Source organism: Phaethon aethereus (genome assembly GCF_964289735.1).
Source record: "Phaethon aethereus genome assembly, chromosome: 14".
In the NCBI taxonomy this organism is placed as follows: Eukaryota; Metazoa; Chordata; class Aves; order Phaethontiformes; family Phaethontidae; genus Phaethon; species Phaethon aethereus.
The window spans coordinates 14,872,793-15,372,473 of NC_138590.1; the positions used below are offsets into that span (position 1 = coordinate 14,872,793).

General features: G+C 50.0%; 18 protein-coding genes across 23 annotated transcripts in view; 10 read left to right on the forward strand and 8 right to left on the reverse strand.

Annotated features, from left to right (window-relative positions):
• The window catches only part of ARSI (arylsulfatase family member I), a gene marked incomplete at its 3' end in the record, with an annotated part of 3,251 nt that extends 1,827 nt beyond the window's left edge, over nucleotides 1–1,424 (forward strand). The window contains exon 2 of the mRNA XM_082006187.1: nucleotides 23–1,424. Within this exon, the coding sequence (XP_081862313.1) occupies nucleotides 23–1,424 (1,402 nt within the window). The remainder of the gene's footprint in view (nucleotides 1–22) is intronic.
• Nucleotides 1,425–8,362: 6,938 nt separating this feature from the next.
• CAMK2A (calcium/calmodulin dependent protein kinase II alpha) lies at nucleotides 8,363–38,357 on the forward strand (the record flags this gene model as incomplete). 2 transcript variants are annotated; one of them, XM_082006432.1, is made up of 18 exons in its annotated part: nucleotides 8,363–8,424; nucleotides 13,904–13,998; nucleotides 18,129–18,188; nucleotides 22,097–22,151; nucleotides 22,478–22,543; nucleotides 24,021–24,093; nucleotides 24,470–24,572; nucleotides 25,041–25,124; nucleotides 25,758–25,852; nucleotides 26,248–26,370; nucleotides 27,123–27,206; nucleotides 28,575–28,617; nucleotides 30,139–30,179; nucleotides 34,273–34,305; nucleotides 35,397–35,445; nucleotides 36,755–36,830; nucleotides 37,659–37,753; nucleotides 38,125–38,357. In XM_082006432.1, the coding sequence occupies 18 exons, from the start codon at nucleotides 8,363–8,365 to the stop codon at nucleotides 38,355–38,357; spliced, it is 1,470 nt and encodes a 489-aa protein (XP_081862558.1). The 2 variants fall into 2 exon arrangements, with proteins under 2 accessions (XP_081862558.1, XP_081862559.1); XM_082006433.1 differs by lacking the exon at nucleotides 34,273–34,305.
• A 7,641-nt stretch (nucleotides 38,358–45,998) lies between these two features.
• On the reverse strand, nucleotides 45,999–53,506 carry SLC6A7 (solute carrier family 6 member 7; the record flags this gene model as incomplete). Its single annotated transcript, XM_082006084.1, has 13 exons — nucleotides 53,332–53,506; nucleotides 52,508–52,639; nucleotides 51,712–51,946; nucleotides 51,041–51,179; nucleotides 50,608–50,742; nucleotides 49,870–49,973; nucleotides 49,196–49,320; nucleotides 48,698–48,810; nucleotides 48,485–48,616; nucleotides 48,030–48,129; nucleotides 47,562–47,662; nucleotides 47,189–47,356; nucleotides 45,999–46,208 (listed from the first exon to the last, which is right to left on the reverse strand). The coding sequence occupies exons 2-13, from the start codon at nucleotides 52,611–52,613 to the stop codon at nucleotides 45,999–46,001; spliced, it is 1,668 nt and encodes a 555-aa protein (XP_081862210.1). The 5' UTR covers nucleotides 52,614–52,639; nucleotides 53,332–53,506.
• Nucleotides 53,507–66,653: 13,147 nt separating this feature from the next.
• On the reverse strand, nucleotides 66,654–79,652 carry CDX1 (caudal type homeobox 1; the record flags this gene model as incomplete). The annotated part of the gene is made up of 3 exons (XM_082006280.1): nucleotides 79,101–79,652; nucleotides 67,072–67,217; nucleotides 66,654–66,860 (listed from the first exon to the last, which is right to left on the reverse strand). The coding sequence occupies exons 1-3, from the start codon at nucleotides 79,525–79,527 to the stop codon at nucleotides 66,654–66,656; spliced, it is 780 nt and encodes a 259-aa protein (XP_081862406.1). The 5' UTR covers nucleotides 79,528–79,652.
• A 22,196-nt stretch (nucleotides 79,653–101,848) lies between these two features.
• PDGFRB (platelet derived growth factor receptor beta) lies at nucleotides 101,849–116,812 on the forward strand (the record flags this gene model as incomplete). The annotated part of the gene is made up of 22 exons (XM_082006012.1): nucleotides 101,849–101,897; nucleotides 103,416–103,712; nucleotides 104,161–104,430; nucleotides 104,717–104,844; nucleotides 105,182–105,356; nucleotides 105,944–106,136; nucleotides 106,342–106,457; nucleotides 106,988–107,114; nucleotides 107,263–107,474; nucleotides 108,235–108,329; nucleotides 108,594–108,726; nucleotides 109,150–109,254; nucleotides 109,364–109,474; nucleotides 109,854–110,007; nucleotides 111,400–111,566; nucleotides 111,829–111,947; nucleotides 113,167–113,289; nucleotides 114,706–114,817; nucleotides 115,107–115,206; nucleotides 115,321–115,426; nucleotides 115,922–116,160; nucleotides 116,662–116,812. 22 exons carry the CDS (start codon nucleotides 101,849–101,851, stop codon nucleotides 116,810–116,812), a joined length of 3,282 nt encoding a protein of 1,093 aa, XP_081862138.1.
• Nucleotides 116,813–126,093: 9,281 nt separating this feature from the next.
• On the forward strand, nucleotides 126,094–146,450 carry CSF1R (colony stimulating factor 1 receptor; the record flags this gene model as incomplete). Its single annotated transcript, XM_082006188.1, has 21 exons — nucleotides 126,094–126,142; nucleotides 131,079–131,324; nucleotides 132,208–132,492; nucleotides 133,041–133,177; nucleotides 133,964–134,123; nucleotides 135,006–135,195; nucleotides 136,239–136,354; nucleotides 136,854–136,974; nucleotides 137,665–137,855; nucleotides 138,440–138,552; nucleotides 140,612–140,738; nucleotides 141,704–141,808; nucleotides 142,131–142,241; nucleotides 142,511–142,673; nucleotides 143,237–143,334; nucleotides 143,478–143,596; nucleotides 144,355–144,477; nucleotides 144,598–144,709; nucleotides 145,016–145,115; nucleotides 145,719–145,824; nucleotides 146,319–146,450. 21 exons carry the CDS (start codon nucleotides 126,094–126,096, stop codon nucleotides 146,448–146,450), a joined length of 2,904 nt encoding a protein of 967 aa, XP_081862314.1.
• Nucleotides 146,451–150,060: 3,610 nt separating this feature from the next.
• Nucleotides 150,061–168,154, reverse strand: HMGXB3 (HMG-box containing 3). The gene is made up of 20 exons (XM_082006039.1): nucleotides 168,007–168,154; nucleotides 167,417–167,591; nucleotides 166,404–166,967; nucleotides 165,893–165,928; nucleotides 165,635–165,733; nucleotides 163,934–164,065; nucleotides 161,437–161,849; nucleotides 160,923–161,098; nucleotides 160,528–160,625; nucleotides 159,901–159,999; nucleotides 159,258–159,407; nucleotides 157,169–157,467; nucleotides 155,601–155,728; nucleotides 154,845–154,976; nucleotides 154,390–154,574; nucleotides 153,567–153,786; nucleotides 152,362–152,495; nucleotides 151,840–151,956; nucleotides 151,215–151,424; nucleotides 150,061–150,625 (listed from the first exon to the last, which is right to left on the reverse strand). Exons 1-20 carry the CDS (start codon nucleotides 168,150–168,152, stop codon nucleotides 150,155–150,157), a joined length of 3,984 nt encoding a protein of 1,327 aa, XP_081862165.1. The 5' UTR covers nucleotides 168,153–168,154; the 3' UTR covers nucleotides 150,061–150,154.
• Nucleotides 168,155–187,446: 19,292 nt separating this feature from the next.
• LOC309409877 (neuropeptide Y receptor type 2-like) lies at nucleotides 187,447–188,757 on the reverse strand (the record flags this gene model as incomplete). Its single annotated transcript, XM_082006126.1, has 1 exon — nucleotides 187,447–188,757. Exon 1 carries the CDS (start codon nucleotides 188,608–188,610, stop codon nucleotides 187,447–187,449), a length of 1,164 nt encoding a protein of 387 aa, XP_081862252.1. The 5' UTR covers nucleotides 188,611–188,757.
• A 19,305-nt stretch (nucleotides 188,758–208,062) lies between these two features.
• Nucleotides 208,063–213,075, forward strand: LOC309409848 (zinc-binding protein A33-like; the record flags this gene model as incomplete). The annotated part of the gene is made up of 6 exons (XM_082006085.1): nucleotides 208,063–208,449; nucleotides 209,081–209,176; nucleotides 210,889–211,122; nucleotides 211,530–211,549; nucleotides 212,306–212,421; nucleotides 212,531–213,075. The coding sequence occupies exons 1-6, from the start codon at nucleotides 208,165–208,167 to the stop codon at nucleotides 213,073–213,075; spliced, it is 1,296 nt and encodes a 431-aa protein (XP_081862211.1). The 5' UTR covers nucleotides 208,063–208,164.
• Nucleotides 213,076–217,543: 4,468 nt separating this feature from the next.
• FLT4 (fms related receptor tyrosine kinase 4) lies at nucleotides 217,544–273,641 on the forward strand (the record flags this gene model as incomplete). Its single annotated transcript, XM_082006189.1, has 30 exons — nucleotides 217,544–217,601; nucleotides 239,505–239,601; nucleotides 245,855–246,129; nucleotides 250,370–250,482; nucleotides 251,334–251,496; nucleotides 251,743–251,882; nucleotides 252,577–252,745; nucleotides 253,521–253,638; nucleotides 254,281–254,432; nucleotides 255,170–255,332; nucleotides 257,087–257,225; nucleotides 259,778–259,886; nucleotides 260,904–261,263; nucleotides 261,513–261,659; nucleotides 262,323–262,454; nucleotides 262,741–262,847; nucleotides 263,150–263,285; nucleotides 264,078–264,182; nucleotides 265,716–265,829; nucleotides 266,070–266,158; nucleotides 266,448–266,595; nucleotides 267,166–267,260; nucleotides 267,604–267,726; nucleotides 268,131–268,242; nucleotides 268,611–268,710; nucleotides 269,173–269,278; nucleotides 270,230–270,369; nucleotides 271,037–271,157; nucleotides 271,945–272,030; nucleotides 273,422–273,641. The coding sequence occupies 30 exons, from the start codon at nucleotides 217,544–217,546 to the stop codon at nucleotides 273,639–273,641; spliced, it is 4,137 nt and encodes a 1,378-aa protein (XP_081862315.1).
• A 6,750-nt stretch (nucleotides 273,642–280,391) lies between these two features.
• On the forward strand, nucleotides 280,392–328,580 carry RNF130 (ring finger protein 130; the record flags this gene model as incomplete). 2 transcript variants are annotated; one of them, XM_082006314.1, is made up of 8 exons in its annotated part: nucleotides 280,392–280,712; nucleotides 290,016–290,210; nucleotides 303,569–303,819; nucleotides 307,374–307,445; nucleotides 309,313–309,395; nucleotides 316,318–316,414; nucleotides 317,488–317,692; nucleotides 328,471–328,580. In XM_082006314.1, exons 1-8 carry the CDS (start codon nucleotides 280,442–280,444, stop codon nucleotides 328,578–328,580), a joined length of 1,284 nt encoding a protein of 427 aa, XP_081862440.1. In that variant the 5' UTR covers nucleotides 280,392–280,441. The 2 variants fall into 2 exon arrangements, with proteins under 2 accessions (XP_081862440.1, XP_081862441.1); XM_082006315.1 differs by lacking the exon at nucleotides 328,471–328,580 and adding an exon at nucleotides 319,752–319,849.
• An 8,473-nt stretch (nucleotides 328,581–337,053) lies between these two features.
• Nucleotides 337,054–358,382, forward strand: TBC1D9B (TBC1 domain family member 9B; the record flags this gene model as incomplete). 2 transcript variants are annotated; one of them, XM_082006026.1, is made up of 22 exons in its annotated part: nucleotides 337,054–337,171; nucleotides 339,821–339,931; nucleotides 342,932–343,050; nucleotides 344,135–344,363; nucleotides 345,005–345,263; nucleotides 345,894–346,101; nucleotides 346,234–346,446; nucleotides 346,610–346,771; nucleotides 347,382–347,532; nucleotides 347,927–348,141; nucleotides 348,879–348,996; nucleotides 349,704–349,989; nucleotides 350,710–350,839; nucleotides 352,018–352,116; nucleotides 352,966–353,034; nucleotides 353,838–354,078; nucleotides 354,424–354,489; nucleotides 354,644–354,715; nucleotides 355,132–355,182; nucleotides 356,198–356,245; nucleotides 356,683–356,789; nucleotides 357,690–358,382. In XM_082006026.1, the coding sequence occupies 22 exons, from the start codon at nucleotides 337,054–337,056 to the stop codon at nucleotides 358,380–358,382; spliced, it is 3,765 nt and encodes a 1,254-aa protein (XP_081862152.1). The 2 variants fall into 2 exon arrangements, with proteins under 2 accessions (XP_081862152.1, XP_081862153.1); XM_082006027.1 differs by lacking the exon at nucleotides 355,132–355,182.
• A 1,751-nt stretch (nucleotides 358,383–360,133) lies between these two features.
• MRNIP (MRN complex interacting protein) lies at nucleotides 360,134–364,594 on the forward strand (the record flags this gene model as incomplete). Its single annotated transcript, XM_082006040.1, is given in 8 exon segments — nucleotides 360,134–360,816; nucleotides 360,887–360,946; nucleotides 361,261–361,358; nucleotides 362,529–362,598; nucleotides 362,911–363,047; nucleotides 363,316–363,406; nucleotides 363,408–363,419; nucleotides 364,007–364,594. Coding segments are annotated over 8 exon segments (1,137 nt in total). The 5' UTR covers nucleotides 360,134–360,735.
• A 642-nt stretch (nucleotides 364,595–365,236) lies between these two features.
• Nucleotides 365,237–369,727, reverse strand: SQSTM1 (sequestosome 1; the record flags this gene model as incomplete). Its single annotated transcript, XM_082006086.1, has 8 exons — nucleotides 365,237–365,513; nucleotides 366,098–366,305; nucleotides 366,563–366,810; nucleotides 367,344–367,433; nucleotides 367,908–368,064; nucleotides 368,183–368,412; nucleotides 369,262–369,357; nucleotides 369,550–369,727. 8 exons carry the CDS (start codon nucleotides 369,725–369,727, stop codon nucleotides 365,356–365,358), a joined length of 1,365 nt encoding a protein of 454 aa, XP_081862212.1. The 3' UTR covers nucleotides 365,237–365,355.
• Nucleotides 369,728–376,348: 6,621 nt separating this feature from the next.
• Nucleotides 376,349–428,915, forward strand: MGAT4B (alpha-1,3-mannosyl-glycoprotein 4-beta-N-acetylglucosaminyltransferase B; the record flags this gene model as incomplete). 2 transcript variants are annotated; one of them, XM_082006159.1, is made up of 15 exons in its annotated part: nucleotides 376,349–376,445; nucleotides 412,979–413,158; nucleotides 413,856–413,996; nucleotides 414,840–414,973; nucleotides 417,570–417,616; nucleotides 419,742–419,855; nucleotides 420,292–420,367; nucleotides 420,746–420,860; nucleotides 421,619–421,749; nucleotides 424,729–424,836; nucleotides 425,790–425,983; nucleotides 426,379–426,457; nucleotides 426,920–427,007; nucleotides 427,996–428,108; nucleotides 428,196–428,915. In XM_082006159.1, the coding sequence occupies 15 exons, from the start codon at nucleotides 376,349–376,351 to the stop codon at nucleotides 428,217–428,219; spliced, it is 1,641 nt and encodes a 546-aa protein (XP_081862285.1). In that variant the 3' UTR covers nucleotides 428,220–428,915. The 2 variants fall into 2 exon arrangements, with proteins under 2 accessions (XP_081862285.1, XP_081862284.1); XM_082006158.1 differs by having other exon boundaries at nucleotides 427,996–428,915.
• Nucleotides 428,916–430,315: 1,400 nt separating this feature from the next.
• Nucleotides 430,316–438,633, reverse strand: LTC4S (leukotriene C4 synthase; the record flags this gene model as incomplete). Its single annotated transcript, XM_082006190.1, has 5 exons — nucleotides 430,316–430,460; nucleotides 430,732–430,813; nucleotides 431,687–431,757; nucleotides 433,663–433,762; nucleotides 438,576–438,633. The coding sequence occupies 5 exons, from the start codon at nucleotides 438,631–438,633 to the stop codon at nucleotides 430,316–430,318; spliced, it is 456 nt and encodes a 151-aa protein (XP_081862316.1).
• A 6,493-nt stretch (nucleotides 438,634–445,126) lies between these two features.
• Nucleotides 445,127–466,716, reverse strand: MAML1 (mastermind like transcriptional coactivator 1; the record flags this gene model as incomplete). The annotated part of the gene is made up of 5 exons (XM_082005961.1): nucleotides 445,127–446,118; nucleotides 448,221–448,335; nucleotides 452,284–452,553; nucleotides 454,885–456,297; nucleotides 466,348–466,716. The coding sequence occupies 5 exons, from the start codon at nucleotides 466,714–466,716 to the stop codon at nucleotides 445,127–445,129; spliced, it is 3,159 nt and encodes a 1,052-aa protein (XP_081862087.1).
• A 3,828-nt stretch (nucleotides 466,717–470,544) lies between these two features.
• On the reverse strand, nucleotides 470,545–478,734 carry CANX (calnexin). 2 transcript variants are annotated; one of them, XM_082006029.1, is made up of 11 exons: nucleotides 478,598–478,734; nucleotides 477,239–477,320; nucleotides 475,633–475,825; nucleotides 474,512–474,701; nucleotides 473,751–473,864; nucleotides 473,299–473,455; nucleotides 472,759–472,974; nucleotides 472,230–472,349; nucleotides 471,982–472,123; nucleotides 471,743–471,831; nucleotides 470,545–471,129 (listed from the first exon to the last, which is right to left on the reverse strand). In XM_082006029.1, exons 1-11 carry the CDS (start codon nucleotides 478,717–478,719, stop codon nucleotides 471,076–471,078), a joined length of 1,479 nt encoding a protein of 492 aa, XP_081862155.1. In that variant the 5' UTR covers nucleotides 478,720–478,734; the 3' UTR covers nucleotides 470,545–471,075. The 2 variants fall into 2 exon arrangements, with proteins under 2 accessions (XP_081862155.1, XP_081862154.1); XM_082006028.1 differs by having other exon boundaries at nucleotides 471,743–471,834.
• Nucleotides 478,735–499,681: the final 20,947 nt, after the last annotated feature.

Consider the following 499,681-nt stretch of genomic DNA (forward strand, 5'->3'; position numbering starts at 1 on the left):
CCTTCTGGCTCTTCCCTGGCAGGTACCAGATCCACACAGGGCTGCAGCACTCCATCATCCGCCCTCGGCAGCCAAACTGCCTGCCCCTCGACCAGGTCACCTTGCCCCAGAAGCTGCAGGAAGCTGGCTACTCCACACACATGGTGGGCAAGTGGCACCTTGGCTTCTACAAGAAGGAGTGCCTGCCCACCCGTCGAGGCTTTGACACCTTCCTGGGCTCCCTGACAGGTAACGTGGACTACTACACCTACGACAACTGCGACGGGCCGGGCATCTGCGGCTACGACCTGCACGAAGGGGAGGACGTGGCTTGGGACCAGAGTGGGAAGTACTCCACCTTCCTCTACACCCAGCGTGTCAGCAAGATCCTGGCATCCCACAGCCCCAGGGAGCCCATCTTCATCTACGTGGCCTTCCAAGCAGTCCACACACCTCTGCAGTCGCCCAAGGAGTACATCTACCGCTACCGCTCCATGGGCAACGTCGCTCGCCGCAAGTACGCCGCCATGGTGACGTGCATGGACGAGGCAGTGAAGAACATCACCTGGGCCCTCAAGAAGTATGGTTATTATGACAACAGCGTGATCGTGTTCTCCACCGACAACGGCGGGCAGACCTTCTCTGGGGGAAGCAACTGGCCACTACGGGGACGCAAAGGGACGTACTGGGAAGGGGGAGTCCGTGGCATTGGTTTTGTCCACAGTCCCCTGATCAAGCGCAAGCGCCGGACCAGCTGGGCACTGGTTCACATCACGGACTGGTACCCGACTCTGGTCAGCCTGGCCAGGGGCAACTTGAGCAACGTCCCAGGCTTAGATGGCTACAACGTCTGGCCTGCCATCAGTGAGGGAAAGGAGTCGCCACGAACCGAAATCCTGCACAACATCGACCCCCTGTACAACCACGCCAAGTACGGCTCCTTGGAGGACGGCTTCGGCATCTGGAACACGGCTGTGCAAGCCTCAATCCGGGTCGGGGAGTGGAAGCTCCTCACTGGCGACCCGGGGTACAGTGACTGGATCCCCCCGCAGACACTGACCAACTTCCCAGGGAGCTGGTGGAACCTGGAGCGTCTCACTGATGGCCTGCGGAAGTCTGTATGGCTCTTCAACATCACTGCTGACCCCTACGAGCGCTACGACCTCTCGGGCCAGCGCCCAGATGTGGTCAGGACCCTCCTGATGAAGTTGGTGCACTACAACCGGACGGCCATCCCAGTGCGATACCCTGCAGAGAACCCCCGGGCTCACCCAGACTTCAATGGTGGTGCCTGGGGGCCTTGGGCCAGTGAGGATGACGGGGAGGAGTGGGAAGGTGGCATGGAGCCCCTGAAAAGTAGGAACAAGAAGAAGAAGTGCAAGATCTGCAAGCTGCGCTCTTTTTTCCGCAAGCTGAACACCAGGCTCATGTCCAACCGCATCTGATGGAGACTTCCCCCAGCACTGACCCAGCCTGATCAGGGTGGAGCTCCAGACGGCAGTGCCGTGGGGTGGGAGTGAGGGATAGGGACAGATGGGGAGGTGGCCAGCACCCTCTTGCTTTCCCTTGCTCCAGGGTTCACCCCAAAACGCTTCTCCCTGGCTGGACCAGTGGCTGCAGGGAGGTGGTCCCAGTGGGCGAGGAAGGGTGATGTTGGCTCAGTTGCGCTGCTTGGCGGTGGTGTACGAGTCTGCTGAGCTGGGCTGGCCTGTGCATAGCCTCTTCCAAAGACAGACCCTTTTCTCAAGGACTCTACTGGCAATCGCAAGCTTTAAGTGTTGGCCATTGCAAGGGCAGGAGGAAGAGTGGGACCCTTGGGTGCCAATGCAGAGGGGCTGGCCAGCCTTGGCAGCTCTGCCTGCAGGTTGTCCCTCATCATTTCCCTCTGTAAATGTGCTCCTGACTTTCTGCCTGCTGCCAGGCAGCTGCTGCCTTTGCTTTTGCTCTGGGAACTCAAGGACTTCCCCCAAACCCAAGACCATGGCATTTCCCTATTATACTTCTTTATGGAAGGATGGATTCCTGACCATGCATGTCAGACCTGAGACCACCATGGCTGGACTCAGCCTTGCTGCTACAGGGACCTCACATGGGGCCATGGCTTCTCCTCTCCACTGGCTTGAGGGTCTGGGAGCAGCCCCAGTGAGGAACTATGGCCCATGGAGACGTGTTTGGATGCACTCAGAGAACAGATGGTCCTCCACGGCCCCACATTTGGGAGGCAGGTTTGCCCCAAGCTCTGGTGGACCTCACATGGGTTGGCCACCCAGCAGACCCTTTCATCCACAGTTCTGCCTGGCTGGACCCCCCAGGTACATGGCTGTAGGCACCCATGTTCCTCCCCATGCATCCTACACATCCAGTCAGTAAACCACACCCGGCTGCCCCTTCCCGGTGCTGGGGCTGTTCCCATCCCCACGTCCCCACTGCTGAACCTGGGGCAGAAGGAGGATCTCAAGAAGGTCTCTGTAGAGGCTGACATGCTGCTCTGTAGCTGCAGGACTTCAAAGCCGTGGGGGGGAACGGGGACGACTCCCGTCTGCCGGCGCTGCGCCGTGTCCCCTCGCTGCAGATGGGCACCGCTCTCCCGGCAGCACACGCGTGGGGAGGGAAACACCTCCCCATCATCCGCCTGCCGTGGGGAGCAGCCCATGTGGTTGCCGGCGGCCAGGCAGCTCAGGAGCCGGGGCAGCCAGCAAAGCGCCGTGCCCCCACGCCTCCGGCGGGGTGCGAGAGTGTGTACCAGCGCTCGGAGGAGAGCTGGCGAGGATGAAAGAGGGTAAATAGCTTTAAAAGTGTTTTGGATGCACGGTGCATTTCCATTTACACAATGTGCTTTACATTTCTCCCCACAGGTTTCTCTTGGTGCAGCGTGTGTAGGCGAAGGCCCTGCTGTGAATTTTGAAAATAGTTATTTTTGTCTCTGGAAAATGAGGCCCGTTAGGACTTGTCAGCTCTTGGATGAGCAGTGTGGGCTTTCTTTTTTTTTTTTCCCCCCCTCTCTCTCTCCCTTGCAAAATAACATTCATTTAAAATCTGTCATTGAAAGATGTCACAATTGGCAGCGTGCACGCTGAATACCTTTCAGTGCGCTTTCAAGCCCTGTGTGTGAGAGAGGGACAGGAAGAGAAAGCAATGACACGTTTGTATTTTTTTTTCTTACTCTTAGCTGGATTATTTGGGGGAATTGGGATTTTCTATAGAAACAAAGAAAAAAAAAAAGCTGGCAGCAAGGCAGAATAGAGGAGGCCTCGTGTTGTAGAGACGGGAAGGAGTTTGCAAAGCCGGAGCGTGGCAGCGTGCGCACCGGTCCCAGCTGCTCCGCACACACCCATCACCGCGCCGTCCCGTCGGCCCGTGGGGCATCGTATGGGCCCGTATGGGCGCATCTCCTACCTACATCGAGGGCAGGTTTCAGAGGGGACTCAGCTCCTCCATCAGTCCCATCTCCATCCCCGGCTGCCTCAGCACGTCGCTCCATGGGGACCGGTCCCCACGGCACCACCCCAGCCGAGGCGAGCCCTGGGAGGATCCTGCGCATCCTTGAACTACCTCAGCCGGCCAGCCTGGCCCCCCGGGACGGCAGCGGGGCTGCGGTGCCGGCCGCCATTTGGCAAAGCCAACCAGTTGCTGAATATAAAGCGATGCTTTGCTGAAGAAGAGGAGGCTGCTACATGCTGGGCCGGAGCCGGAGGAGGGCAGGGGGTGACGGCAGCGGGGGGCTCGGGCGCGAGTCACAGCAAAGGGGGAACTGGTGCTGGAGGGAGTGGGAGAGCGGGGCTGGCCGTGGGGTGGCAACAAGGCTCGGGAAATGGCTTTCATTTCCATATTTATATAAACGCATCCAAGTTTAGTCCTTCTTTTATTTTTTTTCTTCTTCAAAAATGGAAATTTCCATGAAAACATGCTTGATTTTTCTCCCTTCAGTTTTACTAATATCCCCATGGAAAGGTTCGTCTGGTCTTGCTTCATTCCCTGTTTCTGATCTGCTGGGCTGATGCTGGGTTCGTGCAGTCAGCCTAGCCATAGCGTTGGGTCTGTGTTCTTTGTTTTTAATTAAAAAAAGTTGCATTCTGAATTTTTGCAAAAAGAAACAGTTGAAGGAAAGTCTTGGTTCCCCAAAAGAAAGAGGAAAAGTAGGCAGGAGCATCTCTAGGTGCTTGGAGAGCCCAGAGCCTGCAGCCTGAGGACAGCACTGGTCCTTCATCGTGTTTCCAGTCCCACTGTATCTGAATGTCGGGGTGGGAAGGGGCAGGCGGTGGCCGTCGCACAGGCTCCCCACCCCACCACTGCTCATTAATGGCCTCTGCGGGGAAAAATGCAGCAATGTGCCGAAATCCCATGTTTTCGCACAGTTCAAGCCCCTTGGGAGTGCCTGCGCACTCTGGCTGCCGAGGGGTTAATGCAGCTGGTGAGATGCTCGGGCGATGGGGGTCCCTGCCTGGCCCTGGTGTGTTTGCACAGGCAGGCTGGGCGCTCCCCTCCTTCCCAAGCGCCCTTCAGAGAGCCGCGCAAGCCCAAGGCTGCTCCAACCCCCCGGGCAGCAGCTGGGTGCAGGATGGGGCCCTGCGGAGGGGCTGGGGCAGGGGGTGCGTGTGGGGCTGTCAGGGCTCTGGGCTGTGAGGAGGTGACAGCGGGGTGGGATGGAGGAGTAGTGCCCTGCCTCCACCCTGCCGGCTGGAGGGAGTTGGGATGGGGATGGAATGGGATGGGACGGGATGGGGATGGGATGGAGGTGGGATGGGATGGGGAGGGGATAGAGATGGGATGGGGATGGGGATGGAGTAGAATGGGATGAGATGGGATGGGGATGGGATGAGGATGCGATGGGGATGGGGTGGAGATGGGGTGGGATGGGATGGAGGTGGGATGGGATGGAGGTGGGATGGGATGGTGATGAGATGGTGATGAGATGGGGATGGAGTGGGTCCAGGGCATGCAAGGTTGGCAGTACCTGGGAGCCTCTCCAGCCCCACAGGGAGAAGGAAGGGAAGAAGTCCCATGGGCAGGAAAGGGGATGGACATCTCAGCAAACTGCCGTGGTGGGAGGGTGGCAGGGCACCCTGGGCAACTCATGCCGGGAGAGGGTGCTCCGGACAAGGTACCTCACAGCAGGCAGTCATGTCCTTTCTCCTTCCAGGGCTCCGAGGACGTGGATTTGCAGAGGTTTCTCCCCCGGCACAGGCAGCGCACGATGGCCTCGGGGAGCTGCATGGTGCCTGCGGGGGGTCCCCATGTATCCACAGCCATGTCTGCAGGAGGGCCCCTGCCCACGGACCCTGGTGTTGGGGAGAGGGTGTCTCCGGGGACACACTGATATCAGGGGGAGGGTGGCCCTGGGGACACCCTGTCCCAGCCAAAAGCAGTTTCGTGTGATGGCAGGAGCGAGCGCTGGGGCCCACAGGGACAGGGCACGTTTGCAAACACAACCCTAAATGTAAATCAGCTCTCCTTACCATGGTATTTATAAACTTCATCTAAAAAAAACCCCAAATTCAGCTTCCCAGAGGACAGTGATTGAGCATCCCCCAGACCCCAGCTTGCATGTGAAACTGTCCCAGTAATTTTGGGATCTCTGCAATATGTAATTCGCAGCCCCGACGGTTCTGCGTGCGAGGGACTGCTGCAAGCTCCCTGAGGCCATGCAAGCCCTGTCCCCTGGGAGGAGGGGACCTGCCACAGCCCCCCAGGGACACGTTGGTCCTCCCCGAGCCCCATGGGGCAGCTGCCTGTCCAGCGCGTTCGAGGTTTGGCATCAGACCTCAAGTGCCCATCCTGGGGCAGTCCCGTGCTGGGATGCAGAAACTAAACATCGGTAGGTAGAGCTGGAGCAGGCGTGGGGAGAGCAGGAGGCATTTCCTGAGAGGCAGCCGGGTGATGGAGAGGAGCCGCTGGGGATGAAGGTCTCCATCAGGCGGCCAGAGCCGAGCACGGCAGCCGGAGAGCAGCTTGGCTCTCCAGAGCCCTGCAGGAGCAAATCTTGGGGTGGCCGGGAGCAGAGACAGCGGCCGAGGAGAGACATCCGAAGAGCATCCTGAGGCCCCTGGGAGAGGGCTGGGACTGCTCCCCTCCCCCGGGAGCTGGCGGGAGAGCCCCCAGCCCAGAGCGGGAAGGTCCCACCCAGAGCTCCCTTGGGCTGTCCCCAGGCACCGGGGAGCGGAGCCACGCAGCCGTTCCCGCTTGGGACAACATCATCGGCAAAGCACAGCGTGTTCAGCACCCAGAAGCCTGACACCCCCTCACCCTCAGAGAGGGAAAAATGCCGAGGAAAAGGGAAAAAAGACTGAATAGAGAGGAGGTCAGGGATGGAGAAACCCCTCCTGGAGAGCCATGTCTCTGCCAGGCCTGAGAGACCTGGGGATGGAGGTAGGGTCCCCGCAGGGAGGTCTGCCATTGTCCCCTGCCCCAGGCGAGGGGTTCGGGCCATGGGGGCCGGGGGTGCAGCAGGGGTCCTGGGGGGAGGACAGGACCGATCCCTCCTCCCGGCTACGGGAGCACGCCGAGTCACATGTGTGGGGCTGAACACGCGTGCCAGCGTGGGAGTGGGTGCGGGAAGGAGGGGCAGGTCACATTGTGGCGCCCACGGGGACACGTACATTAGCACAGGCGGGCGCGCAGCTACCCACGGGCATCCGTGGGTCTCCAGCGTGGGGGGCTCTTCCTCTCGCCTTTCGGCTCCAAGGGGCTGCTGGGGGTTGGCAGCGAAAAGCTGGAGGAGGAGAGCACTCCCCTGACCGTCCGGCCGCACCGGCCCCCACGGCAGCCCCCCGCCTCCCGGTACAGCCCCGGGGGTGGCAAATGAAGCCCCCTTTTGCATGGGAGTGGGATGGGGAGGGGATGTGCACGGGCAGGGAGGCATTTTGAGGACCATCATATCCCCCCAGGGCACAGATCGCACACGTGCATCACCCTCACCCCAAGTGAGGGTGCCCAGTGTGCTCTGTCCACGCAGTGGCACGGCCAGGGTGGGTCTGGAGGCCATCGGCCCTTGGGGACAATGGCCCCATCCCCGTGCCCCGTCTGCGGGTGGGAATCGGGACCCTGCCTGCCACCAGGGCCACAGGGTCCCCTCCGGCTGGGCCATGCGGGAGCGGGAGGCTGGATGTGGGGTTGGAAGGTGGGGATGAAGGTTGTTAATGGTGCAATTAATGGAAAAGCCATTAGACCTTTCTCCTCCTCCCCCTCTTCTTCCTCACTCCGCCACTTGCTGTCCTCCTCCACTTCCACCTCCTTTCTTCTCTCCCTCTCTCCGCTCCTCCTTCTCTTTCTCCTCTCAAAGATTTCTCCCTATTTTTGTCTGGTTAGAGCCTTTTCTTTTCCTTTTAACCCTTCCATGGCAGCCTGAAAGGGAACGCAATCCATCTCAGCTGCCAAGGGCAATGCCCTCCCAGCTGGCCGTGGGAGCCCCTTCTCCCGGGGCTGTGGGGGCTCCTTCTGCTGCAAATTCATCCAGAAATGGGACAAAAGCTTAGAAGAAAGCTCTGCTGGGGGGGTCAGAAGGTGGGAAGGTGCAAGTGGTGGTGTAGATGGAGGAGGGGGTGCTGGGTCCCCAGTGGGTGCTGCCAGGGGTGCTGGGCACCCTCAGGACCTGCTTGCCCTGGTAGCCCCAGGGCCTGTGGGGAGAACCGGTGGGCAAAGGGGGGAGCGGGGAGCCGCTCCGTGGCGTAGCCAGCCCTCCCCTGCAGAGCGATCAGGGCCAGCCCCCCCGGCTGATGGCGGGCTGGTTTGGGGACCTGGGGACCTGCCATGGTTTCTCCAGCTTCTCCTGACACACTTCTGCTCCGTCTGCTCCCACCCGCCCTGACCCGCCCCAGCGTGGCTCCTGTCCCGCAGACCCCCAGGCCCCGGAGGGATGCCGCTGAGGGGCACCAACAGGGCCTGTATTTTGGGGGGCGGGGGAAGCAGTTGCTGAGGCAACAGCATCCTCCTGAAAGATGGAAGCCACGGTTTCCATGGAAACCCTTTTTGCCCCAGTTATTCTACCACTGCCACATCCTTTAATTTGCCTTTAATATTGGTGGTTTAGACTCGCCCCCGCCCCACAGCAGCCAGGTGACCCCCGGGCAGCCCCGGGGCTGGGTCCCCAGCAGGGCCCTGGTCCCCATGGGCGGGCGGCGGGTTTGGGAAGCAGTTGCCCCGGCAACAGAAACAGGGCGTTTCTGGCAGCGGTGGTCGCCATGGGGACGGGGATGCTGACGAAGGCTTGTGAGGCTGAGAAGACAAATTGCCCTCATCATTATCTCCGGGCTTGTCAATCAAACATATTCCCTTATTTACCTCGGCGAGGAGAGAGCCCCGGGAGCACAGAGAGAGGGAGGGAGCAAGAGGAGAGCTGCTTGCCCCAAACTCCGCACTGGGGAGGGAGCATTTCCAGCCCCTCGGGATGGCCACCATCACCTGCAATCGCTTCACCGAGGAGTACCAGCTCTTTGAGGAACTGGGCAAGTAAGTTGGAGACAGGGCTGGGATGCTCAGAGCTGTACTCCGTCTGGGGAAGAGCCTCAGCGGTGCTGGGAATGGCGGGAGCCGGGGGAAAGGAGACGGGCACGGAGCAAACGCGCCAGGGAGCGGCGGGGGGGAGTCGAGTTAGGGTGGGGGCTGGAGCCCCAGCCCTGCCCGCTCACCCGAGCTTGGGTGGCTGCTGATGGGCGCTCGGACAGGGGCTCGGGTCACCCCAGGGGGCTGGAGCTGCCGGGGGTGGGGGTGGCTGCCCCTCTTACGGAAAAGCCACTCCTGAAAGAGGATGCTGCCGGCTCCCCCAGGAACTTCTTCAGCCAGGAGGAGGGACGGGACAGCCGAGGAGGAAAGCCGAAGCGGCGGGTGCCCCTCACATTTCTTTAGGGAATTTCTCTGTGTGGATTCACCGGGGTTTGGCTAGTCCCGCGGGAGAGCCAGCCTGCCTGGCAGCCCTCAGAGAATCCTGGCGGCTCTTGGGCAGACCAAGCGTGTCTCCCACCCCTGCCCTTGTCCCAGCGCGAGTGCCCCGGGGTGAGCCACAGCCCTGAGCCAGCTCTCCCGCCGGGGAGGGCTCAGCTTGGCACGTCCGGGTGTCATTGCGTGTGCCTGCGTCAGGGTGCATGTGTGCGTGTGTGCATGTGTGTGCAAACAGAACTGCCCCTGCACAGCGAGGCGATCCTGGGGGTACTGAGCACCCTGGGCTGGAGCAGGAGAGCTCAGGTCCTCCTGAACTCCTTTGGGCAGAGGGATGCTCTCACAGACCGTGCAGCTGTAAAACGGGTGCAAAAGTGAGCAGGCGTGTGCCTGTGTTTTGGTTTCTGTGCCTTTTTTCGGAGCTGGCCTGTAAATCTGGGGCATGCGGCCACGTTCCCCTCGGAGCGGCTCGGCGGTGTGGCGGCGGGCTCGGGGTGCTGTGCTGGGTGGCTGGTGCCTGTGCTTCAGGTGGGCAGCTGGTCCATCCGTAGGCACGGGTGTTCTGTTCCAGCCCCGCGGCCCCGCATCGCCCGGGCGCCGGGCAGCCTGCGCCGAAACATGTGCCTGCACCCGTGGGCGTGCGAAACGGGGGCGAGGGAGAAAGGAGAGGACAAAGATGGAGAAAATGAGAGGCTGAAACAGAGGAGGACTTTGTGCCAGGCTGAACACTGCTAATTTTTCCCATCGTAAAGGGGGGACCATGTTGCTGCCACAAAGTGCATCTCCTGGGAGGCAAGAGGACCTCCGGTCCCAGGATGTGTGCGTCCATCCCCTTGGCATCTGGGTGCTGTGAGGGGATGGCGGGGAGCAGCAGGTCGGGGAGCAGGTTTCTGCAGTGGGGACGGTCCCAGCCAGTGCTGTGGGTGGGGGCACGGGCACCCATCAGGGAGCTGGTGGCAAGGTGGGGTTTGGGACCTGCTTTTTCCAGAGATTTCTCGGCTTTTCTGGGCTCTGAGGCTTTGCGGTAGTGGCAGAGGGTGGGCAGGGGGTGGGCAGGAGAGGCGGCGGCTGCTGGGCCCTGGCTGGGCAGACGTGGCCGCAGGGATGTGGAGGGGAGCTTGCAGGCCGGACACCATGGGGGAGGACCAGGAGGGCTCCCGGAGGCGTTTGGGGTGCGATGTTTGCTAGGTGGGTGCTGACATGGAGGGCTGAGCATCCAGACCGGGGGGCTGCCCACGCCGCCCAGCACCGCAGTGTAAAACCACCTCGACAGAATGCTCTTTAACGCACTCAGGAACACAGGAGCAAAGCTGGCGCAGCAGCTCGCCAGCCCCCGGCTGGCATCGCACCCCGGCCAGCCCGGCCCGCCCGACCTGCCGGGGTGATGCAGGGGCAGCGCAGCTCGGCCGGCGGCTCGGGCAAGCATCCCCAGCTCGGAGCATCCCACAGCTTTCCCCTCCGCTCCGGGGGGGCGGGTACCGCTGTACCGCTGAAGCACACCCCCATGTTAGGGGCTTCTCCGGGCTGGTCAAGGAGCTGTGGCGTTGGTTGGGGATTTTCCACTGGGATGGTTTCCAGTGCATCCTGGCACATTCAAAAATCAGCGGTTTCCCATGGGGAAATTTCTGCTTCATGGGCTTAGAGAGGGAAACCAGGACGAAGCACCGCACCTCCGCTCTGCTGCGGCAGCTGCTTGCGGTGGGAAACGGCGTTCCTCCTCCGGCGAGACGCTCCGGGTGCCGGTCGGGGTGGAGGTGTCCTGGCAGGGGTGAGGCAGGGTGGGCAGCATGGCTCTCCCTCACCCAGACCCCAAAGGGGAGCAGCATCCTGCAGAGGCTCGGAGCAGGAAGGCTCCATCTTGAGTTTGCTGTCCCCCGGGGACTGGGACCATCTGCTGGGGGACACACAGGGTGTCCTCGAACCTGGCTGGCAGGAGGGGAGGTGCTGGGTGCCAGGCTGCTGCGCCCACCGTGCCCCTTTGCCATCTCCTCGGCTGTCACCCACCCTGACACCCAGGCAAGCCGGGGGTTTGAGGTGCCACACACCCCGTGGTAGCACCACGACAGGGCTTTGGGGGGAGGCAGGGATGGGGAGGGGGGTCCGTAGAGCCTGCCCCCATGGGGTACGAGCCCTTGGCCCTGCCCCTCCCAGCCATGGGGAGGGCTTCTGTCCCGAGCGGCGACACGGAGCTGGGGAAAACCTGCAGCAGCCCGGCAAAGCCGAGCAAGAGAGGGGCTGCTCAGATCCCCCTCGCCGCCCCGTGCTTGCAGGAGCTGATGGGGCGAGTGTGGGGGGCAGCGTGGGGGGTTTTGGGGAGAGGATCCTTCCCACGGCCCCCTGGAGTAGGACAAACATGAAGTGCAGCTCCATCGGCACCTCCGAATCCGCCCCCGCGGCAGGTTCAGCGAGAGGCTGGAGACAATTACTGTGCCGAGCGGTACCATCAGCCCTCTGCTCCCGGAGCTGCGGGAGAGGGGTTTTATTAAAAAGGAAAAAAAAAATATGAAGGAACAAAAAATCCTCAGCCCACACGCTTCTCTTTAGAAAGGAGATAAAATGCCTCGGAGGAGGAGGTGTTGAAGAGAGGGAGGGCAGCAGCAGCGCAGCCGGGCGCTGGCAGGGAAGGTGTGAAAAAGGGAGAAGCGGAGCATCCCGGCGGCAGAGCCGCCGCTCGGGCTGCTGGGAGGGAGGCTCTGGGGACCAGGCACGGGGTCGTGCCTGGCCCGGGTGACCAAGGGGCAGGGGCTGCAGGGCTGGGACCCAGCGGTGTCAGGGCTCGGGGCTGCAGGGGGACAGGGCTGGCTGCTGGGCTGTGGGTGCAGCTTCACCCTGAAATGGCAGCCATCGGGGGGGACACAGACGCAGTCCCTACCCATGGCCCTGTGGGTGCTGTACCCGTCCAGTGCTAAAACTGGGATGTGCTGTCTTGTCTGGGATGAATGCCCCACCTCCGAGCCTGCAGAGATGGGGGCCCCCGGCTGACACCGGGGTTGGGGTTGGCCCCATCCAAAGAGCCAGCATCCCGGGAGGGAAGGGACCTGCGCCGCTGCGCACGGCCAGGGAACGGGACACGTCTCCTTCCAACGGGGTTTCTTACACCAAGACGGGGCTGAGTGCCCGCACTGCCCCGCGAGCTCCTGCTGCAGGGGGGATGCCAGCCAGCACAGACCCCCCGAAGGACCGACTGGGACGGGGCTATGGAGGCTGTGCTGTACCCCTGGGTGTCCTGCACCCGCACCCAGCGCCTCATGTTCTCGCCACCCTCTGGGCTCATGGGGTCTCGCTTGCGCTTCACGGAGCGTGAGTAGACATTTGGTTTCTCTTATAAAGACCCAGCGGGGCCAAACACCATGAATGCAGCTGGGGCTGTGAAATCCTGCGCTCTGCCGGTGCCGCGCATCCCCTTCCCGGCCGCCGCATCCCGCTTCCCACGGCTCCCCCTTCCCTGCCGTTCGGTTTAGCTCGAATAAATGGATGAGCGAGAGGCTATGGGTGCTGGGACCAGGAGTGGCCGGGGGTCCCCAGCCTCCAGGGGGTCCAGGACACCTATGTCCCTCCAGCCCCACGTCAGGTCCTGCAGTGAAACCCTGCGACTGGGGTGGTGGGCACAGGGGCTTCCCTGCTTGCCGCGCCCACTGCTGCAGACTTTCCTGGCACTGTGAAAGCAGCATACATGTGTTTATTAAAAAAATAGGAAAGATGGGTCACAGGGACTCACAGAAGCCCCCAAGCCCTGGGCAGTGCGGGGTACCTGCTGGGACGGGCATTGTGGCACCATGGGGCCAGCCCCGGGGCCAGCGATGGCTCCGGTCTCCCTCACTCATGGCAAGCTGGATATAAAGCATTTCTTTCCCCCTTTCCAATTAATCCCCTCCAGACTGCGGGGATGTTAATAGCTGGGCTCTTACAGCAGCCAGGATTAAACGGTAGGATAGGGAGGCTGGGAAGCACTGGGATGCTGCTCCCCAGCTCCTGCCCGGCACGTGCCGCGAGCGATGCTCTGTGCGGCGGTGCTGGGCGCGTGGGCTGCCGGCTCTGCTGGGGCTCCAGCCCCATCCCTCCGCACCCTGCTGCTCGCCTGTTCTCCTAAAGATCACAGTCAAACCCAAATTGCCCGTCTCCACCCGCCCCCACCAGTAAAATCAATTATCCGCAGCCGCTCGCCAGCCTGCTGCCTTTTATTCCTCAGCAGGGAGCCGGAGCGGGCGACGGGGCGCGGGGGGAAGGTGGGGCAGGAGGTGGGATCGCTTCTGATAGTTGTTATTTTAGCAATTGGAGAGAGTTGGCAGGAAAGGGAACCTGGTACAAAGGTTGTGCCCAGCAGGGCTGGAGCGTGCATGTGTGTGTGCGTGCAACGCCGCAGCTCCCAGCATCGCGTCATCGCGCTTTCAGCGCAGACGAGCTGGCAGGGCTCAGAGTACGGGGGCAGAGGGGCTTCTTTAGAGTGCCCCAAGCACCCGTGCTCGCTTGCCCCAGGCCCCAGGACACCCTTGCACGTTGGCTCACGCGTGTGCCAGCGACAGCATCGTCCTGCTTGCCTCCAGCGGTCCTCGCTCGCAGGGTCCCGGGGCTGTCCCTGCCTGTGTGACAGTTTGCAGCCGGGGAGGACCTTGCACCGCTCACCTGCACCCACGGATGGTGCTCGCGACTGCTTCTGCAAAGTGCTGCTGCGATTGCAAGGTCTAGAGCGTGCAAAGACACGTACACGGACAAAAGCCAAGTGGCCGAGTGCTGTGTCAGCGGCAGCCGTGCCGGTGTCCCCCGGCCGCCCATACCCCTGGTAAATCATTGCCCCTTCTCTCGCGGGGGATAGGTCGGGCGAACACTGCCTTCATCCCCAGGTCTCCTTGTGCCTGCCCCCCTCATCCCCTGAGGGTGGAGGTGCAGGGAAGCTCACTGAGAGCCCCTCCATGTTTTCTCCAAGCCCCTTCCCCAGCCAGCACCCATCCCTGTCCCCGTGGCTGCCCCTCACCCCACGGGCACATCAGGGCTGAGCCGTGCCCTTGCCCGCACCAAGCCCTTCACCTCTCCCTCTGGCTTCTTGTCTTCCCAGGGGTGCTTTCTCCATTGTTCGGAGATGTGTGAAGGTGTTGGCAGGACAAGAGTACGCAGCCAAGATCATCAACACCAAGAAGCTGTCTGCTCGAGGTAGGTGCTGGCGGCGTTTTTGGGAAGGCAAGAGGTGAGCAGGGTTTGCAGAGCGGGGAATTTGTCCCCTCTGCACAGTGCCAGGACAACGCCTCTGATGCGCGGCGAGGCAAGGGGCGTTTGATGTGCAGTGGGGGACCCCCTTATCCCACCCGTCTCCACCGCGGTACACACTGAGCTCCTTGATGGATGAGGCGAACGTCCTGAGGAGACATCTTGGACTGCAGGATGCACCTGCAGCTCGACTGTGCCAGGGCTCTGGGGGGGTCCCGGACCCCAACCTGCCCGGGGAGGTGTAGGACCCCATTCCTCTCCCTGAGACCCCACCTTGCTGCATGCCATGTCACAGCAAAATCATGGTTACAGCCTTACAGCAAGTCAAACTGCTGCTGGCCTCGGGCGTTGGGTAGCACAGTTATTTCGGGAGCATCACCTCCCCGAGAGGGCTCCCACTGACCCCCCCGTCTCCTCCCTCAGGGCCTGCGGGTTTCCTTACTGGTGTACCTACATCAGGGAACCGGGAAGGTCCTTCGGGTGGGGATTGATTTTGTTTCTGTCTGGAGATGGGCGCTCACCCCCGCTGCCACGTAATCAGTGCTCACGGAGCACGGCGGCTGCTTTGCTGCTGGAAGAGGTGCTGGCAGGTCTGTCCTGGCTGCTCCCCAGGGCAAGGCTGAGCTGGGCAGGCACGGAAAAGCTTCAGCCAGCCCTTGCCCCGAGGCAGGGACCCCTTTGCCCCAAGGCATCGGGCAGAGGAGCCATGATGAGGAGGATGGAGAGGATGGGACAGTGGCCATCGTGTCCCCGGCTCCAGCTCCTCCTGGCCAGGCAAGTCAGGGAGCACAGGATGGATGCTGGGAGCAAGCGCCCTGCTGGGAGGGTTTAATTAACTCCCTCCCTCGGTTCCTCTGCCTGACGCCACCGCTCACCTTTGAAGGCACAAATGAAACACAGAAAACAGTGACAAACTCCTTCCTGACCTCAAATTAAACTAATGCTTTGCAATCTCCCTCCCGCAGCGCTGCCAAAGCAGCACAGCACTGACGCTGAGCCCCCCATCTGCCCCCCAACACCAGCTCCTGCCCCTCTCGAGGATGCGGACCGTTCCCTTCCTCCGAGGCCGAAGGCTCCCAACCCAGGCCAGCCAGCCGGACTCTGGGCAGGGTGTGCGGTGCCGGCCTTGGCGCTCGGCTGGTGCTGTGCACCCCAGCTGGCAGCGGCACGGGCAGCAAATGCCTCCCGGCTTGCAGGGTGCCTGGGGGAGCAGATTGAGCTGCCTTCCCTCTGCTCCCTCCTGCCTCCACTCGCCTGCTCCGGCAGTTTGCGCTCTCTCCATCCTCTTCTCTTGAAACCTCCCTTTCTGCAGCGCCAGCACGGGGGGATGGCCTTCCCCAGGCTGGGAGCAATCCCCAAAGGGGCATATCCCCCAGGGATGTGCCACCGGCTGTGCCACACGCAAGGGGAGGAAGGAAGGCATGCGGGGACGAGAGGGGTCGGGGGGAAGGTGTTAGGAGCTGTGGAACACCCCCATGGTCTCTTCAGACATCCTCTCGGCTGCCGACACAGGGATGCAGCAGGAGAGAAACAAGAGTTTTTGGAGGAGAAATGGGGTTTGAGTCCAGGCAGCAGCTGGACTTGTGGCGCAGGAGAGGGGATGCGGCCGTGTCTCGCTGCCCCCCGCAATACTTCACCGCGTGGCGGACGTGCCATGCTATGTGGGTGGGAGGATGCTCTGACCCACGGCAGCTGCCCCCCAAGCTCGGCAGGGTCCCTCTGCCCGAGTGACGACCCTCTGTCCCTTCGTCCTTCTGTCCCCCGTCCCTCTGCCCCGCTGCTCTGGCAGAGCCATCCCGCCCACGTGCAAAGCCCCCGCACGCCGCGTCCCGGAGACGTGCGCAACCGGGGGGGGGTCCCCCGCTAGCCTGCAGCCCCACGCGGGGGCTGTATCCACGCGCTGCTCGGAGGAAACCGCAGACCCGCAGACCCAGCCCCGGGCTGCGCCCCCGCGCCGCGCCCGCCCTTGCGGTGCGCTCACGGCAGCGGAGCTCTGCCCCAGCGGAGCCCCCGCGGCACACGCTGCCTGCGCGCCCTGGGCGGCGGGTGGCTCCGTTCGGGCAGCTCTTCCCCTTGCATTTCGCAGCTGAGCCCCTGGCACCGGGGGGGCGATGGCCACGCTCCCCGGGGACCTTTCCTGCCACTTGCTCGCACGCTGGGACGAGCTCGAGGGGAAAAACCCCGCTGGGCGTGTTGGGGTTCACCCCGCCGCGGCATCGCTGCTGGGGACTGCCCGGGGGTCCCTGGGCGGGGGTCCCCAGCCCTCACCCCATAGGGATAAGCATCTTTCCCAGCCCCTCCTGGGTGCTGCTGTGTCTGCACTGCTGTCCCCTCCCCCTTCAGAGGGACCCCATCTCTGCCCCCCTTTAAACTCCCTGATCCGTTTTCCATTCTACCTGGTTTTTGCTGGTCTCCCACCGCCTCCCCGTGCTGTTTGCGGTTTATGGAGACTCACCCGCCTCCCAGCACTCCCCGCCGAGCCGCCTGTGCCGGGCTTTGCCTTCGCAGGCATGCTGGTGGCGACGGATTGCGAGGGCACAAAGAGGGAGCCGTGGCTGGGGGAGCTGCACCGCGATGCTGCGGCTCAGCCGGGGAGCCAGTCCCGGAGGCTGGTGGTGGGGAAGGGATGGGGCAGCCTCCTGCCCCCAGCAGCGGCCACGTTCGCCCCTCTGCAGCCAAAAGCTCGGCTGGCAGCGGTGTGCAGGCACACGGCGCGGTGCTGGGACCCGCGCCATACTCAGGGTGGCATTTGCCTCCCCTTCCTGGGATCTCGGGCCTCCTCTAAGCAAGCAAAGGAGCTTTACTGGACGCCAGCAAGGCTGGGCTTCCCCATGGGCCACCCAGCCCCAGTCTCCAGCCTGCAGATGGGGAAACTGAGGCAGACAGTGACGATCGGTGACTCACCTAATATCACTGTTGGGCAGGGGCAGAAAAGGGGCAGAAAGCAGCTCTCCTGTCTGCCGGAGAAGTGTTTTCCCCGCCAGTCACACCGTCCCTCCATCCTGTCTCTCTCCTCCACCCCACAATGGACTTTGGTTGCAAAAAGCAGCCTCTCCCTGTTGCCCCATCCCACCCTGGGAAGACTGTCCCACTCGGGGGGAACGCCGTGGGGAGCTGAAAGACCCACGGTCGGGGGATATCGAGCCCTGGGGAAGGCTCCAGCCCCTGCAGGGAAGGGGCTGCGTCGTCTTCATGTCTCGGCGGTTGGGGACAACCAGGTTTTGTTCAATGCAGAGCGAGACTCTGGGGTGTGAACCTGCAAGGTAACAGCGATAGCACTGAGAGACGAGCAGCCCTAATTATATCCTCACTTCTCCCGGCTGCTGGGTTCCTGCTAGCACGAAATGCCTCCAGACAAGGCACCTCCACGCAGGGTGGCTGGGTCAAGTAAAAAGAGGCAGAAAAGTGCAGAGGCAGGGAAAAAGAAACAAAATTATTTAAGAATTCATTCTGGGCTGCCCCAGAGTGGAGGCTTTTTTGGCTCAGCTCAATTCACTTTACCCAGAGCTACATCGTCTCACACGGCAAAAGCCAGGGAGAGGGACCCGTGCCGCCTGCGTGCAGCCAGGCGCCGGAGCAAAGCAACTTGTCAGAGCCGGGGTTTCGCGATGCAGGAGAGCAAAGACGCGATGTGAAACGGCTGCGGGGGGAGAGGGGGAGCAGTGCTGTTAGCCCCGTTTCAGCTTGACATCTCTCGCTGGTCGGCTCTATCTTCGACTGTTCGAACTCTACCATTCGGGGCCAGAAACGTCCTGGCTGATGGACTGTGCTTGGCTGAGTAAGAGAAAATGGAGCAGGTGCTGCTGGCAGTGGTAACCCAGGGGTATTTGGGAGGTGATCGGGGGGTATTCGGCAAAGGGAAGGGAGAGAGGAGGGCGATGGATCATCCAAAGCCCAGGACTGCCCATGGTGTCGGTGCCTGGGGGCTTGGCTGGGGGCTGCATCTGTGCTGGATGCCAGCTGCTCCGTCCCCCCAGGCTTCCTGTGCGGGCAGCTCCTCTGGGAGAGCACGGCAGGGACTGAGAGCGGTTTATTCCCTTCCCCGGACCCTAATTTAGGGATGTTGGCTCTTTCAGATCACCAGAAGCTGGAACGAGAAGCTCGGATCTGCCGCCTCCTGAAGCACCCCAACATTGGTAAGCGCATGCCGCTCCCCGCTGCATGCCAGGCCAGGAGCTGAGCAAACCTGCCCCATGCTCCGTGCTGGGCTCCACTGCCCGCCGGCCCTCCCGTGCACCCGCCGGGGCTGGGGGGTCCCCATCAGTAATTCAGCGCTGCCTACGGCAGCACGGGCTGTTTGTCCTTCCCCTGTGCTCTGTCCACCATCCCGGAGATGGAGAAGGGGCTCGGTGGCAGCCTACCCTGTTCATCCACAGAGCCATCCCTCCTCTTCCTCACGGGGAGGCAGCATCTTCAAACAAGGTCATGGGAGGAAAGGACTCCACTGAGCATGGAGGGACTGAAGTAGGTCCTACCTAACCCAGTTGGCCATAGCTCCCTCAGGGAGAAGCAGGGCCCCAGAAGGCTGCAAAGGGCTATTTTTACTCCTCTCCCCCCCCTCGGGTGCTGTATTCCTCTGCATGCTCCAAAAAGCGGCTGCAGCTCCGAGCAGCAGCAGCAGCAGCGCAGGGCGTGTAGGAGGAGCGATGGCGGGGGGAAGCGAAGACTTTCCCACCGACCGTCCATCTGAGAGTAGCCTCCTTCGGAAAAGCTGTTTCAGGAAAACTCCTGAGCCCCTGCAAAAGACGAAAATAGGCCAGAAGGAGAGAGAGAGAGAGAGAGGAAGAGAAAAAACTGCAGTAAAAAATAATCCCAAACCCCAGCCGTGAGAGTGATGCTGATGCAGGCTGTTGGTCCCCGGGGATGGTCCGGCAGTGGGAGCACAGCACCCGAGGCCGTGGCTCATGAGGGATGAACCCTCATTCCCCTCTGCTGCACCCCAGGATGTGCTGATCCCGGGGGGATCCTGCAGCTTTGGGGAAAGCATTTGGGGGTAGGGCAGGAACTCTGCAGCCATCACATCCCTCAGCCAGGAGCTGGGAGGTTTCCTCTTTGGCTGAGCTCCTCCCTGGCCCTCTCACAACTCCCAGTGGTCTGGATCCATCCCTCCCCAGGAACTGCTGCAGCAGATCCAAGGAGCCAGGCGCAGGGCCACTGGGACCAGCCACGTGGCTCCTGCCCCATAAATATTTCAGTTCGGAAAAAGCCCGTCAGCTTCCATCTGTCTCAGGCACACGGTGGCGCGGCTGGTCTCCCCTGCGGTGCCGGGGTGCTGGACCCCGAGGATCCGGCCGCCGTCCTTCGCCCTGCCTCTGCTCTGGCGGGACTGATGCCCAGCGCGGGAGCTGCCCTGCCGGGGTCCTAGTGGGGACTCCCTGGCTCAGAGCAGCAGCTGGGGCCTGTCCTCAGCACCAAGATACACGTGGGGATTGCCGAGACCTGAAGGAAACGCGCTGTAAAGTGTGCGAATAGCAAAAATTTCTAAAAACAGAGGAACCCACCCCAGGTGGACTTGCAGGATGGTGGCTGGGCCAGGCAGCTGGAGCTCCCCAGGCTCCCAGCCTGGCCCCAGCTTTTCCCTACTGATGTCTGCCTCACTTCCCTCCTCATCACCCGCCTGGGGGCTAGCAGGGTCTCTGGGGACAGGAACACCTTGCCCCGCAGTTCAGGCCCCCCGTGCCCTCTCCCCCTTCCAAGCACCACACCTCGCTGTTCGGCTGCGACCTGCAGAGATGTCAGGCTTGGAGCAGCCCTGCTGCACAGGGCAGCAAGGGGTTAATGGCATGAGAGGCTAATGAGCCCAAGCTCCCTGCTATACCCGGCCCCCTCCCCGACCCCCACTGCTCCTGCTGCCGGGAAACTTGGGCTTGAAGCGCCCCTTGCAGGGAGCACAGGCCGGCTGGTTCCCCCGCAGCCGGAACGCGCTGTGCTGCTGCAGACCAGCCCGAAGGAGGGGGCGAGGAGCGATCGCTGCCGGGAGCGTGGGGAAGGCGAGGCAGAAAACCCCTCTCCACGCCTCCCCAGGAGGAGCACCCCAACTGCCAAGGGGCTCTGGCTGCTCGAGGTGGGATCCCTCCGTCTCGCGTGGGAATGCCGTGCTGCGGCCGGATCCCGGAGGAACCCAGCTGTGCTTTGCGCCGTGCCTGCGGGAGAGCCTTGCGTAGGGAGCCATGCACAGGCAGTCGAGGGCAGGTCCAGCTCCCCGGGACCCCACAGCACATCCCCGGGACCGGGCGGTGTATTCAGGAGAGCTGCCGTTTCCCGAAGCTGTGTGTCCTTGCAGGGAAGTCTTGTTTTACCGGGGAAGCTTTGGCTATGCCTACCCCTGGAGTTTTAACTGTTGTCTTCTGACCTGCGGTCCCGAAGCTGCGTCCTGCTCCTGCCTCGGCTCTCAGCACTGAGCTGGGGTGGTTTGGCTGGCGACGTTCTCCCTGACTATGCTTGGTAACAGATACTTGTAGGATCAGGCTATATTTAGAGTGGCTGCTTCTTCTTATACCTTCTCGGCACCTGGCAGCCACAGGCGTTGGGACTTCCCCAAGCAGGGAATGTATCCGGAGTATCTGCTTATAGTTAGGTGGGCCCTATCCCCACCGAACTCCCTTAATTCCCCTTTGAACACTTTGGCTCTTGCGGGGTCCCAGGCACAATACCCCCAATCCTTCTTGGGCGAGATGAAACAGGGAGAAATGTGTTTCTTCCAGCAGAAGAAGGCAGAAAAGCTGGGATTATGTGTTGAAGAAGAGGGGGCAGATACTGGTGTTGGAGGGGATGACTATGGAGGCTAGCAGTGGGGAAGGATAACCAGGGAATTAGAAAATTGTGTCCATAGACAAGACCATTAGAGAGACCAAGAGGGAAGAGTCCGTCTGGCTCAGCAGACCTGCTCTGCCCCTTGCCCTGGCCGGGGTGAGGCGATGCTGCTGGCAGCTTGCTCTTGGCAGGGGCTGGCTCTGCTGGGAGGGAGGGTAGGACCAGCAAAGTGGTGTTTGCTGGCCTGGGAGGTAACAGCGATGCAGCGCAGCGTCTGCACTCGGCCTTGGAGCTGGTTATCTCCCCTGGCTCAGACTGGAGTCTGGAGGATGTTGCCATACAGGGCTCAGCTGATGCAGCTGATTTTGCTGAGCAAAAATTCCCACAAAATCATTCACCTGATTCCCCGGTTTCCAAAGATCTCAAAGATGTTGAAAGTTGTATCGGACTGAAACCAGGTGAACGGAGAAAAAGGCTTAAATATTTACGGCCTCAAAGAAATCAGAACAAAATGTGAGGTGTGGGGCAGGGGACGCTGGACCAGTCTGTATTTATCCATCCTACCTGTTTCTGTGCCTTTTCCCTCGCTGCACATCTGCCTGCTAAGCTGTGAGCAGGGATCTAAGCCTGAGTAACCAGAACCCAGCTGCAGGGTGGCAGGTTTGGACCCGGCTGTACCCAGCAAGACCTGCCTGAGGGGAGAGCATGCCCCTCGCTGTGATGAGCGGGGCGAGATGCCAGCCCCGCGGGAGGAGACAGAGAGAACGCTTCCTCCCAAGAAAACTCATCCCACGGTGATTCCTGGATATCCCTGACCTGAGACCTCCCAAGGAGAAAAGGAAGGTCATGAGCAGAAAATAAAAAAAGCCCGGTCGGTGCCAGGGCTGGCAGCCCAGCACCCTGGCTGAGCTCTCCCTGTGCCCGGGCACCTCTCCTGGTGGGGCAGAGGACTGGGCTGGGGGCACCCGTGCCTGCAGCCTGCCCAGCGCCCAAGATAGCCCAGCAGCTGCCCGGGACCTTGGCCGGGCAGCAGCCCTGGGCCGTCCCTGATTTGGACATGACCTTTGAGCCTTGCACTGCTGCCCGAGGCTGGGGCCATGGCTGGGGTCCCCCATTGAGCAGGAAACCCCCCCTACTCCAGGCAGCAGCAACAGCAAGAAAAGGAGGGAGGAGGAATAGCCCCGCTCTGCCCTTCTGCTGCTCCTGCTTGGGCCCAAAGGGGAGCAAAGGCATTCCTGGGGAGCGGGGTGGGAGCCAGGCGTACCCCGTAACCCTTCCGTCTCTGCCGCAGTGAGGCTCCACGACAGCATCTCCGAAGAGGGCCACCACTACCTGATATTTGACCTGTGAGTAACGGTTAAATGCATTTCTTAATCCACCGGCAGCTGCATGCTTCCACCCCAGGGCGACGCGCCCTGCACCCCGCAGCCCCCCCAAGCTTTCCCCCGTCCTCCACCTCACCCAGGTCCTTCCCTCAGGCCGGGTTCGAGCCACACTGGGGTCCCGCAAGCTGGGCAGAGGGCAGGCCCCTGCCCTGCACTCCCCGCACACCCCCGGTGCAGGGTGCAGCAGCGTTTCGGGGGGGTTGCAGGGCTGAGCGTGCCGTCCATCAGGCCAGCTCCCTGCGTGCTGCGCTGAGACAGCTGAGCGTGACTCCCCCGTTTTCTCGCAGGGTCACCGGCGGGGAGCTCTTCGAGGACATTGTGGCCAGGGAGTACTACAGCGAAGCGGATGCCAGGTGAGTGGGGACACACACGGGGACACGGAGGGGACAGCGCTTGTCCCCTTCTCCTGCGAGCTGCTCCCTCCCAAGGTCCTACGTGTCTGGCTTTCTGCAGCATAAGCTTCTCCCATGTTGCTCCGCAGCGCATACTCATAAACCAGATGCGTAGTGCCCCCCCCAAAAAAACCCCTCTTTTTAACTCACTTGGCTCGAGTGCCAAGAGTGTGTGTCTTACCACAGGGCTCAAACCAGGGAGCTGCCAGCCGTCGCTCACGGCAGCCTCCTTCCCCGGGCTGATGGCGTACCCACGTCTGACGTCCCCGCCGAGGAGCCGGGCATCTGGGCTCCCCGGGCTGGCAGCGGGGAGGAAACCCAGTATCAGCCTGGTGCCCCAACCGGGAGCGTGGTAGCGCAGACACCCCACAGCCCTCACTCTTTCCCCTTGCAGCTGCCTTACAGTCATTTGCAAGCGTTTCTCTGGCATTTACCCCTTGAAACCATTAAGGAGGAGCAGTCAAGACAGGCTGGGTGGGAGGATGTGCCGGAGCGCCGCTCCCTCCCACACTCCCGCTGGCACTTTCCAGGTACCCTGCTGCAGAGGCAGGGCGCTGGGTGCCGTTTCAGCCACCCCTTTGGTCCTTGCAGCTCGGCCAGGGCACGGCATTAGCCTCATGTTTTTTGAGGGAACATGATTTGTCCCTCTCCAGTCACCAGATATCACTGTGCCTCTTGGCTTTGCCCCTGGGATAAGCGTAGCCTGTAAAAATGTCCAAGGGGGTGGTAAGCTCTATGCTACCTCTGTCTGCATGGAAATATCCCTTATTTCTTGGCAGAAAGCAGTCTCGTTTAATGGGCTGCCTGCACTGAATCCACTTCCAACCCATCCACTTATTAGTGTCATACCAATAAAATAAAATACATGTAAATATAGACCTTCTGCCTTGCACACAACTGTTCTGGAGCAGAAGTGATTATCGCCTCAGTCTTTTCCCCTCCTTTCTCACGCACGCAGCAGAGCTGGGGTTTAATGAACTAGATATAAAGCGAACAGACGCCGCGAGAGCCACCCGTGTTAGAGGAAGCAGGGAAATGGGGCCGAAGTGAAGGTTAGCTCTGTGTCTGACGACCACATCTGCTCTGCCTGGGTTTGGAGACCAAATCTGGGCTGGGCTGGCGTTGCAGCTCCAGCACTGGCCTCCGGCTCCCCCTCAGTGTTGCTTCTCTGGGGACCTTATGGGCTCTGCTGTAGCCCCTGTGCTCCTGCTCGCCGCAGCTGGGTGTCCAGCAGCTCTGGTGGGGTCTTCCTGGGTTATGACTGCTCTCCGTGGGTGTGTGGCTTTTGGTGGATGGGGACGCTGAGCCATGCTGCCGGGCTGCTGGTGGGAAGTGTGATGGGGAGAGGGATGGCAGGATGAAATGCAGCCAAGTAGAAGTGTCTAAGGAAACTCTGCCTTGATGGACACTTCTGTGGACTTTCTCCTCTCTCCCACAGCCATTGCATCCAGCAGATCCTGGAGGCTGTCCTTCACTGCCACCAGATGGGGGTGGTCCACCGGGATCTGAAGGTAGGAGCTGCAGGGGAATGGCCTATAGGAGGACGTGGGGACCCCATCTGTGATGCAAAACCCTGTGGAGCGATGCCCAGCGTCCTCCAGGGCAGCTGAAACGCAGCAGGGAGGAATGCTATGTAGGAGCTCCTGGAAAGCCACAGAGCAAAGATCAGCTCTGGGGTGAAACAACATGAGGGAGAGGGGGTAGGAAGCTCCTTGTAGTCCATGGTCTTCTAAGGATCCATGAACGTCATGGCATACAGCAGGATAAACCAGTCAGGGAGTACATCCAGAGCCCTGACCTTCCTCCCTGCTGTGCTAGGAAGCCTCCCCACAACAGCAGAGCCCCGGGGGGCTTTTGCTCCTCTCCAACCCCCATCTCCTCCTGCAGCCTGAGAACCTGCTGCTGGCATCCAAGCTGAAGGGTGCTGCTGTCAAGCTGGCTGACTTTGGCCTTGCCATTGAGGTGGAGGGGGACCAGCAAGCGTGGTTCGGTGAGTAGGACTGGCCTGAGGTCCAGCCCTTGTTGACGTGTTTGGTCGGGGGGGGGGGGCGGCTCCAGGAGGCACACACGTTCCCAGGATCTGAACCCCGAGTTATGGGAGCACCCCGACAGCACCGCCTGGGAGGCACTGCAGATAAGGAGGTTGATGGCTCCAGCTGTGCTCCTGGAAACAGCCCGGCATTGATCCAGGGCACAGGCAAACAGCTCCACGGGGACTCGGTGAGTCACCGAGTTGTCCTGGTGAGCTGGACAAGCTGGTGGCAGGGGCAGAGGACAGGGAACAAGGCCTCTTCCAGGTGCTGGAGGGGCATGTCAGAGCACCCCAGCCTTCTGCACCATCCTGGGGTTTGGCTGCTGTGGGGTCCCGACTCTTGCAGCCAGGCACGAGGCGCTGCTGGTGAGCTGTGCGGGGATGGGGGCTGCCTGCTGGCAGTGTGTGACGGGCTGTCTGTCCCAGGTTTCGCTGGCACCCCGGGATACCTCTCGCCCGAGGTGCTCCGGAAGGACCCCTATGGCAAAGCCGTGGACCTGTGGGCTTGTGGTAAGTCAGACCGGGGCTGAAATGCCAGGAGCGGGCTGGGCTGGGCTGCGCTGTGCGGGATGAGGCAGGCTGTTCAGCCAGCATGTCACTGGACATGTCTTGGGGAGGTCAGGGAGGAGGGTTTACCCGAGAGGGAGGTGGCACAGTGCCCTGGGCTGTCCCCAGAGCAGCACCCTCTTTCCCAGTCCAGAGACACTCTTCTCTGAAGGATCAGCCTCCTTGCTACGCACCCAAATCCTCCAGGGACGGGAGATGCTGGCCCTTTTCCCCTCTGGTGCCCTTGGAGTCAGGCCATGGCTCCGCGTAGCTGCAGACGTAGGGGAGCCTTCTTCCACCCATGATGGAGAGGAGGCATTGCCCAGCCCTGCTGGGGCACTCGGCCTGAGGCTGTGCACGTTGGCTGCTGGAGCCGCATGTCTGCATCAGCCACATATCCCTCCAGCCGCTGGGCGCGTCGGCATGGAGCTGGACCCGCCAGCGAGCCTTTTGCTTTTTCCATCAGGGAGCAAATCCACCGCTTTCCTGAATTTCTCAATTTCTCTACTTGAGTTGGGCCAGTCCCCAGGTTGGGTCTGCTCATACCTCCAGCAATGAACTGTCTCCCACTGATCCCACGTCTCCTCTCCCGGGCAGGTGTCATCCTCTACATCCTGCTGGTTGGGTACCCGCCCTTTTGGGATGAAGACCAGCACCGACTCTACCAGCAGATCAAGGCTGGGGCTTATGATGTGAGTGGGTTTGTCTCGCTCTCCCCTTTCACGGTCTCCTGCTGTCCCTGCCTTGCAGTCTGCTGGTCCAGAAAAGCAACCAGGACAGATTCAGGCAGACGGGAGCAAGTTTGTTTCCTCTGCTCTCGTCACAGAGGGTTGGCCAAGCTGCCATGCTCAGGTGCACACATTGCATGTTTCAGGTCCACTTTGCAGGACAGATTGGTCTTGTCCTGGACCTTCCATCTTTCTCCCTCCACCCCTGCTCTCCAGTTTTCCATCTGGCAGCTCTTTGCAGTTGCTGCTGTCTCTCCAACCTGTCCTATGGACAGGAGCACCAACCCAAGTGCAAAAGGGGTTTCTGGTCCTTCCATTGCTCCGTGCCATCTCTCACCCCGATCCCTTTGCTTTGGCAGTTCCCCTCCCCTGAGTGGGACACGGTCACTCCTGAAGCGAAAGATCTCATCAACAAGATGTTGACCATAAACCCATCCAAGCGCATCACGGCAGCGGAGGCTTTGAAGCACCCCTGGATATCGGTGAGCTTGGTGGCACTTAGCGGTTGGAGTTGAAGGTCTAGAGGCGTGTGGGTTCGCAGCAGGGGAACATCTCGCTGGGGAGCATGTGTTATCAAACATGCTGTCTGGCTCTTTCTCCATCCTGGGAAGATGATTTCCTGGCGTGGTTCTTTCCACTGCTCTCAGAGCAGCCTTTTTCCTGAGGCTTTGCAGCAGGGAAGAGCCTGGAGCGCGCATGCAAACAGCACGTCCCAGGGGAGCTGTTGATGGGACACGCATGTTCCCAGCCCTGGAGGGGACAGGCTGGTTTCTTGCGGTCACGCTGCCCGGGGGGAGCCGTTCCTCGGGGTGGGTGGGAGCTGGCTCATGTTTATCCATCCATCACCCCAGCAGCAATGCGCCCCCCCCCCCTTGCTGCACCCCGCAGCTCTGGCTGCCGGTTCTCACCCTGAATCAGCTCCTAAAGGCAGGAGGAGTCCATGGGCGTAACCACGTGCAAACCCCGAGCACACTGCTGAACATGGCCAGGCAGTCGAGGGCTTAACTGAGGGGGCAGCCAGCTCTCCCTGCAACCCCTCCCCGGCCAGAGTGGATCCTGCTGACTCCGGAGCTGGGATCTCCCGCCTCCTATTAAAGTGCTGCTGCTGCTGCCGGCAGCTCTGGCCTGTGCCTCGGCCGCAGGAGACCACACACGTGTGCGTGCGTGTGAGAGCGGAGCTGGGGAGCCCCTTCCCGCGCGGTGCCTGCTCTGAGCCAGGTCTCTCTCCCCCCAGCACCGTGCCACCGTGGCGTCATGCATGCACAGGCAGGAGACGGTGGACTGTCTGAAGAAGTTCAATGCCCGGAGGAAGCTGAAGGTAACTCTCATGCTCTCCAAGCTGGCTGCAAAATGCATGATCAGGTCATTGCGGGGTTTGTTCCCCATCTGGGAAAGAACAGAGTGGTATCTTTGGGTCAGTGGTATGGGGGTGACAGTCATTTGGGGATCCCCATTGTGAAAAAGAGAAAAGAGACCGAACGGGGTGATGCCTGCATCTGGCTGGGGTTCCCAAGTGCTTATAGGAAAGCTGTGGTGAAGGAAAGCACTGGGTCACGCAGCTGCCCTGGACACCGAGGCAAGGACTTTCCCACTGGAGTCAGTGTCAAAAAAGCTCCTCTTTGGGGCAGGACATGGATCTGTGAGGCACACTGAGACCCCTTTGCCTGATGACCAAGCGACTTTGGCAGCCAAAGAACGAAGTGGTCCATAGACAGGCAAAAAGCTCTGGCTCACCTACACCGGCAGCCCCACAGACTTTCCCTTCTCAGATGCTGCCATGTGCTGCAGCTTGGACCCCCTCTGAAATCACCGCCACCCCAGGCTTCACTGTCGAGCTGGAGCACCTCCCCGGAGCACCCATCTCCTGGGTGCTGCTCCGCCTCAGCCCGGCGCTGGGAACGGGCTCTGGAAATCGCCATGCCTCTCCAGAGCCGAGACACAGAATGGGACGGCGTTGATCTGTGCCGTAGTCAGAGCATCAGTGCTCCAGGCCTGAACGCGATGCGGCACAGAGCGGTACAGCTGCAGGCTACTAACAAGATTATCGAGAAAAGAAACTGGCTATAAACCATTATTACTTTTCAGCTAGACAAGTAATCAAATTAGTTCAGGCGTACACTTCAAAATAGTAATCCATTACTGTAAGCGATTAGTCCAAAGTAATCTCATTATATGCTGAGCAACTAGTTAGTAGAGTCAGCTGGAAAAGAGAAGCATTTTTATGAATGTTATTTTGTGGTGGTGATCTTTGCATGGCTCCCATGAAAAATCCCTGCCCCGCTGCTCTTAGCTGGCACGGCTTTAATTGCAATTAAATCCGGTTCTGCTCCTGGTGGCTGCCCTTGCCGCCAGCTGCCGGCCCCGGTCACTGGGGTCGTGCTACATCTAGGGCAGGGTAGAACGAGACCGAAATGTGCCCCGGGGATATTTAATATCCCTTTAATCTTGGAGGGAAGGCAGTTTCAGAGAATGCAACCCAACGCCCTGGTGCTGGGGATATGGAGTCAGGTACCGAGGGCTGCTTTTGATGGCAGGAGGAGACTACCAGCCCGTGGGCCAGTTTCCTTCCAGTGAGGTGGCCAGGGAGCAGGTGACGAGCAGGGCTTTCCTCCCCCGGGGCTGGGGGGAGCGGCAGGGCTTGGGGGGGCCCAGCACGCCCTTTCCTTCTGCCTTCTGTGTCTTTCAGGGAGCCATCCTCACCACCATGCTGGCTACCAGGAACTTCTCCGGTAGGTGCTGTCTCCGGGGCTCATCTCCGTGTCTGACAGGGCAAACCCGTAGGGAGAGAGCCGGCTTTGCCTTGGGTGTCACGGCGGGGCTGAGGTTGCAGGCTGGTGCCTCTGGGGATGGCTGGCGTTGGGTGGTGGTCCAGGCCAGGCTGCCTGGCACCTCCAGGCTGGCTGCTGGCATGCAAGAGAAAAGGTGCCCGGCTGCGGCGCAGCGGTCCCCAGAGGTTGAGGGTTTGGGGGTTTGTATGTGCCCAACCGTTTGGTTTGTGCTGGGGTGGGGATTTGGGTGTGGGCACAGCCAGGGCTCAAGGCAGCTACTTTTGTGTCCTCCTGGAGATGTTTGTGGCTCAGGGAGAGCATCCTCTGCTCCGGGAAGGTGTCGGAAAGGTCCCTGGGTGCCACTGCAGCCAGATGGCAGCTGGGTCCCTCAGGTCTCTCCCAAGGGTGCTGATCCTGCAGGACGCACCCGCCCCATTCTCCTCCAGCCCCCCCAGTGCTGGGAATGGCCCCAGCAGAGGTGCTGCAGTGGTGGGACAAGCCAGCCGGGCGCAGCACGCCGGCTGAGCGGGCTGCCGGCAGCTGCTTGGTGTTCTATGGGTGTTTCGGGGTACTTCACCAAGGCGCCCCAGGACGTGTAGTAGGTGGGCAACGGGGAGATGGGGGATGCTGGCCCAGCCAGGTGCCGGGGGAGAGGGCCGTGGCCAGGGTTGGTATCTGCATTTGTCGTGGGGGGATCGTGCTGACACTTTTAGCGCTTGTGGGCAGCGTGCGGCCGGGCCGGAGGAGTCCAACAGCTGGGGGGATCCGGTGTCGGGCCCCGCGCCGGGAGACGCGGCGGACACGAAGCATCAAAGGGCAGGAAATCCAAAAGCATCTCTCACAGCGCTGCCCGTCCCACGCACAGCCCGGGAGCGCGGTGGGGCCAGCGGGCGATGGGGTCCCGCCTGGGGCTGAGCCCCGCTGGTCCCACCCCGCTCCGGGGGCGCAGGGGAGCGGGGCGGCTTGCGCAGCCGGGGGGGCTGGAGCAGTGCCGGTGGCGGTAGGTGGGCACCGGGGAAGGCGTCTGCTTTTCATCATTGTCAAAATGTGGGCTGCAGCTGTCGGGCCGGCGGGCCGGCAGCACATGATCCCGGCAGCATGGGGCTAAAATTAGAGGGCGGCAGGCGGGCGGCCCATTCCACCGCGCTGCGCCGTGCTCGCTCGCCAGCACCCCCAGCCCGAGCCCACCGGCCTCTGGACAGCCCTGCCAGCCCCCTCTGAGCCGCCCCACGGACTCGGCGTGACGTTAGGAGACGGGTCATGCCCCTGGCCGAGAGCTGCCAGCGCAGGACGGGACGGTGCCGGCGAGGTCGCCCCTGAGCTCCTGGGGTTGCACCAGGGGTTGCTGCGGAGAGGACAAAACCCACCGGCCGGTCCCACGGGGTCTTGCCGCTCTGCCACCCGGCACCATGCTGCTGATCCTCGGCCTCCTGGTCTTGGTGCCCTGCCTGGCTCTCCTAACCTCCTTCCTCCTCTCTCCAGGAGGCAAAAGCGGTGGCAACAAGAAGAATGATGGCGTGAAGGTAAGTCCCGTCCCCCCAGCCCTCTCCTGCCTGCCTCCCTGCTGCTGGGGTGGCGGTGGGGGTCTCCGTGCCGTGCCGGCGGTCCCCGCGGCACCCTGCGCTTTAAAGGGCAGCTGTTGGCCCGGCTGTCCCGGTACGTCCCTGTGCCGCCAGCTCGGCTCCGGCCAGGACAGGCAGTGCAGGGGAGTGGGGGGTGCAGACAAGCGAGGGGAGCGGGCTGGTGCTGCAGGGCTGCGCGGGGGGAATTCGCTGCCGTTTCATTGCCTGCAAAATGCGCTTGCCCCTTGCTGCCCCCAGCGAGGGCGAGAGGCTGGACCGGGAGAGGGGACGGGGGACAGGCTAAAGCTTTGCAGTCTGGAGCCACAGCTTCAGCCTGGCAGCAGCCCTCCGGCGAGAGGGGCGGCTGCATCTCCCGCGCGCCCCAGCGTGGGTCCCGCTGCGGCTGGTGGGGCTGGGCTCGTCCCCCAGCTCCTGTCCCATCCCGTCCCCAAGGGCTGGTGTGCTGCTGGGTGGCATGTGGGTGCCTTTAGCCCTCTCGGCAGCACTGCTGGCCCCCTGTGCCCAGTGCAGACAGAACAAATGGACTTGGCGATGCTCTAAAAACAAGACAGTGCTTGGAGGACGTGGCTTCTCGGGCTGCAGAGCCCTCAGGTTCGCTTGCCCCTCTGAGGTGGAGCCACAGTTCTTCTCCAGGACAAGGTGGCTTCTGGAGGCAGCAGAATCCTATCAAGCAGCAGCTTCTGATGATACGGAGGTGTGGTGGTTAGCAGCGATTAGCAAGCTCTGTCAAACTCCTCCTGCGGGAAGGAGTGGCCCATGTGAGGGTCCTTCTATCCTCACCTGTTCCCTTCGAGAATACAAGCGATCACTCAGCAGGGGAGAGCTGGTGTGATCACATCCCCCATTGCAGGACAAGGTGCAAGGCGTCAGGCAGAGCTTTGGCAGCCCGGCTGCAGCACAGCCGCTCTTCCTCCTCTGGCCCTTTTGTAGGGACCCAGCTGTTGGGCTGTGAGGGGCGCAGGGTTTTGGAAGAGCAGAGCCCTCAGCTGGCTTCTTCCCTCCTCAGTCCAAATGGTCAGTGGAGCCAGAGGTCTGGGGATGGCTTGTCTTTCTCCCACTCCTTCCAGACCAGCGGCTGGGACAGGCCAAACCTTTTAAGGTTTGAGACCATGCACAACCCTCCAAATCTGGGCTCAGGTCCACAAAAGACCATTCTGTTCATGCAGCGTTGTTCTGCAACATGAAGCTGATGGCCTGCATTTCTATGAGAGGACGTTGCTTTGGGCCGTGGTGCCACGTGGATATCACATGGCTTCCAGGACAGGATTGCTAGTTTTGGACAACAGTGCTGGCACAGAGGAGACAGGTCCCACAGGAGTCACAGCAACCCATCTGCCAGCCACTGCTGGCCTGTCCTCTGCTGCTCTGAGGTCCCAGCTGCTTCTCAAGAGTCACCTGAGAAGTGACACCACAGGTAGAGCTGACTTGGTATGACTTGCTGGAGCACAGATGAGAGCAATCAGAAGATGCATTCTTAAGCTGTAGAAAGAGAGATTGGAGGATGGAGCGGCTTCATCAAGCACAGTCCTGAATCTAATTTTCCAGAAGAAAGGGACAGCCTTGAATTTCATCTCCAGCATTGTAGGGATGGTGTGGTGGTAGAAGACCATCTGCCAGCCCAACTTGCTAACAATGCTCCCTTTTGGTCTTCAAAGTACCTTTGAGGGTGGACATCATCCTGAGAAGAGGGGCACTTGCTGTTGTAGCAAAATAGCTAGTTTGGGTAAACAGCTTTCTGGCCCATCATTGAAACTCAGCAAGGAGGGTCCGGTTTCAGAGCAGGATCAGAGAGGCTGGTTTGTATCCTCAGTCCTCAGCCCCTCACTGGTGAGCAGGGAACAGCGAGTGTGGCTTCATCCTGAGTGCAGTCTACCAGGCAACACTCAGCTCAAGATGGTGTACAAGCTCTGCAAAATGTGTTTACGTTTTTATTGCCCCTTTTCCAACAAGTGGAGGTGAGACAGCCGGGCTAGATGGACAGGAAGGTAGAGGAGGAGAAGACAAAGTAGAGGAAGGCTCATTCCCAGCAAGTTGCTTGTGTTGGCCACCTTCAGTGCTACCATTCCCACCTCTCATTCCCATGCTCAGCCTGGGGGCACTTGCAGCATAACGCCCTCGCAGGGGCACAGGGAGGCTGGGTGCTCTGGGCAAAGCTTTAATGGCCCATGGTGGGCAGCTGGCAGATGCCAAGGCATTGCTGGGTGGTGTTCATTTCTTTCCGTCTTGTTGGAAAAGCTAGGCAGGAACCTGGAAGCCTGCCTTGGGTGGGTGGGAAGGTGGGAAGGGAACAGTCCTGCCTGCTCAGAGCAGGGCTTTAAGTCAGGCCACATGGCGTGGATCACTGTCAGAAGAGTTCAGTCCCCATTTGGAGAAACCTGCTGGACTGACCATTCCTATGAGAGCAGGCAGGTCCCAGGCAGCCACCCCTGCCATTCCTGCCCAAAGCTACGCAGGTGGGCAGCAGGTAACTGGTGCTGCCCTCCAGCCTGCCCGCATAACCCTCCAGCACCAGGATGGTGCCAGCCCAGGCTCAGAAGGCTCAACTCACCGTCCCAAGGAGGTTCCTCCCCTACTAAAAGCATTTACAGGACCAAAAATCCCCCTCAAGCCCTGGTCTGGGGTCTGTGGGAGGTCTTCTGGTCCCAGCAGCTATGATACCTTCACTGCCCTGTGTAGTGTCACATCTCGTCACATTGTAAACTAATGAAATCACTGCCCCATGTCGCATCCTGTCCCGTCCTAAATTAATGAGCTCACTGCCCCGTGTTGCATCCTGTTACTGTATGTCCAGACTCGACGCGGTCACTGCTTTGTGTTGCATTCTGTTGCGTCTGAAATTTCTGCAGTTTACTGCCCCGTGTCGTGTCCTTGGGTAGCAGAAGCTGTCAGCCCTTCCTGTGGACGGCCCAACTCCGGCAGCTCCGTTTCACATGAGGTTCCTCCCAAAATACCGCAGCTTGCTCTGCCCTGTAGGACATCTCTTGTTTCAGTGAAGAAGGGGCGAGCGTTAACGTAGGACCTAGCGAGGGAGGGGAGAGCTGCACCAGCAGAGGGGAAAACTCAGTGACGATGCTGGTGGGAGCCACGTAGGGTGTGAAAGGAGCAATGAGGGGGAATGGATATCAGCGGTTTTTACACTGCAGCCCACCCACGCACCCTAACGGGTTGCTGCATGGACTTTTCCGAGGGGTTTGCACAGTGTGTGCTGCTTTTTCCTCTGCAGGGAAGGGCACGAGGCCAGCGTGCACATCCCTCTGTCTCATGGCTAGATTAAAGATGGAGACGGGGAGCAGAGCACAGCGAGGAAGGAGAATCCAGAAGTAGTTTGGGACTGCAAGCAGAAACGTGGCTATGGGGTCATCCAACCCGAAAGCCTTAAAGGCTAGCGGCAGTGGTCAAGGATGGAGACAAATATGTGCATGTGTAAGGTCTTCTCTTTGGGGGAGACGTGTCCTGATTTAAAGCACTGGAGCAGTGCTCAGGACAGCTTCCCACACGGTGTCTGCCTTGCGGAGTCGAGTAGCAATAGCCAGCTTAGTACTGGTCTAGGTCCAAAGCTAATTGGGCGTCTCCACACTAGTCAGCAGCACGGGCAGATGCACCCAGAACAGCTCTGGGTCTGCAGACGTCAGTACAGCATTCACACCGGGCGCAGGGCTGTACAGCTGGTGGAGCTGCCTTAGGTTTTCGGCTCCTGTTCCTGCGAACTTCCTGGCCTGGTCACAAAGCCACCAGAGTGGTCATTGACTCCTAGGGAACACCCTTCTGGACTAGCCAGGTCCTTGGGATGAGCAACATGAGAGATTGTGGCAGGTCAGGAGAGAAAGGTGCCAGCAGGAACGCGGGGGGGGAGCTGGCATGGCACCACCAGCACGTCCCTACAGGAGCACTAGGTTGCCCCCCCGTGCCTTTTGTTTGCCCCTCCACGAGGACCACGAAGCGTGGCTCAGGAGCTGCTGCCTCTCACGTGCCGCTCTCTGCCTTTCTCACTCTATGTCTTTTCCTGTTCCATCTCTTCTCCTTGTTTTTCCAGAAAAGAAAGTCCAGTTCCAGCGTTCAGTTAATGGTGAGTGTCCTTCGTCTTCCTCAATGCTGATATTGCTGGGCCTCTCCACATGTTCCAGCTTCCCCCGTTTTTGGAAGTTACCTCGGGGTAGGGAAGAAGGGACACCGGGGTTGGAGGGAACATCCTCAAAGCCGTATCACCCACAAACCCCATTAACAGGGTTGGTGCAGGCACTTGCTGGCCACCAGCTGGTGGGAAGCCAGCCCTGGTTCTTGCTGATGGGTTCTCATGCCGTTTCTCCCAGTTCTCCTGACTCAGGTCTGCAGGCTGCATCGGTCCAAGGAGCCTTGGAGAAACACCTTCCATGCCTCTGCGGGGACTGTATGGTCATGGGACACCTTGCCAACCTACATCGGGGTATTATGGGTAATACATAAGCAAGGCTCTGCTGGGAAGAGCTAGCAGAGCCATTGCTCTAGCTCCGCTAGCAGAGTCGCCTTGATGGGGCTCCTGGAGAGAAACGGGGGGTCAGTACCCCCCTCCCCCCCAAATCTGTGTAGTGCTCAGCTGTTTCTTGAAAGAGCTGTGTCTCAGCCTTCGGTGGTCCATGTGGGTCTTGGAAGCACTCTGTTTTATTGTACGTTTCTCTCCCTACTCTGCGGTCAGTGTGGTCTCTCTCACGCCTGCACAGTCCCCTCTTTCTCATCCCAGCTCCTCCTCGCTGTTTAATTTGTACATCTCTCTCTTTATCGTACAGTCAACATGGTGTCTTCCACCCCCGCACAGCCCCTCTCCCTGCCCCTCCTGCAACGCTCCTAGGAACCCACCAGACCCCCCCTGGACCTGCCCCCGTCTCTGTCCCCACAGGCGTCGGTAGGAAAGGCAGCACCGTTCCTACGAGACCCTCCACAGCCCAGCTCTTGTGCCCTTGGCTACAAGGAGTGGAGGTCAGGGAGGGCTCTGCCAGCGCAGCCCTAGAGCCGTGGTTGAGGACGGGTTGGACCTGCTGGCGTTTTCCTTGGTTTCTGTCCGTTGGCACAGTCGAGCGCTGTGGGGTCGGACTCGGGGGGCTGTCGAACTCACAAGCTCCGTTTGGTGTGGGGAGAAGATCCCTCTTACCATCCTGTCTCCCCTCTCTGTTCTTTGCTCAGGAATCGTCGGAGAGCACCAACACCACCATCGAGGATGAAGACACCAAAGGTACCGGCGGGGGCACGTGGAAAGGCGGGCAGGCTGTTTCGGAGCGGTGCCCCAGGGTTGTTGGTCTGGCCACCCCTAATGAGATACTGGCTACGGCGAAATCCACCACCATCGAGCTGCCTCAGGGCCCTTCAGAGGTTGTTTTAACTCGTTAGGTGGTTTCACTGCTGGGTTGCTGCCACGAGCAGCTGAGGCACTGCTAGCGAGGAGCAGGGGGCTCCCAAAAATGGGGGAGCTCCCTGAAAGCGGGCACAGAAATGGCAGAAATCTGCAGGGATAGCAACCCGGCCACCCGCTTCTCCGGAATAAATGGCCCTTTGGGAAAAGCCTCCAGGGGAAATCCCTGCCTCCTGCCCGCCCGCCAGCCAGAACCAGCTTTCTAAGAACAACCCAGGGAATAATTTATCCGTGCTAATTTGTAAAGTCTCTTCACGAAGTGATCTCAGCACAAAGCAGGATGGACTTTGGCCTGATGTGAGAGTTAATGGGACACTTCTGCTCCTGGGAAAGGGCTCCCCAAGAACGGACGGAGAGGCGGGTGGTTCTCGGGTTGGGATGGGGGTCCCTCTTCTCCTTCCTAAATAACTCTCAGGAACGTGCTCCCTCTCTTTTCGTTAGCCACGGTACAAAAGAAAAAAATGAAGTCAAGCAAGATGCTGATTTGCATTTGAAGCAGAGCCTTGTTAATAAGCCCAGGGTTACCTCTGACAGCTCCTCCCGCGTCCCGCGGAGCCGAACTCGCTCTCGCAGCCCGGCCCCTTCCCAGCCGAGCCAGCAGCACCGGGGGTCCCGGGCAGCACTGCACAGTGCCGTGCCCTTTATGGGGTCCCTCCTTGTGTCTCCCGGGGTGGATGGCCACATCACCCAGCTGTCCTCCCCAGCTGAGTCCCTCTCCTCCCATCTCAGAGGGAGGTGAGAGCATCCTTGGTCCAGCCTGCTCTGGCTGGCCCCTGCTCCAAGTTCACAGGGTAGAAGGTCCCGGCTTGGCAAGGCTTTGCAGCCAAGACTGGCCTGTGCTGCCTTTTTGGGCCGAGGGCAGCTACCCACTCAGTGATTAACCTTTTTGCTCTTTAGGAGAATACAGGGTTTTTCAGTTTTGCCCTGACTTTGGAGGCCCTTCCTCTCCAGAACTGAAGAACCCTTCCCGACATCTCTCCCCCAAATCCCTCTCCTGCTTTTTCCCTGGACAGTTTCCCCCAATTTCCCACCATCTTTATCTAGTGAGAAAAAGATACCTCACCGATATTGCGATGCCAGCACTTTTGCTTTCTTTTCTCCTTTTATTTTCTTTTTCTCTTTAAACCAACAGTACGGAAGCAAGAAATCATTAAAGTCACAGAACAGCTGATCGAAGCAATAAGCAATGGCGACTTTGAGTCCTACACGTGAGTGTGCCCAGCGTGGGTTTGGGCTGGGGCGGGGGCTCAGCCTCCCGGCGTGGGTGCTTTCACTGTGACAGCACAGCCCAGGAGGTTTTACTGCTGCCCAGGACAGGGTGACCAGGTTGACATAGTGGTGGGGCCTGGAGACCATCCAGGAGAAGCAGGGGACATCGTTTTCCAAACCTGGTGCTTCTCTCACACTAAGCTGACTGCATCTCTCTGGTCTCATTATCATGGATGAGACCATTTTCTGGTTTGCAGAAAGATGAATAACCGTAACTGTGATTTGTGGTGGAAGAAGGAACATTACATCCATGGTATCCATTATATCCAGATTGCCGCAGGCTGCTTGGAAGCATAACTGCTTTCTACTCACTGAGATGATGCTCCTCGGAGGATGCTCCTGTGTCCAAGACCTATTAGCCATTTCTGAGCGAGTGCAGGTCTTTATCCCTGCCTCAGAGAATCACAGCAGGGACATTTTGATAGAGAGCGGAGCATATGAGTTTTTCCCTGCTGTTTTTCTTTCTTACAAAGAAGACGGCAGTGTTTTGGGAGGTTTAATTGGAGATGGTGACCGATGGAGAATTCACCCTGTCTCACTGGGGTCCTGGCTGCAGTCGGTGGGCTGGAGGTGAGGTGGGGTGGGCTCCATGCAGAGTGCAGGGACAAGGTCAGACTTATGCTTGAATTGCTCACTGGTGCAGCGGCTCCTTGGTCTCAGGCTGAGGGTGAGTCATCCTGAGCACAAGCTGTTTGGGTTTTGCAGGCTCTCACACCAGAAACAGTGAGATAACCTCTCCCTTTTCTCTCCCCTTCCCACCTCCGCAGGAAGATGTGCGACCCTGGGATGACTGCCTTCGAGCCCGAGGCTCTGGGCAACCTCGTGGAAGGCCTGGATTTCCACCGATTCTACTTCGAAAACTGTAAGCAGCCCCCTTGCCTCTTGGGGGACCCTTCCCACCTCCCACGGGCCCAGCTGTGTCTTGACCTCCATCAGGTTGCTGGAGAGAGGAGGGTAAGGGTGGCTTTGGGAGCATCTCTGGCTGGTCTGGAAGATCCAAGCAGGAGGTGAATCAAGCCTGTTAGGTCAGCTGGGGCCAGGCTGTGTGTAGAGCAGTTGTTTGGTTAGCTGCTTTCTAGGTGGACCCATCCCAAACCCACCCGTGCAGCATTTACTCAGCCCCTCCAAGCAGAGAGCTTAACCCAAGCATCTCCCCTTCCTGCACTGCTCCCACTCTGGGCAAGAGCCACCCAATCCCCTGCCTAAAGCTGCCTGTACTTCTCCCCTTTCCAGTGTGGTCCCGGAACAGCAAGCCCGTGCACACAACGATTCTGAACCCCCACATCCACCTGATGGGAGACGAGTCCGCCTGCATCGCCTACATCCGCATCACGCAGTACGTGGACGCGGGAGGGATCCCCCGCACCGCCCAGTCGGAGGAGACCCGTATCTGGCACCGCCGGGATGGCAAATGGCAAATTGTCCACTTCCACAGATCCGGCGCGCCCTCCGTCCTACCGCAGTAAGCCCTGTGAGGCTCCGGGAATGGGGCAGGGGGGGCACGGAGGGGACGTTGTGGCCTCCTCGCGGCATTGAGGCTGCCCTGAGGATCTGCCGCGGGGAGGGGATGGCGATGGGGAGAGGGATGCTCTGCCAAAGGGATGGTTGAAGCAAACTCCCTCTGCCCGGTTTGTGTTTTGCAGCTGAAGCGCGGTCCTGCCCGTGCGGGGTTTGTCACTGACTGGCTGCCAAGGGGAGACCTCCTCTGACATCTTCACCTACGGGACTTTGGCTGTTGGCTCTGCTGCTTGGTTCCCGCTGGAATAACCCCTCGCTTCTCACCGCACACATGCAACGGCCCCGCCGGCGCCGCGCAAGCATCCCATCGAGCCCCCCTACCCCACCGGGGCCGTGGCGCTGGGCCCCCTTCCTCTGCATGAACCAAGAAAAGAGAAACCATGAACCTAATACCCGAGCATCTGGCCAGCGAGATGGTGCGTGCCGGGGTAAAGGCCTCCCTCCTCGGCTGCATGGAGTTGCTGGGACCCCCCACCGCCCGGCACGTCTCCTGGTTTGGGCTCAGACTTGTTACGTGCCTCCATCCCCACCTCTGTTGGGAGCCCCCTGAGGAAGAGGAGGGCAGGGGGGCAATTTTGAGCCGCTCTGTGCCGCACCCTCCCTGCGCACCGGTGGATTTTGCTTTGCTGCTATCGAGGTCCTCACCTGCCATCGTGGCTCCTGCCCCTCCTGCCCTGAGCTCCCGCTTCCCGGCAGCCTCGGCCGGGGAACCGTGGTTCAAAGCCTTTGCAAAGTCCAGCTTCCGCGCGGCCCTGGGCGAGGCGGGCAGTGTTTGCACGGGTGAGTAAAGGCTATCTGTTTATTTTCCCTTCCCAGGAGTCTAGGCTGGCAAGTAGGTTTGTGCCCTGGCTCTGAGTGGCTGCCGTGCCGAGAGGGATGCTCTCCCTCCTTCCTCCCTTCCCCCCTTGGAGCAGGGACCAGCGAAGCTGGGAGAAGAGAGGAGAAAGGCGACTGCTTCCCGGCACCGCGTCGGCACAGCCGGGAGCCGGCGCTCTCCCAGCCATGCCATGGCGGTAGCATCGCTCCCACGCCCTCCTCCCCACCCACCACCCAGCCTGGATCCTTCACTCCAGCACCCAGCCCCACCGAGCACCCACCTCTGCCCCTCGCATGCAGCACCCGGCGCTGCCCCCGTGCCCGACTCCCAGGCTGGGATGGGGGCAGCCGAGCTGGCCACCGATTCGGGGTGCAAACCTCCATCGCCCACATGACTCCTTCCAGCGACAACAAGGAATGCAAGCTTTATAAAGTAACAAAACTCTGCAGAATCTGATCGTGCTTCGAAGAAAAAACCAAGCCTTTAGCTGTCTTCTACTTTGAGCGCATGCCTTTTTATAGGGAAAAGAAAACAACCTACCGTGTATTTCGTAACTTGATTTTGAGTATTTGCTGAAATGGATCTTTATGTAATAACTAGAAAATTCAACTCTTTAGGGCGGGGAGGGTGGGGGGATTTTCAGGCGTTGCTGTTTTTCATTGCCTTTACACTGGGAGAGGGGTTGCACCGCCACGATGCTCCTACCAGGGGTCCCATGGCTGCCAGCCCCCACCCCCCGCCACAGCGGCTCGTCCCATCCCGTCCTGCAGCACCGGGTGGGCAAAGGCCACCCGGGGCACCCCGCTCCAGGGGCACCCCCCTCGCTGGGGCACCTTCCCGCACCCCAGGGGTCTTCCCACAGGGCAAACCCAGGCAGTGGCTCTTGGGGAGCCGCCGGGACGTGACTTTCAGGACAGAAGACATGGCCGGGAAGGGGAATTTTGGTCTCACCTCTTTGCCGTCAGGTAGAGATCCAAGGGTGGGTATTTTTCCGGCAATTCTTCCGTTTCTTGCTCTCTTTTTTCTGACTGGAATCTCTTTGCTCGTTGACGTGAGACTCCTGCAGCGCTGCTGCCCCGGGGGACTTTCTAGCTGCACTCTCTTCATCTGCATGGCATTTAACTTTCTAGACGGTGCGTGTGTTGAAAAACAAAGAAATGAACAAAAACCCGCTTGTTTTGGACATTAAAAAAAAGGGAAAAAAAAAAAGAAAAAAAAAAAAGGAAATGTTTTCTCCGTGTAAATTCTGAGCGTGTATTTTGCCTTTTCTGTGGTTTTGAATGCTTTGCTCTCTGTCGAGGCAGGGACGGCTGCTGTGCACAACACAACCACATCCTTGCAGACTGCAAAAATATTTTCCCACTGGATGGACGGGTAGAAATCCAAACTATTGGGGCATGAACAGACCCTGAGAGGTGTTTCGGTGTGCCCCGCTGTGCCGGCGGTGTGACGGTTGCTTGCTGGTAACGTGTGTAGGAGATGCCTTTTTTGGGGCAAATCACACAGGTTCTCCACAGGTGCAAATGTGCGTCCCCACGCCTCTGGTGGACCTGTGCTGTTTGGCCGTGGAGCTGTGTTAGCTTGCGAGAGATGGCCCCAAAGCAGGGAAATCCATGCAAGGAGAGGATTAGCTTTTAAAGTAGAGTTTGAGTGTTTTTACAGATCTGTTTTTCTTCCTGTAGTCACGTAGTGCTGAAGTTTTTTTCATTTTTAAAGGAAGGACTCAGCTCTTTCACAGTTCTCTCTCTCCCTCTCCAGAGCTGGTGTCTCATCCACCGCCTGATGCCCAGGCTCTCTGGGTGTTGGGAGTATTTCTGGGCATCGGTATGAGATGGATGAGGAAGGAGGAGGTCACGGCAGGGCTCTGCATGGCGGCTGTAGCACAGATGTGATTTCAGCCTGGTTTTGGAGCTGCTGATAACTGTGGACCTTGGGTGGGCTGTGAGGGTGAAGCTGCTCCAGAGAAAGGTCTGGAACAGGGGGTGTGGTGGGGTTTGCCAGCAATGACTGATGAGATGCTGAGGCAGATACAACCTCTTTTCACTGAGAGCCCACTTTGGGCAGTTGCTGCTACAGAGGAACATCTTGGTTTCCAGCAAGGCTTTGAGCTTGTCTTCTTGGAGGTGGTTTCTCCTCTTTGAGGCTTCCCTACTGTCATGTCTCCAGGGACAGGTTCCTCTGGAGGCAGCTGGATGTCCTTGCAACACCTAAAATGCTCCTGATTCTTTCCAAAGGAAGCAGAATCTGGGGTTTCAACTCCTTTCTAGTCTTCCAGTCAAGCTGAAGCCTGACCAAGGAAGACCCAACTTCCCGGTGTGCCCATGTTGGCAGCATTAAGCACCTGCACTTTAGGGGTCTGTTCTGCCTGGTTTCTCTTCCCTACCTTGCCCTGCTTCTCCAGAGCAGGTTCCTGTATCCACAGAGCATCTCTGAGCAAGCACTGATAAACCACCCCCCTTTCTTTTAGTAGCCATGGTGAACAGCTTCTCTCTCTGTCTTCCTTCACATTTTCTGATTTCTCCTAAACTTGCAGGAAAACTAAAAACTAAAAAAAAAAACCCCAAACAATCACTAACTGCCACCATCCTTCTTGGGCTCACAGAGCCAGGGACACTGTCCTTACATCTGTACTTTTAAGCTCTTGGCACCATCCCTCACACGTACTAACTGGCATCGCCCCAACAATCCCACCATGGTTCTGGGGATGTCAAGTGGAAGTACTTGCTGCAGTGGTCTCGGGCTCCCAGTTCCATGGCTGGGCTTGGGAATTGCCTGTTTTCCCTTCCTGGCTGCCAGGATCCAGATCCGGCTGCAACATCATCACTTCTCAGGTCTTGCTGGTGCAGCCACTCTGGAAGACGAGGCCACTCCTGGGCCTCTGCTCCTCCTCTTGCCGGAGGAGCAAGTGCTCCTTCTCTTACCCCAGCCAGGCACAGCCAGGAGAGCCATCTGTACCCCCTGAGTAAATTCCTCATCTGCCAGGCACCGAACCTCCAAACCTGCCTCCCCTCCCTTTGCCCTCCATGGAGCCTCAGATGTTGGAGCAGGCAATAGCAGCCATCTGCCCCCACTTTGAGCTCATGGTCTGCTCTGCAGCCCATGGCAGGATCGCTGGGGAGGACCAGCAAACAGCAGTGCCCTGTTTGAGACGGCAGCCACATAGCCCCATGGACCAAGAGGTGTCTGTCAGCAGACGATCCCATAACCATCTCCTCCGGCCATCCCAGGAGCTGAGTTAACCCTTCTTCCCCACCACAGGACACATCTCATGGTGTACACCGCTCTCTTGATGCAACCACCATCCTCCTGATTGATAGCAGGGTAGAGACTCACCATTACCCATTTCCGAAGCTGCAGGTCCCAGCTCACCCACACTAGGCAGGGAAACCCAGATGTGAACAGGCTGTGGGAACGTCAGAGGAGGGGCTGGTGGCCCCTCTGCCATTCATCCCCCAAAGGCCACCCACCGGCTCCCTGCCCCTCGGCTGAATGTCCTTCCTACCCACAGGTTGATGGGGAGTGGGAGAGGGGGCAGTGGAGGGGGCTGTATCGAGCGGCTCCTTCCTTTTTTGGGTTGTTGTCCCTTTTTTCTAACTGTTGCACAATTTTAGGGCTTTTGTAACATTTTTTTGGACAAGCAGGGAAAATATGTTACAGTGGTTTAAGAAAAAAAAGAGATATCTCTCTCATATATTATATATATAAAAATATATATACATACAGGAAATCTCTATGGAAATATTTATTTAAGATGATTGCAAAAAAAATATCATAATTAAGAGTATACCAAGCTTTGTCATGTAACAAAAAATCGGGCCCTGGGGAGGGGTAGCTGCCTGTCCCCTCGTGTCTGTCAGTCCGTACAGTTGCAGCTGAAGCCTTTCTCTTATCTTTTCGTAAGTGCACTCGAACTGTCGAGCGGTGTGACAGTGTTGGATTCAGTGGGAGCTTGATGGGGGGGAGGGATTGATTTCGTTTCCTTTTCCTTTGTTTTTTTGGAACCTGTGGCTGTGAACAGAATGATCACTGCTCAACTCGGATGCTCTATTTGGGGAGGGCGGCGGGGGGACTGGGCACGGGGTGGGTACGGGAGGGAGGGCGAGTGTCAGTTTTATTCTTGGTGTTCAAGTGCAATAAATAGCTACCAACTTCTGAGCATGGAAACGGGTGATTCTCCGTCACTGCAGTGACTCAGACCGTCTGCCGCCGCCTCGTCCCTCCGTCACCGCGCTCCTGTCCTCGAAAGCATCGAGGCTGGGATCGAGCCTTGCGCAGCGGCTGCGGGCAGCAGGCGCTTCCCTCCTGCCTGCGGGATGCTGGTACCCCGGGCGCTGCCTGTCCCTGGCCACAGCATCACCGGGGCTTCGGGCGAGCTTGGTGTCATCCCCGGACCCGGCTCTCCCCAACCCACCCCTTTCCCAGGGACAGAGCCCCAGGGGCTGCCGGTGTCTGGGAGACCCCATGAGCTGTCTGGGGCTGGCTGGGAGGTGGGGGCCGAGCTGCCACCCTTGCCCACTGGGCAGCAAGAAGGATTTTGGGGGAGCTGGTGCTGCAAGGTGCGGGGCACAGAAACCCCCAGCAGGATGGGTCTGGGGGGCTCCCAGGGGCAGCTGCCCGGCTTTGCCGGTGCAGGCAGGCTGGCACCATTTGCCCTTGGTTTCCCCCCACGCTGCCAGGTTTGCTCCCCACCACATCCCCGGTGTAGCCTCTCCGCTCCATCCTTCCCGTCGCCCTGCAACACCGCACTGATCCATGGCGGCTGCCAAGGGCGAGCCCAGAAGATCCCAGGGATTACAGGGGGGGTTTGGGGAATGCGGCAGGACCCCACGCAGACAGGAAGCGAGGTCAGAGACACACAGAGGCTGGAGAAGCTTGCTCAGACCAAGGCACCTCTGTCTCCGTGCCGCGGGAGGGCATCAGGCTCTTCCGGGTGCTCCGGCACATTGTGGCTGGCAGCGACACCGTGAAACGCCTGAGCCCACCACCCGCTCCGTCACACCACGCAGAGCCCCGTGCATGCCCCCCGGGGCCAGCCCAGCCCGCAGTCCGCGGCCAGCACCCACAGCGATGGCTGGGCAGCACCGTGACCTCCCGAGGCCTCCCGCTCGGTAAATAGTGTCAAGGTTAGAGTGAGGGATTCATTGGGGCCATAAATGTTTATGGCAGGCCCTCCCCGCTCCCCAGCCGCCACAGCCTGAACTTTCCATCAGCAACACTTTTATGGCTGGCCTCTAATGATTAACCCCGGGTAGCAGATGAAGGTGCTTTGCAGTGCGGTTGTGCTGCCAGAGCCCCAGGCACCCTGAGAAGCTGGGGCTGGGGGACCCCTATCACCCCCGTGGGCTACAGCCACTGTGGGGTCTGGCAAGGAGGATGTGGAAAGCCCTCGGTGGTCCTGCAGGGAACAGGACGGGCAGAGCCAGCCGGGATGGGAGCTCAGCAGCGCTGGGCATGGGGAGGAGGTGTCGGAGCTGGCCCTGTGCTCTCTGAGGGGCAAAGGCAGTAATTAAATCTTCCCCACCTTGGCGCTGGATCCAGGGCTGCGTGGCCCGTGGCGTTAATGACCCAGTGCACCGGGGCCACGTGCACAATCTAGACGTTAACCCTAATTTTCCTGTTATCCTGGGTTTTTGGCTTGTACCTGACCCGGACAGAGATTTGCAGGACAAAGCCCAGGGGGCTATGCCCCCACGCCTGGAAGTCCCCCGGATGTGCCCTTCTTGCATGCTGAGAGCCCCCCAAATAACCCACACGGAGGCTGTGTCACACACGGCGCTTTAATGGCGAGCCGATGGTACACGGGGGAAGGCACACACAACACCGGGGTGATGGGGACTGGCAGCGTCGGGTCCGAACAGCCCCATCCAGGAGCTCCCCAACACCCCCCAGCAGTCGGCAGAGATGGGTGCTCTGGGACATGGGCTGTGTTACCCTAAAATCACACACGGGCACTGAAACCCAGCCCTTCACCTTTCCCCGGGAAAAGCAGCACCCAGGGCTGGGGCTAGCCCTCGAGTCCCCCCCAGAGGGGCAGACACGGGGTCCAGCTGAGACCTGGCCCTGACCTCCTGCACACATGGAGAACGGGTCACCCAAGCTCTTCCCTTCCTTCAGCTCAGCCCAGCCCTGCCAGGCACCACAGGGAAGAGCTGCCCTGACCCACCGAGGTCCCTGGGGCATCTACAAGCTTGAAAAGGTCCAAGCTGGTTTGTTTATAAAGCTTCCCCCCCTTCTAATTGTTTTTAATTGCTCATTTACTTGGTTGGATTTCTTTAGCAGGACGCTGATTTGTGCCGGTTTTGCTGGATTACCTCCCCGTGAGCGGAGCACACGGACACACACCATCCTCAGGGCATGGAGGATAGTACAGCCCTTTCTCACACGTGTTTGCGGGCTACTGGAGTTAAATACACATGAGTGGAGAGCAGACCAATGCAGAGGACCTCCTCCTCCTCCCGCCTCGCGCAGCCCGAGCACCCCTGTGCAGGCAGGGCTGGGGCCGAGGGTGGGAGCAGGGCAGGCCAGACACTCGCACCAGACACCGTCACACGAACGCACAAACTCGTCACACAGCTTGCCACACTGAGTAGAAACACCTCGGGGGCACCGGGGTGGGCAGCAGCTCCGTCCTGGTGGGGCCAGGGCGATGGCAAGGAGGCCGGCGAGGTCAGCAGCTCCCAACTGCTCCCTGAAGCCATCCTGAAGTGCCGCAGTGCAACCTGTGCAAATTGGGGGGGGGAGCCCCCCCCAGCCCACGGGGTGCCAGGGCCCCTCACATCATGGATTCCTCCTCCTCCTCTATCTCCCGGTCCACCTCAATGGCCGTGTTCTCGTAGCTGGTGATGCCCCCATATTTCCGCATGTGGACCATCAGCGGCTTGGGGGACTGGCTGCCGGCCAGGCTCGCCACGTACAGGCCAGTCCGGTTCTCCTCCAGCGACGGGCCCCAGTCCATGGCGGGCCGGCTGGCTTGCTGGACTCGCTGTGAGGAGACAGTTGGAGGGAGCACGGGCACCCTGCACCGGCACCCACTCCGCTCCCTGGCCGGCACCCCCAGCCGGCAGCTCGCCCACCCCTCCCGGGGACCAGTGAGCTCTGCCAGCCCCGAGGGACTGGAAGAGCCCCCGGTGAGGATGGGATGGGGATGGAAGACTGCCTGGGAAGCTTTTGGGAAGGCAGCTCTGAATAGGTGCTCTGCTGTGGGCTGGGGAGGTGTTACAGTCTGCAAGTGCTGGTGGGGAGGGCTTGCAGGAGCTAAGGGCTGCTGTAGAGCTCTGGCCCTGTGGTGTGGGGTTAGAGCCACCCAGGCAAGGGGCTAGCCTCAGCCAAGGTCGTTGCTGGCCATGCCACCGTGCTCATGGCTGTGCTAAGCCAGGTCATGGCCAGCCAGGGCTCCAGCCGACGACCTGCAGCCTGGGGAGGGCAGCAAGTTCTGCTGCCTCCGCTTTGGGCAGCCTGGGGCGAGCAGCAAAGCCCAGCCGGGGCTGGGAAGGCTGTGAGCAGCCAGCGGCTCCACAACCTGCTCCTGGGCAAAGCCTTTCATAGAGAGATCCTGCCTGTGCTGCCTGTACAGCCTGACGGCTGCTTGCCTTGCTCTGCCGTTGCTCCTGAAAAATGGGTGCAAAGTCCCACATGTCCATGCCCACCCCACACTAGGGACAATGTACCTCCCCACAGGGAAGGCAGAGCAGGCTCATTTTGGAGGGGGGATGCACAGAGGGCTGCCCCTCGGGAAGCAGCGTGGCGCAGTGCCTGCCTGGCATGGCGGGAGGGGGCACTGCTGTAAGTGCCTTGGGGTGCACCATCTCTCACACCCCACGGGCAGCAAGGAGGGACAGGGACACACCTCCAGGAGAGAGGATGCAGAAATTTCCAGAGGATACAGGCTTGGCAGGGGCTCATGGTCACCCCTGCACATTTCTGGGGTTCTCCCCAGCAATGCTGGGCCCCAGCACCTCCTACCTCCCACAGCGTCCCTTCTTCTCGGAGCACAGCCACCACCATGCCCACGGGAATCATCAGGCAGGAGAGGACACCCATGAGGATGCCCAAGACCTCGGCCCAGGCAGGGAAGCGGTAGCTGCCATACTCGGAGGGCTGGTACTTGACAATGTTGTACACCAGCAGAGCCTGCAGGATGGGAAGAAAGCGAGGTCAGCCCAGAGCCCTTTGAAGGTCTCGTGCTCAAAAAAGGCCTGGAGATGATGGAGAGCCAGAATGGTCCCTGGGGTAGGAGACACCAGCAGAGCTACTTGTCACAATGGGAGGTCACCCAGGGATGCTGGCACCACTGCGGCTCTCCAGCACCATCCAGCAACTCAAGCTGAGTAGTTACCATCATTGTTGCTGGGGACAGGACCATCCAGCAGGCTCTGAAGTAGGGCCCTGGTTTGAAGCCCAGCATCATGTGGATATCTCGGCAGAACCTCTTCATGCCTGGAGAAGGGAGAGGGAGGGGGACTCAGAAGCTGTGACCCCTCGCCAGGTGCCTGTACCTGGCTGCCCTGCACCGATCAAAAGTGGTGGTTTGCACCCTTTACAGCAAAGAAGTGTCTCCCCTCCCAGCTGGGAGATGCAGGAAGGAGAGCCCAGCTGGTACTTTCTGAGGGACCAGTCTCAGCATCCCCAAGTATCTCTGGAGAGATGAATCAAGTGATGGCCAAGAAGAAACAAATGGTGGGAGCAGAGCTTGTTTCATGCTCCATTGCAAGGTTGCAGGCTCTCCTAGTGCCCCCTCTAAATCCCCCTCTTTGTACAGACAGCCCACCCTTCCCCATGCCCCCATGGGGACAGACACCCTTACCATAGACACGTGTCACCACGAGGCAGGTAGTGATCACCACCACCATGAGACCAAAGCCAGCGCTGTAGTCGTCCAGTAGAACCAGCCAGTACATCCCACCCTGCGGAGGCAAAGCACAGTGGCCAGCATCTCTGGGATCATCATCCCAATAAATGTCCTCACACTTTTGGGGACACGTCCCCTTAGCCCCTTTGTGGGCACTGGGGAAGACAGCAGTCAGGCACTCTCAGGAGACATCACTCTCCTTCTGGGGGTGGTGCAGGGACAGGAATAATGTTGTGTCACTCCCCTTGGACCTCACATCCCCAGGAAGCCCAGGCTCATCGATCGTCTCTCTTCCACCTTGTTAGCTGATATGAATACATATGTCTCTGCAGACTTGGCCCCTGCCCTAAGCTCTACCTAAAATGAGGCCCTAGTAGGTCCCCATGATGCATCCAGCCCCACACTCTTACTTCTGTTGTGAGGATGAGCCCCATCAGGAAGAGGGCGATGCAAATGACAGCTGAGAACGAAGCTTTCTTTGGCCGCAGGTAGTAGGGAAATTCGTCTGTCACTGCTGTAACGATGGTCTCCATAAAGGCAAACTGCACGCAAGGGAGAAGAGGGTCCTCTGAGCCCCCGCGCTGCCTGGGCACCGTGTCTGGCTCGGTGGGCTTGGTCCTTACCTGGCTGTCCAGGCCCAAGGTTAACAGCATGAAGAAGAACAGGAAGGACCAGAATGGAGAAAGCGGGAGCATTGTCATGGCCTGGGGGTACACCACAAAAGCCAGGCCAGGACCTAGGGGAGGTAAAGGACAGCAGGATGAAAAGGGGTGACAGCGCTGGGCATGGGGGGGTGGAGGAGAGGAGAGCCCGGCAGAGCGGCACCATGGCAGGGACCTGCCAGGGCTCTTGCAAGATGGGCAGGAAGGGTCCTGCAGCAGAGGGTGGAGAGGTGCAGGAGAACCAGCCTGCTCCTTGCTCAGACCTTTATTAGACATCACTTGGAGTTCCTCAACGTTTGCAGAGCAGGAACCTGTCTCCCCCCGTCCCTCTCTCTGGCCACTGAGCATACAGCTTCATCCCTCATGCTGACACCCTCAGATGCCTTCCATCCTGGAAGGGATGCTCTTCAGTGCACCCAGGCAGAGGGTGAAGGAGAAGGGGTCTTCGTTTGGCCTCACCTGCTTTTGCCACCTGGTTAACAGGGACCCCAAGCTCTTGGGACATGTATCCCAAAACAGAGAAGATGGCAAACCCTGCCAGGATGCTGGTGATGGCATTGCCCAGGGTCACTATGAAGGTGTCCCTACAGAGGAAAAAGAAGATGCTCTGAACATGCCCAGTCCTTCCCACCCCACACCAGTGTACGGTGTCATTGCCAGCCCCAAGCACCACAGTAAGGTGACCCAGTGTGATTCTCCTCCAGGGCCTCTTTTGGCATGTGCTTTTCAGGGTAAAATGGAGCGTATTTCTAATGACATGGGTCATTTTGTGGGTGATCCCAAGCTTGCTTTTCTCTGTGGAGGGCATCAGCCCAAATGTCCAACACCCAGACTCTCCTCTCTGCTGGGGACAGGACAATGTGCATAACTCTAGCCTCAAATATCATCAGCCGTCAACACCTACAGCCCAAAACTTCTGAGCCAGGAGCTGTTCCTTGATGCTTAGGACAATTTTCTTCCACAGGTCCCTCTGTCCCTCTTGAGCCTGTGCACGCTGCCCGGTATCTGTAAGGCTCTCGGGCAAGGAGCAGCGCTGGGTGTGTGCTGCACCACGTGCTTCTGCTGGCTTTGAACTGAGGTTTTCATGGCTCCCCCCAACCCATGATTTTTATGAGACAGCAGCTGGCTCCCACCTGTAGATATTCTGATGGAAGGTGTTGTATGAGGCGAAGGTGAGGAGGCCCCCAAAGCCTACCCCAAGGGAGTAGAAAATCTGCAGGGCTGCCTCGATCCACACCTGAGGGAAGGAAGCAGGTTTGAGGAGAGCAGGGGTTTGGAATCCTCCTCTCAAGAGAGAGGAAGTTGGAAATATGCTTCCCCAGAGTCGCTGGCACATCTTCCCCGGCCCTGCAGGCACGCAAAGCCCACGGGGTCTTTGCCTTTCCTTGCTAACAGGCTCACTGCTCGTCGTGAGGCAGCTGGCTAGTGGAAAGACCAACAAGAGTGTTTTAGAACCAGCCCACTGCTGACCCCAGGAAACTCCCCGCTCCACACACTGAGGCTGCTTGAGAAAAACAGAACAGCCAAATTCACCATGGGCACCCATCTCCTCCCCCAGCCCATCACAGGGGATGGGCTAATCCTGCCCCTGGTCCTGGTACCCAGGGGAGGTGACGAGCGCTCTGTCCCCTGCACTGACAGCCAGGAAAAAAGGCACAGGGCTGGGCCAGGTGGGAAGACCAGTATAGACAAGGTGTGGAGCAGAGACACATTGCTGAAAGGCATTTGCCTTTTGGGCTGGGAGCAAAACTTTGGGTCGGGGGTGGCCAGAAAAGGCACCCAAGTAGGGGAACCGCCTCTGTTACATGCTGGAGGTGACAAGAGAAAGTTCATTTTCGTGTCTTAAACAAATTACACAAAATCCTGCTCACCTTGGAAGACAGCAAGTGATCAAACTGGGGCGTGAGGTAAAATTGGATCCCCTTCCAGGCCCCCTCCAGGGTCACGCCACGGATGAGCAGCATCACCAGGATGAGGTATGGGAAGGTGGCGGTGAAGTACACGACCTGCGGGAGAGCAAAGCCAGCTGGAAGAGCTGGGAGCGAGAGCACAGTGGTCCCCATAGCCCTGTCCCCAGGATGGGATGCTGTGTCGCGGGCATCACCCCCCAGAGCTGGGGTCCTTGGGATGCAGCAGAGCCGGCGGTGTCAGCCCTGCTGGAGTCCGGGTGTGCAAGCCACCCCCGAAGTGGCCCGTGTCCAGCTGATGCTGCTCATGGGTCTCACCTTTCCAGATGCGCAGGGAATCGCAGGCACTGGTGAGCATTGCTGTAGATCACCCCAAAAGAGATCATCCAGCCCTTACCTTGCCTGAGGATTTGACTCCCTTTAGGATGCACAGGTAGACGATAGTCCAAGAAAGGAGCAGGCACAGACACAGGTTCCAGCGGATCCTCCCGGGATCCCCGATCCCAGAGCTCCCTTGGATATGCAGGACGTACCGGCTAGGGCAAAAGGCAAACCGCGGGTGAGCAGCCACAGGCACCCCCCCGCCATCTTCCAGAGACCCTCTCTGAACCTAGCAGTGCCTCTGCTGCAAAAAATAACCTTGTCAAAAATCTCAGCGATGAGAGAGCAACAAGGCGCTGGCAGCTATTTGCCGGGGAAAGGGAGCAGTTGGTGTGATTTCTCCACCAAGCATTAAAGAGCCCAGGGGGGATGCCTGGGGCCTTGAGAGCAAATTCCCAGCCGGTCCAGGCATGAGATGCATTTCAGTCTAACATATCTCCAGGCCAACAAAGCAGCACTAGGTCATGGGCACCTCCCACATCCCAGGGCCATGATCCCAATGGCTAAACTGAGGTATCACCCACAGCTGACCCCAAGAGCCCATCAGTGCACCCACAACGCCCACCACGTGTGTTCAACATGCCATGAGATGTGCAGCACAGACCTTCCCCCCACATCCCATCCCCATGCTCTCCCCGGTTGGATGCTGAGCATGTCCCCATGGCCAGGTCAGGCTGACCTCTTTACCTCCAGTACTCCTCGCTGGGGCTGACGGTGTTGGTGATGTTGACGGGGAAGGTGGTGTTCCCCGCCTTGATGACGTGGTGGTCTAGGCACAGGTCGGTGTTCCACCAGTTGCCACAGTGCTGCCAGGGCAAGTCGCTTGTGAGGGATGCAAAGAGGTAGAAGAGAACGTAAGCAATGATCATATTGTAGTAAATGGCCACCAGGGAGACGATGAGGATTGTGCCCATGCCAACGCCTGGAGGAAGGAGAGGGTAAAGAAGGAGTGAGCCATCTCTCTGAAGCGGAGCACATCCAAAACCAGGGTCAGACACTGGATCTCAGCAGCCAAATGTTTCACCAGTCAGACGTTCACCCAGTGGGGGGAGCCTCTTATTGCCATTACACCCTCCGGACATGCCTTCTCTGAATGGATGGTCTATTGCATCATACAGATAATTTTACTCTGACCTATTTGATTTGACCTTTTTTTTTTTAATGCTTTATTCTTACCTTTGTCTTTAACAGTTATTGGTTAGCTTTGGTGCTGTATTTTGTAAACTAGCTGGCTTAATAACTTCCATACAATTTCTAGAGCTGGTCATGACATCATGGAGACTGATAAATCTTATACGTATCTATCTTGCAGCTACTAAAACAGCAAACCCAGAGGTCCAGCCTGCACCACCAGGATCCCCCCAGGATTTAACCTTTGATTCTAACAAGAGTCTTGAGGATCATGGGATGATGCTGCTGGTCCATGTCCTCATCAAGCAGCTCTTCCAGAGGTCCCGCAGAGCTCTGGACTTCACTCACGCACCTTTAAAGAAAGGGCTTATCTTCCAGACGGCGAGTGGCCCCAGGCTGGAGAACTGGCCAAGTGACAGCTCCATGAAGAAGATGGGGATCCCACAGATGGCCAGCATGATGAAGTAAGGAACCAGGAAAGCTCCTGCAAGAAGCAAGAAAAAGACCTTAAAAATAACACAGAGCAAACACCTAAAGCCCATATATGAGAAGGAATAAAGTTCTTTCAACATCTGTAGCCCTGAGGGATCTACACCAAAACCTGGAAGACAGCAAGGGGCGGCAGCTCACCACTAGTGCAGGAGGAAGGGGCTGGGATTCACCCAGTGCCATGGTTTCCCCCTCCACAGAGACTCTCTTTTCCCCTTGAATCTTTCACAAATGCCATGAAATTCTCCAATTATTATTGCATGTGACGAGCAGTTACTCCGGGGAGTAGTGGAACAAGCTGGTCACTGCACCATCACACCAGGGTCCTGCATTGCAAAAGGCTCACTCCCCTCCTTCGATACCTGGGAAGCATTTGCTGACCCCACTGAGTCCTGGAGGACACCGGATCAGAAACCAAGGGGGATGCTCAGGTGGCATTCAGTCCAGCATGGAGCTGGGGATGTCTCCAAGGCCATGAGTGCAGAGATGGGCTGGTGACTCCCTTCCACACACAGATACAGGTGGTTAATGCCCTACAGCAAGCATGGTGGCCAGGAGGATGCTTCACCGCCAACAAAAGCTACTTCCCAGCCCTGAGAAGAGGAAGGGGTATCTCTTCAGAGACACATCCCACCAGCCCAGCTCAGTGAGGGGGAGATATGGCCACTCCAAAGCATGACTGAGTACCTCCTCCATTGGTGTAAGCCCTGTAGGGGAACCTCCAGACGTTTCCGAGGCCCACGCAGTATCCGATGCAGGAAAGGAGGAAATCCAGTCGCCCCGTCCAGTTCCCTCTGTCCTCTGGGCACTCAGAGCCCAGGTCCCCGTCCTGGCTGCTGGGGCTCACCAGGAGCTCTGGTGTCACCGGCTGAGCAAGAGAGCAGGCGATGGGAGAGGGCAGCCGGGGGTCGAGGGAAGGAACCGGGTGGGGGGGAGCCAGAGAAGCCGGGGGAAGAGCAGGAGAGAGGGAAGGAGCGCTGAGGGCTTGGGTGTGAATTTGTGACCCCCCAAGGCATCTGTCCCTTGGGGACACCCTGTCCCAACAGCTCCCCGTGCACCACCCCAACCCATGTCCTGCTCTGCTGCTGAGCAAGGAAAGGGGACAAATGCGATCCCACATGGCCAGAGCTCCCCTGGGAAAGGCAGGATGGCCCTGGTTTGCCCTGGGAGGCATCTTGCAAACCCAGTTTCCCAAGAAATCCTTTCAAGGGGCAGCAACAAACTTTCCCGACCTCCTGCAGAATGTGGGCATGAGGACAGCAGGGGAAGAACTATCGCTGGTGTGCCAGGGAACGCGACACCCCAGCCCCTCATGCCCCCACCATGCCGGGCACTCAGCTGCCATTAAATGCTCCCTGCGTTATTCATGCTTTTCCAACTGCCAAAAGCCTACGCTGTGGGGATTTAGTGACACACTCCCAGTTGTCCCTGCTAAGAGACCTCCTTCCAGCTTTCCTCATCTGCCCTGGATCAGCGAGGCATGGGCAGCTCTTCAGCAGGCAGAGGATTAACCCATTCCCTTCCGCCCCGGCTGCCTCAGCTCTGCAAGAGGGAGGTGCGAGTCCTGCAATGCATTTAGGTTGGGGTGATGCACCAGGAGGGTGGAGGGCTTCTTGGTGTTTGTGCGCGCGTTCACATCAGGTCTGCAGTGAGATGTTTGGTCTATCTGAACTTCTCCAACCTCCTGACCTTGGGAGAGTGGGGAAGGCATCACAGAATCACAGAATCACTAGGTTGGAAAGGACCTTTAAGATCATCAAGTCCAACCATTAATCCAGCACCACCATGTCCCCTAAACCATGTCCTGAAGCACCACATCCACACGTTTTCTGAACACTGGCTAGCTCCCATCCCACCAGCAGCCACCAAAGCTGAAAGCCTCAGCCAGCAGCTGCCAGGTGAGATCCCATCGTAGATATCCTCTTGGCAAGACCAGGCAGCAAAAAGGGGTGGGATGAGGATCCTGCCCCTGTGCTGCTGTGGCCTTGCCTGGGGTATATTGGGTTTGGCTGGTACCGAGGCACAGACACAGAAAGATGCTGGGGTCTCTGCTGACAAGGCACCAGGACCAGGACAGAGGGATCCCACTTGGAAATCTTCCCTTCTTCTTGGGCTCTCAAAAGATAAAAGCAGCCATCTCTGTGTCCCTGAGTTCATGTAATTATAGGGGATAAGCCCATGGGATGTCACGGTGGGAGAGAGGCCTGGATTTGGAGGGACCAGGCAGAACGAGGTGTGGGTCCCCCTGCACCCACGTGCACAGAGCCCACGGCAGACCTCTGTCCCCCGGGAGATCAGAGCTGGCTGATCTCCCCTGCCACGGCGCCCAGGGAAGGTGGCAGCCCCCTCTTCTCCTCCTCCTCCTCCCCAGCTGGATCGGACCACAGGATGCTCCTGCTGCCGGTTCCCATGGAGACAAGGAGCCATGTGCCGATGGCAAAGGCTGCCCGCTCCCACCCCCGGCAGGGTGCACCCCACTCCCCCAGCCACCGGCACCCTGGGGGCACGCTCTTGCCAAAGGCACCAAGCGCAGAGGCGAACCCGTCCCCACCCGGCGTGCAAACCCCTCGAGGGACAGGACGAGCCGGCGCAAACTTCCCAAAGCCAACCTGAAACGCACAGCCCCAGCAAAGGCGTGACACTAAAATCCACCATTAAAAGCCCATCCCCGCTGGATGCCACCGTCCAAGGCAAGGGCCAGAAGAAAAATCTTCGGGAACACAAGCTGAAAAATTAAAACGTGACCCAAATAGAATACCATTGCTATAAAACCGTTGCAACCTGGCAGCTCTCCTGCAGTTGTTTAACAGAGCTCTGCAGCTTAGTGGCTTCTCCAAACCGTGGCCATGCCTGCTAATTAACCCAACACGCACAGCGGGCACGACCCGCAGCAACCTGTGTTTGTGGGTGACAGACAGACTGCTCTGCAACAACCCTCCCCAAAGTTTCGGCTGCTATAGCCTGTAATGCCAGGCAAGGACCCATGGGGCCACCGCAGTTTGATCTCCCCCCAGAAAAACAGCTTCCCCATTCCTCACACTACCCGGGGAAGCTCCTGCTTTCCAGGTTTGCATCACAGAAAAACAGCAAGCAGGGATGCTGGGAGATCATTAAATCCTCTCACCTAATTCCTGCACCTCTGGCTAAATCCCAAACAGCTGTAAGAGGGCACCGGTGAAGCTGCATGACCTGACGAGACGCAGGTGCCCATCCAGCAGATGTAGCATGGAAGTCAACACAGAAGCAATAAAAAGGAAGGAACCTGCAGGACCTTTTCCAAACTGTACATTGGCCCAGTCTTCATCTTTAAAGGCCATGGGATGCAGTTTGTCACCCCTGCCTCGGTGATGACTGCACCCTCTTATTAATTTCTTTAGCTGGAGCTCTGCAGTTTAAATTTAGGACCCCAGGGCAGAAAGCAAAGACTGCTCAGGAGTTGGATAGACACTAAGGACGGTGACCTTGTGGTCCCCACTGGGCAGGTTGGGGAGGCACGGGCCAGGGATGCTGCTGGAAAACACACAGGGAGGCTGCTCCATGACTGCGATGCTCTAAAGTGCCCCAAGTCGTAGCCTTTCCATAGAAATCACAGAAAACCTGGCCTATTAGCCTGAGTTAAAATGAACTGAAAAATACAGTATTTACGGATTCCAGCCCATTTTTGCCCCAAATAGCAGAGAGATGCACACCTCTCTGCTCAGGCTGCTGGAAATCTCACACGCCGGCTTGATTCCAGCCCTTTTTTCAGGATTAATGCTCCCTTCCAGCCTTTGTCATAACAGAAATTTTCTTTTTCGGCAGCAAATGAAGTGCTCTAGTGCTACGATATTGCTCTAGTGTTTTCCACCGTCAACTGCCATGCTTCAAACCGGGCTCCCGTCTCGCGGTTATAAACAGACGACGACTAACAGCTCCCTTGGCAACAACATCCTCTTTGAACATGGCATCACTTTCCATTATTCGCCAGAAGATGCTCCCAAAGAAGTCGGCAAGGCAAAGGTCACCGAGAAGAGAAAGCACTTTAGTCCTGCCAAGATAAGAGCTGGCTTCCATAAGGAAATTGCCCTATGCTAATTATTTTCTGTAAACCAATTTACTTAAACCAGTACAACACTCATCTGCATCCATGAAAAAACAGCCAGATTAAAGTTACTTTTTCATCATATTTTGTCTCCATTCGAACTGGCATTGTGGGGTTATTTTATCGGTGTTTTGTGCGTGGACCACAGCCTTTGATCGGGAGAAATGCCACCTGATGCCAGATTTCTCCCCTGTGGATCTGAGCTGTGAGAGCACAGTGCGCCTGTAGAGTGTGAGTCACTTCAGATTAGTTTGAATTGCTTGTTAATCTCTTTGAGAGAAAAAAAAAACCCAGCATAAAAATTAATTCAAATGTAACATTGCTTAGAAAGTGAAGTAAATCAAGCATCTCTATGGTGTGGAAGAGCCCCTTGAAGGGCTGCGCTAACCCCAGTTTTCCCCAGCACATGCCAGGAGAGGGAGCAAGCGGTGCTGGAGCCAGCACACGGGGCTTAGGGGCTGGAGATCGCTGAGGCTGAAGCAAACTCATTACAGCGATGTCCAGAGCGCAGGGAGTATGCCCAGCTGTGGATGCTTATGGTCTTTCATCCGAAAAGCCTGGGGAAGGAGCGGGGAAGGTTTGAGGGAGTTTGTGGGTGGCAGGGGAGGGCAGTGGCTCGGGCAGGAGGATGCTGCTTGGCAGCCTGGCTGGGGCCGGGGGAGGGCAGCCCAAATCCTGGCTCCCACCGCTATCCCCCGTGGGCTTTAGTCCATTTCTACCAAATCACCTCCCAAAGCAAATAATCAAACAAATAAAAAACATCCACTCAGCTCTTCTGGAAATACTATTATACAAAAGCCAACCTGAAATCCTTAGAGCCTGAGCAAGATCTTCTCTATTAAAGAGGAATTTCCGTACGTCTAAAACATGTCTGGTGAGAAGGCTTAAAACCCCCGGCTCACCGACGGGAAGCGGATCATAACGAGAGGGGGAGGAGGCTGTTGAGGTCCCGGGGCGGGCGCTGCAGCCAGGGCTGTGCAAACTCCTCCATCGGCCAAGGCCGATGCCAGCGCCGGACACGGTGGTCCCAAGGAGCCACGTGGCTGAAAGCACCAGGTTCTCCATCTGGAGCTCAGCAAGAGTATTTTTCGGTAATGAAGGACATCGGGGCCCTGACCAGCACTGGGAATGGGGAAAATAACTCTGGAGACATCTGCTTTCCATTCTAGCTGATCGCTGTGGGACTAAATGAATTCCTGAATAAATGTTAAACAGGATCACCAGCAGCAGAGAAATTCAAGTATCTCAGAAAGCCTTTGGAAGGGACAAAGACAACTGTTAATGGGTCCTGCATTCACAAAGTCATCTGAAAAAGCAATTTGTAGGAAAGAGGAGGAGAGGGAAGAGCCGGAACGTGCCTCCAAACAACAGTGGAGAAAGGTATAGGCAGCCCTGAGGCTGCCAGGGCCATCAGATAGCTGCTGGCTTTCACCAGGCCACTGCTGGCTTTTTGACGTCATGTCCCAATACCCCGGAAATTTCCTGGTAGGGATGAAACTCTCCTGGGTTTTCATTCATCTGAAGGCTGACACAGGTCGGAGTCGCCCTGCCCTGCGGTTAGTGGGCACAGTTTGGCGAAGGGCAGAGCCGAAAGGGCTCACAGCCCTGGCTCGCTGCCCGGGATGCTCTGGGAAGGGCTGACCCACCCGAGCAGCAGGTCCCCACGCGGGAGCTGTGGCTGCCAGCCTCTGCCACCCTGCTCCACCCTGTACCCGTGTGGGACGGGCACGAGGAGGGGCTCGGTCCCAACACTGGGGGAGACGGGGACTGAGAGAGCCTGGTAAGAGCAAAGCGGCAGTAGATGGGAGCCTAGGACAGGAAAGCCTGAAAGCTGGGTTTAACAAGGATTTCCAGCTCTGCCCTGAACCCAGAGTTCAGGGTCCAGCACTGCCCAGACCCCTTTAAAGGAGGAGGAGGAGGCAATCCGAGCTGCAGGTGGGAAAGGCACTGCCCAGCTCCCTGTGCTCATCCCGGCGGGGGGAACCCCTCATCACCACCACCCCCCCCCCCGAGACCGGTCAGTCCCCGGGGCTGGCGGGAGCAGCGTCCCCGGGGTGCCACGCTGCGGGGAGCCAGCTCTGCCCACGGGTGCCCACCCACGGCCGCCCGGCCAGACACAACGTGCATCATCGCCGTCAGCACCTGCGAGCAGGGGAGGGATGGGAGAGAGCACCCAGCCAGCCGGATCTGCTAATTGCAGCGAGGCAGTTATGAAATGCCACCCCCCCCCCACCCCCACGAACCCGTTTCGGCCCCACGCACGCACACTTAATCCCTGTTCGCAATCGAAGGGAAAGGAAAAATACCAAGGAAAAGTCTGCCGGCTGCCCACGGGGGCTCCCCGGGCAGGGGGTCGCAGGCCGATGGGCACGCCTTGCCCCCGCTCCCCGGCTCCCGGCCCGGGGGGCACCCCCTCTTCCCAGCGCTCACCTCCCGGAGATGCTCCTGCCGAATCTTCTTCATCCCAGGATCCTGTTGCTATGTGCTCCCCGCTCCGACACTTTTTCCTCTCGCTTTCTCCGGCGATAGGGAGGGAGCAGGGGGAGCGGGCGAAGCGATAGCAGGCAGGGAGGGGTGCTGGGCTGGCGGGGCGGAGGGAGGCGGCGGGGACGGGGGGAGCAGGGCTGGCGGAAAGGTTTGCCTGGAGTTGAGGATGGCTGCGTGCGGAGCAGGGAGGGAGGAGGCGATGGCTCTCGGCAGGCTGGAGAAGGACTGTCTGTCAAACGCATCCCTGCTGGAGGGGGGTCCGGGACCTCAACCCCCGCCGGGGCAGCGAAGAGGAACGGCTGCTGCCTTACTCATGCCATGAATGCGTCAGGTCTCCCTAGGGGTGGACCTGACTTTGCAGACACTCTGCCACCGGGCCCCTCGGGGGTCCCACATGCCCCAAGCAGCGGTGGCAGCAGCGCGAGTGCAGATGCTAGAAGCTCCCAGCATCTTTCTGTCCAGCTCTGGGCTGATTTTCCTATGGCAGGACACGGCCGGAGCCTGAGCTGGTCAGAAGTGACTTCTCCCCATGCTGCCCCAGCCCTGTCCCCAGTCCAGGGGAGGGGATACTCAACAGCCATTGTCCCTTTGGGCAGGACCAGCACATCCCACTGTGCTGGGGGCAAGAGCGATCCCTGGGCAGGCCCCAGGGTGAGCAGCTGAGTCCAGCATATCGTGGGCCCAATCCTGGAACCATGGAGATCACATCTCCAGGGTTCAGAAGTCCCTGTTGAGTTAGCAGTGGGATCCTACAGCCCCAAAGCCCAGGGAGGTGGGGGCTCTTCCCCATCACGCTCAGTCAAATCCCCAGTGACATGGCAGAGAGCTGATTTGTGGCTGTTTCTCCCACTTTCATGGTGGGAAATGTTCCCTGTGGGGCTGCAAGAGGGGACAAGTCTGGAGCACAAGTCTTATGAGGAGCGGCTGAGGGAACTGGGGTTGTTCAGTCTGGAGAAGAGGAGGCTGAGGGGAGCCCTTATCACTCTCTACAACTACCTGAAAGGAGGTTGTGGCGATGTGGGTGTTGGTCTCTTCTCCCAAGTAACTAGTGATAGGACAAGAGGAAATGGCCTCAAGTTGCACCAGGGGAGGTTTAGATTGGATATTAGGAAACATTTCTTCACCGAGAGAGTGGTCAAGCATTGGAACAGGCTGCCCAGGGAGGTGGTGGAGTCACCATCTCTGGAAGTGTTCAAAAAACATGTGGATGTGGCGCTTCGGGACATGGTTTAGGGGGCATGGTGGGTTGTGTTAATGGTTGGACTTGATGATCTTGAAGGTCCTTTCCAACCTTAATGATTCTGTGATTCTGTGTGATTCTGTGACAACCCTACATGCCCCAGCACCAGTGTGGTACCAGGAGAGCTTCTGTGTGCCCCAGGACCCACAGTAATGCCTCTTTCCTTTGATAATACCCTGTTGTCCTTCACTTTCTCCCTGGATGGTGCCCAGTCCATCATGGCATGTGTCCCCCTTTACCTTGCAAATGCCTTACGGTGCTCCAACCTGCCCCAGACCTGTCCACAGCTGCTTTGCTCAGGTTTAAGGCTGAGCAGGCAGCACCAGGGATGTGGAGGACAATGACAGGTCTGGGACTGAGAGGACTCAGCCTGCCCGATGTAAGAGCAAATCTCCCCGACATCTAATGGCAGTCGTGCTCGTACAGCCCTCCAAGCACTTCTGAAAATTTTCCCTGAAAGGAAATGGATCCTGAGCATAAAGATACATTCCTGCAGAACCCAACATGATGAAGTGGCTCAGTGTTTGCACAGTGGGTCTTTCAGAGCTAACATTTACCCAGATTCCTCAGTGGGAAAAGAGGAAGGAGCAAACTATATAACACAACAAACATCTTTTTTCACACGTTCAGAGCTTCCTCAAAAAAAAAAAAAGTCTTTGGGAATTCACCCATCCAGGTTTCACCTGCCTTGGACTTAGCCATTGCTTCTCCCTCTGCCGGGATGCTGGTGGGGAACACTGATCCCAGAGTGGGCCAGGCTGGTGGCCAGGGGCTGTGTCGGGCACTGTCCCAGCCTCATCCTTCCTGCTCTGGGCAGGGATGCTTTGTTTGCCTTTTGTGCCTATGTGATCTGAATCACCCCTTTGGCTTTTTCCCTTGGGATCCACCTAAAGAGAAGTGTCCCACAGCCACCTCTGTGGCATAGGGTGGGAGAGACTGGTGCCACCCTGTTACATCTGCCCCAGCCCCACGTCACCAGCATGGACTGAGCCCTGCACAAACCACCAAGCCGTCCCTAGGTGGGCTTCCACCCCGCATCTTCCTGTCTCCATGGCAGTATTTACCAGCAGAGACATCCAGGGCTGACGCTACCCTGAAATGTCTGTGCTGATGCTGCTGCCGGTGGGATGCTCAGTGTCTGGAGCTCCCTTTTCTAGTTTGGCTGGTGCTGTTCTGGTAGCACCATCATCTCTCGATCGCCTGGGACTGCCTGGGAGTACACACCCCACTCTGGGCATCTGGGGTGCTCCAGCATCTCACTGCAGAGCTGACTCGAGTCTGGCATTGCCCTGGAGCCAGCAAGAGACCCACCTCATGGAACAGCACCCACCAGAGGCAGTAGGAGCCAGAGGGGTGTTCCCATGAGGAGCGGTGCCATCCAGGGACCCCAGAAAACCCAGAAGAGCTCAGGCAGAGGACTGCGGTGTTGCACAGCTGTCCCCGAGCCCTGATCCCTAAGGGCCTGGCACTAGGGAGCACACATGGGGTTTGCAAGCATTTACTAGCAAGCTTTGCCTTCTCTCACCCCTGAGCCACCCCTGGGACATCAGGTAAACCTTTCCCTTCCCATGGGCTGAAGCACAGGCGCAACAGGGTGGCAGGGCTGCAGGAAAGCAAACACACGTGTCTTCGTCCCGACGCAGTGCACACAGGCACTGGCACTGCCCATGCTGCCTGCCATTGGTGGGGAAAGAGAGGGCAGCACACAGCCTGGGGAAACACCCTGGCCCACCCCGTTTGGGCATCCCACCCGTATCCTGGTGGCAGCCGCCCGGGAAGAGTCGAGATGGTGGCTGACAGCAAGATGGGACCGTGCCCAGATCCGCTCCGCGAGACACGAGGAAGGCGACAATGGCAGCGGCACTTGGGTTAGTCACCGTTGGGAAGCGTGCCACGCCGGAGGCTGCTGGCAGGCCGGCGGCGTTCTCAGCCACCTGGCGTGCGTGGCCTTATTTTGATGATGATTTCAAGATTTCTCCAAGGAGGGGTGCAGCCGGGCAGCGGGAGCCGGTGGGAAGCGCGGAGGAAGGAGCAGGAAGAAACTGCGGGGGCTTGTTGGGGACAGTCCCCAGGGTCCCCTGTCCATGCGGCCAGGCTGTCCCCATAAGGACCAGGCTCTGTGTGGGGATGTGCGACTCGGGAGGCAGCTGCTGCAGGTGCTAAAGCCGGTGCCTGTCACCTGCCGGGAGTGCAACTGTCAAGGTGACACATGTACAGGAGGTTTGGACCAAAGGTCCCAGAGTTGGTGGGGACATGGGGTCCACCAGCCCCTTTCCTGGCACGGACGGGACTCCGCAGGGCTCGTTCATCCCTGCCCAAACAGCGGCTGGAGGGAGGCAGGGGAGGACACGGGAGTGGGGACGCAGCAGATGCATTTCGTCACCCGGCCAAGGGGCGTGTGTGTGTGTGTTGGGGGAAGGGGTGGCTGGGCATGTGGGTGCATTTATTGCCTCTTCCCGCCAGCGCTGGCTCCTTGTGCACATACGGGCGGCAGGGACCCAAGGGCACAGCCCACAGCTCGCTGGACTTTTACCCTGCTGTGCAAACAGGCAGGCGCCAGATTAGGGTATCAGTTGGAATTTCATCCTGTCAACGGCACCCACAGCCTCTCCAGGGCAGGTGGTGGAGCATCTTCTCTCCAAGCCCGGCCCCTTGCCCACCCACGGGCACCCCAACGCAGCGAGTGAATTTGGGAAATGCAAATTTCCTCCCCCCCCAGACTCTGTTCCCCTTCAAGCTTCCCCCTTGAGCAAGAACTTGCAGGCGACGGTGATGCCCGGGGCTGGGCTGCCACCACCCCATCCCCTGCAAGGGCAGCATCCCTCCGACCAGTCCCCATGTGACAATGACAAAATTGGATGTCAAAGGCAGGCGAAGCCTGGCGAGAGAGGAGAATGCATGTGGAGGAGCTAATCCCCGGTGCTGGGACCACGCTGGAGTCTCCATGCAGAAGTGGACCCCAGCTGCCCCAGCCTGGCCCAGCTCTTTGGGCAGGTGGCCCATCCAGCCCCATCCCTTTTCCCGTATGGCACCGGCTCCATTTCCTTTGCCTCCCGCGGCCTGTTTTAGCTCCTGGTGCCCCACATCCCCTTGCAGGGTGCAGGGAGGCAGCGGTCCCATGCCGCAGGCAGCCCAGGTGCTGTGCCGGTGAGCGCAGGGTCACCAGGGTGCAGCGGCAGGTTCAGCCGCTGTTGCAAGATGAGGAAAAAACCCTTTGCTCCGTCCTTCTCTCTGCAATGCCACCTCATCCTGCCCCTGCTCCTCCATCTCCTCCACCCATGAGGACTTTATCCTGTATCAGGTGTCCCTCCACAGCCGCCTGCCCTGCCCGGGCACCTCAGCACACATATCCCTGCCTCTTTCCAGGCAACGCTTGGCAAATTTTGAGGCCGGAGGAGCCATTTTGGGCAGGGATTTGAGGGCAGCCCCTTGGCCGGTGCCCTGCAGGACCAGGGGACGTGGCTGGGATGGAGAGAGGAGAGTGTTGGGCACTAATACCAGCTGTCCCAGGCACTATCTCACATCCTCGTTCTCTGTTTGCTCTTCTTGGACAAGGAGGATATTCAGCCCATCAACAGCCATAAAACTAGATTAGAGGCCAGGAGGCACCAATGGGAGGTGGCCACGTCCGTGGGCAGCTGGCCTTGTTCTTTGGCCTCCACCAGCCCAAGCCCAGCCTCACCCTTTCCCCAGCTGCCCCCGGAGCTGTGAGTTTGCAGCCGCCGGGTCGCCTGGCACGGCCAGCCCCCTCGGTGGCAAAGGCCAGGCCACCCCCAGCAATGCCCCTGCAGCATGGGCACACTGCATGCTACAGGGGCAAGGCTGCTGCATCGACACATCCACTTGTACCCTTTTCGGTGGGGCTAGGCAGGACCCCTCGCCCTCAGCCCTGGCTGTTCGCAGGGGCATCGGCACTGGTGCGACCCTGGAGCCAGCATCCCTCCCCTGCTGTGGCACCGCGGGCTGGGAGGAGACAGCAAAAGGATTGGGCAGGATTCCTGCTTGCTTTTATTTTCACTGATGCCTAAAAAATAAAAAGGAAACCCAGTTCTGCCTTATATACACAAAAACTGAGCTAAAGTCCCGAGCCAATGCAAACATTCGTCCTTGCCACCGAGCGCAGCTGGCAGCGGTGGCCGAGGGAGGTGTCACCGGCCCCTGCGGGAGGGAGACCCAAATCCTACGAGAGCGGGAGCGGGGCGGCGGGCGCAGTGGGACGGCAGGGACTCGCTTGTAAAAGCTGCAGCGTGCCTGGGCACCTTGTTTTGTGGGCCATGAGGGACTGGGAGTGGTGCGAGGCTGGAGGCGGACAGGGCGGCTGAGGGATGTGCACAAGCAGCGTCGGGTGCGATGTGAGAGCTTGGCCAGGCGCTCTGCAGGCAGCAGGGGACATGTCGGCGGCTCCACTTCTCTGGCTGCGGTGTGATTTTCAGAGAGGTGGCACAAGGAGAGGCCACGCGAGCTGCCACTGAGGCCCACGCACCCTCACCCCTGTCGTGGTCTTGGGAAGCTGCAGCCCAAGTGCACTCGGTGCAACCCTGAGCAGGAGCCGCAGCCGCTCCTGTGTCCCTGCCGTGCCCCGCTGGCCTTTGGGGCATCGGAAACCCGGACCAATGCAGTGGTCAGGACTCAGCAGGGTGAAGGGGCATTTCAGCTGCAGTTCACCAGCAGGAGAAGAGGGATATCAGTTACTGGCCTAGGGCACACAGTGGGCAAGAGGCGGTGCAGTGCATGGAGGAGGTGGGAGACGGAGACCGAAACCTGGAGTCCTTTGGGTTTTAAATAAAATAGGAAAAACCCACTTCTCTGGTCTTTCTGGAAACCACCTCTCCATCACATAACACCAGGCATGTGCCAGACCTTCCTTTGCCTGAGACAGTCCCTGTCCACCCCGGCAGCAGCTCCCGGTGCCCATGGCGGCTGCACTCCCTTGGAGCAGCACCACAAAGCTCTCCCAGTATCAGCCCTTCTTGGACAGCCTGGGGCTGGCTCTTGCACCCTGTCCCAATGACAAACCTTCTTGTTTCCCTCTCCTTCCCCACTGGAAGGTAGTCTCAGGGCTCAGCAGGGTGGTTCGTCTCCAGCGTGCCCTCCCCCAGCCCTCCCTCTCCTCTCCTCTCCTCTCCTCTCCTCTCCTCTCCTCTCCTCTCCTCTCCTCTCCTCTCCTCTCCTCTCCTCTCCTCTCCTCTCCTCTCCTCTCCTCTCCTCTCCTCTCCTCTCCTCTCCTCTCCTCTCCTCTCCTCTCCTCTCCTCTCCTCTCCTCTCCTCTCCTCTCCTCTCCTCTCCTCTCCTCTCCTCTCCTCTCCTCTCCTCTCCTCTCCTCTCCTCTCCTCTCCTCTCCTCTCCTCTCCTCTCCTCTCCTCTCCTCTCCTCTCCTCTCCTCTCCTCTCCTCTCCTCTCCTCTCCTCTCCTCTCCTCTCCTCTCGCTCCAGGTGGATGATGGCTGCGGTGCTGCCTTGCCATGGCACAGCCAGGGGCACTGCAGCTGCTGGACACGTCTCTGTGTGGCTCTTTGTGGCTGCAGGGGCAGAGCTGGGGGTGCAGGAGTGGGTGCAGTCTGGCTGGGGATGTGCAGGGGCTCTCGCCAAAGGCGTGCTCTGGCTCGCCACCATCACCATGTTTTGAAGGAGTCCCCCCTTGGATCCCATGGCCAAGGGTTCTGCCTGGCTCCCGCTGTCCAACTCGCTCTGCCTTCGGCACCCCCGTTCCCAGCACGGCAGATCCAGGAGACCAGCTCAGCAGAAATTAGTTTAGCCCCGAGTCCAGCCAGGTCTTTTTTTCTAGTTATCTTCTTTGAACTGCCCCAAAAGCACCAGGCAGCTGGATCACCAGGAGGACTGAAGGAAGCATCCTACCAGCTCCACCTGAAGCACTGCAGGAAAGCCATCCTCCACCACCCCCCCCTTCTTCCTTCTGCTGACATTAGGACCTTGCTTTGGGCTACAAATACCAGAGACCAGACCAGCATGTTTCCTACAGGAGAGCAATACTACCTAACCTATGTTTTTTATGTAGGAGAGAGCCCACCCGCCCCTTGGGAAGGTCCTGGTGCCACCTCACCCAGCCTCACTGGCCGCCCCGTTGGTTCAGCCGGGGACCATCGTGTCTTTGGGAAGGGGCTGTCACTCTTCAGAGCACATGGACCGGCTGGGCTCTGCTGCGTAGTGCTTATCTCTTGGTGTCTATAGCTGGTGAAGGGGGTTAAGGCATGAATTCCTCCTTGATTGTCAGCGGAGACGAGGAGACGAGGTTTGGGGCGCTGCTGCTGCAGAGGCCTCCGATGGGTCCCGGTGTGCCGATGGCCGGCGGAGTCGGCGTGGTGGTGCTGGTGGGCTGGCTTTGCTGCTGCATCTTCTTTTTGTTCACCTTCCTCTCCTTTGCCCTCCGATTTTGAAACCAGATTTTCACCTGCAGAAAGACAAAGACGGCGATGCAGAGATGCAACCAAGGACGACAACTCTCGGGGTTCCCCTGGGGCAGGGGGTGCATCCTGGAGTTTGGAAGAGAAGGCAGAGATGCAGAGCAAGGTGGGACCACCGCTGCCTGCTTGGGCTGCAGCCCCTCCCCAGCCCCATCTCCACCCGGGATGTGGGTTTTCCTGGGACCCCAGAGCACTGACCTGCCGTTCGGTGAGCCCAAGGGCAGCGGCCAGCTCTGCCTTGCGGCGGATGGTGATGTAGCGGCTGTAGTGAAACTCCTTCTCCAGCTCCAGGCGCTGGTGGTCCGTGTACACCACCCGGTACTTGTCTTTCGTCCTGGTCTTGCCTAGCAGAGAGAGCAGAGCGGGGGTGAGCCAAGAGGGGATGGAAGGGAGGGGTAGGAGCATCACCGAGGACACGGAGGAGCTACACAACCACCCGTGGAGAAACATGGCAATGGCCTGGGAATCAGTGGAAAGAGAGTTGTGAGGGTCCTACTAGATTTAATGCCCATCCTGGGTAGCACCAAGGTGTTTCTCCATGTTGGAAAGCACCTGGGCATGGGGGAAAGGAGCAGGGGGATTCAGAGGCAACCCGAGAAGATGGACTATAAATCCCACATGCCATGACACACCGTTCCCAAGAGCAGCAGAGCTGCAAGCCCTGCCGTGGGCTGAAGACAAGCTGCCAGCAAAAATGCAGCCTGAGAGGGCTGAGGGAAGCCCAGTTCTTTGCCAGGAAGCCCAAGCCCAAGGTGCCATCACTTGAAGGTACATGGATCAGGACAGGGGAAAGAGGGAATACCCAGGGATGACAGCATTTCTCTGCCATTAAGAGGGTTATTTTCCTCCTCCCGATACCGAGCTCAGACGGAGGGCAGCAGCTTATTAATTTGGTGCAATCTTTAAAGATGAACTTTTAAAGGTGAAGAAACCCACACCGTGAACAAGCACTCCCAGGGTCTGCATCCATGGGCCAGCTGTGTTTGACTGAAGCCAGCCCAAATCTTGCCTTGGGGCCCCCAAGGGGCTCCCAAGAGCTTGGGGCCATCGAGCCCCTCTGTGCTCCTTCATTAAATCACACACATGCAGGGCGAGCTGCGGAGCGAGAGCCATCAGCATGAGCTCTGCCTGGGCCAGGGGCCACGGGGGGCACTTCAAGGAAGGGTGTCCATGCCCGGCAATTTGCTGACAAGCCCCTGGTGCTTTCTTCTGCAGAAGAGCCCATGGGTGGGGGAATAAACACAGCTGTGGATATTTGCTTCTCCACTCAAAATAACAAAACCCTGTTCCGGGGCATCAGGAGGGACGGAGCCATGCTTTCAGCTGAGTAGCCACTGTCCTTGCTGCTGGGAACCCGGCTGTTTGTTTGCCTGGCAGACATGTTTGCCTGTCTTCTCCTGAATTTCTGCTGCTGAGAGCATTGCTGCCATGGGAAGGGGCAGGAGCAAGCCCAGAACAGCTCCATGGATTTCCCCGGGGCTGTCCTGGGTGTACTGGATAGGACAGGATACTGCCCATTACTGCTGCAGACGTGCAGGGAGGGATTTCTAGTGATCCAGCAACCCATATAACCTCACTTGCGGCATGCTTCCCCCAGGAAAGGGGGTCTTTGTGTGTCTGCCATCCTGTTCATCTGTCCCCCCCATATGAGTCCTTGGCACATCCTCCAGTTTGGGCCAAATCCAATCGACATCTAGACACCTCAGCAATATTATTAAATTCTGACCATCCTAGTGGAAGCAGGAGTTTGTGTGGCGCAGAGCAAAATTGTGCTTCAGAGACTCCAGCCTAATCAGACATCAGAGAATATCCACACAGCTAAAGCCCGTTTCTCAGCCAACTCAATTTTATTTTTAAGGGTGTCCCTCCCCTGCTTTCCCATTGCAAGGAGATGGGGACTTTCCTAAGCCACCTCTGATGCTGAAAGATAAATGTAAAATCATTGGAGACAGGACAACCCATGGCCACGGTACGCTGTGAGTGGGAGAGGGGCTCCCCTGGGGTCATTTCCTTCGCAGCATCCCATGGGATGCCAAAAGGCAGCTGGTTTTCTACTAAATAAGCAAAAGCCAGCAAAGGTCCAGCTCCTGCCATCGGCCACCGAGCAAACCACATGTGGAAGCGCATGAGCAAATGTGCACCCCTGGGTGCACGTGGGAGCTGGGGTGGGCATGGAAGGCGTCTCACCCTGCTGGGACCTGACCCCAGCGTTCCCAGGCACAAAAGCAGAGGCCTTCAATTCAGGTTAGCACCCAAATTCCATGACTATGTCACTCTTCGTGTCCTCCTGCCATTGCTCCTGGAAGTGGGTGCTGGCACAGGCTCAGCACGTGAGCAGGATGATGCCAGAGGCTGGCTGGTCTGGCCAAGGGTCCCAGCTCAGTCCCCAAGCAGCACTAAAGGGAGGAGGGTGGGAGCACGGTGAGGTTGCAACATGACCATGAGTAGAAACCAAATCTCCCAGCACCAGGGCTGGGCTTTAGCCACTAACTCGTGTTTGAGGGATGCAACGAATCCAGTCACCGCTTTTGGGAGTGGGGAGCCCAGGTCAACCCCGGGCTATTTAGAAGCGAACACCTAATCCCTCCTCACCGCCGCTGAGAGCAAACCTGCCTCTGGCCACACAGGGTGACTCTGCAGGTAAAAACACGGTAAAAAAGGTAATTTGATTGAACAAGATGTGTATGGAGATGTCTGCACGCGGCTGAAGCGCAGCCAATTAGTGCAGAGGAGTCTACAGCAGCATGCCTGGGTGTTTGTCTCCTCTTTGGCACACATCGGCCGTGGTGGCTCGAAACACAACTGACCGCGGCACAGAGCAGGGCTGGAGCGATACCGGGGGCACCTGGCCCATGCGGGACCCCTCGGTCTCCCCTCGCGCTCCCATGGGACGCCTGTCCTTCCCGGGGGGTCACAGCCTCCTCTCGCCGTCCCGCGGGTGAAGGGTTCGTCGCGTCAGAAGGAGTTCAGCGCCCCAGCCCAGGAGGGACCTGTGCTGAATTTGCAAACACAGCGATTCCCAGGGAGTTAGAGAATAAACCAGAGGCGCCGGCAGAGATTTATGCAGGCTTTGGCAGCTCCGTGAGAAACCGGGCTCCCTCTGTCTGCTCCACGCTCAGGGACTCCTACATTTTTTTTTCTTCCTCCTATAAATTTAACTTTTTTTTTCCCATTTGAAAGCAAAAACCTTTCTGAAGCGATAATGACTTAAAAATGATCTTATTTGCAATATTGCTATTTGAATACCACTGCTTGGAGAAAAAACAGCTGTAAAGCAATGGAATTGACAGACAAAGTAAAAGAAAAAAAAAGAATAAAGAAATAAGGCGGTTTGTGAATACCACATATGCCATGAATTTCAGCAGGAATTATTATTTGCTGCTGCAGCTGTAAATAGATCCATCACAGCTTGTTCTTTGTTATTCCCTCTTCACGGTTCATCCTTGAGGAAGCCTGTGCTTTGCCGCAGGTCTGGCAGATACCTGGCCGTGCCGGGGAGCCGTCACCGTATGAGCTGGGCACCAGTCTCTCGCTGCCCAATATCAGACAGCAAAGACTCGAAGCAGAGGGCTGACAACCAAGCCAGAGATGGAAAGTTATTCATCTCAACTAATTGCTGGTTTTGGTGATGTTTGCTGAATTCGGGCATGTATTGTGGGTGACTCACAAGGAAAAGAAAAGGACTCATAAGAAATACTATTGACAATGAATAATTCAACTACCTTGAATATGAATGCTGAGTTACACTTAACTCTCTCCTGGAGACTTTTTATGGCTCTGTGAAAGGAAAGAGGAAATTCAGGATGAGCCAGCCTGGCTCCTTGCGGGACCCCCTGCACCTATGGGGAAACCCCAGAGCCGCAGTGGGGAGCACGGCCAAGCAGAGGGATGGAGCTGCTCCCGCATTTCCAGGGAAGCCCATCAGAGGTGGACTGGGCTGTCCCACAGCACCGGGACAGCCCAGAGCTGCTGCTGCTGCACAGGGAGGGAGTGCGGACGGGGTGCGTGGGGTGCATGGGGTGCAAAGGGGGTGCTGGTGATGCCTCCTAGCACAGATGCTAGTCCCTTCCAGCCCCGCTATGCGTTTAAAGTCTCTCCTTGTCCCCAAAAGACCAGGCAAAGGAACTGCTCGGGCAGCCAGATGGAGGCCAGTGGGAAGGGTTTCGGCTTTGGGATCAAGGCAGGGCCAATGGCTGTGTGGGGAGAGGGTATCGTTACCACTGTTAATGAATAACCCTAATAGCACTCACCTGAGCTGTGATTAGATAAGGGAATAGCTTTAATGTGCTGTGTAAACCCCAAAGGATGCACTCCTGAGTGTGCACGCACACGCACTCGCACACATGCGGGGGGACAGGGTCCTGACCCCCAGCCTGGATCCGCTCCCCACGGCAGCCCTGCCCCAAGGATGGAGATGCTGGAACTCCTGCCCCGGAGTGTGGCTGCCGGGGACGCAGGGACACGGGAAGGAAAATCAAACCAGATCCCTGTGCCCACTATCCGGGGCTCCGTGCCCTCACGGCTGTGGTGGAGGCTGCCAGGGACATGCTAATTCACCCTCTCCAGCCCTGGCCTGCCCGAAGGATGGCTTTAAATGAGAAACGGTCCCACAAACACCCTAACAGATAGGCTATAGGGTGATGCCGTATTTTGGGGCTGGTGTTGAGCCGCTTTAGGAAGCGCTGAGAAGGGGCTGGTTCAAACCAGGGAGGAAAGAGGCTGCGGGCTGGCAGCGGCACCCGGAGAGGAGGCAGAAAGTAGTGAAGGAGCAAGGGCTGGCGTACGTTTTTTGGAGCTTGCCTTTTTCCCTGTCCCAGAGAGCGATGCACCCAGCAGTGTGCCCAGCAGGATCAGGCCAGCTCCGAACGGAGCATCTCTCTCCATGGGACGCAGCCATCCCAGCCACAGCAGGAGCAGCACAGCTGCCAGCAGCAAGGAGCACAAACCCACCCGCTTTTTGAAAGGTCTCTATTTCACAGGTGAAAGCAGCTCAAAATTGCAGCAGCTGCAAACCCTGGCTCTGTGGGAAGCCACTACGCAGCCATCAGGGCTCCGATCAGGGCAGCTGGGGTACGGCAGCCCCGACCCGCTCGCCGGAGCGGCAGAGATGAGAGCCCACCGCGGGGCCGGCTGCCGCGCCCCAGCCGCAGAGGTCCCCGAGGCCTGGGGACGCGGGCGCGTGTCACGGTGCTTTGCATGGGAGGTGCTGGCAGGGGGGACGGCGGCGTTGCTGCCAGGCCGGCCGGCCCCGCGGCTGCTCGGCGGCTCTGCACGCCCCGCTGCGCGGCGGCTCCTCGCATGACTGGTGCGAAAAGCCTGGGCAGCGTGCTCCCGGAGCAGCCCTGCGTGGTCTCACCTTCCTGGCCATGCACTGGCTCCATCCGTACAGCCTCGTCTGCCTGTCTGTCTGTACTGGGGTGCATTTCCACACCATCGGATGGCACTATAATATCTTACTGCTGAAAAACTTCAGGTGTGAAAGTCCCATCACCAGTGAGCACCAGGGAAAGAACTTATCCACACTGGAGTTAAAAGTGCAGCAAGATGGGGTGCAAGGCACCCCCAGATGGGTGCTTTCTCTCTGTCATAAAGCCACTTTATTCTGAATGAGCAGTTTCTACTTGCAAAGAGAATAAAATCCTCTTGTTCCAGAAGAATCCATGCTCTATCAGGATTTGCCATTCCTCCTCAGGGAAGGCATCAAGGAAAAGTTCCCCCCACCCCAGCATAGCTTAGACACTGCTACAGATGGAGAAACTGAGGCACAGAAGCAGTTTCAAACCAGAGTGGAGTCCCAGGGTCAGTGCCGTGGGCTCTGATCGCTGGTGGGGCTCCCCAGGCAGCTTCACCTCCAGTTCTTATACAGCTCCATGGGGGGAAATCCCCCCACTGCAAAGAGGGGGGCAGTCAGCAGAGCGATGCCCCGTGACAAAGACCCCAGGCCCAAGAGAGGGCTGGGGTCTGCTCCCAAAGCTCAGGAGCCTCCAGGCTGGCTGGAGTCACCCTCATCTGGCAGCCAGATGTGCTCCAGCTGCTGCTGTGCGAGGGGTCGATACTCCCTCTGCCGAGCAGAGGTGATGGCAGCCACGCTGTGCAGCGGCGATGCTGACGCTCGGGAAAGACAGCCCAGCTCATTTCACTGTCCCTAAACCTACTGGAAACGGGAACCCCAAAAATCTGCACTAACAGCAGCAGGGGCTGAGCCCCCAGAGGCCCTCCCTCTGCCCTTTGCCCCCCACTTGCTCCCCTCAAGCTCCAGCAGCCGCCCCAAAGCACCCACACTTCTCTGTGCCCAGGGATGGGGGGATAAACCGGAGCCCCCCACCCTCCCCACATGCTGGGAACCAGCAGGTCAGGATTTTCACAAGCCTTCCCATGCCTGCTTCAATATCATCAGCTTTTTTCCCTCCGCTGCAGGAAGCAGGGGAGTGATGGATGGGACGACTGACGCAGGGCGAAGGACCGGAGCCATGTGGTTTGCTTTATCGCCACCAGCGAGAAAGGAGCCCCTCTGGAGGGCAATCCTTCCCGAGATCCCTGCCTGAGGTCGTTCCTCTGTGAAAGGGCGTTGGATTTAGACAACTGCCGGGTGTCAAAAACTGGGTGAGAGGAACCACCCTCCCTCGTACATATTTAATGTCTCTGTACTGCAGAGGGAGGGGATGCTGGGTGAGTCCTCACCCGACAGACCCTGCCAAGACTCCCCAACTCCGCTCTGGGTTGGAGAAATGGGCGTTCCAGCCATCAGGGTTGAAGCCAGGACTCATCTGTGCCCGAGGGTGCTGGGGCCCCTCTGAGGAGCCCAGTGGCCCTCCTACCCCCCGGGTAGCTCCTTGCACAGCTGTTCACCTGATGTTGACCCAACCTGGGGATTTCTTCCTGCTGCCAAAGCCTTCAGAGCAAACGGCAATGCTCCCGTGGGCACCCCACTAGCAATAAAACCTGATTCAGCTTGGTACGTCGCGCACTGGAAACGTTTCACTCACTTACAAAATCACCCCGCTTGTCCCAATGGCTTTCCAGTCTCCTGCACACTCTCCTGCACAGTCTCCTGTCCAGCTCTGCGCTTCCGAAGAAGCTTTGCTGTAAGCGAGAGCGTGTGGCTGGGGTTGCATGCCTGGAGAGTGCGGGGCCGGCAGAGCCGCACAGGGCAGCCCGGCTGCTGGGAAGGGGCAGGAGAACCCAGGGGAAGAGCCAGATCCGGAGAGCACAGACCGGTGCACAGGAGCACAGGCTGGCCCCGGCTGGGCTCCGCGCTGCCGGCACGGCGGGACAGGGCCAGATCTGCACCCACACCCACACATGTGGGTGAAGGCACCCCTCCTGCAAGCCTCGTCTTCCTCCCGGGAGGTGCAAACCCCAAGGGGATGAGGAGCAGTGGTTGCAGGAAGATGGCGGTTCCCCATCACAACCCCACATCCTCGGGTACGGAAATGGCAGGAGATGCTTCAAGCCCACGGGCAGCAGCCTGAGGCTGGGCATTGGGGCAAGCATTTCCCAGCCCTGCAGTGATCCAACCCATTATTTTGGCAACCGGCGGATTCCTTCAGTTGCTCCCATGGTTTTATGAGCGCCGAGCCGGGCGCTGCCAGCCAGGCTCCCACGCCGGGTCAAAGAACACGGCAGCGCGGGCGGGTGAGGCGTGCCGGGGCGGCACGTGGGCCGGCGAGCACACTCGGGCTGGAAGCGGCCCGTTTCAGGGCATTGCCCTCACGCCAGCCCCGCGGCACAGAGCCTGGATCCGGCTCAGCCGGACCAGCTGCCTGGCTGCGTTTGGCCCGGCTGCGGCAGGAGGAGGACAGCGGGGTGGTGGCGGTGCCGGCTGGGCCCCAGGACTCCTCGTCCCCTTCACAGCCCACCCTCACCGTGGGGCAGCGCGGGGGAAGGCTCCGGCCCCTTATCCGGGCGATCGCAAAGCTAACAGGGGAGGAGTGGGCGTCCTTGAAGGGTCCCCCGTAGGAGACATCTGCCATTGGCCAGAGGTTTAAAGTGTCCCTCTGCTAATCCCGGGGTATTAGCCAGCCAAGCCCATCACGTAGGTACCGCCGGTGCTCCAGGGAAGCCCTTCTTGTTCAAGGAAAGTCAATTCTAGGAAAGTTTGAAAGGCCTGTACCTTGGCCAGCGGGCTAAGCGGTCAACAAATCCCAGCTGGGGCCAGCAGCAGGTTGTGGGTTAATAATTCAAGGGGAGAAGACCGATGGGGCCCAATGCACGCACACACCGAGTGACCCAGGGGAGCAAAGTGTCTCACGGGGACCCACCGTGTCCTAAAGAGGGGTTCCCCCCGCAGGGACTGACCGGGGAAATGCACCGTCCTCCAGCCACCACCATCACCCCAAAATGTACCACGCACGGCATGAACCCCGCCTGTCCGTGGAAATCGTTTCGATCTCTCACTCACGGGGTTTTTACTCTTTCTTCCAACATTCATGGACCTCACCAGGGCTGAACAAATAGAGCTGGAAAACTGGGCTGCAAACAGTGAAAACAGATGAAAAACTGCATACCCAGCAGATTGCCACTCGCCCATGCTTGGAGCGTCACTGTGTGCTCTCCATCACCCCGAAACCTACCCGGGCACCACGGGCACCGATACCACATGGAGCCCCGAGCACGTTCCCCTCCCCGAGGGATGCCCCAGTTGCACTTTCACTTGCAATATTTAGCACTGCAGCCGCGGCTCGATTAGTGACCTAAAAGCCAGACCCGAGGCAGTATCTGAGGATTTGCATAACTAACGAGCAGAGGGTGAATTTCAAAGTTCAACCAGCCGCCGTTTCCAGCCACCTTCCTGAGCTTTTTATAGAGCCGGGGTGCAATTCACAGGGAAGTTTGCAAATAATTGCGAATAAGGAGGAAGCATGAGGCTCTGACATGCTGCTCATGAAGATTTTATGAGCAGAAAAAGAGGTGACATCGGAGAGAGAAATGAGGCCCAGGGACACGTTTCAGCTTGGTTCCCTTTTAGTCCCGATTTCCAGCAGCCAGCCCTCTGGCGTCGCAATCCCTTCTGCTGCAGGGTTATCTTGGCTCAGCTGGGTGAAGCACGCACGTATTTAGCAACAGGTATATAAAATCATGCCCCTGTAAAGCCTGGCTCTGCAGCAAGTCACTAGGAGATTTCTCATTGATTTTTCTCGGGCTCTGGATCGCATTTGCAGAAGCCCCCAAACACACTCATATTCCCTGCGTAACATTTTCTCTTACCGCCTCGCAGCTCTTTCCCAAAAGCTTTCAAACGGCGGCCAAGAGCTGTTTATACAAGGCAAGACACAGAGAGGGAACCTTAATTTACAGCTCTCTGAAGTATTGCGATTTATAGCATTTGCAATGAAACCGTTGATATTTATAGCAAAAAAATCCGCATATTCATTTCCTATTCCCACTGCGGTGAGATGGGTAATTAATCAATCCAGACTGATTAAAGTCCAGTTTATTGATTTCAATAAAATGATTCATCTAAGAATTTCACCCTTATCTGTGTCAAACCCATCTCTGCCCTGCTCACTTTCAAGCTTAGTGGAGAAAGGCCCTTTTTTATTTAAAGGGCAACCCTGGAAAACACGGGCTGCATCCCACCATCTCCCAGCACGTGGTCCCACCACAGCCGAATCCTGCAGCCGCTTGGCACCAGCAGCATGGGGCTTGGACGCGGCAAAGACACAAGGAGAGGGCCTTAATCTGCAAGTGCCACTTTTTAAAGTGCCTTTTTAAACTTAAGTGCCATTTTTAACTTTTTAAAAGTTAAAAAGGGACTTCACTGCTCATCCATCCTGAGGAAGCATCACAAGAAAGGGGCTTTCACCCCAGCACCCATCCCCACATCACTGGCTGGGCTGGGGCAGCTCCTCCTCTGTGCAAGAGGAACAAGGCTGATTTGTTTGTTCCTTTGTACGTATTTAATCTAAGAGATACAAACTAAGCAACTAATGATATTTTTCCAGAATTCAATCAACTCAATTGTCGTCTAACTCAATCAGAGGCACTTTCAAGCCCCTGTTTTATCTTGGCCCCACTGCTGGGTGTAAAACCATGCCCTTGATGCAGAGGAGAGGTGTGCTGGTGTCCTCCTGCCCTCATTAATTTTCTCTCCCACCTCTCTCCTCAGAAGAAACCGAAGTGATCATGCCTACAGAACCTGCAGCAGTGGTGGGGTCCCAGTTGCACGGGGGGGCTGCAGGGTCACAGCCCCCTTCCACCCCGGGACAGAGGGAAGCCCTGAGTCCCAGCACGCCTGTGGGTCTCCATCACTGGGTATGGGGGGAGGCATTTTTCCTAAAGAGGTATATTCAGTGCTTAAAATGGGCCAGGAAATATCAGCCTGCCTCCTCCCTCCTCTTTCCAGACCAGGGCTGGTTTTTTCCCTTTATTGGGATGTTCTGCCTGCTCCAGCCAAAGCTACTGGTCCCACTAGGACAGTCCCAGCCCCATCCCTGCCACACGGATCCAGCGAACATGAGGAGCTATTTTCCATGCTGGAAGACCCCAGGCACCTCTGCACGAGCTCCTTGCACGAGGGTCTCTACATGGGGCTTGGCCAGCCCCACACAGGGACAGCAGGGAGCCAGAGGCAAACCTAAAACCGGAGACAGTTTGCAAAGAGGGAGCCCTGGCCCCGATGCCAGCGATATGGGGCAACCGAAAGCACTCTCGCCCCTGAGAAATGCACAGACCACTCCTGCAGTGAGTTTGGCCCCAGCAGTGCTCTGCAGAGCTCATGGCCAGCATGGGATGGGAAGAGGGGTGGTGGGTCCGGGCAAGCCCGGCGGGCAGAGGGTCCCGCTGCGGGCAGGTGGGTCCAGGCAGGGATGGCAGCGGCAATCGAGGCCTGGAGGGGAAGATGAAAGGGCGCAGGCAGGGCAGCACAAAGGGCCCCCTCACCTCACCTCGCTGCCAAAGGAGCCGGCCACCATCTCCATGACAAAGCGAAGCCCTTGTCAATTTGGGCTGGCCCCAAGGGGGGATCTGCTCACCGCCTTTGAAGTGGGCAGCAGAGCCCCCCCACCCACCACGGGCAGGGGGCTGGGGTCACCCAGACGCTTCCCCCCCGCCCCTAGGTCAGGAGTTCAGCGGGGACAGGACCCCGGGGACAAGGGGACAGGACCCTGGGGACAGCACGGCCGCTCGGTGCCCAGGCCAGCGGTAGGGGCAGGAGTGGGGGCACCCACTCACGCGGTGTACGGCACCCACTCGCTGTGCACATGCACACACGGCGTGCTGCACCCGGGGCACCCACGTGCACCCTCCACGTGGCACCATCCCCAAACGCACCGCATTTTGCACACACACCACACGTGCACACACACCACACCTTGCACACGCACCGTGCGTGCTCACACACCGCACCTTGCACACGCACCACGCATGCACACGCACACTGCACATGCACACGCACATCGCACCCTGCACACACACCACACGTGCACACACACGACACTTTGCACACACACCACACGTGCACACACATCGCACCTTGCACACGCAGCGCACACGGCACAGTTCTCAACACACAGCACCTTGCACGCACACGTTGAGCATGTAGCATCCCCTGTGCGCGATCACTGACACTGTCTATACTGCAAGCCCCATACGCACATACTACTTACGGCACCTTGCACACGCACACAGACCCTATAGCACCTCACGCGCACTGCATACACCTTACGTACATACGCACAGCGCATGCAGCACCTTCCCTCCTCATAGGTACAGATGGCCCCTTCCCTGCACACGTATGCACACACGCTACACATGCACGCAGCGTGAGGCACCTTGCACACACACGCACACCCCCCATAGACCGGCTCTCACACGCCGCCGCGCCGGCTCGCAGCCGCGGCCCCGCACGCTCGCCCTCGCACGCACGAGACACCCCGTCCGACACCCCCCGGGGCTGGCAGGGCCCTGGGGTCCCGGGGGCACCCGGCTCTGCCCGTCCTACCCGGTGGCAGCAGGCGAGGGCGGGGGCAGACACTGACCTGGAAAAAGGACTTTCCAAGCCCAGCAACGCGGAAGGACGGTGCCCTCCCTGCCCGTTCTCAGCCCCTGCCGCCTCAGCAGCGGGGTCCCCTGCTCTCTGGGGACCAGGCACCATGCCGAGGGCAGGCCAGCACGCCGTCCCGGCCGGCAGTGCCCATCAGGGAGAGCCGCCCGGCGGGATCCGGCCCCGCAGGACTCGAAGCCCCTCTGCAGCGAGGCAGGGGTGCAGGGCTGGGGGCTTTCCTTACCGCTGCTGCTGGTGCTGGGAATGCTGCGCCTCATCCACTCGTACGGGGTGCGTCTCTGGGCGTTAGGGGAGAGCTGGGGGACCGAGCTGCTGATGGGCGGAGGCAGGAGTGCAGAGCCCGGGGGCTGGATAGGGTTAAAATCTGGGGGGCTGAATCCAAACTGCCCCGGGCTGGCGGTGGAAGGCGCAGCGGCGGTCCCGTACGAATGCCAGTCCTCCTTGGCAGGGGTGTAGGGAGAGCCCCAGGCGGCCGCCGGCTGCCCGTGGTGTGGGTCGTTGTTAATCCCTGGCACATGGTGGTAGCTGGCGAAGTCCGAGTACTGGGGCGGCCCCGGCACATAATTCTGGGGGTTGAGGTTGAGGCTGGGATGCCGGACGGGGCTGGGATACATGTTGGTGTCCTTATCCAAAAGATAACCTACGTACATCTTCCCCGGCCAGCTCTGCGCACATGCTGCGCCGCCGTGCCGCCGGCCGCGGGCCGGGTTTGGTTTGGCAGGGAGGCGGCCGCCCCTCCTTCACCGCGGCTCACCTGGGCGCCTTGGGGAGCTGTGTCCCGGGGCCAGGCACCTCCCTGCCCACAGGCTTTTATTGGGCCCAACCTCTCGCAGCATTTGCATTGAAAGGCAGGTTTGCATTTCAAAGTGCAGGAACCCCGGCGGGCGTGGGGGGCGAATTCAAACCTCCCACCCCAGCTGCAGGGGGGCCAAGGCAGTGGGCGACCCTGCGGAGCACCATGGCCCCCACGTCCCTTCCACTGTCACCACCCCGTGGCTGTCCCCACACCGCCAGCCTTTGGTCCCTTTGCAGCAGCCGGCTTTGGGGACGCGAGGGTGTCGCTGGTGTCGCCCGCAAGGACGCCCCGAGGGAGCGCACCCCGTCGCTGCAGCCATCCGTACCCAGCAGCAGGGTGCCTTGGGCTGAGCCCTCGTACTAAAGCCCGGCTGCGGGCAGGGGACAAGCTGGGCTGTACCTGCCATCAGCCCCGTCCCCATGTTGGGGGACACTGAACCCTTGCTCTGGGGTGACACTTTCCCGTGCCCGGCAGCAGCACCCATCTGATTCGGAGAAGGAGTGCTGGTGGGAAGGGGAGGCTCTGGGTGCCCCTATGTTTACTCCATCCAGGGGCAAACCCCCGCCTCCAACCCTGATAACAAACCTCAGCCCGGCCCCAGAGAGCGGGATAGACAGACAGACAGACAGTGTGCAGGGGGATGCCCCCACCATTGACCCAACGGGGAGTCCCTGGGCTCCGCCATGGCTCCAAGGGGCTCGTGACCCTGCAGCAGGAGGAGTTTCTTGTCTGTTTTCTCTCTTAAAGAAGCAAAAACATTCTCATATATTTTCTGTTAGGGAAAACCAAGCAGAAACGGGACCCTCGTGAGGCCGTGTCTGCCTGCAAGGCAGGAGGTGGGAGACCACCCACTTGTCACCCATCATGCCAGACACACCTCTGGAGGGGGACGAGGCACCAAGGACCAGTCCTGTGCCATCCAGGCCAGAAACCCCCATCATCTGCAGCCAGGAGCCTCCTCCCCACAGATGTCCCCCTCCCCACCAGTGTCACACTCCAGCTGCGCCGGCCACCACCGCGTAGGCGCGGTCAGCATTTGCAGGATGGCTTTTTCTCCTCAAACCAAAGCACAGCCCCGGAGAGGCTCCAGGAGGGTGTTTTGTCACCTCCCCAAGGCCACCTCTGCCCTTTTCTCTGCACCAGCCCCTTCCCCTGCTGGAAACGTGAGTGGGGCAAGGACAGGTCAGTCCTTACCCTCCTGGGACAGAAACAGCCTGGCATTTGACAATAAGAAAGAGAAAAACAAAAAAAAAAGCAGGGAAAAAAGAGATTTAGAATGACATTGAGAAGAGGGGATAAAACAAGGGACTTTCAGAGCTTTTTCCTTATATGAACCTGGGAAGTGTTTCCAGTGTGGGATTGCCTCCCAGAACTGTGGGGTTAAAAGGAAAATGGTACCAAAACCAGCAAAGCCCTTCTCACCGGAGGAGCTCAGTGCACTCCATGCACCACCATTTCTTGCTTTCCCCGCTGCAGCCAGTGGCAGATGTCCCCAGGTCGGGGACAGCGCTGGCCACCGGTGCTCCCCGCGGCTCCGCTCGCTCCCACGCCAGCCCTTCCTCCCCACGGCACCCTGAGCTCTCCCATGTTCATGGAGGGATCGGTGCGTCCCCGAGCCCCCGCAGCACTGCTGTCATCTGTTTGCTCAAGGTGGACTTTGCGAGCGCTCGCCATACCCACCTCGCAGCCCTCCCGGCCGCAGCCGGGCCAGGCTGCTGCCGTTCCCACCCTGCAATCAAGCACGCCGCGCTGGAGCCATAATGGGGCAGCACCCCCATCCCCGGAGCTGTGGGCCCACAGCGGCTCTGCATCAGTCCTGGGTGCCTCATCCCAATGCTCCAGCCCCAATTCTGGCTTGGAAGTGGGTGAAAATATTACGTGGATGCCCCTGTACCACATCCCCTCCCTGCGAGGAGGTGGGAGCCAGGATGAGATCAAAGGGTGACGGTAAGAGATAAGGGATCTGGTTTGCAAGAAGGGAGCAGAGTAAAAGCTCAAACAGTGGGAAATCACCCCCAGAGCTGGCATTGCTGAGGCTCTTCCTCCTGAGACCTGGCATGGCCAGAGGTACCGCAAGAGGTGAGGGATTTGCAGCATCCTCCCTGTGCCCCCCAGCATCCCCGGCCCCTCGCCCAGCCTTGTCCCGGCTCCTCCCTCATGACAAAGGTGACTGTCACGACCGTCCCACCCAGTGACGATTGCAGCTCGTGCCGCAGCGCAGATTGGTTGATGTGCCGTATAACCCCATCTATCCTGCTTTTTTCTCAAGGTCTCAGCACAGCCATGGTTTGTTTAAACAAGAGAGCCAAGGCCACCTTCCTCCTCCTCTTCCTGCCAGCAAAGAGACACTGGCTCAGGGAGTGGGAAAAAAAGAAAATCCCCCCTGAGCAGAGGGTGGGAGGTACGGGGGTACACAGGTGGCTGCTGGGTCCCACCCCAGGGGCGGCTGCATTTCAGGACCGGGTGATGCTGGGCTTATTCCTGCTGCTGGCTGCTCCCGCAGGCGGTGACGGGCAGTTGGGCCCTTTTCCCAGCCCGTGAAGGGGGCTCAGGCTGCTGCCAGGGACCGGGGGTCCAGGATCCCGGGGGCAGCACCTCTCCATGGCAGGTGAAAGGCTTCGCCAGGCACAGCATCGCCGGGTGCCTGCTAACAGCCGTGCCATGAGCTCCCTTGGCGTGGGGCAAAGGGGGCAGGGGTGGACAATTGAGCCGTAAAGATCCACTGATGATACCTTCCCTCTTCTCCTTTCTTTGGCCTGTTTGTTGCTGGTGGGGATTATGGTTGACAAAACTTATGCTGGGGAAGAGCCAGGCGAGGAGCCCTTTATGGGCTCCCCTCCATGGGTTCCCCGAGGAGCATTCCGGCTGCTACATGGGGGCTGGGGCACTGCTGGGGACCCTCGGTGTCCCAGAATGCCACCCACACCGGATTCCCATGGGTGAGCTGGTCAGGGGCTGCCAGAGCCCTCAGGGGCTGAATGAGAGGAGGCGGCAGTACCCTCTCCATCCACACCAGAGCCCCCCAGCACCAAACCCAGACTGGGGAGCAACTTCTAGTCCTCCTGACCTGACGTTCCTGGGGGAAACCAGGCAGATGCAGTAGAAAGGGTGAGCAACCAAGGTTCCCCCGCTGCTCCCCGGGGCTCGGTGCTACTTTCTGTGATCGAGTGATGCCATCTCCTGGAGGCTGGAGGGCTGGGGAAGGGAGGGCTGGGAGGTCCCCAGGGCCAGGCTGCAAGCAGCTATCCCGGATGGAGCAGGTTTGCAGAGGAGACCACCACCCCACCATCTCCTCCTCTCATGGAGAAGGCACTCACTCTGGGAAATCAAGTCCTGCCTTGTCCCCAGCTTGTTCACCATCAGCAGGTTGTTTCAGTGGGTCAGGAAGATGCCCACAGATGTTCCCCTGAGCCTGCTGCCCCCACGTCTCTCTGGCAGCCCCATGGGCCCATGGCCTCACCGCTCCCCCCAGCCTTCACTGCTCCCAGAGGCAAACAGACCAGCACATCCCAGAACTGTGCGGTCCCACGCACACCCCAGCCCAGTCAGCACCTTGCTCTCATTCCCCAGCTTCTCCTGCCACCCTTCTGCAGCAGGAGGAAAGCAGGGAGCAGAGCATGTCTCCTATGCATCAGTCCTGCCATTCACCCTTGAAGCAGCATCCCAGAGCACAGGGGAGGGATGGGGCAAGTGCAGCCCCCTCACCAAATGCCCTGAGAGCATCCCCTCCTGTCTGTCGATGGAGACATTGGTGCAACCCTCTTGCAGAGGGCAACCCCCTGCCCCACGTCCACCAGCCCCACTGCAGACTCCCGAGTGCCCTTTGGCTTTTCCCGGATGCCTGAACCAATTTTCTGCTGGCACTTGTGTCCCCGAGCTGAGGAGGGTTCTGCAGAGCTGGTCCCTAGAGAGATGGGTGCTGGACTGGGATAGCCCAAATCAATGTGCTGCCAGCACTGCCAGGGCTCAGGGTCACTCTTTGGATCAGCTTTCCTGGTAAAATGCAAATGGCACAAATCTTGGGACTATCCTCAAGAGGACACTGGGGACAGGGACACACGTTGGCATCTCTCATTGTTTTCCAGAACGTGCAGGGCCCCCGCCCTTGCTGGGTTGGTGATGCGATTCCCCCTGCACCAGCACAGAGCTGGGTGCTCGCCGTGCAGCCGATGGGTGCCGAGCGTGGCTTGCTCACACAGCCTGCAACGGGAGACACGGGGTCCTGAAGGTGGCCAGGGCCTGGCAGGGAGCATCCGTGCTTCGGTCCTTCGCCACGTTTCAGGCACTGTGTAAGCAGAGGGTTAACAATTCCCACATTAAGCGGCTGCAGATGTGTGGGAAAGTCTGGGGCGACCGGACGGCATCGCTATTAGTATTCACCCAGGAGCCTGCCGCTGCCTCCTGGGGCTCTGCGGAGCACATTTAATACCGAGGCTCGTCGTGGGGGCTAGGAAAAGTGCATGAGACGGGGGTGGAAAGGCCCTGAGGCGGGGAGAGGCAGCGGGCTAGCATCTTCCGCTGCTGGCTAGTGCCTCCTCCAAGCACCCAAACCCAGGGGATGGGCCAGCATCTGTAGGTTCACAGCACCATATGGCGTATGGCTCAGCGCTACCTCCTGACACCAGCCACCCTGCGGTGTCTGTGACCAGTGTTCATGGTGCTGCAGGATGCTCCCCAGCCTGGGATGCTCCCCAGCACGTTGTGCTCGGCCATATGGTCACTCTGGAAGGAACCCAGCACTTTCTGCCTCCCCTTCCTCCCTGGGCGCCGCTGTCTCCCACCGCCACCCTGGCAAAGCAGGACTATGCACAGGGCAGCTGTTCCTCCAGAGGCTGGGGCAGAGCTCTGGAAAGGGCTGGATGAGGCCTGCGGGCGGCTCTCCCCAGCGCCCAAGGGCTGGATCCAGCCAGGAGCAAGTGCTGGCAGCTGCTGTGCCGGATGGGTTGCCCAGATGCGGTGCCGTGCTCCCCAGCACCCGCCGCTCCTCTCTTGTGGCCTGCGGCTTGACACCACATCAGAGCGATGCTGAAATTCCTGGGCTGACTTGGAGTTGATAGAGGCTCAGAGGAACAGAAGCCAGGGGCGAATCTGGCCTTCGTTAAACCTTTGGAGAAGCGGGAAAGGCCGACATCTGCGTCTTCTTTCCTACCTGCCTCTCACCTGCTGGCGCATGGGACCCATCACTGACTCCAGCATGGCCATTCCCACCATCGTGTTGGGTCACCTGCCTCTGGTGACTCTTCTCCACATCAGGCGAGGGATATGGGCTTTTCCCTGTGGTCCCATCTGGGATGGGGTAGGAAGTCAGGGAGCTGCTTTGATCCAGGTGATGCCAGAGCAGTCCAAATACCCTGGAGAGTCCCTATCTCAGTGGCTGCTGTCCCCACCAGAGGCACTGCACGACATGACCCCAAGCCCCCGCTGGCACTTAAAGATGCTTATTGAGGCTGGAAATCTCAGCCGAGAGCGGCTCTGGCAGCCCACGCTGCAGCTGCCCCAGCCCCGGAGGAATCACCAAGTCCTGCAAGTGCCACGAACCGGGGTGCAAGCACCAAAAATAGAGGTGAGCGATGAAGGGGCGATGAGGCAGAGGTAGCTGACCTGTTCCCCTCTGCCCACGCGCTCGCACAAGCGAGTCCCTCCGGCTTGGGTGCTTCCTTCGAGCTGGCCTTTCCCAGGAGCTGCCGTAACCCCGACACGCTGTTCCTAAACAAAGTGTGCAGCCCTGGATGCTCCCCAGGGACATACAGCGCAGGCTGCCGTGTGCCTGCCTGGATGCTGTGGGCTCTCCAGGGCTCTCCCAGCATCCCAAAACAATGAACTCTGGCCTTTGCAGATTCCTCTTGGGAGAAGGTTTTGTTTGCCCAGGTTGTCCCTTGCTCCCAGCCTGGGAGTGGGCATCGGGGTCATCTGTTTGCAGCAGGGAGAAGGGGGGATATGTCCCACCTCGGGATCAGGATGCTCTGCCCTCAGGCGTGGTCCCTGCTAGCTTTTCCACCCCCTGCTCACCCCAGGCAGCCCGTCACCGGTGCGAAGGGCCCAGCGGGATTGTACCAGCGGGTTTCTCCCTCTCCTGCTGTGTTGAGCAGCGATGCTGTCCTTGGAGGGGGCACGCTGCCGGGAAACAGCTCTGCTGAGCTATTCCCAGCAGCCCACATGTCCCTGTGTGGGGACCCGTCAGACACGTCTTTATCCCTCGGGAAAAGTGTTGGGAAGAGTCATGTACACAGCACGTCCCCTCCGCCGCCTGCCCCCCATATGAGCCGCTCTCACGCTCGCCAGCTCCTCTTCTGCACGACAGACTGTCCCGGCTCTGGGGGGGCTGCCAGGGCCCCCCGACACGTGGCCGCCATCACGTCTGGAGTCAGGGAATCAGCCCGGTGCAGGGGAGCAGCGGGGTCTCGCCCAGCCATCACCACTTCACCCCCCGACGCAGCCCGGCGTCAGAGCCCCTCCAGCTCCCGCGGGGCACCTCTCCAGCACCCTTCCTTTCCCCGGCCTCCCTCATGTCCAAGGCCCACATCTCCGTGTCCTCGCCCGCAGCTGTACCTGCCCCGGCTGCCAGCCGTGTGGATAACCGGGGATGCCGCAGCCCAGTTCTCCTCACCCTCCACGGCTGCACAGAATAAAGACCTTCCCCTCTGTTTTTTTGTTGGTGCAAAGAAAACGCTGAGATAAGAGGTGATAAGCGGCAATCTCTTGGGCTCGTCCAGCTGGGGAATCATTAGCCGTGCCCATTGTGTTGGCATTCGTTAGCGAGGCAGGAGGGGATGAGTCTGCCTTGCAAACAAGCCGGGAACACAGATTTCAGCAGTGTTGCCTTTATGGGAAAGGCTTTTTCATTCTTGGAAAGGAAGTAAAAAGAGAGACAGAAAGGTATCTTTCCAGAGGAGTTCCCTTTTTCAGGAGAGCCAGTGCATTTTTGCATTTTTTCTTGTTTGGATCAGACAAAAGCACATCCCGAAGATAGAAACGGTTGCAAGAACTGATGGGTCAAAAGATAGTTTTGATCCGAAGAGCTCTGCACCTTGTTACAGTGCCGAAACAAATTGCAAAAAAAATCCTTTTGGACAAATTATAATGTTTTGCTTATCAAGAGATTCTCAGAAACTTTATTTGAACTCATCAAGGTGTGGGGAGGATTTAAAGCAGGTTCGTCAGCTGGCTTCCACCCCCCCAGGGCAGGAGGGGTGCAGAACATCTGAGATGATGACATGGCCGAGGAGGAAACTGCTGCTGCCTCTTCCAGCTCCGTGCCTCTCGGCAGCCCAAAACAGCCCCGGGTCCCCAACCAAACCCACCCTCTGCCGCAGCATCCCAGTTGCACAAGAGCTTTTATTCCCTTTCCAAAAAAAAAAAAAAAAAAAAGACTGGGAGGGTGCGTTGGCGGTCCCCGAGCGGCCACGGCCGGCTGGGGGTCAGCGGGGCGGGAGGCGCAGTGCCGGCACGGCACGGCACGGGGAGGCGTCCGGGGGGAATACGCGGAGTCGGTTCAGTACAGGCCTTCTTTAATAAAAACATGAGTCAGCTGCTGGCGTGGGCAGTGGATTTTCTAAACATCCCCTCATATCCTGAGAAAGGGAGGGGAAAAAAAAAGAAAACGGGAGGGGGGGGCTTGAAGCAGGGGGAAAAAAAAAATAGAAAAGAAAAAGAAAACAGGGAAAAAGGCCAGAATTGAAAGCAGACACAGGGAGAGAGCAGCTCCTTCCCTCCGGTTTAAAGAGGCAAGAGCCAGGCTGGTCCGGGCTCCTTTTGTTTCCCGTTAGCTGGGCTCTCGCCGCTCCCCCTGCAGCAAAACTCCCCTCTCCTTGCAGCCACTTCGGCTTCTTCTTTCTTTTTTAAAAACTTTTTTTCCCCTCATAGCACTCATCTGCCGGGCTTTAATCGCGAGTTTTGCTCTGCGAAGGGTCCCCGCAGAGGGTGGAGGGAGGAAGTCGGAGGGACTCCGCTCCTCATTGGCGAGGCAGCCTCCCCCCTTCTCCTCCTCCTGAGGTCTCTTTTATTTATACACGCACACACACACGCGTGCACATCCCTCGGCCCTGGGCTTTGCTCCACACTGGGGCCCGAGGCAGCCGGACCCCCTCCCAGGTGGGCTGGGAGCTGCCCAGGGCGCTGCTGAGATGCACTAGAGACGCAGAGCGAGGGCTTGGCTGCAGCCCAGCCTTGGCACAGCCTTGCCTCTCCTTTTGGTTTTATTTTATTTTTTTTCCCCTCCTCCCCTCAACTTCATTTCTTCCCTTCCCTCTCTTTCTCCTTTAAGTGGAAAAGCCTTGCCAGCTGGGGAAGGCTGGGAGGGCAGGGAGAGCCTCGGCAGGCAGCAGATAAAGAGTGCAGAGGAGGAGAGGAAGGAATTTCGGGGCGGCCAGCGCCCGTGGGACGTGCGGCACAGGCGCTCACCCGGTGGGACCCTGCCCAAGGTAAGCCCACGCGTCGCCCACCCGGGTGCCGGCTCGCCCTCCGGCTCTGCTCCGGCTCTCCCGCTGGGAAAATTCGTCCTGGAGGCGGTATGGACCCCAAGGACCCTCTCCATGAGCCAGCCTGATTGCTCTGGAAGGGGCTTTGCTCCCCTGCAAGGGGCTGGCACCCCAAAATATCCCGCCAAGCCCTAGGGAGGTGGTGTTTGGTGGAGGGTGCCTGAGCTCTGCAGCATCCCGCGGGAAAAGCCGTCCCGTCAGCTTTCGCCAGGTCCCGGGCTGGGATGGCTGCGGGGAGCCAAGGGGATGCTGCGGCTGTAGGGCAGGAGCGGGGACCCTGCCGCAGTGCGAGCGGGACCCAGAGGATCTCTGCTTCTCCCTGGGGAGCTCTCGGTCCCTCCCTGGATCGGGGGGGTTACCCTGGCTCTCCCAGGCCGGCAGCTGTGGGAGGGCTGGGGCGTGCGTGGGGAAGGGGCTGCTCGCCGTCCCCAGCGAGGCGTCTTTCAGAGGTGTGAGTGTGCCCCACCGCAGAGCGGCGTCACCGCAGCGTTAGACCATCCGAACACATCCATGGTCACCCATGCAGGGTGCTCCTAGGACCACGCCGCTTCGGTCTGTGCCCTTGGCGGGGCTCCTGTCCCTGTGGGCCAAGCCGAGGTGGAGAGGGACGTTCTGCAAGCCCTGCTGCGGGCCTGCATCCTGGCGTGCCGGGTACTGGAAGGGGCAGAGCCTGGTAAAACCCTTCTAGGCACGGATGTGGGCAACCACTCTGCTGTCCCAAGAGCCCAGGAGCTGAGGGCCTCCGGCAGGCTGGAGCTGGTCTGGAGCGAAGCTGCGCTGACTCAGGCAGCCCTGACAGCCCGGGGACGGGGGTGGCATGACCTGCCGGGCTTTGATGCTCACACTGGGACCATGTGGGCTCAGAGCACCCAGCTCCTGCACTCACCTGCCAGCAGGGAGACTTTCAAAGCAGGGCTCAGGGTAGAAAGGGATATTGTTCTGTTCCATCCTTGCCCCAGAGCACCTGGGTCTTTTGCTGTGGTGAGCAAATAGCTACAAGTAGTCGGTTTGGTATGCAAACCCTGTTTGCAGGGGCTTAGCAGTCCCAAATCTCTTCAGAGGGTCTCCCATCAATGACAAGGACCAGTAATGTTGAGACGCACTGCTCCCCAGGGGCCATTGAGGGCTTGGTTGAAGGGTCATTCCCCCCTCAACACCCCACAGGGACAAGGTGCCTGTGTACCCCATGGTCTCCAGAAAGGGGCACATCTCCTTCAGGCAGCTGGAGCTGGTGGCCAAGATGCGGCTCTGCCTGGCAGAGGGCACATGCTGGGCTGGCTCAGCGGGGGAGCTGCCAGATAGCCATCCTGGTTGGCAGCCAGCTCTGGGCATGGTCTGACATGAGGCTTGAAGTCACTCCTTGACCCTGATGTCACCCAGGCATGGGTGTGCTGTGGCCCTGGTGGAAGTTGCCAACCCCAGGCAGTGTCCCCGGGTCCGGGAAATGCCCCCAACTCGGTGCATCATGAGGGGTCAGTGTTTTGGAGAAGCATCATGTCACAATGACCCATTTGCAGCACGCAAAGGGCTTTTCTCTCTCCCTAAAACCAGCTGTCCCTTCCTCCAGCTCAACAGCATGGAGGGTCCTCACTGAAGGAGCAGGTGGAGGGGCCGCAGCCACCCGATTACCTGCCCATCTCCCGCACCCCTGCACAGGGCTGGGGGCTCAGGGTGCCCGCGGTCTGAATGGGGAGTATAGCGTGAACACAAGCATGGCCAGCTGTCATGTTGCAGTCAGGGAGAAGTTAGCCATGGCTTGTTGTCCAAAGTCCTGGGCATTTCTAGTGAGGTCCCGCAGGGCTCTGGCCTGGGCTTGGTCCTCTGCAATCTCTACGCTGACCGCCGGGGTGATGGACGAGCCCACGTACTAAACTCTGGGCTGGCACCAAGCTGGGTGGGCAGCCGGTGTGCGGGCAGATGGGAATGCAGGAGGATCCCAAGGGCTCTGGGAGGAGTCCGGCGTCAACCAGGCAACAGCAAGCTGTGACAGCATGCTGCCATTAGGAAGGAGATATTAAATGGCTGTGCATGGTCGTGGTAGCTAACAGCCCGGGCAGCTTGTACGGTGGGGAAGGATCTGGGGGCTATAGTGGACACAAACCAGATTGCAGCATGGTGAAACCCGCAGCTCTTCCCGTGGGACGTGCTGAAAGGCGCACGGCTGGATGTAGTGCCAACAGGCAGGGTGGAGGGCTCTCAGCCAGTGATGCTGAGAGCTTCAGCAGGGATGTACACGGAGTGGAACAGCTCGGGCAGAGCAGGGAGGGTGATCAGAAGCCCAGAAGAGGCTGCCGAGGACTGGGAGAGGAGTTGATGGGGCTCATTGGTCACTGGGTGTTGTGGGGAGGTAGCATATAGTCTTCATGCACAGGAAAGGTCACTGCAAAGAAAAAGGTTAGCTTTTAGGGGAAATGTCTGTAGGTTTAAAGGCATGAGGCTGGGTGTCTTCAGCCCCACAGGCTTCAAAGGACATGCCAGGCAAACCTCTGGCTGGGGAGATGTGGGCACTGCAGCAGGGCAATGATCCCATGACCTATTTCAACCTCATTTTTGATGGGTCTATGACAGGATTTCCAAAGCACTCGGAACAACACTGTTAGGAAAAGGAGAGCACTGAGCCCTTCTCCAAGATCACAGCAAAGCAAAATTGTCTTAGTGAGCACTGGAGGAAAGCTGAGGATAAGAAATGCTCTCTAGCTGTGAGAGCGACAACGTGCAAGAAGAGACCATGTTGGCTGGCGGTGGCATCGCCCGAATGCCGAAAGGTGTGACCGGCCGCTGCCGGAGGGTCCAGCAGGACGTCTGTGCCCTGCTCCACCCCAGGGCCCGGCAATCCCCCAGGTCCCTCTGGCCTTGGTGTCTGACCCCATGCTGAGGCAGGATGCGATTGCAATGGTGTTCATAGGGTCAGGCTCGGCGAAGCATCTTCCTGGGATGCAGTGGCAAAGGGCAGGGAGTGGAGGAGCTGCGCCGTAGCCAAATCCCGTGGGAGCACAGCCGCCGGTGCTGGCAGCGGGGGCTGCCTTTGGCCCAGAGCTGGATGGAGCTGGGGACCACGCAGGCTTGGGGCTGGCTGGATGCATCCTATTCCTGTGAGGGAGGATCCAGGCCGAACACTTCGTGGAGTTTGTTTGTTTGTACTTTAACCAAGGGAAAGAAATCCCCTGGAGAGGAGCTGCAAGGGGAGGGTATAGACTGGGTATTGTTTCCTGAGAGGCTGGAGCGGCTCCAGGAGGCTCCTTCTGCTCCGCCAGGCAAATTGGACATAACAAGGCTTGTTTTAGGGTGGCTATTTCCCTTCCTCCTCTCCTCACTTGCCTAATCAGGCTCCCCGAGCCAAGCACACCTCTGCCCTGCTCCGCTCCCACTGGGATGTCCCTCCTGGAAGTGCAATGCTTTCCCGGCACCACGGGGGACACGGAGCAGACCCGGCTGGGACAAGGGACACATGCCAAGGATGCACAGAGGGTTACTGGGATGGGTCATGTGCTGAGCAAGGGGTTCCTTGGGTCCATCACCCCCCCCAGCCTGGTAGCAGGAGACACACAGTGATGCACTGCCCCTCACACGCTGCTTTTTCATCGTCCCTGGGTGCGTGCCTGGCACACAGGCTGTGGCATGTCCTGGTCTTTGTTTGTACTCTTCTCCTGCAACACCGACCTGCAGAGCCAGAGGACCACGGTGTGGAGAGCCTGTGCAGGGAGCCCACAGAAAGGCTTGCTGTCAGGAAAGCCAAGTTGGTGCAGTGCACGTGGTATACGTCCTGCACCCACGGATGGACTCGTCTTCCCGCTCATCTGTCCAGGTCTCCGAAAAAACCACCCATGCTGTGCTCTCCCCCAGGCTTGGCAAAAGCCAGTGTGTGATGGGGCTGTGGGGTGGAGAAGCAGGAGCAGGGAAGGGTTGGAGAGTGCAGGATATAACCAGGGCTCTGCGCAGGCTGTCAAACCCTGGGCTGCAAACCAGGAGACAGATGGAGTAGGAGGTACCTTCTCCCTGCTGCAGAAGGGGTCTCCTCAGCACGTCCCCGTGGGCAGCACCAGGCTTGCTTGGGGGTCAAGGCTGCCAAAGCAGGCAGGAGACAGGCGAGCCTGCCCCTCGGCACGGGGCCCCGTCCTGCCGGTCCCTCTGCTTTCCCCCTTCTGGCCCATCTACCATGCAAAAGACTCTGTGACTGAAATCTTAATGCTACCGAGACACAGTAATTGGCACCAATTAAATTGCTACATTCATGTTTGAATTGCTTTAACTGGCGAGACACACTGTCTTATTTATACAAAAAAATATGTTTGCTTGTGGGTTTGTCTGAACCGGGGCCAGCAGAAAATACACCATTTCGAGCCCCGCACTCTGCAAGCACATTCTCTGCTTGCAAACTAGAAGTCACCTCGGTTTCCAGTGTTGTTGAGCAAATGGTTGCAGAGCAGAAACCCCACTTTCCTTGGGGCCGAGCGCTGCCGGCATCACGAGAGGGGTCCCCTCCTCTCTCCCTGCAGGCAGCTGCCAACTTTTCCTCTCCAGCCTCGGAGCTATTTGGGAGAATATGGTCTGATTCAGGAATTCTTGGTGCAGGGAGCAGGACTCGGTGCCCATTTTAAAGCTGCGCTCAGGGGAGAGCAGCGGGTGCTGGCAGCTGCCAGCCCTGGCGCTGAGTCCTGCCTCGGCTTCTACTGCCTCGGATCCCCGGGGTTGGGGGGCAGGGGCAGTTTGCAGAGCATGGGTGCAGAGGGGAGCTGATTTATGCTCTCTGACTGAAAGGAGAGGAACTGCTGAAGCTTAGAAAGGAGCCTGCATGGAGGATGGCAAGCACAGCCCATGCTGCCTGGCCAGAGCACATAGGGAGAGGTTACCCAAGAGGGAAGCATCCCTTGTGCAACCCGCAGATGCACAGGGAATGTGTTGGTTTTCTACACCCCCTGCTCCAGAAAGCTCCATTGCTGCCTCCTGGTCCTGCTGTTATAAGGAGGTGGGGGACAGACCCTCATCATGTGCAATCGCCTGCTGGGGGTCTGGCCCCAGCTTGCCAGCAGGCAGGAGCAGAGGCGTGGGATGAGGCAGCTTGGCTGTCTCTGCAGTCCTGGTGCTGGGTGCTACCCCCCAGGTCTTCCTGCCCCACAGGTGAGCTTATGGAGAAGGGGGCTGGATCAGCCCCCGACACCAAAAGCTGCACCAGCAGTTGCATTTTGCTTGCTCTCAGAAACCCAGAAGTACCGGGGCCAAAGCAAACAGAGTCCCCTCTGAAAGCAATGTCTGCCCTTCACAGCCCAGCACTGCGAGGCTCCATCCTCTCCCACCCTGGCCACAGTGCCAGGCTCCTCTCCAGGTCCTTCAGATGGTCTAAAGGGTGCCCTGACCGCAGAGCTGGTGAGCGCCTAATCCCAGCCACGAGAGCCTAAAACCCCAGAACAAAGCGATTAAGCTTGGATCCCTTGCAGGCAACCGAGAAGAGAAGAGCCAATACATCCACGCAGATTATCTCCTCCTCCCGGGCAGACCTGCATCTCAGGGGAATTTCCAGAGGAGGATCAGGTTGCTCACCCTTTGTTGGGATGTGGGGCTGGTAAGACCACAACACTCTGACTGGTTCTGGGGCTTTGCAAAACCCTCACATCCTACTAGGGCTCAGGATGGCTATTTTTCTCCTCCTGTCTCCATTGCCCTCCCCTTGCTGCTGATGATCAGTGGTTAATCAGAGCCAGCAGGGACCTTTGGCTCCAGCCCTGGCCCCACCATAGCAGCCACTCTCGAACGGCGACCGTGAGCAGGTGATGGAGATGCCGACATGCTGGGGACTGTTTCCCTCCTTGTGTATTCCTTAGCAGAGTGCTTCCCTTGAATCGCTGCGGGAAGGCAGATACGGCTTTCTGGCAGCCGCAGCATGAGAGGAAAGCCCTGGGGGTGCCAGGACATGGGATGAGCCGCCAGGATGGTGCCCAGCCCTTGGTCCCACATCCCCCGCTTCCCCTCTCCGCTCTGCTGGCGGTGGGGAAAAGCAGCCAGCGGGCGGATGGGGTCTGCACAGAGAGGCAAGCCCCATCCAGCCCCACATGCTCGGGAGCTGGGACCTCCAAATATGCCAATTTAGGGGTGGAGGGGCCAGAGAGCTCTTTGAGTCACTGCTGCTGGCCAGCCCCAAGGCTTTGCTACCCCGTTGGAGGGGCCAGCGGTGAAGCGATGCAGGGAGCTGCGTGGGTCCTGGCCCGTGTCTTGGTGCCCAGCAGCCACGTTCATAACTTGCATTGCTCGTGTGCCCGTGATGCAGCGCAGTGTGTTCTCCCGGAAGTGTCTTTGCTGTCAGAAGCAATGGAGAAGTTGGGGAACAGTCATGGGCAGCCCCGGCTGGGATCTGTTGCATCTCTTAGAGCATCCTGCTGGAGAAGGGCACTGGGAAAGGCTGAAACGCTCCCAAGGGGCACATTCGTGCCTCCCCAGGGGGTCATCGTACTGCGAGGGTGAGCCCCAAGGCTGAACAGAGCCCTGCTCCCCACACCCGGCGTGAGCATCCCCAGTCGAGCACAGCGCCAGGCTTCAGGGCTGTGCTCCAAAACGCCGGCCGGCCCCCAGCACCACCGTGGGCTGGCCCCAGCGTCACCGTGGCCCTGGCACCCGCCAGCTGCCCTAGGGAGAGCAAGGGGGGCAGGATTTGGCCGGGGCGAGGAGCGGGGTATGCAGTAAGGGTCAGCCAGGCACCGCATCGGCCTTGCCCGGCACATGGCAGCCGTTCCTCCCAACACCCCCATCCCTCCTTCCCCAGCCCTAGGTGAGCCCTGGTCCTCGCCCAGGGTTTTCCCACAGCCCGGGCCAAGCTCGCAGGCTCCGGGGAGCAGCCCCACCGGCCCCGAGGCCCGGCCTTTCCTCCGAAAGCGGAAGCGGGGGAGCATGCGCAGCTGAAAGGGCCACGAATACCAACACTCGGGGCTGGGGGATTATTTATAACGCTGGCACCTCTCCAAACAGATGTTTCGTTTTATTTTGAACTTGCACTAAATAGGTCACTCGTTTCCTCCGTCTCCCATGGGCTTAAAATGGAGGGGGAAAGCGACGGGGAATAGGGGTGAGAGAGCAGGGCTCGCCGCGGTCCCACGTCCCCCTGTGCCCGCTCCTCTCAGCGATGTGTTGCGGAGAGCCCACGGCGGGAGGTTTGCTGGATCGTGTGTGTGGACGTCGCGGCCCCGCCACGCTCAGAGAGGCAGGATGGCCGCAGCCGAAACGGGGCTGCGTGGGGCTCACCGCCCCACCCCATTCCTGACATGGCTGACCCCAGGGCTGCTGAATCACGCTGCCGGAGCTCCGTGTAGATTTGTCATCCTCCCCAGCTGCTTTCCCCCCTGCTTTGGAGTCACGGTCCTCATTTTCGGCTTTCTGACAGATGCTGTCAAAGCCTGCGGTAGCCTGTGGCAGGCTGGCCTGGAGGAGGCTGGCTGTGCTAGCTCGTTGTCCTGCCGTCTGCTGCGGGACCAGCGCACTCATGACCACACAACCACCTCCTCCAGGTGCCACCGAAGCTGGGGACCAGGGTCCGGGGTCCCAGGCAGGGGGTCCGGTGGTGCCAGCCCCTCTCTCTGCAGCAGAGACAGGCAGGAGAGCCATCCCTGCCTGTGGGCATGGTGGCCCTGAGCCTGTAATTGCTCTGGAGGTGGCATCTGCCCCTTCTTTGACCATCTCCCAGAGATCTTGGTCCACACCAGCACTGTGGCTTCAATCGCGTCTTCGCAGACCAATTTTCTCTGGCAAAACCATGCAGAGGGTTCAGGCATTAGCGATGCTGCCTGTGAGTCTCGCAAAACCTCCCCTCTGCGTGACTGAAAGAAACCCCCAAACCCAGGCACGCTGCAGACAGGCACCCAGGGCTCTCAGCATCTTTCGGTCTCACCAGTGCCTGGGCAGAGCCTCAGGGCCCCTGTGGCACTGGCAGGTGGCCGGGCGAGGAGGGTTTTGCCCAAGGCATTCGTCCCTGGGGCAGGGATGGCCTGTGGGACCCCGGGGACTCCCCGGCTCCTCAGCCTGGTTTCAGATTTCCAATCTCTGCGTTTTATCAGCAGCTGTTTATGGGCCTTGGGATGACAGGCTCCCCATGTGTGTGCCCTGCCTAATTCTAGCCATGTGCTGGGAAAAAGAAAAAGGGCTCTGTGATGATAATCTGGCCTGTGAGTAAACGCGGTGTCATGGGAGCCGAGGGACCCCGGAGGAGGGATGTTGCAACTCCGGACGGTTCTAGCCAAGGGAAAAAAAAAACCCACACTCAGTTTTATTTAGATTAAAGGGTGGGAAAGAAGCAGTCGCAGAGGCTGGGGGGAGGGTGCCAGAGGAAAACGGGACAAGCCAAGGAGTTTCAGTGCCGGACAAGCAAGGCTTGGGTTTCAGGGGTCACCAGCCTTTGCTCGGGGAGCTCTTTGCCTTCAAAAGTGGGGAACGGTGCCCCCCGGCCAGGAGAAGCCCTCACTCCCTGGCTGCGAGCAGCATTGATCATGGGATCCATACGGGGCTTTTTTAATTGCATACGGGCACCCATGATCTCACTTAATGACTCAGATGCACTTAGACAAAGAAGAAATAAAGTGTATTTTACTTCCCGCTAATTTGCACCAGATGTCCCTGGCCTGCTTGGCAGGACGGCGGGGCCAGCGAGCATGGTGGGAGCGCCTGGAAGCGCAGCCCCTGCAAGAAAAGGGGCTAGAAATAGAAAGCCAGAGGAAGAGAAAGGACCGGCGGCTGTGTGAGAGGCCTGGCTTCGCTCCTCCGCTCCTTCCTGCGCCGCTGTCATGCTGCCGCCAGCTGAGATGCCCTCGCGGGCTGGGCTGGTGGCCAGCACCTCTGCCCAGCGTCACCAGAGCAGGAGGCTCGGGCAAGGGGAGCGCGGCTGGGGGAGAAGAGCAACGTGGGGCAATGGCTGCAGGAGCTGCTCCTGGAAATGCAAATGGGATTTGCTTAGAGGGGGCTGTGCACCCTGATTTCCAGCAGACAGCACATCCCCTTGCTGGTGATCGATGGTCTGCAGGGAGCAGAGCTCCTTCCAAGCTGTCTGTCACAGCCATGGCTGCTCTCCCCTTCCCCGGCACGGCAAGTCATCCCCTCCCCTGTGCACCAGCTTTGCAGGCTGGTTCCCAGCTCCCACAGCTCTGGGGGTGCTTGCGGGACCCCCACACTGGTTCTCCACAGGACATTAGTGGTTGTGGAGGAGAGGCAAGAAACATGGTCTAGGCATGCTTGGGAGGAGGGCAGCGCATCAGGAGGGTCTGCTCGGCATGGATGCCCATCTGTGTAGATCTCCCATGGCTTAAGGCAGTTGCAGGGCTAGAAATGGCCCTGTCCCACGTGGCCAGTGCTTGGGGATGGGCAGTGCCATGCGAGGCTCGTGCCAGCAGCGGCTGCCACGCATGCTGGGGTGCTCTGCCATGAGCGGTGTACACATGCTGGAGCAAGCACAGTGGGAAGGGGGCTCAGAGGTGTGGCAGGGCACGCCGAGCAACGCCAAAGGAAATTCTTGCCTCGTTACCCAAGAGTAGTCAAGACTGAGCCCACATAACATATTTTGGGCATTAGCAACGGCATCTTTGGATTATGAGCATCCTTAAACAAGAGATAGGTCCGTAGTGGGGAGAACAGTAATAAATCAATAAGGTTTGGTCATGTGAGCTCCTTAGCAAGGCACTGCAAGGTGGGGAGGGGTGACAGAGATGGCTGAAAGAATGATCCTCCCTAAATAAAGGTGGGACCATCCCCAGCAGGGGCTGAATGCGGCTCTTCCTCATATCCAAAACCCTGGGCGTAGCCCTGCTCCCGCTGCAGAAATTCCTGTCCAAGTTCAGCCACAGAGGCACCAGCCCCCGGCTGCGGCTCGTAGCAGCAAGCGGGGGAGTGGGAGAGGAGGCAGAGGGGAAAGCTCAGCTGTCATCAGATTTGGGATGCAGGAGAAATGAGATCGGCCGCTCTGGAGAAGCTGTGAAGTCATGAGATGGGGAATCATGAGACTCGAGTCCCGCTCCTGGCGCAGCCGTGGCCCTGCTGCGCAGCCTTGGCCTTGACCTCTTTGCTCTGGCCCTCTCTCCTGTGTCCTGCCTGTGAGAGCACAGCTCCGCGGGCCGTCAGAGCCCGGGGTGTCCTCTGCACAGCGCTGCTGCTGCTCAGGGACGTCGGGGTGCCCCCGTTTATCCCATCAGCCCGTGTAACATGCTGCAAAAGCGCGAGACTAGAGATGCTCAAACAGGCTTTCGGCGGTGCCCGGCCCCAGCCAGCTGTGGGATGCTTTCCTTTTACCAGCGCGGCAGTGAGCTGGGAAACCCGGAGCCCCAGGGCTGTCTCAGCTCTCCCTCGTCTCGCCTGCAAACACCACTCGCTGCTCTTGGCGTGTGGAGAAGCAGCAGCCGCCGGGTGCATTCCTGTGGCCACGCGTGCAGCGTGCCGGCCGAGCTGATGTGATTAGAGAGGAGAGATAAGGACAGACAATGCGGCTGTGTCACGGGGCAGGGACGGTCGCCTGTATCTGTGTCTTGTTTGGACTCAAAACCCTCCCAGACATTCATGGTCCCGCGGTGCCCAGCTCCCGGCCTCGCCGGGCAGCAGCGCGGAGGTGAGCAGAGACGTGGCGTGCAGGCTGGCAGGGAGCCGTCCTCCCCCGTGGCGCTCGGCGGAGCCCAGCATGGCCGCCCCGGGGACCCGAGCCCCCAGGAGAGTGCAGCCACCCCACAGGCCTGTGGGGCTGAGCGTGGGCGCGGGGCTGCATCGCGCAGCCAGCCCGGCCTCCCTGCGAGCCAGCTGACCTCCTGTCTCCTCTCCCAGCCAAATTCCTCTTTTAGAATAATAAACAGTGCAGCTCAAGAGAAAACCTCCCTGCCCTGCCAGGCCAGGGACAGCTTGCCCTCGCATCATGGTGCTGGAGAGGGGCAGGGGGAAGGTCTGCACCCGTGCTGGCAGGGAGGAGAGGATGGTGAGGGGCATAATGCGGGAATGGAGAGCTGGGACTTCACCTCGGCAGCTGCAAGATGAGAGGCTGCCGTGGAGCTGCAGGGCTGAGCGAAGGGCACTGGACGTGGCATTGCTGCACGACCTCCCTGGCCTCCAGGCATGTGCCAGGGTGGACGGAGGCAAATGGTCCCATGGCTTGAAAATGCTCAAGTCCTGGACTGTGGGAAGGACAGAGGAGTCTGAGGAGCCCGTGGCACCCTGCTAACCCAAAGGGTTGGGAGGAGACAATCCAAGACAGCTGAGCATTGTGTAGGTGCCTGTCATTTGGGCCTCTGGGTGGGTCTGGGCACCTGCTGTTGGATCACTCAGTGGGGCTGCACCCACCTCAACTCCTCCTTGTCTGGCACTCATAGGGTGCATCTTACCGCTCTTGCTGAGAACAAAAGCTGAGACTGAGGAGGGAAACAAGAAGTGCTCTCAAGGCTGGCGGTGAGCTGGGTGCATTTGCATCCCTTATGAAATGCCTGTGTGCACCCACATGTGCAAGCACACGTGTCCCCGTGACAAGGAGAGAAAAGTCTGTCTTTCTGCTAGCCGGGATCTGCTTGCATCCTGCAGGATGGGCAGAGCTCAGCATCTCCGAGCGTGCCTCTCGCCCTGTCCAGAGCAGACAAACAACGAAGAGGTCATCACTCCTTGCGAGACATTGCCACCCTCCCACTCTGCTTGGGAAGCATCTCCAAGAGAAATGCCTTTTTGCAAAACCAGCAGCTTTATTAAAACCAGCTATGAACACAGGGGAGGCAGCCAGAGGCGGCGGGCGGAGGCTGCAGGGCTCTCACTGCTCGCTGAAGCAACGCCCATGCTAGCCCAGCACCAGCGTGCACCCACGTCCTGCTCCCCGGCTCCGGCAGAGCAGAGGTTTGCCCCATCAGGGATCCTGTAGAGACCACTGGTGGAGCAAGGGACCTGTCTGTGTGGGTGGAAGAAGACAAGATCTTGCCTGCAACGGGACTAGCAGTGACAGCCATGAAGCTGGACAGGCAGCTACAAGCTGGGCATGAGCTTGCAGAAGACCTTAGCTGCTGGCAGGCAGATATTTGGGGGTGGTGGTCAACGCAGCCTGGCTTGTGCATGCAGGCAGGAAGGGGTGAAAGGAGAGGGTCCCAGTTGTCCTGACAACCTTGAACATTGAATAATGGATGAATCACACACGTCTGTAAAGGAGAATTGGGAAACAAAGCTAATTGTTCTCATGGCAGTGCCTTGGAGGGCAGTAAGATTAGGTTGTCCATCCTCCTCCTCTCTCCTGCAGGTTGATGCTCTCTGAGGGTGGGTGCAGTGAGGTCACATTCATTTACAGCCCAAATTTCACCTCGGTCCTTTCATCCTACCCACTCACAGCTCTTCCCCCGTAAGTGCTCTCATCCCCTCTGGCAAATGCAGAAGTGAGAAGGAGTCACGGAGGGGTTTTCTGGAGGGGGGAGAGGGAAGCTGCTGAATAAGCTGGAGACCTGGAAGGATTTGCTGGTAGATCAGACTTCTGTTGAGCCAAAGCAAGAGAATAATAAAAACATCTGACAAGCGCACGTCATTTAAAAAACATTTCCTCTTTAACATCAAGCAGACCAGGAGGCCACTCCAGGGCCAAGAAGCAGCAGAGCTGCTCAGTAAAAGATGGTGCCTGGGGCCAGGTCAGCAAGTCCAGATTGCCACTAGCCATCCTCGTGCCTGGCGAGCAACTCCCCAGAGCACTGCGCCGGCATCACGGGGGCTTCTCCTTGGCGTCTGCTTTGGGAGCAGGTTCAAAATGCCTCTTGTGCTGGGAGAGGGGAGGTGGCCCCGCTGCAGGGCAGGAGCTCAGCCCCAGACTGCAGCGTGGCTGAACCATGAAGTTCAGCTCCATGCAGGAGCGTCCCCAAGTTCAGGACTACTGAACGCATTTCCCCCCAGCTTTGTCCCAGCACAGAGGAAGCTTTTCCCCTTATTCTTCCCCTTGTTAACTTCGTTTGCTTTTCAGAAATACTCATCCCTGTCCCTGCAGGCGCCATGGGGAGGGTTACCTGTCACCCCATTACACGGGGGATAGACCCCACTGCTCTTAGGGAGCTCTGGCGTCGTCTCTTCTAGGCTCTCGGTTCACACCAGGGAGGGCTGAAAATGCTCTCTGGAAAAGATTTCTTGAGAAATGTTAATAAAAGAGATTTTAAACAAAAAAGCCCTCTTAAATATTCCCTTAAAATATATATGTTTAAAAGTTAAACACAAGAAACTCTTTTTTTTGGGGGGGTTTCTTTGGGCTTGTTTTATTTAATTGGAAGGAACAGAAAATGTGGGAGGGTTGGAGGGGGATCTGTTTTCTAGCAAGCTTTATCTCACTGGGACTGAGGGAAGCACAAAACTAAAGGAAAAAAAGGCAAGCGGTAGAGCTGAGGGAGGGAGAAAGGCAGGGCTCTGCAGCGGGGGAGCGGCATTTCAAGCAGAGATGAGCAAGAGTTGACACAACTGCTGGAGCCTCCAGCAAAATCCCTGTTTACCAGCGGAGATGCCTTAGAAACAGCTCCTTCTGCAGATCCAGCATGAGGGGAAGCCAACCACTGTGCCGGGAGGGAAAGGCTGAAAACAGGAGAGAGATGGGACGTTTCTGAGGTGGAGAAGGGAGCCTGGGATTCGGGTGGGGGCTCAGAGACGCCCCTGCCCAGTGTGGCCCAGGGACCCCTCCGCTACTGGCAGTGCTGTCCTCATCCCGCTTTGCTCTTGGCAGGATTCGGCCACCGAGCCACGGAGCCCGCCATGCTGCACCCCTCTCTGAAGACATCTCTCTGGCTCCTCGTCCTCACCGGTGAGTGCTGTGGCTGGGGAGGTGTGTGCAGGATTGGGCCCTGCCAGGGATGCTGCCCTGGGATGTTCACCCCAGGGCAAGGGGGGGAGAGGGGCAATGCCGTGGGGAGGCGCGGGGCTGCACAGTGTGCCCCAGGCACATCCTTCCCTCCTAATGACTTGGGTCCACGGGCTCATGCTGGCCCGTGGCGGGGTGGATGTAAAGTCCCCACCTGCTTCATGCTGATGCACAGCTGGGTGGAAGGAGGGGACCTCCGCAGAGGGAGCACTGCCAGGTGCGCTCAGCCCTTAGCAGACACCCGAGAACCCACGTTAGCTGGACATTATGGACACCCCCACAGCAGGAAGGATTCGGTCAGACCCCATATATACAGTAACCTCCCCACAGCAAGACAACAGGGCACCTAGCTGCATCTGGGCTGTTTACAGCACTGCTGCGAGTCCCGGGGGGCTGTCCCCAGCTGTGCTGCCCACCCATGGGGACACTGGGGAGGAGCACATGTCCCAGCCCCACTGGGACATCTGGCAAAGGGTGAAGCAAGAAAGCCGGCAGAGACACAGGGAGCCATTCAGGAAGACCTTGCCTGCTCTATTGCTTCCAAAGGATTTCCTGCAAGGTTTTGCTTTCATTCCTTTTTCACTTTCTTGTAAACTGACATTGTTTCAGCCCCGTCTGTGTCCTGCCTGACACTGTCCCTGTGGAGAGGCTGCCAGCAGAGCAGGGAATTGCCTCACCTCCTCCCTTCCCTCTTGCCTTCTAAATGCATGGCCCTTACAAGACTTTGAAGGTGCATCTGAGACCTACCTCTGCCTTTACATGGACAGGCTCATTCTGGGGTCAGCAGTATTATCTATACTGTCAGCTCTCCAGGCCATCTAGACCAGTTCACAGGATGCATAAAAGGCTAGAATGTGAGCAAATATGTTGGGGAGGCCCAGGTCACCCCCATTTCCAGCCCCATCCTCACCAAGGATACCCCTTGGGCTGGTGCAACAGCATGACAGCATGGCTGCCTCCCAGCACAGCTCTGCTGACACCCACAGTTGCAATAGCTGCCCCAAATCCGTCCCAAGCCAACCTTCTGCTCTCACCACCCAATGACACTGGGCAGCACTGGGTGGCACTGAGGATGCAGTTACATTGCAGAAAGGTTGGATGGGGACAGACATAGTTAAAGCATAAAATGGGGGGTTCTCCACCCAGCATTGCCACAGACAACATGGGCAACTTTGAACATTGCTAAATCCCATGATGTCCTGGATTTCCTTACAGTAAAGGTTTCAGGAGGCACAGGGAATGAAGGGTGACCCACCAATGTCTAGGTTGACAGGACATTTCTGAGGAAAGCATGTGTTTGTCAGTGGTGGCTACACCAAGGAGGACAAATCCAGGAAGGCTGTTTTTCGTTGTAAAGACTGACGCTATAAACCAAATACACTGGCACGACATTGTGCTCCAGCATGCTTCTCCTTGGAATTCAGAGGAATCCAATCTGGTCTCATTTCCCTCCTCTCCTAGGTCTGCTGGAGGTAACGTCTGGGGGAAGCAGGCTGCACATCGAACCCAGAGACGCTGAGCTTGTCCTTGGCCTCCACAGCACCTTCTCCCTCTTGTGCTATGGGGATGGTGCCCTGGTCTGGGAACGGGAGGGTCAGCCCCTTGCTGCCTCACTGGAGCACAGGGATGGTGTCTTCGTCAGCAATCTCACCCTCAGCAACGTGACAGGCCGTCACACCGGGGAGTACGCATGCACCTACAGCCCTGACCAGGCTCCGGAGCCAGTGGAGAGGAAAGCCCTGTACATCTACGTTCCAGGTAGGGAAGAGCATGTCCTTGTCTCTGCATTTCCACAGGGTTTAGCAACAAGAAGAAAGAGGGCTTTGAATTATTGTTCTCTCTCCAAGCACCCTGGCCTCCCAAAATCCTTCATCCCATTGCAGGAGAGCCCTCATGGCAGGTCATCTGGCTGTGGCATGTCTCTGGTATGACAGGTCATGGGTGAGGCCCGTATGTAGTGCATTGGGACAAGTGGTGGGGGAGGCAATGATGCTACGCAGCAGCATCTGGGTCTCTCTCACCCTCCCAGGAGAAGTTTGGCAAGCCCACAACATGGCAGCTCTACTTTGCCATGGGGAGTAAGGGAAGAAGCATCCCACCAGTCTGGAGAAAGAGCCCTGTGTTGGAGCAGTCCTGGAGGTGCACAGAGCAGCCCTGGTTCAGCTTGAAGTAGCTTTCTGTTACTAGTGTTCCTTCTCTCCCACAGATCCCTCCCTAGTCTTCCTCCCCACAATCACCTCCGAAGAGCTCTTCATTTTCATCACGGGCTACACAGAGGCCGTCATCCCATGCCGCGTGACCGACCCACAAATGCAGGTGACCCTCTATGAGAAGAAGGTGGAGAACCCCATCCCAGCTGCTTATGACCCACAACACGGATTCAAAGGCTTCTTTGAGGATAAGACCTATTTCTGCCGGACAATCGTGGATGACCAGGAGGTGGATTCAGACACCTTCTACATCTACAGGATCCAGGGTGAGATGTCATTGTCTTAGCATGCCTGTGCACCTGCTGTGGCTGTTCCTTCAGCCCAATGGCAGGAGACAGCAAAGCTCTTCCCTTGTCTCTTTAGCCATGCCCCTGATCAATTTGGAGGCTGGATTTATTCCTGTCTCCCTTAGAGAATGGGTTCTGCCCAAGTGTCAGCTACATCCCTCAGGGAGGAGAATTTCCAGTGAACCAGTCCACCCAAGATAAATAGACTGGCTGCCCACTCATCCCTTCCTTCATTATTCATTCCTTTCTTTTACCTTTCCCACAGTCTCATCTGTGAACGTCTCCATCAGCGCAGTGCAGACCATAGTGCGTCAGGGAGAAAACGTTACCCTGATGTGTACTGTGAGCGGCAATGAGCTCGTCAACTTCAATTGGGATTATCCCCGCAAGCAAGTGAGTGCTCCAGCCCCACAGGCTCCAGGCAGCAGCTCCAGCCTTCTCCCAGATGTCCCATGGCAATCACTCATCAATATCCTAGGTGAAGCTTCATAGGATGCTTCACACCATGGCAGAGGCTGTGGAGTGCTGCTGCTGCCACACAGGGAGGCTTGATGGGGGAGATCCTTGGATTAAGGCTGTCTGTCTCAGTGCCCTCTGACCGGTGCATGTTCCTTGTCCCTGTGGCAGCCAGACTGGAGTCCTCTACCTGCTCCTCCTCCCTCCCTGTGAGCCTGGCTTTGTAGCTCTAATGGCAGAACATGCTCTTGACTTCTCCAACCCCGTTGTGCAGGCAGGGAAGGCTGTGGAGCCAGTGACCGACTTCCTGCCCGGATCCACCCACGAGATCCGCTCCATCCTCATCATCCAGAACGCAGAGATAGAGGACAGTGGGACCTACGTCTGCAATGTCTCTGAGGGCTACCATGAGAAAACGGACCGGAAAGACATCACAGTCCATGTGATCGGTGCGTGGCTGCCCGTGCACCCAAAGCCAGCAAACCACATGGGTGTCCAGGCAGGATGCCCCAGAGTGACACCCTCTTCTCTCTGCACAGCCTCCAGCTCTTTCCCCTCCCCACCTCTGCCCTAAATAACCATGGCAAAAAGCCAACCCTCAGCCCATGTCACCCCTGCCCACTTCTTCGCTTCAAAACATCCCAAATCTCCCACCATGGGTTTTGTGACCTTTTAAGACACTTTAGGGTATGGGTAAGAGCTCTTCTGCACTGTGCAGTGTGATGTGAGGTCATATGGTCACCTCCCATCTGCTTCTGTCCTTCTTTCATGTAATTTGAGGGACCCTGCTGCATCTTCACAAGATAACATCCTTCTCCCCGCATGCTGCCTACCCCGTGAGCTCCTCTGCTCCAGTGTAGCTCTGCACCTGCACTCCCCTCGGACACCAGCCTGAAGCCTTGAGGGATGGATCTAGAGTTTCCCCAGCACTTCTGGGTGTTCAGAGTGTTTTGTTCCAGATCCATGTTTGTCCACAGGACTGGAGAGGGGGGTTGTGTCTCGATCTGACCGCCCTATCCCTCCTGCCCCCTCTCAGAGCGTGGCTTTGTGCGCTTCCACACCTACCTGCCCAGCACGGTGTACGCTGAGGTCCACAAGAGCCGCACTATCCAGGTGGAGGTGGAGGCCTACCCGCAACCGAACATTGTATGGATGAAGAACAACAAGACATTGACCATGGAGAGCAGCAGCGAGTTCACCATCACCAGCAGGAACCTGTCAGAAACCAGGTGAGGGCCCATCATTCCTCACCAGGGTGCAGGGAGGGGACAATTCACAAAGCAACCTCCAAATTGCTGGCTGAACATGGTTGGTGGTTGAATGCCTCTCCTTTCTGAAGCATGCCTCAGATGGGTGGGAGCTCGTTGCCTCTAATCATTGTCAGTCCCCAGGTACCTTCCCACACCAATTTCTCTGGGACTATGTCTCCTCCAGGTACCAGACGGCTCTGGTGCTGGTGCGGGTGAAGCAGGAAGAAGGAGGATTTTACACCATCCGGGCTTCCAATGAGGATGATGAGCAGGAGCTGTCCTTCCATCTGCAGATAAATGGTGAGGATGGGCATGCAGACAGGGGGCTGAGGAGTGTGGGGACAGTCTCAGGGGATGGGTCCATCCTTTGCCGCAGGACCCTCAGGCTGAAGCCCTCAACTCCTCTGACTACAGTTCCAGAGTGGTTTTGGTTAAAGGAAGAGCATTCAAGCAAGAAACATGCTTATTTGAAATATCTCACACTTGGTCTCAGAGCAAAGGGGATGGGGAGACAGTGAAAACACCAGCAGCTTGGCCTTCATGGCCTGGCCCAAGGTAGTAGATGCAGAGATGATTGCACAGCTCTGATGTCCAGGACTTTTCCCTGTGCTCACTTGTGTTCTCCAAGCAAGCTAGATGGGGGCAGGTCTCCACCATAACCCCCTCAGACCTTTCTCTTTTTGCTGTTAGCTTTCAAAAATAAAACACGATTGATATGATGAGTGTCTCCTCACCCCCAGGCCATGTTAGGGGTACAGTGGAATCACGTTCCTCTTCCATCCTGCAGTCAGAAAGGAGGATTAACTCCCATCACTCTCTCTTGGTTTCAGTGCCAGCCAAAGTGGTGGATCTCAAGGAGAACAGCAGTGCCAGCAGTGGGGAGCAGACAGTAACATGCTCTGCTGAAGGTATGCCCCAGCCAGAGATCAGCTGGTCTACTTGTAGCGACATCAAATGGTAAGTGGAATGATGGAGCCCATGGGAATGGCTGGACTCTCGCATTTATTAGAATAATAGACTATTATTTTATTGTATTCTGCTGGCATCCCATGGTGGCGCATGGTCCCAACTGCTTCTCAGGTGCCTTTATCCTCCCCTGGACCAGGTGCAGCACCAAGGGGCAGCCCACCCGGCTGTTGGGGAATGAGTCCGCAGAGATCGGTCTGCAGACCAACGCCACGTACCACGCAGAGCTGCAGGTGTACCGTGTGAACAGCACCCTGCAGCTGCACAGGGTGGATGAGCCCCTGCTCCTGAGATGCACCGTGCAAAACTTCCTGGGCACCAACTCCCAGGACATCACTCTGGTCCCACACGGTACGCGCTGAGGGAAGTGTTTGAGCCAGTGGTGGGGAGCTAGACTTTTCTCTCCATGTCTCCAGCCTGGAGGTGCTGGGAGCCAGGACTGTTCTCTGATGACTGCACTCCTTGGAGGCAGGAAACCTGGGTATTTCTGCCCAAAACAAAGCCTCCTTTGGGTTGAACAGAAAAGGCTGATCCAGGAGGAGTCTGGAGCCCTTATGTCCACTGGCCATGGTCATCCTATTCTCACCTCTGGCAGAGTCATCCCTCCAGGGAGGCAACATGACAGTGCCTGAGCAGGTCCCCAGTGTCTTGTTATTAGCCCGTGGGTCACTAGATGGTGCCACGGACTCGAACGTCCATGCGCTGAACATCCCAAATATGAGGAAGGATGGTCTACGTCCAGGCCCGGAGCTGCCAGATCTCCTCCAAGCGAACCAGCCCCTTTAGGTCCTTGCACTTCCCATGGTCAAACATCTCCAAGGCATCAAGGCCTTCACCAGGTTGTAACAACCCATCATCCCATTACCCCTGGGCTGCTGGCCCTGCAAGTGCTGGGCAGGTCTGCCCAGGAGGAGAGGACAGGGACTGCCCCCACCCGGAGAGCTCAGGGTCAGTGTCTCGGCGGGGAGGCACATAGAAGGAGGGGGACAGTGGCTAGAGGAGGGAAGGGGAAGGGTGCAGGGCTTCTGCGCTTCTGTCCCCTTCTTTCCCCAGGGTACTCAGGCCATGCAGAGGTAGAGGAGTCTGACTGCTGTCCTTGTTATTGTTGTAGCCTTGCCGTTCAAGGTGGTCATCATCTCTGTCATCCTGGCCTTGCTGGTCCTCACTGTCATCTCCCTGATCATCCTGATCGTCCTGTGGCAGAAGGTAAAAGAAGATCCTAACACGGTACCCACGTGTTAGGATAGTTGGGAAGAGCAAGGCTGTGACCTCCTGCTGGCATGGGCTTGACAATGTCCCATCCATGCCTCCATCAGTCTCTGCATGCCCCTGGCATCTGTAGGCTAGACGGAGAACGAGGCAACGGCTGCAGGGACCAAAGACTCCCTAACAAAGCCCATCCACATCCCCCATGTCCTCTCTGACGCTCAGCCTCTCAGGTTTCTCTTTTCCCTTTGCTCCCCCTTCCAGAAACCTCGTTATGAAATCCGCTGGAAGGTGATTGAGTCAGTCAGCTCCGATGGGCACGAGTATATCTACGTGGATCCCATGCAGCTCCCTTACGACTCCAGCTGGGAGGTGCCCAGGGACAAGCTGGTGTTAGGTAAAGGCTCTGCAGGTCCCACTGATAGTTCTCTGGGGTCCTGGCTGTCTGGGGATAATAGGTTTGAGATGTCCAAAAGAGATCAAACCAGAAAAGGCACAGAGATCCCTGGACATACGATGTGGTTCTGGGACAGGGGGACCATCTGGGACCACGGTGGGAGGCCAGCTGCTCCCTTTGGCATGAAGCACTGGGTTATTCCTGGCTATCCTTTCTTGCAGCTGGCAGCTCCTTCCCTTCCCAGCCATATGGAAACGAGCCGCAACCCCAAACATCATAGCTCACAACTTTCTCCATGCCCACCAGGATGACAGCAGCAAGGCTGGTGTGGTTTCAGACAGGGGACTTGTCTTTTCCAAGCTCCTCTCCTCACCTCTCCTCAAGGACCATCGCCAACTTTGTCTCCTCGATGTTTCTTTGCAGGACGTACTCTTGGCTCTGGTGCCTTTGGACGTGTGGTGGAGGCAACAGCCCATGGCCTGAGCCATTCACAGTCCACCATGAAAGTGGCAGTCAAAATGCTCAAGTGTGAGTTGCCCCCACACCGTCCCTTTCCCCCATCCAAAAACCGCAAAGCCAAACAGTGCCCATGCACTGCCCTCCTTGCCCTGGCGTTCACACCAGCTCTCTCCAACAGCCACTGCCCGGAGCAGCGAGAAGCAAGCCCTCATGTCAGAGCTGAAGATCATGAGCCATCTGGGACCTCACCTCAACATTGTCAACTTGCTGGGAGCCTGCACCAAAGGAGGTAGCTGAGCCCCAGGCACCTTGTCTCATCTCCCTGCTGCCCTGGGCTGTGCTGAGCAGGAGAACTGTCCTCAGAAAGATTAATTCCTGTTTTCTGGTTCAGAAGGATTCATCTTTCCCCTAGGAAAGCCTTGTGGGGCTCTGAAAGCCTTTCTTTCCAACCTGATTGAAACTGAGGAGGCATGTTTCTGTTAACCCCACCTCCCTCCCCAAATACAAACGCCAAATTCCAAAAAAGCTCAGTACCAGAAAGGTGGCTTTTCCCCTAAGCCCTGCCTAGACATGCTGCAATCTGGTAATGTCCCTGTGGGATGAAATTTGCCGCCCTGGGAAGCAAGTAGGGCTGAGGCAGGGCTGTCATGGGTGCTCTCTCCCACCAGGGCCCATCTATATCATCACCGAGTACTGCCGCTATGGGGACCTGGTGGACTACTTGCACCGCAACAAGCACACCTTTCTGCAGTCCTACAGCGAGAAGGCCCGTCGAGAGGCAGAGGTGTATGGGAACACCGCCAAGGAGGACCATGTGCAGAGGTACCTGGAAAGCAGCACCCTCCTCCTCCCTGGTGCCTACCCCATCCTAGCCCATGTCAATGAGGGAAGCTCGTGCTGCCAGGAAGGATACCTACATTTCCTCCAGACCCATAAAATAAACATTGGCCCAGCACTGGGACACAGCTGGCTGCTCTGTTACCTTGTGAGACCAGCCCATGTGCCAGCCAGCCACCTCCAAACAGCTCCTGGCAGATGGGGAGTTAGCGGAGGCAATCTGTGTGTCCTGGAGGCTGTTTGCTAGCACACACGCTGGCTGCTCCATGCCAGTTGGGAATACTGCCTGGCATCGTTAACTTTATTGGCATAACCATAGCTACGCATTGAGTACAGAGACAGAGGGTTTCCCAGCATGTCTTAACCCGTGGAGACCTCAGCTCTGCATTTTCAGGGCAAGTCACATTGCTACCAAGGCTAAAGGAGAAGTTCTGGAAGGAGTGCAGTTGCACAAGAGGTGCTATAAGGAAAGAGAAATGGTCCTTCATCTGGTTGCCAGCTGCAAGGGATGCAGGCACATCAGTGCAGAGAAACGATCCCACGGGAAGTTAGAAAGCAGCATTTCCTTCCAGCACGCCAAAACAATAGTAAAATAGAGCAGTGTTAGGACACCAGCACAGTTGCCCCTGTGCTTCCTGCTTGAAGGCAGCTGAGATCCTCCTAAGAACTAAGCGCAATCTCCCAAGCCTGTGGACATGTGCCGCACAGCTCTGGCCATGCAGCAGGTTTCCCTTGCCCAGCACTGGCACATGGAAGGCCTCAGGATGCTGCTTCCCAGATGCAGTTGGTGCTCACTCAAGGGAGAGGTGCTCAAGGGTGCGGATGTTTTCTGATCCAGACTGGGAAGGTTTAACTGTGGACAGAAGGTTGTGTCCCACCTGCTCAGTTCAGCCTTCTCCAGGCCAGTCCTGGCCAGCCTGTGAACGTGCATGGCCAAGGTGGAGGGTTTTGCCTGCCCGCTCTGGCCTGGGTCTCATGCTTTCCTGCCCCGCATGTGCCTGTGGAGCTGTGCAGCCCTGGCTTCCCTTCCTGCCCTCCTCAGTGCTGAGCTCGTGTGCTGAGCCAAGCCTGTGCCCTGCCAGGCAAGGTGAGCATGAGAAGTTTCAGCCTGTGAGCAAGGACACCTGCAGGGGAATATGGCAGGGCTGTTTAAAGCTAGCCCTGACGACATCTGAGCTGTTAGGTGGTGGAAGGAGGTCTCCAGTGCCATTTGCACTTCTCTGCATGCATGGTGCAGGGCGTCTTTCCCTGTTGTGTGGGAAATTGTAGTGCTGGGGCTGAGGGTTCAGGAATTGCATCCCACAAATCATTACCCCATCCCCTGCATCTCCTCCTCTCCTCTTTGGAGGACAAACAGGCTCTTTGCTTCCCCCACAGTCATCTCTCCTTGTCTGTTGAGAGCGACGGGGGCTACATGGACATGAGCAAGGATGACTCCCTGGATTATGTGCCTATGTCTGACATGAAGGGTGAAGTCAAGTACGCTGACATTGAGTCCTCTAACTATGGCACCCCATATGAGCTGGACAGCTATTCCCCGTCAGGTAACAGCTCAGCCACAGCGGGAGGGAGAAGTGCTTGCACTTTGGGTGCTGGATGCCTTTGCCTGCAGAGACGGATGGTTCATATTGCAAAGGTCACCTTTGGGATGAGTCCAGCAGTGGTGGCAGATGCCCTTGTGATGGGAGGTCCCAGCTCTGTCCCTTTGTTGCTGGAGGGATAGCGATCCCCAGTGGGTCCTTCCAATGGTGGGCAGCCCACAAGTGTGCTGAATAATGCCAACATCCATCTCTGCTTGTCCTCCAGCTCCTGAAAGAACAGACCGGGTGACACTGATAAACGAGTCTCCGCTCCTCAGCTACATGGACTTGGTGGGCTTCAGCTTCCAGGTGGCCAATGGGATGGAGTTCCTGGCTTCCAAAAACGTACGTATGCCACCTGGCCCATGGCACCTGCAGCAGCGGAGGCCAACAATGCTGTGCCATGTCCAGTGGTCAGCTTCTGCTCAGTGTCCATCTGTCCATGCCAACCTCCTCGTGGGAGAAGTGGCCATGCAATTGAAGAGCTGCTGACCACTTCTCTTTGGAAACACAGCTCTGGGGATCAGCATGACTATATTTGCATGTGACAGCTAACCCTGGTTTGGATCAAGACCTCAAATTCCCTGACTCTCAGCTCCTCCTAAGCCATGTGCAGCACAGCTGTTGTATCATCCCTATTTACCGGGATGACCAAACAGTGATAGCCTCCCCGTGCTAAAGCACAAGGCACTCTGCAGCAGAGCTACTACTCCCCACAGACACCCTTATCGCACCACATGCTAGGAGCCCCCAGGCCTCATCAGAAGTGCCTGTTTAGTGGAAATGAAGCCACCACAGAGGACTAGGCTTCTGGGATTTCCTAAGGTCTGGCTTAGCCCAAGGCAGGCAGTAACATAGTTGGAACATGTGAGACATCACACAGGGCAGGGCTAAGAGAAGGGGTAGGGACGGCATCAGTGATGTGTGGAGAGAAATTCCTGGCTCTCTGCCTCCAGCCAGACAGTCTGATCTGCAAAAGTGCGTGGTCAGTGCTCCCCCATGGAGCACAGAAGAGGAGCTCACAGCTTCCCACAGCTTCCCACAGTCACGCTTTCACAGTCACGCTTTACAGTGGCGTAATATCACCGTGTTCACTAGTAGTGTCTGGCAGGGTCTTGAGCAAACCTTGGGGCTGTTCATATGGAAAACATCCAACATGCTGGCAAACCAGGAGGCACAAGCTAGGCTGGAGTAACTCTGATGTCTTCAGACTGCTGGGTTGGATTGTCCAAACAGAGATGGAGACATCCCCTCCTTGCCAGCCTACCAGCCCCCTTGCTCGGTCAGGGCCTGGCAATCCCTTCTCTGCTGGGTTGTTCAAATTGCCCTTGCCAGATTTGTATGCCTGTTGCTGTCACAGGGGTAGCAGTCCAGACGGGCAGCGAAAATTTGGTATCTTTGCTAGTGGCTTTGAGCCATGGCTGTCCCTAGAGGTGAAGCAGATGCCTCACATGATGTGAGGTGACTCCTGCAGCCCCAGAAATGGGTTATTGCTGGAGCTGGGCTGCTTTCTTGGCTGTCTGGGGGCCCCTCGCAGTGACAGTGCCCTGCCTCCCCCCTACAGTGTGTGCATCGTGACCTGGCTGCCAGGAATGTCCTCATCTGTGAGGGGAAGTTGGTGAAGATCTGCGACTTTGGCCTGGCAAGGGACATCATGAGGGATTCCAACTATATCTCCAAAGGCAGCGTGAGTACCAGGAACCGTGCAAGCCCCTTCTTGCTGGGGCTCTGGGCCTGGCACCCCCTGCATGCTCTCCCCATGAGTTACCTGTCCATCGTTGTACCCAGGGGTGGTGACAGGGCAGAAGTCCTAAGAGATGGTGTCAACGGCCAACCATCCTGCACCTGATGTGCTCTGTGCGCTGTGGAGTAGCAGAATTGCATGCCCGTATCTCCAGGGTCTTACAGAAGAATCTGGGCAGCAGCAGTAGCAAAACTAAGGATTGTCCCCTGTACAGCCCATCACTGGCAGCAGTGCTGCATCCCATCACGATGCACAGCACTGGGTCTAAGCCTGAGCTGCAGGCAGGAGGAGTGCAATGTCAGGCAGCTTGACAGTGCTGCAGTGAGGCACTGGCCACTCTGGGAAGAGATTCACAGCATTCTGCTCTAACCACTAGACCACAGGGCAAGAGGAAGTGTTTTCCTGTGAGCAGCTACTTTCCAGAAAGACGTCTCCAATCTTTCGAGGCAGGAGAGGATGAGGGTGTAATTCAGCTTCCCCAGAACCTCCCCTGCAACTCTAACAACAGCATGTCCACTCCAGGCTTGGCGCATTTGGGAACATGCAACCCCAAGAAAAGCAGGCCATGTAATTCCCAGAGAAACCGTGGCTGGGGGAGCTGAGAGTGGAGCCAGGCCCCTCAAACCCCAATCTTTATCTACTCTATGAGCTACTTAACTTCTCTTCTGCTTTCTTCCATTTGCATGGGATGGCAGACAGGCACTCAATGCCTGAGTAGGGAGACCCTCCCTGCAGAGGGGTTTGGGATTTTGCAGTCCAGCCTTGGCATAGCTGTTTTTCCTTCCAAAATGGGAAATGAAACTGGGCCCCTTTGCAGTCCTTCCTGGAGATTATTTTGGTATTCATTGTGCAAGCGAATTCCAGGAACAGCACAGCCAGTGCTGCATACAAGCTGGTCAAGTGAGGCTCTTTTTCATGTATCACTCTGAGTAAGAGCAGGAAAAAGCTGGATGTGTCCTTTGGCTCTTTTCTGGTCATTGCATAGCCCTCTCCAGCCTGGTCTCTGGTTTCCAAAGTCCAGATAGGCCTGGACTCCCTTCAGGAGTGCTGTGGTCATGTTGTGCAAGTCAGTGGACTCCCCAAGAACTAGGGAACAGAGAAAGCACACCATAACAGTGATGGAAACAGATGTAGCACACCCACTCTTTCCTCCTGCCTGCTGGGCTCACCCTGCACAAGGAAAGAGGAAACTGGTCCCTCTGAGAAGTGGCTGACACTAGATGTCAGCAGATGTGTTGGGCTGCCAGGCAGCTCTGGAAGGTCTTCTCTGCTTGTGAATTGGGTGCCAGGCTCTCACCTGTTGAAGCAAGTGCTGTAGATCCAGCTGACTCCCTTCTTGTTCCTTTTTTTTCCTCTTAGACCTTCTTGCCCCTTAAGTGGATGGCTCCAGAGAGCATCTTCAACAACCTCTACACCACCCTGAGCGATGTGTGGTCCTTCGGGATTCTCCTTTGGGAGATATTCACTCTAGGTAAGTGCCCTGGAGATCATGGTGGTGTCTGTAGGTCTGATAGCAGGTTAGCAGGATCCCTTCCCAGAGGCAATAGAAATCCATTTCTAATCCCCAAGTCCCAGTCTTTACCAGGCAGAGTAGCACTTCATTCCCTGTCTCCTTCTTTCCCATGCTGACATTGCCATTTGGAAGCGAAATGAAACAGGAAAGGTAAAGGTAAAAAGGAAGCCTTGGTGTGAAATGCATGCTGGCATGGGGTGGCAAGCAATCCATCAGCCTGATACCCTTGCTCTCCTTTTACACCCAGGGGGGACTCCATACCCTGAACTGCCTATGAACGAACAGTTCTACAACGCCATCAAACGTGGCTATCGGATGTCCAAACCCACCCATGCCTCTGATGAAATGTAAGTGCTGCCCACTTTTCTCTGGGCATGCCCTACACTACCAACAAAACCATTTCTGCCTCTGTTTTCCCCATCCGCTAGCTCACCAGAGTGTTCTCTTTTCCCTCTTGTTAGCTACGATATCATGCAGAAGTGCTGGGAGGAGAAGTTTGAGATCAGACCATCCTTCTCGCAGCTGGTGGTGCTTATGGGAAACCTCTTGGTGGATTGCTACAGAAAGGTATGTTCAAAGGACCCTGTGCTGGAGGGACAGAAGAGGATCAGTGCTCTGTGGAGGATGCTGCCTTGGTTAGGGCCCTCAGGGTTTGGAGACCAGTGTTTAGTGCTGGTGTGCCAGAGGATTTTGCTGTGACTAAGGCTGCATTAGTTTGAACAGCCAATGAAGGTGGTTTGGGCATCCTGGGGGCATTGCTGAGACAACTGGCATCACAGACAGGCAGCTGGTGTCTCAGCAACTGGGGAAATCAGAACTGATAGATCAAAGACTTGCCTTCAACTTTTTGGTATTTTTGAGCTGTGGAGTTGTGCCCCTGATCTCTCCCTTAGGAAATGTTCATGGCCTGTCTTTGGTCAGTCATGGCAGCTGAACCCAGCTAGAAGATGTCAGCCCCTCTAGAAAAACCCTAGCAGGCACGGAAAGCAAATACAACACAAGTGCATTTTCTCCACTCACAAGACATTCCCATTCCTTTGGTAACCTGCCCTGTGAGAGCAGAGGTACCAGCAGGTGGATGAAGAGTTCATGAAGAGTGACCACCCTGCTGTTGTCCGCACAAGACCCACAATCCCCGGGCTGAACAACGCCAGGCTCACTGCCAGCTCCCCCACCGGCAGCATCCTCTACACAGCTGTGCACCAGAACGGGGGCGAGAATGATTATATCATCCCTCTTCCCGACCCCAAACCCGAGGCAATCTGCGATCTCCCTCAGGAGGCCTCCATCAGCCGGGCCAGGTAAAAACATTGCTTCTGAATGTTGTTCCTTTCTCTGACTGCCCAAATCTGAAAATGAGGGCCTCAAGAGGAAACGGGGATGCTCTGCTGAGGGGTAGACCAGGGGCTGGGAGAGGAGGAGGGCAGTGTCAGCCCCCTCTGAGGTGCTGTGACCTTGCATGAACCTGCAGCAATGGAGATGAACCAGAGGAGCTGGGACACGAGCTAAGATAGGGTGCCATGTCACATCCCCATACATCAGCCAGCACAGCTGGGGACAAATGACCCCGCTCACAAGGAAGAGGGCCCACAGGGGCCCACAGTCTGCAGAACCTAATTGGCTGTACGTTGTGTTTGAGGGCTGAACAGACCCAACCAATATTGTCTGTTGTTCTGTGGAAAGCTACTCGGATAGAGTGGGGCCGTAGGGAGCCTGACATGCTTCTCAGCTGTTGGGAATCCTCTCCCACCAGGAGACCTGGGACAAGGCACTCATTCTCTCTCCCTCTTGTCTCCCTTCAGCTCTATGCTGAACGAGGCCAACACATCATCCACAATATCCTGTGACAGCCCTCTGGGCCTCCGGCAGGACGAGGAACAGGAATCCGACCCACAGCCATGCTGCCAGGAGCCAACCACAGGGCAACAAGAGGTGGAGGAGAGTTTCCTGTAGTCAGAGCTGGGCTGACTCTGCATTCTCCTACGGAGAGGCCAGCTGAGGGGCTGACCCAGACGTCACAGAGAGCCATGCTTTGCACTTGTACATTGGGACACCCCCACCTGTCCCAGAATTCCTCCTTCCCTCCTGTCTCCCAGTGTTGGGTTGGGAATTAAAGACATTTCCCCATTGCCATCTCCTTCCCCCTTACAAAGAGGTGGCTCAGTGCCAGCAACCTTCCAGATCACTGCCACATCCTCCTCAGTGATCAGACCACTGCAGGAGGGAGACATCTCACAGACCAACATCTTCTTTTGAAGTGGAAGATGTGGGTTGGATCTCCACAAGAGACGGCACTTTCTGCATTGCTAAGATGATGCTCCAGCCTCTTCCCCCTCCATGGCAATGAGTTTCACCTCCTCTGCACCAGCACTTCTCTGATGGTCTCAGCACCAGCCACACTATGGTTCTGTGAAATGCCACCGAGAGAGATGATTTGCTTGGAGCCCATTGCTGGGGTGTAGAGAACCTGCAACACCAACTTTCAGCTGCTGGAGATCAAGAGTGCATTGGGTAGATCCTCCTCCAAGCACAGCCAAGTCCTGGAGAGATCAGCCAGCGTCTCAGAGATACTGAATCACAAGTTTCCTTTCTTGGCAGCTCTTCTACAGTGGATAGAGCATCACAAGCACTACAGGTACCCATGGGTCTGGGGCACAGCTCTGCACCCACCTACAGCAGCTGTCACACCCCTCGTGCCCAGCATGGCACCAGAAGCCCCAAGGGCATGCCAGGAACTCAAAATACTCTCACAATGACTCTGTTGTAGTAGTGAAGAGTACAGTGTTGTTCATGTTGTCTGTGTGGACACTAAGCTAATTATTCTCCATTGAAGATTTAAAGGGAACAAATATATTAATCCACTATCCAGGGCCAGTATAAGGAAGCAATATGGCTATTCATTAATATTCTATTGCCACTAAGCCCAGCTCATCTGCTGGGAAATCATATAACCTTGCCAGCTACAAAACCTTTGTGCCTTATCTTTGGGAAGTGAGGGCTCCCTTTTGACAGACTGTTCACCGTAACACCCTTTCTCAGGATGGGAGATCTCACTGGTCCCTCCTGAGTCAGAGCAAGACTATGGGGAGCAATAAGGATGCCAGAACACCAACCCAGGGACGTCTCAAGAGAGAGAGGGAGAGAGGCTGGGAAGCTCTTTGGTCACAGCTGAACTGTATCTCACACCCTGCCACTTTCTGGGGGCCAGGAATAGCCACTTGCAGCTTGCCAGGGTTATAGAGGAAGTATCATGGGGAATCAAGCAAAGCAAGAGGAGTCGGGGAGGATTCCTCTCTCTTGGAAAGTGTTTTGAAGAATAAAAGGTCAGAGACTTTCCTCCTGCTTCTCGTCTCCTTCCTCACTTCTCACAGGCAGGCTTGGGACTTCTTGTGCTCTCAGCTGGCACTTGAATGAGGAGACTCAAAGCAGGAGGAACACCAGGCTTTTGAAATCAGTTGAGAACCCCACCTCTGCAGTGATGAAAGCTGGACCCCAAAAACTACAGGTCTGACACCATAGAAACTAGCAGGGTTTTTTTCTGAAAGGAGAAGTTTTGCCTTGCACAGAGCTCTGTTCGCTGCATGCCCACCCACTCCCATTAACGCCTTCATTGCCCTACTCATGCTTCTCTCTCTCTGCATCCTACAAAAAACGCACAGGCAGGTTTACAAATTCAGAAATTCAGTCAGCATCTTGCTGGGCTTCTGACACCTCAGAGCCACTGAGATTTTTTTTTTTTTTTCAAAATATGAAACTTCTGCCAGAAATCCCCAGCAAAACAGCTTCTAAGTTGTCTATCATTGCAATGCTGCCATTTATGCAGCTAGAAGAGGAGTAGGTGTTTTGTGGGCTGATGTCCTTGGTAAAATGTGAACATAAGAAGCAGCACTTTTGTTGGCAGCTGGTGGAGTATATTTTCAGCCCATGTGGTCAGATTCCCCACCATCCATAGGAAACACACTGTGAATGACAACTGTTTTTCCATGCTCCGTTCCTTCTGCTTGTAATGAACGATGCATCTTCTGTGGCCACAGCTCATGAAATGATCCTAACCGCAGAGAAGCGGTAACTTAGGAGATCCTTGGGGTCAGACCACTTTATTTTTCTAACATGTAAGGTGCTTGGTAGGATCCATGTCACTGCAACTTGAGCCCATAGGGTGGTACATCAGATCATCCTAATAGTCCCTGTCTGCACCAGCTCCATTTTTCATTTGTCTTCTCTATCAAAGGTGACCAGAAGTACCCAGTACTCCAGGTGAGGTCAAATCTAGACCTTGCATAGGGCATTAATAGTTCTGGTCTGGATTTGACTTGCCTGGTGTAGCTTTGGATAATGTTGGCCTTTTCTCAGCCACAACGTACTGGTAGTTTGGAGTCATCCTCTGACCAGTCCTAAGCACCTACGTCTTTCTACTCTTCCAGCATTTCTAACCAAGATACTCCCTGCTGTTCCAGACATTGGGTCATCAGCACATTTTGTTAACAAACTGTTATTTTTGGGCTGGTCTGACTAATAAAAATATTAAATACTTCTAGCATCAAGAGCAAGAGCTACTTTTACTACCTCCATCCAGCCCAAAGATTTCCCCATCAATTAACCCCTTCTCACCCTCCTTTTGGCCACTTGCTTATTTACTTCACAAATCCTGTACTAAACTGCATCTTGTACAGATTAATTACTAATTAAATTACTAATTTCCCCCTATCAAATAGTTTCCAACAGTCCTGAAAGAGGAGATCTATTTCTTCTCCCTGCTGGGGAAATTCAGGTATCCTGTCCTATTAGCTGGGCATTAGCTACACTTGGATGCCTATTGCATTTTGTCCCATTTGTAGATTTATTGCAATTATTCTTTGTTTCAAAACCTGTTCTGGCTGCTGACAGAGTGCTAACCCCACCTTCCTCTTCCTTCTTAAAGTAGGTATGCCAGACTCTGCAAAATGGTACCGTTCTCCACTCCAGGGAGATATTACCAAATATTTGCCTTTGGCCCTGTGATTGCAAGGGCCAAGTCTTGCACTTTGTGGTACTTTCCTGTCCTTACTCAACTATTCCCATCACCATTTAGCAAGGGCATGCGCACCCACTGCAGCGAGCAGATCTCAGCCGGGGACAGGCTGGCAGCTGGGCAAAGCCAACACGTTTTGCCAAGCATCCCTGCAACTCTCCTCCGAGAGGGGGCTTTGCAGGGCTGACGCTTACAGCAGCCCCAGACAAGTTCTCTCCACACGAGGAGCTGGATCCAGCCACCCGCTCCCTCTCTCTCTGCTGCCGACATTCCAGTCCCTGCGTGACCCGGCGGGTGAGGGCCGGGAGAAATGGTCGGCTGTTCTGGCCCCATCAGTTTTGTAGCCACAATTTTTCTGTTCGGACTCTGAAGGGAACCGGTCCCTCCAGGTTTTTAGTTTTGATTATCAGTATTTTTGTTTGGGTGTGTTTTTGTGTTTAGAGGTGGACCCAAACTGAGTGCCCCAAAAAGGGATGCATGCCACAGCTTGGGCCCATCTCTAGTACAATATCTTTTACTTGTAGATTATATTTTACACTACAGCTGTTACATCGTTATCAGCACCAGTATATGCATAATCCTACTGTCAGTCACTATTTCATACATACCTAAGTGTATCCCAGAAACTAATGCAGCACTCCGGTGTCTCTTTCCACATTTAAGATGCTTCTCAGACTGATGTGTGCACAGGTTTTAATCCTTTTGTCCTTCTCGGTTTGAGCATGTTATTATTTTTTTAAGCGAGAGTGTCACGTTTAGTGTTTGTTTTGTGTCGTGTTAAAAAATCTAGAGCACAGCGGACTTTACTTGTAACTAAATTGTCTCTGTTCACCTGCCAAGGGGACTGTGGCAGAGTCCCACGGGGGCGGGAGGCAGAAGTGCAGTGCAGATGTGCAGCCAGGAGGAAGTCAGCCAGAAGTGAGAAACAGCTCTTCCCCTTCTTCCCAGTCAGGGCTCTGGGCTGGGGGAGAGACAGCACCACAGATACAGGGTACTGGACAGTGGGGTAAGTTTTGGCTCTGGGGAAGCCCAAGGTCTGCCTGTGTAAAGCTGGGCAGATTTGGAGAAGGGGATTTCACAGACGTCTCCTTTTGGGGGCTTTTTCTAAAATGGGATGTCAGCTAATGCACTAAGGAGGCAAACCCCATGCCCCAACGTACAGGCGTGAGGAAGAGCATTGGCCAGGCTTGGTGCTTAGCCAGGATTGGTGTGGCCGGTTCACAATGCAAACCACAGGATGTCCCACATGGACAGGAGAGCAGTGGGGGCTGCCAAGCCAGCCCCACTGGCTGGGGACGCAGCCTGGCTGTGCTCCCACTTGGAGAACGTGAAGGCTGCCCTTTGGAAGCCTTCGGCAGCCTTTTGGCAGCCTTTGCCCCGGGTGGTTGCACAGGCAGAGAGCAGCCAGGGAAGATGCACGTCCTCACTGGATGCCAGGCAGCTCCTGGGCCATGCAGAGGTCCTTCCCGCAGCAGACCCCAGCCCTACCTGGATGCTGAGCAGCCAACATTCACTGTAACGATGGAGGCACCATGTTGTCTGCAGGGCTTGCCCAGGGCAGGCCAGGTATTGTTAAAAAATCAGATTTCATGGGCCAATACATGGGTAGCTGGGCTCCCAGAATAATTCCCATGTTTCACCCAGAGGGCTGGAGTCCCTGGGGCAAGCCAAGATGGATCCAGCTGGCTTTGGCGAAGGGAGGGGAACTGCTCCAGTGTAGCTCCAGTGGCACTTTGGAGAGATGACTCTTGCAGGAGTGGAAGGAGGTAGGGAAGCCAACTCATGCTGGGTGGCCTGCAGTGTCCCATCATTCCTGTCCTTCCCTCCTTCATGGATTGCACCAGAACTGCAAAGCTTGCTCAAAGCGTGCCCTCTGCCCTCTCCCCCTCCCTGCTGTGCTGGCTTGCTGGCATCGTGCTGTTACTCTGCAGCATCTCTGAACAGAAGCAGGACCTGCCCCCATGCTGTCTGTCAGAAACCATCCTGAAGGCAAAGGAAAAAACAGAGTTCAGACTAAGGTACCAAAGAGTTAATGTTTTCCTAGGTTTACAGATGTATTTGTAGGATTTGTACTATGTCACATCTATAGCCATGAGATACTATTTTTATGCTGTAAACTTTTACAAATACATTTTTAAAGAAAGAGTTTAAAAATAAAGGTGTTTTTCTTTTTGCAAAGTTCCACCTCTTCCTTTGTTTGCCTGGTTTTGGTTGCTCACACTCAGATGGGGCTGGGAATACAGCTTAACCATGTTGTGGGTCAAGGCTAAGCATATTAATACGCTGTGCATGACCCCAACTCTTAGCGAAAGCCAAGCTGGGAGCCAGGCAGAGAGACGCACAGCAAAGCAACAGCTGAGCCCAGAGACGTGGTAAGGAAAAGGGGGTGTGAACAGGGCGGGATGTGCCCCCTCTGGTAACTGGACAGCTTGTGGGTCATGTTGCACTGGGAGGAGGTAGGTAGAGTAGAGGGAAGGATGCCGGGAACACATGTATCCACATGTATCCACAGTGCCTGAGGTTTGGGCTAGCAGCCCCCAACCAGGGCTTGACATTCTCCTTCAGAGCATTGCTGGGTCTGAGCTCAGACTAGGGTAGGGGTGTGGGTGATGCCATGGTGCTGGACTGAAAGAGATGGGAAATACACCAATATTTTTCCACATAGTTTAATAGCTCAGGGCAATGGGAGGAACTAGAAGCAGCAATGGCGCAGGGTACCAGCAGGAGCCACGCTGCAGTGCACAGGGATCCCCATGTTTGGCTCTCCTTCAAACTGGGCTCTCCTCTCCATCCCTCTGGGATGAAGAATTTGGTGTTATCCTTTAAAGATGCAACCCCAAAATACTGTCTCCCTACACTACCACTGCCTCAGGTCCACATGTCCCCCTGCTTTCCTCCTGCTCCTCTCACCTTTCCCCAGACACGTCTCCAGAAGTGCTGAGGTCCCCCAGCCCCATGAGAGACAGGCACCTCCCGAGTGCAGCTCAAAGTTTTATCCTTTCTCTGGCTCCATTGAAACTGCTCCTCCCAAAAACAACCTCAGGCTCCTGGAAACCCTGTGTGTACCCAAAGCCCCAAGGCACCGGCTGCAGCAAGAGACAGGTCCAAGTCCCAGCAAGGCTCTCCTTTCCAGCATGGCCTGTCCTGGGCTTCTGTCTTTGCTCAGTTTGCCAGAGAGGAGGGTTTGCAGGGTCCCTGACCAGCTCAGGCTGGTTGTCCCCACATAGGCTCTGAGTCACCCGGCACTGCTCAGCCACGACAGGCAGACTGGGCATTTTTCTCCAGGAGCTGAATCAGCAGGGAAAAAAAATCACCTCGTCTCCAGAGGGGCTGCAGCACAGGCTTGGGGGAAGCAGTGAGGGGGAGCTGGTAGACCCCAGCCCACAGCCCAGCTGGCTCCCACTGCCCGATCCCTGCCTGGCAGGCCTTTTGCATGTCGGATGCACTGAGGAGGGTGTCAGGGGGCTGGGAATGAGTAGGCAGACATGGGAACGGCCAGCAGGGCATTTTCACCACCCCAAATCAAGTTTCTCCAGTGATGAGACAGGCACCTTGTGGAAGAGCTTGGGGAAGCAGAGAAACTCAGACTGCAGAGACAAACCCTGGTGTGCTGCAGCCGGGGTTTTAGCTGTTTGGGTACCAACAGCTCAGGACGTGGGTGTTTCACATGTGTCCCCAGACTGCTGCAGGGCAGTTCAGGCAGGCATGACACCACGGCCAGCTGTACTCAGTGCAGGGGTCCTGTAGGGTTGGAGTGGTCCAGACCCGCTCCCAGACTGGGAAACAAGCCTGAGCTCCCAGTGCTCCCAACAGGGACTCACAGCAGCTTCCACTCTCCCCTCCACAGCCAGCCACTGAGCAAGTCTCATGCCGTCTCCCAGCACACCTTTCTGGCCGTCGGGCCTCTATGGACATCCCTAAGCTTCAAGTGACTCAAAGTAAGGCTGCAGCTCCTCCGAGAGCAGCCCTGCCCCTTGCTCAGAGCTGCTTGGGCACATGAGCCGCAGCAGCTCTCCTGGGGCTGAGCTGCTGCTTGCAACCACAGGATTTGGGGTGCAGCCTGCAGGCAGGAAGAGATGGCCACGAATGAGGGAGGAACCCCAGCAGACAGCTTGTCCCACCGAGCATCCCCAGGTGTGCCCAGCCCAGCTTGGGGACCTGTGTGTGCAGGCTGTGACTTGTCACCTGTGGACCACTGCAATCAGAGACGCTCTGCAAGGGGCCTCCTCAAAGAGAAGAAGGGAAGCTGAGAGATTGTGTCCCTTCTCTGTATTAAACTTGTCTGGTTTACTACTTGTTCACACTGGTGAGTCAGTTCTCTCTTAGCTGGCATTTGTTCCTGGAAAAAAAAAAAAAATTAAAAAGAAGAAGGAGGGAAACAAACATCCTTTAAAAAGCCCCTTTGGCTCAAAAGGAGGAAAGAATAATGGGGCAGACGCGTCCTGTGGCCCCGCCACTTGACAGCCCCCCAGCTCTGGGCAGGAGCCCCCCAGTGCTCCACACTGCCTCTACTTCATGTTCTTCTTCCCCACATCCTGCCAGGAAAAACTGCTGAGAGGAAATCTTCTCCAGCCAAAAGCTGCCTTTCCTTCTCTCCGAACTTGCTCATGCTCTCCAGCCATCCTTCTGGCCAAAACCAAGAGCTCTCTCCACGTTCCCATGACTCTTAGTCATCTTCAGCACAGTCAGCCGTGCTCTCATCTCTTGGCCCCAAGACCTTGTCTTGCTGGTACCTTGCTAACTGCCCCCTTTGAAGAAGCCCATTCCCCTCCGGTTTGTGGAGGCACGAGGGTCACTCCTCTGCCTGGCACCTTTGCATTGCCAAGTACAGGTTCAACAGCCACCTGTGTGCAGACATTTTGGAAGAGCTCATCTCTTTCTGCGCACGTTTCACAGCCAGCGTCCCTGCCACCTCCCTGCTGATGGGGCTGCAGCTGGGTGCAGTTAAGGCAGAGCCCTCCAGCTTGCCCCAGGCAGGACCTTCCTCCCCTGTGCTTCCCAACACTGTCAGGTGGTGGCTGTAACTTCCCACCCGAGAGCGGCCATGAACTTCTGCTGCAGCGTGAGGTTATCCAGAGACAGAGCAAGGGGCACCCTGTGTCTGACACGATCTGCTAACATCTTGCTGACTTGAGCATCCCTGGGAGAACTGTTTTGCTTCAAGCCTGCCCTCACCCCCTGGTTTAGAAGAGGTGTGGTCCAGGGGAGGGATAATGAAGTGCCTAATTACTGCTCCCAGGTGCCTGACATGTTGTCAATTAGAAAAGAGCTTCAAAAAGCCTCCCCACCAGTGAGCTGGTGTGATGGGGTATAGGAGGAGGGGGTTTTGCTTGGGCTCTGTAGCTGCCCTGTGGGGATGGGGTTGCTGTGAGTCACAGGCTTGGAGGTACTGGGAGCCGACGGGAGCTGGGATCTCCATGTATCCCCCAGCTGGGGACAGGGAGGGGTCTGCAGGCTGGACCCCAGCATGTCTCCCTGCTGGGGAAGGCAAGCCTGCCTCTGTGTGGTGTTGGAAGTGGGGCTTGGGGGTGATCCTGTGTGGCCTCTGCACCAGGGACTGCGTTCTTGGTTAAAACAAGCTAATTTGTTATCTTTGCAAGCCTTTTCCCACCTGGGAGCTGCCCCAGGCTGAATCATCTTTGTGGGCCTGTTGTGAGGGAGTCAGACATGTTCCTGTGTGGATCCTCAGGACCTGAAGCCAGCAGGATCCATGGTGCCTGAGGTAGAACTTGTCCTGCTGAGGTAAAATGGAGTCCCCTGCCATCAAGACAGGTCCCAGCCAGGCTCTCTGTGTCTCCAAGCAAGAGGAAAGAACATAGGAGCCCCTGGGGGTTTGGGTGGCAGTAGGCAGGGTGCATTGGGATTGTCCTGAACCCCAGCATGGTGCAGTGGCCTCAGCCAGCCCTGGGGAGCGGTCTGGGGCAGGAGGGTGGCCCCAACAGCGAGGGAGGCCTGTAGTGGGGTGTGTTGTGTGGCCCCACCTCTGCCAAGGGGCTTTGTCACCAGTGACATCTCAAAGCATTGTGCGCTCTTTTTTTTTTCCCCTTCCAGTTTCAAAAACAAACAAAAAAGGGAATTTCTTAACTTGTGGTCAACTCAGAAAGGAGAAGCTCCTGCTGAGGGAGCGCTGGGGACGGTGCCTGTGAGGAGAGGTGCCTGCTGCTTGAGAGGATCCTCAGCCACATCCCTGCTCCACACTGGGCGCACCGCGGTCCGTGGGGACATGGGTCCTGCTCTCCTGCTGCTGCTCGCTGCAGTAGGCATCTGGCACGGTAGGTCCACTGGGCTCCCAAAGCCCTACAGTGTCTCTGTGTCATGTTGGGGCAGTTTTGGGATGCAGCAAGGGTTTCCTGGGTGTCTGATATAGGTGCTCCATCCCCCAGGCGAGGAGAGGTGACAGCCTCGGTGGGGATGGGACAATGCTGAAGTTGGACTAACAGGCACTTGGCTGCCAGTGGCAGAAGGCGAAGCCAGGCTCCCAAGTGTGTCTGCCAAAAGCCTGCTGTGGGCTGGGATGGTGCCTGCTTCTGGAGGCTGCTGCGTGAAGCAGCCACTGCTGCTGTGGGTGGGTTCAAGGAGCCTCAGTACAGGTAGGGAGTGGGCAAGAGAACATGTCTGCTCCATGGCACAGCAGGGAAGAGACATCAGCTTGGCATTTAGCGCAGACTTGGTGTATAGCAGCTTTCTGAAGACCATCCAGAGCTGGCTGTCATTATAGGAGGAGGACAGTGGTGGAAAGAAGGTGTGCTGATAGTCTGTGGTGGCTCTGGAGCCCAGTTGTGCTGAGAGCTTGCTCTTGGCTGCCTGCAGCACTGCCAGGGTAAGGCCAAGGTGTATGGAAAGGTGCATGTAGCACAGGAAGAGCCTTGGCAATGGATAGAGGGGAAAAGGAAACTTCCTGCTGTTTGGGTCTGGGTGGGGGTTGGGAGAGGTTCAGCAGAAAGCGTGTCCTGAGGGAACCTGTCTCTGAAATAACCCTTTGCCCAAATGAGACAAGAGCTGGAGATGCTTGGCCTAAAGGTGAAAGTAAGGAGAGTTGGCTGCATCAGTGCCTTCCAGTGCACCCTGTGCCTGGCTGGAGATGTCTGAGGATTGCTGGTTTCTGGTGGTGCTGGCATACGCAACAGGGCTGTAGGGACAGGATGGGATGGAAACGGAACTTGGGCAGCCAGGAGGGGAAAGGTAAATATGCCTGGTTTTTAAGGCTGTAGGGATTGCCAAGAAGTGATAACCCATCAATGTCAAGAAAGAGTTGCTCAGCCTGTTTTGAGGTTTGCAACCAAACAGACAGAAACAAGTATTGCTAATCTTACATCTCAAGTGCTGGCAGCCTTTCAGATCTTGTGTGGCACTTTCTTTCATTTTCCTCTTGAGCTTGCTTGGGGACACAATGAGACTCTGGTGTGAAGTCCCCTCTGGAAGGGGGCAATCTGGGGGGAAAGTATATCCTTCTTGAGCCACTGCAGTGTTGATATTTTCAGCCCAGGAAATTTGCCTCCCTTTTGCTATTGCGCTGCATGGTGTTTCACTTAAAGTCATGTCTTTGTGCTGAGCAGGCTTTTTCCAGGTCTGCTGTGCTGGGAACTGGGTTGTGAAGGCTGCAGGAGTTTTAATTTCTTATTGTTATTTTAAATAGGGACTAGGGAGATCTGGTATAGATTTGTGAGAGACCGTAACGATATCTGCCAGGATCTCTCTGAAGATTTCTTGAGGCATTGGGCAGTGCAGCTCACCAGCTGTGACATCAGGCACTGTCTGCCACGTAAGTGTTAGACACGGTTGTCTGAGTACCAGTGCTGTTGGCCATCTGGAGCACAAAGCTGCAGCATGCCAAGGTTGTCCAAAGTAATAGCCTCAAGCTGGAGCCAGAGCCTGACTTCCTTCTCCTACCTCTTGGATTGCAGGTGCATCTTCTGAGAGTACCCAGGGCTCATGTGGTATGACCAGTGTGATTTGGGCTCTTGCTGGAGGAATGTCTGGGGCTCTAATCCCAGTTTCAGATTAAATGGAGGAAAGATTTGAAACCTGATCAGCTCACAGTTGTGTTCTTGGACATCTTGAGTGGTCTTCCTGGGGTTTCTTTTGTTTTCTTCTTGTTGTTTAGGATGAACCTAAACCTCTGAAATAGAAGCCCCAAGCAGAGATGTGATGTGTACTCTTTCCTCACGCCCTGCCCCCCAGATGCTGAAGGTGTCCTCAGAAACCAAGCTTTTCCTTGTCATCATTGAGGGAGGAGCAAGGGGAGCTTGGGTCTGGTATGGGTCCCTCCCAGGGCCAGGCCTTAGCCTAGATATCCCCCAGGACTGAGTCAAGGTCGTGATGATTGGCTTCTGTGATAAGGTTCTTGAGCACCTCTGTCTTACCAGTCTTCATTTCCCCTTTCTCACCATTTCCAAACCCTCAGCAAAGTAATGTTTTGGCTGGCATGGGAGAGACAGGGACAGTGCCTGCAGCTTTAACTAGAGGTCATGGTTACACAACCCCAGTGTGGTAAAACCTTTGGCCAGCAGTTACTGGCAATGCTGCGGAAGCTACTGGAGACCAGCAGAGAGACATCCTTGAGCTTCGTGCAAGATTGCACACTGGTCAGCAGGGAGAAAGCCTCCTCCAACAGCCCTGCTTCCCCATTCTGGAAAAGGACCTGCTGCTCTGACTCATCCCTCCACACACATGGAGTGGATGCTTGGGTGGCCTTCACTTGGCATTGAACTGCATTTAGCATCTCTGCCCAATCTGTCCTCACTCCACTTGTGTGGTGGTTGTGCCACTGACAGGAGTCTCCAGTGATAGCCTGAAGGATGCTGGCTTCTTCACTGTTATGGAGAGCACCTACCCTGAGCATTTTCTGGCTGTAGTATCTCAGTAGTAACTGGAGGAAGATGACAACAAGGAGACAGGGTGACATAACTCTGGTTTTTTCTTGTCCTCCTGCTGCAGCCAAACCAAGGACCAGTTACAACATGGTCTTTCCCTGAGCTAGTTTGAATGCAGCTCTGAGTCAAAGAGCTTGGCTCACCCATCAAATAGTGCTGAAGCCCTGGATATGGAGGGACAGCTAAAGTGGAGAGTAGGTGAGGGGAAAAGCATCCAGTGACAGAGTTAAAGCAACAGAAATGTGTCAAGCCCTGCTAGAAAACACGGCTTAACAAAAAGAGAGGAACACTGTGCCCCAGATATGTGGAAAATGTGGCTTTGTAAAGGATTCTGGGATATGTTTTTCTCCATTCTGGGAATAAATGAGGCTTTTCCTGTTTCCACAGAAAGATAAAAACATCACCAAAAAAAAAGAAATTGGGGAGATAAAATGTCAAATATTCCATGCTCCAAAGCTCCCTGTCCTCTGCTTCCTCCCACAGGGCCAGTGAGTTTGATTTTTGGCATTGTTTGGGTTTCCCCTGGGCGACTGCTTTGTTGTCACACACCAGCAACACTCTCGAGAGCCTTGCATCTCATCTTCCCAACCCTTTGCATGGAGGGAGGCATCAGCCCAAGACTGCTTAAATGATTCTCTTTGAGCTCTGATGGAGCAACTCCGTTACAGCCCTGAGCACAGCTGGTAGTGCTGGAGACATATTTGTACCTCAGACATAGTCTTCCTCACAGGGAGAGCTGTGAGCAGGGGTGGATGAGGATGGGTGCGTGCTTCTTCTGCTGGCCGTATTACAGGGACAGTGTCCAAGGCATCACCTGGGAACAGACATGCTTTAAACAGTCTTTGGTACCCACGCCCATGAGCAGCCTTCCCTTGTCTCTGCCCTGCAACAGGCTGGCGCAGTGAAGGGCTGTAACGTCTGGCCACTACTGCTCTTACCCCTGAAGGATACACAAGTGCAGCTGGACTAATGGTGCCATTATAGGGTGTCTGGCCCTCTCCTGTTTCCTGATGATTAGGGCTTTTTTCTGTTCATTTGACATCTTTCAACTGAAGAGCGTCTGAGTCCAGAGCAGTCTGCTGCAGAGTTTGAAGCATCACAAGACCAAACTCAGCCCTCGTTTCTGCTGCCACCACCCCAGAGGAACACTGCCTGCAGTGACCCGCTCTACAAAGAGCAACAAATTGATAAACTAGGCAGCTACCTTTCTACTTGGTATTATTTGAACCTCTGTGTGTCCCTTTAAGATGTGAGGATGGGTTAGCAGCTGGGAAGGAAAGCAGAAGTGGAAGAATAGCCCTGGATAGGGACTGGAGGGGGCATACAGAGCCCCCGAGCACAGATAGCCATTTGCAATGTGTTTCCTGTGTTTCCTGTCCTCTCTGAAGGTCTGGCATGGGGGTGGAGGTACTGCTTCTTCCCTAGCACTGCAGCACTGATTCATTTCTCACTTCCCCCCCACCCTAAATATAGGTGGTGACTCAAAGAACTCGCTGACATGGCAAAACGGGAAAAAAATACTAAGGGTTGGAGTGGGACCCTGGTTCCCCTTTATTTAGCCGGCAGAAAAACCATCTTCAATGTAGAGGTAGCATTAGAAGTCCAGCTGGGTTGTAATGCCAGTGTCAGCATGGCCTGGTGTGCTGTAGGTACAACTGCAGCTATGGGCTTTCATGAACCATTTAGCTTTTCTGTGCCTCAGTTTCCCACCCCACATAATAATGCTGACTCATTTCATAATGTTTTGATGGTATCTGCAAGGAAAACACACTGTGTGGCTCTCTGGTAAGGCATAAATAGGCATCCTTCAAAATCCACTGCCCTGAAACCAAAAAGCCAGTCTTCCCAAAAGGCATGCACTGACCTGCTCCACAGAAGCTTTCCAGGTCTGTTTCTAGCTCATCACAGCATCAATGCAAGAAAGAGAGCTCCATGCACTAGACTTGGCCTAAGCTTTACCGCATGGTGTTATGGGCTAACCAAGTTTCTATAGTAGCTCTGGCTCTGCCATGCTGTTGCAAGAAGAGGCAAAACAGAACAGGAATAATTTCCAAGCTAGCATCTGGCCTAATCAGCTCCAGAGGGTTGTTTTTTCTGTCTAAATGTTCACATGTGGGGTTTTCTCTCTTCCCTGAAATTCATTTGTTGGAGTATCAAGCCATATAGGTCTGGTGGGGGGGAGAACAGCCAGAGTGACGCAAGCCAAAAAGCCAGTTTGAGTCCCAAGCCCAGCCTCTTCCTGATGCTGAGCTACTCCACGCTCAGCAGCGTGAACTCCAACAGAGCATCTTTAGGGATCATTTTTGCACCCTCACTCTTTTTCTTTCTTTTGTAGGCTTGGCATGCCCAGTGATCAGCCCTGACGTCTCTGCTCTGGTTGTCGACACGGGCAATCCAGTCATCTTGCACTGCTCAGGAGAGTCTGAAGTTGAATGGAAAAGCCAAAAGGATACATTCAGTAACCACACCAGCAGCACGATCAGTATTCCCAAGGCCACTTACAGGGATACAGGCACCTATAAGTGTGCTTATGTCAACAGCAGTGACAAGGATGTTGCAACTGTGCATCTGTTTGTGCGAGGTAACCATCTTTCCCTGCTAGAATCATAGAATCATTTTGGTTGGAAAAGACCTTTAAGATCATCAAGTTCAACTCTTCCTATATATGCTGATAGAATGGCCTCCTTTCAGGGAGTACGGCCATTACACAGGTCCTCTCTAAGGCTGTGGTGTGTGTGTGTTTTTGGGGGAGCAGTGCAGGCTCCTAGTGGGGCAGTGGCTCACCCACAGCCATGTAAGCCCACATAAAATGGGGCCTGTGGCTGAAGCACTGGGGTAGAGTACAGAGCATCTACGTCTCGTGCATATCTGCAAATGGCCTAGACCTCTACCTGCATTTACCTTGGCTTCCCTTCCTGAAAAAACAGAGATGAAAGTCTGTTCAGTGTTGTAATAAGCAGTGAGATCTGGAAATCGGAGAACTGTATTGCTAGTACTGCAGATAAGGGAGAGTCCCATGAATCACATCCTCACAACATGACCTGAACCACAAATATTCTTTTACCCCAGAAGAAGGGCTTTTACCTACGCTGTGGTAGGCCCACCACTTGAGTTCACCTTTTCCCTTGTACCAGAGATACTGTCTGGACAGGGAAGCTGGAGGTCTGATAAATAAAACTAACACCATGGTGAAAAGTTTAATTAGAGGTAACCACACTTCTCAGTGTCTCTTGCCTACGTCCATTTGTGAGTTGATTGCTGTGCTCTCTTCAAATGCCTTAGCTGGAATTGGGCTTGTTGTGTGAGTTTTTGGAGGCTGAGTCAGGCAGGCGTTGAGCAGGGCTGCCCCAACATCAAACTCCCACTGGGAAGCAATGCTGGAGACTTGCCTTTGCTGAAACGTGTTTCTCAGATTCGATGCATTTCCTGACCCCATTCTCTGGCCTATCTTTTCTCCTCCACAGATCCCAATAATGTGTGGTACACCCCAACTTTCCGGATCTTTGTGACCAAAGGTGGTAATGCTGAGCTCCCCTGTCTTATCACGGCCCCTGAGTATGGATCCAGCGTGACTCTGATAATGGATGACACCTCTCATCTCTCACCCGGGACCAACTATTCTTTCAGTACTGAGAAAGGAATAACACTCTACAATGTGCAAAGCAAGCAGAAGGGCTTTTACCGATGCCAAGCAGTGATAAATGGAAAAATAGAGAAGTCATCAAGAATAAGATTGATTGTGGAAGAAGGTAAATGATTGGGGTTGCTGCTGTCCTCAGGGAGACAGCAATAGCTAAGCTGGCCACAGTAGATAGTTGAGGAAAAGCTCCTTGCCGATGGGAGGAAAGACCTTCTGAACCTGCAGTCTTTAAAGGGTGTTTAATGGAGGCAAAATTCCATCAGCTTCTGGCAAATTGGCACCTTCAGGTGGGTCTCGATGGGTTCAGCAGTGTTCAAATCTTTGCAGGCACTATCACAAGAACAGAGAAAAAAGTCCACCTACCTCCCTGATGTCCTCCAAGTCCTCAGGCCCTAATGCTCAGGACATAACTGTGGAAGAAGCTTCCCCTTCTCTTTCATCCCACAGTACTGACTGCTGCGCTCTCCTCCACCTGTACTGCTTCCCATAGACACATGCACAGAAAGGAGTGATGATCCCTAGGGAAGGAAAAAGTCAGGGGTAAATAGACTGAAGAGGATGGAAAGGAGAAGGTAGTCAGGCTGTGGGGAGTCTCCAAAGCACACAGGGTCACTGGGCCAGCTGATATTGAATCTTTCCCTGCTTGCCTTTATGTAGCACTGGAGAAGCCTGTATCGGTGATGATGGACCCTATAGACCATGTGCGAATCGTGGGCGAACCTTTCAAGGTCACTTGCAGAGTAATTGCTCCTTCCCACAAGTATGACATCAGATGGGTGACAGCAGCAAAGAGCGTAAGTTGAAGTATGCAGTCTCAAGGGGGTATCAGGCTTTCCTGGAAACCAGGAGGCAGAGAGAGTGGCAAAAACTGTCCAGGCCCAAGTCACCTGCAGCAAATTCTTGAACTGCCCAATCAAAGCAAGCAAGCATTTCTTCAAACAAGCTGTAGAAATCTGAATATGGCCATCCTTTCCTTGGGGTGACACAGGGTTAAGAAACACCTGCCTATTGTCAGGCTCTTGCTGCAAGAGAGAAGGAAAGTATGTTGTTTCAGCTGAGTTCATTGAGCAGGAGCCACAGTACCTACTAAGGCAACATTCTTCCACCCAGCCCTGCCAGAGCTTACAGAGCAGCAAACATGTTCAGTACACACAGCTCCCCAGAGAAAAGGTATGGATGAAGAAAGGGAATGCATTTCAAAATCTCTGTTGTGCTTTTAACTGCTAGATGGTTAGATAAGGTTTGCTAGAAGTCCTTATTATATCTGATACCTTTATTAAGGAGTTGAAATAACATATGAGATACGTTTGGATCACACAATGTAAGGCCAACTTGCAGTCAGAAGGCTGACAATAGCTATAACCCTGGCTGCTGTGGAATATCTGCCCTGAATACTTGGGTTTAACCTGCCTCTTGGTCTCCACACAGGAGACAGTGGAGGGGCTTTCAGTGACAGGGGCTCTATAACAAAGCTCAGTAGCCCAGAGCAGGAGGTGGTGGGTATTTTTGTTGCAAATACCATTCAGTTCTGTCCTCTGCCCTTCCAAGAAAGTGCCTGATGTTCCCTCCCTGCCTGACAGGTCAGGAGAACTAAAAAGCCTAGCTTTGAAAATGAGAACTACTTCATCAGCGACACACTGTCCATCCTAGCAGTGACCATGGAAGACAGTGGGAAATACACTTGTATAGCTAACAATTCAGCAGGATTCAGGAATGCCTCGACAATGCTTCAGGTAGTAGGTGAGTGCTTCCCCAAAAGACCGGGAAGGTGTGGGCTACATCACACCTAGCCTTGCATATTTGCTGTTCCTGCTTCCAACTTGTTCCTAGTTTTTTGTTAGAAACATCATTCTTGCTTGTGTCTGAAGGCTCACATGAGAACTATGGAGCTGCTAGGAAAGGAGATGGTATTCCTTTCACATCTCGAGCAGGGGGACATTTTTTGGGGATTCTGGATGATAAATTGAAAAGCTTTTCTCAATTTCTGTGTGTTTATAAACAGCTTTAAAACAAAAAAAAGGGGGGGAGGGGGGCAAAATTATGCTGAAGACCAGGGAAAGCTGGCTAGAAGGAAGGGCAAGCCACATGAGCAGGGTATGGATCTTTGTCCCTTCCAGTAACAGATCTACATAAGAGGATTCAGGACTATTATACATGTTTGTATCTCAAGACAGAAGATTTATCCTTGCAGGTCATAGGCTTGGGTTTGCTGATGACCCAAAGCTGCTGCATACCATGGCTCAGAAAGAGGGCTTGGTCTGAGTTGTTTCCAAGCAAGAAGACAAGAATTTAGCTAAGGGGCTTGTCTTCTGTGGATGATTAGGAGATAGAGTTTTAGCCTCATCACTTATTAGGATACAGCATGTAAAACCTCTTTCCCCATGTGAGTTCACTAAGATATCCTAGCTCTCCTCAGGCAGTGTGTAACCCAAGCTGCCATGATAAAGCAGCAACTTAAAAGTACTCCCTTGGCAATATTATCTATGTAATGCCTCGTTCCCTCCTGCAGTCTCTCAACTGAGGCTGCTCTTTTCAAGAACGGTCCATTTATGAAGCTAGTATAAGCATGTTTTGGGTCTCTGGACATGTCTGCTGATGGTCATATTTTCTTGCATCCTGTAGAGAGAGGTTATGTGTTCCTGACCCCAGTGCAAGCCACCAGTCAGGAGGTTGCTTTGGGAGAGAGTCTGAAGCTGCAAGTCCACATTGAGGCTTACCCAAAACTTCTCCACTGGGGCTGGGAGCACATGAACTCCTTGAAGAACTCTGGGAGCCCCACATTCAAGAGCCAAATGATCTCTGGAAACAACTGGTATGTGCCCTCTCTTCTACACTGACCATGACATGTTTCCAGCAATGATTTCCTTGAGAGACAGGCAGACCCCATGCTACCAGCTGACAGAAAACTCTTTGATTTTAAAGAGGGGAACTGCTCTGCCTTTCTGTCTTCTCTTTCCAGTATTAACAAACCACAGTGAGCAGGTCAAGGAGGACACCACCTCTGCCTAACTTGGCAGCCTTCTCTTCATAAAACCTTGTGGAAGTCACATTTGTGGTCTGGTTGTTCAAGTTCACACTCTCCTTGCAGGAAGAAATTGCAGGGGTGGATGAACAGTACAAAAAATGAATTTCCTTGCTGCTCCTCAGACCTGTCCCATGCTCTGCGGTCTGGAGAGTGTATGTACCAAGTGGCACCGTATGCCCCATGTCAAGAGAAGCCAGAAACATCATTATGTGGAAAAGACCTAGTGGAGGGCACAGCCCTGCTCTTCCAAAGCCTACAGCCAACTGAGGTCAAAAGGAGACTGAAAGAGAATCATTCCATTTGTTGGGGAGTTTTGGCAGATTCCCATTTCATTTTCCTAGAAACCCAAAATAATCCACAAGAGGAACTGTGGTATACGGCAAGCATGATGGCTTTAGGACAAACTCTTTCTTGCATTGGGGTTGGAGAAATGGATTGCAGGCAGGAGGGGACTAGGCACTGTGACTCTCTGGGCTATGAAATGGGAGGAATTCTGTTAAAGGCAGGAGGATCAGCATCCTCTGGCCCTTCAAAGGCAATGCTTTAGATGCTGAACTCTCCTCTTTCTGAGAATTTACCCATCCATAGCCTTGCAGAAGCGTTGTGCATTTGGTGGCAAAAGGTCTTTCCTCTAAGGAAGATCAGACCCTTCCTGCTTCCCCTGAAGAAGTAGGTAGCAGATTCCCCTCATGGGCTGGGATTAGTGCTGGGAAGTGTTCGTTCACTCCTGGGCACAGGAAGCAGCTGCATCTCACTGAGCAAAGACTGTGTGAGTGCTTGAGTTTCCTCAGCACACCTTTCTTTGCTGTTTACTCTCTCTCTCTGAGCAGGTATAACAACACACTCTTCCTGAATCGCCTGCAGGAAGGCGAAGGAGGTCTCTACACATTTTATGCCCTCAACAATGAGACCAATGCATCAGTAACCTTCAGTATTTCTGTGAAATGTAAGTGCTTGGCATTGCCTGTTCTTTCAATCTGCTTGCCCTGGGCAAGTAGCGTGCTTCCAGCTCAGAGGCCACAGGACACACAGCCAAATTGCATCTGGGATGCAGCCCAAACTGATGCCTAGCACAGGGGTTCCTCATGTCTTATTGTTGCACACATGGAAAGTCAATCAGAGCACAAGGAATGTACTCTTCCTCTGGTCACAGAATCATTAAGGTTGGAAAAGACCTTTAAGATCATCAACCCAACACCACCATGACCACTAAACCATGTCCTGAAGTGCCACGTCCACACATTTTTTGAACACTTCCAGTGATGGTGACTCTACCACCTTCCTGGGCAGCCTGTTCCAATGCTTGACCACTCTCTCAGTGAAGAAATTTTTCCTAATATCTAGTCTAAACTTCCCCTGGCCCAACTTGAGGCCATTTCCTCTCATTCTGTTGCTAGTTAGAATGCTGGTCGTAACACTCACTATTTATCTGCCTTCCCCAACAGCTCCCCCAAGGGTCTGCAAAATCAAGGTGCCAGCCAATGACTCCAGCATCCTTCAATGCATGGCCATCGGCTACCCTGCCCCACGCATTGAGTGGTACCAGTGCCCTATTCTCTCTGACAGGTGAGAATCTGTGATTGTGAAATGCCCAGGAGCTTGAGCACCTCCAAGGCGTGCGCTTGCCCTTGCTGTGCTGGCATTTGCTGAGCAGCACCACGTGGGCTTGCTTACAGGCAATATGGCAGAGCCTGTTCAGAAACAGTAACAAGGATGTTGCCCTGCTAAAAAAAGAGGTTCTTGGAGACTGTCTGAGGAGAGGGGGCAGGTACTATTCCTAAAGTCCTGAGCTTGAAGTGTTCAGCCACCTGGGGTTCATGTTCTCCCAATACTTTTCTGAGGAACATGTGGGTCTTTTGGGGAAGTGCCTTCATGTAGGTTGCTGTGGAGCTACATCCTGGCTGGTACTCATCATCTTTCTGGGATCTCCACAGGTCTGAGGCTCTGCAGAGCACAGCCTTACTGAGCTACAGTGTGATGAGAGGCAACTGCAGCTGCCTGGACAGGGGTGTTTGTGTCTCAGTACTGGGAAGGAACTGCTGCCACAGCTGTAGCCACACAAAAGTAGTTAAGAAACTATACAGGGCTTTAATGTTCAGGGAGAGGTCTTGTAACTGGGCAGCGAATAACAGGTCTCATAGAGCTGCAACACGAATTCCCAGTGTCTCCTCTCTAGTCTGGTACAGGCACCAATTCACTTATGAGCAACTGTGCTGCAGAGGAACACTCATTCTCTCCTGCTTGGTGTCTCTGCAGATACAACGAGGACTACAGGTTGCTACTGAACGACTCCAGTCCCCAAGTGGTGAATGTGTTGCCCTTCCGAGAGGTGGAGGTGGAGAGTGTTGTCCCATTCCAGGAGCTGGGTGCCAATTTTACCTTCTGCTGTGTGGCCATTAACAGAGAGGGGAACACTTCTGACATGCTTCACTCGCTCACCATCACCAGTAAGATACAAACTGGTAGCCTGGCAGGGTGAGGGAGAATATGGGGGCTTTGGGGGGCCCATCTTCCTATATGTATATCCCTACTGTCTTGCAAGAGAGGTGGAATAGTTTCCACAAGCCCTGTACCCTCACAGGAGGTGGGAGACTTTGGCATTTGGCAGTCCTAGGATCCTTGTGGGAATTGCTGGCTGGGCATAGCCTGGTGCCAAAGGCTGAGCCACGCCATGAACACATAACTAGCCCCAGGGCGCAGCGTAGCCAGCTGTTGCTCAGTCCACTAGAGTCCAGTGGTTGCATCTTTTGAAGGGCTTATTCTTGCTGCACAGACCTTGGTCCCCAGTCAGTCTGATCTGCACTTGCTGCTGTGTGTGCAAATTGGGGTGCGTGGGGGGAACCATTGCAGGCTTGAGATTGGCATCAAGAACTTCCCTCAGTTCCCAGCAGCTCTTTTTGCTGTCTCTGAGGCCAGCGCTAGGTTGCACTGCATACGGGAGAAGCATAAGTGAGCAGCTGGGCAAAATGTTCCCAGAGATGGGATTGAAACAGGAGTGTTTTACTCATCCCTGGTTTTTTTGCTCCTCCAGGAAATGTCATGGCCCCTCCAAACAAGCTCTTCAGCCCCATTCTCTCCACCTGCGTAGGCACATCGGTCCTGCTGCTCCTCCTACTCCTCTTCCTCCTCTACAAGTACAACCAGGTCAGATTCCATGTTGCACAGTGAGGGCTGCGGGTCCTGCCCAGCCTCAGAGACCACATGGCCTCTGCTGGCAGCCACAGGCAGGCAGCACTCAGCTTGGAGGTACCAGGCAAGCTACCTCTCTCATCTCCACTGCCTCCCAGCTTCCCCCAGGAGTTTCCTGATGCAGGACAAGGCTCATGCACCAAACCCAGTGTGTTAACACTTCTCCCACCCTGGTCCTTCAGTCTTGCAGCCCAGAGGTCAATGTGGATATTCCTTAGTGCCAGACAAGGTGCTTGTTCTGTGCTGTCAGCTGCAGCTGCTTTTGCTCTGTTGGCCATGAATCCACTGATGTAATTAAGGAGGGAGAAAAAAGTGATCTGCAACTTGTATCTACTTCTTATTCTCCTCCCAGTTTTATAAAAAGCTGTCTTTAGGGGGAAACAGGATGATGTTAGGTGTTTGTCTCCAGGAAGGCTTGGTCACTATTTTTATACAAGAACTTGCCCCATTTTCTCTTCAAGACTCATTTTCGGTATTTGGATACCTTCTCAGTTGTTTCCATAAACTGTACCAATCAGTAGCCACCCCTGCTTCATCAGTGGGTGAAAATGTCCTGTTTTTCAGCTCTCCCTTTGGCACTTTTCCTTTGACAGCCCATCAAGGCTGCAAATTTTGCAGCGGAGTTCTGATGCTGGTTGTCAGAAGATCCAGCAGAGCCCTCTCCCTAACAAGCCCCTACAGCTTCACAGGCAGAGCTGTCTTTGGCCAGTAGTCCAGAGAGAGAGGTGGATGGATGTGTAAGCACAGCTCTGGAAGAGCTTTTAGGAAGGCCTTGCAAGCCCAAGAGAAGCAGGTCATGTTTATAAATAATCTTATCTATCTCAGCAATGGTTTTCTTTAGTCATGGCTGATTGCTGCAGTGCTAGGTGAATTGTGAAGCAGAAAGCGGGCAACAGCAAATACACCAAGTGCGTGTGGTATTCTTTATGGGGGACCTCCACCAGAAACTGTGCTTCTTGAAGCATCTTGTCTGGGCCTTTTTGGACAGTCTGCATGGGCACAGATGAAAGAAGGCAAAAGAAATAGAAGCGGTGTGGGGGATAAAACAAACACATGCTTCTCATCAAAACTGCAGATCTGTTTGTCTCAGTTTTTGTCCCTCGTGCCTGTGCTAACCTATCTTTGAGCATCTACCCATACAGTGCATCCTTCTCTGCAGCTATCCAGGGGACGTGGTGAGGGGAAGCATTTCAGCCCACCCTTCCCAATAGCTGGGACACGAGGTGATTCATCACAGCCATGGTCACTCCACCCATGCTTCTTTATGCCTGCCTTCACGGACGCTGAGACCACCTTTACCTCACTGGGGTGCAGGTCCTTGCCTGTCTCCTTGTACAGGAGCAAAGGCCCACAATACTCTTATGCCAAGCTATTTCACTGCCTTTCTCTGTATTTGTTCTTCCAGCTTTGCTCCCTAGCCCTCTCAATGTGAATGACAACAACCAGCACAAGCTGGCTACTGCTTCTGCCCACGGGCTCCAGCACTGCTTCTCTCTGCCTTGCCTGGTTACTTCTGCCATGAGATTCATGGAAAAGAGAAGAAATTCTTACTTCTCTTTCTCAATTTCTTTTTTTCCCCTGTAAGGGAAGTGCGGCTGCACCAACTGCACCATTCTGCTGTGCTCAGCAACCCAGAGTACCAAGGAAGGAGACACAGTGGGGGCATCTCCTTCCAGCACCAGCTGGGCACTGCCAGCCACTGGTCTGGTGGGACATGCTGGTGCTCTCAGTTCTGCCATCCCAAGTGAGGGCAAAGGACTACTCTAAGAGAAAGAGGCAAGAGAGCCTCCTCAGTCATGGGTGACAACTTGGAGGGATTTTGTAACAGCAGAAGGACCAGGCTGTTGAGACAAAGCCTCTTTCACTCAGTCCAGGTTCAAAGCAAGAAATATTTGTTGAGCTGAAACCTAAGTCTTCCCACTATGCCTGCAGGGTGAGAGCTAGAGTGCATGCTAGGTCTAGGGAACCCTCAGGACTTGAGGAACATTGAGTAACTGGAGTCTCTTCCTTACAGAAACCCAAGTACCAGGTGCGGTGGAAGATCATTGAGGCCTGTGAAGGGAATAACTACATCTTTATTGATCCCACTCAGCTGCCATACAATGAAAAATGGGAGTTTCCCAGGAATAACCTCCAATTTGGTAAGAAACTTTCCTTGCTTCTGGCTTGGTGGCATGCAGCTCACCACAGAGCTGAAATGTTCTAAGAGACAGAGCCAAAGCAGCTCAGCAACATCCTTAACCAGGTCTTGCTGCCCTCTTCCACAAAGGGATGGCAAATGCTAGGATACAACCTCCCTCCAACCCTCAATTGCTCTGAGGAGGTTGAGAGGATCATGTCTGTCCTTTTGCATCTGCGGTCATTTCTAATACATAGAGCTGGTGAGCCCATGTTTGAACATGGCCTCTTTCATACCATCTTTGCTGACAGTAGAGTTCCCCTCAGATGTTAACCAGTGCCTGATTACGGTTTGTCTCATCTTGTTTGGGCTTAGCAGGAATCCCCACCCATCAGACATTCTCCTCAAGGTTGTGTGCAAGGTGTCCTGGTTTCAGCCAGGATAGAGCTGGTTTTCTTCACAGAAGCTAGTGTGAGGCTGTGTTTTGGATTTGGGATGACAAAATGTTGATAATGTGCTGATGTTTTGAGTTGTTGCTGAGCAGTCAAGGACAGTCCAGCTTCTCGTGCTGGCCTGCTAGCAAGAAGGCTGGAGGTGCACAGGAAGATGGGAGGAGACACAGGCAGGACTGCTGACCCAGGCTGGCCAAAGGGATATTCCCTACCATACAACATCATGCCCAGTACATAAACTGGAGTTAGCCGGGGGGCGGAAATCGCTGCTCGGGGATGGGCTACCAATCACCAGGTGGTGAGCAATTGCTGTATTGGGTATCACTTGTTCTTGTATGTTCCTTTGTTGGTATTATTGTTGTTTCCTTCTCTCTTGCTGTCCTATTAAACTGTTTTTATCTCAACCCATGAGATTTTTTCCCGCAAGTGGCTGCGTGGTGCTTAGTTGCCAGCTGGGGCTAAACGATGACAGCAGGACAACTGCCCAATCTCTTTCTATAAAGTGTCTTATAAGTGCATTTTTTTCCCTCTGCAGGAAAAACTCTTGGAGCAGGAGCCTTTGGAAAAGTAGTAGAAGCCACTGCTTTTGGGCTCGGCAAAGAAGATTCGGTGCTTAAAGTGGCTGTGAAGATGCTAAAGTGTAAGCCCAGAGCAACTTGCAAAGGCTGAAATCCCCCAAGCCCCTTTGGGCAGGATGTAGTGTGTGTTCACCACAGGTGTTGGTGCTCCCAGGCTGCAACATCAACATTTTTAGATGTTTCTGTGACAAGTATTGGGTGCTGGAATCATGCTGCTATCATCTTTGTGGACATGTGTGGCCAGAGGCACAGAGGACACAATTTCCTCTCTGTCTCATCCTTTTGTTCCATATCTCTGTCTACACCTTTTTATGTTCTCCCCAATCATCTCTTCCTTGTCCCTCCCTCACTTCTTCACACAGCCCTTCTCCTCTTGTCTCGCAGCATCGGCAGACACAGATGAGCAGGAGGCTCTCATGTCTGAGCTGAAGATCATGAGTCACTTGGGACACCATGAGAATATTGTTAACCTGCTGGGAGCATGTACCTATGGAGGTAGGATCCCACAGCCTTGCTTCCCCCATGGACCCTGCCCGTGGCCTGCTCCTCTGAGGCTGTTACCTCTCCTCAGTCTCACAACAGAGACAGCTGATGAGCTCAGCAGTCTTTTTTGAACCTCTAACTTTGCAAGGGCCTGTGGGCTGGCTGTTTCCAGACATGCTTACCCGTAGCATGGGTTTTGCTGCCCCTCCCAGGGAAGGGAATCCTCAGGACAGGTCACAATAGCATCACCTCTTAATGAACCATTTCTGCCTCTCTCCCAGGCCCAATCCTTGTCATCACTGAGTACTGTCGCTATGGAGATCTGCTGAATTTCCTGCGGAAGAAGGCTGAATCCATCATTATCCAGGATTCTGCCCTGGACACCTCTTTAGACAGTGCTGCTGATTACAAAAACGTTGACTTAGAGAAGAAATACATCCGCAGGTAAAAGCAGAGCTCTGGTGGCCACAGGGCTGAGCGATGCAGGGCCTGGGTACTTGCTGGGAGAAGTACCACAGAGGGCTGTGCTGGGGAGAGATTAAGGCCAAAGGTCTGGGGACTTGCAGGATACCAGGATGTAAAAGCCACTGGGGATGTGTGTGTTTAGACTTGGTTACAGTTCCAAGTTTTTTGAAGTCTTTGACAGCGGTCATTGGATATTCCACAATAAACCCAGGTTTCAATGCAGTCTGCCCTCCCACAATCTGGATCAGAACTTTTTGGCTTCCTGCACTGTTGGGCACATGGGTTTTTTAGGACAAGAGGCTGAACACTCCCCATCAGCCTTGACAAAAGGGGAGCAGTACTTGGAACCCCATACCACAGGGCACCTAGGTCCCCTTTCTGAATCAGCCCCAACATTGACTTTCCCTTTGCCCTTAAGCCTCTTGCTAAGCCACGTCCTGCAGGCAGGGATGTGGTTTTTTCTCTCAGTGGATGTGGAGAAGGGCAGAAGGCACTGCTGGAGCACTAACAGCCTGCCTCCGTCTCTGTTGCTTCTGACTAAGTGACAGCGGCTTTTCGAGCCAGGGTTTGGAAACGTATGTTGAAATGAGGCCTGTATCATCATCATCTTCAGCGTCATCAGATTCTGCGCAAGCCGGGGGTGAGTTAAAGGCTCATTTGTGTGTTTTTCTGGTTTCCTTATTCTGGCCATCCTGTCTGGTTTAGCCAGGAAACCAGGGTACAGCATAGCTTGTGTTACTCGCAAGGTTTGCAGCAACTCTAAACCTTCGCTTTGAATTTCAGGTAAAAGCTCAGGAAGAGAAGATGAAACAAGGGAGGATCTCCGTCCCCTCAATCTCTCTGACCTGCTACAGTTCTCCAGCCAGGTGGCCCAGGGCATGGCCTTCCTCGCATCAAAGAACGTGAGTGCCAAGCAGACAGCTGCCCCCAGCACCCCAACTGGGAGATACCAGTCCAGCCAGCAGGCACCAGCCATCCTGTCTGCACAAGGCTCAGGATGTTTTTGGATGGGGTGGCCAAGCTCCAGCAAGCTGCTGCTGGAAAAGAGCCTCTCTGCTCCACCTGCTGGGTTCAGATGTGCTGGGCCACCAGTGACTGGTGTCCCCTCTAGAGCGTTTTGTCTCCCACAGGCCCCAAGCAGGGCAGTGTTACAGGGGGACCCCAGGGCTGTGCACTGTGGTAGGCTCAACGTTTTCTCCCCAGCTTTTACAAGACGTCAGGAACTGTGATGCGAAGATTTCTTGCATCGGCAGCTTCCTTGCTGCCCCAGAGACGAGGAACTGAAAGTGGCCGTTGAGTTGTCTGCCAGAGCTGGCTCTTTTAGAGTATCAGAGGGTAACCGTATGACTGTTTCAGAGATGAGGACACAGTGTCAACAGTCCCTGGCTCTGAGCTTCCCCCCATGGGGAAGATGCCATGTCCTTTAATCACTCATGGGGCTGTCATGAAATGTCACAATGTCTTAGCACTGCAAATGCAGTGGCTGAAAGAGAGCATGTCCTTGTATGTGACACAGTGCCTCTTGCAAGGGCTTTTCAAGCAGTACGTGTTCCCCTTGCCCCTGTAAGAGTTGTTTCAGTGACAGGCTTGGGCTGCAGGGAATTAGCTGGGACTGCTGGGGGATGTTGGCTGGGTCTCAGTTGTGGTCTCTTCTCCCCAGTGCATCCACCGTGACTTAGCAGCCAGGAATGTGCTCGTATCAGATGGACGGGTAGCCAAGATCTGTGACTTTGGCCTGGCCCGGGATATCATGAATGACTCGAACTATGTTGTAAAAGGCAATGTAAGTAATTAAAATGGGGACAAGCAAAGGTACAGGGGTGGGGTGAGGCTGGTGCTGAAGGACAGGGTGTGGAGTAAGCTGCCAGCTTGTCCCAGACTGCAGGACCCTCTGCTCTTCCAGGCCCGCCTGCCGGTGAAATGGATGGCCCCAGAGAGCATCTTTGACTGCATTTACACAGTGCAGAGCGATGTGTGGTCTTACGGCATCCTTCTCTGGGAGATCTTCTCCCTTGGTAAGAAATGCAAACCTCTCTTGTTTTCCATGGCTTACCACTGCCCTAATGTCTTTGCAGAAAAGTTTCCAAGAAAGAAAGGAGGTTGACAGAAACCTAGGATCTATCAGGGCTATAAAACACTGTTATGCTTCAGAGGGAGCATTAAAAACACTGGGTCCTGGATGACTTGCTCTAACTCAGAACTCCCTGAGAACAAGTATCACTGGCTCAGGCGATGCTCCATGCTGCCTCTTCCCACCCCACAAGGGTAGAGTGTCAAAGCCTCTGATCTGAGAGCCACCTCTGCTCCCGTTTCTGTCACAGGTAAAAGTCCATATCCTGGCATGGTGGTGAACAGCAAGTTCTACAGCATGGTGAAGCAGGGATACCAGATGGCCAGGCCTGACTTCGCTCCCTTGGAAATGTGAGTGGACAACAACGGGTGACAGGGTGGCTGGAGCTGTGTCATGGGGGGTAGACAGGAAGATGGCACAGGAACCTTGATCACAGGTCTGTCTGCCCTTGAGGTTCAGGTTGGATCCTACCAGGCTGCTCCTTGCACCTGTAGGAAAGCAAGAACTGGGGCAGTCAGTTAAGAAGCTCTATCCAATATTTCCCCTGTTTATGGCCAGGAAAATGGGAGAGCTCATGTTCTATGTCTACATTCCTGAACTTGGTGGATTTTTCTTTTTTTCAGTCAGCTACTTCTGACCATAGGACTGTGAGAAGACAAGCCTGAGTAGGCTATAGGAGGGAACTGAGTTTAAGCTTAAAGGGGAAAAAAAAAAGTACTGAAGGCATAAAGCCCCTTGTTGATAGATTAGAGAAGGTTGCTCTATCTACTTCTGTGCTTACCTTTCCCTGGAGCACTACAAAACCACAGGTTTTACAGACAAGAAGACAAGGGACTGCTCAGTACTGTGTGCCCAAAATACACAGTGCTGGAGGGAAGAGCCTGGGGGTGCAGACCCTCCAGCAGCTTTGCAGCAGCACTGTGCACCTGCCCTGTCCCTGTCTGGCTCTGCAGGTACAGAATCATGCAGGTATGCTGGAGCCTGGAGCCCACAGAGAGGCCTACCTTTGACCAGATCGGCTGCTTCATTCAGAAAGAACTGGAGGTGCATAAAGAGCAGGTGAGGAGAAAGGGGGTTAGACATGCTTTCCCCCTCCATGAACATTTCCTGTCCCTTCCACCTTTCCTGTCTGTTGCCCTTAACTGATGGGAGCGGTTTTGTGCTGGTGGAAAGTGCAGGAAGGCATCCAGATTTCCCCATGCTGAAGGGTTAAGTCACTCCCCACCATGACCAAAGGAGGCTGGATGCAGAAATATAGCTGCTTCGCAGCAACCTCTGCAGGCAGCAATAGGGGTAGTGTGACAAATAGCAGCGCAGCAGCCCTGCCCCATTCCCCTGGATTTGGTGTGCAGCTGGACAAAAGGTGCGTTGCTTTGTGACTAGCTGTCCTGCAGCTCCACAAAAGCATGGGTGTGCCTGTCCTGCCAGCTAGCCATGCTCTGGGGACACAGCACCGTTGAGTTAGCATTGCCAGCTGGGCATCTGTGCAGAAACAGATGTCGTACACAATTGAAGGGACTGAAATGCACTCTGGGGTTGCTTTTGCTTTGAAGGACTACACCAACCTCCCCTCCACTGCTGAGGAAGACAGTGGCTGTGATACCTTGGGGTGCTGTGAGGAATCCTGTGAGCAAGAGGAGAGTGGCCAGCCCCTTCTCAAGAGCAACAACTATCAGTTCTGTTAGCTGGTACCATCACGCTGGGGTAGATGCCAGCCCTGGCTCTGCAGAGCACATGGTTCTGCTCTGTCCTAGGACACAGATGCCTTCTGCTTTGGCTCTCCTCTCTGTGCTTTCTGAAGTATGAGTGTTACCGACTCCTGCACTGAAAGGGCAGTGCTGGAGTGACTCAAACCCGAGACTCACCATGGGCTCCCTTAAGTCTTATCTCAAGTGTAGCATAGAGTTGTTAGGGTGATAACATGCTCCATCTCTGCAAGGTGCAGAGAGGGCCCTGTCACCTGCCTCTCCACCCCCTGGAGGCAGCTGTGGGGTCTTTAGTTTTTGTTGTTTTTTTAAAATACAAGTTGCAGCCAAGTAAGACATTTTCAAAAGTCACTCACATGATTAACCTTGTATTTTATGAGCACATCTTGAAATTCAAGTCCTGAAGCTGGAACTGCTCCACATACCAGCAGCAGCCCTCTTTCTTGGTGGTCCTGCCCTTTTCCTTTCATCAGTCTGGCCCTGGATGATGCAGAGTGAGATATAGGTAAAGCCTCCACTTAGCATTAAATATGCATTAACCTCTTTCAAATACACAATCTACCTCCCTGCAGCTGATGCTTCTGCAGGGATTGTTTGAGTGAAGCAAGCCAAGGAGACAACCCCAGGGTTATGTGAACTTGTGCCTCAGTGACAGGACAGAAGGGCAGTTATTTCTCAGGTAAAATACAGAAGTAACCAGTGCTCTTCCACATAAGCACTGAACTCCACTCCTGGAAAGAATGGCAGCTTAGAGTGATCTGGAAGTGATCAACATAACACATATCCTACAAAACTTCTGAATTACTAAACATGTAGCAGTCACTGCCATTGTCACAATTACAGATTATGCTCTTGTACATATTTTCCTAAGTGTATTATAGTAGTACTGCTGAGGTAATTTTTTTTATAAGCTAGGGCCTACTGCCTTTAAACTTGATTTCTCATCTAGCTCTTGTTCAGGCCCCAGCCACCTGGTCCTGTGTAGCTATCAGAAATAGCTAATGAACCTCTGTAGCTTCACCTAACTCAGTGGGTACATTCCAGGTACAAGCACTGACAGAGCTCAGGTGAACTACAGCAAGACAGAACTACTGTATCACAGGTGGCCTTTGTCATACTGTGAGCAATTACCTCATGGGCCACTTTGGATTATATTAAACCTGGTTTTAGGCTAACACCAAGTGATTCAGTCCTCCTTACTAAATAAAAAGCTAATTATTTCTGCCAGCATTATAAAGAATAAAATAAGATGTTTAACAAAACAAGTCTCTTCCAGGGCCTTAAGGACTGTTCTCAGAGGGGAGCAGATCAGTGCACAGGTGATGTGCTGGCCCTTCCTCTCACACCCTGCAACTCTGCTCCAGTTCCTCAGACCCACTTCTCATTACCAGTTCTCAAAACCATTCAATCTTGTGTAATGCAAAAAACTTATTAAAAGCAAGATTTTAAAGCATGACCTGTCTCTAACTGGGAAAAATGAAGTAGTCACCATGTGTGGAGATAATGGGTGAGTAATTTCAATTGTGATGATGGGATGTCTGACAACAGTCACTGTTTGAGACAGGCATGTGGTGACAGTCTGGCATGGGAAAGGCAGGGTAGAGGCAGAAGGGCCCTGGTGACCACAGACTCAAGTGTGCTGCAGCAGAACCTCCTGCAGCCATGGCTTAAGATGCAGAAGGAGCTCCAGCCTAGGCTACCAAACACAGCCTGAAGAGATGTTACTGTCACCTGCTCCAGACTCTCTCCCATGAAAGCCACCTCCAGAACTGCCCTGTCCAGGGAACTGCAGAACAAGAGCAGGTAGACCAGGGGAGTCAACCATCTGCAGAAGTTACTTTCTTGCCACTTATAAAAACTATATCTTAGCTATAATTAGCAGGATAATTCTATTTGACACACTGGTGAGGTGGCCCAAGCAATTTCTTCAGCTGATCCTCTCAGAGGAGCTTGTTTCTGAGAATACCAGGCTTTTCCCCATCACCATGGCAGTGCAGGCTGAAGTGCGGTATATGTGCAGTGTTTGTGCCCTTTCCCACTACAGTCCTCCAGGTCTTGTACATAAAAAACAAGTCACTTAGCCACAGTTTCACCCCAAAAATTGGAGATAATTTATTAATCTTTATCACTGACTGATAAAAGTCACTAATGTCTCTTATAATAAGTTAATGTTCTTAACAGAAAAACCCCAAGCCATAATTACTGCATTCGCTCAGACTTAATACATTTACTTTAACAGTATGGTACTCAATAGGTTCCCCTTCACAGAAGGGAGTTTTCAACCACACCACAAGCCTCAATCTTCCCTAGTGCTCACTCAGACAAAATAAACTCCCTGCATGGCAACTTAGCAGTCCAGCCTCCCCCACCTCTCCTCTGTGAGTCACAGCAAACACCCATCCACCTTCACCTTCATCACCAGCAAAAGGCAGCTGGCAGCAGACAACACACATAGTTTTGCAACCGCAGCCCAAAATGTTCTTTAGACAGGCTGAAGGGGCCAGAGGTCTTGGCCCAGCTCCTCTCAAGGAGCTGATAACACAACCTAGGCAGCACAAGACCTCTAACCCACACAGCATCATGTGGACACAGGCAGGGCAAATGTGACACCTGACAGAGTGCTGAGGTGGCACACATGGATGCAGCTCTCCCTGCGCCTCCTCTGAGGGACGAATACCAAACCCTGCTCACTCTGGTGATGCTGCATTCATTGTTTCTCCTTGATCCCACAGACAGTCTCTGTGATTCTGTTCTAGGGGCAGGACAACAGAAACTCAAGTCCTTGAACAGAATGAAACAGGGGGAAAAAAAAGCACATCTGGGAGGACAGCACAGAAATTTTGAGTGTCCTTCCCCTTTCCACAGCCATCACCTTACACAGTGCTCGTACAGCCCTCCAACAGGCTTGGCACCCCTGGGGCTCACCCCATCAATTCTTACCTTAACATACAGAACACTTTTCACTCACTGTATGTTTTACCTTCTAAATTATTAGTGCTCATGTGAAGGGACAAACAATTCCAGAAACTTTCTGCAGCCGAAGCACCCACAATCCTGGACCCAGGAGCTGCAGCCTCCAAACAGGCTCCCCAGATGTGGTGTGTTAAAACTGCATGGCTCCTCCTCGACTACAGACTCCTTGCAGCCAACACATCCAAGAGCTCTGCAAGATTTCCAAGCAGGAGTCAGTGTCCTAAACTCATCTATTCAGAACATTTGGGGGGAAATCTTAGTTGTCTGCCTTTCATGCCTGCATCCACAGCCCCAGCCCTGCCACCAATATGCACAAAGAAGTCAGCAAGCAAGATTCAGAATTAAAAAACCTGTGCGCTTGACCATGCATACACCCCACTACCAGAAATGTCTCTCCCTTCTCTACTCACCAGCTGCAGGGAGCATGACATTTCACACCACTGACCAGGGGGTCTATCACACACCTTGGGAGGCAGTTGCAGCCTTCAGCAAGGGGGGTGACAGACCCATGCTCGCAGCAGCTATCGTGACACTCTGGAAGCACACAGCTCTTTGGTCATCATTAACAGCAGTCAAAGCCACTGGCATCACACCTCCAATCTGCAAAAATAAAAACTCTCAAGCCAGACAGCTGCACAAACCTTGCAGAAGCTGGCCTGACCCACCCATCCGTATGACCAGAGAGAGAAACCAATAAGCTGTTTTGTTACTCAGCAGCCTCTATCATCCTCCTGCTTCGCCTCTTCATCCTCTTCTGTTTCTGTTTTAATCTGGGCCACGCCAAGCCGGTAGAGAGCATCGCGAATTACCACCTCCCCAGGCTGGCAGCTCTGTACGATCTCCTGGATCTGCCGATTCACAATTTCCCTGCTGGTGAGGAAGTCCATGAGGCGGTTGTAGAGGTAATAGTGCGTGGCGTTCTCAAAGGTGATGGGCCTTTGGCGGATGTTGCTAGTTTTGCTGTCATTGATGGCAGCGATGATGGCGCTGTAAGGCTCCAGCTCTCGGCACAGGGAGATGCAGTGATGCCGAGCCGTTGGATCTCGGTGGCTGTTCTGCTCCGAACCCGTGTGAACAATTCGGCGTGCCGACGACTTGGTGATTGGGTGCTGAACAGAGTGCTCAGCCACAGTCACGTCTACGCTGTAGTGCTGGTCTAGCAGTTCAGGGCAGGACACATACTGGGGGAGAGGGAGAGACACACACCAGGTAGAACAAGAAGCAACTTCCGCACAGCTAAGAACAAGACAAAACTACCGTTCTGTTGAACTCCAACCAGCACTATGACCCAGGACAGAGGGAGGACTAACTGATTCAGGCTTTCCCTAAATGCCACAAAGGCGGTTCTGTCCACTCCCTCCTCACCTGCATGCCCTCAGAGAGAATCCCAAGGTACTAGCAACCCTCTTCCTCTCCCATCTCTCAAGTAAATAGCAGTAGTTTGAAAGAAGTGAGTTCCTGTGTCAAAATAAGCAACATGCTCCAAGTTCATGATTTGAACTGTTACAACACACTTCCAGCGCAGCTCTTCCTATTAAGGTGCATGAGCCTAATATAACGCCCCAAGCAGCACGTAACGCTTTCCGCTACGGTCAGAAGCTATGCGCTGGCAAAGCTCTGAGTCAGGAGACACTTACCACGTCAAATTATCTTGAGGCACAATGCAGGTTACATATACTTTTTCGATTTTTTTAAAATTATTTTAAATCTCACTTAAAACTTTTCCATATTGGACTGGCATAGCAGAGTGCAAAGGTGGACATAACTAACCGTTGGAGGATCCATGGGGTCAGAGAAGCAGCCCTGGTTTTTCCCCCACATCTGGGAAGTCAGGCCAGGACAGCAGACGTCTGCACACAGTGCGACTGAAGAGGCTGTATCAACAACGTACACTGGAGGCCAGTGTCGTGAGGAAACCAACAAGTCCACGTGATCCCTGGCGTTTTCTCCTCTTACTATGTACTTTGAGCCACACACAACCTGGAAAGAAAAGGATACCACCAAACAGCACAATAAAACTGAAAACTTATGGGGAAAAAATACAGTCTTAAAAAAATGAAGCTTCCTTTCAGGCATTCCAGATAATACAGTAACAAGTTACTTTCTCTGAAGATATTCTGTTTCCTCCTCATACAATTCACTTTATCTTGTTCAGGAGGAGGTGATTTTCAACTCCACCTCAGCAGCAACATCAAAACCAGGCTTCAGATCACTGGTTGCTCTTGAAATCTCCTGCAGGACTGCTCATACTCCAAGCCCCCAAGGCAGAGTGTTTCAGAGGTTCAGAGAGGCCCACTCCATTGCTTCTATTTAATGAGGCAGTTCCACACTGGTAAGTCAGGTAATAGTGAATAGGAAGGTAAGAAAAAACATTGCTGACTCCAGCCTTCCTTACCTGATGTGGACACACTTTGTAGATTTTCCCCCCTGTGTGATGAGCAGAGGCTTGTGTGATGCTTATCCCATTCTGTACAAACTCATAGAGAGCCAGGAGGGAGTAGCAGAGTTGGTCCTGGAAAAGACAGGGCCCAGAGAAAGTCTGTACGTGGCTAAAACTAATGGACTCCTCCAGAGAGGGAGAAGCCTGCAGGCAAGATCTCCCAAATCCTAATTTGCACTTCATCCAGTAACTTCCTCATCCCACACTCAGCACCATGAGGATGACAAGCAATTACATGACATTGAGCTTGTGACAAGGTAATTACAGGCTTCCTTTCTTCTAGCCCACAAAGGTTCAATTCATCTCACCATGTGTAAGTTATCCTATAATCTGCAGGCACTCACTTCTAACCCACCCCTGCCCTTAGTGCAGTCAGATGAGAAGTTAATTAGGTAGGATGGCAAGTGTGAATGAAGGAAAGACAGTGAAGAAAAACTCCACTCCTGCAGGCTTGTATGTGGGCAAACAACCCATTACCTTCGTGTCTGAAGCCTCCCAGGGGATGCCACACTGTGTCAGAAATCTCTGCAGCTCTTCCTCATTGTAAGAGCTTATCAGCTCAAGCCTGAAGTTTTCTTCCTGAAGGAGCCTCACCAAGGCACTCCCATTACCTGCAAAGGCAGGAAACAAGCCTCAGCATTCATTCTCAGGAAGGGAAGTCACCAAAATAATTTCTTCTGAAGACTACAGCAGCAGAAACTGCACAACCAATTGGCAGGAAGAGAAAGCCATGACTAGTCCTATTTCCAAAGCACGTCACTGCCCACACTTCTCTTGAACCCTTCGCTAGTGAGGTCACCAGGCTGAGCGCAGCAGAGCTGCAGACTCCATGTGCACTTATCTCTCCTGTCGTTTGTAACCTTTAAATGACTGGTTGGACTGACATGAGGATGAACAAGTGACAGAAGAGCACAGAGAAATGTGACTGCAGCCTTCGGACTGAGCAGCTCCAGGCTTACCCTTCACACCTCCTCTCTGGTTCTTTCTCTGAAACTCCACTTTCATAAAGCCCATGTAGCCCTTCTGCAGCTCAACTCTCCAAAACAGCTGCAGCCCTGCCTGCAAAGCCAACTCATACACTTGTTAAGTTTGCAAACCCAGTTTTCCTTCTCATACCTAATACCTAAACTTTTAAGGGAACCGGGTGCTAACTTAGTTCTCGTACATCTGAGCTTATTCATCTCATGGTTTCTTGTTACATGCAGTCAATGCCCTGGATATACTGAATGTTGACAACACTAATCAGAACTGATACCTCCATCTCCCAGTCTTTTTTCAAGTTCTGTAAAAACTTTATTGGCATTGTGATATTGAGATACCAAGCCCTGCCCCAGCTTCCTATCAGTTTAACATGGTACAAATAACTGACTGGCATTCAAGTTGTGCATGCACCCCTCTGCTATCAGGCCATACCTCATTTGGGGTGCAGTGTTTTCATGTCCCCCATGTCTCAAGTGTATCAGAGCACACAAGTGCATTCAAACTTCACTGGATAGGCCAAACCTCAAACTCCTAAGTATCCTGGGAACAGCTGAACTCACCCCAGCGTTCTTGTGTTCTCTCAGCAGACATAGTGTTTAAGGAGTCATGCAATCATCGATTCTCAACTCTAAACATCACCAAAAGACTGGAGTCACTGTCACATAAAGCATTCCCCTAATAAGCACAACCTCAGCAGTTACCTGGCACTGGCTGTGCATCCAGGTTCTTGTCCTTCTCAGTATTGATCACCATCGCTCCTCTCATCAGTGGAGGGAAGAAAGGAGCAACAATAGAGGCATCAAACTTTGTGATGGGGATGCTAGAAGGAAAAGCCACCTGCTCAATCACCTCTGTCTCCATCGTGGACCAGAAATCTTCAACATTCACTTCACTTGACGGCAAAAACTCTGGCCAAGTAAACTAGAAAGAGCAAGAAACACACTGGTCAAATACAAATAACCATAGTTCATTTGACCATTTTGCGTCAGTCTCACTCAAGGCACGAGGACTACCCAGGGGAGTGCTCAGCCCAAATACAAAAAAATGACTTCAGACTCGTAGAGTTCTCCACAATCACTTTTCTTGGGGTGAGAGTCAAAACAATTTATGTGACATAAAAGCCAGACACAATGCATATTGCTACTAGGGCTTTTTTTTTTTTTTTTCCCCCAACAGCAGGTTCCTTGAGGTGCCGTCTTCTCTAACAGGGGAAAAAAGAATGCCTTCTCCAAGGAAAAAGGCCAAATTTAGAAACTTCCATCCAAGGTCCATGCTGTCAGAGGCTGCTGGACAAAAGCTGTGGTCCAGGGACAAAGGATCTTGTTTTCCCCAAACCATACATCAACACCTCTAAGAGGAAGTGCAGGCATCACCACTCCAGCCACATCCTCTTGCCAGGCATCAGCAGAAAACTGCTCACAAAGGTCTCATGTAGTTATTGTGCATTACAAAGACTAGAGTCAGCAAAAGTCATTATGATCTGCTTTGAACACAAACAGGATGTGAAGTTTGTGAAAAGCCTACCTCTGTATTTTTCAGTGCCAGGACATTTTCCACATTCCTCTGGGCTATTTCCACCTTGGGGGTTATGCCACAGATTCCACAGATCATATCATTGTAATCCCGGACTGTTAGGCATTCAAAGGCCCAGTAGCCATTGCTCAGCAGTTCCTGGAGCTGAACCTGCTCATCAGGGCTCAGGCTTTTTCCTGAAAAGAGAACATGCCACTGTTACAGCTTTCACTTCCTAAAGTCAGTGGAGAGGTAGTAGAACTCTCCTATGCAGAATAAAAACAAACCTGTCCTCCAGAGAACTGTTACAAAGAACTGCCACAGAGGTATTGTTGGCTTTAGGAAGTGATGTAACAGAAACACACCATGCTAGAATATGAGAGTTCTGCCTTTTTATAACCTAAAAATCAACAGCAGGTCACAGATTGGTGCAAGTGTTATGGTAAAAAACAAGAAGGAAAACCCACCAGTTTGCTCCTGAACAGAGTCGAGAATATTGCCAACAGCCACTCTGGGATCCTCTCCAAGTTTAATGTGGTTTCGGATTGCAAACAGAAGATCCAAGCTCACCAGCAACTTGTTACCCACATTGAAAAGGCCTGAAGTTAAAACAAGACAGTTATTTTCTGTAGGGATCCAGATCTTCCTCACAAGAAATATATTCCTTACTGATACACAACATACTCATGCCAAGTATGGGTCAGAGGATAATGGAAACATGTGGATAATGCTTCTGGGACTGTTCCCTCTGCACAATAGCAACACTAGCTCCTTTCACAGACTTGCCTTTTAAATTTAAAAAAGGCTAGAAGCAACAGCAGCCAATCCATCTCCTCAGCTCCATGCTGCCTTGCAGGAGGCCCACAGTAACTGCCACTCAAGTCTCACTAGTCAACACTGAGAAACAGCACTTGGCAGAGACGTCTTTGTTTATCAACTCAGGGACTGCCTTGCAGAACTCAACATTTACCACTTACACAGAGAACTACGCTGGTGAAGCAAGGCACAGTCTTCCTCATCAAAGCATTCACGTTTTTCTCACAAATACAGATTTACTTGCAGAAGCACCAGAACAGTGCAAGTCAAAAATAATTCAGGTTTAATATGCTGAGGCAGAGAATAAGCTTTTCTGTGCAAAGACAATGACCTGATACAGTTCCAAGGCTTCTGAAGGGTTTAGATTGTAGTCATGCCTTATGTTGGTATGCTCACATTCTTCCTACCTGTGTAAATATCAGTGAAGCTATGGAGGGCCAGACACTGTAGGTTCAAGCACACTTTGACCTGAGCTGTAACCACCTGTAATCTATTAGCGGTCAGCAGCCAGCACTCCTGAGGACCAGCAAGGGAACTGTAATGGATAACAAAAGACCACTCAGTCAAGCCAACAGGTTTTTCAGTCCAGTCCTGCAGTAACTTAAAATGTTCTAGTTGAGATCAGTTCATTAGTACATCAGCCTAAGCCAGTTCACCTAATTTTAAAATGTAATTTTTTTTTCTGGTGTGAAATGGATTCCCCTGGCAGAGTCAGGTCATTGCTCACATTTTAACAGCACTACAGCAGCTCTCCAGCTCCATTCACTGGGCACATAGCATTTGAGAGGTAAAATTTATGGCCCCAGCTGCCCTGGGAGAAGTGTCAGCCCTATTGCTGTGGGGCAACAAATGGTGACAACACATTCTACCTAACCGCCTGTCCCTGCACACACAAAGATTCAGAAAGACCTGCTCCTCTCCCATACAGCTGCCAAGGAGGAAGTTCAGACAGGAAAATTTCAGCTGCAGCCTAAGAGGCAGCAATATAGCTGTCCACCTCAGAAAATAAGAATCAAAGTCAAAGCTAGCTCCCTCCCACTGGCAGGGGTTTAATTAGAGCCTATGCAGGCACATGTGAGAGTCCCACATGCAGAGCATTGCAAAGCAGCCCAGCATTGAAGCAAGTATTTACAATGCACAGGTTGGTAAGTCACAAGGTGACGGAGAGGGTGGAAGATAGCACTGTTCTGCAAAAATTATGAGTATAAAAAGTTCCTCTGCTGGAAAAAATCGCAACTAATACTAGACCGACCAAAGCAAACACCCTTAATTGGTATCAAGAAAATCTTTAGTTGAAGAAAGAAACACAGCAGTAAGCTACCCGACATTTTGCTGTGGGAAACATTTCAGCTGAGGCATTTGGCAACAGGAGGATGTTAGGCAGACTTAGTGAGGAGATATCCTATGGGCTTTTATACAAATCTAGTAAGGTAATCTAGCCTATACACTGGTAATTTCTGAAAGTGCTTCAAGTTTCAATTTGTATATTTGTTCCAAAAAAGGATTCACTCAAGCCCACGCTAAGCCATGAAAAGAACAAAAACATCATAAGCAAAAAGATCCACACAAGGAATATTCCAATCAGGAAGAGAGAGAAAAGGGAAGTCACATAATGCACATATATAATTCCACAACTTTGCGTCAGTCAGCCTCAAAACACCAAACTGGAAAACAAAGAAGGGATGACTAATGAAAAGATTTCATTTCACACACAAAAAAAAACCCCACACCCCTACATCTAGACTTAGCAGCTCTTCTGCTGTATGGAAATGGTAACTATGACAAAACTAGACTGCACAGGAGAAACAGCTTATCGCTAACCAGCTAAACCCCTTCCACACACATGTTGCTTATTCAGCATCACTTACACCAGCTTCAGTACCAGGAGCTAAAGCAAATATTATTTCAGGCACTCTTTTAACACAGGGTATCAGCGCGAGGTTGAAAGAGTCACAAGTCTAAAACAGAGTCTTACTTCTGTCCCCCTTTGAACAATGGGCTGTTACAGAGGAGGCACTGCGTAGATGGAGACTCATAGTAGTTTGACCAGGAGGTCTGTTCTATGGTGACTGTCTCCTCACTCACGTTGGACAGGATGAGCCGTGAGCTGTTGAGTTCATGGATGAGCGTGAAGACCTCAGCCAGTTCTGATTCATTCTCTGGGATCTGCATTACCTTGCGCAGCAACTGCAGAGTGGATTGACGTTGGATCTCTTTCTGGGATGGCGTTAGGGGCTCATTGGTGTTCAACACAGACTGACCTGGACTGACCTCCTAGAAAGCAAGTCACACGCTCAAATATTCAACTAGGCAAGCATGAATATGCACAGTAAACACAATAACCTTTGACGTTGGATCTCTTTCTGGGATGGCGTTAGGGGCTCATTGGTGTTCAACACAGACTGACCTGGACTGACCTCCTAGAAAGCAAGTCACACGCTCAAATATTCAACTAGGCAAGCATGAATATGCACAGTAAACACAATAACCTTTGTACCCCATAGACTTGACCTCCACTCCACTGCTCAATCATTGACCCCAGACAGTAGCTTCAAGCCTAAGTAACTTCACCAAAAATACTTTATTACAGCCCCACCTTTCAGGAACTCCTATAATACTGCTAGACCATCACAGATTTGCCACTAAACTGAAGCGTTAGTGCAGAGATGAAGGATCAAAAGGTTGAGGACAACCATCAACAGGTACATAAACATGTCAATAATCCTGGCAATCGTCACTGCCTTTCACCATAGGTTATCCAGCACATTCTCCTGTATAACATGCTCCAACAGCCATGGCAGTCTGCACAGCTCTGCAGAAGCTAGAAGAGACAAGTGCTAAATGCGAACTAGGGGCTGTGATGTACAGAATGCACTAATCAATTACAATTGATCAGCTACAGTCCTTAGACATACATCCCCCAACACACATATGCTATCAAGACAAAATGCACAAGCACGGGAGAATGAAACCTGAGGTGGCTCAGAAGAACACAAACAGGCTAATCTGTTTAATTACTTAAACTCTTCTGCCAACATTTCAACCTGTTTTTCTGTCTAATCTAGCAATGAGATAAATGATCAGTCCAAAAGTGCAGCGGCAACAATGAACGGTGTGATAGGAATGTTAAACAGATCTTGAAGCAGAAAATAAGAAAAAACTAAATGCGGAAGAGACAACCCACATAGCTTGCATTTTAGAGGCAAGCACACTGCCTCTTCCTTACACAGCTGCTTATGTTTGAGTTTCACACAGGCCATTTCAGTTTGTGTAGGGTTTTTTAAAAAAACAAGCAAAGTTATGTTCTTCAAAATAAAAAAGACAAGTGGAAGAGTCATATTACCACACAGATGAAAATGTAGCCTGTCTATATGCTGAGTGGGCATGTCAGCTAAGAACAGGACAGCTTTTTTTTTTTTTTTTTAAACAAAACAATTCTGTATGAGAAAAGCTAACCTTTGAAAATTCAAATGCAAAATACCCCCAAGCAAACAAAACCCAGAATACATTATTTACATCCATGTAGAACAGCAGACAACTGAAAAACATGTTTTTACAACAGAAAAAAATACTACATCCAGAAATAAATTCAGGCTGGAAGTAAAGCTGCACTACAAACCCCTAAAACTAGGAAGGTCTAATACAAGATTTGCCAATTCAACTGATATTAGCCACAAAATGGTCACAAAGCAGAGCGTACTTGGGAGTTTCTTGATGGAACTCTGAAGTTCAACAAAGCCGACACAACAAATGTGACTTTAGGGGTGGTTTCCCCAGCATGTACTGACACATTATAAGCATTTTTAAGCTACAGAGACATCCAGTGGTAGAACTGAGTGCACTCAGTCTCATTCCCAGCCTGAAGCACCACTGTTGCAGCAGTTGGACAGTACAAACATCATCATAAGTCTTTTCAATAGGACATTATTCTGTTAGAAAAGCTTACCAGAACAAAAAAAAAAAAAAAGAAAAATTAAATGTTCCCACAGGCGCTTGCAAATTAAGGTACTTCCCTGCCCACCCCACAATAGCCATTTGGTAAGACAAACTATTCTGAACCTTACCAGGGATTTTGCTGTTTTCTCAGCTCTGTCTTTGGCAAGATTGTATCCGCAGCTTGGACAGATTCGTGGTTTGTGCCTGTTTGTATACACGTAACTACAAGAGGGGTTCTTGCATTTCCCTCTGCCACGTGATGTTGCCAATCCTAAATCCTGAATGACACGACAAAGACATTTGCTGACCTTGACTTTTAGATGCCAACAAGATTCTAGAGAAGTCTGCTTGAGTATCATATGCTTTTTCGCCACTTTGTAACACCTCATTTAAAGGTCAAATAGCAGGCCCTGTCACTTCACAGAGTATTTTCACTGGCACTCAAACATTTTGGCACCAGTTCCAGAGACCACAAGCACTCACACATTAAACTCATTCAGAAACCGCTGATCCTCCATGCTAAACTCAAGGAAGGGATAGGGATTATGCTAGGACATGAAGAAAACTCCAGTTCTTAGCAAGGTCCCAAACATGACTGCAACAGAGTAGAGTCACCCTGAATTAGGTCAACAGATGACATAAAGTACAGATTGTCTCACATTAAATACAAGATACATTTCTGCAGGTCAGTAAAACAAAAGTCACAGAACCATCTCATCCCAGAGGTGACACTCCCCACAGCATAAGTCAGATCATCTGGAAAATTCTCACCAAAGTTACGGTGCAGCTGTACTTGTAGGAAGGGAATATGTCTGGTTTGACCTCCACTACTTTAACCTGAGATGCCCTGCTGGTCAAAGCACTGTGGAGCTAAAGATTGAAAGCAGAAAAAACACCCATGAGACACCTACTACTGAATACGTACATCCTGTAAGCAATCCTATTAGCACTTTTTACCCCCAAGAAATCAATTAATGTTCATTTAATACCAGAGGACTACAACACATTGTTTTGCATACTAAGGCATTACAATTCAAACAGAAGTATTCCAGCATCTTGGCGTACTCTGTCATATTTCACAGGTGAAAGACTCAGTACTGCATGTCAGATTATCAGAGCACTAGCAGATCCTCAAAATGTCTTCTGGAAGTAGCTGGGAGGTTCTCAAAGCAGCCAACAGAAGGACTGTGCAACAGCATCTCTCAGGTCAGTTCCTACATTCAGCCATCTAGCATTCGTGCTGCTTCCAAGCCATCTCATAAAAACTGTCACAGATCTCATCATCATAAGGCTGCTACATTTTTATGTTCTATTTCTCAATACACAGGTCATATCCTTCATGTGGGGGAAAAAAATCCACAGGAAATAACATGCATTTGAAGAACAAACCATAGGTACCTTTCGCTCCTCAGCACTTGGTGGCTGCAGAATCGACTGGCCCAATTGTTTCAGTGTACTGGGCTTCAGGCCTGATGTTCTCACAGGGGAATGCTTGTCTTGGAGGAAAAGGATGCAGCAGGTTAGATATGAGAAAACAGGTCCTGTTCCATCTTTAGTAAATGCCACCATAGTCATGTGAGATTTTTCCTCTGAACTTGAAATGACCCAAGCAGGTGTTTCATGTCCCACTTACCTGCAATCTCAGTTAGAGAGAGAGAGAGTAGGTTTTTTTCCTAGGGTAGGTCACTATCTCCCTTCAAGCATATCTTATTCTTTGACAGAGACCACTTCAACTTCAATGTGTTGAGGAAAGACAACCACTCCCAAAGCATACCAGAGAATACTGCTTTTACCGGTATTTGCAAAGGCCTGTCTGTTGCCAGGCTGCTCAGTGCTGGCTTCTCTCCCCACACTGGCTGGTGCGGGCAGAATGGCTCGCATGGGTCTTGCTGCTGCCAGCAAAGAGGGCTTAGGTCTTGATTTAGCCTTTACATCTTGTCCTTTGTGTGTAGCAGCTGGAGCATCAATTCTGAAAGACAAGAGCTACAATTGGAAAAGAATTCCATGGTTTCCCCCTCAGCCTCAATTTTCTCCTCTTCCCTGAATTGTGCTTTATTAGCACAATAATCACAGCTATGGTATGCTGTGATATGCTAAGGATACATCCGCCCTGTGACAACAATTTGTCATTTTTTAAAAAAATTAGCTCTGATGGACAAAACGATCCCAAAGGAACAATCCTGAACTGGCAGAAAACAGAACAGGTCTTACAGGAAGCACTGCCAACAGCCTTCAATTTCTTGGATTAGTCCTATCAGCACACAACAGACATCATACGCTCCCGTAACATATGGAAAACTGGCTCACCCCATTGGCTTTTTTGCAGAGGCATTTGGACTCGGCACCTCAGAAGATGGTGGCATCCCCAGCCCTATGCTATCTTTCTCTGCCTGCTCTGAAGAAGAGTCTCCTTGCCGTTTGCTCTCTTGACCCAGCATCACTCCAAAAGCACTCCCTCTGTCTTCAGCAAGCACATCATTCGCAAGAACATGAGCCTCAGAGATGATCACTTCCTCCCACTCTGTCTCCTGCGTTTGCCCTCCAACAGGCACAGCATTCAGCAGCTGGCTGACAGCTTCAGAGCTTTCCAAGGCAGACTTGGAGGTACTCTCGCTAACAGCTGCTGGTTCTGTGAATACTGACTGTTGACCTCTTTTAGCTGCCGGAGGTTTAAGAGAGGTGCCTGAATTTGGCTCAGATTTGCTTTTTGGTTGCTTTTCCTGGAAACAAAGAGATAGTCACATTTTAGAGCTTTAGGCTTTCACAGATAAGTAAGTTCCCTTCACGTATGCCAGGTTTGCCATGGCCTATTTAATGGTGGAACAAAACAGCAAAATCCTAAGTGTTTAAGCAGTGAATTGTACAAGAGCAGAAAGACATCATCTCCTACGACAGCAAAGTCCCTGTTAACATTTTATCTAGCCTCCTAGCCCTTCGTGTATTATTTTTAGACATTGTTTACTTTGAAGAATCAATCTTTCTTAAACTTCCCCAAATATCACCATTAGCATCAACATCACAAACTCACCCACCACCCTCCGAAACAAGGACCCACCACCTACGCTCCCCTTTCATAGCTTCAGCTCTCTGACGCTGTCTGTTCTTCCACATTATTGAGGAACCAAAGGGATAGAGAACTTGTATCTTTTAGACACATGCATTCAGAAAAGCATGCGTTTCAGCAAGTCAGGAAACAGAGAATTACTCAGGAAGGTTTTTTTACTGTAAGAAAAATGTTACCTTAAAGACTAAGGCTACAGAAGCCATGTATTGGGGTCAACGAAGGTACGATGGAACACTGAACCAGTAATATCCAAGAAGGTATCAGAAATGGAATCAAGAGTTTCTGGCATGATAAACAGAATTCTAAGCTCTCTACAGAGTTCATACTGGGAAGGATAATCTAGGTTTTTAAAAACAGACATCTTCTAACCTAGTCCCTTTTCTAAGGAACAGGAAGGTATGTATATATTTAATTTCAGTTCTACTGATGTTATTCCCAGTTAAAATAAAACTGCTGGCGCATGTTTTTTCCAAGGCATGATACCATAAAACAAGTGGAACTGTTTATGTAAACATGTTCCCAGAAGAGCAGAATAAAACTGAAAGCCAGAAAGCAAAGTCCCTCTACAACCTTTCAGTTCCAATCAATGTAGGATTTAACAGGAGCAGGCATGCCACATTCAGGCAGAAACATGTTTTTGCAGTTAGCCATCTACTTCAGCAGGTTTACAGAAGAAAAGCTAAGCCGCCATCATCACTATTTGTATCCTACCACATAAGAAACCCAGCCATCAGCTCAGAAACTACAGAGTTTGTAAGCTGCCTAAAAATGTTCTTGCCCTTAAGTGCTTAATGGATCTAGACACAGAACAAACGAGGTTTAGAACACATTCACATAAAGTCACTGAATGCCAATGCAAATTTCCACACTGAGAATATCTTTTAACTTGTGCCTGAAGAGCTTTGTTTCAGAGAGAAATTTAATGAATGCACATCTGTTCAGAGCTGGCTAATTACCATGACACGGCCAAGGTTTAAGGAGCAAGTATTTTTTTCCTGTATATAGCTAGAAGAGATGCCAACAACTTAAGCAGAGTAGGTATCATGTGGAGAAAGACTTTGCCATTCAAACTTCACAACTCTACCAACACCTGGGCATTTCCTTCTAGTCAAAGGTCAGATCATCATGAACGATCAGACACAGCCATGAGTCAACAATACCCAACAGCACTTCAGCTTCCACTAGATCAACTTTATTAGCTAGCTCCCAAAGGATCATATAGCTGCTACAGCTGAGAATTGTTCCTCCTTTCTGTTGAAAAAAGACCACAGAATGTGGAAAGACCACAGAAAACTTCAATTTGTAGAAGAATGTTAAACACAGACAAATTACCACAAAACAAATGGTTCAACCAAATCCCTAAGCTTAGCTAGGACTGTAGCAGGAGGAACAGGCAATGCCTTCCTCATAGTCACAGGAACTATAACACAGGCAGAGGGCCAGAAGAATATGTGACCTTGCAATGAGAGCGCGTTACCAAATGCAGCCCCATCTATTCTGACACCCATCATTACAAGTGGCATCTTTGCCCAAGGTACGGTGATTTCAAGTCTGTCTCACCTTGGCCAACTGTTCTCTGCAATGGTGACTTGCTCCAGCACAGGCATTGGAACACAAGTGCAGGGATCAGTTATGGCATATCTGACCTCCTGTGCTAGATTTACAGGTCTAGAAATATCACAGGCATTCACAAAACCAGCACTTTTTGTCTGAAAATAAGGGAAGGAAAGGCAAACTCACCTTTGGGATCCATTTCCCTCCCAGGAAGTTCCCACACGTTGGGCATTTTGGTGGCTTATGCCTGGTGACGTAAGTGAAGGAACAGCCAGGATTGGTGCAATTTCCATGTCCCCTGCGAGTATAGGTGGTTGTCTAAAACGAGAGTTGTCAAGAATTTCTCTACAAAGCTGAAAAAACAAAAGCTGTGCTTATCACTCCCTTTTTCCTCATAAGCGCTTTGCAAACGTCATTCAGCACATCAGCAGCCCTCCACTATTATTCCTTTTACTGATCAATCACCACACAGGGATCAGAGTGAGTCAGTACCTTAATTACTCTGAGTCTAAATGTTCAGTCTATACAAGAGCCTTCAGTATTATCAGAATTTAGATCAAATTCATTCAGAGATGAACAACGCATATAATCTACTGGAGAAGCTAACCTTGTATTTACAGTGATGTAACAGTTTTATTATGACTTTTTCATATTCATAAGAAGATGGTATAAAAATTATTCCAACAGCAGTCCACAGTGAGGCAAGATCTGATTAATAGACTCATGCCAATGGGGCAACAAAACTTAAAGACAAGCACGCATGATCCAGAGGCAGTTTTACAACAACAGTAATTTGTTGTCTTATGCAGCAGTCAAGTACTCCCTGCTGCTTTACTGTAATTTGCTATAAATTACTGTAACACCAACAGCACCACCAGGCGCTATTTATAAAGACAACTAAAGCAGAACCTGTCACCTTTGCCAGGACAACTGCATCAACACATTGAGTTTTTGTCAGGGCAGCACTTCTCAATATTCTGTACTCAACACTCCCGAGGGAGCTGTTGTGCTGTAAGTCCCCAGTAGGTACGTTTTTTTTCTCGAAATGCAAGTGCTGCTGTCAAAGAAATTGGACAATTTAAGCTAGGCACTTCTCCTCAGGCATACAAACCTAAGGTATTTCCATTCTCCCTAAGACACCTGGAAGAATATCAAGCTGTGCACCACTATAAATATCTGCAGTGTTCCACCAGCTAGAAGCACAGAGGACCTGGAAAACAGGATTTGATGCTAGCTTATACAACACTAGGAGCTGCAGTGCTGACTGTGCAACAAAAACCTACAACGGCTACAAAAATACAGGTGGCTGGAGTGGTTAGATTAGAGAAACAACACTATTCTTCCTCACGTAACAGGCCACACAACCTTTTACATGAGTTCTCAAAACCTTACGTCACTGCTCCGCTCCCGTCACGTGGCCAAAGTGACGGCCATCCACGAGACTGGGGAGCTCACGTGTTCCTGTCACAAGAGCAGATTCTTGCCCTTAAAGGGATGGACACTGGTATTTTATGAAGACAAATATGCATCCAAGTAGAGGACATAGATGGCTACACAGACCCTGAAAGGGGCAACACTGAAACTGCTATTGGCCAGGTGGGTTGTGATAGCATTATCTACTCCACCTGTTTCCAAGAACTCCTCAAGGAAGAAGGTAGCAGGAACAGGCCGTATAAGACACTCTAGGAAGTCAGAGACTCCCATTAGCACACACAAGGCATGCAACCAGAGACAAGAAACATATCAACTGACATGATGACTCCAAATTGGATTATCTTTTAAGAACTGGACCATGAACAAACCCTTCATACTCCCAACACCTTTAAGACAAACCTATGCTAATATATCCATACCTTAAAACACCATACAAGTCTCTGAATTTCTTACCAATTTAATTGATGCTGGGTTGTCCACAACAGAATGAGCTGGCAAGGGTAACATAATAAACTGTGTAGCAGGTGCGGAGGAGCTACTCTCTTCAGCATCCTAAAACGAAGTCAAAAGGAAAATACATGCAGAAAACAACAGACATGGTGACCTGTGTCCCACCCTCTCATTAACAGTACCACTGAGCATATGTCTTAAGGACTGATGAGACCAGAAAGCAGGAAAGAAGAGCAATCATTTCAAAAGCAATGGCCTTACCGGGTCTACTCTGGAAATTACCAAACTCTTCACAGCTTGAAACTGAAAACAGCAGATCCAATCCTTCACAGAATAAGGTTTTCTATAACCAATCCCTAACACCTCAACCTAAAAGGACTCCCTTCTACCTCTCTGCAACCAACAAAATAGCTATAAGGAGCACAGAAGTAACACTTATTTTCTCCCCAAAATCTTGTAGTCCGACTGCAGAACACACCCCAAGTATTGTTACAGGAAATAATTTAAAAAACCTCAAGCGGTCATCTTAAGACACAAGTGATACCAGCATATGGCAGAGTCAATCTGCAAGCAAAGACACTGTAATCACTGACTTACAAAAGTTACTATTTCCCTCATCACAGAGCCTAAGCATGCTGGGCAATACAGGATGTCCTGCAGCCACCAAGGTTCTCAAGCAAAATGTTTTAAACAGCATTTTGTTTTAATGTTTTAAATCAGACATTTCAGGTGAGACGCTGACAGGAGTCTGAGTGTCACATGAAAAACTTACCCTCCTAGTCACCACGGTCACCACAGACACACCATCCGAAACCTGAGGACGGGCCACAGCAATGCTCCCATTGGAGATGTCTGTGGAGCTGCTAACTAGAGTCTCTTCAATAACTACCTGAGCTGTCTGATACGGTTGCCCTTCTATTTCCAAAGCAGCTTCATCCAAGAGGATATCTCCAGCCACTTTCTCTGTCACAGGCCCAACATAGTGAGAAAGAACCTCTGATGCAACCACTTCTTCCACAGCATCTGGCTGACCAAAGGAAGCAGTCTCTTCTGCCAGTCCTTCAATGGCAATGCACTGCTCAGAAATGCCAACATGGCTCGAGTCCACAGAAAGGATGTTCTGCACAGCATCACGGGAGACATTTGTGATATTAGTGGAAGCCGTTAAACCTTCAGACGGTGCCCGACCCTGCGTCACACACAGTTCGAGCGACTGCCTGCTCCTGTCCTCCTGAAGAGTGGTTTTGGGAATAATTATATAATCTGAGCGTGGAAGAATCTTACGGAAACCCGGAATGTCTGGAACTACTGCTGTTCGAGTAGACACCTTGGAGTTCTGTTGGCAAAAAAAGAGTATGGAATAAATGAATAGGAGAAAAGGAAGAGATTCAGTTCTCAATCCTGCTCTTTTCATGCCTAAAGTTCAACTGGTTTCCTGAGGCAGTTTACTAGGAATTCCTCCACATGACAGGGCCTGCAGAATCCCTCTCAGCCCTGGTTTTATCATCCATTTTACCATCAATCCCTCTGATGACATGACACAAAAATAACTACCATCCCCATCAGTGGGTACTAGACATATCCATCTTGAATTTCAAAACATTATCCCTTCACTGAACAGAAGGCAAAAGCAAGAGGCAGTGGCCTCACATTGCTGCTTTATAGGCTGTCCTAAGCAGAAATACAAACTGGAATCTGCAGTTAAGTGATTCTCTCATAGTGCTGTGTAAGCAGTTAAGTGCCTCTCTCTTCAAATGGCAAAGAACTGCCAGAAGGATGACTTACCGGGTCCAATCCCTCTTTCTCTAGCTTGGCTTTCTCCAAGTAATAGCTTTTTTCAGCCACACTGAGCAACCTCCAGCTCTCACTAATCTTTTTGTTGATTTCAGATTGAGGGAGGTGAGGGAGCTCTTGCTGTACTTTCAAGTAAATGTCATAATAGTAGAGGAGGTAAGCAGATCTGAAACGCAACCAGAGAGTGAAATGTTAACATCATTCTACATAAATTCCTGTGGAAAAAGAAATCCACAAGGTTTATGTTTGTCTCAAAGTCAAATGACAAGCATGTTACATTCAATTCCACTTGTAAATGCATTTTTTAACCAAATGAAAACTAAGATTCTGAGGAGAACCTCTGAAGTAAGGAGAAAGAGCCTAAAGCAAATTATTCTGGGGCACATAGTATTAAGCAACAGTAGCATCCACAAAGGCAAGGATGTCAGAGTGGGGTTAAAGGGTCAAGATAATTTTTTTCTATAAAAAATTTTACACTATGAAGTGTTCCCAGTGCACTGCAAAGTCCACTCCTGCCACAAAAAAAGAAAAACTGCTCCCATATCCTACACAGGCACTAAATTAAGACAGAAAGAACTTACCTAGGCTTTTTGGCTTTTTCTCCATGATCACCAGTACTTTTATATTTCTTTTTCTTCTTAGACGGCACTGGTGACGCGTAAGTGTAAGTGCCCTCTATTTCCTCCATTACCACAGTTACTTCAGTGCCATCATATGGAGCCTCCATTGCTAAAAATATGTATTTTATGTTATGTACTCGACAAATTATACAAAATTTCTCCCAACAAAGACTGCCCTTAATCACCTTTGTAAACTGACAACATCACTGTCATTTAAGTTTGACTTTAATTAACCAAGACAACTACATGTTAGTTAGTTACCTATTTTTAGAAGAAAGCACCTTTACTACTATGACCTCAATACCATCAGTTCAGGGCAGTCACACTGCATCTGCACTTAAAAGCTGCAATTCCCCAGGAACCTCTCAGATAAGTTTGGTATCAAGAATGAGTCTTACCCCCAGCAAGCAGGTCTCCAGCTACAAGATACTATGGCCACACTCACAAAAGCAAGGCCAGAGGCTGAATAAACATGGAAGCCTCATAATCCTCTTACCCACCAGAAGATCTCCAGAGCTCCTCGCTTAACATCGGCAACAGCTCCTGCCTCCGCAGCGCTGGGAGGCAGAGAGAGCACGGGAAGCCTCAGGAGGTAAGAGGCAACACTACCTGGGCTCCAGTGCAGCTCATGCATGACCCGCACCTCGGCCCCACACAGCCACTAATCCCGGGCAAGCCAAAGCCCGTTAAACCGAGGTCCCATTCCCTCCACAGCCCCCGAGGCGAAGCGGAGCGCGTTTCGGCCCTGGTGAACTTTCCCCCCGGCCCTCCCGAGGAAAGGCCTTGGCGCTTCGGCCACTCACTGGACAGCACCGGGGACGAGCGGTCCGACAGGCAGCGAGCTGTGGTCACGTCCCAGCCGGGGCGCAGCGGCGCGGAGGAGGCAGCGGCGGAGCTACGGGCCAGCCGCACACAGAAGAGCCGGCGGACGGGCTAGGCGGGGCGGGCCGCCCCGGCATGCTGGGCCGGCTGCCAGGCCGGGCCCGGGCCGCGGGTCGGGGCGGGACAGCACCAGATGCTTCGCCTCGGCGGCCACCCGGCACCGCCGGAAATGCTCGCGGCAACAGCATCCGGGTCGCGGCGTGACGGAAGGAGGGGGCGGGGCCACGGCCGTGGGAAGGAAGGGCCGGGCGCTAGGATGCAGCTGGCGGGGCAGTGATGTGGGACGGTGGCCGGGAGGGGTCAGTTTTCCCGCGCGTGCGCGGTGTCAGCTCGCGTTGTGGCGAGGAGGAGCGCGTGCGGCTCCCTGTTGCCGCCAATTCTCCTCCAGGCGGCGGCCCCTCAGGGTGGAGCGGGGAGGCGGGAGCGGGTCCCACGGGAGCGCAGCACAATTAGAGCGCAACAGCAAAGGGCTCAGGCCGCTGGAAGCAGGAACTGCTCTCTGCAGGAGTAGCACCATGTTCTTGAGTTCTTCAGTGGTGCCAGGCCGCTTTGGTCTGACTCCCCACAGCTGGCCTCCCTCCAGCTCTCCTCGGAGCAGCAGGTACAGGCCTGGCCCCTTCCCCACGTGAAAGGCGAAGCTCTGCACCTTGGCTCCGACAACTTCAGCCCACCAATGCAGGCAGTCCTGCTTCCCATTCCTGGTGACGAGGCTGATGAAGTGGCAACCTGAAGTTCGGTTCCAGCTGAAAACCCAAGAAGGCTCGGTGCCACTCCACGAAGGTGGTGGTTGTTCCGCAGCTGGCTGACTATGAGGCCAGTGCTGTGCTGCCACCTTGGCACAAGAGCCATCAGAGATCATCCCGTCATGAAACGCGCTATTGTATTGACCCGCATGCAATAGCCACTCAAATATGGGATCTTTGCGTGCCAGCAATTTTTTACCACCATTCTTCGCTCAGTTTTGAAGAATGAAAGTTTCCCTACATGTCAAAGTAATTTGTTTTCTTGCCATATAGGGCGCTCTACCTGTAACTCTCTTCCCTTGAACCTTTTGGAAAGTGGGATATTGTGCAGTTACTGCTTTAACATGTTTTTCAAATTACACATTTTGGCTTTTTTTTCCCTATTCATTTCTATTTCTGTATTTTATGTCATGACTTCTAACTTTAGAGAAATGTAAACCACATCAATCTTGTGTCTTCTCAGATCTCGGGGGAGCAGAATAAGGGCTCCTCTTGTCTAGAAAGTCATTAATAAAACCCACAAAGCACTGATATGACAGCCAGTATTAAGTCTGCAACCAGTTATTTATTCTCCTGAAGTCCTGCAGCTGTTTATGTGCTCTGCTTGTGTTTATGTGCAATAATTGGTGGCAAACTGTTCTACGTCAAACTGTGTGGCTTCATCCAACCCGTGTACCTTTCTGAAGCTCCATACTTTTACCCAGATCAATATATGACTTCTAGAATTTTCTTGGAATTATCACCTAGCCAAATATTTGGGGGAAAAAAAAAAAGCTGATTGGCTTTACAGGAGTAATGAACAACTGAAAAAATAATTTAAGGGAAAAAAACTTGAAGGAAAGCAGCCATGTTTCCCTTGTTGTTCATGGAGAAGTTTTTCACAGCACGCATGCTGTTGATGGCATTAGAAACTTAAACTCTTTCCTAAATTGGGCATTTTGACTCTCCCATGGACATACGGCTTTATCTTGGAAAAAATATATTAATGGCATGTAAATTATTTTAACAATGCTGTAATAGTCTCGAGGAACAGGGGAAGCTGCTATGTAGCAATATCTATGCCCGAGGACAGTTACAGGAGGGGAAAGGCACTCTCCCCCCAGGACATTTTATGCATCATTACCTCAAGAAATGAAAGGTAATGATGGAGATGACACAGGGATCTCCCTCTTCATTTCCCTGATGAAGTACAAAGGCCACTGTGAAGGAGTTTGAAAGACAGCCAGGCACACTGAACTCCAGCAGGTACCAGCGTTTATTTTTGAAGAGTTGACTTCAGAGTCTGCTTAAATAGATGAGAAATCATAGCAGATTATTATTAGTTTCATCCATCTCCAGATCCCTCATCTGCAAAGCCTTCCAAGGCTCAATCCCTTCTCCTATTCAGTCAACATAATGTTGTCATGCAAGTACTGTGGGGCTGAGGCGTCTTTTCTAAGTGTGATTTGACATCATCCCCGTGTCAGCTTTCAAACAGCACCACTTTCCAAGAGGCTTTCATGACACCAGCCGCTGAAACGAAAGCTGTGTGAGATTGAGACAGTGCAGGAGCGAGGAGGAAAATGCTGCCAAGAATTTCATGGGGTCATTTTCCCAGCGGAGCTGGAGGGCTTAAAACCCCGATGGGACCCACTCTGAGCCTGGTCCTTGGTGAGGGAGGTGTGCAGGGGATTTAGGAGCTCTAGTCACCAGGGACAGTTTTCATTAGTCCTTCTAAGTAATTTTAAACCTCCCTGACATTTGCTAGGACACTACACTGGTGACCGTGGGGTCATGCTTTCCTGTGAGAGTAAAAACACACTTTTTTTTCCTGGTTCCTCTGTGGCTCTGCACACATCTGCCATAGCTCCCATTTCACCCTGCCGTCCGTGGTCTCTGTGCTGATAGTAACCACAACAGCATGATAGAGCAGCAGTCGGAGGACTGGAGACAAAGAAGGAGCATCTGTCTGTCTGTAGAAGGGTAAAGGAGCCCCTTTTCCCTCAGAAATGTTGCAGTAAAGTTGTTACTATTTTTAAAATGGCACCAGTGGAAAAGCAAAAAGGGATTTGTTATATTTCTGACTAATTCTGGTATGTTTGGGAGCTGTTTGCAAGAACAAACATCAGGGATCTCAGAAATGTTAACATTTTCAGTGTTTCTAATTATATGCACAGGTTTAGGTGGGGGTTACAAAACAACAAAACTTTGGCTCTTAAATGTGGCTGCCTTTATTGAACAGGTAACTCACAGCACAAAATTATCAAACAAGAAAAGGGACCAAAAGTGATATACTTGATTTAGGTAGCAAAAGGTATCTTCTTGTTTTATCCAAAACAAAGCAGCTGTTAAACTGATAGAATTATTGTACTAACCTCTCACGTAATCTTCCAGGATCATAAAAATTTCAATTTCTCTGCGATGCTGCTGTAGCCACACGTAGTATTTGGGGTTTCTGTGTTTATATAATAGAACCCGTCTCTCTTCTTTGAAATGGCTTTGGTTTCTGAGCTGCCATCCAATCAAACCTATTCAACAGCACTCAAACTAGCACATATTTTACAGTAAGTGGAATACCTTTCTTTCAGAAAGGTTACATAAAACATTTTCAAGACATTTATTCAATTTTTCCTAAACAATAAAATAGGAACAATGATTCATATTACTTCTCTATTCTAGTTATTTCTATAAAATTGTTAACAAGGCTTAGAGGTGACCTTCGTATTTTAAACTAAAATTTGATCTCTACACGGTTTTCTGCTAAATGAGGTATAAAAGTATTGTTAGGTGATGAAAATAATGAAAGCTATGAGGAGAGGCACAGTTAAAAAGACTGTCTATAGAGAGTTTATGAAGGAGAGGAGAGGAGAGGAGAAACCTAGTGATACATTTGTGTAAAATAACGAACAGTACTGAGCAGGCTAGGCAAGCGTTCCCATTCCTTCTTTATTGTCAAAAAAGGAAAGGGGATCGCTTTTGAAATTGAAAATTCTAATTTCATTCAGATTTGGAAAGTGAAATTGAAGCATAACCGTTCAAAGCTCACAGGAAGAAATACCTCCAGCTTTGCTGCTGGTTGATCACAGAGCAGCACAATACATCAGCAAGTATCCAAAACCCACTAAAACTTCACATGGATAATGCACCCATGTAGAAAACTGCATCAGGATGAACAAATAGCAGCTAAACGACTTCCTGTTTAAGGACTAAACTCACCACTATCTAAAGGACTAGGAAAAGTTCCCCGAGGCCCAGCCCGGCATCACTGTAAGAGTCTATTGGAGGGGGTTGAATACAGTGCTGCGGGCTATTAAAGGCAGAGTCTTGACTAGGTCTAACACTTCATAGGGTCCTGAATATATTTTCTTTAAATAAACACTTCTGTCCTACTCATTTCTTTCCCCAGGAACATCAGGAGTAATGTGTCGTTGTCCCTGTTTTAGTTCTTCCCAGAGAGCCAGAAAAATGGTCTTGCCTCAACAAAGAGATTTTCAGTTTTCTCCCACTAAAGTCGAGTTCACTATTTGCTTGCAAAAAAAGCCAGTGGAGCCCTGAGATGCTGCATGGTCTTTCTGTGGCACGCTCAGGAGAGCGCCCAGGCCCTGACGTGGGATCACCCTTGCAGAAAGCAGAAAGCAGGCGTCCCTGAGCGCGGCAGCCGCACCGTCCTTTCCAGAGCGGGCAAGGCCGCCATGCTGGCACGGCGGCTCTGCGCTCTGACAAGAGCAGCGCCTGCGTGAGAGAAGGGAATCATTATATTCGTGGTAGGAAATGAGAGTACAAGACGGAGTCAGCACAGGGCTGCGCGCTGGGCCTGACAGCTCGTCCCCAGAAGGCATATGAATTCTGTCCTTCCTGCCGTTTGCAGCTGCAGAAGTGTTATTATTTTCCAGTGTTCGTGCTGTGCTGCTCTCTCTGACAGGACGTCTTGTTTTATTTCATTACAGTTTTGTTAAGTAGCATGTAACATTTTTCTGAAATCTACCAAGATAACTGCCTCCTTTCTTTAATGAACATGTTAATCATTTTGATCCATGTTGGGTTTTTTAGTGTTGTTCCCAAAGCAGTCTGTTTGCTCAGATCCTTTCACAGCTTGTGAAATACAAAAATGTGTTTCGCTGAATGATAAATACATTCATTAGTAAGGAGCTGCCCCTTATGAAGGCATCACTTTATGAAATGAGTGTCCTTTGTGCCGAGCCTGTTAAGTGTGACAAGCTTGACTTGGTCTATGTGGCTCATGAAGGAAAAGCTACTCAAAGACTTGGCATTTTGAGTTGCAGCTCTTAACATTAAACTTTACCAGCCACAGTAGTGAAACCTACTCGACAGCAATAATTAGGTATGTGATGTGAGGTGGGTAAACTCTGCTTCTCACTCCCCATTTTAATGATGAAAAAAATTAAGCACAAAGAGATGAAGAAGAATACCTGAAGATTGCTATCTCACAAACCCATTGAAGTCACTCACTGGTTGACACATATCGTTGATTCTAACCCCACCTCAGTCGCTGTTGGGGGAACGGGGGGAAGCAGTCCCAGGTTAACAAACAGGGAATGACCATACAATAATGAAATTTGTAAAGATTTTCTCCACCTGTGTCCTACAGCTTTTTGCACACCTGCATCCATGAGAGTTCAGAACAGTCATACGTGACTTTTGGGATGCTCTAAAATATTCTCAACCCAAGACCGAGGAACTGGATCCAGACAAACACCTATTCATATCCCTGTGAAACTGCAGCTTTCAGCACCACTGCCCATAGCCACAGCAGAGCAGCAGGACCCCAGGGTGGCCCCACACCGTAACTTCGTTCTTTCTCAGAGGTGCACAGCCAGCATGGAAAGGGAATCTTCGAGTCAAGGTCTTGGCCCATATTTTCTGGCTGAGAATATCTAAAGTCTTTGTCTACAATGTCACGCACAGGGCTGTAAATTGGCCGGCATGAGTAGGGATTTGGTAGCTGTGTAGCTGCAGCAGCGAGCTCCTCTGAAGGAGCTGGGAAAGGTTCCTCAGGAAGATTGAGCCTCACTGTGTCACAGCAGTGCTGGTCCTCACCCCTGCTAGATTAAAGTTTACGCAGAAAGGTTGACAGAAGTTATGGCCACACTTTCCACTGCAGCGTGGACATACAGTAAAAGGCAGCACCGTGCCAGGAGTGAAAGCAAGAGCCAACAGCTTCTCTCCTGGCACGGCACAGCTGGGTGCCTGCAATAAAGGGTGAAGCTTGGCTGGGTGGGAGACAGCAGAGCTCGGAGCTGAGCTGGGATTGCCAAAATGAGCTCTCTCAGGACTAAACTCCACTAATTTCTGATCCCGAAGCAGAGAGGCTCTTTTTTTAATCTTGCCTCCTGGAAGATAATTAAATACATATTTTTTAAAAGATAGCCACCAGAACAAGACAATCCTTGCACTCATATCTTCCCCTGGAGATACAATGGGAGAATGAACAACAGGAGAGATGTGAATCACTTAGTGCTACATTGGAAAGAGCTCAGACACTGGTACGGCTAGTCTGGGATATATAGAGTACACGTGAACCCCTCCAGAGTCTTTCTCATTCTCCTGCTTTGCAGCACGTACAAAAACAAGGATCTGGTTTGCTCTCTGATGTCATGTTTGAGGTACGTCTGGGATGCTGACAGTGTGCACCACTGCTGGACCTTCAGCAGCACTAGGAAAGAAGTCCCCCAGCCTCCCCTTCAAGTGGTAGCTGATGGCTTACACCACACTGGTGCCCTGTGACAAGTACTGAAGTGCCAAGCTCCCCAGCAAGGAGGCAGTTTTCTTGAATAAGAAAAGCAGCTCCAACTGTCAAATACAAAAGGTGCAATCCCGGTCTCTGTGATGTTAATCTGGTTTCAAACGGAGCAACTGAGTGGAGAATCGAGTACCCTGATGTTCATGTTTTTACAGTGACATTCAGAACAACTGCATCTCCTGGTGTTTTGAACAGGATAATACCATTACTGAGTGCAATACTGTTAATCTTGTCTCCACTCTTTGCACTGAAGGGGAGAACATCAAAGCTTTAACATCTGCACCTCTTACCTGGTATCTATCTACTGTCTCTCTCCCCTCCCTGTTCCCTAGTCCATTTTGAGCTGAAACCCTTGCCTTGTCACATTCAGCAGTAGTCTGTTGATTACAAGAATTAAAAGAACTTTGAGCTGTGGCTTGGCTTGCAGACAGAGCATTTCTAAATGTCCGCAAGTCGCTGGCAAGCAGAACTCGGTGCCAGGGTGTCTTTTCATATAATACCTTGGAGTGACTTGGCATATTCATCACTCTGGAGGATCCCTGAACAGACCCTTAGCAGTACCATTCACATGCAGAGGCACCTTCAAGCTGCCTCCAGCCTTCAAAGCTCCAGTGTCCAACAGAGGTTTTGTGCACTGTAAAGTAGGATGATATCCAGGAATGAAGTCACATCCCCGTGCTTCCTTCTGACAAGTGCTGGCTTGTTTATACGATCCTCTCTGATAACATCCCACAGGAAAGTCCCAGCCAAAATCATTTCTTTGTCGCACTGTAGGGGCTGCACCTGTTTGTTAATGCCAAAAGGCATTTATCTCGTATTTATTAGCACAACCACCCGGGAACAGAAGGAATGAGATGCATATAGCATTGTGCTAACCATGGAACTCAAGAAGACCTGGCTGTTATAAACAACCAAATGACAGTTTATTAACGCAGCAGGTTGAACTAACATAATGCTTACAGTACAATAGAGATAAGAATTTTTAAATCAAAAGACACTGATAAAAGAGTACATATCCTTGCAACTCTGAATTGAAAACATCAAATCTGCACTGAGTTACAACCACCGCAACAACACAAATATATTAAAATTTTTTAGGACAGGATAATACCATTCCTGGGTGCAATACTGTTAATCTCTTCTCCACTCTTTCCACTGAAGAGAAGAACGTGCTTTTATAAATCACCAGTCATCTGAATGCATAACTGAAGAATATTTGCCACAGAACTGGCATTCTGTTTTTTGAGTGGACACAGTGAAAGGTGTCCATGTGAGTAAGGAGATTATTCATTTATTTCACCTCAGACAGTGCAAGGAACCAGAAATATCAGAATACATGGGGGCATGACCAGACCTGATGAGAAGAAGGGGAAATATATGCTGAGAAACAGAAAGCAGCTTCTCAGAGTAGGATCCATTCATCTGTGGAACGGCCCTGTAAGGAACCAAGGAGAACCCATGACTTGAAACAGAACGAGAAGAGACAAAACAGCGACGAGTGCACTGGAGGGAACAAGGAGATTCTGCCCCAGCTCTTCCATTTCACAGGACTCCCGTGCAGGTGGTGCCATGCTCGTTAGTGCTTGTTAATGAGGAGTCTCAACCATGGTTCAGACTTGTGATTTGCGTTTAATAGTGGAAAAGTAGGTTAAAAATTCCAGGGGGGGGAAACACAAGAGCCTCTAAGGAAGAAGAGAAGAAGGGGCTGCTAACATGCACATAAGAACTGACATCTTTTGGGGTGTCCTGTGGTGAAGGGTAGCTTTAAGATACAGTTCGCTAGAAAGCCAATTACCCTCATGCTCCATAGCTCCAAAATTCATGAAGTGTCAACAGGGTAGAAAGCCCCATTGAACTTTTAAACCACTTGATGAATTTCAACAAAATTTGATAGAGGGGACAAGGTCTCCACAATGATGTATTTGAAACGTTTTGTGCAAGAACACGGCAGGTAGAGAGTGCCACTTGTGTGAGCTGACACATTATTAGACACCGGAGAGACAGGCAGCAGGCATAGGGCCATTAGGAAATGTGACTTTCCTCATTCTGTGTCTCGCTGAACTACTTGCAAATATATTTGTTATGAGTTGCAACTCACACTTCCACAAGGAGCAGTTCAAAAACTTCCCAGGGTAGACTCTAACCTCTGTGGAATGTGAGCCACTTTGAGACCCTTGAATAAAAGGGCTGCACGTGTGTGGGGGAAGTATTTTGTTGAAAAAAGGGAAAAATAAATGTCTCCACTAATAATTGATGCAACACAGACCACAGATTAGTGAAGACATGACCTGATCATAAAAATCATGATAGCAGGTTGCTTTCTAACTTCCTAATTTGCCTGTGATAGATGTTCTGCCTCAGGAGGTCATCTCCACACTGCTCCTAAATTTTTTTTTTTTGTCTTGCTGATTCCTGGGGTATGCACACAATGCTGTAAATTTGCTTTGTAGCCAGGGTGCCCCATCCTTCTCTTCAGGCTGTTCACTGGTGCTGTAGCCCAGAGCTTGTCATCTTCCAAAGTGGTTTCAGCAGAGGAAGCTCCTTCTTCCAATTGCACGTCTTTGCAATTATCAGGGAGGGAAGCCCAAGACAGCACAAGAAAACAGTAAGAATTGGCTAAAAATTGCTTTTTTAAAATCAGCTTCCTTGGAACAGAAAACAACTCTGTTGGTATTTAGAATCGTTCTTGTCCAAACAATCCAGAAATGCGTATGAGCAGTGGAGCAAAACCTGTGGTCATCCTGAAGGATGAAGGATGAAGTCAATACTCATACTCTACATTGAAAGCAGTAGGTCCGGCTGAAAAATTCCAGGCACTGTCACCATTAAAAACCCTCCCACAACTGGATTCACAAATCATTACTTTTTTGACAGTCTGGAATAAATATTAACCCCTGAGACTCCAAAAGTTGCTTTTCTCTGAGTATTTAACAGCACTTTCCAAGTAAGGTCTGCCTCCTTAATACAGGACTGATGGAAACGTAATTATTGTAATATGTCTTCAGTTAAAATGCTTTTTACTGCAGTAGCACTATTCAGCTGGCACATACGACATGTTTTACAAGCCTCTGGGTGCTGCACTTGTCCTGTTTCACAGAAGAGGAGAGCAAGGCTCAGCAGTTTAAGATCAGCTCATCTAGGATTTAACAAAGCTGGAAGAGAGAACTAGCTGAAAAGAATTTTACTTTCTATCCACACTACAAGGAAATACAACATAAGTGCTGTTCTTTGAGGCAGAGTGGCAGCAACTGAAGGTCCCCTGAGCAGTGAGAAGTCTGCGGCTGGTCTGCTGGCAGAGCTGTTGGCTCAAGCACCTCAGTGGGGCTGGGGACTGCAACCTCTTCCACCAGCACCACTGGATCCAAGAGTGGGGGTCCAACCACAACGTGAAGTTTCCCTGGGCCTGTGTGTAAATGGAAGGGAGTAAGGAAGTGACTGCGAGGATGGGGAGTGCGGAAAGCTGCCAGGCAGCACAAGGCATAGTCCTGAGGCTGGCTCAGAGAGGGACGCATTTGTGAGGCACCAGGTTCCTCGGGAAAGGCAAGTTCAGCCATGACGGCTGTGGCCTCCTGTTGCTAGTGTCCCTGTGCCCTAGAGAACAGGGCCACGTGCATGGTCATGCCGTGGACATACCCAGAGCTGCAGACACGAGGCAAGACCCACCAGGTGCAAAACTCCACATGACTGCTGCAGCTTGTAGAGAAACTTTTGCCTCATGGTTGTTTTCACCTCTGAGGGCTTGAATAACGCTGCAAAGTGCTGCTGCTTTTTCCAGGGTAGAAACAGCCGTTGATGAGTCAGAACGTGGAAATAGCTCTGCTGACAGCGAAACAAAGACCCTGGTCTCCTGCCATAGTGGAGAGGCACTCACTGTGTTTGGAAAAGAGCACTTCCCCAATGTATTCCAATATACAGAGGGATTGCTTAGAGAACCTAACATTTCTGCAGAATTTTTTTACCTCCTTCAGTCCTTTTTTTACCTGCAAAACTACTGGCTGTCGAACACAGGAAGTCTGGAGGAGAGCAGCAAGAACAAACAGGTACAGCAAATGAGCCCTGTGAGGAAGGGCAGAAAAAATCACTTGGTGTAGTCTGGGAGGGGTGGAAGAGATGCATGGCAATACCCTTTAAATATGTAAGGGTGGCGTACAGAAGGTAATAAACTATTATCTACGTCTGCCAGGAGACAAGAAGTAATAGATTGCAGTGTGGGAGATTTATTGCTTAGACATTAGGAAGGGCTCAGAATGAGCTATGCAGGGAGTGGATGAAAATCTCGATCACAGGAGCCTTGGAAGAGGTGAGACACCCTGCGATCAGGGATGGTTTAGCCAGAGGAGCTCCAACTCCTATTATCTTTTCTTATACTGTTCCATACATGATTAAAATACCCCAGAACATCTCCCCTCTGTCTGGGAAATCTATGAGAAGTACTTTAATAGCTGCATTTCAGAGAGAGAAGTTCTTGCCAGGCTGATGTAGCTACTTGGGTTGCAGTGAGATTAGCTCATGTCCTTTTAACAACATAATTACAAAGACCAGTATTCCAAACAAACTATTGGGTATTAACAACCCAACTTTCACTGATTTTGCATGAAGCCAATTGGAATTTCACACAACAAAGGACTGCAGTGCCAGGCAGACCTTACAGAGAACAATGAACCCTATGCTTTAGTCAGATGTCATTGCCACCGTAGCAATCCCGTGTTATTATATTATCCCGTTGCTTCTTGAAGCAACAGACAATTTCAATCAGTTCTTGCCATGCTAGTCTTGCTATCTTAACTTTGCTTAATTGAGTAATGCAGGGTTGTCTCAGAGAGTTGAGATCTGCACTTTGAAACCGCTAGGTTCTTTTATCTAACCTAGGAAGGAGAAATGGGATTTCATATAGCAAAGTTGTCAGTAACAAAACTGGACCAAAAATGCTGAACCACTGCATAAATGCATTAGCTGGGGTCCACTTACACAGCCATCTGCTGAGTTCAACCTTGGAGATTAGCTCCCAGCAACTGAAGCCCTAAATTATTCGTTTAATAATCATGTCTGAATTCCTGTCTGAAGTCAACTGCCACTGCAGAAAGCAAGTCAAATTTTACTCTGGCCTCATTGCATGGGTTTGCTATCCCTCTGCGTACGTTCACCAAGCCCTCAGGTTTGACTGTCCCTTCCCCAGTTTCCACATGCAGATGTCTTGCTGATTCCTTTTTTGAAGGTTTTTGTTTCTGGTGCTCAAATCTTGGCTGACAGGATGCAACCGTGCTGTGTGCTGATTGCAGCTGGCAGGTGGATTAGAGCACATTCAGATGGCTGTGAAAAGCCTCTGCGAGACAGAAACGGCAGAACAACAGATTATTTCACCATGAAGAGCCCAGAAACTGATGCAGACAGTTACACTGAGGAGACAAGCTGAGGAGCATGCAGACATAAAGCACTTTTTGCTTCCACGAGCCTCAAGAGATCTTCCCAGCTCAGAGTTTTGTGGATCTGCTGCCAGTTCCCTTCCTCCTCACCTAAGCTGGTTGATTTCTCTGAGGTGCAGCATGTTCTCAAATTCTTCCAAAATATGTGGGAGCGACAGTTGCCAAGTAACAAAAACTCGTCACTCTTTTCCTGAAATGCACAATTCCTCGTTTTTCTGTTTTGTAGAATGGACAGATGAAGCTGTGATTTAGTTTGGACTCCAGTCTTGCCCCTGGATAAATTTATTGGATATAGAGTTCAAGGTGAGGTAGGGATCTGCCTGCCCTTGTGGCTCTCAACTTCAAAAACAAAACTGGGGATGCATTTCATGATTCACTGAACTGACTCAGTGACCAGTGTAATGAGATTTCATTAAGACCACAGCGATGCTGCAGCCAGGGAGAGGCAGCCTGACATTTTATCAAGAGGTGTCCTTCCCCTGCACGTATTAAAAGCCCTCATATGGCTGATCTCAAGCAAGGTTGGAACAAAGCTGATAGATCCCACTCCTTCATGGGAATTATGAGCAAAATTCATCCCTTTGTGATATTTCTGGAACTAGAGGAGGTCCACAGAAGAGCAAATAAAATGATCAGGGATGAAGAAGCTGCCTTAGGAGAAGATGTGACTTGAGCTGCAAGAGAAGAAAGCTTGAGAAGGAGGATAGCGTGAAGGTTTACAAAATGAAAACGGCACTGGGTAAGCACTGGTTCAGCTGCTGTTCAGCAAGTCCCACAGTACTGGAGCCAGAGGGCATTTGCTGAAACTAGTAGGGAATTGGTTTTAACAGATAAAAGAAGGTACTTTTTTATACCGTGGGGAGGGAACTTCTGGAACTGGCTGCCACAGGAGGCTGTGGAAGTGGACAGAATTGTCAGGGTCAGGAAGGGATTAGACAAATTCACAAACAAAAAGTCTAGGAATGGATACTATGTGGTCTGGACAGGGATGTGCCCTCTAACATCTCTAATACTACAGTTGTGGCTGCTGCTAGGGGTATGAGGGAAATGGCCCACTGAAGTGGCCAAGTGAGCGTGCTTTCTCTAAACAGCATCTCCCATTGCCTTGATCTAAGACAGAATACTGGGCACGATGGATCCAGGTTTGCTGTTATTTCTTATTTGTCTCTCTTTTAATAGAGGCCCTGTTCTTCCCACACCATTCATTCCGCTTTTAATGTTACTCATCCTGGTCCCAACAGCGCCAACAATCTGTCCCATGAACCATATTAACCTCAACATTTCATCCAGGGGCACATCTTTTCCCTCATATCTTGAAATCTTGTTCTGTGACCTATTTTCCTTCTTCCTTACATGCAGCAGCAAGAAGAAGCACCTTGTAGCTGAGCTGCCTGCGCATCCTGGAGACGAACGGTGTCTGGAAGTTTGTGACACATTAGCAGAGTGACACAGTGACAACTCCATGCTTGTGCACTTCAATAAGCTAGTTATAACCAAAAGGGTTTCTCCTCTAATGTTCACAGTCTTTGCTACCACACTGGAGAGGACTGAACTAATGAAGATCTCCTCCTGTGAGCTCCATGAGGCATCTGCACTATTTCTTCTGTACTCATTACACTGAGCGGAACATAGACCAGAAAAAGCATTCTTTGCTGGCTATAAATCATGAGTGACACTAAGGTATTGCTATTAGCAGCAAAAAAGTCCTTTCCTCCCACAACTTCATTCAGCCCCATATACATACAACACTTCGGCAAAGGGTGCTGGGGTGTCTGGATAGAAAATTAAATAGAGGTTGTGTTGTCTGAAGATAAATTGATACCTCCCTCGGCGTGTGTGAGTGACTTTGTCTTTTTCTGATCTGTCTTTTAACTTACAGAACACTGAGACTCGAGATAAGGATGAGCTTTAAAAACCTAGCCTTCTTCCCCTCCCAGGCCCTCCTGAGCAAATCCCTGCTCTGAAGTGAGCTCAAAGAGAAGACAAATGTTCTGGCAGTAATATGCAATATTATTTTTGGCACTTGAAGAATCTCAAGACAGATAAGGGAAAACCAAAAGAAGACAAAGCTCTGTTTTTTCAACTGCAAGGAACCAAATTCTACTCACCCATACGAACCCAGAATCCTTTCTTTTTTTCTGGATTATTGCAGTAATTCTTGATTTTCACCAGGTTAGCTGGTCCTGAGGCCTTATTTAAAACCCAGCACGTTTTCAGAGACCCTGGTGAAATTGCACAATAACAGAGCCGAAAGACAAAGGCGTGCAAAGAAAGCACCAACTCCACAGCTCCTGCCCAAACAAAGGCTAATTTGGTTTCAGACCGTGTTAGCTGTAACAATGATAAGATTAACACCTGATATCAAGAGAAACGCTGAGCTGTCTGCGACCTCCTTCAGCAGAACGGCACTCCAGCCCCTCTTACATTAGCATACGTTAGAGGAACTGCTTCTTTCCTGGTCTAGTCTGTATTCCCCTGCAGAGCCTTTGTGAAAAGCTCAGAGCAATGTTTCTGCCGATACGTTTGTGGGCATATTGAATAAAACGTGTGCCATTTGACATTGTTCGCTTGGGCTGCCACGGGTAATGGGAGAGGGCACACGTTGCTGCAGGGCAGAGAGCCACGAGGGGATGGATCTGGCCTTTATAGGAGCAGGATGAAGCACGGGCAGGACTGTGTCACGTCTTTGATTCTAACAGAGCCCTGACCAAAGGACCCAGCTCGCCCTGCATTGATATAAATGCCGGCTGTTTATATTGCCTTAAGACAAGGAAGGTAAAAAGCCCAAACCTTTTCTCTCTCCGCGCATTAGCTTGTTACAGGCAGATATGCTGTGGAAATCAAATGGGAAGGGATTTTCAGAGCAAACTAAGTGTTTTAGAGGCAAAAGTTCTAGCGCTCGGAGAGCCTCCTGTGTCCAAAGCACAGCCTTTGCTCTGCAAATTTCAGTGTGGTTTGTCAAGCCTGGAAGTTTGATAAGAGACTCTGGGTCTCCCGAGAGCTCTTAGAGCAGCCTGTAAGAGGGAACAAAAATTATCGATGGTGCCGTTTTTAAATGATGATGTTGCCACGTCTCAGCTGTTCTTGTATTTGTCTGGCATGTGAGTAATGGTTGCATGGGATAGTGAGAGGCATCCCCACCTGTGGTGTCTATTCAGAGTTAATCATCTGCTCTGGGGGTTGCTTGGCAATTAAGAACTGTTCAGTGGTACTTTTTATAATACCAGATTTGTATGATGTGACCAGAAGGAGTGTCCTAGCATGAGCAATAGGGTGTTTCTCAGGGAATTGAGAACCTTTCTCCTAAAAGCTGTGAAATATCCCCAGCTCAGTTCAGTGAAGCAGCATTTTGAGAAGGATGTCAGCAAGAATCAGGAGGAGCCCTAGAGGAAATTTGTTTGGTCACCAGGAACAACACTGACTTCCAGGCAAGCTTTGATGAAACACCCGTTCATTTACATTTTTGCCACTGTGTTTCTAACTCAGTAGTGGAATCCCTTATCCTTATCAGCTGTTGTGCCATTGACATGAGCCATTCCATCCCACATCAGTACCACCAGGGCCAGCTCTGCAGAGAGGAGCCGGGCTTGGTGGGCATTCACTGATGCACCTTTGGCAAGCAGCAGGCGGTGGGAAGATGCCTTTGACTCCAAGAATATCTGTAACTGCCAGAGGATCCGCCCTTGACACCAATAGAGCAGAGTCATACCCTGTCCTGAGCTCTAAATAGTTCAAAAACGTAAAATGCTTCTGGTCTTTGGTTTCATGGGACGGATCACGGCAGTAAGGCCATCTTTAGCGGAGTGTTAATATTTGGGCAACCTTCATCTCCAACAGATTTCTGTTTCATGGAAAGAAATTCATTCCTGTCTTCTATGCAGTCATGACAGTCTATAACATACTATTTATTTGTCCAAATCAGCCTTTGGTAAGAAGCTTTGCTTCCTTGCTCTCCACCTTCTCTCGTTCTGTTTGGCAGTGCACACTAGGGCCACTTTCCCTCAATAGAGGCATCATGGTTTCCACAGGGACACATATACGCAACTGAGAGCAGATTTCCCTGCTTGCACTGGCTGTGGAAGGTTGTAACTTTTTCCAATGGTAAGGAAAAAGCAGCAAGCTCACAGGCAGAAATCCATCAGTAAAGCTGCACAAGTATATTAAATAAAGCAAACAGAACTTTGCTGTTACACTTCAAGGAAATAGTTTCTCCTTCTCAGTTCGCTCCAGCATAAAAATCCCTCTGCCCTATAAATGCCACTGCCAGTATTTATTTGTGAAGAGCTGGGATCTATTTACTTATTTATCCATATTTAGTTTAAAAGTCTGGGCTCAAAATTAAACAGTCATTCATAATGTCATTATCTGCCTTGCTCTGCAGCCAGATACCGTATGTGGTGTCACAGGACAAAACCTTTGGCAAGGCCTCTAGAAGAGCAATTTAGCTCCTCATCCATCTCAGCTGGCAGCATGATTGGCTTCCAAGCTTGCATTGCTGAATGTGTTATTTTACCCTGACATATATTACTGAGTGTTAAATCACTTTCTGAAGTGTTTATTGGTAATAGTTGAATTCTTTCCACTCATTTAAGCTGCTTTTGAAACATAAATGTTTCCTTGTTTCTTGGAGTTCCGTGGAAACATGGGGAGAGTTCCTCAAGAGGATGGCTTGTAGAAGTGACCAGTTCATTAGGTAGAGACAGAAGTTACCAGTGCTGTGGAGGAGAATATCCTCCTCCTTCCATCAGGATGAAACAGCAAACTCCCTCCATCATGCCATGGCACTTCACATGGGGAAGGTTTATTTGTGTCTTGGCTCTCCCGTCATATCTTCGCCTGTCAGGAAGCAGATGACCCTTTTACTGGAACATCAATCGCTTCCTGACAGGATCTTCATAGATCCTGAAGCTCCCTGAAAAAAAAAAAAACAGGCTGTGATCTGCAGGATCAGGTGCTGGGGAGTTTATTAGGCATCAGCATGGCCATGTCCCCAGGAGTGGAGCATGGTCCGTGACCCCTGCCTGTCTCTCGAGAAGGAACGAGAGACACTTTCTTGTACCTACGAGGCCTGAAAATGAATCAGGGCATCAGAGAACAGAAACAAACAGATTAAAATCTAGTGTGGCAGTCAGAAGCTGAGCTGGAGAACAGGGGCCAGAGGCAGGTCAAGCTGGGGAGGAGGCATGAGAGCTGAATTTTCAAATAAGTCCTTTGACAATTCATCTCCTGAGGACTCCAGATGTGACAGGCCAGCAGCCTGATCCAGGCTGGCATACTCAGTACTGCAGGTCCTCTTACCTCTTGTCTTTGCTCCAGTGAAGACCTACAAATCAAGGTTTTTCTCTTCTTTTTATCTTTAATGAGGAGGTCTGTTGAGCCTCTTTCCTGCATCTGGGAGTTACTTTCCAATCTGATAAACACTGGCTTTTAGAGACAACACCGATGACGAGCTGCTGAGATCACAGTAGCAATCAAGCCTCCTTTGATGGCAGAGCTAAAAATATGCTCCCCAGCTGACAGAGACTTAGGGAGGAGAACATATAGTTTGGTTTGAAAGAATACATCTTCCTTTGTCTCTATGTCTTCTTCTGCCAGAGGACACCACATCTGTGATAACCATGCAAGCAGGTTACATCTGTCTTCTGAACTGAAGCACCCATGTACAGACCCATACTACCTCCAACCCCAGAAAGAGTAAAGCTTTAAAACCCTCTGAGTGCCTTGGAGAATTGTGTCGTTGGTAGTTTTGCCTCTCTGATCATGCTGGCACCCATCAAGTTATTGCTTTGGCAGGAGCCACATCTTAGGGCCTGGAGGACATCACCTTTGCCAATCCCATAGGTTCAGTTTCAGTCCTCTTGATCAGCTGCCCCAGCTCTTTCCTATCTGCTTCTCTGCCTGCTCTCCTCCTTGCTAAATCCAGCGCACTGGCTTACAGGCTGCCTGGCTAATGAGGTGTCCCCAAAGCCTTGCTTTGGCACTTGTAAAGGAAACTGTGGTAAGTCGTGTCACTGCCACCTCCTGGGCTTTCTGAGGATGAGAGGTCATCCCCTCGGTTGCAAGTGCAGATTCATGCGAACGTTGTGCAAGAGACCATGGATTGCCCAGCTTCAACCCGCACCAGCCCACTCCCTTCCCAGGCCTGTGGAGTGATGGCACTAACCAGCCCATGTTGGCAGAAGAGTGTAGGTCTCCCTCCCTTTGGAGTCATTAGCTAAAGATGGATCATGTAGGACATGTACGGATGAACAAGCATACACAATAAAGGTTCTTAGTTTGTAATGTGTAATATGTCAGGGGGTAAAAGGTTGAACAACCCACTTTGGCAAATGAAAATAGCAAAAAGGGCATATTTTGCTGGCTAAATGAAAGCCTCTGTGTATAATTTTTCATGTTTCTGCATGCATAACGTGAATGCAGAGAAAGAAAAAATTCATTTGTTTGGTCAGAGAGAAATATGCCAGATTTATTGATCTGAGAGATACAGGGGTATTTCTACATGGCTGTGGTAGCTATAATGTTTTCACAACACAACATTCCACCAAAAAAGGCATTCACCCAAGAATGTCTCTGGGTTCAGTCAGCCTCAGTCCCGGAGGTGGATGTCCCATCCCTAAACCTCTGTGGGTAGTGGTCCATTGCCAGGAGTCTGTTTGATGCTCCCATTTAGGGTGTTGGCTCTAAAGATGTATGACCTCCCTCTAACTGAGCCTTCAGTGTGGATGCTTTCTGGCTTGTTCTGGCAACGGAAGAACATCAGGAATCCGTTCCGGTAGTTCTTGTTCATCCATCCATAGAGCAGGGGGTTGACAAATGTAGAGCACATGGCCCCAACATGGAAGACAGTGTACAGGAGTTTGTACTCATGGAAGATAAGAACCAGATCAAGATCAATGGCAAGCTGGAATATGTGGAAGGGCAGCCAACAGACTGCAAATACCACAACTACCATCACTAACATTTTGGTTGTCTTCCTCCTCCGGCACTGGTTTTCGTTCCTAGAAGTGGGACTGACATGGTTTTTCAGCTTGAACCAGATCCTGGTATAGGCATAACAAATAATTGCAAGAGGAAAAACATACTGCAGGAGAAGCATGGACAGGCTGTAGATAGTGGCATCTCTGTTATTACCAGAAGGCCATTTTTCTGAGCAGACAGCCATTTTGAGGTTGATGGATGGGATTTCCTCATACCGGTACTCTCTGAAGATGGCCAGAGGACCTGCTAGGACAGCTGCTGCTAGCCACATGACAGCTATGATGGTGAAGCTGAGTCTCTTGGAAATCCTGCTGTCCAGATGGAAAACAATACACCGGTACCTGTCCAGGGCAATCACAGTCAGGGTGAGAGTGGACACGTGGACACTCAGAGCTTGAGCGTAAGGGACCAGATGACAAAGAACGGCTCCAAACTTCCACTCATCCAGCAGCGTGTACACTAGGGTGAAAGGCAGACAGAGTGTGTCCACCATCAGATCTGCCAGGGCCAGGTTAGCTATGAAGAGGTTGGTGACAGTCCTCATGGTCTTGTACTTCACTATGATGTAGATGACCAAGGAGTTGCCAATGAACCCCAGCAGAATGATGAGGGAGTAGGCGGCAATCAGAATGACCTGGACCCCCAGGATCTTGGTGCTGTCCATCATAACACTGCGGGACCCAAAGAGATCCTGGCTAGGAGTGACAAAGTCCTTGGCATGCCAGCCCTGTGGCAGCTTCTCATCTAATGCCATCTTCTCCACGGTGAGGGTGCTGTTGGCTCCCTCCAACGGTCCCATGCCTGGCTGAGGCTTGCCGTCACGAGGAGGAGGTCTGGAACACAGACACAGCAGAAGTGAGAGCAGAGGAGACAGCAGAGCATCTGCAAGAACTGAGACTCAAAAGGCATGTCCCACACAACATTTTGGGCTAAACAGCAGCAGCAGTGGCATCCTTTTTCCTTCTGCCTTACTCTCCCCCATCCTTCCTCAGACTGAATGGCCTTTCAGCTCTCTTACATCTCCTGTTAGAGCCTATGATCAGCTGAATGCCAATTCCCCAAGGAAAGGTCAGGGAAAAATGCAACTTTTCACACAAGTTTCTGAGATTTTGTTTATTTGAAATGGAAAAAACCTTCAACCAGCCAGGGCCAGATTGGTAGGTCCTGAAAAGATGTCCTGCTCATGGAACCCCTTTGCACACTGCCTCTCCTGCTTCTTCAGGCTAGGCTTTGCAAAATAGGGAAGTTGCTTCAAAGAAGCCAAAAATTTGGGACCTCTTGGCGCTGACAGAAGAAATCAATGATGCTGTCAGTCATTTTTTACAAGGTTTTCTTGCCTACAAAAATGCCCTAACTCCTTAAGAACTAGGAAAGGAGAAAAACAAGAAGATACTCTCAAATTCAAGGTGTTCTTCTCAACCTCCCTATAACAATTTATTTCCAGATTGTGCACCGTTTTTTTTTCAGATTCTTATTTCTCACCTCTCCTGGTGAAAATATCTGTCACCCTGCCTCTGCATAAGTCTCCGCCACTACTCCTGCTAGTGATGCTACCACCCAACTCAACCCAGTGGACCGGTACCCCCTGCTCCCGGCCCCTGGTAATGTGGTTAGCGTAACTAATGCCATTTTATGGGGGCAAGCAGCCGCTCTCTGTGACCGAGCGGGTCACATCTTCGTTCCCTTTCCTGCATTATCAGGCCCTGAAGGTCCTGTGAACCAAGTAGACAAACCAAGCAGTTTTCTTCTTCCCCTCCCTGCCAGCCTCAATTCCTGGGCACCAGGCCGATTACACCCTTCCTTGCCAGCCTTGAAGGTCCCAGGCACCCGGCCAGCCGGGTGTCGTTGATGAGCCCATCACGGAAGCGGGAAGCGTAACAGCACACAGAGCACTGTCCATAAAATCGAGAGAAAGCGAGAAACTGCTGGGCAGTGAGACCCATGACCCCCCATGGCCAGGGATGCCCCCACTGTCCTCTGCTTCTTCCGAGGACTGAGTGACTCGTCTTCTTTTGTATGGTTTTTGAGTCTAGCTTATGATTGTTAGATTGATACAACAAACCATGTATTAGGATTTGACCCAATCTGCAGAGGGTCCAGGTGATTAGTATAAGTTAAGTTGCATTATAAAATCTGTGTTATTTAGGTGATTAGAAATCATAAGTTAAATTAGGGTCTAGGTGACTAGAAATAATAAGTTAAGTTGTATTATAAATTCTGTAGTACGCTACTAATAGATTGTACTACATTGATTCTGCTTGTAGAAATCCTGTACCATTCTAATCATAAATTCTGTGCTGTACTAATCATAATATTGTGTTAAGAAAATAAAGCTTTAATTGTAACAACGATTTAGTGTCATCATCATTCTGCCAAGGATCCCTGAAAGGACCTGTCTGTCCCCTCGGTGTCGGTGACACCGGGGCATCCGCCGGCTTTGCAGAGGAGGGAGCTCCTGCAGGGATGTGCGTGTGCCGGGGCAAAGCACCGAAGCGGTGAACAAGCCTCCCGCAGAGCTGTTGCTGAGGGTCCAGGCACAAACAGACCCGAGAGCCAAAGCCCCGGCGTCAGTGAGCCTCCCGCCACGTGGTGCTCACACGTCCGCGTGAACGTGGCTTCAGGAGCAGGGACCCGACTGAAGAGCCAGAACGGACTCCGTCTGGAAGCCGTGGCTGCGTTCGGTGCCGTTGTAACCGCGAGGTGTTGTCACAGCAGGGTTTTCATTCAGTCCAAACACAGGAGGAGAAGAGCCAGCTCTGTTACCGGCTCCTTCGCAGCCTCCGTGTCCCAGCATTGCTGGAGAGGGGTGGTCGTGGCCCTGCACATACCCCCCCAGCACTGTGTGCGGGGCCCCATTCCCACCGCACGCTTGATCAAAAGTGCGCAAAAGCCATCAGGCTGCCCAAGCAGGGCGGTCTGCAGAGCACCGTGTTCTCTCTAGCCTGGAGAGAGGAGGGATAATGCCCTGCCACTGAGGGAGGGAGGCACAGGGAATTAGAGGCAAGCAGCCGGGCACCTTCCCAGCCTCCTTGAGGAACAAATTGGTCTGGGTTTGTACCATGAGAGATGGGAGCACTGATGCTGGTGGGCTTCCCACAGGTCCCGTGCCCTGCAAGCCAAACGTTTAAGGGCAGCCAGTCCTTGGGAAGGGAGAACGCTTTCTGTGCAGAGCACTTGCATTTACGCTAGTTCCTTAAACAAATAGCGTAAAATAATGGTGGCAAGATGGTAAAGGTGGCAGCAATTACATTGCAATGAATAATAAATGGCTGCTTGTTCTTTCACCCTCAGAGCAAGGGTTGCGATTCCCCCTTGGGAGCTGCTCCGTGGAATCTGCCCGGCTGGCTGCAAACCTGGGCCCCTGCGGACACCCGGCGGAAGCGCTGCCTGCGGTAGACTGCCCTTGCCTGCACACGGGCTTTCTCCTGCCCTCTCCAGGTCCACGGCTTGCCGAACTTGTCGAACTGCTGGCAATTCATACCCATGATTCCTGTAAATGAAGTCGTTGGGCTCAGATACTCTGGCGATGGAGACCCTATAGCTGCACCTAAGAGGGTAGGAAGGCAGCTTTAAGCAGCAGGGGGGAAAAGCGGGTGGGTTTGCTGGGTTGAAGGTTTGCTTAAGGGTGGTCTCAGACCTCCGCGACACAGCTGCCCCCAGCCCTGGAAAGATAACCCCAAATATAAAAGGGGGGTCCCAACTTCTAAGGCAGGAGAGAGGAGCTCAGAGCCGCCCCGTGCAGCCGACGCGGTGGGAGGAGGAGCAGGGGAGCACGCAGGGCCCCGGGAAGGTGGCACAGGTTCCACAGAGCCCGACCCACGCGCAGCAGCAGTGCTGCGGCCCGCCCAAAGCAAACCTTATGGCCAGGAGAGCAGGGTCAGTGGGGGAAACGGAGCAAGGGCTGGGCACACCTTCCGTGGCTGGGCTTTCCCTGCTTGCTCTCCGTCTGGGTTTTTTATACCTTGCAGATTGTCTAGCATTACTTTATCACTATCGTTTGTTATCCCTTTTTCTGTGGCTTGCCTGTCCCGTTTATCTTCGGTACCCAAGTCCTGGCACGACACCAGTGGACACTCCCTTCCCTTTTTCCCCAGCTCGCCCACCAACTGGCTGCCAGTTCCTGTGTTCACATCTCAGGCTATTTCCTTTTGCTGGAGACTGGCAGCTATCCACCATCTGAGAGGAGCCAGGAACATCATGATTATTGGAGCTGTTTTGCTTCCTAACAAAATGGCCTTAATGGAGTTATTATTTGATTTGGTTTGCTTTGGGTTTTTTTTTCCAAAGGGGAACTATTAAAAATCAATTAAGGCATTTTAATTAAGAGACAAAATGGTCATAATAAATGTTCCCACTCCAGGGGCTGCCTGGAGGTCGCAGGGATGCTGCTAGGAGCGGACCAGTGTCCGTTCCAACAAGTAATGGAAGTGCTGGCATATGTGTAGGCTGCTGCGGGGTGCATGCTCCCGTGCCCAGCGTGCCTGCCAGGCTAGATGGAAAAATCCTTGGAGCTGAGAGAGCCAACTGCTTTTGGTCTGCAGGAGGGCAGACCAGGAGGAAGCGGAAATACTGCCCTAAGCCCTTTCCTCTGTGCTGGGCTGCCATGAAGGGATGGAGAAACAAGGACCCTGTCCTCACGCTCTCCTCCAGCTGAGGTTCAGCCTGAGGCAGGGCTGGGACCCAGGCGTGGCTCCCAGTGAGGCAGAGAGCTGTTCCCTGTGCCAGCAGGCTTCAGCCTTTGGGAAGGGGGGAAAAGGAGAGGGAAGCGCAGAGGAGCTGAGAAACCTCAGCGCTTCGCTGAGCACAGCGCTGTCGGTGACCGCAAGAGACGGTGAGCACAGTGACAGCTCCAAAATCCATTCGTACAGAGGGCCTGGAGTAGGTGCCCTGGGACTCACGTGCACTTCTGCTTCCTGGGGACGCGCTGGCTCCCTCCATGGACCAGGCAGCCAGCCCGGTCCTGATCTGTCAGGGCGCATCCAGGCCTGGAAGAGCCATCTGCAAAGCCTGGCAGGGTTCAGAAAGCAGGGCTGGAAGGGTGGGCAGAGGGCTGGAGGACACAGAGCTTGTTAATTAAAATTCCTCTTTTTGACCCAAGCAACAGGATTCACTGCAGCCAGCAGACACGCAGCGTGGGGGCAAAGGGTGCAGAAAAGAGGGAGGTAGGGACGAAGATTGCTCAGAGCGTGGCCGGGAATTACAATCCTATCATGGTTAGCATTGATTCGAAAAGAGGGAGTGGAGGGACTTGGGCCAGCCTCTGCTTCTGGCTAATGACAGCCACAATATCTTTCTACAGCAGCAGTGGGGTGTGAGGGCTGAGACTGATGGATATTTTCATGGCTGGGCTCACTGATTTATTCCATGCTGTGTCCTTCCTGCAAAGCAGCTCAACTCCATGAAACCCCTTCATCTCCAGCAGCCCAGTCTGGAGCACTGACTCATTCCCAGTCCCATATCTGGCAGCAGTCAGGTGTCCATGGCAAACAGGTCCAAGACCGTCCCTTATCACCAGAACCCGGTTGTCACCCTGGAGCAAGCCACCTTCTACCACCTTCATGTTCCCCTATAGCACTCAAGAGGCAGCAGTGTTCAGCCCTGCACCCCACGGCACAGCGCTTAAAGGAGGGGAACACAATAAACTGAGATATAGAGGTTAACCAGCCTGCCAGAGGCCACACAGCGCATCCACAGCAGGGCTGGGAACAAAGCCCAAGTTTGCTAACTCCAGTCTCCTGCATTCCCCACCAGAGAGGACTCTGCATCTCTCAGGATAAATCCTGAATGTAGGTTTCGGGAGCTGCATGTAAATGCAAAATGTGGATGATGGAGGGGAGGGGATTTTGCCTTTTCTGTGCAATGGGCTGGTTTCAAGACAAACAGCAGCTCTGGGATGATTTCCTGAAGCCAAAGAGCAGATAGAAATTGTCCCAGGTCCTTTCATCTCCAGTGAAGGGGTTACTGCCCCACTAGGACACTATGGCAGAAGGGAAGACCCTCTGATCTGCGCATCATCTGCCGCAGCTTTGTAAATCATCTATCCAGATCAGGCCCATTGATGCAGAAACCTAATGGCATCCGAGATACACCAGGGATTTCTTGTAGTTCCTCGCTCTAAACATTTGCACGTCCCTGCCTGGGCTGCAGCCACGAAAGGCTCTGAAGGGGACAAGGCAAGGAGGACGCCTTAGCCGCTCTGCTCAGGACAGGATGAAAAAGAAGGTGATGAGAAGAGACCCGTTTGGCAGGATACACGCTTTCTTCTGGACATTCCTCCTACAGAAAGCAGCGGGGAACAGTGCAGGGCCCTGCGGGACTCCCCGTGGGAGCAGAGCCAGGCTGGCTCAGTGGGTCACGCTGCGATGGAGCCACACTAGTTGTTGGGGCTGCAGAAGGGAAGAGGCAGCTTGGTGGAAGGATCCTGGTTAACCTAGAGAGTCTGTTGCCTCCTGAAATTTAGGGAGTCGGGGGTAGATGGGACAAGGGAGGGGAGGGAAATAACAACCCCGCTGATAGGACAACCAGGGAGCAAACCCAGTATCCTGCCTGGGATGGACCAGAAACTCTGTAGGTGAAATGCAGGCTACAGCAGGACTGTAAGAGGCTCTCTCCATTCAACAATTAACATGCAATGGGTGCAGAAAGCAAGCAAGCACCAGTTTTCCTCCTGCAGTCCCCTATCTCCCTTTGCATCTCTCTCTTCGAGGGCACTGATCTCTGGCAGCGAGCCGAGTGCCAGCAGCGTGTGCAGTCCCAGCACGGAGGAGCTGACGGGAGGTTTGTACCAAGCCACGAGGAAGCAGATTGCGGGAGACATCAGGATGTCTCAGACAGCCGCGCACCTCAGCCCCGCACCTGCAGCGCGCTGCTCTGTAGCTGTGCGTGCCCCGTCTCTGCAGCCCCCCGCAGCAACCTGCTCTCCCGACTGCTCTCGCGCAGCATCCTGCTTCCCAGACTCCCTGCTTCTGCTCGGGGACCGTTCCAAACTCTCCTGCCAGTATTTCTTGTTCACTTTCTCTCTATCCCAGCTCTTAGGGGAGTCAGTCCCCACATTCAGTTTCCCAAAGATACTTGGACCTTTTTTGCCTGAACCATGTGGCATGGCCAAGACCTGGCCCCATCTCAGCCCTGCCGCTCGGACGAGCCCTCCCCGACCCACCTGCAAAGGCCAGAGCGTCCTTCTCCTTCGGGAACCGAGCTGCTCACCACGAGTTACCGTCTCATTGCTGGCCAGGATGGAGCACTCGGTCCTCTCCACTCTCTGGGAGTCAACCTGTGGCAAAGGGGTGAAACGCACTTTTCTGCAACTGTTCTCGGAAAAGCGAGGAAGTCAGGTGAGGATCTGGGCTGCCGGAGGGTGCTTCATGGCCGGGGGTAGCTTCGGTACCCCGTCGCAAGCATCTGAAGAGCACCTTCTTGCAGGGAGACTGACAGCCCCCGTCTCACAAAGCTGGATGCTGTGGTAGCTCCTGAATGAGAGCAAGGCAGGGAGCGTGTGTTTAACAAACAGAAATGGAAAGGGGGAGGGAGCCTGCTGCTGCTGTTTATACAGTGTTCAGCCACTGAGGGGCTTTTGCATCAAACAGAGAGAAGCTTTTCCACCACATCCAGTCTCTCTCCGGGGAGAAGTGGTGGGAGATAGAGGTCTGCAGGCTCCTCATCTGTGCCACTGACCTGGGCGAGTGTCCATCCGCCCTCACGCCGCAGCTCTCCCATCTGCTCAGGCTTTAAACTCATTCGGGACTGGCACGGTCTTGTCCAGGGGTAGATCTCCCCTGCAGCAAGAGGTCTGCAGGTCCTACAGCTCAGCAGAGCCTTCACGGACCTCCCCCCATCCTCCTCTGCCTCGGTGCTTGTACAGCACCCTGCACAGAGCAGGCTGCTGCTGCCGCACGGGCCTTCGGGTACTCTTGGGATGCAAATAAAAGTAATGGTGAGAAGTTTTAGCCACTTGGCAATGGCTCAGTCTGTTCCAGAGGCAGGTTCAGCGTGGAGCTAGGAACCCGAGTGAGTTTCTATTTGAGGGTGCTCAGCACTGCCCACACGTCTGGAACGAGAGACACAAAAGCAGTATCCTCATGTCCAAATCTGCAAAATCCAAGCTTGCAGAAGCCCAGGAAAGCACCCTGCGGGCAGCACAGGGAAGCAGAAGCACAGCTCCCTACCTGGCCGTAGGTTATGTCTTCGAAGAGAGGTCAAGTGTGTTTCCAGCATAGGATTTCCACCACAGGCAGCATGTGAGTTTGCAGCTCACCTGGGCTAGGAGATGCTCACAGAGGCTAGGGAGGACACTTCTCGTATCTACAGCTAGAAGTTTATCAGAGGAGTCTTGCTCTTCGCCCCCACGGTGGACTTTGGTTTCTTTTTCTTTGTGAGAACGGAAACGAGGAGTGTTTTCAACCAACGTTCTGTGCCGCAAAAGTTGTGATACGCCGGGAAAAAGAAAATGCTCCAAAGGCTCAGCAGAAAAAGGAGAGTGAGAACATTCCTGAAGTCACATGGAAAGTGGCACTTGAATCCAAGACTCAGACAAGGGTCCTCATGATCCCCATCCTTCCCCCTCCTCTCCCCGCTTCCCCTTCAGGAAGGAAAGGGCTCAACACACCAGTGCTGGCAGCCAGGGAAATCCAAGAGCTACACTAGCTGGATTTTGTGTCTTCTCCCCCTTCGTTTTCCCTGCGGCTGTTGATTTAGCTGCTCTGGAAAGCTGAGAGTGGAGGGAAGGAGGACAAGAGAAACCTGCTTGCAAGGGGCCATTGCTGTCTCCCAGTGGTCCATAGGGAGAGGTAAAGAGCAGCTAATGAGAAGTGCCTGCTATTCCCCTTGTTCCCGGTGGATGGGTACTCCTCCTCTCCAGGGTCCTCAGCAGTGGATGGTTGATTTCTGCTTGAGAGATATTGTTTTTCCTCCTTTCTCTTCTGGCATAAGATTTTTCTTGCCCATTCCCCAGAGTTCCTTGCTACTGCTCCCCACTCTTCTCTTCCCCAGGCTGGAAAAAGGTGCCTGGGGAAAAGGCGGTGATTGACAGGAGAGAAACTCACTGCAGCCTGAAGCTGTGAACCCTCATCAGGACCATGGGGTGAATTCCAGTCATTTTTGGCACATGGTATTTGCTGGATGACAGCAAATGCAAACTCTTAAATCATGGATTAGTCACGGCAAGTCCCCAAGACTATCCTCTCCCACAGTATCAGGGGTCCAGCAGAGAGGTTAGCACCAAAACCTGCGATGATCCCAAACATCAACTCAGCTCTTCGACCAGATAACTTAGCCCAACAGTCCCTGCGCTTGGCAGAACAGATGGAGCCCGGGAGGAGAGAGCTGCCCGTGATCCACGGCGATGCACACGGTCACGAATCGTCCCCTCATAACTACTGCCAGCCGCCAGTGCGTGCAGCGTAGCCCCGGTGCTGCCCGGCCCCCCCCGGGGTCCGCTGGGCCGGAGCCCCTCGCCCTCTCGGTGGGTCGAGAGCAGCAGTCGTGGCAGAGGCTGTCTGGCAACCTGAACACCGAGGTGCAAAGAGTGTCCTCCTCGTGCAGCTAACAGATCCCAAAGCAGCTGAGGGTCTTCCCAGCCTCAGCCAGCAGCTGCACCCTGAAGTACGAGGATGGGGAAATACGAGGATGGTCCCTTGCATCGTGCCAGGGTGTAGAAGGCTCCACAGCCCCGAGCAGAGGTGCCAGGACTCTCCGGCCCCGGCGTATTTGCCCAGACAGGCTGGGTATGCACGAATGCCTGCGCGGGTGTGCCGGGAGCCTCGCATCCTTTCAAACACAATGGGGTCGTTCGAAAGATCTTTGCAGCCCAAAAGCCTTTCCCGGTGGCTGGGCTTTGAATAGGCAAAAGCGAGTCTGCTCACCCGCTCTTCTGAGAATACAATGAATTTTATGCTCCAGGGAGCAAAAATGATGTCAAAAAGCTGAGAAATGGGGCAGAGGAGAGGGCTGCCTTTTCATCAGCCCATAATCTGCTCTGCCTCAGAGAGCAGGCAGGTCCTCGCTCTAAACACCTTGCAGCTGTAAGAGATACTCTATAGCTCAACTTCTGTCATAAAAGAAAGACATATTATCTGATCGCTCCCTGCTCTTAAGAAATCTGTTACCAAGGCTCCCAGATGCTCCAGTTCATCCTGCTTCATCTGGAGCAGCAACACTGACATACTTTAAAAAGCAGCTTTTCATTTCCCAAACATCTGCTTAATTCCACCTGCGTGTAACCAAAATATTTCTACTGCTCCTTCCTGTGGTGTCAAGCCTGTGTTTTGCTGAGCAGCCTCAGAAGCATCGGCATGTTGTGGAAACACAAAAGCCCCTTTTCCATTTGAGCCCTGGAGTTCACGGATGCAGTGGATTTGGGAGTCTGTGATGCATTTGGGAACTAAATTAGCCACAAAGCTGCTCAGAGGTGGGAGGGAGGATAGAAAGCTGCCTGCGCCGTCTCTGAATTTAAAAGCAGGTTCTCATTTCGTAACTGCTTTTTATCCCTATATGAACATTTCTGGAATTAGTGGAGGAGCAGAGAGAGCATCAGGGACAAGGTTTTGCTGAATTCCCTGAGCGATCCGATACCACAATGAGGGGCACCAGAGAAGCAGGAGGAGAGACGGGCTGCGTGGCTTGGCCTGGGACTGCCGCAGCTCTGCTCTCCTTCAGGGCAGACGGAAGACGGGGCTGTTGCATCCGTCTTCAGGCCAAGGGTCAGTGAGCCAGGAAAGAGGAGATCCCATGGTAAAAAATTAATGGGGTTTGTGTCCAAAGAGGACACCCATAACCGCGCTTCGGCCCCTGGCAGAGCTGGGAGCAGATAGGGACAGGGCTGCCATTGGGGCGAACCCACAGGGCTCGTTTGATTAAGTCAATTAACGCCGAGGAGGGTTTACCCCTTCCACTCCCTTCCCGCCCCTGGATCTCCCTCCAACACTTGATATCTCACGTCAGGGCAGAAGGACGCGGGGCAGCCCGGCAGGGCTCCTCCGGGCAGCGCCCAGCGCCGCTGAGCCCAGAACCGGCCCCTGCATTTAGCTGCCATTTCTGCAAGTCACCGCGCTCGAAGATTTGCTAATTTATTAGAGGGTTGTTGCTTGTTGTTTGTGTACTAAGCCAGCTAGAAAACAGCTTCTGCAGAAGAGGATAATTGCAGTCAGATAAGCAATTGAGAGATTGCAATTTCTGCAATCCCGCAACAGAGTGGGATTGCAGAAATGCCATACATCGTACACCAGGACTTGTCCAGATAAACCAGAAATCTGGCTCAGTTTTCGGGTAGGAGCACGTTTCCCGGTCTGTCACAGACTCTGCCTGCCTTTGAGCAAATCACTCGATGTGTCTCAATTGCCTGTACGTAAAAGAGGCGATAAAAACGCTTCGCCCCGGCACACACACACACACACGGAGCGGTGGGATACAGGCACTACGGGTGCTTGGGTGTGCGGTAGTGCTAGGACAGCTGAGGGATGGCACTTTTACCCTGTGGATTTCTTTGTAAGTGGCCCATGCCATTTAGGCAGCGTGTTCTGCGATCGGGGGCTTGCCCTCCCGGGCTGGGTACTCCTGCTTCATAGTCCCACGGGAAGTTACCAACCTTGGTCAGCCTGTTGCTCCGGGGGTGACGAGCAGCGCTGTTAATGTCGGGTTGTGACAACAGGAGCAGGCAGAGCCGGCGGGGCTGATGGCAGCCCCGGCCTAAACGGTACCTGAGTGTCAAGACTGGAGGCGATGCAAGTGCCTGGGAAAAATTCAGAGCGTGGCATGTTTTCGGTGGGCTTGCTGCTGCTGCAAGGCACCAGGTTGCCAGGAGCTGAGCTCCGGTGCTCAGCACCACCATAGAGGCAGCAGGATCGCATTTGCTGCTTCACCACCTCGCTCCATCCTTCCCAGTCCTGCGGGGTCCCGCATTAGCTGTCGGCAAGGAGCAGCTTATCCACGCCGTGCTCAGCGCCGCGGTGCCAGGCCGGCGGCACCGGCGGTGCACACCGGCGCTGCTGGCGGCTCTTCACACCGGGGCGGGAGGGTCAGATCCACTCCCGATACAAACCCCGGGGTCTGGCTGGGAATCCATTCGGCTCCGTGTTCCCCAGAATCGTGACTCAGAAGCCACCGTCTGACACTGAGCGAGAGGTGTGACACCGAGGCCCCCAGGAGAAAGAGCCCCCAGGGTACGAGCGGAGCACGCACAAGCCGAGCAGGGACCGTGCTGGAAAGCACAAAGCCTTATAAAGGCAGTGCTCGGGGTTTGTCCTTCTTTCAGCTCTTCCAGGCGATGAAAAGGATGGCTCACAACCCTAATTAACTGGAACACGCTAATACCACTGAGCTTCCCTGGCCAGCAAATTTGGCACGAGGCATGTGGGACACTTTCCAAACAAGTGCTCAGGGGAGCGCGTGTCTGCAATTTATTATTCGATGAGCAGCGTTTCCTCTCTGCCTCCACCGAAGAGCTCAGACCAGACACACGAGGGAGGTGAGTCTGGAGCCTGCAAATCCACTTCGAAAGCCATTTCATGCTGGAGGAAGAAGAGTCTTATTTCTCCCCAGGCATTAAAGGTGTTTAAGGTGCCAGGGGAAATACAGCTTTGCGCAGCGTTACCTCTGTGAGCGCGCAGGGCTTCCAAAGGCTGCAGCATTCCAAAGTGCTCAGCTTCCCACGGGGAAAACCGCATCCCTTCGGGGTGACATGCACTCTGGGCAGAAGACGCGCAGCCTCCCGTGACACCCTCGTTCGAGGACCAGAGAGGTGTGCGTCGCCATTTTGCAGAGCGAAGCGAGGAGCGCAGCCAGCCCCGGCAGCTGGAGGAAGGGGAAGGTAGCGGGGGCCCTGGTGCCGTGTCTCCAGGGTGGGTTATTCCCGGTTTTGACAGCTGTCCTGGGGAAGGCAGCGTCCCGGCTTGTTCCCCTGGAAAAAGAGGAGCCTGTTACAAATAAATCAAGTCTGTGAACTTTGAATGGGGAGCAAAGACCACGGCTCTGAAAAAGATCAGTTCATCCCCGCGGTAAGATCATCACTCGCCGTTTACCGTGCTGTCAAACCCGGAGCAGAAGGCGCAGCCCCCCGAAGGCCACCGCCTGCCTCCGGCCTCAGCTGCAGCCTGGCTGCCTCCCGCGGTGGTCCCGGCCCCGCGGCTCTTTGGCACGGCTCCGGCATGGGGCTTGGGTGCCAGCGAGCTGCCCGACCGAGCACTGCCACAGCCTCGCTGGTACCAGATTTTTTTCCAAAGACATAGCCACTTTAATTATTTTCCTTAGAGGAGATGCTTATCTCGCTCAGTGGCAACTGAATTTCACTTTGTTTCTGGCCACCGCTTGGGTAATGCTCAGGCTCCGGCTTTCACTGTGTGGCAGGAAGAAAATGGAAGGTGGAAAGGTAGAGCCAAGTGTGGAGAACTGCTTTTAACTCCTGCCGGGGGTCACAGGAGGGTGCCTCCAGGCTGAGGCTGCTGAGCTGCAGCCGGTGGCGAGTCTAAGTTTCTTCATCCAAAATGAGTGAGATTTTTGGAGCACTTCTGCATCTTTCTTGAGTAGTAAAGCCCAAGGTAAATAGCAAGGGGGGACATCTAGGGCAAATAACCTGTGCTTTGTGTGAAATGCTGCACTGAGAGATCTTATTCCTGTGGGGTCTTCTACAGAAACAACCCTTGGCTTTTGAAGGCTGCATGATGGCAAATGAATTCTCTCTGTCTCCACTGAATGGGCTGAAGATTTTCATATGTGACATCTGGGGGTGGTGCGGCTCTGTGGCCGTCTTTAATCCCAGTAATGAATATAGCAAACAGCCTCAGCCCAGCCGGGGGAAAGCAATCTGGGGATGTGATGTGACCACGGGGCTGGGTTTCACAGTTGCTGTGTTCTGACCGTGGAATATGGATGATAACCCACAAAAGACTCGAGCACTTTGAGCGGCCAAGCCTGTCCAGCCCATTTTTGTAGGGTGAGCTCATGAAGAACTTTCCCGTATCTCTGCCGTACGCAGCTGAGGTCAGAAACCTAAAAAAACCCAAACCAAACACCTACATGCTTCAGGCCCTGCAGAGGCAGCTCGACACGTCTGTGAATGCTTGGCAGCCTCACCATGAACCAGGCATCCAAGTGCAGCAGAGGAACGTTACGGGGCATCCTTCTCCCTTCATCCTCCGCAGGTAACGGGCTGGCTGGGGAGCTGAAGCATGACCCATCATGGGGAAGGCTGAAAGGACAAAGCTGTTTTGGCCAAGCCCTGTGCTGTGTGTGTAATATCTGAGGGCTTTCATGCATAGCTCAGAATAAACAGGCAAACAAACGGCAGCCAGAAATGTTAATATTTGCAGAAATCTCCTGGTTTTGGCGCCTGGGTGTGGGGAGCTGAAGGACGCTGGTGGAATGCAAACATGGATTCCTGGCTGCCCGGAGGGGTGGCATGGGGAATCTCACATCCCGGCGTGTCAGACCGCCTGGCGGGCCGGCTCGTGATGGTTTACACGAGGAGTCCTGGGGAGGGAGACTGGGCTGAGAAGTTCAGCAGCCATATGAATTTGGTCCCTAGGAGTTGAGCTTTTTGAGCATCTCCAGGAAAAAAAAGCCATAATTAAGTGACATTCATCCTCCTGTACCTGCTCCAGGACCTGTTTCCTACATGCAATCACCAGCGGGCCGTGGGTGAAACCATCCCACAGCCCCAGTGCCACCAGAGCCATGCAGCACTCAAGGGCTCAGAAGAGCCCCAGTCCCCTACTCTGTCCAGGAGCTCATGGAGAAGGGTTGGGGACCAGCACGGACAAATCCATCTCCTACTACATGGAGAAACTCCCTCCGTGTAACTCCCTCCATGTAGTAGGAGATAGATTTGTCCGTGCTGGTCCCCAACCCTTCTCCATGAGCTCCTGGAAACAGGAGGGAAAAAGTGTCACAAACCTTTAGACCACTGGCCTTACTTGACCTGGGTCCTTTCATGGCATGTTTGGGATGGTTTGAACCTGCTCAACACCTCTCACCGTCTCCATCTGGCTCTCATCTAGACCATAGTTGCCAGTTCTTGGGGGTACTTGGGGCCAGTTGGATGCCTTCAGAGCACAAGGCTCTGGCCTTAGCAAAACAGCAGTGTCACTTGAGCCTGGGAAGAAAATATTGGCAAATAATGGTCTACCCTTCAGTCACTCTCCTCCTCCAGCTATTAATCCAAAGATATCATATCTCAGAGCATTGCTTCATTTCCTGCTCACTTTTCTAACCGAGGGTTTTAAATCATGTCCCTGCAGCTGAGGTCATGGAGGGATGCGTAGTATTCGTTAACAGTGATGCAGCTGTTACCTTGATTCACCTCATCCTTTCTTCTTTCACTTTTTCCTTTGTTTGCTGTTTTCCCTTCCCATTTCTTCCTCCTTCCTGGTCTCAGTGCAGTGTTGGCAGGAGCCCACCGAAGCGGAGCCTCCCGGGGTGCAGTCTGCTTTTGGGGACGTCGGGAGTCTGGGGGTTTCTCTCAGTCTGGGAGCACCACAGTCCCTCCCCAGCAGGGATGCCATGGGCAGCAGGAAGGGCTGGTTCCAGACTGCCCCATCCTCTCCCCCACAGAGCCCTTCCCCTGGGGCTTGTCTGGGGCAGCACGTGGAAAAGACCAGATTTAACTCAGCTCAGTCTCTGAAACATGGAAATAATGACCACTGAAGGGTGCTGGGGTAAGGACAGAAGAAAGGACTGGTAAGTCTTTCGACTGTGTTTAAAACACACTCCCACATGTGGGCTTTCAAACCCCAGTAGGCAGCCGAGCTGGGAATTGCCAAGTGTGGCCGCTCTTTGTTCCCTTACAGCTGCACCAAAACTGCCACCTCGCCCCGATGTCCGTGGCTGGAGGATCCCCTGCCTCCGGGTTTCCCCTCTGCGGGGGTCAGGCTGGTGGGTGCAGGGGGGCACAGAGCAGCGAGCACAGGAGACACCCACTGAGGGGCTGCCCAGCACCTCCCTGCTGCAGGACGTGAGTGCTCCAGCCCCTTCCCCTGCCCCATGGCGGGAAGAGAGGGGTCCAGAGGAATCAAAGTCCTCGGTGCGTATTTGTACTTAAACCAAAGTGAAAGAGGGAAACCGAAAGGCAAAGCTTCTCAACACCTGTCGAGTTTTCCTGCCTGCGTTTGGCGAGCCGGCACAAGGAACCGATACTGCGCATCAGCAGTTTCTTCTCCTTCCATTCGTGTATCGCTGGGCACCCGGGGAAGCCCTCCGACAGCCAGACCCACCACACTTCCCGCTTGATCCCCCTCTTTCCGTAAGGCCAAACAGTGCCTCTGACACCCGTCTCCACGAATGCGTGTTTACTGTGCAGAACGGAGAACCGCGAAGGGTTTTGGACCCAATCCATGAGCTTTCAGCCAGACCCTCCCCAATCCACATTATCCTTCATCTCCCCAGTGCATAATCAGGCTCTCCAAACACAGCGTTCTCAGGTCCCAGCCCAGAGCTTGGAGCCTCCTGAGACGAATATGCTAAAAAAAGAAAGAAAAACATTACACTGCCAACTGAAGCGAGTGCTGAAAGGAAGGAGATGCCAGGAGCACTTAAACAAGAATTGGAGACCGGGGGATGCTCGGGTGCGTGTTTTCAATCCACAGATGGGAGATGTGTTCATTGGGAAATGACTGCCACTCACTGTTAGCTTTAGACCTCATAGTTGATGTCCCAGAAAGTGAAATGGCCATGACGAGGACATCCCTGCCTGTATTAGAACTTTCTTCTGGGATTGACGGATTAGCGCAGTGCATGGCAAAATGGTGCTGCTCCTCCTTTGGCTCCGAAACCTGCATTTGCAGCTCGAACCTTCAAGGATAGAGATGAGCAATTTTACATGGGTCATCAGTCCTGTCAGCAGCAAGGGGAGTTATTTGGGAAAATCGAGTCAAGACATCAGGGGGTCCAGGACTCCCTTGGGTGCTGCAGGGTGTCCAGCACCATGCCCTGGTGCAGAGCATCGCTCCCATGCGAGCAGCACCCAGCAGTCCTGTGCCAGCCCTGGAGGCAGGGTATCCGCTGGCACGGCCCCAGCCCCATGCCACAGCGGGGGGATGCTCCTGCTGCTCACACTGCACAGACTGTCCAGGACCAGGCTCCAGCTGGGGCTAAGAGGGGAGCTGGGGCTGATGGGGAGCTCATCAGCTGAGCTATCCCAAATTCTGCTGTTAATGGTGAAGTTTCAGTTATCTGGCTACAGAGGGACTCACCTTCTCCGAACAGCAGGCCTGCAGCTGCCCCGGGTGGGTGGAGGTGCAGCTGGGGGCTGTCACCCGCCTGGGCTCTGTAACCAGCCCCACGGGGAGGGACGAGCCCTCCCAACACAGCACGGACACTGATTCATGGGGACATCTCCCGGCACTGATGGCTTGGGCTGCTGCGGGAACATTTCCTTTCACAGCACATTCCAGATCTCTGCTGAAAAGCAATTATTGTTGCTTTTACCTCTGTGCAGAGCTGTGCAAATAATGGACCACGGTGCTGCAAGTTACAACAGGTCAGGGAGCAGCAGCCTGGCTCACCCCAGGCTGCGCGTCCTGGGCTGGGCGTCTTGTCTGCTGGTTTGTGTGTGTGTATCTATGCATAGGCTGTAATGCCTCCTGGAGAGACGGCAAAGCCAGGAGATCAGAGCCTGGACACGGCTGATGAAGCCATTTCCCTCTCAAAAGGGTGCATCTAAGCAGATGATTCAGCTCCCATCCGAAACCCACCAGTTCAAAGGCAGTTATTTCTCGGGGATTGCTGGCGCGTGGCAGGAGGATGACACGGAACGGCAGCCGCTCTGCCGCTGCGCAGGCGCTACCCACTCGCACGGCGGCTGCAGCACGCTGGGCTGGCAGTGGTCACTGCTCCCGGCAAGCCCCAGCCCGTTCGCTTGGTGAGATCCAGCCTACTGGAAGCACAAAACTCCGTAAATGTGGGCAGTGAGATTTTGCTGCATTAAGTCACAGCTGAGCGGAGATTGTTTGGTCATCCCTGGATCCCTGGGTCATCCCTGGATCCCAGTGTCACTGTCCCAGTGACATTCCCATGGGGACCTGGCTGAGCTGTGCGGTGGAGGAAGGAGAAAGACAGCAATGGGAGCAGGTTCAGCCTGTTGGAAACAATTCCTGCCCGGCGAGTGCTTCCGTCCTCCAGCGACTGGCAAGCAGCAGGGACTGAGCATCCCTGTCCTGTGGCCACCATGGGGACTGGAGCAGGAGGGTGCAGCCATCCCCTGCCTTGCTTAACCAGCTGGAGCAGGTCCTGAGCCCCCAGAATAACTGTGCTGGGGCTGGCAGCGTATCTGGGCATGGCCTGACCTTGTTGGTGTCCATGGATGCCACTTGTTTGCAAGGCCTCAGAGCACTTTCACAGCAGCCCACATCCTCCCACCTTGTCCACAGCACCTCCTGGAGCTCAGCACTTTCCCTGGGGGTCCCCCACCCCACACACTCCAGCGTTCGCGCTGCCTGTGCCAGGGCTCTGCGGGGCAATGCTGAGCGATGTGGAGCTTCAGCTCGCCGCTGCTTTGTACCCAGGTGGTTGCAGGAGGCTGCCCAGGGTGCATCTCATCTGCCCATGGCCAGCGTCCCCCGGGACCGATTGCTTCTTGTGCAGGTGGTGATGCTTAAAGTCCAAACATCGACACGGGGCTGTGGCTCAGCGTATGACGCCAACGGGCTGGCGGAGACAAGGGGGGGGCCAATGCCTGCAAGCAAGGCTGCTGTGGCCACATGCCAGTGAGCAAGCACACACAGGGCAAGCGAAAGCCTGGGAAAATCCCTCAGACAAACAAATGAAGATGGGTGGAAACATTTTCTTTCTAATTGCACTGCTCTAATAGTGAGAAAACATAGGGCAGCAGGAGGAGGGCAGTAGATGGACACTGCCGTTTTGGGGGATGCTCTGATTCTAACAGTGATTAGGAGAGAGACGGCCTCTGCAACAGCTGCTTGTTCCTGTGCATTCCCTCCTTTTGGTTTTCTTTGCTCTTACTTCCAGTATCGATGGCTCTTGTGATTTTTCTCACGTGTCCACCAGTGTTTGGTGCTTCCCACAACATCCCAGGGCCCAGCATCAGGACCACACAAGGATGAAACCCCTCCCTTCATTACTTTGCTAACCAGCCTGCAGCCCTTGTGATCACTGAGAGAAACCTGAAGCTGTGATCCCAAAGCATCGGACTGAGTCGCTCTCTGAAGGTCTTGGGACTTGGAGAGCTGTCTCAGTTCCCACGAGCTGCAGAGCCCAAAGAGAAACCGGGAAAGAGAGGGGAAGGCATTTCTCCGGGGCTTATTTCCACGCTGTCATTGCTGAGTGCAGCAACGGAACGGGGAGGGGCGGGGCAGTGCAGGGGCAGTGCAGGGGCAGTGCAGGGGCAGTGCAGGAGCAGTGCAGTGCAGTGCAGTGCAGTGCAGGAGCAGTGCAGGAGCGGGGCGGGGCGGGGCGGGGCGGGGCGGGGCGGGGCGGGGCGGGGCGGTGCAACACCCGGTGCAGAGCACACGCACTCCCAGGGGCGGCGCGCGAGGCCCCAGCAACTGTCCCGGCCCGCGCACACGTGACTACGTCACATGCCGAAGCCCCGCCCAGACCCCGGCCACAGCTCCCGTCCAATGAACAGACGGGTGGGCGGTGCATCCGCACGGCGATTGGTCGAGGCGGGCGTCAGTCCGCGGGCGGGGAGCGGCGGCCGCTCAAAGTCCGGGTGGGGCTACCGAGCAGTGACGGTGCGGTGCGGTGCGGTGCGGTGCGGTGCGGTGCGGTGCGGTGCGGTGCGGTGCGGTGCGGTGCGGTGCGGTGCGGTGCGGTGCGGTGCGGTGCGGTGCGGTGCGGTGCGGTGCGGTGCGGGCTGGAGGGGCTCGGGGGCGGCTGGGACTGTACCCAGGCCGGTGGGGTGCGCACCCCAAGGCTTGGGCCCGGGGCGGTGCCGCGGGCTCTCCCCAGCCCGGGGTTGGGCCCCCCTTGCAGCCGGGGGGCTGCAGCAGGCGGCACTGCCGGGCGCTGGGGTTTACCCCAAGGCCCCCCGGGCTGTGGGGCGGCCGCTGGCTGTCCCTGCGCCGGGCCACCCCTTCCCTGGGGTCCTGCCCGCGGCCAGTTCCCGCCAGAGCCTGCGAGCAGTTCTGCCGGGGAGCAGCGGGTTGATACCGCGCAAAAGGAGGGAGCCTGTGCCAGGGCTCCTCTCTAATTCCCACCGTTCGCGTCCTTCCGGGGCGGGGTATGCCACTGCGGCTCCTGGGCAGGTCCTGTGCCTCCTGCCCGAGGTCTGGTAACCAAACCCTGCCCCAGGGCAACCACAGAGCCCAGCGTCAGGAGAGGCTGTAGAGACTAAGTCCGCTGTAGTCCAGAGGGGAGGAGGAAGGGGGTTTTGTGATGGTGGTGGCAGGAAACTCAGGGTGGGACCCGTATGCCAGCAGGGATGGCTGGCAGGAGCCAGGACCAGAGCCTGCGGGAGGAGCTGACATGTGCCATCTGCTGCGAGCTCTTCAGCGAGCCCGTCATGCTGGACTGCATGCACCACTTCTGCAAGGCCTGCATCCAGGGCTACTGGGAGAGCTGCACCCACGTCCCCTCCTGCCCCCAGTGCCGCCGCGAGTTCCCCAGCCGGGCTTTCCGCACTCACTACCTGCTGTCGGGACTGGTGGAGAAGGTGCGGCGCTGCGGCTCTGCAGAGCACCGGCACAAGATGAGGGTGAGTGGCTTCTGCCTGGCTCAGGGAGAAGGGGACGGGCACTGCGTGAGCCCTGTGTGGGCAGCCAGAGCCCACCACCCCCTCCTCCCACAGTCGGTTCCCCTGCCCTGTGTGTGCTTCACCTGGCCTGAGCGCAGCGGCAGCTGTTTCGCTTCCTGATTCATTCCCTTTTCCTATTTCCTTCCAGCTGTCTATCTTTTGGACACTTTCTTTTCTTGCATTTGTTTCCCTCGCTGCTGTGCCCAACTTCCATCGCAGCCCGGTTGTTTCTCTCGTAGGGACCACACAGCCAGGGGTGAGGGCCGCCTGTGCCGGACGTGCCGCCTGTGCCGGGTGTGCCGCTTGAGGGGCCAGCCCCTGCACAAGTCTGTTCACAGCACACAGATTTTAAACTTTCTGCAAGCAAATAGCCCAGGCTGGAGCTCTGAGTCTTAAAAATAAATTTGCTTCAGTATGTGCACACATAGGTAGTTTTCAAGCCTGTACACCAGGTACTTTCTTCTCCTTACTGCCTTTATAAGAAATCCTGTTGCAGCTTCCCTCTAATGCTGGCCTCAGGAATTGGGATTGCTCCTGAGTCACAGCAGAGTAGTGAAACAGTCTCCTCACCTTCTTTTCCTCATTCCTGCAGAAGCACCTGGAAGATGCTTTGCAAGCTCGTCAGAAGGAGATGGAGAACTTCTTGCAGAGGAAGCGTGTGATGCAGGAAGATATCTGTGGACTGACGGTAATGCCCTGTGATAGCTGCTTTTTGTACAGCCTCTGCGTTAATGTTCATGGAGGATCTGTATATTACTTCAGCTGAGATTTAGCTCAGCTTCCAGTAAAAATCTAGATGAATAACTATGGGATCTGAACAACCTCCCCTGCACGTAGGCCAAAGCCCATCACTATGCAATATTCAGTGGAGGCTTTGGGAAGAGGCATTAAGCACTCATTAATGCAGCATTTACAAGGTGTGTTGGCACAGTAGAGCTGAAACAAGGGTGAGTGGTGAGAGCTGTCGGCCGAGTAACCTGTTCTGGCCCTGCAGTGCTGCCACTTTGGGAGAGGGTTAATTCTTGGAAGCTCTAAAATCCTCTTGTGTGTCTGAAGGGATGGCAGCAAAGCTGAAGGAGCTGGGTCTGCAGCAGTGTTGATGCTGCATAGAGCAGTGGCCTTGTCGCAAGGACCTTGTTTAGATTCACTGCGAAGCTCTGAGATGATGTGAGGAGCCTGAGTGCTCTCTCTATGTTTGAGTGGCATGAGGCTGCCTCCGCATCACTGATCAATGGAGCAAGAACAGCCACAGGCTGACTGCGCTTTCTTCTTGGGTGATATAAAAGTATTAAAAGCCAAGGAAGGAGGGTTTAAGGAAAACACAAGTAGTTCAGAGGTGAGTTAAAATTGATGGGAGTCTGTCTTCTGACCAGAGCCTCTGATCCCCCCTGCCTGTGCTGTGTTTCATACCTCTATCCCACTGCCAGATTTGGACTAGACCTTTGAGGTTACTGAAAAAGTGTTAGCAAATACATGCCTGCGGCTGACATCCCATTGGAGTGAAAGAGCTGACTAAGAGGTGCTTCAAGAGCAAAGGAGCAAATTGCTGGTCTTAACAGGAGGGAGGCTCTGTGTGTCCTTTGCAGTTCTGGTGTGTCAGCACAAGCACTTGCTAGAGCAAAGGGAGGCCGGGGTGCCGTGCGAGCTGGTGAAGCTTCAGGTGTACTCTAGGGGAGATGGGTTTTCTGCTGGTGGAAAGGGATGTGCGTTTGGGAAGTGCTCCTCAAGAAAATGATGGGGGCTAAGGTTGCACTCGGAGATTAAAAACTTAAAGACTGGAAGAATAAGAAGTCATTGGTTGTCTCTTGTAAACAGGCAGGAAGGCAGTGCGAGCACAAGGTTGGCTGGCCAACTTAACAGCTGGAAAAAATGACCTCTGAAGAGAGCTGAATGGGACTTTATCAGCTTTAACTACAGAGTTTAGTTTGTGCAGCTCCTCTGTCTCTCCCATACAAATAGGGGCCCTGAGAGACACAGGCAGAAAAAGAGCAAGTTATCAGTGTCAGGCAGCTCTACCCAGGGTCTGGCACAATGGGAAATAAATCCTAACTAACCTAAACAGCTGAGTCTGCGGCTCCAGGAAAGCACAAGAGCTCCAGTTTTGCACACAAGCAAATTGCTGGTGGTGTGGGAGAGGGCTGCAGGCTCCCACTGTGGCTGTGTGCAAGGATTTCTAGGCAAGGTGACTGAGCCATTGGTGGAGTTTGTTCTTGGCTTGCTTGCCTCTGCAGCCTTAAAAGTTGTCCTTGTGTCCTGTTCTCCATTAAAAAAAGGCATGGGTATGTCTAAGACTCTCTAATTTCCAGGACTTTGTAAGCAGAGTAATGGGCCCAGCCATCCTGTGCACCTACTTGTTTGTTTAGATGCCTGACTCATCATCTGCCTTTTCCCTTTGCTCAGAAGGTGTCTGGGGAGCTGAACTTCAAGATCCGGGCAGAGTTTGCCCGCCTTCATCAGATCTTGGAGGAAGAGGAAAGAGCTGTGCTGGCAGAGCTGGGTGAAAAGGAAGAGCAGTCGCTGGCACGGCTGCACGGGGACGTCCACCGGCTGGAGGAGGGGATGTCAGTGCTGCAGAGGGACATAGAACGCATTGAGCAGACCCTGAGCAAGATGGACGAGGTGTCGTTGCTGGAGGTGAGAGTGTTTGGCTGACCCTGGCAGGAGGCTGAGGGGTGTTTCAGGATCTGAATTTGGGATGGGGAGAGTCCTAAATGACAACACTAGGCTGTACCTCAAAGTCATTCTTGCTGCCATCCCTCCTGATGATCTACCCAATCCCTTGGAGCCTGGAGGCTTTAGCCACAAAGGATATGGTGATCTCTCAGATGTGGTGGCTCTCGGGAACCTTCTTCCTTCTCTGTCACACCTGTGAAATTGCCTTGGACGCAGTGCCCAGGCAGTTTCCCCCAGAGTGGGGGTCCTGGCAGGTTGGTTTCCTATCTCTGTGCTGTGTGACAGCAGGAGGCAGGACAGGGAGCTTATTTGTACAGCTGCATGAATTACAGACAGTGACTGCTAATTCTCTCTGCTCCTCACTGCAGGTGGAGAGCCTGGATATCAGGTATGTGTCTGGCATGAAAGAAGCTGATTCCCTTTTCAGGAGCTTATCTCTGTCCCTGGCTGGGACCACATGGGGGAGGGATCTTATCTTAAGTTTTAAAAGCATCACAAATTGCTCAGTAAGCTGCTGGTGCTGTGCCACGTGGGGGTTGGCCCTGGCATACGCAGGATGCTCTCCTCAGGGAGCGTGCATGTTGAGACAGCTGGGCTGGAATAGCAGGTGGAGGAGCCCTGCACGCTGCAGGCAGGAGCAAGGCTGATGCCGCAGCCTTTGTTTGGGTGCTTTGGCTTCTCCCTGCCCTCAGCTTCCCATGGCTCACAGGGCTGCAAAAAATGACCCCAAGGTGCATGTTTGAGGCTGCGAGTAGCTGAGGGACAGAACTGCCAGAGGAGAGTGTGTCCCTGTCCCCTCCCTGCCCAGGCGCTGGAGTGGGGTGCAGCCCTGCGCCGCAGGCCTGGCCTGTTCACTGGTGCGGGAGTCCCGCTTGGGTGCGCTGGGTGCTGGTCAGCCAAGAGTCAGTGCTCTGCGAGCGGTGCTGCTGAATGTGTCTTGGTCTGCAACACCGCTGTCCTGAGCCACTTGCTGTGCTGAGGGTAGTGCCACTCTGGGGGGAGCAAGCAGCCACCAGACAGGTTTGCGTCCCATCTTTACCGAATCCATCGCATGTGGTGACGTGCTGCAGTCCTGGCTGTGCTCTTCCCGCGTGCCTCGCTAGCGGCACAGCAGAGGAGCCGACTGCTACTCTCTCTGCCCCAGACCCTCGCTGCGTGTTGAGACCCAGCCTGCCTTTGACCTGGAGCACTACAGGGACAGCTGCAGCGGTCCCTTGCAGTACATCTTCTGGAGACGGATGCTGCGGTCCATCTGCCCCGGTGAGTGGATTGGTGTGAGGGGTGGAGTGTTTTGGATGGTGGCAGGGCTGGAGACTCTCTGCAGAGGGAATATGCAACTGGTAAAATGCCATACTCAATGTCTCCACAGCTCCTGCCCCACTCACCTTTGACCCTGAGTCAGCCCACCCCAACCTGGTCTTCTCCAGAGACCTGACAGCAGTGACAGAGAGAGATCGAGCCCAGCCTGTCCCCAGCAGCCCCCGGCGTTTCTGTCAGTGTGTCAACGTCCTGGGCTCGCAGACCTTTGACAGCGGCCGGCACTACTGGGAGGTCTGGGTGGGCAGCAAAACCAAATGGGACCTTGGGGTGGCTGCTGAGGCTGTGGACCGGGCAGCGAAGGTCAAGCTGTGCCCGGAGAATGGCTACTGGACACTTCGCCTGCGGAACAGGACGGAGTACTGGGCCACCACCACCCCCTGGGCACGCCTGACTCCCCGCCGCCCCCCCCGGAAAGTGGGGGTCTTCCTGGACTGCCAGGAGGGCACCGTCGCCTTTTTTGATGCTAGGGACATGTCCCACCTCTTCACCTTCCACCAGGTCTCTGCAGAGAGATACTGCCCCTTCTTCAGCACCTGCTTTAGTGATGGGAGGGACAACATGGAGCCCATGCGCCTCTGCCACCTGGCCCTGTGAGGGATGGGGAGGAGGAGGGCACTTTGGGGACACCAGTCTGGCTCCTGGTCTTTCACTGCTATGCTGCTAGCGGGCTGCCTGGGGCCATGCTAGAGGCTGATCTTGCACACATGGACCTGGTGGGTGTTGGAGGGGCTGTTTTGGTTTTGGGAGGGAGGAGGCAGATGAGTCTCTTCCCAGCTCCTGTCTGCCCTCCCTTCTCTGTGCCATGGGCTGTGGGTGCTGCACTGCATTCCCAGAGGTGCCTGGCACCCCTTGAAGAACAACATTTGATGCCCAAGTGTTGCGCAGGTCAGTAACTGCAGTCGCAGGGCTGCTGTGGAGGTGGCCACAGGCTGCACCTCCTGTCCCTCTACACTCCCACCCATAAACCCTGTGGAGGAGAGCAGCGGTCCCCGAGCACCATCGGGTGTTTCTTGACACAACTCTGCATCCCAGCAGCGGGCAGCCTCTGCTTGTAGAGCTTTGTGCGGAAGGGCGCCGGGACAGCGGCAGAGGGAGCTCGGTGCCTGGCATGGGCCCTACTGTGGCACTGCCTCCCCTGTGCTCTGTCACCATTAAAGCTCATTGGAAATACCAGTGCCTGCTGGACCTGCTCATGGCTTGCATGTTGGGGGGGATCTACTGCACTGGGGTGTAGCACAGCCTGGGGGCACAGAGCAGCCCAGGAGGCACAGAAGAGCCCCTGCTCTCACCCAGCCCTGTCCTTGGAGCACTTTCCCATGCATCTTGCAGGGGCTCTTGGCCTTTTGCTCACCCCCGCTCTGTCAGGCTGCTTGAGAAGAAGGTGGGAGTTTGGCTGTCCTGTGGGGTTGGGGAGCTTTGCCTTAAGATCACACCTGGCTTTAGGCTCTTGTGTTTTAAGATCCTGTCTCCTCTGGCCTGCCTGGCTCTAAAGACTTTGTATGTGTGAAAAATGCAAAGTCCTATTTCTGGACAACTTCATAAAAGCCTGGGTGATCCCAGCATGGTGGTGTCCCCACGTTCTGGCTGGGGGGGGTGGGGCAAGTTCAGCAGATTTGGCTGCTGCAGTTTGTGCCTGCGGGTGCTGGCCACATCCCCAGCTCGCTTGGCCTCGCTTGCAAGTCAGTGGGCTTTCTGCTCCCTCCTGGTCCCCAGTTGGGCTTTAACTGGTAAGGGAGCTCTGGTCCCTCCCTGCTGAGCCCCTGGGCTGGATGCTAAGCCTCCTCTTCTGGCTCCTGCCTTGCCTCTCACTGCACCCCAGCCTCAGCAGAAATAGGAGTGGAGGAGAAAGCTCTTGGCTTGGAAATGTTGCTGTGAGCAGGAAAAGGTCCTGGTCCCTGGAAGCTGTCATCCCCCTCCAAGGGCTGGGAGCCCCTGAGGGAAGGTGAGGCTGGTTTGATCACAGCAGGGAGCTGCAGCTGGGGAGGCTGAAACCCATCACCTCCCCAACCTGCCCCGAAACCACAGGCAAGTAAGGGTGGGCAGCAGCAGGCAGCCATCCCTGAAGCACGAGGGGGAGCGGATCTGGCAGGAAGCAAGCGCAGCTGGGCTTTGGCGGCTGCCGGCTCCCGCTGCCCACCGCTGCCGTGTGGGCCGGTGTGGCGGCACGGGCTGCGAGCAGCTCACTGTGACTTGTGCCAGTGCTATCGCTGCCACCTCCTACACCCTCTCCTTGCCAAAAGCAGAGCTGGAGACCAACGAAACCTGCTTGTCCCAAATCCCTGGGCTGAGCAGCCTGCCAAGGAAGCACATCCTTCCTCCTCCTCCTGCTGCGCTGTGTGGTGGCCATGGTGTGCCGCTCCCAGGCAGAGCCGTGTTTTGGGGTATAGCATCCTCTCCTGGCACTGCCAGCAGGGAAGAGCTCTGGCAGGATGGCTGGGGCAGGCAGAGCCTCTGCCCTGCACCCAGCACACGCAGCGGCTCCTATGCGCGGGGAAAATGCTGCTCTGAGCTGCTGTACATGCAGCGTTAGCCCAGCAAGGAAATGCTCCCTGCTGTTAAATGCTGCCTGAAAAATGCGTTTCACTCATAAAATACAGAGTGGAAACTGCAGGCGTGGTGTGAATGCAGCGACCGACTGGGCCTGGCCCTGGGTTTGGGCAGGAGGAGATGGGAGAGTGGGCTCTGTGCGGGCAAAGCACCCCTCTCTGCTCCGGCATCTGGGCTCTGTACCTGCCAGGGCTGGCTCTCGCCATCTGCCCACAGGACCAGGCTGTGTTCTCCCTGCAGGTTACCTCGTTGTTTTGTCCCTGGGTGTCCTGAGAGCCACCCATGTGCCTTTCCTGTAGCTGTGCCTGGGGCTGGGCAGTGTCCGGCAGCTCCTGCCCTCGTCCCCTGCTGCAATGAGTCTGTGTCTTTATCCTGTGCTTTAGGGAAGCCTTTGGGACCTTCCTCGGGTCCCTACCACGAGCCAGAAGGGGAACATGATTTTAAAATAAGATCCTTTTGTTTCCCAGGGTGGCAACAATGGAAAAGTCCCATCGGTCCCACAGTCACCCGGTGTTTGTGATGGAAAATTCCCCATGGTCACAGGGAGAGCCCTCCCCGGTGTCCCGCCGTTAGATGGCAGCATGGACAGGCTGGTCTGGGCCACCACCGCCTGCACGGTGCCACATCTGGACTGTAATGGGTGGAGGACACCAAAATCCCTTGATTTTACGGGTGACAGAGAATCCCCCCCTGTCCCCCAGGTCAGACACTCTGCTCTTCTTGCGCTCGGCCTCCCCAGGCTGCCCTTGGGCCGTGTGTTTTGTCCAGCATCTCAGCAGTGCGATGTGATTCATCCCTCCATCGCCGTTCGCACCTCACCACCTCACCACCTCACTGCGCGGCTCGGGTGCACGATGACCCCTGATGCTCCCAGTGGTCCCCAGCGCGGGCATGCTGCCATGGCAGGGCGTCCCACAGCTGCCCCGTCTCTGATCACGGCCCCCAGCACCAGGGAAGGGTCTGATCCTGCAATCTCAGCTCTTCTCCCGGTGGCGGCGTGCAGTGCTGCCCCTCTGCATGGTCCCCAGCTCTGCCCATCATCATGGCAAGTTTTAAAAATCTCTCTCCATAAAGTTGCAGGGCACCCACCTGGGACAGAGGGACACCATTGCCTTCAGTTCCTTTGGGACTGAGGGAGGTGGTCCAAGATGAGTGAGCTGAAGAGCAATGCAGCGGTGCTCTCAGGGTTAAAAACTCACTAACTGGGCCGGGGGGAGTCGCGTAAAAAACTCTGTGGCTTGGAGCCCCTCTGACAGCTCCAGGGGAGGGACTGGGGGATTTCTTCCACAGGTTTGGCAACGCGAGCAGTTGAGCGCACAAGAAGTTTTGATGCCTTTTCGAAGCCATGAGCACATGGTTCTCATCCAGGCTCTTTCTTCGCTATCTGCAAGTGTGCATAATTAATAACCCTCTGGGGCGCAGCGTGAGGCTGTGTTAATTTATCTATCCAGCACGCGTTGGGTGCGCAGACAGTGGGCCGGGGCTGTGCCCACCGTGCTGCCGCACCCCCAAAGCTCTGCCGTCGCCTCCATCCGAGGCACATTCGCGCTCAGTTCGCACCGAGCCGGAGCCGCTGTCGCTGGCAGTGGTGTGGGGGCCGTGCCGTCGCCATCCTGCTGCCAACGTCACGGTCGTGTGCATGGGTTTCGGTGTACGCCTGCCAGAAAGGGGGGTGCCACATGTAACGGGGCTGGGGAGCAGCGTGGCTGCCTCACACTGCTGGCAGTATGCATGGATGGGTGGCATGAGTGGGGGTCCCTAATGGTCCCCTAAATGAGTAGGGGTGCAAGTGTGTGCACTCAGATGTGAGAAAGTGCATGTGCACCTTTGTGTGTCCCTGGGGGGGTGCAGGAGGAGTGGGGACTCGGGGGGTGTGCAGGACTGGTATGTGCATACAGGTGTGAGGTGTGGGCTTTGGGGGGTGCATGCAGGCCGGTGTGAGTCGTGTATGTTCATGTCAGGTGTGTGCACACAGTCTTAGAGGGTGTCTGTGTGGGTTCCTCCTGCTCCGGGAGGTCAGATTGTGCACCTGGACGCATGCAGGAACGAAGGAGACGTGTGGGCATTTGCACACCGGCGTGGGTGACGCAGGTGCACGGGGTGCACAAAGGCGTCCGGGGTGTGTGTTGGCAGGACTATGCACAGAGGCGTCCGTGCACAGGGGTGATGCACACGCGTGCACTCAGCTGCAGCCGGACGCACACCCATGACAGGCAGGTGCGGGACGCCCACGCAGGCGCGGGGGGGTGCAGACGCCCCGCCGGTGCCCGGAGCCGCAGGTGCGGCCCCCCCGCCCGCCGCCCCGCCCCGCCCCGCCCGCCGCCCCGCGGGCTCGGCGGAGGGCGGCGGGCGGCCCGGGCGGGCGGAGGAAAAGGAAGCGGCCCCGGTGCTCCCCGCCCGCCCGTCGCCGTGCGTTGCCGCAGCTGGGGCGCGGCGGGAGCAGAGCTCGGGCGCGGGGCGCTCCGCACCGCATCGCTCCGCGCCGCCCCGCACGGACCTGCCCGCGGCCCCGGAGATGAAGAGAGTTTGCACGCTGTCCTTCTGGCTCTGGCTCGGCATTGTCTCGGAGGCAGGTGAGCGCTGCGGGCGGCCCGGCCGGGGCTGCGGGCCGCCCGCTCTGCCGCCCGCCCCGCACCTGCGGGCGCGCTGGGGATGGGGCTGCCCCAGCGGGACGGGACGGGACCCGGCGCTGCCGGCCCGTATGTCTGCCAGACCCCGCAAGGAGCCACGCTGCCTGCCGCGGCGTCCCCCGTCCCGGGCGGGGATGCGCCGTGCCCCGGGACCGCCTGCCCGCCCCGGGCTCCGCCAGCGCCGACACAACGCGCCCTGGGCTCCTCCAGCCCCGACGGGGACCGACGGCCTCGGTGTCCACCCTGGGTGTCCCCGACGGCCGTGACAGTGTCCGGGACGGGAGGACCCTGTTGCCGTCCCTGCGGGGTTCGGGGCCGCGGGTGAGCCCACGCCGTGTCCGTGCCGCGGGTGTGCTCATTGCAAGCAGGGAGAAAACCGCATCGGACTCTTGCAGGAGGGATTTCTCTGCGCCGGGAAGCGCCCGGCCGGCAGGGCAGCCTGGAGGCCGGCTCCCTGCTCTGTTTGTTTATTTTTTCATGCACAGAGTCATTAATTTGTGAGCGCCGGGCAGCGTGTTGGGGAGGACAGCATGGGGCGGTGGTGGCCCATGCCATGGCCGTCCAGCCTGCCTCTCCCGGCCGCTTGCTGGCAGCTCTGGTCCACTTGGGAAGGCACCCAAGGCAGATCCCAGTGAAATGCTTTTCCCTTCCATAGAGCTTTTAGGGTAAAAGCCTGTTGGGCAGTGAGTTGAACCGCATGGCCGCAGCTTGGGTCAGGTCAATGTGGGACCATGGCAGAGATGGTGCTACAGTGCCCTTCCAGAGCGCTGAGACCATGGGACTGACCAGAGCTGGGTGGGCAATGCCTGGGCAGCGGGGATGGGGCACCAGCCCCACCAACCTTCCCCCTGGGAAGCTGCTGCTTGCATGGGTCTTTACTGGATCAGAGCGAGCCTGATGGAAAGTTAAGAACGCTGGAAGCTTGCGATGTGGGGAGATGAATTTTGGGAGCATAAATAGAATTTTCTATACCTTCAGCTCAATGACTCATTGTCACCGGCAGCATTTGCTGCTGTTGTTGAAGTGAGCTCACGGGAGGCTCGCAGGGCTGGCCACAGAGGTGTGGTATGGACAGCATCACTGGCAGCGGCAGTGTCAACCTGCTCTGCCCAAATGCTGCTGATGGCTCTGGTGCTGTGGGGCCAAAGGACCCACCGGGCTGCTGGAGCTCAGGAAGAGCTCTAGGAGGCAGGGCAGAAAGGGACCTGCTGCTGGTGGCATCGCGGCGGGAGCTGCAGCTGTTCAAAGCTTTCTTGTTAGCAATTTGTAAAGCATCGTGTAGCTGTTCTCAGGTTCTTTCATCTCCCGGGGGTGCAGGGAGCGGTGCCTGGGAGGCTCTGGCCAGGGCGGCTGTGCGATGTGTGGGCCTCGTCAGCGCAGGGCTGCGTAGAGCTTTGAAGCACTTGGGTGCTACCTGATTAGTGCAGTGACGAAGGGTGATGTGGAGCTCAAGTGGGGGACCATACCCTGTGGGTTTGCTGCCTCCTCTTCTGTTCTACCTGAGACCAATTTGTCGGTGCGTAAAGGACCCACAAATTCCTTGTTAAGCATAATCCCAGCTGGGTGCAAATATTTGCTCCCCTTGGAAGCAGGGACAGAGGCTGTGAGACTGTTCCACCTGGCAAGGGTGGAATAGTCATCTCAGGATGATGAAAGGTCTGTTTCGGCTCTGCGTCCTCCTTGTTCCCACACCTTGGTGCCCGGTTAAATGGGCTCGGCTAGGAGGGGATACCGTGGATAATGGCACGCAGGCTCTCCTTATGTCCCAGCTCTGCAGTGCTCCCAGAATGGAGTAGAGTTGGGGAGCCGCCCTTTGCAGGCTGTAATTGGGGGCAGCAAGTGGAGGTTCAGCCCCAGCATCCCAGGGCACCTCGGGGTGACCCTTTGTGGATGGCGATGACAGCGTGTGCTCCCTGAGCTCTGGGCATAGAGCAGCGCTGACCACCACACAGCCCGTTGGGGGCTCTGGCTTGCTGTTTTCAAGAGCAGTTTTCAATGCCCTTTGCGTGAGGGAAGGGCCTGTGCTTGCATAGGACCTGAGCCGACTCCGTTGGTGCTGCTGCTTGCCCTCCTCTAAGATCACGCAGACCTCCGCGGCCGGGTGCTCGGACAGCCCCGCGCTGACCGTGCCAGCAGCAACATTCGCCTTCGCCGCTGGGATTTGTAGCAGTTGCTTTATTGCAAGTAATAAACATGGGCCGTTTCAGCAACACCCTTTCATGCGAAAGCCCACGAGCGCACAACAAACCCTGCTCTGCCTTAACCCCGTCGCTTGTTAGAGATGAAGCAGAGCCAGGGCCGAGGAGGAGGAGGGTGGTGGAAGGGCTGCAGCCCGCTGTGCCCGGGGGCTGCTGGGGAGGGGGCAGCCACGGCCCCTGTGCCCTGCCATCTGCTTAGGGACGATTTTAGATGAATGGGCTGCAACTACCGCTCTGGGATTTGGCTCGGGCACGCGAGCCCGCGGCTCGCTGCCTGCACAAACAGCCACGAGGGTGTTTGTTGCTGAACTCGGTTTGACATCTGGTCGGGGGGACACTCCCCCGGCAGCACAATATCCCCGGCCAGCACAGCCAGGGCGGGAGGGGGCTTCCTCTGGCGTGTCCCACCCCACGCTGCTGCCTCTCTCCCATGGGCTTGCTCCACGCGGGATTGCTGTCCCTGGGGTGTCTCTTGGCCCCACACGGGTGCGGTGTTTTCCAGGGCAGGCGTGGGAAGGGCAGGTGCTCCCAGCCGGCCAGGAGGGAACAGGCTGTTCCCAACGTCCCAGGGCAGTTCCTGGGGAGGGAAAGGGAGAGCAGGGATCCCACGGGAACGGCAGCAGGAGGGGGCCATGGCTAGGCAGCAGTTTCTCCGATGCCGTACAGGGCATCTGCAGCACTCAGGAGGTTGCTTTGCAGAGTGGCTGCCAAGCAGGGGGGGCTCTTGATGGGTCCCCAGGTCTGGATGGCTCTCAGCAGCTTTTGGGAGAAACGTGGGCCCTGGAGATAGCACCCACCTCACCCACCTTCTTCCCAGCCACATGAGCTGGTGCAGCAGAGGCGTTTCCAAATGAACGTCTGGAATGTCTTTGCATTCAGCCTGCTGGACTGAAACAGCCCCAAGCAATGGGGGCAAGGTGGGGGGCTCCCTCACCCCCAGTTTGGGGTGGCTGTGTATTTTAATCCAGTAGTGGGGGAGAGCTGCAGTAACGCTGGTGTGATGGGGATCCTGGGGGCGTCCTGCAGGTGTGGGAGAAGCAGAAAGCCCTGTGATGGCCGGACCCCGCAGGGTGCGCTGCCCACGGAGGGTGGGGAGCCGGAGCAACGGTTGTGGTGGTTTCCGTGTGAGGAATGGCTAAACGTCACAGGGTGCTTCCGCCACGAAAGACGGGCCGGGTCATCGTGACAGAGGGCTGCAAAATCACAGCTCGCCTGGAGAAGGCAGTTCCTGGCTGGTTCCCATGGTGGGAGGATGAGGGGCATGGGGTGAGGGGCGGCAGTAGCTTGTTTCACAGCGCTGTGGAGCTTGTCGCCACGGGGTCTTGTGGGTGTTAGGCATTTGCCTGGGTCCATGGGCAGTTGTGCATGGAAAAATACATGGGTTTGCAAGGAAAAGATCCACAGGCAGTTAAAGCTGAAAGCCCCCTTTCCCACCCCAGACTGTGAGCCAGAGGTGCCCAGGACTGTGTTTCGCCTTGACCTGCCCCAGCTACCCCTGCACAGGCAGCTCCTGCAAATCTCCACCTGGGCGAGGGGCAGCGGGGAGCCGGGCACACAGCCCCCAGAGGGTCCCACGCCAGCTGGGTGCCACGGGGGGACCTCGACCGTCTGGTGCGGGCCAGCGTCTGCTGGGGGGACCAGAGCTGAGCCTTGCCCTGGGCCGGAGCTGGAATTATCTTTTGTCCTTCATTAGGGAAAGAAATATTGCTGCAGCTGCACTGGCATCTAGTGACTGGTTAAATTAATTCCAGGGTTTTATTGCCTCTGGCTATCCCAGACCTTTGTTTCTTGTTTCACGTTGTTAAAAGAGAGGGTTAGCTGGGTCCCAGGGGGGCTTTTTCTCTCTGGTCAAAACAGTTCTGATGTTTTCGGCTCACAGTATTATTGCCCATCTGCGGTGCCTCATTGTTAACGCAAAATAGTGGAAGCGGAGATGGCCTGTGGTCAAGTCGGCGAGGAGGCACAAGCCCTTGAGCCCAGCGTGACCGCTCATTTTGTTGAGCGGCTGCAGGCAAATCGCTCCATCTCTAGGTGCAAGTTCAGCAGAAGGAGGGTGAAAACCTGGCCCCGCGGCAGCTGGTGGTGAAACTCCCACTAAGTTTTATAAGCTGAGGATATTAAGTGGGGAGTCTCTCCTGGAGCTGTTTCCCTGCCGAGGTAGCAGAAACAGGTTTCAGCCAGTGACTTGTATTTCACCTTACAACTTCTCCCACGTGTGAATTGTTTTTCTTGCTGTGTTTCTGCCCCCTCCTCCCAGGGCAAGGATCTCCAGCGCAGACTTTGCGGGCCAAACCTGGAGGTGCCGTGGGACGGACGTCATGTGCTGATGAGGGAGGATTAGTTTAGGGGGTCAGGAAAAGACTCCGAACTGGGGAAACAGAGAGAACGCGGTCGCAGTGAAATGCAAGAGGTAGTCCGAGCAAATGCTGTCGTCTCCCCTTCTCTGAGCACGTAATAACCAGGTGGCTGCTGCTCCCCTGCTCTGCTTCAGTGCAGTGAAAGGCAGCAATGACCCCAGGGCTATCCCCAGGAAGGGCTGTGAAAAAGGGCTGAGTGGATTGCAGACTGTCGTGGTCACTGTTACTGATGCCCTGGCATGAGCAGAGAGAAAGAGGAGATGAGATTTTTACCCGTTTGCAGCAGCCAGTCCAGAGCTGGTCGCAACTCTCGGCAGAGCCTGGAAAACCCTAGTTCGGTTGCAGAGAGATAAGCAAGAGAATAAGCTCAACCCTGCTCCCGGTCTCAGTGCATGCAAAGAGGGAAGTGGTCAGAGTAGCTCAGTGATGCTTTTGGGACCCGCTGCTGTCATGTGAGGTGTAGCCACTCACCTGCATGCAGGCGCCGAGGGGTTAAGCCTTCTCCTGGCCGTGGCTCCAGTTGGCTGGGCAAACGCCAGCCGGTGTGCCGAGTCCGCCCGCCTGGGTCGGCGGTGCTAGCGCCGGTGACGCAGCGCCCGGGCACCACCCCAGCATGGCTACGCCGCACAGCATGACGAGGCCGCCCGCCCGGGCAGGCGCTGGGGGCCAGGGCATCCCCCTGGGGAAGGGTTAAGTGAAGACGAGCCGTGCCAATGCCAGGCTGGGTGTCCAGGTTCTCCCTTGGCGGAGGTCAGCGGTGGTTCATGGGAAAGGAAAAATTGGCAGCTGGGCCGGATGTCCCTGCGTTTCCCCTCTTCCTGCAGCCGCCTGAACGACGTTCCTTATTTAGCTTTCCTGACGGACAGGAGGAATCTGATGGCGGAAACTGTCACTGCCTGATAACAGCGCAGGGACCCCTTTATGATGGGCGGCACGGCAGGGAACAGGGCAGCGCTCGTCCTCGCTGGGAGCGCAGATCCGGGCAGCCGGGGCTGCCCTTTGCACCGGCTTTTTGGGGGCGTCTGCGAGTAGGGAGGGAAGGGCACTCACAGCCCTTCCCTTTGTGTTGGTTTGTGTACAAACACCCTCAGTGCTATTTAAAAGACTCTCAAGGCCAAGAAGAGATGGCATGTGTATATATTATATTGGCTTTTTTTTCTTCTTTTTGGTGAAGCATCTGAGCTGGTGAAAAGGGTCGTGGATGGGGAGAGGGGAGGCAAGGAGCAAAGCCGTCCTGCCACGGTCTGAGACCCGGTAAGGCTTTCCTCTCACTGGCAATGAGGACGTGAAGGGCAGCCAGGGCTGGGATGCTTCAGCAAGAGCTGGGAATGATGACCAGTGCCAGGAGTTGGACACACATACCAGTTACCAGGACCGTCTCCCATACAAGGGTTCTCTGCAGATAAACACTGCAAACGAGATGTTACTGCATGTTTTATTGTCCCCAGCTTTCTCTCCATAGAAGATGGCATCTTGCTAGTGTCTGCGCCATTCTCTCATACGTGCCCGTCGTGACCAGTCCCAAAACCACAAAAGGTCCTGAAATACAGCCTGGATTTCAGTGTATCCATTGATTTTTATCTTGCATCTGTGGAGGCCACCAGGCTGCTCCCATACCAATAAGAGCATTGTTTCCATGGCAATTAATGTATTTAAAAAGGGCAGAATGTACAGCGAGACTGTATTTTTTTTTAAAGAAGGCAGCCCTTGCTGCCGGACTGGGTTGTGGACTCCTAGTCTGTGCAGCGCACGGATCGGCATCGCTGTGCTCCGCGTTGGGATGCAGGGCTCAGCTGGGCTGGGTGGCACGGGGCTCGCACAGACCTGTGCAAAAGCCACGCTACAGCCTCGCAGCGCTGAGATCACCGGTCGCCTGCTGCTCGGAGAGTCTTGTGTTCCCTGGGGTGGTTAGAACTGCATGCTCCGAGGTGCATATCTGACCGTTTCACTTTTAGCTGAGCAACATGAAAAAATCTTCCTGCAAGACTCGAGACCTCAGCAGGAACTCACGGGAGTTGTTTCTGCGCTCTCTGAGCAGTCTACTATATGACCAGGTCACCTACCTGAGCATCCATGAGTTGCAGGATTAAGGTTTAGGTCATCAACCTATGCTGGTACCTCAGAACCAAATGCTTCTCACTTCAGCTAGGTTCAAATTCCTTTTGTGTTCGCTTTCTGTCATCAAGCGGCATAGGCAGGGAGATTGGTGTGAAGGGAATTGCTGTATCAATCCATTTGTGTTCATATATTGCTCTGTCAGTGCCACTGGTGCATGCAGGGCTGGCAGACATGGGAAGGAAGCAGGAGCTCCTGCCTTCTGCCCCAAACACCAGTGCACATTTCGGATGGCCGTGCTGGGAATGAGGTACCCATGGGGGATAACAGGGCTTTGCATCCTCCTAAGGCAGAAAAAGCGGCAAAATTCATATTGCAAGTTATTTGTTTAAAATGATACATGTTTCTTATGGTGTGACTTCCTAGCGTGACGCATAGTTGCCATTGCAGCGAGATGAGTTAACTTCCTGCTATACCTTCCTGGGCAGGAGTGTCACCCAGCCCATCCCAGTCAGATAAAGGTTTAGTGTATAGCCTAAGGCACTTGCTCTACAGCCTGTGAGGGGGAAGAAAGGCTTTTCTGGAGGCACTCCATCCCATCTTCAAAGAGGTGTTGAAGGAATTGCCTTAGGGGAAGTGATGGCTGAGACTGTTCCCAGCCTGTGTGGTGTCTGCACACGTGTGTGTCCCCAGGACCGGCACTGCCCCTCTGCCGGGCTGCATTTCACCCTGCAATCCGTGCTCTTCCTCGCCGGCTGCCCCGGCTGCCTCTACATCAGCAGCTTGCAGCTGCACGAGGGAACAGGCACGGTCCAGTGGAGGGTGGACGAAAGAGCAGCATCAACCAAAACAACTGACGGCCTCAGCCTTGGGAGACGGGGCCAGGAGGAGGCCGGGAGGTAGTGGGATCATGTGGAGTGAGCAGTAGACAAAGGAAGGAAGTTTTTATTACTGGACCAAATCCTGAAGTCTTTCAGTTGTATTTAGGCCAATGCCTCAATGACTTCAGTGGAGACTGGTCCGAGTAAAGAGAGAAGAAAGGGCTTCAGGATCTGGGCCCTGGGTAATTGTGTCACGTGGGAAGCTTATGAAGAATTTGCAAGCTCATGATGGCTTTCCTGAGCAGCTGGTGCTAGCCAGTGAGCAGCACCCATGGCAGCCAGGCCTAGGTCACCATCCTCTTCCTCTCTGGGGACACAAAGCGCCCATCCTGCAGCGGGTTCACCATTTTGGCCGCTGGCAGGGCTTCATGGGGCTTGGTGGACCCCACGGGGCCCAGCCAGGTGCACCAAGTTGGGTAGTGGCTCCACAGGTTTGTGAAGGTCTGTCTGCGTGCTCGCAAGTCCCAGGAGGCCCATGGAGGCTCTTGGGGTCCTCCATCAGCTTTCTGACTTACAGAGGCACATGGGCTCTTCATGCAGCAGGGAAGTCTGTAAAAGGTTTACTGGTTTCATGTGTTCCCCCCAAAAAAAGCTACAAAAAGTGCAGGGCTACATAGCAGAGCCTGGAAAACCCTCCATTGATTTCCCTGCGTGTGGAAGGTCCCACTTCGGCTGGGGGAAGCATGTACATGTCTGCGCAGACACACACGTGTGTGCTGACAGTGGGGCTCAGCTCTGGGCTTGGCTCTCCCTCTGTGACTTGTTTTCCCCACTTCTGAAATACTGGCATCTGCTGAGATGGATGATGTAGTGACCTAAGAAAATAAATACTGACAAAAGTAAGGGTCAAGTCAATAGTTTCCATGGACGACGGTAAATCTTGATATTTACTGAGGCAAGAAGGTTGGGCAGGAGTTGTGGTTTATACTCAGACTTGGAAGCTGCCAGCTCAGAGTGATGGCAGCAAGCAAAATTGCATCCAACAGAGGTGACTGCATCCAGCACACACAGAAATCCATCACGCACGCGTTAGATTTTCCCAGCCTGAGCAGAGTCCTCAGTGAGGCATAATTTGGCTTAAGTGGCCATCACCCCTTCACCACGCTGCAGTGCTCAGCCCTTGGGAAGCAAAGGGCAGAAGTTTAACTGCATGTCCCAAAAGCGTGGCGGCCAGCTGCGGTGCGGGATGCCCCCGTGGGAGGTGCACGCATTCACACCAAGAAACTCGCTGTGCTGCTGGCCGGGCACAGCGATCCTTGTGCTGGGATGAAACACTAGGGAAGCAACCACCTTGCCTGCAGACAGGGTTATCCAGCGACACCTTCGTAAAGCAATTTAGCTAATGTAGCGTGCGTGCGGGCCTGATGACTCCTCATTTGGTTTGTTGGTTGTGGCCAAACTATCAAATTCAGCAGGTCTTGGGCTGCTGTCTGTAAGTGCTGGCTCCGGCAGTACTGCCGGCGCTGGGATGGGATCAGGGCATACCCTGTTCTTCATCTCCTCCCTGTGCCATGATGTCCCAGTGCCCAAGTGAAGGGGAGCCACAGCGTACCCCATACTGCCCTGTTCTGGGCAGACAGGCTCAGGCCCCAGTATGTGCCCCCTTGGGTGACAGTGTTGTGGTGGGATTTTCCAGCTTGGTCAGGTAGGTCCAACAGACTTGCTTGCTCATGCGCTATGAGGACTAACAGAGGCAACCAGAAGGCATGAGTGATGGCTTGATGTCCCCAGTTTGAACACTTGAGGATGGGTTTTGATGTCCCTCAACCCTTCTGGGTTGTAGGGAGGCAGGATCCTGTCCAATGACATCGGTCGTGCCAGAATTGCACCCAGGCCAAGACGCGATGCCTGCTGCCATGCTGCCTGCGTTGCCCAGTGTTGCCCCTCAGCAACGCTCGACATTTCACAATATTTATGGCCGCTCCTCACCCTTGGCTGCTTAGACAAATAAAGCCTAATGCAGCCTGAGGCAGTTAATCCCTGGCTCTCCCGCCTCCCAGCAATAACAAGGCCTGGGTGGCATTTCAAAGAATGCACTGGGGGAGAGGGGGAGCACTGGGATCTATCTTTTATAGAGCAGTGGAAATACAAGCCTGCCTTCATTGAAGATAAGTGGTGTTGGCCAGGCTAAGCTCCTGCTTAGAGGTTATAGCAGTGATGGAAGGCAGGAGACTCCGCACGGCGTTGGCCCCGCAGTAACCTTTGCCAAAAGAAAAACACTTCTTAATACAATAGTAGATTTAAAAAAAAAAAAAAAAAAAAGAAAAATAAACAGGGCCCCATGTGAACTTAGGAAACTTGTGCTGGCGTGAAGAGAGATGCGCGTGGTGAAATGGCCTGAACAGCACCTGGAAGGGCTCTGGGCCCCAGAGTCACGTTGCTGGGAATGGGAAAGGGCCCATGTCTGTTCTCAGCCCCTTGGTCCAGTGCGGTGCCGACACAGCCCCACTGCCAAGTGGCTTCTCCTGGCTTTGTGGACCAAGCCAAGGTATTTTCCCTTCATTCACACCTTGGCCTTCCTGTGGGGCTGGGAAGGCCATCCCCAGCCTCACCCCACGGCTCTGAGCACCAACTACCTTGCAGTGACCAAACAGGGACAGTCAGGGAAGTGGCGTTTGTCTCTTTAGCACAAGTTCCCTGTTAATACTTGTGCTCCTTTGGTGGAAGTCATTAGCATGTGTAAACGCTTCCTTCCTGTTGCGTCCGCTTGCGTGCTCTTCCCGCTGAGCTGCGTGGCAAGGGAAGCACCTTTGAACGGGAAAACAACAGTCAACCTCTGAGTATGAACAAGAGAGTAACTGGGTGTTTATGAAGCTTGGTAACCTTCTTGTAATCTATTTTTAAAAAGCAGCATAAGGTGTTTCAGCTTGCTGGCCTTCAAATAGCACCAGGGTCCGATACTGCCATTTAGGCTGTGTGTTTCATCATAGGAATTGTGCTATGATATACAAAGTGTGACATTTCCAACTCAGCCTTTCTTGGAAGGGAATTAAATGAGTTTCATAGCTGCGTGAGGGGTGTTATGTGGAGGTGGAGAGAGAAATCTGTGCAGATGTTAAACAGCCAGCTAATCTCAAGTGACGTGAATGCCCTGATACACTTTGGCTCTTGGAGATGATGATTATCATCTCCTGCTGCAGCGGGTCCTGGCTTGTGGTCACAGCTCTGCGCCAGGAGAAACTGAGAGCACACGCGCTTAATTTGCCATCGATGCCCTGGGCAGCCCCGCGGGGCCGGCTTTCCTCCCAGTGCCCCAAGTCTCTCCATCTTCAAGTGTCTTTGCCCAGCAGGGAGCAGATGGGACAGTGACCTGAGAGTGAGGAGCAACCCAGCAAAGCCCTATGTGGGGGGAGAGCTTTGCTGTGCTCTCGACAGCCCGTCCCTCTTGGGGATCCTGCAGAGAGCAGAGTAAGATTTTTATTAACCGCATCGGGGAAGACTCTGGGTTTGGCCAGCTCCAGCTGCTTTCAAGGATGGCAGAAAGCCGAGCTGTGCAGTGTTTTCCAGGAGGGTTGAAATGTCATATCTCCTACGCCACTGTAGATGCGTTTACCCCAGGGAACTGCACCTCCCGTCCTGCTCACGCGGAGGCCAGGAGGGCTCTTAGATCTGCAGCGAGCACTCAGAGCTCTTCCAGCAGCCCTCTCTGCTTGTGCACGTCTGACCTCGTACCTGAGGTTTCCTTCCTCTGCTGCTACCTCTGATGACTAATTCTTCTTTGAAGAGCGTGTGCCTGTGATCTTCCTGCCTCCCCTCGTGCCCATCCCGTCAGAGGCGGCAGAAGGGGTCGTGCAGATGCGTGTGTGCGCACGTGCGGGAGTGCATGCAAGAAGCTGCGCCGTGGAGGAGGGTCTGTGCTCCCCTGCTCCCCAGGCAGCAGCGCTCTCTCATGCCTGTGACCGCTCTTCCCTTTGCTTTTTTTTATTATTTTTAGATTATACTTGATGCTTGAAAACCTTGCTTTGATGATCAGGAAGCTTAAATTCCTCCTGCACTGTGCTTGTGCTTCCTACTTTCTGGACCCATCCATGTCTAATGTAGCTTTTTCATGTTGCGTTGGCTCTGGGATAAATCCATTTTCTTTGCTCCATGTTATCTTTCATTAGAAGGAATAAAGATTACTCCCTTCTTGCTCGAGTATCTTTTTTCGCAAGCCAAAGCAGCCCAGTTCCTGCTGCCCTAAGCTCTGTGGCTTAGGCAGGGATGGAGATAGAAAGAGGCTGCATGACGGGTTCGCAGGGAGCCTGGAGCAGATGGGGAATTGAATCCAGCTTTTCCAAGGCCAAGATAATCATCTAATTGCAAAACTGTTTTCCCCACTTACCCTGTTCATCAGCTTCTCTTGCGCTCAGCAGCTGGAGATCAACTTGAGGATGGGTTGTGCTGCAGAGCAGAAGAGGCACTGCCAGCTCCAGGGCAGCTGTTTGGTTTGAGGGCTCTGAGTTGATTTCAATTCACAGCTAAGTAGCAAACATCTGGATGCAACCTCCAGGGACATGAAGATGGAGGAGCAGGTCTTTTCCGCTTGGCACAGTGCCCCCCAGGCCAGCTGTATGGCTTGCAGACCCCCAAAAAAGAGCGGCATGGTCAGCCTGGCTGCAGCAGCCTGAGTGGGAGGCAGGCAGGGTCCGCAGGCTTTGCTTGCATGGGCGTAAACCTGCCCTGAGTGGGGTACGGGGATTTCTTCAGTGTCCTGCTCAGCCTGTCCATAAGCCAGGAGTTTTGGGAAGAGCTAAACTTCAAAGGCCCACAATTAAGCCCACACACAACAAGGGAAAAGCAAACCTGCAATTTGTTTTTTTCTTTCCAAATGCCCTTTTCTCTCTGTGCTCAGTGCTGACACTCGGGCTCTGTCTGACTTCCCGGTCAGCTGCCTGTGCCTCCTCATCTCCCAGCAAGAGTCAGATGCTGAGGCCTCGCATAGCTTGAACTCCGTCTTTCCACACTGGCACATCCATAGCTCACTTTGATGGGAGCTTCACCTGAGCCCAGCATCTGGGAACGGCTCGTGGTGGAGCTGTAGTTAATGATGTCCAAACTGAGGGTGTGCAGAGACGCTGGTCTCCTCTCTGCTGCTTCTTGTGCTTTTCCCTTTCTCTGTGTCTGTGCAGCAAAGCCCTGGTGCTGTGAGTGGAAGCCCCTGCCTGGGGCTGTCACTGGCCTTGGCATGGGCAGCTTGGGCTCGCAAAAAGGGGACAATGACCTGGCGTGGGCAGGGGGATCCTGCCCTGAGGCACCTGCTCTGTTTTGGCAGTGGGTGGTTCAGGGACTCCTAGACCTGGATGTCTCACCTGGATCATTGTGTGTAAGAGTTGGTGGTGACTTGTCCCCTGGGAGCTTATCCCTCTCCTTGGGAATCTCTCTCCAGGTATCCCACAGTGGCAAAATCCACAGTTTAGCAGAGTTTCATGAAAAGATACTTTGTCTTGTGCCTCATAACTTCATCAGGTACAGCATGAGAAGCAGTGAATAACAGTTTCCTTTCCTGGTGTACCTTGTGTCATTGTGTAGGCTCTCATTTATTCTCAGTGGCCAAAGGTCTCTCTTCAGTGTCCCATGGGTTTGTACCCACTGCTGCCAGAGGTACTTCAGCCCAGTAAAGACCCTGGGGTTACACATGGATAGACGTGTAGATTCTGAATCCTGCAATGGTCAGGCAACTTCCGAGCAGTCCCAAATAGGTTAACGGCAGCAGTACAAGCTTTTCCAGAGCCACCCGCCCAGAGAGCCCAGGGCCCACGTGAGGATGTCCTCGGCCCATCCTGGCCATTCGTTTGTGCTGGCAATCCCTGTCTGCCAGGTACCAGATTTCAACCAATGCTCATTTTACATGAGCTGTGGACCATTCATTGCGTTCCTTCAGTTCCTGCGTAACGAATGGTGCTAATTTCTGTTACCGGTCCCCTAAAGCCATCCGATCCCTCTGCTCTTTCTACGCCGCGTTAATCACATCCTGCAGGAGCAGAGAATGTGAGCAGGGCAAGATTTTGAACGAAGTAAATTAAAACAGGAAGAGAAGCAACCTGACAGTCCTTAAGATGTGGGAGGATAATTTTAATTGAGTTTTGCAGTGTTTAGCCATGCAGTTAATAGGGGCCACTGAAAGAGGGATGGCTGTGTATGCTAAGCAGGGCGGCTTGCCCTGGGCTCCTGCAGAGCTGCAGCCACGGCAGTGGGAGCTGCCACAGGCATTTTGGCAGGTCTGGGGATTTCTGCCCCTTGGGGAGTGAATCCTGTGGACAGAATAGGTCCTGTTCCTGGCTGAAGGCTCTGGGCTCCCCCTCCCCGCACATCCCGCTGAGCCAGAGCTGCCCTCCGAAATGTCAGGGAGAGGAAGCAATCCTCGGCTTGTTAGTTTCGACAAGGAAATAAAACGCACAGATGGCTCGAGCATCCTCTATCTCAAAGGCAGGAAAAGGATTCTCCGGGCAGGAGCAGGCAGCCAACAAACCCAGAGCGATTCAGGGAATGGTGGACCAAACAAAGCAGCGTCTGGCCAGCCCCTGGCCAGCAGCAGAAGGGGTGGGCCAGCGGCCCGCCAAGGGGAAACGAGCTCTCTGATGTGCGGGAGCATCCCTCGCCGGAGCGAGAGCAGCAAACAGCCGGCTCCCCTGGGGCATGGGGAGGCTGCTGACAGCAGAGATCCTGGAGGAGGTCTGCAGGGTGGCCCCGGCTGACCCGCTGCCCCAGGCCGGACATGTGGCTACCTGACAGAGGCTAACTTTGGCTCAGGACGTAGCCTCTTGGGGAGGATGGAGTAGGGAGCGAGAGCCGGGGGGGCGTAGGGAGAGGAAAGACGGCAGGAGACAGAAATGCAAACATGGCCTGACAGCCGTGGGGCAGGGGGAGGGGAGGAGGAAAAAGCAGGGTAAACCTGGCAGGATGGAGCAGGAAACCGGGCTGGAGCGAGGCAGGGCGATGGTGAGATAGTGCTTCCTGCGGAGGGAGAAAGGCAGACAGATAAACACTCCCAGACAGGCGCTGGTTGACCCCTCTTTGGGACGCTTTGGCATGATGTGGCGGCGGGTGCCAAGGGCATGGGTGGCTGTGCCTGTGCAGACCAGAGTCCCAAAAGCAGGTGGCAGCATGGTCGGGCCTTGGGTTTAGCCGAGCTCGGCAGCTGGCTTGTGAAATAACCTGATTTAACCCCTGCGGGCAGGCACCGAGGGCCTGGGACTGAACGTTGCGAAGGTAACTTTGCTCCTCAGGACAGCCCAGCTCTATTGAAAGTGGCTCCTGCTTTCGAGCTCCTCTGTTTCTATCCCCTGATGAGGCTGCCAGCTTGCAAGTTCAAAAGCTGAAGGAGCCCAGAGGGCTCATGGCTTTCTTTGCCTCGTTCCCCATCAGTGCGGATGGCTATGAGATATTTGTGCCTTGCCAGAAAAGAACCAGTTAATTAAAGTTTATGAGCACTGAGAGGCTAAATGGACCTGTTGGGGTGCATGCATTGAGGCCAGAGAAGCCTTTTGAACTGAGGCTGCGGGGTGCCAGAGGCTGGGGGACTGGAGCAGAACACCCGGCCTCGTGATACTGCTGGTCTGGCTGTTGCTGCTTCTGCTTGTGTCGGGACCGTGCTGCCATTGCAGGATGCACTGCTCATGTCTCCCCCAGCTCTCCGCTTGGCTGGCAGGCAAGGGGGATGCTTTGGCTGGCGTCTCCCCTGGCTGCGGGTGCTGAGCTGGAGGAAAGCCCTGACTTTTTGCATCCCCCCCAATGCCCATTTGGACACACGTCCTTCCTCCTCATTTGGCATCGCTGTAAGACCCACGGTGCTTGGAGTGTCTCCAATGTTGGTGCCAAGAAAAAAGCATTTCCGCCAGCTCTGGTGGCCCCTTCCTTAGCCCTCATATTGGTCTGTGCTCAGGGAGCTCCTGTCTCCATACACCAACTTACCCACAGGTGTCTCAGGGCAAAGTTAATGTCTCATTATGTTTTTGGTGTTGGACAGGAGGGATCAGATGCCCAATAAAGATGATCACCTCTGTAAGTATTGACTGAGTTCCTAGAATTATTAGTCTCTTGTGTCCCCTGAAAGAGGACAGCCTGCCCTGTTGGAGCAAAGGAACATCTGATGCTTTGGGAATATCCTCACAAAATGGTGAGGACAGAGACCCACCACACTTTGATTTGGTGACATTTCAGGGCTTTGAGATTCATGGATGAAAATCTCTAGACCAGAGGAGTGCTGTCTCGTCATTGGTGTTGCCCACCATGGCACCGTGGGAAAGGTGTTGCCCCAGGCCTGAATGAGCTCTCGGTGTGTGGGGGTCAGTTGTGTGGCTGGGACAGTGATGCTACTGCTGCACAACACGAGGTGTGGAGCGGCTGATCCTGCACAGAGGAGCTCAGCCCCTCTGTTTACCCCCTTCTGGGACAGGCCTGAAGCAATGGTCAACCCTGGGTTGCAGAAAAAGGAACATCTTTCATGAACCCCATAAAAGAAGGGACCCACTTCCTTTACCCCTGTGCAAATACTTAGTTTTGGGGGGATTTCCAGTTTTCTATCATTATTGTTTTTAATTTATTCATTGCTTGCACCTCAGCCTCTTTCCATCTTGCCCACAGAGCCCTTTAGCATTCCACCTCTCCATTTTTCCCCCAGCCTCACCGTGGGCATGGGTGGCTGTCACCCTGCCCTTGCAGCCCCCGAGCACAGGCTGCTGGGCAGAACCTGCTCCATTTTGGCGTAAATTCCTGCCGCGGTTTGGGGCTCGCCCTGCCCTCAGTGAGGCTGGAGATAAAACACCTGGTGTTTCATCCCCAGGTTGGCCGGAGCCTGCCGTTCATTTCTCAGCCTCGTGCGATATCTCACCTCTCTGTAAAACAAACCTTCCTCCGTGCTAGCGAGAACCAGGAGGAGGAAGAGGAGGAGCTGACAGCCCTACGTCCAAATTCCCCCTGCTGCTCTGCCAGCTGCCTGCTCCTTGCATGACGTGACACTTACTCTTAGCTGCTCCAACCCACAGCTGGATGCTTGCCCTGTGCGTGAGGAGGAGTCACTCCATGGGGGAACTTCAGCCCCGTAGGTGGGAAGTTGGCCCAGCTCTGCCTCCGGCACGTGGACTTCCCGTATGTCTGTGGGCATCTGTGGGTCCCCAGTGCCAGGCAGCAGGGCAGGTGGGGAAGAGATAACTGGAGCAGAGGGGGAAGATTGCACCTGCGGTGCTGGAGTTAGTTCCTACAGGGCAAGGGGAAATGTTTGTGCACGTGGAGTCCCGCCACCAAATGCTGTTAATTTGGACAAGCCCAGCCTGGAAAGCTGGAGGAGAGGTCTGCAGAAAGGACAGAGCAAGGTTTCTCCTCCCTGTTTCCCAGTGTCCGCTATTGCTGCTCTTCTGCATCAAAAAGAGTCATTATTTCAGTCCCTATTTCCCCAATTGCCAGTGAGGTACCAGAATTTTATTGTTGGCTCTCCAGGAGTAGATCTTTGCTCAAATAGTACCTGTGGTGTGTGATTGCGTGTCTAAGTGCATGCCTGGCCCTGCTGGCAAGGGAAGACCCTCACCACCAGCTTTGCAGCCTGCAGGGGCAGCTCAGGGCAGCCAAGGCTTCAGGCTGGGGGTAAAACTCAAGGGAAATGGGAGATGCTTTGCAAGATGAGCCACATCGGGCTACCTGGTAGCACCGGGCGCTGAGCAATCCCAGCGCGTTCGGAGTGCTGTTGAGCTCCAGCCAGGGACAGGGCAGAGCAGCTGCCTGAGCCCAGCGAGTCGAAAGAGGCTCATCCGTGGTGCTTTGCATTGCAGACTCGGGATATAAATTCTGCCTTGGAGTCTCGGTCTGGGGATTCGGTTACCTGATACAAATCTGCCAGAAATCCCTTTTGTAGAGAGTGTCCAGATCTCAAGTTCCTGTCTTGCTTTGTCAGGATGCTCATTGACCGGGAATTTTTGCCTGAATACAGCAAAGTATTTTGTGGGGTGGTAGCAGGGCCAGGGTAGCTTTGCTGGGGGAAAGGACGCTCTTCTTTTTCCCCTCCAGTCTATCTTTTTGCCCCAGTATAGTGCTGGAATGGGCAGGCTGGGTTGGGCTGCGTTTGCGAGGTGCAGGGAGACAAGCAGGGGCAAGCAGCCTTATCCGGACTAGCTTTGCTCTGTGCATGTTATTTTGCAGCTCTGGTCACAAAACCCCAAAGCAGTAAGTTTGGTGGCAGGAGCGTGAGCTGTGCCGGTTAGCTGGGGACACGCGGCGGCTGTGGCCAGAGCGATCCAGTCCAGCGCCAGGGAAGGAAGTCAGCAAGAAGGACAGAGTGTGAACAAAAATCTTTCTCCGGAAAGGCGCCCCGTTAATCAGTCAGTGGGGCCTACTCAGCAGAGAGGGAGGGAAGGGGAAGCGGAGAGGGGCTGAGGCGGTATGCTGGGGCTTGGAGGGAAGATCCGGTGCAGGGCTTCCTGCGAGTGGAAGCAGAGGGAGAGAAGGAGCCACGTCGCGCCATACCGTGTTGTGCCATGTCTGCACCTCCACCCATGCACAGCCTTTGCACAGGTTTCCAAAGCCATAGCTCGCTGCGGCGGTGCTGGCTCTGGCACAGGCGTTGCTTTGCAGTGATTTAACCGTCTAGAGCCGTCGCAAGGGAAAACCAGGCCCCTGGCAAGGCTTTCCCACAAAGCGCTCAAGGTCGGGCATAAGGCTGGAGCCTGTGGGCTGCTGGGTCTCTGCGAGACACCCTGGGGTGGGCACACTTTCCAGGGCGAGCGTGGCTTCCTCGCCAGCTAGGGAGAGCCCTGGGATGCGGGACCCCCGTGGGCAGACCTGCCCTTAGCACTGCTGAGAGCAGCAGTGATTTCAGGGTGCAGAAAGAGGTGGAGGGGGCTGGAGAAAATGAAGGAGCTGCAGGCGATAAAGGAGAAGGCCCTTGGTGCAGCCCAGCCCCTTTCAGAGCCGCGCGCTGAGAGATCAAGGCTAGGAAAACCGCTGGGAAACGCACTTCTCTGAAAATAGACAAGGTGTGAGTGGTTGTGGGATCCTGCTTCCTCTCCCCGCATCCCATCAATCCCCCTCTGTTTATTTTAATATGCCGCTGCCAACTTGCTTGGAAACCATCTTGAAAAAACAAAGCTCGCCGGGGCGGCCGCATGCCTTTTTAATTACATTAATGTCCTCCCCGTGCAAGGGCACGATTTGGTGCGCACAAGAGAGCAGGGTCTGCTTGGAGGGCCAAGGAGATAAAGCATCGCCGGGGTTGGAGGTGGGGAAGGAGGGACTCAGAGGAGAGGAGACGCTCCATGCTCTGGAGACATCTCCCTCACACCCTGGGATTTGCCAGAGACACAAACCATCTGTATGTCGGTTAGTGGAGATTTAATGGCCAAACCCAGCACCAAGTTCAGCGCTGGGGAAAGCGAGACACAGGAGAGACCCACAGCAAGGCACATGCTCCCTCGGGGAGGGAAAGGGCAGGAATGGGGTGGATCCAGCTGGCAAGCACGGAGAGGGATGGAGAATATTTTGGAGAAAGCTGATGGCCTTGAAGATGCTTTTGCAGCCTGAGAATGGCTCTGTGCATCTCTTTGCCTGTCCCAGATGCCACGGGTGGCTGTGGGCATCGGCATCCCCAGATGCCAGCCTTGGTGCAGGGTATCGGGGTGAGCAGCGGGTCCCCAGCGTGAGCCAGTGTGCAATGCGGGGAGTCCCTGAAGCTCCCAGCAGTCTGGGGCTGGTGAGGAGGCTGAACAGCCGCGAGGGCCGACCCGGCGCTGGCTGCCAGCAGCCCGAGCGTCCCCAGCCCTGCGCCACGGTGCTTTCGGAGGGCGCAGTGGTTCCTTTTCCTGTTGTACTCGCGGAGGGCCACGGACAGGATGCATCTGCAGGAATCCCACAGCCTCAACCTGCACACATCGTACTTTTTCTTTCTTCCCCTCCACCCCCCAGCGCTGTTTGCTAAGGGAGGCAGGGGGTTATTTCTGCGGCCGTTCTGCCCCCCCCAAGCCTGGCAGCGAGGCAGATGCACAGCGTCAACCGAGAGGCTCCTGCTGTCCTGACCCCTTTTTTTTAGTGGCTCAGGCAAGAGGGACCACCCGATTTTTGAGACCCACTTTGGCGTCTGTCGCAGCCAGCCCAGGGATTGCCGTGCCAGGGGATTAGCTTTCTGCTCGCTGCCCAGGGCACCAGCAGGATGAGAGGGTCTGCTGTGCCCAGCCAACCCTATGGCGAGCCGTATCTTTCATGTTTTGGGCTGAGCGCCATGGGGGTGGCGGGCACCCCCAGCTGCTTGCTGGCACGAGTGACTGGCAGGCTGTGGCCATCTGGAGAGCGGTGTTTGCACTGGGATAAGCGTGTCCGGCATTAATAGGAAATGCAGCTTAGTGGTCAGATTCCTCCCCCGCCTTTTTTTTTTTTTAATAAACCTCGTTACATTTTGAAGGGATTTTACCAAAAATGCGCCTATTTATTTTCACAGCCCCAGGGCACATTTTTGTGTGTGACATCTGACGTCCCCTCCCTCAGGGAAGGGGAGGTTGGAGGCGTGAGGCAGGGTGTCCTCCACAGGGACCAAGCGCCGCCCGGTCCCAGGGGCTGTGGTGACGCCAACCTGACCCGCGCGTTGAATGACGAATGATGGCTGCTGTTGTTGTTGTTGTTGACTCATCACCGGGGAGCGGGTGGGAAAGGGGTGTCTGTAGGACGGGCCGTGGGGAGCGGGACCCCAGGACAAGCAGAGGTGGGTGGGCCAGGGCGGCCCCTGGGCTGGCGCTGCCTCACGCAGGGGAGGGAAGAGGAGGCGGGAGATGGCGGGGGGAGATGGCCGGAGCCCTGCTGTTGCCATGGGGGCAGCCATGGGGACGGCCACCTCGGAGCCGTGCGCAGGCGGGAAGGAAGTGGAGAACAATCGGGGAGAACAAGGCTGGCGGCCCTGGCCTGGCCGTGCCGACGGTGCCGCTCGGCACGTCCCTCAACCACCGCATCGCCCTCGGTGGCTTCTCCTGGTGGCGGTGGACCCTGGACACCACTTCCCCATGGGCCTGGCTGTTCATGCCGCCCCTAGGAGGCCATGTGTCAGAGGGGCTGGCGGCCATTTGGTGTCTCTTGGTGCAGGTTTCCCCACATTCACCACATGGCTCTACCACAGGGCTTCCAAAGCCTGCAGCCCTCAGGCCATGGTTTTGGAGGAGAGGCGGCATACAGCATTCCTGTTGCTTGCGAAATTTGTGGAAACACCACGTCCTCGAGACCTCTCCCTCTCTGCCAGATCTCTCCGAAACTGATAAATGGGTTTGAATGCTACAAGGGAAGGAGATAGACGTGCACAGAATGCAGTTACAGAAACCTCACGTTTCTGTAGAAGATTGAGCTAGCAACACATTTTTGCATTCTTCCTTAGCATTTAGCATCTACCTGAGTCACAGCTTCACATTTCGCAACTTTTTTTTTCCCTTCTCTTTCTGGTTAGTTTGCTTGCTTGTTTTTGCATTCACCGAGACTTTTCTTTTGAATTAGCTCACGACTCCAGAAGCTGGAGTTTTAAGATAAAGATCATGAAGTAATGACAGTCAGCAATGCTGTGCTAATGAAAAACAACGGGGTACGTCTCAGGGTACGTCTCTGAGGGTAACCGGTACTTCGAGTTGTTTTGTCCATGAGGAGCTCGCTTAGGGTGCGTGTCTGGCATGCTGGAGACTTGTGGGACTCTCCCAGACAAAATCTGGGAGAAGTGTGTGATACTGTGTTTAACTGCCCATCTTTGAGCCTGGATAATTTCACTCTTGGAACGCCTGCCTGGCTGCGGTGCAGGAAAGGGGGCTGCTGTAATCCCCAGAGGTTTGGTCCTGTTCAGGTGACTGCCTGTACCCGAGAGTGCCCGGCAGGAGAAGGGCCTTCAGTGAATGCCTGCTGGCTCCTGAGAGCATCTCTGTACAAACACAAGAGTTTTGCATTTGTGGTTTCTGGTTACCCCTGATTTGTCCCCCTGGTTACAGAAAACTACATAGAAAAATCTCCTGACAGACTCCCTCCAGTTAGCAGATAAGATAATTTCAGAGCTATAGTCCAAGCGAGCTCAATCTCAGTCACCTGGTGAGGAATGGACACACCTGGATTCCCTGATTTCTGGTCTTCCATTCTTTTTCTGGCCTTCATCTGTACTAGTCCATCTGTCTGAGCCCAGGGGCTGTCTGGCCCAGGCCCTAGAGCAGTTGCTGAAGAGCTGCTCACTAGAGCCAGGAGGGCTGCAAATGAATCACTGTGTCCCGGTGAGCCAGCACTGAACTATCTTGTAGGAGCAGACTCCTACGAGATGTTTCCTTCAAGAGGCTTTGCCTCTTTCTGGGCTTGTGATGCCACGCTAGCCACTGCCTGTAGCCGTGGGTCCAGGTTAGCCGATATCTGCATCATCCCCTCTCTCCTTCCTCTCCACAGATCTGGTGAGCAGCTATTCTATGACCCCCCCCTCTTTTAGCATCACCGAGGAGGAACACGTCATCAACGCCAAGGATACGCTGACCATCACCTGCAGGTAAGGCACAAGTAAGCATGGCTCTGCCTAGACTGCTCTTATCTGGTGTTAGAGGACCAGATGAGGAGACCCCACCAGTGAGATCTTGGCTGCAGTACACTGCAAATTAGCATAGCTGGCTAGAAATCTGCCACGTTTACCAAGTGTGAATTCGTCTAATTAATTAATTGAAAGAGAAGCTGAAAACATCTCAGAGGAGATGGTGATAACCTCTGCCGTAGTCTTGCGGGCAGAAGGAAAGTAGAGAAACATTTACATGATCTCATAGCTTCTTTGTAAGCTCTTTAGGGAAACTGGTCTTCCTAAATCTCCTTGCCTTTCTCCGACATTGCTTATTCTCACCTCATCAAGGGCTGCTAGGGTTGTAGTTCTGGTTTCTAAATCTGGCAGGTCATCTTGGGGGACGTTGGGAAATATCCATGGGAGAAGGCAAGGCTGCACTTAGTGGTGGCTGTAAGAGGCTTCCAGCTTTTCTAGGAAGCTGTGATTTAATGCTCTGCCGTGTACATGTGAGGGCGAAGAGAAGCCCCAGCCAGGCCAGGTTAATAATTCTGTGAGAGTAGCTGGAGAATCTCTGGTCATTTTGGAGACTGTGGCTCTGAGAAGGTGATGTGCCTGAACTGATTTATCCCATGCTGGGACACTTGGCTGTACATATTCTCAGCACTACCACCCACAAGTGGGAGAATTGACCAAGGTCAATTTTCCTGACAAAGCTGGAGTTTCCCTTCAGCAGCTGAAAGCAGATCCATGCTTGAGATCTGAGTACTAGGGCCCAATGGGGGTATAAATTCAGCGTGGGCCTCAAATGGGTGTTTCTCAGTGTTATATATAACCATGGAGCAATTACTGCAAACACTTGGCTGGTATTGTGTTCATGTCTTGTCACAAACATATTTAACTTTTCCTGGAACAGATGGCATTGCTTTTACTTTTTGTGAATCAGTTCATAGCCAGAGGATAGGGACAGAGGAGAGATTGTTGATGGCCATACTGAACTGATTTCACTCAGTCTGGGAAGTTAAGCAGTTGTAGGCTTGATCATATGGTGACCTCAGGAGCCATGGTGTGTGCTGTGTTGTAGGAAACACATGAGTCGGAGGACTGTGGTCAGCCATATAGCTGCTGTGGGGGGCACAGAGAAAGAGGAAAGAGTCTGGGGACCAGTGCTCTGCCACGGCAGTTCCCTCTGCAGGGGGACGCAGGAGCTGACACTCTCTCAAAACCTTGGAATAGGAGAGATTTGGTGAGATTATTCGGAATGAGTTTATAATCTCAGCAGTGGCCCAGGGAGGGACACAGAAAGTGGCTTCAAGAGCATGGGAGAGGTGTTCACTGCCGGTGCCCACGGCAATCCCTGCGCAGGCACCTCGAGGACTCCGCATCAGGCAGTGCTGCAGCCATAGCCTGGCATCTGGGGCTGGCTGCTGTGGGACTGGTCCCATGCTGCCACTTCTGTGGGTTATTGCCATGGAGCCAGGTACCTGGGAGTGCCACACGCGATGGAACAGACCTGTGCTCTTGCAGCAGCTTAAGGCAGGGAACTGATGGGTAATTGGAACGTGCCCTGTACTGCTTGCAGACTGAGCCAAGGCTAAAGGACATACTGAAGTTAGAGGTGTGGTTAAAGAAAGGGTCTTCTGCAGTCAAGCATGAACATACCTGTTTAGCACCATGAAGTGGAAAGCCTTTCTTTTTGGGCAACCCTCCTGAACTGGGAAGGACAAAACTGCCCTTTCCTTGTGCACTTGTTAGATATTGATTAGTATGAAGGAAAATTACATGAAGTGGAAAAAAAGAAAAAATAAATCTTATTTCCAGTGCAGACTGTGTGGCCTGCCCTTGCAGGGAGCATCATACAAGCTACAGAGTCTCTCCAAGTGGCAGCAAGCTCCCTGTTTCCTTCTGCGGTGCCAAGGCTCATTTTTCAGGCTCACTAGGCGGTATCCATACAGCATGCTGGCATGGACACAGCTGAGATAAGGACCCCAGGGGCAGGACCAAACTGGCCAGCAGAAGAGCAGCAGGACCATCTGCAAACAGTACTAAAACCCGTGCATCCTCTGCCCACGTGCTTCAAGGCTCCCCCCTGCCTCTGCATCCTGCTATCCTAGATGTGCTCCTCTGGGATTGTGCAGTGTCCTTCACACCATCGGCAGGTAGACAAGTCTCAGTATCTCCTGCATGGCTCAGAGGTTCCCATTCTTCATCTGAGATCTCAAGCCTGTGTTTGTCTAATGGCTTGAGAAGAGGATTTTGACTGTGAGACACTATTACTTGATTTGAATGAAAAGTAAATCTTTCCTGGTCCCTGATCTCTAATTACACCCAGCTGCTTCTCCAGCCTCTTCTCTGGACTATGGCCCACCCTGGGAAGACCTGGCTTGTGTTAATGGGAGCTGAAGGGAAAAACAAGCAGACCACCAAGAGAACAGGCAAAGGAGAGGGTGGTGGGGCAGGGTAGGGCAGAAATAAATACAAAATCAAATCCGGGATTCAGAGATTCCCTGTTGAGCATCATGTTGGAGGTGGCTTCAGTTTGACCCTCATCTTCCCTTGAGAACAATGTCCTCTGGCTGCTCTTTGAGCTGCCCTGGAGCCAGGCCTATGGGCCTGCTTGAAGCAGTGCTGCAGCAGAAAGCTGAGCTCAAAACCTACCACATGAGAATCCCTGGGGACCTTTCAAGATTCACCCACCGAGCGTGAGAGTCCCTCAGCCGGCTGCACTCTCAGGCTGCCTTGCAGCAGCCTGGATCTCAAACACCCACGGCTGTGCAGCCCCCCTCCTGCTCCGCAGCCCACCTAGCCTCATCGGTGACCAGAGTCCATGCCAGGCCATGGGATAAGCAATGCCTCTGAAGCTGGGCATGCTTAACAGAGACCCAAAGACACTGCACACCCACAAGGAGCCACCAGATACTGGGACTCTGCTTTTGCAAATGGTGTCACATACAGGCATGTTCCCTCCCCCCGCCGTCACCAAGTGCAATGCACCCTTGAGAGGTCCAGACAGAGCAAGGGACCAGTGTAGGAGCATTCCCCGAAATACAGATCATGCCAGGTCTGGCTGAGAGCCCCAGTGATGTTTTGATCTAAGCATGTGGCAGAGCAGGGCAAACGGGCTGATGCCCACATGGACAGTGCATCTTTTATTAGCTTCCATCCCGAGAAGGAAGGAAAGAATATTGTGAATATCTGTATTCATGTCCTCAGCAGCCTGCACTGGGGGAAAGCAGGGAGCTTATGCTGTTCCGGCTCATGAATATTGGAGCAGAGCCCACAAGAGCCAGCTGCACAACAGCAGAAACCTCTGGAGGGATCAACTTTGTCCCGCTTGTGCCATCCTATCCCATCCCATCCTGCAGGTGCTGAGCACTCAGGTGGAGAGGCACTGTGACCCAGCTGTGGTATTTAGAAAAAGGGCAAAGTTGTCCTTTGCTGCCCAGTGACTTGTTAGTAGAGCTGACTCACAGATGCTTGTGGATGCACAAACCCTACTCTGGCAGAGAGGAAGTATTTGACCCCGGAGCCCTCTTGGCTCCCGTGAAGGAAATGAGTGCTGTGGCAGGGCTGAAGGAGCCTGAGGACAAGGCAATGCCCTGCCATGGCTGCTCTGCAGCAGCGTCCAGGGACACAAAACACCTGCTGCTCTTTCCTACACGTGTGTGACTGCTGTGAACATCCTCTGTGGTGCTGAGGAGGGATCTGCCTTATCCCAGCTAAGCCACAAAGCCACAGCCAGCTTTGGCCATCACACCACACTTGGGAGCTTCAAAGAGGATTGAAGAAAAGTGGTGCCAATTGCAACATCTCCCTTGAAGAGCATTTGTCCTGAAAAGATTTAGGAAAACAGCTGTGGAGAAGCCTACAGTGCGTCTGTTTCCAGCTGGCATCAGCAGGCTCCATCGCCCAGAGGCACATTATCACAGAGCTGAAAGAAAACAACTTGGGAACAAATCTTCAAAGGTGATAGATAGGAGGGAGGGAACCATGCAAAACTGCTGCCTGGACCTTTCCCCAAGTGCAGAGGAGAGTAGATTCGGAAATAAACCCAAATGAGCCTGGCCTGCTCTCATCCCTGCCGCTTTCTGGTCCTCCTAACACACCAGCGACACTAACTTGGGCTCACACTAATGCCTACACCTTCTGTGTCCCCACTGAATCTAGTCAAGCAGCCCGTGATGCAAGGAATGCCTTAGTTTAGAGCTGTCCGCAGGCTGGGCTGCAGGTCTGTTTGCACTGGCCCATCCGTGTTTATATAAATATGTGTCACTCAGCTACTGCTGGCCTTGGTGGTTAATAAAACAAGTGGATCTGATAATGCGTGAAAATCCCAGTGGGTAAACAAACAGAAAGCGGAAACGCCGGAGACTTGTACAATTACCCTGCTCCACGTAGAGCACCAAAAATGCCTGAGCAAACGCAAAGGCCTTTGAGGCTCCTTTGTGCAGTCGGGGTCTGAAGCTCTCAGCTCTGTGTTGGGAGCGGGGACAGCCCCGTGGTCTGTGCCTGGTGCAGTGGGTGCAGCAGCAATGGGCATGGCAGAGGCCACTGAGTGTTACTGATTTGGTGACCAGATTTACTATTATTTCCCCTATGCATGCATAGGATGGGAAAAAGTCAAAATTCAAGAGTCTTATTTTTATTGATGTGTTTGTGAGACTGATCCTTTGCAAAAGCCTGCCCATGATTCAACACAAGTTGCCGGAGCTGTACTTCTAGTCCTGCCTCAGGCACTGATGGCATTTTTAGTGAATGCAGAAGTTTGAGCTGGGTCAGAGGGGCTGCATGGCTGTCCCGAAGGGCACGTGACTGCCTCCAGAGCCCTTGTGCCTGGTGACACGGGGAGAGCGCAGCACGCTGTCTCCTAACTCATCCACAGTGAGCTGGGCAGCAGGAGCTGGAAGAGAGCAAAGTCTGCAGGAAAATAAATCAACTGCTGAAGACAAACACAAAGGGGCAGGTCTTTCCCCCACGCTTGGACAGAGATCCTGTCCTCATTGCCTCTGAGCCATTGTGCCCTCCGATGGCACCTTATCTCGCTTCCTCCTCGCTGTCCCTTGCTATTTGGATCCAGCTATTGGTGACGGTCACAGTCTGGCTGCGCTTAAAAGCATCTGCCCGCAGAGCTGCCCTGGCAGAGGAGCTGCGTGTGCCAACGCGCCTACTCCCAACTTGCATAATAGATGAGCCCAGTTTCCCCTAATAGAGCAAACGGTGCTGACAAAAGGCCATTTTTACTGCCACAGCTGTCTCTTGCGATGTCTTCTTTTTTTCCCATTTCTTTTTTTTTGCACATTCTTAAGTGACTTTCAGCTACACTGGCAAACTTTCAAGTGAGGACTAGGCCTTCCTCTGAAGGGGGCTCTGATTTCACAGAAGGAAACTTCCAGCATGGAATAAAAGCTTGTTGTGTTTGTAGTAAACAAGTGCAGTTATAGTAAGCTATGGTGGCATGTGTGTGTGCGTACATGTGTATATGCAAGCCTCCTGCTCTGAAGATCCTCAGCTATATATAAATACACATGTGTACACTCTGCCTGGGGCTTTCTTGCAGTTCCTGGACTTTTCCATTTGTCTTTGGGCCGCTGGTGAACAGGGCCTGTGGTCGTGCTCTCGGAGAGGTGTCTGTAGCCCGGTGCCTGCAGAGGTGTGAAGGGGCAGCCTCCCCTTGTTTTCTCCTTGCTGTCTTTTATCCCTGACTCCTTCCTGCTTTTCTCTTTCTCGTTTTCTTTCCAGTCTGCTCTCCTTCCCTCATTATCCTTCCCACTCCATTCATCACATCACGAGCCCCAGCCAGCAGCTACACTGAGCCAAGGGAACTCATCACATCCGTGTGTTTTCTTAATAGCTCTGGACCCTTTTAATAACGAGAGGGACTGGAGAATCAATGGAGCCTTTCCCTCAGGGCCCTATGTGGCTCCCTGTCCTGGCATCAATACCAGTAGAACAAAGTCTTGGGAGGGGGAGACCTGCTTGGGAGCGGACTGATATCTTACAGCTTAGCGTGGCCAGAGAGGTGGCCTGGGGAAGGGAACAAGCCTCTGCTTGCCCAGTGATTAGTGAAGCTGCTTGCTGTTTCCTCAGGCCTGTTGTTCTCTTTGGAGGACGGCAATTCCTCCATGCCGCAGCCCAAGAGCAGCGGCTGGCTGGGCCATGTGCAGATGTGCGCAGAGTCACACAGAGCAGTTAAATCCCCACCACCTTCACCCTGCTCGGCCCAAATATAACTCTCCTCCTTGCCATTGTCTAGAGGCCAGCACCCCTTGGAGTGGTCGTGGCCCGGGGGCAAGGTCAACCCTGCTGGGAAGGAGAAGGAGACCGAGTTGGTGGCCTCAGCAACCCCCAGCACCAGCCGGGCAATCCGAGAAGACGACTGCGAGGGGACTGGCACGAAGCCATACTGCAAAGTCCTGGTGCTCACGGAGACCCAAGCGAACGACACAGGTTACTACCGCTGCTACTACAAGTACATTGATGCCAAAATCGAGGGCACCACAGCAGTCAGCACCTACGTGTTTGTGAGAGGTAAGAGCCATCCAGCGGTGTGCACCTTCAGGCTGGGGGAGCTCAGGGGCAGCCTATGCACCAGCATAATATCAGAAAGATTAAAAAGCCCAACATGCCCCCCAGCCTCCCAGGGCAGAGCGTGGCTGCTGCAGGCCAAGGGCTGGCTCCCTGCACCTCGAGGGAACCAATATCCGTCCATTTCTGGGGGATGGTGGCAGTGCCTGGGATTCAATTACGTCCCAGCCTGGAGGCATCACTCCAGCCAGGCTGGAATGCAGGAATTTAAGGAGTGAGAGCCAGGACTCAGAGACGCTCCACCGCTAAAAAAAGCACAAGAGTTAGCTTCTGGGCAGCTGAGGCAATCTGAAATGCTAGCAGCTAGGGATGATAATGTTCCGTAAAGCTGAAACTGAGAGAGGGAGGGGAGGAGTGGTACAAACACGCCTCCTCCTGTCCCCGGGCTTGATGGCCCTGGAGCCACTCCACAGTGGCAGACCCAGATGCTCCTCTCCACACTGCTCAGGGGCTGCCCACGCAGGCAGGGTTATGAGACGTGTTTTGGAGGAGGAGGGCTGTCCACCAGGTTTGGAGCTGGAACCTCAGCTCAGCAAGTGGCTGTGGGGCCAATACTCAACTTCTCCATGCCCCAGGGGCTCCTCCTCCGCCGTCTCCCCCACTGCTCGCAGCACGCTCCAGCAAGATAAATGAGTGCTGTCCCCTGGAAACAGTTGGCTGAGCTATTTCTCTTTCCGCCCCCATTTATTAGTTGGTGCAGTTGTCACAAGCCAGGCAGGTCATGACATACAAGATGCATTTTTCAGAAGTCCCAGGGCAAAGCCAAATTTGCCTCTGCTACTATGCAGAGAAAAATGCAGGGGCAAATTAGAAAAGCTGAGCAGCTGCTGGAGAGGAACTGGGGTCTGTTTGGGTAATTGCTGCCTCTTCTCATGGGCTCTGCTGCCCATCCTAAAACAGGACAGAGGTTCCCTGGGTCCCAGATATGTTGGACAGGGGTGTTCAGACACGCTAGAGTATTGTATCGGGATGGAGGCAGACAGCTTCTTACACACGCTGAAAATAAGTACAACCTAATAGGCTTACATGCAGGGAATGCATTTGCAAGAGCCTGACTTTCTGTGTGATCCAGCAAATGCCACTTCCTAGGGCCCCTTGTCCACCTTCTCTCACCTCTGGCCTCATCTGCAGCTCAGTAATGGCTCTTCTGTTTATCAGAGAGCAGCAAGTTGTGCACGTTGCACGTGCGGTGTAGCTTAGGGGCAATAAATCCCACACTGTCATGGCCCGTGGGACTCTCACTGCCTGTGGACAGCGTGTGTGCGACAGATCCAGCCAACACCTCGCAGCGTTGCTGTGCACATGGCTACGCAGCACATGTTCATACTCATTCCAGTCAGGCTATGCCCTGTTATGGCTATCAAACATCCAGGAAACCTCAGAATCTGCCTTTCCAGACAGGACAGTCTTTCAGGCAGGAGAAGGGACATGTCAGGAAAACCCAGGCATACAGTAACTGTAGCCATTGCAGAACATCCAGATAAAGCCCTGCTTGTTGCTGCTCAACTGGGCTGCAATGTGAAACTGTCCCTTGAGAGCTTGGAAGGGCTGATGTAAGTGTTGGAGATGTTTGGAGACAGCATGATCAGACCACAGATTTATCCATCAACCTCATTTCTTATGTTAAGAGCTTGGTGGAATCGCCAGGAACAAAATATCTGCAAATATTTGGCTGGAAAAATGAGTTCTTTGTATTTTACCTGCAGCTCAGTTCTCAAATGAACTCTCCACACATATGTCTCATTTCCCATGTGTCTGGTTAGGTGTGTATTTTATTAGAGCTACAGATAGCATTGTAAACATACAGAATGCCTCATCAGGGTGGAATAGGATATGTACAGCCCCCATCTCATAAAGCATAGCATATATTAATGAAAATGATGCTAAATTATTCCCATCCGACCCATTAAGGCTGCCTACAGAAAATATGTGATGTGGTCAGAGAGGGGAGTTAGTGCATGAATCACAAACTCATTGGCAGCAGGACCAGCCCAGTAAATCAGTTAGTTCTTGGCTGCCATCTGAGCTTGGAGGGGACCTCATCATCTCGTACCTCTGGCAGTTGTGTGCCTCCTCCCTCTCACGTGCCCAGGTCTCGGGAGAGGAATGAGGAACATGTTCACACTTGGAAACAAATCTGTGATTTCAGAAGACAGCAATCCTGTGGCAGCTTAAAACCCCAGGAAATAAAGATAAGAATTCTTTGGGCAATGCGTACTTTCATAAGAGCTGACCAACATATTTCCTGTGCGTGGCTTGTTTCTAAGCTGTAGAAAAAAGCGCTTCACCCAGAGTAGGCCTTTGCAGCATGACTATCACTGAAGCAACAGCTTTATAGATCAAAATTTAAATTAATTCCCTTATGCACTTAACGGTGTGAGCACTGGGTTTGATTAGTTTGGGCCCAATGTGATTTGAACAGCAGGATCCCCAAATGGGGATCATTACCAAATTCATCTTTGACTTGTCATTTTAGGTGGGCAGCTTTCGAGGTTGGGTAACAGAGGGCGAAAGGGTCAGGTTGGACAAACCAACGTCCTCATGTTACACTCCCTTGAAATCAATGATTTAGCTGCAATCCAGGTGAATAAAGAGTAACCTTTAAGGCCATTGGGATCATTTCGTCTGATTCCAGCATATCAGAAGCCATAAAATCTTCCATAGCAGGTCCCTAGGGGAGCCCCACATCTCCCAGATGGGGACCCACAACCTCCTTACGGAGCCCCCTTCACCCAGGGGACTGTTTCCATTAACAAAGTGAAACACAACCCCGTACTGGGTGGATGTTTCCAGAGACGTGACTCTTACAGAGGAAAGACGCTTGGCAACGCCAGACATCAGAGACACTAGGGACCAGCCCCTAATCAGAGCATCTCATGAGGCATGTGTCTCTGTGGAAATGGGCAGGCAGGGGCTGATACTACAGAAGAAATTATCCATCAGTGAGGCCTTGCCAGAGGACACCAAGCAGTCTCGCAATTCATTGTCTCTTCCAATTTTGTCTTCATCCCCTTTAGTCAGCCTTGGTGGCTACTGTTTCTGTGCCCTGTTTGGGAGACTCCAAAGAGTAGAAGAACCCTCAAACCAAAATATTAATTTTAAAGAAAAGCACTGCCAAGCAGACAGGTGAGCAGGTGCCTCAGCAGCAGCTGGCATGAGGCACTGCAAGACAAACCTCAGCCTTCCTGTGGCCAGCCATGGCTTGGGATACAAGTGCATTTTGCATCTTGGTCTCACCAGGTCTTTCCAATGTGTCCGCGAAAGAACCAAAAATGGGGTCTGTGCTGCCCTGTTAGCTTGCCGTCTCTTTGGAATCAGGTTGGTCTTTGCACTCTGTGTCTGGGTGGTGCCTGGCACGATGGGTCAGGGACATGACACATCTCCTTTATATGCTGCCATCAATTCTTCCCACCGTGGAGCCCTGCGTAGGCCTTTCTCATTTGACACAGGTGCTGCACTGAGAAGGATGGGGCAGGCCCTTCTGCAGACACTCTGCTTCTTGGTGCTAACTCCACGTGAAATGTAGCGTAATACCCCTGGCCTTGCTAAGTTTTTTCACTGATTCATTTTGGATGGCTTTGCTCTTCCTGTCAATATTTGTGCTTGCAGCAGTTGGGAGGCAGTGGGATGGCAGCCCTGGAAAGCTCAGCTCATCTGTTTATCTGCCGGCTGGGATGGCTGCAGGATGACATCTGCATACCATTCCGCTGCGGATCACTTCCTCGCCCTGGAAGGTCGCGCTGCCTGCTGCTGCACCAGGGCAACAGAGCCCCACACTGCCCCTGCCGTGGGGCCACGCGCAGTCACCAGCTGGGCAGGCACTGAGCCCAGGATGAGACCCACCGGTTTCACAAAGGGTCAAACCCAGGCAGAGACCTTGAGGGGGCCAGGAGAGGGGAGGTCATTTCCAGCACTGCACACAAGTGCTGCTCCACCAGTACAGTGGTGCGGAGGAGCCGAGTGGCCCAGGTGCCCACCTCAGCTGCTCCCTTTGCATTGTCAAGCTCCAGGTATCTCCTCTGACTGTTGCAGATAGGGCTGTCCAGCTCAGCGCCACTCCCTTGGGCAAGCTCGTGCTGTGTTAAAGAAAGCCAGAAAGCTGCCTATTCTTCTGGTTGGTCCCTCTTCCCAGGTCTTTTCTTGCCTCTGTTTAGTTGTTGTTCTTCTTGTATCTCTTCTTCAGATTTTGAACAGCCATTTATCAACAAGCCAGAGACCCTCCTCATCAGCAAGAAGGAGAACACTTGGGTACCATGCCTTGTTTCCATCCCAGATCTTAACGTCACGCTAATCTCGGTGAGAGCTCATCCAGTATTGCATTTGTTGTGCATTTGTAATTGCCTGAGTGGAAGCATGACAGGTACTGCCAGGAATGGAAAATGCATGGGATATATTTTCCATGGAAAGTACTGGCTTCCTCATTTTATTAGCTGGTTGAAGCTGTGCTGTCCAGTTCCCTTGGGCAGACCCCATGCGTTTCCTGCCAGCCTTGCTTCTCTTCCCTGGAGCTCTATGAAACAAAACAAGACTTTGTTTCAATCCCATTTCCCCACAGCATCCCCTCTTTGCTGTGGTCTCTGTGAGCTACAAACCCTCTAGGTGGTCAGCATCCCCACAAGGGAGGAGGCTGCAACCCTGGGCCTGATGACTAAAAACAACTCTGTTATCAGTTTGCTTGTGCCTTTTTTTCTCTTTTTTCTTTTTTTTTTTTTTACAATGCAAATACATCCTTCCAGGATGAGTGTTACTATTGTACAAAGGCCTCCAGGGACACTCTTGGGGCCAGGGGCCTTTCCCTTGCCCAGGCAGAACACTACCCAAGGTCGGCACTCATCCCACTAGGGCTGATGTTTGGGACATCAGCATCAGCTTCCTTAGCTATCACTTTAAGTTTCCATTCCTGGAAGTCTCTGGCCCACTGTGTAGATGGGGAGGCTTGTGGTGCAGGATACGGCTGCTCAAGAGCTCCGAGTATAGGGGAGGCCGCGATTCCTAGATGACAAACCCTCAGGGGGAGAGGGCGAGAGGCCAGCACAGCATGATGCTGCATCATTCCTTCCCACAAAAGGCAGCGCAAAACCTGGAAAGGGTGTGATGGGAATGTTATTACCCTCTTATTTCAGTTGACAAAATGTTGATTTTTCCAGCAAAATTCCCTCATCCACCCCGACGGAAAAAGCACTTTCTGGGACAACAAGAAGGGGGTGCAGGTACCTACACACTTGATCAGGGACTCCTTGTTTGTCCAGTGTGAGACTGTCATTGACAAGAAGGTCTTCAAATCTAATTTCTTCATCATCCACATAGCAGGTGAATATTTGGGAAGGTGAAGGGGGGCAGTTTGGATGACTCTGAAGTCCATCAGTGTGGCTCATGGGGTTGTTATGGTCCTCTAGCTATATAGACTCTGCATGGTGCTTGTCTCTCCTCTGCTGTGTGCCAGACAAAGATACACCATGCAGCAGAAAGTCATACCCAAGCCTCTTGTAACTGCATAGTCTGACTCAAAAAAGTTAATAGATCAGAAATGTCTTTTCATTGCCTCTTCTTCACCAGGGAGTGAGCTGTACGACATCCAGCTGTATCCCAAGAAAGCCATGGAGCTGCTAGTGGGAGAGAAGCTGGTCTTGAACTGCACAGTGTGGGCTGAGTTCAACTCCGGTGTCCGTTTCCAGTGGACTTACCCTGGCAAACAGGTACCAGCGAACAGAGCGGCTCCCTGTGCACTGGGCCACTTCCCTCTGAGTTGCCCCTCCTGCCCCTTCATTGTTCCTTTTCACATCATTGGCAGGGCTCTGCTTCATGCACATGCTGTGCCCTGGACAACTCAGTCAGAGTGCTTTCCCGTTTTTCTCTCCTGCAGCAGAAGGCAGACCTCTTTTCCTGGGAGAAAGCACCTTCCTTGCAGTGGTGTTACTGCTCTAGGGTTCTCCTGGGCAAATGCTGGCTTCAGTTCTACCAGTGCAAATCCAGAACAAACATCACTGGCTTAAAAGGAGCTATTCTAGCCACACACCCCTGGTTACCAAGAGCCTGCAGGGGGTCCCTTCCCTGCTGTTTTCCCTCTGTGATAGATGCTGCCTCTTGTCATCAGTGAGATAGGGGAAACCCCTGAGGGCATCACTCTGTTCACATACCTATAAGGCTCCCAGCCTGGTTACTGGGCTGCAGATCAGAGCAAAACATGTGCTAAACTCTCATGCCAGCCTCAGGTGGTCAGTCACGCAGGCCTCATTGCCTTTTTTTATCCCTAAGGACAGCAGTTGATGGAGACACCTGTCTGGAGACAGGTGAGCACTGGGAAGCCAGAAGTGCAGACATGAGGAGCCCAACTGCACAGCCCCATCCCGTTGATGTCTTTCATCCCCTTCTCTCTGTCTTCTCACACAGACACAGCGAGCAGTGATGGAGCCTGAGCGCCGGTCCCTGCAGACGCACACAGAGCTCTCCAGTATCCTGACCCTCCACAACGTCAGCCAGCAGGACCTGGGCAAGTACACGTGCACCGCCACCAACGGCGCCCAGATGCTGGAGGAGAGCATTGACGTCATTGTGCACGGTATAGCACCTTCTGCTCCCTTGCAGGGCCACAGCCACAGCCAAGCAATCCCCAGACTGCTTAGGAAACACGTGTTGCAAAGCTCAGTCGAGGGGCTCCTGCACCTCCATCCCACAGTGCTTCAATGAAACCCAGCCTTCCTCCAGTCCCTCAGCTGTTCTGTGCCCCAGCACCATGCTGGGAGCATGATCACACTCAGCAAGATGCCAAGATAACAATAGAGAGAGATGCATACACCAAATTGGCCCAAATGCCCAGGGGAGGGCAGGACACAGGTCTCATAGTCCTGCTGCAGATGCAGTGCTGCTGTGGCATGAATGGTCTGGGAGGCACCCAGCTGCAGGTGCACAAGGCACCATTGGCACTGGGCAGCTGTGTCCTGGCAGCAGAAAGTCACAGGGCAGCACAGCCTCCCTGCAGCCCCGACGACTCCCAACAGCGAGGCAGAGGCAGCTCTTCAGCTGCCAGTCGCAGCGCTGTGCTGGCCTGCCTGGCCCTGCCTGGCACCCACTCCCTTCTGCACCAGGGAGGGGGACCCTGCTGGGAACAGTGGTGTAGAAGAGGGGTTGGGGGTTGTATGGGAAGACAAGACAATAGTGGATTTTGGTTATTTTTATTTCATTGTTGCAGAGGAGTAATCATTTTCAACTGCACTGCCACAACACTCCACCTGTCCTTGGTCTTTGCTGTTGGGCCCTGTGGAGAGCAGCAGAGTTTGGTGACAGCCTGTCCCTTTGTGCTCTCCTCTCCTCCATGCTCACCTTTTTCCTTGCAGAAAAGCCCTTCATCAACGTGGAGTGGAGGAAGGGCCCAGTGATAGAAGCCACTGCAGGAGATGAAGCCGTGAAGCTGCCAGTGAAAGTCATGGCTTACCCACCACCAGACTTCCAGTGGTAACACACCTTTCTTAGCCTGAGCCACCTTCTCCTCTCCTTCTTCCCTCTGCCAAGTAGGGAAGCCTAGCCTCACCTCCTTTCTAGGTCCCTCTGTGGCCAAGACTGTCCCAAATGTCATTTATTTCCACCCATGGGGGTCATTTCTCCCACCAGCTGAAAGCCCTGGCTTTCAGCTGCACAGCTTGGGATGGGAGGAGTTGAGGTCTGGGGGAGAAGCAGCAAAGGTCCTGGCCTGGCTTGACAGCTCTGTGCTGTCTGGAGGGGCCAAGTGGAGCTCCCATAGGAGCTGCCTCTCTCATCCCCGGCAGCGGAGATCATGGCTGCCCAGAGGAGTAAGACGCCAAGTTGTGCATTGCATCGTGCTGCACTTCACCAGAGCTGGCTGGGAGCTGAGAGCTTTGCACTTGCACACTGCTCAGGGCAGAGCTACAACATCCCTGACCCCATACACATCCATACGAGACAATGCACAGACCAGTAACTTGGGTCCAGGGAAAGCTCAGGGGTCTCTCCAGAGACATCCCCAGTGCTAGCAAGGGGTGCCCTGACTGCGCTCTAGTGGGGACCAGCAAACGCCTGCCCAGCTGCCAGTGGGACACTTCCTCCCCATGGCTGCATTTTCTCTCTGCCTCCCCACAGGTACAAGGATGGGAAGCTAATTCCCAAGCAATCTCAATCTTCAATGCAGATCAAGGATGTGTCGGAGCAGCACGCAGGGACATACACGCTGGTTCTGCGGAACAGGCTGGCAGGGCTGGAGAAGCGCATCAACCTCCAGTTAATTGTCAATGGTAAGGGAGGGGGTCAGGGCTGGGGCTGGGGGCCAAGCGCTGAGCCCATGGCCCCAGCATTTGCGCTGCTCCAAGACTGAGTCCCCATTGCTGTCCTAAAGCAGTTGGTACCTACATCATCTCCTTCTCCCCCATTGCTGAGGGAAGCTCTGGTTAGAGTGAGGCTGGTTCCTTGTGGCCTGGGCAATACAGCATGGTTTTGTTCCTGGCTCCATCACTCTGGGCAGGGTATCTCCTTGCTTAGGGGCCATTTCCCAGCTGCAGTTGGAGATGCTGCTGAGGGTGACCCTGACTGATACGGACTTGAGGGCAGGGCAGCTGCAACACACATGAAGCCTGGAGCTGGGGCAGTTCCTCTGGGTGGGAAGCTCTTAGGGAGTTTTTCCCTGGCAGAAACTGGTCCCTGTTGTGCAGGAACCAGATGCCAGCACAAAAACTGCTGGAAGGGCACTGCTGCTTGAAGATTTGTCTCCAGCAGGCTCTGTAGCCCTGTGCTGGGGGCTGCCAGACAGGGCTTTGAGCCTTGTAGCATCCAGACAGTCACACTCTGCAGAGGAAGGAGAAATGACATCGGTTGAATCTGCCTTAAGTATAACCTGCTCTGCCTTGCAGGCCTGAGAACCATAGTGCTTTAGTGCCCAGGCTCTCTACAGACGGGCCTGGGGAGGGCTGTGCCTGGCCTGGGGATGCAGCAGCTGAGCCTGTGGCCGCTCACAATGTCACTCTGATCCTTGCAGTTCCTCCACGCATCCATGAGAAGGAAGCCTCTTCTCCGAGCATCTACTCCCGGAGGAGCCCCCAGGCCCTCACCTGCACGGTCTATGGCATCCCGGCACCAGAGGTGATCCAGTGGCAGTGGAGGCCGTGGATGCCTTGTCGGATGTTCTCCCGACGCAGCCTGTAAGTCCCATTTCTTCCTTCACCCGTGTCTTACCAGGCCACCAGCATGGTGTTGTGGGCTCCTTGTGACTGTGGCTGTATCCCAGACCGCACCTTGCTTTTGCTGTCCCAGCCACAACATAGCAGGAGGATGACAGCACTGACTGATAGCTTGGAGCACTGTACATCCACTCACCCTGTCAGAAGGCAGAGTGGAGCTTGCTGGAGACACTTGTGCTCCATGTGGGAGTTTTGCCCAACCTGGCAGGGAATGTCCATGACCCAGCCACACCTCACAGCACCACAATAAAACTGCTGACCATTGTGCTAATGGGGAAACTGAGGCAGATTGCAGAAGAAATTGTCACAGCCCCTTGGTGAGACCCTGAGACAGCAGCTGGGGCTCACCCTGTTCCTGCCCTAAGGTCCCTGTTGGTATTTTTGGTCCTTCATCTTCTGCTAGTTAATGATAGAAGGAAAAGTGCTCACAGGCAGGGGAGCAGAGCTGCTGCATGTGGGGAAGAGTTGCTGAATCTGGGGGAAGCACCGGATCTCTGCCAGTTGCCAGGGTGGTTTGCCAGGAGGGTGTTTGCACAGGCAGCACCAACAGGTAAGCAGGAAGGGTGCGTGCCCACTGCCTGTGCCCTGGGAAGCTGGGGCAGCACCAGGCAAGGTTGCAGTGGCATTTTTTAGTGGCAGCCTCACAGGAAGAAGGAAAAGGGATGCTGGGGAGTTGTAGCCAGAGCAGTCAGGGCAGAGGACATTTGGGATGCCTGGAGGAAGCCAGGTCCTGCAGCCCTGTGCAGGCTGTTGCCGAGCCAGGAACACCAGAGAGCTCTCCATCGCATGCGAGTGCACTGTGGCCCTGTCAGGAAGCAGAGGGGGCCATGAATTATGAGCACTGTCTCCCAAGGCCACCGTATTTCTGCCTAGCATAGCTCCAGAGGATGCAGGAGGCTTCTTTCTAGCTTCCTGTTTTTTACACAGCTCGCTGGTGTGCTCGCCCCACCAAGCGCTCTGCCCTGCACTGCCAGCATGCACCCTTGCCACTGCTCTTGGGCACTCAGCTGCCCTCTGCTTCCCTGTCACCGTAAGCCTTCTCCCTACACACCTCCCACCCTGGATTTTGGACAGTCCTGCATTTCAGAAGCACCCTGCAGGCTGCAGCACCCCTGACAGATTTGGGTACTTCTCTCCGCTTGTCTGTCTCAGCCCTAAGAGGTAGTACCATGCCCCTGTGAGACACCAGCAGCATCTCTACTTGGGATGTTTCCCTCCTGGTATCTGTGGAGTCAGGGCAGCAGGAGCACCCTTGGGTGCTGCACCATCTGCTCCCCAGGCCAGCACCCAGCCAGTCTGTGTCATCTCTGACTCACAGTCCCAACAGGGGTTTAAGGCCTTGCTGCTGAGCCAAGTGGCATCAAGAACTGCCCCAGGCACACGTGAACAGGTCTTGCCCCTCCCTTTCCCCACCCTTAGCAGGGAAAGATGAAACCACAGGTCTGGGGGTGGAGACACTGCCTGGGACACCAGTATCTGTTCCCTGCCTCAATTTTCACATCTATAGATGTTTGCCTCACTAGTGATTGTGGAGCACCCTTAAAAAGCACATTAGAACTGTGTAACCAAAAGACCCAGGGAATTTTGCAGCGTTAGAGGACAGGGGCATTAATTCTCAGACACAAAGCTATTTTAGCTGCATTTTTCCCAGCTGACCTTCTTTCCACTTCTCTCCTCTTTCTCCTGCTCCTCCCCGGCTGCTGGACTAGCAATAGCAGGCACCGGGCAACAAGGCGCCATCAGCGGGACCGGATGCCCGAGTGCAGGGACTGGAAAGATGTGTCGCAGCAGGATGCGGTGAACCCCATTGAGAGCATTGACACCTGGGTGGAGTCCGTGGAGGGGCGGAACAAGGTGAGGCTGTAGCCCCAAGACCGTCCCGGAGCAGGGAGCTGGAGACAGGTACCCTTGGAGGGGTCCTTTGTGATCAGACAGCAAAAGTGGCCTGGAAACGAGCCTGACAGAGACAGATTTGGGGAGGGCTTCACACCTCTGCTTCTAAAGTAAACCATCAGCTGCTGTTCCCAGCTCTGGGGCTCTGCAGTACCAGGCAGCCCCAGAGTGAGGGGGAGCTGTCATCTTTGAGAAATTACCCTGCATCCAGAGAGGCTCCCGCTGGGGCTGACTGCGCAGGAGGGTTTACACCGATTGCTGTTGAACACAGGGCACGCAGCTAAGGAGGGCATGGGGGACATGTGCGGTGCAGGCTCCTGTGGCCATTTCTGAGCATTCCTGCTTGAGCTGTTTTGGGAGAGCCAAACCCCTCAGAGCAGTCGGGGCAGCTGGAAAGGGAGAGCAGGAGTCACAGACTGACCAGGAAATCTCTGGCCTCGGGAACGTGCATGTGTGTGGTGGGGCATTTCATCCAGCTGTCCCCATCCCGGTGGGGCGAGGGTGGCATGGAGATGCTGGCGTCCATCCGCTGCAGGTTTGTGAGTGAGAGCATGTGTGCCCCACAGAGCCCACTTCTCCATCACAGCATTTCCTCTCTGGAAGGAACATCTCTCCCTCATTGCAGCATGTGACCTGCAAACAGCCAGATGCTGCTTGCTGCCTGTTTCTTTCTGTCTCTCTGGTAGCTGTGAGTGTCAGGTCTGTGCCATGACGGGGTTCCTGTCCCCGCTGGTGTCGGGCACCAGCCGCTTGCAGAGGGATGCAGAACAAACAAATGGGCCCCCATTTCCGAAAGTCACTTCCTGTTTTCCTACACACCTCCAAAGGCACTTCCCGTCCCCTGGCCTGGCCGGGAGTTCATCACTCTGCCAAAAGGGTGGCAGGGGCAGATGCAGCTCCTCCCAGAGCAGCTGAAGGGAGGGGCTGGGGTTCGTGTCCCCCAGGGAGGCGAGCAGGGGTGGTGAGAGCTCCTGGGTGAGAAACCCTTGTGTCCCCCTCCAGATGTGACTCTCGTCTTGGTCCCTTTTGATCTTTCCCTTTTTTCCTCATTCCTTGTCCCTCTTCTCTTCCTCCTATTTCTCAGCTGTGTCCTTCTCATTCTGTCTGTTTGGTTGTAACTATCCTGGATGTCCAACTTAGGTTGTGCAGCCCTGGGACATGCAAGGGCTCTGGGAGAAAGGAGCTCTTCCACTTGTGGTGGGATACTATGTCCTCAAATCTGCTTTCTCTCCCTCTCCTCCTCCTTACTGCCTGTCTTCTCTTACCATCCTCCTCTGTTTTTTATTCTGTCTGGAAAGGCCAGAATGAGCCACAGGGTGTGCAGTGCACAGCCATGCACCGCAGACAGCAGGATGATGTCAAATCCAGAAACCCCAACTCAAATGTAACAGTGGAGACTAGAAGGAAAATCCCCAAGAAACAGGAAAGGCAGCATACAAAAGTGCCAGCAATAGAGTCACTTCAGCTGTATTGAATATGCACTGAATGAATGACAATTAACACAAGCTAATACATTGCCACTTAGAATGGAAATGCTTCCTAAAGTCTATGGGTTGAACAGTAAAGGCAAAGTAGTTCCCCTGGAGGAACACAATTTTTTTTGCATTTTAAACATTCTCATTAGAGGGATTTTTGCATGTGATTAACTCGTCATTTAAACTGGGAGGGAGGAGAAAACTGTGCTTCAAACTGCAGGTCTCCTCTAAGGGGAGTGCTTGTAACACATTTGGCAGCTCACACATGTGCAGGGAAGAGAGCAGCCTTACTCCCCAGCTGCCTTTCCTAGCTTATTTGGAGGCAGCATCTCCTGCATCTGTGCTCCCAGGACGGCAGCCTGGCTGTTTGCCCAATCTCAGTCACGTCTTGCTGGAAGCGGGGAGGAGGAAGCTTTTAGGACCATGTCTATGTACACTTGGAAGTTAAAGGGAGAAGATGACAGCTGTTCCTAAAGTGGTGAGAGCTGGGATGCTTTCACAGGTTTTATTTCCCCTTATGGATAAAAGGAGTGCTTGCAGGTCTGTAAGTGCCTGTAAACTCCACTGAACTCTGTGGGACACTAAGTAGTCACTTAACTGCAGAGGGCTCAGGGAAGCAAAGCCTTGGTGTCCCTTTCCTTCCTCCCCACTGTTATAAAGCCTGGCAGGAGCTTAGCCATCCCCTCAGCCTGCATGGTGTTCATGTCCTCCTTGCTGGGTATAGGCCTGTCCCCATGGTGACCCGATAGGCTTAGCATGCTCCCATGGAGAGGCATCTATGCTCGCTGGGCTCTGTGAAAAGGAACAGAGATCAGGAATGAAACCATGTTGCTGTTGCTAGAACCAGCAGATGTGGCTTGAAATGCACAAAGGGCTATTGAATAAGGGGCTATTTTTGCATAACCCTTTCCTAGGTACAGCTGCCACCTGGGGCCAGGCTTGCTGTGTGCTTTGCCGTCTGCCAGAGAGCACCACCGATCCTACTTCTCTTCCCTCTTGCTCTTCCTCACTCCTTCTTATGCTCTTTTTCCCCATCAGACAGTCAGCAAACTGGCCATCCAGGAGGCCAATGTCTCAGTCATGTACAAGTGTATTGCCTCTAATAAAGTGGGTCGAGACGAGCGGCTGATCTACTTCTACGTGACCAGTGAGTACTGCAGATGTACCCTCCGCCTGCACCAGCCGAGCCCTCTGCTTGAAGTAGGCAGGTCCCTAGACCTGCAGGTCCCTAGACTGTGAGTGAGGTCCTGTCGCTCACCGTTAGCACCTTAAACAGTGACCGGGCAGCCAGCAGGAAAGCAGGGCTACCCCGGAGCTCTGCTGAGTGGCAAAAGCCTGGGGCTCTGGCAGCTGATAGCGCAGGCAGAGTGTGGCAGGCAGACCTGGGGATAATCCTGGAGCAGCCCTGGCAGGTCCTGGGCTGGGGATGTGCCTGGTCTGAGAGCATCCTCTAGTGGCACTGCCCGACCCGCTCCGAGGCGGAGTCCTGCTGGTCCGAGCCCCTCGGCAGGGTTCCCATGGGATTTTGGTGCTGGGAGGGAGCTCAGAACCCAGCAGTGGCCCATCGAGGCTGCATAAGCTTCCTGCCAGCGGTAGCCCGTGCTGGCAGGGGTATGTCCCTATCTGCTGGGGACAGGAGGGAGCCCGGTGTGGGCACAGCAGAGGCTTATCTTCATGCCTTTCTGGACAGAGCCTAGAAGCCTGGGCTCACGGCCCTCATAGGTCGTAGCTGTGCTGTCAGAGCCACCAGCTTTTGTGGAGACAGATGAGTATCTTCAGTCAGTGCTCCGGTAATGCTCTGCGTGTACAGCTGTCCAGCCTGGCTGTGTAACTGCCTGCACGTGTAAAAGCAGGCACATGTGCAATGCAGAAGGCTGCAGCTGAGCTGAGAGCAGTAACAGCCTAATTCAGACCTTCCGGACTTGTTTCAATTGTGACCCCATCTTAATTTGACCCTGGGACTTCAGCATATCCCTTAGCGCTCGCTGGGCTTAAGCTGTTGGTTGCTAGCAGTTTGCATATCACAGTTCTGCTCTAGACTGGTTTCCTTTACCCTGGCTGAGGACAGGGTGGTCTCAGAGAGCTGAACCCAAGGAGACAATTTCATTTTGTCTGGCAGCTCAGCCATGAAGCCTCATTCACGTATTCATTTCCTTCCTGAAAGCCATTCCAGATGGGTTCGAGATTGAGTCCCAGCCCTCAGAAGAGCCCATAGAGGGGCAGGACCTACAGCTGAGCTGCAATGCAGACAACTACACCTATGAGAACCTGCAGTGGTATCGGCTGAACCTCTCCAAGCTCCATGATGAGGAGGGCAACCCCCTCGTGCTGGACTGCAAGAATGTCCACCACTATGCCACCAAGATGCAGGGGGAGCTGCGCTTCCAGCCCGACTCCAACGATGCGACCTTGCTGCTCTCCATCCCCAACATCTCCCTGGGCGAGGAGGGAGACTATGTGTGTGAGGTGCAGAACCGGAAGACCCGGGAAAAGCACTGCCACAAGAAATACATCTCTGTGCAGGGTGAGGGTCCACAGGGCAGGCGGGAGTGACGGAGGAGAGCTGGTGCTCTTGCTACCATCAGCTTCCCAGTCCATCCCCAGGGGAAGCCATGCAAGCAAGCTAAACTCAAGGTGGCAAAGACAGGGCACCTGGGTTCTCAAGACACCCTTCAGCAGGGATCAGAGACCCAAAGTCCCCCAGGAACACAGATATTCTTTTGATCAATCAGTTTCTCGTTTTCCCTTCCTCCTCTTTGTGCTGCTCCTCCAGCCCTGGAGATCCCCCGCCTCAAGCAGAACCTGACAGACATTTGGGTGAACGTCAGCGACTCCATAGAGATGCGCTGTAAGGTGGACGGCAACCACGTTCCTGAAATCAGCTGGTACAAAGACGAGAAACTGGTGGAAGAAGTGTCAGGTACAGTGGGCTGGGGGTGAATGAAAGGGAGGACATTATGTCCAGTGGCTGGAGCGCTGAACACTGCTAGGTTCTGGGACTTGCTGTGCCCAGGCAAAGGCGCCCGTTCTCTGAATTGGCTGAACTCTGGTTTTAATCATGTTCTATCCCAGTTCGGTGCTGTCTCACCGGCCAAGTCTGTGCCCTGGGGCCTGGCTCAGCACTGTCTGTGCATGTGCACATTCAGCTGGAGAGCAGAGAGAGAGATAAATCATTCATTTTCTTAATCCCAGCGCAGTGCCTGGCATCTCTGCTCAGACAGTGACCAACCCAGATCTCATGGAAGGAATATGGGAAGGATCCAGGCACATTGCAGAGGGAAAGGAACACGTCCTAGAGCTGAAGCAGAGCTTGATGCACCAGCTGGACTGCCTGGGCACCATCCCCATCCAGCGTTGTCTGCAGGGCTTTCTCCCCCTCCAGACACTGCCTGGGGAAGGCCCCTCCAGGGTATTTCTGGGGCCGTCAGGCCACAGAAGACAGCCTCTACCAGCTGGTGCAATTTCATTCTGCCATCTAAAATGAACCAGCCAAAAAACAGGAGCCTTATTTTCAGCCTGAATGAGTCCAGGATATAATCCCCCCTCCCTGTGAGTGACCACCGGAACCGTCTGTGCCTTACAGGGATCGACCTGGCGGACTTCAACCAGAGGCTGAGCATTCAGAGGGTGAGGGAAGAGGATGCTGGGCTCTACCTGTGCAGCGTCTGCAACGCTAAGGGCTGTGTGAACTCCTCAGCCAGTGTCTCCGTGGAAGGTACCAGCAGCCACGACACCCCTGGGGATGAAGGGGAGGAGTAGGAGTGTGGCCAAGGTCCCATGCCCCTTCCATGTGACACCAGGCAGCGGGAGGCAGTGAAAGTCCCTAGGCCTTGCTGGTGGCATGGTGCTCTCACAGGAGGATCTGTAGCCCAGAGCATATTTAGCTCAGGCAAACACACCTCCCCAGTCTCCCCTCATCCTGAAGCAGGCCACAAGGGACGGCTGAGCCTGGGGCACGGAATGGGAATCTCTGAAGCTACGATTTCCCTCCTATCCCACAGGCTCTGATGACAGGACCAATGTGGAGATTGTCATTCTGATTGGGACTGGGGTTATCGCTGTTTTCTTCTGGATTCTCCTTATCCTCATCTTCTGTAACATCAAAAGGGTGCGTGACTCTCTCTGTCCCAGGGCAGGGGAGGTGGCTTAGTGGGGTGTGGGGCAACACCATTGCTGTGATGTGGGGCTCTATGACAGCATCTGCTAAAAGGAGGCCATTAAGTGTTGCTTCAAGTGCTCTCACTGCCAAGGATGGGGTGCATAAGGGCTCTGGTAAAGGAGGTGACAGGGAATGGCCTTTGCCAGGGGGAAGCAGGTCAAGGCAGGCAAAGGAACCAAATCCCCACTGGGAGTCAGCACTCAGTGCAGGGAGGGCATCTCCTCACCCTTTGTTTTGGCTGATTCCTGCAGCCTGCCCACGCAGACATCAAGACGGGCTACCTCTCCATCATCATGGACCCTGGCGAGGTGCCCTTGGAGGAGCAGTGCGAGTACCTGCCCTATGACTCCAGCAAGTGGGAGTTCCCACGAGACCGCCTGCGCCTAGGTGAGCCAGACCCCCTCCTGCCACTGCAGGCTGTAGCCAGGGCTTCCCGCCAGCCCTTCAAACTCATCCTCCAGGTTTCTTACACACCTTTGTGTATTTAATGCCTTCTCTCTGCCTCAGGCTTTCCATCTTCTTCCCCAGACTGTCCCTAAAGTCCAGCTGTGCCTGGGAAATCTCTTTGGGTCTGTCTATGGACAGGTCTGAGCCAACTGTAAGCCCAGACTCTCCCAGTGTACCCACACAGGCATCACTGAGACCAGAAGACCTCTGAGTATGCCCATATTCTCCAGGTGGCAATCTGGACAGAACAGCCCAGTCCACAGCAAGTACCCCAAGTTCAGGACCAGGGCTGCATCCATTATCGTCTTCATGCCAAGACAGCCACCTGCAGTCTCTTCCTTCTGTCTGGGAGGGTTAAAAGGGCTGCAGACTACCTTTGACGCACAGAGCAGTGACATTAGCCCTGGCTGCTCTGCTGCAAGGTGTCACGTTTACCTCTCCCACATGCTCTGCTTGAGGGCAACAAACAGCCCCTCACTTCTGTAGGGCCATTTCCTTCCTCTGCTTTGTCCATGCCAGCTCTGTCTCAGTTCCTCCCATCATCCTTTCTCTTATTCTCACCGACAGAGCAAGCAGCCACCTGGGAAGGGCACACGTTCCATTCCTTCCTTTTCCTTTATGATGTTTTTTCTTTCTTCTTCCCATTGTTTCCTGTTGGGTTTTTGTTTTTTCATTCCATTCTGCCTGTGCCGCGCCTGCCTTTCTTCACACTGCCTCTCTCCTTGCCCATAGGTAAAGTCCTGGGTCACGGTGCCTTTGGGAAGGTGGTGGAAGCATCAGCATTTGGGATCAATAAAAGTAACAGCTGTGAGACAGTAGCAGTAAAAATGCTGAAAGGTATGTGGACAGCAAAGCAGAATATGCAGTCTGTGTGGACAGCAAAGAATGAGGCACCTCCCTCAGGAATGTCCACCCTGTAAATGCCTGTCTTTTGCATAAGGCATTTGTTAAGGCCCTGAAAAATGTTTTATCTCCCACAAGCACTCCTGGATACTTCTGCTTGAGCCAGCCCTGAACTAGGGGAGAGGAGCTGGAGCCAGCCTTTTAATTTATGGCTTCTTAGCCTCAACACAGTTGATCCTCTTGGCCTTATAGATACTTTAGCCCCATTCAGTTGCACTGGGAAGCAAGTGGCAGAGCAGAGAGCAGGAACTTGGGGAACTTGGCTTTCAAGGAAATTTAGCTGTCTGCAAAGGCAAAGAATTAAATCTGTCTCAAAGGATGAACAGGAATCCAGAGCCCCTCTTTGTCAGGTCACTAAAGGAAGTGTTGCTTCCAATTCCCTTCTTCCAAGTGCGCCTGTATTTCATGTTTATGGGCCAGGTTCAGAGCTGGGTAAGGAAGCAGGTTCTAGCTCTTACCCAGCTCTGAGGACTAAACGGCTTTGCATCCAAAGCCTGGTCAATCCAAAGTGCGATTTTAAGTTTCTATAGCCACACTTTCAAACAGGCATCCAGAACATTATTCTGTAATTTGGCACCCAACAAAATACTGAGGCAGTTTCTGGCCAGCAGTGTCCCGTATATGGAAACTGAGTCATGGCTCATCTCAGCAGCACTTACCATTGCAAGCGTACAGATGATCTTCACAGCAATTGCAGAGGGAGGCCTGGCCATGCAAGGTTGCTTTACAGTCCTTTGAGGCATGGCTCTCACCTGGCCCATCAGCTGCGTTTCAAGAGGATGCTTGTGTCTCTCAGACTAAATTTACAAACTCCCAAGTAAGGCAAAATGCATATGGGGAGCAGAGGAGTACGAAAAAGGCACACAAAACCAGAGAACAAACCCTGAGTATAAAACAGAGGATCAAGAGTTGGTGCGAATTAGGCACTCAGAGAGAAAATGCAGTTCAGAGAGTTGGCAGGGGCACAACACTGTGTTTGTTATTGGAGAGGAATCATAAAAAGATATTCTGGATTTGAGCTGAGACAGCTCCTGTCTTCAGTCATGATCAAAAGACTCAGATGTCTTTTGTTTCTAATTTTCCTTCAGATTTTTTTATGGCTCGTTATCTCTGTTTGGAGGCTGAAAGGGCAGAGATTCAAAAATGTGCATCTGTATGTAAGCCTCAGGTGACCTTTTTCACTGCACAACTACCACAAAGAAAAATCTATGGGGCACAGGCTGTGTTGTCCTTTGCTCTGGATCCCTGCACCTGTAGTGAGCACCCTATACATTACAGCAGAGATCCTGGGATCTCCAGAGAAGGCTCTGACGTTTCATATGGAAACAGGCAAAAACAAAATATACCAAGGCTTTGGGGTCTCAGCCTCCTCAGCGAGACTCACGTTAACACTCTACTAAGAGAAGGGTGGTGAGGGGTAGTGAAAAGTTGTGAGGAGGCATCATGACATGGTTTGTGTGTTTCCAGAGGGAGCCACCGCAAGCGAGCACAAGGCACTGATGTCAGAGCTGAAGATCCTCATTCACATCGGGAATCACCTCAACGTGGTGAATTTGCTGGGTGCCTGTACCAAACCCAATGGTAAATATCCCAGGGCAACAGGCTGTGCCTGCTCCCAGAGATCAGTGCTTGTCCCCTTGTGTCCTTTCTGCTGGCCACATCTGTGACCGCAGGGACATGTGGGGATGTTATCAGTGTGTCTGTGTGCACTTAGGGCAGGTGCCACAGCTCAGCAGGGCTGCACATAACATGAGTCAGGGACAAATTCTGACCATCCCAAGCCCTTACCTCTTCCCCTGACCTTTGGTATCTTCTCACCAGGTCCACTCATGGTTATTGTTGAGTTCTGCAAGTATGGAAACCTCTCCAACTACCTGCGGGCCAAGCGGGAAGGATTCAGTCCTTATAGGGTAAGTAGCTTCCTTTTCCCCTAGGGACCTGTCCCATGTCTAAGGAAGGAAGACATGTAGCCTGAAACATGATCTGACAGTGGGACAAAGACACCCTCTATCTAGCAGCAGATCAACTCTACACAGTGATCTTGGTTCATGTGCACATCAGGGAAATAATTTCTTTCTGCAAGGGAAGATAGGTGCTTCCAGGCCAGAATTACAGTCTGGAAAAGACTGTGCAGCTCATGGGTGCAAGGGTTACAGCGTGTGTTGCCTGCTGAGGTTTTTGTTTTGGTCTCCTTGCCAGGAGAAGTCTCCCAGGCTGCGTATTCAGGTCCAGTCCATCGTGGAGGCAGTGAGAGCAGACAGGAGGAGTCGTTCTGGGACTAGCGATGGCGCTATCTTCAACCGCTTTCTGATGCACAAAAGCCAGACAGCGCAGCCAATCCAGGAAGGTAAAACTGTAGCCTTGGCAGCAGCTCCTCACCTGACCCACCAAAAAAATGCCAGAGCTGGCTAACTTGGGGAATATGTAGGGCATGACAGTGGGCAGCTGGGACCCAGCCTTTCAGCTGATCACTCCACTGTTGCATGGCAATTCCCCGAACAAGGCTATTACAGCCATGTTGTCTTTTGTAATAGACTCTCGAAACCCAGAAGGGAGGATTACGTTCCTTTGGATTTTTTTTTAGCCTAAAGAAAGGGGATCTCAGTGGGTCCTCCTCGGGACAGGAATGATGAGTTTGACAGCCATGTCAAAGTCCCTGCCAGCCCTGTTCCCCACAACTCTGTCTGACTGACATGTGCTGGAGGCTGGACTCATTCTCCTCACACTTCAGCAGGTTCCCGCTGTGTGCTTTCTGCCACCTAAGCAGAAAATCCTAGAGGGGAGCTAGTTACTCCAATTAGCACTGAGGACTAGCTGTATCTCACCAAGAGGCTGACTGTATCCCACAGTCCTGGAGAGAGGCAAGGAGGACAAGAGACTGCTCACTGTCTAATCATTTTCTTGTACTCCTGGACAGTGGATGACTTGTGGCAAAGTCCCTTGACCATGGAAGACCTGATCTGCTACAGCTTCCAGGTAGCACGTGGCATGGAGTTCCTGGCATCCCGAAAGGTGAGTTCACCCTTTCCTTCGCTCCACTCTTCTTTTGTGCATGCCTGACCAGAGAAGGCCTGCCTACAGCCACTTTACAGGTGACACACAGAGAGATTCAGTGGTCTGCCTCACACTTCTCAGGAGGTCTGAGAACACAAAGATGTACACAAATATAGGAAATTGGTCCTCTTGCATTTCATCCTCTCCTTAACCATCTCCTTTTAATCCTTAGCTCCTTCCCACTTCCACCATTCCCCTATTACAGCTCAGGTTCACAAGGGCCGGGGGGGGGGTGCTCTGCATTTTCTGATGGTGGTTCCTGTCCCTCTGATTTTGCCCCTTCCTCTTCGTGTGCCCTCAGTGCATCCACAGAGACCTGGCGGCCCGCAATATCCTGCTGTCTGAGAACAATGTGGTAAAGATCTGTGACTTCGGCCTGGCCCGAGACATCTACAAGGACCCCGACTACGTCAGGAAAGGCAGTGTGAGTGCCATCTTCTCAAACCCTATACAGATTATGCCCCCTTGAGTCGTTCCTAAACTACTCTGGGGATGGAATAAACTAAGGATAAGATGAAAAAGGAGAAGTGGAACCACTTGTGTGGCCGGGACCAGGAACTGTTGGCCCAGTGATGTATGTGCTGTCTTCCTTCTCCACCACCAGACCTCTGTCTCCTTCCTTCTGCCTCTCAGCCTGTTATTAACTTGCTCTTCTTTCTTTATACTCGTTCCTTGCCCTTTCAGTGTCTTCATCCCTCCCTCTGGCCTAATCAAACCTCCATTCCTCCATTGAGACAGAAGCAGGGCTATCAGCTCTGGTTTACTTTCATCCCGTTGCTAGTGCAAGGGCTGTCCTGAACGCTTGTGCCTTGCCTCTCCCTCCTGCAGGCCCGTCTCCCACTTAAGTGGATGGCTCCAGAGAGCATCTTTGACAAGGTCTACACTACCCAGAGTGATGTCTGGTCCTTTGGGGTCCTCCTCTGGGAAATATTCTCACTAGGTGAGTGCTAATGAGGGTCACATGCTGCTGAGGGAGACCTCCCTTCCCATGTAGCATCTTGGTGGATAAGTCTGTGCAGGAGGCCCTGATGTTCTGAAGCACATCTAAGGAGTGATGGGTAGAGACATCAGTGTAGGCAAAAAAATATGGAGGCCATATCCACCTACAAACAGGATGATGGGGAGACAGGCATGCAGAGGTGGTCTCCAGCTCACTGAGGCAGAGGGGCCTGTCTCAAGCAGCACCAAGGACTTGGGCTGTATATAAGTGACCACATCTGCCAGTGTTTTGGGAGGAAGGACAGTCTCAGAAGGACTGGTTTCTGCTGGCACATTTCATGTTCCCCTGCCTCTTCAAACCTCCTTTAGGGGCATCTCCATACCCTGGAGTCCAGATCAACGAGGAGTTCTGCCAGAGGCTCAAAGACGGTACCAGGATGAGAGCCCCAGAGTACGCCACAGCAGAAATGTGAGTCAGAAACCCTACAGATCCTAGCACTGGTGAGAGTAGAGCTCTCTGTGGGATAGTAGAAACCTCCCAGGTTCCAGCATAGGGCAGGACAGACCCCTCTGTGGGATGCAAAGACCTTTCAGCCAGGGTGGGGGATGAGCCAATGCATCCTTCACTCCAGGCAGCTATCTAGGTACCCTTGCATACCCACACTGGGATAGGTCTGTAAGTGGGCAATGTGCTTTCCTGCTCTGAAGTGTGTCAGAGGTGTCTGAATTAGCTCCTTGCACGCTGTTATATTCAGTGCGTAAAGAACCAACCCTCTTCCAGTAGGTCCACATGGACAATGTGCTGGGGGGTGCTGAGCTTTCTTTCACAGTGCATGTACATGCTGTTCCAGCGGGCACCATGTGGGTGGGAGCTGCATAGTGGGGTAGGAGGGGGTTTCTGTGGCATAAAGCCAGCATCTCTTCTTGGCAGTTACCGTATAATGCTGAGCTGCTGGCACGGTGATCCCAAAGAGAGACCAACTTTCTCTGACCTGGTGGAGATACTGGGGAACCTTCTTCAGGAAAATGTCCAGCAGGTGAAAACCTCTCTGTGTCCCCGCTCAGCTCCAGACAGCTCTTTCTTCTCCCACTGCTAGCTCCCTTGCTGTGCCCCCCTCTGACTCCCTGGCCAATGCAATACCTTTGTGCAGGCCAAGGGATAACACAGGGTTTCCTGGATCAGAGAGGTCTGTTTCCCAGAACTACTGGAGAGCTCATTTCTGTGGTAGCCCTCTTGCTGCATCCTAATATAGCTCCACTCCTTGCAGGGCGGGTACCCTCTCAGTCATCATTCCAGTATTTCCATCTTAATCCCCAGATGATTATTTGAAATTTTTCAGCTGAGTCAAGGCCCTGGCACTCCTGCCTCCCACATGCCCGCATAATGAAAACCAGGATTTCAGCAGGGTTTCTGAAACTCTATCCTCGGATCTAAATGTCAGGGCCATGTGAACCAAACAACTGTTCCATTACAGCAGTCAGATATACAAATTTCTGTGAAACTATTACTAATCACTGCCATGCAGTATCTCAGCAGGACTTCTAACTGCAATGAGCGTGCAGCTCTGATTTTAACATTTTCTTGATGTTCCATTTCATAAGACCAAAGCTAAATGCTTAAATAGGAGTACTGTCTCATCCTGACATCCCTGATTTTAACCTTTCAGCCCTGGATCCCAGCACAGGCATGACTAAGCTACAGTGATGTGCACCTGGAGCACAGTGCTCTGTCCATGTAGGCTAGAGAACTGTAGGTGCCATAGGACTGGGTTGTTTTCCTGCTCATGCACATCTCCATGCACCTGCAACACTTGCAGCTACTTAAATGCAGAGGGCACAGAAACCTCCAACCAAATATTTTGTCCCAGAGAAACAAAAGACAAACCAGAAACTTCCCTCCCCAACTCTGACAGCTTCTGCTTGTAGAGCCCTTTCTTGTGGGAAAGCACTCCCCTTCTTCTGAGGCCACTCACTGTTCTTCCTACCAGGAAGGGAAGGATTACATCCCGCTGAACGACTCTCACAGCTCAGAAGATGATGGTTTCTCCCAGGTGCCTTCCTCTGTCCAGCAAAACTCAGATGAAGAGGACTTTGACATGAGGATACGCTGCCACAGCCTAGCAGCAAGGTGAATCCCCTCTGAAAAGGACATAGAGCCCAGCAGGCAGCCAGCAGCCTGAGCTGTAAGGGAGCCTGAGGGATATGGGGTGAACCCAGTAGCAAGAGGTTGGAAAAATCCCAGGTGATCAGGTGTGATCCAAGCATTTAGGCACTAGCATCTTGCTTATAAAAGCAAAATCACTTTCCTTTGATGATGAGAAAGAGCCCTTGATGTGTAAGCCTATGGCATTCCTTCTCCTGCTTCCAGCTACACTGCCAGAGCATCATCCTGGTCCATCAGGTAGATGAGGAAGGAAGGTGTCACCTGCCCTTCTGCTTGTGCAGGAGCTTCATCCTATCTGTTCCTAACTAACCCAAACAATTAGGCCTAGGCTTCTCATCTCTGGGGAGCTGTGATACTGTGAGGCCTAGGATCTATATGACATTACTCTGCTTATCCAGAGTGGAGGGGTAATCAGGGCCTCATTGAATCAGGAAGTCTGGGTGCTCCCCACTGCAGAAGTATGGGGTTAAGAGGCCTAAGGTGACTCTATTCCCCTCCCAAAATCCACCATTTGGGTCATCTGCCTCCCTGCATACTTCGGTTGCATAGAGAGGAGGTTGGGTCCATGTCCTGTTTATTGAGGACATTGACTCTGTTAGTTTTACTGAATACAGTATGCTTCTGTCAGCAGATACTACAACTGCGTCTCGTTCCCTGGTTGTTTGACGGGAGGAAATCAGATCAGGTGTCCATCCAGGATAAAGACATTTGAAGAGTTTCCCATGACACATACAATGTACAAGGCACACCCGGTGAGTAGCATCTGAGTGGGGTTGAGCAGGGGGCAAAGAAATGTTCAGCTGTTTCCTGACAGCTTTGCTGTTAAGATCATGGAAGGAAGATCACTCCTATCTAATGTCAGTCTGTCTGTGTCATTCCTGTTCAGTCCGTCCAGTCCTATGCACATTCATTTCTCCACTTGGCACATTGGGGTTTCTCTACAGCACAGCTTGTACTGCCCGAATGTGAAATAGGGAGGTTAGATCTACAAGCAAGGACTATAAAGGATCTCAGAGAAAAGCCTGCTCTTCACCCTTCTCAAATATGTAAACAGGGTCTGGTTAAGCATACTGAAATCCATCCAGGACTAGGTAAACCCAGAGTCCTTGTCTGCACCTCCCTAATCTTGACCCACACAGTTGTGTGCAGCAGGAGCCCTCCTGGCCTCTCTAAACTGGGCTGGTACTTATATCTTCTATAGCAGCAAAACTTAAGTCATCCCCTTAGTGTCAGAGGAAGAGCTCACCTCTCACAGAGTTGAGGGTAATACATCTTCCAGGCAGGCAGCACTCTTTTTTTTTTTCTCCCCGTAAGTGGCACTGAACTGCACACACAAATCCTGCCTTTGAACATACTGCTTTTAAGAAGGTGCCTAAGAAACTCTTCCAGCAAGACCAAGGAGCATGCTGGTAAAGTGCCCCTACTCCTTTTTTCCCAACACAGAAACACATGATCTCATCTCCTGAATGATTCCTTCTCCCTTCCCACTCTGATCAGCTGACAGGGATGTTACTGATAACTCCTGTTGCTTCCTTCCAGGACAATCAAACAGACAGTGGGATGGTTCTGGCATCTGAGGAATTTGAGAGGATAGAAAACCGACACAGAAAAGAAGGTGGATTCAGGTATTCCTTAAGTCTAGCCACGCAGACCTCCCTGCTGCCAAATGCAGTGAGACCAGGCGGCAGCTCTCGGTGTCTCCCCATAGGGTATGTCTCCTGGGGCTCTCAGCAGCAGCAGAGCTGTGGGTCCTGTGCCAAAGAAGTCCATGCACACATTAACAAGAGGCAAAGTGCATGAAGAACAGACCTGCCTGCTGCTTCCTAGGGTTTAAAAATATAAACTGTGCCCATTCAACTGATCAAAACATGTTCCACGGGGTATGAAAATTTGTCCGTTAAGATAATGAGACACAGTGACGGTGTTAATAGGACTCTTAATGCTTATTGACATTTTCTGGCGAAATGTGTCAGGGCTTGTTCAAGCGGTGGCAGCTGGGATGGATGGAAACTATGCGGCTGCCACCTCCCTCCCCCAGCCCTGACCCTGTGGTACAGGGCCCTGAAGCGGCATTGCAGGGATGGTACAGGCCTTAGGACTTCCCACATGCTGGTACTGAGCCTGGCGGGTTGAGCTGGCGCTCTCAGGGCTGACGATGTTATAGATGGTTATGTCCTTGCCCCAGGCTTGGAAACTGGGTGAGAACCCGTCCAGCTCATCTCTGCTTGGTGCCAGAGCAGGCTGGGACCTTGTCTCCATGACACTGTGTTGAGCAAACCATGTCAGCTCATGTATAGGCAAGGCCAATCCCAAGCCTCTTCCTCACCTCCTCTGCCTTCCAAAATCAGATCAGACTGGTCATTGTCTTCTCCCTTAGCCATAGCCTTGTGGCCTCTCTGCTGTTGTATCAGACTGTCTCCTGCTTCTTGTCCTTGTCCTCTTTTCCCTAAGGCACGTTCCCATTGTCCCCTACACCATGGGCTACCTGGCATCCTGTCTCCTGGAAAATACTGCCCTTAAACCTCTCCTTGAACGTGTCCCTGCCCTCGCTCTTGTGACTTCTTGCTAGTCGCCTGATACTGGCAGGTGCTGAGATGAGGTTGCTGATTTCCTCCCACATCTTCTTCATCATCTTCTTTCATTTCCTTTCCCCCATCCTGGCTGTTGGTTTGTACCAGATTCTGTTACTCCTGCCAGGTCTAGCAGCAACTGAGGCAATGTCACTTTTCTCTCCCTGCTCGTTGGGGTCCCAACCCTTCCCTGGGCTTCCCAAAGGTATCTAGAAGAGCTGAAATAACTCAGTTGCCAAGTCAGATTTTTCACAAAACATACGGGCTGTGCTTAGGTTTAGAGCAAGGCCTGGTGTTGTGCTTTGAAATGGAGGTGTAGGTCCATTCCTGACCATGCCTCTGCCCCGTGCATTGGCAGATGATGTTTCCTGAAGCTGCAATCTCTCTAGGCAGGACAGAGATTTTCCAGGAGTGCTCAGATTGATCTGTGTCTCTTTCCCTCACAGCAGTAAAGGGCCCAGACGAACTGCGGAGCTGCCAGGGGAACAGTCAGACCTGCGGGGCAGATGTCAGCCATCGTACGGGTCCCAAGTCGGAGGCCAGACTTTTTACAACAGTGAATACGGGGAGCTGTCAGAACACTCTGAGGACGGCAGCTGCACCCCGCCTGGAGAGGGGTCCAGTCCCCCCGCTCTCCACGCTTCCTTCTTCTCCGAGCAGTACTAATGGCATCAGGCCCTGGAGGCGCCAGCTGAGGCATCGCCTCTCACCCTCCAGGCGTGTCATCAGGGTCACTCAGAGCTTCTCCTTCAACCTATGCCCAACCTCAGCAGGGAACCTACCCTGAACGGACGGGGAACATGGAAGTCCTTGGAACCACAGCACCTCCAGCTGCAGCTTCCCTGTGCTGGGACTGGAGAGAGCGCCTCACTGATTCCTCACGTTCCTTTTCTTCCTGTGGCTCAGACAGATACATTCTGCCAGGAAGTGGGTGCCTGTGTTCGGCACTACAGCACCTTCTGCCTAGCATGCAGCCTCCACTCAGATCAGCTTGCCATTCAGAAAGCCCATTTCAGGTCAGATATAAATAGATCTGTCTTAGTCTCAACTTTCTTCCGGGTGTGCAGCCTGAATATTTTTCCTTGGATTGCTTCCTCCTCCTCTCCTCATGATGTCAGCTGCTGAGCTGCAGAGCAGAATCAAAGGGAAGAAATCCCTAGTGGTATTAGCAGCAAGAGCAGGACATTTTAAAGAGGTGTATGGAGAGATCTCTAGGGATCTTTGTAAATGTTCATGCACACTGTTCATTCTGGGTAGGTGCCAGCCTCTCCATCTCCTCTGCAAGCCCACACCCCTCTCATCTCTGCTCGGGGGGGGGGAAACCTGTCAATCTGCTTTTATTACCAGGATTATTTTAGCCATCTCAACACAGCTAGTGCTGAGTAGGTCATCAGCTGATGGCTAGAGTCCTCCCAGTGAGATAAATAGCAACTCTTTTTGCAGGCCCAGTGCAAAACAGGGTTTCAGATGATCTGTGCTGGGAGCAGGTTACTCACAGGTCTGCTGCTCTCGCCTTCCCCTTCTCCCAGAGTAGTGCTGAGATCATTTGTTGCTCGAGTGAGAAATTAAAGCAAAGCTGTGTTAATTTCAGCTGGTTTCTAAACATAGAGTGAAAATGGGTTGTTTGCTGGGAGGAAAAGGATCAAAGTGGTAGGGAGGGAAATGTTTATTTTCAAGTTGCTGCAAGGGTGTTAGACACAATGGAAGGAACAGAGCTCCAGCAATGAGGTGCAGCGTCCCCTTGTGTGTTGGCATCACCGAGCACATGGAGGGCAGCGCTTGGCTGGTGCTCAAGCCCCCGTTCTCCTGGATGAACAGTTCTGCACCGTGACCCTTCATGCCACCCTAGTTCCCTGGCTCTGAGGAGGCACTTTGCCCAATCATCTCCCCTCCAGTTTCTGTTGCAAAGCCACCAGCACAGCGTACCTATCTCTGGGGGATTAAGAAACATTTATTTGCTGAGGAAACATCTCACCACTTGAGCCTTCTGTTTCTGAAAGATATCATGTGAATTCAGAGCTCTGGGGAACCTCTGCAGCCCCTGTGTACAGATTTCTGTGCTGCTGCCTCACCACTTCCCACCTACTTCTTTCCATCCTGCTCACAATCCAAGAGCTCAGCCACAGAGCACGGTTACATCACTGTCAGAGGAGTCTGCGTGAAGAGGCTCGTCTGAACAGCTTGTCATCTTCTCTTCTCCCACATGCCCGTGGCTGGCAGAGCTCCTTGCACCAGGGCATCTCAGCACTGGAGAGTTTCTGCTTGTGGGCCACACCTCTGTGCACAGAACCAAGGGTTTGGTTTGGACTTTTTAAAATTGTGTTTCTTGTCAGGCGTACTGCTTTCCCACACTGTATTTCTTTTCCAGCAGAGGGTTTTATGCGTTTCCTGACGTGAGCCTGAGTCCTTACAGATGACTTTCCCAAGTCTTAATTATAGTTCTCCGCACAAGTGTAATGGGGAGATTTATTTAGCACATGGGAAAACAGATACTCTAAGCCTGTGCAGAGCGCCCAATGTTCCCCTCCCTTTTTGTGTCAGCAGGATGACGTGGCTGTGATTTCCACAGTAAAAAGAGGCAGAAAACCAGACCAGCTTGAGCCAAACTGGCTCAGGACACAGAATTGGAAATTGCATGTGACAATGAATTCCCTGCCTTCTACTGGTGTCCCCTGAAGTTGCCAGGAATTTAAGCATCTTTAAGTAATTGTTATGACTCAGTAAGAACCCTCTGGCAGGAGATGCTGGAGAGCCAGGCCAAGGAGGTAGGACAGCCAACAGAGTGTAGGCCAGACCAAATTCTCCTCATCTTGCCCTGGTTCTTGAACTGGTGGTTCCCTTGACAGAAGGAAGGCTACATGTGCCCAGTGCTGCTGGAGGTCTCCACTGGCATTCACATGGGTGGAAGGTGACAGACTGCTGAGCTAGATTCAGGCTGCTTGCTTGGTGATGGGCATCCGTAGGACCCAAGTTCTCTTGTTTCCAGTGTTTCACAAACAGTTTTCTGCCTGGAAACACAGCCGCATGTGAAAGAGGGCCCAAGAAAGAGGCCTATAAATTAAATAATAGTTGAAAAACAGAATTCCAAAGTAGCTGCAAGTCCGTGTCCATATGTGAGGGATAGAAACATACTAGCAAAGCATGACTCTTGCCGGGCACTGGCAGGATTCCTTAGCAGAAAGGGGACAGAAGCATCTGAGCACCCTGGCTGGCTGTCAGCACTCCCAACCAGCCAAGTCAGCTGCACTTTGTCGCTAGGTTCAGCTGTAAATTGCTCATGAGCATCCTTGTGGAGAAGGGTTACTGCATCAGAGCCATTGTTTATGTTCTCCTGCTTCACTCTGGGGAAAGCACTGGTGTGACATCTGATTTTTCAACATTCAAATAATTTGGCCCAACAGAAGTTTATTTTTTTCTCTTTTGCACTATCTTGAGGTGGGGGGTGGAATCAGGTCCTATTGTATCTGCATCAACAGCATTGCATGAACAATGCAGCCGTGATAGGAGCAAACGCAGGCTCCTCTTCAGACACTCCTGCTGATGAAGAACAATTGTAGCGTGGGATATTGTGGAGCTGTTGAAACAATTGTACTTTCACTCTCTTAAAAGTATACTAAAATTGGAGTTTACGGACCTGATACACTTCCCCACACTCTTGCGTTATTTCTGGCTTTTTTTTTTTTTTTTAAGTGTCTCCAGATAAGCATGAGCATGAAATGAAGCTGATCTGTTTTGGTTTTAAGATGTGAGCCAACAGTGTTGTCTGTCTTTCCACAGCGACAAGGGAGTATTTCAACTTTAAAAACCCAGGGTTCGATAATTGTGCCTCCTCCGTTCACAATGCACTCTCTGTTGTATTTTGTTTGGGCTTTTTACTGGAACTCAACATTGAAGCTAAGCTATTTATCGTCATCCTCCTTTAAAATGACTGTTCCCGGTCCTATGCAGAGTCTCATTTTTCCTTACAAAGTGTTGGTGTTGAGAGGACATTCTTCCCTCATGAAAACAAAGCATTGGGGTCTCCTACTTGCAAATACACGTGCGTCTCTGAAGAAAAACCTGTGTATCAAGTAACACTTCATTTATATTGCAATATTTTAACCTGGTACCTGTTGTTGCTACAGCAGCATTCAATGTTTCAGTGGGCTGCCTTCGAAGCAAGTAGGTTACAACATGGGTTGTGCGTGAGTACAAAAGTGTGGTCTGTGAGTGCGAGTGGGTGTTTCGTGGGTGAGTGTGTGGGTGTTTGCATGTGCGAAGTTCTCCTACCAGTGAGCGTATGTGAGTGTTTATAACTCACGTTGAGTCTTGTCGCTGGAAGTTCACGGTTATATATCAAACCAGTTACAACACTGCTTTCTTTCCTCTCCTCCTATAGTACTTGTTATCCTTTGTCATTAAGAGTTTTGTTGTAATATCTGAATGTGAAAATTAATAAAGTCATAACTGGCGCTGCTCTCTGGTTCCTGGAGGCCCCCGCTGCCCGCGGGTGCTGCAGCGCTCTGCTCCCAGCTCCCCACGCGGCCTGACTCTGGCCCAAGCAGTTAGCACATTTGGGTTTTATTATTTTTATTTTTGTGTCCCTCTGCATTTCCCCGCATCCTCTAGGAAACAGCTGGCCTTTGTGGCATTTCCATTCAGGATGAAACTCAGTCTTTTCTCCTGCTGAAGCCGGATATGCTTCGGTTAAGCCCTTCACCTGCCCGCCATCTCCCCCAGATCCGCGACCCTTCCTCGCCGCCTCGGCCCCCGGGGTCTGGGACCCCCCGGCCCCTCTCGCACAGCGCTGACGGGCGCCGGGAGGGACAAGGGCGGCGGAGGCCCGCGGGCCACCCCCGTCCCCTCAGCGGCGGAGGGAGGCGCGGCGGCGCCCCGCAGGTGGCGCCCTCACCCCGGCGGCGGCGGCTGACCCCTGGCCAGAGGCCGGGCGGGAAGATGGCGGCGGCGCTCGCGGCTGGCGTTTGGCAGGGTAAAACTTGAGAGGAAAGCCAAGGGCGGGTGTGAGTCACGGGCGGGATCCGGGCTGAAGGACGTGTTCTGGGCCCGGGGAGCGGTGGAGGTGGAACATAAATGGATTTATGACTATTCAAAAAACAAAAAAACCCCACACCAGGAGCCAGGGTGAAACCGGAGGCATGGCTCCCTCTTCACCCCTGTGGTGACCTGCAAAGACCTTGGTGCCATTTGTCTGCCAAAAAAACGGTGTCCTGAGGAGCGGCAGCCAGCAGAGGCACAGCTGCCCTGTGCAGCATATCAGTGTGAGGAGACCTGGGGACGTTCCCCTCAGCTCCAGCCTCTCTACCACCATCCTTTCATCCAGCTCCACCACCACTGAAAGCGGCCAAAAGAACCTTTTAACTCTCCTCTCCCCATTCAGGAAGCTGCCTGCCTGGGGAATGAAGAGACTGAAGCAGCTCTGCTCATGAAATACCCCATTTTTGTGCACCCTAGAGCAGCACTTGGCTGCTCCTCTCCTGAGTCTTCTCTCCTGGGGCCATGAGCACTCGGCTGCTCCTCTCCATCTGGGGTGAAAGGTTGGGTGAAATGTTGAGAAGCCATTAATGGCACGTGGTTCCTCACCCAGCATTTACCAAACAGCAGAGTTTAAAAAAAAAAAGTGGAGGCAGAACATTCAGCTGCTGCTTCAGAAACATTTCCTGGGTTGTATGGACACTTCTATAGCGCATTTTATAAATGGCTTCTCAGAGGATTTTAGAGAGTCACACAGTACATGCTTTTAGCAGAGCCCATAAGGTTCATTCTGCTCCGAGACACAGATTTGCAAGCCAAGCTTTCCTTGGGAATGGCATGGGTCTCTCCAAGAGCAGGATTAGACCCTCCACATGCACTCCAACAAAATAAACAGATGGTGCTTTGATGTATGTTTTGATGATGGCACATGTATATGTGACCAGGTGCATCACAAATGGACAAACTACAAAACCTTCCAAATGAGAAGAGTTTAATAGGATGCTTAGGTTTAAGACCAGGCTTATTGGAGGGCCTTCTTAAGCAGCTGGGGAAGTCACCAAGGAGATCATATCTCCAAAGAACAGCAGCACAGCTATTTGTTCAGAAATTTAGAAAATATCCTAGCCCACAGCCCTGCAATACTTGTTTGCTTTGCTATAATTTTCAGATAGTTTGCCTTTCAAAATCCAAGGTGGCCATTACTTCTTACATCTCTGAAGAGACTGACATCTTTAGAACTATGATGTTAGTTAGAGAGAGCAATTCAAGTCCTGTTTTACAGTATTTCGTGGGATTACTATTCATTAACAACATTTGAGCGTTTGTAAGATTTCCCACTATAGTATGTCGTGACACTCCAAATTAGGTAGGAGTGACCAAATCCTTACACAGAGGCTACGATGTTCCTACCCCAACAGCCCTTTCAGCGTTAGCTGGACTGAACACACACCCCTTCTTTTTCACACACATGGCACTTTTTCCCCCCATTTCACGCTTTTAAAATATCTCTCGTAGTTTTTGATGGCCAGCGCTCCTCGTCTGCAAATTAAAGATGCTGACCAGCCACGGGAGGCCGTATGTGTCCCTGCATCCAACTCCTTGAAGAACTGCGGGTGGCCAGAGCCAAGCGTTCGTTACAGACGCCGGTGAAGCGCCTCCCGCCACCACCGCCATGACCACCGTGCTCCACGCGGCCACGCCCATCATGACGTCATCAGATAAAACACCGCCCCTTCTCTAACCCCGCCCCACGGAGCGTGGCTCTTCAATAGCCTCGCCTCTCGCCCTCGTGGCGCTGAGCGGGGCGGGGCGCGCCTGCGCAGTGCGAGGAGCGCCGGGCTGCAGTAGAGGTGCCGGGCGCGGAGCCGGCGGCTGAGCGCGGCGCGGCTGCGGGAAGGCGCGGGGGCCCCGCCGCCCCTGGGACGAGCCGAGCATGGAGCGGCGGTCACAGGCTGCGGCCGCCGCCCTGGGCAGCGGGATGCGCCACCCGCCGCACTAAGGCGGCGGCGAGGCGAGGCTGTGCGGCGAGCCCGAAGCGAGCCCCGCGGCCGTGTGTGAGCGCGACTGAGGCGGCGGCGGCGGCGGCTCCTCCCGGCGGCCTCCTCCGCGGGCAGGGGGCCGCGGCACCGCCCCCGCCTCCTCCCCTCCCCTCGCTCGGCACGGGCGGAGGTGGGTGGCCGGGGCTCCCCCGCGGCGGCGGGCGGGCGGCATGAGCGCGGCGCCCTGAGGGGCCGGCGGAGCGGGGCTCGCCCCGAGCAGCCTCCCCCGGGGCCGCGGGCGGCGGATCGGACTCGGCTGGGACCTGCCATGGCTCCCCTGGCTCCTCCCATGGCATGAGCCCGTGCTCTCCTCCCCCCTGCGCCTGCCTTCGGTCTTTCTCCGCTCCTGGACTGTCAGATGGGATAAAATACCCCCGGGCGCCCGGGGCTCGGCGCTGCCGCGGCGGGAGCAGCGCAGGCAACCGGTGACGGCCGTCGGCTCGCCCTGAGTCGAAGATGAGCTGGCGGTGCGCTCGCCAGCACCGGAACGGCGGCTCCTCCGTCCTGCCGCTGCTGCTGCTGCTGCTGCTCTGGCACTGCTGGCTCCGGCCGGCCGGCGCCGACACCACCAGCCAGGCGTACTACACCGCCCTCATCAACGTGACGGTGCTGAGCCCCGAGCGGGGCGGCCCCACGCTGCTGAGGATCGACCGCGGCCGCTACGGGCAGGATTCCCCCAAGGTGGAGGTCAAGGGCCTGCTGGTGGCTCCCGTCCCCATTAACGGAGGTAACGCTTCCTTCGCCGCCGCGGGTGGCTTTGCTGTCGGGTGCCTCCTTCACAGGGTGGTTGGCCTTTGAGTGGTGCGGACGCTGCCAGAGAGCTCTGACAAGGAGGAGGAAGAACTTGCCCGAGGAAAAGAATAAAAAGGAAAAAAAAAAAATCCATGATCGGAGCGTGCGGGCTTTCGTAACGGCTCTGCAAAGCGTAATGGGGTCTCCAGCATGGATGCCAGCAGGCTAGTCGTGCTGAGCGATGAAGGTGTGATTTCTAAACTAATGACAGAGAGTCGGTAGCGATAGATAACAGTTTACGGCATTGCCATGAGTCTCGGAACAGCTGCACAGCAGACTCACTGTGATAAATACGCGTCTGGATGGCTTTTGCAGCTGCATGAATTCATGGTTGGTCAGTGTACATTTCCTAAAAATGCTGTTTAAGCTGTCCATCAAGACTTAGGAGGACTGGAGCCATGAAGCTCTCATGGCTTGTCTAAAATGTGCTTGTTTAAGTATTGAATGCTGTGTAGTGCTTCCAGATAAGTTTTCTGTTGTCCATATAATTGTTTTTTGGACAAATGTTGGGTTTTATAGGGAACATTAATTTAAACAAGTGAGAGAATTGTCTTATTTTTGCCTGAAATGAAACCAATTGCTTCAGTCATAATGAAGCAGTTGTAGTATCTCATTTTGAAAACCCTTCTTGACGTTATCTAAACTGCCATCTTTACAAAATGGACCACTTGATGGATCACAGCGGTCCCAACCTGTCTCCTGGCCAGTAAACCTCTGAATAATGCATTAAGGGAAATAATGTAGTTGGTTAAAACTAGACTCTTAAGTGATGAATATTAAGAGGGTTTTTTTTAAATGAATTGCTAACACAGAACTATTGTATTAAAAGCTTTTGTGAATTTACCAAATCTTAAGATCAGGAAAATACTTCGATGCTTCTTCAGAACAAAAGGCATCCTGCTAGGCAGCCTGCTATAAGCTTCTAGTATGTATGAAGCAGACTGCATCAGCAGATGCTTGCCAGTTTCGTTGAAGCTTGGATTCATTAGCTTTACAGAGTGTTAACTAGAGTATGTTAATGTAGCATATTTTGGGTGGAAGGGTGAGGAAGCAGAAATCGTTGAGCAAATCTACTGTAAAGTGATTTTCATTTGTACCTCAAATCCTACCTTCACCATGCTCGCAGAGTCAGCTACCATCAAATATGCTCAGTCTTCCCTTTTGCTTCCTGGTATTCCTCACTTAAACACACCCCCCCAACCTCCGTTTGAAGTCGGAGGCTGTCCTGAAAGTGTGAGGCACATAAACATGGTTATTGCAAGTAGTATTTTTAGGGTTTTTAAAACTATTACCTTTTAATATATGCAAGGTATTCAAATGCTTGATGTGTTTAGTGGCTGCATTATTTGTCAAGAAAAACTTTTTACGTTAATTACTTTTTAACCTGCTTCTGTTACTTTTTCTTTCTTCTGATACGGTCTTCACTAAAACATTGAGGGAGGGTGACAGCATTTTCACTGGCAGCTAATAACGAGAGAAGAGCTAAATAAAATTCTGAGCAGTCCATAAACAGCATTTTTATACCTTTTGGCTAAGTATTGTATGATGAATAACTTCATTGAGAAAACACAGCAGGAATCATGAAATCGTAGACCTCAATTTCTGCAGTTTTGGTATGTTGTAGTCATTAAAACTTTGCCATCAGTTGTTGGGGAGGTTCAGTTTTGTCCTGTTTGTCAACAGAAGACTGTTAAAACAAACCTTAGAGCAGTTGTCTTCTTTAAAGGTTCTTCTGAATTGTTCTATGTAGGTTGTTGCATAGTATACATTTTATTTGAACTTGGCTGAGGTGCGCTTCATGTGACTTAAAAATATTTCGTGTAGTAGGAAAGACTGGAATATTTTATGCTTTTGGTCAATATGTTCTTGAATGCTTAAGGGTCTTATGTTATTCTGCTTTTTTATCTAGATTTGATAGAAGACAATGCTGTCATGCTGAAAGTAATTGCTCTAATGCCTTTTCATCAGTCTGTTAATATTGCTGTAGAACTTGTTTGCAAATTATTTTTTTCTAATAGCTCTTAACACAAGTAGCTAGCACCATTTACTGCTGTTAGAGCAGTAAATGCTCTACCCCAGTTCTCATGTATCCTAAGAAGAATAGGACTCTACTACTGTTAACAACTATGTTTGAAGACACCTTGACTTTGAAACTGTCAGCTGCTTTGCTGTCAAGCATTTACCCATTCATGGGCTATCCCTTGAAACTTCCACGAACATGGGTGGTCTGTTAGCACTTTGATGGCATAGACTGGGGCATCCATGTTTTAGAGCTGAAATGTCCTTGATGTCACATTTTTGCATGCTGCGTTAAGATCTCGTATTCATTGCCTGCAGGAAAATAAATGAATTTACTAATTCAGAATTTAGAGCCAATGAACTGCTCCTGAACATACAGCATTTGTAATAGCACAGTGTGTGATTAAGCGTTGTGCTTTGCAGTGTTTTTTGTTAACTTGTGTTCTTGAATATACCCAGTATTTTATATGCTACTTTTTGAAGTAGTGATTACCCATCCTTTAAATGTCAGTGCAGAATGATACATTCAATCACTTCTCCTGTTTCTTTAGCAGAATTTCTTTAATCAAATTCGACCTTGCCATGTATTAAAACTCTTTCCCTGTTCTTTTTATAGACCCTTGCATGAAATTGATACTGGCTTTCAAAAAGCAATGTTCCCCTGGAAGTGATATGGCGGTAATTCGCATGACCGCTTCAGAATGTGGCTTGTGAAAGTGTAGCTCCAGCGAGCTGTTGGCCACAGTTGGCCACTGGCCGTAAATGTGGCACCTGTGTACACGTATCTTCCCGAGTGCTTTAAATGCCTGATAGCAGCAGAGTTTCTCTATTAATCTCTCTTCCGTTCTTCCACTTCTAGTTCCTTTTCTTACTTCCTCTAGCTTATTAATCTTTTGTCATGACTTGAATAAGAGCATTTTCAACAGTTTATCAAAAAGTGCTCCTTTCCTTCTGCCTGGAAGGAGAATAGTGAAATGCATCTTCACAGCCTGATGCAGCTTTTCTGGTGGTTTAGTTCAGGTTTATATCATTTCTTCAGTGAGGTTACTGAGCGTTTCTCATTCAGTTCCTTACTTAGTTATTTGTGACTTTGTGGAACCAGCCACTTCAGCCTAAGCTGCTCACAGTAGCTGCCTAGGTACTCGCGGCAGTGTCTCCACACGCACCGTGTAGGTGTTCAGCCCTGTGCACTCTAACGACCTTTGCTTTTAAGCACCTTTGGTATTGGGTTCCTGACACCAGTTGTGGTGCTCATCTTTAGGAGTCGGTATGTTCCTCTTTGCTATGACAAACCAAGCGAGAAGCCATCGAAAACTCACTTCAGCGGTTCTTGGTAGAAACTGTGTGGCTTAGTTCCCTCAAAAATGTTCTCCACAGTCAACGTGTTGAGTCTGGGTTATTGCATGTCATCCTGGGTTCGGATACACGGTTGAGGACTGGAAGCATCAGTCCTGTGTGCTCTCAAAGTCCCCTTGCAGATGGTCACAGCTTGCTGGGAGGCGAGGTTTTGTGTTTGGGAAGCAGACGGGGTGATCAGGACTGGAGATGGGACTGATAGGAGGTGACACAGCAGCAGATACGAAGCCAAATTTGAAAATGTTGAGACTCACTGAGCCAATAGGTCAGGAATGAGGGGGAGATGGGGGGGTGGAAAGGGACTGTGTGGGGACATGAAGGTTGTATGAAAGTTGCACTGGAGAAGACCTGTAGAAAGGGAGATCTCTGTGGAAGGGGTAGTAGGGTTGTGGCTGGGCAAGGAGACTGAGAATTTCAGGAAAAACCTAAGTTAGAAAAAGGTTGGAAGTTGGGGAAGAAACAATGTTGGCTCAACATCAGGAATGGAGGTATCTCTCGTGCCCAGTACTGTAACTATAGCGTCTGACACTTCATAAACATGGTGTGTGAACAAGTTTGAGCTGCAGAAGGCTTAAAATGACAGTTTCCTGGTAACTGCAGAGCTTTAGGTAATATTCAGACAGAATTTTGTGTTCCTTTCTGGCCCAGAATCCGAAACAATAAGCTTTAGGAAGATGCAAGAAGCAAATGTATCGATAAATACAGAGTAGTGGAAGAAAAATCTTGTGCATGCATCTATCCTTTACTCTTGGTCTCAGTATCCAGCTTAATTAGTAGTCATTAATTGATAACAAAAGTGGAGGTTATATATTGGAGCTTATAGCCATAATTGCAGTATACTTGCTGAGCTAACAAGATTAAATTTTAACTATTACAGGACTCTTCTAAGCTTCAGTGATTTTTCTTTTGTTTAACTTCTTCCCTGGAACAAGATTACCTCTTGTTCAAAGAGTTTCTTTTAGTATTAAAACCAGCTTTAGTCAGAGCAATTACCTGAAATAGTTCCTGAAAATAAAAAGTTGCTGTACATAACTCATTGACACAACTTTTAGAAGGTGGAAGTTATAACTGGCTTGAACAAGGACTATATTGATAATAACACAAGTAATAATGCTTTGAAGGAAAAGGCATATATTACACGTATGTTATTAAACCCTAATGTGATAGCAAATACTAGTACCCTTCCTTGAAACAGGAAGGAATCAGTGCTGCTGTATTGCTGCTGTAAATTTCCCAGCTGAATTCCCTTACTGGAGATTTTATCACAGGATTATAATTAATGTGTTGCACAAGGGTGTCTGTTTTGCCAGTCAGGTGTGCTGGGCAGTGCCTGCCGGAGGGAGGGAATGCTTTGGGGCGCAGGCTGCAGAGCACTGCATCTTCCTGTGTTCTTTCCCACCAAGTCTCTTCATCTGCTGCCCCTCGAAATACTGGTGGTGTCTCTCCACCTATTGTATTACAGCGATTGAAGGTCAGACTTTAAAATGATTTCTGTATGTGTAGCTGAGACAGACCAGCTCTGGCAACTGGTGCTGGCATCAGAGTACAGTATTAGCTGAGATGCAATCAATATCAAGATATCTGACCTTTTTATTAAAAAAAAAAAAAAAAAAAAGGAACGAAAGAAAAAGGAAAAAAAAAAAAAGCATGGAATGAAATAGTTAATGCCCAGTCTGTGGGATCATGGCACTGGCCTTTTTCTGTGAAAAGGGGACAAAGTCTGACAACAGTCAATGCATCAGTCTTGGCTGAAGTGGGACATCACAGCTACGTTTTAATCAATGCAAGAGCAACATAAAAACACAGTATATGAGAGAAATCAAACCCAGTCACTGTTCAGAAGTAGAAGGAGACGGTCTGCATTCAGGCAGGTGTGTACTTACTTCTGACAAAGCCTCTGACAGCTGGCTATTAATTGCATATTTGCTCCCACAAATGGCTATCCCTCTTACAGGGGGGAGGCTAAAGGACCTGGTCAAGCAACTGGAAAAGATGTGGAGGAACGTACTGTTGCTGTGCTAACGTGAGCTTGCCAATGCTTCTTCTGTAGTTAAGGAAGCCCGGTTGGTGATATTAACTGCTTCTTTCACATGAATCCCTAAAATGCTGTCACAAACCTAGTCCTTCAGCAGGAAGGGTTCTTGAATTTATAAAAATGCTTAAAGAGAAACAGTATATGCAAGTTGAGCAGTCCTGTGTGTTCTGCAAGAGGAAACTGAAACTCTCTTAAAGTTGAAAACAAACGTGGAGCCTAACGGTAGATACTTAAATCGCAGCTGATCCTTCTATAAAGAGGCTCTTCCGTGATGTTGGGGCTTATGGTAGGAAGGGAGATATTTACAGTAACACTGTACATAGCTCTTTAACCCAGCAGACTGCCACTTTTAACAGAAAATTGGTTTTTGCCAACACATTCATGGTATGTAGATAGACACGGAGAAAAGAAAGGCAAAGTAAATAACTTGTATTTCAAGTAAGGCAGAAAGCACACCTATAGAGAAACATACTTAGATGGCTTTCTGTATGCTTATACCTTTTGAAATTATTAAATTACATCAGCGGCTTCTGATCATATCTTTTTCTGTGCAAGTGATTTGTTTTATAATAACTTTAATTTAATGTGAAGTTGCTTTTCATTCTGGCGTGGACATCATCCAGGTAATACGTGCAAGCCCTGGTCTTTTAGATCCTCAGTGGACTTTGGACAACAGAGCATAGATGGCATTATAATGGAGAGCTATTGATGATGATTCTTGCTGACACTGTTAGTTTATCCATGTCCCTTACAATGCCAACTGATGTGCCTGGCATGTTAGGTGTATAGCAGATGTTTTATTTTAGCCAGCTTGCTATGCTAGAAGGGTGACCGTGATTCTAAGACTTTCACTCGTTTCAGAGTGTATTAAGTCTATTGAGAAGACGAGCAGAAAAACTCAGACTTTTCACTATTGTTCCTGAATTTTATTTAGTTAAAAGTGAAAAGATTACTTAACATTTGTGTGGTGTAATAGGACACTAATGTAAAGAAAAGTGGAGTTTGACTTTTTATTAAATCTCAAGTGACTTACAGTTACTCAGTTCAGGTTTATCTAAAACAACCAGAATTTCCTTAATGGCTTTGTATGACTTAAATAGTACTAAAATAATACTGTCAGCTATTAAATTTTCATTAGGACATACTGAATCCACCTCGTCAGGAATCACATGCTGTATGTGTTTCAGTGTTTGTTGGTCTATATCTGGAAAGCTTTTCTTTCTTATTATCTTGTCTCCTAACCCAGTTGCTCTATCCAGTGACACTTCGTAGCTCTGTCCATAGCTGAGAGGGACTTTGATCTCTACCGTGGCAGAAAATTTTCTACTACTTCTCCCACAGATGTAGCTTCTGTTATCTCTTACTACTTTCTCTGTCAGTTTTTAAGCAAAAAATTTCAAGCTGTACAAATGTAAAGGTGCCAACATAAATTTTTGTAAACCCAACTGAACTATGTAACAGACTTTTGAGAATGCTGCCTGCCTTTTCAAGGTGCCTTTTGCCTTTTATTGCTTTTATGATTTTTCATTCTAATAGCCTATTACCCTATTTTTGTGGCCATTTTTGTTTTCACTTGGTATTTTAGTTTTGAGTGTGGTGCTACTGAAGCAAACTGTACCTAATCCTTAGGATTACTGCTCTTCATCCATCCCATGTATTTTGAGTAAATTTATGTTGGCCATAGTGTCCACTTTCAGAGTTAAGTTCAGCAGTTTGAGGAGATTTCTATGGAATCGTGGCTGTTTATTGAATGGTATTTTCCAAAGGATGCATCACACCTGAGATTCTTGAATGTGATTTCACTGGAGAAGGATGGGATTTTTAGCTTTCAAGGCTTGAGAAACCTCCTATCGCAGTCTGCTGGTGCTTCGCCCCCTCCTGCATTTTTAAGTGGAAATGTTCTGAACAAGGGGAGAGCGTGCATTAAATAGTAAACTGCTTTTATCTTAACAGAGAACATCAAGATTGGTTGCATATGTGCCGTGTTATGCCACGTTTCCAAAAAAGGCTATAATTCCTTTTAGAATGTACCGTTCTCCTAAATTTAAGACTACAAGAACAAGCTCCAGAAGTGCAGTCGATGTGCAAGTGCCCTCCTATGGCAACTGCTGTTCGTGACGGCCGTCACCCGTGCTGCAGGACGACACGCGTGGATCAGTGCTAGCTAGCAATTTCCAGAGGGATTCGGGTAATAACGTCAGGGCGATGTAAGAAGATACTCTGTAAAATTCGCCTTCAGGCATCTGTATTTCACATTTTCCCTGATCCCTGCATAAAACAAAAACAAAAATACAAAACCACAGCAAATAGCCCTCCATGTCTGAAATGTCTAATACAGCCTTGAAAAACAATTGTGAAAAGGATGTGCTTATATCTGGCTCCCCACCCTCCTTCCAGGGGAACTGGGAGAGGCACTTCTTGTCCAAATTAAGAGATGCAACGGTTTCCTGTACGACTGCCATGGTATAGATTCATCTGCGCTTGTTTTCTTTAGGGGAGCAAAAGATTTTCTTTCTTGTTTTGGAAGAGATCCTTTAGCCGTTTGAATCTTCTTTGTCATAGGTTTTAACCTGAGCCGTGTTAGTCTGAGAATGCTTAAAAAGATCTTTTTGTTTTGTTTCCAGCTAATATGTTGAACTGAATTTTTTTGTGGTAGACTTTTTGCTGAAATCCCATAGTCCATGCTGAAGAACTCGCTTCTTTAAAAGGAAGATTTAATGGGACACTTCATTTGAGTTGCTCTTAGGATCTGTAGTGTTTTCAGAGCTATTATGCAAATAAATTGTTTGTTTATGTCTTGAAAAATCATTGTTTATGCCAACTATTTTTAGTAGCTGAAGATTCTTATACTCTTGGCATTTGAAAGGCTAAATATATTTGTATTGTAAGTTACTGTTGGCGCTTAAATTTCTAAAATCCTTTGATGGTATGACAAGTGTATCAGACTAAACCGCGTGTTTCCAGTTGTGTAAACAGAAACTTCTTTCATGAGTTTCAGCTGCTGTTCCCTTCTGCGTCGCATTTTGCGCCTTTTACACATAGCTGTGTGTGGGCTTGGGTTGTTCCGGGATACGTTTCAGCGTCAGAAAGAACAAAAGAGGAGCTTTTTGCATACTGTTGAATTCAGACATCCGGCATTTGCCACTTCTGTTACTCTTTATGCCATCGATACCTGTTTAATTGACAACTTGAGTGCGTCGTGTTTGCAAAACCGTTTGTTTCTCTATGAGTCTGAATGCATTTCCTTGTAGACAAAATGTGCATAAGGAAAAAGCTGATGTTAGCTGCTGGGGTTTTACAAGATCAGCTTTTAATATTGCCCATTTTTACAGTAGCCTGCATGTGGCAGATAACTCTGAAATCTTGTTTTCACAGCCTCCTTTGTATAGTTACACTTCCCACTGCAGTGATATTTATGACTGTGTTAGAAAGAAGAAAAGGTTATACTCCCCAGAATGACTGATAAACAGCTGTTTCAGAAACGCCTATAGCCTAGGAACCATATTCTAATGTTTTGCAGCCTCTAGGCAGGTATTGATTCAAATGTGAATTCATTGTTCTAGTTGCACTAGAGTTAAAAATAGCTTATGTTAGTGAGCCTAATTCTCGGGCATATAGTCACAGCTTTCAGCGTGCGAGACTTGGGGTTTTTTTTTTTAAGTCTTTTTTTCTCAAGAATGCAGTTACCTTTAGACTGTTATTAACAAGAGGATAGTGGTTTCCTAGTGCATAACAGTTAAGTCATTCAGCAAAACCTGGAGTTAGGTTTTTTTCTTTTTCGCCTGTTTGAACAAAGTACTATCTGTGTAAATGTATTTCCCACTTCAGTTGCAGATCGCCTGGGCTGTGACCCTCGAACCCGTTTCCAAGTCCCACCAAACACCAAGCAGTGGATTGCTCTCCTACAGCGAGGAAACTGTACCTTTAGAGAGAAAATACTGCGAGCAGCTTCACATAATGCCACAGCTGTGGTCATTTACAACAATATATCCAGTGAAGAACCTGTCACGATGACTCATCAAGGTAATAAAGCGCAATCTCTTTCACTATAATACTCTTTTGCTATGTAAACTATGTAAACTATTCCTAAAGAGCTGTTGGCAGTGCACAGAGGATGCTATTTGAAATAGCTTGTTCTCTAATGATGTTCCCATGTACGCAGTATAGTGAAATAAGCCAATAATTCTGAGAAGTTATTTTCCTTTAGCGTTTTACCCAGTGAGGAAACTTTCCTCTGCAGTGGAGATACATGTGTCTTGGAGTGAGGAAGTACCTGTAAGATCTTAGGAGCAGTCTGTTTAAAACCTTGCTGAAGAAGAAAAGCTAATTTATAATGAAGGTCTAGAGTTTTACAAAGCATCTGTACCTCGAAGAATTTTATAGTAGCATGTCTTCAACTTGCTGTTATGGTGGGGACTTTCAAATGTTAACAGTTATATTGGGATCTGAGCTCGCATGCTTTTTATAATGACAGTTTACAGAGGGTTCTCTTTCTACGTTGTGTCTTCGAGTGCCGTATAGGAATCAACAAAACATAGTGATTTGGAGAGCAGTTGTCTAGAATTAGACTATATGATGAAATACTGGACTTCTACTTTTTTAGGGCTATCTATGTGCAAAATTTTGCTGTTACTAATGAGTTACTTTAACCGGTGGGAGCCTGATATATAACAGTTCTCCTTGGTTAAAAATTGTTTTCACAATTCTGGTAACTACTTTTTTCATTTCCCCAGAAGACTTTCGCAGTTTGGAATTATTCGGCTTAATCAGAAAAGACATATTTCTGTATTTGATGGCTGTACTGCTGGCTGCTTTTTTTTCCCTAGAATATTTTCAGTCCTTTTTCTTTAAGCATAGGGGGTTGCTTGGAAACTGGAATTTCCTAATTCTTGCTCTGCATATTGTCACACAAGTAGAATTGAATTTTTTTACTAAAGTGCTGTGGTTGCTTCTTTCTCTCTTTTTTCACATGGGAAATGTCTTGTGGCTTCTTCTGGTTTAGTGGGGTTTGACCTTCCCAATTCTGTATACCACAGGAATTTTCCAGGGAGATTTTGACCTCTGTGTAGCAATTCAAAGCCTGTTGACAATTTTTATCTTGGGTACCTTCCTTAGACACGTAATCTGCAGGCAAAAAGTCCTGTATTCTAGTGAAATGCTTTTTACCACCTCCCTTTTATGTCGTTTTTGGGGTTTTTTGTTTGTGTTTTTTTTTGCCACACTCTGGTGATGTAGAACCTTCAGCTCTGGTCTCTTTTTGAAATACCTTTAAGATTATAAGGTCGGCAGTCTCTGTTTAGGAATGACTTGTGACTTCTCCTGTGGCCTGCAATACCTTACTGTGGCAGAAAAAAGGCTACCAATACCAACACAGCTCTAGTATTGTTTGCTCTAATACATGTTAAATTATATAATGGGTTTGATTATCATTTTAATACCTTCTTTCTCATAACGTTGTTAGATTTGGTAGGTGCTTTCATAGCAATGGGATGGTGTCTGTCTGTTATTGGGAAACCCTAGTTCACTCGGTGCTTCAGCTCTGAAGACTAGTGTGTTGCCTTTGAAACTCTACCAATAGGTCCAGTGGTTCTGGTAGATTGAAATAATGTCTCAAGTTATAAAACATGAGAGCTGCTGTAGGTGAAATAACGTCTTATAAGCTAGTCAGGCAGCTGTTTGGATACTTGCTGTTTGGAAAAAAAGCTAATACTGTTGACTTAATAAGCATGTTGGCTTCCAAACATTTACTCATGGCAAGCTTTAAAAAAATGTAATTAGTGGAGATGATGCATATTTTTTCTTTGAGCATTTGAGATACTGCTTTTTAGCTGCATGTACTCAGTCCCTGGTATACTGGAATCTCAGTCACTGATTTGGGCTGTAGGCACAACCTCAAAATTAATATTGGACTTGAAGTGTTCAAACTATCAGACGGACTAAAAGTAATTATCTAGAACTGAAGTACCACCTTAGCACCACGCGGTACCAAAGAGGAATGTTGCTCCACAGCTCTTGTTTTGATTGCACCATGGTCATGTAAGGGATCTCCTTTGCAATCTGTGCTTTGCAGAGCTTCCTATAAATAACTTCCTGTTTGCTTGATGTAAGAACTGCAAGTGTGTGTAACTGAGATGTAGACTAGTCCTTTGGTGTTAGCCTCAGCACAGGGAGGGTTTGGAATCCAGCATTCCCCTCAGTGAGAATTATTCTAAAAGGGGTATAGATTCATGAACCTGCGCTTACGTGACGAGCCTATTCAAACAAATGTTGTGTTTTACACATTCAAGGCACCCTCTGCTCTTTTTTTTTCTGCCTTTTCAATCATATCACTGCTTGTATGCTTCTTAGGTCGTGAGCGACCACATCATCTGCTAATTAGATATTTCAGTGCCCTACATCTCTTCTCTTTAGTATTTTCTATCCCTAAAGGTTGGGAGGAGTTGACCCTTTGTATTTGATAGCTGTTCTGCTGCTGAATCAATTAAATAGAGTTGATATAAAGTGTAAATGAAGGTGAGGCACCAAGTTGATCTTATTTCCATATGTTATCTTGTGCTGTGCAGTATTCCTCTTTTCTTTTAAAAATGCATTCTTCGCAAGGCAGTTTCACAGCTGTATTATGACCACCAGGTTCATGGCTCTGTCTTCTTTCCATAGACAGGTGAAAATAGACATTGTGTCACCTTATATCACTGTAACGTAATTTTTATACTGCTGCATACCAAACCTTAGGAATATTCTGTCTTCCTGGTGAAGCAGAGAGGAAAGTGGCAGCTGCTGATAATGCACAATGTGAACTGCACGCTTTCCTACGTGGATACTTGCATGAATTCCAATCACCAGCTTAGGGAATGTTGGTGCTAAAAATAAGTAAAATATTACGTGGATTTACAGATGTTGCCCACCTGCAGAGAGGTGATTCCCTATGAAAAGAGCTCAGTAAGCAGTTCTCACCTACGGGATTAGTATTTTATCCAGGTTATTTTATGCTTGAACACACATTTGAAAATTTTAATCTTAGGGAAATTTGTTCGTACTTGGCATATTACTTAACAGTATATAAATTCCTTCTGGTGGCTAGATAACAACTGTCACTCTTGAATCAGTCTGTCATCACCATGTCAAATGGGCAGTTTCTATTCCTATATCAGAATTTGCTTTTTCTTCGGTGATAATCTACTAAGTCTCTGCCCTTTCAACTTCAAGTTGAGTTTTAAAGCAGGTATTAACCTTAAGGAGTTGGTGAACTTTTTTTAAAAAAATAGATTTCTGTTCATGTTATTTGCAACAGTATTTTCTTTTCTCTGGGTATATCCTTGTATGTATTACTGTGTGCATGTAAAATAAACATTTTACGCATTCTTGTGGATGTCCTAAGTGAAGGACGATGTATCAACCTAAGTGAAGGACATCTTTCCCAGCATAGGTTATGTTAGACTATGATATCACTGGCAGAAAGGCAGTTTTATGAGTGGTTTTGCTTGCTACTTCTGTTAAAGTAGAACAAATATTGTCTAATGTGAAAAAGAACCTATGTGGTAGACAAAATATGTAGTAGCTGTCTCCTTTATAATAAATTATGGCAATAGGAAGGAAATGCAGGTAAAATAGCATTTTAATTCTTTTTTTGTTTGTGTGTGGTGCAGATAGTCCTGTCAAGTACAAAATAGTTAGATATCTATTAAAATCTAGATTTTTATTTGGATTTGTAGAAAAGAATAGAAGCCAAAGAAGTTAAAATTTCATACTCAGAATTTATGGAATATAAGCGTAAAAATATAAACAAGTCTAGAAGAGTCTGTCAAAATGAAGCTGCTGGGTTCCAGTAACTACTGTTCATCAGTGCTGCAGAAATCTCTTGAGGTATTTAGACAACTTTTGAATAGCATACCTTTCTCAGAGGATTTACCTGATACAGATAAGTCTTTTGAAGTCTTTAGAGCAAGCTGCAGACATCCTATCAGGGTCAGTCTTCACTGCACTTCTAAAGAAACGATGCACTCGTTTTCTGCAAGAAGGTGTTTCTGTTCCGTGATGTGCACAGAAGATGATGATCCCCTGCTGTAGAACTGCAGGAGAGCTGCCCAGCCCTGGCTTCCAGAAACCGTTTTCTTCCAAGGGGAGGACTTCTGATGGCCCTCTCTTCGCCTACAAAGCACGCTAGCTCAGGAAGCAAGGTCTGTACTTGCTTTGAACTGTGATAAAACTGAACGTATTTTATGTGACTTATTTTAGGTCACTGGGTCAGAGACAGGAGGGACAGGAAGTAATTTGGAGTTGTTGCCATCTAATGGCTATTCCATATCCTTGCCCTAGTTCGGGGTGGGTAGCGTAGACTGGAGATCCAGCAGTGGAAGTGCCGCTCTCCTCGGTTGTGGCACTCTCGCTGCGTGCAGCACATCTCTTCCTCTGCTGCCTGCCTTTTTCTCACGAATGTCTTTTTATGTAACTGTAAGCTGAACTGATGCATGAAAGCTGTGGCAGGGTGCATTGCAGATTATCTTGCACAAATGTGTGCTGATGAGTATTTCATCTCTATACCAAATCCACTGCAAAACTTTCCCTGGATTGCTGAGACCTGCTTCTAATCCACTAGCTAACTAGTTTTATATTACAGTATTGTTATTAGAATTTATTATTATTAATTTACCCTGGAATATTAGTGAAAAGGAAGGAGACATGAGTCGTTGAAGTTGAAGCTTTAAAAAAGGCAAAATGATCAATAGTCTAACCATAGTTTACATATCTTTGATAATTTTATGTTGTTTACTGTTTATATTTGCTAATTGAAAATGTGGGGAATGAGTGTCAACAGCATTACAGTTAATCCTATTTCCTACTGGATTTCTTGGGGGTGTATCCATCAGGAAAATCTGTCCTGCAGTAGATGGAGGTGTCTGACACTTAACAAGATGTGGAGAGGAATGTGTTTGAAGCACAGATTCTGGACCATAAGGAGGCACTTTTCTTTTCCAAGATAAGCCAGGGAAACCCCTTTACAAAGCTAACATAGCCTCCGTGCCTTGTGAAGCTTCTTACCACTGTTTTTGCATAGTATATGCTTCATACGCAACTGAAATAACAGCAGTTAGGCCCATTTTTCCTTAGCCAACTGAAAGGGTAATTAGTTCCGTAACTGTGAAAAGGCCCACGGGACTGTTAGAGACTGTAAGTAATTACATTCTTTTTCTTATCCAAAGTGTGAGCTCCAGCAGCAGAGTAATTTCCAAAATCTATGGATTCAGTGGGATCAAATTTATGATATCAATCTATGAATATGCTATTTATGAAGCTCTAAAAATATTTTGTAGTGTCCTTGGGTAAGGTACTCTCGCCATTTCTCTTTCATGCCTTGCTGAACTTGTTTGGAATGACTGTACAGATTGATGGATCTATATGGAGGTTGTCTGTAGATAGAAGAAAATACATAAGCATGACAGATCACCCTTCTTAGAAATCCTTGGTTTTTTTAGCTCCAAATGCTATTATTGGGAATGCGAACTGCTATCCAGAAGTAGCAAAATGGGAGCCACCTACTAGTACCTGGTCACAGGTCACAGAATGCAAGATTACGGAGAATTTTAGTTATCAAAGTCCAAGTGTGTTTTAAATTGATGAATGGACCAGTAAGGCCTACATTACATTAATATTATTGATTAATCAAGAATATGACACCGTAATCAGTGCTCGGGTGTTAAGTGCAGATTTAAGGTAACAGGTTTTGGACATCGTTCAGAAGTATACATGAAGAAAGGTTGTTTTCAAATAAGCAGAAATATCTTTTGAAGAGAGACTTACGTATTTTAGAAATATGTGAAATTGTGACATGAGGAACGAACCCTTTTTCAGTAGTGTGTCATATGTTAGGATTACACCATTCCCCTAGTCAAAACTTAATGCTGCCCTTCTGCTTTTTATTTGCATTTGTTCAAGGTTTGAATACAAAATTTGGTCTACTTTGTTAGGATACTAATACCTTAACAGTAAAAGTATTCATTAAATAGGACTGCAAATAGAGTTTATTCACCATAATACATAGTTAAATGCCTATGAGAATGAAAAAAAAAAAATCCGTGCACAGATTGTGGAAAGGGGATGGTAAAATGATAAATTCCTTTGTACCAAGTTTTTTTTAGTCTTCCGGCATTATTTAAGTGGAATGTCCGTTTCCTTTTCAAAAAAAAAAATGTAGTGCAAGTAGATGCAAAGAAGCATTGCTGAAAGAGAAGAGAGTTGTGTGATATGTCTGTAAAAATCATTGTAACATCTGTCTGCTTTTCCCTTATGTAGGCTTGCTTTTCCCTAGTGTAAAGAAACCAAGAGGTCACATGCATTAAATAGAGATAGATATATATATATATTTTTATAAAAATAAGTGTCATTCCCAGAACTGCAGAAAGCGAATATGGGGTACAGGTAGAATGATCAAGGCAGTCAAAAGTGAGGGGGGACAAAAAAAACCCAAACCCCAAACCCCCAAACCCTGTGTCCTTACCATTTTAAGTGAACTCTGCTACAGCTCTGGTTCCAGAGATGTAGAAATTCTTCCTTCTGGTGCTCCTCCCATCTCAGCCCAGCCATGAATCTGTCCTGGTGCCCATGAGAAGCGTTCAGGTAGCGTATTTTTGCCTTCTAAAGTCAAGATGGGGCAGAGATTCAGGAATTTGTGGGAGGCTTAGAGAAGAGATGGGTGCATCTTCTAGCTTAATAGAAGGATCTTAATTCTTCAGCAGTGCTTAGTGTTGTCTGACTTAGGATGGAAGATGGAAAGGAGCTCTCTGGGTGAGCTGATGAAGAGGAAATGACCTGCAGTGAAGCCCAAGCCCAACGCCTCTCTTCTACATGCCGGTACCGTCTTGTACCTTGGAGGGACTGTAAGCGTTGGTGTTCTTGAGTAGTGTACGCTGGGTGTAGCAGAGACAGCTGGACCTTGTCAAGCTTGAGGAAGTGCAGGGCATAACTCCCCCATCTCACATGTGTCAACGTGGTTTGGACTTGTGAATGAAGCAGGAGGGTTTAGCTGCGACTCCCTGTTTTGATCTTATGCAGATTTCTCTGTAAGAAGCATCTCCTTGAGTGTCAGAATAGAGTGACTGGGTTATGAAATAATGTGTCAGCGGTTGTAATCTAAATACGGCCCAACACTTTCCTCAACTGATTTTGTTATTTAGCACTCCTTTTAGGAACTCTTAGTCATAGTAGATTATAAGGCTGATATAAAATACGGCGAGAGCATTATACTGACGCATCATTTCTTGTTTAATGAAGGAGGATGGGCATTGGAAAGATCATTCCTCCTTAGAAGATTATTATTTATCACCTATGGATTTAATAATTTAATGCACTACAGGCTAGCGCAACAAGAGTCTGATTAGGCTTTAATATTTGTTTTGAAGTTAATTGTGACACACCCATCTTTGGAAAGCTTCTCTTGCTGTTTCTGGTTTTCTAATCATATGCCACAATCATATGCCTGTTTTTCTTAAAGGAGCAGACTTTGTGAACATCCATCACATGTCTGCTAGCAGTACAACAATACATGATGTATTTCAAAATACTAAAGCGTATGTAGGTGTACTTAGAGGGTATAGTGCAGTGCCCTTTCTTAGCCTGGCAGAGTAAAATATGTTGAAGCTCTTTCTGCTGCTGTCAAGAGTTTTGAGTGTTCTTCAGACATAACTTGACTGTATTTCTGTTGCAATTCATAGAAGCCTGGTCCTCACTGAACCTGAATATCTACTTCCTTGTCCTCTTCAGTAGACAGTCAGAATTCAAGTTTTAGCCTCAGAAGAGATTTTTTTTTTTATTCCCCTGGTTGTTTTGCATAGGTTTGTATAGCGAAGAGACTTACGATTTCTGCACATACCTGCTCAATGTTTTGGGGTAGCTAGTTGTTCCACTGGTTGTGTTTAACTGATGCATCCTGTGAAAGCCTAACTTCTAGGTAACAGCTTCATATACTGCTGTCCTTTACAATTTTCTCATGGTAGCGTTATAACATCTGTTCTAGTGTCTGACGCTACATAAAATAGGCATCCTGAAGTAAGTGTTTATATACAGACAAAAATTCAACATTTTCAATGTTCTAAAAGCAACAGGAAGAAAAATGTTTTAAAATGCTACCCATTCTAAAATCTATGTGTATTCTTAACATTAAATTCTTGCCTTGCTTAGAACTAAATAACTGACAGGTACTATGGGATTTTTCTGTTTTCAGAAGTATTTGGTTTGGGACATCTCGGACAACATATTTTACTCTTGAGATAGCACTCGTGTGTTGACAGCTTGGATATGCTCTTTTTTACTTTCTGATTAGATCAAAATAAAAATATGTGCAGCTAGACCTTTTTTAATCACTCTGAATATATGCCACGGCTCTTCCTCTTGGTGTCGGCTTTTCCAAAAGCCTGTTTTAGAATGTAGGACTTCCTCTTCAAGATGAATTCCTCTGTCTTCTCTCAGACTAAAATTTTAAGGTATATGAATAATTTGTGTATTTTTCCCCAATGTTATTAAGTACTATGGAATTTATATTTAAAAGCAGTGCTCCCCAAGCCCACCTTTTCTAGCAGTGCAGCTTTGCATACAGCTTAGTATGCCTTTTCCCATTTCATCACCTTGTGGCTTCCATGGATTATATCCTCTGTGGCTAAATCCCTTACCTTGTAGGGGTAATTCTTGCTTCTGCCTCTGCTCCCTTCCAGCGCAGATGTCTTCTGGTGTTTCCACAGAACTCTCCATCGGTGTCTCAAAACTTCATCTATAACCATAGCACTTCATTTGTGCTTTCCTGTTTTCTTTTTTGACATTTTGTGGGCTCCCAAATTCTGTTGGAGTGCTTTCACTGTTACTTAATGTTATTCCAAGAACTCTGTCACTCACAGGAATAGGACTGATCCCTTTTCCTGGGTACTGAATAGTGTGTGATGCTGTATTTTTATTCCTGATATAACATGTTCAGAAATGCTTAGCATACAGTTACAGGATTTTAATAGAAGAATAGGGAACTCTAGTTTGTGAAGATGGGCAGTTTTATTTCCAATTACATTATCGTTATGATGTTCTGATTGTTGCAGTCAAATTGGCAGTGACATTTCAGTGTCTGAATCACTCCCTGAATCCAGCCTGCAAGTGACAGTGCACCATTCTTTACCTTTATTGGGAAGGTGGGGATTTTGTTTGCTTTTTTTAAGAAAGTACTCTGAAATTTCCACCAGCATAATTATTCAGCTAAATGTCTGTTAAGTTTAGGTTTTTCAGAATGAAGTCATGAAAAGATTCAGTTACAATTTGAAATTGTCTGCTATTTAAAGAGAGAACGATAGTCTCTCACAAGCATGAGATGAGCCCAGTCTATCTGCTTCATGCTGTGTCTGCAGCATCAGCAGGCACTGTCGAAGACTTAGGGAATTGAGCTGAAAATAGCCTTTGTTTTGAGTATCTGATTTAATTATCAGTTCTCTGCAAACCTTGTTACATCAAATCAAAGTAGTTTGGTGCCTCTTGCAGGTGGTTCCACATTTGCCACACGTTTCCCATCTGCAAGAAGGTGGTTGAAGCATTGCAGCAGTAGCAGCAGTTCGGTGCCAGGTTGCTCAGATGCCCAGGAGGAATTGTCTCACCTGTCCTTCTCCCTGAGTATTAACTAAACAGCTGCTTGGGCTGTTCACAAGCCCGGGAAGGGGAAAAAAAATAAAAATCAGCTGTTTGGCAGTTGCACTTTGCCAGCCTGCTATTCCCTGCATCCTCTAAGGGGTGGTAGATGGATCAAAAGTGTCTGAAGTCTGCTCTTTGAACCATGCCTTTCTTTAGCTTGGTGTCCTGGCCATAGTTGTCCATATTCTGAGCTTTGGGCAAACATTTGGTAGTCAAGAATCAACAAAACAAACACAAAAGGAAACAATTACTTGCTTGCGGTGAGACTAGTACTTCTTCTTTGAGATTACTTTCTCTTGACTTTCTAAATGTGCTCTTTTAGAATTGCTAGGCAATATGGGTAGATTAGTGAGAGAGCAAAGCAATTTTCTTAGGAGCTTTACAGGAAACTTCTGGATGTTGCTTTTTTCCCCATCTTCTTGTTTTTAGTGTCTTCTCAGCTTTCAAGTCCTTCTTTCTTCTCCTCTCCCAATGTAATATTACATAGATTTAATGATTAATTGCAACTTCATCCCTTCTCATACATACAGTTGTATAACCTAATTAAAGATGCACATGGTAAAGTTGCAAGCTAGAAAGAGCTGTCTGGGCTTGGATTATAGCAATTAAATGATTTATACTTACAGGCGTCAATATTTATGCCTGCTGTCTGTCCTAGCTTGTCATCTACGGTTGAGCGTGTAGTTCATTGGCTTTAGTTACCATTAGCATGCCATCTTCTTTTCTCTGGACACTGTGTTCTTTGCTGAGGAGAGTATTGCTTTGCATAAGATTATGTAGTAAGACCATATTCTAACTTTTACAAACACTGTTAGTCTTTCTGTGTTCACCTGAGGATTTTTCTTCTGCTTAAGGTTCAGAAATGCAAGGATTCAAGGTGCTTAAAATAAATGAGTCGGTGTCTCCTCCTGTCCCCAATTGTTCTCAAACAGGGAGCTTTTGCTAAAATTATTTAGGGTGATGCCCCTGACAAAAATACGGATGAACCAAGTCCCAGTTTCCACTGAGCTTCAATATGTTAAACAGACACAATTTATTTTTCTCTTCTACAGTTCTCCTTGGCTCTTGCAGGGTCAGAAGCAGCAGTAGCACTTTGCCGGTTCCCAGTTGAGTCATTTGGAATGCAAATCACTTTGCAGTGATGCCAGAGGTTCCCTTTGTGCTGGGCTTTATATAAAAGCATGACAGATTGTCAGCCTTGTCACACTCCCTGGGCAGCAGGGAATAGGTAGAGGCTTCAGCTTTTGATTCAGACAGAGCTGGACTAGTATCAGAAGATCTTAGTCAGCTTTGCTTTGCAGATAACTGCAAATCGTGTCAGAATGCCTCATTGAGTGCTTCTGACTGATACTTTGATACTAACATAATTCCTTGGTGCAAATAAATACGCACTGGGGAAGCTCAGCAGAACATTTGCTCTGGGGAATACAGTCCCCCCACACGCTTCCCCGCCTTTCTTCGCTATCCGAACTAGATACAAACAACAGAAGCGAAGCCTGGGGAAAATATCAAGCAGTATAAATTATCTGCTCTTGATTGATCTTGCACCATCTGAGCTGCAGGGTTTTAGGGTGTCAGGAGCACGTGCTGCATCTGCGTACGGAATCTTGCGAGAGAGGTGGCTCTCGTCCTGTAATTAAGTGCTGCAAGTCTGGGCAGGGACTCTTCCCAACTGGACAAATAGGAATCTGAGTAGATTTCCTCCGAAAATAAAGCAAGGGGTAGATTTTTACCCCGTTTCTGAGCTTTGCTGCCTACTGAATGTCTTGGTTAGCTTGCATGAAACCAAACTCAGTACATCTCCAACTGAAGTGTCTCTGGAGAGCTGGACTAAAGTGGACCTTGTGTGAAGCTGTGATATACTAGTGATTAACTAAGTTGCATCCATAAATTGTGTTGGGTTTTCATTGCTATTCAAAGCTTTTGAGTTACTGTGACACTTGTTTCAAAAATACTCATCCAGAAGGAAACACTGAACATTCTTTTCCTACTTAGACTGATGTTACTAGGACAAGGCATGAATGCCTTTACCATTTCAATTTCAAATAAAGAAAAGTTGACATTTCCTGGGGAAAACAATTGTGGGGGTATTAAAAATATTTAAATATTTTTTAAATTATTGTGTAAATCTTAATTTTTGAGATTATCAGCTTTAATTCTTCTAAGTAGTTCTGTCAGCATAATCCACACCACCAGTGTCAGGGAACTGGCTTTGAAAACTGAGGATAGTGACTGTAAAAGTTACTACTTGGCATGGTGAATGGAAAGAGTAATGAGAATGTTTAAGACTGTTACACAACTGTATTAAAGCCCCCATTTTGGAAAATTATGTAGCTGTCTGAGTCTGTCACCCTCACTGACTGTGCTCTGGGTTTCAAAGATGCTGCCCTTTTGGGTCTTCCACATAATTTTGTGCATACAATAACTTATTAAAAATCAGATTTTTATTAAAAGACTTTGAACAAATTCCTGGTGTTAAAATAGGAACTCATGTTCTCTCTTCACTGTCACATTAGGTTCTCCGTAACTTAAATCCACTCTAAATCCAGAATCTTGGTGCTGAAGTCGCCTGCATTATACAGTTCCTTTCTGGGGGAATGTGAATTGGAGCGAGCAGATGGAGCAAACAGATGAGCAGACTTTGCAAGCATTTTGAAAATAGGTCTTGAAAGAGGCTTTCGTTTAGGAAGCAAATAGATCTGGATGAATAAGAATGGCACTCATAAGGCTTTTTTATTTCTGGCTTTGGCTTTCCTATAAAGTTTAATTTCTTTGAACTTAGATCAGAATTGCCCTGAGTTCAAGATCCTCTTCTTCATGGGGCCTCTGCTTTTAAAACATAGGTACTCTTTCTGCTCTGCAGGTGATTTTTGTTCTTTTTTTCAGCAGTCCTGTGGTTTAATTCTCTTATTATCCGTCTGCCAAGAATCTTCCCTTTGGGACAGGAGGTAGTCTAGAGGCAGGACACTATGAAAACCAGATGGGATACACATTCAAAATGGAGCTGATGAAGCTGAAGCCTCTTTGTGATCTTATCAAGTGTGTCTTTGTATGGGTGATAAAATCAGCACTCAAACTTCTGCCAAGATTTTTTGGGGCTTTTTTTTTTGTTTTGTTTCAATTTCTCCAACTTTGCAGCCAGACTTACTACTTACTGAAGTGCTTCACTTCTGAAGTGATGTATGTAGAAGTTTGGCTTTGTTGCTTCTGTGCTGCAATTGTGATTTACAGGTCCTTGACAACCTTCGTGGCATGTGAAAGCCTCATAACCATACAGGAGAACTTGCATAACTCTCCAGAGCAACTTGTATGCAGCACTGTGTATACTAAGACCACTCTAGCAATATCGCTGAACTTGTCTTCTAAATGTTTTTCTGTGAGTTACCTATTTAGGTATTCACAGCTTCAAATCTGGAATAAATGTACCTTTTAAAGCTAGTTCAGACTGCACACAGTAATTATAATGTGGGAAGTGCTGTGTAACCACCAGTAGAGATCTGTTACTATGTGTGGAGCTGCAGACAGTTTGCGTGTTAATGCCCTGATTTGAAAATCCGGGTTTGAAGGACAAGCCATGAGTTGAGTGCCCAGTAGCATGTTCCTAGTGCCATAGATGGCTTACATTAAATTGTCTGATTTGTCGAATGGCTTTGCATTGGAAAATCTTGTCAGCAGCATACCATGTTAATTTTAAATGTAAATTAAATGTTTTTCTCTTTTTATAGGAACTGGAGACATTGTGGCTGTCATGATTACAGAATCAAAGGTTAAGGAGATCCTGAATTATTTGGAAAAGAATATCTCTGTCCTGATGGCAATAGCAGTGGGGTCCCGTGTTCCTCCAAAAAACTTCAGTCGGGGATCTCTAGTCTTTGTGTCAATATCATTCATTGTTTTGATGATAATTTCTTCAGCATGGTTAATATTTTACTTCATCCAGAAGATCAGGTATACAAGTGCACGTGACAGGAATCAGGTAAGGAGACTCCTTTTTTTTTTCTTTAAGTTCTGGAGGTGATATTTCTGTATACAGTAGTCAATAGAGAACAAATAATTTCTAAGGAATGTCCATCAAACTAGTATTCAGAACCTCTTTGTTCTAAGGCCGAGCATGTTCCTGGACAAGGATTTTTATATAGCAAAGAGTTTTCATCCTGAGCAGCACCAGTACAAGCTCGTATTACATGACAGGAAAGAATTGAAGTTAATATTTGGTTCTTAATAAGTCCAAGAGGAAGATAGATTCTATGTTGGCTGAATAATACTTACTGTATATACATTGGGAACGGGAAGGAAAGTTAAATTGTGAATGAACTTGTATAGTGTAGGGGAACACAGAGCTAATGGTATGAGTTCTATCATATCCATGTTATTAAGGATAGCTTTAGTAATAGTTAAGGTAATTCAGAAGTTGTATAAAGGTATTTCCAAACTATGATCTGTCATGAATGTTAAGGTAAGAAAACTAAGGTACAGAGCTGCTTAGTGATCTGCAACTTTATTTGAGATCGCGCTTGGTGTGGACCGCCTAATTCTCTTGGTCATGTATTTTGAGTAAAATTTTTGTCTAGTATGCCTTTTTTACATTTTTTTTTTTTAAAAACTCTAATTTGTTTAAGAACTGAATTAAGTACGGCCAGACTCAGAGATCTTGACTAAGTCAAGGCATCAACTCAAATATGGATTAAACTTTAGAAGTAAATGTTTTACTAGTGTGGACTTAATGACCCACTGCCTCCATACTGTGCCTTGGCTTTTATTGAGAAGGGTCACTAAACCTCAGGAAATCTGCTGTGTTCTCTTTGCCTTTGTATTTCTCTGTCAAGGCTAACTTACAAAGCTGCTGACCTGTAGTCACTCTGCCCCCTCTCCCCCTGAATTACAGTGAATACACAGGAGCTCGCTGTGAAGCAATGTTTTGGATCTTTAAACATGTTTTGTCAAACCGAAAACAAATGCAAACTTATAAAGCCTCAGTTGTGACAAAGGATTTCCTTTTTCATTTCTATAAATACTGTCTGATGCTGCAGGTCCCCTGGGCATCCTGTAGATTTTCCTAAGGATGTCATTCTTAAGTGACCACACTGTAGCCGGTACTTAGTGTGGTCCCTTGGGATGGTGAAAGTTTAAATATAACTGTTCCTCAATGAATGTCTATGGAATACTAAATTGTGCCTACTGCATCCCCTACATGGTTCTAGGCTTCTTCCAAATGTCCATGTTTCTAAACAGCTGCTCCATGGGGAAAGGGCTCTTATGACCTTTTTCTTTCTTTAGATTTTTACGAAGGTCAGGAGAAACTTGATGAAAATTTTATGTGGTTTAAAAAGCTGAGCTTATTAAATTTTAACAAGAAGGTGGCAACAGCTAGAGCTTATTTTTAAAGAGCTTTGAGAGCTTTCACAGAGAGAAGGCTGTACTGTTAGTGATGAAATAACTTGGTTTAGGCTATGCGCTTGTTTTTAAGTTATGTCGAGGCACACCTTTTAAAAAAGATCAAAAACATCAAAACCATGCTGTGTTTCTTAGATAGTGCAAGTAGGTACTGGTATTTTACATCATCACTCTTGCGCACTTCTGCCAGAGGTATGAAACTTGAGCATGTGGTGGTGGCCTTGTCCACATCAAGCCAATTCTGGGTTTTAAAAGCAAATATATGCTGTATTCCCATGCCCTAACTTATCAAAATAGCAAATCCTGAGCGTTTCCAATGTTAGCATAAAAAAAAATTTGTTAAAATTAGAAAATGGAAGGCATGTATCTTAAATGGAAGAGGTGAAAGTTATTGTTTAGCAAATTTATTTAAAGAAGAGAACATGTATACATTTTGGAAGAGTTTTGCTGAAGTTTTGTGCTTCCAATAGGAAAACAACCTTTCTTTAGGATTTCTTGTAGTGCATAGACAATCATATGCAGTACAACTTAGATGGCAGTGTTGAGCATTTAAGTTAAATGCCTCTTCAGCCTTGTTCCTCTCTTAGTAATAACACTTTTGGTTATACAGTGATTATCCACTCCAGCAGTGTGCCAGTATGTTCTAAGTACTCGGGACAATATGCTTGTACCAGGACATGTAATTTAAATTTGCTTGAATTGACCAATTTCTCGCATGTTGAAGTTAGGATGAGATTTCTAACTTCAGGAATCGTGTAAACTCCCCATCCCAGCTCTGTTTCTGATGCTGCGTTTCCTACATGAGTATATTTCAGTATCTGGGACTTGAGTCTCAACTTCAGTAGTTGGGACTGAGTATCTAATTTTTTTCAAATCCATACTCTAAAAAATATAAAATAAAGAGCTGTCCTTCTGTGAGAACCACAAAAAAAAAGTGCTTATGTAATTCTAGAATAATGGTGGTGTAGTTAGTGATCTTGACACAGTAAATATAGTTGTGATGGCCTTCTGAGGTCTTCGTTTCTCAAATAAAAGCAGCCGCCTTAGTTTCGGTTTCTGTGCAGAGAAAGTGTGTGGTACAAGGGGGTCCACGTTATGAAGGATTTGATTTTCAGCTGTATAGGAGGTGGGCACAGAAGTTGCACACTTCTCTCAAGCTCTATTGGAGGGTTTGATAGGTGCGGTTTACATTCTCAGCCACAGCCTGTCTCTCGTAAAGACAGAGTACTTAGTACGAGATGGAGGCAAAGGATGAAATACATCAACTTCCCTTGTTCCAGCCAATGTAAACCCGATCTGATATCTCAGGCTCCTGAAACAAGAAGACTTGAGCTCTGTTCCACTCAGTGCCCTGGCTCTGGGATCCCAGACTCCAGCTGGCAAACAGCCATTCTTCGTCGGCTGCGAACTGGGCATTGCAGTAGGAATCAGCCCTTGAGTTGCAGAAATGGCTCCTTCCACCCAACAGTGGTGGCCATAAAAAGAGCATAAACACTAAAAAGTTACTTGGCCTCTGCATTTAGATTGCGGTTCATCTTCGAAGCAGTATTCTTTTCAGCTTTATTTAAGTCTGTATTGGCTTCTTTAGATTTTATGACCCTTTTTTTGTGAGATCCTGATGGTTTCAGGTAATAGAAAAAGTAGGTTACACTGAGGATCTCTTACGTCTCAGAATAATATCAGCCTGCTCAGGGGGAAAAAAAATTAGTAATAATTCAAGCTTAAGAGGAGAACAAGGGGTGTATTCTGGCACACTGAATAAAAAGCAATATGAACAGGATACAACAGAAATAATGGGGAGGACACGTTGCTTCAGCTTTTATCCTGCGGGCTGGGTTTGATTAGTTTAGTCACACCAATGTTGGCCCACATTTGTGGGCCTTTATACAGTCCATGAGGTTTATACCCATGCTTATCAAGTGCTTTTGTGGGTTCAGCTCTTGTTTTTGGGTTTTTTTTTCTTCCTGGCAAATCTCTGTGGGCTTTGCTGTGTACAGTTTTTGTCTTGTGTGTTGGCCTACTGCCATAGTATGTATTGCGATGTTAGTACTGAGCCCAAATAAGTCATTATAAAGGACAGTAATGAAGCTTGATTATCAGGGTTAATTTGTGTTCTTTTCTTTGTTACTTTATTAGCGTCGTCTTGGAGATGCTGCCAAGAAAGCCATCGGCAAATTGACAACCAGGACAGTAAAGAAGGGTGATAAGGTATAATAATAAGATTTCAACATGGTAAACTTGAGCATCATATTTAATTTTTGCTGGGCGAAACAATCTCGATTTTTCCTTTCTGCTTCTGATTTATGACCTTGTTGGAGGCTTACTTTATCCTGTGGCACAGTATTTTGTGCAACTTCTAGTATCAATGTGTGCTGTAAGTCTGCACATTTCAAAAGTTTTTATTGCTTAAATACTACTTGTACTCCATCTGGCAACTGTGACAGAGTGGGTTTGTGTGCTAGCTGGCTAGGGAGGTTTTGCTGGTAGGAGTACATAGGGCTAGCATTGTTCATGTGGAATTCTGTAAGCTTAGAATCATTCCATATGTAAGTTGTGTAAAGTAAAAATAAATTTAAGACAGGTAATAAAGGACAATCTCTTATGTAAAATACGGATATCCAGTAATCTGAGGGGGAAGTATAAACAGGTATTTCAGTAAAGACAGTAAATGTTACTCCAAGAATACTTCTTGCCAGTATAGAAACTACAATATATGGTGTGCTAAGTTCTAAACTTTTTCCACTTTTATGAGCAGTACTGCTTTGTCTTTGATCCTGAAACAAAAAAAAAATCACTTAATCTTGGTTAATTTTTGCTCTTTAATTTGCAAAAGGCAAGGGAATTCTGGCTATGATACTTTTTTTTTTTAAAGAGAAGATTATTTCCTTTGGACTTTTTAGTGTGATTCCTTTTTATCTTTCTTATCAACACTATCAGCAATGGAAGATTGGGAAGCGATGGAAAAATTTGCTTCCAGAGAGAAGGTAGAAAAAATGTCTTTCTGCTTTTTCTCCCTCCCTGTGTAGTTTTATTTCAAGACAGCCTACTACACTAAATCTTTTCTATGGGGATGGGAGTACATATAGATAACAGGAGTTTTTCTGCATTAAAAGAAAAGATGCTATTGTCTTGACAGCATAAATTCAAAACTGGCAAGTGACGTGTAGGTTGCAGTACAGACAACATGAGATGCACACGCAAGTGAACGGAGGGTAGGAGAAAACCTATCCTTCATCAGAGCAGCCCCTCGGGATTCTCTGCAGGCAGCCCTGACCGGTGCTGGCCAAGGACTGGCCATTGTCTTGCTGTGGCTCCTGTCTCAGTGTCTTGCTAGTAGCTTGCTGGCATCAAAAAGAATAATGAACCTGAACTAAGAGACGGCACAGTCTGTTTTGTGTCACAGGCCCAAACGTTTTAAATATGTATTGCTGATGCTGTATCTACATCCAAGTGAAGTCAGTCCTTTTTTCATTAGAAATTTTAAATTCTCATGTTTAAAAAAAAAAAAAAATTAAAAATCATAGCTTCTGGAAAATAGAGAATAAGAGAGGAGCCAGTGAGTCAGTGATCCCCATCTTCATGTCTAGATAAGAATGATGATAATGATGCAAGCAAGCAGGAGACAAAAATATGGAACTACTCTGAGATAAGTAAAAATTAGCTATTTCTGGCTATAAAAGGGAATTCCAGGATTCTTATCCTGGGAAAAAAAAACCCCAAACAAAAGAACCCCCAAAACACCTGAATAAAATAGAATTTTTAGCTCCAAGCTGAAGTAAAGCTTCTAGGAAAATCACCACTATATTTTACAGTGATTCAGCCAAATATTAGAATCGTCTGAGGCCTTAGCCTGTGTTTCAAATGTTCATTTACCAGCTCCAAATGAGGGGAGAGTTTTTTAAGTATGAGATGCTTTTCTTTCTCAAGTCATGTTGGAATATAATAACGCAATCATTGGTTTTATGTCTTCAGTGACAGCCACTTGGCACAACGCACTTCAGGTACTAGTCACAACTACTTTTATATTTGTCATAGCTTCAACTCTTGACTTGAATTTTCATTCTATTTGTTTTAGGAAACAGACCCAGACTTTGATCATTGTGCTGTCTGCATTGAGAGTTACAAGCAGAACGATGTTGTTCGTATTTTACCATGCAAGTAAGCCAGTAAAGTTGCTTTGTTTGGAAACTATTCTTTCTTCGTGCTCCTTTACTTCATTTCATGTAATACATACATTGTAATTTACAGACACATTTGTCAGATGTTTCCAGTCCTAATAACAGCCACTTTTATTTTAGACTGTGATACCAGAAGGTGTGAAGGTGGGTGCTGGCACTGTTATGACTGTGGAGATTAAAGAGAAGATTATGATCTTGAAGATGGGCAGTTTGGGCATACCAACAGTGGAGCTATTTAGAGGGGGTGCAGATTTAAGGACCCAGCGGTGGGCGGACACAAAAAACTTAAGTATAATGAACCAGGTACAGCTGCAGCATTCTGCAGAGATGATGTGCCATATTGGCTGCTGGTTTCTGAAACAGCGTAGGAAACAGGAGTGCAGTCTTTCCAACCTTCGTACCTCCTCTGACATCAGTCAGCCACTGTGCTATCATCTGTCTTTGGTCTGTCCAGTGCAGTGTGTTCTTGGCTTGTGCCTGAAGATTTGTACTTGCTGGATATTCTGCATTGGTGCTTAAAAGGTAACAACTTCTTCCTCCTTGTATGCCATTCTCTTGACACTTAGAGGTTTTCAGTTTCTTTTCTTTTCATTCCACTTCCATTCTTGAGATTTTTTGGGATCTTTGCTCTTTGAGAGATGCTTTTAAGTGTTTTTCCACCTGGTGATTGGTTTTGATGTATCAGTACATTTTGGTAGGCTTCAGCATTACCAAGGACATCTTTCCCTTGTATTCTGAAATGCAGAGCTTTCTCGTTATCACCAGACAAAATATATGTGTAAGTTATGTTGCATATATGCAAGTTATGTTGTATATATGCAGCTAAGATCCAGTAATTTGGCCTGTGGTTGGTATATAAATAGTGTTCTGCATGATACTCTAGAAGCAACAAAGTCATGGTGTTGGAGTTGAGCTTCAGTCATGCAGCAGCACATGAGAGCTCATTACCGGTCTTCTAAATCCTCCTGCAGGCTGCTCTGAATAGCTGGAATATTTTTCTTCTAATGCGTAATGAATTTCTATCATCGTAAAAGGAACACAGTATTATTTTATATCTTATTGATCAAAATATGTGTGCATTCTACTCCTGAAGCCAGAAGTTTAATTCAGTTTACTTTTCTCAATGTTCTTTACATCTTGGACTGTGGGAAACAATGAACTGTTTGGGATTCTCAGTGTTGTTGTTTAGTTAATATACCCTACAAATGTTTGTTTAGAAACTCCCATTAAAATATTTGGGAATATGAGCTTGGTCTCAGATCTGTAAAGTTTTGGGAGCTTTTGGTCATGCAGATGTGTGTGCATTTCTTTTCTAGAATTCGGTCATTTTTACTGAAAGAGGATGAGCTCTTACCTGTAAAAATGTACTCCTAAGGTTCCAAGATTTATGTCCTATATTGTAATCTCGAGTAAAGCTTGCATATATAAATTAAGCCCCAGTCTTTGATTTGTTACATAGAAGGTTATTTGGAAGTTAGAGGAGGAACTCCTGGAAACTGCACAACAGTTCTGGACCACTAAGGTGATGTTTTTAAAAAGTTGCCTCTTCAGAAAGCTTCACTTGTGTAGTTCAGGGTAATGCTGTGAGGCTTAAGGGTGTGGGATGGAGGTTCACAAGTCCCACTCCTCTCTGCCTTTCTCTTTGATACTGAACGGAGGTCAGAGGGAGGTCCTTGCCAATGGTGAGAGAATGAGTTTCCATCTGGTAGGAAAGCATCTTCTCCCACTAAGGACAATACAGAATTTGGACTAAAAGTCAACTTCCTTAGTTAAAACAACTGCCACTGTCCAAGTGATGGACATATTGCTAGCATCAGCAGATGCGAGCAGACCATATAAGCAAGATGATAATTGATTATTTGTTTCTTCACTTAAAAAAAAAAAAAAAATCAAGTTCACTTCCTTCAGACACCTTTGAGCCACAGTCCTGCAGACAGGAAGCTCCCTGCTCTCGGAGATAGTTACAGCTGCTGCAGGGAGCTGGATGAAGGTGCGCCTGCTGCCATCGCAGCACAACCTCCCCCATGCAATCTCCCACGTAAAGGAGGTATCAAGGCTCCTGTGTAAATCCTTTTCTGTTCTGTTTCTCACAAGAACATAAGGTCAGTGAATACTCACATTACACTCCTGCCAAAGGCTGTATGACAACTTCCATGTTCACTTTCTACTTCTCTTTTCTAAACCTCACTTTTCAGCTGCTGCAGTTCAGCTTTGAGTTGAGTGCAAAACAGTCTTGGCTAGATGGAAACATTGAGATGAATGCTTTCAACAAGACATTTTTTGTATTTGTAGATGTGGGGCCAACCAGTACCTGCAGAGATGAGCCCTAAATTTCAAATTTCACGTTGCATGTAAGACTTTTCAGTCTTTAACAACTGAAATGTTTCTCCACAATTTTTTTTTAAGTTTTAATCCTTTCTACTTCCTGATACTTCAACTTCTCATTTTAGTGCAACATGCAAAGTTAGCTTAAAAAAAATCAACTACAATTCACACAAAAACGTACAAGAGTTTCGAAGCGAGATGAGAAAGTAAATTGCAAAAGAAGATATGGAGCAAAACGCTCGACCAAGAGGAGGCAAATGAAAGGCTAGAAGTTTTTCCTACTGTGCCTGTTGAGGAAGCTATAATCATTAGACAATAGGAATCGGTGACATATGACATCCTTGCTGCTTTCATCAATTTAAAAGTGGTATTTCCCTTTGGTACCACGATTGTTCTCTGCAGTTAAGTATGGTCTGTCACACTGTGCCTCAGCAGAGAGGGGTCTGGTTGGGGCAGACACAGAGCACCTAAAATTCTGTAGTGAAATACCGTTATTTGTGATGTAAAGTCTTGTGGCAGGTGGGAAATTGTGGCCAATTTAAAAATAAACTAGAATGAAAATGATGGCAAACAATGCAGTTGAATTTCTGTCATTCATTTTGTGCTTGAGAGAGAGAAGTATGTTCAGTACCAGCAGCCTTATGGACATACCTATAGCTGTCAGTGCACAGAGGGATAAGGCAGCCATCTGTCTTACACTTATAAGCCTGAGGAATGTCTCTGTCTTTTGTGAATATCGTTATGTAAGTTAAAAATAAGTAGTGTAAGCAAACGTCAGAAGGATTCTAGCAAAAGACAAACCTCGTGGACAATTTTCTTTACGCAGATAGTTTTACTTTACCATCACACTGCTGCATCTAGGAAATGAATGGGTGCTGGGTGAAAAGTGATCAGGAGGGGGTAGTGTGAAGGACTAGTCAGAGATAAGGGAAGGGGAGAGCAATGTGACAAGTTAGAGAAAAGCACAGGGTGACATTGGAAAGAGCAGAAGGGTGGCCTGGGAAGGAAGGAATTTACAAGGTGGGAAGAGAATTAAAGGAGTGAATGTGGTAAAATAAATGGCTTTTGAGTCAAATTCTTAATCTTTCCTGTACTGGGCAAGAAGGGGGGAAGTAACAGAAGCAAGGAAACCACATTTCCATCTGTTTGATTCTGTGCTGCTGCAAATAGCTGCTTTTTTTTTTTAATTTGTTCCTTTTTTCTTTTTTATTTTTTTAAGAGCAAATTAACACAGTATCTCAATGCAAGCCTTGCCACCTACTGCAATGCCTCTGCACCGCTCCCATTTTCTCTGCTACCTGCGTGCAAGGGCGGTCTCTCTTTTCCCCCAGCGATGCTACGTCTCTGTGGGAGGCCACCCGAGGCCGCTGTCCCCGGGCGCTGCCTGCTGCGGGCGCAGGCCTGGCGCCTTCCTCCCCGCCGCAGCAGGCCAGACATCGCTCCTGGGCCGCGCTCCCTGTAAGGGGCTGCCAGCAGCAGGGCAGGAAGGACCTGCGTGCCGCTTGCCAGCCCCGCTGGGAGGTTTGTACCCCAGGGCGAGGGTAGCAGCTGCCTCCAGCAGTAGCCAAAGGTGCCGCTTTGCAGCAGCGCGTTGATCGGGTCCCTTCGGCCGGATGCTGCGCTGAGAGCAGGGAGGCGTAGCGAGCTCTTGGGAGATAGCGCTCGTAAACTCCTTCAAACCCTTCTGCTTGTGTGACCTGCAAATTCGGAGGCATTACACCACTGAAAGATATTTCCAACTCACTTTTTCTCTCTGCAATGCTGCAAAGAAGCCGTGTCAGAGTTGTCGTTATGGTGTTTATTACAAGCTGGAGGGCAACTGGCTTGGGTATGCTGACAGAGTGGAAAAATACCTGCAGGTCGCCTGCTCGGAGTTATGCCCGCATGGGAGACTCCTTCAGCGCTACCAGCCTGGCTGCCAGCCGTGCTTCTTCCAGCCCGAGGCTGGCGGAGCAGCAAAAGCTGTGTCACACTTGACTCCCCGGTGTGTGGCTCCTGGGGGAATGTCGTCAGCCACTGTGACCTAGAGCAACTTGCTAGGAACTCTTCAGATTTATGGTCTTGGAAAACAAGTGACAGAAATAGGAAGATGGAGAAGGTTTATGATAGTAGAAAATGCGAGGGCTTACTTTGTCAGACTGAGGTTTTTAAAATAATTCATGTATTTATTATCTTCATTGCTGTATTGTTGCCTTTTAACTGTTGCAAGCAGAGAAATCCAGACAGAGCCTGAGCCATGATGATGGTATCAGCAAGCTTTTTAAGGAGTAGATAAACTGCATAAGTAGTAGGCAGAGCCATGCTGATCTAAATCAATAAATAACCTTTGGCGAACTGCACTTTTTTGAAACACATTAATAAACATCCTTGAAGGTTTAGGAACTAAAAGCAAAGAATTAAGAGGTCAGAAAAACAGTTGAGCTGTTTTGGAGCTTTTGAACTATGTCAAACTGCTAATCATTCTTTAAAATAACTCATAATATTTAGCAGATGCATGTTAGCATCCATATCGGTCGCCTGCTTCACTTGATCTGAGTGCTTCTACAGCACTGATTAGCTGATAACGATATATTAAAGCTGTTTCCATACTTCTGTGGAGTCTTGATGTCTGCTGTTTCCCAAAATATTAGATTTTCAGGTTTGTCCTACTCTAAAAAGCATACTTCAGACACTTAAAAGGAAACATAAGCCATGATTTGCCTAACACAGAAAAATAACATCTCTATATGTTTCAGAAGGTTTCAAACCATTTTCTATCATCCAGGATTTCTAAGCATTGTTTCCTGTAGTTTTGTAAGAGAGGGAATGCGTTAAGACCTAATAACAATAGAAGTGAATCTGTATTCAATTATTTGAACAGTAAGTACTGTACATAGCCTTTTTTTCCATGATTGCCTTATTGCTAAAGGACACAGTCCAGCAAAGTGACTAGCTGAGATTCTGTAAGCTTCTACTCCTGCAATATCTGAGGTATAGATAAGCAAGGTCCTTTTGCTCCCCATCCATCTTGTGTTGACTATATTATACTCTGCAAGTCTATGCATCTTCAGTTAGTACAGGTAGGATATATAGTTGTAGCTGACTGGAACCTAATTATGTTGATATACTTCAGTCTCTCCATCAGTCTTAGTAGCCATAGGCAAAATCTAATTCTGTACTGTCTCTTTCCATGTTTGTTAACAAATTCATGAGGTCTTTTTTTTCCGGTCACTTTCCAGACATTTAAAAGAAAATTATCTGGTAACATGCCCTCTTTGGTCTCTGCTTTTAAAATCCCAAGACATAGGGAGCAAAGAAGTCCCATACCCTCTATGAGGATCTTACTGAGGCACAGAATAGCAAGTACAACCTGAGAAAGGAGAGGACGGAGAGTAGCTCAACTTTACGCTGCCTTGGGGGCATGCATGACCTCTTAGAGACCGTGCTGATGCCTCAAATAGATGGCAAGAACTCCTTGTTCTGCCACTGCCCCTTCATCAGCTGGTTTCAGAGCACAGCTCTTGACTGGCTGCACAGCCCGAGTAATTGCTGATGTTTGCCGTGATCGCCAGTCTGTCGTGATCGGGTGTGCCTGCTCTTACTGGCTTTTTTCTCTGCAGTTAGTGCCACTGGAATGGAAAGATCTGGGTTGTTATTGTAGGCAGTTATTCAGACTAAGTTATTATGGGTATTTGCTGAAGATGTATTGTGTGGAAAGTCTAGTGATAACCATTTCTGCCATGAATATGGTCTGAAAAGTTCTTTGCTTTTTGAAAAGCTAAGAGGACATTTCCTTTAATTTATATATGTTGTTTTGGTCTCTGCATAGTCCGTCCTTGTTATATTGGTTTATATCAGTTCCAACACTGTTACATTTATATTTACATATATACATATATTTAAATAATATGTGGCTTCAGATTTTTATATGTGATGTAGGTGGCAATTCAGAATGTTCTCTGTTGCAGAGTTCCCTGCTGTGCAAGTAGAAGCCCAGTTTGCCTTTTCATCTTTGAAAGATTCTTCTTTGGTTTTTTTAATGACCATCATATGATGACGGACATGTTTTCCTTCCTGATATTGAGAAATACTAATTGTAGGAAAAATCTCTTTTTACTTAGATGTGATAATTATAAAAGCCCTTTCAAAATCAAACATGAGTGTGTTTGCGTTGGTTGTGCTGACTTTTGAATAAAATTGGCTGCTGGTGGATCTGTGCTCTTCCTGCCCAATTTATGTCCAGGTTCTACATAGAAATTGAGACAAGACTTTACACAAGGTTGTGGTAGTACTTTGTTACCCTAGTTATTCTGCCCATGTCCATACTCATATCCACAATAAAAGGGGAAAAAAATTAATCTTCCTTTTAAGTGTTTCTTCCTGGTTGAACTCTTAGTAAAGGGTGGCAACAACAAGCAAGATTTTTTTTGGTTTGTTTTTTTTTCTTACTGTAATCAACAGATAATACTGGCAATTCTAGAACTTGTTCTTCTGGCTTAATTAAAAGAGAAACTATCCAAAAGTTTGTTAGAAGTAGTTCTCATTGTATAAAATAGAATTGTTTACAAATTATGTATGTACCTTGTCTGTTCTTCTAGGCATGTTTTCCACAAAGCCTGTGTGGATCCATGGCTTAGCGAGCACTGTACGTGTCCAATGTGTAAACTGAACATTTTGAAGGCACTGGGAATTGTGGTAAGTTGCACTGTTGTGCGCTTTTCTTCCTCCCATGTCTGAGACCCAGAACGGGAGGAATAGTTGTAGGGGAGAAAAGAAGGGTGTTCCAGTACCCTTACTCAGAAAGTACTTTGGGTTTTTTTTACCAATTTCTTTGCTGCTGATAAAGCTGATTTGTTGTGGCTGTTGTCCCTTTCCTTGGTTGGTCATTGAGAATACGTTGTTATATTTCCATTTATAACAATTTCTTATCTACTGGAAGTCTACTTGCTTCTCTATAATCTTCCTTTTCTCAACTTCTTTCGACCCTTCTTTGTTAAATTTACTCTGTAAATCTCTTGTTCTTGTTGTGGTCTCCCATAGACATTCTTAAATTTGCTTACACACACAGCCATGCCCTAGCCAAAGCCAGCGAGCTGTCCTCAAGCAGCCCATGGCTTATGGGGTCCCCGAGGACTGCTTTTGTTGACCACTTCACAGAGAGATAGAAGTAAAGAGCCTCAGAGAGGATTTTACCATGTTTCCCATATGAGGAAAAAATTGTAAGGTGAGAGCAATGCTCTCTTCAGAAGAAAGAAACAAGGAAGAAAGAGAAGAGCGAATGAAGATACTGTCTAAAGCACCTTTTGAATCAAGCCAGTGTGATAAATCAGGCCTCCATTTTTAGTTGTGTTACTTACAAATTTGCACATTTTCTAAGAAATACTTGTAGATATACTGTGGATGACCTATTTTTGCAATTAATAACATACCTGGATTTTTAGAGGAGGATGTTGTAGAATTTGGTGCATGTCATCATTGCTTATGGTAGTAAACCATACAGGCGTGGGCTGTGATACAGGCGTGGGCTGTGATACAGGCATATTTGAGTCCCTTCATTGAATCTTAATCCCATTTCCTGCTTCTTTCTCCACCTCTTTAAGGTGGACTGACGGAGCAACTTGGGATAGAACTTGGTAACTGGTGTATTCCTCTCCTGTGAGGACAGCCATAGCAGCTGAGCAGTGTGTGCATGTGCTTTTACACAATTGATAGGTTTGCTTACATGTAGAATATTCACCAGCGTAATGCAGAATCGCTTGTTTTTCTAGCCAAACGTGCCATGTACAGATAACGTAGCCTTTGACATGGAGAGGCTCGCCAGAGGCCAGCCAGCGAGCCGGCGCTCGGCGCTCGGCGACTTTGCCAACGACAGCGCGCTCAGCCTGGAGCCCCTGCGCACCTCTGGGATGTCACAGCTTCCACAGGACGGGGAGCTAACGCCAAGGTCGGGAGAGATCAACATTGCTGTGACAAGTAAGTTTTCTTTGGCTTCCAGTACTGCTCTACGGTTTTCCTGGTATGTGGCACTTGCTTTGCTGTAGCTCTGTGCTGCGGGGCCACGGTAAAAGATTTCCCTGCAGGGACGAAGGTGACCTCAGCGTCTCTGTAAGAGGCGCACGCTCCGTATTGAAACCGATAACTCTAGGCACGGCAGCGCCAGCACTTTCATTATTAATGGTATATCCATTTAGGTCTGCATGCGAAGAACACTGGGTGAACGAAAATGGCAGCAAAATCACCCTCCCGAATTTGGTAATCAGTATGAGAAGCTGGATTGCCAAAACCATTATTTACCCTTTCAGAATACTTTACATGCAATAATTTATGCAAATATAAAATATTTTAACTGATTACTATTTCTGCAGACATTTTTTTCCCCTGAGAACAGTATTACTGGAATGCTGACATCTCTTAGCAGATGTTTTTTCTTAAAAAATTTGCAAATAGAAAAAAAAAAAAGTATTTGATGTACCAACATTTGAGTATTGTCCAAGTGTTTTAGGACATCAGAAAACTGTTCCTGCGCTGCTCACAAGCTCTTATCTGTAAGAACAGCATGGGAAATTTCCACTCACTGGATTTTACCTAGGGTTTTTAATGTATAATAGCACTATAAAAAATACAGTATGTGTGGAATTGCATCATTTTTCCATATGCTGTACAGTCTCGATTTGATGCATGAATAGTTGTTTTTCTGGCTGAATTGCAAAAATAGAATGCATGCTGTACGACAGTCTAATTTTCTCCTTGTGTTTTGCTTATGTGCATCTATGATCTAGATTTTGAACTTTGTGACACTGTTTGCCACTGAAACGTGTATCTGTAACTGATACAGTCCATTAGAGTGGGTTTTTTTAGATGCTGTAGCAAAGTAAATGTCTCATTAAAAAAAGTCTCATCTTATGAAATACATAGTCCATATCCAGAAATGTCCTAATCTGAGAAGGAAAGAATCCACTGCAAAAGCTAGAATCGTTACAAAGCCAGTAAGTCACCTTGTCATGCAGTGTTCAACATCTGATTAATCTTGTATTCAGCTCTATTGAACAGAGAGCAAATCTTTTGGTGTGCTGCTTTTCTTGTCATGGGTGGGAAAACTCTGTAGTTTTAACTGAAACTTTTCACTACTTGTTTTTACAGAAAGTGCTTTTACTATCTGTTCCCAACTGTAGTACTGCTCTTGCACAGATGGGATGCCAGGGTAAAACAAAAAATAATCAGCAACAGTTCATTCTGACGATGTTTATAAAATAAAGCTTTAGAAAAGGCTGTTCAAATGTTTAGATTTTATGGATGACACATGCATTCTTTGATGCATAAGAGTTAAACCAAAAGCCATATTCAACAAAAGTGTTTGTATTCTGATCTATTACTATGTGCCAAATTGATCTTGAGGGGGGAGAACTTTGAATAGTGAATGTTCTTTAATACTACTTTTTATTTTTAATGTGTCTGTATGTATACACTAATGCTGAGATTATTTTTCCATGTTGTATTCCTGTCTATTGGAAATGGAAAACTCCAGTTATGTTTTACTGTTGAACAAGCAATCCTATTTTTTTGCTGGTTTTTTAGAAGTAACACTATAGCATTTACTCAGGAGGGAGGGGGCAAAGACACAAGTGTGAAAGTATACAGAGTATGCTTATGTGAAGAGCTGCATCTCAGCAAATCTAAACCAACCCTGACAACCTTTTCTGACCTGAGGGCAGACAGAGTTTTCATTACATTTTCCCGTCTTCCTGCATTTCACTGTACACTGTTAAGTAACCTTTCTTTATCACTAACCCTTGGGCTCAGCCGGGAAATATTGTTGTGCCATGCTTTTTTTCTACACCTCTCTCCACTTCTTCTTTGCTAGCCTTCTCCAGTCAGTAACTCTGTGGCTAACCTCCTTCTGCTTCACCTCCTGGTGCCAGTCATGGCTTAGAAGCCTCTTGCCTCCCGCCAGTGGTGTTTGAGGGAAGTATTGGCATCGCTTTGACATAAGCCTTCTCCCACGAGTGATTTCCTCCCTTTCCTTTGTCAACAGAAGAATGGTTTATTATTGCCAGTTTTGGCCTCCTCAGTGCCCTTACACTCTGCTACATGATCATCAAAGCCACAGCTAGCTTGAATGCTAATGAGTAAGTAAATATTCAGATGTTTCTATATATTTCTGGTGGGTTTGTGTCGTGGACAACATTGGGAACAAATACCAAGAGAATAGAGAAGGGTAATAATGTAATTCTCAGTGTCGAATGCATTTTCTGCTTTTCTCAAAAGTAAGTTTCTCCTGTTAACAAGTAGGTTCCAGGGTAACATCTGAAGTCTCTCTTAATTTATGTTTAGCTGGGTTGTCTGAGGAAACCTCCTTGCCAAGTGGAGACATGGAAGGGGGAAGAGAGAGAATATTTATATTCAGTTTTTGATCAGTGGTCTAGGTAAACATTAGATTTCTGCCATTAAATCCCCATGTTCAAAATTTGCCTGGCAGAGACAGAAATTACTACCATCAGTTACCTTTTACAGTTTTCACCTCAATTTCTTTTCATATTAAAAAAAAAAAAAGGCTGTATTCCTTCTTGGCAGACTTCCAGCTAAGAGAAAAGGTATTTAAATAGAAAACTGCCTTTTTGCTCTTAGAGATGGAGAGATGAAAGCAATTAATACACTATTGTTTCTTCTCTCAAGTGAAGAGAGCAGACCAGTCTTCTGACCTCTCATTTTTAGTATGCTTAAGAATTGCAGTCAAAGGAGTGCTTAAAGATATCCATGCTTGCTTAATTTTTATAGACACCCCCAGTGCTTCCCTTCAGACAGGCTGGACAAGAATTGACTCTAGCACATGACTTCCAATCTTTTTTTATAGTGCTGTGTGTGGGCAAGTATAAATCTGTTCTGCAGATACATTAACTGGGTGCATGTAGCTGTTTTCATTTTAGGTGTATGGAACATCTGGGTGTCATGATACATATTTAACCATTATTTATTTATTTGGGGAGGGAAGGTGTCAACATCTATCATTGTCTCTGAACATTTTGACACAGCTGAGTTTCCATTAAATGTTTTGATCTCTTATCAAAAAAAAGATCTTACCCCGAAAGTGGGGTGAGATTCAAAGGCAGTCTCCTGTGCAGCCTGGAAATGTAGCTTTATAAATACAACTTCCTTTTTTTGTTTTGTTTTGAGGTAAGAGAAAGAAGCACTTTTTTGACTTTTATTGCTCTCTGGAAAGGAGAAGGTGTCCTTCTCAGTAAGATGAAAACACGTCTAATAGTCTCCAGTGTAAAATTTTAGACAGGTTCAAGCTAATTTTCTTCAGGAGAGGCAATAATAAATTCTTACAGGTTTTTGTCATCAGGATTTTTTGATTACTACTAATATGCAAATCCTCCTTTCCTTCTCTTTTCAGATGCTAATTCCAAAAGGGCTTAATGAAGAAAAGTTTTAGAACTTCAAATAGCCCTATCAAGTCTCTCAATTATTACTTTTTTTTTTTCAGTTGTCAAAATTGCAACTATCAATCAGCAGCTTAGCAACATAGCTGTAGCTGAACATAGTTAATCTGCACTGAAAAGTAGCTTGGGCAAGCATGGAGCAAGATGAGTTGTGAAACGGGAATGTCTGCATTTCTGGGCATTTCCACATCGTTAGGAAGAAGACAAAGGAACTGCAGCCCGTGTAGTATCATCCAGATGTGGGCAGCGATAGCAGTTGCATTTCTGCCTTGCCTTGCAACTTTTCTTTTTGTTGTCTTCTGCTCAGTTGAATCTGGGTCTATTTTTACTGAAAGGGCAAGCTTCTTCCCGTTGGCAGGCAGTTTGGGCTTCCAGAGAAGCGTCTTCATCAGTGATGTTCGCTTAGTACAAGCAAAGGGCATGCTGATGTAAGGAGAGCCCCTTTCCCCAGCCATAGGAATGAAAATGCGAGCGTATATAAGCATATACTTCGAGGCAGACTTAAGAAAACTAGCAACTGCAGAAACCAGAGCTGTCACAAATCACTTGCTTGGGTAGCGGAGGTACCTAGCTGTAGCCTTTAGCCTCAGCGGCTTTTTGACTGCATCCTTAGAGATCTGCGCAGCCTCCACAAGTGCTGCTAGGTTTGACTACTCATTTTAGGCAGTTTAAAATGTGTCTGTATGACCCTAATTCTTAGATTTATTGTTTCATTGACACCTTACGTTCCCCAGTGCAGACAAAGCATTCCCTGTGCTGAATATCAAGCCAAACATATGGCAGCTCCCTCTCACTGCAATTTCCATTAAATGTCATAACAGCATACCTGCTTTTTATGCTCTTCTCCATATAAAAAGCAGTGCTGGCATACCCTGCATTTGTTATGGTAGTGTTTCAAGAGGAAGCTCAGGGGTTTTTGTCAGAGAAAAGCAGTAGCAAGAGTGAGGCCACGTAATATGCTGATGCAAATAAAAGGTGCCAAATATTCTACATTAAAACTCACCTAAAAATATGTCCTGATCTTTTTTTTCTATGTCCTTCCTGCAGCTTAAACATACTTATTTAGAGCAGTAGTTCTGAAGTTGTGTTTGTGTGTGTGTGTATATCTAACTGTATATATATGTTTTTGTGTATGTATATACACACACAAATATGCGTTTTTAAATAGTTACTTTTTTTCCAAAAAGTAAATTTTGTCTAAGTGATAAGGAAATAAGGAACCCGCTGCTTTCTCTTGGTCTTGTAATGTTCATGCACTTTTACTATTAAATTATTTAAGTAGTGATTTAAAGGAACAGAAGAAGCACATTTTGCTGCTTTTTTTTTTTTGTAGGGAATGGTCAGAAATTACTGTATGACTGTGTCTTAAAGTCCACATGTTGGATAGCACCACTTAGAGAAAGTTTTCAGTAGCAGGTGGAGTTTCCTCAAAAGTTTAGAAGTGTTCAAACCTCTGGCTGTCCTGTCTGGTTTACTGGTGCTGTAAAAATGATGTAAGGAGTACAGACCTCTTTTAATGCTCTGCCCATGTATAATTAGTCCTTTCTCACTAGCTTGCTTCTACAAGATTTTGTTTTGTTTTGTTTTTTAAGTATTGGCAGTATTAATTTTAACATAAATATTTTGTTCCTTTTTTTTTTTTTCCCTGCCCCACAGAGCAGAATGGTATTGAAGAAACGCTTTCCGGCCGATTGCCTTGGAGAGAGACACCTATTTTTATGCATCATTTATCGATCATGCAGCACAAGCAATTATTTAGTACATTCTATTTTTTCATAAAATTTGCTGATGCCAAAGCTTTGTATTAAGGAAAAAGTGAAGAAATAAAAAAAAAACTTTAATTACGAAATCTTGCTCTTTGAGAATTCTGTATTCTTGGACTTTCTGTGTTAGTACTTAAGTCTGACAGCCTTTGGTATATTTTATAAGGTGCTTTATTTCCTTTGAATGATTTCGTCTTTGCAGATCTGTATTTTTCTCCTTTCATTTTGGGATGCACCAGCTAACAAATGGAAATCTCACACAGTGCCGTTCTTGTGATGCCACCCAGCCCTGAAATGACTAACAAGAGTATTATTAGTAATCGCTCCATACCAACTCGTTAAGGAAAAAAGCTGGGCCAAGCATTCTAGTATATAACGGTCATACCTTGACTCCAGCTGAGAATTAATTTGAAATAAGAACATTTTCTCCGTTTCTCCTCCTGTAAGACTCCTGTGTGGCATTAGGAGGATCGCGGTATGCATTGCTGAAAGCTTGCAACACCGTTTTCTCGACATCTAACTCGTAAACCTTTTCTGTCTTTGCTTTCACCCCACCCTTCTTTCTGATAAAAGTGAAGCTACTCTAAACCACTTCTTCCTTCCTAATACCAAGTGAAAAGTAAGCGGTTTTCTCCCCCCCCCCATCATCTGTGAAGCCTCCTTTCGTATTAGTGACAAGGGTTAGTTTCTGTTCAAATTCAGATCATGAAAGATTGATAATGGTCTGCACTGTAATGTAGAAACTCTGTGCAAACGTGTCGCTTCTTGCCGTGGCTTATTTTACTGGTGAGGAGGCAGAGGGAAAACATCTCTCATCGCTGTCCTCGCTCGGGCTGTTTCACACAAGTTTACTTATGCAAGCAGTGTGTGAGTGATTTCACAACAGTCGGTTAAAACATGCGGATCTGATGCGCAGCCAAATGCTAATGCTTGAGTTAATGAGATGGGTAGATGAAGGTAACAAATCAGTAAGGAAAATATAATTGATAGAAGTTAAAACCTATTTGGCGTTTGGTTGTTTTTTTTGTTCCCGTATCAAGATGAAACATTTGAAACTTAATGCTTTCTAATTTAATTAAATGAACAGGAAAGAAAACAACTTTACTGTAAGATTTAATATTTTTATGTAGTGGGAAACAGAGGATTTAATTTAATTTTATTTTTATGTATAGGCACTTTTAGAATTTAGGAACACAGCCAGAGTCTACATTAAAATAGTTTCTTAATTCTTATCTGTCCAGCAGGCTTCAGCTGAGAAGGCAGCTTTTATAATAAGAGATGAAGTATGTGATAGCTTCAGTACATTTAACAGAATTATTTTTCAGTGTGTCCTTGTGAAATTTTGAAAGAAACATGAAAACAATCAATAAGCAGTAAGTGCATTTTCAAAGACTGGAAAACCCCATCGGACTTACTCATGAAGAGGGGAAAAAAAAAAAAACTGAAACATACTGTGTCTGAGGACTGTCTCCTTGTAAAATACACTCAGCGTTGTTGCCAAAAATAGAGGAATGTGGTTAGACCATGATTTAGGGTACGGGCTATGAAATGAGAGGGTGACACTTTTTACCCACCTCTCAACAGCAACAGTAAAATTGATAAGTCTGTGCTTGTCTCCTGAAACGAGAATCCTTAAGTGCTTTCTTAATGCTGTCGGGAGGCTACGCAGGGACAGCCGGAACGGTGTGGTGACCCAGATGCGCCAGGCACCACAAACGGCTCCGGTTCACATTTCTTCTACAGAGCAACAGCAGTTCAGTGATATGGGGAACAAAATGGTTGACAGGGCTTCCAGTGCATTTCCCTCCGTAAAGGATTTAAATAACCCAGGGCCATCTTTTTTAATCCTTGGTTTGAGCCTCTAACAACAGTCTTAGCAAAGTGTTAAAAATACAGACGATATCTGCTAGGTTAATTACGGGTCAGGCTAGTGCTGTGAGTTTATCTTGTTAATGAAACAGATATATTCAGAGGCGGACTGTGCACCCTTCCAGGAAACTCAATTTTTTTGACTCTGGGTAGACACAAGAAGGAAATTCCCAAAGTTTTTGTTGCCTGCCATGCTTTTACATGCTTTTTACACACATAAAAGACAACTAATGTTACTCTCGCGTGCATAATCCCAGTAACGAGAGGTGAAGGAGAGCTGGTCCCTCTTCCCAGATGTTGCAAAGATGGCAGGACTGGGCTGATAGATGGGTATAACAGGGTGTAGATCAAGAGGGGGTAGCAGTGCCTTGCTAAAGAGCTGGCTTGGGGAAAGGATGCTTTATGAAAGGATCCTGCTCTGTTCCTTAACCGAGAGGGTGGCCAAACCAGACCATCTGAGCCGGGGACTGCGCTGGCCGGGTTGACGCGCCAAGAAGTCTTTGTGCCGGAGGAGCTGTGGAGGGACTGCAGCTTGCGGCAGAAGATGGCCCTGATTAATGACTGAGCGCATTAAAATGCTTTCAGATGGAAAGGGAATGCCAGGTGGTACTTACTCCTGATGCACCTGCAATGCCCCAGCAATGACATCGCTCTTTAATTTTTGGCCTTCGTGTTGTGCCCCCTTCTGTAGCATCCTATGGTAGATATAGAGATAATTCCGGGGTAGTATGTTTATTTTCAGACTCAATACAAGGTATCTGTAAAGTTCTTTGTAAATATATAATGAAGAATAGTGGCAGAGAGCACTGAAGGTTTCGTTTTCATGTATTAAAACTGAATGTAGACTTCCCATTTGTTTCCAGACCTAAGGGATAAATCTTGATCTTTCTTGCTAAGTGAAAACTAGGAAGAACAGATTCATAAGCTGAATTTGGAACTGTGGATATTTCTACTTGTCCTTAAAATAGGTTTATTCAGTAAATTTATCAGCTGGACTGATGCCGCATTTTTAAACAAACACCAGCAGCTTTCTGCGTTAGGGTGAGCGTGGCTGGGTCACTGTGCCCTGCTGACGCTTTCGCTAGCCGTACGTTGTGGGCAATGACACAGACCTGGTTATGAGAGCACCTGAAGATGGAGTGTTGAAAAGCACTGAGCAGCAGCTGGGTCTTCAGCACTCGGCGTGCTGTGCTGAACGGTAGGAGAGAGAGACGTTCAGAGAATGAATGATGTGTCCCAAAAGTGGTATGAGAGCCAAGAGGTTTGTATCTGTATGAAAACATGCAGCCTCCCTGGAAGTGGGTGGCTTAAATCCCTTTTGCCAAGAAGCAAGAAAACATCACAGTAAAGAATTTTCGAGGTGTTGTACATACAGTGCCTTTTTCCAGATTAATTTAAAATATTTGTTGTCAGATGACCTGTCTGCCTGGTGATTAAATCTCTGGCTTGAACCTGCTAGCGTGGAAGTCTGGGCACACACAGAGGAAATGACGGCCTGGGCCGTCTGCTTCCTAATCCCTCGTTTGATTTTTGCGTAATAAAAACAAAAGCAGCACCAAGCTTTTAGAATCCTCTTTGTTTCGTTTCAGCATTGCCTGTTCAGTATGTAACATTTCAGCGGGTGGTAGAAAGGGCGATGAAATATCCAGTGTCCATGGCTTATTTCAACTGCAAGCTGAGATGCGGTCATCAAAAATTAAATGATCCTGACCCATAACACCTTTCAAGAAGACTCTTGAAATCAGTTTTATCTGGTATCATTTCAAAGTAGGTTCAGTGGTTTTTTTGTTTGAAGACAGACGATGACCAGCTGGAAGTCCTAGTTCCAAGTTTATGTTTCTTCAAAACCTCAATGTTTTTTACATTATTTGTTTTATTTTTTATTTTAAGCATTGACCGGTTTTAGAAACCTGTAAATCTGGGAGAGGGTTCAGATCTAGAAAGTGGGTGTTCATCATCCCCTGCTGACTGTTGCTGCGAAGTATATTCCAACACAGTCCACTTCTTCCAAAAACCCGGGCATACGCTCCTGGCAGAATGAGCAATTCACTCCTATGCAATGTAACTACTCATTTCACTCGTTTCAGTTAACTACAAGATCAGAATTAAATTAATTTGCTTGTGAGAGCTTCCTCTTCTCAGCGTGAACGGTGGAGTGAGCGCGCGTAGTGGCTTTTGGTGATAAAAGAGAGGTTTGGAGGGGGTTTAGGAACCCGGCAGCGGATGCGTTGCCCGGCTTCAGTTTGCTGCTGTTCTTAACAAGGGTTTGCCCCGGGCACACAACTGCCGTGCCGCTGGGGCCGGAATTCGCTGCAAATCAGGACGGCAGCTCACTGACAGAGCTTGCAAAATGAGGTTTTTTGCCAGTGATGAGCCAGTGCTGTTGAGACCTCTGCTTTGATAAGTGCAAAATTCGCCTTTGCTGCTGCTCTTTCAACAATTCTATGCGTTTCGTTGTAACTCTACCTTTTTATTTTTACTCCTAATAAGGACTGTGACTTTTTTTTTTCCCCCTTTTCTGAATCTCTGTCTTTTTGCATGAATGGGGAACGAGAAAAGGTGTTTTAGACAGTAGCAGTTGAATTCTTCTTCCCTCATATCTTTTGTAAGCTCTTTATTTCAGAAGGGCATAGGCTGGACTCAAAATTTGGCAAAGAAAGGAGGATTTAACCACCTAAATTCTGCCAGTGCTAAAGCTGCAATCCCCTGAGCATGTTGCTCCACTGATGCCTGAAACTGGAGGCACCTTGGTTTTCTGAGTGTCGTCTTGATGAACTTGGAAGCTTTTCAGTTGCCTCCAACTTGGCTCAAGTGGCTGCCTGGTGTATTGTATTCTAAGCAGCCTTGCTCCCAGCTAATCCCCGCAGGGATCGAGAAACCAAGTAATGAAATGTTTTGGCCAAGGGCCTGATCTGATAGATGCTTTCAGAGAGAACCGTTCGTACACCAGCAGGGCTGGGCTCTTCGCAAAACACGTCTGTGGCTTTGGAGAGCCACGGGAACGCCATGCTGCCGAGCCAACGAATGAACTTCCATTCCCCACTCTGTGAACAGCCACTTGGTGCCTGTTTCGGGTATCACCAGTGTTGGAGAAGACAGTTGGGTCTCCTTTGGCTCTGTATAAGGAAATGTATAGATGCCTATGTCTAGAAGGTGACCCAGGTGGCTGGAGGTTGCTGAGCTCTGGAGGAGGTCAGGCTTTCAGCAGCAGCAGTCAGACTCTCTTTGGTGACCTCCTCGCTCAGCCCGCTCATTCCGTTTGACCCGTGCCAGAGCGCTTTGTGCTGGTGCATGGCACAGGGAACTGGGCGCCTACCAAAGGTTTCTGGGTTTCTCGAGGAAGCACGTGCCTGCTTTACAAGGCTGTAAATCAACAGCAAGCACCAAGCACGAAACTCTGACCTGCCCCAGCCTTGCTCAGACTTGACCTCTTTTATCTGAAAGAACCATTTGAGGTGGGATTGTTGATGCATATGGAAAGCAGTTGCTTTGAACTGGCAGGGCAGTACCCGAACGGAGGTGAACTATTTCATATGGCTGCTACTGGTTTGCGTTAAAGGGTGTCTGTTTTTTCCATGCGTATTGTGTTTGCGGTCAGCACCTGTGTACGAGGATGCTTTACTCAGTTCTTATGTTGTTCGTGTGTGTTCCTAACGAGGTTCTGTTCTACCTCTTGTAGGCAGTCACTTCTTTCATCGTAACTCTTTGTCCCCTCGAAGCCTGGTCTACGAGAGCGAGTTCTCAACCATCGAGCCTGCCTTGGACATGTATGACGAGAACAAAACCTGAAAGGAATCCATGCTCCTTCCTGGCCCTTTTTCCGTTTTTTTCATTTCTCATTCCTATTGTTGTGTACTCTTTCCATGGATCTCCTTTGTCTGAAGAAGAGCTGCTTTTTCCAGAACACGAACCCACCTTCTCGATTGCAAAGACGAAGACCAGCTGTGGTGGTTCCTGAGGGTGGCATCTTTGAGCTGACAAAGCGTTGCGCGCAAGCAAGATTGTCTGATGGAAATTGCTGAGTAACAGCATGGGGAGCTGTGTCGGTCGAGCCGCGGCGATGCAGAAGAGGTTTTACGGTGGTCCTAAGAGTTTGTGTTGTACTGCAAATGCGTCTCTTACACAGGCATCTGCTGTTTCCGCTTTTTAAATTGTCCAGATGGTTGGGCAATGTCGGAAAGGGAACTGGTTGTAGAGGAGATGGCCAGTGACTGGTAAAAGCACTTGTATATCTCGGTCAATCCATAGCCTTGCTGTGAAATAGCCCCTTCTGAAAGGGACCTTTCTAAGTGCATTGAGTTTCCTACAACCCACGTAACCCCGGACGATAGCAAGCCAGTCTGACATTAAAGCTGCAGAGAGGACCTGCATTTGCAGAAAGATTTCAAGGAACTTGATGCTTGGTTTTTTTCTCCAATTCGATTGAAGCAGGAGAAAAATGGTCTACACAGAATATACTTTTGGTCCTTCCATGTGCTCAAGACAAGTGAGTCTCTTTCTATAGAGAGGACCTTCACAGAACCAGCACTTGATCTACCTGAAAACCATTAGACTTTTTGAAATATGCAGGAATCTAATTAGCTTTCTTTCTCACTTAACTTTGGGGGGGGGGGAGTGTTAAAAAATCCACTGAATTTTTCACTGAGGTTTTTTAAAAGCCAGCATGTTGGCATTACACAGAGAAGAAAAGAGGTAAGCTTCTTATCCCATTCTCCCATTGAGATCTGCAACAGTTAAATAGCAAACACGTTCTCTAAGCCATGCCCTTTCCCACTGACATCAATAACAGGAATGCAGAAAGCAGAAGAAGAAAGGAAAGCAGCAACTGCTTTGACACGCTGCAGGAAAAATCAATTTTTACCGGTGTGTGACAAAAGCGGTGGGGAAATGAATATTGTGTGCCAGCTTCTGAAAGAGTAATGCAGAAATGGAGAGCAAGAGAGGAACCTCTGGAGTGAAGTCATCTGCAGTGTTCCTCAAATGAGCAGATATGGAGGAGCAAGTTCTGCTCCACCTTTTCCTACCAGACAGTGCATAACTGTTTAACGAATGTTTGGATTTTTCTCCATTGCAGTCTAAGTTACTGTAGGTGTAGAAACACGTTTGTGTCCTTGTAATGTGAAACAAAGCTTCACCCTCTGTATAGGAATCTTGAGAAATCAGTTAAGCCAAAAAGAAAGGTAAGACATACCCTGCCATGCTTTAATTTCATCCGCTTTTGCTACAAGCAGGGGAATTTCCCCTCCTTTATTATGTTTTTAGTTCTATAGCAGTCTGCTTGACATATATCCTTACCTGAAGTGTGGTTCAGCTGTGTCTTTAACATGGATGTTTAAGAGAAAAAGAAAAACCCAGCTCTGTAAAATGAGGAAACGATCCTCTTTGCTGAGCGTGCTTTGACTTTTGTTGCTATGCGTCAGCTTTATTTAATCTGATAATTCAAGAGTGGGTGGTGTGAAGCGTAGGGAGGTTTTTCTCATAATACCCACATTTCTATTTACCAAATGCACTTTTATTGTTATTCATCTCTCTCTAGAAATACGCTTAAACCCCAGACTTCCTAAGAGCACAATTTTAACACCCATTTTTTCCTACAAAGCAGAAGCGAAGGTTGCAGAAGATGCCAGCCCGCGGCTTCAGCGGCAGCAGGCTGCGGGCAGCATCCTTCCCCATCCTTCCCCTCCTTGCGGCTGTGCGAAGGGGAGCAGCTCCCGCCAGCGCCGGCGAGCCGGGGCAGAGCTCCCCGCCCCAGCCTGGCCGAGCGGCGCTGGGGCCCGTACGGGGCTGGGGGGCGGCAGAAGGGCTGATTGAGGAACCCCCCGTTTTTGTAATTACACCTGCGAGGTCAGAGCAGGCGGACGCGTGAGCGCGGGGGACTTCCGAAAACAAACGCCCGAGAGAAAAATCACCGTCTCTGGAGGTTGCTACGGGGCAGGTTTTTACCCGCGGCGGGCGGTCAGGTTACAATACACCGACAAGTACCCGGTTGAATACGAGAGCGTCCGCGTGTCTCCGCCAAGCGCGCGACAGCCTACCCGGTGCCGCCGGCCCCGGCCACCGGCACCGCGGCGAAAGCGCGAGCTCGGCGCGGAGCCCCGGCAGCGCGCTTTGGGGCGGGAGAGCCCGTTGTAGCGCTGCGTGGGGCGCAGATGCTCCGAGCAAATCCTTCGTGTAGCGGCTGCCTCAGCCCGACGCGGGGGTTTGCCCCGAGGCCACCGGCAACGCCACGGGGGCCCGGTTTCGGCACGGAAACAAAACCGGTGGTTTCTGAGCACCAGCTGTGTGCCGGGATACACAGAAAAGCTGGAATGGGCATGGAAATTAAAAGAAACGTTAGAAAGTACAAAGCCCCTAATGACAAAAGAATAAATAATGTCATTTATATTTAGTTAAATCTTATTTCTAACCTAACATCTGGGTTTTAAGCGGTGGGGGGAGGGTTTGCCTCTTTGGAGATCAGGGTCTGGCATAGTGATATAAAAATGGATTTCTGCTGTAGCATCTTGGATAAGGGAGCTGACGATTATAATTGACATCCTGGATTTGGAAAATCTTGCAACACTGGAAAAATTAAAAGCTAGTTCAAACAATTGATCCCTGCGTGCGTGCTGGGACGTGCCGTAGCCAGCGTTCTTCTATTTAGTCATATTTAGGATGGGGAGGAGGCACCACAGCAACATGGGTGATTTTTCTGGGCTGTGCTGGTAAGTTTGAGGTTTTTCTTTTAATATTAATCAGTATATAAAAAAACTTGATGAGCATCGTTCTTGTTCTGCTGCAGCGGTGCTGTGTATGGTTGAGTCATTTCATAGAAGTAAAATACAGTGCAATCCACCAAGAACTGTAAGTGCCAGAAACTCAGAAAATCATTTTTAAGGTTAAAAAAAAGTGCTTTTTAACAGAAAACATTAATTTTATGACTTCTACATATGAAAAAAGCGCTTTTATCGCCAAGTGTTTCCCTAAACTCTTTAAACCCTAGCACTTCACCTTCTCTTTCCCGGCCTCCAGTTCTATGAAAGTTTTGCATGTTCCCGTAAGACATTTGTGAAATCAAGGTTTGCTTGTGTTCTTAGAGGATAATTGCCAGTAAAAAAACAGACTGTAAGTGTGCTTTTTACCTGTAATACTAACATTAAGTATTAAATTTGAAGCATGTTAAAATTTACTTAACGACACGATTACTCCCTCCAGTGAGCTCATGTGTTGGTATCTGTTTGCACTGTCCCCTTGCTTCTAGGATGCTTGTCTTTATTACCTGAGGATGCTATCGGAATAGCCAGGTACCCTACCTAAGCCAAAGAAAGACCGAAAATAGTTAAATAAATGTGTTTAGGACTATGTTATGGGACTTTTATACATCATCTGTTTTCTTTAAACATGTTTATGTGAAATAGTGCAAAGGCTTGGGAGAGCCAAGAGCTTTACTGGCTACTGAAAAGCGGAGGGAGGTCTGCAGGAAGCAAGGGTCACGCTGAGGCTCCAGAACTCGTTTAGCCCAATTTAGGTTTGAGATAATGCCAGGCGTCATAGGTCATGAGCTGAAGGATGAAGGCACCAGGGTTGAGCTGAAGTTCAGGCAGCTCTGCAGCCTGATTACTGGGGAGTGAGTTGACTTAGTTGTTAAAAATACGTATTTTTTTGCTTAGCTAATAGTCATCTGGTTTTTACACAAAGACAATAGCATGGCAGCGCACAAGCCAAGGCACGGCGGGACAAATACAAGAGCCGTGGGGCTGCTGACAGCCCTGTGGGGTGGGGAGAGAAGGGCAGGAGGGCGCAGGGTAGGGACCCCAGGGAACACCTTGAACTTCACAAGCGAAGCTTTCGCTCCTTTTTCACCCCATGTTACACATCCCTACATGACCTAATTTTCCAACCTGAGCCGTGCAGAGGAGCGCATGATGTGCCGTGACAGCTTGCATATGTGTCGTTATATTTAAAGATATCTTCACTTTTTTCCCTTCCCTGCTAGACTTGCTGCGCCGCAGGGTACTGCCGTAAGGGCAACCTGCGCTCCGGCACGCTGCGTGGAAACCGCTGAGCAGGGGAGGGGCGAGAGCGGGAAGGACGCTCCAGTTAACCAGATTTGGGAGAAATCAGGAGAAAGCGAGGCTGTACTTCTGCAGATTGGTGCTGTTTTCTACTTTGTTTCCAATGTCTTGGAAATCATCAAGAGAAAAGGTGGTAGCCCCCACCCTTCCTCCTGGGGTGCAGTGACAAGAGCAGGGCTCTGGATGGGATTTTGCTCCCGGCAGGGCCGCGGTGCCGCATAGACCCCGATCGGTGACGTCCTGACCCGATGGCCGAAGCCCTGACCTCGCAGGGGCCTGTGGGGTTTACCTGGTGCTTGTGAAGTGCTTTGGGGGGCGAGACACTTTCGTCAGCCTTTGCAAAGCTGCACTAATCAACATCTGTGCCAGTTGTTTGATCCTTCCGTTCACCGACTCTTTTTAAATAGTCCCTTCCCTAAAGAGTTTAATAATTAAGTATTAACATTCCTGCAAAGTAAGGAGCTTTAAAAAAAAAAAAAAGTGATGTTCCCAAACACTCTTAACTCTCCCCAATTAATCTCTGCCCTTCCTCCCCATCAATTACTACCGGTTTCATTCCCCCCCCAAGTGCACAGTGCAAGTCCCCGTTGCGCGGGCACTGCCGCCTGCCCGGCCCCAGCATCTTCCCCATCACCGCGCTGTCACCGTGCCCGCCAGCCCCTCGGAGGGGATTCATCGCTCCAACCCGTTATCATGGTCCGCGGGAGCACGGAGGTTCCTGGTGGGTCGTTCCCGGCCGACGCAGGCTGTGTGGATGTGGGCTGTTGTGGGATGCTCATTCTGCCGAATCCCGCCTGGAGCAACCCTTCTGCTCCTCAGCCCGCTAGCCTCATGGAGATGCCCAGGTGAAGAGACATGGATGCATGGGTTGTGCAATAATGTCTGAATGTTTATTCTTTTTATGGAGATAACGGCCAGGGTCTCTGGGTGTGGGGACCCTGTGGTATAAGGTGTTGTCCAAAAATAGTCCCTTCCCTAAAGAGTTTAATAATTATTAACTTTCCTGCAAAGTAAGGAGTATACAGGGTTTTGTTGAAAGTTTAAGCTGTTGAGAGTGATTTCATTGCAAGGCTGAGGTATAGTACGAGCTAGTGTCATGCAGCTGGGACTGGGGTTTCACAGCCCAAAAACCCACTGAGGTGCTGGACACGCACGTGGCGGCTCCCTCGCTCCTGCCAGGCACGGCTATGCCCTTCTCTTGCATCCACTCGCAGCTCACTGCGGCCGAACCCCTCAGGTGCAAGAAGCCTTTTAATCTTTGCCCTGAGCTCAGCTGTGTGTGTTTGCTGCATCATTCACCTTTTTGCTGCTTCCCGCAAGCTGCGAGGCTTGCCTTTGCTTGGCTCTGACTTGGGCTTCAGCTGCCCGCACCCCTCAGCGGGACAAGAGCCGTGAGTTCCCAGCAGAGCAGCTCTGCTGGGTTGTGGTAACGGCATCGATCGCTAGATTTGCTCTCGATCTACCGTGCCCGTGTCTGTAACACCCTCTGGCTGTCTCAGGCAGTAAAGGCTGTATCTGCCCGCAGCCTCGGCATGTACCTGGGCTGCACTACGGGCATCTTACAGAAAACAGCAGCTCAGCAACCCTCCCATGCTCCAGCACAGGAAAGCCTGGGCTTGAAAATAAAGTTGATGCTCTTCGCTGCTCTCGAGCCAGGAAAGTTTCATAGGGCATCTGGGGCCGTTAAAGCAAAGCTCCTGTTCGCAGATTCGTGCGGCTCCTGCATCGCAGCCAGCAAGGCAGCGTCCCAGCCTGCGCCTGACTGGGCTCGCTTTGTGTTTGCACTGGAAGGTGCTACATGAGAAAAAAAGAAAAGCCTTCTCGGTTGCCACCACATCAGCAGGTAGACCTTTTCCACCCCGTATGTCTAGACTTAATTCCCAGCGCTGGTAAGATCTGTCGCACTAGTCCCATAGAGGGGAATAACCTTTCTGAGCAAACTGAGTGATAGCCTCACTCTTCTGCTTATCCAGTCAGCCCTGCTGCGGTTTGCAAGTAGATGTTAAATACTAAAAGCTTCTCTGTACGACCGTGTCTCTTCGGGATCACCTGCTCGAGGCCATGGCTAACTATGCACAGAATCCACCGAAACAGGATCATTTTATCCCAGCAGAGAGGGGACGCCCCAGGCTTTGGGCTTGGGAGACTGCAGCGAACAGCTAAAAAAACAAAACAAAAACAAAAAAACAATTTGCATGCATGTAAAATGAAAAGTCTGTTTCAACTGGCTTGCTGCAAGGTGGACCACACCGGTGTGACCACGTAACCTAAAACCACCAGCAGCTACCAGGGGTCTGGCCAAGTGACGGGGACGCTGTGGGGATGCAGGCGCGGCGGGCGGTGCGGTGCCCTCCCGACAATCGGATCTTTCCAGCCCTTGTGAAATTGTAGCTTGACAGCAGCAGAACTTCTTGACATGTTTTGGTGTAAGTATAACACTGTATTGTAGTTACGTGGTATATGCCAATATGTTAATAGTGTACACCGATTAGTTAGGGTTTGCTAATGTACTACATTTCAATAAAAAGCAATTTAAAAGTGTGAAGTTTGTGAGCTTGGTGTCTCTCCAGTTGAGGGAGGATGAGAGCATCGCCCAGTGACTCCAGTTCCTCCAGTATTTCTTTTATACTTACATATATATCTATCTTAGAGGACAGTATGGAACTACATTGTCAAAAGATATGTTTTCAGAGAGGATTTTTCCGACTCTGCTGTAAAAATTGTTTTATTTTCCTATAGTAGTGCCTAGAAATCTCAGGCCATTAAAGGCCACATGGTTCAAAGTGGCTTATGAATATACAGGAGACACTACTCCACCTTCCCATGGTGTTTGCCATGATGGCACATAGTGAGCAGGGACAGAGGTAGTAACACAGAGAAGGATCCTTCAGCATCTTCTCCTGGTGCTCGAACCCTTCCCGCAGCACATCCAGCCTTCAGAAACCACCGTGCTGCTCCCAAACAGAGCCATGCCATCAGGATGAAGGCAGAGCCTTGACAGCTCAGCCAGCTAATAAATATTTATATTACAGTAGTGTACAAAGACTCCAGCTGGGGTTAGGGCACTGCACTAACACAGAAGATAAATCCTTTAACCCTGAGATGATCTCTAGCCTCAAGAAAACACAGCATTCCCACCTTCCTGGGAGCTGGGCAATAAGCACAGAGACGGTAGATGTCAACGTTTTCTGCAGTCGTATCACTTTCAGAGTTTGCAAGGAGACTCTGTAATGGTTCTTAAAACAAGAATAGCTCATCACTAAATTACTGGGAAGCTGTTCTGTGGCCAAGAGATGAGAAAGAACCACATCTCCCGCTCTCCTGTTTGCTGCAAAGGCTGTCCTTGGACTTGATTGCAAGCCCCATGTGGGCTCCAGAGCCACAAAACGAGGACCAAAACGAAGCCGGCTGCCGGGAGGGGGATGCTGAGCGGCGGGGCGCGGGCTGGCTCGCCGAGGCTGAGATGCTGGTGGTGCCTGGCAGCGCACGTGGTTCATAGCAAAAAGGGTAAATGAATTCCCGTCTCCCCAAAGGGGAGGAGAGAGCATCACCAGCCTGGGCAGGGAAGCTGGACCTGTCCCCGCTGTGCGCGGGGCCGGGGGTGCAGGTGAGGGCAGCAGTGGGGGCAGAAGTTCGAAGGGGAGGTTGTAGCAAAGCTGCACTGGGAGCTCTCTGCCAATAAATTACTGCGTGTACAATGGGAGGGAGCATTTAAACAGTCCGTCTGAGTTAATGGCAGCTTCAATGGGTCCCACGGGGCTGCACAGGAAGATTTCTCATCTGCCTGATTTTTTACTATATAAGCGCATTGCTCTCATCAAATTTGAGCCACGCTGGCAAAGAGCTTTTCAGTGCAGGGTGCCACCGAGAGGCAGAGGAGACGACCCGCTCCGCAGAGCGCGGAGGTGAGCCCCAGCTGCCCACCGAGGACGGTACAAGGAGGTGGCACTCGCAGCCCTCCGGGGAGCGGGACTCGAACTCATGACCTCGTCACTGCGGAGCCGCGGCCCTCGCTCCCGCGCTACGGCGGCAGCATGGCACCGCCCCGCCGTAGTGAGGGGACCGGGCCGCTAGGGGGCGCCGTGGCCGCCGGCGCGGCCCCGTGACCCGTCGGCGCGGCCCGGCCGCTGCCCCTGCGCCGCCTCCCCCGCTCCGGCCGGGCCCAGCCCAGCCCTGCCGGGCCGCTCCGCCGCGGCGGCCCCGCCGCGATGTGGCTGGGGCCCGAGGAGGTGCTGCTGGCCGGCGCGCTCTGGGTCACGGAGCGGGCCAACCCCTTCTTCTTGCTCCAGCGCCGGCGGGGACACGGCAAAGGGGGCGGCCTCACGGGTGAGGCGCGGCGGGGCTGAGGGGAGGCTCCGGCCCGGCCCGGCCGCCTCGGGGCCGGCGCTGCGCGGGCAGCGGGCGGGGGGTCCTGTCCCGTTGCCGTGTCCCCTCAGGGCCCGGCGGGGCTGAGGGGCCGCCCCAGGACCGCGGCACGGGTCCCGTCAGGGCGGAGCGGGAGCTGCCCGCTTCGGTACGGCGGCGGCTGCGGGGCGGGAGCCGGGGGCGGGGGGGCCAGAAGGGAGATGCAGGCCCCGCCGGCTGGGCTGCGCCCCTTCCGCTTTTCCCCTCGCTTCTCCTCGCAGTCTGTAACGCCCGTAGAGCCCCAGGTCGCCGTGGCGGCTGGCGGCAAGCGACGGCGGCTGCCTGCGGCACCCACCCACTGATGTGTCCGCGCCTGCCCCGGTCCCTCCGCCCTCCTGGGCAGCCGCCCGCTTGTGCCCGCAGCTCGTGTGAGCCGTGGGCCGTGGCTGCTGCCTCCCGTGGGCCTGTGCAGCGCCTGGCACCGGGGGGTGTTGGTGGTCAGGGCTCCCCAGCGGTGCTGCTGCACGGGGAGGGCAAGCGGCTGAGGGGGATGGCTGGGGTGATCTCCTTCCCTGCCAAAAATGGCTTCTTTGTCACACTCATGTTGCCTTGAGTTAGTGAGGTGTTCTCCTTGGATCTTTCTTTTTTTTTGGTGTGTTTTTTCAGGATTTAGAGGATGAAAGTAAGACGGTTTTTAATTAATATCTGCATGAAAATTGTGCTGTGCTTGGGCCGGCAGTCAAGTTTTGTGGGTGCAGCTTAGTGAAAACTGTCCCTGTGTGCATCTGCCTGATAGCCATGTTTGGCCACAGAAACTTTTATAATAACATAACTGTGACCAAGGCACAATGTTAACAACAACAAAAAAATCCCCTCGCTTTTAAAACACTCCATTTATGTGCAAAATGCTTACAGAGCTCTGTGAATAATAAAAATCTGCTTTTTACATTTGTGAATTACACACAGCCGGTTTCATGTATTAGCCCTGTTAACCAAATATGCTAACGACAGAAATGACACAGCTGATAAACATCATTAGCATACTTCATCTTTTCACAATATTTAAAATTATTTTGAATTACTCTGTTTTATGTAATATAACTTACTTGTGCAATTTTGCATGTAGGCATATAACCGTATTCTGGAATTTCCCAGGGATTTTACAAGAAAAAAAAAAAGATACCTGGTGCTATTCTGGAAACATTTAAACTGATCTATTCTTAAATGGTTTTAACTTTGAGCCAGTTTACTTCTTGAGCTAGTTTAGCTCAGTGAGAGAGTCTTCTTCAGAGCTCCTACGTGTTAAAAGCCACGTGTCCTCCTTAAGGAGCTGTACGACTGCAAGTCGACATTTTAGAGTTAGAATGTAGATATTCAGCCAAGCTGGTAAGGTGTTTAAGGTGCTGTCGTACTGAAATTCTTAAACATGTCTTGTTACCAGTCCATACGTCAGTAATTGACATTCGTTATTGGTACAGGGAAGTATTCAAAATAACTTTTTAACCTGTATTCTACCTAAAAGTATACATAAGAAACCTGGAGCCAAAACTGAGATCCTGTTGTGCTGGATACATACGTGTTTGTTTTAAGGATTACCAGATGAGCTTGCTGTGGATGATGCTTCTGTTGAAGTATCATCAGTGGTATCTTCCTAATGTGTTACTTGCTTTTGCATGGCCAAGAGAGATAGGAGGGAGGAAGTAGCATATTTCATGATAATGAATGAGATATGGATGAGTACAGTTTGCTCAGACTTACCCGAAACATAGGGAGGAGAGCAGGGAATTGAGCCTGGCCCTGCCGAATAGCAATCCAGGGGAGCAACCATGCTCCCTCTCCAAGTTCTAATGTTAGAAAACTTTCAATCATGAGGCTGTTGCAGAATTAATTGGCATTAAAGATGCTCATAGTACATTATCTAGAATAACAAAGCAAAGTATCATCTTAGATATTTGATTTAGCTAGTAAATAGATTTAATGGAAATAAATAGATTTGCTTTACAAAGTCTGGTGGCTGTCAGCATTTATTCTGGAAGTGCCTGCTTTTTTATTTAACATCATATCAAAAGTATTTTAATTCCTGGACTATCAAATTTTGATTCTCTGCCTCTTTCTTTGTTTAATTTACATATTTCTAGAAATATCACAGAAACCTGGGAGTACCAGCTTTTCTAGAGCTATTTGATTCCATTTTGGATGAGTTATCTTACCTGCTGTTTGCATAGGTGGTGCTGAAAGATGCAGTGTTGAAAATTCTTCTGTGTTTTAGTTTAGTAGGCTTAAAAATCACGATTAGCAACAGAAACCCCACAGAAAAAAAATACATTTCACTTTTATTAGAAAACTTTCCTAGGAAGGCGGAGGATTATAATGAGCTTTAGTAGACATTTAATTGCCATCTGTACTTTATCCAGTACCAGTGGGACTGGCTGTAGTTGGTTTATAGGTAATGTGCTTTCAGTGACTAGATGTATGTCTTCATTTTCTCAACCAATTGCTGTTGCTTTTCCATCACAGCGTACATGATATGAACATCGTAATTTTTCTGTAGTGTTGATCCTGTATTTTTACTTAACCCGGTTTTTCATTTTGGTATTGCATTGTTTTAATTTCTCTCTCTTTGCCTTCTAGGTCTTCTTGTGGGAACACTAGATGTGGTTTTGGATTCCAGTGCCAGAGTTGCCCCATACCGTATTCTGCACCAGACTCAGGACTCTCAGGTGTATTGGGCAGTGGCGTGTGGTATGTATTGGTGTAACTCTTGTCAGGGGCTGGATTTGTGTTATTCTGTTGTCTGTTTGGTTCAGATGATCAGTTATCCCACATTGGAGTATTCTGTGACCGCTCAGGAAACTTTCTAGAGCATCTGCTGTGGGAGATGCCAGAAATGACAAAACTTCTCAGTGTTTTTAAACTGTAGTTTAGGAACTTAAGCCTTTGTAAAAGCTTCCATTTCTGCAAATGTTATGAATTTTCTTTCCCAAGGTGTATCTGTTTGCAAGGTCATAATGAGATTGTTCAGAGAATAAAAGCATGATGATAAGATTGCTGTGAGATGATGAATGTTGTGCCAAAACCAGCTTACCAGGAACATGGTACAAGATGGGAACATGTAAGGTCATTCAAGGTGCCAAACACTCTTTAGGGAATCTCTTTACTGTCTTGATCCAATTTTTTTTTTTTATGCTATTTCTGGCTTGTAGTAGATGTACAGATATACTGTATCTGTAGAATATATTACAATAATATTTTTCTAAAACATTAAGGATCCTTGGCCTCTTTTACTTGAGAAGTGTAACTGCTGTATTAGAATATCATGGTACAACCTTCTAATATCTGGTGGTGAACTGTGATTAAGGCTTTAAGTCCTACGGGTTGCCGAAGAGAAAATATCTTCAAATGTATTTGTTGGACTGACTTTGTTTATAATAAGAATCTTCACTTCTCAGTTTGTGGTTGAGACATGAAATCTGAGCATGAAGTAATTGTTTGCTAAGCCCGCAGATGTTGATGTCTTGTTTTCCCTGTTCCCATCTTCTCCCCAGGCAACCAACACAATATTCTCCCTTGCAGAGCTGCTTAAATTCTGCAGAAGAGAGGTTTAGAAATTGCTGTGTTTCACAGAAACTCAGTTTCCCTTTTGAGGAAGGAGGAGGCAGAGAGGAAGACAGACAGAAACCAAAATGTCCGGCCATAAACTGCATAGAAAAAAGCAGACTATTTAGTGGCCACATAGGGTGCAAATATGGAATTTTATAGTATATTGACACTCAATGAATGTTTTATTTTTGTACAATTTCGGGAGAGTTTAGTTGATATCCTCTATGTCTCAGTTACTTTTCAGTAATGCAACACGGTAAAATGAGATGGGCTATATAACAACTGAATGGAGTTTGATAAATTATTATGCTGGAGTAAATCCATTGTCTTAATCCAAAGTATTTTTTTACTCATATCTGGTTCTCATTTTACTGTCAAAGTAAAAGTACTGGCATTCACTTACAGTTATAAAATGTATGTGGCTCTCTAGTTGAAAAATGCATGTCTTTTATTAACAATTTATCATGTGTAAATACTAGTGGGCAGCGTTCTGGTCATGCATGCAGCTTCTGCCTTTCAGGACTTTTTTCTTACAACTCTGTAGGAATTGTAGAATTTTACTCCTTCATGTATGTCATTCTAATGTTGTTCTTAGAAAGACGTCAATTATTGAGGCCTGGCTTATTTTAGCAATTTGTCTGCTGTCATGTAGTGAGAGATGCAGCTCATGAAACAAAACAGAACACAGAACACTTTATTCCCCTGCCATTGTTGCTGGACCTGTGGGTTTTTTGAACAAAACAACCAAAGCATCCTATAATTGACAATTCTGTGCCTTTAAAATAAGCCATTTAGTATTACTCAAAATCATTTATGCTTTAAAAAAGTCATCAGATGGCTAGGATAGATGTCAGGTAAACTTACACACAGAGGCAAAAGAAAAAATACTTGTTGTCTAATCCACTGGGCTGTACACACAAACTCAAATTCATAGCCCTGGAGTCCTTTGAGACAAGACAGCTTACTTGCTTCTAGTTTTTGGTTTCAGGTCCTGGAGTTATTTTTGCTTATGAAACCACAGATTAGCTGGTGTTGAGTTTTGTGGTTAGGTATCCAACTACAAATACGTGAAAACTATTTCATTGCTGAAACTGCCTCTTAAAAAAGAGAGTCAAGCAGAGCAATAGCTTTAGGGAACTCTTGGTGTTGTCCACTGCTTTCTTTTTTTCCATCATCAACCACACTGAGGGGTTTAACATACTTGCAGAGAAATTGAGTAGTGGGAGACATGCTGTTAACATTTGTAGGTATTCCACTGCTTTTGTATGAAACTTCAGAAGATAAATTTACTGGAATTTGGCAAAGAGAAACTTACAAATATCTTTGGTTTGCATTTAAACAGATTTGGTTTTGCCTGCATTTAACAATGTTTCTTATCTTGCTAAAAAAGATGGAATTGATTTTTTTATTTCTACTGCATTTTTTTTCTGTCTACAAGAGAATATAGTGACAGCTATTGATAGAAAGGCAGATATCTTTTACTAAACACAAATCTTTGAAATAATTAATGGCAACTAACTAAGGCAACTTTCTATAGAAAAGTTCTTTAAATCAGTTACACAGTGAAGCTTATCCTTTTTGAACTGCTGAAGACCGTATGGTTAAAGACAACTAACTGATACAAAGTTTGCTGAGGTGTCTTTAAGACACCTTTAAGAAAGATTAAGAAAGCAAAGAACTTTCTGACTTGGATATTTTGGTTGCTCTTTGTTTTGGAATTGTATGCTCTCTACTACCATTGCCCTCTTTGTAGGTGTAAAAAGTTCAGTTGTTCTGAAATATCAGGGTTCTTCTGAAAGTTCATTATTTTTATTCTAGAATACCAGGAATTAAAAGAGTACTTCTTGTCTGCAACATAAGAATACTTTTTGGCGGGGGGGGAATCTGTGTTTGGTGTGCACTGGCAAATAGGACGATCTGTTGGTAGTGTGCTGATTATCCTTGGTGGTAGTGGAGCTATTTCATGAGAAACATGTTTGTGTACATACAATCTCCCTGATATGTGTACATTTGGTGTGTTTGATTTGTCCTCATCACTGTTTGGTAGTTATTAGTTTCCTGCTGTGAACTTAGGGGAAAAAAGACGTTGTTCTAATTTCTTTTTTCTTTGCTCTTCCCATTATCTTTCACCCCTTCAATTAGGATCATCTCGTAAAGAGATCACAAAGCATTGGGAGTGGCTGGAGAATAACTTACTGCAGACTCTATCCATCTTTGATAATGAAGAAGATATCACCACCTTTGTCAAGGGCAAGATACATGTAAGCGACATGTTTCCCTGAAGGACTTCCTGATCCTGAGAAAGAATGGGGAGATGGTTTTAAGAATTTTTTACCCTTGGGAGGGAGGGAGCAAGAGCTCCATTGCAGGATTTTTGTCTGCTCCCTTTTCAGACATACATACATACATTTGAAATTGTCACGGAATGCATACAGTATTATCAGCATCATGTTACAGTCATAACACGGGACAAATGTATTTCGGGGGGGAAAAGGTTATGAGCAGAACATCTCAAGGAACAGCCTGCTTAGGATGCTCCTACTAATTAAAATATAATGCATCTTTAAAATCCTTGCTGATGATACCTTTGATGCAGAGAGAGTGTTTAACGAGGGTTCATCTAGCAACAAATACAGGAGAGAGAATTTTAGTTTGCAAGCAATGTACTTGCCCTGCCACAGCGGTCAAAAAGGCATCTAGGTTGTAAAGGAACTGCACCCCAGCTTCCACTGACTTCTGAGTCAGGCAGGTTTCTCTGCTTCTTGGGCAGTTAACACACTTCAGATTCCCAGCCCACAAATTCTCCAGAGCAGAAACTTATAAATACAGTTTTTTATTGAACAGTAGCAATTTGAGTCTTTTCCAGCACTCCAGTTAGATTCTTTGTATTTTCTCTGTGTGTCTGTGTGTGAGAGAGATTGTGGTCATTTATTATTTCTTCTGTCCAGTCAAGATCTGACAGACTGCACAGTTCTGCCCTTCCTGACAGATGATCTTCTTCCTGTTGAAGAAGCATGTTTGCAAGTGAAAACAGACTTCGGTTCTCCTGCAGGATGTTCGAAGTGTTTCCAGGCCAGCCGTGAGAGGCTCAGTCAAACATTAAACATGAAAGCTTGCCGCATGCATTCAGGAGTAGATCCCACATCATAGACTCCCAGACTATCTGACTGCTCCTTCTACATGTCTTTACTAGTTCCCTAATGTGACAGGAGAAATGATAACTGCTGTGTCATGCTGCTTCTTTCTGTCTTCCGGATTGCTGCTGTGACCTTTTGCTGTATATTATGTTTGTCAGCAGGCACGTTTCGTTCCATTTCTTCTCTCTCTCATCCCATGTCCTTTCAGGGAATTATTGCTGAAGAGAACAAGAATGAGCAGCCCCAGAGTGAAGAGGATCCAGGTAAATTCAAAGAGGCTGAACTGAAGATGCGGAAGCAGTTTGGGATGCCCGAGGTGGAGAAGTTGGTCAACTACTATTCCTGCAGCTATTGGAAGGGGCGCGTACCCAGGCAGGGTTGGCTGTACCTCACCGTCAATCACCTCTGTTTCTATTCCTTCCTGCTGGGCAAAGAGGGTGAGTTATAAGCCTGCTAGTTGTTTTTCTGCTGTTTCCCATGATCTTTTTGATGCAGTTGATCATTTGTGTGAACTTTTTTTAAGCTGACAGTTTTTTTTCCTTTTAGGAATCCTTTGCGCTCTAGCTCAATGCATAGATCAGTCCTAGCACTCATAGGCACTTCAGTGATGTTTAGACTGAGTGCCTGAGTCATTTTTCAAAACATTTCTCAAGTTGTAAAGGTACACCAGAAATTTTACTTCATCTGGATTAGAGAAGCAAGCAATATTTTGACTTCGGTGAGTTTTATTTGGAAGGACCGCCAGGACCCAGTATTTACAAAACTTGAACTCCTGAGTCAAAAGCTAATTTGCTGGAAAGAAAGAATGAAAACTTGAGCAATTGTAGTTGAAATCATTTACTGGATGGCAGATGGTCCTTTTGGAACTGCATTATTTCTAGTTTAGTTAATCCCAAAGATTATTTCCAAGTATTTTTGGAGAACCCAAGTAAAAGCATGAAGAAAAGAATTGTCCATGTGTAAGAAGGAAAAGATGCTGCTACACTGAGAGCTTACTTGCTGCTTGAGTTTCATTTCTGTTTGTTTGTTGTTTTGCCTCAAATTGTAATACTAGCTTTTAAAAACTTTTTTTCCCCAGTAACACTGGTGATCCAGTGGGTGGATGTAACCCAGCTAGAAAAAAATGCTACACTGCTGTTCCCTGAGTGCATTAAAGTAAGCACAAGGGACAGTGAACTTTATTTTTCCATGTTTCTCAACATCAACGAGACATTCAAGCTGATGGAGCAGTTGGCTAACATTGCTATGCGGCAGCTGTTGGATAACGAGAGCTTCCTACAGGACAAGTCCCTCCCAAAGCCCAGGAAGCCTCTTAAGAACATCTCTGCATTAAAAAGGTATATGTTTCCAGCAGTGAGAAGACAGTTAACAGGGGATTGTAATAATAAACCTGCATTACTGTGTAGCTCCCAGGTGCCACTGGGGTTTTCTCACTCTCAGGGTTTCATCGTTTATTTCAGTCATTAGCCCTTTGCCTATTGGGTTTTTTTCCATCCCAAATTGGTATTGAATTCACACACACCCTCATGTCTTTCTCATGCATGAGTAGGCACTGTCAGAAGGAATTTTCAACTAGAAACTGTTGAAAATTCTGTTTAAAGTAAAATGTGAAAGAAGAAAATTACCTCAGCCCCTTTGTCTGAAGTTGAGGATTTATAAAAAGTAATATACATTTGTATTGTAATGAATCCTCCCGCTGGGGACTGTTGTCTGCAGTTTCAGAATCTGATGTAACATTTAAGTTTTGCAGATGCACGTGCATATTTTATCTTGTATTCCAGGACATACCTTGTCAGTGAAGCATGTCTGAAGGCTGAAAGAGGAGTCAGATATGGGGTGGCATCTCAGTTAGAGAAATGAATACTAAGAATACACAGCACAGGCTGAAGGTTGTGAACACTTAACATCAGTGTTTGAGTGGGTTTTTCAAGTGAGAAAAAAACTCTGGGGACTACTCTTTTCCCCAGAGACCTGGATGCTCGAGCCAAAAATGAGTGCTACCGTGCCACTTTCCGGTTGCCCAAGGATGAATGCCTGGATGGACACACAGACTGTACCTTGTGGACACCATTCAACAAGATGCATATTCCTGGCCAGATGTTTGTTTCCAACAATTACATCTGTTTTGCCAGCAAGGCAGAGGAGGCCTGTCATCTCATCATTCCTCTCAGGGAGGTGGGGATTTCTTAGCTGTGTATTAAGACTACAGGCCTTTCTTGTCTTTTGTGTGCTTCTAGCTTTTGTGCGGTGCTTTACAGATAATGGAGAATCTGCTAGATCCAAATGGCCCTTGTCTTTGTCTTCTAGGTGACAATAGTTGAGAAAGCAGATAGTTCCAGTGTCTTGCCCAGCCCTCTGTCCATCAGCACTAAAAGTAAAATGACCTTCTTCTTTGCCAATCTGAAAGACCGAGATTTCTTGGTACAGAGAATCTCTGACTTCTTGCAGAGAACACCATCCAAGAAACCATGCAGCAGTGACAGGGAATGGAAATGGAATTTGGCTGATCCTGGTTGCGAGGTACTAAGGAAATAGCTGGGAGGAGCATTTGTCAACTTTTCAGAGTAACGCTCCTTACAGTGTGTTAACAGTGCTTGTTACCGGCAAATGATGTCTCTTTGTTAGACAATTAGCAGAGGAGGGAGCCAGCCTGAGCTCAGATGCTTTATGTTCTGTTGTTCAGGAGGTTCCAGAGTTGCCTTCCAGCAGCCCACTTGCAGTTAGCCCCACATCCGCTCTCAGCAATCGACCTGGCAACTTCTGTGCTGGGGAAGTGCCAACAGCTTCGCAGGGACTACTCAAACTCTTCAGAAGAAATTCCGAGGAGCTCTTGGGACCCAAAGGGGTAAATAATATTTTAACTTTAAACAGTTAACTCTAAATGGTTTGCAGTAGGTTGCAGATTTCCTGTCCTTCTCTAAGACTCTGAAAATGCATTTTATGCCTGGTCAGTCCTGCAATATCACTGCTGTGTCTGTCACAGTGCTAGTGCTGCATAGATGTAACCTGACAGTCACCTTGCTTTATCAGTATTGAGATACCTGAGATACTTGAGTAGAGGCTGAGAAATTAGTGTTACTGTGCTTCTGGGATGTAAATTCATGTCTGTGAAGAGCTACTTCAGATCAAGAAAGCAGAGAACTGGTATCTCTGCTTGCTAGTTCATTGTCTTAGACCATGGTTCTGCTTGCATTTATGTAGAGGTTTGTAAGGTGTAATGCCATTGCATAGCCCATGTTAGCATTGTAAAGACTTGATTTTAAGCAAGGTCAGAACTGGTTCAGAACAGTGTAGATTAGCATACACCCTTTTATTCAGCAGAAAGAAGAAAGGCTTTAAATGTCACAATGCATTTCTCTTGTGAAGTGTAGGCCTGAGTATACCCGGAAGTCACCTGTCCTACACACATAAAAATGCATTAATCTCCTAACATGGCCATATTTGTTCCTATGAAGGCAAAGGAGAAGATGAAGGAAGAGTCTTGGAACATTCATTTCTTTGAATATGGGAGAGGGATGTGTATGTATCGCACTGCCAAGACTAGGGAGCTGGTGCAAAAAGGAATCCCAGAGAACCTTCGTGGAGAGCTGTGGCTCCTTTTCTCAGGTAGGAGGCTGTGCTGGATACTTTGACAGCTAGCAGGAATAAGCCTTCTGCACATCTCAAATGAAAAGGTTTAAATCTTAGCTAATTTTGGAAGCAATTAATCACAAGTTAACTCCATCTGAATGAAACTTAATCATTTTTTGCCAAAAATGCAGTGATTGCATTCCTGAGATGACTTTCTTTATGAGTATAGTAATTCGTTGGCCTCCTTTGTCTGTGTTTCAGTGTTGGGACCTAGACTCTAACATGGTGTTTTAACAATGAGTTTGTTACTATACTTTCCTATCTATGTGTAGTTGCCGAGTTCAACTGGCTGCTGTTTCTCTGAAACTGTGGGCATAAAAGCTGTATTCTAAAGCTCAAGAGGTGAAGCAGCATATGTTTGTCGTTACAGGGGCTTGGAATGAGATGGTAACTCATCCTGGTTACTATGCGGATCTTGTGGAAAAGTCAATGGGAAAATACAATCTTGCTACAGAGGAAATTGAGAGAGATCTGCACCGTTCTATGCCAGAACATCCTGCCTTCCAGAATGACTTGGGAATTGCTGCCCTCCGGAGAGTCTTAACAGCTTATGCATTCAGAAATCCAACAATTGGGTACTGTCAGGTAAGAAAGAAGTCTTAGACTTGTTATCCCTACACAGTGACCATGACTGACTTGGACTTCTCTGCAGTTTTTTGTTCAAACTTTACCTTCATTCTGTCCATGTGGTGCTGCGATCGTAGGAAAGAAGTGGTGATGTTGCAAGATCTTTTAACTAACCTTTGCATCTAAAGCATCTAAATAGACTTTGCACATTTCTGCTAGATGTAATGATGGAGTCTTTTACTAGTTTTCCTGCTAGAGCTTTCCCTAGTTGAGCAAAAATATCTACTGGTTTCATTGAAAAGAGCAAATAAATTGAATAAGTGATGATGCACATGGGCTGTATATTGAAAACAAAACCAGTTGCGACTTGTGAAACAACTCAGTGGAAATTCAGATTAATTTTATGTATTGCTCTGGTATTAGAGGTTCTCATTATGTTGTTCTGTTACAACCAAATTGTTACAAAGCTTTGTATGAAAACTTTGAAAATTATACTTAGTCACATTGATTAACAAAAGTGCTTGACAAAAAGTAGTTTTATTATTTGCTGCCTCACAAACAGAGGAACTGAAACAGGAAGGTAAATTGGTTCAAGGTCATCTGTCGACTCAGATGCCAGTAAAAGCTGGAAATAGATGTGACAGTTTTGCTGTATTCATGCTTTTTAAGCTTAGCTGGTCTGTCATGACAGAGCTTTCATGAACTTCTTCATGTTTCTCTCCTCTATCTGCATATTTAACTCTACTGGCTTGTAGGCCATGAACATTGTTACGTCAGTACTGTTGCTGTACTGCAATGAGGAAGAGGCTTTCTGGCTCCTAGTGGCTTTATGTGAGCGGATGTTACCAGATTACTACAACACAAGAGTAGTGGGTGAGTCTTTGTCAGATTCATGCTGGAGCCTGGATTTTCAGCTGCAGTTCCACCAGGATCTCTCAGGAACATTTTGTTGTTCAGAATGAATTAAATGTGATGCATTTTAAAGATGATGAAGCACAACCCTGTTCCCTTTAAAGTTGCAGGTGTGTGATGGAGACACAGGAGACACTACAGGCTGCCAAGGTAGTAATACTACCTTGTAGTGACAAGGAAGATGAAGTCATCAAAAATTGGTAGCAGGAGGGACCATTAGCAGTAAGGAGGCATATCTAGAAGAAAATTACTGGGTTATTTTTCACCCATCTGAATGATGTACATTGGATTAGGCTTCCAGGGAAGGTTAGCAAAAGCACTGCTTCATGGGCTTTTAAAGTTGGTGTGTATAAAAGACTACAGTTTGATGTAAATACTATAATATCAGTAACCTTCCACCCCTCCTTTCAGGGAAAATGCATAGATCAATGAGAGATTCTGTTGCTGCATGCTCTGCAATGTAGGAATAGTCTCTATCTAAATATGTTGTGTTTACTGACAACAGGGAACAAATCTAAATAAATGTGTTAATTTTAGTTCTGATGTTAAGAGGCTTATATGAAATTAAAGTGAACTCACAGTATTTTGTTTAATAATTTTTTAGCTTGAGTATAGTACCATGATACCACCAATTCAAGTTCTGCCATTGTTTTTGTTTGTCTTCCCAGGTGCATTGGTGGACCAAGGCATCTTTGAAGAACTTACACGAGAATATCTTCCACAGCTGTCAGAAAAGATGCAGGACCTGGGAGTGATTTCCACCATATCCCTTTCCTGGTTTCTCACGCTATTTCTCAGTGTCATGCCCTTTGAGAGTGCCGTGGTCATTGTCGACTGTTTTTTCTACGAGGGAATCAAGTTTATCTTGCAGGTGTCATTGGCCATACTTGATGCCAACATGGAGAAGTTGTTACAGTGCTGTGATGAAGGTGAAGCTATGACTATTCTGGGCAGGTACCATTCATCGTTCTTATTTATAGCTAAATAGTTACAGTACCCTTTTAGTCATCATCTCTTTCTACCTAATTGCATTACAGAGCAAGTCACAGGTACCACTCCAGGACAAAAACTGAGCTCCAGAGAGATTTGCTATTGCTTTTTGCAACAGCTGAAATTAATTTTTGGCACAAGTATGGAGGAATCCCGTATTTCTGGCATTGTTTCCTTGCAGCATAATGCATTCTTGCTTCTCAGTTTGAATTTGAAATCTGAAGGGTTGTTTATCCAAAATTCATAGAAGAGTTCTGATGTACTATTAAGAACAGATCCTGGCAGGAATCACCTGCTAGAAACTAAAACTTTATCAGGGAGATATCTCCCAAGTCTTGTAAATGTAAGATTTTCTTGTTTGAAATGTGAATCTTTTCTATGTGCAGCAAGGTCTTCAGCTTACTACTGGAAGCCCACTTTAAAAAGAGTAGATACCCCAAAAAATAGGGTGTAAATCAACTTTACGTCAGATATGTTGAGGGTAGTGTTGCAAGTTAGCTGGGAAAATTGAAATTTAAATTTGAAATTTTAATTATATTTTTACTTATTTTAATAAAAATTAATTTGATCTAAGTTGTTTAGATTAATGATACAAAGAGATTGGGAATGATGCATTTAGAATATTACTTCTTTTCCTGGACACTAATCCTGGAGTCTTGCATCTGTTCTGTTTTTTCCCCACAGATACTTGGACAATGTAGTTAACAGACAGAGCGTCTCTCCCCCTATTCCCCACTTGCATGCCTTATTGACAAGTGGAGATGACCCACCACTTGAAATAGACATCTTTGAACTCATCAAAATATCCTATGAGGTAAGGTTCTGCCTTAGTTTCTGCCCAAGAGATTTTTCTCGGCTGACATCCAGTTTTATACTTTGTGCAGCCAGAACTGAACCATGTTCATAGCTTGAGGTGCTCAAGGAGTGCAGGCCCAAGCCATTAATCCTCCTGTTTTGTGTGAGTAGAGCCTAACACTCTTGGCTATTGTGGATTACAAAGAGTCTCCAACACCAGTGGAGACTAAAATGAAGACTGCAAATAAGTAAAAATTACAGACCAGAGGTTTCTTCCCACTTTGCCAAAAAAGTCTCCATTCTTACTTGTATGTGAGGATTGTCAGTGCTAGGAAGTTGGGAGGGAAATTCAGGGTAAAAATTGTGGGGTATACTGCAGAAACATGGAAGCATCCCAGTTCATGTGCACAGGAATCCTATTCTGGGATCCACATTATAGTAATAGGAAGGTGACCTGAGAATGGTGCCAGTGCTGTTGAAATTCCTCTGCACTGGTGGAGATGTACCTCATTATTCATATGGAGAACAAACTCATAAGAAATTTGTATCTGAATGATGGAAAGAACATAGGCAAGAGAACTGGTGTTTGACAGTTCTCTGCTGCGCTGTGGTAAACGTGGATTCATTTCCCTTTTTATCTCCTGTTCTTCTTCCTATCCCCTTCCAGCTGCTTACAATCAGACAGCTATAATTTAGCTAGGTATTTTGTTTGTTTCTTCAAATCTACGATCTCTGTTTGTTCTTGGTTTCTTGTTTAAAAGAATGTCACCAAATTCATCTTACTTGTCCAACCTAGTCAGTAGAAAAGCCTGTTAACTTCAGCGTTTCTAGCTGAATCTCATACAGGTCCTAGAAGAGAAACAGGCCTACAGGGAATGACAACCTGTCTATTCTCTTATCTCTGCCACAGTACAGGATCTGTATTTCTGTCAGTCCTGACAGATGCTTTTTCAGCTGTTCTTCAGAAACCTCTGATGTTGGATTTCTCATGAATTCTGAATGACTTCTCTTGCAGGACAGGAGTGAACAGGGAATAGAGCTCAAGTTTTTTCTCATCTTCTTGCTGCTGGTAAAAGGCTTCTAGGGGTTTTAGATCATCTCTGAAGGGCTAGTATACTTGTTAAAGAACATGTAATTGAACAGGTGGTGTTCATTCTTTAGGAGATGATGTTGACCTGGTCTGCTTCCTTTCTGTAGAAATTCAGCAATCTGAAGGCAGATGACATTGAACAAATGCGTTTTAAACAAAGGCTGAAAGTGATCCAGTCCCTGGAGGATACAGCCAAGAAGAGTGTGGTATGTGAATCCCAGATTGAATGAGCTACCAAATGGCATATTAATTGAATGTGTTTTGCTGTAAGCATCTAGAAAGTTTGCCCTGTAGCAGACCCAGTTTTAAGTGACTTAAAGAATTGCAGTTAATGTGAAAAAAATGGATTTACTGGCTAGAATAATGTATTTTCAGTTTTCTTCTTTACATGGTCCTAGTTAATCTGATAAAATGAATTGAAGTGCTAGGGCATTATTGAATGAGAGATTTGGCATGGAGGGAGATAAAAACCACTTGTAGGTCTTGTAGTAGTCTCCACTGCCTAGCGCTATCTGGTTTACTACTTACCTGGAATCTTTGAGAAAAGCTAGCTAGCAGATAATTATTTTCCCGATGTTTAGGGAGTATGCTAGCACATTAGGGAATTTTACAGAAGGGTTCATGGCCGAAGGGGAGTGTCCACATCTATTGCAGTTATCTCCCATGTCTTAGATGGAGAATCTCTTCCATGTGTTTCTTTCACTGTTGTTTTTCAATGCATCTGAATCAAACATCTGAAGATAAAAACAAGAGGGAGGGGCAACATAGTCTGCAGAGTCAGTTCTGCACAAGCAGGAAATAGTAGTTTTTTTGAAAAAGCAGTAACTTTTTCTAGCTGCTCAAAATGTCCGCAGTTTTTGCTTGACCAGAAACTGTCTTCCTGACCTGTAATCCATGGCAACAGGAGGTATGGGAATGGTTATGTTTTCCCTTCTGTCCTGTGTTATATCTCTTGCACTTGTTCTCTTCTATGTTACACAAATTTTTCAGTAAGTGATATTTAATTTTTCTAGCTTTGAAATAAATTGTTCCCTCTATTTTCTCCCTAACTATAGGTCCGAGCTGTGTCTAGTGACATTGGATTCTCTATTGAAGAACTAGAAGAGCTGTATGTGGTGTTCAAGGTAAGAAACTAGAGTGAGGAAGGATATGTTCTGACAGAGAGAACAAATATCAAAATAAGTTAAAAGGGAAGCAATGACTTTGCTGTGATTCTTAGTCCAGCCTATCAAAAACAGATGTTGCATTCTGTTATACATGGTTATACATGGTGCCAGTGAGACTGGCCCTATTACTATCCAATTGATTTTTTTTTTTTTTTTTCAAAGATCACCAAAACAACGTTTGCATTATTTGAATGATACTTATTCAGAAAGAGATTGTGGAGTTGATGGAAAGGAATGTCACATAGCACTCAGAACAGGGAGCTAGGATTGACAGTACCTCAATTTTTGTTCTCAAGTTTGCCATTGACTTGCTCTGTAATTGTGACAAAATTACTTAAGTGCTGCCTCTATTTGTCAATGTATCTGTTTTTAAAAGAGTGATATTACCCAACTTCATTTACCAAAGTCACTGCAAACTCAGTTGCACTGTGCTGTAGACTCAGAAGGAGAGGCTTAGTTCTAAAACCTGCATGTTTTCTTTGCAGTAAAGCCTGAGTGTCATTTCATTCAAACTTGAAATTATATTTTTTGTATTTTTCATTTAAAATTGTTCTTTGTGCTTTTCATGAAATCCCTCTCTCTTCCTTCATTTCATATTATTTTGTAGTGAAGTAATGCTAGGAATAATGGGGGAGTTAATGTGTCCTGAAATGTCTCTTCTGTGCTTACGCAATGCTGTTCTTGAGCTATAACAAAGTCTCCATTCCTGTGGATTGTTGTAGTGTAGTATAATCTGACCTATTAATCCTTTCCCTCCAAAGGCAAAGTATCTGATGAGCTGTTACTGGGGAAATAATCGTGCTGCAGCTGCCCGCCGAGATCAGAGTTTACCCTACCTGGAGCAGTATCGCATAGACATGGAGCAGTTTAAAGAGCTGTTCATCAGTTTGACCCCCTGGTCCTGTGGCGCACATACGCCTGTGCTAGCAGGGCGTTTGTTCCGGCTTCTGGATGAGAACAGGGATTCTCTCATTAACTTCAAGGAGTTTGTGACAGGGATGAGTAAGTGGTGGGTTTGGACATGATGAAATACTGGAAAAAATGTTTCTGGCCTTTTCCAAGCAGAGAACTAAAAGGAGGTAGTGATGTTTGTGCTATCACGAGGGGAGGGTGACACACTTAGAGATGCCTTTTTGCTGCTAGGCAGTCTCCTGTTTTGGGAGGCAATAGGTGGGAAAGCAACAAGATGCAGCTTTGCTGTGGATTTCTTTACTGCTTCTGCACAGGGCTTTCTGCAGTTAGCGTTTCTTCATTGCCTGTGAACTCATTCTGTTTTGAGCCTGTGACCAGAGGGTGATTCTTTATCCTAAGAGCTATTTTTCTTAAGCACGTTTTTTTCCTTTGCAGGTGGGATGTACCATGGTGACCTCACTGAAAAACTCAAAGTACTTTACAAACTGCATCTGCCTCCTGGTGAGTGATTGCTTTTGTATATTGCTACTATTGAGCACGGTCTGTTCTGACATGCAACTGAAAAGGGAGGCCTCATGAATTTTGCTAATGAAGTGGGTGATACTGCTGTTCAGCTAGCTTAGAGATCTTAATGTTTCCTTCTCTGTAAATACAGCTCTGAATCCAGAGGAGACAGAGTCTGCTTTGGAGGCCACAAGTTATTTCACAGAGGATGTTACAACAGAAGGTAATACAACACTGCTGCCTTTATCTCTCAGTTTAGGCAGGAGTTGCAGCACAAATCCGTATGCTATGAATAGTGATTTTTTTGCAAGGCATGGTCTCATGGCGGCAATATGTTAAGATTCCCGGTGTGTTTGAGTTCGCTGTCTCTGTTGCATGATGGGAAAGAAGTTTGAAGCTTAAACTGCTCAGCACCCATTTCATGCAAGACACAGCACCCTCTGAAGCACAGTTACAGACTGCTGAGGAGGAGTAGCGTGCTTTTACCAGCCCCTGTCTCCCACCATGATTTAGGTTTTTCATGCAAGTCTCATTGTCTTTCTTCTTGTTTTTGTTTCCTTCTCTGTGTCTGTCTGTCTGGCCTTTTCTTCTTTTTTATCTGGGATATTGTCTCCTCAACCCCTTTTTCTGCTGCTCAAGTATCTCCTTTTGTCTCAGAGCTGGATTTCTGCCTGCACTGTGAGTCTCAAGGTCAGTTCATGGGTTATGTGCATGCATTGAGCATACCTATAACGCTGATCTCATCTGCCAGCATCAGTGTGCTATTTTAAATACTCTGAAGTTGTTGCTGCTGCTCCTCTCTCATGACACCCCCACTATGAATAAAGTGCTATAAGTAATTAGATAACCTTTCAGTGTATTCTACCTATTGTGTTTCAACCTTGGTCAAAATAGGTTTTGTCCAGCTTCTCTCAGTGAAGTTTATCTCACCCTAGAAATGCCAGAGCAGAGTGTGGGGGGTTCTGGGCTTGCTGGCCTGGGTGGATGATACCTGTGCCTCCTCCACAGTCTTCTAATTTAAAGGAATAGGGATGCATGCCATTGAATTGTAAAACTGTTAGTAGAACAATTTACTGTATTTCTTAAAATATAATTTTAGGGATTGTCAAATAGGAGATCAAAGTATGTCATTTGTGCTAAGTGTTTACTAAAATATAATAATGCTCGAAAGAAATCTAAGTAGTTGTGGTGTTTGGTGCTAGATGGCTAACTTAACAGTCTAGTTGAGACAAGATTTCCTATAAAGTCTAGTGACAATACAGAGAACCAGAAGCAAAGTTCATGAAGTTAAGACTCTGCAATGTACTCCTAAAGTGTTAGTTCAGTCAGTGAATAATGGTGAGTGTAGATATTAGTCACATATGGGCTCAGTGGTGGCGTTTTTTTCCATTCATTATCTTGCTTTGGGTAACTGAACTTCTTTGTCTTTAAGCCATCACATTCCTTAGCGCACTGCCTTTCATATCTGTGTTTTAAGAGTTCTGCCCTCTAACTCAGCTCTTCAACCCACTTTTTCAGTGTGGCTTTTTATCCGGTTCATCCTGTCAGCCTCTTGCTTCCATCCTGTTCTGTTCACTCCTCCAAATATGATGTGGGGGTGTGAGATCTAACTTCTATTAAATATATTCTTGTATTATTTTAATTTGTATATGAGTTGTCTTATGTGTTGTATTGTTGAAAATCACCTATTTCCATAATTTTTTAGAAACCCAAGAAGATAAAGGAAGGAAAAATGAGAACAGTCCAGAAAAAGGTAATTTTATCATAAATAGACCACATTCTCATCTTGTCTTGCTCATATTATGAACTGTTCATTGTCCTTTGCTGTATCAAGGAGACCTTTCAAAGCGTCCCTTGTGGACAGAGGTAAAGTGGGATGTGAGATGGGAAATAAAGCGCTCTCATGACTTACTGCTCTACCAAGATGATAACGTTTGTAAATCATGTTTGGTAAGTTGTGAACTCCTAGAGTGCATTTAGGAGAAGTCAAGCTGATGCAGCAGTGTTAAAATTTTTGCTCTGCTGAGCTGGATCAGGTAAACCAGCAGAAAACAACGCTGCCTTCCTGGTAGATGCTTTTCTGAACTGTCAATAAAACCTGCTTCCAACATGATTTTTGCTGACACAGTGTCCACTTTAAGTCTGAAACCATCAATCACCTGACAGTAATGGCCTGGTCTTGCCTTGCAGAGGAGAAGGGTACCAGTCCACAGGACTACAGATACTACCTAAGAATGTGGGCCAAGGAAAAAGAGTCCAAGAAAGAAACCATTAAAGATCTCCCCAAAATGAGCCAGGTAAGTGAATATGAAGGTTTGCAGTTAGATGACTGACAGGTTAATAGGGAATTCAGCAGTATGTGCAGCCATTTTGCCAGCATACTCAGTCCTTGCCTGTAGATTGCCTTACTGTTCTTGTCTGGTGAGCTTTGGAAGCCTCTAATTCCACCTATTTGTGTTGAATTCCTCAGTGGACATGGATAAACTGCTTTGTTTCCACCAGTCACATGTACTTGTTTCTCTCTGCCTCCCAGACTAAATTTTCCTGTAAGAACTGCAATCTATGTTTTCCCTCCAGAGCAGTATATGCCATCAGTCATATAAACTTGTTTGGCTTTTTTTGGTTTTGCATTGCCTTGAGCTACAGCTCCTTGGTAGAGAGTGAAGAATGTGGTTACAGGGAAAAGAGTCTGATGACTGGTGTGATCTTTTCTGTCTCTCATTTCCTTTATGGGTGCTACTTATACCAGTTTGGAAATGCTTAGAAGCTGACCACAAGAGAGTAGCAGGACAGAAGTAAACTTTAGGTTGTGAATATGTTAGTACTCTGTTCATCTGTCAGCAAAACCCCCACCACTATTAAATTGCTAGCTGTGTCTCAATTTAGCCACTACAGCAGAGAGACGTTTTACCTGTATTGAACTGTTCTGAATTAGTACAATAAGTTGCCACTTACTTGGTGGGGAGGCAAATAAACAAGGAGTCAGTCAAAATGGTGCCTGTTGCTTCATCTCAAGGAGCATCTGGACGACACTTTTAGCCATAGGTTTTGGTTTAGGTAGTTCTGCAAGGAGCAGGGAGTTTAACTCAATAATCCTTACAGGTCCCTTTCAGCTTGAGATATTCTATGACTATGAACTGCCACTGTCAACTTTTTTCAGCCTAAAATATGGTTTTTTTGGTCTTTGTCTTTTAAAGGAACAATTCATAGAGTTATGCAAGACCCTTTACAATATGTTCAGTGAGGACCCGGTGGAGCAGGAACTGTACCATGCAATTGCCACTGTAGCCAGTCTCCTTCTGCGAATTGGGGAGGTTGGAAAAAAATTCTCCAACAGGCCCATGAGGAAGTCTGAGGACTGCAAAGCAAACAATACCCAAGATCCAGTGAGTGAAGAGGAGTCACCAACATCTGAACAGAGTCAGAATTCAGCAGTGGAGCAGCAGCCCCAAGCTAACCATGAGGACAAAACCTGTGGAGATGCTCAGCCTGAAAAAACACAGCAGGAGAACCAAACTCTAGGAGATGGGTCAGCAGAAGGACAAGGCTCTCCTTTACAGCTGCTATCAGATGATGAAACCAAAGATGATATGTCCATGTCTTCCTACTCCATGGTCAGCACAGGCTCCCTGCAGTGTGAAGACATTGCAGATGACACAGTCCTGGTTGGTTGTGAAGGCAGTAGTTCAGCTGCCAGGTATGGCAGTACCATTGATACTGACTGGTCTATCTCCTTTGAGCAGATCTTAGCTTCTGTGCTGACAGAAACAGCCCTTGTAAACTACTTTGAGAAAAAGGTCAACATTCTGCAAAAGATCAAAGATCAGAAGAAGGTAGAGAGGCAGTTCAGTTCATCCAGTGACTATGAACTTTCCTCTGTTTCAGGGTGAACTCAAGAAGGCAGGAATTATCTGTGGGAGATAAAACAGGGAGATAATATGGCAGATGGCAGGGTGGTTTGGTATTATGTGTTTGGGGTAATTTTTTGTTTAATCAGAGACCAGTAACTACACGATTACAATAGATTCCAATCAATAAGGGGCTTCTGACAGTGACTGTTTTGTGTAGGTGCTTCTTTGGCTACTCTGGCTAACAGAATTAGATTTACATTCTCAAGAGCCATTAGAATCTAATAGCCTCTGACATATAGAATTACCACCGTAAATTATGCATGCCTGCCTTTTGCTATCTTTTATTTTAATGAAGTTTTATTTCAGACAGTAACTGCTCCTTGCCTGCCCTTGTTTGCTGTAGGTTCCTGGGTAACTTGCACAGCAGATGCAGCCTGGCTTGAAACCACGTTCACTTCTGGCTGCCGATCGCAGAGCTAATGCAGTGTAGTCAAGTGCTATAGGACCCTGACCTATAAATAGTTTTGTAAGTTCTTCAGTGCTGTTCTGTGAGTCAGCAGCTATAATGCAAATGTGCCCCACTGCTCCCAGCACCGTGAAGTCTAAACAGAGACATTTCTCAGATCTGCAGGTTTCTTTCATATGTGATCTGGCATTTTCGTAGTGTATGACCACCTTTTTTCCTCCTTCAGCATTCAGGTGTTTTCAGACAAACCTGGTTTTCTAGCATTTGCTTTTCTAATTCTTTGAAAGCCATTGTTTTCAGTTGGTCTGGGAAGCCACAAGCTCCTTGACTTCAGTGCAGAAGTAATACTAAGTCAATCAATGGACTCATGATGGTTATAATGAGGGAATGTGTTCCTAAATTAGAAGTTGGTGAATCAGCCTCAGTGTAACAGGGCAGTGGCACTCTGGTCTGCTGGACTTTCTCTCTTGGTACAGAAAACATGCATTGTTTCTTGCTGATTCTCCATTTTTACTAGCTAGTGATGGGTCCGATTTGTAGAAAGACCCATAAGAATACTCTGATCAGTCAGCCCTCACAAATGCTTGGGGCAGGAAGATGTGCAGGAGTGCCATGCCACCTGCATCTGCCCAGTGTGTCCTTTCTGAACATCTCTTGTACAAAAAGTCTAGCAATTAATGTACTCTTAGAAACTACTACACATCAAAGGGTATCTATGTCTAAAGAGGAAGAATTCAAAGCTGTGTGGCCCTCTGCCATCAGCCCATTATAGGAAACCTCAATAGACTAGATCTCTTTCCAGTTAGACACAAAATAACTGGGAGACTGAGTGACTGCTCTTTTAAATCAATTAAGACCGGAAGAAACTAAGGGTTAGCCTTCTGGTAGTAGGGTGTGCGCTCCAAGAAAGGAGAATTAATGCTGTTCCTACAGATAAATTCATCTCAGTACGCAGGCATCTGCTTTGCGGGGCCAGAGCAAGAGGTGCTGCTGCTCGGCGAGAGCAGACCCTGCACTGAAGGCAAGCTTTGCTACAGCTTTTGGCTGGCATTCGGAATATAAAGGATGGGAAGGACACGTACGGTTGGGTGTTCCCATTTAACACTACTTGGTGTGCTACTCAGTGGTAATTCCTCCTTGTGACATTCTCTGTGTGTACTCACAGCTGGTACATATTTCTCTGCCTCCTCTGTCCTGCAACACTGGAGAGCAGCCATTAGTGAAACTGCTTTTACTAATTATTCAGTAATTTATTGTAATTTTTTAAAAGTACAAATAATACATGTGATTTTACACTGTCTGTCTATCTGTCATGTACTCAAATAAATGAACCAGAATTCTACAGGCTACCTTGACTGCCTTTTCTTTCTCTGAGCTTATGGAATACTGCTTTTTCTTTGTCCATGATGGTTACCTAAAAAAGCAGACTCGGTGTGACTGGAGTCTGAATTTTCTTTTTTCTTTTTATTTTTCAATTTTTTTTTTTTTTATTCTGTATACTTACTTTTTGTGTAACACAGACTGATGCAGCTTCGGGTAGTATTTTTCCTCCTGGAAGAAGGTTACTTTTATTAATAAACCTACACGCAAGCTGCGCCTGCCACTGTTGGTCGGATGCATGGCGCTGTGTTAGGTCTTCCCGTTTGAAGACAGCTCAGGCCGGTAAATTGATTTTTTTTTTTTTTTTTTTTTTTTTTAAGAAATCCTTTCTTAAGAGGCTGCCTGTAAAAGGCCTGATGCCCTGGCTAGACCGAATTGTTGCTATCGGTACGTAGCGCCCGCGGTCGCTTACTGAGGGGCGGCACCGGTAGGGCGGCGGGGAAAGCCGGGTCGGTGCCGGGGGCGGGGGCGCTCGGCGGACTCGGGGATAGAGCGGCAGACTCGCTGGTAGCGGGAGTGTCACGTGGACGGAAGGCGCGCGTTGCCATGGTGAGGGCGGGCGGCGGGATGGCGCAGCGGTTCTGGGTGCTGCGGTGCTGCTTCTGCCGCCTCTTCCAGGTGCAGCAGGTGGGTGCGGGCCTTCCTGGGCCGCGGAGCAGGCCGTGGGCTGTGACTGACCCCCTCTGCTCTCTCCTAGGCCAAGCGGAGCGGGAAGTGGAGCTGCGGCGTGTGCGGCCAGCGGCAGGCGGTGCAGAAGGTGAGGGGCCGGGGCGGCCTCGGCGGCGGCGCGCGGTGAGGCGCCTCTGAGACCGCTGCCGAGCCCCGCCGGGCCGGGCCGGGAGGGAGGCCTGTGCGATGGCAATGGGAAGCCCAGCGTGGTAGTGGATAGCTCTGTAGGGTGCTAGGGGGGAGCCCAGTGTGGCAGTTAGCCCTACACAGGACATCATATGCTCAGCCACGTGCACTAACTTTAGTTAGCACTTCAGAATTACCTGAGGTGGAGCCTCACTTTGTGCTGTTTCTTTCTGGCTGCTCCCTAAGCCTTGGGTTTTTTGTTTGTTTGTTTTTCAGATTTACGGCCAAGGGTCTGGCCTGGACTGTAGGCACCATGTCCAGAAATTAAACTTGCTGCAGGGTGAGGCAGTGGAAGCAGTTGGTTGGACATCTCGGTAGAGTGTTTAATCTTTACCTGCTTGTTTCTTTTGATGTGCTACGTGTCTTCACACGTGGGGTGCCTGTTACCTAACTGGAGCTCACAGGGTTTTCTGTCCTGTTGTAAAGCCATGACTTGTTCCTATGAGGTCACGACAGAACTGGCACAAGGTATTTGTTAGGTTTATTGTCCTGGCGTGTTTCTTTTGACAAGGATTTTTTTTCAGATTAGTTGATCAATAATGTGTGTTGGTCAGACCTTTACCCATTCAAATATATGCAATATTTGCAAAATTTGGTTTTGTTTGGTTTTGTTTTAATTGGTCTTTCTTATTTACTGTTTGATGAACTGAGATGTCCATCTTACAGACTGACAAGCAGTGCAGAGGTGCATCCTCAGAGAGAAAACATCCTGCCCTCTAAGCTGTTGCTAACTAACTGCTGCCATTCAGTGGTTTCACACTGTGAATCTCTTGAATAGCTGCTACTATTGATAAAAAGACTTATTTAGTGCAAACGTTTGGGTGTAATTCCTGCTGGGCTGGAAAATCTGAGTAGCACTTTCCTGTTTATTTCATTCCTGAATCTGTTTACAAATTGCCTAATCTTGAACTGGTCATGAACTTGTCCAACTTCCTTTTTATTCAAAGTCATTTTCAGAAATCAGTCAAAGCTAGTTAGATAACTTAGTTGTGTATATGCAGTACTTCAGGGTTAAGCTTTGGGAAGAAAACTTGCTGTTTGGTTGCTTTATCAAAAAGCACTGCTATTTCTATCTGAAAACCTTGTGAAATAATTTCCTTTTTTCCTTGGTTGCCTGGGATATAATTAATGGGTTTAAGCTGTTGTCCCAAAAGACATGCTTTTATATCCCTTGTTATGATCAATTAGAATTTATCATTTCATGATTAGCAGCTTTAGATCAAACTTGCTACTCTATTTGTATAGAAAGAAGGAGGGCTACCCTCTAACTAGATTTTTTTCAAGTATCTGGGCAATGTATCTTGCAAATCCCTCATTTGACATCTGCTTTTCTATAGATCCTTTTTCTTCTGACATGCCACCTATCTCGTGTTCCTATCCATGCTTTCTGTCCAATCTCTTGTGCTATAACTAGGTGACTTGAAAATTATAAATGAACAGACAGAAGTGTGTTCTAGAAACCCAAGTTTAAACATCTATTTTAGGTGCATAGAAGAATCTGTAAATGAGAGCAAAAATATAGCAGCCCAACATGAAGACAGTTCACTCCAGCAGGTAAGATACCTACAAAGCTGAGCTAAATACCAACCCCTACTGACCTAGGTGAATCAAAATGAAATCAGTGATCCCTTTATATAAGTTCACACAGCTGAAATAAATAAATGTATATAATCAGAGAGGCTCCAGCAGAGACAGAATAAGATGTATACAGAAACTCTCTGCCCCACCACGATACTGAACCTGGGAACACGGTACAGGAACATGTCCTAAACTGACTTGGGATTTCAGGCATTCAGCACATACATAACAATGCCAAAAATGGAAACCCTGTATTGTGAGGTTTTCAGTAATTCTCCAATGTTGTAGGAGGGAAGGGCAGAAGTCAGTCGCTGGAGTAAATATCTGGACAAGGACAGTGAAGATCAGGAAGATGGAGAGGAGGAGGCAGGTACAGAAAAGCAACAGTTCTGTTCCCAGAGGAATAACACTGTGGAAGAACAAAGGTACAGAACTTTTTTTTTTTTTAATTCCTGCCCCTGAGCGGTGACATTTGGTTTGGAGGTGCAGGAGGTAGCTCATCTCTGAACAAAGTACAGGTTGCAATGTATGACCTGAGCTGAGCAGGGGTTTGGTATTTGGGGGTAAAACTTCTTGTATTGCTAGAGACATGCATTTTATGAGTATTTCTGGTGATTTTTGGGAAAAAAAAAAAAAACTCACTTTTTTTTTCACAGCTAATCTGTCCTCTTTGTGAATGGTTTTCTTGGCCAGGAAACACCAGAAGAGCTTCCTCACCAGTGATGTTCAGGAATATGCAGAAGAAAATGGGGTTTTCCAGCTTGCCTACCAAGCCAAAAAGGTTAAAAACCTCTGAGGTATTTTAGTTGTAGAAGATGCTTCCTGACAGCAAAACAAAACAGTGTTCTCCTCATCTTCTTCTCTGTCATAATTTTGAAGTTTTATGAAGTTTTATGAATCTTCCTCTGCTCTTCTGTTTGAATGACTGGGGAGAAGAAAATTGTGTCAGGAGTTTCTCTCTGAAAGGTTTTAGTCAGGCAAAAACAATGCCAGCTTGTGTTAGCTGAGTGGTTGAGCTGGATTCCTCTGTCAGCACAGCTGCATATTATGCTGTTTTGCCTTACTGAGCAGTGGCACCTGTGTAGCATGCAGTTATTAAGGCTACAGTGATTACTTGCAGTGCCAGTGAAGCTGGCTAGCTTGAGTCTTCACAGCCCAGAGCTCCTTCACCGCAGGAAGGTGCTGTTTGGATAGCACAAAAAGGGCAAACACCCTAGCTAATTATAACACTAGGCCCACCCAGCACATCAGCCTCAACTCTGCCTCAGAGCGCTGGTGAGAATTTGGGTGCATTTGAAGGATCTGAGTGCTCTTTCTTTGCCTGCTTCTGTGCAGCTTGGTGGTGCGTGCTGGATTTATAACCAAGCTCTGTGTCTTCTTACAGCGCAAGAAATGCTTAGTAGCAGTGCCTGATGAAGATCATGGAAATGCTGTTCCTGCTGTCTGTGAGTCCACAGTACCCGAGGAGAATACACAAGCCTCAACTGCTCGTACCAAACCCTCGAGGTGGGAAAAATTTCTCTCATGTTCTGACAGCTATAGCGAAGATGCTGTGAGGATCACCATGTCACCACAGGAGGGCAGTGGAAGGTTGGGGCTGCACAGCACCACTGCAGCAGATGCTGGTATAGCCAGTAGATGCTCAGAGCAGGCTGGAAAAAATCTACCTCAGGGTGCAGGTTTTGAATTTATAAAGTGTGTTGCTAGCACTGAGCTGCTTGCCTCAAAACCACTTGGCACCATGGTGTCCAGCACCAGTTGCTCAATTGAGGAGAATGTGTTGTTCAAAGAACCTCAAATCCAATTGATGAGGGCAGGATCTGGTGTCTTAGAGACCACTGCAGGAAGGTGCTGTTTGGATAGCACAAGGAGGGCAAACACCCTTGTTAACTCTAACACTAGGCCAAAGCCTAGCAGTGTTTCTTGTGAACACCTCTTCTGCACTGGTGAGGAGTTTGATGATGATCTCTGAGAAGTTCAGGTATCTTTGACATTGCTTTCTTGTGGGTCTCTAATGTATTTGGTATGTTAAGTTCTGAGCCAAGATTTTAACCTGAAAATGACTTTATTCTAAGCCTTACAGAACTGCACTATTAAAGTTGTTTACTTGCTCTGTGGCTGTGTGTGGGAAAAGGGTATGGGGGGGGAAACTGTTGCAGTGGGCAAGTACTAGGGTTACAGTGTTGTCTAGCAACCTCAGATAGAATTAAGAATTGAAGTAGGTCAGCTTGCAGGGAGAAAGCTCCAAGGATTGCTGGCCAGGACAATTCAATTCTGTGATTAATTCCCCATTACAAGCTACAGCTATTTTCCCCTCTGTGCTACGTCTTTGTTTAGATCTCCCATAGCAACCCCTTGTGCTAAAGCTGCAGCACAGGCTTCAGAGCCAGCAAAGCATTTAATTTCTCTTCAGAAGCGGAGCCCCAAGAGGGTACACCAAGGTATGTGCAAAGAGGCACACCTAGTCTTGGGCTGCCTCCCTTGCACAGGCAGCTGCTTGATGAAATCACATGCTTAGCCAAGTCCTTCTCCTCTTTTAACCAAGTAATCTGGCTGTGATACTTAAAACAGTCACACAGACTTATCACAGGAAGTAGTATTTATTTTTCCTCCATTCTACAAGCAGTTAGGAACATGAGACAGAAACCCTTAGAAGGAAGAAAGATCAACTGTTGAGTAAGTTGTACTGCATTGTTTGTTTTCAGTTAGAAGGAAAGTACTTGTTACAGGCTACTACAAGTGAGGTGGCTGCTTGGAATACTGTATGGCATCTAGTGCTGCCCCGATGTCGCAGTTCTTTGTCTGCAGGAGTCGAGTGAGCCATCCACCCTCATCAGAGAAGCCCATAGACAGCATCTGGGACAGAGATTCAATGAGGCGAGGGTCTGCTTCTGTTGAGAATAATAGTTTAAAGTTGAAGTATTTCATGTAATTGGCAAACCAGCCAAGGCTTTAATACCACAAGTAACACACAATAGGTATGCTGGCACTAATCCTACTAAATCTAGCATAGCTGGTTAAATGCTACAAGACATGCTCTCCTGTGTCTCCCAGGAGGGCAGATGTTTTGAGATAAAATACATAACCAGCTAAGAAAACTGCTAGCATTGCTGTAGGACTCTGTGCTGTTGGTCTCAGTTAAGTAAGTGGCCTGGCATACTGTCACTGGCTCCCACCAGAAAAATGCTGTCTTAAAGCCAGAGGATCTACTGGTCTGCATCCTGCATTAAAAGGCTCTCTTCAAGAGTACACAGCAAGGACATGGTTTAGGATACCACCTTTTTCATGTTGCTTGAATGGTGTATTAGTCTGAAGTCAGAAGTCTTAAGGCTTAGCTGCCTGCATTCAAGAAGAGAACACCTGACTGTCTCTAACAGGGTGCAAAAGCTGCCGTTCCTGCTAACAAAGTTAGGGGCAAGTTGGCAGCTCCTGAGCAAGAATTACTCTGTGATGAAACCTGCATACATTCTCGTACCTGGTGGGAGATGGGGGTAGAGTGCAGCTTCTCGTAGTCCTGTAGGTCCTGGCTGGGGAGGATCCTGAGATACATCCAGGGAGCTGGGACCCTCTGTCTCTGGCATTTGCAGAGACTGCAGTTCACCTGTGGAAGGATCCACTTCTTTGGAAGATAAGTGGGTCCAGTCCTCATCACCCCCTGATGAACTGCTGGACTCACTGTGTTCCTGAAATGGAAAGAAAAAAGGTCCAGGTGTGGCAGTGCTTTCCAGGTGTAATGCATGTTCCTGCTATCTGCCTTTAATATGGTTACACCCACAAGAAGTCCCACCACCTTTGCTGTAAACCTGTAAAGCAAAGGTGCTGTATATCACTTAATCTGCTGACATCTTAATATTCAATTCCACAATACATGCTAAATGATTATGTTCTTTTCTAGTAAGGCCTCAGCAAGCATATTAGCTTAGTGTCATAGTTCTTGTACCTGGGACTGGAAGCTGCCATCTTCCATTTGTGTGGGCACAGGATCTATCACCATATCTTGTATCTGCTCTGCAACAGCGTTTACTTCTGTAGCAGAATCTCTGTTATTCCAGTCTGGTTTGGTCTGAACATTCTGGTTAAGAGTACTGCTGCTGCTTGACTCAGCACTGTTCTTCTCTTGGTTGGGAGAAGCAGGAGTCACTTTGCTTCTCTGTCCTCCATGTTCCACATCGATATCAACTTCAATACCTAGAAATGCATTTGAGATGGAGAGTCTTAGACAAGTTTTTCCAAAGCACAGTCCTCTAACAGAACACTGATCAATCCTAGTCTAAATGCTATGAAGTTTCTGTAATCCTAGTTTGCCATGTAACATGTAGGAATTAAAACACAAAGCATTCTTTAAACAAAGAATAGTTAAGCACCAAATAGTCATCTTCCTCTAGATAGACAAGCCATACTTTTAGAGGGTCAGGGCAGAAGTTATCTATATGTCCACATAAGCCAGGCAAAATCCTGACTCACCACTGACTTCAAAATAGTGTTGCAGTGGTGACATGTTAGTGAAATCTTTCCTCATTTCCTTCCAAAGGAGGGCTCTGAAAAGGTAACAAGTGGCTGTTCTAAGCCTAGGCATTGTTAGTACCAGGAGTAAATTAAGCCCTTCAAGGCTTAGTAGCATGAGGTAGTTCCGATATCAGTCACAACAGCTGACTGCTGCTTCTGTTAAAAGCACCTTTAAGCCAGTCTCAGGGATTGGTATAACAAACTGAGTCACTTACCCAGGGGGCTCAGAAAAGCTGCAACACTCTCCCCAACATTCTTTAAGAAGGTGACATTGGGGTCCTGAGGCTGGCTGTTAGTAGAAGCTTCTAGAAAAACAATTTCTGTTAGCACACATAGAAGCTCAGAGGGAAAGAGCACCTACAGAGTGTATCCCCATGAGATCTTGGTGCTCATTTCCTGTCGCTCACATACACTGCACAAAGGCAGTACAGAGACAAAAACTCTGAGCTACCTCTGGAACAGAAAACCAGTGGCATTATCATTGTTAAGGCTCATTAGCCATGCTGAAAGGCAGATCTGGAGTACAGTAGTGACATGCTTGACCTAACAGCTCAGCTTGGTTTGGTTCCAGATTGTCCCTGCATCCTCATCTATTGCACAGGCGAAGCATGCCTTAAAATAATCCCACTCTGTGCTGAAAGATGTGATGAAAACATCTCTTCATGTTTCAAGCAAAAAAAAAGTTTGTCTATTTTTCCACCCAGATTTCACCCTGTGCTGCAGAACCTCAGCTACTCTGGCTCCACCACCACCTTGTTTACCAGAGCATCACCTCTTACCTTCTGCAGTGGGTGGACTGGAGGCTGCAGCACTGGCTTGGGCTTGTTCAGAGTTTTGGCATTGAGCTGCAGGGCCAGGGTATCCCCAGCAGTGCATCCATGGGAAGGGTGGAACACCATGCCGCATTTTACGGAGCCAGCGTCCTCGGGGAAGCCACTGTAAAGGGTAATGTTCGTGTGACTCTTCACACAGCCAGATTCTCAGTAACTGAAGTTTCTGACTTAAATTTGAGGACTATCCCATTCATTAGCTCCCCTCCAGCCATTTTGCTCACCTCAAAAGGATTTAGCAGTGGACTCTGAAACATCACCATGTTGTGCTCCTTGTGGATGCCTTTACCCTCACAGGTGCTGCACAGGTCATAGTCTGGACAGACAGTGCACTTGAACCTGGCACCCACCACCGGTCCTTCACAGCCATCACAGATCACATTGGGGTGCACCATGTCGCGAGGAGGCTCCTGGCTGCACTGCGAGCGATGTTCCCGCCTGCACTCCTTTTTCTCTATTAAGGAAAGGAAACTTTGCATCAAGAACAAGGTTACTATTTAAAGGCTGGAAATCAGGCAGAGAAGGAAGCACAAACAGCCCTTGTCAGAGCAGTATTGACTTACTAGATCAGTTTATTTTTACACTGGCTGCCAAACACAAGCTGGGGGCATTTAAGTGAACTTAAACCTAAGTGCGAAGGGGTTTCACAGATATACCTGCTCCTCAAACTGAGCATGCCTTATCCTTAACAGTCTCTTGGCATATTTATTTTAGATTAGTACCATACTACCCCATTTGGCTTCTCGTCCTACCTTCCTAAGCACTGCAAGAACAAAATGTTTCTGGAGAGGGAGTTGGGAAGAACTGCCAGCAGGCTTAACAGATGAGAACAGGGACAGCGCTGGCTCATGTGATTCATTAGATGGACTGCAGATAAAGCTTTGCGGGTATCTACATGAACAGAAGGGACTAGGGAGCAACTATGCACTAAAGAGTAAGCTGGAATTAAGGCTTCCTAATGCATTGTTGTAGATATTAAAGATACCAGTACTCATCTAGCATTGACGCTGGTCTAGTGTTTCCAGGGAGTCAGCGTAACAACAGCAGCTCGCGTTGGGCCAGCTGATGTGACAGGGCTAGGAGGAAACTTGTGATCCCTTTACTCCACCTCAGAAGGGAGGACTCAGATTCCGGCCTGTTACCCCGCCCTTTATTTAACCTCCCCCCGAACGCTGCAGGTTGCACCAGGCCCCGAGGACACGGGGAAGGGCCAGGGCTTCTCCCACTTATCGGAGGCCAGCCGGCCAGCGCACAACGCAAAGCCGGAGACCCGCTACCGCCCTGGGGAGCTGCGCGGCGTTACCTTTGATGTAAACACGAAAGACACCGTCCTGCACGTAAGGCATCGCCATCTCCAGCTCCTCGTCGGTGGAAAACGCGATCAGGTCCCCGTCCTCATCTAGGACGGGTAAAGCGCAGGGTTAGGTGCCCGGCCTGCTAGCACGGGAGGCGGCAGGGACATCCCGGCCGCTGCGCAGCCCCATGCCCTGAGGCCTTCCCACCCTGCCAGGGCGCCGGTCTCGGCGCCTGACCCGCCGCCGGTGCGGGGGCGGCCCGGCCCGCGGAGGAGCACCCCCCCCTCCCCGCTCACCCTTGTAGTGCATGCGGAAGGCAGGCGGCGGCCCGGCCCGCAACAGCCCCTGGAAGAGCTCGGCGACGCGGTCGTGGATCGCCTGGTAGCGGGCGGGCGGCGGCAGGGAGAAGCGGCGGATCTCGCGGGCCGCCTCCTCCTTGCCCAGCAGGTAGGCTTTCACCGTCAGCGCCGCCATGCCTGTGGCGCAGCACGAATTACCGTCGCGGGGCGGGAGGCGGCCCGCGCGCCGCCGCCTTATAGCGCCGTGGGGCGGGGCCGCTCGCCCGGCAACGCTACCGCCCCGCCCCCGGGTGCCAGGCGATGTGTACACCAGTGCCGGGCTCCGCCCCGCGGCTTCTAGGCTCCGCCTCCTGCGAGCCAGCTTCCGCCCCCCGTTCCCGCTCGCCTCGCGTCGCGGGCCGGGGTCCCATCCGTTCCCGCACGGCTTTCCCGCGCCAAGGGGTGAATGCCCACCGGCCCGCTTCCCGCAGCGGTGCTCGGCCGCCTCGGTCCTGCTCGTCACCTCCATCGTCTGCATCGGGGCGAGCAAAGCCAGGCGGTGGCCGTACCCATCGGAGGGGTTGGCATGCTCAGCATGGCAGGAATAAATAACTCTTCAGCTAATGCTCTTCCCTGAACGCGGTGTTTTGGAAGGGGGGGCTAAAAATAAAGATACTAGTATAAACACAACTGACATTAAGGAGGATGTTCTGGGGGCTTTCCAGTTCAGTTGGCAGCAGGATTTTTTTGCAGATCAGATACAGTTGACAGGCCTCTCAGTCCGGCCACAGGAGAGTCCAGCTGGCAGAACATGCCGTTTGTGCTGTCCAAATGTAATTAAATAAAGATGGGTCAATGATTATTGGGTTCCTAGTTGGTGTTAATTTCCTCTCACCCAAGGGCCTGACCACTCTGACCACCATAGTGACATATTTCTTTGTTTAAGATAATAAAAACTTAGGAGAAACTGTGGCATGATTTATCATCTTCTGCAACCCAGAGAAGGGTAAGTTTTAATTTCCGTGATGGGCATGTAGTTTATTTCTTGAGCTAAAGTATGTATGTTAAAATGCTTGGCCTTCCTTATAGATACATTTTTGGCATATGTGCGGCGATTTTGAAATTGCGACACTTTTCTGGAAAATAGTATTTACAGTGTAAAGGGTTGCCCTTTTTAACTTAAAAAGTTTTCTAGGAATTTCAATTTCTAGGTAGGACATGGCCAATATTCCACCATGAAGTGATGAGTTAAAGTTTAAACGTAAGCGGATTCAGGTCTAAGCATGAATGATGCTGTGCAGGGAATGGTTCACCAGCTTTTACAGCACGAGATATTGAAAGGTTTGTGTGTGCAGCAAAGGCGTATCGCACTCACCTTCCCTTTTGCCTCTTTGCTGTGTGTATCCTTATTTCTGAAAATGTTGGTGAAAGTTCCTGGCTTGACATCATTGAATTTTTTTTTCCCATAAAATCAGAATTGGGACCAGCAGGGCATGTGGTACAGGACACTGCCATTGTCGTATCTGCCTTGCCAAGCACCACCTCCAGCATGTCCATCTCGTGTCCTTTCTGAGGACCCCGACAGCCACTATTGGTTTCTTTACAGAGCCAGAGACTTGTCTTTTGGGACCCAGCCCCGGCACATTCATTCCTTAGGCACCAAGGTGCTGCCGTCCCGAACAGGACTGATTCCTTATTCCCCTCTCCATCACTGTCCAGGTGTTTGAGGCACAGTGGGTTGTCCTCAAGTTGCTGGGTCTTTTCAAGCCAGTTGTGTCTCCGGATTAATTGATGCCTTTATAATTATCAGGCAACGCGCCAAATTAAAGCCAGAAATCTGAGTTTTGCTCTGTGTAAACTTTAATCCAGTTGGCAAATATGGAAGGGGCCAAAAGCCAGAGGGAATTTCCTTTCTCCTGGTGAGGTGTGCTGAGTCACACTCAGCTTTCTGGTCATGACATCATGTACTTTTACAAAACATAAGGAAAACAAGGCTTTCACCAGTCTGCTGTTAGCTTAGCTCACCGATCACGGGACAGGGGTGACTCAGCGAGTCATCTCCTCCTCCTCCTCCTCTTCTTCGAGGTTGGGGATTTCCTCCCAGCGAGCCCGTCTCCAGCGCAGACCTTGGACCTCGCTCTCCCCGCGATTCCTACTGCCCCCAGCCCCAGGATGTGCCTCCGGGCGGTTTCTCAGCCCCCTGGAGAGGCCATGGGAGAGGCTGTGCTGTATTCCCATATACATTATTTGAGAAGTTTTTCCCTCTGTTTGCTGGAGGATCGGCTTTTGGCATTCTCAGCATGAAGCACTGGCTGCGTGGATGTTTTCTTACGGTTCTTTAGGAATCTCATAGCATCACAGCAGTCCCTGCCCAAAAAGTGTTTTGTCAGCCCTAGCTTCTGAGCAGCCAGCATCACAGATGGATATAGCAAAGGGGATGGGAAAAAAGAGCTGTTCACATTTAAAATTTCAAGGTTACAGAGGAAAGGCTCAAAAAAGAGCAATTGGCATCCCTGCAGTGCTGTGCTTTCTCTCTACACCCACTTTCTGCTGGGAAATGTTTAAAAACATTTGGTGAGATTCCTGCTCTGAGGGCATCATCACCAGAAATACTCCCTGTGCCCAAATGTTTAATGTTTGCAGTAAAGCCCTGGCAGGACGGGGTGGGGAGTGCCCCGTCTTGTCCCTACTTGCACAAAAAGAGGCTGAGGATGATTTTCCAGAGGGAATTCTCCCCCAAACCATTGCTCCAGCCTGAGGCCCCCGGCACTCCCGGAGAGCTGCCGGTTGGTGGGGTGGGGAAGGTTTGGCCCCCGTGCACCCCCCGGCTCCGGCAGGACAGCGTGCGGTGATGGAGGGACGGCACGGGGCCGCAGCGGGCAGGCGCTCGCTGAGCTGGAGCGGGTGCCACGGTGCCACACGCTCCTTCCAGAGCCTTCTGGAGACATGCAGGGTCCTCCGGACACATCGGGTCAGATGCTGGTGACTCAGCCCGGTCCCGTGATGGCTTCCCTCCTCCTCCAGCCCAGCAAACACGCCGTTGGCCGCCTCCGATGCAGAAACCCTCCTTCCGCAACAGCGCAGGCAGAAGGGAAAAGCTGCGCGGCGTTTTTTTGCTGTCTCATTTTTGAGGCTGAGTTTTCCAGAAGGGCAGCTCTGCCACGTCAGGTGTTTACACAGGCTCAGCACCGTTTCTCATTGGTGTGACATGAAACTTTTAAGGGCAGAAAACCCTGGGACAGTTTTTTTCCCTGAGACAGAGGAGCAGATAGAGAAAACGGGTGGTGAGCAGGCACAAAGTACAAACGCGCTATGGGTGTTGTACAAATACATAAGAGATTTCATGTTCCCAAAGGTGAGAAGGAACTTTTTGCAACCTACACGGATTGCTTGGAGTGTTGCTTTGAGAACCTGACTTGTAGCTTTTGTCCTGAATTAAAGCATCAATGCGTCAACACATCGAGGGTGAGCACCCTGTTTGGATACTCATCCCTCCTGGCTAAGGGGCATTTGGAAGCTTTTGTACTGCCCTGGTGGTGTTGGAACACAGAGACATATAAAACACATAGGAAATGAAGTTACTTTATTTTATGAGAAAATAGCAATTGCTCTTTGCTTAAAGCAGCGCGGGAAGGACCGAGCCTGACCTGCTTGCAGATGGGCTGGAGTCAAATGCCAGAGACAGGATTTTCAGAGCGCTTGATAAAATCATCTATAAATCTGGATTACATTTCATATCTAGACCTAATAAATGTTTTCTCTTTCTAATTTTTGTAATGGCCTCAGGACCTGTGGATTGGTATCAGAGTGCTTTCAGTAGAAGGCCCTAATTTCTGCAGCATGCTCAGTATTGCCAACATCAACTGTTCAAAGATCATGAGATCCCCTTAAAAACCCACTTTTCTCTGTTTATTTGCTGCTGGGGTTTTGAGTCTCTGCAGTTCATCTTTTAAACTTTGCTCTGCAAAAGGACCAAGGCTCAAAATTTTCTTTTTAAAAACAGAATAAAAGCCAAAATTAGGGTAGGCAGGAGGGACTTCAAGAATTAAAGCAATCTTTACAGGTCTGATATAAAAATTGCAAGTGCTGACAATTTTGCTTCGTCCCTCATTTTTTCCAAGAGAGCCCAAGGTTTTTGTCATGCGAGGGTGGTATAAGGCTCATTCATTTCTTCAGAATTTTATGAAGACAAAGTATAACAGCAGAAATTAGATTAGGTTTTATCCTTGGGAAAGGGCCTAATTAATTGTCTTGGAGAAATTATTAATGTTATTCTGTTCCCTTGCACTGCAGACGCACCACATATCCCGAGCGATAGGAGCGTTTTGCGCATCTGAAAATAAACACCCAGCATCTAACGCACTAAAATGTGTCATGTTATTTCTTTATGTTTATTTCTTCTCTTTAACGGCAGTAGGATTTCACATGCCTTTCCCACAAGCAGCTCTTACTTGTCTGCCACCTCTGAAAGGGTTTTTGCCATTAATTCCTGTGAACCCTCTCTTGGCTCCTGGGTTTAACACAGAGGTTTGAGGTGAGAAAGCAAGCAGGCTGGGCGGGACAGAGCTTCTGGGGGTTGTTTTCTTTGCTGTGATGATGGAAATGCTGTTGCTGGTGTGGTTGAGGCTTTACCGGCAGCCGAGGAGCGAGTTCCGGGTGGGTGTGCTGGGCTGGGGGTCTGAGGCTGGGGACACGGCGGCTCTCCATGGAGCCGATGGAGCACTCAAGGGCTGGACTGCTCTGAGCCGCGGGACATGCTTCCGCAGGTGATGGTCGCTTGGGCAGTGCCCTGCAAAATCCAGGTGAGGAAGCACGGATCCAGCTTCCCTTGTTTTTTTTCAGTATTCCCGGGAGTGATGTACAGTGCATTTCCCTACTCAGGGATGTGCCCGGTGTGAGCGATGGTCTGCGCTGGGGCCCCGCAGCTTCTGGCAGCAGAGGCAGAAACTTCTGGAGCCGTCCAAAGGGCTCTCTCTGCCGATTTCCTTCGCGGGTTTCCTAGCCACCGTGAGACGGCATTTCAAGATTTGAAAAATGTGGTTTTATTTTATAAGCTAGAGAAATGTCTAAGGACGCAGGTAGGGACAAGACCATCTCCTGCAGAAGTCGGCAGTCTGTGCTTTTCCTCATACACATTTATGGCTTTCAACGTGCCCCAGAGCACCTCGAGGCAGCCCCCGCACCCACCCCTCCTGGGTGCTGAGCTCCCTTCACCCCTTGCCTTTCCGGAAGGAAACGGAGCAGAGGCCTGAGGACCCTGAGTTTGCTGGATATCCCCGTGCCAGAAGCATTCCCACATCAGCTTGAGACGTGCCTGCGGAGCCCGGCTGGCTCCCAGCGCATCCCTGCCTGCTGCCTGGGCCGGCTCCGAGGCTGCGGCCGAGCATCACCGAGCGCCTGCGTCGCCGCTCCTGCCTCTGGCACGGGCACGCGCTTCGCTTTACGTTGCTCTCTGATTGATCCAAACATTTCAAACAACAGACTTTGATCGCTGGAAGCCAGTCCTACAGTATTTACACGTCTGAGAAATATTTACTCGCTAAAAGAGCTCTGGGGAATGAAAGATGACAACTTTCATGGCCAGAGGAATTATGTACTTGCATACGGGGCACATGAGCTGCCGCCTCCTGATTGACCCCACGAACAACCGCAGAAGCAAGCTCAGGTGACGGAGGCACGTAACTCAGCATTTCAAACCCGACCTCGCTGTACAGCTCCTCTTGGTCTATAATGAGAAAAGGCTGGACCCATTAACAGAAAACACAAGCAAAATCATTTTAAAATCTGATTTCTCCTGTTCTTCATCCGGGCAAGCAGCTGGAGGCCATAACCCCTGAATGCCAGGTGCTTTGGAAGAGCGATGATGTCCTTCCAGGCGGCAGCTTCCGTTGGACGTACTCATCTGGCATCGATCTTCTCTCAACGAGCACTAGACGCTGGTTCCTTAACCAAGACGAATCGCTTCTGCGGAAATGGCAGCGAATATGCACCGCACGGCTATGGGGGCTGCTGCCCCCGACCTCGTCTGCATACCCCCCTTCTCCACAGCCATGCGCACCCCCGGCGTGCAGGGCCGTGGGGACACCCTTGTGCGTAGGGGCCGAGCACACACCTCCGTCCGTAGGCACCCGTGCACACCCCGGGTGTTGGGAGGCATTTCCACACAGCCCAGCGCGCAGAGATGCAAAGACACGGGTCGATGCCCACACCCCGTGCGAGGGTCCGTGCGCACACCCCCACGCCCAGAGCTGAGTGCATCCCTATGCGTACGTACAGACGCATGCACACACCCCCACACCGGCATATGGGCTCCAACACACATACACATACAGAGACATATGGACCCAGGCGTGCGCACGTGCACGCGCGTGCACACACGTGCATAGACCCACGCAGGCACCCGTGGGTAGGTATGTATCTCTGCGTGTACATACGCATGTGCAGAAGTATGCCTGTATACATGTATATGAATAAGCCAAGTATAGAGGTATGCACATTTATATACGTACCCGTGCACACACGCACGCACGTACACACGTACACACACCCCCTCCACTCTCCCGCCCCCCGCCCCGCTGCCTGCGGCGGCCCCGCAGTCCCCCGCACGGGGGCGCCCTCCGCCCGCTGCCGCCCCGCCCCTTGGCCGCACCCCCTTGGCCCCGCCCCGCCCCGCCCGCCCGCCCGGCGCGGCCCGGCGCGGGCGCTGCACGGGGGCGGGCGGGCCGCGCGCCCCGCTCCGCTCCGCTCCGCGCTCGCCGGGGCCGCCGGGGCCGCACCGCGCCCGGGACATGCGGCCGCCCCCGCCGGCGAGGAGGCGATGAGGCTCCGCAGCGGCACGGCGCTCACGCTGCTGCTCGGCTGCCTGTGCGCCCTGCTCTCGCTGTCCTGGTACGGCGCCTTCGGCGGGCACAAAGGTAAGGGGGAGCCCGGGGCCCGGCCGCGGCCCCGCCGCCGGGGCTCGAGGTGGGGGGCGGGGGGCATCCGGGCAGGCAGCGTCCTGCTGGAGCCTCTGGGGTGCGGACCCGCCGGGATCCTGCGCGCCTCTGGCCTCGCGGTATCCCCCAACCCCCGCGGGACCGTGACCTGTGGGACCTCCGGTGCGGGCGTGCCCGTGCCCAGCAGCGCAGGAGGTGCCGCGGCCGGGGGTCCCTGCTCGGCCCTGCGGCCTGGGGCGCCCACGGAGGACCGGGGGGCTGCGGGGTGTCGGGCGGGCTGTGGTCCGGGTCGGAGTGTGTTGGGCTTCGCTTCGGTGATGCGCTGCTTTGCAGCCCCACGCTTACGGCGAAAACCTTCGTGGGTGATGGGAACAACGCAGGTTACATCCTCGTGGGGAGGTGGTGATGCCAGCGACTGGGGGAACCCCTGGGCTGGGGGGTCTCCGGGCAAACTGGAGGTGAGGGGAAACCTCAGCAGCCCTGCCCGCCCCACGCCGCACACGGCTCGGGTGCCCGTGGGACGGGGCCGAGGGCCGTCGGCTTCAGCACTTAAGCATCGGCGCCGGTTTTGCACCAAGCAGGCGGCTGCAGAGCGGGGGTGCAGGGCCCCGTCCCGTCGAGGCTGCGGGGGAATCCCACAGAGGTATCACAGAGATGCTCGCTGCTGGTTTTTCCTGACAAATAATAGTTGCTTTTCCCCATCCTGTCGCTCACTAAAGCAGCACGCTGCATTTATTATCCTGGCCTGGAGGACGATTTTGGTAGTTGCTTCTGAATTGTGTATCTCTCTCACGTATGGGTGTGCAACCCCTCAGGCCCATCCTAGTCACTCTGCTCTTCTAGTTCCTGCAATTTTAGAGGTTGTTAAAGGCGTCCGGTCGGGCCGTCCAGCCTCTCTTCCCTCTCGCTGTGTAAGCATCTCTCCCCGCTACAGGTGAGAAGCAGCTTTCGCTGAGTGTAAGACGTGACTTGGTGGCTTTGCGATCCCGCGGCACACCGTGCACGATCACAAGGTGTGGCTTGCACGTGGTTGCAAGGTCGGCGTCAGGGCTGGGGCAGCACCGGGGAAGGTTTTTGGGCTCTGATGGGCGGGATGACACAAGCCCGTGTAGGTGCCCGTCCAGCCCAGCCCCTTCCCTGGCAGCAGAGCAGGAGTGCCCAGGACGTGCCATCTTCTCCTGGCAGCTGCAGGCGGCTGATGGCGGCTGCTCGGGCTCCTCTGCCTCGTTCAGAAGCTGAAGGGCTCTCCTGTCATGCTGCTAACATGGTTTAAATCCCACCAGAGCTGCCTCCCCACAGAGGTTTGGGTAGTAGGTGTTTGTAATGCAGGGGTACTGCCGGGGCATCGCTTACCTTCTGCTGGTGAGATTTTTAACTGGACAAAATGTTTGCACGACCAGGTGGTGTTGTGTGTGCTTTCAGCCAGAAATGCTAGACCGTGGTAAGTTGTGCAGGGGCAGGGGAGCGCTCCGAGAGCTGCTTTCTTGTGGTGACTGCTGAGCACTTGCTTTGCTTGTAGCTTCCTCCCGTAAATGTAGTGAAACCCGTGTGCGGTGCTGCACGGGCTCCGAGCAGTCACTCCGGGTTTCTGAAGCGGGGTGCCCAACCCCACTAGGTAGCCTGTGCCTCTGGACTGTATTGTCCTTTGACTCACTTCTATTTTTTAATAAGCAGCTTTTTCCCATTGCTCATTCAAGTGCCAAAGTAATAACCTTGGGTACCACTGTCCCTGTCCTTCTCGGTAGGATGCTCCCTGGGATACGCGTTTTCCTCTGACAGCAACAAATTGTTGCTTGCGAACAGCGATCACTACAACAGGTCACAAATAATGTGGGTCAGGCTGTGTCAGCACAGCAGGTTTCCGGCTATTATGGTCATTTATGTATCAGCCTGTTACTCCATACCGAGCTGGAGAAGACCTTGAGAGGTCATTCAGTCCCTCTCCTGCTCATACACAGGATTGGTGATAACCAGTCCCTTCCTGACAGATATTTATTGTTTTCATTCTTAAAAACCTCCAATAACAGAGATGCCTAAGCTCCCTGGACGATCTGTTTGACATTTAGCAGCCTTGCCATTAGATTTTTCTTATGGTCTGAACAGAAATGTCTTTTCCTTTGGTTTGGTCTCATGATTGCTCTTCTTTTCCCATTTATTGGACACAGGCAGAAGAGTTCCTGCCTGCCTTCCTTCTTTGCAGGAGCCTGTTAGATATTTGGAAGTTGCTACTGTGTCTCCCCTTAGTCGCTGCTAATATAGATTAAACCACGCTGGTTCCTTTGATCATTCTTTTTAGGTCATGTATTCTTGGTCTGCGGTTGTTCTTGTTACTCTTTTCTGGACCATCATCCTTCATGAAGAGTGATGCTTAACCTCTGATACAGGACTGAAGTCGCTGCCTTATTCTTGCTCAGGAGAATAAGGGATTACTTCAGGTCTTCTACATACTATGACCCTGTTTATACAGCCCAGTGTATTTGCTTTCTACTGTTGCCACAGATGACTTGTGGTTTGGTTGGGGTTTTTTTGACCCTTCAACCATTCTTCTCCAGAACTTTTCCTGGTTTTCATTCCTTGTCTTGTATTTGCCTCGTTAATTATTCTTACCAAATTGCATTACCTCATGCTTGTCCGTGTTGAACTGCATCCTTTTTTTTTTTTTCTCAGACTGCTGCTTCTAAAGTGTCAGGATAGTTACGAATTCTGACCTCGTCCTCCCACGCACTTGTAGTCCCTCTCAGCTTGGTGTAGCCTTCAAAGGCAGTTAGTATGTTTTCTCTGCCATCGGCCGAGTCTTGGATAAAAATACCGAGCGGTATCTCATCTGGGATGGGTTTTCCTGGAACCTGCTTCGGTAAGGTCCTCCCAGTCTGTGCTCAAAGAGCAATGACCATGTCACAGGTGGTCTCCCCAGCAGTGGTGCACGCACCTCCAGGCCAGCCCCTGTGTCCCTAGCTGTGTTATGGGGATGTCCTGTGAGACCCTATCAGAACTCTCTCTGAAATCTTTGTTTCTTCTCCCCTTCCTACAGGTCCTGGTACCCTGCTGCAGAAAGAATATGATAGGTTTGATGTGATTTGTTCTTGATAAACAGAGGTTAGCTCTTGCTTAAGTCCTCCTTATCTTCTGAGTACTTCAACTGAAGTTAAGGTGATTATTCCATAATTTCCAGGATCCTCCTTATCCCCATCCCCTTATTTTTCAAAGACAGGCTTCTCATTTGCCAGTATTCTGTAACATCAGGCGTCCCCTGTGAGTGGCTGGAGACAATTCCTGGTGATCCTGAGCTGCTTGTGTCGTTGCGTTCTGGGGAAGGCTGGCAAGGTGTTCGTGTTGCCTCCAATGGGGAATAAAATGATATTAAAGCACATGTGAAGCATGGCAGAGCCTGCTTGTCTTCCCGCTCTGTGTTGGGATGACAAAGCAATTAGTCGAAAGAAAATAAACCAGCTCAAACCAGCTCTAGAGCTGCTTTTCTGTGACCGGTTTCATTTACCCCCTCATGGTGTTTTTCCATGCTGTGGTTATTAGTGAAGTTTTGACCTCGTGGTCTGCAATAATGGACGCTGCCTCTTTCCAATTATAAACGAGGTTCGAAATGGTCTGCTGGGGTCGGAAGGGAAGGGCAGCCTCAAATAGCACAACCAAGTCACCCAGGCGGCTGATGTCCAGCATCGTGGGGTGGTTCAGAGCAGGACCACATGCTGTACATCATGGTGATGGATGTCTTGGCCAAAGTTTATTATTCTCTCTTTGCTATTTTAGGCTTAAGTACGGTTTAACATTCAAAAACCAACAGCTGCCCTTGGAAGAAGCTCTTCTGTAACCTGTTGTCATCAGGTGGACCTGCAGGGTTTAACTGTGGAGGGCGACCTGCCGTCAGAGGGTCAAGCCTTTGGGAAGTCACGGGCAGGCTCGGGTGTTAGCGTGCCCAACATGGGGATTGCAGGGGGTGTTCTACTGAGGGCGCGGTAAAACCAAGAAGCTTTCATGACTTTAGATAAGTCACAGGTGCAGATAGGACAAAGGTGAACAACTTTACCTACCTGCAATTAAATTGTTGTGAATTTTGTTTCTTTCCAATGATGAAAACTGTTTGGTTCTCATCCATAATGTTTATTCTCATCTTCACTGACCGACCAGCCATGTACCATCTTTCCAGCTCTTCTCTTTGCCCCTTGCAGTCTACCCTACAGCCATACATGCTTCAGGGTATTTGGTTTTTAAGTGTTTGTTTGGGTTTTTTTTTAATTGAATAGGAAATTCTAAACCTTGTGTGAACCTTTTAGGAGACTCCTGACATACTGCCCCTTGGAGATGCTGCATTTTGAGGTTGGGATTGCACCTCCAGGGTACGGCTGCATAGCTCGGGGTGCGGTCTATACCCACGCTGCCTGTGCAGGCTTCCCTTGCCAGGTTTTTTCCCCCTCAAATTTTAATGATTTATAGTTACCGAGTGCTAGCCAGCTCCAGGATTCATAAAACCACAACTGTGGGCACCTCCATACCTGTAGATTTGCTTGTGAAGCGGGATTGCTCTTTGCGTAGTGGCTTCACACCCTCAACATCAGTTTTGATATTTGTGCAATATTTTGGATGCTCATCCCATGGGAACTGTTCTTCCCGTGGGCGTTGTGGTCTCGCCGCTCGCATCCCGGGTGGATATCTTGGTGCAGGTCGGCGTTGGAGATCGCTGGGCACCGGCTGCGGCGTGGACGTTGCTCCGGTGCCTGTTGCAGTGGGGCAGGCTCAGGCAGCATCTCCATAAAGAAATATTGCGCGTTCGGTGCCGCGCGCAGCAGGATGCTCCGCTTGCTTAGGGCGTCCTTTGTGGGAAGCAGACGTTGTCCCGGAGGGATGTTCCTCTGAGCGTGTTTACAAAGTCGTCTTATATAATGCAGAAAAGCCGTGAACGCTAATCTGCTCTAGAAGCAGCAGAGTCAAAGCTTGTGATACTGCTAAATACAGACCGCATCTTGCGGCACGTGGGGCTTCCTGCTGCTCTTTCATTTCTGTTACCTGCACCAGCTTGACTTCAGGTTTTTGTAGCTTCTTTGAGGTCTTAGGCACAGGCTGCAGCCGGCCGGGCGCGAGCGAAAGCCCTGGTCTGCGCCGGGGTCGTTTCACTGCAGCCCTTGGAAGCACTGAGCACGAGGAGAGGGGCCGGCAGCAGCCCCAGCGCGTGCTTCTGACGGCGGAGGGAGCGCGGGCTGGGACCTGGTTGTGGAACCGCAGTTTAGAGGTCTAGCATTAAAATGCATGGCGAATAAAAAGATGTGCAGGAGCATTTCTGAGAGCCTTTCCTTGGCCTGCGTGGTGCTCAGCAGACGTTGTGTGTAATTGGTGGCCGGAATGCAGCAGCATTTGTAAAATTCTTCTGCATATGATTTGACCAAATTCATCCCAAGTGCGAGGCACACCGTACAGTCCGTTGATACGCATTTATCGAAATAAATCTGTCATTGTCTGAAGTCACCTGTATATTTCTGGTTTTGTTTCTTTGCTGGGTATTTAGGTCTTTAAGCTGGGCTCTTGACTTGTATTCACGTGCACTTGTCCGTGTCCCGTTGCCGCTCCAGCGATAAGAGCTGCAGGTGTGTGGTGGAGCTGAAGGTACTGGAAGTGGAAGAGGGCTTTCTCCTAACCCAGACAGTGTTCTCTGGCACAGGGAACACTGTATTCGGGTCCTTGCTATGCCGTATCCCTCCCAGTCTTGGGAAGGTCCGTTGGCTGGTGTCATCCCTCAGTTCCCATCTGCTCTCTGTGGACACTGACATCTCTTGTCACAGGGGTTTGGAGGACACAACCGCGCTTCCGTGACAGCGGGGACTGTGTCCGCGCGTAGGAGAGGAGCAGGTTAACGCGCACACCCCCAATACATCAAGTGCTTCTCTTGGACTTCCGTTACAGAGCAAAACCCTAATTTGTGATTCCCTTTGATTCATCTAAAACAAATCATTGATTTGTGCTTATATCCTGAATGTTCATTGATTATTCACTTAGCGTTTAATGTAAAACACATCTATAGCTGGCTAGTTTAAGTGAAGCTGCCAGGCATCTCTAGAAAGCTTTGAAGCCGCTAAGTGATGGAGAAATTGCGTTAGTGATGGATGGGGCAGGGCTGCTAGCGGGCTACTGCAGGTGAGCGGGGGTTATCCGCCCTTCTCCCTGTTCCCAAAACCCACGCCAGTCACCCAAGTACCAGTTTCTCAGCTCATGGTGTAAAGAAACACGAACAAATACCCGTCCTGGGGCGTCCACGGGCACCCAGAACCACCCGGCGCTTTGCAGGAAACCTCTGCTGAGGTGGGGCCGAGCCACCCGCCTAAAAGTATTTGGAGATGAAGCTTTGTTTCATGTGAAGATTTTCCGTATCGTTATCGTGCCAATTCTAATATTGACGTTTTGTTTTTCAGGAGACAAAGCCCAAGAAATTGGCAGGGCTCAGTGGGTGAAAAGGGCTGCCGTGGTGGCAGAAGTCGCTGGTCAAGTTAAAGGATTATGGAAACATAATTTATTAAAATAAGTTTATTAAAATAAACAAGGGGCTTCGGCGGGGTCTGGCAGGTTAAGGCTGTTAGGAGGAGAGGCTCTTCTGGGAGTGCTGATCAAGCATGTGCTTAACAGCTTCCTGATTCAGGGAGAGGATTGTTGTCTTTGATGGAGGGAAGTGCATTTTTTCTGCCTTTTTTATTTGAATTGAAGTGTAGGGAGCTTTTTATTCAGCGATGCCCTTCTTGGGTTTGTTTTTGAGCTCACGTCAAGCTTCTCTTGCAAAGCAAGAAAATCTGTGAGGGGCAGATTTCTGTTTTAAATCATCTCTTTCTGCATTAATTGTGGCACTGGCCGCTTCTCCTTCTGTTCTTGTCCCGGTGTCAAGTCACATTCGAGTCTCCAGGATCCGTGCATTAGCATGGACGCATCTCTGATGCACAGAGATGGCTCTGTAACTCCATCTTCCCTCTTGCCTGCCCCGGTCTTGGAGTGACTCCCCTAAGCTTTAAATATTCCTGCCTTCTTGTGCTATGTGCAGGATAAATACTTCCCTTAAGCTTAATGTGTATTTTGAAGAGACCAGACACGTTTGTGCAAGATGCTTTCATTTCTGCTTATATTAAAGTGGACAGCAGGAGCATTAACATGTAAATCGTTTAAGGAAGCTTCTGTGCAAAAATTGGTCTCCCTCTCTCTTTTATTTTCATTATGAGTTTTGTTGAGTTTCAGTGTCCATTTACTTTTGACTATGGTTGTCGCACTGGTGGTTTAGGGGGGAAGAGCACGGCGTTGGCTTGTGCCCGTGCTGCTACCTGATCCACACCTATTCCTCAGTGAGTTTTTAGACCATCCTGATCACATTTTCAAGACTGCCTTAGAGCGTGCAGGTTTTTCTTCTCTCCCTGTGATGGCGAGAGCGTTCTGGAAATAAGGTTTAATCTGGAGACCCTTGTTTTGTCACTTGCTACTTGTACGTACACTGCAATAAATCCTCTATGTATTGTTGCTGCTCTGAGAAATTTCATGGCTTAGATAGGCGGCCTGTGGTACCAAAAAAGTGTAGCTTTCAAAAGCTCTTGTAAATAATCAAAGAAACACTTCCAATACTGAGATATGAGATACTTAAGGTGTGTGTAATAGCACTGCATGTTTGTATAGTCTGTTCTTGTGAAAGCATAGTGGCAACACTAACCCTGCTGGTACCAAGAACTTCATGCAGAAGAATCTGGAGAAGTTTTCTGAGTGAGGACTAAATTGCTGTATTCCTCCCCAAAAGATGGGCGCTGAGGGGAGCGGAGCTGCCTTGCAGTGTCCCCATGGCGTGTCCTCATGCTGGCTGTGAAGAGCAAGAACAATATTTGACCGTATGTGTTGCCTGGCGGATGGATGGACCTGGATGGTGTTGGACTCTCAGATTCAACCACTGCCACAGACAAGTACCCGTCAAATGGATTATTCAGTTAATGCTGGCAAAAGTGGTGTGGAGGTCTCCCCTCCTTCCTTTCTGTGCCCAGACTGTGATCTTTTGCTTTTATTTGATCTTGCCTTTCGTATTTCAACTATTCCTTTTTCGTGCTGTCTCTCATTGGATGTTGGAGTTGGCTTTGATATCTTTTCTCTTTGTTTTCCATTTCCCTTAGTTTCCTCCCTTCCTTCTTCCTTTGGTGTTGCGGAAAATGAACAGGATGGACGTCTTCCACACCTCTCTCCCTCTCTTAATCTTGTCCAGTTCAAGTTATCTTCCATTTGAGGAACTTGACTGGATGCTCACCTAATCGTGTGGCTTCGTTAACTCCAGGCGATGATTTTGGGTAGAAGCTGGTACAGGTTGGGCTGCCCGGGGAGGAGGTGGTTGGTGCTGGTCCTTGCACTGGGCGTCAGGGGTTGCTCCGAGTCCCGCTGGGTCCCGGGAGTTGATGGCGCGGCGGAGCGCAGCCCCCCAGGACAAACCCTCCCGGTTCCAGCGTGGGGCCGGGCCGTGGGGACGCTTGCACGGGCATCGCGCGTGGGCAGCGGCCAGAGCTCATCCTGCACCTCGCGGACGGAGCTTAAACGAAACTGAAGACAAAGGGAGAATCGTGTTTAAAAGCAGATTAATTTGCTGACTTTGAGGAGCGAGGGGTGTTGAGGAAAAAAAAAGGAAATGCAAATTCTAGCGGAGCACAAACTGGGTCGTTCGGTGGCTGAAATTCTCAGCTTTGTCGTGCCAGCGAATCTGCGTGAAACATGTATTTTCCCTGAGCTGGAGAGCTGACCTGGGAGGGGGAGGTAAGCACCCAGGATGGTGGATGAGCGCAATTAGGACATGAATTGTGGGTTGGCTCCGTATAGATCAGTTTGTGTTTTGTTAATGTCTGGTTCCACCCTGTCTGTCTGTTTTATTAGATTAATTTATTACTTTCTGAAAGTGCCTCTCCAGTGAGCTAAAATATCTATTTACTGGAAGTATTTGGTTACCATGAAGAAGTGTGTTTGGCTTGTGTTTGGCAAATATTAACTACTTTCTTCTGTTTCTTTTGCAATTTAATTGTCTATTTATCTTGGGTATTGATTGCTGAAGGCCTTGGTAATTATTTGCTGATTTTGGAAATAATGATTTTAAAGGCTCAGATTACTTTTGTAATATTAATCATTACCTCGATGTGCTTGCCTCAGAGGATGGGACCTCTCTGACTGCTCCAGTTGCAATGTGGACATTTACTGTCTGAAACTATGCCGCTGCCTTAAAATAACAAAATCGTTACCGGTGTTTTGATTCCTGAAACTAAGCAGATATTTGCAGAGACGCAAACCTGGCAGTCGCAATTAGCTCACAAATTTGCTGTTCCTGTTGGCGGGAGGAGTGGCCAGGTTCTGCAGTCAAATAAAAAGATAATTTTATTTACTTTCTGCTGTTTCACTCGTTCCAAATTAATTTCATGCCAAATTGCTCTCAACTCCAGCGCAGGCTGGCTGGGGAAACGGCCGCCCCTCTGCAGTGGCGTCAGGGCAGCGGCGCGGCTTTGCTCTGTGGGAGAGAAGCAATACCCCGAAAGGGCGTTACACCGGCGGGGGGATGCGCTGCCGTACGGCGGCACGTCTTGCTTTGGGGGAAGGTGAGAAATTGGAAAGTCTCTGCTGGGATCTGAGTAATCGGCACCTGCTATTACCGTGTCCCTCCTCCTCCTTTTAATAGCTTGTGTATAAAGATAACTCTCCTACAGAGCTCATTACACAGCCGTAAAGCGTGCTTTTTTTAAAAATACAGGCATTCCTGTTCGTGTCAGGCCTGAATACCTACCTCCTCATGTCGCTGTAAGGAGGAGGGATAGTTTTGGTGTCATCCAGGCGCCTTTCCTCGCTGCTGGGCAGAGCCGGGGATGCCCGTGGGGAGACGAGCCGTCCCCTCGCCATGGCTGGGAGGAAGGAGGTGTAATTCTTCCACGGGTACAAAACCTGGCAGGCGGTTAAGAGCGCTGGGAGGGGAATTTCGTCGTCTCGTTTAGGCCTTGAAGCAGGGGATTGTGTTGGCTGCTGAATGATGTTGGCTTTATCTCCATCGGAGCTTGCACAGTGACATAGATTACTAGAGAGCACGGAATGCGACGTTTAGCATACGCCCCTGGGATCTCCAGGGCAGCGAATCCCACTTCTTTCTCTTGCGTGAAGTGATTTGTTTAATTGGTTTTAACAGTTTCAGCCTTGCTTTTTTATTAGTGGATTGTGGTGGAAAAGGAAGCCGGAGCGTTTTTGGATCTTGTCCTGGGTAATTTGATGACTAAGTCCTGTTGAGCTTCATCCCCGTGCGGGTGCCGTGGTGCGTCTCCTGCAGGGGATGTGGTGGGAAGGGCTTCTCCTCCTCCTCCCGAATGCATGCGTCGGGAAGGAAGAGGAGGAGAGGGCAAAATCATGTCCGTGACAATTGTTTTCTGATTCTTTTCATCACCTTGCGGAACGAAAATGATAAAAGGAGCCTCAGAAAAGAGGCCATTGCAGCAAGCCCTGGCAGGGGTGTAATCTCTTTTCTTCATACCGAGGTATAAAGATAATTCCAATCGGGATTGAAACAGTGGATGGCAAATAATTCTTGAACAATCCGCTTATGGTGTTCCAGGATGCGAATGAAAACCACTAATGGGATAAAGAAGGATCTAGATAATTATCTCGGCTGCATTAAATCCCGACCTTTCAGGAGAGTAGTCTTGTGTGGACACTAATTTCATGTGTATGAAATGCTAAAGCTGACCAGATGTTTTCATAAGTTAGCCAATTCCAAAACAGTCATCCTTGCTTGGTGATCATCTATCTTTTATCTACCTGGTTGGTCCTAATAAATCTGATTTCAGGTCTCCGCTATCCTGTTTCCTTTTTTCCCCCCTCCCTACAGCAGGCTGAAGCTGCAACACGCATTCTCTCCAGGGCGGATTTGAAACCTCCTTCATCCTTTTCCTTTTTCATTCAATCTGCTGTTTTGGGAAACTTCCTGGTGGGTTTTTTTTTCCCTTTTACAGCTGGTAACGCTGTTAGTTTAAGTCTGACGGAAGAGCTGCTTGCCATATTAAGGTATGCAAGATACTGTTTAATTTGATCCATTTTTTCCCCCCAGCAAGAGCTCTGCATGGGGGATGGCACCGAGCTCCAAACCAAATCCAGTCGTACAGTCAGTTAATGGGGCTCTTGTTGTAGGCTCTTTGCTGCCTTTGTGTTTGAGCCTAATGGACGTCCCATGGACGAAGCGGAGGATGGCAGGAGGAGAAAGGAACGGTTTTGCATTGGCAGCAACTGTGACATTTGGATGAGGCTGGATCAGTTAACAGCGTTGAAAGATCTGTGTTTCGGGATCTCTTTTCTCTATGACCGCGTGGTCAGAGGAAATCTGCTGGTCGGAGGTGTGAGTGACAGAAATGCACTTCTGAGAAGCAGCTGGTTCTTCATTATGCCCCACCAGCTGCAGGCAGCTGCCTTTGCCAGCTGTCAGAGCCGTTTCTCTCCGGCCTCGCAGCGGGCGAAGTGAGGCATGCCTGCGCCGGCCGCAGCACCCGACAGCGGGACCCAGGTCTGGGGACGTGAGCGGCGACGGCTGCCCATGAGCCATCCTCCAGCTGGAAGAGGAGGATGGGCGGGCAGCATCATCCCTTTGCACACTGGAGGACAGATGCTGTGCACGGCTGTCTTGTTGGGGAAGGACTCCATCATTCACTGCAAAGAGAGTGCCCAAACGTAGTTTCTCAGCAGTAGACCCTCTCAAATCACAAGGTTCCCATCTTTTCTTGCTGGCATGGCAGTACGGTTAAAGTTCAGCTATCTTTTGGAAGTACAGAAGGGTTTCCTTGCTTTTAATGAGAAGCCAAACAGGAAATGCTGTCCTGTCCAAGGTGCACTTGGGTTCCCGATCCCCTTCATGTGGCACAGAGAGGTTACAAGGGCCAGTCTTGCACTGAAATCCAAGGAGTTGGAACATCTATTTTTGCTGTGGGCTGGAAGTTGCTCTTGACACCAGTTTTGCCATTCACACAACCGTGAGCTGTGACTTGCCTGTCCCAAATGGAGGATGTCCTTAGAGGCACACGAAGCTCAGCCCTTCCGTACCAGGCATGGATTTGGGACAGGAAGGCTGCAAGAGGGTCTGATACGCAATTACGCACACCTCAATAAGGCACTTGTCTAGTAGGGCTGTGTGGAGAGGACGGGATGCATGGGATCCTTGCTGCGCCTGGAAGGCTCTTTAAGAAATTAATTACATTTAAGAAATGTGGTCACCTTTCATCTTGGTGACATGCTGCTTGAACAGCAGCTCTTAAACAGAATTGCTTACACAGAAGAGTCAGTACAAAGGTTTCTTTATAGCCCCGTGGCTGTAGGAGCAGGGCTGAATTTAACAGTGGTGCCTGACACAGGCTTTCGCCCTAAACCCACCATCATTCTGCAAGAGGAGTCTGGCGAGGTCTGGCAGTTGACCCCTAGAAATGGATCGATTGCTGTGTAAGGCAAGATACCCATCTTATCTCTGAGAACATCAGCCCTCCTACACGCTCTTGACTTCTGCAGAAATCTTAACGGGGTTTTTTACCTGGTTCTTGGTATCCCTGCACGCCCTTTGAATGAACCACTTGCTAAGAAATCTCATTACATGCTCCTCGTTAAAGGTGTCTGGTTCGCTGAGTCGTAGGTGCCAGTTGAATTCTGCTTTCCTCAACCCTGCGCTGTGATGAAGTGGTACCTGGAGCTGTTGTGCCAAGCGTTACCTCCATGGAGCGTAATAAACTATCTCCTATATAAAATATAATGAACTGTGAGCTCTACCCGGAGAGAAACGGTGGTTTTTTCCGGATGTCCACAGAGCTCTCTGTGTGTGCATTGTGCAAGTCGCTTGGGAAAGGCAGGTATTTCACGTCTCTTCGGAAGTCTGTCGATCTGGCAGATCGCTTAGCCCGAGTAGTGTTGTCTGTTAATAACTTCTAAACTGCAGGTCAAGAAGTATTGCTGTAATAGTTACAGGTCGAGCAAAATGATGACCTTTTAGCACCTTATAGCAGCTGTGGTCATCAAAGGAGGTGTTTTACTGCTGGGATTGAAACTTGAAGCACTCGTCTGTCGATCCAGAGCGCTCGTTAATTATTCTTAAAGCCTTCAAACTGAAGGCGGACGTTTCTGCAGCTACCACTGATGGTCACCCCGTGGTGCTCAGACGCCCCAGCCAAGAGCAGGATCCTCTCTGGGGTGCCCTGAACGTGCTGGGTGCCTGGGGAAGCCTTCCACGCGGCTTTACCGTGAGCGGCTGGGCTGGGAGAAGGGGGTCGGGGTAGGTGGGGCAGTCGTCAATGGCAGAACCGGCCATTTTAAATCCACGTCTGCTCGTCAGCATCGTTTGGTGGCCAAGACTGCTGCAGCGCTGGGGAGGAGCGTGGGAGTCGTCTGCATCAGCCTTACGGATTCGGCAGAGAGGAGGGAAGGGGAAGATGTTGGCAAGAGCGGGATCGTAGGTGCGTAAAATTTGGATTGCCAAACGGTGCGGAAAAGGTCAAGAGCTTTTTTTGTCTGCTGGTGCGTGGTGTCGCGCACAGGTGCGAAGGCGTGTGTTTATTTGTGTGTGTCCTCTTGATTAGTTTGGCTTCCAAGAGAAGTCCTTATCTTTTCCACTGCCAGCTTCCTGGGTTGCCCTCCTTCCCTCCGCTCTGCCTGCGTTCCTTGCCGTGATTTCAATTACTTATAGTATTTCTGTTCCCCTTACACTACTCCACTGCGCGTGCGCCATTTAAGCAGCCGCCCCTTCCCAAGCCCCTTCCGCCGAGAGGTGGAGAGACGATCCCTGTGCATACAACTCCTTAAGAGCAGTTCGGGGCTCCTCAGTATGGGCAACTATGTGAACGTAAAATTGCAGTCGGATCTTATCTTATGGCAGGTTTTGACTGCGGCTGGTGAAAAAACGATCCGCTTGTTCATGACGAGTAACAGGAGGAAGCTGCTGAGGGTCGCAAGGGGAGAGGAAGAAGAGTTTTGCAGAGGATCGTGCCCCCTTTTTTGGTGAAACTTAAGCAGCCTAAAACAAGAGGCGTATTCTCCTCTCACTTACATCAGTGTGCATCCGGAAGAACCTCGTTCAAATAATTTCATTTCTTTTCGACACGGGCTGGTGTCACAGAGAGGGGAGTCTTTGGTGGCAGGGAAGCGCAGGCTTACCGGGCTGGTCTGAGCTCAGAGCCGAGGCTGGAAGAGGCAGGTCTAGCTATTCAGTTCATTTTAGCTGTTCATTTTTACCTCTGCAGTATCAAGCTTAGAGAGGAAGCAGAAAATATTTGTTTAAATCCCTTTCTTCGTTGCTGCCATGTCCAAACTGAATTAACTCTCATCCGAAGGAAGCCTGCGCTATAGGAAACATCTGCTGCGGTCCAAATGGCGTTTGAGGTCGGAATTAAAATGTATGTAACTCTTCAGCAGTGAGCGATGAATACACAAATCCTGTTCTTTGCCAACAGTTGTTTTGCAAGACGTGATTTGTACGCTTCCCTTGTACCTGTGCGCTTACACGAATGTGTTAGTGGAATACGAACCAGCACAACGTGTCTCAGGAAATAATGGTTATAAGGTGAAGCGGCTTCCTAGAATGTCAAATAGTTCCTTATTTCAAGCTGACGTTTGTTTGTTTATTTGTCTGTCTTCTACAAACAGTATTTCTGGAGTGTGCTGGTAATTGATGTGCGGGTGCGATTGTATTCACGGTGCATCTGTGTCGGAGGGCAATATTTATGTGCGATGGCTGCTCCCTGAATTATTTGTTCTCTTGGCTCCTCCATCCAATGAGTTTACGTAAGCTCTCAGGGAAAGTACGAACAATTTTTAGAGCTGCTGTAGATACAGTCCTTACAGATTTTTTCGATTGTGTAACTGCAAAGAGCTTTTGAAAAGATAGAACAAGTTTCAAGTATAAACGGACCACGGAGATGCTGGTGCTTTGCTGTGTTTAATGAGCTTACAGTCTGCTGAATTAAGGAAAAAACTAAAGCTCCCGTTTTATGGAGTATTGTCTGAGGACTGGGACTCTCAGGCTGTATTTCAGTGCCTAGGCTTCCTTCTGGCTCCTTTTGGGTAAAGAGCTTCCAAGTTTGAAAAAATTGTTCAAGTTCTTTAAATTGTGTCCTGTCTTTCAGTGGGAATTGCAGAGATAATTGCAAAATAAACTGAGGAGCGACTGACAAAAATGAATAAGCCAAAAGTTCGGGCAGGACTCGGTGGTACGTGCTAATGCTGCATTTCTGGTGCACAGTGGCAAATGTTGGTACCGTGTGTATTTCAGGGGTTAGTTACATGATACTGCCAAATTCCTGATGGATTAATGGGTGTTTTGGTTCAGACCGACAGCTCCTGAGGCCCCAGGGCAGCACGGTGAGGGTGGTGGCACAGGACTCCGAGACGTGGAGGTGAGTTGTTTAAAAGCAAAGTCCTCCACGGAGTTGGCTGGGTATCATTCAGCCCACTGCGCAGGTGGGAAATCAAGGCACAGGAGGGGTTCCCAATCTGCAAGGTGCCTAAATCCCTTTAAACCTCCCTCTGACCATCCCTCCCGCAGCCCCTCAAACACAGAAGCTGTGTCTACAGATGGATGGGTTTGTGTTTCTCTGCCGGCACGTTTGCTGGCAGAGAAATGCCATTTATTGGGTTGCTCCAGGAGGTCTATGCTTGTTCTGGGCTGGAGAGTGTTGGGGGCTTGGGGCAGGGGCCGCGAGCGCGGCGGTGGCTGCTGGGAGGCCAGCCAGACACCCGCGTACCCGGGGCTGAGGCGCTGTATGTTCTCCAGCAAGACTCCTGGTGCCAGACAAAACACATGTGCGGGGGGGCAGACGTTGCCCAAGCGGCTCCGGGAAAGCAGCAGTTGGCCATTAATTTGCTCGGAGGTTGGGTTGGGTGGATTGATTCTGCTGCTCTGGAAACCCAGGCAGATGGAGGAGCAGGAGGACGGGGGTGGTAGGTCACACCAGAGTCTGCTGTCAGTGCAGAAGAAAGAGGGAGATTTTTATGTTTTGTGGCGCCTCTTTTCCTACGTTGGAAAAAGCTTCCTTTTTATGTGCCGTGTAAATGCTTTATAGCCCGAGTGCTGTGACTTTGAGTAGTTCCTTGGAAATTGATGGTGAATTTTGACCACGTACAGCTGGTTGCATTTGACCACGTACAACTTCTCCAAGTTCCTGAGGATTCTGCTCTCAGTTTGTGATGTTGGTTTTTTTTTTTTACTGCTAACTTCTGAGTATTGGCAGGCTCACAATCACTTTTTTCCCCTCTTTTTATTTTTTTTGTTTAAGCTTGGTTCCCCTAAGGGACTGAAGCCATGTCCTTCTTCCCAACAGCTTTCAAACTCCTGGTCTCGCTTTAGCCCAGTTGGGCTGTGGTGTGGAAATCCCAGAGGTCGTCGAAAATCCTCCAGATACTTTTGTAGGTAGCCAGGAGGGCAGAAGAGAAGGTCTGTTGGTGGTTCTACCGGAGGATAGTATGAACTCCTCTGTCGGGCGTGGGTGAAGCCGTACAGAAGGCGTTTACCTTCATAAAGCCCCAGCCACAAGAAATGCTTTAATCAAAGCTTTCGGTTGAGTACAGGACGCCCAGATGTTGGGTTCCACCCCAGGGAGGGGTGCAGTGGGGTGGCCATGGCCAACGCTGCTCTCGCTGCCGGGTCAGCAGCTCAGCCAATCCCTCATAAAGTCCTGCCAAGTGCAGAAAAGAAACAAGACCAAGTGGGTGTTTTTTCCTTCTCACACCTCTAGCAAGGGTTGGAAGTAACCACGGAAAGAAAATAATCTTTTTTTTTTTTTTTTTGGTAATGGGACCATCCATTTCGGTATTCCTACCTATGGCTAATGCCTCATTCTCTAATTTTCGTTGCTCCGGCTGCTTTGTTTTTCTTCATTGCAATCAAGATAATGCAGTGCAATATTGCACTAAGAATCTCAGCTATTCAATTACCTTTCAGAAGTTGACTTAATTGGCTCCTTAAGTGATAGCTCTCTATTGTGTGCAATCAGCACGACTCAAGGAGGGAGCAGGAAGAGGATAAGGACTTCGTTTCTAATCAATAAATAAAGGTCTTTGAAATAATACTGTTTGCAATTTATATCACCGGTTAAATTACGCAGAAGATGATCGTCTGCGCGCTCCTTGCGGAGCACAGCTATAACAGAGTAATAAGCCTTTGCTATCAGCAAGCATGCCGACTATTTTACTCTGTGTTTTCAGCAAATCCAGTTCTCCCCTTGGATTTTTTTTTTTTCCCCCCACAAGTATTAGAGAAAAAGACAAAATAAAACTGCGGCAGAGCCTAGCACAGATGGTTTGGGAAAGTCTAATATGTAATGACTGATCATTTGTTTTGCACCTCATGAAGTATGCAAATGAATGTGATACCTGATGATAAATAATTCAAAATGGAGATTATAGATGGAATAAATATATGGTAAACCAACTTTAAAAAAAAAAAAAAAAGCAAACCCAAAAGCCTAAACTCTCCTTCAAGCTGTGATCCACAGGCACGGCTGCTTCTTGGTGCAGGTTTGCTCCAGTGCTTGACTCCAAGGGGCTTTGGGCCAGCGGGATTTCTAGAGTTTGCAGCCAGGGTTTGGCCAAAGCTACAAATCTCGGGAGCTGCTGCCCTTGCACAGCTCTGTTGCACCTCAGGTATCACTGAGCTTATTCCTGCCTTGCTTTAGGCAGCAGAAAAGCTTTGCCAGGCATGCCAGGTTTCTTTTAGGTAGATACACAGCTGGATTTTTTTTTTTAATTCTTATTTTTTTCCTAGTTAGTAGGTAAAAGTGATTGGCTGCTTCATACCTTTTTAAAAGCTAAAGTTACCGATCATAATTAATGATTTAGGCCTAGTTAAAAGTATCCTGAATCCAGAAAGGTCTTCCTAAGATTGCAAGAGGCACAAGAGCGGAAGCCACCCTCACTCCCCTGGTGCCGCCGCTGCCTGGGACAATTCCGGCTCCCGTTACTGCGGTCCCCTCCCCAAATCCATCCCCTTCCCAGGGCGCGGGTGGGTGAGCACTGCAGGTGCGGAACGGGATAGAGCCCCGGATGACGTTTAAGCATCCAGCACGCTCCGGGGTACGGTGCGTCTTTCTGCACGTGCCGGGGGTTCGTTTCGTTTGGGGAGCAGCCGAGGGACGTTCTCTGCAGTGACGGGCTGGCCCCGACCGCGCCGGCATTTAACTGATCAAAGACGCAGCTTCTTCCTTTGCTCCCCATCCTGGTAAGCGATGGATGATCGTCCTTCAGCGCGATGTTCTTGCTGCGGGGGGGAAGGTAGATCTGTAAAATCTAGATTATAAATCTAGATCAGAAGGGCAGCGTTAAGACCATTTCATGTGTCGGCTTGTCGGACTTTTCCCAAAACTGTGGCGGTAGATTGAGCTTGCCCTTCTATCAGCTGGAAGCGGTGACGCTTCGGTGTCCCGGTCCCGCTCAGCACGAAGCGTGTCCTTCAATTGCCAGCGAGCTTCTCCCGGCAGCCGCTGGCTGGTGTCCGGCGCCTTCGTGCCGAGACACCCCGACGAGGCTGCGCTTGTCGGCGGAGGGCTGGCACGGTCCCGCCTCGCTGGAGAAGTGGAACTGAACGGTCGTTTTGTGATGACAGTAATCGCAGCATCCGTGTAGTTTCACCGTTCGGGTGTTTTACCGATGATGCCAAGCGCTGGGTTGATTCCGTGTCGACTTTGCGGAGCGCCGCGGCGCTGGGCAGCTGTGCAGCAGCTATTTGTGAGATGCAGTAACTGCTGGTTTGCTGGTCATTTTGCCTCTATTGAGTTAAGCACTATAGAGGAAGAAGGGCAAAAGAAACAACTTTTTTTGCTGTAAATTTTCTCTGTGGCTTCTTTTGATCCTGGGAGGGGCTGTTATGATAAAGTCTGCTATATTTTCACATCTGCCCACGAAGAATGTAGGATTTATCTTTCAAATGAAACTTGTTTTGCTGCGCCACCAGGAGGGTTGGTTTTTTTAGTGGCTATTTTTGTGAAATACAACCTGAGAATTTGTGTTGGCTTAAGACTTAAAATGTAGCCAGGGGACGGTGGAATATTCATCTTTATCGCATTTGTTTCTCCCGTAATGAGACGTTACTGTCTGTCGTAAAGGAAGCGGACCTCGAGCCCAGGGAGCATGCCCAGTTATTTTCTGCTCGCTTCATCGCGTGCAGACCTCCCAATTTTTTATGTGCGTGTGCTTTTCTACTTGTTTAATCCTGCCAACTGCTCTTCTGGTTGGAAATCCATTTCTGTAATGCTGGGTATTACACAAATTTGTTGAAGCTCTTAATGCAGGTAACGGGGGGGTGAGGCTGGTTTGCCCAACCAGGCTGTGCTGACTTTCTGCTTTCTGTCAGTCACACGGAGAGCTTTTACGCTGCAGCGCGCTAAGGGCATAACATGCACGCAGTGAAGAAAAATAAAGTTTAAGGAACAACTGGAGTGCTGTAAACATCGCTTGGATTTTGATTTACAAAGTCCAAGCACAGCACAAATTGTATGGCTCGCTGTGCCCTGTGGAAATCTCTCTTTGTATTCTGTTTTTTGAAAAATTTCCATAACTAGTAATCCTGGGATCGTAGCAGAGAGCCCTTCTGCGAATAGGTTTTTGGTCTCCGCTGCTGTTTACTGTTACTCCGCAGCGCGGTAATGGAAGCTCCTCGTTCACAGGAATACTCGTAACGAATTGCGGCGCGGACGCAGGCAGCGGAGCTTCGCGGCGCCGGATTTCGGGGGTTTGTGTGCACGGCGCTTTGGGGAGCAGAGCTGGGGCGGGCGAGCGGCGTCGGCTCTCGGCGAGCGCCGCGTGCGATGTGCAGCGTTTGCGCAGCCGTTCCCAGCAGAGCTGAGCACATCCCTGCCCGTCGTACTGTTCTGCTTGGTTTAATCCGCTGAATTTAGCCGTGGCGCTTTGCCTGGCGGAGCGCGGTGGGAATGTTGTCAGCAGTGGCAGAGAAGGATGCCAGGCTGCTTTTTTTTAATTATTTCTAGTGAAGCCATACAAAGGCTCACGGCAAGGGTTTAAGTAACTCTCAAGCATGCACGTACCCTATGTTTAAGCAATGGAGCAGGCGACCCGCTTAAAGTTTACTGTGAGTTTCTATGCTTGGGTTAACTTCTGACTTAACTATCCAGTTTTATTAAAAATAAAGAAACCAAATAATTCTGGCACACTTTGATAGCTGCAGCGTTTGGAAACTCCTCGGCTTCTCTCTCCTCTCTTTCCTGATTTCTTCCCAAGAATAGTTGCAACATTTTTCTTTTTTAGGACTTTGCCCTAATAATTACATCTGTGAAGATCCGCTGGGATGGGTTATCCCACAAGCAGGATTATGCCCTTAAATGGAAAATAAGCCGCTGCAACAGCTAAGGTTTGGGAAAAAATATTATTGTGGGAAAACTAAGTTGCTAGATGCGTTATTCTGTGTGGTGGAGCTGCATGGTCAGGAAATGCTTGTTAGTGAGGGGAGGAAACGCTCACGTCTTCTAAATGCTTGCTGAATTCCTTTTAAATTGTTGTTAAAATAGGAAAACATACCTCTAATAAAATACCATCTAATACAGCCTCTGTAAAAAGGACGGGAGGCGTGAGAAAACATTCGAGTGAGATGGGGAGGCCAGTCTTGCTTTATGAACTCTTTATTTGCTGGCTTCTGCTCCCTCCCTTTCCCCCCAAGCTGGTGCAGGTCCTCTCCAGGCTGCCCGACCAGTTCCCCGGCCCCGCTGCCTCTCGGCCAACGATTTCGGCTAAATAATCCAATTAAGCTTTGCAGCTTATATAACTCTCTTGGCTTGAGGCAGCAGCCGGACAGACAGGGATACAAAACACATCTGGAAATAGTGTACTAAACATGCTACCGCGGCCGGAGCCAAAACGATTCGGACAAATTTGCTCATACGCACAAGATGTCCTTTGAACAGCAAGACGTGTGCGTACGGTCTCCTTGCTGAAGAAGTTGAGGTTAGAAAATGCTCCTGTCCATGAATCGTTGCCCTGGCAGGGAAAGTTAAGTGGCTTTTCTCCTCTTCCTTTGCCTTTGGAAGGTCATCTGGCTCTTCCTCTGGCTCCAGAGGATCAGCCAGTCCCGTAGTACACTGATCATAAATAACACGTATGTTTATGTATTTCAAAGGTGGAAAGGACCCCCAGCATCAATTAGTCTGACTTCTTATCTGATACCCATCACAGGAGTTGCTTTTTATTTAAACTGAACTGTGACTTGGTGTATACCTGGAACAGAGCTCAGAAGAAACAATCACGTTTTTTTCCTGAGAATTCATTATAACCCTGGTAATTTATGCTAATGGTTAATCACGCTTACTGTTAAAACGTGGGCATTTTACATCAGCTTGAGGGCTGGGGAGAAAGAACTTGGTGATTCTGTATTTCAAGTAGTGTGCCCAGCCACAAGCTTAGAAAAAAATCCGTGCACGTTTTAGCACTCTCAGCTGTCTGTTCTCCTGTTGATACCCATTACTCTCAGTAGGGAAGTTACGGGCATTAGCTGCGGAATGAATTTCCCTTCATGTGCAGTGATATGGTCTTACAGCTTCATTTTATAGTCTGCTGTCTGGTGTTAAGGTAAAGAATTTATTTGTCTTTGCAGGTGTGCAAGGCTGATTTAGCACTCGTGTCCTGCCCACTCCTGGGTGCTTGCAGGGCTGCCTGCCTGCCGGCTTCCAGATCTGTGCTGGGGAAGGGGTGCAGAAATGCCACCCCCAAAATCTGATATGCCACACACATACAGAGCTGCTGGGCTTGTCCTCGGGAAAACGTGTTCAGGGAATCAGCTACAGTCACCGTGCACTGGCCGGGTTGCAAATGAGTGGTGCCAGAGCTGCAGGGGTGCTGGAGCCGGCTTGGCAGAGGGTACATTTTGGTCCCAAGAGGGGATGCTGCTGGGGCACAGCAATGCCAAAGCAGCACTCTGTGGCATCCTGACCCCACTTTGGCTTTTGAAGTGGTTTGGCCACTTCTGGGCAGTGCCCAAGGATATGCAGCCGGGCAAACCCCACAGCACCGGGGAGGTGGTGCAGTGCCGGGTGGCTCTGCTCGAGGCTGTCCCGGTCTGCGCCAACATAGGGCTAACAAACACTCGACCCACACTGACAACGTCCAGGATGCCTTCAGTATCTTTGCACTAGCAGGACTTACTGTGGTCTGTTATGGAAAACTTAAGATATTTCTTCCAGTATACTGATTTATAAGGCTGTCGGAATGCCACTGCCCTCACCAGGCTTTGGACATGGCCATGGGAGTCTTCTGTGAGTATCTTTGTAGTCATAAATACCAACATACAGCGTCATGATCTCATAGTTTCTATATTTTGGTTTATTCCATGGTCATGACACTAAATAATGAGTTCCCCAAAAGAAGCTGTGTATCTTCTCCCAGCCTGTGACAGAGTTGGGGCTTGCCCGTCTGTGTTGCTCCTGTGCAGCCGTGGGTTTGCTGGAGATGATGAAACAGCTCTGCCTCCACTTCTTCCACATGGCTACTGTATCGGACAGACTGACCACCCTCTCGTGATGTTTTATCCCTAAAGAAGGAGAAAATTGGATTAGGTTTTTTGCAGCAACGCAGTGGTGATCCTGGGTAACAACGCTGATCCATGCACGGGAAGCTTTGGGAAGCCGGGTACGAGCGTAAGTTATTAACAGGGGACTCGCCCAGGGTGATTTGCTTCATGGACATCTCATAAAGGCACTCCAAAGGGCGAACCGATCGCTAAACGTTTCTTTACGTGCTCAAGTGACAGCTGTTAGTGCTAGAAGAGGTGCCGAGCGGCCCAGGTGGCTGGAGAGGGACCGTTTCCAAAGCGGTGGTCGGATGCATCGGGGGTACCTAAAGCACCCAAGTGCAGAAGCAGCCTCCCTGGGCACTGCGGTCCAACAGTAAACCTCTTTGTACAGAGGGAACAGGGGCTCAGCTTGAGCTCTGAATACTCATGCTGCAAGTTTTAAGGGCAATTTCCGTCGGGATAGGTTATGCAGCTTGTTTTCCTCGTGCCGTGCTGAGCCTCGCTCCCCCGCGGGGGGATTTTCCCTGGGCTTTGACCTCCTGGCACCCCTGGGACAGCCCGACTGCAGCGAGCGGGGTCAGGCCCTGCACTCTGCCGCTCTCGCTGCTGTAGTTTGCTGTGATTTCCTGCAGTTTAACTCCTTCAGTACGAGCTGTGGCTTTGCGCAGCTGTGCTTGGGGTTCGTCTTGTGCAAAAGCCCTCTCCCTCCGGTGCCTTTGCCGAGCAGCCGCGGCCCCTCCGGAGCTCTGTGCTCTCTCTTGTCTCCCCCTCACACCTCCCCGAGTTTAAAAATGTCTGGGCTCTTCGTTTGAGCATCTCAGCAAGTCCTCCTCTCACGGTACAAAACCGACGGTCCATCGATACCCTCCGGAGGAGCGGCTGGGGACGGCGGCGCTGGCGAGGGAGCCGTGGCTGGCTGCTGCAGCGCGTTGCCCTCCGGACAGCCCCACTGAACGTCGCCCGGCCCCGGCTCCCGTGAGGACGTACGGCTGCACTGGTGCTTTCTGGGCTGCGTAAGATGCAACTGTTTTGTCATGGAAAACTGTCTCCATGGGCTCTGACGCTGCTGGGCGCAGCTTATGGGTTCCTGCGAGGAAACAGGGGCTCTTCTCCTTGCAAGCAGGCAGCCCGTCCATCTTGCGTTCTCCTTGCAGCACCCCGACATGCCAGGCTGAATCTTTCTGTAACATAGCTTCCCTCTGGGTGGAAACTCTGCAAAACTGAGCCACAGCAGCCCACGCAGCAATTAGCGTTACCTCATATATGGCACCAGTAAAGGTAACGGTGTGTGAAATACTGAAAACCCAAATGCATTTCAATAGGCATGTTTGAAGAAAATGAGAGGCGTGAACTGCGCATCTCCGCTCACAGGGAGCGTGAAGTGTCCTCTGCCAGGACTAAACAGCACTTTAGGAATAGTTGTGAAATTAAGCATAAATACCGTGGTCTTGTGGTCCCAGGCTACGGGAAACATACCTATTTTTGGAGGTGGTAAGCTGCATACTGTAAGGCTCGGTGCATTGTCTTTAAGCCATTAGGTAAACCTGACGTTGCAAGAAAGCAAAACCTCTAAGGATGTGGTTTCACAAGCCATTTAAAGTGTGCTCCATTTGGGCGGTTGTCCAAAAGGGCATCCTAGTTCCCGTGTGCTTCCTTTGCACCACTGGCTCAATCAGCAGGATGATCTGGCTGAAAATTAAGCCTGCAACGAGGATGCTTGATTTGTCCAGCTGGATCAGCCCACGGATTTGGTGGACCGTGGGGCTGCATGGGTGTTGGTGCTGCCCGAAGAGGCACAGCGCAGGGAGCACCCTGCCCGCTTCGGCACGCCTGGCTTGAGATGGCCGAAAGCCGCTTGTGCCACCCTGCCCGGAGCTCGGCACGGGGGAGCGGGAGATGCCAGTAACGTTTCAGAGCAGCGGCTTGTTGAGAAGCTTTTCAGGCATCATTTAGTAAGCGACCAAAGGTCTTAGCAGTAGGACACCCGCGCAGTCAGCATCCTCCTCCTCCCCCAGCTGTTTATCTGCTACCCTTGAAACGTCCTGCAGCCCCCACCTTGTGCCGTGCCATCGCCAGCATCTGTGCTGCCTCGCCGCAGAGCGGTGGCTGGGGTGACGCTGCTGCTGCTGGCACGGGGCTGGCTGGCAGTCGGATGGGGAACCACAGCCTCCTGGCTCGGGGTTATTCCCTGCCTTTTCCAACAGGGAAAAGTTAAATTACTGCAGGTTGCTGTTGCTGGCGAGTTGGGAGCTCCATTTTTTTGTACCTCCGGTGACGTGTTTTCTGCAAGAGGAAGAAATAAGGGGTGTTTTGCACTCTAAAGCAGGCTGGTGTGGTTTTGTGGGAGGGGGTGTCAGCTTTATTTGATAGCCCTTTCTCATGTTTTCTTGGCTGCTGAACGAGAAAAGGGAGAAGCGGGTCTTCCTACTCTTAGCGGTATATTTTTCTTCCCGGGAATTATCCTAGCATATAAAATGAAACAAGAGCCCTCAGATAGCATCAACACTTACAGTTGGTCTAAGTGTGCTATTTAATGGCAATGTCTTGTTTTTTCTCTGGAGAGAAGAAAATGTACCCCATTAAGTGCTCACGTTACAAGCCTGCACCCTGGGGGATAAATATTTCAAATATTAATGCTGAGTAATTTTTAAAAGGTTCTGTATGCATTTTATTTTAAGCAATCTGCAAATTATTTAAGACTACTAAAACAAAATGCGATTTGGATCAGGCCGGTATGCGGTGATTTAAAAATCTGCTTCTACCCACCAGCACAGCTGTGCATCCGATCGGGCATTGGTACAATAGGGAAATTGCAATTTCTTTTCTGCTGCAGGTCTGTAGGTAGACAAGCTGTACAATTTACACAGACAGTGGAGCGAAGGGAAGGCTCTAAATATCCTTTCCCTCTAATAGTCGCATGCCTTGCAAATGAGTTACTTTTCTGGAAAAAGAAGTCAAACCTGATTTGCATTGAAGTTCTCAGCTATTGACATCAGCGGAGCCAGGGACTCTAGCCAGAACTTCTGTGATTTCCTTGATATCCCTCTGACTTAGTACGTTGCTCTAACTTTTCCATATGTGTTCTCTGATTTATAACACAGCGATACTTTATTTTGCTGTTGTAAAATTCTTTCATACACTCCGCCGTGCCAAAAGCTTCATGTGTTATTGATTAAACAAATTCCCCCTGTTCCAGGATTTTGGCTGTTCTGAGTCTGGTGGTAACTTTAGCGGAATGACAAGTGCGATGGTCAGCCATACAAGGAGGTGAGGAAATACAATGTCCCGGCACTTACTGCACCTAATCAAAAAACTATCCTTCAATTTGCAAAGCTATCCTTCAGTTTGCAAAGTGGAACTGCTTTTTCCACCCACCGCTGCTGCATCTCTCCCAAGATGGGCTGAGCTCGTCCATCACTGCAAAGTGCCGGTGGCTCGTGGTCATTTGGGGGGGGGGGGTGGGGGGGTGATGATGATGTTGGATTTTAGTAATGCTGGGAGGAGGATTAACAAGAATTTCATTTCGACTCCTTCACAAGTAATTAGTGACAGCTGCTGCTAGAGAAAGGGCGTGATGATTAACACAGTGACCTTTGCGAAGATCAACTTCCCTTCTTGGAGGGAGTCATTTCGGATGGACTTGCGAGCCATTACCGCTGCGGCACAGAGTGGGATGCGTGGGTGCTTTGGGCTTTGGTGGAACAAGGTCTCTGTTTCACTATTAACATAATTAGGTTGTAATAAAAAGGGGTTTCCTGTTAGGCTGTGAGGAATTTGCTCTGCTTCAGGTTTTTCTGCTTTTTTAAAGGTCCAGAGCTGGGCCTTACCAGCACCCCCAGGACGGCGGTCCTGTGCGCTCCAGGCATCAGCTGTTTCTTTGGGGTTGTTTCGGTTCATGGGATTTTTATTCACTGGCTTTGGAACTTGTTGTGAGAACAAGGTGAAAGGGAAAGAAATCCAGTCTGGAGGTTTGCAAGTGGTGACAGCCAAGCAAATCCAATTTGGGTTTTTACTGCGTGTGCTGGTTTGCAATTCAGCGTGAAGCTGACGGCCACAAGTGACAAGTAAAAGAACCCATGGCACGGCCAGCGCCGAGACCGATGTGCCGGGGCCTCGACGATACGCGGACGGGGCTGCTGCAGGTTCCTGCAAGTGCATTTTCAGTACAGGAGAGCAACACGCGTTCCGCTGCGAGGCTGTTCCCGCTGCCCTTAGGTGCATCCGAGAGCGTTTTCCCTGCCCATGCCATGGAAGGATGGTACATTAGGCAAATGCATCTTCTGTTGAACCGTGCCCAGGTTTCCTCGGTCAGGACTGACCACGTGGGCAAGCTCCCAACCTTTCCCATTCCCTTTTTTCCCCCCTTTCTTTCCACCCCTCACCCAGGTTTGCCTGGGTGATGTCCTCACTTAAAAATCCTGTAGAGCTGCAATTATTTCGAGGTTTAATGACCCATGATTTCTGTAATGCTTTATTTTGTTCACTTTCAGCATGTTTTTATTCCCCAATCAAATAAAGAGTATTAAAAAACCCACCAAGAGCAAAGCCCTCGCTTTCCATTTGAGAGAAAAATGCTTTGAAAGCTGTATTTGTGCTACACAGGTAAATAATTAGATTGCTAATGAATTAGCTTCGCTTTGAAGACGAAAGCTGCAGTGTTCCTAATTAAGTTGTGAGCAGAGACACAGAAGTTTGGGATCTTTCTCCCAAGGAATGGGGAAAAAGGGGACTGCCACCCCGGACGAGGCTGAGGACCACCGGTGGGGCGGTGACTTACCCCACCTTGGTCTCAGCCCCATCTCCTGGTGCCTCTGTGCTTGCAGCACCTTCCAGCTCTTCGACGTTGTTTAAATTCCTCGTTTCAGTGTTTTTCCATGGCAGTGAATTCAGAGAAATAATATACTTTCTCTGTGCAACACATTTCCTTTTATCAGTTTCAGATTAATATTAGAATTTAATGGTTACTTACTCCTATATTTTGAGACAAGGAGAATGGAAGTCTGTGATATATTTTCATTATATCACTCTATTTTATATGCTTTTCATCATGAGCCCTATTATTGTGCCCATCCTAAGATGGTTAATCTCATATATATTTTTTTTCCCTCACAGAGCAGGTTTTTTTTTTCAGGTCTTTGATCATTCTCATCACCCTCTTCTAAAGCCCCTTTTAAGTTTGTAATAATACTCTTTTTCAGATGAGGTGAAAACTATTCTGGGATTAGGCAGCATCATTTTGTTAATGTTATAATCTTCATGCTATTATTCCTCATCCCGTTCACTAAGCAGACTAACATCTTGTTTGCCTCCCTCTTTATCCCCCCTTTTTTCCCTGGATTGCTACTGCCTGGAGAGCAGCATCAAGACACTCTGATGCTCTGGTTTCCTTCCTAGTTAATCTTGTTAATTAAGAACCATGTGAAAAATACCTTGATTCCCCCACGATTAACTGCATCTATCAGCTTTGGCGTTCATTTGCCATTTTGTTGCCTTTTCTCCTGGCATTTGCTGCTTTTCTGGTTTTGACAAACTGTATTTGGCTACTTCACAAATTCATAGAATTGTAGAATGGTTTGGCTTGGAAAGGACCTTAAAGATCGTCTGGTTCCAACCCCCATCCACGGGCAGGGACACCTTCCACTAGACCAGGTTGCTCAAAGCCCCGTCCAACCTGGCCTTGAGCACTCCCAGGGATGGGGCAACCACAGCTTCTCTGGGCAACCTGTGCCAGTGCCTCACCACCCTCATAGGGAAGAGTTTCTTCCTTATATCTAATCTAAATCTTCCCTCTTTCAGTTTAAAGCCATTACCCCATGTCCTGTCGCCGCATGCCCTTGTAAAAAGCCCCTCTCCAGCCTTCTTCTAGGCCCCTTTCAGGTACTGGCAGGCTGCTATGAGGTCTCCTCGGAGCCTTCTCTTCTCCAGCTGAGGAACCCCAACTGTCTCAGCCTGTCCTCACAGGAGAGGGGCTCCAGCCCTCTGATCATCTTCATGGCCCTCCTCTGGACGCGCTCCAGCAGGCCCATGTCCTCCCCAGAGCTGGATGTGCTCCAGGTGGGGTCTCACGAGAGCAGAGACAAGACTTCTCCTTCTCCAGATCCTCACTAAATCTATTAGGTGGTGGGTTTAATACCCACCCGTATGGCTTCCTCTTGATAGTTAACCTTTTGCTATGATGAAAAGTCACTATTTAATTCCATCTTCTTTCTCTTTAGATCAATGGCAGTGTTTGCCCTCTTCCCTTCTGCTCCTTATTTTGCAGCAAAACGAATTGCCATCTGATTTCTCCGTTTCGTTAAATCCCTTGAGCGGGTTGATAAAACCCCAGGAAAAATTGGAAGGACTGGTTCCTTTTGCAGAAGCTGACGGTGGTTTATACCTACCGGGAATTTCCTCGCCTGCCAGTGCTTTTGTCTGCGGCAGGGTAAAACCCGGGGGTTCGCAGTGGTCTCGGAGCTCTCTGTACTCTTCCGCGTGGTTCACCCGCGGAGCTGGGTTCAGAAGGAGATCCCAAACCTGCGCTGCAGGTACCCGAGAGCGGGCTGACGGCTTCTGCTGCTTCCTCTGCCCTCGTCCAAGGTGTGTTCGGCATAGGTGGTGGGCATCGCTGTTTGTTTTCGTAATTTCGGAGTTTCTATATTGTTGCTTCGGAGCCTGCATCCCTCCTGCAGCTCCCTGGGGAGCTTTTTGGGTCTGGATGCAGGCACCTCTGTGACTTGCTCTCCTCCTTGGAAGGGGAATTATAATGTTCACCATCCCCATAAGGGGAAAACTACTCATCCCCATCCCTGAAAACTTACTACTTAGGACTTTAAAAACAAAAAAAGAGCTTATTTTTGGATTTTGGAACTGGATTTCAAATGCAAACAGTTCCTCCTACTTTGGAATAATAAGGTGCAGGGGATATGTATTTTCCTCTCTCCTTCTGAGGATGTATGTGCTGAGATGACATTAAGCTCCAGTGAAGAGACGTGCAACAGGAATATGATCAAAACCTACTCCTGCAAAAAGAAGAAACGGTGACTTAAGGGTGCCCGTGTTCCCCGGGTGGAGACCGTCAGTGGAGAGATGCATTACATTTCTATCTCATTACGCAGAGCTGCTGAAGGTGGAAATGCTGTTAAATACACCACGGGCTCTTATTAAACAGCTATATTAAAAAAAAAGCCCCCCACACACAACAGATTGCAGCCAGTGGAAACACTTTCTGTATTTCAGGATTATTTTTTCAGACAGGCTGACTTTTAATAAGCCTCTTGCGCCGGCTGATGTGTTGGCGCAGCGTGACGACGCTGTAGCGGGATGCTCAAACCCAGCAGCCGACCCGGGGGCAGCGTGAAATCTCCGCAGCGCTGGGCTGAGCGGCCGGGTGGGCGCTGGATGCGAAGGATTGCTCCCGCTGCCATCGCCCACCTGGGCAGCCAGTGCCTTTTACTGGGTTTGGAGGCTGGGTACGGGCTTTTGTAACATGCCATAGACCCTGATGCTGCAGAGCAGCGCTGCGTCTGCTCGGGACGGCACTTGGGCACAAACTTTAAGTTGGAGCGTAGCCACGGCACCGAGGCGTGTGTCGGGGTGGTGGCGGCATCGGAATATGTTATTCGGCCCCGATTCAGGATAGCACACGCCGTAGGTAGTGACTGAACTGAAACAAAGCGTAAGTAAAGCGCAGAGGCTGAACGTAAGGAACTAAACCATAGCTGCTGGTTTTGACGGCTGCTTTGGCCGCCCGTGCCCATTGTGCCCCGTCCCTGGGAGTGCCCGAGGCCAGGCTGGACAGGGCTTTGAGCAGCCTGGTCTGGTGGAAGGTGTCCCTGCCCGGGGCTGGGGGGTTTTAACTAGATGATCTTTAAGGTCCCTTCCAACCCAAGCCATTCTGTGATTCTGTGACTATGGTGAGTCTGGGACTTGTCCCGTCAGTGCCGGTGCCAGCACCATCTAACAGCCCCTTTGCATTGAGCTGCGAAACCCGGGTGCCGCCTCCTTCCTTCCCTGGTCCTGCCCTGCCTGCCCCCCTCCACGCCTACAGCTATTTTCCCGAAAATAATGAGCTATCTAGTGGCACTGAAGCCTCCACTTTCCATGTTACTTTCTGTCTTGGTGTTAACTACAAATTATAACATAATATGATAAAAAAACTTGGAAAAGTTTATTAAAAAACTTTTTCCTTTAAAACCTTTTTTCCTTTGAAGCCTTTTTTTCTTTAAAAAAAGTTCAAAGAAAATTGTAATAAAGAAACTCGAGGTGTATTTTTAGAAGTAGCGGCTAGAAAATGTCTGGTTTGACTCAGTATCCAGGTGGTTCAGGAGACACTGGAGCTGTAAATGTCACATAATGTTTACTGAATAAAGCATCCGTGTTTGCTGTGTGGTGATGGCACTGCTGAAATGCTCTTTCTTTCTACGGGCATGAATCAGCCCCTGACGAGGTAGATGCAACTGCTGGAGCCTTTTGGGAGGTCCACCCTGCCAGATAATGTCCCCTCCCTGAAGTCTGGCCTTGACTGTGTTTGATTTGTTGCTCGGCATGTCTTGGTGCTCAATTCCTTAATGCAAACCAAGTTCTCGGTGGCTACGTATATCCTAAGCTGACAAAATATTTATGATTTTAAAAGATGAGTCTAAGACTGGGAACAATGGTCTGCTGGCTCATGGAATGGGAGACAGTATGTCTCTCACCTTGCTCATCTTACAGGAGCACAGTTGGTGTTTCCTTACATTTGAAGGAAAAGACCTGCTCATTTTTCATCCTGCCTGGCAAGGATGGTGACTTTTGGGAAGGTATTTTGGATGCTGAACTATCCTCTCTTTTTCTTTCTGCTACTTAAGACGATATTTTTATTGTCACAACTTACCTGTAGCTCCACGTACCCCAGCAGAGTCACTTCCCTGTGGAGGGGAAGTGACTTTTGGGGACTTTCCCCATCCCTTTTGGGGGGGATGCTTTGGGGTTTTGTTTATGGTGTCTAAAGATTTGTCTCTTCTTTCTACAGCCAAGTAAGCAACGGGCAATATTTTGCTTTTCATGGTATAAAACGTTGGTTGCGGAGTTACTGCCCATCCCTACGTACCTGTGTGCAGTGTCTAACACCTGTGTGCTACACTAGCCGTCAGACTCCCATGTAAAGCAGGACTATCTTTTTCGCATCTCAGGAGCTGAATTTAATTCACCGATACAGCACGGTAACTCTTTATATCCATTTTAATGGTCCGGTGAAATTCTGTTAGCAAAAAACCTAATGAATGTTGCAATTCAATCAGGGCAATCTCGAGTGTAATGTGTGGAGCAGTGCCAGCATTGTATAAATCATTAGACATCAAAACCTAAAAAAAAAAAAAGAAAAAAAGTCCCTAATCATCTTCTGACTCCAAGAGCTCCTGTAAACGGCCGGGGACGAAGCCAGGCGTGGGCAGCGCAGGCGCCTGGCTGGGATGGGGACGCAGGCGAGCTGGGGTGGAATGGCTCGCCAGCTTGATTCCCCGTGCTTCACCGGCTGCATTTTTGGGTAATGTAGGTGCCATAGCATGGGGAGGGGGTTGTTTGTGTGCTCTGGAGTCCCCCCAAGCCCTTTGCAAGTCCTGAAGGGGGAACAGTTATTAATTAAATGGGTGCTTTCAAAAAACGAAGGGGAACAGTCATTGCAGATAAATTTTCTGTAGGCAGTTTAGTTTTCTACTCCAGCTTCATTTGCATGGTGAATTGGGGACTGTCTACACGTTATTTTGGCTGGTTTGGCCCTGGGAACTCTTGCAGAAAAAAAAGATGCGGTTGTGCTCGTGAAGCCAAGATTTTATAGAGATAAACGGTCTAGAGGTTTGGGGGCAGCTTTTAGTTTTTAAACAAAGTCTCTTGAAAGGCTTCCTAATGAGAGGCAAATCCAGCTAGCAAAGGCTTTGCATTTGCTTTTGGAAAGATTGAACTGGAGGGAAATCTCTGGCTTTGGCCATGGGTCTGCTCTGCTGGGAGAGGTTATCTGCGGAGAGCAAAACCCAAAGTAATTGATCCTGAAATACGGACGTGTTTAAAATGCACCGCGGGCTCCCTGGGAGGTTGGAGTGCGATTTGAAAGAGTAATGCAGAATACAGAATTATAACATTCCAGGCTGTATATATAGATATACATATACGTATATGTGTGTGTGCATGTATATGAATGACCAGGTGAGATTTCAGGGTGGGGGTTCTATCGGCACTGGTCTGATTTTATCACCACCTGCTGTTTTAGGATCAGATTAGGTATTTTGCCTTCACTCAAAAACTGAACATGGTTAAGCAGAGTGGACACAGATGTCCCAGCCCTCACCTCTGCTGGCAAACGTGGTTTGCACTTAATAGTCACTTAAATAAGAACAAAGCCACAGAATTCTCCATCATGGAGAACTACGTTTTTTTTAAACGGATGCTGTCTTAGGTGGATGAAAACCTTTGGAAAGCTGCGGAGCCCCTGTAAGACTCCTGGGGAGCAGCCCATGAGCCTCACCAGCGTGTGCACATCCGCTGCGCACCACTGCATCCCGGCTGCTGGGAGAGGAGCCTGTTCAAGCCATCCCTGCCCGCTGCTTCACCACCGGTTCACGATGTCGCTCGGCAAACCCAGCGCAGAGATCTCGGCTGGAGACCCCCAGCTGAAAACGTGAAGCTTGGCAGCTGCGGCTGGGCACAACCGGGGCGAGAGAAGGGAGCGGAGGCGGGAGCCGTCGGTCGGCAAGCGATGCTCAGCCAGACGCTTCCCATGGCCGCTGCCCCTCAGCCGCAGGCTGCTCCCCGCCCAGGGATACGTGCCCCCAGATCTGCTCCAGTGGTGCCGCTGAGCACCGCCTGGACAGACGGCGGCCGGCACTGCCTTCCCTGGGCTGCAGAGAGCTGGCTTGTATGAAGCTGCTCGATGCACGCCTGGAGCCTTACAGGCAGCCTGTTTCTAAAGACGGCTTGTGGAAGACCGCTGAGTGCAAATATTAGGCATGGCAAGGTGTGAAATGTGCTCTTTGCAGGGCACGGGGCATGCACAATGTGTGCTGCAAATACTGCAAGTCCCCAGTCTTTCTTTATTAAACCTGTGTATTTTAAGCCCAAAGCGATGTGTTATCTCTCAAGAAAAAGTAAGCTGAGTCTTTTTTTTAATATAGTTATAGCTAGGAGTTTTTGTCCTGCAGCGCTTGACTGTGGGGATATTTTAAGAGCTCTGCTATCTCCTGCTAGGAGGGAATACAATAAATATGTAGATGGGGAGTGCTGCTGCTTTGAAAGGTAAGTAAAGGGTCTGTGCTGAACTGACACTAGCTGAAAAATTTGTTCAGCCTAATTAGCAGCAAATCACTTCTGTGTCCAGCCTTGCTTGTAGAGACGGGAGCCAATTTCCTCCCCCCCTTATCCCCTGCTACCTTCCGTGGCTTTTCAGAGCCCTCCCTGGCCGAGCAGCTGAGGGTTTCTGTGAGGATGGCAGATCTGCATCCACGTGTCATTGCAGACTGACGAGTGCAAAATGGCATTACTGGAAATTCATGGGAAACTGTACACCCATCTTGGGCTTTGTCTCGGACTGTTCAAGCTGTCACCGGAACCGGTCATGATCAATCAGCTTTTAAATTTCATGAAATTTTAATTAAAGAATGGAAAGCCTACGAAGACATCATAGGACAAGAGCACTGGAAACAAATACAATTTCACTTCCAACCATTAGCCAGAAAAGCAGCAAATGGTTGACTGCACATCACCGTTGCAGTCTAATGAAAAGTACAGCTCATGGCTTTGGTGGGCAGGTCATTAGTGACTGAATAATCAGTGACATTTCCCTTCTAAATCTGACACAAATGAAGTGCAGTGCTCTGGAAAAAGCCATTAAGTGTAAAGCCTTGTCTTTACTCTGCTCCAGGTATTGCAGAACAAGATCTAGTGGCAGCCTTTAGCTGTGATTTGGCTTTGATAGCATCCACAGGATAGTAACCGCCCGGTATGCCGAGCGCCAAATGCTTACAGCCTTGCACAAGCATGGTTCCTGCCATCGTTCCATGCAAAAAACGGTGAGCAATACTTGCTCCTCACTGGTGTTCAGATGCCACTGGTAAGAGATACAGGTAGGAAAATTTCTAATCTAGAGTACTGGAAAGCTGAAAGGTATATTCTTATCTCTGAGAGGTACCAGCAGGTAAAGGTAGCTGGACTCTGGCTCATCGTGCGGTCAGTTTAAAGCCTGACATCCTCCTCTGAATTCCCTTGGCAGCTCCCTAAGCTGGGTGTTAACCTGTTTTTCTGTAAATTTTTAAATGTCTTCTTGCTGGGCGTGGAAAGCGAGTGGCACCGCACAGGAAAAAGGAAGGACTGGTCTTGTTTATGTCTATCCCTTGACTTTCTCTGAATAAGGTGTTGTCAGATGGACAGGGTAATCAAATGGGTGTAACTTCCTCTGCTCCCTCCCCATGTGCCAGTGGCTTTGAAAGTAATGCTGAAAGGTTAATAGGAGCCAGGCTTGGGGGAGGGTCCCTTGTGTGGAAGCAGTGAGTCTTTAAGAAGGTTTTTTTTGCAGGAGACCCCATGGGGGAAACTTTTCCTAGGCAAAAGCACCGTTGGGAGCTGGACTGGGAGGCACTGTTGTCTTGGAAACTGTGCTTTGGAGCTTGGTGTGTCTGATCTCCAAAATTCCTTTTTCTTTATGGACCCCAAATTAGAAGTTGTCGATGCAGTCAGTGTATCTTTTATCAACAGCTCTGATTTATATTTAGCCCTGTGTTGGGAATTCCCCGTGCAGTATTTTTGGTCGTTAGATCTTCTGGTCCTGTTTGGGCTAAGGGTCTACTACTCAGCGGATAAATCTGTTCTGGGTGTAGTCCTGTGAGTTATAGCCTTACTGAAAACTTACTGAAAACATGAGCGACCACAGATAAAAGTGTATTTTTAATGAGCAGTTTCATTAATTATAGGGTAAAAAACAGCCCAGGAAGGTTCATTAATGGCTAACCAAATCCACTCCCAGCTGTTGTATAGTTAGTTCCAGCTGAAGGCTCTCGATAGTTTTATTGCTTAAAAAGGGCATGGTGATACGATGTTGTTTCAAAATAAAAAGCTTTATTACCTTATCAAAAGCTTCTTTTTTATATATTACATTTATGATGCATCATTAAGATGTGTATCCAAACACTTGGATTTATATAAGCATCCAGGCAGCTATTGCTGTGTGATAGTCTTTATCCTGCCTTGTTTCTGAGAGCTTACATTCCCCAATCCCTTTTGGCTGTTAGAATTTGGGACTCTTTTCTGAAGCTGGAAGAGGTGCTTTGCTCACCCTCGTCTCATCTCGGTGCAGAGCGGCCCTTGCCAGCATCTCACTTTCCATCAGTAGGCGTCATCTGGGAGATGCCCCTTCTGGAGAAGGCCTTCGAGATGCTGTCCAGGGGGTCTCCCGAACTACCCACTCGAACACCCTTTGGTGTGTGCTCTTAAAACTCTTTCCTTTTTCATAAGGGAACCAAAGCGAGGAGCAAGACAATTAAAAATAGTGATATTCCCTGGGTTTGTCATGGCTTTAAGAGGCCATCACCACCAGTGCTTTCAGTTCTTTTTCACTGGACTCCAGTTCCCCACTGCTCACTTCAGTGGTTGCCATCTCTCGCACTCAAACTTCAGGCGCTGCAGAGAGATGCAGAATATTGCTCATAAAATTGATGCCAACAGCTCACTCCCCTTTTCCAAGTATATAGTGAAGAAGAACTACCATGCAGCTTATTTTTTGCTGTGTACTTTGGTCACAGAGAACCAGGTCGTATTTCTATATGACCCGGAAACCCAAGTTAAAGAGAAAAATGTGAGTAGCTTTTTAATTGTAGTTTTGCAACTTAAACCACCCTCTCTCCCACGCAATCGACGGGTGCGTGCCGGACCACAGCTTCCTAAAGCCGTGTTTTAAGGATTGTGGAGGTCAGGGAGGCATGAGTGATGGGCATCACTTTTGCGGCTTGAAACCCGTCAGAGTGCAGAGGAGAAAGCTTCTCTCTTTCTTTTCCATCTGCAGGTGACGTTGTGGACATCTACCAGCGGGAGTTTCTTGCCCTCCGGGACCGACTGCACGCAGCCGAGCAGGAGAGCCTGAAGCGCTCAAAGGAGCTCAACCTGGTCCTGGAGGAGATCAAAAGAGCGATCTCGGAGAAGCAGGCCCTGCGGGATATAAACCGGACCTGGAGCAGCTTATCTGGTGAATAAACAGAGAAGTTGAGGATCTCGGGCTGTTTTGAAGCAGTTGCTAATAAGGAGGTAGAGAGGTGTGCGTGCGTGTGCGTGTGTGCAGGGCTGCAGACAAGGACGTGCTCTTCTCTCCCCCGGCGCGAGCAAACTGTGGAGTTCAGAGGGACTTGGGAACTCTTAAACTCCTGTTTAATTAGAGGTGCATATGCATCATTATTAAACATTGAGATTTGCCTCTGCTGAGGATATTTGCCAATTTGCTTGCTTACAAGCTTTTTTTTTTTTCCCTTGCAATTCATACATGCCATTTCCTATGGCTGTATTGAATCCATATGGAAAATGGGTATCCGAAAAGAGAGGGAGGAAGGAGTTAGGCTGGCTGAGCACCCCTCGCCAATTTATTTATTCTTTTTTTTTTTTTTAAGTTGCTCAGTTGAAGAGAATCGGATCTCTGCAGAAAGATCTGATTTGACCTTCATTTGATCTTCATTCTCCTCCCTCCTTCCCAAATATTTTGGGACTTCTTTAAGGCCCTCATGGCTCCTGCTGAACTTTAATTGGGTTTGTGGTAACATGTTAAAGGTTGGCCTGATTTTTTATAACCCAGCAGTAGTCTCGGGTGGCCAGGCTGCTCTAAAAAGGCTTTTTGCCTTGCAGTCTCTTCCTACCTACCGTTCCTTGCAATTGATTCCCTTTTCCTTTTTAAGACGAAACCAAGTTAAAACTGTGGAATATCACCAACAAGAATGTGCTGCACCTTCCCACCATCTTCCATCATTTACCACATTTGCTGTCAAAGGAGAACAGTCTGCAGCCAGCCGTGCATGTGGGACAGGGGCGCACTGGAGGTAAATGGGAATTAGTGCTGCTTCTGGTGCTCTTCGTCATCTTGGTGCCTGTCCCTCCCCTTTCCTCCGGGCCAGGCTGTGGTACGGATATGAGCAGGACTGGAGGAACGGCTGCATGCATCATGCAAGCTTCCTTGGTATTGTGGCACGCGGGGTGGGTAAGCCATGTCACATCTGTGAGTATGGGGGAGAGCTGTCTGTGCTCTTGACTGGCACTAAAATGTTCTTGATGCTTCTGCCAGATGTTTTTTGCTGCTTTCCATCTCCAGAGCGCTCTAGACTTGGCCTGGAAGGTCGTCGGATGAAAGCACAGTTTGCAGGGTGCTTCGTGGACACTCTAACCAGTCTTAGGAGACAAATCCCATCTGGAGTAGGACTTTGGGTACTAGATGATTCGCCCCTGCTCCCAAATCCCAACCCAAAGCCAAAGACCTGACTTACGCCTCCTAAACTGAAGTGCTTCTGGCCATGGGAGGGGTTTGGAGAACAAGGGTTGTCTTGAAGTTGCCGTTCACAGGCTGAAAAAGCCCCTAGGAGGGGTCAGGGTTTTGGGTGTTTCCTTAGGGATCAGTCTTTCAGGGAAAAAAGAAAGAGTCTATCTGACTGCTCTGGGTGCCCTGCCAGCCTGGCTTACTGGAGTGCTGCTGGTTGGTACTGGGCTGGGGGACAGGAATATGGGAACCCTACATGGCCCAGCCATCTACCAACCTGCTGATCACTACTGGTTTTTGATGATGGAGCGTGGCACTGAGCAGGTGAACCACAAGGCAGTCATGGGAGCAGAGCAACGCATCTTGTCCCAGCAAAGCCCAATCTCTAAAATCTCTCCTTGGCCCTGGGCAGTGTCCGTTGTGATGGGAATCCCCAGTGTGAAGCGGGAGGTGCATTCCTACCTCACCGACACTCTCAACTCCCTCATCTCAGAGCTCACTCAGCAGGAGAAGGAGGACTCCGTCATCGTCGTCCTCATTGCTGAGGTAAGACAGAGCTTTGCCTGTTTACCCCATTTCCCTGACCCCCACCCCACCCTGCTGCCTGCCAAACTCTTGCCAAACAGGATGGCTGCCCAGCTGGAGGCCAGCTCCGCCGCTTGCCGGGGCAGATGCGCCCAGCGTCGGGCTGCCGTCTGACCAGGATCGTTAGGTGCATCCTGCGCAAAACGAAACACTGGTTGGGCCAGAGAGGGTCAGGATGCGAGCAGGCAAATGCTCGCAGCTGCCAGTGCAGCGTGTACATTTCTCTTTCTGGTCTAAATCGTGATGGCTCTTGCAGGGTGTTTGTGTGGTTGTTCCCAAAATGTGCTGGAGCAGCCCCGGGGCTGCGTCTGGGGGAGCTCTCAGACCGGCTCCTGAAGCAGCTTCATTTCTCCATGTGCCTGTCAGACAGCACTAACCCCCTCTCCAAACCCAAGAGCCCACTGATTTGGGGCTGAGACTCATATGATGCCTCTTCTTACTGGTGTCTGGAGCCCAGAATCAGTTGCTGAATCCAAGGGCTAAAAAGCTTTGATACATTAATCTGCAAGAGCTGCTTTTATCTACAGTTTAGATGGTTATTTTTCTCCATGGCTTTCCCCTCAGGATTTTTTTCTTGAGCCTGGAGTGCATTTGTCTTCATTTCCAGAAATCCAGTGAGAAAGATAAACCTCAGTGGCATGCTGCTGGGAGAGGAACAAAGATAAATGTCTGGGTTTGCTGCCTGTTTGCCCATAATTTGACATTTTGAGTAGCATTTGGCTTTTGGGTCCCTGGCTGGCATTTTGTATAAGGAGAAGGTGTACACAGATGGGTGCAGCCCAAAGTGCCCAGGACAAGGTTTCATCCTGGCTGTCATTTCCCTTTGAGCCAGGACAGAGTTGATGACTGTTTGCACAGTGGGTGAGTGAAAGCATGAGAGGTTTTAAGCAACTTGACCAAAAACATCTTCTGTTTAGGGCTGCAGCAGTATTTTTTTTTTTTTTTTAGTTGATTTGAAAATAGGGTGCACGCTGTGATGGCAGCACCTGACTATCCGTGTGTATGTGTGATGGGAGAAGTGAACACCAAAGAAATTAATTCTGATACGATGAAGTGCAGGAGCACACGTGCCGTAGCCCAGTAACAACGATGGTAGTTGTTGCAAATCACCACCATCATGGTCCTCTTTTGCCGAGCTTGCTCTTGTAGCTACACAACATCTTCCTTCCATGCAAGTGTCAGCCACCGCTGTGCCTTCTCTGCCTCTTCCCAAAGTGTTTCTCAATGTACCTGCACTTGGCGTGGCTCATTAAGAGCTCTTCAGGCATGGGATAAAGAGTAAATAGTGGAGGTGGTGTGAACCTGGAGCGGACGCTGGGTAATTTGGAGACTCAGGACAACGAGTGGAGCAACTGAATGTCCTTTTGGGATAGGGACTTCTCATTTCCGCGTGCAATGGCTAACCACCCCGGCTGTCATCCACAGCGGCCGGGCTGCCTGAGAGAGCCGGGGGCTCCTCGGCTGGCGGAGGAGAGCCCTGGGCCGAGCTGGCCGGCTCGGCTGTCACCAGCCCGCTGTTGGGGTGACAGCTGGGCACTCGGAGCGGAGCTGCGTGTTTGCTCCCAAAGCCAGGAGCATCTTTCCTGCCTTTGTTTTTCCTGTTGCTGTTTTCTTGGCAGCACCAGGGTAAGAAATCAGTCCAACACCAAGAGCCTGAGCCCTGTTTGGGAAAGGGACCTTTTTGCTCCCGAGAAAACTCTCTCTTGTCACCGTTCCAGTGTGGAAGCGCTGGCCTCAGCTTATGACACGCATCCCCAGCATCTCACTTCTCACCTCCATCCGGCACTGAGCGCAGCGGCAGCCGGTCCCAGCTTCTGCGACGCTGCGTCTGCAGATCCGCCCGGGACGCACAGTCCCGTGATCCATACAACCTCCCAAAACAATGCTGCCACCAGGAAACAGGCACAGCGTTTGCTCCTTGGTCTCCTGCCCTTTGTTCTTGGATTTTGTTTTCCCAGTCACTCTGCAGATGCTTTCTGTCCGGTGCCTGTCCCTGTGTTTGCATTTATCTCGCCAGCAGATAGCGGCGTGCGGCACTGCTGACCTTTCCCTCCCAACTGTTACAGGTTGCCAGGTTGATCGTGGGAACAAACTGTTGGTTTAGGAAGAAAAGCATCGAAATAAACCTGAAATGAAAAATGCACGCTTAGATATAGACCCCTCTTTTTCACAAAAGGGGTGGAGATCCTTTTCTGCCAAGAAAGGATGAAAGACAGCACGCATAGAGAAGAAGAAAAATAGCCCAGGAGTTAACACTTTGCGCAGACGCTGGGCGCTGGCAGGGGCCGAAGTGCCAGGAGAGCACGGGGTGGGGGGGAAGCTGTGCAGCATCTTGAGTCCTTTGGGGTCCTTTTGATGCCTTTGGTTTACACTGGCCACAAAGGAGGGCTCCTAGGAGACTATCAGCATGGGGAGCAGTTAAACTGGATAAAAGGAGGCATGAAGATGGTAAAGAGGTGCTGACAGTAGCCCCAGGGTGTGTTGGAGGGGATTTCTGAGCCTACTGGGGCACAGGCTGAGGCCGAAGGATCTAACGCTGCTTATCTTCTGTTTTCAGACGGATCCGCAGTACACAGCCGGAGTGGCAGAAAATATCAAAAACTTGTAAGCACTTCCAAATGACTACGGCAGTACAGTCTGTGCCTGTAGCAAGGCCAGGGAACGGCTTCATTAAGGAGAAAATACACGCTTTTCTGCTTCCCTTTTGTTTTGGTTTTTTTGGTTGTTTGGGTTTTTTTCTATTCTTAAACTCCGGGCTGTCTTTGCTATTGCCGCTTCCACTTTCTGCTTGTTCTAAAATGCCTCCCATATGTAGCTTCCATTAAGCTGCTTTGCGCTGGCGGTATTTAACGCACGTGGTCATGCCATTCCGTTTTGCTCTTTCTGTCCTGTGGCGTTGCGAGAAGGTGGATTATTTAGGTTTCCAGCGATCCTGGCAATTGTTTCTGTGGCTAGTGCAGCCCTCTACCTGCCCTGCGGAGTCAGAGCAACTGGGCAGCGTGGTGAGCACGCCCAAATGCTCCTGCCTTATTTTATTTTAAAATCCATGGTCCATTTTTCTTCCTGCTCCAGCCCATTTGTTTTACCCTTGTTCTAGGCGCTAGTTAACATTTGTCTCTCAGGCTAGCAGCTATTTATATCCCGGAGTCTTAGTGGTTTTTGCAGCTTTGTCTGTGGCTGTTTAGGCAGAAGCTGGTGACAGATTATTAACTGTGAGCCGGTCCAGGCGTTAACAGCATCAGGCTCAGAGGCAAATGAAAAAGGTGGTGAGAGAAGAGGCTGTGACTCCCGTCCAGCTCCTGCGATTGCATGTTTCCAGAGGATCGCAGCCGCCATAAGAAGGAGACGCGAAAGGGCAGCGCATCCTCCCGGCGCCCCGTGTCCCCGAGCCAATGATGGGAGAGGGGCTGGGATGCGTGCGGGAAGGGTTGCGTTCCCGGGTACGTGCAGAAGAGCTGAAACAGAGCCCTCCATCTTGCTGTGCAGGAGCTGGCAGAGCTCCCCTCCTGCTGCCTGCTGGCAGGAGGACGCACTTATCGGGGGATAATGGACTGATTGTCCGATGGATCCTGATGAAATTACTGGACGCTGCTGCAGAGAGTGCTTCTGCATAGAAGGCCTGAAACTTTAATTGACTTAATGATTTGCTTTCTTGCTGTCCCCCTCTCCAGTGCCTCCTGCCCTTCCCTGATTCACTGAAATTATTTTTCTTCCAAATTGAATTGAGGTGGTGTGGGGCCAGAGCAGGCTGAGCTCATATTGCAGGAGGGAGAAAGCTGTTGCTGCTTTGCTACAGGTTTTGTCAGCTCAGTGAGAAGTTTCTGTTTCACTGCTGCCTGAGGAAGGGAAGATTTGAAAATGTTAGCTGAAAATCTTGCCAGTCCTAAGGAGGGAATAAGGAAGGGAAAGATAAGTGAGAAGTTTTTGGCAATCTCGCTGCTTTGTCTCTCCTCTGCCCCATCTCCTGTCCTCCAGGCTCTGCACAAACAAAGGAAATCAGCCTTGCACCAAATGTTCTCAAAAAGGCGGTATAAAAATAACTGGTTTTCCCGCTTATCTCTCACAGTTACAGTAATCTCTGGCTATTGCTTGCAAGGCTTTTGTAGGTACCCGTTTTTCAGATGGGCGACTTTTTTTTTCCTGTTTGAGTTTGATTCTTTAAAAGGTTCTTAATTGCATTATAGGGAAAATAGATGCTGATTTTATCAGCGTAAGGGAACTAGGTAGAATTCCTGCTGGCTGTCCTAACTACAGCACAGCAGTGTTTTAAGTAACTTATCAGAAATGCATAACATAATCTCTGCAAAATGGCGTTTAATTACTGATGCATTTAGAAAATCTCTAAATGCTGGTAATGCCAGCAAGTCCTTTTTTTGGGGCACCAGTCTGCAAGTGTGTTTAATTCTGTGGAGAGTACATGGTGCTTGCAGCTGGTCTTTAAAGCTGACCTCTGTGTGCGGGAGGGAGGGAGGAGGGATGCTGGGGGAGAGCACGCGAGTGTGGGACTATTGGAGACCGTGGGAGGGAGAGAGCAACTTTAAAACTCCGTGGTAGTCCCTGCTGTTGTCCTTTGGTGAGGCCTGAAAGTGCACTAGCTGCTGGGGAATTTTTATCTTAAAGGCTGTATTTTTTGTTTGGTTCTGTGGCTCAGTGTTTAACCAGTGATTTGATCTATGAAATGGTGTGTCAGACATGGAGGTGTTTGTTTACGGCTGCTTTTCTCCCTCAGATTCCCAAAGGAAATACACTCAGGTCTCCTGGAGGTAATTTCCCCATCTCCACATTTCTATCCTGATTTCTCCCACCTGCGGGAATCCTTTGGGGACCCCAAAGAAAGAGTCAGGTAAGAATCCATGAACTTAAAAACAAGCAAGCCCCGAATTAAGTGCGTGCAGCATCCCCCCCCCCAACTCCAGCAGGGAAAGCTCTTCTGCAGGGCCAGGAGGGGCGCTTAAACTTGCTTTATCCAAGAGCTAGAAGGACGTGGAGGGGTGGGGTATGAACTGGTGCCAGCTTTGCAGGGCTTGCCTTGTGCTGCGATGTTTCCATCACTAAGCGAAGGGGCCATTTAAACCCAGATGATGTTCATTTTGGAAGTCCCTGAGTTTTCCGGTAACTTTTAGCTGACCAGTTTGAGACCAAAAGAGAGAGGCTGTGTGCCATCCTGCTCTCCAAGAGCTGTGTCACCTTCCCAGCCTAAACCCACCCTCGGCTGGCTCCTCCGAGCTGCCCGGTGTGCCGGGAGAGACCAGCGCTCCCATCGTGTTTGTCTCTTGCAGGTGGAGGACGAAGCAGAACCTCGACTACTGCTTTTTAATGATGTACGCCCAGTCCAAAGGCATATATTACGTGCAGGTAGGTTTGGTGCTGGGGGCAGAGGGGAGATGGGTGTACCTGTGAGTTCACTGTGGCTCATACCCAGCTGAGAGAGGGCAAACAGCATGTCCAGTTGCGTGATGCAGCAGAGTGGGAGCAGGTTTTAACCAGATATGTTCAAAAGCTAGATTTCTAAGACGCTTTAGACTTGGAGACCTCACACCTAGGGAGAGTAGGAATCCGTGTTTCATTTACCTGTTAGATTGGGTGAGAAAAATCTGCTTGGAGAATCTTCCAAAATAAAACTAGGTCTGTGCCAAAGCTTTCCTCCAGTCTAGGGCGTGATTGCTCTGCATAGAGAGGCTCTTACTGGAACCTGGATGGGTCATTGGCACTAAGTGTCCTTTCCTCTTGCAGCTGGAGGATGATATTGTGGCCAAACCAAACTATCTCAGCACGATGAAGAACTTTGCCTTGCAGCAGCCCTCCGAGGACTGGATGATCCTGGAGTTTTCTCAGCTGGGCTTCATTGGTAACGTTCTCCCCTGCTCACCCCAGTCCCATCAGGCACGGGCGCAAGTGCCTGCTGGTTCTTGCAAGCACTTATGCTGTTGGTCCAACAAATTGTGCCCACGAGATGGTAAAATGCTTGGACTTGATCCCTCCCTATTTTTGCAGTGACCCTTGTGTTTGCACAGGGGAGAAAGATCCTCACAGCTGGTACTGCTGATACTCACTTTTAATAAAAATAAACCTGGTCAGTGGCCCAGCCGACAGCCAAACAGCTTAGACGTGACCAGTAGCTTTTACGCTGGATGGGATCTGGAGTTGCCTAAGAGTGTGCAAAAGGAAGTTTACATCAGCACAGAACTATTTTGGGAACGGCAGTACATGGTCGCAGTAGCAGCTTGATCTGTTGTTTTGGATGCTGGTTTGACTGGCTTAAAACTTGTAGTTTTTGGGACAGGAAATGGTCTGTCCTGCAGCTAGCTGAGTGTTTTTCATCCTTATTTCTCCCTACTGAATGGAAGAGTTTTAGACCTTTTGATACCGTTAGACCTGTGAGACACTAATGCTTTCTAATTGTGCGATGAATATTAAATCCAGACTGTACTAGCAATGCCAGCAGTACTGCTATGTAAAACAGGGCTGCATGCTGTCTCCTTTATGTAGAGAGAGATGGACTCATCCAACCTCGGCAGCCCAGTCTCCCAAGTTTTTTCACCCCAGCTGTCATTCTTGACCATTTCATACCGTAGCTGCTGTCTTCTCTCTTTCTTTGTGCTGTAGGGAAAATGTTCAAGTCTCTGGATCTGAGCTTGATCGTGGAGTTCATCCTGATGTTCTATAAGGACAAACCCATTGACTGGCTGCTGGATCACATCCTTTGGGTGAAAGTCTGCAACCCTGAGAAGGACGCAGTACGTAAACAACCTCTGTTGAAGGGAAACCTTCTGTTGTGTGTGGGAAAATGTACACTAGGTACATCCTCTGTGTCTCCAGAGGATCTTTTCTGTGAGCTCTGGTGCTAACTGACTTTGAACCGAACCGTGCCGTCCCTGAGGACCGTGCCGCAGGGTGTCCTGGCGGATTGTGTAAGCAAAGACCTGGGAGTACAGGCTTTTGTAATCTGCAGCTGCCAGAAAAGGCATTATTTCTGCATCTAAGCACTAACAGGGTATTCTTCCTCCAGTCCTCGAGGAGGGTAGCCGTTCCCTGTTCTTCTGTGGTGTTTTTCATTCCGGTATGCTTCTCTCCCTGAAGCCATTCCCCGCTCGCTGACTATAACCCCAGAATAACCCTTTGGCTCTGGGCTCGTGTGCTGCACCCGCCTGGAGCACGCATGCAGGCTGCCGAGACAGCTCACCCCAGATGACCCAAGAGCAAGCCCGTCGTGCGTAGTGTGCCAAAATGAAGCCAGAGCACGCAAAGCTCTTGCCGGGTGCAGAGAGGTGAAATGGGCTCCGTTTTCATGCTGCCATCTTATTTGCAGAGCCACGTCTGCACGAAGCCTTGCAGGCAGCAAGTGGAGGTTGTGTTTGAACTCCCATCGGCAGCAGCAGCGAGGGGCAAAAGCGAGTGGGAAGGGCAGAGGAGGAGTGTGTGTGACAGCAAATGTAAGATGAGCTCACCACCAGATACTCTCCTGTCTCCTCTCTGAACATATTGTATTTATTCATACACTCGTTCGCCCTCCTCCTCCGGCACAGAATGAGCAGCGAAGTCCCCGTGCAGAGCTTGAAGCTAGTCACTTAGGACAGACCTCATGGCCACAACTACTTTGTGGTGGCTAATGCCAGAGCAAGTGGTCACTCTGGGGATAAATACCGTATCTATGTATTGAGGGGGACAGGGCATCCTCAGGGCTCTGCAGAATTGGGGCAAGGATGTGGTTTAATTTGGCCTGATCCCTGGCAGAGGCCATGACATGGGCTCCAAGTCCCCCATGTGCAGCAGGACCAGCCTCAGATGATGTCCATCCTGTCCTCCTGGCAGTTCAAACCATGTGCTCAGGTGTGACAGAGCAGTCCCCAGGCCTGTCCAGCCACCCCCCAGGGTCCTCACAGCCATGGGCAAGGCTGGGGTGGCAGGATGCTGGCATGGAGCTGGCAATGATGCTGCTGTCTGTGTTGCCCTGCTTCAAAATCTTCAGCTTGAGCATTGATTAAATGTAGATCCTGCTGTGCAGGATCGTCTTCTCCTTAGCTCATCTTCGCTCATCTTCTGCCTGGTGAAGCCAAGGTTTTCCCAGGGGAAACTGCAGACCTCTTAAATGTGTTGCCTTTTTAAAATTAACCTACTTTCCGTGTGGATTTCTGGCTCCTTTCCCTCACTGTTTGCATGATTAACTCTGCACTGCACCCTTTCAGACGTGACTTTCCCTTGTAAATCCCACTGTGCAGACTCAAACTGGTAGCGGGGAGGATTTGTCTTTTTGATTGAAAGTTTGTTTGACCTGAGCTTTTGGTAAGTGTTTTGCCTGCTCTGGATATATTCTGTTCTTCCTTTTTTAACTTCACCTGGGGTAGAGCTGTGTGAAAGGATGACCTTGTTACCACCAACTGAGCCATTCCCCCTTTTGGCTCGACTGAGATGACGCTGCTTTCAGCAAATGATTCTTTAGCAGAAGGGGAAAAGGGGAGGAAGAGAAATCAGGAGATGCTGTAGCTCCCTCTGTTCCCCTTCCTCCTCCTCTCCCCATCCAGAGTGAGATCAGACCTGATGGGATTGTGTTGGGGGCTGCTGGCAATGAGTAGGGTCTCTCCTATTAGCATGGCTAGTTTTAATTTTCTAATGTAATGTGAGCTGGATTAGGGGATTATCTCCTCTGCAGCTCGCAGGGGTCATGCCTGGAATTTCCCAGCTCCTGGCGCGGTGGCGGTGGCCTGTGCGGGCAGCCCGTCGCGGGGGCTCGGTGTGGCTGGCTTTCCCCGCTACGCGCTGCCTGGCGCCAGGCAGCCGGTGACGCAGCACCCGGCAGCGGGATTTCTGCTGGGGTTGCTCTTGGGTGGGAGGTTGTGAGAGCAGATGGTAATAGAGGTGTGCATGTGTTTCTTGTCTTGGAAAAAGCAAAATTCAGAAAACAAATACCCTCTCCCTCCAGTTTTTAACCCTGCGTTTTTGTCCTGCTCCCCCAAACCGAAAGAAATGAAATAATATTTTTTAAATGTGAGTTCTTGTCTCCATGCTCCCAGTGTTTTTCCCCTTTGTCCTTTATTCCTTCTTCATCACCCCTGTTCCTCCAGCCCTCAGAAAATCACTGGCTGGATCAGAGTTGCATCTCCACGTTTATTTACGTGGTGGGATGGGTGTGGAACAGTCAAACAGCTCAGACAGTAGCACGTGCCATACATCTGCCTAGCAAAGTCTGCCAACAAACTGAAAACTCTGCCTGTCTGAAAAGAGCCTGCAATTGCTACCTGTTTGCTTAGGCTCTGATCATCCCAGGACTTACTGTACCTTCAGACATCGGTGATCCCGAGCTCTGAGTTGTAGGAAAAAGATTGTCGTGATAAGCCAAGGAAAAAAGAAAGAAAATTATCTGGCTGTCCCTACCTGACGGCACCCAGAGGAGATTTGCTGAGCGTTTGCTAAGCTATGCCTGGCAAGGAGACATTTGGCACTTAAACCTGGGCACTCCGGCTGCCCAGCAGAGCCTGACGGGTGACCGGCTGAGAGTCACGGTCAGGTTCCTCTGGCGTGCGGTTAAAAGCCCTCTTGCCAAATTAAAGCCAAAATAACACATAGGCATATGTGTTACTGCCTTACAACACAGTAAGGCATAGAGATGGAGAGGCAGGGGTGTTTGTCATTCCTCGTGCCCTCGTCCATTCCTCTCGTGGGTCACAGCTGACTGCAGAGGTTTGAGCACGGGGCACTGCAGGGTTGTCTTGTTTCAGAAACACTGCGACAGGCAGAAGGCAAACCTGAGGATCCGCTTCAAGCCCTCGCTCTTCCAGCACGTGGGAACCCACTCCTCCTTGGCTGGGAAGATACAGAAGCTGAAGGTGGGTACCAGCTGCCTGCCCAAGCTGCAGGCAGCCTTTCTGCCAGGCCTGGCCTGCAGGCACCTGGGAACTGGCTGATTTTGGGGTGGGGACATCAGTGATAGCAACTGGTGGGATGGTGGCAGCTGGATTTTTGTGCAGGTTGTGTTTTATTCTGAATTACAGTGATCTTATGTAGCTCCTACTTCTCAGCATGGCAGTGACATGTACCAAGAGTTGCTGCAGGCTTTTAAGCCTTGGTACTGGTCCTGGCCACCCATTCTGAGTGCTGAACCATGGTCTGGGCAAGTGATTTCGAATCATCGAAAAACCCTGGAGAGATGACTCCTGGGTTGGTCTGACTTCCTTCCCACCCCGCTCCTTATTCCTGGGATTTGCTGATAGCAAACTAGAGCTTGCTGCGTAAGAGCTTAAATTGTGTGTATTCAAACATCAACAAAATCCAGCTTCCCACAGCTGTATGTGCAGGACCCATAGACACGCGTCCATGGGCGGTGCTTAGTCCTGTGTCTGTCCAATCCCCAGGTAAATGGATGGTGTAATGCAGTTTGTGTCGCAGCGCAGTGCCCGTCAGGCTGTGTAATCCAGTCATTTTATGCTATCGTCAGCCTCCCAGCCACCTTCTCCTCAGGTGTAAGGACTGTTTGCAGAACTCATGGGGCAGGGACGTGCGTTCGGGCACACTTGGACAATGAAAGGCTCTTCGGTGCCAGATCAGAGTGCAGAGCAGTGGTGCTTCTCTGTGCTGCCTCCCCTGAAGTTATGTCCTCCTGGGATCCAGCCACACATTGTCCTGTCTGGTGCCTTCCCTACATCACTTCCATCCCTCATCCTTCTGCACTGTGCAAATCAAGAGCTTTGAATTTGTGGTGCCTTGGTGCTGAGACCCCTGTTCCTCATGGGCAAGAGCAGCTCATGACCCTTTTCTGCCCTTTTGCTTTCCGCCCACCAAGGACAAGGACTTCGGCAAGCAGGCCCTGCGGAAAGAGCACGTCAACCCTCCCGCGGAGGTGAGCACCAGCCTGAAAACCTACCAGCACTTCACCTTGGAGAAGGCTTACCTGCGGGAGGACTTCTTCTGGGCCTTCACTCCCACTGCTGGAGACTTCATCAGATTCAGATTCTTCAAACCGCTCCGCATCGAAAGGCTAGTGCCTGGGGAGGGGCTGGCAGGGGAGGACGTGGGGACAGCCTGGAGCATGTGGAGACACTTTCTGTTTGATCTTCTGGCTCTTGGTGAATTTGCTGCCTGTCTCCTGCTTGGCTGCCCAGGAGGAAGGAGCAGTGCTCTTCCAGGGGGATGATAACTTGACCATTTTTTGGTGGGGCCACGTTTGCCAGAGCCCTTTGCTTTCCTGTGCTTGTGAGCAATCCATACTTCAGCTAATGTGGCGCAGAAGGGCTCCTTCCAAACCACGTGCCTGTCAGCTTTTTGGGAAGGTGCCTGTTAGATTGAGCTGTTTGGTGGTTCAGCTGGGGTGAAAGCCGTCATGTACCCCCTCAACTCAGTGTGGGCTTCCGTGGCTTTGGTCTCTGTCACAGGTTCTTCTTCCGCAGCGGGAACATCGAGCACCCAGAAGACAAACTCTTCAATACAACTGTGGAGGTTTTGCCGTTTGACGTAAGTGTTTTATGGAGAATTATGATGGGGGTGGAGTGGGAAGCAAAAGAGGTTTGAGAGAAGGGAACTGTTTAAAGCCGTCAGGAAAATCTTTACAAGAATCAAGTGCCTTTGCGAGGTGCTGGCTGGGAGCCAGGGGGTCACGCCTGGTGCGGTACCACCTGGGGAGCGGGGATGCTGTGCTGAGCAGTCGCGATAGGAGCCATCCGTGCCTGCAGAGGGGATGCTGAGATGGATGGGGCAGCTGCAGAGGAGGGGATGGAGCCAGGATGGTGCAGTGGGAGCAGCAGCATGAGGGCAGCAAATGTCCTCTTGTTTTGGGGCATGAGGCTTGGGATACCAGGCAGGGGATGAGGTGCCAAGGGCTGCTGGTGGGGGCAGCTCCAAGGCTGCTGCTGTTGCGTCGGGCTTTTGGTGGCTCTTGCCTTTGAGCCTTTCACAAAGCTCCTTTCTTCCCCACAGAGCCTGCAGGCAGATAAGGAAGCCTTGCAGGAAGGAAGAGGCCCAGTTGTCAAATACCGCAGGACGCCGGATGGCTACATCCAGATAGGTACAGCAGGGCGCGGGGTGGTAAACTGTCCGCTGGGTTTGATAACATGGCCCTTATCTTCACCTTCAAGTGAATTGAGACCCTTAGTGCTGTTTGCTTGGCAAAGAGTCATTTCTGCTTGCCAGGAACCAGATTGGAACAGGATTTAATTGTCACTGTCTCCGCTCCTCCACTGCCCTCCTTCCCCTCTTAGTAACTGTCCTCTTTGGGTAGTTTTCAGGCCGACATTTCTGCCTGTCTCTTCTCAGAGCTGGGACCAAATTATTCAGATTATCCATTTGCCTAACCTGGCATTGAAACCCTCCACTGCGGGTGATTTCACGCTCTCCCTCCACAGCCTGTCTCGTACACACGCCCCTTGCAGCTTGGACTTTGCCTCCTGCCACCTGAGCTTGTTTTAGTGCTTGTCCTGCCCTTGGACAAGACAAGTGATTGCAGCCTACAGGGACCCGCTGGTGCATGGTAAAGCCCTGGTTTCCCTGCTAAGACTTCTTTTTTTTTTTAAATAGACAAATAAAAGAAAAATTCCCTGGCATGCCTAGCTTTTTGCCATTTCAGCATTCCTTGGCATGCTGTCTGTTTTCTCCCAGTTGCATTTTCAAAAAGAAAAAAAAATCACACCCAAAAATGGAACCTCGCAACAGACTGAGACCTTGCAAGCACTACGGCTATAAGACTTGCCTCCATGGCGTGGATCCTGAACCGACATTTGTCTCTTACAGGACAGTGCTGCTGCCAGGCCACTCGGCCCCCTTTTTGCCCAGCAGTGTTGTGTAGCCAAATACTCCCCATTTTGTTTTATTTAGCTGAATTTTTGTTCCCCTAAGTGTTGCATTTCGCACTGTATTGATGCCCATGCTGCTGTTTTTCAGCTCATCTCATGTCGGGGAGCTGTGGGCAGGCGGCTGCCATGGCTGCTCGTGGTTCCCTCAGCGGGGCTGGCTGCCTGGGGACCGTCCCCGCATCACCCGTGTGCTCTCCCCACCAGGCTCCTTCTCCAAAGGCGTTGCAGAGGGCGAGGTGGACCCGTCTTTCGGGCCGCTGGAGGCCATCAGGCTGTCCATCCAGACCGACTCCCCAGTGTGGATCATCTTGAGCGAGGTAAGCAGGGCTTCGTTAGCTGCCCGGGCCCGGGGCTCCGCGCTACCTCCCCTGCGTCCCTCTCATCCCAGCCCTCTCTCCTTTCAGATTTTTATCAAAAAAGCAGAGTGACACGGAAGGGTGGACACACGTGCGGATCCCCGGTCCTGCTCCCTCCCCTCCCGCTCCCTCCTCCCCGCGGCGCCTCGCCCGGGCACAAGGACAGCCATGCCGGCGAGGCGCCGGCCCGGCTGCCGGGAGACGGCACACGCCGACAGGCCTCGGCAAACGGGCTGCCGGGCCGGCAGCACCGTCCCCAGCCGGTACTGCGGGGCCAGGACGTCGTCTTCTCCAGAAGAAGAGCATAAAGCAAAAACCAATATCCCGTGCAGAGGGCTGGTTTGCTCCCCGCGGCAAGGCCCGGGCGCTCCCTCAGCCCCTCACGGGTCGCACCGATGCAGGGGACAGTTTGGGGTCGGGATGAGCTTTAGTAAATGTGGGGACTAAAAGCACCTTCAGCCCAGGACAGGGAATTGCTGGCTGTATTTGCGGACAGAGAGGGACTTGGTCGCATTGGGTCCTGCCGGCTGACCCCGCAGGCGCGCTGGGATGGAGACGGCCAGAGACCGAGGTCTGCCTTGCCTTTGCCCAGGCAATGGTCTTGGCCACAGCTGAGGATTAAACGAGGGTGAAGACTGACCCTCCTTTGGCAAAGGAGGAACGAATCCGAAGGGGTTGGAGCTACGAGTATGGCAGGGAAAACAAAAAAATAAAACACGCCACACTGTGCCTGCCAGCATTGAACACAGCCCCTTAACTCACGGTGAAGTCTCCAGTGTCTTCATGCCTTGAGATTGAGTGCAGAAACCATCTTTTTAAATAACTATTTGAGTTATTGATTGGTGTGAATTTGGGGTGGGGGGATGGGGGGAAAACAAAGCAGAAGTAGCCCAGTTCAAAAATAGCCGGGATTAGTGTAAATCCCAACATCTCTTCAGCTATACACTGGAATGCATTATACTACTTTAATGTGCTGTATTTTTTATTATTGGATACATTTGATTTTTCAAGTACATCTATATATATATAAATATACAAAATAATGTGCACTGTAATAAAAGCTAAATTTAAACCTTTGGCGCAGTGGTGAGAGTCACTCGCAGCAGGGAGACACGTGCTCTGGCTCTGCCCACCGGTTCCCCACCCCAGGACAGTGGGTGTCCCTGGGGGCCAGGCCCAGCTGGAGCCCCTACACCCCAAATGGAGTCATTCCTCAGCACTCACCAGCACCCAGTACTCCCAAAGCACTGCTCATGCTGGGGAAAGCACTTAGAGCAACTCAGTGGGAGACTGGTATTTTTTCTCCAGCATCACTGGAGCCTTCATCAGCTTTCCAAAAAAAGAAAGGCAGGTCAGCTCTTTCCTTGGCAGGGAGCAAGGAAGGTGCTTGTACCTGAGGGTACACTTGTGGAACAGTTATCTTTCTTTGAAAATATATCACTTTTTTTATTCCCACATACAACTTAGCAAGGAGCTGCCTGGGTGATGCCTGCTTTAGTTACCTGCAAACCCTGAGTTTGCAGCAGAGGTTGAAATCTAGAGAGAGGACAAAGTCCTACTGGTGGGTTGGTGACGAGTGACATCAGGGGCCAGTCAAGATCATTCCAATCAAAGCCCAACACAGACAGTAGCATTTGGACTAGAGTCAGGCTTTCTCCCCAAAGTTTGGATAAGGTTTTAGACAAGTTTACCCACCCTTTCAAGTTAGTTTCAGTTGCAGCTGCTTTTCCCACACAACCCATTCCCCTAACCTTTGGGTGTTCTCACCTCCAGTCCCCAAGCACCTTTGACAATCACAGGTGATTTCTGAGAAAAGGAATTTATTTGTTGTATATCCATGGTGTGATCCTTCAACATAGATCATTACAGCAGTAAGGAGTGACAACAGCGTATGGGTCGACCGGTGCTCCTCAAGGCAGAGCCAAAGGCGTTGGAGGTGTTAGAGCAGACAATGCTACAAAACCTGGCTGTGAAGCCCAGCGGCAGGGGTAAGGCTGGGCAGCACGTGCCTTCTGCAAGGGACATTATTTCTGAAGAGGGGAGCTTTGCAAGCAGAGGAGTGCCAGCATCCACCTCCCGTCAAAGGTAAGCTGGGGAGATGCTCGGTCTCTGACCATACCTCACGCCGAGGGCGAAGAGGGGGTTTTGGGAGAGTGGCTTGGCCCCACTCACCAGGTGCTGAGCAGCTGGAGGGGCCGCGCCAGCGCTGCCATCCACGCGGAGCGGGGCAGCAGGAAGTGTGCCAGGAGCCCGGCCACCGCCAGCGCCAGCAGCAGCCAGAGCAGCCGGGCGCTGGCGTACAGCGGCCCCAACCTGTGTGGGGAGAAAAGACCGTTGGACACCGCCAGCTGACCTCGGGCATGACGCGTGCTGGCGGGGGTTGGTGGCCCCCAGGCTCCTTCAAGACTGAGCCAGGGCAGCGGTGGCGTGGCCACGAGCGCTTGGGGCAGGCGGAGCGGAGAAGGAGGCGACGAAACCTGCCTTCAGTCCCACACGCGGGAAGGAAACCTGCCCCGGGGGCCACATCCTGCACCAGCCTCCCTGGGTTGGTTTGGGGTGCCCGCAGCCCCAGCCGGGTACTAACCGTCCTTGCGCAGCCAGCGCGTATCCCTGGAAGTACTTGAGGCGGGTGTAGAGGTACAGCAGCCCACACGCCGCGGCCACACCTGCGGAGGAGAGGGCAGCCGAGTCCTGATGGGGCGGGGGGTCCCCAGGTGCTGCCGGAGCTCTGTCACCCATGCCCCCCCCCCCCCCCCCCCCCCCCCCCCCCCCTCAATGGGGGCACAGCCATGAGAACCAGACACAGAGGGACTTGGCTTTAAAATGCTGTGGGAGTTTAAATGGGTTTTCTTCCTTCCCTTTTTGTGAAGGATGAACCTCTCTACCCCTGAAGTTTCCCTGGACTTGGGCTTGCAATGCTCCCTGCCATGGCCCTTCCTTGCACCTTCCCGGCGGCAGCAGCCAACTCCCCTAAACCTGCTTGGTAGGGGCTGGATGGTGGGTGACTAAGGGTTTGGGTTATGGCTTCTCATTCTGACCTAGCCATTTGAGTATCGTCTTGCAGCTCAGCTTCAGCTTGCAGCTTCCCCGGCGCAGCGGGAAGCAGCAGTCTCGGAAGCAGAGAGCCACGCTGCCCCGGCCACCACGCGCCAGCCTGACCTTGACCGAGGGAAGCAGCGTGCGGGGTCGGCTGGGCACTGGTGGAGGAGCGCGGGCTGCCGCTGCTATCAAACCTCTCCTCCTGGCCAGAGACCAGCGTGGCTGCCACCAGCAGCTTCATGCAGGCTGGAGTTGGGGTGCTCCTCGGTCCATCTGGCCAAAGACGAACGTTGCTTTTCCCCAAGTAACAGTCTCACAAGTACAGAGAGGACGTACTTGAGTTGCAACGGGATTTAAATTGAGATTTTTTTTGGCTTAGAATAGAATATTTCAGTTGGAAGGAACCTACAACAATCATCTTGTCCAACTGCCTGAGCAATTCAGGGCTGACCATGTGGTGCATGTGGTTTGGGTTGGGGTTCCCCCCGCACCCCTCTTACCTTGATGGAAGAAGATGCCAGCAACCCAGAGGAGTGAGACGAAGATCGGGAAGTACTCTGAGCAATTCGCCCTGGTGAGAACCAGAGAGGAGAGTTAAAACCGACCAGAGATGAGAGTTAAAACCGCATCCTCGTAGGTCAGTCAGAGACCGGTTAACCGAGGCCAGAGAGGTGAGCTGGAAACGCACATTGGAGCAAACTGAAAGCGCCGATAAGAGACATTGCTGTGCTGTGCTGGAGAGAAAGGGCCTTTTCTGTGACCAAGGACACCCAGTATCTGTATTTTAGAGAAGAAAAGCACCCAAACAAAGCACAGCCTTCACCTCACCCGCATTCATGTGGACCCTGCAACAACGAGCCATGGCCACGATGGAGATTTATCTTTGCCGGACCCTCAGCAGGCTCCGTCCTCCGCCCGCACACAGTGCCTTCAGAGACATCCAGTGCAGCTGCGGTTCAGAAGCTGCAAGGGTAGAGGTTCCCTGACATCGTTTACGGAGCGTTCTCTTCCCCTTGGATGAGCACAGCTCAAATTTGGGTGTCACACAAGTTATGCTCCAAGAAGGAGCTTTCTCCCAGATGTAATCCAGCAGAAGGGAAGGTGATCAGATCTGCAGCCAGGTTTTCTTCCTTCCTTTTTCTTTTTCTTTTAGTGACAAAAATAGGGATTTTCTGCAAGAAAGGATGATGGGAGCTGTGCTATTAAAGATGATGGTTTTGTTTCTCGATTTCTCCTACATTTTACCATTCCCTAGGCAATTGAATCTTACTTTTGGCCAAAAATTTACCAAGCCTCAGGGAATGGAGCCAGATTGGGAGCTGGAAAAAGTCTGAAGAACCTTATGCTTCAAATGCAGTTCGAGCCTCAGCGAGGGGAGGCTGCCAGGTTTCCACGAGTGAGTAATAAATCAATAACTTTCTTACTTTCTTTTTTTTTTATTTTACTATATCAAAACAAATTATCCATTTGTTTTCTTTCTCACAGGGAAAAGAATAAAGGGAGGAAAAAGCCCACAATGAAGAAATACCTTCTCAAACTCAAGTTCCCTGAGGTCTGCTCCTCTGCAGAACATAGCGGAGAGCTTCCCGATACGCCACAGCCCACAGCACGACTCGGTTAACGCACAGGCCAGTATTTAATTAAAAGCCTCATCAAGAGCTGCCCAGCCAGCCAGGGCTGATGCCTCCCATGCAGGCTGGCCTTCCACTGCATCGCAAAAGCACCGAAGCGGGGGTTTTTGTCAGTCCACAAATGTTTCCTGCAAGCTGGCAGGGAAATGCAGCTGCTTTTTTCAGGATTTAGTGCCATGCTCAAACTACCCTCCGAAGCAGCTCCGGCCAATTCCTTTCAGTCGCTTATGAAACAGCACGACTGAGATGAAAGACGGAATCTGGTGCTTGCTGGAAGCCAAAGGGATCTGTGAACGTTTCCAGTTTAGCTCCAGCATTGCGCTCTCCATAGGAACAGAGGAAAAAGCAACAGCCCTCGGGATGGGCCCGCAATGCCGACTTTCACAGTAAAACGGCTTAAAAAAAGAAAAAAATTAAAATGTCCTCATAGCTGGTTCTGCCAGCAAAGCCCTTTGCTTCAATTCAACAGCAAAATCTTACAAGCAAATATTAGGTTATTAATATAGCTTCAGCTACTCTTACAGTTTGGAGCCAGCATTACTATTAAACTTAATGATTATAATGCTTTAGTGCTCAGCACCTCTTCCATACAGCCACTAATTTGTAATTTGGCTGCCTGTCACGGTGCCAGAAGGAGGATTATCATGGATGGACAGAAACACCCAGCCAAAGTGCTCCAAATCAAAACTCAGACTTCTGCACGCAAAGCATTAAAAAAAAAAAATTCTAGTATCAGAAGCAATAAGTGAAAAGGTGACTTGAGGGTGACTTCAGCCTTCCCTGGTAGTGACATTTGACTTGAATCGTATCCGGATGGAGTTACCAGAAAAAAGTCAAAATCTTACTGAGCTCTGAAGATCCGCTCAAATTCAGGGTGACCTGTTGTCTCGGGAGGGGAGATCTTGTACTTCCGTCGGGCATAGATCACCTGCAGTGCAAAATAGGCTAAAAAGAGAACATCACAGGAAGGGTAACAGTCCAGCAGCATTTTATTTAGCCAAGCTTTATCTAGCTTAGAATCAAGCAAGCGGTTAGAGGAAAAGAGATGATATTGTCTAGATCCATAGTCCAGGGCTGTTCACACACGACCTGGAATAAATGTGCCTTTTATTTCAGGCTCGGTACTTTGAATTCAGATTTGGTTATCCTAGCAGAGCACGTGTACCGCGGAGCTGACGTGCTGGCTGGTGCTTTGCATAGTCTCACGCCCAGCGTGCAGCAGCAGAGCCCGTGGTGCTGCTCCTCGACAGATCAAACCCGCCCAGGAAGGCCAGCAACGCACACGGAAACCTTGCAGAGTCCACATCCCACCACAGAATTATGATTTTTTTTTTTTTTCTTCAATCTTGCACTCTGTATTCGGAGTATCAGTACCCCCTCAGCCAGTCTGATGGGAATAACGTTTAACACCTCCCGCTACACCCAGCGGGCGCAAAGCTTTTGTACAAGGGTGGCACCGCGTCACCGAGCGGCATCCGAACTGCGAAGCACAAGCCAGTTAGAGACGCCTGTAACCGAGGCACGGCAAGGAAACGGGGAAGGGGGTGATTATTTCTTCCGCTTCGTTCCTGCGGGGTAGCCCCAAGGCTTGAGCAGCTCAAGGAGCAGACGCGCTGCCAGCGGCTGCCTGGGCCAAGTCCGGACCCAGGAACTAACTCTGTGTCTGCTACATCGCTCCCTTGAACATTTGTAAGGGACACGGAAAGTCACTTCTTAACGGTGAAAACTTGTTAACATGAAGGTTCGGGCTGTTTCACTATTTGAGGAAAGTTCTTACTCCCACAGGTGATTGCTGATGTTGCAAGGATTTATCTTTTAGGTGCACTACTGTGCTGTTGCCTTTATGGAAAAAGAAGATTTTTTTTCATATAAAAGACTACATTATAAAAACAATTACTTCGGTGGCTGCGGCAGCCTGCTGCTAAGTGAGTCACTTGGATTAGCAAGGTTTTAATGTAGCAACATTTCCAGAATGTTGAACAGAGAGACAAGGAGCCAGGCTGCAAGGACTGCCTTGTGGACTGTCTTACTCTAACAAAGAAGATAAAAGCAGAACAGCGGGAGAGAGAAGGAAAGGAGGGACAGATGTTGCAAGATTAAAGACAAGACAGATCTATGCATGCCTGCAGAAAAGCATTAGAACATATATAGAAGAAAAGGGAATTAGAAATGTAAATAATCTGATTCTGTGTGACCTGTGTGTTACACAACATGTTATCCACTTAAACACACAGACATTCATTTAAGAAAACATCCGCGTGTTCTAGTGTCTTAACCACCGCGTGCAGTGACCCACTTCTAAACAAGAGGTGCTGGGGGGGAAAGATGGGGAGGACCAGGTTTGCCCTTCCCCGCCCGAAGCACCCCGATTACGGTCGAGGGTGAGGATACCGTCCTGCCTGCGAGATGCGGCGGGACGCAGGAGCATCCCCTCTGGGAAGGCGGCTGGGTCTGCAGCAACGCACACCCGGCGACGCAGCGGCGGCTGGCAGAGCCCGCGGAAAAAGATGACGGCAGCGTGACCCGTCCCGTTACCTTCACGTCAGATAAACACATCTCTCCTACGCAACTGCCCTGGCTTTGGCTGGGCTAGAGTTAATTTTCTTCCCAATAGCTGCTGTTGTGCTGTGTTCTGGATTTAGGATGAGAATAATGTTGGTAACACACTGATGTTTTTAGTTGCTGCTGAGCGGCCAAGGGCTTTCCATCGTCCCGTGCGCTGGGCTGCCAGCGAGGGGACTGGGGGTGCACGGGGAGCTGGGAGGGGGCACAGCCAGGACAGCTGACCCAAAGGGGCCCAAGGGATATGCCGCACCATATGACGTCACACTCTGTATATAAACCGGGGGAATGGGCCGGGGAGGCACCGCGGCTCGGGAACTAACCGGGCATCGGTCAGCGGGTGTCGAGCAGTTGTGCTGTGCATCGCTTGTTTTGTATATTCGTTCATCATTACTATAATTGTTTTTATTTTCCTGTCCCATGAAACTGTCTTTATCTCAACCCAGGATTTCTACCTTTCCCCCCCCCAATTCTCTCCCCCGTCCCACTGGCATTCGCAGGGGGAGCGAACGGCTGTGTGGTTCTTTCAGCTACCTGCTGGGTTAACCCACAACAGCAACTATTTAATGCTCTGAGAGTCTCATCCCAGCCACCTCTCAACAAATGGACTGAGCTAAGGCTACTGCATAGTGTCTTCATCCCATCTGCACCCTTCCTAACGTAGCATCCTTGTGACTGATGGACATGGTAAGAATAATTTCAGACCCAACCTCTCCATCAACTCTATGCTTAACATCTTGCTTGTATACCGGGGCGAATATTCAGACAAGTCCTTCAACAGACCCCTTACGCTTAGGGATGGATAACGTATGAAACAACCACGCAAGAGCAGCGAGAGCCTTTTGGAGGGTGGCTAGCTGTCCTCCAAACCGGGTGTACGGGTGAAGCGTTGAGGATGAAGAATCACCCTCCAAATGCCATTTGCAGAATGAGGTGTTGGAAAAAACCACACTGCATAAGCCTTCTCAGCATGGACTTCTAGGGAAAAAAGATCAATCTACTCCACAGAGCCTTTAAAACTATTTTTTTTTTTTGTGATTCATGTCTCAAGGTTGAATTCCTCTGTGGATTCCCACATGGCTCACAGGGGCTGAGCTCTCTCTGCACTTTATTCCTTGGTAAAAGTACCAGCCAAACCTTCATTCTCTATTTGATTATGTCCACAAATTTGTCAAACCAAATCATAGCCAATATCTGCCACATTTGAGTGAACCTGGCCAACCAGCTCTGTGGGGACCGACAGACAGCGGCACTGCATAGGCTTTATTTCCTTTGAAGCCATAAAAAAAAGGGAATGGGGAAGAAACAAAACTAAAAAAACCCCAAACAACTGTGGTAGCATTGTTCTGCCCTCAGGTACAGCCTTCAACACAGGGCAGGGGCACATGCCTACAGAGCACTAAGCTCAGAGCTTTGCTAAACTGAGCATAACTAAATTAGAAAGGGGAAAGTTACTCAAAAGAATGTGGAAGCTGTGGGCTCCCAGAAAATTAAGAAAATAAAAATAAAAATCAACTACCCCTGTACTAAGGTCAGCCATTAAATTATGTCTCCTACATCAGGATGCGATGGAAGAGTATTTGTACGTATAGCGCACGTCGGTGTTTCAGTGCTCTGCCTCAGAATGAAGCTCAGATCCGTAACTCACGTACAGAACGTCCTTTCAAAACGTGCAAGAAAAGCTACTGCGCAGCTCTGAAGCAAAGTGACATTAACAGATATTTCTTACTAGTAGAGCGAAAGGAAATGTAGTATTTTGTAATTGCTCCTTGGCTTCCCATGCAGAGACCATAAAACGCAACTATTTGTCCGATCTAACGTAGATAAGAGGGTGCCAATGCTTGCTATTTATCTGCTGGCTTCACACCGATGTATAGTTTGCATAGCATGAAATTAAAACGCCTAAGGGTGCAACCTTTAAAAAACACTTGGAAGTTCTCATAAAGCAGTAATATTTGAGACAAATCTGCTATCTAGGGATTTGCTACTGAGGGTTTCCAAAGGGAAAGGGCTTAGCGACATTTCCATAACTCAGTTTCAAGTTTTCCTCACGTCTCTCTTCATGCATTAAATGCTCCCTCCCTCCCCACTTAGCTTAATAATAAAAAATGTGCAAGACAAAAGTATCTTCCATTTGTAGCTGCTGATAGTTCTTTGTAAATTGTTTGAGGGAAACTACTGATAATTCAGAAATCTTTAACTCTATTATTCAAGTAGCATATCTGTGTTTCAAATAACGCTTATATTAAGAGATTTATCATCTGATGGCTGAAGGTACCTCAGGCTGCTCAGAGATTCACAGCCATTTGTAAGCAAAGAGGTGCGATAGCTCCACAGTGAATTAATTCAGTAACAAAACACCCCCACAAACAAACCTTCTCTCATAGAAATGTGAAGGTTTTAATAAAACGGGGGCTCCGTCCCCACCCCAGGCAGGGGCAGCGTCCCCTTCCGTGACCCTCCTGAAGCCCAAGGGGGAGAAGCCTTTGCCCAAAGGACCCACAACAAAACACACGAGGTGGAGCTTGGCAACACTGCTTCTTTCTAAATGGTCTAAACCAAACACATCTATTTAAATTACGCGAAGTTGCCGAGTTTCTCTGAAGATGTCTGCATCTATTTCTGACCCAGAAGGGCTTGCAGCATTAGTTTCCAAATTACTGTCTGCGTGCTGTCAACTCATCTTGCCATCCGCTCCACGCAGCTAAGCTATATGAATTGAACACGTAGCGATACCAGTCACAGAAATACATGTGTACACCGCACTCTTTTCTATATACATACGATGTACTTCTATATACTGATCTCTTCATCAGCATATTTATTAACCTGCCTTTGTTTTGGCTATCGCCAGCCACTAACTTACAAATTACCTGCCAAAATTCAATCACAGCAAATATTTTAAAGACATTCTATTGTTGAAATTGTTTTAAGTTTAAAAGTAAAACTTATATTTCATACCCTTCTAGGATGCTGGCTTTGAGGCTTGCGCATCGTTTTAGTCCCTATTAAAGAACGAACGTGCTCAGGCACGACACTTCCACCATAAATGGCCAAACCTTTGTGTCATCTTACCACGTTGGAAAACAGCAACTTTCATTCCACAAGAGACTCCAAGCAAAATACAGGAACCAAGTTCCACAAAGTTTCATATAATCAGCTTAATGCTACCTAGCATTATATAAAGGACATTTACCTTGCTCCAGGACTCCCAGAACTGTGACAGTGGCCAGCAGGTCTACCTGATTTCTCATGTTGCTGGCTGTGGACCAAAACCCTTTCCAGGTGCGATGAGTACAGCTGCTCTCCGCTCCCCTCTCCCACCACTGCCCTACAACACCGCCTTCTCGCCGCTCTGCAGCGACACGCGCTTCCTCCACCACACATTAACTCTCCCCGCGCTGCGCCGTTTTCCAAAGCAGCCAGCCATCAGAAAGTGGCTACTCGAGTGCCTTCTGCTGAACTGCCCAGCAGCGCAAGTTTTGCAGGTGCAAACTGTGAAATCCCTGCGATTATATTTACAGGTTTTTGTACCATGATTGAATTACATATTGCTGGCAACCGAAAGATGATGGGAATTCTTCCAGCCCTTTTATTGCTACTTTTCATCAGCTCTAAAGCATCTAAATTATGTGCGAGGTTGTAAAAATTATTAACAAGCATTTACAAAGTAATGACTTGACCTTCTGCTCTTATTCCAAGTAGTGGAGTTGACCTCATGAAATATTTTCTGGACTTCATCTGGAATAACTTAATTCTGTTACTGGATTCTGAATTTTTAAAGAACATTCAGTTATTTTATCCTATTAATTAATACTGTAAGTTTACCAAATAGGAGTATGGTCCTTCTCTAGCACTCAGTCACTTTTTGTAGTTTTCTGGTGTTTTTAAAATTGTGTAGTACAAACCTTTTCCTGGCTAACGTACAAAATAAACGTTCTCAATTCAGAACGGATGGCAGCATAGGATGTAGAAACGCAGGCACCCTCAGAAATGTTTTACTGACATCAGAATTATAACTGTGAAATGTAAAGTTTGAAAAACAGCAGTATTTTAGCCCCAAATAACTTTTCTCCCCAGTCCACAAAAGCAAAATATGCATCAGTTCAAAACGTTATAAAGTTGCTCCACAACGCAGGATATGGAGAAGAGACTACTCACTTTAAAGATTTTAAAACCAAAAAGCAGGGAAAAAAGGTATCATTCTGCTCATATCATTATCAGCTAAGGTTTTCCCTTAATTTTGATGAAGAGAGGGGGCAGGATATGGTTGAGCTATGGCATTTCTCTCCGCACAATCACACACAAAACCTCAATACAGAATTTGTGCACACCACCAACATGAAGTGACCAGACCTACGGTCTCTCTCAACTGGGACACAGCAAGTTCATCCTTCTGGTTTAGATCTTTGTCATCCCAAAGCCCCATCGTGACAGCTTATGGAACACTTAATTCAAACACACAATTGTACGTTTTTTGTAAAACCTGCATGTAGAATAGCAAAACCGCTCCCCTTCTCTGCAAAACACTCATATGACATGACTTTCAACCCTCCAGGCTGCTGGCAGACCCAGATTGAAATAGAAATAAAACAATTAACCTTAAAAGAACCTATTGGTGACCCAAGATTTCATCTGGGGTGTCTAGCATAAAAGTCAGAGGGGAAATGTCATCAGGAGTCTACTTCTGCTTACACCATTTCAACAAGCAATTCAGGCTTTAGAAAACACTTCCATTATAGACTTGTATCAGCCTCAGGAAAAACACTAACATCAAGGAAAAAAAAAAATCGGTTTCTGAGCAGAAGTTGATGACAAGCTGCCACCAACTCCTTAAAATCGTCACTTCAACAGGGGACAGTTTGGGAAATTTCTGTTTTACTCAATATTAAATACAATGAAGCACTTTGAATGGGACAATAAAGCAAAAGTTAAAGTAACAACTTCACAGTTCCCCACAGGCTAGAGGCAGCTCATCCTGGCGTCATTATTTATTAGTACATTTAGTTCTTTATAAGCTTCTGAAGTTACAGGTCCCCTGCTCCCCCCCAAACACCACTCAAAACCTTGTAGAGTAGGAATACATTCAAATATACTCAGATAAGTCAGGATGCACTTTGTGAGAAAATCTGAAGGCTCTGAGGTGGGGCCTTAAACACAATAGCTATATAATAAGACACCAACCTCAATGCTTGGAGAATGATCCTTCAGTGTTTGAAGACGATTAAATTCTTATTACATGGGGCGACGCTTGAAATTACAGTAACATGTAAAATAAATACAGCCTTAGCAAGAAATGCAAACACTTTGCAAATTCTTCTTTATCACTACTGCTAAATCTGTGGTTGGAGAGATCTGAGATGTTAGGTTAGAAGTTAAGACTAGATACCATCAGTTAAAAGGTGCACTTCACAAACAGGAAATACTACATAAATAACCAAATTCTTGGGTCTGCTGCAAATGGCATGATTCGCTAAGAGAACTGTGTTGAAATGTTTGATTCAGAGTAATTCATCAAGTAATAACTTGTTAACAAGAACATACTAACATCCAAACACACACCACTAAAGCTAGGCTCCTCTGGGCGCTGATGGAGCCACGGACCATCGCTTTACTTCTCTTCTATCCAAAGTACACGTAGGTGTCCATCTTAAGAGGCTCAACAATCCAGCAGGGTCTGAAACACCTATTTGGCCATTATTTTCACAACTTCTTCAACCCACCAGCTCTATGCAGTGGCTTAGGGACCTTACCAGCTTTAAGCCAAAACCTTCACGCAACTTGCTGCCAATATTTTGTTCCTTGCGCAGAAACATTAACTCCTGCTTGCGGTACACGTTCCTCATTTCTCAGCTTGGTTTTTTTGTGCAATCTGCCCATGTCAAATGTACAAAATCTTTGCCTTTTTGCAAGTCTCAGGGAAACTTATTTGAACCTCTAAGGCCTGTTATTTTGAGGGAATCTGACCGTATTTTTGGAACTCTACATTTTTGCACATATTAGGCCTTGAGTAGTTGTTAACATCTTTTTCACTAGTAACAACAACCTCCGCAGTCCTATTTCCTCACTTAAGGCCTTAAAACCGCATTAAAAAAAAAGTCCAGAAGCAGTGGGTGTAGCATAAAGCCTTGTTTTCAAAGTAAAGTGTTCTAAGGGCTTGCTTAAATGAACGTTCTGAAACCATAAGAATTGGTAAGAGGCAGAAGAAGAACTTGAGCCTTAGCAACAGGCTGACCGACACCATGTGTTGGGATGAAGGGAACCATCTCACTAGGAACACAAATGTTGAACTCCACTCAGGTCACACAAACGTATAAAGTCACACCATGTATGTTTAATACACTAGCAAAATATTTATTTTATAATGATAAAACAGAAGTGAAGGATTTCTTTTTGGTGTGCACCAGTAATTGTAGTAAAAGAATAAGGGGATTAATGGACTCTTTATACATTTCAATGACAAAAATTCATAAAGGTTAGCATCAAATTCAACTGTTCTCCATTTACAAGCATAAAACTTACCATAATACCCCCCCAAACACATATATAAAGAATTATAGTTTTAAAATCTATAAAAAGTAAAAAATATACAGTCAGAAGATCTAACTCTTATTCAAATCTTTAATATAAAATTGTAAACATTTATTTACACAAAGGAAATGTGTATAACAAAATTTTGAGCACCCTTTTCAATTGAATCGTGGTTTTTGGAAGGCAGTGGATGTTGCACAGTGACACTCTCACCTTTCCTACCCAACCAAAACCGCAGTTTATAAATAAAGCCATGGGCGGCTGGCTAGGTACAGTTCAGGGGAGATACATTTTATTGCTCTGAAGCTGCAGCAAATGGAAAGCCCAAGTGCATATATAGACAGCTACATGTTAAAGGGCATAAACGCAAAGCCCAGCCCTACCCATGCACCTATGTACATCTAAACCATGTTTTCATTTCCATTGAACTGTTTCAGCTTTGTTATGGTGATACCGTATTTCCAACAGTCTGATTGCATCATGTGGACAGGGACCAAATCCAGAAGCGAGGGCTGTTTTTTCTATCAGGTTAAACGCTGTTTGGATCCTGTTCACGTATGAAGACCAATGGGCATTATAAGCCAGTTTGCCTAGAATCACACTTAATTTTACTTCAACAGTACCACAAAAAGGCCCTGTCATCAAATCTAGATACCTTCCTGAACAAACCCTCTGGTCAAGCTGGGCAATATCCACCTTAGCTTCCAGAAACAGTGGAGGAAAGAGTACATCTGCATTTTCCTGGACATTTAGCTGGATTGCCTTTTTGGTAGTAATAATGCAAACAGCAGATGTTCTTTTCCTCCAATTAAGAAATCACAACTGGATGGATTGTGTTTTGACTTATTCAGAACAAAGTCTGTGTGCAAAATCTACTGGAAAACGTAGCAGATTTCACCACAACCTAAACAGGGAAGAAAGAAAAGCTGAATCCTACTACCCTGTTATTTCTCTCAAGTGTTTGTAAGGGGGAGGAAAAAAAAACTAGTGACACTAAAGGATGTCACTTGAAATTATGAGGTCCCAAGCACCCCCAACAGGAAGGGAAGGCACACTGGTGCAAAGTTAACCCTTAAAAACAAAAATACGGCAAACACTCCTTCCCCTGCCATTGCTAGTTTATATCTATATTCTTCTAATGACACTTACCTTGAACCAGTTTTTGGTTTAACTTAACAGTAAACCAAACTCACTAGATCTTTTCTTAGGTTGCCAGTATAAGAAAAGTTAGCATCAGTTATTTGCATCTCAACTACTTATTCTAGAAAATATCAGAAGTGTCAACAACCAAAGTCACTAACACCTTTGTCTTCCCATCCAAAGACAATCTTTACGTTATCTTTTCAAAAGCTCTACAAGGGATTAAGTCTGCTTCAGTGAAGATTTAGCCACTATTCAAGGGTGGGATCCACTGATCAATGCACATCTTTCACCAACAGTTCAACATGATACAGTATCAAATCTGTTCAACAGAGCGTAATTCATCCACACTGGGTAAGTGTGCCGGACAAACCATGTTCCATGCATATTTGGAAAGGGTTAAAATATTAGTGTTAAAAAGCAGTTTTTAAAAGTGCAAATTGTCTCATAAAGGAGCTGCAGATACAGTAAAATATTTTCCTTCTTTGAAATCAATGTTATCCTTCACTTCCCTTCACCCACTCTGGAAAAAAACCCTCTCTCACACATCTCTGCAGTGCAGAAAACTCCTGAAGAAGCCAGTCTGTGTTGAAGGAAATTGCTTTTAAATCACAACGCTGGGTTTGGTTAGAAAGTTTAAAGGAGTCTTCCAAAAAAGTGGATTCAGAAAGGGAAGAGGTATTCGTGCATTTAAAACAAAAGGTTTCAACTTTATTTTCATTTTAAAATAAAGGTTAAGGCAAGGTGGTTTGTTGGTGGATAAGGGATTTTTTTGGTAGAAAGTAAGGACTTTGGAACACTGACTGTTCCCAGTGTGGTTTTTGTCCTTTTTGGGACTGACCCCAACATATGGATAGGAGGTCTCCTTGGGCTGAGCTGAAGAACCAGCATCTGCTTCAAGGGATATTAAAGAAGTAAATCCACCAGTCTATAGAAAGATTATCAAACTCGTAACCCAGTATTAAAAAAAATAGTATTTAAAGGGGGAGACTTCCATACTGGAGCAACCCTGATACAAGTATTCTCCCAGGCTGCCTGTGCTATTATTGCTGATAAGGACTTCCCACCTCTCAGCCAAATTGTTTCTTCCTCATTTTTATCCTGAAGTGACAAAGTCTTGTGCTCATTGCATCACTGCTAACTTTGGGGAATGAACTGATCTCAAAAGTGTTTTACTTTTTACAACAAAGAAAACTAGATGAGCTGTCATGAAGCAAAGCCTTCATTTAAATACAACTACCTTTGGAAATAAGTTATGAAGAAACAGGTGCAAAGTAAATGGCTTTACAATTCACGTTAAACCTACTATAGTTTAAAAGTTCTCCCGTAAGAAATTCCCCCTTTAAACACAGCAAGGTATAAGCCAAGAACTGTGCCTCTACAACAGAGTGCAAACTGCAGCTTAAAAGACTACAATCTATTAAGACAACTACCTAGACTAACTGGCCAGGTTTTAATACTTTCTTTCATCTATCACCAGCATCGAGAAATATTTACTGTGAAATATCACTTGCTTATTGAGAGTACAGGCACATGCTTCAGCGATGGGGAAAAGAAACAATTCAAAACGTTTTGCAAGCGTACTCAGGTGCATACAGCCTCTGTTCAAATAAAAAGTCAGAAGTTTGATGACAGTACTATAATGGCATGTCAAGCTATGAACAAATAATGATTGCAAGTAATAGCTGCAGGAGACTAAGCCTTGAACACAATCTGTGCAACTATTTGCTTTCTTTCTGCACTATTACTGTGGAGTTTTATTTTTAAATAATTAAGAAATTTGATTTTAGAACACTGCAAGTGAGATTTCTGAAAGGCTGGCTAGTATGCGCACAATTTTTTTTGACCTGTTCAAGTGTGTGACTCCTCAGAAACACCAAGATAAAGCGCACTATCTCTGCAGACCTGCTTGGTGCGCCATTACCATTTATCAATACTCATTGAGAAGCAGCTCCAGTCCCTTTCCCAACCATTTACCTCTAATGCCTGCAAGTCTCCTCAATGCCACAGGTTTTTTGGTCCAAGTGTTGTTTATATTTCATGAAATAATTAAAACATAGAACCCCCACCCCCATTTTAATGAGTTCCTAACAGTTCATCCAAATCATTCATCCACTCCTCTGAAGTCCTGTTTTTCAGCAAAGAGTCTATCAGATCTGTGTCACCAGTTAAGTTCTGAAGTCCATTATTGCCTGACTGGCCACTGTAGGCAAAAGGCAGCTCTTGACTGGTTGTCCTCACAGGGTACCCTTGACTACAGTGCAGATTACCTCTGTTAGGCATTTGCTGATTTGGATTCTGGTTGAAAGCATTCAGATCTGGAACAGTCTGGTTCATGCCAGGCAAGACTTGCTGTGAGGGTACCTGTTGCTGTGTAGGTGGGTTTGTCCGCTGCTGTGCGCCTAAAGATGATGACAACATCTGCCCAGAGACGGCGGCATTCATGGAGGTCATCGGTCTGCTGGTGCTTAGGCTTACCTGAGGCATTCCTTGGGCAAACTGTTGGTTGGCCATCTTTAGATGAGTTTGCTGCATGTGGAAAGAGGAGCTGGCAGTAAATGGTCCTAAGCCACTGCTTGCTTGTGTCTGGTTGTTAATATTGGGGATACCTTGGTGTTGCCAAGATGGATTTTGAGCCCCCATAGCAGCTGGTACTCTTGCCATCTGTGGCTTAGATAAGGTTGGATTCAGTGCACCTTTATTGTGCTGCTGAGAAATACTTGAGTTTGCTAAGGTATTCTGTCCATACCCAGCAGGAACAGCAGCACCCTGGCCCAAGCTGCCTTGTCTCTGCATCGGTGGCTGTCCATTGGCACTCTGAGTTGCATGCTGGGGAACCATCTGTGTCATACCAGACGCCAAGTTGTATAATCCCCCTCGCTGAATGTTTTGCATATTGGTATACTGAGTCACCCCCCGATCCTGCTGACTGGAGCCCGACTGGAGCGGAGGAACAGAACTGTGCCCAGGTCCCATCTGAATCATGTTCTGGGTCTGAGGAAACATCCGTGGACTACTGGAGCTGGATTGTCCTAAATTACTGACCCCAGGCATGGCTGAAGATGACCCTGAAATACAAAGAAATATTTTGTGTATTAAATACTTCAGTTCAACCAGAGACAAACTAGGCTTGTAGACACTATAATCCAGAAAGGAGGTACAGCTGCATTTGTATAAACCAACCTATGCAATCAACACACAGACAGCAGTACTTTAATTAAAGTGTCAACTGTTGCTCCAGTTAGCACCTCCACCTTGTTCGCAAAGAAAGATATGCCAATGTCCTAAAAAAATCTGAATACCACTTCTAAGAGTTCAGCACCATCAATTTAAAAAACATTAAAGGCAGGACACTGATATTTTTTTGTGAACAAAGGTATACACACATACTTTGAAGTGCATGCACAATTTGCTAGGCTGTTAAAAAATACTACTTAAGTGCACATACACATTGCCAGTTATTCCATACATACACTGTGTATCTCATATCATACAACTATAGGGTTTCCAGTCCTGTGTTTTGACAATTCCAGAAGTTTCTTCTTTTTTATATAACTTTCAGAAATTTTTGGTCAAGTATCTTTTGGATTTCCACAACAAAATAGTCCCTGTTAATATGCCATGCTGATCACCAAGCACGATTTGCAAAAATAAGTCTTCTCAGCAAAAAGTCCTTTGTTTTTGTAAATTCTGACTAAAAAAGTTTCTTCCTGTAGAAGAAACAGCACCCTACCTAAAGCAAAAAAATAGAAAAGCACTGTGGAGTGTAATGCATATAATCCACACACACACACTTCTTACAGTCAACCAAAGGAAACCTACCTACATTAGTACTTTCTCTACTTTCAAATCAGAAAGTAAGCTGCAGAATTTTTTTCCTATTTTAAGATAACTGAGGAACATTGGCTCTCCATTATTAATTCTATTTTTATTCAAATATAATTTTATTCAAATATAATTGAAATTACATTGAATTAATTATCAACAAACCACACCATAAGAACACCAATGTTACAGGGGAGGGAGGGGAGGAAGGAGTCTTACTGGAACAGTGAAGCGGTAGTACACATACCAGGAGTTAAGGTGCAAAAAATAGTTATAATCATCATAACAAGGAAAAAACAGTTTTAATGATACTGATGTTCATTATAGCAAAACTTACTCTATTTCTCACAGGTGTACTACTGTATTTCTGTAGAAGAGTGTCAGGAGAAAAAAATGTTTCAGCACAATATTTGAAGGAGGCTACTGATCACTCTGTTAATTTTCAGTCAAGAAACAAAACCCAGTCATAGCTCTACTAGACGCTGCATAGTCACAAACACTGTCAGAATGAGGGTATCACATTTCTATTTGCATCTTTTCAGTATTTATTTCTGGGGAATATAAAGAGTAAGGAAATAAAACGAAAGGAGTAAGTACTTTTTTTGTACTTTAGGTTTATGAAAAGAGACAAGTGGCTTCCTGATGCCCTGTTAAGTAAGGATTTTTCAGGCAAGGAGATGAGCTTTTACTGTTCTCTAGTTCTTCCACATTCATGAAGCTACTCCAGCTTCAGGTACCAACATCTTTTATTTATCAGCGTTAATACACTGAAGACATATCAAGCTGCTTCTGCTGCAAAAAAAAAAATCATGTAGGATACTAACATGTAATGGAAACTCAAACTGCATTCCCTTCTAAAGGTAGCAGGGAGAAGAATATTAGAGACTTTTAAATTCTCTCATCCTAGTAGATGAGAGAAATAACACATCATTTACTTTTCTTTAATGAGGACCTGTGATAGATACAAGCAGTAATGACGTTAGGCTTCAGAAAAAAACCTGAATCCTAGTATCACATAAATATATGAAAGGAGAATTTACAACCTGTAAAGGGAAATGGTAGTATAAAAAGGCCTTTGGAACAATGAAGGGGCTTCAGAATTTTACCCATTTCCAAAGCAATATTCAGAATCAGAAGCTGAAGTTGTCCCAGATATTTGGGACAAGAGAAGCTGTTAATTTGCAACTGAATCAGAGTATAGGTCTAAAAGTTTTAAGGCACAGTGACGTGGAGAGATGTTGTAATAAATTAATTAAAAGCCATCCAATCCAGAAAATTTGAAGACACCTTGTTTTTTACTCCTGATATTTTTTCCACCATTATTTCAATTGCTATGTTTACTTACCTGTGAACTGTCCAACCTGTTGCTGGTACGGATTCTGCGGTTGATCCTGATATTGGGGAGGCGGTCGAGTCAGATGCCTCTGCAGCTGTTGCTCTTGCTGCTGCCGCTGTTTCTCCTAGGAAAGGCCCAATGCAAGACAATTAGAAACCAAGTCAAGCTTTCTCCAAGGGTGACTATCGTGGATAAAAACAAGCTATCTGCACACTTTTATGTGGAGCTGGTAATTAAAGAGGCTTCTGCAGCCTTAAAGTCACTTCAGACCTTTGCTCTCAAGGTTCAAACACAGTTCATTTAATCTGATGAGCGACAAGACTAGGAACTCAAGAGGACAACTCAACAAGAGGACAACAGCATGCATTACAGGTGTTATTGCAACGCACGTCTGAAGCTTTTAAAAACATTGAAAATCTGAGATGTTAGTCTCTTAATCAGTAACATAATCAACAGGCATTTTTAGCAATGCTCTAAAGACAGACAGGTACAAAAAGCACAAAAGTGAGTGTATATAAAAGAATTTACACTTTTTTTTTGCTCCTTACCCCCAAGATCAATTTATTTTAGAAACTAAATAAAAGTGCAAGTCCTAAATATCAACAATGTTACACAGAAAAGTAAAAACTAAACATGTACATATTTTCTCACCCTTGTTATAAAAAAAGAAAAAAAACTATACACAAACCCTTACATACCACAGGTTTTCCGAGAAGATTATGGAAAACTGCAGAACTAAGTTTATAACAGAAACTATACAAGTTTTGTTTCCACTCTTCAAAACCATTTCCTTAACAATGCGCCAATCAACTGTAACAAACCCTACTAACGATTCAAAATAACCTTGATTCAAAGTACCCTCTTTTTTTTTAAAAGAAAAAGCACATTCAACCCATACCTACTTTACCATAAAAACATTTGAAAAACTAAACCAAGCATATTTTCTATTAGGAACCTTTAGGGGAAAATGAAATTTAAAGCCTTGAGGGGAATATCAAGCGTGTATGTACATGCACTAACAGTACACTTTGAGATCCTGACAGTGTAAACAGCCAAAAGGTTGCTTTTACAATATAGAACATATCAGGCATAGCATTTCTGGCTCTTCTTCCACAGATATCTTCAACCGGACTGAAATTCTGAGATAACTAACTAGTATACAATGCACAACTACCTACTTATCTAAAGTTGCACAGGGCACGGAAGGGGGCAGAAATTCCCTTCCAAGGGTACTGGGGTAAAGACACAAGCAATAAACCTTTGGAAAAAAGAGACTACTGCAATGTAACAAATAGGCAGATACACATTACTACTATCCTTTTGAAATGTCTACAGCTAAGAAGCTGTTGAGACACGCAGAGGAATGAAGAGGGCAGGCTGCTTGACAGAAAGGACCTGCTACTTGCAGGACCAGTCAAACCTGAAAGAGGCTGACCACAGAAGCCAAGGAGAGATGCCATAGTTCTGAGAGAAACCAAGAGCTGCAAGAAGCTGGCTCAGAAACGGGGCGGGGGGGGTGGGAGGGGGAAGAAAAAAAAAGATGCAGACTACCAAATGTAAAGACAGCTTTGGTGTCACAGGGAATAGCACTGAAGCTATCTGAAACTGTAATTCTTCTGCAAAATAGAGATCAACTGATTCAGAAATCTTTTTGTAAAACTACATCCAGTATGACATGTATCCAAAGACATAAATATCCAATTAGAATGCTAACAAGACCTAGCCTGACTGGGCAGCACAAGGGCAAGAAATGTGGCAAATGCAATCTCCAGGTCTGTTCAGCTCCAAAGCAAAGTCACTCCTTAATTGGGATCAGAGTCCCAGTATCACTACACAGAGATACAAGATGTAGAAGTTAGTTGTAGTTACCATAACTAGGACAGGAATAAAATATTTTCCTAACACTGATATTTACCCACAGCAACATGTGCTGGCTAAGCAGCAGCAAACAGGTAGGGGGAAAAAAAATATTTCAGCACTGAGATATGCTACTTATCACCCTATTAATATACCACCAGAGACTTCACAGAGGTCTGACACGTGCTAGGTCCATTACTTAGCTAAGGAAACCTACTGAGACACAGCTCTAATAAATGTCATTCACCAGTGATGCAAAAGTACAAGCAGGACGCCAACACCCCATATTTCCTTTCTCCCCGCCTTCTTTCAAAGAGTACCTGTTTGTTAACGTTTTGTGAGAGTAACGATTAGTAATTTTTGACATTTGATATTAACACGCAAGGCATCAAAACATGCATAATTTACTAAAAAGTATTTGATTTATTTACATAAGTTTATGGATCACAGAAATCATACAGAAAGTATTATTTTATTGAAGACTTGGGCATTCTTTGTCTTCAGTCTTTGACAGTATTTTTATCAACATACGCAGTATTTCCACCACGATATTCCCTCAGCCCAAATTGTATTTTTTGCCCAGGTACCAAGTATCTTTACCAATGTTTGTACAATTTGCTTTAAAACATTGCCAAGCACATTCTTACATTTTTGTCTACATTAGGTCAAGAACTGAAGGGGCTTTTCTGTCACCTCAATCCAGTTCTCAATTTTAACTCAGGTCTCTAAGTGACCAAAAAAGCCATTAGCTAGGATTTGGCACAGCCACAGCTTCACAATACTGCAGATTCTACTACCCTGTTCCCCTCAAAATGTGCTCCCCAAACAATGTTTCACATGTTTTCAGTTCAGAGGAGAGTGTATAATTTCCTTCTTTCTTAAATAAAGCTTCTGATGGACAGTTGCTGCAATAAAAGTTAAGGTGTCCATACACACACAACCATTATATGACCTTCTCTCACCATCTCTATTTTCCAAACTATTACAGTGAAAATCCTATCTACCAGGATAACAACTCTCAACTCTAAAGATGAGAACATCGAGATTTACCACCTTTCAACAGTGCTGAAAATTAAGGAAGTTGCACTTTCCCAACTGTTATTAGTTGAAGGACTCCAGAGCATTTAAATTTTTAATTTTTTTTTTTTTTTTTTTTTTTTAATTCTCAGGGCTAAATGCAGTTTTGTTTTGTTTTTTCATTAAACCACCGGCTCTTTCTTTCTTCTCCTATTATCCTCAAAGACAATGCTTTCCATGGCTCTTCCATCCCCTCCTACCATTATCTTCAAAGACAAATCTTTTCGGCAGTACAGATCATTACACTTTTTCCAGAAGATCTGAATACCAGGGTCTCTCTGGGTCTCATGAACCTTCTTTGAAAATTCATCTTCCCCTTCCTCCATATCAGACACTGACAATTTCTCTGTATGTGCAGTGCCAGTGCCTGGAACATGCCTGCATGGACTTTTAAAAATGCAGAAAAGCACCAATGACGGGAATAAGGCCCTTTGGGCTGATTCCCAGCTGAAAGACTTGCAAAAGTTTTAAAGCTTGGAAAAGTTCACACAAGGAGCCTGTTTCCCTGATAGAGGATAAAGCAGCTTTCTGCAGTCTTATGAACAGCAGAGTTAAATTCTTTTGGCAGGATAAGATGCAAGTTGGATGCAGATGTCTAATTATTTTCCCCAAATAAACAAGTGAAAGATGTTTTAAAATTTCAAACATGAACTGCTGTGGCTCTCACAGGCAAGAAAGGCAGAGGGCACAATGAGCTTACAGAGTCCCTTGTTTGTGGCTTCCATTTTTAAAGCTCTACAAAACACATCAACGGTATCTCAACCGTATCTTTTATTTTGCTCTGATTTAATTTGCCTTTTTTCTTTCACAAAGAATTACACCATTGCTGATATGATACCTTCTCTCCATGTAGGTATTGTCTTGCATTTTCACATTACTCAATTCTACCTGTTTTTTTTCTTTTCATTCACCACAGTTCCTTGTAACAACAGGAAAAATAAGCCTCTGCAATCAAATGCTATGCGTTTGGGTTACTTTTATAGAAACATGAAACAGCAATTAAACTTACGATACCTAAGCGCCTTGCAGTTTACATTCCTTATTTTGTAACGTGATGACTATTCGACAAGATCTCAAATGCTGTTTCAGTCCAAAGCAAATCAGTGCAATGAAAGAAAAGTCTGCTGGCCCCTCTCACCTGCTCAGCCAGAAGATGTTGCTGTCTCTGCTCCATTAGGAATTGCTGCTTCTGTTGCTCCATGAGCAAGTGCTTTTGCTGCTGCTCCCTCTGCTTCTGCTGGTCCATCAGCATTTGGTGTTGCTTCATCACTGCTGCTTGCTGCTGATTGCTGAGATAAGGTGGGTTGCTGTGGTTACCTGCCATGGAGACGTTGGGAGCCTGGGCACCCACGCCAGGGCCCGGGACAGAAACGGGAACGCGAGGAACGTTAGGAGAAGGGTTTTGATCCTGCAGGATAGAAAAAGTGACCTGAGTTACAGAAAGAGGTTAGCCCACCAGAATTTAGAAACCATATGTAGTTACACAGATGAGGAAAGGCACTTTCATGGTGATGACCATGATCTGTGTCATTTTTATCATTTTACAGGGTAAGGAAGAAATACTTTATAAACAAAGTCTACACAGAGAGGGGAATTATAACACACCTCAGAAAAACAGAAATTGTCAATTATTGCTCATTGGTACATTTGCACTATTTAATAAAAATTAGATCAGTTCCTTGTATTTTGCCATCTTTATGCAATAGCTTCTTCACTTGGGAACCTTCTAACGGAAAAGGCAAAGCATGATACAGTTTTCAGTTCAGATAACTAAAGACAGCCAAAAACCCATTTAGTGTCAATTCAGAGTTAAGGTCAGAAGCTCCACAACAGTCAGGAATAGAGGCTTTAACTTCAGTCTCAAAGTACTTCCCAAACTCCAGCTCAAACAGATGCGTATAGCTCTGTGTGCTTCTGCTCAGCCAGAGGAGCGGCACCCGTCACAAATAGCAATTCAAACACACCATCTTCAGTTAACTTTGGTAGCAGCTTTTCAAATGCGATGTTTTAAATTTTCGTTATACAGAACATTTATTTAAATCCTGCCTCTTCTGTCAACATTTACTTCAGCAAGTGTTTATTCCTCTCCTCCTAAAGTTACTTTTTTTAGTATCAGAGTATTTACTATTTGCAGGTGAAGGGGAAGGCGGCTATGGCTGATCAAAACGAGTCTTAATGCGTTTTACCAGCAATTCAATCATCACCATATTCCACTGAGAAAAATAATACTACAGATAAGCCTGTTGTTAATTTTTCCGTAAGTCTGCTTTTTTTTGAGATTGGAACTTGGGACAAGCAAAAATAACATGGAACGATTATCATTCAAGATCTGACGCTGTCCTCTTTGTACCAGCAAATCCATTTGAAATTTGACATTTTTTATCATTTTTAAGCACAGTTCAGCCTCACCTCTACACAAACAAATACTACTTTCAAGTTTAGAATTCAGCTAATGGGTTTAGCTGTTAGTTCTCACTCTCTGCAGTTTCATAAGAAATCATGAGTCAAATATAGGTCATGCTGTGCTAAGTTGTTCTACATCCAAGCTTTTGAGAAACTCTCCAGAAGCATTCATCAGCATTCCTGTTAATTCAGTGCAAGGGTGGCAGTGTAGATGCAAGGTCACCCTCATGTTCTTCAGTGAGGGGGAGATGTGACATACACAATCACCTCTACCTTTCCCCTTCTTCCATCAAAATGTTGTTAGATTGTTACTTCTGCTGGCTTTTAAAGTTACTAACTTTTTGTGCCTTATGAAGCACATATTGATGTCAGATTTTTATTTGTACATCAGCATGGTCTTTATTTTTATCTGACTAATCAGATCTTTTTACAGGTTTTTGTTTTGTTGAGGGAACATATGGCTCAAGTTGGACCTCCAACAGCTTTTGCTACAAGAGCTTTAATCCTTATAACAAAGAACTTTTTTCTCAACAAGCCCTCTAGTATGGGCATTGCAGGCACATGTTACAGAATCCCAACGAGTCTATACTGCCCACCCACTATGTAAATTTTCACCTACAGCATACCTGAAGTATCAGTTATATATAAGGCCAAAAGAAGCACCATCTGGAATTTTCCTTCACAGGAAAACCTGAAGCATATTGCTTCAAGTGGACAAATATTACTATTCATTCTTAAAGACATATTCCTCTCCTATGCCATGCTTCCCAAATCCCCAGAGACTTAACCAGTAACAAATTCTTAGATTTAAAAAGCCCCAAGGAACACCCAAGAAATGAGGAATGCAGTCCCCTCTTCCATCTGTCTTCAAAAAAGCAGCAACCGAAGGATGTCTTTTTATAGTAAGCCAGCTCTGACACAAGTAGGGACTAAAAACAAGGTAAAGAAATCAAAGCTTCTTTGAGAACACTGTATAACACTACAGTTTTATAGGAGTTATTTTAGGCGAAAGTTTACAAAGCATCTATTTATCTTTGTAAGTAGCAGCTTCTATAAAGCATGACATAATTTGTTGCCCACAAAGTATATTAAGCTGGAAATCTCACATTATACCACATGACCTAGAACTGAGTATTAAAAACTGTGCCCAGCAGAAAATAGAGCCTTGATTCTTGTCCCAGCTTATTGCATATTATCATTTTCTTCTTTGAAATCATGCGGCAGTTGTTTTGAAACAATACCAAGTAGCCTGTATTCTAGTCTTACCTATCCAACACGCTCTTGCAAAACCTTAAATCTGCTACTAAACAAAGGTAACAAAATCCAGAACATTCACCTGACTGTGCGGTAGCCGGTAGGCAATGTTTCCAGACTTGGGTTTCAACAGGATCATCCCATTTTGGTCATCACTCACGTGAGACAGCGGTGCCTGCTGACGCTGTTGGATGTATGCCAGCATGGGAGACTTGTTCTGACCAGGTACTGTAACCCCCTGTTCACATTCTGCTTTGTAATGTGAAAGAGGTTTGGTGTTCCCATAGTCTAGCATAGACCCTTGACTATTCACAGGGTTCTGGTTCAAGCTGTTTTGCTGATGACCCAAAATGTTCACATGGTAATTGCCTCCAGCTCTAGGTGAGCTTTTATTTCCCATACTAGGCATCATGAGTTTCTGATTGTTGAAGTCTGGCTGGTAAACCGATGGGCTGGTAGGATTTTCCATGGTATATGGGACAGCCAATGGACTATGAGAAGGTCCAGACTGTTGCCACGTAGACATCTGATTCGTTTGGTGGACTTGTGAAGCTTGTTGCTGGTTCTGCAACATCTGGTCTCTCTTCTGCTTGGCAGCAATCTGCTGAAGTTGATGAGCAGAAGACATTTCTTTGGCACTTCCTGCACCCTTCCCAGGTAACAACACATTGGGGAGAGGCCTCTGGACGTTCTGAGAGTGGTTTGATGCCTGCATCATGGCCTGATTAGGATTTTCAGTCATTGACTGACTGGAAGGCTGAAACATAGCCTGAGAACTACCAACCGCTGGAGAAGCGGTGCTTACAGGTACAGAAGCAGCACCAATAAATGCTGGACCTGAAGAAGTGGATCTAACCTGGGGAGATCCCATCTGTTCCTGTTCAAAGGGTGCTGGGGAAAACTCAGTCTTTATGTTAATGTCTTGTGGTAATGGAGTCTGTGCAGCTGAATTTGAAGAATCTGCGTCTTTTTTCTCTTCAAAGTCTTCATTAAAGAGATCCTTCATGTCTTCATCGGGCACTGATCTATTAAGCTCCTCAATAAGTTCCTTCCATTCTTGCTCATTAAGATTAAGGTCAGGCATCAAGTTATTCTGAGATATAGAACTCCCTGCTCCAGCAATCATACATGGAAGATCATCTACAGGCTCCTGCTTCAGCTCTTTGTTCAAGCTCAGAGGAAATGAGTCATCCGCATCACCACCTCCATTCATTTGCAGGCTGGAATCTGGAAGACACTTCTTGCTGATGCCATCTAGTCCCATTGGATGTTTTCCATTAAGTTGTAAGGTATCTCCACTGCCAGATTTCTTGTCAAGATGATGGAGTGGAGACACAGGGGGCATTCCATTGGAGGAACCACCTACTCCGCCAAGACCATCATCGCGACGCAGTTTCTTGGACACAGAAAATACATCACCATAGCCATTCTGCTGGTCTCCATTCTGAGGGGAAGCAGCACTATCAAGCTTTCTTTTCACAGTCTCATGGAGCTGCTGAAAAAAAGGAAGGTTTTCGTTATTTAGTTTTATGTTTCATAGGTTAGGATTTTTATTTCTTACCAGAACATTGTCTAGCTCTGAATAAAAAGTTTTAGGAAAAAAAGGTTAAAAGAAGGTTATATTTTTGCTTTGATAAGATTTGTTCCACAAGTCATCACATGAGATGACTTCCTTACTATAACATCTTAGGGTAAACTTTCAAAAATATGTACTATATCAAATAGAGCCCCCCTTCTTCAAACACAACCAAAAGCTGCCACACACTTTGACAACAACAAAAACTTGAGAAATGGCTGTGAACTGGAATATATTATGATTTTTCCTATTCAAAATAAAAAAGACTATTTAAGGTGGTTAATATCCAAATTTTAGATAAGAATAAAAACCTGTATTTTATTTGGCCCATGTACACACAGTATAATTGTTCTGTGAGACTGCTTTATAAAGCAGTCTCACATTTAAATATTTAGAGAAAAAGAGGACAATTTTTCTTGTAATTTTTAGAGAACTATGTATATAAGTTTTGTACACAATCACATTTTTGACAGTACAGCAAAACCAGTTTGTTACTAAGCGACCACTGTTTCACATGTATGTAAAATGCAATTCAGAGGTCAGTCAATTCTGTCACAGCAGACTAAGTTTATTCCTTTCCTCCTTTCTCATAGAGTATTTGCCAGCTGCTCCTCTTTGCCCTGTGACCACCAAAGCCCCAACCAGCTCAACAGTTGGCTTCTCATAGCTAGTGAATGCACATATTCTTTTTCTTGTAGTGCCACCTAGAAGCAACCAGAGGTTACAGCAACAGTTTTACAACCAGAGTTTGAGAGCCTTTGTTCAACTTCTCTTTCCTGGCAGCATTCTTTCAAATATAAAGTTCTTTCCAGTGACCTCAAAAACATCTGAAAACAGAATTCATGCACACATCAAAGATGACTATAAACTTTTCCTTCCCTCAGGTGCATTCTGTAAAAAAGGTGGTGCTTTGCTTGTGCTGGAATCCCTACCCCAACACAGACAAACCTGTAGAGCAGAGACGCTGCTCGAACAGAGCAGTCTGCTTAAAGAAGGAAAGTTCCCATCAGCTCCCCTGACCTGTACGAGATGCCTTTGAACATCTCCGCAGGACACACGAGAAGAATCCCCGCAAAAAGCCACCGTCTGAAGCACGGTTCTCTGAACAACAGTCCTCTCAGATAGCAGAAAAACTGCTCATTAAACAAACCTCAAGACAAGTATGCTCAGTTTAATATTACTTGCAGTCTCCACAATGCAGTCCACTAACCCTTGGGGAAAACTGTCTCATCCAAGAACAAACAGGGGAAACCTCAAGAACTCAGCGCTCAAGCAAAAGGTTGTATTTAGAGCTGGCATAAATTATCAGATGAATTTTACAGCACTTGCCTGGGCAACAGCATTCTTTGATTGAAGGACAGAAGGACTGGTTCACAGTTAATTGTTTTAATTTTTTTTTTAAACAGTCCACAGTTAGCTGATCTTCAGAAAAAACACTATTTATTTAACGCTTGCATAGGTAGCAGCAAAATCTTATTTTTATCTGAGGGATAGACTGCAGCTTCACAGGAGACCATCTAGATCTTCTAGATGGTTCATGGAAATAACAGCAGAATAGTGAGATCAGCAAAAGACGTAGTAGTATGAGGAGAGGTGTACACTTGCAGAGGAGGCTGGAACTTGAATTCTCTTAATTTGAACTTTAGGTCTACAGCTTGGAGTAGCAGATCTAGAGTGAATTTTTCTAATACCAACTTGAAAGAATAATGGAAATTTACTTTTCTATAAAAAAGGCAAAACAACAGAAAGCAAGGAAGCCTCAGCTCCATCACAACACTTGGCTTTCAGCAAGTTTCCCATTGTTTACTTAATACTCCAACTGGGAAAACCGAAGCTCAAGGTGGATAAGTAACTTGCCCAAGGTCATATAATGAGTCAATCACTCAAAGTTTGGGAATGGCTCCTACTTAATTCTAAATCATTAGGGAAAAAACACACATTCCCTGAAAGCTGACATACAGGTAGTAACTTAGTTTTGTACACTGAACATATTCTTCTCATAGTTGAAGCAAATTTCTATATTAAAACAAAATGTATGTCCATTGGAGTCACTGCTGTAATTATAATTCATACAGACAACTCAAGGCAACTAGGATTTCGGTAGCATTATAGCTATAATTGCACACAGCTCTTCACAAGCTGCAAAATCCACTTGGGCTGGACAAATATTCCAGAAGTTAATCTGTGTTAAGGTCTTTGCTACTGTACCACACCAGTTGCAATATATGTAGCTGACTAGTCTAAGATTAAATCATCCATGCTTATAAGCTATACTTACTGCAGTCTGGAAAAAGATACAGACCCCTAATACCCATCATAGGCTCTTTCCGTCAATAAAAACACATAGGAGCTTTCATATCTATACAGGTTTCATAGAATCATAGACTCTTTGGGTTGGAAGGGACCTTTTCAGGTCATCTAGTCCAACCCCCTGCAATGAGAAGGGACATCTTCAACTAGATCAGGTTGTTCAGAGCCCTGTCCAACCTGACCTTGAATGTTTCCAGGGATGGGGCATCCACCACCTCTCTGGGCAACATGTGCCAGTGTTTCACCACCCTCATTATCAAAAATTTCTTCCTTCTATCCAGTCAAAATCTACCCTCTTTTATTTTAAAACCATGACCCCTTGCCCTACTGCAACAGGCCCTGCTACAAAGTCTGTCCCTATCTTTCTTAGAAGCCCCCTTTAAGTATTGGAAGGCTGCAATAAGGTCTCCCTGGAGCCTTCTCTTCTCCAGGTTGAACAACCCCAACTCTCTCAGCCTGTCCTCATAGGAGAGGTGTTCCACAGGGGGGATTTAACAGCCATAACACTCAGGTATTTGATTCTTAGTGATATCTTGACTTTAGTTGCTCTAGACAAAGTCCTCCTTTCACCTAAAACTATATTCCTTTGTCAAAAAATGAGATTAAAGAAAAAACTTTAATAAATTCACTACAGTAGGAAAATTTGGGAGTGACTCCTTCCAGTCTTGTTTTATCTCAGCTAAACCTAAGATTATTTGAAAGATTTCCTACCTGTACATGATGGCCAAGAGACTCATAGGAAAGAAGAAAATCTGCTTATCTTCTATCCGTATCAGAAAAGATTGAGCCCAGTTTGTAACCAGGACACTTAACTTCTGAATTTTAGAAGCTATTCACCAACTATACTTGCATCCTATTTCACTTTTCACATTAAAGAGAGTAAAAGCATACTGGGCTACTGTGGCAGTAAGTCTACACTGAGATTTATGCTACTGTAGTTAGCTATCTACAATACAGCCAGCTAACCAGCTTAAAACTAACCTAGTAACAGTGTTCCATTTTCTACTTCCTTTCTTCTTTCAAGAAAAGACAGTGCTATAAAAATTTGTAGGAGCCAAAAGTTACAGGTTCCTTCTCCTCTGCCATTAGAAATATATCCTGATACCTTCTATTTACTCATGCTTAATTTTGAGTAACAGAAGCCGAAATTCTCATACCAAATAAATTCATATAACTTACTCTGCAAATAATGCACCTTTCTCTTGTGAAATTCCTTTTTTATACGCATTTCTTGCATATTATCTCAACTTTTGATTTCCTAACAGAAAGAGAAATGTTAAATTCAGTTCTTCCCCAATTTGTCTGCGTCTATCCAAATAATCTCGTTTGGGGGAAAAAATAACAAGGAGCATGTTAGATACAAGTTAGACTGCAAACTATCTACATATCAAGCTGCTCCAGAGTTCTCAAGGCAAGAAAAACCTGTTCTCTTTTGCCAAAACTCAAAAAAAAGAAAGAAGAAAACACAGACAAAAGTAAAGAAAAGCTTGCTACTCACTAAGAAAAACCCCTTTAGCTTTAATTTTGTTGTCCACTATCATTCTGCAAGGCACAGTGGCCCTCTGGGAGGCTGTCCATGGTTTTCTGATCAGAATCAATCAATTTTATTTATAACACGAGCCAAGCCTTTCCACTGTCACAAAATTGGATACAGAAATGTATTCCCATTTTCTCAGCCTACTCAACTTCCCAACAAAAGATGAATCTCCAAGATCTCTGCTATTTAGCTTTGCCTAAAACTATCACTCCAAAAGCATTTATCCAAAGTATTAAAACCAATATAGGAACAGTGCAAAGAAAGGGATCTAAGCAGGTCTCAGTCCTTGGCCCAAGACAGGACAATACAGTTTCTCAAAGAGCCACTGAAGAGCCATAGGCTGCACTTCCTCCACATCAGAGCTGCATTTTATTCACATGAGCAAAACAGACAGTCCTCAACGTGACAATAAATACACTTAGCAGGAGCCAAGTCAGGCCATACTGTGGATTCCTCATATGAGGAACATAAACTGATAAAGCCCTGGTTCCATCTGTCACAACAAAAGGTGTGTCCAACACAAGGAGCCTCTGATCATATAATTCACAGTACACATTGTACTTGACTAGGACACAGGACCACAATGTTGGAGACGAATGCATGCCCAGTCAAATGACAAGGCTTCTATCGGAAAATGGACAGCGCACAAATAATTTTGATAAGCTATATTCAATCTCTGTCTCAAACCCACCAGTTTTACCACAATGATGCTCAGCCATATCATGGTCTTACTGCAGGGGAAAGCTGACAGACTTCATAAAAGCTGTCCACAAACTACCACAGAAGCTTAACAAGAAGAAATTGTAAAGGCTTTAAAAGCAAAAAAAACTAATAAACTACACAAAAAAACCTTAAAAATGTTAAAACTAAAAATCTTTTAAACTAGAAAAAAAAAAAGTTGTTTGGGTTTTTGGGGGTTTGTTTTTTGGGTGGGGTTTTTTGGGGGTTTTTATAAAGATAAAAAGATTATTCCAGGAGTCAAAACATCAGTGTGAAACACTCAATACTTGAAACTAGTTTTAGATAATAATCAAGCATGAAAATTTACTTCATGTTGCTGGCTTGAAACCAAGAAATCCTTCACAATGTAGAATTTTTAAACTAAGGACAGTCAACTAAACTACTTTTGTAAAAATCCAGTAATCTTATGATTTGAGTCCTGTAACTGAAGACAGTAAAATATATATAAAATAGAAACTGTATGCAAGTTTCATTTTTTTCTGAAAAACCACCTAGTGAACATGGCAGAAACAAAACTTAAAAAAAGTCTGGTTCTTACACTGTGCCTTTTAGGCTCCATATAATGTTCTTGTCTAGTTTTTTAAAGCATCTGTTAGAGATTGAAATATTCTTACAGGATTCAATAGAGCTTTAAGTTTTTCTATTTTATTTGGAGTAATTTTACCATTTCAGTCTCAGAATTATGTCTACAAGGATTTGTCATGAAATACCAGCAGGAGAAATATAATGCTGGCCATTTTCAAAGAAGAAACACTGTATTACTCTTGAAACATAATAAAAATCTAGTTCCAGTATGCCTCCTAGCTAGATACCAGCATTCTCACCTAGAAGGGGAAACCAAAGTAGAATATATCTGTTTTTCTGACGTGGAAGTGGTAGTATTGCAGCACAGACAAGTTCCCATGAACCAGAGCTTACAGTAGGTCCTCTAAAGACACAGATTCTCCTCTCCTGCTTGGCCAAGGACAGGAGCAACAAAGATGACAACCTCTTAAGACAGAACAACAATGCAAATATCAGAAAATGTAGTGCATGAATTTTGGATAGAAAACATAACATTTTGACTACACAACATAGTAAGAACTTTCCATTTACTGTGCATCCACTCACAGCTTTCAAAGTTGCACTCCCCCTGCAAGGAAAGCATTGGAACCCAGTGTGTTCCTGCATTCTGCTGTGTTGTCAGAACCAAACTGCTGGACTAATTTTAATTTTGACTTTTACTTTAATTCCAGAAGACTTTTGTATTTGGGTGACTGCCTGCTGGAGTGAAGAAGGGCTGTGGATATGCACATCTATAAATATCCCAAGCCTGCATTAGTCACAAGGGGCAGCTTCTGCTACAGGAATTGTTCTGCTGAATCAAAAAAACTGCTGTGCCTTCAGCTGCAGTGCCAGATCCTCCACCTCGCCTGAACTTAAACAGCAGCAGCAGATCAGTCACTCCCAGATCCTTACCATTTAGGAAGCATCACTGCATATCTAATCTAGTAAGGGAAATGTTTCAAACATACAACAATACCTCACAGAGAACTAAAAAGAGACAAAGAAAAACCTGTCTGAGTTGTTGGGCAACAAACTATCAGACCTGTCAGCAAAAACAAACACTGGTGGCAAGACTGCACTGCATTATAGTTATGTATAAATAATGTGGAAATAATTTGCTATTTTTGTGGTAAAACATAATTTCACAATTTAACACCCCAATACCACAGCTCACACAAAAATGAAGTCTTCTGAATTGTTAGTGTACCAGCCTGAGCTTCCTTAGTGGAATGTTATTAAAGCTTGTCAGTACAATCCAGGTAATCTATTCCCTTTGATTTATTACTTTAGGTCTTTTCAACTACGGAGCATTGCATTGCTCTCCTTATACTTAAATGCCTTTTTAAAACTTTCTACTTTTGTGCCTTTGCTTAAATTAGAACTTGCCTATTTTTAACGTAAAAACTTCTATTGCTCCCAAATACATGTGGCTCTTCTCTTTAACACTTGCTTTAACACAAAGCATTCCCAAGACAGGCCACCGACTAGATCTTCTCTGCCCATTCCAGAAAGACTGTTTGTGGTTTTTTGTCAGTTCTAGACAAAGCAAGCCATCCACACAACTGCTCTCAGGTGGGAAAAAAACCAGCAAGAAACAGGGAGCAGGTCTCCTTCCAAGAGACCACATCATAAAACAAGGAGTGGAGATGAAAATCCAGATCTTGCCATTCTCATTCATGTGTCAAGGAAACACTTTCTGTCCAGCTCAGTGATAGTACAGAGAAGTACAAGGCAGCCAACCTTTTCACCGCAGAGAATTTAAACAGCATATTAGAATTAACCTTCTCAAATCAGAACCTGGCAAAGAGGAAAAAAAGTGCTGGGGCCAAGTCCCTTCTCTTCCCAACTTCCCTATTTGTCAAAAATGTAAGATTAACACAAGGGATGATATGTTATCCAAACACTAAGCACCTTCTACTTTGACTATAGTCTTAATAATGTCATCTTAAACAACAGGAATACGAAGTAAATGTCAACATTTGGATTTCCCATTAAATAATGGTCTCAAAATTTAAAAAAATAGAAAGCTAATAAATTTTTCATCTTTTTCCTCAAATGAAGGACAGGCCTACATGGTGCACAAACCATCCAAGGTATTTTTGTATCAATATTGCATTCTCTGGGTTTCTGCAGCTCAATTTTTAGAGCTGCTTAGTACAAAGGCAAAGGAGGAATCTGCCCCTTCTGCTTGTAAACAAGATCCATCCAGCTTCAGGATCTAGACAGAGGGAAGAGAAAATAGCCGATTTTTGCCACGTGAAAAATCATACAAGACGTTAAGAAGGAAGCACCAGTGCTATCCTGTTCCCCATGACTATTCTAAATTTGCAGAAGATGCTCTGCAGTACAGCATATGGGAGTGCACACATTGTCCATTGTCCACACACATGGCAGTGCAGCTTCATGTCCTTCTACTACAAGCCCTCAGATGCTATATCACAAACCATTTACATTTATTTACATGAGTTGCTTTCTCTTTCAAGGACCAAAATAAATGCTTCGTTAACTTTCAACACAAACTACCAGTTTCCAAGAGAAGATTCATATGCAGCTTCATGGAAAACTCTGGATCATAACAGCAGTGAGAGCTGATATAATGCATGTTTCACCAATCTAGCAGCATTCTTTTGAAAGGAATGTGTCCAGGGTATTTTAAAACAAGATAATTTTGGTGTTAATCCAAACTTTATTGAATATTGTAAACCAAACCCACGTATTTCCCGTACAGAGCACATGCTTGGTCTTGATAACAGCTACACGATTGCTAGAGGTAAAATACCAACCTAGAGAGGTACCTTTTATGCCAAAGGAATGAAATTAGCAGCGAGGTTTTTTTGTTGATTTTTTTTTCAAAACTTGAATTACTAAGCAAACCAACTTTATACCCTAGTAACGAGGTGATGAATCAGCAGCTGCAATTAAGCTTACAGTCATGTACCCTAGGAAGGAAACAGCAGGCCAGCACGAGGAAGAGTCATTCATACACTAAAACCCTCTTCTGTTGTGTAAATTGGCCACTGGCAGCAGCTTCCTGTACAAGAAGGGCTTCCCCAGATGTGCAGTGTATTTCAGAACCTTGCTGCTGTTGAGAGTCCTCATTATAATGGATGCTAATTAGATCAAATCCACATCCAAAGCAATTTAAAAGAAACAACACCAATGAATCAAAGGCATCTTTCTTTTAGAAGATCAATATGAAGATGTGTGGTGGCAACAGGATTTGACATGCTAAAGAGCTCTGTGTGTAACAAAATAGGCATTATTCATGGATAGAGCCCCATATGCAAAAAGCCTTAGAGCCCAGGCAGGCAATAAATAGAAATCCCACCAAGCCTTTAAATAATAAATTATGAGTTCAAGTCATTTTTGTTCTGACACAAGTTTACATTCAAGATCAGCCTACTAAACGACAGCTACCCAGAAAGTTTCACAGAATCACTGTCAGGAATGCACAAGGTTTCCTCTCTTCCTCAAACACTCTTCTTTAACAACCATCTGAAGTGCTCTAACTGTGTCACAAGTATCGTAGTCTTTAGAAAAGTCAGTTATGTCCTAGATTCTCATATGTATATTAGCAAGAATAGAAACAATTCACCTGAATGACGTTTTCAGTTAACCTTGTAAATACTACAAACTGCACACATGCTGCGTAGTGCTAGTTACATTAAAGCTGACATCGATGCACTCCATGTTTCGCTATTTCACATCATGTCCAGTCATACCCAAGCATAGAGCAAGCTCTATCATGATTCCGTTTTAAAAACTTTAACTAAATGAGGTCTAAGAGGATCACATCCTCCTTCGCTTCTAGCCTGATCAAACACACATACCACCTTAAAAACATGATTTAATCTGTATGTTAACAGAGAAATGTCTCAGGTTAATCCAGTATCCCCTTTTAAAGACATACAGAGCAGTACTGTATCATTTTCATGCAGGTCACCATTTAGAAATACCTGGTTTTAAGGAAGACAGGCATTAAGGCAGGCAACCTTTAAGAGGTTATCCTACTAACCTACATTACTGACACATTAGTATGTAGCAGTATATTTAAAGGGCTCGAAATAAGTTAAGCAATAGCTATCTTGATATACAAACAGAGCTGTATGAATATACCCTGACAACCAGAAATGCTAGAGAAGCCAGAGAAACATTAAGATTTTGAGCTAAGCCAGTTTTTAATGGGTGGAGTGGGATTCCCATAGTGTTCACACCCACTAGAGCGAGTGGCAAATAAGCAGCTGCTTTTCCACCAAGATTCCTTCCAGTATATACCAGAATTAATAGACACATTATTTGTCTTTAAAATTACCACTCAGTAACAAGCATATCCTTATCAAGTGACTCCACTAATTCCTGACAACCTAAATCACAGACATAAGCAAGCAAGCAAGCAAACGAACAAAAAATCCAAAACTGCCGCTGGATTAATGCTCCCCTGACAGTTTCTGCAGCGACGTTTTATGTGAATTAGCCAGAAACATAATACACAGAACGCTCCTCTGAATGACTGTAACCATCACAGCAGGCCACCCTCTATTCCTACCACTGCAGGCAGTTTTCAGGTACTTTTCCAGCGCGCAAAGGTGACAAGAGAGAAAGCAAGACGGCCCTTATCCGCCGAGAAGCTGTAACGGAGCAGACGCGCGTACTCCGCAGAGCAACGCCGACCTCAGCCCTCCCACCACAAGCCATCACACCAACCCCGAGAGCTCGTTTTCCTTCCTCCATCCGGTGCCAGCTCCGGAGGAGAGGTCACCGTGCCAGCCGGGCACGACCGCACCGCCCACCGGCTCCCACCCGGGCCCCCGGCTGGGAACGGGCCGGCCCCTTACCGCGATCAACGTGCTGCTGCGGCCGTGCTGCTCGCCGCTCGCCGCCTCGGCATCCAGGCCGTTGGCTCCGGTCCTGTCGGCGCTTCCCGCGACGGCGGCGGCCGGCGGAGGGGGCGCGGGCGGCGGCGGCGCCGGGGGCGGCTGCCGGTGCTTGCCGGCCCGCTTGGCCTTGGCCTGCAGGCAACGCTGGTGCAGGGCGAAGGTTTGTTGGCGCTCCAGCTCCAGGCGCTCCGGGGACACGGCCTGGTAGCGGGACTCGCAGGCGCTGTGGTGCCGCCGGCAGAGCTCGATGCGCCGGCGGAGCCGCTCCATCACGGCGCTGTGCCGCGGCACCACGAACTCCGCCATGGGACAGGGGGGCAGCACCATGGACCGGAGAACGAGGGGGGCGGCCGCCGCCGTTCACCGGCTCCTCACACCGGCCCCCGCCATGGCCGGGGCTCCCCGCCTCGGGCCTTCCCCGGCCGCCGCCGCTTCTCCTCCTCCCGTGAGCCTTACCTGGGCTCCCCGCTGGGGTCGCCCCCGCCCCGGTTCCTCCCCCCGGGCCGGACCGGCGCCCGCTCCGCTCCCCCCCCTCCGCTCCACTTCCTCCTTCTCTCCCAAGGCCGGTGCCGCTTCGCTCCCCCCCTTTCTCCTCAGCCCTGCCCGGCGGCCGCTGCCCAACCCCCCCGGGGCCCGGCCGGAGCCCGCTCCGCTCCCCGCCGGCGCGGCGCGGCCCGGCGGCCGGCGCTCTCAGGCACGGGCCGGCCCGAACCCCCGACTCCCCATTGTTATCCGCGCCGCCGCCATCTTGAAATTGTTTTTCCCCTCAAGAGCCGAGTTGAGACTAAATAGGCGGAGCTTCCTGGGTGGTGGGCAACGTCACGCCGCGTATAGCGTCACGAGCCGTGAGGGACATCCCTCCGAACCAATAGAAAGACGCCGAAGGGCGAATGAGGCAGCAGAGGCGTGGGCGGGCAGGGCGGGTAGCTGGAGGCGGCCTTCGGCGCGTTTAAAAGGCACGGGCAGAGAGGAGGCGGGGCGAGAGCAACGCAGCCATTCAAGCGCGCGGGAAGGCGGAGTCAGGGGTGATTGACAGGAAGGGGAGGGCAACGGCGGGCAGCGAGAGCCCACCTGCCTGCCCGCAGTAGCCAGGGCGCTGGAGCAGAGCCCACCCCGAGGCGCAGGGCTCACCTGCCGGCAGCGAGGGGCGGCTCTGGGAGGCTCGGCCCTCGCCCCAGGGCATCGGGGCAGAGCCAGCCTCGGCGAGCAGCAGGGCTCTGCACTACGGAATCCCTTCTTGCGAGGGTTAAAGCATGAGCTTACCTGGCACGGGGCTGCGGAGCAGTGGGAGAAAAACAGGCCTGTAGCAAAGAGAATTACTTATCCCCTCATGGGGCAGGGTTCTCCAACAGTCAGCGTCACCTCTTCATCCCTGGTCTTCTGGTTCCTAGTCCAGATCTGCTCCCTTCGCTTTGAGTGAACCACAAGTGATGAATACTTGTTCTGCTAATTAGACAAAGAAAGCCAAAGAGATTTAAGTTTCTTTATTGATTAGCTTTTACTTTTTTTCAGTTGAATCGTTTTGAAATGGACAGGTCTTTTCTACAAATGACATCACCATACTTCTTCAGCAACACTGAAAAACCCCAGGCCTTTTTGAAACCAGGCAGCAACAGTGATATTAACTGGGGAACAGTTAGGGATGGAGAGTGGTCACAAGCCCCACAGAGGTAACGACAGCCAAAGCCGAGCACATTTGAGGAAGGAGTAAGGAAAGCAAGAGCCAACTACAGAGACATACTAGCAATTAGCACTTGCAAGAGTGGCCCAGGAGTCAATCTTAAAACAGCCGTTTGAAATGCATTTTACAGGTCACAGCCTCAAGCTGTGATAATTCTGTAGAGCCAGACCCAGAGAGGCCAGATCACAGCCAGTGACACTTCTGGAACAGGTTAGTTGGTTAGCTGCATCTTTATCTAAACTCCCTTCACTAAGCACTCCAGGAGGAGAAAAAAAACCAAGCAATTTTCATCATTTCTACTGCCTTGTGTTTCAGCTCCCCTGTGGTTTTGTTTTGATTTACCATCTCAGTCGACACCCCCACCCCCCCCATCCCCATTTTCAGAAAAAGCATGTTCAGTGAGGCACAGCATCCTTTTCAGAAGCTGCCACTCTCAGGTGCATACAGACACAAAAGACCCAAATACACCTTCAAGTATTTGTAACAGTTTCAAACTGAGTTCACAGGTTACAACCAAGCAGAGCTTCAGTACTTCAAAAACACAGCTATGTTTTAAAAGCACTCAGGATAAGCAGATTTTTTTTTTTCTTTTAAAAGGCTTGGAAAAAAATAGCCAAGAGTGATACTGAGGTTAAACTGAGCCACCCAAGTTGGAAAGCAGGATAAAAAGTAATTTAGGAGTTGTCTATCCATTTTGGAAAGTCTTCATTTATTGTAGCGATTATTTAAGAAGCATACACTATGGTATCAGAAAAAGCCGTAACATGCAGACAGGAGACCTTTTCAGGAGATTGAGCAGAGGCAAATGTAGATTTACAATTAGCTTTAATATAATACTATTTAAAAGCTGATGCAGATCTTCGGTTCACTTTTGATGCCTTGAAAGAATATGTACGCACATGAATTGTTCAGGAATTTAAGGCAATTTGCACATTAAGATAAAAAACACTGGATTAATAGATTTTTATGTTGTGCTCAAAACGTTAGCTGAATTGAAGCCATTTACATATACTTCATCTCAAAGGACTGACAGTCATAAATAGCAGCTGCTCCTTGATAAAAATACAGTCCTGAGAACAAGCTAGTAGCAATGCTTAAGCTATGACATCTTCCATGTCAGAGTATAAGCTATTTTTGCAGTAAGGAGCAGTATTTACCAGGTGTTCAACAGGCAAAGGCATTCTAAACATGCAATAGCTCCCAACAGAAGTCTGAAATTACTTCCAATATCTTGCTTACAAGAGTTTATTTTGCATACTGCAGAAAGATCAAGAAATCCTGCTATGCTTTTGTGATCACTAACATTTCAAACACAACAGCCAAGGGATACAATGTAAGGACAGGCAGCAAAAGGTGTTTTACAAAAAAAAAATATCCCAAAAAGAAGAGTCTTCTAGTAATTGGTTAGATCATTTGCAATGGAATTGGAACACTCATTCCTCCCCAACCCCTGGGAATCATTCCCCCCCCACTATACCTATGTTATGACCAAACAACACTGGAGTGTTAAATTCAGTGCAAGAAAAATAATTTCAGGACATTTAATTTCACTCTGAACAAAGGCAAAAGTTTATCTATATAGACATCCAAACGCCAACATATTTGGTACAGTGTAATGAAATTACATAGATTTCACCCTCAGAGGTATGCTCTTATTTGTGATCACCTGCATTCCACAAAAAAGTGTTTGAAACAGCATAATATGGTAGACTCAATGCTTTAAAAAAATTTATTCAGCTGGAATTGGAATGCCCTAACATTCACAATATAATTTAGGATGCATTTGTTACATGAAGAGCAGATAAAAGACTTAAACAGTTTCACATACCAGTTAAGATACTCCACATGCTCCTTCCCCACCTACAATACTGACAGCTTGGTTAGTTGGATTTTTTTTTTCTTAACAAATACTCAGTTCAACTTGTCTACCCGACTACCTCCCCCATTTCTACAGGAGCAGACATACAGTGATAACAGTGAGAGGATATGGGACACTGTCCTGTCCAGTGTTTGGACCCTGGAAAGGAGTAGGCCTAGCTATAAAAATAGAGTTTGACAATGAGCTGAACATGAAGCACTTCAGCAACTGAGGCAAAGCTGCACTCAGAAAAAGCTGTATAGTCACAGCAAAAAGAAAGCATCAGTGGCTGAATAGAGGAGAAAGGGGGAAGTAGTCTAACACACCCCCCCAACAACCCATTTGCTTTACAAAAAGAGTTCAAGAACTAACAAAACCCATTATCTGCAAGGCCCACAGGATTAAATGACACATTAAGATGACCCACTCCAAATCCTAGATCATTTGTCAACACTTAACAGGGCTTTAGCCATGCACAGTATGCATATTCTATAGACTGAATAACCCCTTCCTTCCACCCCTTCTTCCTCTTTCCCCTCCCCCCAGAAGAATGAAGCTGATTAGAGAGTTTCGATACTGGTTTCCCCATACATCCCCCCCAGTTTTCTTTTCTGTTGACGGCAGAGGGGTTGTCAAATACATTGACAACTTTTCTTTAAACAATTATCAAATTTTAAGGGCTATAAAGACATTGGCGCATTTAGGAATTTACATATTTGTAAAAAAAACTAGTTATAAAACTGCATTTTTATAACCTAGCACTTTCACGAGTCATTGTTATTTTTCACTAATTAATACATTAAATTAAGCTAAGGTTTGAGACCAGAAAAGTTCTACCAATCTACTTAAAAACAGAAAAGAATATTTAAAACCAAAAAAATGAAAAGGTTAGTTATGTTACATTCCAAAATCCACAGCCCGTTATATTAAATGCATTCTTTCTACAGGAATGATGTTCTTTAGAACAGATGATTGCAAATATTTTACTGCTAGACACTCCATTACATTGGATAGTGTAACCGGAACCTGTGGATGATGAAATCTTGAGGTTTGTCCAAGTTTCAATGTAAGGTGTCCAAGGTCCTCTTCCAGAACCATGTTTGGAAAAAAAAAAATAAAATCACAGATCAAGTTCTTATGACTTTTTTCAATCTTTCCTTGGCTTTCTGTTTCTGGGTGATCTATTCACAGTTTCCTCCTCCTGCAAGAAAGTAATTTGTGTAAACATCAAGGAAATAACATCAAAGAATACCCTTAAAAAAACATTTTGAAAAAACCTACCAAGAATAATCTGCTTTCAGTTCTATGTTAGGATTTAATTTTTGAAAGGACCTACTTCTGTTACTACCCTTCCTGCCTGTACATGGCAAACACACAAATCCTCTTGTTTTCACAATGGATGCATACTATTTGCTGAGAATACTCAACAGCTGCTGCTGCAAGAATCCCTTTAACTTCAAGCACCACTCCACCCATTTTTAAGTCAGCCATTATGTTAGTGTGGAGCACTTAAGAGGTCACATCCTGACTGCACACAAAGCTGAATAAGCATTTTGCCTCAAGAAGATGCATTCCACACAATCCCACTCCTCTCACAATGCAGGGTCTACAGCAGTGCTTTTAGCAAGGTGCCCAGCTCTGCTGAGGCTCGTCACAGCAATTCCTATTCTACAGGGTGATTAAGTTTTCCAAAGTTCTGACACAGGCAGGGAGTATCACGTGAGCCAGGTTAACTGTTAACACTTTAGTAAGGCTTGTTCCACATGACAGGAAACAAATGTGCAGGACTTCCCTCAAAGATTAAGCATTCTTACCTCTGATGCAGGTTTCCTCTCCTCTTCCTCCTCCTCTTCCTCCTCCTCCTGACTAGCACTTCCTATATCAGCATCACTTTTCTGCTTCTCTTCTAAGGGAAATAAAAAAAAAAATTCTCATTCTTGTTTCTGACTTATCTTCAGTTCACCACTGGCTTTACTCCATGCTTGCCAATCCTGCTGTTTTATCCTATCAGAGAGAAAACTCGAACTGTTTTGAGATTATCTAGTTTACCTACCTAGCTTTTCCTCATTTGCTTCCTCTTCCTCCTCCTCCTCCTCTTCCTTGTCCCCTTTGTCTTTTTCCTCTTCTTTCTCCTCATCCATCACATCAGGCTGAGGAGCATCAGTCTTTTTGTATTCTGCAGCACTTGGCTGTTTCTAAAAAAGTAAGTTGTCAAAACCAGGCAATTATGTGACACTAAGGCACATTTTGCTGATTCTCTTTTTAAATGTTATACTACTTATTATTGGACAAAATGCATACCTTCCCAGAACAGCAGAAAAGGACAACAAGGAACACTGGCAAAGCCACAGTGAGGATGTAGACTACCCAAAGCCAGGGACGCTCTTCAGCAGCTGCCATCATCTGTCCCACAACACCAGGCTACAAGATAAAAAGAATGGTCAAATTTCATCCCATACAGCGAGCTGTAGCAGTTAAGTTTAAGCTACAGAATTTTCAAACAGGCTTTTTGTAATTTTGAATATTATATTTCATACCTCAAAAAAAAAAGCTAACCTGCAGAAGTGCTTTTTCCATAGTTTACAGATTAAGAATTAGGCTAAAATGAACAGCCCAACTGTCAGAGCAAAAACCTCACAAGAGCAGTGAGTACTCGTTGCTACTTACAGCAACCGTTACCATATTATAATTAGGAACTGAGATTCCAATCTAGTTTAACATAACCCCTAGCCTTGGTACATGTAAGTATATATTGATAAAGACTGTGGGAGAGAACAGCAGCAATGCTCCTACTGTTCCAGTCAGAAGCACACAATTAAACCTTTCTTACCTCTGCAGCACCATCAGCTGCCTTTTTCAGTCCCCATCCATCAATGGCCCAATCATCAGCCACACCTCTTTCAGTACAGATGATAAAGTTGTCAAAAAAGATGTCAGAAGTCATTGACCATAACTCAAGTCCCACAGCACTGAAGGGAGTCATCTTGAAAGGTTCCAAGTCTTCAAAGAAATCTGGGTTTGGGATCTTCCTAGGTTTCCATATACCCTAGGAAGACAAAAGACATTCAGCGTCACCTGCTATGATACAATTTTTAGTTTTCAGCTGCTTTTGAACGAAAAGAAAGACCAATCCATTGCACTTAATTGCGATGTCTGTGGGTACAACTTGTCAGATTTTGGGAAGCAATTTCTGTTTGTGCTACAAAGAAATGAAGCCGAGTAAGAAAGCACTTTGAATCTGTCCACTTGAAACACAGTACAATCATAACAGTATTTATATTCTTAATTACACCTACTGAATCTAAATCATTCTGCTTTTTGTAAGAGAAATGCTGCATTGGCCATCAGATTAAGCAATGAAAACACCAACCTGATAGTTCACATTATCAATCATAGGAGGCTTCCATTTGCCTTTGTAGTTTGGATTGTCAATCATGGGTCGCTGCCAGGTACCACAGCCAGGTGCTGTCTCACATTTGGGATTTGCAATTTGAGGTGCCTCCCATTCACCATCCATATCCTCATCCCTGAAAAGAGAATTTCAGTTTTGAAGTCCGCCCCTTGCCTTCATACAGAATAAGACTGAGTCAATGCCAAATTTCTGGAAAAATTAAAATTCCTACCATAAAATGGAGATACTGAAACTTTGTATAGCATAAGTCTGTAGATAAAGACACCACAGAGGGAACGAGGATTTCAAGAAATAGCTTGGAAGCACAGAAGCTCAACAAAAGCCAGTCCCTGAGCACAGCCTCCCCTTGTAAAAGCCACTACCAAAGCCATGAAGTATTTGCTGTCATCTGCAGCAGGCAGTAAACATACCAATCTTCGGGCTTCTCAGCATCAGGGTCTGCTACATATTCTGGCTCATCATCCAGCCAGCCCTCTGGTTTCACAGCATTTTCATCTGCAATCTTCGCAGGAGCATCTTCATCCCTTGAGATTAGAATATTATGTATTAACACACACAACACAAAAAGTTCTTAACTCCAAGGCATGATTCTACAGACTCTGAACAAGCCCACTGATCTAGACAACCAGCCAGCTTCACTTCCGACAGGGTAAGCATGGCACAGTCATGGTACCAACTGTAAGATAGTACTACTTATGTTTCAAAACCAACCTAGAAAAGGTGTATTACAGGAAATCCCGTATCTTAGTGGTTGCTGCAAACACGCATTTGAGCTTGAAATACAGTCTACAGTTCACGAAGCATAGGTTCTTGATTTTGGATGTCAGATATTTCAGTCACTTGTAACTATGCATTACATAAACAACCACAAACATCTTACAGTTATACTTTCTGCAGCTCATCTTTTGATCTTATCAAGCTAGCATAGCTGTTTCAGTAAAAGCTTAATCTGTGGCCAGCACAGCAACAGGAGCACTAAACAGTAATTCACAGAGGACACAGATCCTGTCTACCTTTGCCTACCAAACTGCTGCTCAGATGCCAAAACACAATCAGTTTAGATTACAAGGGTGAGACTCAAAACCTTTTAAGTCATCTGAGAAAGACTTTTTGATCAGGACCAAATTATCAGGCATAGGCCTCCCTCAATTCCACCCCTCCAACAGCTTACCAGTCATCTGGTTTAACAGCATCTGGGTCTGGGATTTTTGGTCTTTCATCCCAGTCCTCAGGCTTCTGGTCATTCGGGTCCTCAATCTCTCGGGGTGGATTCACAGGAGGAGACATATCATTTAGCAAATTCCCACTGTTGACAACTGTTTGGTCAACCAGTATTTCAAAACTATTATCAGGATTCAAGACTGTAGGAAAAAAGTTGATATAACCATTACATATATGACACAATGCACGCACCATAAAGTATCACTCATCCCCACTGTACAACTATAACTTCAGCAATCCAAACCACCACCTATCCAGCCATTGTTTTAAAGAATTGTTAAGAACCTTTCTCCTTATGCCAATGTATAACTAGTGATGATGTACCATATCTCACCTGGTGAGAAAGACAACTCATTGCAGGAGTACTATTTTAAATACGCTAAAAGCACAAAGAAGTGCTTTGTCAAGTGATTTACCAGTTACCACAGCAAGTTGACTTTGGCATAGTAAGTATTGCTTTAGTAGTAAGAATGGAGGTATTCACATCTTACTCAAGAGTAAGACTCGCTACTACTGACCCATGGGATTTTAATCTCATTCCTTTAGCCACTGCTGCCTCTGTAGTGGGAAAAGCTAGAGATATCCTCCTGAGTACTCACTGAAATATTTTAGTCACAGCTAATATACCAGGCCAGACACTGTACTTCAAGAACCACTGAGTTTGTCTGGTACTATGAAAGCAGCAAGATAAAAAGAGTATCCCTCTAAATCTAAAGCCTAATATACCCCAAATTACTAGGAGGCAGCATTCAAGCAGTTTGTATGTGTTGATAATCATTTTGGATAAACTTAGAATATCAATTTACTCACGATTGCTCTGAAATTCACTTTTCCTTTAACTACTAAGTTCAAGGTCTCATGACCTTTCTTACATAAATCAAGACTTCTTGCAAAGAAGAAATGAGCCTTTGTACAGTAAGACCAGTTTTTGCATTCAGAGCTTTCAAGTGGTTTTTAGTTCTATAGTGCGTCGACACAAGTACTCCGTTGTTCATCTGGCTCCTTTTATGAGCTTTTGATTCATGAAACATAACAGTAGTTATTAACATGTACGGTGACTGTTAACTATACCTAGAGTATAAAGATGAGTCTTCTTATCAGTAAAGTAAGTCTTCAGGTCTGCATCTGGACGCTTTGCGTGCTTCTCCTCATATCTGCCAGTCTTTGGGTTTTTGTGCCGGAAGATGAAGTGCAATTTATAGTCCTCTCCACATTTGTCAGGGCCAAACATGATTGTATATGGAGTTTTGTCATGGAACTGATCCTTTAAAAACAATGCAAAACTTCATTCTATTATTTTGAAACGCAACTTAAGTCACTGCCTGGCATAAGAATTGCCAATTCATTAGAAGTTATTCTGCAACTTGGATATCAAGGCAGTGAAGTGCCCACACTACAGCTTGTACAAGGAATACAAGCCTCTAGAAAACACACCAGAATCGTCCCAGCTACTTGATTTCGCACCTTTGGTTTGGTCTCTACTTAACAGATGGAAAAGAGCAGCTATTCAAGTGTTATCAAAAAGTTAAATGTAAGTGACAACCACAATGTTTAAGTATAGCTCTACATTACAATAAAGGATTTAAAAAGCTATGACTACAGAAGTATCAGTTACTGGTAATAATGAACAACTAGCTAGTCCAGCAAGTTCTTCACACAGCAACAAGCAGCATTAAAAGTGAGGCCAAATGGTATTTAGTTTACACACTCATAAACTGGTGTAGTCTCAATCTGAGAGCTAACTGGATATAATCTCACCTCTGAATACTGCAAGCAAGTCTATTTGTTCTTGCTAATGTTATCTCAAAATTCAATGCACATATGAAACTGGTTAGACAGCCAAATAGTCTTTTGGGTGTCCTTTCTTTTTAAACTAATTTGGAATCAGTATTAATAATAAAACTCCAATGAGACTGCAAAAGGAAAGGAGAAGGACAGGTAACAAGTCATAAAAGGTACTTCCTATAAAGTCTAGGAAGACAGCTAAATAAACCCCATAGGCTACACAAGCCTATGCAAGGTGACCCATCAGTTAAGCTTTGGCTGAATATATCACTTTAGGTAGGTATGCCATTGAGAGAAAGTTATTCTTAATCCTTAGGAGTTGTAGCATGGTCTCTTCCATTGAACATATTTTTTAGGACAATGCATTCAAGGGTCATTTATGAAGCAAATGGTTCTGTATAGCTAGTGCATGCAGCTGAACATACAAGGCTGTATCCAGTCCAACCTCTCAAGACTTTTTTTTTTTTTTAAGATATACCCAGTAACTCACAAGTGGGTTCCTATGTCAGAGACAAGGCAATAAATGCAAGGTATATTTTTAATGATTCGCATTAGTCTGTTTTAAAAGATGAAACATGGTATCTTCCTTCTGGGCACCAGCTTCCTCAGAACGTTTCTCCTCATACACTGCCTACTCTCATAAGATACCTCCCTCTTTGGTCCTAGAGCCTAGGGAAACCTGAAGCATTGCAGACTTTAGCAAAGGTCTGGAGCTGCTCAGCTGCTAGGAAACTCCAGTGTTTCCACTCAAGAGGCCAAAAATTGTTGAGTACAAAGTACTTTGAGCTCTAAATATGCCCCACTGCCTTTATTGAAGGCGTTTCTTCAGGAAGAATTTAAATGAAAAAAGTTTTCTTTCACAGTTAATACTCAAAGTAGCAGCATTACTCACCAGGTTCAATTCAGGAGTTTTTGAAAGCAATTTCACATAGGCCCCACCACATTCTATTCCATTTTGGAAGTTTACTTCATACCTAATTTTAGTTTTGGACAGAGAAGGGGAGAACACGTTATACATGAAGAAAAATTACTTCTGTAATACACAATTACAATTTTCAAGTACAAATTAACAGTAAGAATGTTTTGTTGTTTGCTTTAAATCACATGACCAGTGAATATTAAAAATACACACTGCACTCTAGGGTCTGAGAAACAAGAAAGAGTAAGGATTTAGGAGACTTAACCTGACATAAAAGATTAAAGGAATTGAGTGCTAGTCTAGAAGATTATGATCTAGAAGTAGAGAGAAGGAAGAAAAAGCTTTCCAGTAGGACACTGCAACAGAGATTAAGGCAAGCCAATTATTTTCCCCACAACTACTATGGCAGATAGACAACTCAATTTGCAAGACTACCAAAGCAACAACAACTGGATCCTAGGAGAAGCCCCTTTAGGGCTATAAGCATACAACAGTATATTTAGTGATGCCAAGGAGTCTGAAAAGGCAAAACATCTCTGTTGGGAATAAGCTAATTATGCTTGATCCTCTCTCAATGCTAGCAGCTGGAGTGGATGACCACTGGGATTTATTTTTAGCCTTGTATTTTGAGCCAAAACTAAACAGTCATGCAAAGTAAAGTGACCAATTATCTTGTGCAAATACAAATTAGCTTACTCTGTTTAAAACTGATAAACTAGGTAATAACCCACAATTCAACTGTCCTCACTGAATTATTTCCACCTCTCCTCCCCACCCCCTCCCCCTGCCCCCAGCTTGCTAGTCTAACATACACACAAGTACATTCTTCTACATCAGTCATGGCCAGAGCTAGGCAAGCTGTTCATCTTGAATGACAGATGAACTAAGACAAAGGAAGGAGGAAACGAGTGCATCTTTACCACTCTATCCACTCCACCTTGGAAACAGGGGACAGCTTACTGCATAAGAAAGTGCATACAGACCAGCTTTTTTCCAAAAGGACAAGGACTTCCACAATTGGCAGTACAAAAGTCAGTTGCCTGACCTTGTTACTACACTTAAATCAAGTGAACTGATGTCCCAAGGCAGGTTACCAAGTCCAGTTTTCATAGACTTCTTTCTTTTTCAGGCTTCAGAGGGCCCCATGCTATTCCCAACTTCCCACTTTGTGAATATGGGTTGCTATTTTACTCTTAAACTGTATAATAGGTTACAGTCTCTTGTGTCATCTAGACCCCCAGTCAACAAAATCTTAGTTATGGAATTAACCTCAGCCTTCCATCATGTTATCATGTCATGCAATAGCAGAACACTAAGCTATCCTTTACTTACTGTATAATAAGGGGTTTGGTATCAAATATGAAAGGCTTTGAAAGTTTGGATGAAATTGCATGATGCTTCGCTCGGGTTACCAACACAAGGCCTTTGTCTCCTGGAAGCTTAGTGTCCTTCATGTCTTGGACTTCCCATTTACCTGGAGATAAATTAATCAAACATTATCAAGACTTGTTCAAGACAGCCTTTGTTTAGTCCAAACAAGATAGTCAGCATTCTGAAGTAACACCCAACAGGGTATCTTATCAAGTTATTAGCATAACATCTTCACTAAAAATTATCTTAAAACCTCCAAGTGGATATTTTGTCTAAATCAGAATTACACTTTATATTGTTAGCCAGATATATAAACACTCCTCCCATTTTCTTCAGTGAATATAATTTCAACTGTGAAACAGAAAACAAAGGCTTGCACCACTTCTTCAGGAATGACAAAAGATGTCAGAAACACCTATCATCCAAAACCTGGGTTGGACTCACCATCATACTTGGAAATCTCATCATCTGCATCATCTTTTTTTGCTCTGGAAAGGATCCATCTAGAAGACAGACATCCAAAGGTCAAAAAGCCATACTTTTTCCCCCCCCACTAAAAATCCTGCCCTTAAGATACGATAACCCTTGCTGTCCTCTGACTACACCCCAGTGTCTTGATCCCCTGAGTCATTCTATCCTGAAGCCTGTGAAAGTTTTCTGCATTTGCCACTTCCCAGCCCCAAAGTAGGATCATGGCCTCAGTGTTTTGCTCTTGTAAAAAAAAAGTAAAGTACCTCACCATCCTCACATTGCCTGAAAAAAGCAAAAAATCAGATGAGGATTAAAACATTACACAGGTATAGCTCACCTCCCCCTCCTTACTAGAACTTAAGGAAATACTAGTTTAGCTCAACAGTAACAGCCAGCTCGTATAGTCACTGCTGTAATCCTCACCAACCATTGCCCTTTGATTCAATTTTGAATAACGCAGGCTCCAGTGAGGGTTTCACTGCCTTTCACCAAAATTTTTAATTATTTGCTATACTGAATCATCCTTCAGATTATACTCACCCATCCAGAGTTCCTTTATCAAAGGACTCCGCAAAGTACACCTCGCCAGTTGGGACTGGGGCCCTGTAGGTAACCTATTAGAAAAGGGAGGTGTTTATGCACCTTTCAAGGCACTCTCTAAAGAAATACGGGCATATACAGCCCACATTCCCGCTCTACACTCATATGCCGCTTACCTGGAACACCCTTGCAACATAAATACAGAAGTTACATAAATACTGCTGCTGTGCCAAGCCATTATGCTCTTGCCCACGACTAAAACTAAAGCATGTATCTAGCTGGAAACATCAGCATTAATTCCCAATAATCACATCACAGATTTCAAGGGTGGATCTAAGTTTTCAGGAAGAATGCGGGGGACATGAGAATAGGAACAAAGAAGCTAGGCTTAATTCCAAGCCCTGCTCCCAGATAACATCTTAAATAACAACACAACATATTAAATGTTAGCAAAGTAAAGACAACTCTGATTACATTAACCACAACACAAGTAGTAATTAAATTTTTAAAAGAAGTTCCATGCCAAACCTTTGGAGTTGGAGGAGGAGTGTTCATTTCAGGCTTTGACTCTTCTATCTCCTCAATGCCATCATCCAAGTCATCCTCAATATCAACTACATCATCACCATCATTGTCATCATCCATGTCATGTGCCTGGACAGCAAGAGTCCCAAGAGCAAGCAGGGTCACATACAGTAGACATTTCAGCTCCATGATCTGAATAAATAAGACAAGGCAAAGAGGTCAAGCCAGTGATGCATGTGGAACACAGCATTGCTTCTCAGTACAAAACCAAGCATCAAAGACAACAGGTGAAGTGCCTAGTCATAGCACTGAAAGAAAACTGCAAACTTATTTTTTCCGCTGTTATTTACTACATCTGGCTGGTTGAGACAGCTCTAAAAGCTGTAGAGGAATACAATGTAAAGCTAAAGTATTTAATATAAATTAGACATTAACTGAGTGGACGACCATGTGTGCAAGTTTTGTAGATCATGCTGCAGAAGCATCATAATTTTGTTCTTACACTGACACAGTCCATGAGGAGAACAGCAGACACACATACACAACAGCACAGCCTATGTAGCTGCAAAAGCCTAAGCAGCAAATCTATTTCTTGCTTATGAAGGGCTTTAAATGCATCATGTAGAAACTGAAATTTCCATTCAGCTCAGGAACTGAATTACAATTACCTAGCTCTTTGAAGCAAAGAGTAATCACTCCTCCAACTCCTGTTCGATGGTTTTTTCCTTTCAACTGTGGGACACTGGCGTTGTCATTCATCAGTCTCCCTCCCCAGGTTTTATTCTGGACTTACTGCCAGCAGTCATTGATACTACTGGCAGATGTCTATAAGCAGTTGAGACTACTGAGGCAGACCCAGGAGAAAATTTCTTACTATTTAACAGACAGTTGATTTTATTCCCCTCTTTTGACCTCTAATTTAATAGGATGACCAAAGAAAAAGAATATCTGTTAACAGAGGCTTTACAGAATTAAAATATCACACTTCAATTAATTTATAAGGTACCCAGCACATCGTCACACCTAAAATACAGTAGGCCTTGGCAAGCCGTAGCTCAAAAGATCTTGTGAGTAAAATGTGTTTCAATTTGACTTTCTTGCTAGAAAAACAAGATCACTGCACCTTTAGGTTAGGGCAGCACTCCTAGGGTGCTGTTCAGTTTTATCTGCCCCAAAAAAAACCACAAAAACAAACTTGTGCTTGCTCACCTTTCCTCCTTTGAATCCCATTCCAAATTTTTCTTCCAAAACCAGATTTGTAACTGAGACTAATACTTTTTTTGAAAGCAAGTATGAAACCAAACATCCCCTCCTTCCCTTACACTCCTGCCTCAGGCTGTAGCCCTGTAGACTTACAAACATAATGCAAGCAGAGTTAATAGTGCCTGTAGGGGCATAAGATCCTGCTAGAAAATAAACTTTCAACTTTCCAAAGCATGTTTAGGCATCTAAAAGAATCTACAGTCTTAAAGGCTTATCCGTACTATCCAATACTCCACAACTACATTGCATGCCAGATCTACCATTATGAGATTATTCTTTAACTTACTTCTAATGACAGAGGGGATGTTTTGTAACTACAAAAAAAACCACCCGTATTTTAAAGACTTGCACTGAGGTCACGTCCAGTTTGTCACTACAGCAACATGCAATTGCAGCCAGTTTTCTAACAATAGTGATGGCCTTGAGGATTATGGTCTAAATGCATGCTCACAACTCTCCCCCTCACAGCTCAGGCAACTGCACCAAAACATCTCTGAGCCAAAAGGACACCATTCACAGCATGAGCAGCTGACAACAAACTTTCAAGTGTTGTTAAATATGAGCAAAGCTTGTTTGCTTAATGCGCAATGTACAGCCAAAATTGAAAACAGTTACAGACCTCATAGCTCTTATTACGGATGTGGGACCCACAATACAAATCCAAGGAATGGAAACTATCAAGCAAACATCGGTACCCTTGGAAGTTCAAGGTGCTCTTGCGCAGATAGCATGCTCTCTTAATGAACTCATGCTCACCAGCATAAAATCAGTACAGAAAAAAGAGCCTGAAGCTTCATTTGAAAAAGTGATTTTTAAAGCCCTGGATGAGTCCTGTGTGACCAAAGCAACTACAGATGAGATGGTACAAGGACTGCTTTCCAAGAGAAGGGTTGAATTTGTCTTACCTTACCAACAGGGCCTCACCAAATCCATTTTTTAACTAACTTCAGGAAGCTTTTACCCCAAGTTTTATAACTGCTTTCAAATTATGTTATGCAGACAGAATGACCACTTCATGATTTGGAAAGTTATATGCAGAAATTAATATTAAAAATATAGCAAGGTTAAAGATAAGCCAATTCTCTCCTCTCCTTCCAAGAGGAAGGAGTTTCTGCATACCTCCTCCCAAGCAAAGGATATTAATTATTTAGTATGCGACTAATCCCTTAAGTAATCTCACCGCTAGCCAACCAGCAATAAAGTTTTGGTGAAAGAATTAAATCATCTCCCCTGTCATGACAGTACTGACTCCATATGTAATAATTACCTACTTCACAATCCCACCCCAACTACAACCCTTTGGAAATACTTGTCAGCAACAAATGGACTTTGGTAAATGCTAGCACATAAGTGGCAAAGCCACACAGCCTCATGTTGTGGCCAAGGCTGCTCCAGAAATTGTTCTGTCAAACCATCCTAGTGAAACCAGACGATTCTATCAGTGACCCATACAGCAGGGGCAGAAGCTATGCCACTCTGCACATCTGTGCTCCTGATACAACCATATTGAATTTGAGGCCTCACTGAATCTTATTTCAAGGTAGAAGTACTAAGTTCAAGTTCCCAAGCAAGGTTCCCCCCCCGCCCAAAGAAAGCTAAAAGCGCAAAGAGAAGCTAATCCAGTTTCATGTCCTTGCCTCTTTATAGTCATTGGCAAGCAGTATTCACAAGCTAATATCCCTACAGAAAGCTGTTTAGGACACCGCCTACATATTAAAATCAGTCCCAAATTCAACATAAGCTACCATTCATACACCTTGAATACAGACTGGTAGCATCTCCTGCAACTACTGCTTGTTGTGCCAAGCTCCTCATTCTGTTAATCTGTAACAACATACAAACTGTCTAAATTATAAGAAATAAAAGACACCATATTCTCAGAAGAGCAGTTTAAGTGAAGCACACATTTTCAATATTTAAAAAGCTACCTCTAGCTATAATGGATGTACGGCTACAGGAGAAAATTTCAACTTCACTTCACACAATCCTTAGGGACACAACAGAAACATGACTGCCCTAGTAAATTGGGTTATAAAGGGAGGAAGTGGGGAGAGAAGAAACTCAGTTTTATACAAAACAGGCATAAACCAATTTTTCAGTGAAGCTTTAAGTTGCTAGCAACTACAGGTGTTCAATTAGTCACCTAAAATGTAGTCTAACCTTCAGACACACAGCCACCTACTCTATTATGATCAGATTTCCCCCTGGAAGAAATGTCCAATTTCCAAGCAATTATTATCATTAGCCATTTCTTACTCTGATTGCACTTCCCTTCTTTAGGTTTAACTGTGTAATATTTCTGACGGCTAGCAAATTTCTGATCATGCAACTGCCAAAAGCCTCTAACAAAGGAACCCTTTCATAATAGGCGAGAGCTTCCGACATCTCCATTCTACTTCAGTGCAACCCCCATTTTCACCATTAACGTTTCAAGTCAGGGATGACTACAACTTCAACTATTTTCTTTTTTTAATAACATCTTCAGACACTTATAGACATTGACACACCATTTGGATCGAAGAGAAAACGACTGCAGTGTAATACCAAAGTACTAACTGGGAAGAGAGTTCAAGACTGCCAGGGCTAACAAATCACTTGTTCTCGGTCTGTGTGTCCACCCACAACCAGCTTCTACACTAGAAAATTTATAGCTGACATTTAAGCACTGTTCACCTGCAAAGGCTGAAGCATTTTCCCCTGGAATTTACAGAAGCTGTAGTAGGGCACTGAAAACACTACACTGCACAGACTTTACTTTTTACGAAATAAGAGCTAAACCAAATTGCAGTGAGATTTAGAGACAGGATCAGCTTCTTGCCATAGCAGTGGCACTCAAAACGTGGGGCTAAGTGATTGCTACCTTTGGATTTCAAGGCTTTCAAGGAAGTCATGCAGCTTCAGAGATTTATTTTTAGTTAGAATTCCCTTTTTACTAGGCATAAAGGGGAAGGGAAAGTTCTTCTTAATTATTGGCATCACACTGGAAACATACAGCAGACAGTTGTCACCGTTCTAACATACATGTCCTGGTGAAGGACAAACAGTGAAAAGCCCCACACAAAGGACATTTAAGTCTTTTGCTATCATACTTCCAGAACATACTATTTAGACAGTAACTTCCCTGTCAGGCCAAACAGAGCCTGCAAAACCAGTTTAATCATCTCCTTGGTTACTCATCTATTTGAGTGGTTCATCAAGCCAGTTCTTAAGACTGCATATTTCAGAATGTATAACTACAGTCGAATTGCTAACCAGCTATCTAGTTTACTACTTAGTTAGTTGTTTGGGGTTTTTTTAGAAGAACTTACAGTCAGATGAAATGGGTCTTATTAAAAATAAGTCATTCGCTATGAACTACACCTCAACAATTTAACTGGAAAAGCATCAGTAGTTTCTATTTCAGCAGCATCTGAAGTGACCGCTGAATGACTTAAACATAGGAAAAGCAAAATTTGCTAGCAGAGTCCTGTGTTCCAAATATTGGATTTCAATATGGTATTTACAATGGAAGCACACCAGTAAAAACAAGCACAAGCAAGGCAAAAATTATGGAAGAAAAATTTAAAGGCACAAAAGTAAAGAAATTCATCACAACACAAAAAATGCAAGGAGACAAGAACTCAAAGGCTGACACACAGATACTCATTCTCTCTCCCAAATGAGACTTTTATGGTTTCTGAGCAAAGGCTTGGCTATCTTAAGAAACTCATAGTCCATGAGTTTCTTAAAGTCAGAACTACTGAATAGCAGAGGAAACCTTTTCTACATCTCACAATCCCTCCACCTTCCACATCCTGGCTCCTCTGCGGTGCCAAGGTAACTGTTTACACAGCCTCATGATGAACTAGCAGTTGGTTTAAGATGGCTCAAAATCCTTCTGCCGTGTTATTTTAACCCTGAATCAATATGTCAGTCCAATCCAGTAGGCAAAGGCAAAACAAGTTGTAGCAGGACAAGTAGAAGTAGTGTGAGACAAAGTAGCCAAGGATAAAGGAAATTAAGCTGCTGGCAGCAGAGTCAGCTTAATGCCATAGTTTCATGTGCAGTTCTGTCAGCCGTGCTCCTCTAAGACAGACCTGTCTTCAGGCAGATTTGGGAGATCTACACTCTATGGCAAAGCTGAACAACTAATTGTGTGGCCAAACGCTGTAGTGTCAGTGACCAGTACATTATTTCATCACCCCTCCAAGAGGGATAATAAAATTATGTTCATATATGCAGCAATGTGTATGATGCAGACAATGCTATTTTTCCCCTTAAATGTTTAGTTTTGCAGCTAGGCAACTTTGAACATTGTGAAGATTCTGCTTTTAACATCATAACCCAATGAACAGACAACAAGGCTGAACTAAAACTGCCTTGCTCACAACAGGCCAGAGGCAGGAGCAATGTGGGGGGGGGGTGGTCTGCCCCCTCCCCACCCCTTTTGTTTTTTTGTGGTGGGTTTGGTTTGTTTTTTTTTTTTTTAAGGAGGGATTGGCTAGGGTACACTGCTACATAAGGTTTGAGGAAAAAGTTTCTTGGAGAGGATTAGCTAAACCTCCCCTGGAGAGCTTGATAACCCCACAGGAAAAGCTGCTTTCTGTTTGGGTTATAAGGAGTACAAACCAGGGAAGAGATTAGGTGTGAAAGGTGAGAGCAGCAAAGCCTGCTTTTAATAAGCATTTCAAATATGACAGTTTCTAAAAATAATGTACAACAGTGCAGATACAGTGCAGATACATAAGGGAGAAAACACCATGTACCGTTTGTCAGCAGAGATCATTCCTGCAGAACTGGAAGTCCTTGGAGGGCAAAGACAGAACTGCAAGGGTTTTTGACCATAAAACAGATGGTCTGCTAGGAAAATTGCATTAGGTGGGGGGAGATTTGGAGGTGACCCGAGATCTTTCAGACCACCATGCCTAGAAATTAATTCAAGTTTTCCCTGCTACTGATTCCAGCAATAACAGGCTGCCATCGTGATCACTACTAGAGGCAGAAAAAATGAAAGGCCAGAAAAGGAAGTAAAAGGCAGGGCTAAGTACAAGTCACAGTGTATTCTCAGTAGAGGATTTATTCATTTACTTAGGGGGAAGTGCTGCAGCACATCAAATGAGAAGGTAATTTAACAGAAGTTGCAAGCTTTCTTACTGTTTTGCATTAGGCTTCCCTTCCTAGGAGGGTGGCTGATACCAGGAAGAAGTTTGTATCTTATACACAGCTTGTGATGCTGTCTGAATTGTACCAGTATTCCCTTCATAATACTTTATTTTTTAAACTAGAAATAGCAAGACTTAATACAAAGTTTAACAAAACTAGGAAAAGCTTTGAGTTAAGTGTTTTGGATAAGCCCATGTAATATGACTAAATCAAGAGTAAGGAGGTTTTTTTAAGTCATTTCAAATGCATCAGAGTGAACCTAGACTAACATAATTCAACCTGTATTTAACCAGTATTTTGTCTGTATTTTCTCATACATTATTACCATTCCGCTATCTCCTTGCAGTATTTTAGCAACAGCCCCAAAGCACAGTGGGTAAAATGTCCCATAAAACCTGTGTGTCAGCTACACTTGTTCAACAATGTTGAGTAAACATACTGCATTTAGAAATACATTACATTCCTAGAGACTAGTTTACAGACACCTAACATACTCCAAATAAGTTCCAGAAAGAGCTTTCCACGACACATTGCAGAAATGCTACAGCATTAATTATGTTAACACTGACAGTAATAAAGCCTGGACCTTTACCATTACTACTACTATTAATACACATCTGCGTCCCTTCACAATCAAATCACCTGCAACATTTCTCTTTCTCCAGCCTAGAAAGTTCTTAACCACAAAACTGCATGTGAAAGTTCATTCTTTAGAATCAGTGCAGACAAGAAAGCAGAAGGCTATGCATGCTTTAATTCAAAGGAGTGGGGTTCTTTTCATTTTAAAAGCTCATGATACAATCCTCAGCCACAAATGAGAACTGGGATGTCATTAATATATTATTTTGAAGACACCCCACATAAATGACAGTCGGGCAGTGAAAATCAAAGCATGTGTTTTAAGTCCCCAAAATTCTCAGACCTTGCTGCTGCAGTCTCCTACTCCGTACTTCACCTTTGGCCTCCCTCGCTGTTCAATTACCACATCTTCCCCACCTGTTGGGCCACCAGTTCTGTGCCTTGAACTCCCCCTTTCCAGAGACTTCTACTTCCCCTCGCACAGCCCGAGCCCGGCCGCACTCTGTGCCCCGCACCCACCTCCCCTTCTAGCTCTGTGGGGCCTCCTACTTATGGTTGGCGTTTTTAGGTAGCTCATGACTATACCTCATGAGTATTCCCACACACGTTACCGGCCGACATTAGCACGAGAAGACAGATAAAGCCCAAACCACAAGCCAACTCCGCCAGCCCGCATCTACCTCCGATCCCCGCCTCCCCCCGTCAGACACCGCTCCCCGTCCCACCCCGTCGTGGGGAGGAGACAACCAAGCACCCCGCCGGCCCCGCTCCAGCCGCGGCCCTGCCACAAGCCGCTCCCCGGCCCGGAGGTCCCAGAACTTACTAGAAGACCCACCACTCCCCGCCAGGCCTCTCACGAGGCCCACGGGAGCCGAACGGGCGCCTGCAGCAGCCCCGTGCCCGCCGCAGGCACGGCCGCCCCTCTCGCCCCAGCTCCCGGGGATCCCCGCCTCCCCCTCGCCCCTGGGGGACCCGCCGCCCGCCCCGCCGGTCCCCCGCCACCCACCACACCCAAGGCCCAGCAGCATCCTGCCGCCCCGCCGGGCTGGGCTCTGCCCGCCGCACGCCCCCGGCAGGCGCGGTTGCCCCCGCCGCCTCACCCCGCCGATCCCCCGGCATACCCTGCGGGCTGGCCCGCTTCCCCACCCCAATGGTCGCGGAGTTGCCCCGGCCGGGGCGGTTGGGGCGGGGGGGAGAACGGGGACGGACACGAACTCACCCCCCGCAGCGCCGCGCGCGCGCCCCCAGCCTCCCCGGCCTGCCCTCCCCGGCCCTCACCTCCGTCACGTGTCCGCACGCCCAGCGCCAGCGCCACCGCCCGCCTATCTACGGCGCGCCAGCCCCGCCCCCGGCCCACCTAGCTCAGCCTCTTCCATTGGCGGAGAGCGCGCCCGCCCGCCCATCCTGCCGTCCGTCTGGCATCACCATTCGCTTTCGCCGCCGCCGCTCAACAGCCCGCCCGCCTCAAAACACGCCCCAACGTCGCTGCCCTTCGTGGAGCGCTGTTATTGGTTGATGGGGTTGCAGGAAGTGTACGGTGAATGGCTGGTTGAGAGGAGGCCGTTGAAATGTGGGCGGGCACTCAACGGATCTCCGTCCAGGGGCGGGGCAGTGGCTGACAGGGTAATGCGGGCGGCGGGCCGCCCGGCGGGAGGGGGCTGAGGCGGGGTCCTGCGCCGCTGCTACCGCAGGCCCCCGAAGCGAGAGCCCAGCGGCCGAGCTTGCTTCACGCCGAGCAGCGGAGGGGCCGCCTGTGCAACTGAAGATGCTGGGGGCGGGAGGGCTCACCCGGAAGGTCTGTCCGGGAAGGCTGGAGGCCACTGCTTGTCCCAGTGCCTGAACATTGTGATATTAAAGAGCAAGTTCACCTTCACTTCCATCTTCTCATTCCTTTGCTCCTTAGAAAGGGTTTTCAAGTTCTCCTGCGTATTCAGAAAATTCAGTATATCTAATAATTTTTGATAAATTAGAAGCTGACGATTTAAGAAAACTAAAAAGTGACACATACTCCAGTGTGTTCAGAACATGGCAGTGCTGCTCAGGCAGCCTCTTGTTGAAAGACCTTCTGTAATATCAGAAGCTTTAAGCCATGCTATATTTCCAAAATTAACATCACGTATTTCTGTAGAGGTGAAATACTGTGTAAAAGCTCAACATTCACACATCTGAACAAGTACAGAAGCACAGGGAAACACAGAAATAACTGTCCCTGCTGTACTGACCAGGAAGGAGGGGCCGAAAGAGGTAACTGGTTTGCATGGGACCACGCAAGTAACTGTCAGATTAAACTTCAGGAGTCCTTGTATCCTGCTGCGTACGTACGGCAGCGTGGGACAGCAACGAGCAAGGCCCCGCCATGAGGAAAGCAGAGTCCTGTCACCCCATCAGTAATACCACTTTTAGGTTCTATCTGAGCTGCTCTGGCTGAAAACAGTCAAATTGGAAAGCTGTATCTGCACTACCCAGTTTAAAGCAAGCTCCTGTGTGGTCTGTGGGCTGCAGCCTGTTCCAGCAGATAGGAGGTATTCCGTAGGAATACCAAATTCAATATTGCTAGGAGGGGCAGGATGAAGGAAGAAAGAAGAGGTGGGTTTTTTGTAAACATAAATCTGTTTTGAGTTGATGCAATGAGTCAGCAACATAAGTCTCCCCACAGAGAAAATTCCACCGCGTTAGGACAATGCAAGCAGGGCCCCGGCGCTCAGAAATAAGGCTCAGCATAAATTAAATCAGCAAATCCCTGTTTACACTGAAGTTTGGAATCGAACACTCACATTTTTCCAGAAAGCCACCAAGCTGGCTCCTAAACCTCCGTGTTGAATGAGCTACACCCAAAGACTGAGCAGAAGATGCAGACAGGCAAGCAGGAAACAGCCACAAACAACAGGCAGCACACGAGATACCAAGTACTTTAAATAAGAAACTAAAAACACCATGGAGGAATACTTTAAAGGGTAACAAAGCAGTACAGTTTAGCAGGCTCCCTCCCCAGTCTAGCCAAAATCCAGTTTTCCACCAACTATCTTTCAAGCCCCTCTTTGGAAACAGATTATTAACTCCAACATAACTCGCAGGACAGCACGACACTACTGCAGCAATCAGACAAGCACTGGGAAGTCAAATACACACACACATGCCTCACATATGCTTCCCCTTTCTCTCCCACCCTTTCCCAAAAAAGAAGACATTCCTTCCTTTTACAACCTGCTGAATCATGGCACAGGCAGGCAGCCCTGAAACCCGCTCCTGCCTGTGCTGCTTTGTCATCAAGGGGAACAGAACAGCCTAAGTTTAAAAAAAAAAAAAACAGCAGCTGCTAAAAGCATGTCCTACACAGTGATGTTCACGATGTTTGAACTCAGATAAGAGGAAAGCAAAATCAACACAAGAGAGAGGGAGAATCCAGAAAGAAAAAAAAGAAAGGGATAAAGGGAACAGAAGAAACATGAACAGAGATTTAACTGCTTTGGCAGCCGAGAAGGTGGTATTTTTAGACCAGACTATGGAGTGCCAGGGCAGAGGTGATGAAAGAAAGAGGGATGGTGGATACCGCACAGCAAACATGACATTGTCAAGGAAAACCATTTAGGTGTGTTCAGGCTTTGCCACAGGACATTTGCCTTGTTCCACTGATAAACACTCAGGGAGCATGCTGTTCTCTGATTTTGGCAGTAAATTTGGAAAGGCAGAAAACGAGCAATGTGGTGAGGCTGGCAGAGCCTGAACATGCAGAACTCGGAGGTGAGAGGCAATTCTCAGTTTATAAGTGAACCACAGCTTTGAATGATTGTATTTTTGGGTACTTTTCTTGCCCTGACTGTTACCAGACAGAGGAACCTCCTGTGCTTTCAGCTGGTACTTTCCATTCTTAATTCCTTCTAACCTCGATCTCCAAAGAATTCCTCCTTCCTTAATCCCTGCAGGGCATTGCAACATCACTAGCACTCTCCTTGTATTTCAAGCATTAGTAGTAGATCTTTTCAGACTCACTCTCTGGAAAACTGGCAAGAACTGAGTGGAAAATCAGGCAGGTCAGAGTGGCAGGACATGGGTGATACCACACTGACAGATAGCAGGCAGTCAAGGCAGATGACCAGCAGGAGAACGCTGACTTTTGCTCTTTCAAACTTTGAACTGCAGGAGGGAAGACAAGCTCACATCTCTGTACGGGGCAATGTCCATGCGCCCTGGTATGCTTTTCATGGAAAACACATTTCTTTACAGTGTCGTCTCTGGAGACCACGCTTGAGGAAAAGACAGGAAAAGGTACACTGACATTATCAAAATGGGACGGGGGGGGGGGGCAGGGGCTATGTGTCTAAAGGAAATAATAAAGTCCTGTCATTTTCAGAGCTGATAAATGTGAATGTTAAGAAGTGTTATCAATTAACTGTAGTAAGAGGAGGCAAATAAGTAGAAAAAGGAAAAAATGATAAAGAACCAGAAGCGGAGCACTAGCAAATGGGTGGGTGGAGACGGAGGGACACAGTACTGAGGTAGAAGAAGATAACCCATCCACCTGATACCATTTGCCCAAGCTAGGAAGTGCCCTAGGGAACAGGAACTTAATAGAAAACTATTGGGACCCAGAAGCTCAGAATTACCCAAGACAGCACAATAGGTGCATGTTTGGTCTAAGCATAAACTAGGGAAATCCTGATGGTTTCCATGGGTTGTATACAGCTTTTGTGGCTCCCTTAAGCATTGCACCAGTTTGCTGGGCACCGTTTGGTTCCCACTGTGCCTCTTTCCCCCAGTTCTTTCACAGACCAGTTGTTGACTTGCTTGAGAGTGGCCCTCAAATCGCGTCCTCCCTGCAGGTCTCACACTTGAAGCATTTTTATCTGAGCATGGCTGCAATGCATGCAACAGGAGTTACTCCCTCACCAGGGAAATGCAGATTACCCTTTGGATGCAAACACAGCATCCCCCAGCCAGCAGTAACAACAGGCTACCACCACTCAGTGGCCTGAGTGCATCAGCAATGCCCAAAACTTTTTGCAAAGCACAAAATCCTCATGCCTCCCAGGCAGGGCACCAAAAGGGTCTGTGAGTGCTATTAGCAACGAGGCCAAAAGAGAGAATGTGTGCTGAAACAGAAAGTCTTTCCTCTTTAGCTCACACATTTCACATCAGCTGGGGCTGACGGTGACTGACAATAGCTGTTCTCCTCCAGCTACTTAGTGGCTCCGTGCTAATTTCTCTACAACCGGTGTCCGTATGGCTACATGAGACCTGCCCCGTGGGTCGGTACCACTTTGCCTATGGTCAGCTGGGGGGCTGTCTGCTTCAGGGCTTGTTGTTCGTTTGTTTGTTTGGAAGCGGTTGTTTTGCCAAGGAAGCTTTTGTTTGTTTGTTTTGAAGAACAACAGCAAAAAAATCTCAATTCTTAATGGTCAAGTTTACAACCATCTTAAGTTTTGACAGGCTGTGCAATTAATGGCAACTGAAATTCCACTAAAATGTAGACTATCACAGGGAGAAAGGAAAGAGGTAAATGGGTTTATTATTTAGGAGAGGGAAGGGCAGGACAACTTCCCGACTGGCCCTATGAAGGAAGGAGGGCAGGAAGCCTCTTCTCCCATGCCAGCATGTGATTGCTCTAGGGCACAGCGAGGCCCCATGGCTCCATGAGTCCCCCACCCGCACCCCGCTCACCCCTTGGCTTTTGGGGACACAAACACCGCCAGCCCTGCATGAGAAGCCAGGCATCTGGGGCCAAGTGCAATCCTGGGGTGAGCTGGCTTCAGCACAGTGCTTCCCCTCGGCAGCTGCCTGCCTTCCCCACTGCCTCCTCTTCTTAAAAAACTGGCAAAAATCGTGGTAGAGCCAGCTGCATTCCTGACATGCCACATAAACAGCACAAGGCCACCTCTCACCCCTGGCCCATCCTAATCCTGAATTGCTAAACTCAATAAACAGGGAATTAGCAGCATTTAACTTGGTGACCTTTCCAGACCTGCCACTCTCCTGCTTGCAACCATCAGCTCCTGGCGCTGAAGAGGCTGGATCGCAGGAGACAAATATTTCAGTCATTTTGGTGGGTCTTTGTCCGTAGTGGAAACCTGAGCTTGGCAACCTCTTAAAGTGCCATCAAGAGCTCTGTAAGTCAGTAGTATACAGGAGGGACTCGCTTCTGAGAAACAGATCTCCCAGGGCAAAACCCTTCCTAGAAACATCTCCCTCTCCACCATGCGTGAGATGCGAGGGAGAGCGTGTGCCTGCAGGGAGGGTCACAGCACAGCTGCACTGCGGCCGCGGGGGCTGCAACCGGCCAACAAGGATTTCATGTGTGCTCACTGTATCCCTATTAAGCACTCAGTCAGACATTGGAGCTGCAGGGCAGAGTGACTTTGCACATTTAGCTCCCCCTCCGAAAACAACAGCAGTGCTGGAGAATCCCTGCTAAGAGGGTGGCCAATGCCAGGCGTGGTCCATGCCTGTGCTCACCCCAAGAAGGTTTCAGCAAACAGAGGGACAAGGTAAGTCTGAGTGTGCTGAGGATTTCTGTCCATTTCTCAGTTAGATCTTAAATTTGTTGGTAATAAGATGAAAATATTTCCATATAAATTGGAAATTACCTAAGCGCATTTCCTGACACCAGCTTCTAACTAAACTCATGAACACACCAGAGGTCCTGCAGAAGCTGCCATCACCTGCAGCTCCGGTCCTTGCCCGTCCCCTCGGCCTGGCCAGTGGTGCTCCCTCCCAGCTGCCTTGCCAGGGCTGGTTTCAAATCCCTGAACCGCATACGGTATCTGCGTTTCTTTCCACTACTTGGGGCGTTCCCTGACTTAACTATGCCTGGCAGAGAGGTGTCCGTGCAGCCAGAGACGTTCTGCCCCAAGGAGCAGCCAGAAGATCTCTGGCACGGTCGTCCCAGGCTGGGATCCTTCCCTTTGCAGGCAGGACGTCGCTTGCTGTGCCCGGGGGGCTGCAGCGCTCCCAACTAAAGCACCGCTGACGCGGTTGCTGCCCCGTGGCTGCTTGTGCGTCCCGGCTCCTGGAGACCATCCCCACCTTTCCAATCTCGTATTTGTATTTTCCTTTCTCGCTGATGCACATTTATTTCCCAAAGAAAATGATAACAAGGCTCTCTTGGTAAGCTGCAGTCCCCTGTGCTCTCTTAAGGACAGCGAAGGGGGCTGAAGGAGAGGACTATAACCAGGCACAGGAGAGGCTCCTTCTGCTGTTTCTCCCAGGGGAAGATCCTGCTGAACATCCACTGTTCACGTCTGCAGCTCCCCACTGCCTTCTGGTGGCAAAAACGCATTAAAATCTCCCTCCCAGCCCTGAATTCTCCTCCCAAGCCGGTGCCAAACACTTGTGCTGGGCGTGTGGTTTGGGGCCTCGTCTCGTACCCTTCCTGGCATCGCCTGGCCCTCCTCTCCCTGCGGCATCGCTCTGAGGTTCCTCCCATTTCTGCAGAAAAAGACTCCATTCTGTGCCAGAAAGGAAGGTGGGGAATAAGCAAACGCTGTGTTTCTGAGGATCCGACTCTGCCTCTGGGGATGAGACATGCCTCCAACATTTCTCTGCCTTGTGGGGGCTCTCAGCTCCTGGCAGCCCTTTGCCAATGGCCACGAGAAGTGCGGGCACCTCCAGGGCTCTCTCTTGCTCCAGCTGCCTGGCACGAGCTGGTTGGGAATGGTGAATGGATTTCCATCCCTGGTTGCTGGGAGCAAAACAGCCAGGAGTGAAGGGCTTATAGGATTTGTTGCTGCTTGTATTTGTGATAGTCATCTCCTAGGGAAGGATTAGCTGCTGGGTCCGGAGGTGGTCCTGCGCCTGCTTGGCCTCTGAAGTCCAGCAGGAACAAAGTGTTTGCTAAGGACTTTGTCGCTGCCAGAGCGAACGGCTGCCAAGCCGTGCTGTAACCAGGGATGGCAGCGAAGTCGGCACGGATGCGGCAGCGGGACGAAGAGGAGGACCACAGCTAGCCCCCCACTTCCAGCCCATTGTGTGGAGTCGTGTGCAGGGAAGGTGGCCTCGGCAGGTCTAACCTGGTGGCCTGCCAAAGTTTTCTGGGGGAATACGCTGCATTTTCTTGCATTGCTGTGGCTCACAAAACCAAGATAACTTTGACATGCTGGATGCATTCCCTCCCTCATTTTAATGGTTACGGAGGAAAATTTCCTTTGGTTTGCTAGTTCTTGTCAGTCTGAACTCTTGCCCAAAAGCATCTGGTAATGGGCAAAAGGGGTACGCTACAGAGAGGTACTGGTGGTTTCTTTCATGAGAATATCTATGTTTATATGGTACCTGAGCCAACTGCTCCCAGGAGCTCCCTGAAGCATAGGGTGAACCTGAGACACAGCCTGTGGTCTTAGTATTGTCTTTGTAGACATCTGAAAACCCTTTGGGTAGGAAGCCAAGGCTGTCCACATCACCAGCAAGTGCCCATGAGAGCTCTGCAGCTCTCCCCGGTGTCAGCCTGAGGGGTCTGCTTTGGAGCTGCTTGTGCATGACAAAATGGAGACAAGGGACCTGATGACTGTGTTTCTCCTTGTAGTAACACCAAACATTTCTGTCCATCCTGACTCAGACCAAGGCAATAGTAGAGCCTGCCCTTTAGGCTTACCTACTGAGTTTGGGTTTTACTGCTGTTTTATTAGGGGGGAATGAAAGGAAATGATGCTTAGTGTTATGTCTGAAGTCAAATAATAACCTTTTTTAAAGCAGATCTAGGCAAGAGCATGTGAACCAAAGAAGATGTAAGCAAGAGTCTGGAATCCACTGGGTTTTCTTCCAGTTCAAAGTAACGAGGGGGATTAGTGTGGCCCTAAGGGCATGACGTTCTTGCTGTTCTTTACTGTCCTGAGCTTAGATTTTCCCCAGTTTTCAGTGAAGCGGTCTGAAAAGCTGGAAATTGTTAAAAAACCTGAGACATGGCTGTTCTAATAATGTTTCCAGGGAAAATGGTGAGTCACAGATTGAAAAGCAGCACTGTGGCTGTGTGCAAGTGCAACAAGTGGTGCGGTATTCTCTGCAGAGCTACAAGATGCAGAAGCTTTCTAGTGTAGAAATCCAAGAGAGTGTGGAGGTGGGGATTTATTTCAGAACTGGCTGGCTATTAAAAAATCAAACAGAAGTTGGGGGATGAGAGGCCTCCTTTGGTATATGGGTTGATAGGAAAATGAAGGTAGTCTAGAGTCAGTCACAGAGAATGTCTGCTTGGCATGAGAGTGAAAGGAATAGTTAAGGTTACACAAGTGAAACATGACAACCTTTGCTCTCATTTTTAAGTCAAATGGCTTAGAGTTAGATCTTATCACTCAAGACTTGAATTAATCATGGGGTGAGTATTATAACTGAAAGAAATAGATCAAATTATAAAGGCAAGCTGCTACCAAGCTCAATGGAAAGTCAAAAGAATGAGGAGGAATGAAGAGGTAGGTCTGATGAAGACTAACAAAAATATTAGCTGTGCCTCAGGAGATGTTGCTGTTCTCAAACACAAATTCCAGAGTCAAAAATACGGTGCTTTAGTTTTCCATCAAGAACCCAGGCTAGGTAAGAGCTTGAATTCTTTAGCCCCGCCGAGATGAACAGGCTTGCAGCTGAGCTGCTGCCTTGTCTGCCATCTAAGAAACTGTGGATTACAACTGTCCGGTGCATATCAGACAAGCTCACTATTTTGGTTTTACATTTCCAGTTCATTCCTTTCATTTATTCTAAACGTTTCCCCCATGAGACTGTCCTTTTTGCAAATGTCTGTATGTGGAACTGGAATCAGTTGCTGACTTACTTTATGAAAGCACATCATTAGCTTCCTTTGTTATTTGGGGATGTTTTAATCTAAGACTTTGTCCTGTGAACGGGTACATTTTTAATCTGTCCATCTATCCAACTCAGTGATGAGGGTCTTTCCTTTTGTTCCCGTTGGACAATCCCTACCCAAGATAGAAGTGGACTGAGCTGCAAGCTTTCTGTAATCCTAGATAGGTTTTTCTTAGAGGTTGTTTTCTGATACCGTTTTACAAGGCAGCAAAAAGAGTCAGACATCCTCCTCCCTTTATGAATATAAAGATGTAAATCTGAGGCAAACTCCGAAAAATACCCAAATTTAATTCAACATGAAACCTGTTTCTAATTGTTTGCTAATTTTTGAATGGGTTACTAAACCAGGGTCTGCTTTACAGCTCTTCGTAGATTTTTAAAATATATATACACATGTGTGTATATATATAAAAAATCCGTATCTATATGTTATAAAAATATATATAATAAAAATCTATATGTAAATATCTGGTTAAGAAACCCTATATTTAGGGTTAAGAAGATCACTGGTACAAGAACTGTTAAATAGTGAAAGGGTTGATCATTAGTGGACTTTGGGAGGAATTTGAACTCATTTTCACTGGAGTAAAAAAAAGTGTTCTGCAGATAGCAGCTGAGCGTGTTAATCTATTGTAAATATTGAACCTCTGGAAACTATGGGTGGAGATTTTTCTGTTTGCTTTAGTAATAACCTAAACACTGGTCCCTGATAAGTCCTGTACCAAGAGACTGGATTGTATATTCCTGAATAGCCACATTCTTCTTTCACAGAAGTTGAAAGTTATAGATGCTAGTAGTCTCCTGATAAAACCTTCCACAAAAACTTGAATTAAGGATAATTCTCTAAGGATCTTATTGCGCTTGACATCCACCCTGCTATTTATCAGGCAAAATAAGAGACTTTTCCTTGCAGCATAGTCTGTTGGCATTTCTTTATAGAGGAGGTGAGACTGATCCTTAAAGTTGGCATACAGTCAACGTCCTTGCATGTGAGCATCCGCGTTCTCCTCCAGATACACTTGTCCAAATGGAGGCTCAAGCTGAAGTCCCAGTTCTCTTGTCCACCTTCCCTGCTACAGGTAACTATCTGAGAAGGGATTTTGCTTGCTTGGTTGGCTGTAGCCAGTCCCAGAAGCTCTCTGGTTGCTTCATAACTATCACTTCCAGTCTTGCCTGCGCTAGAAAGTCTGACAGACGGGCAGTTATAAACAGCAAGCAATTACTGGCTTGGTGATGTCAATTAATTAAAATCCTATTTGGCTGCCTTGGACCAGGCAATATCCTTACAGCATTGGATTATATCAGCAAATGATGAGCAGTCATATGGGTTAGTGCTAATTTTCTTTCTGTGGCACATGGCTTAGTGAAAGATCTTTTATATAGATTGTGAGACACCAGTGCTCCCCTTGGGCAATTGCAGGAATTTGAGATTGAGCTCCCTTAAATCCCTTTCTTGTATAATCTGCTTTTCTTTTTAATTTCTAGTGCTGTTATTCCTGCTGCCAAAAGCTTAGTTGTCACACAGATACTAGAGCTCTTTTGTCCTCTCAACGAGCAGGGCAAATTATTCTTTGGTATTTGCAGCACTATAGCAACGGCCAAAAATTTAAGAGGGGTATTCAGGATGAGAAGGCCAAGACAGTGAATAAAGTGCACAAGCTGTTACATGTAATCACTGAAACTGTACAGGACATAGCATCAGTTTGGGATCTCTGCAGGTGCTAAACAAAAGGACTAAATTGCGATGTAAAACTGCTATGACCAGCACTAATGTCAGGGCTTTCAAATACCAAAGACCACGCTCCTGTGTGTTTTGTTCAACTCTGCTTTGCCACGCCAGACCCTGGATAACAGCTACTCCGACCATGCAGAGTAGGAGATGAATGTTGTCCTGCAGACAGAAGCCTGCGTAGCCAGGAGGCATTGGCCACTGACTTGGGCATTGAGGATTTTCTTAATGGAAGTGGCTACCATCAAGACATGCAAAGTTACTAGGCAGCATCCCAGTCCTGCGCAGCATGGAACAGTTAGATGAATGCTGGAAAATGGGTTTCCTTGAGTGTCATGCAATGGGCAGCGGGATCCACATCCCAGTACTGTTCATCTTTCTTATCGCAGGCACAAGTCAAAAAGAGTAAGTCTACATGTTTTGCAGACAACGTATTGAAAGCGTGATGGCTTGTGAGCGATTTGTACCACGAAGAAAGCAAGTTTTCCTTAAAACAAACATTGAATGCACCTCGCTAGAAGAGGGCAGTGGAATTATATCAGGAAACTGGAAGCGGTGAAATACTTCTTGTGTAAGGGCCACGAGAAATCAAATTTCAAATTACTCAAATCATGGCAGGTCTCTCTGCCTGTTTCCCCAGCAGAGCTCCAGGGTACTGGTAGTACAGCTCTAACCAGGAGCTCCGTAACTGCCCGGTGTCACTTGATGAGTCCTCTTCTTGTCAGAGAACGTACAGACACCATCCATCCCACCTCCAGGTTGTGGGGGGCAGATAGTCTACAAAGTAATACCACTCCAATTGCCATTTCAGCCTCCTAGTGGTTAAAAGCAAGGGTGTGCAGGCAAGTTTGGTATTTAGCACTGTTTCTGGTCGTTCTATTCTTTTGCACAATTGCATCATGCAACCATTTCACACCCTAAAAATAAATCCAGCTGGTTTTACAGCAACTCCTCTCTCCCAGTGTGGGTCACCGCTTTGTGGCTGCTGAGAGGCAATTCTCAAGCAAGGAGCTTTT

Excerpts from the sequence above, each read along its gene's own strand:
- HMGXB3 (XM_082006039.1), bottom strand. The coding sequence starts at position 168,152 with ATGGAGGCTCCATATGATGGCACTGAAGTAACTGTGGTAATGGAGGAA. Across the intron at positions 166,968-167,416 it reads AGAAAGAGGGATTGGACCCG|AACTCCAAGGTGTCTACTCG; the intron begins GTAAGTCATCCT and ends TTTTGCCAACAG. Across the intron at positions 160,000-160,527 it reads CAAGTGCTGAGGAGCGAAAG|CTCCACAGTGCTTTGACCAG; the intron begins GTACCTATGGTT and ends TTCAATCTTTAG.
- CANX (XM_082006028.1), bottom strand. The coding sequence starts at position 478,719 with ATGAAGGACACTAAGCTTCCAGGAGACAAAGGCCTTGTGTTGGTAACC. Across the intron at positions 474,702-475,632 it reads GACTCATCTTTATACTCTAG|TCTTGAATCCTGATAATAGT; the intron begins GTATAGTTAACA and ends TTTTTCCTACAG. Across the intron at positions 472,124-472,229 it reads TTTTCTGCTGTTCTGGGAAG|AAACAGCCAAGTGCTGCAGA; the intron begins GTATGCATTTTG and ends TTACTTTTTTAG.